Source organism: Lepidochelys olivacea (genome assembly GCF_965140295.1).
Source record: "Lepidochelys olivacea isolate rLepOli2 genome assembly, chromosome: 4".
In the NCBI taxonomy this organism is placed as follows: Eukaryota; Metazoa; Chordata; order Testudines; family Cheloniidae; genus Lepidochelys; species Lepidochelys olivacea.
Genome location: NC_140414.1, coordinates 134152293 through 134729008, shown reverse-complemented (window position 1 = coordinate 134729008; position 576716 = coordinate 134152293). Strand labels below are relative to the sequence as shown.

Below are 576716 nucleotides of genomic sequence, written 5' to 3'. Positions count from 1 at the left end.
ACTAATACATGTATACCTGTAACAATAAACCAGCTCAGTGAATGGCGGGACTTTTCGTTCCTCCCTAGGCCAGACAAAGATACTCCCTCTGAGATACATCTTTATACCCCAGTGCAAACAAGTTAGTACTGCCCCCCTGACATAGTTAGCTACTGCCCCCTGATGTGGCTCGTTATTACCCATCACCTTGTACATGTTGGTTCAATCAAAACATCTCTCTATTATGTACTGTCATTCTGACCTTATTTTTTAGGAAGGGTCAGTGTGTTCCTGTTATCCTTGGGGAATGTTTTTGTACCATGCTTAATATCGGGATGTTCTGATACCACCTGATGTCAGGATGTGTTTGCGTGAGTACTCTGCGACTAGCACTTCTTAGGAATGTATGTTTCTGCAATATCAGCCCAGTTCTTGCCAGATTCTGTAAGCAGGGCCTGTCTCATACCAGTCCTCTAATACAAGAACTTATGTCTCAGGCTTTCTTCCTACTACACCTTCTAACCCTATGATTCTATAATAACTATATGTAATTAGATCAAGCTTTTAATCAAGAGAGCCTAGGTATATGTTCTACTGGTATGGATCCATTATTGTTTGAATGCTTGTTATTTAAAGGTGGGGCACCCTCTCGGCATGTCGGTAAAAGGCACGTTTCAAAGCAAAGTCTTGCCCCCTGAGCCAAAGCCTTTTAAAACCAACAGGAGTTTTTCCACTGATTTCAGTGGGCTTTGGATTGGGCAGTTCCCTAAACTGAACAACCAAGGAAAGGATTTAAAATGCTGACCCCGATGGCAGAGAGTGAAAATTTGCCTGGTGCTCCAGCCAAATTTGGAGATAACACAGAGGCTGTAACCTGGGTGTCTCTGGGAATTTTGTATGCTTCCATGTGATTGTACAGAGAATCAAGGTAGCTGTGATACAGGTCAGTGACACGCATTACCATGTCATACTCTCCCAATGGATTATAAAATATTTTAGGCTTGGTTGAGTGGGCTATATAAGAACAGCTTGTATAGGTCAGCAGGTGTCACCACTCGCAGCATGTCTTTTACAGTTTGGTGTCGATTCCCTTGAGTGCCTTTCAAAAAGGTGGTGTGCCAGGAAATGGCACTGCTGAATAATAAATGGCAGATTTGCACAAGCGATGTTGTTTCTCTCCATGTTAGTGGGTGGAGCTGATCAAAGAGGAAGTCTCAGCTACCCTGGAACAGGAGACTATATTGAAAGGGGGGATCCCTTCACAGGTGCAAAACAATAGGGCCTGAGCCAGACTCCTAGGCCGGGCTGTCCTCTGTGAACACCCCACCTCTTGTTCTCTTCTTCCAGCCACCAGTTGTTCTTCTCTCCCTGCAAACCACAGCTTCTAAAAATGAGTAACTCACAACAGCTAATACCAAACCACAATGTGCCACAATGGGCATGATTCTGGCTTTCAGGTAGGCCAGTTTTACACTGATGCTTTCAATGGAGCTATTCTAGCTTGACATTAGCATAACAGAATTAGGCCCTATAATCCTGTAAAAATTAACAGCCATTTCCTGGCTACAGATGCACTCCTAATGATGTTCAGAGCTCCTGGCAAATTCCTATGAGGTTCATTCTCTTTTTATATAACTGTATGTATATATCTCGGTAGATATAACAGCTAGTCAGAAGAAAATGGGATTGGATCAAAGGAGAGGCACAGAAATGGAGGACCTGCAATGGAGCTCACTTGGCAAGGAGCCTTCCCCAATCTTAAAAGAAAAAAAAGTTTCTCTTTTTAAAGGCCCAGCAGGGGTCTTTCAATTAATAGTTATAAATGGAGGATGGTGGAGTTAATATGCACTGAATTTGAACTGGCTGAAATGTGAGCTCTTGGCCTGGTCAAAATGTTTCTAGCTACACCTGCTTTTTGGCAGAAAATTGCAGTTTGGATTAAACAATGCTTTTTGTGACAGGTGTCTGCTTTCCATGGGAAATTTCAAGCTTTTGTTGAAATTTTTCAGCCAAAACCTGAAAAATTCTGAGTTTTTTGTTTTGTTTTTGACAAAAGGTTGACATTTTTTTCAGGGGGAAAAAAAATCCATTTTCCAACCAGGCTCTATTCTGTTCACTCTTCCAGATGGTGAGTAGCCGTAAGAACCTCCATGTGAAGTGTTAAGTGAACAATGAAAGCCTGTTGTAAGGTCCCTGCTGGCTGGATGTGGTTCGTGCTCATCGCACAACTTAGTTCCCAGCCCTGGAAAGCAGGGCAGGCAGCCTGTTAGTGGGAAATTTCTAAATATATTTTATTGCGAGAGCCTGTAACACTTTGGAGGGTGGCAACTGCACACACAGTTTAGAGGCGCACACACACATTCATCTGCACACATGTGCCTCAGTCAGGTCCATAATAAAGATGCTAGTCAGCTGCTGACAGTAGCCCACTTCATCCTTGCCGTGGAGAAGCCTGTGGGAGTTGGCCAAAGAGGACTAAAAATTCAGGGAGATTCCATGGAGTCAGTCTCATTGGTGGGGTTGTGCAAGAGGTGAGGCCCCTTGGTGGTACAGCTGCTGGAGGCCCGAGGGGAAGGGGAAATTGCAGTTCCACAGAGGAAAGAGGTATTACACAACTAACTCCACCTCCGCTCCTGGCAGAATGTGCTGCTTTCATCCAAGTCCCTCTATGGCTGCTCAGTAGCAGCAGGGTAGGGATGTTTTAGGGGTAAATGTTGCTTCAAGTAAGATTACCTATCACAGGGATTGGCGTATGGAAGCTGAGGGCTGAGCCAGGGGATGATGCCTTAGAGAATGAATGGTACCCTCTCTACCCCGTCCCAGAAGCCCTGAAGAGGACACCACAGAGCTCCAGCAGAGGCATAGCCATGAGGTCCCAGGGAACAAGAGGTGGTGCCATGGAGTCTGCACAACCACTCCCAGTGCCCAGCGGGGTTTGTGTGTGTGTAGGGTATTCTCTGCTAGTGTAAGTGGAAGCAATGACCCAGGATAGTCTTATTCAGTGTTTGATCATCTGGTTCCACAAACAGTCTCTCTCTCCCCCTCTCCCCTGCCCCCCACAAGGGGGGAATTAGCCTTTTTCCATCAGTTGATCTTGGATCTTTTCACAGGGAAGTGGTCCAAACAGTCAAGAGTTTGTTAATCCCCTCACTGCAGAGACATTCTGAATAAACTGACTCACAAGGTAACTGGATGCCTTTGTTTAAAGTGAAAGCATAAAAGTGAGACATTCACTTTGTCGAGCCCTAAAAACTGCTTTCAGGGCTCCCACTGTTGCAGGAAGCATCTGGTTTGTCCACAGGCAGAAATCCTCTGCGTTGCTGAATTCCCACGTGGCAGAATGTCACAATGGGACCCCTCTTTTGTGCTTCTGCTACAGGGTTTGAAAATCAGCTACTTTCGGCTCTTCGGGATGGAATTGTGTTGGCTGTGGAATTGTTGGGCCTCTGGGGGATTGGTAGAAACGATGCAGGAAGATTAAACCTGAAGTCATCCTTCCTAACTGCCAGAATGAATCATAATATCTTTCATTTATGTAGAAGCGGGCCAGCTATATGCACTTCTGAAAGGAGACTTTTAATAAGTCACTCTTCTGCTTCCCTTTAGCTGTGCTGGGCCAAATCCATCCCTGGCACAACTCCATTCAAGCCCCAGTGAATTTACATCAGGGATGAATGTAGACTGTTCTCTCTTCTCCCCAAGGGTGTTATAAATTGCTCCTGTAGAAGAAGGGTTTAACCAACATCTCTTGAAGCTATGCGTACAGGAGCAGTCCAAGAATGTGTCTTTGTCTGATGGTGGTGAGCTGAATATTTGATTGTGTCTTGAGAGTACAGAAGTTCATTGGTATATCTCCTCCGTCTCTTTGAGTATGTCTCTCTTCATCATGAACTAGCAAGCAGACAAGAATGGAGAGAGAAAAGACGGGTGTCTGTGAGCAAAATAAATATAGGAAATCCTTATCTATAGCCAAATGGGTGTCCATCCAAAAATGTTCCGTGCTGGTTGGATCTGGGAAGTGTCATACACTAGCTAGAAGATCCTGAGCTGTAGCTGTCAAACATGGCTTTGGTTTTTGGTTGGGTGAACTGAGGACCTTCTGGCACGACCAATGAGAAGTCATGTGAATTTCTTGGAAAGTCCACCCACCTTATATGGAGTAGCTTGCCTGAGCATAAGTTCCCTTAGCAAAGCCAGAAGTGGTGTCCAGTAGTGTTGGCAAATGGAAGCTTTGGTTGATTCCTTCAACCTGTTTCCTTCTTTGGAAACAGATAAATTTTGATTTTTCTCACAGTTGTCGTGACCCAAGAATACCTTGCTTTTTACAGCAGTGCTCAGGAGGTGGAAAAGCACAACAACAACTCCCACAGACTCCACAAAGGATTCTGGACTCTGGAATGTAGAAGTATGGCTTGACTTGTAGAATAACTGCAACTAGAGCATGATTTATTGATTACACCCTGTCGTATGATCGACCCTCCGCTCACTATAAATATTGTATTAGAAGTATTAATGAAACCAGATGGATTGCAACTGGTCCAGAGTGCGGTGAGCCTATGGCCTGAAATAAAGAGGCAAGAAGTACAATGGTTTGGCATTGAAAATCCTCCTTTCTGCATGAACCAAGAAGTGACAATGAAAGAGGAAGAGTCACTGAGGCTGGCCCCTGCTATTGTAGATGTAATTACCTGTGTGAATCCCAAGGTATCAAAATTCTAGGTGGACCATCTGCAAGGAGTTTAGGGCAGTTAGTGGGTACTGTTCTGATGTCAACTAGCCCTTTTAACTAGCTAGAATGTGTCCATCCCTTGTGTGGGCATGCAAGGGAGGGAGAGAGGGTGTATGAAGCCTCTGCCCCCACCCACATGTGTCCCTCACAGAGGGACTGGGCATGACTGCAGTCCTGGTGCTCAGGGAATGCGAGGTCTCTACAGGACTAATGCCACTGTTGGCACAGGCCTGCACAAAGGAGGGGTGAGCTAGGAGGGAGCAGGGAACAGGCTATTGCCCTTCCCATCACACCCTCTTAGGGTTGGCACAGTGGACTATTCTCCCAGAAGTACAAGGAAGCATTCGACCTCATGATGCTCAATGCCTGCAGGAGCTGCCACTGGGGTGGGTGGTGCTGCACAGCCCCATGACCAGGGCCATGGCTTAAAATCCCGTTTGAACCCTCTGTAGTGAGTGGCTCAGTTCGGCTGGGGAATGAGCACTCGCAGACTGGTTCCAGTTTCAAATGTTGACAGGTGGCGTGGACCCTGGGTGGCAAAGAGCCAGCAGGAATGCTGGGGCAGAAAGGAATTGGTTGTGGCCTCTCTTCCGTCAGCAGGCTCTCAAGGGGCGATGATACTGGCTGGGGAGGAGGCGGCTTGGCCAGGAGATGTATTGATTCAGTACATCCCTGGAGCAGGCTCCCCCACCAGGGCTTCTGTGGAGCAGGAATGCTGAGGGCAGGGAGGGGGTGGCAGCACTACCTTCCCTCGCTTGGGGTGACTCATCCCTAGGGCACAAGGGGAATCAGCTGGCATGTGTGGGTGTAACTTACATCTCCCTGCGCCGGCTTGGCTGACTCCAGCCCCAGAATAAGCCTTGAGGAATATCAGGCATATTAGCATTTGCACTGAAGTCACTGCAGAAGAGCCGAGGGCTGTCAGCAGACTGTCTGATTTATTACTTTGGCCAGTAACTGAGAGGTCAGTGATATGACAGCAGAGTTCTGCCGCCGGTTGTTAATAGCCATGAGGCTCAGGGTCGCACAGGTGCACATAACACACCATGTGACTCCGAGCAGCAGATGCAGCTGAGAAAATAGGACTGGCATCTGGTGCTCTCCCTGTCTGTCCCGCTGCCTGGTGCACTGGCTCTGCTCAGCCAGCGCCTTCAGTTATAACCAAGGCTGTTAGTATTTACACAAAAATATGCAAAGGTGATTGGAATGGAGTGAGTCCAGGAATTAATTTGTCCCCGTAATACTTTGCAGCTTTATACAGCTCCTCCCATCCTTGCCTTTACGGCCCTCCATAGGCTACTTTTCAGCTCCCAGCTTTTTCCACTCGCCCTTCACCTCTTGCTTTCAGGAAAAGCTGCACGTCACCCTCCTTTTCAGCTTATCTCCATCCCATATGCCACACTTTCCCCTTCATATGCCTGGAGCCCTCTTCCTGACTTTGGTCACCATACCTCCTCCCTCTTCTCCTTCAAGTCTCTCCTCTTTTTCTCCAATGAAGTCTGTCAGTTCATAGATGTATAGGGCCCATTCTGATCATCTAGTCTGACTTCCTGCATAATGTAGGCCATGGAACCTCACCCCGTAATTCCTGGGTCAGTCTCTATCCTGCGGTCGAGCTAGAACGTGTCTTTTAGAAAGACGTTCAGTTTTGATTGAAAGACTTTAAGGGAAAAAGCATCCCTCCATCTGCCAGTAAGTTGGTTCAATGGCTCATTACCCTCAGACCTTCCCTTTACGTTAAAAAATAAATAGTGCCATTTCTAAGAAGTGTACAATAGACTTGCACCTAATTTCAGTGTTGTCATGCTCATCTATCTGTCTTTCCCTTGCTCCTGCTTCCACTATTTAGGGCTTGTCATTTCTTGTTGTCTTCTGACTTAACCTAGGCCCAGATCCTGAAGGCAACTCTCCGAGCCCTCATCGGGTCCCACTGTGGTTAATGGGTCTCTGTGCAGGTGCAGGCATCCATCTGTTTCAAGCAGCTTGCAAGACTGAGGCTTTAAACTGTCAGTTCTGGGAAGGGAATTCATCTGTGTTAGCCTGGAAGGAGCCATGTCCAGTTGTTGCTAATTAATAATAATAGGAAAGAATGCACTGGTTCTGTGTCCACTCCTTTCTCTCCCAAAAAGGAACAAACTGACTCCCAGAGTCCTAACCCTGTCTTGATGGCTTGGAATCAGACACTCCTCTCCTGCCATACCCCAGTGTCTCAGAAGCATTCACGCTGAAGCTGTTTTGGGGAAGGAAGAAAAGTGCGGGTTTTAAACATGCAATAAGGAATCATTAATAACTGGACAATTTCTAGCATCTTGGGACTTTGATTGAGTTGATGCCCAGCTGTGATGATTCTTGTTCACAAGCACAAAGTAAAAAAAAGCAAAAAAAAAAAAAAGCGAGAGCAATTGAGAAGACTGAGAAAGTGTTTTTCCCTGGGGCAGGTTGTCAGAAACCTTGGCTACTTTATTATATAAATATATAAACTTATGTTTGGATTACCCTGCTCCTGGCATATTGCTCATGATGCTTTTCAATAAAAACAAATACATTACAATAACTGATTTGTGTTACAGTGGTACAGAGAGGCCCCAGTCAGGATTCTTGTGCTGGTTGCTCTATATATGCACACAGTAAGAGAGAACCCTTGCGTGTGAGAGCGCATGTTCTAAATAGAAAAGACTGTCAACAGTTGGTAGAAAGAAAATGTTATCCCCATTTTACAGATGGGAAACTGTGGCACAGAGAGATTTTTTTCCAACGTGTCACGAGAAGTCTTTGGTAGAGCTGGGAATTAAATGCAAGTCCTAGTCCAGCACTTTAACTGTAAGAGCATCCTTCCTCCCAAAATACCACCCTTTAAAAATTGAAAGAGACACAAATAAGGAGGTTCAGTCAAAGGCTGCAGTGCTATAAAGGGATCCATGCAGGTGGATGGAGCCTGTGTCAGGATCAGGGTCTAAAAAGGGAAAGAGATGTAAAAGGAAAGTAGTGAATGTATGGCCGAGAGTGGCTATTCTAAAATGATCTTTGGATCACTCTAAATGTGAGGAGGGATGAATTGAAGTAGATTTCATGTGGGGAGTGAGTTCCAAGCCTGAAAGGTGCAGATCAATATCTTGATCACTTGCCAATTTCAGATGTGAGGGTGGGAATCTCTGAATTGTGTGTGGTGTGTGAGCACTGATGTTCATCAGCACCAGGCTCATGGAGTAGAGACTGAAAGAAGCCAAGGCACGAAGTCAGCAAAGAACTTTAAAAACGAGTAATATTAATTCAAAGTCCAGTAGGTATATGCCATGTGATCTTTTCTCTGCATTTGTACTGGGGGACCTCAGTCTTTTCCCATCTTTGTGTGTGTGTGTGAGAGAGAGAGAGCGAGAGAGATTGATTAAAAATCAAATACACCCTTTAGTGGAGCCATATATGATTGAAAAAACATACTCAAAGAGTAATCATCAGTGGTTGACTGTTGAACTGGGAGTACATACCTAGTGGGATCCCGCAGGAGTCTGTCCTTGATCTGGTGCTGTTCAACATTTTCATTAATGAGTTGGATAACGGGATGGAGAGTATATTTATAAAATTTGAGGATGGCCTCAAGCTGGGAGGGGTTATAAGCACTTTGGAGGATGGGATTAGAATTCAAAAGGACCTTGACAAATTGGAGAATTGGTCTGAAATCAATAAGATGAAATTCAGTAAAGACAAATGCAAAGTACCACACTAAGGAAGGAAAAACCAACTGCACAATTATAAAACGGGGGGTAAGTGGCTAGGCCAGTAGCGGCAGAAGCACCCTAAAAGTGTGGGGGGGGGCACAGGTGCCTGAACCATTGCTTTGCCCTACCCACAGGCTGCAACACCCCGAAGGCCCTGCCCCCATGCCACCTCTTTCTCCCAAAACCCCGCCCCCTGCTCACTCCTCTCCATCCTCTCCCACCATCGCTCATCCTTACAGCTGGTAAAAAGTGGGAGGGCCCTGGGCCTCCCCATTCTGGTCCCCCTGGGCTAGGCAGTAATACTGCTGAAAAGGATCTGCGGGTTATAGTGGATCACAAATTGAATACGAGGCAGCAATGTGATGCAGTTGTGAAAAAGGCTAATATTCTGGTGCGTAGTAAGAGGAGTGCTGCATGTGAGACACAGGAGGTAATTGTCTGGTTCTACTGGTCAATGGTGAGGCCTCAGCTGGAGTACTGTGTTCAGTTTTGGGTGTCACACTTTTGGAAAGATGTAGATAAATTGGGGAGAGTCCAGAGAAGAGCTACAAAAATGAGACAAAGTTTAGGAAACCACTTCTATGAGGAAAGGTTAAAAAAATTGGGCATGTTTAAGCTTGAGTAAAGATGACTGAGGGGGGACCTCAGAACAGTCTTCAATTATGTGAAGGGCTTTTAGATAGAGGACAGGGATCAATTGTTCTCCAGGCCCACCGAAGATAGGACAGGAAGTAATGGGCTTAATCTGCAGCAAGGGAGACTTAGGTTAGATATTAGGAAAAAAATTCTAACTGTAAGGATAGTTACCCAGGGAGGTTGTGGAATCCCTGTCAGCTCAGTGGTCTAGGTATATTGAGTCCTGTCTCTGTGCAGTGGGATGAACTAGATGACCGCTCAAGGTCCCTTCCAGCCCTATGTCTATGACTTTTTATATGAACCTAATGGAAGTTGGGGTACTCACTATGGGCAACGGGTATCAAAGGCCAGGGCAGGTTAAGCCTCCCCCTGACCCAAGCTATGGTCCCGCCCATGTTCTGCCCTGAGGCCCCAGCCTCCCTCCCCCTATACCCTGAAGCCGGTGGGGGCCACTCAGCTCCAGCCAGCAGCCTGGAGCTTGGGACTGCCGGTGGCCAGGGGCAACCCAGGATGGCATTGGGGCTGGCCCAGCACTGGGGGTGCCCCGTGCTGGGGGGGCCGGCTGGCGCAGCTGGGGTGAGCAGGATGGAGTTCCTCCGGCCACGGGGACGGAGGGGGGGTGTGGACTGTTGCGGGGGGGAAGGGTCCTTTGGGTGGAAGGGGCGGGGACAGTGGGCTATCCTCCCCAAAGGTGGGTTCACCCGGCACCCATGGTACTCAGTATTTCTCAAGATCAAATTTGCTATTGAATATGCAGTCCAATTTAAGGTTTCTGTCCTGACAGCCCAAGCTCTTCATGGGATTGGCTCTGAGAAATTGTATCTCGCCTACAACCATGAACTCCCTCCAGAGCTTTGTGTCACTGGAACAATGAAACTCTAGGCCAATAGGGGGAAGACTTGTTGGCTCGGGAGACAAGCTTCAGAGGAGCTGCACCTAGACCATGTAATTGCCTCTGAATGATCACGGACATCGTGTTCAGAGCTAAATACACAACTCCTTACTTTGACTTAGCTTGCGCCTGCCCCCCCCCCCCCCCATTCTACTTGCTATTCAAGCTTTTACCAATACAGGTGGAGAAGGCAGGGAGAGAGAAAGTGGGAGATTCTTTTATTATTTCTTTATCATTGTTGGGAAGCGCTCCCCTCCTAAGGTGAAGAGGGCTGTAAATAAGTAGATAGATCATGTTTTGGTGACCGGGACACACTTTTCAGCCCTTGAGACTGTATAGTGTTCACTAGCTAGCAGAGTCAATGGATTGAATGGGCAACCCCCCACCCCAAGGTTGTCCCTCCAAGTGGGACTGGAGTATGGCTGAGAACTGTGCCTCTCCGTACTGTACCTGTTCTGTGGCTATTAGGGTGTTACGTTTCACAAAGAGCACAGCCATTAAACAGTGCAGATGAGGGGACAAAAAGGTCCATCAGGTCTTGGCCTTCCCTATTTGTTATGGATAATTCGCGGGCTGTGCTAACCAGGGGAAAAAACCATGGTTTTTCTGCTGCCCACTTCTCACTGTTTTGCAGAAATGTCCTCCTAAAAATAAAAACCGGAGTCACCTCTTCAGTGCCCACATCTTGTTGATGGTAATTAGCACATGGGATGGAAAATAAGTATCTAATCCCCAGGAAGTGTTTTCACAGTCAGCCTTACAGCCCATTCCAATTTCCTTCTGCCCTCAGCTCCTACCACCGGCCGCCTGCTTCCTGGCAAACTGGCCCAGGGCACTTGTACCCCCTTGACTTCTGGATGTACACCAAGGTGGCTGAGATCAGAATCTGTCCCTGTCCTCTGGCAGATGCTGTGACAGTGCAGCAGAATAGATCACAGGGTATTCCCTGCAGGAGAACACGCCTTCCAAAACACCAGTCTCATCCTCATCAGCCCCAAACGGCCAGGGTCTGCTTTGCCTTAAAAGAAAAACAAAAATCTGAAGGCATCCAGTTGCTCCTGGGCATATTGCCAGTGATTGAGTGACCTGCTGCTTCCTCCCAGAATTACATTCCGCTGGCATGTCTTTTGCCCTGACTGACGCCAACCTTCTAGCTCACCCCACAAAGCAAACATTTCCAGTTGGCACCACTGCCTTGTTTTTCTGAAGAACCGATTCATGCTTCCCTTAAAGTTTTACTATATCAGTTTTTTCCCCCCTAATGCATGGAGCCACTGAAAGGAGGAGTTGCTGCTGAAGTCTCCCCCTCACCCCCCTTCTCGCCCCTGATCTTTTTAGCGAGCATGAAAAATCCATTCAGAATGCTCCTTGTGTGTGAGTTTGGAAGCCTTCTGCTAAAAGAGTTATTCTCCTCTCATTCACAGATAATTACTCCCTTGGGGGCGAGAACCACAGAGAGAAAGAGAGAGAGAGAGAGAGACTGATAATCTGAGAGGACATGGATACAAATATCAGAGCTGAGTGCTCAATGAATTCAATGGGACTTGGAGATGCTCAGCCCCTTGCAGAATTGGGCCCATTATATCCTTTTCCTGCTTAAAAGAGACTTCAAGTATCAAACAAACAAAAAACCCCGAACCCGGACTGATCTAAATGCGGTGGAGACCGGTTGTGTTTGTGAGAAGCACGTGTTGGTTTATTTTTTACACCGTGGAAAGAATGAGCTTTTAGAACACAAAGTCCTCGCTGGCTGGAGGAAGGGAGGTGACAGCATTGGCTCCATGCTGCCGGGTATGACAGACAGTCCCAGGTTGAGGAATGAGCCTAGTGCGGCTCCCCAAGCCAGCTGAGATGATGTAGAACAGCAGAGGGTTTCCCCAAGAAGGGAAAAGGTGTTTCTCAGTTGGTGGGTGCAGGGAGAGAGGAAGGATGATCTAGTGTTTAGAGTACAAGCCTGGGCTGTCGGAGACTTGGGTTTAATTCCAGCTCCCCCACAGACATCCTGTGTGACATTGGGCCTCTGCGCATCTCAGTTCCCTATCTGTAAAATGCAGGATACTGTTTCCTACTTCATGGGGGTGCTGTAAGGCTACAGGTATTAGAGACTGTGAGGTGCTCAGCTGCTACAGCATTGGCCCAGAGGTCTAGCACAGATATGCAGTGTTTCAAGATCTGCGTCCCATCACAATGCACAGAGTGCTGAAGGGTAGGACTGAAATATGGCTTGTTAGAAATGGGCATGAGCAGCAACTCTGGATTACAAACCACTTGGTGGTCAGGGGTGCTTGCATTTGGTTCAGCCCCCTCCCTAGATAAATAAAAACAACGAATATTTTCAGAAAGGTTCAAAGAATGTTGAGTTGGGGAGGAATGTTTTTATTCCTTTGGCTTGACCAACTTCCTATTTTCTCCTGAAATTTGCATGGCTTTTTCCTGTAATATTTGGCGCATTTATTTTAAATTTTAAAAACCATTTCAGACCTGACCTCTCTGCTCCAAGTCTATGTAAAACCGAAAGGGTGAAGGGAAATTGAAAAGGGCAATGACACTAAAACACAGCAGCCTCTCTTCTGTGCAAGGCCCCTTTCAGAGATGTCATTAAACATTTTTCTGACTGTCCGTCAAAGTGGCCCTCGCCTTAGCACAGGGGACATGAATATGACAGTGTAGTTTTGTATGGGATGGTCCAAGGAGACTATATAGTGATCTGGTTGTTTGTTTCTCCCAAGAGATGTTTGAGGTTTCTGCTTCTGAGGTTTTTAGTTCTATATTCATATGTCTCTCTCTCTCCTGTTACAGAAGGAATACCAACTAGATCTACAGAGCACTTTTCCTCCTTAGATCTCAAAGCATTTTACAAAACCAGTAATTATCATTATCTCAGTTTTACAGACAAGGAACCGGAGGCACAGAGAGGTGGAATGGCTTGTTGAGGGAAGGCTTTCGAGAACAAGTGGGTCTTGCAGCAGTCCCAGGGGACAGTCATGTTTTGGTTCTACCTTATCTCTTCCAGTGGATCATTCCACAACTGAGCACCCACAACAAAAAACACTCTCAGTTTAGGTCTCGCTAGTTTCGTCCGAGGCTTTGTGAGTGCAGATGGAATGAACTGTCTTGGACTTGGAGGGTCATAGACAAAGAGACAGTCTCTGATGTAACCAAACTTTAATCTAGCCTTGAAGATTAAGATAATGATGGCCTTGAATAATTTTAATATTTATACTGTGCTTGTTGCAGGACCTGTTTGATTAATTGTATTTGATTTATTTATTTTAAGCATAGGCAATGTTGAGAACCAAATCCTACAGCAAAACTTTGCGTAAGCCCTTGTTAAGTGTGAGTGTGTTTAAATGTCTCCCCACTGAGCGTCTGCTACAGCTACCAGCTTGGAGAGCCATCTTTGTAGCTCATGTGTTAGGGACTCAGTCCCGGTGAGGGCAGGTATTGCAGACCCATTTTCAATGAGTAGAGGAAGCATGGTCCTCCCAGGTTCTGCTGCTTTGGTAGAACACCTAGGCTGTTGTATATTCTCCTTGGGGACTAGCAGACCAGTGATGGGGTTGCAATTCCTTTAGTTCCTTGGAGATCTGTGAGAAATGCAAGTGAAGGCATTGGCATCCCCAGGTTATACTTTAGGGTCCTGTGCAGCCCTGCATATCCCTTTCTTAGTTGTACCCATGTCCTGTCCATGTGGCGTGGAAGATACTGCTCAGAGACATAGCAGCTTGCTGTGCATTTTGCATTGTTACACTGCTTTGAGTGGGGAACACATGTTGAGTGTCCCTGACTTCTTCCCCTCTCCCTGGTCACACAGAGCTGAGCTCCCGTATTGAGGCTGCAGAAGGGCTTGAGGCAGCTACGCAGCATGAGGACTGCTACAGCATAGCTAACATCTCCCTCGTTGCACCCCTCCCATCTCCTGTTCTTCCTTTTGTGCTGCACGGGAGAGGGGAGAGTACATCCCCATAACCAACCTTTGTTGTGATAAAACCCTAGGAGGGGAAGTTAGAGAACTTACAGAGGAGGCAGAATTGTTTCTAAAGAGAAGGGTTTTCTCCTTGTCATGGGGGAGCGCCAGCTGAGTGTTTGGAGATGCATGAATAATTGATCTCTTACTGTCTTACTGATTTATTGGATAATACAGGAGGGTATTTTCCAGTGTGAGTTCTTGTGGGGTAGGATAACAGCCAGGGACACCCGTGTAGGGAACTTTCCAAAGGTCAGAAATTCAAAGACCGATGGTTGTTCCCTGGACCTTTTGATGGTTTTTATTCAGAGTCAGAACGAATCTTTTCTAATTCTGAAGCAACAGCTGAACCAAAAAGGAACAATCAGATGGTGCTGACAAGCAGCACAAGGCAGAGGGGCTAGGTGTGATGATAGCAAACCAGAATACTTGAGATAGATGTTTAGAACATTTCTCTAGGGTAACTAAATTTGAAGGTGTTAATTTGAAGGAATCATTTATTAATGTAAACAAAAGGCTCATGCAGACACGTGGAGGGACAATGTCAGGTTGACAATCAGACTTATACACATATTTCCCTACCTGTGTTCTTGTCAGAAGAATGTAGATGATTGAATATTATATCGTTTTAAGGCTCCACTTTGTTTTTTTCTATTAGTGCTGATTGCTGGCATTAGGCACTTCACTCAGCTTGGACAATGAACACAAACTAGTCAGGTTTTTTTTGGTTTACAGTGAGTGTCACCTGCTGGCTCTCTCTGAAGGCTACATTTACAGTCAAACAAACAATGGATTTCATTTAAATTAAAAAGAAAAATCATGGCAGCATTTCCATAGATCTTTGTTTTTAAAAATCCTAAATTATGGGCCTAAATTGACTAGATTCTTGATTGCACCAAACAAGTCACAGAGATAAATGACAGCTCCTTGGAAAGGTAATTAATTAGCTGTTATCTGATTGGTTCTTTTAGCAGTGATGTCATGATTCCATGATGTCATGTCCGAATTCTTCAAACAGTTTCCATCTGGATTAAATGCCATCATCGAGCCGAGGGAGAGTGGGATCGTGTATCACCAAAGAAACTAGATTAAAGAAGCCATGAATACTGATTGTTCTGGTCTGCAGTTGAGAGAAATGTCTGAGGCACTTAGTTTAAATTTTAAATTCTTTCAAACATGTTTTGCACAGTGAGTGCAATGCCTCTGACCGCCGTCTCAGCTCACCTAACTAGGCTCTGAGAAGAGCGGTGGTTTCCCCCCAGTTCCTTCACAAGGTTATTTTTCACTGCAACTCATATTGTTACAACTACTCTTTTCCTTCTGCAGAGTCTATCCTGCTTTTAGTGACAGCGTTAGCTCTGGGGGTGATGCTTTATGCATGCGTATGTGCTGAGGTGCTCCTTTGCAGCAGCAGTCCCCAAAGGACTGACTCAGACTGTATGCTTCCATGCATGCAGGGAGCACAAGCTGGACCTGAGACACACTCAGGGGTGCAGCGTGTGGTCCCCACCTTTGCAGGATAAGGTCAAGGCCCTGCCCTATTTCTCTTGGGGTGCCTAGCACCACCGTTGGTGCTAAGTACCCCCATTCATCACATGCCAGTGCTTCTTACATCCTCTCCCAGCTGTGAGCCACACACAGAGAACCAAAATCCAGCCCCACATTGCTTGTCATTTTCCAGCCTCAGTTAGTTTGTCAGTATAGGGTCATGGTTCTCTACATCTCCTCCCACACCCCTACTGCTCCCTTTGCTTGCCTCCTCAAGTAACCAATAATTGTGTGGTGTCTAACATTTGGAAAGCACCATAAAGACAGTGTCTAGTCAATCTGATTTGTGGTATTTATCTGACCGCCATCCCCAAAGTATCTGCATGCCTCACAATCCTTGATGTATTTAGCCTCATTACACCGGTGTGAGGTGCGGCTGCACTATTATCTCAGTTTTACAGCTGGGAACCTGAGGCCCAGAAAGACAAGGTGACTTTCTTAAGGGAGTCTGTTGCACAGCAAGGAATTTAACGCATATTCCCAAGTCCCAGGCTACTGTCCTAACCACTGGATCATTCTTCCTCCCTCTCCTTCTTTTACCATCTGGTATGTTTTGCTATTCTCTTTATTTTTGACTGAGGACAGCTGAACAAGAAGGAACAAAAGTAAAGTCTCTGTGAGAGTGCACAGCCTGCATCCAGCTGAAGGCAAAATGGCTGCCTGTCTCCGCAGCGAGCAGGGTGTGAGATTTAAAGGTGCAGCCCACAGAAAATAAAGGCATAAAAGTTACCTAAGTAAGTACACAGCAGCCTTCCTTGCACACTCCCAACATTGTGGGTCAGGTCCTCAGTTGATGTAAATCAGCATAGCTCTTGTTGACCTTGATGGGATTACTCTGCTTTGCACCAGCTGAGGTCAAGACGTGTGTCTTCGTTCGCTCTGCCCCTTATCCTTGGAAGAAGTCTCTCAGTTAATGTAGGCTGAGTTCTCCCCCTGTTGCATTGAAACAGTTTTTTGCTGGAAAACAGTTTCAACAAAACCAACCATTTGTTTTGTTTTGTTTTGCGAAGTTGAATCTATTACAACAAAATTTCCCATGGAAAAACGTTTTTTAAAAATGCAAAGTATTTCATTTTGGAAAAATTTTCATTCTGAAAGATTCTGAAATTTTGAAAGAAAATTCTGCAGTTTCTGAAAGGAAAATTTTCAGAAGTGGAAATGTTTTGGAATTTCTTTTCAGAGCAAATTTCAAAATATGTTTGTTTTTATTCCCATTCAGAACAAAAACAAGTTTCAAAATGTCAAAATTTCCTGCCAAACAAATTCCAAGCTCTGTTTCTGAATAACATTATAGATATTACAACCTTATGAGCTGGTCATGACCATTTTGCCAGGCGTGGCAAAACAGCTAATCATTCACCCTGATCATGATGACAGAACTTGCCTGTAATAAAAATATTTCCCCCGGGTCAGGAGGATTCTTTAAAGCTGGATTACTGTGTTACATTGTCTGGCCTTTAGACAGTTAACTCTACAAGGCAAGGACCCGGTTATTTGTTCACCTTATTGTTTTATAAACATACTTCACAGCTTGTGTAGACTGACCTTGTTTCATTTAGCAGGGGCTCCTTGTATCCCTCCATTTCCCCGACAAGCTCCCTGAGTGACGCCATCTTTCAGAGAGTCCCTGTAATCCCCCCCCATCTCTTCCCTCCCAGGGTCTCTGTGTGCCCCCCTTTCTCCCCCCATACCAGCAGCTCTGTGTGCATCCCCATTCCCACTTCTCCCCATGCCTTCCATTCCCTTACATAGCATTGCCTCTCTGTGCCCATTTCTCCTCTCCCCCCTCTACCAGGAGCTATGTGCACCCTATTCCCCACTCCCCCCATACTCCAACTTCCTCCACCCCCTTAATAATATTCTTTGTATGTAGTTTCCTAGGCTTTTTTAAAAAAAGGCAAACTGAAAAAACAGAAAACCCACCGTGTGGTATCATATTGACACCCAAATGGTTCATCAGCAGGGTTGGAACCTTTAGATGCACCTCACCCACCTCTGCCACTTGAGCAAATGGAGTTACTGATAGCAGTAGTGGGTTGTCATCCGCTATGTGGCCCAGCACCAGAAGGTGATGAGACACACACTTTTCTCAGATATTTGCTGTCAGCAGAGGACTAGTGAGATGCAGGAATCTTGTTTGATTCCAGTCTCTGGCATGGAATGTGCACTAGGAGTCCCAGACCCTTCTGCCTATTTTCCCCAAGCTCGATCCTTTCTGTCCCGCCTCTGTCCTAGTCCTGTCTCTTTCCCAACACTGGCTCCTCATCCCACTCCCATTCTCCCTGCCTACCCAGTCCCAGTGTTCACTCCTCATGCTGCGCATCCCTATCTCTTTACCCAGCCAGTCCTAGTCTCTCCCTCTGGACTCCCCACCCCAGGCTTCTCCCCCACTTCTCTTAGTCCCAGGCTCCCTCCCCAAACTCCTCATCCAATCTGCCCTGCCCACTCTGCCCCTCAGCCTCTTCTCCCAGTCTCTTTACCCAGCCAGTCCCAGTTCTTCTCACCCCACCGCATCCTTGTCAGGTTTCTCTTCCCACCTCCTTCCCTCCACCCTAGTGGTAGCCAGTCCCAGTCTCCCTCAGGCTCTCATCTAATCTTAGTCTCCTCGCAACCTAATAGTTCCCGCCACCCAGTTCCAAATCCAGGCTACTGGCCAAGCCAGTCCCAACCTCTCACAATTTGGCTACTGGTCCCAGTCTCCCCTGCCCCTCGGCTCCCATTCCCAGCCTCCTGGCCCAGCCAGTCTCAATCTCTTCCTCCCCTCCAGACACATTCTCAGTCTCCTTGCTGAGCTAGTTCCAATAGTCACCTATTCCAACGCTGAGTCTCCGCTTCTCTCATCTCCCTTCCCTGGCTTCATGTACCAATCAGTTCCCCCACCCTGGGTCTGGCTCTTGTTCCCTCTACATTTGAATCAGATAGCTACCTCCTCCATGCTGCCTGGGTGCCATTGGGGGTGGGGAAGCATTGACAGGGAGGAGAGACAGGATCCCTGCTATCTGTTCCAGTGCCCAGCCTCAGTCCTTAGCAGCCCAGAGCTGCAATTGCAGGGAAGCGCTGCCCTGCTCAGTCTCTTATAGGCCCAGACTACACTATGCTTAGTGCAGAAGAAATCTTTGGGGAATTTAGCTGCACAACCCTAGCAAGTCCGATCATATGAGAACGGTGATTTTTCAAAGGCTTATAACTTGGCCAAATTTGGATTATCACCGGGTTTGTAAAAAGGCAATATTAGGATATTAGGAAACACTATTTCACTAGGAGGGTGGTGAGGCACTGGAATAGGTTACCTAGGGAGATGGTGGAATCTCCATCCTTAGAGCTTTTTAAGGCCAGGCTTGACAAAGCCCTGGCTGGGATGATTTAGTGGATGTTGGTCCTGCTTTGAGCAGGGGGTTGGACTAGATGACCTCCTGAGGTCTCTTCCAACCCTAATCTTCTATGATTGTAAGGCACATCCCTGACACAAAGACCACAAATCCCTCCATATTCCGAGGCCCTTCTCAAAGGATGGGGGCACTCCAGCATCCCATAGAAAAGGTTACCACATTTTTTTAACATAGGTCTCATTCTTAGAAATGGGTGAAACATTTTGGCTTGAAATTTAAAACAAAATAAAACCAGCCTGACATGTGGCATTGAAAATTTCAGACCAAATGGCTAAAGTCTGGCAAAGTTATAAGCAACAGGAAACAGGTCTCATAATGGGAAGTGTTGGGCAACTTTAATAATAGCCCTGACTACATCACCCAGTAAACACAGTCAGCTGTGTTCTGTCAAATGCTGACGAATCCCATTGCCTTTTACCTCACAAGATTAGAACATTGCTGTCCTGCCTGTTTTTAAATTAACAGGAACTTTTACCAGAATGTTTACAAACAAGACACTGATTTTCTGCCTCTTGTTCTTTCCAAGGATACCAAATTCTCCTCTCCTGCACAACCTCTTTCACCCCAGCAAGAGATAAAGGGCTACCAACTGCCTAGGTTATAAAAATCTGTTCTCAGATCAACACATGGGGGTTAGAATTGGCCTTATTAGACTGTAACTCTTTGCGGGTAGGGACCATCTTTTTTGCAGTGCTAGCACAATGGGGCTCTGATCCCTGATTGGGACCTGGAGGGGTTACTTCAGGACAAAAAATACATAATATACTGACTTTATACAAAATGGATTCCTAATTAAATAGTAGACCTTTATAATTCCCCTTCCAATGAAATACTAGGTGGTGCCAACTCTGATAATTTTGTCATGAATCTTGAGATATCTGGCATTTTTCTTAAAACTGCAGCTCCCAGAGTTGTGTGATTATTTGAGAATCTCAGCTTTTGTATTTTAAAGAGAGGAAGTTTCTCACCCTCATGGTTGTGTGGGGATAAGGCTTGAGAATGTGACCTTAATGCACCCTAAAGGCTCGGAAACCAGAAAACAAATAAAAATAGCATTATGTATATAGGGGCCTGACTCATGATTGTTGAATGCTTGGGGTTTGCAATGCTAAATACGTCTCATCAAATTAATTGAAGAAATAATCAAGAATATATGAAGTTGATTTAAAATGCTGCTTAGAGAGCAGATGTTGGATCCAGATTATACTGGAAGCTTCAGAAATGGTCTGGTTATCATTTGTTTTTGTAGGATATAACAATGTCTGGATAGATTTTTTGCTCAACGAACTGGTGCTAAAAGCATTCTGTAGCCCCATCTAGTGTTTAAAGAGACAACTTCTTTTTAAAAAAAGAACTCATAGTTTGAGGTTTTATCATCACTTAGGGCAACTCACTAGGCAATGTCAAGCCCCGTGTGCTGAATTGCGATATGATGAATCCATTCTTTTGGAAAATATTATACAAAATAATAGGCATTAATTTTGCCCGTGCCGCTTCCCGCAGCTCCCATTGGCCGGGAACGGCCACTGGGAGCTGTGGGCGGCTGTGCCTGCAGACAGTCAATGTAAACAAACTGTCTCGCAGCCCAATAACGGATTACCCTGGCGGGCCGCATGTGGTCTGTGGGCCGCAGGTTGTTCACCACTGTTTTAGACAGACCTGAGCCTGAGCCATAAAGTTCAGATCTAGAATCTGGCTCTGAATTTCCCAGAGCAGTTAGAATTTGATGTTCTGCGCATACACACACTCACTCGAGTCCTAATTTAACTTTCTCTTTTTCCGTTTTTAAACAGTCCTTTCTTGGCAAAGCTCCCTTGATGTTGATGAGAGTTATACATAAGGAAGGACTGCAGGATTTGCCCCATTTGTTAGCAATGTGTCAGTAGAGGAGTGGCTGCTACATAACTAAATTCTTCAACAATTAATGGGAGACTAGGCAGTAGTATGTTAACTGATTATTGGATTGCAGTGACTGTGAGCAGGTAACTGCATAAGAGACCTGAAGAAGAGCTCTGTGTAAACTCAAAAACTTGTCTCTCTCACAAACTGAAGCTGACCCAATAACAGATATATAGGAGACAAGCTGTTTTGCTAGGAGCCCAGTACTCAGGTCAGATTGGTCGACAGATGAGACCATCTGTGATTCTGGAGCAAAGTTTCAGTTGCCAGAATGGAATTTATGGCTTCAGGGGGAAATCATATGAACCTCATTGAGGTTTCGTGTGGTTTCAACCCAAAAGAAAGCCTCAGTTGCAAAGCTTAAGCTTTTCTTTCAGAGTTCGGGGTCATTCAAACCCAGCACTCGAAGCAAAACTCACAGCACAAACCCATGCAAACCAAACCCATGCAAACAAAAGACTCATGTAGACTCATGTCAACTAGGACTACTGAGATGTGCACAGCTGTGCTTAATTACTGTATAATCCTCAAACTCCTACTTTAATGACCATTTCTAAAAACCAGTGGGAGGAAGAAGGAAAAGCTACATGTTATATGAAGGAGTGGTGTAAGAGGGTATGGTTAATAAAGTTAGGCTTCATATAAAAGAAAATAAATCTTTACAGTGAGATCTCTGATACTCAGTCTTCCAGGAGAAATGGTAGAATCCCCATTGCTTGGTACGTTTAAAACTAGACTGGACAAGCCACTTGAAAATGTTATGCTGGGAGCAATTCTGCACTGAATAGCAGATGAACTGAATGATCTGATAGGTCTTTTTCATTAGACTGTCTAATATCATGTGACATAAAGATGTATATTTAATACATAGCTTTTAATCCTAAATGAATATGTTTTATAATCAGTTGACACTTAATGAGACCCCAGTTTTTAAATGTAGATGCCTATATCTGTGTAACCATTTTAGTCATTTAAACAAACAGGTACCAACAAAACTAATTTAGAAGCCTAGCTTTACACCCATGTTTGAACATTGTGCTCTTAGATGATAACTTAAAGGTGCTTCCTGTTTACAAAGAATGAACTTTATTCCATGCTACATAAACTACAGGTAGGGGGGTTTGTTTACTGAGTTAATAGACATTACCCTTAAATTGTTGTTATACTGATAGGATTAAGGGTAAAGTTCTCCACTCAACTCTACCTGGTGGTTTTTGATGCTGTTATTAATCTGACCAACTGATGTCCATGGGAGAAGTTTTATATATGTAGTTGGAGAAGAATATTTGGGCTCAAAATATGCTGTGTGCATCTGAAAGGAGATTTCTGCTGTAAATCTTCTTGAGACATAATTGTGTTAAAAATGGTAGGTCAACTAATCTCTGGTGTGGCTCAGTTGACTCTAGTGTTTTGCAATCCAAGCTGAAATGGCCCACTGATTTCTGGTTGGATGAAACGTGGTGATCATGCTTATAGTGGGCAAATGGATGGCAAGTTCTGAGGGCAGGAGCACATCAGTATGGCAGAATTTGCACACTGGTAAAAGCATGTTTATAGTGGTGAGCTGATAACTGGCAGCATCTCTCTATCTGATGCCATTCCGTGCTCATGTAGCATACAATCACTGTAGTTTAGTGGACAGAACATAGACTATCAGGGTTGAAAGGGACCTCAGGAGGTCTTCTAGTCCAACCCCCTGCTCAAAAGCAGGACTAATCCCCAATTTTTGCCCTGATCCCTAAATGGCCCTCTGAAGGATTGAGCTCACAACCCTGGGTTTAAGCAGGCCAATGCTCAAACCACTGAGCTATCCCTCCCCTGCCAAATCAGACTACAGAATTTGCCATATCAGGTCATCCTAGTGGTCTGTCTAGTTCAGTATCCTGTGTTGGCAGCAGCCAGTGCCATTTGCTTCACACGAAAGGAGAAGAAACTCCAAAGTGGAGAATTGAGCTTTGTTATTTGTGAGTCTATCTAGTTGTTGTCGTTGAGGCCTTTAGTGCTAGAGACAGATGGGGGGCAGTGGTAGGAAATGTACTAGGTGTAGTTTGGGAGGAGTTTATCTGAGGCTGCCATCGATCAATAGTGCTGGATTTGGGTATTAAATTATGTACAAAAGGAGTACACCTTAGAAATCTACCCACAAAAGCAATGTAGGTTGAATATTTTTGAAGGCAGGCAAAAGACTGAATGAAATGTAATGCCCTCCGTGATTCTCCTTTCTGCTCCTTCTGTGGTTCAACCAGTACTAACTGTAATAATTGCAGAGAGCTTCTGGTGACAGAAAGTCAAGTCCAGGAACATTGTTCATCTCACCAGAACTTCTCCAAGGGAGGAAACAGAATTACAGGCTGAATTTACGTCACATGAGGGTGTATTATTTGTTATACCACACATGTAAACATAATGGAATCCATGCTTGCTGGAAAAGTCGCTAAGCCGCCAGACTCTCATCTTGTGAGGTCAGACCATCCTGAGGTCAGACCCTAATTCTCAGCATCCATGGTGTGTGGCTCCGGAATGCCCCTCTTCTGTTTGGTTCTCTGGATGGAGAATTCCTCTGGAGGCCCGAAGAGGAGTGCACCTTTACAGGTTGGGTTTGCTCAGTTAACTTGAAAGAACACTCTCAGGTCAGACTGATCCCAAATTTGGGTTTTGTAAAAACAAATTGAATGTAATGCTAAACTAAGTAATACAAGGCCAGATTTTGTCTCCCTTATGCTGAGTGGGGCTTGCTCCTCCAGAAGTCCAAATAGACCTGTTCAATGGATAAGATGCTTGTTGACAGAGGGGCAATGGGATTCAGCCACAATTAGCACGGTAATATAGTATTTAAGTGGTAACATGGTCTATTAGGTAGGGCACTAGCCTGGGAGTCAGAAGACCTCGGTTCAGGTCCTAACTCTGCCAATGTTCTGCTATGTGACCTTTGGCAAGTCACTTCCCTTCTCTGTACCTCTGGATCTACCCTCATGATTTATTTGTGTGTCTGTTTAGACAGTAAGCTCTACTGGGCAGGCACTGTCTCTTGCTATGTGTTTGTACTGTGCTTAGCAGAATGGGACACAAATATTGGTTCTGGCTTCTAGGCTCTCCCATAATGTAGACAAGAAATAATATTTATTTTCCTGTTTAATTAAATAAAAAGCTCAATATTTTATCTGAGGTGCCACAGAGTTTCCTGTCTCCATGCTGGAGTGCTGCAGAATCTAGATCAAGCTTGCCACACAGGGCATGGGGAGCATGAAGCACCCAAGGAAGAACTAATTAATCCACGTATAATTTCTTCTCCTGATGAATGAAGGAGGTTCCGGCTCTTTCCTTGGGTGTAGGAGAGCTTTTTTGAACGTGGCCTTTGTCACTAAGGCTAGTTTTCTAAGATATACAGGACAAACTGATCTAAAGTAAATAGGATGAAATTCAATAAGGACAAATGCAAAGTACTGTACTCCACTTAGGAAGGAACAATCAGTTGCACACATACAAAATGGGAAATAGCTACCTAGGAAGGAACACTGTGAAAAGGGATCTGGGGGTCATAGGGGTCACAAGCTAAATATGAGTCAACAGTGTTACACTGTTGCAAAAAAAGCAAACATCATTCTGGGATATATTAGCAGGAGTATTGTAAGCAAGACACGAGAAGTAATTCTTCCACTCTACTCCATGCTGATTAGGCCTCAGCTGGAGTATTGTGTCCAGTTCTGGGTGCCACATTTGAGGAAAGATGTGGACAAACTGTAGAAAGTCCAGGAAACAGCAACAAAAATGATTAAAGGTCTAGAAAACATGACCGATGAGGAAAGATTGAAAAAACTGGGTTTGTTTAGTCTGGAGAAGAGAAGACTAAGGAGGGACATGATAACAGCTTTCAAGTACATAAAAGGTTGTTACAAGGAGGAGAAAAATTGTTCTCGTTAACCTCTGAGGATAGGACAAGAAGCAATGGGCTTAAACTGCAGCAAGGGAGGTTTAGGTTGGATATTAAAAAAAACTTCCTAACTGTCAGGGTGGTTAAGTGCTGGAATAATTGCCTAGGGAGGTTGTGGAATCCCTGCCATTGGAGGTTTTTAAGAACAGGTTAGACAAACACCTGTTGGGGATGGTCTAGATATTACTCAGTCCTGCCTAGAGTGCAGGGGACTGGACTAGATGACCTATTGAGGTCCCTTCCAGTCCTACACTTCTATGATTCTATGATCTTCATCTAAGTCTAATAGGCACTGTTTGACTGGTGGTGTTATAGAGAAATTGAGCTCGCTCCCATTCTCAAAAATATAGACTACTCCTATCCCTCCTTGTTTATATAAAACAACAGTAATGAGAACAGTTCAGAGGTACATGTCTCAAATAAAAAGCGGTTTGCCTATTTGTGTATAATAGGCTTTTGCCTGATTTTCAGAGGTTCTGAGAGCCTGCAGCTGCTTTTGACTTAAATGGGAGTTGATGTTTAGGAGTTCAGTTTACTCATTCATTATGAAGATGAATAAAGATCAGGTAGATTAGCTCAGATGTGGAAAAAGGAAGAAGGTGTCTATGGGCAGTGGTCTAGGAAGTTAGGATGTCTAGATAAAGCCAGTTGAAAATTTTCAAATAAAAAAGATTTTTTTGTTTCAAATTGGCTATTTATTCAAAAATGTAAGAATTCTACAAAAATTGTTCACTTTTTCAAAATGTATTTTTTGCAAATTTTGTAGCTTTTTTATTGAAATGGTTACTTAAACTTTTCATATGCTTCAAACCTAGTTTTCTCCAAAAAAAAATGTTTGGTGAGTTTCTGTAACATTTTTTATTTTAAAAGTTGTGGAAAAAGTTGAGGGGGAAGGGGAATGAAGAATTGGTCAGTGAAAGGAAAACAATTTAAAACAACTTTTACTTTTCTTTTTCATCTTTCAACCAGCTCTAGTTCTGAGTTTCCTTCTCTCTTAATTTTTGTATGTGGGTATGGTCGTTTGAGTACTGGTTCTATCTTGATTTTTGTTAAACTCTTGAATTTATCTTTTAGTTCATATTTAGTGCTACAAGCTAGAGTTGCTCAGGTAAAGAGTTCTACAGCTAGGGTTTTGACGTTGGCTAAAAAATTTGAATCTGAGTCAAAGTAAGAACTTCCCTAAAGTTGTAGGGTTTTTTGAGAGATAAGTGGTTCAGATGAGAGATTTTGGTTCTATTTATTCTACAGACAGGAACCAGCTGTGGGGATCAAGGCTGCATTAGAAGTCCCTAAAAATTAAGGGCTCTGTGTATCCAAAGTCTTGCCACAGGCCCATTATTGTAAATTGTTGTGTGATGGAGGCTAGTAGTCTGGAACCTAGTCTAAGAAAACCTTTAAACAAATACTCCAAGGAATAATTATTGGCCACATAAGTTTTCATAACTGGAACATTTGTGTTCTCAGCCTTCAAAGAGAATTAATGCAACTGAGCTCTTAGAAACATAGAAATGCTGAGACACGATGTTACAAGGGTGACCTGGTGTGCCTGGGGCAGCCCGCACAGGAAATGCCAAGGTCAAGGCAGGCTGTAAAAGGGAGAGCAGATACTCCCAAGACTGGTGTGTAACGCTGAAGTTAAACTCCTCAACCAGCCACAAACTGTGCTTCTGATCCCCCACACTGGCTATCAAGAAGCAAAAAAGAAATCACACAGGCCCCCTTTATTGCATTTCAGTGCTCTGGCTCCCAGTCAGCACATTGGTCCAGTACAGTGAGACTTATTTATAAAAAACTCTGCTCATATATACAAAAGGTTCTTCTGACCCCAAAGGGTCAGCCACATTATCAGGTCACTATAGGTTTGGATCTTACCCAAAATACCACGCTACGAGCCAGTCCTTTAGTATCTAAAACTAAAGGTTTATTATAAAGAAAAAAGAACAAGAAGAGAATTGCTAAATGGTAAAGCAGTCACATACATACAAAGATTCAAAGTCCATGAGGTTCCGAGCAGTATTGGTGAGTTTGCTGGCTTGAAAGTCCCTCTGGAACACATCCACAGCTTGGATGGGTCATTCAGTCCCTTTGTTCAGAGCTTCCTTTGTAGAAAAGTTACTCCAGAGTTAAGACGCAGGAACAAAGACAAGAAGCAGGACTGAATACCAGATAGAGATGATTCAGCTGCCTTTTATTGTCTTTTGCCATGCGGCTTGTGCTATCTTTGTCCCAAACACAAGCTGCCCAGCACATGGCCTGGAAGCCTTAGAGTTCTGTCCATAGGCATGCCCCTGCATGCCTTGCTGAGTCATAAGGTGTATCCCTTGCCTTCTCTCAATGGGTCAGTTGTACAGCTGATGGTTCTTTAATGGGCCATCAAGCAGACTAAGCAGTACTGATGCCACACTGTCTGGGGGTGTCACCCAAAAGCAGAGCACACGTTTTGAAATACATACATACATACATATATATATATATAACCCATAATACAAAGGTGATACAAACGTATAAACAAGATTTTCATATTTGGCAAATTATAACATTTTTACAGATACCTTACAGGGCATATCTGGCACACCTCATTGCAATTTTACAATATTGATATTCATAATATCCTCAAGTGTCCCCCCAGATCCCGTACAGCATCACAACAAGAACCTCCTTTTGACGAGAATGATGTAGGAGAGATCAGAAACAATGGATGCTCCTTTTTGCTTTAATTGTAGAAGACCAGGAGCCTGTTAGGCTGCAAACCTTCATTTTCTACTCTTAGATAATACAGTGATAATGGGGAAGATTAGTAATAAAAGGCATTTAACACAGGCAGGGATGGATTACCCAATAGGCAGACTAAGCACGTGCTTAGGGCACCCGCAAAGCAAGGGGCACCAAAAAAAATGAGATTTTTTTAAAAAAATTTGATATTTGATATTTCGAAAAAAGCATCGAAGTAGTCATCACGGGAAAAATCCAAACTTTGTTAGACTTCCTTACACTCCACTACACACTCTTCCCCCGTTTTTCTGTTCTCTTTTTATTATTTATCCCTACCTAAACTGGGTCCTACTAACGTAGATCAAAATAATGCGAAGAAATCATATCCTGTCATGTATTGCAATAAATTTATGTTTTATTATTGATATATTCTTCTGAGTTATACGTACTTGATTTGTTTTTTCTTTCTTATATATATCTATATTATATATCTATATATAAAAATAGTGTATGTTGTGTAATTTGTTGGTTTTTTTTAAGTTCAGATAACTGAGATAAGGGGCAGGATGAAACATAACCAACTGACTGGAGCACAGAAACGTAAACTGGCGGAAGAAAAGAAACAAAAAACTAGTGAAATTTTCCAAAATCTTCCAAAGCCGACATAATTTTTCAAAGTGAATCCATCAGAAGCAACATCTTCTCTCGGTAGCACAGACATTGTTCCAAAACCTGTAGGTGTTTCAGAGACTGACCCTTCTTCTATTGGTGAAACAAACACCATTCCAGAGCATGTGGATGTGTCAGAGACTGTAACTGATCATCCTACTCCTGGTGGTAAAACAGACATTGTTCTAGAAGGTGTGGATGTGTCAGAGACTGAACCTGCTCATGCTGTAAATAATAGGAGAAAAGATCCTGGTATGTGGGTTGATTTCAGTACTGATGATGTAGCTTACTGGATAGATTGTGGACCAAATGACTGTCAACACCACACGGGCCATTTGAGAAATCATGTCGGACTTTTACCAAAGGCAAACAAACAAGATATTGTCCACAAAAAATATTTTTTGGCATGAAAGCAAATGGTGAGTAATACACTCGAGAATGGCTAATGTATTCACCATCAACAGGGTCTGTGTACTGTTTTGTTTGCAAACTTTTTGCATATAAACGTTCAACATCCCGGTTTGCTGCAGATGGATTTAGTGACCGGCGGAATACTGTTTTAATTGAACAACATGAAAATAGCATTACTCACAGAGATTCAATGTTGACATATTTAAATCGAAGACAGGGCTTTGGATTGACAGAAAAATCGGAAGAACAAATTAAAGGGGAGTGTGAATACTGGCAACATGTCTTGCAGTGTGTTATAGCTGTTATTCAAACATTAGCTGACTGTGGTCTGCCTTTCCGGGGATCAAATGACACATTTGGATCATTGCAGAATGGAAATTTCTTGGGATTGTTGGAGCTTGTGGCTCAGTTTGACCCATTTTTAGCAGGCCATATCTTAAAATATGGGAATGCTGGCAAAGGTAACCCATCATACTTATCAAAGACAATATGTGATGAACTCATTGGTCTAATGAGTGACAAAGTTCGTTCAGCTATTGTGGATGAAATAAGTACTGCTGGGTACTTCAGTTTATCTGTCGACTCTACACCTGATCTTTCACATACTGATCAATTGAGTATTGTACTAAGATATGCGTCTCCCACAGATGGAAAACCAGTTGGACGATTTATAACATTCCTCAATTTGAAAAGCCACACTGGTGAAGAAATGGCAAATCAAGTACTGCATTATCTGTGCCAAGTTTGCAAAATAGATTTCTCAAAGTGCAGAGGTCAATCTTGTGACAACGCTGCCAACATGTCAGGGCGTTATCAAGGAATATGGAAGAAACTTTTAGAACAGAACAAATATGCCATATTCACATGCTCTCCATCTTGTTGGCCGCGGTGCTGTTGATTGTTGTCCCGTGGCAGTACGTTTTTCTAACATTGATGATAACTAGCTGCTCTGCAGAATGCTCTTTTTCTCAGCTGAAAAGAATAAAAAACCCTCAGAGAACAACGTGTCAGGACAGACTTGATTCACTTTTCCTATTGTGTATGGAAGCAGACATGCTTCGTCGAGTCAGTTTCGATGAACTTATCCAGAATTTTGCAATCAGAAAATCTAGAAAGAAGCTATTTTAATTTCAGCATATATGTAAGTTTTGTGCCATTTTGAACAATAAAATTTTATTTTATGATATAGTATTGTTTTTATTTTGAATTACATATGGTGGGGCACCATAATCTTTTCAGTGCTTAGGGCCTCTAAAGGTCTTAATCTGGCCCTGAACACAGGTAAGTTTCCAGCTGGCACCATGTACAATCCAAGCACAAAGATGGCACAATGCACAAGGGCATCCTGAAGTTTTTGCTTAAGAAAAGATACAGAGGAGTGGGAAAATATGGGTTCTTTACAACTGAAAACTGGGTCATAAGAAAAATAAAACACATTGTGAAGAACTGAGCAGAATCAGTGTTAGTTAGAGATGGGCCTGGACCAAAACCCTGTACAGTAACTCCTCACTTAACCTTGTAGTTATGTTCCTGAAAAATGCGACTTTAAGCGAAACGAGGTTAAGCGAATCCAATTTCCCCATAAGAATTAATGTAAATGGGGGGGTTAGGTCCCAGGGAAATTTTTTTTTGCCAGACAAAAGACTATATATATATATATATATACACACACACAGAGTATAAGTTTTAAACAAACAATTTAATACTGTACACAGCGATGATGATTGTGAAGCTTGGTTGAGGTGGTGGAGTCAGAGGGTGGGATATTTCCCAGGGGATGCCTTACTGCTAAATGATGAACTAGTAATTGGCTGAGCCCTCAAGGGTTAGCTCGTTAATGTAGCCTCACACTCTACAAGGCAGCATGAATGGAGGGAGGGGAGACAGCATGGCAGATGGAGACAGAGACACACACCGTGTGTGTGTGTGTGTGTGTGTGTGTGTGTGAGAGAGATGTGCATTTCCCCTTTAAGTACGCTGACCCCACTCTTAAGTACACTACCTTGTTAAGTTAATCAGCAAGCTGAGACCGCAGCAGCTGCTGCCAGGAAGCTCCCTCTGTCCTGAGCCCTGTCGGGTCTCCAGGGGTGAAAGTAAGGCGGTACGGGCTGGTACAGAGTACCGGTGAAAAGTAGCCACCAGTACCGGCCCTACCGTTGACTTTAAAGCCCTGCCATGGCAGCCCTTTCAGGACCCTGCTTAAAGCACTGCCTCAGCAGCACTTTAACATTCCTGCCCCTTTTGCGCCCCCCCATCGGCGGCCCTTACCGGCAGGGCCGCCAATGGGGGGGCGCAAAAGGGGCAGCGACTACCTGGCAGGGCCGCCGATGGCGGGGGGCGCAAAAGGGGCAGCAACTACCTGGCAGGGCCGCCGATGTGGGGCGCAAAAGGGACAGGGACGTTAAAGCCCTGCTGTGGCAGCACTTTAATGTCATTGCCCCTTTTGCCTCCCCCACCCCGGCCGCCCATGGTGGGGGGAAGGAGCAAAAGAAGTGGCTGCCCCGGGGCCACAATTTATAAGGGCCCGAGGCTCCGGCCACCGCTGCCACTACTGCAGCAGCGGCGGCTGGAGCCCTGGGACCTTTACATTGCGGCCGGAGCCCCGGGCGATGCGGGCCAGGCAGCACAGATGGGCTGGCTGGGGGACGCTGATCCCAGCCCCGCCCCTTCTGCCCAAGGCCCCGCCCCTTCCAGGGGAGCCAGAGCTGGCCCCAGTAAGAGCTCCGTTTTACTTTCACCCGGTGTGTATCCCCCTTGCTTTATGGAGGTGGGGTAAGTGGGGTGCAGGTGCAGGGATGAGGGGGACACCCTGACATTAGCCCCCCTCTCCTCTTCTCCCTCCCCCTCAGTAAGCAGGAGGCTCTGGAGAGCAGCTCCAAGGCAGAGGGCAGGAGTAGCACATGGCAGTGGGGGGAGGGACAGCTGAACTGCCGGCAATTGATTAGCTGCTGGGCGGCTGCTGCACAGGGAACTTAGGGGAGCGGGGAGCTGATAGGGGGGCTGCCGGTCCACCCTGGTTCCAAGCCCCCACCAGCTCTCTGCTACGGGCTGCTCTTTAAAAGTTATAAGGGAGCACAACCTTAAACAAGCATGTTCCCTAATTGATCAGCAACGTAACAACGAAACAACCTTAACCGGGACGATTTTAAGTGAGGAGTTACTGTATCAGAATGACTTTTGATTCAGCATTGTTTGAAATCTAAACCTGTTCTGAACTTTGCAGCTGGCCCCCATCTCTATAATGAGCCAAAGCAAAATCAAGGGGATTCACACACTACCAAACCTTGGCACTGTTAAAAATCCAGCTCCTGAGTTTGCAGTTCAGTCCCATTTCTGGCCTTCTATAGTTTCTGTTCAATATTCACTTTTTTATCCAGTTACACTCTATATTAAATAACAATCTGGGTACAGATGAACACATCTGTGCTATCACCCTTGCAGGACCTATTAGACAAACTTACATGAGATAAGCATTTAGCAGGAAAATTTTCAGCTGGCTAAGTTCTCTGGTGTATCCTTTAACAGCTCAAGTTAAATGCAGATGGGAGAATGAGCTCCAAATGTTTGTCATTGAGGAGGAAAACATCAGGTCCTGAGTGGGTAAAATATCTAGGAGCAGAATAGTATAAATATCAGCGCTCCATTGACTATGATGGAGCAATGACAATTTATATCAGTTGAGGATCTGTCCCCGAATTCTCACATTTCAGGGGCTTTCAAAATAATACTGTCAATAAAGATAAGAACCTGGAGATGGTCCATGCAGCTAATCTTGTGGTAAATAGACCATCAATCTTATAGCCCCAATCCATGCTTCTAGAACCCAGTTACAATATGGTTGTTGCCTGATTTGGTTACAACATGGCTCTGTTATTTAGTGTATACAGAACATTAATGATGTCCCCAACCATGCTAAAGCTTGCACTGTCCAAGAACTTTGACATAGTCTGGCAATGCATCAAGTCTCATCTACACTAAGGGCTTGTCTACACAGGGACACTCAGGAAGGTTAATCTGAATTAATGAAAGGTGTGCTTTTGAAGTGGATTAATTAAACAGGTTTTATACCCCTGTGTGAACACCCTTATTCAGAATTAAAGTGGCCTTAATTCATTATGTGAATTAAACTAAATCAAATTAAGGCCACTTTAATTCTGAATAACAGAATCTCAGGGCATGGCTACACTTGCAGATGTAGAGCGCTTTGAGTTAAACCAGCCTTCCGAGAGCGCAGTAGGGAAAGCACTGCAGTCTGTCCACACTGACAGCTGCAAGCGCACTGGCATGGCCACATTTGCGGCACTTCCCGTGACATTGGGAGCAGTGCATTATGGTCAGCTATCCCACAGAGCACCTCTTCCCATTCTGGTGCTGTGGCTTGTGAGAAGGGAGGGGGCATTCTGGGTCCTGTCCCAATGCCCCATGATGTATCGGTTCACATCCCAGCAATCCCTCTGCTTCCGTCCACATTTGGCACCATCTTTCAAAGCTTTTTGTGCTGTGCACTCTGTCTTCCCTTTCAGTTTGTGGGAATGGAGCCCGAACTGCTGAGAAGTATGCTGACGAGTCTCGCCAGCATGTCATGTTTGGCAGTCAAGTTACTCCTTAAGATCCAAACTGACAGTGAGGACTCCGATGATGATATTGACTCGAGTAATGCATACGACACGAGATTGCTTGTGGCATTCACGGACATGCTCACCATCGTGGAACGCTGCTTTTGGGCTCGGGAAACAAGCACTGAGTGGTGGGATCACATCGTCATGCAAGTCTAGGATGATGAGCAGTGGCTGCAGAACTTTCAGATGAGAAAAGCCACTTTCATGGGACTGTGTGATGAGCTCGCCCACACCCTGTGGCGCAAGGACATGAGCTTGAGAGCTGCCCTGATGATGGAGAAGCAGGTGGCTATTGCAGTCTGGAAGCTGGCAACTCCAGACAGCTACCGATCAGTCGCTAACCAGTTTGGAGTGGGGAAGTCAACCGTTGGAATCATGTTGATGCAAGTTTGCAGGGCCATTAATCGCATCCTGCTCAGAAGAACTGTGACTCTGGGTAACGTGCATGACATTGTGCCTGGCTTTGGACAAATGGCTTTCCCTAACTGCGGAGGGGCGATAGATGGGACGCATATTCCAATTCTGGCACCAGCCCACTTAGCCTCCGAGTACATTAATCGGAAGTAGCATTTCTCTATGGTTCTCCAGGCACTTGTGGATCACCGTGAGTGTTCCGTTGACATTAATGCAGGCTGGCCCGGAAAGGTACACAACGCACACATCTTTCGGAGCACTGGCCTGTTCAGGAAGCTGCAAGCTGGGACTTTTTTCCCAGACCAGAAGATTACCGTAGGGGAAGTCGAAATGCTCATTGTGATCCTTGGAGACCCCGCTTACCCTTTAATGCCGTGGCTCTTGAAACCCTACACAGGGAGCCTTGACAGCAGCAAGGAGCAGTTCAACAACAGGCTGAGCTGCTGCAGAATGACTGTGGAGTGTGCTTTTGGCCGTTTAAAGGGCTGCTGGCGCTCTCTGTATGGGAAGCCGGACCTGGCCGATGACAGCATCCCCGCAGTTATATCCGTGTGCTGTACCCTCCATAACATTTGTGAAGGGAAGGGTGAATGATTCACTCAGGCATAGAACTTGGAGGTTCAACACCTGGAGGCTGAATATGAACAGCCAGAGAGCAGAGCTATTAGAGGGACCCAGTGGGGGCTGCAAGAATTAGGGATGCCTTGAGGGAGCAATTTGAGGCTGAAAGCTACCAGTAATGTCTGGTGCCCTGCATGGGAGTGAAGTGCAGTGGTTCCAGTGTTAGTAGGAATCTGTCTTTGCTACGTATGATACACTGACTTGCCGTGCCTGCTGCTTTCCTGGGCTAAGGTATCTTTTACTTTATGCAATAATAAAGAATGTTTTGAAAGCCAAAAAATCCATTTATTGACAAGAAAATTCATTTATTGAAAAGAAACACAACTACTTGGGAAACAGAAAAGGCAAAGGGGGTGGGGTGAGGAATGGTACAATCACAGATTTGCATATGTCCTGTTATCATACTCAGCCTTCCTGTCTGGAGTGCTGTGCAATGAGTGCTGCACTTCAGGATGGCCGTACTGCGTGGGGGGTTGAGTGCAGTGGGTCAGGGTCGTAGTTTTCAGGGCTGGGTGGTGAAGCTACAGGTGTTGGAGGCAAGAACCTGGATGGGGAAAGTGGGTTGGAGGTGATATGGGGGCACAAGGGAAAGAGTTTTGGGACAAGGACTGCAGGGGGGGTCGGGCACGGTACTGGTTCCACCTGCCTGGCTACGAGCGCCTGGATCGAGTGCACTTGGCGCTCCATGATGCTAATCAGCCGATCCGTGCTTTGCTGCCGGAGCACCGCGCTTTTGTGCTGGCGCTCCTCATTCTGCTGGCAGATCCTCCTTTCACTGTCCCTCCACTCCTGCACTTTTCGATTCTCGTTAAGTGACTGCTGCAGTACTTCATGCAGCATATCTTCCTTGCTTCTACGTGGCCTCTTCCTGAGTCTTTGCAGTCTTTCGGCCAGTGATAACATGGACGGCTGAGATCTCAAGGTTGCATCTGTACAGGCAAAATGCAACACTTAACAGAGGCAGCATTGTTCACACCAGACAGAGCAATAATACCCCCGTACTTAAGGAGGGCAAGCACAGTCTAACAATAGCATAATTTGCCTATCCCAAACTGAGAGCACATAACCCATGGGAGCCCCAAAATGGCGAGTAAGCACAGGGTCCGGGGGGAATGATTGTTTCATGGCTGTACTCTCCTCTGGTTTTCTGTGCTTTGGGGAGAGCCAACAGCGGCAGGGGGCTCCTATGCTGAACGCTGTCCCCACATTTTCCACAGTCCTGGAAGATATCTCGCTGCTGAGGGTGACCTGGGAAGCAAGGGAGGGTCTTCTACTGCAATGCGGATTCCGCCCTGGCCCATATGCAGCTTGGCTGTGTGCAGCAATGATCCTCTCGCCCCTCACGGCACAGTGGCGCGGACAAGTTAGTCTGACTGGGACAAGGACCACAGTGGCTCTCCTGAGAAACCTGAACAAGCGCATTGCCCAGGTTCTGGATGAGACCTTTGAAGAGATCACTGAGGTCGATTACTGCGATGTGAGAGAACACATCAATGCCCTATTCCACATCTAGGCATGCATGCAGCCCTAACCCTCTTCGCCCCAAGAGCCCACACCGAATAACTTCCTTCCCAAAATAAAAGCTGCTTACTGGGCACCTCCTCTGGTGTTTGTCCTTTCCCAGGCACTGGCCGCTGCAACTGGCTACCTTCCTCCTGGCTTGAAAACAGCTCCTGGCTGCATGCATCTAGGGATGCCGGGGTGTCTTCCTCCTTCTCAGCACCCTCACTCCCACTTTGCTCCTCCTCCTCCTCCTCCTACCTTGTTGAACTGGGCTCTGAAGTGTCCATGATGGTCTTCGGAGTGGAGGTGGGGTCGCCCCCAAGTATCGCGTCCAGCTCTTTGTAGAACCGGCAGGTCGCGGGGGCAGTACCGGAGCAGCAATTTGCCTTGCGGGCTTTGCAGTAGGCATTCCGTAGCTCCTTCACTTTAACCCTGCACTGGTCATGGCCCCTTTTCAGCACGGCCCTTGATATCTGCCCATAGGTATCGGAATTCCTATGGCTGGAGTGCAGCTAAGACTGGACAGCTTCCTCCCCCGAAACAATGATGAGGTCCAGCACCTCGCCATTACACCATACTGGGGATCACCTGGTGTGTGGAGGCATGGTCACCTGGAAAGATGCGCTGAGAGCACTCCATGCCCGGCTGAGCAAACAGGAAGGGGATTTTCAAAATTCCCAGAAAATTTAAAGGGCAGGTCTGACGGTTGGTCACCTGAGGGCAGGGCAGTAGAGTTCAAAGTGATGACCAGAGTGGCTAGCACAGGCATTGTGGGACACTTCTGGAGGCTGATCAGAGCACGCTAACAGGCCAGGGCGTCCACACTGGTGCCACGGCACTCCAGCGGGGGCACATCAAATGTTATTTCACTCGCCGAGGTGGAGTACCAGGAGCACTCTAGCTGTGGAGTCAGAGCGCAGTACGTGTCTTGCCAGTGTGGGTGCGTCGTGAGTTAGAGTGCACGGGGCTGCTTTAATGCGGTCTAACTCGCAAGTGTAATCATGCCCTCACACAAAGATTTAATGTGGTTAACTATCCACTTCAAATTCACATCGTTCATTCATTCAGATTAATTTTCCTGGCTATTCCCTTTTGGGCAAGCCTTGAGAAAGGAAATGGTGTTGTAACTGGTCCCCTTACAAAGGTGTAATGTGGCCATGTGCATTCATAGATGTATAACACAAAATATCTTAAGAGCAAAAGTAAAATAATATTAGATTGATACAGACAAACACTTTGCTCTAGTCCCTCAGTTGTCCTACCTTCAAAGCTCTGCATTGTTGGACTGAGTGCTCATCATGACCTGTCTTTCAGCATCTGCCTCCAGATGGCTTTCCATTGCCCGAAGGTTATTTAAAGCGGTGCTACTCAAAGTGGTGGTCCGCAGACCAGTGCTGGTCTGCGAGCCATCGGCTGCCGGCCTGCGCGCGCATTGGAAAAAAAAATTGCCGGTCCCCCACATCAGATAGCGTGAGAAGCACTGGTTTAAAGGGCTCTTCTCAGAAAATGGAAGAGCAGTGCATGCGCAACTCATGGTGAGAGGGCTTCCCAAAATGGCCAACACCTCTGTTATGGACAAGCTCACATTCACTGGCGTAATAAGAAAACTCCTAACTAGATTTGATATAGTAATGATACGCTGATGGGTGTTTTTGCATGAGTGTGTTGTAGATTTATACTCCTCAATTTAAAGGAATCCTTCCTTTAGGATGTTCTATAATACTTGCATTACAGTCATGTCTCTCTATAACCTTTCTATACCTTCTAGTCTCTATGGACCCAATTTTCAAACTTGGGTGCCTAAAGCCAAGCAACTAAATTCACGTTTTAGGCAACTAAAGCAACATTTCATTGCTTAAAATGGATATTGAGGTGCCTAAACCAGGTGCTTAGACATCTAACTTCAGCCCCCATGTCTGCAAATCAGGCTGTGTGTAAGCAGTTGGCTTGTTTTTATATTATCTGAAATACTTCAATCACAATGATGTTAATAAAATAAAAGGCCTTATTTTTCAAGCTACCGGGTGAATAGGGCCCAATCCAAAGCCCATTCAAGTCACAGGGAGCCTTTCCATTGATTTGGATGGGCTTTGGCTCTGGTTTATGGAGTGTATGATGGAGTAGTTACAGCCAAAAGTAGGGGACCCTTGAAAACCATCACAGCCTCTCCCATGGCAGCAGAACAGAGTGCCACCAGTGCATTTCTTTTTAACCACAGGACATTGTCGAGCATCAAGCTGGGGGTTGGATGGAAGAAGCCCTGGAGCACGAAAGCACTGTGTATGGAAAAGTTCTCAGAGACTTTTAGTAGCCTGCTGAGGTGGGACAGTGTTTTTGATCCCTGCCCAAGGCAACAGTAAGGGTTAATCTATCCTTGACATAACGTTGGGTAGTGTTAATATAGGGGCTATCATCTTGGGTTGAACCTAGGATCTCCAGAGCTAGCTTTAGAATCCAATGAAGACTCCTAGAGAGCAGCTGTCAAAAATACCCTCTATGGAGGATGTAAGCCACTCTTCACATACACTGAAGAGAGGCTTACATTGCCATGTGTAAGAGGTAACCCCAAGGAGACAGACTGTTGCTTAGTTTCCTTTTCTGTTTCACTTTGTTTGTGGCCATTACACATCATGCCCCTCCAGGCCTTTGACTGTGCTGCACATCTAGATTTTGATGGAGTTAATGGCAAATTTGCTTCAGTAAGGGAGGGTTGGGACCCTTGTAGCATGTCTGCAAAATCTAAGGGCTCTTAGCGTAGTAAACCAACTTGTTTTCCTAAAAGGTTTTTTTGGTAGTGACCCAGATAGTTGCTCCTTTCTTAAACTACCTATTTGCATCTCTGCTTTGCATGTTAGTTCTTCGCACCCAGAATCGGTTAAAGCGTAATTAACAAAACTTCAGCACAGTATTTTCCATCTCATATTGGATCTGTGCTACAGCGGCTTATATGTGGCTTGTAAAATATTTGCTTTGTCTGTTTAAAGGGAAGGGAGGAGGCCTTTTCATGACCTGATTTATATGCCAAATACAAAAGTAAAATAAAACATGTGGCCAATGGCCTAGAAAATTTTATGTTGTGTGTATAAGTCAGTGGAACTGACAATAAATGCCGTTGCTCATTTGTAACTGTTGCAACAGATTTATACATTTTATAACTGGTTATTGAATGTTTCTACATTGGTGAGAACATAATCCTCTATCTGTACTGGTGATGGTGAGGCAATATTAAAGGTAATGATATCTGTCTTATTGCAGTTGATTTTCAGTCCAATTTTCTGGAAGAATGCGTTGAGTTGTTTTTTCTTGTATATGGTGCTGGGTATGTGATAGGAGAGTGACATCATCTGCCAAGTCCAGGTCTTCAAGGGATGAGAAGAGTGTCCATTTAATGCCTCTTGGCACGTCTTCTGTTGTACGCCACATACCATCAGCCAGGATGGTGGAACAAGCCAGGACATCCAGAACAGAATCAATAAAGCCAGGAACACCTTCAGGAGCTTAAATACGGTCTGGAAATCATCAAAATACAACACCAAAAACAAACTCAAGATTTATCAGAGCTGTGTACTTTCAACACTAACTTATAGTGCAGAATGCTGGGAAATGAGAAAGTCTGACATGTCCAAACTGTCTTCATTCCATACACACTGCCTCAGAAAAATCCTCCGTATCGTTTGGCCCAGAACAATCTCAAACCAAGAGCTATTGACACTGCAGCCAAGAGGATCTGAGCACCATCATTGCCAGGAGGCGCTGGAGATGGATCGGCCATGTGCTTCGGATGGAAACTGATTCCATCATCAGAGTGGCAATAAAATGGACACCTGAAGGCAAGTGAAAACAAGGCCACCCGAAAACAACATGGCAAAGAGCTGTGGAAGCCGAACTGAAAATCCTGGGACACAGCTGGGGAACCATTGAAAGACTTGCCAGAAACAGACAGGAGTGGAGGAGCTTCCTCACTGCCCTAAATGCCAGAGGCATAATAGGAACATCATGATGATTAACTGGTTAGTGAGCTACATCATCAATGTAAGTATCTTAACTTATATATAACAGGTTGGTAAATCAAGGGCTGGTTTGTAAAGCAATATTTTATAATTTGGGAAAAAATATCTTATTATTAGAGACATTTTACAAGCATGTGCCCCACCCCAAGCCCCCATTCCTCCATTTCTTCCCTAAAGACCTAGCCAAGTGCCCTATTCATAAATGTGAGTTGATGATAATGATAACATTAGAATTATGTTTCCATTGGTGATGAATAGTGATTTTACACACTGTGTTTGACTCATCCACGAAGGCAAACAACTTCTGGCTAAGAAACAGTTGCTTATAAACATTCTACATTTGATGTAGACTGCGCTGGACTGTGCTATGAATGAGGATTTTGCTCTATAAAATGACTTTCCACAGGCCAGGAAACTAAACAACCAAGCAAAGCAGCAGTTTTGGCCTCCCATGAGCATTTGCAAAGCACAATCGGTATTTCAATTGGACACTGTATTCTTCTTAATTTCCTATCATAAAGTTTTGTGTAGTAATGTGTGTTGTTAAACAGCTGCCACCTTCCAAACAAGAGAGGGCTGCATTACGCTGACGGGTGAAGTGGTTCTTGTATAAAGGTTTGGGGATCTTTTAGTGTCATATTGTTACAGTTGGGCCCAAATGGCATCTTCCAAGCCAGATGCTTCCCAAAACTTTGGGAAAGTTCAAATTCAGATCTGAACTTCCTATTTCATGTCTGTAATGGGTCAAATCATAGCCCCAACTCAGAACATCCCAGAAAACTTTGGTAGAGTTCAGATTCACATCTGGATTTGAATTTCACAGTTTGGACTCATATGCAATAATTTTTTTCATAAGAATTTACAAATTTGTCTGATAGAAAGACATACCATTTCCATACCGAGACACCCATTTTGGGTGGCGCCGGGGGGAGGGAGAAGCTTAAAGTGCAATTTGACTCTCGAGCCCTCATTATAGTTAAAAATAACGATGGGTATGTCTGTGCTGGAGCTGGAAGGTGTAATTTCCAGCTCAAGGAGACATACCTGTGCTAGCTTTGATTGAGGTAGCATGCTAAAAATAGCATGGTGGTGCAAACAGTGGGACAGGCTAGCTGCCCCAAATACATGCCTAGTGTCTCAGATGGTACTGTACTCAGGTCAGCTAGCCCATCCCACCACTCATGCTGTGGTGGCTACTTTTGTATTTTTACCCCACTAGTTCACTCACAGCTAGCACAGATATGTCTATCCAAGCTGGGAATAACACCTTCAGCTCCTGTGTGGACATACCTAAGAAGAGACTGGCTTAGCATGACTGGTAGCCCTTTATGGTGGAAGCCTTAAGAAAATGTCCACCAAAGTCTATATTTTAATTCTGTTGGGGGACATGTTTTATAAGAAATGAGAAAGGATACTGTAATGACATAGCTGGAGTAGTGCCACCTTATGGACCTTTCTTGTGTCCTGATGCAGCCACAGGTCTCCTGGGAAAGGGCAGCGGGGAGGAAGGAAGTCTGTCCATCCCCTATGTCCACTGGCACTCCTACAGTTTAACCCCTTCAGGAGTCTGGAGGGACTTAGCCCCAAAATGTTCCCAAGCAAAAACCAATCAATTCACTAATAGGTCATCCCCAATCTCCCAAACAATTTCTTAGTTGAGCTTCACCCTCTGCTGGAATCTAAGTGCTTCTTCCCCAGTGGCTTCCCTAGCTATCAGGCCTGGTTTTGCCCCAGTAAAGCTCCCTTCACACAGAGAGGCAGAGCTCCATCCTGCTTCCTCACCGGTCAGCCCCCAACTGAGCCACGTTCTCTCCTTTTATTCCCCCTCCAGACTTGGTATTAGCTGCAGGTATAGCGGGGCAGGGCTAGCGGAGCCCATAGGCTCTCTTTAATCCTTTCTCTGCTGATGTGGGGCCTCTCTGCTTGACCACAGATACCAAGACCCTAGGGCCCCCTGACATGTCTTTAAAACACATCATAATAAAAAACCCACCAAGGCCAGCAGCGAATTTCATCATATATCAGAAGTAACTAGCTCAACCCTTACAGAAAAAATATTAAAACAATACTCCACTATATATAGGTGATTAAGCTTCCCTTAGGTCCTATCACGTCCTGAGAAAGGCATGTAAATCTTTAGGGCTTGGCTACACTTGCAAGTTAGAGCACATTAAAGCAGCCCCGGGCGCCCTAGCTCACTACCCATCCACACTGGCAAGGCACGTAGAGCGCTCTGACTCCATGGCTCGAGCGCTCCTGGTACTCCACCTCGACGAGAAGATTAACGATTGTTGCACCTTGGCTGAAACGCCCGGGTGTCAGTGTGAACAAGGTGTTGCATTACTGCGCTCTGATCAGCCTCCGGAAACGTCCCATAATCCCCGTAAGTAAAGTGGCCACTCTTCTCATTGTTTTGGAATCGCTGCAGGAATGCGGATATGCCCTTTGAAAGCTCTGTTTCTGACAGCTGGCTGCTTATCTGCTCCGAGACAAAGCAACCATACTCACTCCACAATGGTATTGTAATCCTATAGCCGTGCTCATTCTTAAATGAAAACTGACCAGCCGGGCAGTATTTTAGGGGAAAAAACCCTTAGATCTTACCCTTTTGCTCCATCTAGTGAATCTTTTCCCCTTCAGCATCAGCCTGTGTTGAACATTGAAATGTGCAGTGCTAACTTATTATTCATGTTGCTTTGTTCATTTTAGATTTATTTTTATTCCTTAAGGAGCCAGGAAGCACTGGATGGAAAATGTAAACAGCTTTGCTTAACCCCTTCCATGGTGCAAGTGAGCACACAATGAAATGAATGGGTCACTGGAGAGCACAGTTTGTCTAGTGTCACTTGTTTTGTGTCTTGCATCATTCAGTAGTGAATGGGTTAATGAAGGGCTCAGCATGTTACAGAGATTCAGCACTCTGAATTTTTTTAATTCACTTAATTTTTTACATAGTATTTTTGTTTTGTTTTCAGAACATTCAGGAAAGAATATTTAATTGGGAGCGAATGGTGAAAATGGTTGGTTTTTTGAAGACAAAGATACAAGAAGAAAGTAAATGTAGACTAGATGCTGTAGCTGGCATATTGGACCAGTTTTCAGAGTAACCGTCGTGTTAGTCTGTATTCGCAAAAAGAAAAGGAGTACTTGTGGCACCTTAGAGACTAACCAATTTATTTGAGCATGAGCTTTTGTGAGCTACAGCTCACTTGCATCCGATGAAGTGAGCTGTAGCTCACGAAAGCTCATGCTCAAATAAATTGGTTAGTCTCTAAGGTGCCACAAGTACTCCTTTTCTTTTTGCATATTGGACCAGTTAACTATAAAGAGCAACCTCTCTCTTTCGCACAAGGAAGAGCGTTTAACAGGCCTGCACAAGGCCTTCTGGGAGCAAGTAGCACATTACAGTGACTGTAAGTACTTTTTAAACAGACATTTCCAACCTTCATCTTTATAATTCATTGAGCTATGAGCTTCATTTTGTTATTAACTTGTCTCACTTTCCCATGAAGAGTAATAACAGTACTCTTTCGAAGCGTACTAATGGATAAACTAGGAATGCTGGCCCAGATGCTCAAAGGAATGGAAGTGAGGAGCCTAAATTCTTTTGAGGATCTGGACTGCTGTTCCTAGGGAGAGTATATGCTCTGGAACAGGGAGTAAAGCCATCTAGGTCTTGTTCTTGGTTTTGCCATTGACTTCCTGTGTGGTCTGTGTAATCTCTCTATGCCTCACTGTGCCCATAGTGTAAAATGAATATAAATCACATCAGCCTCATAGGGTTCCTTCCCCACTCTGAACTCTAAGGTACGGTTGTGGGGACCTGCATGAAAGACCCCCTAAGCTCATTTTTACCAGCTTAGGTTAAAAACTTCCCCAAGGTACAAACTTTGCTGTGGAATGCTGTGTGTGAGAGAGATTGGTGGGGAAGCGGGGGGTCTGCTGCTGTCTGAACTTACAAGACAGCATGCTGACATGCTCTCAGGCCCCCAAAAAACCCACTCTCTCTCCCCCCACATACACACAACACACTCCCTATCACACTCCACCCCCCCTCCCATTTGAAAAGCACGTTGCAGCCTCTTGTATGCTGGGATAGCTACCACAATGCACTGCTCTCTGTGGCCATTGAAAGAGCTGCTAATGTGGCCACGCCAGTGAGCTTGTAGCTGTCAGTGTGGACAGATTGCAGCGCTTTCCGTACTGCACTCTTAGAAGGCTGGTTTAACTCACAGCGCTCTACGTCTGAAAGTGTAGCCATGCCCTTAGACTATTGAGCAGAGACACTCAAAAAAGGCCAATTATTTTTTACAGGACATTTTTAAGAAAAATCCGTTTTATTCAAAATTTCCTGTGAACATCTTTTTTGTCTCTTGATGAAAAACTGAAAATCAAATTAGTTTTGTTTAAAAAATAATTGTTATGGTTTTTCATTAAAAATGTTCAGTTTTCAAAACCCCCCAACATTTATTGAAAACTGAAAATGTTTCCCTAAAACAAAAAGAAAAAATCCAAATTTTGGTTTCCGTTTTCTTCATCAAAAAAAGCTCCCAGAAATGAAAAGCTTTCAAAATGCTTGGATGAAAGAAAAATTGGATCAGGTTTACAACAGAGGCTTTCGGTGGGTTGTTGCTGGTTGGTGTTGACTACTGCTCCCAGCTGCAAAGGGACTGCCTTCAACTTCAAAGAGTTTATACGAACATGAAGTCAAGGTTATCTAATTTAGGTACTTATGTGGGCCCCATTTCCATACTGTCTGAGCACCTCACAATCTTTCATGCGTTTGTTCTCACAACGCCCCTGTGAGGTAGGAGGGTGCTATTATCCCCATTTTGCAGTTGGAGAACTGAGGCATAGAAAGGCCAAGTGACTTGTCCAGGGTCACACAGGAAGTCTGTGGCAGAGCAGAGACTTGAACCCAATCCTAGGCCAGTGCCCTAACCAGTGGACAATCCTGCCTCACTCCCTTTTTAAATCCATCCTGGGCAGCCTGATAGGGACAACAGAATGTAGCTGGACCCCCAGTAACCTAGCAAGCAGTCAAAGGCTGCCAAGAGAATAAGGGACAGTTTGAGGCCTCAGGAGTTGAGCTCCTCTTTCGTTTTATTTGGACTTAGGCCTACATGCCCCTCCAGGCCTGGGCCCTGTACAGCATAAGGCCTTCTCTGGGGTAGGCCTTTGTTTGGAAACTTTGAAATGTTCACCTAGCTGTTTCTTGTGATTTAAGGCTCCAATTAAGCACAACAGTCAAGCTTGCACTTAAGTTCTATTGAAGTTCAATAGGATTTAAGCACAAATTTGAAGTTATGCCCACTCGTGCTGAAGTGTTTTGCTGAATTGGGGCCTGAACTGAGAAGAGCAGGAGTTTGTTTGGAAGATACAGAGAGTTAGGGAACTCAAAACACACCACTGTTCTGTTAGCTTCACTCATTGCAACTAGCAAGGGCGGGTATAAAGATAGTTTGGCCAGTTCCACGTAATGGGAATCCTGAAAGCTACTTAGTCTGGAAATGGACCCGGCAATTTAATTATTAATAAGAAACTTCTAGCAATGGAAGAGATGACTAGCAATGATTCAAACTCCATTTTCATTACAGATACACTATCCAGGACTACGTTATTTTAAAAACTAGTTTTACCTTTTACTTTTCTTCTATACTCCATTGTTTGTAACAAATCCTTGGAATCCTAGCCAAAAAAATTGTTCTTACTGTTTTTTTCCTTATTCACTTGGCAAACATGGCTTTTTTTGTCCCTCTGTTTCCTATGGAGCTCCAGCCAACATGACTTTGTTTCTTGTTTATTTCCCTGTGCCATAATTTGTAAGCATCATCTGTAAAATCTATTTTGCTGTGGGGATTTGGATCAGTTAACTTTGGTCCCCTCTGCTGGCTGTCTGTCTCAGCAACATTAAAGTAAAACCACAACAGGGTCAAGGATCAACAGAGGCTGCACTCGTTTTCTTTTTGCTTATTATAGGAGCCAGAAAGCTGGTTTTAAATATATGGAAAATCTGGCTGCTGCTGTCTACCTTCCACATAGTACCAAATGTATGCGATTTGATCTAATTCTGAGCCTGAACTAGCTGACATAGGTCCCTTTCGTAAAGCATTTGAGACCCCAAGGGGTTAACAAAACTGCACTCTGCTATGCAAAAGATATCAAATCGTGAGGATTTGTGCCAGTGACAAAACGTTGCTTTGTGATTATGAAGTTCCCCTCCCTGTTACGTGGGGCAGGACTATAAAAGGGATGGGGGAAGCAGCTTTAAGGGAAGCTACCTAAAGGAAAGATATGTTCTCGACTTTCCAGCTTGCTGAAGGCTACAAAAGCCTCTGGGTTATGTTACCAAGTTTGTTTGGGCTGCTTTGCTCTCCTTTTGGACCCTTCTGTGTTAATGAAGTGAGACCTGAGGAAAGGAACTTGAACTTGCAGTGGATGCTTCCAGTTTACAGTGACAAATCACTCTTTGTTTCTTTTAAATCATAATTTCCCAGATAAAAATCCTAAATATTTTATTTTTAGTCATTTTTCAGTTGATAAAAGCTGGGTACATGTGAAGATATAACATTGCATGTTAGCATTGTCTACAATCATAGAAATATACGGCAGGAAGGAACCTTGAGAGGTAGTCTAGTCCATTCCACACACAGACACGGACGGACACACACAGACAGAACCAAATATACACAGACCATCCCTGACAGTAATGTCTAACCTGTTCTTTAAAATCTCCAACAACAGGAATTCTACAACCTCCCTTACTAACCTATTCCAACACTTAACTATCTTCCTAGTTCACAAGGTTTTTTAAATATCTGACCTAAATCTCCTTTGCCGCAGATTAATCCCAATTCTTCTTGTCCTACTGTAGCGGGGCAGTCATCCCGCTCCAGCCCTGAAAGGGTTAAAAGCCAGCCTTTGGAGAGAGCTGGGGCGGAGAGCCAATCAGAAAAGGCTGGGCGGCAGCCAATCAGCGTCAGGCTGGGCCCTATAAAAAGGCTGCAGGGCCAAAAGGCAGTCAGTCTCTTTCTAGCCTTGGAGAGAGATGGACCTAGTTGCCTGAAGGAGCAAAGGGTACTTTGGACAGAGCAGTGCTGGGGCAGGCAGCAGGCTGAGCTGGGGAGCTCAGGCCTGATGACCTCCTAGACTGAGGCCTGACAGAAAGGCCTAGGGAGGTACTTGGGCTACAGGGAAAGACAGCAGGTCCAATCCCCTTGCCAATGATGAGTGGCCATCACAGACTGCAGTTTTCCTCAGAGAAAGGGGGCTAGGTGATGACTGGCAGTAGCCCCTGAGGCAAGGTGGGCATAGAGGGTTGGGGGTTTCTGTGGGAGGGGAGATCCAGAGTGTGGGGATGCTGCTGTGGGCAGAACCCCAAGGAAAGGGGCCCTGGGGTCTATGAGGGACACGGGGCATGAGGCAGAAGAGACACTGGCCAGCAGGAGGTGCTCTGAGTGCTGGAATAGAGCTAATTCCTGGATGACCAGCAGGAGGTGCCATGCTGGTGAGTGCTTGACTTGCTATACCTATTTTCAGTGGGTGGGGAGAACATTTGCTCATGATCCACCTTATAAAAGCTCTTAACATATTTGAAGACTGTTTTCTTGAGACCCAGTGAGTGGCCAGCAGGGTGGCTGGTGGAGAAGGGTGGCGAGTGAGTGCCTGAGCAGTAAAGTGCCTCTTTACCTCACCCAGGACAGGGGAGGTGAAATCTGCAGATGCATCTCTGAACTCTGGGTCTGCACTGACCAAGGACAGCAACTGTGAGCGGGGTGCAGAGAAGGGTCAGGCATGTCATAGGGACTTTTGGGTTGCTGGACTTATGAACCAAAGGGGAAAAGGACACTGCCCAACCTACTTGGGGGTGGGTCTTTTACTCATGGCTTATGTTTATGAACCCTATTTGCAGTGTTATTCCAAATTAATGCCAAGTTATTTCTGTCCTTTAATTAAAGTTTGTTTTCTATACTCAGACTCTGTGCTTGCGAGTGGGGAAGTATTGCCTCTCAGAGGTACCCAGGGGTGGTGTGTAAATTTCCCAGGATACTGGATGGGGGCATGAGCTGGTTCTGTGTTGTATCAATGGAAAGGACCAAATAGTTATTGAACCTGGCCCTGGTTGCTGCTGGCTCCATCTGGCAGAAGGGTTACATTTCTGAGGGCTCATCCAGAATGCTGGATCAGGACCCCTTGCAAGAACATCTTGAGTGATTCACTATGTTGGGGGAAACACTGCAAACAGGGTTCATAAACATAAACCATGGGTAAAAGACTTACTCCCAAATACTTTTAGGGACCTTCCTTTGCTCTTGGATGAGACCCACACTTTGTTAGTGGGGTTCACAGATATTTCCTGACAACAGAGAGATGCAACCCAGGAATCTTGGGTTGCATTCCAAGCTCTGGAGGGGCATGTGCTCTAGTTTATTCCCCATAAGCTTGACCCCCTTCTACCTCATCCCTCCAACCTATCCCTGTTGTAGTCCTGGCTCCTCATCTCAATCCCATTTTCCTGGCTAACCCCAACCCTGTGTTCTCTTCTCAGTCTTCTCACCCCAGTCTCCTTGTCCAGCCAGTCCTCATCTCCCCCACTGGGGCTCCCTGTCCAGATTCCAGTCATTTCTCTCCAGCTCCTAACCCAGCCAGTCCCAGGTTCCCCTCCTAGCTCTTCTGTTTCTCCCCTTTCTCCCAGCCTCCAGTCATTCCTCTGACCCCACTCACCAGTCTCTTTATCCAATCCCAATCTGCTGCTTCATGGTTCCTTGCACTGTCTTCCCCCCTCTCTGGCTCCTTTTCCCAGTGACTTTGTGCATGCAGTCCCAGTTCTCCCCTGCACCTTGACTTGTCCTCAGAGCTGTCCTACTCCCCTCCATATCAGTCCCCTGTTCCAGTCTCCTTGCCCAGCCAATCCCACCCTCATACCCTCCTTGCTCAACCAGACTCCCTCCTGGTTCCCAGTCCCAATCTGCCCCTGACTCCCAGTCTCACTGAGTTCTTTAGCTCAATCTACCCTTTTCCCTTTCCCTCAGTTCAGTTCTTGTCCCCACTGCATTTGAATCAGGCACCTTCCTCCTCCACACTGGCTGGACCCCAGCAGGGGGGTCATGGAGAACACATGAAAGACAGGCTTTCTGCTCTCAGTTCCAGTGCCTGGCTCCACCCCATCTTGGAGCAGCAGTTACATGGAAAGACAAAGTCCAGCTTCATCTCTATAGCCCTGGGTGGCAGCATGTTCCATCACTGTGTGAGGTGGTGCATTCGCAGTCTGGTCACACATAGGACCTGTGAAGGGTTGGTGCATGCTCAGTAGTTCTATGGGGATGGTGCAAACACAGTCTGGTCACATGTAGGCGCTGTGAGGGGCTTGAGCATGCTCACTGAAGATGGAATCTTCAGAGATCTTAGCTGCTAAACTTTAAGCATCTTTCCTGGGCATCCATGAATTTATATTTTTCACAGCCTTGTCACTTGGCCGAACTTGGGCAGATTTTCACAGAAACAGGAAAAGGCACAGCCCTGTCCCAAAGGACACCCTCCTGCCAGATTTCACTGCTCCAAAGCATAGAGGCACTAGAACATCTTACAATAAAGGTTGCCAACGTTTTATCAAATGGCAAAACAACACATTCTTGAAATGGCTGGACTGTTTTGGCTGAAACTTTAAAAAAAAAAAAAAATTCATCATGAAGCAAACAGCCAGCATGGAAAGTTTCAGTCCAAATGATTAGTTTAGCAAATGTATAAGCAACTGACAAGAGTCTTATAATGGGACATGTCAGGCAACCTTAATATTAGATGGTGCTACCAATCTCACCTATGAGGTCCATATGCCTATGTAAATTATTCTCCTCCCATCTCACTGCACCCACTCTGCGTGAGTGTAAATGGCTACACAGGAGAAAGAAAGTAGAAGACAGGCCCCTAAAACCTCCATTTACATTCACTACTTTAACACCCAGATGGGAATAGTTGCTCTCCTCTCATACTTTTCTAAAAGAGCAAACAGGAAGTGCACTTCATTTCAAAGACTGCTTGACCATGGTGACGTTGCCATGCTGGTGTGTGAGAGCAGCAAGTGGCAAGCAGGGTAGATAAAATCCTCGCAAGCTGCATAGGAAATAGCCAAGGGGCCAGATGGTGTGAATTGCACACTATTCACTGCAGCTACCGTTTCACAGATTCACTATTTGTGCGGTGCTATATGTGTGGAGGGTGATTGGCCATCTAAGTCACATGGTATCGTTTATATTGCGGCAGCACTGGGAAGCTCCAATCATGGACCAAGTGCCACTGTGCAAGGTATTGTACTGAAAGTGAACAAAAAGATGGTCCCTGCCCCAAAGAGCTTACAGGTGAAGTAGTAAGCTAAGTAGTAGCATGGTATTATTCAAGTCAGCAGATGTTTGAAATGTTTATAGACAAGCCGGAAGTTACTTGAGATCCCTTCCAACCCTGATATTCCATGATTCTATACAGGCTATTCCCCCACACACCGTTTTTACGGGCTCTAAGAGTGAGCAATGGGAGGAGGTGGTGAAGAAGAGCAAGTGGAGGAGGAGTCTTGGGGAAAGAGGCAGGGTGGGTGCAGGGTCTTGGGGAAAGTAGAAGTGCAGGGGCTTGGGGGAAGTGGGCAGCGCAAAGGGGGTTGCAGGGGCAGTGCAGGGGGTCACAGTTCGGGCACTGGTGACTCCCTCACTTCTAGGAAGCCTTCGCTGCTCCACACAGTGCATACAAATTGCATACCGTTCCTGTTCCACCTCCCCCCAACCCCTCCCTGAACCACAAAAGAAATTCTGCTCCCTCAAGCAAATTTCTATCTATTGATCAACGTTTTCCAGCTGTATTTGTCACCCCTTTGGATATCTGAGCATAACTGGCCAAATCTGACTATGTGTGCAGTTTGAATATTCATTTACAGCTACAATTTTCAAAAGTGCCACTGAGTTTGGCTGCTCAATTTAAGACATCTTGGGTCTGATTTTCAAAGTTGCCAAGAAACCTCAGGTCCCATTGACTTTATCCGGAATTGTGAGTATTAAGAATCTCTGCAAATCAGGCCCTTGGTGTCTTATGTTGGGCATCCAAAAGCCCAAAATCAATTACCATGTTTGAAAATTGAAGCTCAGCAAATTTACTTAAATTATTAGAGAGGAGATTTTCAAATTTACCTAAGGGATTTAGGGCCACAACTCCCAGTGATTATCAATAGGATTTGGGCTCCTAAATACCTATGGTACTTTTGAAAATCTCTCACTGATTTTTTTTTTTCACGAATTCTTTACAGCCTACAACAAGAACCAAGTTACTGCTGGAGATGAAAGTCCCCTTTATCTGTCGGGCAAGTACAATACGGATACTAGCAGTACCAGTTTCCCCATGAAGGTCTTAATCCAAGGGACTCCACCTCTCTGAGCGTGGTTGGGATTATTAGCAATAATTTACACAGCATTGTAAATATATAAGGCACTATTGGCTTCCTTGTATACGCATTCACTGGCTTTTGCTGAGATTGCAGACAAGGTCACCAATTAGTGCTGATTATATAGTGCGGGGGAGGGGTGAGATGGACATCTGCCCACTAGGAACTGGACTGAGGCTCCTGAACTCATTTCACATAGGCCTCTGAAGACCCATCAGTTATAAACAATTTATAGTCATTACTGACCTATGCTGGACTTAAAGGGGTGACCTAGAGGTGAAAGATGTTCTGACTCCTTCTGCCACAACAATAAATAATCCAAAAATCTCATGAACACCCACAGACTATAGCCTTAAAATAAATTTATCCTTAATGTTTCCCCTCTGACCTCTGGGAGATCAGTATCCCTCAGGAAATGAGTTTCTAATTAGATAGAAAAAGGCAGCAACAGTAGTGTGGGAAAGCTGGACTAATAAAAAAGGTTGTAGTAGGGCTGCTCTGGCCACCCTGTACAGAAAGGTGACAAATGATTACATGTCATGGGATCGAAAAGGGAACAAGATTTTAACCCTGCCTTTTCCCATGGGACGCCTGCTGCAGTTGTGGGCGGCAGAGAAGATGTGGGTTTGGATAAATACACTGTAGGAATATGCTTTTAAGAGCTCTGCACAGAGGAAGCCATTTGCAGTGCACAACAAACCTTATTGGTCCTGCAAAACCTATGAGCCATACTACAGTTGAACCTCAGAGTTACAAACATCAGAGTTACAAACTGACCACTCAACCACACACCTCATTTGGAACTGGAAGTATGCAATCAGGCCGCAGCAGGGACCAAAAAAACCCAACAACAACAAACAGTATATAACCGTTAAATATAAACTGATTTAAAAAAAAATTGACAAGGTAAGGGAACTGTTTCTGTGCTTTAATTTAAATTAAGAAGGTTAAAAGGCGCATTCTTCTTCTGAATAGTAAAGTTTCAAAGCTGTGTTAAGTCAATGTTCAGTTGTAAACTTTTGAAAGAACAACCATAACGTTTTGTTCAGAGTTACAAACATTTCAGAGTTAGGACCAACCTCCATTCCCAAGGTGTTTGGAACACTGAGGTTCTACTAAAAGAAAAGGAGGACTTGTGGCACCTTAGAGACTAACCAATTTATTTGAGCATGAGCTTTCGTGAGCTACAGCTCACTTCATCGGTTCTACTGTAGGTAAGCTTTAGCGCCCTCTGCTGACACTTTAGCTATTAACTGTTTACATATCGATAGATATAGAGCACTATCTCATCACCTTTCCTGTGGTTCTAACTGAACTAATTCATATACAGAGTTGTCTGCTCATTAAAGTTATTCTAGTCAGAGGAGTTACTCTTTAAAAAGGATCTTTCTGACAACCAGCTTTGCCTCATCAAGGTTAAATTCTGCCTTGACTCACACCCCATGCAACCCCCTTGATGAATGTCCTCCACCTGGACAAGCTGTGCTGTGTTCCCTTTGGCTCTCAGTAGTAATAAAGATTCTACAGTCAGGGTTTAGCTGGCAAGTTTGTTGTTGATGCATTAGGTAGAAAAGTATATGCCTTGCTCTCCCATAACTAGCTCTTTGGCCAGGAGATCTGGTGTAGGCAGCATGGCAAAAGAGGGTATTCAGGGAAAAACTGGACCATATTTCAAATGAATGCCCCCTCCATGTGGGTGGGGAAGAGGTTTATTGTTCCAGATGGAAAGCATGCCAAGTTCAAGTGGTTTGGTGTGTTTTTTTTTTTTTTTACCTGAGACCAAAGCTCAGCGATTTTGCTGAATTACATTTTGAGCCTGAAATTCAAAACAAAACTCAGGGACTGTGGACCCATCCAAACCAATAAGAAGTAAAGAACTGACTAATTCTCTATGAACCAATGAGTCCTAGCCCAGTCTGAGGAGTAAAGGAGCCCTTGCCTCCAGTGCCAGTTAAATATTTGGCTCCTATGATTGCATTCGACATCTTGCCTGAGTCCATAGTGAAAGCCTGTGTTGATTTGTCACAGACTTTGCAACCCACTATTCATCTTATGCTCCTAACATGCTGTCAAGGTTCCTCCCCCACTCTGAACTCTAGGGTACAGATGTGGGGACCTGCATGAAAAACCTCCTAAGCTTATCTTTACCAGCTTAGGTCAAAACTTCCCCAAGGTACAAAATATTACACCTTGGACAGGCCGCTACCACCACCAAACTAATACTGGTTACTGGGGAAGAGCTGTTTGGACGCGTCCTTCCCCCCAAAATACTTCCCAAAACCTTGCACCCCACTTCCTGGACAAGGTTTGGTAAAAAGCCTCACCAATTTGTCTAGGTGACTACAGACCCAGACCCTTGGATCTTAAGAACAATGAACAATCCTCCCAACACTTGCACCCCCCCTTTCCTGGGAAATGTTGGATAAAAAGCCTCACCAATTTGCATAGGTGACCACAAACCCAAACCCTTGGATCTGAGAACAATGAAAAAGCATTCAGTGTTTTACAAGAAGACTTTTAATAAAAAATAGAAGTAAATAGAAATAAAGAAATCCCCCCTGTAAAATCAGGATGGTATATATCTTACAGGGTAATTAGATTCAAAAACATAGAGAACCCCTCTAGGCAAAACCTTAAGTTACAAAAAAGATACACAGACAGAAATAGTTATTCTATTCAGCACAATTCTTTTCTCAGCCATTTAAAGAAATCATAATCTAACACATACCTAGCTAGATTACTTACTAAAAGTTCTAAGACTCCATTCCTGTTCTGTCCCCGGCCAAGACGACTACAGACAGACACAGACCCTTTGTTACTCTCCCTCCTCCCAGCTTTTGAAAGTATCTTGTCTCCTCATTGGTCATTTTGGTCAGGTGCCAGCGAGGTTACCTTTAGCTTCTTAACCCTTTACAGGTGAGAGGAGCTTTCCCCTGGCCAGGAGGGATTTCAAAGGGGTTTACCCTTCCCTTTATATTTATGACACATGCAAATGTATGTTGTTCCTATAAAGCAGGGATTGGCAACCTTTGGCATGTGGCCAAGGGAAATCCGCTGGCGGGCTGGGACGGTTTGTTTACCTGCAGCGTCCGCAGGTTTGGTCGATCACAGCTCCCACTGGCCGCGGTCCCCCGTTCCAGGCCAATGGGGGCTGCGGGAAGCGGTGGCCAGCATATCTCTCGGCCCGCGCCACTTGCCGAAGCCCCCGTCGGCCTGGAGCGGTGAACTGCGGCTAGTGGGAGCTGCGATCGGCCAAACCTGCAGACACTGCAGGTAAACAAACTGTCCCAGCCTGTCAGCGGAATTCCCTGATGGGTTGCATGCCAAAGGTTGCCGATCCCTGCTGTAGAGTGTTCTTTATAAGATTCACCTTCTCCTCTGAGAAAGGTATATAGAAAATGTCCACACATATCCTAGAGATACCAGTGAGGGTTTTGATTGATCCTGAAATGGAGACACCAGCAAAACAAGTATCATGTTAGAGATGCATGTTGAAATTATATAGCTATTGGATAGATTTCATTGCAGGGATAAGCATGTCCAGATCACTTCCCTATAGACTCATAGAATCTAGTAATGGAAAAGATCTTTCAGTTCATCTCCTTGCTCTAATGCAGGACTGTTCCCCTGCATTTTTTCCATTTTAGTTTTCAATGTCCCCAAGTGATAGGGCATCCACAGTTTACCTTGGGAGACTGTTCTATAGCTTAATAGGGTGTTACTCTCAAGAGTATAGCATACTTCTATGTCCTCCAGCAACATTTCCAGATGGGGGGAAAGGGGAGCTTTCCATGGAAGATCTTCAGAAGAAAGGATGGTTTGGGAACAGAGATGAAAAGCTGAGTCCAATAGAGCAGAAAGGGGCTAAGCATTAAAATGCACTGAAGAGGGTGAAAATTATGCAGCCCAAGATCCCTTCTGCTTCAGCAGCAGCTGTGGGAACTACAAGTTGAGGACTACAAACTGCTGCCTGTTGGGAGAACTTCCTGGGTCCTGCCAGGAAGTTCCCTCTGCCCTCCCAGGAGAAAGTTTTAGCCCTGACTCAAGCTGGGACCACAAGGCAGACAAGCAGAGAGGAGGCTGCTGGACTGTAATACTCTTGTTCTATGTTTCCTTACCTTAATAAAACTTTGTTCCTGGTGGTTTGTCTGAGTGGGTCTGGTCTGATGTGGATACACGCTGGCACACAATGCATGAAAAACCTCAGGCCAAGTTTCCCAAAGTTGAGTAAAAAGCTACAAGGCAGACTTACCCCTGTCTAGAACAGGGTGACCGGGAGCAGGGTTACAATTACACCAAGTCAGATACTGTATTGATCTATTTTGTCAGTAGCCCCTGGCTTGCAGAGCCTACTTTATCAGTGTCACTGGCTTCCCTAGCTTAACTCTAACTAAACTGTCGCTAGGCTTTTTTTCCCTTGATGTTTTCTGTGTGTTGTTTTTATCATTTCAATTGTAGAACATAAAGCTGCCAAGGTATCAACCTGGAGTGCAATGAGAACTGTTCAGGATCGGCCTTTGTATCACCCCACAGCAGTGATAATGTAAAATTACTCCTACAAATAACAAGGCAATAAATATTGATATTGTTGCATACAGGCAGTGATGAGCTGCCAGAATCTTAACAATGGGTTCCCTCCTCACCCCACGAGGGGGTCATTACCCACGCCTGCCCCCGGGACTCCTGCCCCATCCAACCCCCCCCCCGCATTCCTTGACGCCCCCCCCAGGACCCGTGCCCCATCCACTCCCCTCCCCTGTTCCCTGACTGCCCCCAGAACCAGGAAGGAGGGTCTCATGGGCCACCATAGTGGGTGCCCACCCCACCCCTAAGAGCCAGAGGCACCTGCCGGGGGGTGAGGTGGGGAGTCCCAGCGGTGCTTACCTGGGGCAGCTCCCAGAAAGCATCCGGCAGGTCCTCTGGCTCCTAGGGGTGGGGGAACGTAGCTGGGGGGGGAGCAGGGAGAGCAGCCGCTCCCCCCACTGATCACATCAAAAGCGGCACCTTAGGCGTCGACTCCCTGGGTGCTCCGGGGCTGAAGCACCCATGGGAAAAAAGTGGTGGGTGCAGAGCCTCCACCGGCAGCTCCACGCCCGGCCCCAGCTCACTTCTGCTCCGCCTCCTCCCCTGAACCCACCACCCCGCTCTGCTTCTCTGCGCCCCTCCCCCCCGCAGCTTCCCGTGAATCAGCTGTTCGGCGGGAAGCCGGGGAGGGCTGAGAAGCAGGCTGTGGCTTCCCGCTCAGGCCGAGGGTGGCGGAGGTGAGCTGGGGCAGGGAGCGGTTCCCCTGCGTGCCCCGGATTGCCTGCTGCGGTGCGGGTGGCCCTCCTCGCACCCCCCCTCCCCCGCCTGAGCTCACCTCCGCTCTGCCTCCCTGGGCCTGAGTGGGAAGCCGCCGCCTGCTTCTCGGCTCACCCCCGCTTCCTGCGCCAACAGCTGATTCACGGGAAGCTGGGGGGGGAGGGACACGGAGAAGCAGAGCGGGGTGGTGGGTCCAGGGGAGGAGGCGGAGGCAGAGCGGAGGTGAGCTGCGGCCGGGGGTGGGGCGGGGAGCTGCCGGTGGGTGCTCTGCACCCACCAAATTTTCCCCTTGGGTGCTCCAGGGCTGGAGCACCCGTGGAGTCGGCGCGTAAGGCGCCGCTTTTGGCCGGATAAATTTAGAAGCCCTTTTAGAACCTGTTGCCCCTCGTGGAACAACCGGTTCTAAAAGGGCTTCTAAATTGAACAACTGGTTCTAGCAAACCGGTGCGAACCGGCTCCAGCTCACCACTGCATACAGGGGTTCTTTTGGTGACAGCTTTTGATGTGTCACTTCTGAATTGCAGGAGGGCTACGCACAGATCGTCAAAGCTGAAGCAAGGCTAATGTTCAAAGTTGACTAGCGCATCCCCTGAATCCATAGCAACCAGCTGGTTGGGTTCCATGCAGGAATCAAAGCCAAGACTTTTGGTTTTTCAGCACAGGTCGCTTCCACTTGAGCTAAAGGACAATATTGTATGTATGTTAGCTGGGAATAGTAACAGGTAACTATCCTTTGCAAGAGCAGTCACTGAGAGGGGCACAAATGCACTTGGCTAGTGCATTATATACATGCATGCATTCACTTAATTTGCCAGAATATTTCAACTGGCCATCTCAGAGGACCTGACCATTCAGAATGCTGAGCACTCCCAATTCCACTGTTGTCAATGGGAATTGGTGGTGCTCAAAACCCGCCAGGAAGCAACCATTGCCTCGGCCAGTGGTTCCCAAACTTGTTCCACTGCTTGCGCAGGGAAAGCTCCAGGCCGGGAGCAGCGAACTGCGGCCAGTGGGAGCTGCAATCGGCCGAACCTGCGGACACGGCAGGTAAACAAACCGGCCCAGCCTGCCAGGGGCTTTCCCTGCACTGTTACACCAATAAAATGAAAACCATCAGGATCTTATTAAAGAAGTTCTGTATTAAAATCACAAATGAGTTTGATTCCCCATTGTTTAAATTCCAGGGTATTACCAGTTAAGAGGTCTCTTGATTTTTGGTACTGTGTCTCTCCCTCTATGTGTGAAATTTGCAAGCTGCTAATTGTGTTAGTACATTCTAAGACAGAGTCTGTTCTCAAAGCAATTCTTTGTAACAACAACTACTCACACAGAGAGAGACTCAAAGCAATACTCTGTAACAACAGAAACAACACCCAGAGACTCCCCGCCCTTTTGTTGCATTCATCTCGCTTTGTTAACAATTGTGATTAAAATAGAGATAGAGGATGTATGTAGCTGGATGCTTGGTGGGGATAATAACGGAATGATCAGGGAGGTGCCAGCCTAAGAATCCAGTGTCCATCGGCTGAAGAAGGCATCAAGTGGAAATAACCAGAGGACTCCCGGAGGGCAGACTGGAATCCACCCAACAGCCTCAAGAATGGGAGAACCAAAGAACAAGATAACATCTGGCAGCACGGAGCCGTCAGGAATGTGCTATCTGCTGATTGATTCAGCAACAGCATGATGAAGCAATTCCCATAGACTGGCATAGGAAGAAATTCCTATAAAAATGGACTCTAGAAAGTGAGAACTTTGGGGTCTGATTCTGCAAACCAACTTCCAGGAGCAGCAGATGAGCATCTGACAAGGCCCTGCTCCCTCCTCATGTCCAGGCCACCTGGCCAGTGGCTTGGCATGAGCAACTCTAAGGCTGGTAACTATGATAACAACCTTGCAGAACCTGTGTGTGTGTGGGTATGAATGAATGTGTGAATAAATATGAAATTGAATGGAATGTTATAGCTATAACTAACTGCTTACTAGGATTCTTTCTGTATTCACAATAAACGTGGCATTGTGCCTTTTCCCCTTTAATAAGATCCTGCTGGTTTTTATTTTACTGGTGTAACAGCACAAGTGGCAGAACAAGTTTGGGAACCACTGGCCTAGGAGGATGTGGCTTAGCATGTCCACTGAGGCTACAGCTCAGTGGTAGTATGCATGTGTCACATGTGTTGGGCCCTGGGTTCAATCTGCGGCCCCTCTCCTTTCTTTCAAGGGAGGTTGTGGAGTCCCCATAAGTGGAAGCTCTTAAAAACAAGTAGGACAAACACCTTGTCAGGGATGGTCTGGGTTTGCTTGGTCTTTCCACAGTGCAGGGGGCCGTAGGCGCCGATTCCATGGGTGGTCCGGGGCTGGAGCACCCACGGGGAAAAATTACCGGGGGCTCTGCACCCACCGGCAGCCAAGCTCTCGCCTCCTTCTCCCCGCCACCACCCGAGCACGCCGCGTCCCCACTCCTCCCCGTCCCTCCCAGCGCTTTCCGCCCTCCCCCCCACCTAACAGCTGTTTGGCGGCGCTTAGGATTTTCTGGGAGGGAGGGGGAGGAGCAAGGATGCAGCGCGCTCAGGGGAGGAGGCAGAGAAGAGGCAGGGCATGGGTGCGGAGTTGGGGGAAGGGGTGAAATGGGGGTGGGGCGAGGGTGGTGCAGGGGCAGGAAGAGGTGGGGCGGGGGGGTCGAGCACCCACCGGGCAGAGGGGAAGTCAGCGCCTATGCAGGGAGCTGGACTTGATGACTTCTCAAGGTCCCTTCCATTTCTATGACTCTGTGATTAGTTTTGTGTCTCTCCCAGAAATCTCTTTGCTCTGTCCTTAAACTTGTGATTCCTGTGCACACATTTCACTCACTAATAGAGGGAATATACAATACTCCCATATATAGTAATGAGACATAACATATATCCTAAAAAGACAGGGCTCAGACCACTACCTATCATGCTCACCTGTATAGTCTCATTGTTTCCCTGGGCTCCCCTGTTTGCAGGGTAGCTATCTGCTGTCTCTTTTTTATACATAGGGTTGGGACCATCTTTTTATTCTGTTTGTACAGCACCTAGCTCTGTGGGGGCTGAGTTCATGACTGGGGCTCCTGCGTGCTACCACAATAAATAAAATAATAATCATAATACTTAATAGTAGTAATATAGCTGAACAGTTTCTTTCCCAATTGGCAAATGCTTTGGGTTTACTCTTAATGAATGTAGTTTTCTTCTCAGTAGGCAGTAGTCACAGAATTCTAGGCTGTAAAATGTCACCATTCTTAGAAGGATCAACCTCCTTGAACTGTTTTCCCCTCTTGTTAACAATTTCCATCTCATTTCATACATGCAGCTGGAACTCCCGCCAACAATGTTCTTTGGCTAATGCTGAAATCAAGGGGTAAATATGAATAGCAGACATCCGATCCAAGTTTTGTGCAGAGAATTAGTGGATTGGACATTCATGAGAACTGGAAGATTTTTTTGTTTTTGTTTAATTCCAGAAGATTGCCAATTTAGGAATATATTTTTGTACTGACACTTGTGTTCGGTATAGATGCCATTTGCACCCACAGTGCTAATTGAGTCAAAGATAATCGTGTTTTTAAAACAAGTTTTTCACTGCCACCACTCAGTGGGTATTCTCTATTCAGAGTAAAAGCAAATACTTTATTCATATGCAAAAAGCTGTTCAAGATTAACAGTGCAATAGGTGTGCCTGACACTTCACAAGTGAACAAGATCACAACATGCTCCCTAAGAAGTTTACAATCTGCCTTACACTGAAAGCACCACAAAATGCAGTGCAGGTAGGAAAGTTGACTGGGTGAGACCACTGGGTAGACAAGTGGAAGGGAAAACTGGATTAAATTACAGGCAGAGAGAATACAGAGTACTACTTCAGATATACAGGCCCAGGGTTTCTGAATTGTGTCTATACAACTCAATGACTAGTTTGCAAGCCTGCAATTTGATACTTCTACCAAAGCTTGTTTAGGATTCTGCAGTTGCTTTACTATACATTTAGTTAACATAGGAAGGATGATTATAGCCCCATCATCTGTAAAGTGTAAAAACATCTTTGATTTCCTCTAGTGGCTAGACTAAGTAGAGGCTTATGAATGTGCTACTGCTGCCCAGCTGACAGAGCTGGTTCTTTACCGCCACCAACAGAGATGCATATCATTAGATCCAGAGGTTCCCAGCTTCAATCCCAGAGTCTTTGTTACATGTTACAGGGTGAGCTGGCTTTTTAAGAGGGCTGGCACTTAGCCTCACTTATGCCAGGTGTGGCCTGCCTCCCCAGGTGACGGAAATGAGGCCAGAATCAGGCCTGCTGAAGGAACATGAGGGGGAAAGCCTGAATTCAGTCAGAGTGAATTTTTCCTTAATCCCTAGCTTGTGGGTCTGGGCTGGAAGTGTAGCCTATAGGTGCCTACAGCAACGGAAGTGCAACCCACACAGCTGGGTGTGGTGTTCTGTCCCATCTAGTGGTACTGGGACCACTTAAAGAGAGAGATTAATGAGTCCTTTCTACAGCCTTAGCTAACAGCCAGATGGCTTTTAGCTCATGCAGTAGAGGCTCATGCACTAAACTCCAGAGCCCCAGGTTTGATCTCGCCTGCTGATGACTGGGGTCTGTCAGTGTTATGCCAGCAGGCAGAAAGCCTCAGCAGGGGCAGGATTGGGACTGAAAAACCTGCCCGAAGGATTGTGAGCCGGGGCAGGGGGTTCTTGTTGTGTTTTGGACTTTATATTAATAAACCAAACAGTCAGAAGGAGGACGTTGCTGAGAAACCACCTGAAGTGTGACGTTTTCTTCCCTGTGGAAGAAGGGGAGGCTGAGGCAGCAGCAGCATCTGTCACTGGACCCTTGGCGTGCCCTGCTGCTCTGCCCAAGGTGAGACACCAAAAATACAGAGTGGCCTATGGATAGAAACCTCCTCCCCCTGTAAGTACTTGGAGGCAGTGGTCAAATCACCTCTTCACCTTCTCCTGTGTAAACTGAATACATCAAGCTTCTTTGGTCTCTCCTGGGAGGCAGATTTTCCAGACCTCGAGTCATTAGATAGGGTCACAGGTATGCAAGGTGCCTTATGAGCAAATGCAGCCTGAAATCAAGGCTTTTGCTCTTCTGACCTGACATGCTAAATGCTTCCAGGTGTCCCAGTCAGGGTCAGCCCTGTGCCTCTTATGGGACTGGACCCTAAACAACCATGAACAAGAAAAGTGAGACTGTAATGGGGATATGGTTAGCTAAATGGACATGCAGGTAAATAATTAAGGCCTGATTGGCTCTTTCTGTTCCCCATAGGCAATCAAATGCCCTCATGCAAAATGTGATACCATTGTGATGGGTGCTGTTTCACACCCACGTTGTGCTGGTGTAAATGACTGTATGAGGTGCAGAGCACTGGGGAGCTGGGTCCAGAGAAGGAAATGCTCTGCTCTTGAGGGAGGCTGTGTACAGCAAGTCTCGTGCGGTGTTTCAGTTCATACGGTTCCTGTTTAACAATTATCTTTCTAATCTCTTCACTGTCTTTCTCTGTTGTCTCTAGCATTGTCCATCTTTGGGAATGGAGTGGGGCAGGGAGAGGTCTATTTGCTTCTACCTTGGAAATGTAAGCCTGGCCCAAGCCTAAGGAGCAGCACAGAGGAATGCATGACGAGGGGAGTGAGAGTAGGGTACAAAGGGGGATGTTAGGTGGGGGCCTTGTGAAGGTAGCGAGATGGGGAAGAAATCAGAGCAGGCGTGTGGCTCAGAAAAGCAAACAGCTGATATGTAGCCTCTCACACCCTCTGCTAAGTATCTTCTCCTCTTGTCCCCGCTCCCCGGAGAAGTGGGTGGAGAGGACAATGAGGTCCCATCTGAGTGGAGAGGAGAGGAGCTGACAGGCTAGCTGCTGGGGCTGTGAGTACTGAGTGAGGGCTGTGGGTGTCTCAAGAACCTCATGGAACAACGTACAAAGAGCTCATCATTCTCACCCAGAGTACCCCAGCGTAAAGTTGCTGCCTGGCTACAACTCCATTCCCCTCCTCGCTTGGCCTCTCTCCTACTTCCACCCACTTCGCTAGGTTGGGGTAGGGGACAAATGGGGAGCAGGGGTGATGGAACGGGGGGGGGGCAAGGGGCTGTGGCCCTCCCACTTTTCATCAAGGGCTTGGCCCCTTGCCCCTCCTCTTCCCCATGAGGCCATGCCTCCCCAGCCAGGCTGGAAATTAGATCCCAGCCTGGGGAGCCTGAGCAGCTGTGGGACATCACAGACCCTCTGCCTGCCGTGGGTGGGGGGCCGGGACACAGGCCAGGGGCTGTTCTCAGGCCCCTTCACCCTGGCTCTGGCTTCCAGCTTTGCTGGGGGTGGAGCTTCAGAGGGAAGAGGAGACTCAGGGATGGGGCCTGGAAGGTGGTGGGGCCTCAGGGCCCCCCTCACTTTTAGGCAGAATCTGCCCCCCCTCCCCCAGCCAGAGTGAAGTGGGATGTAGTGATATCTCATTCTTCTGTGACTGCTCTCTGGGGTACCTCATTCCCAGAATGCTCTGCAACGTTCTAGAGCCAGGAGCGGTGGCTGCAATGAGATGTTTCCAGTTCTTGCAGCAGAGGAAGGGGTGGCTGGGCCTCCCATATTCTTTAAGATGTCCCAGTCTTGGAATGAGTGAGGGGGGCTGGGAGTGAGTCTAACTGGCTGCCCATCCACACAAAAGAAGAGAAGGGGAGCCCACTGCTGCCTGAAAAAACCTGAAGTGAAATGGAGGACTGGTCCTGGACCCAGAGAAGACAATATAAAGTAAGAGAGGGAGCTGGTCCTGTTGGTGGGGAGCAGGAAGGAAAGAAGAGTGCTGTCTGGTGCTGGGGCCTCTTGGAGAAGGGGGAGTCTGGTACTTCCCACTCATCTCCCTCTGAGGGAGAGATGAGATGGGTCATGGGAGACCTGGACTTTACCCAAGCCACAAAGTGGGTTGAGTTTGAGAAACATGTAGAAGACCTGAGAGGTTCTGCGGGTTTTGGAACCAGCCTGCTGCCCATCCGGGCTGTGTAAGCCCTGAACAGCAGCTTATGTGTACTATGCAGCCACTATCCCCACCTCATGCTCAGCCTTTCCATACATATGGCCCTGCAAAATGCTTCTGCAGCGGTAAATTACTAGATATTACAGCACACGCTGAGGAATGACCAAGGCCAAGATCTACAAAAATGGGAGCCTAAAGCTGGACTTTTCTGGTCCATATTGAGGTATCCAAGTAAGTGGCCTGATTTCCAACAGTGCTAAGCTCCCATTGACCTCACTAGGAGCTGCAGAGGGCACAGCACTCTTGACAGTCAGATCACTTATTTAGGAACCTAAACAAGGAATTAGGGCTGAAATCCTGGCCCTACTGAAGTCAAGGGCAAAACTCCCCTTGACTTCAGTGGAGTTTAATTTTAGGCACCCACTGTTGAAGATCTTGGCCCCATATGCAAACACACCTTCTCACTGAATACACGGCTCCTGCAAGTAGAAACTTAATTGTGGGTCCAATATTCGCCTTATTCCCTGGTAAGACCCAGTAAGTCTCCCTGAAAACTGTAGATAAAGTATCCAGAGGGATGTTATTGTTGCAATAATTGGGGCTGATAGAAAATTTTCAGTCAAAACTCTTTTCCATGGAAAAGTGGGTATAATGAAAAGTGTCTGCTCTCTGCAGAAAACTTAGATTTTTTTCATCAAAGAAGCACGTGACTGAAAACCAGAATGTTTTGATTTGGCAATGCTGCTGCGGTGTCTCATGGGAATTGTAGTTTGGTTGCCTCACAGCCCTGTTCTCCTCTCTGAGCTCTGCGCCTTGGCTGGACTACATCTCCCATGATGCACTACCTGCCCTTTCCAAGACTGTGGTGCATTGTGGAAGCTGTAGTTTAGCTTAAATGGGCAATTCAAGAGCATGAGACACCTAAACTACAACTCCCAGGCAGCACTGCAGCAACGCTTCCAAATTTGAGTGTCTGCTGAAGATTGAATTTTCCCATAGGAACTCCACCCCATATTTTTTTTTTACCATATCTAGAAATAATATCCCGTTATTCAGAGAGGCACTGCCAGTTTGATCTAGGCCCCAATTCTAGAACAATAGAAATGTCTCTGCTAATTCTTCTTTTAAGTTTGAATGAAACATTGGTGACACCCAAACAAAAAAATAGAATTCTCAGAGACTGTGCATCCCAAGCATTGCGCTTGTAGACTGGAGCCAGAAACTGAAGCTAACTTGAAGCAATCTAGTCTATGTTCTCTGTCCAAGCTGATTGAGAGGCAAAAGAGGAAACGCATTTTATAAACAGTGAAAGTAAATTAGATGTTAATTATTTTAGCGGAGTTAATTATAATAGCCAATGAGATTAGTTTTTTTTTTTTTTTTAAGTGGTAGCCTCTTAGCTGGTGTAAATTAGTGTAGCTCCATTGAAGCCGGTAGTGCAAATGATTTACACCAGCTCTGATCCAGGATCTTTAATTGGATGATTTTCCTTTAAAAACAGTGAACATTCTTTACTTTGTCCCTGTAAAGTAGCTATTGATACTTAACAAATCTTTCTTCTAAAGCTCTAATTTCCATGGACTTTACTGCTTGCTTATATCTATAAATCTCCTGTAATTTTGGGACATAATTAGCAAAAAGAATGTAGTCACCTCTAGCGATTTAAAAGTTTCATTTATTTCTTGTAGGAGCAGGTTATCAGGAGGTCATAGACTCCTTGAACAGGTTACAAGGCTGTAGCAGAGAGCTGTTCATGAGCGTAAATAAATTTAACCTTGGTATCTTTAAATAGATTTTCATTCCAAATAATCCCAATGATTTAGTTCCCACTAGAATAGTGGTTTTAGTTCCACTTTCCACCCCCCCAAGCATGCTTAATTGATTCAACACCAGGATGGAACTGTGTAATTATGCTTGCTTAAGTGTAATGAAATCCACACATTGTTTAAAATGAATGTTTTGTCTGCAAATTCTGGAAAGACCTTTAATTAAGCACTTTAAACATGCTGGAAATGGAGATGCAGGAGGACTTAGAAATCTACAGAGCAGCAGAATTAGTGGGAAGAACATCTAATATTTCTTTAATTCTCATGCAGGGCTTCTGCCAACAATTCTTTTGTTAATAAAAATTCTGGGGTACTTAATTTTTTAACACTCAGCTATGAAATTGTTTTAATTGGGGCCGATTATCACTGTCAGTCCTTTGAGTCTCTTTTGCTGCTCATGAAAGACGGTCTCCCTGCGACCTTGGATATTGGGTGGACTCACTTCTGCTGTGGTTTTATTTTAGCAAAGGTATCTTTCACTTTATTGATCAGATACATGTTACTGTACCACACTGGTTTACATCCGTTGCCAATTTGCCTCCCGACAAGTCTTGCTGCATGTGAACGCCATTACCTCAGATTTAATGCTGGTGAAAGAGGCTGGATTGACAACCCTAGAGGACGAAGGCCTCTATTTAGCTACAACAGAGGCAGCAGCCGCAGTTCAGGCTTCCCAGTGCTGGGCCCTGTCAATGTATCTCAACCCTTAAAACCAGGGAGGGCTGCTTTCGGGCTGAGTGTTCAGTCTCTGAGCATATGTAATCCTTGGCTTCTCTGCTGGGTGTCAAAGGGGATGGCAGTTTTGGTAATATGGACAATTGTCCACAAGAAAATAGCCATGAACCCCCAGTCCTTCCCTAGGTTATATGGCTTTTATCTTTTTTTTAATGTCGTTTTTCTGCTGTGCTGCTGTTCCTATTCCCGTGGTGACGTGTTCAGAACAAAATAAGAGCATACATAAAATGTTTCACCAGGTGGTGCTCTTTCACTGTTCTCGCTCTGGAGGTTTGCTCGAATGGTTGGAAATTTGGAAAACCAGTTCGGTTATCCCCTGGGTTTATACTTCTTAAGTGTCTTATTACTACGATTCAGTGTACTAAATTCAAAATGGGTCCCCTGCTAGTTAATCAGAGTTGTTAGGATACCAGATAACTAAAAAGTGAATGTGTTTCCCAAACCTTTTGTTAGTTCAAATCTGATATTTGATCACGACAAACACAAAAGCAGAGGACTGTATGCTCCCAGCGTGATCAAACTGACAAAGTGTAGCTCTGATCATCCTTTTTATTATTTTTTAAAGGTCAGTGTAATGCCAGGATATTAGTGAAAACTGGGTTGAGTCTGATGTGTTCAAGGCTACGTCACAATGGCAGATATTTCAAGGCCTGTATTTAGTTCTCATGTGCAAATCCTGGGAGGAAATAAGTACATTTCATAGCCTTTGAGAGAGTTCAGTAATTATGGTCCCTGACTGTGAAACTTACTCCCAAAGTCTCCATTTGTTCCAGCATTTAAAAGGCGGCTTTAAGTGCAATGGTCCTTTTCTACTCAAAGTCTCTTTTTTGCCAGTCAGAGCTGTTTCTACTGACTTTCCTTACAAAACCAGTTTTACTCCTGTTAATGCTGTGCAGCCCATACAGTAATGGGAGAGTGAGCCAGTCTGTGTCCTGCCTCAGCCAAACTGCCACCTGAATTCTGTTGTTTTTGGTGATGCCATAGAAAGCAAGAAAAGTGTTTAGTCCTCAGCTGCTTTGAACTGGCCTAGTTTCATTAAATGATTTCAAATGTATTTTACTGTAGAACACCTGTGAGCCTTTGGTCAATTATGGACTAGAAATGTATTCAGCTGTTTGTTTTAATAGCTTGTGGTGCAGAAAGATTGAATTGCAGCTTGGTGAGGCATCCCAGCTGCTGCTCAGGATTCAAGCTGCGAACCTCAAGGCCAAAAACGTGGCATGTATTTGTCTCTTCTCCTACTGCAAACTAGGGACATTGGAGGTCTGGAGGATGTTATCATACAACAAATAGGGTGGTTATGCAGTGTCATATGTAACAGTTCTCTCCGAATGCATTCATTCTTATTGCACTCTCATAGCTGAGCTGCTTTGCTCTTTAATAATAGATAGTTTAACCTCCGATTTCAAAGCAGAGTAATCTCTTATGACCCCTATATCCTAGGAGGGGAAACTGAGGCACAGATGTTGAGTGACTCACCCAAAGTCACACTGTAAGTCAATACAACAGCTAAGGCTAGCCCCCTGGTTTCCTGGCCGTGGGCAGGTCAACACAGCAAAGAAAAGCATGTGGCTGGCCTGTGCAACTGAGTCAGGCTGCAGGGCTAATTTAATTCCTGTACGGACTTCCGAACTACCCCCTCACCCCACAGGATCCTAGTACCCAGGCTCCAGCCCGAGCCCAAACAGCTACACAGCCGTGAAACAGCCCTGCAGCTCGAGTCGGCTGGCAGGGGCCAGCCCCGGGTGTCTCGTTGCTGTGTGGACATACCCTGAGAGGCCAGTGCCTAGCCACAATGAGAGGTGGCCTTTTCTCATTGCTTTATTCATCACACCCACTCACAGCTCAGCTGTTGCCTACACTCTGTCTCCTCTTTCCTTCTTCCCCAGCTCAGTAGCAAATGGATATGTTCCTGCTGCTTTACCTGAAAACACTCAGAAAGTGAATTTTATATTGTTTTCTTGACTTCAGAATTAGGGCTGGTGGGAAATTTTCCATCAAAGCTTTCTCTTCTACAGAAAATTGAGTTTTCAACCCAACTAATTTTTTGTGGAAAGTGTTTGCTTCCCCCTCCAAAAATGTTGACTTAATTGGAAAAACTGAAAACCTGAAACCGAAAACGTTTGGCCCACCTGAAAATGTGTGGGCGTCTGGTGTTCTTCGGCTGAAATGCTTTGGGTTTGGAGGTTTCGGAAGAAACCCGTTTTTGTTTTTTAGCTAAATGTTTGGTTTTTGTTTTTCAGCAAAATGTCCACCGGAGGGAGGGGGAAACCATTTTCTGACCAGCAGTAGCCAGAATATCTGTATCCTTTATTCTGTTGACATGAAAACACAGTGTGAATTCCTCCTGCACTAACACAGAGCCTTTCAGTAAATGTCTGGTGATCCTTTTCCCCCGGGAGCAGCACAGGGTGTGAAGGGTGGGGCAGAATCTCCTATGAACTCTCCATCCCAGCACTAGGCAGAGACCAGTGCATGCTGGGACAGAACTGGGTGGATAACCATGCCAGCATTGGCATAGGTATCTTATAGGGGAGAAACCATTAGGAGCGCTAGAGAAATCACTTTCAACAACATATCTAACTGACTTGATTTTCTACTGTATTCCATGAACTTGTATGAAAATCTGGAGAGATCCTATTGATTTCCATAAGGCAGCTCACAATTCTGTACTGCCCCTAACTGTTGAGTCTCAATACATTAATTTACTGAGCTCACAGCCACCTGGGACAGAACAGTCAGGATCACTAGTTTGTATCTTCCCTGAAATATGACTGGAGAACTGTAAGAATCCAATTGCATATTAAAATATCCAGAGACTAGCGAGCGAAAACATCCCCTTAATTTATAGGCATTGGAGTTTAAGTGAGAGAGACTATTTAAACCTCTCTCATTTCACCCAGGACATACCTAGATGCACAGCAACATACTCTGCATGTCAGAGTTATTTATAGGTTTGGCCGTGTAAGCCTAATTTTTTTGCTATTGCTGAGTTAGCCATGAAGTTAGGTTTCATGCATATGAGCAAACACAGTCCTTATCTCTCCTTAACACCATCGCACCAGAGATTCTGTAGAGCCCTTGGAGAGCTTTTATAATATTCCTCCTCAACGCTAAGTAACAAGGTCCCCATTCATTGTCGCCAACCGGTCCCAGGGTTTTACTCTGTGAATGGCACTGTTTATAGAGACTTGGGCCTTGGAACCCAAAGATCATTGAGTGGAAAAATGCTTAAAGAACAGGTTTCAGAGTAACAGCCGTGTTAGTCTGTATTTGCAAAAAGAAAAGGAGGACTTGTGGCACCTTAGAGACTAACCAATTTGCTCAAATAAATTGGTTAGTCTCTAAGGTGCCACAAGTACTCCTTTTCTTTTTGCTTAAAGAACAGGAAACCTGCATGCTTTCCAAAGCTAAGTGAGCAGGATGGCAGAGCCCATCAGTTCAGTGCTTCTAGTACAGTTGCTTTTGGCAATGAGCTTTGGCACTGTGAAGACATTTCGTTCTTTCTCTCCATTAGCCACCTTGTCAGCGACAGAAGTTTTGCCCAGCTGGCATGATCATAAAGGGGAATGTGATCCTTCAATCCTTGGTAGCCATCAAACATTCCTGCTCAACATATGGAAACCCTGCCCTCCTGATTGAACCAAACAGTTGAACAATCATAAAAAATCTCTACCTGCTCTAAGGTCATTTAAATTAAGTACTTGAAATATATATCAGGTGCCCAGAAAGGTGAAGTTGTCCTTTCTGCACAGTTTTGCCAGACAAATGTAAAGGCCACCTACAAACCCTGCTGGACTTTGTAAAGCATCAAGGATGATGCTTGTCCTTAAAATGATGGATAAGGTGAATGGGCTTATTTTCCCCTCAACAGATGCCACAGGATTTAGGTTGGCAAATTAACAAAGCGTTGGAAGAAAGCTCTTCTGATGTACAGTAATGAAATGGAACCCGGGGAAAGAGAGCTAACCTGAAAACAGCACGTTTATCACCCCTCGGATCTGAACGCTAAGTTTATGCATCTCAGCTGTTGGTACCTGCAGTGGTATGACCTAGGGTTCTAGAGAATAAGCAGGGCAGGGGCTGATCAGTAGTTGCCTGGGTGAGGCCCAGAGGGAAACCCTGGGTGCTGCAGAAGGGAACGCTAGTGATTCAAGACATGGTGCTCTTCCTGCCAAGTCAGTACTGGAGTTACGTCACAGCAGTGCTAGGCATTGAGCTGCTGGAGGAAGGGTAATTGTATCCTGTCTAGGGATTTGTAATGGAAGCCAACACTGTAAAATCTCAACAATTCCCAGGTTAATTGCACTGGCGTAACGAGCCCTGCTGGACTTTCTTTGGCTCTTCTCTCTTAAAGGAAGCTCTGCTTGAGGAAGTTTTTAATGTTAGGGTGGAGCAGAGGAGTGGAGTGGGAAAATGTTGTTGTGAATGCCATTGTGGTTATGGCTTTATCAAAGGGAAAGATCTTTAAGCAGGACCAAAAAGTGATGTTTACCTTTTAATTGCTGATTTCTCCAGCTCCACCTTCCCTGTTGATTTAATTTTTCCTGGCTTGGTCAGCTGGTGCCACCTTTCCTATCCTCACTTCTCCCCTGTTCTTTTTCCTGTGAGTTTTGCCCTGAGTGTGAAGCCTTTTCTGTTGTTGACGTGTAGCATGAAGCTTTCTGAACATGTAACTTTGACTTGCCAAACTGATTTGTGTCCCACCTGTCAACATCCCTGTCACCAGCTGTGAGGTTCTTTTTCAGGAAATCTTTGTACCGACACCTCTATCCTCCCCTTGATTTTTATCCTATTTAAAAATACCTTCCTGCAGTGCTACTCATAGGAATAATCAAGCTGTTGATCTAGGTGGGAGTCCTTCTTAGAGCCTTAGAAATAAATAAGATTAGGTCAAGGAATTCCTTGCTACTAAAACGTCTTGTTCTACTTCAAGCAAAAAGTTGATCATGTCCCCCTTTTATTGCATTTTCCTGTACCTGACCAGTGATCCGTAACAATGCCCTTCCCACCCTTCTATCTCTTGAAAATGAAAAATACATTGAGCTTTTTATTTCTCATCAAAGGAAACTCATCATCAGATTGTCTGTTGGCTTTCAGTACTCAGAACACTGTGTAAAGAGCATAATGGTCTCTACATGATGTTTACCTGTGCCTTAAGGTTTGATTAGTTGGGTTTGGAGCAGAGATGCATCATCTCTTTGGCTGGACAGAGAATTTTAGTGGTTTTCTATGCAAATTATTAAAAAAAAAACAACAACAAAACAACCTTGGGAATTTTAAAGAAATTCTTCTCCACCACAGCTCAGTGGTGTAATCTCAGCCTAGAATTTTGAAGAGTTATGTTTGATTGGCATAATACAAAATTAGTAAAGAGGATTCCCATGCAATCTCAATCTGCCCCTGAGTCTCCTGTCCCCCAGTATGTGCAAAGAATTGCAAAGGGGAAACAACTAAGGATAGAGGAAGGCAGCATGACTGGATCCTTTTGATCAAAGACACTCATGTTTGGAAAGGTAGCCTGATTCTACAGCAAATCAAGGAAAAATCAAACGTATCTGGTTTGGTTGTAATGGAAGATATATTTGTATTTGCTAATTAAGAGCTGATCATATGTTTCGCCAGGGAGGGCACTTGGAGGAAGATTCTGGAGCTGCTCTTGATGATCTTTAGAAGAAGCTCCAAAATTTGTTATGGATCCCAGCTTTGGTTATCGTCACTCTAGGTTCACCCTACAGAGTGAGCCACACACCTTCTGCCGGCTGATGGTGAAGGAATAGCATTTGCCAACTGGTAGCCTCCGGGAGGTGAGGCCCCCATTGGATTTAAAAATAGAACTGCTAACTGCAAGCCTTCAAAAATCACAAATCAGGTATCAAAAAATTATGAGATCTTTTTTTAAAAGAACCCAACAGTTATTACTTTTATTTGCCTTCTGTTTCTTTCACCAGTTAGGGTTCACATGGTCAAATGTTGTCTGCAACCACAAGGACTGGAAACTTGCAACTTTAAAAACATGAAAGCTGAGATTCTTTTGTAATTACCTGAGTCCGGGGGGGAAGGGAGGGGAAGGATATCTCAGTGGTTTGAGCATTGGCCTGCTAAACCTAGGGCTCTGAGTTCAATCCTTGAGGGGGCCATTTAGGGATCTGGATTGGTCCTGCTTTGAGCAGGGGGTTGGATTAGATGATCTCCTGAGGTCCCTTCCAACCCTGATATTCTATGATAAGAGCTGGAGCATTCAGAAAAACCACCAGCTACCCCCAGACTCACCATAAAATTGCAAGAGTTGACAATACTATAAAAATCCAGTGATTCTTTAATGCAGCTGAGCCCTTGCTTAGCCGTGCCTGTTGTCTCCCCAGAGAGCAGGCTCCAGGCAGCATCACCACTAAAACCATTTTCTCTTTCACTTTCCTTCCCCGCCTCACTCAAATTTATACACACACCTGCAACCCAGGTTTGTGGGGAAGGGGAAACCTTTGCAAGGCTGGCTCCCAGATGATGAAATCAGTGCCATCTTGCCACAGGCCCTGTAAAATATCTTTTAGTAACTTTCTCTGAATGGGTGTAACACCGACAGACCCCAGTCATCGGCAGGTGGGATCAAACCCGGAGTTTAGAGAAGGAGCCTCAACAGCATGAGCTAAAAGCCATATGCCTGCTAGCTAAGGCTGTAGAGCAGACTCATTAATCTCTATGTAGTCCCGGTGCCACTAGACGGGACAGAACACCAGACCCAGGAGGTGTGTGGGTTACATGGGAATTGGTCTTTCTTAGAAAGGCTCAAGACCAGGGGTGGGCAAACTTTTTGGCCTGAGGGCCACATCGGGGTTCCAAAACTGTATGGAGGGCCGGGTAGGGAAGGCTGTGCCTCCCCAAATCCTAACACTATTTGCCCCCTCCCACTGCCCGCCCCCAGACTGCCCCCCATCAGAACCCTCGACCTATCCAACGCCCCCTACTCCTTGTCCCCTGACCACCCCCTCCTGGGACCCCCTGCCCCTAACCGCCCTCCCTGGGACCCCACCGCCTATCCAACTCCCCCTGCTCCCTGACTGCCCCAACACCTATCCATACCCCTGCCCCCTGACAGGCTCCCAGGACCTCACCTCCTATCCAACCCCCCCCTAAAACCCCTTTCAGAGTGCGGCCCTGCGAACATGGGCGGAGGACTTAGGAGGAGTAGGGGCAGCCGGAGAGAAGCGGTGGTTTCCCCTTCAAAGCACCGCTTCCATCTGGCCAGCTGCATGGCCGCCCAGTGCTCCTCCCGAGTCCTCCGCCTGCGTTTGCTGCGCTCCCGCCACCCGCACCGCCTGCCTGCCCCCCTGTGGCTGCAGGTGAGCCTCCGTCCCTGCTCTCCCCTGCACCCGCAGTGCAGCCCCTTCCCGCACTGGCAGCGCGGCGTGCTGAGGCTGCAGGGGAGGGGGAACAGCAGGGGATGGGCTAGGGGCTAGCCTCCCCAGCCGGGAGCTCAGGGGCTGGGCAGGACAGTCCCATGGGCCATAGTTTGCCCACCTCTGTTCAAGATCCTCACCTACCTACAGAATCACTTTTTCTACAACATTCTTATCTCCCACTAGAATTCTTCATAGCTGCCTTTGTTGCACTCTGCCTTTCCACTTCCTGTAACTGAGACGAGGGATGGTCCAATAGCTAAGCCACTAGCCTCAAACTTTGGAGAGTAGCGTTCAAATACCAAGTCTGCTTCAGGCTTGCTGTGTAACTTTGGACAAGTCACTTAAGTCCAGATTCTCACTGGCACCTAACTCATTGAAATCTTTGAGGAGCTGGGACGTAGCCGCCTTATTGGTTCCCCATCTGTAAAACTGGGATAACAGTAGTTTCTTACCTCAGAGAGGTGTTGTGAGGACAAATATATTAAATTGCTCAAATGCTCTGTAATGGGGACCATGTATGTATATCTTAGATATATAACTAGAAATGGGAGAACTCAGGAAAGGTCTGGATTTCACACAACCTCTAGAATTTTTTGTTTTGAGAAACATTTCAGATTCACTAAATCTTTTCCTTTAAGCTATTTTTAAAAGGCAGTTTTGAAAACTAACAGGCGTCTATGCTCTGAAAGCAATATTTTGCAATAAAATAAACTATGGCATTGAGAATCATGTATTTTGCCGAAGCCAAATGGACTGATCTCAAATATTCTACATTTGAGCTGTGAGGAGTCCGATAAATCACAGGGTGTTTCTATTCCCTGACTGGGGGGGTTGGATGGGTCGAGGGTTCTGAGGGGGGCAGTCAGGGGGCAGGAAGTGGGAGGGGGCAGATAGGGTCAGGATTTGGGGAGGCACAGCCTTCCCTACCCGGCCCTCCAAACACACAAGCACAGCCAGTGTGAATTCTTAAATGTGCAAATTTGAAAGTTTGATTTCCACAAATATTCATGTAACCCACTGTTCAGCCTATGTTATACAGAGCTGGCTGAAAATTTTCATATTTTTCAATAGGGGAAAAAAACCCTCTTTCTTCCATTTCTTGACCAGCTCTTGTATTATGCGACACACACCCCAATGTTTTATCTAGAGAGGATTCATGGACTTCACTGCCAGAAGGGACCAATATGATTATTTAGTCCAACCTGCAGTATACACAGGTTGTAGAATTTTTCCCAGGAATCAGATTAAGGATATGAGTCTGCTACAGCTGTCAACTGAGGGGGTCTTAGGTATATCTACACTGCAAATTAAGATGTGATTTAATAATACCTTTAATCTAACTAGTTCAGGTAACAGTAGTGATGACATGGCGGCATGGACTTCAGTGCAGGCTAGCTGCCCCAGCACAAGCCTGCCAGGGTCTCTGGGTAAGTACTCAAGTTGCTAGCTTGCTCTGAAGTCCATGCCACCATGTCTTCACTACTCTTTGTGACCTGCGCTAGCTAGATTGAAACTAGTATGGGTGTGCATACCTGCACTACAATCACACCTTAATTAACAGCAGAGGTGCCGACTTCCTGAATTCTCAGGGGGTGCTCAACCCCCTGCTCTGACCCAGGCCCTGCCCCCACCCCACCCCTTCTCACAAGCCCCTGCCTCGCCTCTTCTCACCCCTGCTCCGCCCCCTGGCCTCTTCCTGGCCCATTCCGCTCCCTCTCCCCCTCCTCCCACTCGCTCCAGGCACCTCCTGCATGCCACTGAACAGCTGTTCAGTGGGAGGTGCTGGGAGGGAAGGGAGGAGCTGATTGGCAGGACTGCCATTAGGTGCTGAGCACCCACTATGTTTTTCCATGGGTGCTCCAGCCCCAGAGCCCCCACGGGGTCAGTGCCTATGATTAACAGTGTAGATGTACCCTTAGTTCAAACTCCTGGAGGCTCATGCTCTGAGCTACAGATGTGTTGGGCTCAGTCCTGGTGATGGCCAAGATGACAGTTATTTCACTTGCACATGTGACTTTGAAATTTGCTCTTTGTGGATATTTATGGGAGTAGAATATGATTATTCCAGTATTAGTAGCGACGGATTGCAAAGTGAAGGGGAATGGGATAAAAATGAGTTCATTTACCAATTCAAGCAAATGTTTATGCGAAAAAATGTTCACATTGTTTGTCCAGCTCTTATTCTAAATTTGGCAAAATGGGTCCTCCCGTCCCAATGGGTGTCCCCCAGTAATTTCTTCATCCAGAACACTTCTTGAGAGTGCTCTTCTAGCCACTGCCATATCAGAAGTGACTGGGGTGGCCAATTTTTTGTTGGGCGTATTCCCGAAGGTTTCCACACATGACATGCTCTTCAGTTAAAGATTAATCTTTAATTCTGGGATACTCCACAACAATCCTGGAGGGTTGGCAACCCTAAAAATGACTTGGATATCAATGCGACTCTCCAGGGAGAGTTAGGCCACCCGTGAATGAGGTCTGACTGGAGCAGCTGGTGTGGGCCAGTAGTTCCCCCAAAGCCCCTTTGAGACAGTGTGGGAAGAAGAGGTGTAGAGTAGGGAAGCAGTATCATGCTGATTGGCTGCTGAGTTTGGAGGGGATGAGGCTGTGACCGAGGCCATCAGTGGTCCTGCTAATCCATGCTCTGAGTGGTATAGCTGCATAAAAATTTCTGCAGGATCAGGGAAGCATGCTTAAGAGAGAGTCTCTTTCCCTCCCATACTGCCTACGTCCGATCCAGTCTATTGAGCTACCTACCACCAGCACAAGTGGTGGGAACAATGGATCCTCATTTTTAGTCAGGTTGGCGTTGCTTTGACACAGTAGCTTGTGTTCTCTTCTGTTCTCCTGTGCACTACTTAGGCACACGTGAATGAAATCGAGGGTGCAGTTGGGGTTAATAGACCGGGGTCTGTTCTTGAAGGGTAACTGATGCAAATTCCTGGAGAGGTGTTCAATGTACGTGGAGGCTATTCTGGGTTTCCTGATGGTTGTACACCTTCCTTCACTGATGTGCTTTTGTATGTTGGATTATTGCCGGATGCCCTTTTACCCCTTCGAATATTTCGCCATTTACATTCATTCTCCCCACTCCTGCTAAGGACCAGAATGGAAAAAACAAAGACAAAAAAGAACCACTTGGGATGTGATGCCTTTCCAAGCCATCGTTTATTTAGCAAAAATGAAATGGGGTCTCATGCCAAATGCATGGTTTTTACTCATTTCATTTTACACATAACTCGGAAAAGTAAAGAGGAGGAGAGACTCTGTTGGTGACTGATCCTATCCTATATCCTGCGAATAGGTTTACAGTTAAAACAGGATCATTTATAGCAGCCACTGAATTTTCACGGTCTTCGTTCTAAAAGGAAAAAAAGAATAATTGAAAACACACACAAACTCAAGCTGCGTCAGCATTAATTTTCATCTCCACAAAACACTCGGTCTCCAGGGCAAGGAAGGAAATTCCAGAGAGTTAGCCAAGACAATCAGGGTTAATCTGCTTTTTTAAAAGTGTGGCGCAGGCAAGACCTTCACTTTCCCATTCTAAGGTCAGCAGTGCTGCTCCAGCGTTGGCAGGCACTCTCTGGTGTGGGGCTGCCTGGCAGTGGGGCACAACCCCAGGGTTGTTTGGTTTGGCTGTGAAGCCAGCATCCAGATGCATCAGCTACATGAATTGCAGGCGAACGTTAAAAACAGGTTTCAGAGTAGCAGCCGTGTTAGTCTGTATCCGCAAAAAGAAAAGGAGGACTTGTGGCACCTTAGAGACTAACAAATGTATTTGAGCATAAGCTTTCGTGAGCTACAGCTCACTTCATCGGATGCATCCAGTGGAAAATACAGTGGGGAGATTTATTTACACAGAGAACATGAAACAATGGATGTTACCATACACACTGTAATGAGAGTGATCAGGTAAGGTGAGCTATTACCAGCAGGAGAGCCGGGGGGGCCTTTTGTAGTGATCATCAAGGTGGGCCATTTCCAGCAGTTGACAAGAACATGTGAGGAACAGTATGGGGGGGGGAGGGAAATAAACATGGGGAAATAGTTTTACTTTGTGTAATGACACATCCACTCCCAGTCTTTATTTAAGCCTAAATTAATTGTACCCAGTTTGCAAATTAATTCCAGTTCAGCAGTCTCTCATTGGAGTCTCAGAGTAACAGCCGTGTTAGTCTGTATTCGCAAAAAGAAAAGGAGTACTTGTGGCACCTTAGAGACTAACCAATTTATTTGAGCATGAGCTTTCGTGAGCTACAGCTCACTTCATCGGATGCATACCGTGGAAACTGCAGCAGACTTTATATATACACAGAGAATATGAACCAATACCTCCTCCCACCCCACTGTCCTGCTGGTAATAGCTTATCTAAAGTGATCATCAGGTGGGCCATTTCCAGCACAAATCCAGGTTTTCTCACCCTCCACCCCCCCACACAAATTCACTCTCCTGCTGGTGATAGCCCATCCAAAGTGACAACTCTTTACACAATGTGCATGACAATCAAGTTGGGCCATTTCCTGCACAAATCCAGGTTCTCTCACCCCCTCACCCCCCTCCCAAAAACCACACACACAAACTCACTATCCTGCTGGTAATAGCTCATCCAAAGTGACCATTCTCCCTACAATGTGCATGATAATTAAGGTGGGCCATTTCCAGCACAAATCCAGGTTTTCTCACATCCTCCCCACCCCCATACACACACAAACTCACTCTCCTGCTGGTAATAGCTCATCCAAACTGACCACTCTCCAAGTTTAAATCCAAGTTAAACCAGAACATCTGGGGGGGGGGGGTAGGAAAAAACAAGAGGAAATAGGCTACCTTGCATAATGACTTAGCCACTCCCAGTCTCTATTTAAGCCTAAATTAATAGTATCCAATTTGCAAATGAATTCCAATTCAGCAGTTTCTCGCTGGAGTCTGGATTTGAAGTTTTTTTGTTTTAAGATAGCGACCTTCATGTCTGTGATTGCGTGACCAGAGAGATTGAAGTGTTCTCCGACTGGTTTATGAATGTTATAATTCTTGACATCTGATTTGTGTCCATTTATTCTTTTACGTAGAGACTGTCCAGTTTGACCAATGTACATGGCAGAGGGGCATTGCTGGCACATGATGGCATATATCACATTGGTGGATGTGCAGGTGAACGAGCCTCTGATAGTGTGGCTGATGTTATTGGGCCCTTTGATGGTGTCCCCTGAATAGATATGTGGGCACAATTGGCAACGGGCTTTGTTGCAAGGATAAGTTCCTGGGTTAGTGGTTCTGTTGTGTGGTATGTGGTTGTTGGTGAGTATTTGCTTCAGGTTGCGGGGCTGTCTGTAGGCAAGGACTGGCCTGTCTCCCGAGATTTGTGAGAGTGTTGGGTCATCCTTTAGGATAGGTTGTAGATCCTTAATAATGCGTTGGAGGGGTTTTAGTTGGGGGCTGAAGGTGATGGCTAGTGGCGTTCTATTATTTTCTTTGTTAGGCCTGTCCTGTAGTAGGTAACTTCTGGGAACTCTTCTGGCTCTGTCAATCTGTTTCTTTACTTCTGCAGGTGGGTATTGTAGTTGTAAGAAAGCTTGACAGAGATCTTGTAGGTGTTTGCCTCTGTCTGAGGGGTTGGAGCAAATGCGGTTGTATCGCAGAGCTTGGCTGTAGACGATGGATCGTGTGGTGTGGTCAGGGTGAAAGCTGGAGGCATGCAGGTAGGAATAGCGGTCAGTAGGTTTCCGGTATAGGGTGGTGTTTATGTGACCATTGTTTATTAGCACTGTAGTGTCCAGGAAGTGGATCTCTTGTGTGGACTGGACCAGGCTGAGGTTGGTGGTGGGATGGAAATTGTTGAAATCATGATGATCATCAACCTGATGATCACTTTAGATAAGCTATTACCAGCAGGACAGTGGGGTGGGAGGAGGTATTGGTTCATATTCTCTGTGTATATATAAAGTCTGCTGCAGTTTCCACGATATGCATCCGATGAAGTGACCTGTAGCTCACGAAAGCTCATGCTCAAATAAATTGGTTAGTCTCTAAGGTGCCACAAGTACTCTTGGAGTCTGTTTCTGAAGTTTTTTTGTTGAAGAATTGCAACTTTTAGGTCTAAAGAAAAGGAGTACTTGTGGCACCTTAGAGACTAACCAATTTATTATATATATTTATATATAATATAGCCCAACTTGATTGTCATGCACATTGTGTAAAGAGTTGTCACTTTGGATGGGCTATCACCAGCAGGAGAGTGAATTTGTGTGGGGGGGTGGAGGGTGAGAAAATCTGGATTTGTGCTGGAAATGGCCCACCTGATGATCACTTTAGATAAGCTATTACCAGCAGGACAGTGGGGTGGGAATAGGTATTGTTTCATATTCTCTGTGTATATATAAAGCCTGCTGCAGTTTCCACGATATGCATCTGAGGAAGTGAGCTGTAGCTCACGAAAGCTTATGCTCTAATAAATTGGTTAGTCTCTAAGGTGCCACAAGTACTCCTTTTCTTTTTGCGAATACAGACTAACACGGCTGTTACTCTGAAACTTTTAGGTCTGTAATCGAGTGACCAGAGAGATTGAAGTGTTCTCCGACTGGTTTTTGAATGTTATAATTCTTGACGTCTGATTTGTGTCCATTTATTCTTTTACGTCGTGACTGTCCAGTTTGACCAATGTACATGGCAGAGGGGCATTGCTGGCACATGATGGCATATATCACATTGGTAGATGTGCAGGTGAACGAGCCTCTGATAGTGTGGCTGATGTGATTAGGCCCTGTGATGGTGTCCCCTGAATAGATATGTGGGCACAGTTGGCAATGGGTTTTGTTGCAAGGATAGGTTCCTGGGTTAGTGGTTCTGTTGTGTGGTGTGTGGTTGCTGGTGAGTATTTGTTTCAGAGTGCATGAATCAGTCAGGAGTGGAGACTATGCTCCTTTCAGGTGCAATTAATGTCATTTTCAGTTGTGTGAGTGGCGTCTCGCTCCTTAGTGATGATGGGATCACTGAATTAATATAATAGATTGATGCTTATGTTTGTTACATCAGGACACACTTTTCTTTCCAACCTGAATGCAAAACCTGCTCGCTTTCCTACCCAGCGTGAGAGAAAAGCAGCCCCGCTGTCTTGCCAAGATGTATGTTTGTTTGTACTGAGGTTGTGCCTGAAGGTCCCCCATTTAAGGATCAGGGCCCCTTTGTCGCAGGCACTGTGCACACACATAATGAAGAGAGACCCTACCGGAAGAGCTACAAAGGTATAGTGGCGAGAGGACAGCTGGCTACAACACACAGATGGGAAAATGTAGAAGAACACTGAGTTCTGTTTGTGTGCTCTTTCTCTTCCTCCTTACAACAGCTGAACTATACCAGAACCTCATGATTTTCAGGGGTGATTTCAGCTTCCCGGCGAACATGTGGCTCAGCAACAGTAAACATTTTTGCACAGCAGCACGACCGGCGAGCCAGAGAAAGACGGCTCCCTCTGTGTTCCCCTCGCTGAGGTTAGCAATGAAGATTACCAGTGGCCTTAGTCAACTTCCCTAAATATTTTCCCCACTGCACAAGCTGAAACAATATTTGGATGGAGATTCCAGATGGAAATTGTGCTTTATGCTGTACTATCCAACGGGCCAACACTGTGGGAAACACACCCTGAGCAGGACCCTGACAGCAGCTCACTGTAAGCTTTCAGCAGGATGCCTCTGCATTTCGATTCCACCTTGTGTCCTGCTGCTGTTACCCTCTCCTCTTAAATGAGACGTGAAAGTGGTGAGGGGGCTATTTTCAGAAAGAGTTCTACATAGCCCCCTTCAGAAAGTATTTTCTTCTCATTGCAGGTTGGAGACTGGACTGGGACTTAGGAGGCCAGGGTTAAATTCCAAGCTCTGCCACAGATTCCCTATGGGGCACTGGGTAAGTCAATTAGTCTCTCTGTGCCTTAGTTCTCCAGCTGTAATTACATTTCCCTGCTTCACAGGGATGTTATGAGAGCCAGCTCAACAGAGGAGAAGAGAATGATTCAGTGGCTATGGCATGTGCCTGGAAGTTAGACCTGACTTCAAATCCCTGCTCTGATACCGCTATCCTGAGTGACATTGGCTAAATCACTTAAGTCTCTTTGCACTTCAGTCCCCCATCTGTGAAAGGGGAATAATAGCACTGCCCTTCCTCACAGGTGTGTTGTGAGGATAAATGATTGTGAGGTTCTCTGATACTACCATAATGTGGGTCACATAAGTTATCTTAGATCTCTTCTTATTTTCCAGTTTCCCAGATGTTTTGTTCAGTTATGTTAGCCCCGCTGCTCAGTAATTCATACTCAAATAATGATGACCCATGGCTTTGCCACTCAAGTTAATGGTTTGTGATTGGTGTGTGTTTGGGGTTATTGTGTATGCTGGTTTTTGTTTGGGTGGGTGGTTGTGTTGGTTTGTGTCTGGGGGTTGTGCTGGGAGGTTTGCGTTGATTTGTTTGGGTAGCGTATGAGGGGTGTGTGCTGCGGTGAGGGACTACCTGTGTTTGGGATTATTGTGTGTTGTGTGGGTAATTTTGAAAAACTCTGGTAGCCAGGTCAAGTAATCTACCATCTCATACAACCAATGGAACTGTTGCATGCAAATTATCTGTAGAGTAAGGGTGGTGATTGGTTGAGTAACCTCTGATATCACAATGGTCCAGGACTCTTGGTGTGGCATAGATAGATGACTTGCTATCATATAGGTGTAATTCATAGACAAAATGTCTGAGAACTTAGAAATTGGATGGTCACAGACTGCAAATCCCAGTGATGATTCAATCTGGCGATATTCTGAACAAAAAGGGCTCTCAACCATGCTTGTAGCTGTTTCCATCACGGCACATTGACTGTACAGACATTCTAGGCTTTAGAGTGACAATCCTGAAATCTTACTTTAATTGCCAATACTTAACATCCATTTAAAGGCTGGGAAATGGCTGACTAAAATATCAGGTCCGGCATTAATTTATTACCAACCTAATTAAAAAAAACAAACACGCACACTCTGAGCATGTGATACTGTGGCTAGTGTTCTCCCCACAGTGGCTTATTTTAGTAGTGAGAAATGTGTCCGGACTAGAATACGGGGAGAACAAAAATTTGGGAGTGTGAGTAGTACTGAAGTATAGATACTTTGGGTCTTTCTATTCTAAACCTGGCCTTACTGCTCCTACTCCCTCATACATTACTCCTGCTTTGGTCATGATCTTGCCCAGTGTGGCTGAAGAACTGAAAAGAGTAAATGCCACAAATGCTCCCAACCCACTGCTTGCTGATGGGGAAACACCATTACTGCAAGTGGTTGGGGTTCTGCTTTTGGCTTTTCACGCTTTGAATCACCAGTAGAAAACCTTTTGTGCCTGAAACTTATTACCATGTTACAGCTATTCTGAGACCTACTGAAATGTATGTTGATGGTCTTAATTCCAGTTCCTAATAGTTGATATCACTGACCTCACCATCACATTCAGCATTTTCTGGCACGATGGAAGGATCAGCAGAGCTTGAATGCAGGCCTGCAGCACTACGATGTAACCAACATCTCCACACTGCTACCTGACAACAGCTATTGCCAGCCTGCTCCCTGTGATCTGCAACGGGCAGAGGTTGTACACCATGGGAAGTGATCTGACTGTGGTCTTCGCTTCCTTGATTGACAGCACAAACACACAGAAAGAGAAAGTCCTGGCCCCAATCAGTTTGCAATCTAATTTATTTTCTCATCCCCACCTCTCTGGGATGTGTTAAGTGTTACACCTCAGCCTATCCAACTGTAAGCAGGGGATATCATGCCTGGCTTCTCCAGAGGTGTTCAAGAGGAGGGATAGGTCCTGGAACCATCCGTCCCACTTCATACCTGGGTGAAGTAGCCAGGGACTATTGCAGTCTGGGTGTTCTCCCAAGCCCAGGGACTACTCACATCTTGGGATGGCCTGGGTTTGCAGGTCACTACAAAGGGGTCGGGGAGGAGGTGAGGCCACAGCCATGGCGAGACTATGCAGCTACCCACTGCAGTGTAGAAGTAGGTGCGATTCCCAGGGTGCTCCTGCACCACCCCCAGTGCAGGATAGTGACTATGTGGCACAACTGAGTCCTATGTGACTCACCCTAGGGTGCTGAGGAAGAGAACTGGTTCCCCGAGAGATTCTTTGGAGATATGAGGTCTCCTTGTTGCTAAGATCCCAATGGCCATAAGGCCTGCTCCATTGTGGATCTTCACCCACACCTGCAGAAAAGCCCCACCCTCTGGCAGTGGTGCCATTTCAGATTTTGGTAGGAGAGGTAACTTCAACTGTGATTCCAGGAGCTACTTAGGCACTTGAAAACTAGAGTTTTTGGGCAGATAACTTAACAGTCAGCTGACAGGAACACTGTATTTAATTCGTATGTAAAAGAAAGGAAATTTAAATAAATTATTAGACCCACTCAGCTCTAATATTAACATGTTCTGACATCTTGTGGCAAGTCACTTAAGGGATACTGGTTAGGTTTAAAATTTTAATGTATATTTTTACTTGTTACTAACTCTGCAGAGGGAGAGAGAGACCCCTCAGGACTCCTGGGTTCTATCTCAGCTCTGGGAGGGAAGTGGAGTCCAGTGGGTTACAGTGAGGGACAGATACATCTGGGTTCTATATAAGAACATCAGAATGGCCATACTGGGTAAGACCAATGGTCCATCTAGCCCAGTATCCTGTTTTCCAAAAATGGCCAGTGCCAGGTGTTTCAGAGGGAATGAACAGAACAGGGCAATAATCAAGTGATTCATCCCCTGTTGCCCATGCCCAGCTTCTGGCAAACAGAGGCATGGGAAATGCAGAGCATGGTGTTGGATCCCTGCCCACCCTAGTAGGCATTGTAGCCATTGATGGACCTATCTTCCATAGTTTTGGCCTTCACAACATCCCCTGGCAAAGAGTTCCACGGGTTGACTGTGAAGAAATACTTTTTTTTGTTTGTTTAAAACATGCTACGTATTGATTTCATTGGGTGACCCCTGGTTTTGGGGTTATGTGAAGGAGTAAATAACATTTCCTTATTCAATTTTTCCACACCATTCATGATTTGATAGACCTCTATCATATTCCCCTTAGTCTTTTTAATTTCTCCCCATATGGAAGCTGTTCCATACCCCTAATCGTTTCTGTTCCCCTTCTCTGTACCTTTTCCAAGTCTTATGTATCTTTTTTGAGATGGGTTGACCAAATCTGCACGCAGTATTCAATATGTGGGCGTGGATTTCTATAGAGGCAACTTGATATTTTCTCAAAAAGAAAAGGAGTACTTGTGGCACATTAGAGACTAACCAATTTATTTGAGCATAAGCTTTCGTGAGCTACAGCTCACTTCATCGGATGCAGTACTCCTTTTCTTTTTGCGAATACAGACTAACACGGCTGTTACTCTGAAACTTGATATTTTCTGTCATATTATCTATCCCTTTCCTCATGATTCCCAATGTTCTGTTTGCTTTTTTGATTGCTGCTGCACACTGAGTGGATGTTTTCAGAGAACTATCCACAATGGCTCCAATGACTCTATTTCTTGACGGGTAACAGCTAATTTAGACCCCCTCATTTTGTATGTATATTTGGGATTATATTTTGCCATGGGCATTACTTTACGTTTATCAACATTGAATTTCATCTGCCATTGCGTTGCCCGGTCACCCAGTTTTGTGAGATCCCTTTGTAACTCTTTGCAGTCACCTTTGGACTTAACTATCTTGAGTAATTTTGTATCAACTACGAATTTTGCCACCTCACTATTTACCCCTTTTTCCAGATCATTCATGAACATGTTGAACAGCACGTGTCCCAGTACACATCCTTGGGGGACACCACTATTTATCTCTCTCCATTCTCACCATTTATTTCTACCCTTTGTTTCCTGTCTTTTAACTGGAGTGTCTGGCAATGTTTTCAGGATCATCTAAGGATTCTAAGTTTAACTTAATGATAAGGCTTTTGTTATCTTAATCACCCTGCCTTTGTTTGTTACAAACTCTCCGCCCCAAAGGCGGAAACTGGGAGCAGCACAAAACTCATCACATATCACATTCAAGCTGTGTTGCAGTTAAGAGCTCCATCTGTGAGCAGGTACAAAACTCAGGTACAAAACTTCGGGGGGAAGGGGGGAGGAGAGGGTGTTTAAAGCCCCCACATCCCCTGCAAATGGCACCCCTGTCCTCAGTCCCCCGACCTATGAAGATGGAGCATGATCCTGAAATGACATAATGATTCTCCTAGGGCTATACCAGCCATCCTCCTGGCTCCTGCAAGATGATCAGCAAGTGACAGGTGTGAGTCTCCACTGTTCCTCTATCCCCCACTGTTGCAGCTGTTGAAGGAGGAAATGATACGGGATTGAGAGAGGCTGTGAGAGGGGGGAATGTGTAGATTAAATAAACATCCACTGCAGAGTGCTGTCCAGGAAAGGCCTGTGAGGTGCCCCTTTCCCTCTCGCACTCTCAGTAGAAATATTTTCAAACATTTGTCATCCCCACTGTTTTGTATTTGCCTATCATTAGTTCTAATTAGTACCATCTGTATTCCCAGTTCACTTGGCTGACTGAATAATTCAGCACTGCTTACACTCCTACTGCCAGCTACAACATGACAAGGAGCTGTTCCTCCACAATCCAGGTTCTTTATTCTATTCACTGCAATCATTTCCCCCTAGTGCATTCATCTTGGTGCAGAAACCCTGAAATTCTTCTGAGATTGTTGCACAAGAAACAGGAAGCAGCTTTCAATGCTGCCTTCCAACAGCCTCTCTGACCCAGGGGATCCTACAGGTAGTCACAGCAGAAATAATTACAGGGCCTCTATGCTTATTATTGTTTGTTAAACCTGTGTGAATCCAGTTTCCATGAAAGTTACAAGACGGGTAGCTCGGAGAATGGTATCATTTGACCAGCTATGATGTAGGCAACTGTGAGTTTCTCCATGCTTCCCTACAACACCAGCCCACAAAGAACAGGACTAAGAGTGTGAGGATAATAAAATCTCATTGGTCTATTTGGTTCTTGGCCTGCATGGTTGCCAGTAGGACTGGCTGAAAATTTTCTGTTGAAAATTTTTCCCAGGAGAAAATGGGTTTTTGACTCAGTGAAAATATTCACTGAAAGAGTGTCTGCTTTCCACAGAGCTTGGACGGTAGCTTATTTTTATTTAAAAAAAAAAATCTGTAAGATTTTGGTTTTTGGAATTTGGGTTTTGGACAAAAAATTAATATCATTTTTGTCTACATTTTCCATGGTGAGGGGAAAGAACCTAATTTCTGCTCAACCCTTGTTGCCAGTTATAATGGTGTTTGTTTCTGGTCAACTAGATTGAGACCGCCAAACTCATTTCATATAACACAAGCCATAGGCCAGTCATCAGAGGTCAGTGCCGATCTGGCCTGGATTTGAGATGGGGAGTGACATCGATAGAGTTACTCTGGACATCAGTGTAAACTGAGTCCAGAATCTGGCTCTAAACCTTCACACCTTGATTCCGTTTTGCCTGTCTTTGGGCCTGGTTCTGAACTCATTTACCCCAGTTTAAATCAAGAATCACTCTACTGAAGTCAGTAGAGTTACACCTGTGTGAGATCAAAATGAGGCCTTTTCTGTCCACCTTTTTCTGCTAGTTCTTGTGTTTGAGTTGCTGCTTAAACTGCCATTTGGTCCTCACAAGCTTTTTAGCCTGCTCTGATTTAAGTGTTAGGTTCTTTCAGCACTTCTCCCTGTGTTGCTCTAGAAACTTCATCATCTTCTTCTTCTTCTTTTTTTTTTTACTTTGCTAGGAGTTGATGGAAATATCACTGACCTCTCTATCTTAGCTGCATGGATCCAACGCTATGTATTCTTTGTCTGGTTTTCTATGGGCATTTCCTTTTAAATCTGATACACATCACTTGTACCTGGTGATTGTTCACTAGGCAGGGGTGGAACAAGTTCATTTTAGGACTCACCACTTGAAGCTTCACCCAGAACTCAAAACAAACTTTCTTTTCAGATCTGAAAAAGATGAAGTACCCTCCTTTCCACTTCATTCATTCATTCATTCATTCATATATATATTTCTGGGTTTAGAAGTGCATACCTCAAGAAGGCTGTTCTCACGGTTTCTCTTGTCCCACTGAAAGGCTATGAAATCTTGCAAGAAAGCTCGTGATCAGATGTACAACCCCAAGATGTTCAGAGAAACTTTGGATGAAAGACTGAATTATACCTATCTGAGCCTCCAAACCTTTTCGAGTTTTTTCTATTGCTAGTTTTCAGATATCAGCTACTGACAAAGATTGGATGGTCTCAAGAGAATTCTGCCATCCTTAGCCATGCTGGAACTGCCTACCAGGGGAAAATAGGGAATTTCTAGTTTTGGATCTCACCCAGAAGCCAGACCTGCATGATGAATGCACATGCATGGGTTTGTATCTGAACCACCCTGAAATTTCATCAGACTCACCCTTGAAGTTCATATCTGAGGGTCTGGGTGGCTCATCTCTAATTACAATAAAATGTTCCGCTTATTAAGTAGCATAACAAGCACAGATTACATGAATGGCACCAAAGTTTCTCCATTCCCCAAATCAGAAATCAAATGCCTGCGGTGTCTATTTCTGATCTGATCTTTTTATTTGGCAATGGTACAGATATTACTGGACAGTCGTGTATCAGCTCTCAGTATCAATAATGCCTTCCCCTCTGCCTTTTAAATCAGCATGTAACCAACAATCTCTTAGCACTCAATCTGAAGAGCTTTCCAACAGGCCATGGTACAGCTGTTCCTTGTGGTAGCCTGGCTTCAAATGTAACATATTCAGACACTTCAGTACACAGCCTGCATATGTGGTCTTTTTTTCCAGGCCATGGAGATATCTGGATAAACAATGCTGTGGCTGACACATGGATTGCTCTATTTCTGGCATGAGAAAGTCAAATTAGACAGGAGAAGGAAAGCTAATAATACTTAATCACAGCTGTCATTCAAGATGAAATCTCCTAGAAAAACTAGTTGATTTCAAATATCTACAGTGTTTAAACAGATTGTCAGTATAGTGGAAATGAGGACCTGGAGCAATGAGAGGGGCAGTAAAATTACTCACTGGGGTATCAAAATGCATCCATATTAGAGGAAACTTTAGTCACTTTCCTGTGGTTTCAGGTCTAGACTGCTATTGACTTCGATGGAAGTTGGCTTTGGTGCCTGGGGAGGAACAGGAAAGGCAAAATACCTATTCCAGTACAGCATAAGATCCAGATAAGACCAAATGCTACCACTATCCTCTCCTGGGTGGAACTGGATCTGCTCATTTGTTTGCCACAGGCTTTATAATGTAGTAAGACATGGATGACCTCCTTTAGTTAAAAAGGGACAAGCTTATGCTTCTAGGATTCCAGCATACACACACAGGCGGCAGTGAACTTGTTACCCTTTCGGATTAAAGGTTAAAGGGGGGCAGGGAGCTATATAAACCTAAGACAGCGTAACTAATCTGTGGTCATTTCACAGTTACTAGAACTCACAGGTTGGTGGTGTCAGCAGAGCTGGAATTTGGAACCTCCTGCCTGGATTTTGGAACTGGAACCACTTCGGCTAATGGAAAGTCTGAGCCTATGGCACAGAGTTCAGCTGCTAACTTCTGATTCTATCCAGCGGAAGGAAGTAGTGGAAGTAACCACTTCTTAGTTCATTACAATTACAATATAAAATGAGTGAAATATAATTTACTATACATGACTATTTTTGAAGCAATTCCGATGAGCATCTGTTATTTGAGAGTTGCCTAACTGGCGCTTTTTAGTGCCTTCTTAATTCTGTGCCATTTAAGGAGTTTCAAATGTAGCAACATACTACTATTTAGTAACATGTTAAATAGGGTTGCCAACTTTCTAATCACACAAAACCGAACACCCTTGCCCTGCTCCCTGCCCTGCCCCTTCTCTGAGGCCCTGCCTCCCTCTCTCTCCATCTCCCCTCCCTCTGTCACTCACTCTCCCCCATCCTTGCTCACTTTCACCAGGGTGGGTCAGGGGGTTGGGGAGAGGGTGAGGGTGAGGGCTCCGGCTGGGGGTGCGGGCTCTGGGGTGGAGCCAGGGATGAGGGGTTCAGGGTGAAGGAGAGAGTTCCAGGCTGGGGTTGAGGGGTTTGGCATGCAGGAAAAGGATCAGGGCTGGGTCAGGGGGTTGGGGTGTGGGATGCAGGATCCGGGAGGGAGTTGGGTGTGGGAGGGGGCTCAGGGCTGGAGCAGGGGTTTGGGGTGTGGAAGGGCGTTCGGGGTGTGGACTCCAGACAGACGGTGCTTACCTCAGGCGGCTCCTAGAAGCAGTGGTCATGTCCAGCTCCGAGGCAGAGGGGCCAGGGGGCTCTGTGTGCTGCCCGCGCCTGCAGGCACCACCCCCACAGCTCCCATTGGCCACAGTTCTGACTGGAGCCACCAGGGACCCTTTTCGACTGGGGATTCTGGTTGAAAGCTGGATGCCTGGCAATCCTAATGTTAAATCAAACCATGTACTTACAAAACTTTCTCTTAATTACTTAAAAGCCTGATCATAATGTTCATGTGCTCGTTTGCGTCTGTGTCATTTACCTCTCTGCTTTATGCACTGAAATACCAGTGATCGTTAGCTTGTCATTTTGCATGTTATCACTGCTGTGGAGCTAGAGAATTGGTGAGAAAGACCAGCTTTTGAGCTTACGCACAGTTCGTCTTCAATTCTGGAAAACATACTCCGGCCATGTCTAAACTACCATTTATGTTGGCAAAACTTATGTCGCTTATGGTGAATATTCCAATCCCCATAGCAATATAAATTATACTGGCGTAAGTGGCAGGGTTCACAGCGCTATATCAGTGGGCGAGCTTCTCCTGCCAACAAAGCTACCGCTCCTTGTTGGGGGTGGTTTAATTACGTTGACAGGAGAGCTCTCTCCCATCAGCACCAAATGGCTACACGAGAGATCTTACAGCAGCACAGCTGTGCCACTGTAAGAAGCTAAATACAAGGTGGAACAGATTTTATCATAAGCAGTTAACGTATATTTCAAGGTGAAGTGGGCCATTAACACCCCAAGGGGGGAAGCAGCTAGGGGGATGGGGGTAGTTGGTGGATTAATTGTAATAAGTCATAAATCCAGCATCTCTGTTCAGTCCATGATTTTTACTGTCTAGAAAAGTTATAAATCAAGCTCCCAGGCTCGTCTTTTGAAAGTTGGTGTGCAGGCTTCCTTTGAGGATGAGAACTGAGAGGTCAGACACAGAGTGATCGCTTTGTGAAAAGTGTTCATCTACAGGTGATAAGGTGTTTTTGTCTTTTATTGTTTTCCTGTGTGAGTTCGAGAACATAGTGATTGTCTGGTTTCATCCACATAGTTGTTGAGATATTTAGTATACTAGGTGAGGTACACCACATGTAGTTATAAGCATGTGTAGGACCCAAGGATCTTGGAAGGTGTGTTATGTGGGTTGTTATCATCGTAGTGGACTGTCTGCAGGTTTTGCGCCTGTTGTTTTGGCAGGGTCTGGTGCTGCTTTGAGTTGGTGTGTCCTGGTCTGGGAGGAGCTTGCTTCTGATGATGAGCTTGAAGAGGTTGGGGGGTTGTTTGAAGGCCAGAAGAGGGGGTTCAGGAAAGGTTTATTTCAGGATACGGTCCCCTTTGAGAATGGGTTGTAGGGTAAAATGAAGATCAGTAGCACTGGAAAGTAAAATGGGAGACTAAGGAGTAAGCAAATTTCTAAAATGAAGCACGTTTGAAATCAATTTCTTAGAGCTTCACTACGTAACAAATGGAAGCTGGTTACATATCACAGTGCAATCTGCGCTGAGCACCTGTTGAATTCCTCTGAGATCCTGAAGATTAAGATTCACTTTGTCATAAAATTAATGTGAAAGGGCCTTCAGTTATATGACCCTGAGAATGAATGGAGTGTCATTATTGCCACAAAACTTGCTAGGTTCAGTAAAAGCGCTTATTGGGCCCTTATCTTAAAACAAAGCCACAGTTTACTGATCTGAAATGATCAATCAGCCTAATTGCATCTGATATTTATTAGACTATAACTGCTGTTTAGCCATGGACAGCTGAACACACTAAACTTATCAGCTGGGTAATGGTTTTCAGTAAATGAATCACCTTCACAGAAGCACAAGTGGTGCCAACAAACACACCCTCAGAATGTGTTAGGTGGACTGGTGGCTTTGTTCAGTTTGTGAAGGCACAATAATATGTAGCATTAAAAAAAGTTCCTGGACCTTACATCCTATGCAACCTGTTTGAAATGAATGGAGTCTGATGGTGTAAAACAGTGTGGATTTTGGTCCATACAGCATAGCAATTAAACCCCTTTCTCACTAGAATTGCACAAAGCAGAAAGGTTATTCCAAATGGTGCTGTTGTCACTTTAAACCCAAACTCACCCTCTCTTACAGTCATTGTCATATATATTCTAGGAAAGCATTTCCCAGCCCTTTCCTCCCTGGCACCCAAAATCCACTTGTGTGTTCTTGCCGTAACCCCAGTCCTACAATCTGCAGCCTCAAGGGACTGTTGGAATGTATGGCTAGATCTTGTGGGCATGCTAGGGACAAGAGATTTCTGGGGTGCTGGGAAATGATACAGGGTACTGCTGTGTGGGGAAGATTTCACTGTGACCCAGCAGCCACCCCTCTCACGAGCCATTTCCAGCCCACTCACCTTCTGTAACTTAGTCTTTAAATCATGATTTGAGGACTTCAAGTAACTCAGCCAGAGGTTAGGGGTCTATTACAGAAGTGGGTGGGAAAGGTTCTGTGACCTGCAATGTGCAGGAGGTCAGACTAGATGATCATGATGGTCCCTTCTGGTGTTAAAGTCTATGAGGCGGAAAACCTAATTGTTCGGACCCCTCCTGCTCTGATAGGGGGATGCATTCAATAGACTCTTCCCATCTCTAATGTCCCTGAGCCCATCTGTCATTATTCCATGCATGGAACTCTCATGAAATCAATAGGAATCGTGCAGATCTGTGGCTAGTTACAGTCCTATGATTCTGCTATGGCATGCAAGTAATTTTCATGAATAATGGAACAGGACATCACAGGCAAACAACAAAGAAAGAAGGAAGACAAAATTGGAGTGGATGGTGTGAGGGGGACAGAAAGGGTTGTCTTGAAGGGGATAGCTCCTAAAATAAAAGAGGAGAGCACGGGACGGAGCAAAACCCTGTGCTCCATGCCGGCCTTGTGAAATGGTAACAGGGCTCTTTAGAGACTCTGGTATTAGGGGAGGGCAAGATGTTTTATAAATGGCCACATAAACTGTGCGTGTCTGAGGTGAAATAGCTAGCAACAGCACACATGCCTGTTTGTGCTGCTAATGCACGGGGGGAAATTGTTGAAGAACAGTTCATCCATGTAAAAATATGACCCACGCTAGGCTGCCAGTGCTAGTTAGGTCTGAGGCGACCGGTTGTGTAAATGCAGGTCATGCCAATGATAGGTGCCTGGGCGCGGTTTTCAGTTATACACATTTTTTCCATAATTTATAAGACTTATGGAGAGCAGGCTACATGCAAATTGCTTACTGGGGTCCCAGTTACTCCTTCCTCTTTCAAATTCCTTTGCCTCCTTGTGGAAATGCCCACGGTTTCACTTTATTTATTTTCTGACTTGGAGTGATTCTATTCTCAGACAACAGGGTTAGATTGGAGAAGGACAAGCCCTTTTTGTTTTGAGTGTTTTATAGACATTAGTTCATGGTAACAGATTCATGAATTTTTTTTTTTTAAGGCCAAAGCTGGCCATTATGATCATCTGATCTGATCTCCTATATAATACAGACCAAAGATTTCAAGTGATGGAGAATCCACCTCCTACTTCCATTTAATCAATTTCTCTGTATCACAGTCAATGGTAAGATTAAGAACCAATATTTTTCTTGCTGTAATCAAGAAAGCCCTCGTACAGCCAACATTTTAATAAGAATAAGGCAACTTCAGTAAAAGAACTAACACTTTTTACAGAGAGATATACTTTTAGAGCACTGGGCTAGGAGTCAAGACTCCTGGGTTCTTTTCCCAGCTTAGCTACTGGACTCATGTTACTGTCAGCATGTCACTTAACTTTTCTCCTTTGCTTTCTCCTCTATACAACAGATGTAGTAAAATTTCATTGGCTTGATTAAATAGTGCTTGTAACGGGTTCCGAGATCCCTGGATGAAAGTTGCTCTATCTGTGCTAAGTACTGTAATTGTGGAAGCCCTGCACTGTAGGATTCACGGCTACGAGCAAGGGTCTGCCTTGGTCATGAAACTAACAAGGACTTTGAGGATAAGGAACATTTAATGTCCACCTGTCCTGCAGGGGATTTCTTCCTCTGCCAGGGGAGTTGCATTAAATTCCTGGAGGGAAAAAGAGACTCCTTTTTGTGCAGCATAGTGGGAATGTTAAGGCTTTGGGAATGTAGGAGTTTCAGATGTGGGCTATACGTGTGGTCCCACTACGCACAATAGGCTCCAGTAAGGATAAAGGAAGCAGCTGGGTAAACTCGGACTATTAGTGCTTTTGCTAAATCCAGTTGCTAATGATATTGCAACAAAGTCTTTGGACCAAACCATACTCCCCTTTACAAGCTACTGAAGTCAATGGAGCTCTGGGGGTGTAGCTAAGAGCAGATTTTTAGCTCTTTGCATGGCATTCCTTTTCTCTCTTAAAAACGATTGTGAGGTGTACACACCTCTTCCTTAAAAAGAGCAATCCACTAGCCCTAAAAGAGCAATCCACAAGCCTTAGAAAGAGCAATCCACTGCTGTTTCATTACCACATATTCCACTTGGCTTGCAGGCTGCTCCCGAATCCATCCATGCCTGGATTATCTGAGGCTGCTTGCGGGGCATCGGAGCATGCTCAGCTTCAGTGCAACTCAGCACATCACGGATGCATCCTCCAGCTGGATGGAAATGAAGATGGCTGAATGCCTGTGCAATGCAGGGGACAAGATATGAAACAACACTGCTATGTTTCATTAGTCGGTGTTAGAGATGTTTGTAAATAAGATGCATCACGTTGACTCCTCACTCCAGGGTCTGGAATGATGAGTTGGGTCAATGCCTATGACAGAGATGTTGTTATAGCTCCCTCACAAATAGATGCAAAGGCTCACTCTGTAGGCAATATGGAGCCACTCCAATGGTAACATGAATCTGAGAGAACAAGTCCATGCTGAGTGGTTTAGTGGTATATTTCAGAGTAGCAGCCGTGTTAGTCTGTCTTTGCAAAAAGAAAAGGAGGACTTGTGGCACCTTAGAGACTAACCAGTTTATTTGAGCATAAGCTTTCGTGAGCTACAGCTCACTTCATCGGATGCATCACGAAAGCTCATGCTCAAATAAATTGGTTAGTCTCTAAGGTGCCACAAGTCCTCCTTTTCTTTTAGTGGTATATGAGGGTCGTGCTATATTTAAATGAAAAAAGGCAACTGCACATTTTTATTATTTGTTTCCAAAGTCCCCAGTTAGGATCAGGGACCTATCGTGCTAGGTGCTGTACAAACACTTAAGAAGACACGACCCCTGGCCCAAAGAGCTTATGATTTAATCTATGACGAGGCACATGGTTACAGCTGGGCAAAAAAAAGCAGTTTCAGGTCAACCAAAACTGGTCGTGAATTTGGGTCAAATGCAGTGAATAGTTTTCAGCCGAAAAAGGGGACTGGGGGGAGGAATTTCTAAAAGTGAAACACTTCCCTTGACATTTTCTAAATGAGACATTTCACCATTTTGTTTTGAAATGACTTTTTGTATATAGAAACTTGGTTATATTTAACTTTCAAAAAATTGTAAAAAATACACCCAAAAACTGACAAAACATTTGGTTTTGGATTTGACCTGAAATGATTTTTTGTTTTGGTTTTTCATTTTGACCACTGAGCCAAAATATCAATGAGTTGCCCAGCTCTGTACATGCAATTAATAGCAATCTGGCTCATGACATGGCTCAGTGAGTGACAACAGGGCGGAACAGCAGAGTGAGGATGAGGGTAAGAGTCATAAGAACATGTGATTTCATAGGCTAGCTGTGTGCAGAGCCAAAGGGTGGTGAACCATTAAGGTACATAAGTATCATCAGTTGTCCTATCCCAGCAATGCCTCCTGGCCCACTAGATAGCCATTATCATTGCTGCACATGTCAGAGAAGAAAGAAGTCCTTACTTTTCTTTAATCTGGGACTGTAACTAGAGATGGGCCTTCTGTAAGTTACAGACAACATCTGATTTCAGTCCTGATCTTCACAGCTGCCACTGACCCTGCAATGGGTCAAAACAAAACCCTGAGTCCAAATTCCACTGAATTTTGGCTAAACCGGGAACCAGATCCAAACTTTGCATTTTGGCTGTACCAGTAATAGAACTGATTGAATAATGGATTTTGCTGTTTAGAACTGAAAAATCAGAAAAAAAACTTTCTGGTTTGATTTGAACCTACACAATTTAAAAACAACATTTTTTGTTGTATTAAAAGAATAATAATCTTCATTTAGAATTGACAGAAACATTTTGAGTTGACTCAAAGCAATTTTTTCAGGGTTTTTTAGTGTGTTTTGAGTTGGCTCCAATTTTTTTTTCAAGGTTTTCATTTTGATTCAGCCATTTGGGAGGATTTCTCCACCTTTCTTTTTTTGTTTAAATTGAAAATTTGGCCAATCAATATGCTGTTTTGAATTGAAAACTTGAAATGAAATTTTTTGACTTTTTGCACAATAAAACATTTCAAAACAAAAAAGTCAAAACAGAAGGTTTCGACTCTGTCCAAATTTTTCTCGCTTGAAACCATTTGTCGAATTTGACCTGAATTCAACAAATAGTTTTGGGCCTCAAAAAATGCATTTCGCTACAATCAATTTGTTGAAAAAATTTCATCCAGCTCTAATCTGTAACTGTAATGCTGTCATCCAATTCTGCCCTCAGCTGCCACTCCTCTCTATGGGAGTTGCATGTACATAGCTGAGGATGGAATCTGGCTTTCTGTTTTTGGCACCAACCAGCAACAGGCATTCAAAGTTAAAGGCTGACCCTCTGCCCCATAACTCACGGGTCCGTCCCTCCATTTTAGAAGTTAGACATGGTCTTTCCTGGCAGTCAGAGAATGTTTTGGTTTACTGGCTTTTTTTTGTACCACTCCACACTCTTTTTGGCAGTGTCAAGTGCCATATAAGTGCAGGCACACATTCTAAATTAGTTTCAGGGCAAAACTGTCTGTTCCCTTCAGCACTCATCCAGCTTTCTGATAATTCTTTGGCAGTTCACAGGGCACCCAATCCAACGAGGTGCTGAGTGCCTCCTGCGAGGTGGAGAGAGCTAACATGGCAGGGTCCTTCTCGCCCCCAGCTCTGAGAGAACAGGGCTGACAGAGGGAAGAGTGGTGTTTATAATATCTCCAGACTGTTCCTTAACAGGGACCCATCGTGTTTGTAACAAAGTTTTCCCTTTCCCTCAGTTGCCTGTTGTTTGGCACATTCCCTCCCAAAGTTTAAGGCAGATTTCCTGCCACTTCGGTCCCCTTCTTTTGGACAGTGTTAATGGAACGGAGCTGGAATCGACACTGCTTTTTTCACGTGACTTGTTCAACAGCAACAAGCGCAACACATTGGCTTTTTTTTGGCCCCATAAATGGGTTATTACGTTTAAAATCATGGAAGGAAAGTGAATACCTGGGGAGCTAAAAGGGATGTATTCTACCCTGCTGTATACCTTGTACAATGCCAATGGGGATTGGCTCCAAAAGAAGATGTCTAGAGGACATAGGCTACTTATTATTTATGTATATGTTTTGTTACGGTCGCACGTAAAAGACTCAACCAAGACTGGAGCCTACTATCCTAGGCACAATATAAATAGAATAAGGGACAGACCCTGCCCTGCAAAGCTTAAATCTAAATCCAAAAGACAAAGGGTGGGAAGGGAAACCGAGGTGAAGTGACTTGCCCAAGGTCTCATGGCTGGTAAGTGGCAGAGCCATGAACAGAACCGAGATCTGCATCCCAGTGTAGTGCCTTATCCACTGGACTCCACTGCTACTGATTCCTGTGCCAAACTCCCCACGAACATCAACAGAAAGTTGCATAGATGGCGGATTATGAATCCAGAGAACATGTCAGATTGTAAGAGTTTTTTAAAAGGAACCTCAAAGACGATGCACAACTTCTCTTCTCATCTACAATGGTGCCTCTCTGCTGAAGTCAGGTGCTGGATCTGAAGGCCTGTTTATCCACAGAACAGGTATTGCATAGGCCTGAGGTGTCTCCATCCTGTTCTGGATACAGAATGGGCCCAAGGTGCATCATCCTTTTGCTTGAGAGGATAGCTCAGTGCTTAGCCCTTCTTCTGCCAAGGCCGCCATCTCGTGGAGCCCAGTAGTGGATTATGCTGTGGAGTCCTGTTTAGTGGGAATTGAACTGAGATCTTCAAACCCGTTTCTCATAGGCCAGTGAATAGCCACCGTGGATAACAGCATCTAGCCTCTAAGGAGTTGGTCTGGCTTTGAATTGTCAGCATCCTTTAAAGCTACAGCCTATTCTAGATCAGGGGTGCATCACTTGACACTGCGTAGAAATCAGCTGATATCCTGACCACCTTCTTGCCGGAAGGAATTGCCAGTCCAGCCGGTTTCTCCACTGGCTGTGTCTGTCTTTCAGGTAACTATCATTTTGATTCTGAAAACTCTGTCTTCCTGACATGCAGATGATCTGTTTTGCTGCACCATACCTGGGATTTGCCTGTCCTCTCTTGGAAGTAGATCTTTGTGATTTCAAACCATGAGGCACTTCTTATTTCTCCCCGACCCTTCCAAACACCGTAATATGAGTCATCCCCCGTTTTCTTGGCAGATGCTCCATAAGTAACGATTCAGGATGTACCATGTGTTTTAGTGCTCAGTGAAACATGACAGAGGATGTCTTAGAATGCTGGAAAAGGAACATTTCTACAAAACAAGCGTGTCCAGCCTCTCCTTGTGGTCCCTCTGCTGCTATTAAAGGCATTTCTGCTTTGTAAGAGCTTTCTTCTTCACAGCCCAGGCTCAATGATGAGGAAGATTAGATTATCTGCACAGCAATAGCACCTAACAAGCGGCGATAGCGCTGTCCACAAAACTTTTGTCGGTCAGGGGGTGTTTATTCAGATGAGATGAAATGCAGAGTCCATAGACAAAGGTGCAAGAAACCCCTGCAGGTGGTAGATGTGGGATAATTTGCCCCCATGATAGTCTCCGCCTAACCCCTAGTGTAGTGGAGATGGGTTTAAACCCTGAAGCAGGAGGTTTAATATCCTTCTCCAAAACTCTGGCTTTTGTATTTTTTTTATCACAACTCCGTATAGTCTTGTGATCCATATAAATGTCCACTTCTTTTCAGGGACTGCTCCCATAAATACCACTCGGCATGAGCACGGGTGGGAGAATCTGGACTTGAACCGACCGTTCCTCTGAGGATGTGAGAGGGAGAACAGAAGAAGGCTTTGACATCTGAGGAATTCCCAGGACCCACCTACGTGCTTCTGCACAAACACGAACTAACCCTTCCTCTGAGGGGGTCAGATTTAACCGCCGTAACAAGTACCACGCTTAACACTAGAACAACACTTTTTATCTAGCCCGGGCACAGTCAGGAGTAAGCCCAGGTCAGGATTTCTGTCAGGAGGTTACACAGACTGCCTTGCTCTGGTAGACAGACAAGGTGCGTGAGGTAATATCTTTTACTGGACCCCTGGTAAACATTCAGAACAAACCCAGGTCAGCAGGGCTTACACAAACTCCTTGGCCCTGGCACAACACACATCACAGGTCCCTCCATGCGTAGCCAGACAGAGACTCTCTGCCCAGCGTCAATACACACCCCCGTGAGTCAGTGCAAGCTGTCCATGCTCTTTGATGCTGGTGTGCAATGTGAGCTCAGAACGATGCTGGCTGTGTGGTCTCCACTGTCCTGTGAGCTCCAGCCTGTGTGTCTGCAGGGGTCCCCAGTGCAGCAGCTGGCTTCTCCTTCAAGCAGTTCCTCGTTCAGACTCCACACCCCCACGTTTCGGTGTCTCTCTGCACAGCTGGTCCTGCTCCGGCTGGAGTGGCTACAAGCTCCTTGTTCTGCCTCCAAACTTCACAGGCTTGTCCCTGTCCGGTTCACTGACTCAAACCCTCCCAGGTGGCCTGTAGCCAATTCTGTGTCCTTGTTTGGGAGTGGCACTCCCCTCTGCTAATGTGATGGGGTTGTCCTCTTCGGGGAGGGGCTCTTCCCCCTCTCACAGGTGGCCTGTCTTCTGTGGCTATAGCGACCCTTAACAGCTGACAAGAAGAAAAAAATGGCCAGGCTGGAGTCTAGGAAATAAAGGGAGAGGGATGGCCTGGGCCAAGATGCCTTGTCCAGTCACTTCTCTGACTGTGGCCACACTGTAAGTGTTCACTTACCCGAGTATTCTGCACAGCTGGGGCCCGCGCACTCTCCATGTCCTTCATTCAGCATCATCTCTTTTTCCTTACACTTTTCTCTGCAGCCTCGGCCAACCACTTCATCTGAGCCCTCCGTCGCAGCTTTATAGCTGCTTTCCTGGCCCCTTGTGTCTGGAAGAACCTCCTGCTGCTCCCCAAGCTCCTTCTCTCTTCCCCGTCAAATCACTCTGGAAAACCCAAGACTTTCTCTGGTTTGATTTTTAAGGAATGAACTTTCTGCATGCTCTCGAGTATTGTATGTGTCTGAGTTAGACTGTAGGTTGTTTGGGCCAAATTCAGGTATATATACTGTAAAGAGGCACATCTCCATGGACTTCAGGGGAACTGCATCTGCTAACTTTAGCCTTTATGGTTTCTGTGCATTACTATGTACATTTACAGTGCTCAAAGAATAATAAATAACAGCAGATATTGTAATCATAATACAATCCATTTCAGTGCATTAAAATACTGCTGGTACAGTTACACCACTGTAAATCTGAAGAAACTCCACTCACTAGTGTTACACGGGTGTGACTCTCGAGTCAATAAAGTTAGACTATGGCAGAGGTCCCCAGAGTGTGGGGTGTGCCCAGAGGATCATTCGAGGGTGGGGTGTGGCTGGAGTCCCAGCCAACCTTCATGGGGGGCAGGGAGGGAGCGCCACTCTGCTCCTGGCCCTGGCCCCAGCTGCTGGCCCCACACCCCGGGGTCCCAATTGCTGGCCCCCTGCCTAGGGCTTTGCTCCTGGCCCCGTGTCCAGGGGCCTGGCTCCCGGCCTCAGCCCCCAGCAGGGGCTCCGTTCCTGGCCTGCCCTGCATCCAGCTGTGGCCCCAGCCTCGGCCCCTTTTCCCTGTCTATGCCTTCTGCCCCGGAGCCACACCCCCACTCCCAGCACGCACAGGGGCAATGAGGGGAGGGGCACAACCCTGAAAAGTTTGGGGACCACTGGACTATGACCTCTCTATCTAAAATGAACTTCAGAATCATAGCAAGCAGCTTCAGCTGCACAGAAGATTGCAACTCAGATAACCATGGGAGCTACTCAGTTCTGGGAGTACATCATAGAAATGGTGGACTTGGTTTCCTAACATTCATGCAGGTAAATCAGGCACTTGGGGGGATAACTGGGGACAGGTTGATTGATGCGGTAGCTCACCTCCGACATCTTTCTCGATGCCATTCATTTCAGTGGAAGTGTGTAGGATAGCTGACAGGTCCTTTGGAGCCAATGTCTGCCATTTGCTCGGTATTTGTGTTTACTCCGCAAAACCCCCGTGACTGGAACACTTTGTCCGCGCGCACTAAGCAGGCTGAAAAATCCTGGTTAAAGGCTGAACTACTAATGGTAAAACCCAGGTGATTTCATTCATGCAGAGGGTGCAAAGGTCCTTTTCTTTTTCCTTTCTTCTTTTTTTTTTTTATTGGTCATATCAACTAAAAGAAAGAGATGGGATTTAAATACAAACATCTACAGTAAAAGACAAGCAAGGAAGGTTCTGAGTCAGCGTTATGAGCTATGAACGGGGTGTAATCTGGTGGCTAGAACAGGGAACAAGTAGTTCTGTTTCTTCTGCCAGTGATTCACTAGACAAGTCACCGAATGCCTCTGTATCACCCATCTATACACTGGGCAGAATAATTCTGATGAGAGTGGTGTGTGACATAATTAATATTTCAGAAGTACGCTGAGATCCTTGGATGAAAGGCATTTGTGTGTGAAAGGGCGCTGGTCCCCAGTGAACGAGAGATTAATTTTAGCTTCCTCCTGGCACAGGTGCTCAGGGGAATGGAAAGGAAAGGAGGATAAATTAAACGCTTGGGAGACATGTAGAAGAAAATGGCTGTGAAGAGGAAGGGCTCTCATTTAGGATCCTAGAGGTAGAATCCTCAACTGGAGGAGGGTTGGGGGTTAGTACTGTTTTTTTTGTTTTGTTTTTGTTTTTCTTTTCTTATGTAACTTGTTTTAATTTCCAATTTATAAACATTAACCTTTGAGGACAAATACTTGTTGACAGCGCCTGTGGGGGTTTTCCCCCCACTAACTCATTTCCCCAGGTTACGGCATTGTATATGTGCAAAGTATCATTTGGACGAACTCACCATGCATTGCCTATGTTTTGCAACAAGTCTCTGGCCAAATTCACCTTTGACGTAACTCCAGTGGATTCAAAGGAAGTAGGCCAGGGATGAATTTAGGCCATGACATAGATGAACACACATTTTTGTTCTGTAGTATCGTTAAGCACAGTAAAGGGTGTATAATGATACAGCTCCATTGACTTCACTGTAGTTATTCCAGGGCACACCAGCTGAGTACCTGGCTCAGTGATCCAGGTGAAGTATGGACTATGAGATTTAACACAGAATACAGCCTGTCTTTTGTTTCAGTCTGACTCTACACAATAGGGCTGAAAGAAAATGGCAAATTGTGTTGGGGGAGGGATATATCTAAGGTACTTCTCTGGCCCCCCTCACTGTGGTATCTGAGCACCTCACAATCTTTAATGTATTTATCCTCTCAGCACCCATGTGAGGTAGGGCAGTGCTGTTATCGCCATTGTACAGATGAGGAACTGAGGCACAGAAACACAGAGGCCAATATCCTCAAAGGTACTTTGTATTGCAGCACTTAACCTCTAAGGGTATGTCTACACTGCAGTTAGACACCCGTGGCTGGCCCATGCCGGCTGACTCAGGCTCACAGACTCAGGCTAAGGGGCCATATCATTGCAGTGTAGACTTCCAGGCTTGGGCTGGATAGGACCCTGCAAAGTTGGGAGGGTCCCAGAGCTTGGGCTCCCCTCCAGCCCAAGCCCAGAAGTCTACACTGCAATGAAACAGCCCCACAGCCCGACCCGTGTGAGTCTGAATCAGCTGGCACGGACCAGCCACGGGTGTCTAACTGTAGTATAGCCAGACCCTAAGTGCCTTGCCACCTAGTGCAATCCTCAGCACCAAGCTAGGCACACAGGCTCCCCATACAATGCATGGCTTAAACAGCTCAGAAAAAAATTCTCAGAGGCCAGCAAACTGGCCTAAGCTTGCCAGCAGTGAAATACAGAGGACAAGGGCTTAGGCACCTAAGCCGTTGGCCTGGTGCATGGGACAGAGATAGGATCATGAGCAGAGGGAGGCACCTCAGCCAGAAACTCTCTGCTAGAGTTAGGCACCTAAACCTGGTCAGCCACATAGCTAGCCCATGCCCTAGCGGCCGAAACAGCCTTTCCCTCTCTTTCCTGCTCATGCTGGATACCTTTCACACTCACCCTGCATTTTTCCCTGTGCTTCCGCGGTCATTTGTGTGGCTGCTTGTGCAGTTCCCCTGCCTATCTATGGATCCCTCCTGCTGTGGGGTCTGACAAGTATCAGGTGTCAGGAAAGCTCAGACCACACCTACAGGAGCGGGCCTGCTAGTATTCCCCCCCATAATCTGAAAATCCTGGCTTGAGCTAGGGTGCTGAGCTGCTCGCTAGCGGCAGGATGGCAACAAGGCAGGGCCGGATTAAGACATAAGATAACTAAACTACAGCTTAGGGCCTCACAATATGAGGGGCCTCTAAAAAAGAAAAAAACGGACTCCATTTCAAATTTTATCAAAATTAGTTGATAAAGGAGAGATGGGAAAAAGAAGATTCTCTCTAAATATAGGCATTTTCGTTCAAATATGACAAAAATATACACATCTGGCTACACATGTACCCTTACCCTTCACTAATTGCTCATTATTGACAGGTGGAAGGCCAGAGCTGAGGGAAAAAAACAATAATTGCACTTGTAAAATTACTATTTCTACAAATAAGTCTGCTGTCAGTCTCCTAAGGCAGCATTTTGTTGGCCAGCTGCTACTGGTAAAATTCTGACCGTACCTTCATAACTTATTTAAATAAATAAATATTCTCACTGCCCATAAAATCGGGAAAAATGTGAGGTGGTGAAGCAATCCTGCCAAGCTCATACTCGTAGGGGACTCGTCCTAGGAGTGACGTCCTGTATAGCGTCCCCCTTGGCTGGTAATAGCCAGAAGGCTGCCATCTTTTATTTACAGTCCAGCACGCTCAGTCTTATAGTACCTTCGCTGTTTTTCTTTGTGTTCTTACATGTTAGTGTGTTAGGGTGTTCTTTCTTCTTTATAAAGTTTATGGTAGCCTCCATGATGTGCTAGGGACTTCTGTTTTAACTCTGGTCCTGATCCTACACAGACTTAGGCACGTGCCTAACTTTACACGTGGGGCGTAGTCCCCTTTGACTGCACAGAGATGTCAACAGTCAATGTGAACTTTACAGCGTATGATGTTAACATGTGCATAAGCCTCTGCAGGATCATGGCTTATATTTGTAAATTTAAAATTACAAGACACAGAAACCCTGACGTTCCTTTCTCAGTCTGACCTCTTTTGGGGATAACGTTACTGTTACTTGTAAATAACATTCATCCAAAGGATAATATTTACTTTTTTGTTGGATAGTGTATATATATATATATTATATATAGTATTCTTATAACAGACATATCAGTTTTCTTACATTTTTCTCCTGTTGTTCACACAGATCTGATCCAGGGTGGCAAGAAAAAGCTGACATTAAGAGAAAGGGATTTATTTTGGCTGATTCTATATATCCGCTGTCATTTGATTTGAACAGGCATTGTTGTTTTTGAAGTGTGGAGTACATTTCAATAATGGCATAATCATTGTGTCTTCAGTCTCTTTCGTTTTCTCTTGTGAATTTTTGTTTCTACGCCAAAGCAAACTAACTCTCGCTCATATAACTCAACAAGACCAGATAAAATGCATCCAGGAGATTTGAAAGAACTAAGGCCTAGTCCAGTAGCCTGGGTTCAGGCCAAATTTCAGTGCAGTCAATGGGAATTCAGACTACATAAAATCTGCAGGATTGTCCAAAGTACCCAGAGGAGTAGACTCATCCTCGGTGCATTTTACTGAGGACAAGTAAGGTCATCCTCGGGGTCCTATGAGTTCACTGATCTTGAGGAAGATGTTCGTTTAGCCATTGGCTTGTGACACCACAATTGGAGGAGGACAGAACCAAATGGGACATCTCAGAGCAGCAGTAGAGAGGAAATCAAGAAGAGAGATGCATGCTACCCAGGGGACAGCTCTCTGAAACGAGTTCAAGAAAGCCCTAAGAGCCTGAGTAAATAGTACACTGAATACAGGTTGACAGTGTGACGTTGTCAAAAATAAAAACCTGTGCTATTCTGGGCTGTCTCTAGAGAGGTTCCCATGTGAAGTTAGGGCATGAATAGCACCATAACTTCACCTAGCCCTGGAGAGACCCCACTTGGAATATATTGGTTAGATTTGGTTCATATGATTTAGGAAATGTATTGTAAATCTAGATGGAATACAAAGATGATAGGGAAAATGGTGAAGGATTGGAGGCTGATATATAAGAAGGGGTGAAGACTGCTACATTTACATCTAGAAAAGAGAAGGTTTGAGAGGGACATGTCACACATATAAATATAATCAAGCAATAATGCAAATGAGGAGGGGAATTAGCCTCAAAAGATGGCAGGACTAGGAACGATTGCCATGAGCTAAGGAAGACAAAGTTTAGACTTTGGATGGTCATGGGTCTTAGTTCTTTCAAGCTATGGAGGGGTGGAATGGGGTGGAATGGCCTGCCAGTGAGGACAATTACTCCAGCTATTCATATACAAGTTAGATATAATGCTAGAGGGAATTATGTACCAGGTAATCTTGCAAAATGCAAACCAAGCACTCAGCACTTATGAACACCTAGCCATTTATTTGGGTGCCGAAGTAAGAGTTTAGGAATCTAATTTTAGGCACCCAGGTTGGCATGTCTTGGCCAAAGTGTCCAATTCAATGTCCAAAACGCTCTTTTTACACTGTCTATGATTGTCTTATAATCTCAGAATAATGTTACTCCTGCTTGCCATATACTGTACAGAGATTTCACACACTGAAGATATAATGTGTAATGGGCTTGGTGGAATAAGAGGTTCATAAAATATCATTTGCTGTATTTGGGAGTAGTTAGGTCCAGGCAATTCCTTTAGAATTGTAGGCACACCCACCCACACCCTACCTACCTGCCAGTGAAAGACACACACAAGGAAATAATATATTAGAAAATGTATTTAGCTTGCTAATTGCTTGGAGTAGGACTGTGTCTTCTGTCTATATGTATAACCCTTTATTTGGCTAGGAGTAAACTAATATTGCACCATTGGGTGAGAACTGTGGGTAACATCTGGCTATTTTATATGTTTGCTCAAAACTTCAGAGCACTATAAAAAAAATTCCAGAACCAAATATTAGTAACGAAATTACAAAATCCATTGCAGACAACAAATTAAAAAAACATTCCAGCCATTACCTTTAACTAACCACCATTCGGTGGTGTCTGAGATACTGCTCTTATTTTCCTCTTGGAAAAGGAGAGAGTTGCAGCAGTGCCAGTCCTTTCCTATAGCGACTGCGGGAACATGTTGACTTCTTAATGGTCATCACTGTGGGCTTGATTCTAATGTGGCTCACACAGGTGTCATTCATAACTGTCTCCACTGAATCTGTGTTTATTTAGTCTCACCCACCCACCCATCTATATCTGGCTAGGTTCTTCACCCATCACCATTCTGTAAGAGCTCCTACATTAATAAAGGGTTCAGAGTAGCAGCCGTGTTAGTCTGTATCCACAAAAAGAAAAGGAGGACTTGTGGCAACTTAGAAACTAACAAATTTATTTGCGCATAAGCTTTCGTGTGCTACAGCTTACTTCATCGGATGCATTCAGTGGAATGCACCCGATGAAGTGAGCTGTAGCTCATGAAAGCTCATGCTCAGATAAATTTGTTAGTCTCTAAGGTGCCACAAGTCCTCCTTTTCTTTTTACATTAATAAAGTTACCCTTGTAACATTCACTGACAGAATTACGCTGGTATCAGGGAGACCAGAACTGGGCCCTGTGTCACTGTGATGCAAACCGTTCCCCTTTCAGGGACAATGTTTAAAGACATAGGTCTTAAGCTGTGCTAGTGAAAATGTGTGAGCAGGTGCAGTTAATGGCATGGGTCAAACTTGTGCCTTTATGTTCAACCTGGTTACTACTTTATCTAGAGTTGTTTACACAGGCAGGCAGGTACCTGTTTGCGCTTGTATTATCTGTTTTGTGCAGGAAAATGTGGGTTTTGAACATGTGCTTTCTTGTGCACATAGTCCACATGCATATTTGGACTCAGGAATTAGGATACATTTTTGAACATGTGCCCAGCTGTATTTATGGTGAGATGTTTAAGATCTCTATTTAGAGAGAAGAATGTAAATTCCTTATCTACCTGGATCCTACTAAGTAAAATTCCTTAGTAGTTTTCACTGTCCTGTGAGTTGTTTTGTCCCTTTCATTTTGTACATAGCTCCATGACTGTCTAGCAGTATTATGGAGGGTCTCTTGGGTGTCTCTCTGAAGCATCAGGTATTGGTTTCTGCTAAGATAGCAGACTTGATGGACTGATGGTCTGATTCAATATGGCAGGTCCTATATTCCAGTGACTCCTAACAAACGATTTACCTCTAACTGTGGTGCATTTTTTCAGGTAATGCCATCTCGTAGCTGCCAGGACTGCTCAGTTTCCGATTCCCAGCTCTTACCCCTCAAATGCTCAGGAGATGACACTCATTATGTACTGCAAGCTGACATACAAGCATCCCTGTGAAGTACTGTAGCTAGATAAGGAGTCCACAGCCTATAACCAGGAGATGGCACAATGTAACCACTCTACGAACACTGCTGTTATTTGCAAATGTTGTACAGGCGGCACATTAAGTAAATCTCAACGCTTGCTAAAACCAGTGTCAAATTACAAGTATTTTCATGACCCCCCCCCCCCCGGATGTATTCTGATTCTCACGTGAAAGCCAGAGTGCCAGTGAACTCACAGCAGGGTTAGTGGTGTGTATCTGTGTGGTGTGTGTGCGCATCTCTTTCCCGGCGGGTGTCTGTTTCCCTCCCCCCCCCCGGTGTGCTTGTGTGTGTACATAGGTTTCTTTCTGTGTCTGTCTGTGTGTCCATCAATGTGGTTGTATGTGTGAGCCGGGCAACATGTAACCATGCATGTGCTTGTATGATTTCTGCAGCATTGCACCCAGGCTGATTTTGGCAGCATGTTTTAAATTTAGATGCACACCTGCTTAATTTTCTCCCAAGCTAAAAAGAAAACACCTAACCCTAGAGCAAATGCACAATAGACCTCTGGAACGAATGTATTAGGGACCTGGAGCTGTCATCACTCACTTACAATCACCTTTCCCCCTGCTCGTGAGGTGCACACCTGTGGTTTGCTGGCAGTGCATTTCTTCTTAGCATGGGGGCGTCCCAGGTGTACAGCTAGTTTACATTCTTGGCTCTTCCTGTGAGCTTTTGAGAGTTTCTGCCAGTATTTGCGTGACTTCTGTGGACTCTTAGAATCATGCTCAGTAACAAAAACTATCCTCATCTCCTTAATATTAAACAGCCACCCATGTAACTCCACTGAAGTGAGTGAATCAGGCCCAAGCACCCTTAATTGTACCACTGTGCACAAGTGCATTATACCATCTATCTACGTGTACCACTCTCATCACTGTGGTATCTGAGCACCTGACAATCATGAATGTGTTTTTAATCATCACAATGCCTCTTGAAGATAGGGCCGTACTGTTATCCACATTTTACAGATGGGAAATTGAGGCGAAGGACAGAATAAACGACGTCCCAAGGTCACAAAGGAATTTAATCCAGGCCTCCTGAACGCCAGCCCAATGCTCTATTTACTAGACCATTGGTTTTCAAACTGGGCTGTTCCCTCCCTGCTGGAAGGCACGGCTAGGGCATCAGGGGGACTGGAAGAACAAGGAGGAGGGAGGTATGAGATGGGAGGAGGCATGACCTCTCCCTGCTCAGGAAGTGGGGGGTGAGGGAGGGGGGCATTCCAGCTCTCTCCAGAGACGGATGTACCCCCTTGGAAGGTATAGTTCCTACCTGCTTGCACAGGCTTTTGCACACGTGTGCTGGGGATTGCGCCAGAGGTGCCAGCAGCCCATGAGTGATTTTGGAGGGTCCAGATGTGGGGGCACCAGGAGAGCGGTGCAGCCTGGCTGGCTGTGTTCTGCTGGGAAGCGTGTCTTGGGTAGAGAATGGGCTGGGGAGCCGCAGGACACGTGGGCCAGGGTAGACTCTTGGTCCCCAGGCATCTGTGGAAATACCGTTTCTTAGGAGGGGGTGCACCTGGGACATGAATTGCCAAAGGGGAGGGACAGCAAACAAAGTCTGGCAACCTCTGGACTAGATTAGCCTTCCTATCGTTACGTAAGCCTAGGCTAAGGCCATAGATCAGGGTGGCCAAACTGCGGCTCATGAGCTACGTGCGGCTCTTTTACAGTAAAAGTGTGGCTCGCAGAGCCCACCACCCTCCCATTCTCTGCCTACCAGACTGGGAGAGGGGTGGAGTTCGGGGCTTCCTCCCTGCGATGGGGTGGTGGGGCTAAGGGCTTCTGCCCTGAGGGGAGGGGTGCCTCCCATGAGGCAGAAGGCCTGAGACCTTCCTCCCCACAGAGCAGAAGCCCCGAGCCCCAGCAGGTAGGTCTGGCTCTCTAACTTCTGAAGATTATCATATGCCGCTTGGAGGGTCAATAAGTTTGGCTGCCCCTGTCATAGACTGATGTGTAGTTTTGATGGTGCATGAAGTTCTCCCTGTTATGCTTCTTGCCTACTTCTCAGGCATGTTGTCCAGCATAAGTAGTTGGCACTTGTGAAGTGCTGCAAGAATATTGGGTAAAAGGGACGGGAGGGATGCAAAGATCATGCTAATGAGATAGTGACTGATTTATATTACACATATGGCCAAATTAGCACCTTTAAAGGTGTTGATAGTGTGGAGAAATAGCCTGAACAACAATTCCTGCAGGCATTCCCATGTCTGCACTGGCCAGCAGCAGGAACAGAAATTTGGTGAGTAAGCCCCTCTATTCCTCAACTTGATCCAAACTTTGCAAAGGTGCCTCAAGAGATTTTGTGGCTCCAAGAACAGAACTGGCTCCTATGGTTTCTCAGGTTACTGAATATCACAGATTTCTTATGTTCCTCTTTTCTGTTATACACACATCAAGCAGTTTCTCTCTATCTATCTAGGAAGTTAGGAGTACAAGCAAATGGAGGTGGTAAAGAAAGCTAGAGAGAATTAATTGTTCAGGTTGTCTTCTGTTCTAGTATCATTACAGTGATTTTTCCCTATATTACTCTTCAGTGGGTTTAATGATATGTGTATCCATCCTGGAACAGAAATTATTGGTATTGCTTTAGGTTTCAGAGCATAAATGCCATTTGCTTGCAAGCATAATAACGTGGTAGCTATTTGCCATTTAATTACGTGCTAAGTAACCATATAGTGGAACTGTAATTACATGCTACCTCAAGCAATGACAGGGAAACATGGTTATTTCTGTCTCCCAAATCAGTGTTAGCATAAATTTTTAGAGTAAAAAAAATGTCTGGAGACATGCAGACACATGTGGTTTTATGGTGCTTATTTTCCAAGTAAACTCTGTGTAGTTAGCATCATTATTTTTATTTGTTAAGTGCTGCTGGACAAATCAAATTCCAGGGTGGTTACAGTTTGAAAGAGAGAAACCGATAAGACAAAACATACTGGATAGAGCTGGCTGGGAACCAGATTTTCTGTTTCATGGGAAAATCTGCGATTCTGATTTTTATTTTTTTCCCCTTTCCAAAGAGCACACAACCAAAAAAATTCAACATTTCCTGTGAAATCAAGTTCTGATAAATTTTTGTTTCATGTCGATTGAACCATTTCATTTAGCTAAGAACAAAACCCTTTGTTCCAATTGTGACTCTTTAAAACTTTTAAAAAATGATTTTTAAATAGAAAAACCAATAAATGTTGTTTCAAAAAGTCATTTCAAAAGAAAAAGTTGAAATGGTCTGTTCCAAAATAGGATGCTTTGACATTTTTGAAACGCTTCATTTCATTTTCTCAAAATGAAATTTCTTCAAAGTCAACATGTTTTTCTAAACATATCGATTGAGATGAAAATGTCATTTTTCATGGAAAAAACATTCTGACTGAAAACTTCCAACCAGTTTATACCAGGAAACCTGAAGGAAGTTGTTATCCTAACGATATCTTTGTCTCTTCCTCTCTCTCATCTAATGTTGAGGTGGAGAAGATATTCGGCTGGCATGCGTTAGTGTGTGGCATGAAGATGGGAGTGGGAGGAGGAAATGAAGGGGAAGTGAGGTCAGTGTGGTTGACAGTCACAGAGCAACGGGGTAAAAAGCAACAGGAGAAGAATGAGGCATGTAAAGAATGCAGCAGTGTTTGTATCCTGTTGAATCTTCGAGGGCAGTGCAAGGAAACAACATCTGGATTTTCTCCGAAAGTTGACATGCTGCACAATTTTCCTACTATGGTACTAGCGAAAGAGAAGCTTAAACCAAAACCTGGACCCAAACACCCAAGAAGCTTGGTGATGACAGTTGGGTTCACAGGAAGGGAGGATTACATGACTTCAAGAGGGTCATGCACTGGGGTGAACTTCAAAATGTTCCTATAAGTACCTTAGCAACAGATGAGCCTGAACCCAAACCAGGGATCTAAGATTCCACAAGCATTGCATCAGGATGTGTCTCTGAACTTCATTACTGGCCCCTATCTCTGTATAAAGCCAAACCATAACCCCAAGCCTGAACACTCCTGAGCTTTGGAAAAGTTTGGATCCAGAGCCAAATTTTTGCAGCTCAGGCTCATCTCTGATCAGATGTTTGTGGGGCTTAGCTGAACCTGTTGAGGTTTGCCCATCCCTAGTGCATATTCTACCCTTGTTACAGATGGTATCGTCATTCATTTGTACTGCACGCGGAGCATTGTTAAGAAAGACTTAACACCATGTGTCCTGCATTCTGCTGCTGGCATCCAAGGCTTCACACATGCATTTTCGCTTTCATCTCTGAAGAGCAGTGGCATAACTCACGATAAATCAGGAGCTTGCATGTGATTGACATTTGAACTGGCAGGGAGAGAGCGAGAGAGAGAGAGAGCCTGACATCTGGCTTAAGTGTTCTTTGTGCCAAGGCTTTGATATGTCCTTGGTGGAGAACCCTATTCTACTGAATGCCATCCAGATATATCGGTGTGGGATTGTTCTGTCTCTCCCACAACATTTATGTGCTGCCCAAAGGCAAAGCACAAGCCGCAAGGGCAACCTCTGTGTTTCATCTTACTCAAATGTTCTCTTTAAATGTTTTTATTAAAAACTGATCGTATTGAAGGAGTGTGGCCTACTGATTAGAGCAAGAGACTGGGAGTCAGGAGTCCCAAGTTTGTATGGCTGCCACTGACCTTGGTCAAGTCACTAAACTGCTCTGTGCCTCAGTTTTCCTTGCTGTAAAATGGGGATAAGAAGTCATTCTAGAGGAGGGATGTGAGGCTTAATTTATGATTATTTGTCAAATGCTTTGAGATGCTTGGATGAAAGGAGATTATATATATACACACAAGATATTGCCCTATATCAGTTTGCTGACATGGAGAGACTCAGTCCTGCAAATGTGCCGAAAACAAAAATTCATACCCATTAAACAACAGGTATTTATTTCTACTTGCGTTCCATGCACTCTGATTTCACTTTCCTAGATTAAGGGGATGCAAAATTTGGCTCTCTGTGCCTGATGAAATTGATTAAAAAACAGTGAATTGGACACCAAAACTCCTTAGGAGTGTGTATTTTAAATATAGGATATCTGAAACTCTTGGGCCTTCGGTTTGCAGATATGTCTAAAACTGTTTGTTCTCCACATTCATTACAGTTACAAACCCATGGCCCTGAACCTGCAATAAATTCTGTGTGGGTGGAGCCCCACTGATTCTCCATGTAGATCCCATTTGAGGACCAGGGCCTCCATTAGAAAAAAACATGCTACAAGGTGGTGTACATCATGCCTGAAATGCATTCGTTCCAGCTGTGTTCAGAAAGGAGTCTCTGCAGACTCATTCCGGAGAATTGTTTCCCAAAGCAACTGTAGCTAAGGTTGGACGGGGCCTTCGCTTCAAATTAAACACACAGAGTACAGATTTGGAGAGGGTAAATTTTAGCTCAGAATTAGCCTTCCTGCGTGGTGGAAACAGTATAACTATTAACCAATCCATCCTAATAACAAGTGTGCTCTCTTTTGAATGGGACTTTAGGATGGGGTTGGTGAGACTGATTGAAAAATCAACCCCTCCTACCCTCCAGACAAAAAACTGAAAAGCTTCTCCCCATAATTGAATTTAGGAAGGTGCAAGCTTCTTTGAATGCTGGCTTCAGATTAACAGAGTCAAGGTTAATTCACCCAGACTCATCTCCAGGTGGAGAAGATCAATAGAAACGCTCAAAGTAATAAAAGAAAAATCCCAAGTAGGTTGTAAAGTACATATCCAAGGAATCAAATACACATTTTCAAGGCTGTCTGACAAACATCCTGTCAGAGTTCATTATTATAACATGAAGTGCAAATCTGCCAAAGGAATGAATTCATCAGGAGGTGTTTAAGTGGCATTATATTAACCTACACTCAATCTCCTTTAGCCTTGTGTCACTTCAGAATAATCAGCAAGCCTACTTTAAGATATAATAAACATATTTCATCCAATTAAGCAGCTAGCACGTTTTTGGGGTCTGTACAAATAGTAACTAATGATAATTAACATGTCCTGCTGTTACAGTGGCTTTCAATGTGTCTTAAATTCTGTAACAGTGCTCCCAATATTTAGTGAAAGTAATAATGCAACATTATGAATCCCATTTTTGCACACTCAATTTACATACCATGGGCCTCTGATATACACCAGCCTGAATCCACTCCTATTCCATTTTTTCTTGGCAAATCACCTTTCATTGCAGTTGCTATTTTTTATTCTGAAGAATGATGCTGCTTTTTGGCATTACGCTTTTCAAACAACATGGAGCTATTTATGGCATGTACGTTTTCACAGATTTATCTAGAACTCTCTGCTGCTGAGGGGTTGTTTTTTGGGGGATTTTTTTTTCTTTTTAAGAAAACATTATTTTGGGATTTCCCAATCTGAGTGTGTTCTGTGTTTTTGGGACAGATCTTGCTCTAAATTATACTGATGTAAATCTAGAGTGACTCCTATGGAGTCAGTTCCTTTTGAGTTCAATAGGAATTCTGTGCCCAGCATGATCAAAGGGTTGGGGCTAGATTAGGATTAGAAATTACCTGGATCACTACCTTAGTGTACTGCAGGTTTGTCTTGCACGGTAGTGTTCAAAGGGTTATACCTTCTGCCTTTGGATTCACGTGTCTAGCTATGCTGAAGTCAAGGGAGCTGCATACATGGATCTGAAAAGATGATAGAATCCTAATTGTTGTATCTCACTGGCTTTTGAACATCTTTAGCAATGATGTCTCAACGATCCTTTATGGCAAATTATTTCATTATCTAATAAGCCTGACTGTTACATACATTGGAGGTGGATTAGACAGATATATTCTAATTCAGCCACCATTTGTTGGGCCAGATGCTGGAATTCCTGGATGGGTTTCTATGGCATGGTTTATGCAGGAAGTCAGTCTAGGTGATTCTCAGAATGGCCACTTCTGGCCTTTAAATCTATGAATTTGTTTCCCCCAATGTCTGATCTAGATATTCCTGTCAGGATATATTCTTCAAATAATTATGATGCAACCTTATTATTTTACACTGTAAATAATTCCTTTGCACTTTCAGGTTATTAACTGCCTGTGATGGGACCCCGAGAGTAAAACCTGGAATTGTGGGACTGCTGTCCCCCCTTAACTCTCCAGCCTGGGCTGTCTCTCTCAATGCTTTGCTAGTGACAAGCAGCAAATCCCTCCAGGTGCTGTTATCACTCAGCCACTAGCATACAGCGATACACCCAGCTAAATTGCATGAATGGTCTCTAAGCCGCTCATGAACTGTACAGAGGGAAACACCAGCAAATCCCCCCAGCTTGCACCCCAGAAATGTACTGTCTTATACTGCTCAAGACCTTCTCTTGAACAATGCAAGCTCATTAATTAGTTTGCCACTTCCTCAAAGGAAAGTGGACATACTAGCCTTTGTAATCTGAGCAGACTCCCCAAGCACTTTAAACAAACTCACTGATAAGGATAAAACTTTGAAATAAGTTTATTAACTACAGAAAGAGATTTTAAGTGATTAGAAGTGGTAGGCATAAAGGTCAGATATAGTTACCTAAGAAATAAAAAGTAAATACACATTCTAAATCCTAAACTTTCAGACTAAGCAAGATTTGCATCAAACAGCTTTTCTCACCCCACTGGATGTTGCAAGTAACTTACAGTTTTTAATATACAGGCTGAATTTCCTTCTCAGCCTGGGAGCAGTCTCTTCAGTTCAAAATTTTTGCCTTCCTAACGTTCTTGTTGCCTTCAACATAGGTGGGGGAGGAGAGAGGTGGTCTCATGATGCCACTTTCCCTCGTGTTATACACTCAGTTCATGTCCCATGAAGATACTGGCCCAGACATGAGCTGATAGGCCTTGCTGAGTCACAGAGCTGAGCAATCCCCAATGTGTGGTTCTTGCACAACTGTCTCTTACAGAATTAGGAATCTCTTGTTTACAATTCCCCTGCTGGTCAATGGCTCATGATGGTCGCTTAACGCCTGTTTGGCTGTGGGTCACCTTCCTTGTTGCCACTGGGGAGCTAGCTGTGGGCATCTCTTGGACACACAACATATTTCAATAACAACCATATAGCAGAATAGCATAATTCTATACATGGGTGGTGGGTGGAGGCCCACTTTGGAGAGGCTAGCCCCTGGCTCTGCCCCTTCTGTCTACCCACCCCCTGCGGCATGAGCCCCGAGACCCCCTGCCCTCCCATGGCCCGAGACCCCGACCCCTCTCCTTAGTTGGAGCCCTGAGACCCCCTGCCTCCCTTCATGCCCGGACGCCCCCTGACCCCCCTCCATGGCCAGAGCCACGATTCCCCCTCTGTAGCTGGAGCCATGAGTCCCCCTGCCCCACCCCCCCATGGCCAGAGGAGCCTTGGGCCAACCGGAGCCTTGAGCCCCCCACCGAACCTTCTCGGAGGAGCCTCGGGCTGGCCGGAGGTGCCGCAGTCTCCCCTCCCCTCCGCAGACCCCAAGCTGCCTCGTGGGAAAATTCAAAAGCTCTTCTCGTCTCCTCTCTTCTGGAAGAAGAACCTGAGCTTTTCCTATTCCCCATGCAGGTTCCAGGGTGGCTGAGGAGGCTGTCTGTGTTACTCAGCTTCCTGGGTTCATCAGTAATCTCCCTGGACTCCAGGGAGTTAATGAGCAGGGCCGTCCCTAGCTATTCTGGGGCCCTACACAGTCCCCCCATGGGGGATGTGTGTGGGGCCCCAGGCCTCTGTGAGGGGGGGCAGGGGGAACCGCCCCCCAGCACTCACTGGCATCGCAGCTGGGACCGGGTTGCTGCACTTCCCACTGCCTGCTTCAGTCCTCAGGGGATTGGGGGCGGGGCTGGAGTGGAGCGGGGTGGGAAGAGGTGGGGCTGGGGCAGAGCAGGGGCGGGAAGGGGTGGGGCGGGGGCAGGGCTGGGGTGGGGGCCATGGGTAAGAGGCGGGGCAGGGGCTGCGCAAGGCACTAGGTAATTTGGTGCCCCAAATTTCATGGTGCCCTACCCAGCTGCGTGCTTTGCGTATGGGTAGGGATGGCCCTGTTAATGAGTCAGACCATGGGCCAGAGTTATTTAATCTATTCTCGTCCTTTTCATATTTGCAAACCATCTTGTGGAAAAGATGTCTAAAATATGTGGGTTTGGTCAGGAAAGTTACAATGTAAAAAGGACCCATGCTTAATCCACATAGTATGATCCTCATGTGTCTGTTTACCACCACAAATAATCGTTTTTACTCTTTTCAGCACAATAAAGTCAATACAGCTATGGGAGTGCAACTGGAGTCTTTTATGCATCATCAAAACCTTCAGCTCACTTCTGACACTAGGATTTTAATTACCATGGATAGAGGAGGAAGAATGAAGATAGCTTCGTTTTCAGATCTCAGGTCTCCTGTCCTGGTTATCAGCAAAATCCTCTCCCAACTTGTAAACTGAGCAAATCTGCTCTGGAAGCCAATGAAAAATGAACATTACCATGTCATTTTGACAGTGCCTTTTCTGACTATTGCTGCAGTTTATTGCCGCTTTGAAAAGGGACTGTAAAAATGCCACCACCGGATTTAGCAGAGATCTGCTCTCTGTGTGTAATCAGAATCGTATTTGCTGTCTTAATTGACGAGAGTAATTAGACAAGATTAATTGACAAGAGTAATTAAAGACTAATTTTAAGGCCTTTTACTCTTGTTAGTGCTCCAGGCCAACACAGCTAAGAGAGTGAGCTGGATTCTGTTCCAGTTTGTGCTCCATCCATCAAAAGAATTGTTAACTATGTTCAATTTATGGAGCCAACCAATTATGCCTCGTGAGACAATGGGGCTGCACAGGAGTAAGGGAGGATAGACTCTGGTGCTTAATTCTGATTTCACACCAGTTTTACACTGGTGTGACTGTTGACTCAGTGGAATTACTTCTGATATACGCAAGTGTGAATAAGATCAGAATCAGACCCTAAATTTACAAAAACTGTATCTAGTTCTGATAATGGTGCATGAGAAAGAACCTAGCTTGACTCCCAGGGCCAGATCCCCATCTGTACTCAGCACACCGGGGGAAAGGGGTGAGGATGTGGGGGCTAGGTGGTGTGTCATCTGTCCACCCCTGATCCTGGGAGTTGCCAGGGGCCAAATCAGCCCACAGAGCGAGTTAGAGCAACCTTAAGGCTTTGATCTAGCATCGACGAGTCAATAACAGTGGAACCCTCCTAGGCTGACAGTCACTTTTCAGAGTAGATTCACACACGGAGCAGATTGTACAGTGAACAGCCTCTGTCCCCACAGCACACGTCTCAGTTACGGTCATCTTTTCAGTGCCCTGTCTTTTCATCCTTTCCTCTTTTTGTTTTCAGCCATTACATTTGCATTTGGAGACACCCTTAGTGAAGCAGAGTTCCATTACTCCATTGGCAGGGTTGTGGGGCTTTTTTGTTTTGTTTTGTTTTGTTTTAAAGTGAGGCAAAAATCTACATTCAGATTTAAGAAAGGGCATTATTTTATCACTCTGTTTAAGCACTGCCAGGAGTTATTCCATTATACCCAAACATGTCTATTTACTCTTTAAAGCATGTTCCTTTTATTTACTCCTCCAGAGCTGCTTGTTTAATCCAGTCTCTTTTTTCCACTGAATTACACTTGCACAATAACGCAATTGCAAGGCCAAACAGGTTCAGCTTGGGTAGGGGTGGCGGTGGAGGGAGCATGTATTCATGTCACATAATATCTCTGCCATTTAAAAATAAATAAATCAGTCTAAAGATCCGTTCTGACCAGCAAGTTTTGTATCTAAATATAAAAAAAGGAGTCCTGAACGGGAGTTACTGCTTGTGATCTTGATCAGCAAAGTTCTTTTAGAAACAATACATCAAATCAAGGAAAACCAGCTGAAAAATGAAGCCCATTTTGAACTCTTTTATCCACATAGTTTGAGGTTTGACAAAATATATGCAATGCTCTTGTGCAATCATTTATCCACGGAGCTTAGTTATTTAGGGTGAGCCCAATCCTCAGACACGAGCACCTTAAATGGATATCTAAGCCACGCGTTTGGATATTCAAATTGGCACAGAGGTACATAAATACATATTTTCCATGCCGGAGGGTCCGTGGGCCTGATCTTACACGATTGACTTCAGTGGGTATGGAATAAAGCCCACTATGTGTGTCTGAACGCAGGGTTTGGAGACCTAATAAGGGCCTCCATTTGAAAACTTGTCCCATAATGCAGTTTACATGTTGTATTTCCAAAATGTCTTCATTGGGACAGTTTTATTGTAACTGTTTTTGCCAGTGCTTTGATATGAATGGGATAGCAGCAGAGGACACCTTCTTATTTATCCACTCCTCATTGATTTCATGTTTATTATCTGTTTTATTATTTTGTTTCCCCTGTGTCACATACGGTAACTGGCTGCTTTCTTTTTGTTATTAATGGCTACTATTTTATCTTAATTAAACAAACACCATGGCACTTTAGTGACACTCCTGAAGACAAGGTCCCTGCCGCAGGGAGTGTACTTTATTATTTATCATTTATTATCGTCTAAGTGTTCCTATTTGATAGATTGTCTTCTTTTAGATTGTTATGCACCATGGCAGAAGCCAAATAAACCCTGCTGATGCTGTTTTACAATACAAAGCTGTGGGGTTTGTAACATTTGGGTTAAGTAATGGACAGATTTAGTCTTTCTGAACATGAGCAAAGGGAGAATATGTACAGGTGACAGGTTTTTGCATGCGCCAAAGACTATTTAACATATAGCATATTCTTCCCCTTTTATCCATATCTTTTTTGGTGTGGCCATTTGATGACAGGGATTGTATCCTTGTGCTTTAGACTAACTAGGCCCAATATGGTTAATATTTAACCCAGGCTTTTGCCTATGTACAGTGTGATTCCCTCCACATGCAATTTTGCTTCTACCTTGCACCTTTTTCTGTCTGCCCTATACAGACTTTGTTTCTTAGTCATCTCTTTAGAACCTGAGACTAGCAGCAAGGACATATGGGTTCTGTTCCAGGCCCTGATTCATTATATGACAAAGAGGATTGTGACACTATGTCCTGGGGGCTCTAGAAGTACAATAGATGGCATGTGAGTGTCCTTCTTGCTGTGGGGGAAAGGTCTTTTCAGAGAGGAAGGCTTTGCAGCATTTCCTAAAGACAGTCAGACTCTGGTTACCCCTGATGTCCTCCAGAAGTTTGTTCCATACCTGGATCCCCTCAAAAGAGAAAGCTCTGACCCCAGCTCTCGCATGGTTTGTCCTGGGCTATGTGATCTGCATTGTCCCAGAGAAGTGCAACTGCCTTGGCTGTTCGGGGATTGAAATTTGGTCTTTAATGTAGCTAGAGCATGAGTCATAAAAAGGACGTCTCCAAAGGTGACTGAGTAAAATTAACTCATGCAAAATAAATGCTGAGAGGACTAAAATAAGAATTCAGTCACCTTCAATGCAAACTATACTATGTCAGGGGGACAAAAACCTGCCCTTCCTTTCACAGGGAGGACTATGGGAGACGTTCTCTGGCAAGACCTCTGCAAAAGGACTCCAGCCAGCCCAGGCCAGGGCACTGTGCTATGCAATGCACTAGAAGCAGCATGATGCTCCCGCTTCTGGCACTTGTTGCTCACAGCCGTGGACATACTCAGCAGCTGGGGAGCGCTGGGCTCTTCCTCTAATGAGGAGCAAAGTGAACTCCCCAGTATGAAACACACAGAGTATATCCTTTGGGACTTGGGGCCTAAGCCTGTGCATGGGAATGGAGGGTGCTCAGCCCCTTGCAGGATCAGGTCTATGGTGTGTATAAGTGATCAGTGTTTTCTTCTTGAACATGCTGCAGATATCCTGTCCTACTGGTCGCTGGGTTGGAGGAGAGGTTCCCTACATTCTCTTGTCTCCCTCATTCCCCAGCATTGCAAAGTCAGCATTTGGTCCACTCTGTATTTTCCAATTACTTTTATCTGTGCATAGAAACAGAAAAATGTTTCCTAGCAGAATTGTCTGTGTATGGCCTTATGCATAAGAGCGAACAAGGCATAGCTGTTGACTATATGGTTAATATATTTTTGGTGGTACTTCCATCCAAAAAATGCAGCTGCAGTATACTCTCAGTAAAGTGGAACTAATGCTCAACTTCAACAAGAACATTAATAACTGAAAGACATTTCTAACAACACTGATTAGAGCAAAGGTTCCCCCCAAAAGGCTTTTGCTTTTTTTACAAAGAGTTTCAGAAAAATTGCTGCCCACCCTGGCAATCAGTATTGATTGAGATTTCAGAGTAGCAGCTGTGTTAGTCTGTATCCACAAAGGAAAAAGGAGGACTTGTGGCACCTTAGAGACTAACAAATTTATTTGAGCATAAGTTTTTGTGAACTACAGCTCACTTCATCGGATGCATGCAGTGGAAAATAGAGTGGGCAGATTTTGTATACACAGAGAACATGAAACAATGGGTGTTACCATACACACTGTAATGAGAGTGATTAGGTAAGGTGAGCTGTTACCAGCAGGAGAGAATAAAAACCTTTTGTAGTGATAATCAAGGTGGGCCATTTCCAGCAGTTGACAAGAACGTGTTAGGAACAGTGGGGAGGGTGGGGAAATAGTTTTACTTTGTGTAATGACACATCCACTCCCAGTCTTTATTCAAGCCTAATGTAATGGTGCCCAGTTTGCAAATTAATTCCAATTCAGCAGTCTCTCGTTGGATTCAGAATCTGAAGCTGCTCTGTTCATTTCTATGGGTTTCCTCTGGATTTGCGCAAGTGTAAATGAGATCACAATCAGACTCATTGTTTATCAACAGCATTGTCACACATTGATACTTTGGACAATCTGAAGTTTCTCATTAAATGATGACGATTAGAAGGCTATGGCCAGGCAGGGTGAAGCTAGGCTAGTACAACATAAATATATACAGTGCATCTGACACGATGCATGTGGCTCAAGCCTAGGATCCAACCGCTCAAAATTAAAACACAAACATATAGTCATGGGTTTGGATTAAATTATACAAACATTTCAAAATAGTTTATGCATTCAAATGGGTGTGCTGCCCTGGAGAGTCTCACACAAACGAAATAACATACATTGGTCAAAAATGCTGAGAGATTTGAAATGAAATAGTTTGGAAAGTTGTCTTATTTCTTCTAACATCAGTCCCCAGACAGATTCTCCTTAACATTCCTAAGGTCTGTGCAGCAATTGACTCAACATTTCTCTATCTCATTCTATCTGTTCAGCTTTGGGGTCTTTTTATGGTCAGTTTTCACTGTCTTTTCTTTCACTGTCTTTTCTTTCTTTGTCCTCTGGAGGACAAAAAGTGCCTGATCCTGACCTCACTTTGTGCAAACAAATCTCCTAATTTCAATTGGATTGGTGGATTGGGCACTAAATATTGCAATCCCTTTAAAGAGTGCGATAATATGATTTTTGGGTTGCATATTCAGAGGCATCAACTCATGCCACCTCGATTTAATAGTCTCTTTCTCTATGTGGTTCTGTTGGTTGAGAGACCACACCTAGAAATAGTGAATCTAATTCTCATCTCATACCAGCTCCAGTGGCTTAAATGGAATTACTCCTGATTTACTCAGGTGTAAGTGAAAGGAGAATCGGGCTCCTTGTGTTCACTTCTGGAGACTTCAATATCAGAAAGATTCCAAGAAACTGGAAGTGAGGAACAAAAATGATCCAGGATCTACATAAAGATGTATCGATAGAGGATAAATTGAAAAAGCTAACCATGTTTAGTTTGGCTAAGTGATAGCTAAGCAGAGGGAACTGGAATCTATATGCAAATATTTAAGAGGTGTAAACACCAACAATGGCAAAGGATTATCTAGGATGCTACAAAAGGGTTTCATTAAGAATAATGAGATTAATTAAATGAAAGGAAAATCAACTATTTTGAAAAACATTGTGAGCAATTCTATTTATGTTCTTATACTGCCCTCGTCACATCTGAAGTTCTTCCAGATGTGACTAACATCTGGCCCCAGGGAGAGCATTGTGTGTGCACTGTTGTATTTGAGAGGCACCACTCTGCCACCATAGGCATGACCTCGCACTTACCGTGTGTGTGAGGTCACACTGGCGGGAGCGGGGCAGCACGCTCTTCAAAATGGCTTTCCCTGTGTGGCATGACCTCACGCACACTGTGCATGGGAGGTCATGCCAGTAGGGGAGGGGTCACACCAGCGGGTACTGGTATGTCTGGTATTTTGGGAATGTGTGAGTGGCTACTCTAATTGTGCCAGGGAATGGAATTGTGGACAGCTGCCCCAGCCCAGAGCTTTCGTCAAAGCTTTAGTCTTTCAGATATTCTGTGCCCAGGCCACTGAGCTCTTTGAAGATAAGGACTGAGACACTGAAGTTGACTCAGTATTCTGTGGGAAGCCAGTGTAGAGAGTGGATGGGTTTGAAGTGCTCCTGGTCACCCATGTTGTTGAGGAGATGTGCTGCAGTGTTCTGATGGCTTTGTGTCCAGGTATATCACATTTCCATAATCCAGATGGAAGGTGACAAAGGTGTGTCTAACCAAGGCCAGGTCACCATCTGCTAGGAGATATGGGTCTCCTAGCCAACTGGAGATGGTAGCGGGCATTAATTCTGGGTGCTGTTGTGTGGAGAATTTAGCTTTGGCTTGGAATCCAATAGCACTCCTGGAGCATAGTGAGATTGGTTAGAGCGTACAATTGTCTCCAAATGGAAGTGCTAGAAGATCACTTTCACTTGTGACTTTTAAAATATAGTGGACAACCCACTAGGAAATGTAGAGGATAATTGTACACTGGAATGGGGCATAGATTACAGCCAGGACTACACTTACTGGTAGACCAGCACTGCTGCAATTGATGCAGTGGGTGTCGATTTAGCAGGTCTGGTGAGGATGTGCTAAATCAATGGGAGAGCACTCTCCCATTGATTTGTGTACTCCACCTCCCGAGAAGCATAAGGCAAGTTGACAGAAGAGTGTCTCCTATCGACACGTTGTAGACACTTCTGCAAATCGGCCTAAGCTATGTCGACTTCAGTTACGTTATTCACGTAACTGAAGTAGCGTAACTTCGGTTGACTTACCCCGGTAGTGTAGACCAGCCCTAGATAACCTAGGTCTTTCCCATTTCTAATTCTTATGACTCTAACTGATTGAGCGTGTTCATACAATTTAAAACCACACTGAAAGGATGAAAAGTGACTGACTTGGACATGGGGGAAAGAAATCTAAACTGAACACTACAAAAGAAGGAAACACTGTAACTATGCCTCAGTAAGTCATCCCTCAATAACTCCCCTTGACTTCAAAGAGCCCTACAATTCTAACGTTTTCCCTACAGAATTGGACTCTGTTCAGTTCAAAGTTCAGTAATTTTGGATCAGACCTTGCAGTCCTTACTGTTACAGGAACAAATATTATGTTGAATTAAAAGGGGCAAAACCTGCTTACTAGCCTCCAGGCAACTATGGAAGGTCCTGATGCAAGGGAATTGGTGCAGATCTTTTGGGAACAGAACAGAAAACCACATGCAAGATCCAGATTATGTGCAAGATCAGAGCCTTTGTTAGCATGACAAGGTGCACAAATGTTGGCAATGTGAGTCTAATTATTCAGGCTATCATTTTCAGGCATGGATGCATGCTTATAATTGGGCATCCGAATTCCAAGCTGAGCACCTGATTTTCAGAGGTACTAATCACCTGCACTTCTTGATTTCAGTGAGAGCAGGGCTTACCAGTAGCCATGGGAGAGACTATTCAGAATTTGTCTTACATCCCCAGTCAGCAAACAGAGCAGAAAAAGTGCCAAGTCCTGTCTTTGGAAGAGTGTTGAGTGTACGTAAGAGAGAGGTATTTTCTCAAGAAGAAAGATTTCTTACCAGTGTTCAGATATCTCACATTTACAGTATTTTAACTGTAATATTGTCTGGCTGAAGATAGATTAGATAGAGAACATTCCGGTTCTCTTAAGATACTGCTCTCTGAGAAATGGTACTTCATACTCATGCTATAGACCCTACTGTAATACCAAACTGATGTGGAAAAACCCTCCCTCCAGCAGGTTCAGATCTGAGTAGAAACCACTACGTTCTTGTCAGCTTCAGCAAGAGCTGGGAAATACAAGGCTCAGCATTCAGGGGCCCGTTTTAGACCTGGTGTAAGTAGCTCCACTGTCGACAATATACAAAAATGGCTTGATTGCCTTGTCCTTAGCACGCTGAGAATGGCAATAAAAATGCCCCATGTATGATGCCCCATTTGTCCACCTGTCTGTGACTTTTTCTGTGCGGCCCCTCCCTCCTGGAATGCTTCTCTGAATTGAGTAGTCAAGTCACTTACCTTCCCCCTCATTCAGTGCCCTCCTTAAGTGTCCACCTGGGATGGAGAAAGCATGCTAGTCTAAAGCAAGGGAAATGGGGCAATGGATTTGGGGTCTAGTGCATAACTTTGGATGTGCCTCACCTTCACCTGCACATGTGCTCCGGCAGCTGTGGTTACAAAAGCTGACGGTTCCCACCTCCCCTCCGTGCTCTTGCAGAACGCCCTCATGGAACTGGATGGAGGGGCTCTTGAAGCAACCGCTGCCAGTGCATGCTTCTTTTGTGTTCTCTGAGCCCAGAGCACTCAGCTCAGCTGTGAGACAACGGACCAACCTGCACGCAGACCTTGTCGGTGCAAGTCCAAGATCACTTAGAGATTAATAGCACCAAAATCACTTAGAGATTAATGAGTCTGCTGCAGCCTTAGCTAAGGCCCATGTAGCTTTTAGCTCATGCAGTAGAGGCTCATGCATTTAGCTCCAGAGGTCCCAGGTTCAAGCCCGCCCGCTGATGACCGGGATCTGTCAGCATTATGTGTGCACGCTCTTCCTTCAGTTTAAGAGTGCCTTCTATCCACTTAGCTGAAGTTTTAAGGAATTGCACAGATGAAGCCTTGTGCATCCCAAATGCTGAGTAGCATTGCAGTGAGTGGAGCAGGGAGGGAGAGAGAATATACCCAAGTCAAGATGAGGGACTAAAAGAAGAATGGAGATATAAAAAGATGCAGGTAGGAAAGAAGAGATGAACAAATTAAAAGAGAGCCCATGTCGTCTGTTCTGGAGCTGGGGATGAGTTCTTGAGGGATACAGATTGACCAGACCATTACAGCAAAAACAAAATGTCTGGGCATTCCTGGTCTACAAGGAGCCCTTGAGAACAATTCAGAAGCAAACTGCTTGTTACTTTTCCATTCCAGCCAGCCAGAGCAAAGTACTTTGCTGCTTAGTGTCCATTTTTGTTTACTGGCCTAAGAACGTTGTTTTCTAGCAGACTTGACTCAGGACAACCTGGACAGAAGCAAACTTAGGCAGATGACTTTCCCACTGTCTAATGCAGGGGTGGCCAACCTGAGCCTGGGAAGGAGCCAGAATTTACCAATGTACATTGCCAAAGAGCCACAGTGATATGTCAGCAGCCCCCCATCAGCTCCCCCATCCTGCTTCTAGCGCCTCCTGCCCACCGGCAGCCCCGCCGATCAGCGCTTTCCCCCTCCCTCCCTCCCTCCATCCCTCCCCGCACCTCCTGATCAGCTGTTTCGTGGCATGCAGGAAGCTCCACGGTGGGGTCGGGGGAGCGAGGGCACGGCAGGCTCAGGGGAAGGGGTGGAGCGGGGGCAGGGCCTGGGGCAGAGCCAGGGGTTGAGCCGTGAGCACCCCCCACACACTGGAAAGTTGATGCCTGTAGCTCCAGCCCCGGAGTCGGTGCCTAGACAAGGAGCCGCCTCTTAACTTCTGAAGAGCCGCGTGTGGCTCCGGAGCCCCAGGTTGGCCGCCCCTGGTCTAATGATTCAGCCATATATAGTCTGGCTGGAGAAATGCAGCTCTCTGTAGATTTCTTTATTTAGCAGCAGGAGATTTTGTTGATGGCAAAATAGGATCCGTGTCAATTGAGTAAATTCTTTTTGTTTTATTACAAACTTCATATTTATTTCCTCATCCGAGCATTGGATCAGGGATGGATAGAAACTGAAAACACCTTCTTTTCACCTTCTCACATAACTTCTGATGATTGTAGTGGATGTTCTGGGTCTGTGAGGAGGAAGCACAATCTAGTGGCTAGGACTCTAGCCTGGGATTCAGGAGACCTGGGCTCAGTTTCCTGTTCCATCACAGACTTCCAGTCTGATTCCAATGGAAGTTAGGCACCTAAATACCTTTGAGGATCTGTGCCTCTGCCCCTTAGTTCCCCATCTGCAAAGTGGGGATAAGAACCTTTAGCATGTTGTGAGGATAAATACATTACAGATTGTGAGATCCTCCGATACAGTATTGAAGGCCATTCGAGTACCTTAGGTTTGTGTGTGTGCAGTGTAGGATTGGATTCTTCACTGGTTTAAATTTTTTAAAAGCTCATAATATAAAATAGACATAATGGCTTCTGTTTTGCTGCTGTGTTTGTTTAGGCTCATTATTAAATCCCTTTGGCTCGTATTGATCATTGAGGACTCAAGCTATGTTGTTATTGTTTGTATGACTGCAGTATGTAAGGCCTCAACCGAGACTGGGGCCACACTGGAGTGTACAAATATTCACTAATAGACAATCCCTGCCCCAGCCTACACAGACAAAGGTTGTGAGAAAGGAACTATTATTAGCCTCATTTTACAGATGGGGAGCTGAGCCTGAAGCATAGAGAGACTAAGGACTAGTTTATACCATGGGGTAATGTGCTCTATGAAGATGTGATTTCTAAAGCGGATTAATTGGTCCGTGTAGACCCTGCTGGTGTGCTTTAACACAGTGCTGTTTGAAACGCTAGGGAACCTGTAGTGCGTACCAGCAGTGTCTACATGGACCAATTAGTGCGCAGGACATGCGCTTTAGAAAGCATACTCCCACAAAGCACATTACACCCCCATGTAGACAAGTGCTTAGTGACAGGAAGCCTGGGATGGAGCTAAGATTTGAACCCAGAACTCCTGAATTCTAGTCTAGTGCCTGACCCACAAAACCATTGTTAGATAATAGGAATACTGACTAAAATATTCTACTCCCTATCATCTTACATGAATGGGAGTTGAGGGCATTATGCACTTTGCAGGATTCTGCCCTTGATTTGAATGGAACTTGGCATGGGCACAGAGCAGAGCTGATTAGTGGATCAGGCCTTAGATTGCAAAATCTTTGTAGAAGGGGCTTTGCATTCTTTTTGGTAAAGAACCTACGACTTTGTGGTCATTATATAAATAAATAAGACAAAACAAAGAAGTTCCCTACCTATTTAGAGCCCAAATGTTCTCTCTTGCTGGTGTACATCAGGAGTAACTTCATCAAAGTCCAGTGTGTAGATGTGGTACTGTATAAAAGAAATGAGAGGAGAATCAAGTCAATTTATGTCCAGTACTGATCTTCAAAACTCCCTATGAAGCCAGTAAGGATCATACTGTTATTGGCTGATACAAGGAACAGCCCATCTGGGATATTTCAAATGAGTGAGATTTAATAATAAAATAATGACAATAATATATAAAGTATACAAAGGAGACTGTACGACAACTTCTTTTGTTTCTGGTTTGGTGTTTTATTTTTTTAGTCTGTTTCTTGAATACATTGATTTTGTATATGGAAATTTGATTCTGTCAAGAACTGCCAAGCTAAGGCATTTAATAAAAAACGAGTGCGATTTCATAATCGTAATAACAGAAAACAGATTAAATGGACATTGTAACAGCCCCTTGGTTTTTGTTTAGGATCCTCCCTGTATGTGTTCACACTGTAGTGGTATTAAAACTTTTATTTGCTTCCAAGAGGAGCAGCTATGCTCGGACATTTCAAATTAGATTTTGTAACAAATAACAACAAGAATAATGGCAATAGTTTTCTCTGTATGTAAAGCTTAGCTGTTAATACTGTTTTTCCCTTGGCTATTGTTTAGTTTACTTTGTGAGCACTGTTGGATTGATTTTATATTGTATAGAGAATTATTTGGTGTAAGATGGGAGTTTACAACTGAGTAGCATTTAAAAGTGAATAAATAATCATAACAGTTAATATATGACAGACATCACAAGAGCTTATTTTCCTTTTTTTTTTTTTTTTGTTTAGTCTCATTCTGGAATGAGTTGGATGGGTGCTCAGAGATTTATGTGCTTTCAAGAGGAGTTGCCAAGATGATCTGTCCGACAGACAGACAGACAGAGTGGAGTGCAATTAGATAGAGGTATGGATTGTGGTAGAGAAAGAGAGAGAGATAGGTATGGTGAGAGACTATCTGTCTGTCTATATATCTGTCTCTCTTTGTGTACCACAATGCAGGTCCATCTAAATGAACACTCCTCTCTCTGTCTTTCTAATTATCCTCTAGATTGTTTTTTTTTAATTAGTCTCTTTCAAACCTAACAAGAAACAATCAGGCCGAAGGAGGAGTGAAAATGTGAATGTCCCATTAGCGAGAGAGACAAGATGGGCAAGGTAATATCTTTTATTGGCCCAACTTCTGCTGGTGTCTCATTGGCACACAGCTCTGAGCCTTTCAGCATGGCCAGAGGCAGGGAGATTGCCACCAAAGGAAGGCTCAAGTGAGTGCTAATGGATCGGGCAGCTGGGTGGAGCTCTGAGCTGGGGAGAGTGGGGAGGAGACAGCCAGCCAGCCAACCCCCTTACTTGGGCTGGACTGCAGTGCCCGGGGAACCCACAGCTTCCAAGCCCCGGCCCCAGCCAGCTCCTCTGCAAAGGGTTAAAGGGAGCCTCAGCCTTGAAGTGGGCTGGAGGGAGAGGCGGAGGGATTAACTTGATTGGTGAGAAGTTTGTAGCTGGGCGGTGCCGGGCCGCCCTTACGGCTCTGCGCTCCCCCAGAATCACAAAGCCCTGCCGGGAACCTTGCTTTAGCGCTTGTTCCTTGGCTTCAGCTCCCCCCTCCCCGTAAACGTGATCCCGGCTCAGAGGGACCCAGGGCGGCATCACCCCGGCATCCTGCAGCTCAGAGCTCCCGCGCTCCCGGGGGATCTGTCAGAGCCAGGGCTGCAGATTCCTAGCCCACCGGCCGCCCGCCCGCTCGCTCACTCGCACACGCACCCTGGCCCGGAGCTGCCGCTCGTGCACAGCGGGGAAAATACAAGTTTTCTCTCCCCTTGACTTAGCTAATCGCGGAGAGAGCCCTGCGCGCTGCTAGCGCCTTTTGTGGCAAAGTGTTTTCTGGTGGGAAGATGGTGGCTTGAGACTTGGATGCTTTCATGAACGCCCTGAAGGGGTTGTAGGTAAAGGGACTCCAGACCCTCAGGTATATTTTGCATTGTGAGTTTCCTTTTAAAAACAACACCCAGCCGACAAACAAAAGAGCCAAGAACGGCACACATCCCCAGCGAAGGAACCTGCTTTCTTAGCGCTTGCCCTCCCTGCCTTGCCAAGTTGGGGGCTGTCAAAGTGCAAAGTTTGATTGACCCCCCCGACTGCGGAAGGAATGAAGCTGAAATGAAAAGGGGCAGCCCATGGGACTGGCTAGAGGACTGACTTGCCCGGATTGCCATTCAATGGGATCTCTTATGATGGGGCAAACAGCGCGCTGTTAAGTACCCGCGCTGCAAGTGAAGGTAAGTGGCTCGCTTAGCCTCCAAGAAAATGAAATAAGGAAACTTAGCCGGGACAGTTGGTCGAAGTCCCTGTGTCTTGCTGAGGTTAAACACAACGCGCGGGAAGGGGCTGGGGGGCTCGCAGGCGTTAATGAATTAAGAAGTGAGTTAACATCTGCCCTTGAAGCGAGCTAGGGCGCACCGGTACCTGCCCCCTGGAGCCAGCCGCCCCAGCCAGAAGGCAGGAGGCCGGCGGGCTGCTCCGGCACTGCGCTGGTGTCATGTAAGGAGCCAGGATTAACATTAATGATTAGTCAGGGCTCTCTGCATTTCGGGCTGTCTTCGGCGCTGGAGCGGCTCCGCGGGCAGGGGATGGCTGCGCGGCCCATGTGGTGTTACACTCCTCCCATGGGTGGGCAGCAGGCAGAAACTTTCCTGTTACCCTCCCAAGCGCTGGGGCCGCTCGCCGGCCTTCCGGGGAAGGAAGAGGCACACGAGCGAGAATTACCTCGCGAGTCATCAATACACACGTGTGCCTGCCCAGGGGAGGCGCAGGGTCCATCTGCCTTAGACCTCACTGGCTCTGGTGCCTTTGGCCAGGGGCGAGGGGAGGTGTTTACTTGAAAAACGGACAGGAAAACCCCTGGTCAGTTTCACGCTGGATGTTTGAAGCCTGGTTTCTTCTGGCTGGCCAGAGAGATACAGCATCACAGGACTGGAAGGGACCTCGAGAGGTCATCTAGTCCAGTCCCCTGCACGCATGGCAGGACTAAGTATTATCTAGACCGGTATGGGGAAGTGCTGGGAACTGCACCCCTCTTTTACAGGGCTCACTGACTAGTGGGGAATGGGGTCAACTGTGGGGTGGCATGGTCGCATGGGCCCTGGACCAAGGCTGTGTGCCTTCCTGACTCCGGATGGTGGGGCTGGGAGGGTCAGGGACCGTCACTGCTCTGCTGGGTTGGTTTGGGAAGCACAGTTTCTGCTGAGAGCTGGTTACCTCTCCCGGCATGACCTGTCTCAGGCTCCCTGCTGTAAATAATATATTAACATAAGAGCAGCAACCAAAATAGCCTTTCTCTGAGATGCCTCACTTTGCCTTTGCAAGGTATAAACATTTCTGGATTGCTTCTTTCCCCTTCCTTGCAGAGCAGTTCTGTAAGATGGAAATGACGGTACATGATGTGTCCCTCTACGCTCCCCAGGTGGATTGATGTGAACTCATGCCTTGGGCAGAGATTCTCCCCCCCCACCAACAACCTCATTTTACCACCTTAAGAATTTGTGGTGCAAATTTGTAAGCTAATGGCAATGTGTAATTATTTGGTTTGTTGGATGCTGTACATGGGTTGTTGTGTGTCCTGAGGGCATAGAGTGTTTAAATCAGGGAGTTTACAAGAGTGAGGAATTCAGATAGTGTTTAGAGAGTGAGAGTTTTAGGAGGCGAACAGAGTGTAAGTAAAGTAAACCTGATCTACTTAGATTTTTTTTAAAAACAGATATTAGAGCAGCTAAGGAATATTCAAGGGTGTGAAACACAAGCTTGCAGTAGGACACACCTTTGGTGTAAACCAAAACAAGCCGTGCTTGAAAGGAAAGGAGGGTTGGGGAAATGAATTGCTGGGAAGTAAAATTCAGCACTGAAGGAAATACACAAAGCTCTGGCGTACCCACGTTACAAGCAATGAAGCAGAAAAGCTAAGTTCTGTGGGTGGAAAGGATAGATTCCTTTTTTCAGTTCCTCCAGAAGTTTTTAACCTGCTATCTTGTTTTATGGCCACTCACTAATGTTTGCTTGCGTACAAGACTGGTTCTGTACAAGATACCAAGAAAAGTGCTTGATTTATATCAGGCAAGAGCGAAAGGTTAGGAAAGAGCAAAGTTTTACATGCTGAATGCAAAAGACTGAATTATAAATATTTATAATTGCTGGTACAAATTTTGTTTGCTTTACTGACGCACTGAGGGTTGTTGTTTTTTTTAAATTCTCATCTCCCCCCCCCCCTTTTTTTTTCCTTCCTCCAGGTTTGAAAGATCAGAAATCTGTACAATACAGACGGAACCAGTTTTCAAAATGGAATTCCACCTTGCGCTCTTTTTTGTAGGGATAATTGCATTTTCTGATTCAGCCCGAGGTAAGGAGAATGAGCTTTATGCAGCCTTGGAAATGGTTTGTGGCTTGTGCCTTTACATTTGCTCCAGTTGTGCTCATGTTCTTCCAACACGCTATAGTCCTTTTAGAGACCAAATCATGATATTTCCTTCTGCATAGAATCTCCCTTCCCCCTCGTCCACCCACACATGCATTCCTCCCATGGCACATTTTGTCAGTGTTGACCGTGATATCGCAACTCGGATGCAAGATGGTCACTTTTTGGCCAGTTTGTTAATTGCAGGTGAGCTCTTTGCTTTTGTCGTTTATGTGTAAAAATACACAGTTGGCTTTCAACTTTCAGTGTAGGGTTAAAGGAAAACAATTGCATTCCTTTGTGGATCAGGAGTGCCTCTCCCCTCCTGTAATCCCTCCAAACTCTGCCCTGTGTATTCCCAATAGCAAACTAAACAAACAAATCCATTAACTTCCCAAGTGACAGACAAATGACAGTTCTCAATAGCTAGCACATATTTTAACACTGGGACTCCAGTAGATGATCAGATTTCAATAAACAGGTTACCCGACCAGTGGTGGATTGAAAAACAATGACCTAGAAGTTGAGGTAAGGGAGGAGAGGGTTTTGTATGAGAAGATAATTTAACAAAAACTATGGGGTCAGAATACAGGTTTCAGAGGGGTAGCCGTGTTAGTCTGTATCAGCAAAAACAACAAGGAGTCCTTGTAGCCACCTTAGAGACTAACACATTTATTTGGGCATAAGCTTTCATGGGCTAAAACCCACTTCATCAGATGCATCCATTACTTGTCCTCAGCATTAGTTTAACACCATGGCTCTCAGCCTTTCCAGATTACTGTACCTCTTTTAGGGGTCTGATTTGTCTTGCGTACCCCAAGTTTCACCTCACTTCAAAACTACTTGCTTACAAAATCAGACCTAAAAATACAAAAGTGTCACAGTACGCTATTACTGACAAATTACTTACTTTTTCATTTTTACCATATAATTATAAAATAAATCAACTGGAATATAAATATTGTACTTACATTTCAGTGCATAATATATACAGCAGTATAAACAGGTCATTGTGTGAAATTTTAGTTTGTACTGACTTTGCTAGTGCTTTTTATGTAGCCTGTTGTGATGAGTTGATGTACCCCCTGGAAGACTGTGTACCCCTAACAGTACATGTATCCCTGGTTAAGAACCACTGGTCTAACATACCTTTGCCAGTGCTGTCACGTTAGCCTTGGCAAGTCTGAATGATAAACCACTCTCTCAGTCTAACTGATTCTCTACTGGTCACAAAGGAGAGGACTGCATTGTTCCATGAGAATGGTTGTATGTATTTAGGATGTAGATTTGCCCCAGCTGCAATCCCAAACACTGTCGAAGAAGCATAAATTGCTGAGCAACCATTAAAAATGCCCAGCGCAAGATTATGTGTTGCTTAGTTTACAATTTAAATATTTAAACTTGCTATTAGTTCTGGAAACCATAACTTGCCAGAAATATGTGTGTGTGTGTGTGAGAGAGAGTGAGAGAGGGGACAAAAAGCATTGCTATAGAAACTCAGAGCTTGATTAATGCATTGTTGTTGTTTTTTCTTGGCATTGACTCCCAAGTAAATACTTTATGGAGGCAGAAGCACTGTAAAATGATTCTGCTGGAAGCTGAATGAAAAGGAAAACAGTGTATAGCCTTTAAGACCTGAAAGTCTAAATTCCAGGCATGGTTTACAATGGAGATCCAGTTTTAAGTTGTAGGCAATGGACAGGAGTGTTATGAATTAAGATGACCCCGTGAATGTATATTATTCTAATAGACTTGAGTACCCAGTGGAGTTCAGTGAGAAATCTTGAGTAGGCTGTATACCACAAAAAGATTTTGTCTATTTTCTGCAGTGTTTTGAGTAGAGTATTTACTGCTTTATTGCTAAATCTTCTTTAATTTTTGTTTGTCTATCTTGCTTGTATTATTTTATTGCACTTAAAATATAGTATGCAGCTTTAATGACTCACAGTGCTGTGAACGATTGTTTTGAACAGAAATAACACAAAATTCACAGCTATGATTTCAAACCAGATCATATTTTTGCATTTGTAGAGGTTACCTAGACATAGTGTAAACTTTGTAAGGTTACATTGTCTGGTGAACAGACCTCTTTACTGCTCCAGACAAATATGCTCTGCACATGGTGAGAGAGACAGTCTGATTGTTTAAATGGCATAAAAATGTGGTAAATTACTATATTGTGGCCAAAGAAAAAGAATATAATCCACTTACCTTCTGATGTGGAGAGAGACAAATGGAGCAAATGAAGAGGAAAGGTGTCATTACAAGAAAAGCAGTGGCAAAAAAGGTAACACATTTAAGGCCTGATTCTCCTCCCACTAAAATCAATAGGATTTTTGATTGTGACGGAAATGGGAGTAGGATTGAGGACTTAAACACACAGAAGTGAGAAACAGAAATATCTAGAGCTCTGAAACCTTATTGGATGCTGTACATTTTCCCTTATTTAAAACACACCAGGATAATGTTTAGACTTTTTGAAATGTGCCCCATTTGTAACATGCCCATGGATTTTTTTTTTACGCTGGGTTAGATCACTGCAGATATATAAATATTACTTGTTTCCGTCAGGGAGGTTTTACAGACAACCCAGTGGATGAATCTCAGGTTGAGGATATTCGGATATTTCTTTGAAGCAGGAGGGGACTCTTTTCGCAATTAATGTGTGTCCTGATTGTAGATTGCATGCATGTAGCCCGTATCGTGGCCAACACTTTGCAACATGGGTTGCTGTATGCTATATGGATGCCTGCCTGCTGGTGGGAATGGCGAGCACTCATCACCTCTGGATGTGGAATGAAGTGCCTAAATTTTGACATCCAAGCTTGAAGATTTAGGTTAACTTCTTTTAAATGTCTCATGAAAGCATTAGGTAAAAGCAATGTAATGGTGCTACAGTGCTAATTCCACGATTCCACATTGCATGCTGTGTGATCATGGAATTAAGGCCTGGATCATAATGCGTTTGCACAAGAGGGCAGAGTTAAGGCTGCTCATGCAACTCTAACTGGTATTTCCTGGCTTGTGAGCGCTTAGCTGCGATCTTAATGTTCCATTAAACTTTACATTATATTCTTTTACTCTGTATTCAGATAGCACCTTTCCTGGTAAAGGATCCCAAAGGACTTTGTGCCTGTGGCCTTATCCTGCAGTCTTCATGCTAACTAATCTGGGGGTTTTGCGAGCATCACAGCTGCAGGAGCTGGCTGTGCATCCTTCCTGCACTATTGAAATACAGGGCATTTCTGCGGTGGAGGATGGCAGCCAGCTGACATGCAGTGTACACTCCAGGAGAGGGGAAGGTTTGGCTAAAGAAACCAGGGTAAACCTGAACTCTTACGAAAGGTGCTATGGGATTTTTAATTTCCATGAAGAGTAGGGACCAACTCAGTTTTTAAGGGTTCATACAAAAGAGTCCTTGCAAAGTGAACACATGGAATTTCATTTTTCTGTTTGGCAGTATGAAAGGCCAGCTCTCCCTAGCTAGGGTTTGAACCTGTGCTTTCAGGGATCTAAACTTAAAGGTTTTAGCTAAGGGCATGTATGGAGAATACCTACCTACTATATCCTTGCTTATCTGAGAGACCCTGGGCTATTTTTTAAACCTAAATTCCTTCCCATTCTGGTGTCATTATTCACTTTAAAATTGTCACTGGAATTATGATTTTGGAATAGCTATTTCAGTATAATTCCAAGTGCAGACAAGCCTTTGGTCGTCCCTCCCATTTGGGGCTAACGGTAGTACAGGGATGCTCCTTATGTGTGAAAGCCACTCTTGTGTGCATAAAGAAAAGGAGGACTTGTGGCACCTTAGAGACTAACCAATTTATTTGAGCATGAGCTTTCGTGAGCTACAGCTCACTTCATCGGATGCATACCGTGGAAACTGCAGCAGACTTTATATACACACACAGAATATGAAACAATACCTCCTCCCACCCCACTGTCCTGCTGGTAATAGCTTGAGTATTAAGGTTCTGTGCAGGCAGGATGCAGAGGGGATGAAGAGACAAAATCTACCCCCCAGGCTCAGGGCAAGGTATAGAATAGCAGCCTCAACCATTTGCACCAGTTGTACTGGTGTTATCCTCACTGGACCTATGCTTATACAGCCCCCCTTGCTGCTACTTTGAGCCACCCCTCATTCTGTCCCCTTTGTGACCTTCTGTGCCTACTTATGTGGGTGCAATGTGGTATACCAGCACCTCTTTGCAGCTGCTCCATTCTATGCTCCCCATGCAGCCCCTGTGATGGGGATAACTGGTGCCTGAGAACCTTATGTGGGCCCTCTCCCCCAGGAGTGAATGCTGCCCTGTGTTAGTAACCTTTAACGAAATGAACTATCACAGTGTGCTCCTGCTTCTGCACACCACTGGTTGGATACAGGTAATACAATCTGATATTTTCCTGCTTATGGTATCTGAGTGACACACAGCGCAATATTTGTTCCAAATCTGTCAAGTTGCCATCGTATTCGCCTGGGTTACCGTATATGGTAACACAAGGGTGCACTTGGCTTGCTACAGTAGTTTAAGCACGATTTCATATGGTATGTTTAGAAGTTTTTGGTAAGAGCAGTAACAGCCCTTCCTTTGTCCAGTAAACTGATATTCTTATTGAAACTAACAAGTTTGGACATCAGTTTTATTTTCGGTGCATGGGGGCATACTGCTATAACTCCTTTCTTTTTTCTTTTTTTTTTTTTGTGTGATACATGATTTTAAAAAATAGCTGGACTCTGACTGATGCATGACTTACAATAAGTTCACTACTTGTGCAATTTAACTACGGCAACCTCAAAATTCACTAGGCTGGCACAGATATTTATCACATGTCAGTATTTGACACTTGTTCTTTTAAATGTGGGAAATATAGGTCTTGAACGCTTGACGGTTTTCTTTTCAGGGAGATGGTTCTTAATACCAGGCAATATTTTTACCATTAAGTTCTCGAAACGTAATGATTTATAAGAGTGAATAGTAGTTAATGCTGATGATATAAATAGGACAACCGTGGTCTTCTGTTGTAAAGAGACCGCTATACCATGGTTCATCTTAGACTTGATTATTATTTGGACATCTTTCTTTTTTCTTTCTGATGGGAAAGGAAAGCATATAGTACCTGATTCGGATCCCATTGACGTCAAAGAGAGTCTTTCGATTGTCTTCAATTGGCTTTCAATCAGGTCTATCTGCACAAGAACACTCTGACAGCATAGCCTATACCTACCTATTATATATCCTTGATGATCGGAGGGAACCCTGATTACTTTTCAAACCTAAATTTCTCCTCTTTCTGGTGGTGTTATTCACTTTAAAATTGTCACTGAGTGTAAATATAGAATACAAAGTGTGTCAAACTGGAAGTTAAGCATTGATTTATTATTATTATATTTTATTATATTTTATTATTTTTTAATTTATTATGAAATACAGAAAATCACTCCAATGTGTTAGGGCTTTTAAGAGGTTTTATAAGTTTGTTCCCACAGTGTGCATGATGTTCAGCTGCTTGGAACTTCCTTTGGAGAAAAAAAAAACATCTATCATTCTTGTGATGCAGAAAATAAATTTTAAAGTCTGCCTTTTATGCATAAAAGTAATTTCAGTATGCCTAGGAATTATTTTCCAACATTCCCTATATAATTCTTTGTTCTGGAAAGACAAATGTTGAGTAAGTAGCACTTTCTAATTAATGAGTGCCTACTTTTAAAGGTGTGAGAGCACTGTAATGAATTTAGCAACTATGGACCGAGCTTTTTTCTTTTTTTTTCTTTTCTTTTTGGGTGTCAATTGGCCCGGTGAGTTGATTTACATCAGCTGAGGATTTGGTCTTTTCCAAGTCGTCAGCTTGCACAGTGTGATAAACCCTGAACATATTAATGCAGATGTATATAGAGTAGTTGCTATTGAATATGGCAAGTAGAGATATTCACCTTTTTGTTACATATTTTGTGTTAACTGCTGGAAGAGGAAAATCATTTTCACCAAAGGGGGGGAAAAAAAAAAAGACACAAAGGTTGTCTTTTTCCTGCTTTGAAAAAAAAAATTCTGAAGTCATTGCTGTATTTATTCAGTTTGAGTAGTATCAATGCAGCTTTCTTTTTTTCCAAAGATGTGAAACTCCTACTTGGGTCTGCAGTGGCTTGTAAAATCACCCTGTTCAAAAGGTCTGCTTTCAAATTAATCCCAATATTGCAGTAGTCAGTGGAAACACTCCTCCCCCCTTCTTTAATTAACCTGTTCATTTTATTTCACTCCTCAGAGTTTGTCTTTCGTCTGACCTCCTTCTTGCTTTCTAGTGGGGCAGTTGTGCCGAAATGTATTTGATCTTGTTTTGAATATTTTCATTTGTATTTATATTTCTTTTCTTTTGTGAAGATGGCCCTGTAACCCAGGATCTTTGCTTGGATCTTTCTATAATAAACATGTCTTGCTATTAATTTAGCCGGGCTGACCTGTCCTGTTTTGTTGTACAGAGGTTGAAAGTTTTTGTTCTTATAAGGGAATTAAAAAGAATAAAAGCATAAAGAAGCTGATTGTAAGAGTGGCAAAGAGGAGAGAGTCCATTACAAGCACCCATTGAATCTGCTTCTGTAGCCCTTACTCACATGAGTATCCCCATTGAAGTTAATGAGGTACTTGCAGGATCAGATCTTCGGGCCAGGATGCTGTTGTAGTGGGAATGTTAGAAATGCCTAAGTTAGAAAGATACAACACATCTGCTTTGACTTATAAAGGCCAGGTCCAGAGCCCATGGAAGTCAATGGAAAGACTCCCAATGACTTCATGGGCTTTGGATCTGGTCCTTAAAGAACTGTCCTATGCAGATTAATTGTGATGCTGACACTTATACAAATCCACTGCTTTATTACAGCACATAGCTCCATTTTACAGCAGTGTGAGTACAGGGTTTTGGATTGCTGTTGCGTGCTGTAATATATTTGTACGTGGAGAGAGAAACTCCAGCTAGAGCTGCATTTCTTTTCCCAGAAGATGCACCGTTCTCTGCCTGTTGCTAGCTTTGGTGGGCTGGAAGGCTAAGAGTATGATGTAGTATGTGCCGTGGGACTGAAAGCAACTTGGACATTCTTTGCTTTAACTTCAGGTCAGCCTGTGGGGGTTTTATTCCAGAAGAGTAAGTGACAAGGTGGGTGAGGTAATGTCTTTTATTGGACCAACTTCTTTTGGGGAAAGAGACAAGCTTTCGAGCTTACACAGAGCTCCTCTTCTTGTCTGGGAAGGGGAAGCAACGCGGCTACAAGAAGACTGCAAAGAGAAATGTGTGTCATTCTGAGGGGAGTGTTGCAGGGTGCAGAGGGGCTGGATACTGTTGTGAAGGCTTATTTAACAAGTCAATGTATGCCATTTGCCATGGACTCCGTTCTCATCTCTCCAATTTTTCCCCTTTCGAGTCAAATAAACATCAGGTGCCTGGAGTTTGGTTAGTTGCCCTGATTCCACAGTCTCTGCATTGTATTGCAGTATCCAGCAGTGCTGTGAATAACCTAACCTTTTTATTTCATCAAAACCACTCCAATTTTCAGGAAGAAATCCAGCCAATAACTCCAGGCTACTTCTGCCATTAAGTGTTCAAACTTAATTTTCAGCTGCACTAAGGGTAGAAAAATGTAAATTGGGAACAGAGATGTCTTGGAGAAGACTAATGTTTCTCTTGATTTCTGCACCCCTCAGCCCCTCCTGGATAGCTGTTGAAGGAAGAGTGGTTTCTGTCTTGGCAGGACCAAAATCATTTCTCTTTGTGCCTGATAAATTTATTTCATGAAAGATTTACACAATCTTGGGTATCCTGTCAAGTGATTGAGAAGTGAGTAAAGCATGAAGTGTCATAAACTAGATGCCTCTTGGGTTCTGTTGACTTTGGTGAGTATTTTTGGAGTTGTCAGTATTTATGCACGTTAAATTAGAAGAAAACCCAAAAACCTGTGGAGGGCAGACAAATGCAGAAATACATACAATTTTTTAAAAGCCCTCTGTTTTATTTGACTGTTGTTCAAGTTGATTCATATTTTCCTTGACCAGGTTGCTCGTATTTTATGTGCCCAGTGAATTGACTCCTGTGAGAATTCTGGTGAAACAGTACTTGGTCTGTGATCCTTGGTTCACATTCTTTCCATTACTTATCCATTCAGGTAGACTCAGCTTTCAACTGCTCTGAAAAGTGCCTCTGTTTACATGGCATCATGGAGTTCAGTGAATTTCAAATTGAGTATTGCTCGGTATACAAGTAAGAAAACGGTTTTAACTGAGCATCATCCCTGCAGAATCAGTTTAGGAGCTGAAAGTCAAGCTGAGTTCTTTCAGACTTGTGCAACATCTCCAGTAATCATGACCCAGCTGTTATAAAAGCCTGGTGCAACACCCATTGAAGTCAGTGGAAAGAAATGCGAAAGAGACAGAATCCAAGGTTGGTTAACAATTCTGTTGATGATGCATGAATGAATCAGAATAGGGTTCTTCCATTGGCTTGCCCTGCTAGCAAGTGTTAGAGCCCTGCATAGAGATTCTGAAGTTCTGTTTCAGAGTAACAGCCGTGTTAGTCTGTATTCACAAAAAGAAAAGGAGTACTTGTGGCACCTTAGAGACTAACCAATTTATTTGAGCATAAGCTTTCGTGAGCTACAGCTCACTTCATCGGATGCATACTGTGGAAAATACAGAAGATGTTCTTATACATACAAACCATGAAAAAATGGGTGTTGACCACTACAAAAGGTTTTCTCTCCCCCCACCCCACTCTCCTGCAGGTAATAGCTTATCTAAAGTGATCACTCTTCTTACAATGTGTATGATAATCAAGGTGGGCCATTTCCAGCACAAATCCAGGGTTTAACAAGAACGTCTGAGGAAGGGGGGTGTAGGTAGGAAAAAACAAGGGGAAATGGGTTATCTTGCATAATGACTTAGCCACTCCCAGTCTCTATTCAAGCCTAAGTTAATTGTATCCAATTTGCAAATGAATTCCAATTCAACAGTCTCTCGCTGAAGTCTGGTTTTGAAGTTTTTCTGTTGTAATATCGCAACTTTCATGTTTGTAATCGCCTGACCAGAGAGATTGAAGTGTTCTCCGACTGTTTTATGAATGTTATAATTCTTGACATCTGATTTGTGTCCATTTATTCTTTTACGTAGAGACTGTCCAGTTTGACCAATGTACATGGCAGAGGGGCATTGCTGGCACATGATGACATATATCACATTGGTGGATGTGCAGGTGAACGAGCCTCTGATAGTGTGGCTGATGTTATTAGGCCCTGTGATGGTATCCCCTGAATAGATATGTGGGCACAATTGGCAACGGGCTTTGTTGCAAGGATAGGTTCCTGGGTTAGTGGTTCTGTTGTGTGGTTGCTGGTGAGTATTTGCTTCAGGTTGTGGGGCTGTCTGTAGGCAAGACTGGCCTGTCTCCCAAGACTTGTGTGAGTGTTGGGTCATCCTTCAGGATAGGTTGTAGATCCTTGATAATGCGTTGGAGGGGTTTTAGTTGGGGGCTGAAGGTGACGGCTAGTGGTGTTCTATTATTTTCTTTGTTAGGCCTGTCTTGTAGTAGGTGACTTCTGGGAACTCTTCTGGCTCTATCAATCTGTTTCTTCACTTCCGCAGTTGGGTATTGTAGTTGTAAGAGTGCTTGATAGAGACAAACACCTACAAGATCTCTGTCTGAGGGGTTGGAGCAAATGCGGTTGTATCGCAGAGCTTGGCTGTAGACAATGGATCATGTGGTGTGGTCAGGGTGAAAACTGGAGGCATGTAGGTAGGAATAGCGGTCAGTAGGTTTCTGGTATAGGGCAGTGTTTATGTGACCATCGTTTATTAGCACTGTAGTGTCCAGGAAGTGGATCTCTTGTGTGGACTGGACCAGGCTGAGGTTGATGGTGGGATGGAAATTGTTGAAATCATGGTGGGATTCCTCAAGGGCTTCTTTTCCATGGGTCCAGATGATGAAGATGTCATCAATATAGCGCAAGTGGAGTAGGGGCGTTAGGGGACGAGAGCTGAGGAAGCGTTGTTCTAAGTCAGCCATAAAAATGTTGGCATATTGTGGGGCCATGCGGGTACCCATAGCAGCGCCGCTGATTTGAAGGTATACATTGTCCCCAAATGTAAAATAGTTATGGGTAAGGACAAAGTCACAAAGTTCAGCCACCAGGTTAGCCGTGACATTATCGGGGATAGTGTTCTTGACGGCTTGTAGTCCATCTTTGTGTGGAATGTTGGTGTAGAGGGCTTCTACATCCATAGTGGCCAGGATGGTGTTATCAGGAAGATCACCGATGGATTGTAGTTTCCTCAGGAAGTCAGTGGTGTCTCGAAGGTAGCTGGGAGTGCTGGTAGCGTAGGGCCTGAGGAGGGAGTCTACATAGCCAGACAATTCTGCTGTCAGGGTGCCAATGCCTGAGATTATGGGGCGCCCAGGATTTCCAGGTTTATGGATCTTGGGTAGTAGATAGAATATCACAGGCTGAGGTTCCAGGGGTGTGTCTGTGCGGATTGACTCATGGTGGCAGGTGTGAGTTTGTTAACTCCACCCAGGATATAAGGGAGGTGGGGACAGGGAGTCCTGGAGAGAAATCCAAGGGACAGTCAAAGTCAGGGAGAAAGTTGAGACTGGGTTATGATGTATTATTGTTCTTGAGTCCCCAGTAAAACCAAATCCAAAGAGAGGAATTAGCCTTCAGACTAGCTCAGTGTGTGTGAACTCTGTTGAAGATAAGGTATGGATGTAACCCATTCACAACTATTAGTGGTGTCCCTTTTCATCCACATTCCAGCAGATACTACCCACCGTGGTGTATTATTATTCACATGGATAGACATCAGTTGGCTGTGAATAGCCCCTAAATACCCTGTAGGAATGGCCCTGTACAAAATTCTTGTCATGGTGGTTTGTTGGTCACAGCAGCAAATGTGTTATTACTGCCCTGAATGACTTTGAAGCCTTCCCATGCCTAGACACAATTAAAGTCCAGCTGGGTGTGCTGGGTGAATGGGGAAGAAAGGTGCAAGTCAGAGGGAGGAGGAGGCGGGGCCAGGACCAAGCCACACTGGTCCACAGAGCTGGCCAGCCACACTGCAGGAAGTAGGCTGCACTGTTCCCCTGCACATTAGAGATCTGGGGGTGAAGTTGTGCCTTCCTGGGGTACAATTAATGGGTTTACCTAAATTAGGAAGAAGCGGGAGACCTAGGGTTAGCTAAATCAAGGTATCCTGCATCTACATGAGGGAGAAGGTCATTGTTAGGATCTCTGGATGGTTCGTTAATTAGTCCGACATTTCAGTGAAATTGAAGCTAAGGCTGATGTGTACACAATATTTAAAGGACACACTCATCATGGTAAATCAGTCCATGCCTGTGGCTCAATTTCTTTGAGCAGAAATGACCCAATTCTGCCTTCAGATTCACATGCACAACTCCTATTTGACAGAGAAATAGTCTGAAGGGACTTAGAGAGATAAGACATTGGGTGAAAAATAGCTAATTGAGATTCAAATTGAGTAAGAGCAGCCTCGTTCATGTGGGGGAAAATAATTAAAAATGCACGTTTGCAGTGGGTAGAAAAACCTGGTGAGGTGTAATGCTGAAAGAGTCCTCGTAGTGAGAGTGGGCAGCACATTAGATATGAGTTGATAATGCAGTCAGGCTGCAAAATTAAAAGCCGGTGCTGTTTTCAACTGCGTACACAAATATCAGGGGCTGGGGGAATTGATTTAAGAGGAAAGATTAAGAGAGCTAAATATTATTGATTTGGTTAAGCAATGACTAAGAGGGGACAGAAGTCTACAAGCATGTGAACTGTGAGAACAACAAAGGGGGAAGGAATAATTAATATTAAACTATTTAATAACAGAAGTAACTTCCTGACAGTGAGAGGTACCATACTGTGGAACAGCTCATGGAGGAAGTGATAGACCTTCCATGGCTTGAGACTTAAAACTGGACTTGGCAAAGCTCTAATAAATGTAGTGGAAGGGAGATTCCTGGCTTGGCATGGACTAGCTGATGTAACAGAGGGGTTGGCAGACTTTTTCACAGGTGACATCAGCTCTCAATAGGTTGTCTTGTGGGCTATTCTGCATTGACTGGACCTCCTGTCCATGATCACACAAGATCCCAGTGGCTACTGCAGCAACTGCTTACTCAGAAAAGTATTATATCAGGGAGTATCCAATGCGTTTGAATGTAGTTTAGCAGCTGGAAACTAGGAGGAGAGCTAGTACCATGTGACCAGGCAGCCGTAGACCACCACCAAATCTTTTGCAAACTACCGTGGTCTGGAACATGGTGTACGAGCCTTCTGCTCCAATACGTGTTTTCCATCTTTAATATCCGTGGGCCAAATTCTGATCTCAGTTCTCTTTGGATTCAACGAGAGTTCTGCCGTGGAGCTGTGAGTAGACTTTGGCCTTATGATGCTACTGGAGAGCAGAACTGTGCCCTCAAAGAGCAGGATGCATTTCAAATTTCCACTGTTTGGTGTCAAGCAGTGGGAAAAGGCAGTGTGATATACGGGAGTTAATGTAAAAACTATTGTAACAGGTCCTGGCTGATGGACTCCATTATTCCTATTTGTATTCACAGTCAATCAGAAACACAGTATGGCCCATGCTAATTTCATCAAGGATTAGAGTGGGGTTTTCTGCTCAGCATGTCCCAGACGGATGTGTGTTTCCTGATTTTTTTTATTTGACTGGGACTAATAAACCCATTATGAATTCATCTGCATATGCGTGGAAATGGTTTAGGGTGGGTGAGTTGTAATTGGTGTATTTATTTTTCAATCTGGCACCTGCTGCATGTTTGGGTCACCTGTTCACCATCTATCCTTTTCTTGCTACAGACAGTGACAAATGAATGATAGTCAACATGGGACTCATTGTCTTAGCTGCAGGGGAAAGGACAATGTGGGAATTGTTAGATATCTTACCGTCATGATGAATGACCACATGAGGGCCTGCTCCTGCTTGCTTCGTTCAGGCAGAACGCCTAGCCCCTGATTCAGTGTAAACCAGAACTGAGGTCAGGGTCCCGCTTCTCATGTCTTCAGTCAGTGGGAGTGTTGCCTGAGCATTGCATGTAGAACTGCCTGGTGCTGGAATTGCACAAATCTCCCTGTGATGGGGTGCAATGTGGGGGGGAGGGCCCAGACCGTTCTGCCCAACCACCCTCCTTGGCCCCGGACCAGAGCTAGAAATTTGGCGTGGCTGTCCCTCTGTCAAGATGAAGGTGCAACTGGACCAGATTTGAACAGCACTGTCACCCCGTGCACCAGGTCACAACGCCACTTCCCCATTGGCACGAGGTAGCCCAGCCCCCAGGGGGAGGCAGAGCAGGGGGCACCAGGAACCCCCAGTATCCAGAAGGGTGGGAGGATTGGATCCAGGCTGTTGATGCTTCCTGGGGAAGCAAAGATGCAGAAGTAGGATGGGGCCTGTGGCATGCAGAACTGCCTGGCCTCTGGTGGGGATGGTGCTCTTCTGTCTGACCGACCCTCTGGGTAAGAGTTCAGGGCTGGGGGTGGGGTGGCAAGACCACAGGGCTGGGGGCAGGGAGGAGAGTTTGGAGCCGGGTGTGGAGAGTCTGCATATGTGTGGAGAGTGTGGGGAGGGAAGAGTGCAGGGTTGGGTGCAGAGGCAGCATGAGAGACCTCAGGACTGGGCATGGGGAAGTGGCAAAGGCAGAGCGCGGGGCTGATGGGAGGGGAGATATCCCGGGCTGGGGGCAGTGGGGAGAGCTTGGAGCTGGCTGTGGGGCATGAGGAGGGGAGTGTGTGTGGAGCTGGGTGCAGGGGCAGCCTGAGAGAGCTCAGGACTGGGCATGTGGGAGAGCTCGGGGGAGTGTGGGGTAGGGAAAGGAGAGTTCTGGGCCCCCTCCTTAGGAAAATTCTGGTTGCACCTCAGTCCCTGTGTCAGCTGGATCACTTTCTAGCAACCAGTGAAGTAGCAATAAGGGGGGATGCTGGTTTTGGAGTTTGATCTGCCGCCCTTATTCCTATGAGTAGTGCTATTCAGATCAACTGCATGGCTCATGTGGGTCAGAATCAGTCACAGAGTCGTAGAGTTTAAGGCCGGAAGGGAACACCAGGTCATCCCGTCTGACCTCCTGTATATCACAGCCCACCAAAGCCGCCCAGCACCCGCACGCTAAACCCAACAACCAAAATTAGGCCAAAGTATTACATCCCCCAGGAGACTAAACGATTGTGTGCCACAGGCAGGGAGAGCAGGAGTGACCAAGATGCACCAGTGGCTGAGGCCCCTGTGATGCCAGGGAATTAAGTGAGATATTCCAGATGAACCTGGCGAGTGACCCACACCCCACATCAGAGGAAGGTGAAACACTGCCAATGTGACCTGAGGTAGAATTCCTTTCCAGCATCTCATATGGTGATGAGTCAGACCCTGAGCCTGTGAGCAAGGTCCAAGCTGAGAGAGAGAATGCTTGGTGCCACCACAGAGCACTGACTCACCCCCTTCAGTGTCCCATTTCCAGTCCTAGTCATTTCTGATGCTACAGAGGAAGGAAATGAAGGTGCCCCGTCCATACTCCTGTTTACTTCATTGGGATGATTTGGGGAACAGTCAACATGAGCAAGGGGGAGGGACATAACCAGCCCACAAGATTTGGCCTATAGCTATATGATGCTTATTCCCACTTAGTGAGAGTTTCTGGGAGAACAATAGTACTCTCCTTCTAGATAAAGTCAGGCATAGGTACTGGAACTAAGGGTGCTACCACACCCCCTGGCTTGAAGTAGTAATAACAACCCAAATACCTGGTTTCTACCTTCTGCAGCCTCACTATGAAATCTGTTCCAGCACCCCTGAAGTCAGGAGAGAAAACTCATCGCTCTGAAGACTGCAGAGTAGCTAAGTGGAGTTTGAGACTTATTTTCTTTTATCCTAGAAAATCCAGTAAATCCAGTAAATTCTTTCAGTGTGGTCTTCTAAGAGTTTTTCAACTTAGTCTGACTTGCAGATTATTTGAATGCCATTATAAACTAGGGGTCAAGCAAGTTAATTCCCAGAACAGTGTGCTGCCCTGTTTTCAAACTGTGCTAATCAGAGTTTTGAGTCAAAGCGTGGTAGTTTGCTTAGTGAAATTATTTTCCTGTTAGAAAATTACAAATCGGCTCTGACTGTCCATATTGGCTTCAGTAACAGGAATGCTTGAATCACATGTGGAGAAAAGCCCCAGAATGGAGTAACAGCAAACCATTGCACAATGGAGTCTGATTCCTTAGCTCCCGAGTTCTAATGTGAGAAAAGAGGCTGTCTATGAAGCCTTACACCCAGCATTGTTACAGTTGCATTTATACCTCCATCGGGATTAAGGAAAGCTGTGTGCAACACATCTGAGCCATAAAATAAATGTCCTTTTCTAAAAGAGACATTTGGTTGAGTTGTTCAGTTACCCCCTCCTCACCTTCTTGTAATTGACTCTTGTTTACTTTTTTCCTCCTCCTTTCCCCAAGTTTATTACCAGTGTTTGGCCAGAGGAAATGAATTAACATAATTTACTGTTTTTAAAACAAGACACATTCTGTGCATGTACACACATACACACTCACTCACCCCTTCACCCTCCCAGCGCTGTGCTAAGGAGCATGTTTACAGAGTCTGGGTCCATTTAGAGAGAACAATACCCTGATTATGGAATGCAGCCTTCTATTCACAGAAACCCGAAGAAATCATCAGTTTAAAGGAGCTGCTGCCCCTTGAAGGTACATGCAGCGTGAGCTGTTTAAAAAAAAAAATCAATCTTTTGTAGACACAAACTGCAAGCATTGTTCTCAGCGGAAGTTGATTTAGGGGTTGTGGTGGGGAATGGTCTTGGTATAAACTCAGTGCCAAGTTTGAGATCTACCGCCATGCAAAGCTTTTGTTGTGATTTCTAATCTAATTTCCAAGCGTAAATAATAGTTGTGAGATCTCATGGGGGAAGTGACCTGATGCTTCCTGATCTGGCAAAGTGCTTGGTGCTGGCAGCATAGGGGGAAAAATACTCGTAATTGAACCCAGAAATATTTCCTGTTTAGGATGAGTCAAGGCTAAAAGGTGCAGTTATATGTGGTTGGCTACTGCTCTTAATTGCTGTGGTACACCTGCCTCATAGACAATGCAGGAACAATGTCATGTAAAGAGTGTCTGATTTATCCATATTACCTGGGAAATGCAAAGCACTGTGGTTCATAGACTGCGGATGCTCCTCTCTTTCCTAATAAAGGGGCAGATTGTGGCAAGCAGTTACTCCCATGTAGTTGCCCTGATTCTACTCCTGGGAGTAACAAGATGCTGACTCCAATCAATTTAAGCGCCTTATAGGATCAGGCCCTTCTGTTGTTGGGGTTAGTCCTGCGCTCTATTGAATGTGACTGCGACACTGCAGAGGAGTAACCCATAGACTCTAAAGGCCAGATTTGGGCTGTTAGGTCTGCATCAGGGGCTCCCATTGAAATCAGTCGGAGTTACACAGGGATCCAGAGGTAGAAATTGGCTCACAGAAATTAGAGATGGAGAAGATCTGTTTCTAAGGTCATTTGGTCCATCCTCTGCCAATGCTGCATAGTGCCCTGTTGTATCAGGCTCTCTGTCCAAGTCTAGTTTTAGATGAACCAAGTAGTGGGTCTTCCACCTACTTCCACTGGGAGACTCAAAGCATCCCGCTTCCAACCCCACTGTTAAGACATTTTTTCCTGCTTGTCTAAATGTTGCCCTATGCAGTTTCATACTGTTGCTCCTTTTTCTGCCCCATGAGCCAGTCTAAGCAGTTCCTCTCCCTCTTTCCCAACGTTCTAAAACTTGTAGAGCAAAGAGCATCCTATCGTCTTTGAATTGTTGCCTTGATCTAGTTTTGCACCTGGTTTCCAGTCACAGGCATAGTGCTGTCTGCCCCATACACAAACACCATTCTACACCAGGGACCCCTGGAAAAGGGCAAAGTGGAAAGTTTGCCCATGAGAATGGGCCGTGTTCTGTCAAAAAGAGAAGCGAGTCTGAACAGCAATATTCCTCTTTTGCCTGGCACTCTGCAGACCCTTCTGGGTGCAAGAGCTTTGTGGTTGTGGGGTGAGGCTGGGGTGGAGCTAAGGGATGACTGCAATTGTTCGTATCCTCTGCCTGGAAACCTGATGGACTTTTGCAGCCTCGGGTACGTTTTCCCTTCTCTGAATATTGAAGCACTCTTGGCAGAAGGGGCTTTGGGATGAACCACTGAGAACATAGCTTCTGAGGGAGACGTGCTGTCATGAGGGCTGGGGAGTAGCAAGTTAAAACTCATGGGTTTTCCTGGCCCTTTTATGGATTTTTTTTCTCCTGTGGACTGGGGGTGATTTAGTCCCAGTTTAAACACTGTTCAGCAGCCAGTGGAGATGGAGATCTCTATTATTCTCCACAGCATTGCCTCTGGTTTGTTGACAGCTCTCCGGTATCAAGGTGGCCAGAAGAGAACGCAATATACTTGCCAGAGCCAGATAAAGAGGGACTGTTCTCTTCCAGGTTCATTTCTGTGAGGACCTTTGACTAGTGATGCTGCTTCATGGTATAGGAAACAACCTGTACAAAATATCTTTTGTGGGTGAAGATATTTTTCTAGGGGAACAGAGCCAGTAGGTGAAAAAACCTAAATGCACAGGCCAGTATTAACAATATTTTTACGGGATTTGTGAAGGATGCATATTTGTATTGGACTGTAAGATAGTTGTATGGACAAATTCTGACCTTGTTCATGTATGGCTTCCATTAATTTAAACAAGAACCATGTTCATGCACCCAAAAGCCCTCACTCTCTGTATTTCCCCTGTTGTCTGGTGGTTTAAAAACAGAAGGGTAGATTCTTATCTCCCTTTGGTGTAAATCCAGAGTAACAAATATGAACGTCATGTGAGTTACTCTGGATTTACATGGGTGTAAGTGAAATCAGAATCTGGGCCCAAATTCTTTTGATTACCCCAACGCCAGCAGTGCAATAAAACATTCTTTATAATCTGTCAAAATTCATTAGAGCCTTTCAGATATAGCCCATGAAAATATTTTAGTAGATTTAAAAAACAAACAAACCATATTGTTTAGGGTTTGTTTGTATGGAATTAAAACAGTTTAGATCTTCTAATGAGAAAAATGTTGAGTTAAATAACCTGCAATGCAGAATAAGAAGAGAACATTTTGATTAACAGAAACTGATTAAAATATCAGCTGGGGAGAACAGTCTGAATGAAATTTTATTGATATTTTGATGTGTACCTTTTTGTTCAAACAGTTTCAGAGGCGTAGGACTATTTTTTCTTCATAAAGATTTAATAAATACACAGATACAATCTGAAAAGCTAAAAATACAATAATCTGTACGAGGACAGTGAAAAATGGAAGGAGCTTTGTGTTCACTCTGAATCAGGCAGTAATGGAAGGAGCTTTGTGCTGTGTAGGTATGCCAGCCGTAACAACTTGTATCAGAGCTGCCTTCTGATACCATTCAAACCTGAATGTTACTCTGCTATGGGATAGAGACGAGAGCTGACTGGAGCATTACAGCTCCATGTTGCAGCAACTTTTGAGGTTTCAGAATCTGTTTTCATTACACACTGGAATGGAACTGGAATTGTGGGGTGTGTGTGTATATGGCCCGGTGGTTCGGACACTAGCTTGACATGTGAGAAACCTAAGCTATGTCTACACCTAAAACATTGCAGCGCTTCAATGTAGACATTCACTGCAGCAACAGGAAGGGTTCTACCATCGCAAAAGTTAATCTGCCTCCCCAAAAGGCGATAGCCAGTCAATGGAAGAATTATTCCATCGACCTGGTGCTGTCTGCACCCAGGGGTTCGTTTGGCTCAATGACGTCACTCGGGGTGTGGATTTTTCACACCCCTGAGCAACATAGCTGGGTCCACCTAACTTTTCAGTGTAGACCAGTCCCTAGACTCAAGTCCCTGCTCTGCCTGGTTCAGAGCAGAGTTTTTCATTCCAGATCATTCTGAATCAGGCAGAGCAAGAATCTCCCCCACCCCACCATGAAAGCTTGTCCCAACTGATAGCAGTACTTCTGCACAAAACGTTTCAGCATTTGAAACAGCATATTTTGATAACATTTTATTTCACTTAAAATGTTCCCACCAGCTCTGATAGAGAGACATGAATGCCGAAACGAAGGAACTTTTGAAATATTTGATACAACTTACTTTAACACCAGAAAGGACCATGATGGTCATCTAGTCCGACCTCCTGCACATTGCAGGCCACAGAACCTCACCCACCCACTCCTGTAATAGACCCCTAACCTCTGGCTGAGTTACGGGAATCTTCAAATCAGGATGTAGAGACTTTATGCAGATCTTGGGGAGATGGTCAGCAAGTGAGCAAAGCTTCAGTTCATATAGTGGGAGACAGAATATGGCACCATTGTTATTACTGTGTAATGGTAATGCCTAGGAACCCCAGTCATAGATTGGGACCATACTGTGCTATCATCATTGTCATGGTGATCCCAAAGGGACATGGCTTCCTTGCTGGTCAAGTGCCACCCGCAGCGATCTCTAGCTACGTCCATAAGGTGGGCTGGCTGTATATTCAGTTTATGTCCCTCATTGGTGATCTTATCATACCACTAGAGCTTTTGGTGAGCACTTATTGTGCTAGGTGCTATTCAGGCAGAACCAAATGACTGCCCCAAAGATCTTACAATCTGGTGTTATCAGTCATAGCACCTGTGTTCCTTACACAGATACTGTGCTTTATTGTGACAGTTACTCCAAGCAAAAATTAGACTCATAAGGCTAAACTTTTCGTTTAAAAAAAAAACCCCCAAAAAACAAGGCCTCCCAGGTTGTACCCATAGCATGTGTGTTTGTGGGCACTAAGGGGTTAGTTAGGTTGAAAGCTCTTTCAGCCAGGGACTGTCTTTGTATTATATGTACGTGCAGTTCCTAGTGCAGAGGAGACTTGATCCCTGACTGGGGCCTCTGGGCCCTATTGCAGTGTGAATCATGCTGCTAATAACTGCGTGCATAAAATGTGTAGATAAATGCGGAGAAACGGGTGATACACCTGTGGTACGTGTGCAATGAATACTTTGAGCCCCTGCTCCCACAATATTGTGCAGGAACAAAGTATAAGTCTAGTCCTGCTGCCCTTTCCAAGGTAAATCTTGAATGACTTTAGCGAGTGTTGGACCTGCGTGTGTGTGGGTGTTTTAGATTTCTGACGTTGGGTTGTCAAACTTTGTTAAAGACAAAACTAATACACATTACAGTAATTGAATGACCACCAGCTGACCCATTGCCAGTTAGCTGATTTAGTCACAAGCCCAGGAGGGATTCCAGCACTCCAGAAACTGATTCTAACCCCTCTGAGACATCCCTTGGCCCCCTTATGCAGTCAGTGGACCTTTGCAGCATCCCCTGAATATTGGGTCTATCATACAAGCAGAGGGAAGAATTCCAGAGCTGAGGGCCCTTCAGTGAGATTGTCTCACCTCCAGCTGACTTTCCCTCCCTGTCTTCTCCCCGTACCCACTCCTCTTCCCAAGATATGCAAGCCTTGGGAGGGTGTTAGTTTGTGTCTCAACTGACATCAACTGGGAGAGAGAGAGAGAGAGGGTGAAAACCACCAAAAAGCAAAACAAAACAAAGTTTCAGTTTTGGGTTATTTTTGTTGAGAAACTGGAAAATTTTGACCAAAAAAAAATTTTTCTACAAAATTTTTTTGGGGGGTTCAAAAAGCCATTATTTTGTTGAAAATTTGTTGAGCAGCTGTCGTCATAACTAGTTCCCTGAATTGCACTTACAAGATTTTTCAATAATTAATCATCTAAATTGTTAGATAACAAGTAACAAATGAAGAATGCATGTGAGGCCAAATTCATCCCTGCTCTATATTATTTGAAACCAATGTGGAGTTACACCAGGGATGGAGTTGGCATTTGATGTTTGTAAATAAGGAAAATTTCTAATTTCAGGTTCCAATTCAGCAACACACTTAAGCATGTGCTTAACTTTAAGCATCTGAGTAATCACTGTTCAGAAAAGCATTTAAGCATATGCTGAAGTCCTGTTGAAGTAAACGCTTGCTCACTTGAAATCAATGGGATTCCTGCACAAATTTGCTTTCCCGAATTGGGGCACTGGACAGTAAAATGTGGAGTGACAACTGTCACTCAGGGCATAATTCTGAAGTTTGCAATTTCCTTGCTTTCATTTTTTCCTCCATGCTTGCACTAAACGGTAAATGCGAGAGAAATGGATGTAGGCTTTCTTGGGGCCCAGCTGCAGTGCGGTAATGTTTGGCAGTTGTTGAGGAAGATTTGTGAGGTTTCTTGGGGGGGAAGGGTCAGGTCAGAGGTAGAAGCCCAGTCACCCTTTACCGGAGGCTTTTGTAATAACAGGGCAGCTCCCTGGGGAGGTGTCCTTCTGTCCTCCCTTCACTTTCCCATTGACAAAAAGCAGACTGCCTGCCCCCAGCTGTTCCCTCATGCAAGTTACAAATGAGATGTTGAAAAGCAACCCTTGGACTTGAGACAGCTCTTCTCATTCTATTTCATTCTACTCATCAATTAATGTCAAACAAAGGTGTTTTATAACTGTTTTATAACTTTTTAAATAGAGGGACCCTCGGACCCTATTGAAGGGGAAGTCTGACTCCTGTGTGCTGTGGCAGCTGAGGTCTGCATGCCAGGGACTGTGGGACAAGGAAAATGGAACTTTCCCCTTTTTTGTGGCTGCCAAAAACATTTTTCCTTTTCCAGTTTACCAAACCCTGAGCCTCCTCTTCAGCTGGTGAAAACACAAAAGAAGCTGGTAATTTTGGTAATTGTGACGTTGCTTTATACCAGTGAAGGATCTGGCCCTCTGTCTTAATTCATTTCTGATTTACTTAACAGAACTGTAAAATCTGGTGCTAAAAGCTATGCCTGTTTATATGGAATCTGTCTCTCCACCCCATGCTCTGAGGCAGCCAAGCAAAATGAGACCAATCAGTGTTTCAAGTAATTGTTCACACCTGTAACTCTTGGCCTGCGTGATAAGTGTTGGGTCTGAAGAGTGAATTATGCCAAGCCTTAAAGAAAAAATTATGTATGACACATTTTTTTTCTAAAAGTCAGGGGGAGACTTTAAACTTCCCCACACTTTACCTCTTTAACCAGCTTCTGGCAACTTGGTTGAATGTTTTCTGACTAACTAGCTTCGACACAAAGGCTACTGGCATTTTTTTTTAACACCACTTTCTGTCAGAGCTGATAAAGCGGCAGTCAGCCTTTTAAAGATATTGCAGGGCGTTTGGGTTTCTTGTTTTGTCTCTATTTGGATATTTTAGCAAGAATTTGACACATGCTGAGAGCTGTCTGGAGACTTTTTTTTCCCCCTTCCTGAAATGCTTTTAGCTGAAATGGGAAGAAAAGAGTATTAATGGAGTTCCTGTATTAGTCTGTTTACACAGGGAACCATGGAAGGTGAGCAGAATAGGTCAGCGAGGCTAGTGGTTGCATCACTCTTGATTTCTACAGTTGCAAAAGGTTCATGCATTCTGGATTTAGAGGGGAAGAGGAATACCACAGAATATCTCTAAACATTTGGTTGCTGGCATAAACGTGTCCTGTGAAATTCCCTCGTACACAGAAGCTCTCATTTAATAGGATTTTCATACTTTTTGCCTGGGCATTCATTCTCCCAAACAACATGGTGTCTCTGTTTATGCTGCTGGCTGTCATTAATCTGTGATGGACTGTTTATGCTTAGTTTATGTTAGCCAAACAGGACAATCCAAAGTTGAAAATTTGATTTCTCTGGTGGTACCAACTGCTGCCTTTTAAAGACTCTGCTAAGAAGGACAGATTCACGGGTTTTTAAAAAATGAACCAGTCTCCTTATACTGACAGGTTTCAGAGTAACAGCCGTGTTAGTCTGTATTCGCAAAAAGAAAAGGAGTACTTGTGGCACCTTAGAGACTAACCAATTTATTAGTTTATTAGTTTATTATTAGTTTATTAGTTTATTATTAGTTTATTATTTTATTTTAGTTTATTAATTTATTATTTATTAGCTTATGCTCTAATAAATTGGTTAGTCTCTAAGGTGCCACAAGTACTCCTTTTCTCCTTATACTGAAGCATTTCCTTATTTTGAGGAGGAAGGATAGTTTTGTGATTAAGGCATAGAAGTAAAAGTCAGGAATTCTGATGGTTTCATTGCCTCTGCCATAGTATCCTATGTGCCCTTGGACAAGTCATTAAGGCCTCTGTTTTCAAAAATAATGAGGAGTCCTTGTGGCACCTTAGAGACTAACACATTTATTCAGGCAATTTCTGGGTGAGATGGGTAGGTTTTCAGAGGAACTGAGGACCTGCAGCTTCCATTGACTTCATTTGAGGTGGAGGGTTTCACAGCCCCTGTGAAAATCTGGCCCAAAGTATCTAAAGTTGCCTCAATTTCTATATCCAGAAATTGAGGCAAACAAAACTAGATGCCACTTTTGAAATATGGACCGTAGCTTTTCTGTGCCTCTAATTGCCCATTGGTAAAATTGGGATAATAATCTTGTACTTAGCCTGACACACTTCTGTTAGGTGGATGGGTTAGCTAGCATGTCCAAATCACTTTATAATCTTTGGATATATAATATAAGTGATAAGTAGTTTGTTTTCTCAGTGATATTTCATTATGGATGCAATTATGCAAAGTATTGCACACAATCAAATATTTTGCCACAATCAAATAACACCTTTCATTTTCAGATCTCAGAGCACTTTGTAGCCAATCCTTAATTAGGCTTCATAACACCTATTGTTTCAGATGGGGAAACTGAGAAGACAAAGAGAGGTTAAGTGACTTCCTCAAAGTTACACAAATCAACGGCAGGATTAGAACATAGACCTTTTGTTCTGCTGTTTTGGCCACTGAATCACATTTGTTCTCCAATATAACCTGTAACATATGAAGTTAATTTCAAAGATATATTTCCTTGAAGTAACATTCATGACACCAGAATTGAGTAACAAGAAAAAAATAGAAAAACCAACACCAGATGTCTATATTTATAGAAAACTGGCACATACTATATGGTGACGACAGCACATTTCAATTTATTTATGAAGTGCTGGTGTACTCAGAAATATAGAAATCCAGTCATTGTCACTAAAACTATTCATTATATATCTTGCTTTTTTATTTTAATCATCAAGATACATTGTCTCTTGCTGGTTCAAAACCTAAAAAATAGATTTCCCCCTTCCAGTCAAAGCTCATGCTCAAATAAATTGGTTAGTCTCTAAGGTGCCACAAGTACTCCTTTTCTTTTTGCGAATACAGACTAACACGGCTGTTACTCTGAAACTCTTTGTCAGCTCATGGCCTGTACCTCTCAAATGTTGCTCATTTCAAAGGGACATTGGTTGTTTAGTCCCAGAGTTACTGATGTTCTACACAACTTTTGTGTCCTGTCACTTTACATCAGAAATAAAGAATCATGAAACTCAGGTTCAGTGAAGTGTGAGTTAGATTAAATGGAATGAATCCCTCAGCATTTAAAGTTTTTTACATGAATCATTTTTTTGGATCCCTCATTTTAGGTCTTTCTCACACCTACTTCCCACATGTGGGCCTTGACAGGTTGAGAGGTATGATTTGGCCAAGTGAAACATGGTTGAGACATGAGAGGCAGTGATATCTTGTGGTTAAAGCAAGGGAAGGACACTATCCAGAATTCTTCCACTGACTTGCTGTATGACTTTGGCCAAATCACTTACTAAATCTCTCTGTGTCTCAGTTTAACTATATATAAAATAATGATGTTAGTCAACTACCTCACAGGGATATTGTAAGGCTTTACATTTCTAAAGCTGGCTGAGATTCTTGGAAGAAAGGTGCTCTCAAAGGGCAGGAAGAAAAGGAGTACTTGTGGCACCTTAGAGACTAACCAATTTATTTGAGCATAAGCTTTCGTGAGCTACAGCATCCGATGAAGTGAGCTGTAGCTCACGAAAGCTTATGCTCAAATAAATTGGTTAGTCTCTAAGGTGCCACAAGTACTCCTTTTCTTTTTGCGAATACAGACTAACACGGCTGTTACTCTGAAACCTGTCAAAGGGCAGGGTTATGTGTATTGCAATATGGAGATTTAAGGGATTTAGATAGGTGTACTGGGGTATTACGGTAACAGACGACCAGCCTGTACAAAAACATATGTAAAAGGGGGTCTTGGATTTTCTACTGAAACGCAATTGCTGATCTGTGAGAACTACAAATGAAGTTGATTGGGTTTTCTCAGGCTGTTTGTTATATAATTGCTAAGCACGGTAGCTTGATTGCAATGGAGTTTTAGCCTCCAATCTTTGCTGTGTATTTGTTTCTACAAAAAATGCCTTTGACGTAAGTTATATTTCCTTGCATTACAAATGATGGATTCCTCCCCCGTATCCTGTGACAGCCTTCCCTGGAGACAGACAGTCTTTGTTGTTTTAGTGAGATGAAGAAAGATTAGCAGGAAAGATCTTGCTGGCGTTTGCAAAGACTTTGAGCAAAGGGAAAGATTATGACTGAGGATCCATTCAGAAGTGGGCAAGAAAAAGCTTTTTTGTAAGTCACTCCTCATGTACAGCATGCCCGTCATTGACTCATGCAGTCTACGTACCTGGTGCCCGGCAGCAAGACAATTGAGCAACGATTCACAAGGAACTCTTGTACAGCCCTCTCAGCCCCTGGGGTGAAGTGCCGAATGGGGCGTGTATGAGTTGGATCATTCTCCAGTAATCCCCCTCCTTTCAGAGCTGACACCCAGAGTGGAATCTGTGGACTCCACAGGCCATATCTGGTCCATGAGCCATAGAAATGACTGGCCAGGATACAGGACCTGTGAAGGTTGAAATGGGAGCATCTCTGCTTTCTGCCTTCAGAAAGGTTTCATAGGTTTCTAGTGGCTAGGAATGGCTGTTGCTATGGGTGTGCCTCTATGTAGTGCCAGTCACTAGTATGTAGGTGCTTCATATTCCCAACAAGTGCAAAAGACAGAACTTGTGTCGTGAATAAATACTACCTCACAGTTTTTTGGTATCTGGCTGATGAACTGTCTGCCTTAACATTGATATTTGAAGTTGTGTAGCATTTACTATGTAGGAATATAGAGATTACAATGCTGGAACAGACCCAGTGGTCTGGTACCATTTAGTCTGGTATTGTGTCTCTGACAGTCAAATGGCCAATGCTAGATGCTTCAGACGAAGCAGGCGTTCCTCCTCTCTGTCTCCTAATGCACCTAAAGTGTGAAATACTGCACACATTTGGGAACAGGGATGAATTTCCTCCTAGCCACAGCTGGTGATCAGTTTGTGCCCCAAAGCATAAGGATTAATAGCCCTTGTGGATTAATAGCCAAGTGAATTAATATCCCAAACAAACCCGAAGCAGGAGAGCTGAGAGTCTGACTGAAATACTGCTTGTTGTTTTCTTTGTGGAGCACAGACAGGATGTACAGTAAATCAGGTCTGGTCAGACCTGTTTGTTGGAAACAACATCATTCCACTGCGACCCTGAAGACATGACTTCTTTTGAAAGAGTTTTGACAGGAGAACTGGGATGACTCAAGGGGGTGGCGGGTAATTGGAGGCAGTGACTTTCACCTCTAAAGTGCTGCTTCAAATCTAGCCCTTGTTGATTAAAGTCTGGTGGCCTGTATGAATAAATTGGTGGCCTCAGCCCAGTTCCCATGAGAAGATACCCTCAGATCGCGGTATCAGTTTGCAGTCAGGCTAGACACTGAATCTCTTTCTCCGTAGAAGTGCTTCCACCAAGCCAGATTAACAAGGCAGTGCTTGTACCAGTTGCGTAGCTAGCAATAGAAATTTGGGTGGCCCCCAAATGGTGTATAGGCCTGGTCTACACTTATAAATTAGATTGACCTAGCTATCTCACTCAGGGCTGTGAAAAATTTTGCACCATGAGCACAGCAGTTAGGCCGACCCAACCCTCACTGTAGATGTGGCTAGGTTGGCAGAAGAATTCTCCCATCAACCTAGCTACCACCCATGGGCAATGGGTGAAACTTCCCCTGGGGTAGATGAGCTCCTTGTCCTGCCTCTTCCGCCCACAGCCCCGCCCACGGTCCACCCCTGCTCTGCCCCAGGCCCTGTCCCCACCCGCCGCTGACTCGCCACTCACCTCTTCACCCCCCACAGATCCTCCCTGAACTCACCTCCTCCCCCGCCTGCCTGCTGCTCACCCACCTGCTGCTCGCCTCCTCACCCCCACGCCAGACCCTTTCCCCGCCCGCCACGAGACCCCCCACCACCACATGCTTTGCAGCGGTCTTGCCGCTTGCCTCCTCACCCTGCTGTCCCACCATGACACCCTCTCCCCTTTTCACCTTAAAGTACGAATAATATTCTCCACGGGAAATAAACAGGCAACAGGTATAGCTTAGTTACCAGATAGATTCTCCTCTGCGTGGTAGGGCGTTCAGTGTATGCTGTACGGAGAGAGAGGAAAAGCCAGGCTACCTGCGCCAACCTGAAGCCTAATCTCTCCTTTTGAAAAAGTGCGTGTTATTGATAGCCTGCATTCAGGGAGTAGAATCATAGAATCTCAGGGTTGGAAGGGACCTCAGGAGGCCCTGCTTAAAGCAGGACCAATCCCCAGATAAATCATCCCAGCCAGGGCTTTGTCAAGCCTCACCTTAAAAAACTCTAAGGAAGGAGATTCCACCACCTCCCTAGGTAACGCATTCCCGTGCTTCACCACCCTCCTAGTGAAAAAGTTTTTCCTAATATCCAACCTAAACCTCCCCCACTGCAACTTCAGACCATTATTCCTTGTTCTGTCATCTGCTACCACTGAGAACAGTCTAGATCCATCCTCTTTGGAACCCCCTTTCAGGTAGTTGAAAGCAGCTATCAAATCCCCCAACATTCTTCTCTTCCGCAGACTAAACAATTCCAGTTCCCTCAGCCACTCCTCATAAGTCATGTGTTCCAGTCCCCTAATCATTTTTGTTGTCCTCCGCTGGATGTTTTCCAATTTTTCCACATCCTTCTTGTAGTGTGGGGCCCAAAACTGGACACAGTACTCCAGATGAGGCCTCACCAATGTTGAATAGAGGGGAACAATCATGTCCCTCAATCTGCTGGCAATGCCCCTACTTATACAGCCCAAAATGCCATTAGCCTTTTTGGCAACAAGGGCACATTGTTGACTCATATCCAGCTTCTCGTCCACTGTAACCCTCAGGTCCTTTTCTGCAGAACTGCTGCCGAGCCATTCGGTCCCTAGTCTGTAGTGGTGCGTGGGATTCTTCCGTCTGAAGTGCAGGACTCTGCCCTTGTCCTTGTTGAACCTCATCAGATTTCTTTTGGCCCAATCCTTTAATTTGTCTAGGTCCCTCTGTATCCTGTCCCTACCCTCCAGTGTATCTACCTCTCCTCCCAGTTTCGTGTCATCTGCAATCCACACCATCCTCCAGATCATTAATGAGTAGTTTAGTAGTTTAATCACCTTTCTTACACAGAATTCCCTGCCAGACTTGTTTACTTAAACTGGATTTGAGTAACAACTAGATCAAGAAATAAACTCACTGGCTATGTCAGCTCTTCCTTGAGCCAGGTTAAAAGTTACTACTTCTGGGGACAGAGACTAAGGGCTTGTCTACACTGGCACTTTACAGCGCTGCAACTTTCTCCCTCAGGTGTGTGAAAAAACACCCCCCTGAGAGCAGCAAGTTTCAGCGCTGCAAAGAGCCAGTGTAGACAGTGCACGAGCGCTGGTAGCTGTGCCCCTCATGGCTGTGACTACACAAGCCATGGCTGGAAGCTGGGGGATCTCCGAGGGAGGAAGGAGGTGGGGTGGAGGAGAGGAGAGGAGGAAGACTCCTAGCAGCAGTAGGAAACCATGAGAGCCTCAGGGAAGGGTCAGAGCAGGGAGGGGAAGAGGCAGTCGGGGGAGGGAGGGCACCACAGTCCAGGTGTCGGGCGGCAGGGATAGCTGTGCTGGGGGAGGCAATGCCTCCCCTTGCCCATGCTACCACCCCTCAGAGAGGAACGTCGATGGAAAAACCCTTTTGCCTACATTACTGCTAGGAAGTGTCACTGTCTGTGGCAGCTGTACTGTAGACATATCCATAGTCTGCTTCTGACCTCACTTACACCCATGTAAATCAGGAGTAGCTCCATCGAAGGCAGAGTTTACACTAGTGTAAAGTCAACATGCGTGGGATAACGCTGGGGCCCACATCGATGTTTGAGATGTAAAAGACTTAACAATAGCGCTGTGCAAAGGCCCAGCGACCGTGCTTCCATTACATGAAGGATTTCGAGATTTGTCTCTCTTCTGATTTGGAACAAAAACCCGAATGCTTCATGAGGAAAATTCATTTAGACAAAATTGTTTTGTTTTGATTTCAACAGTTTTATTTTAAGTTATCAAATGTAATTTAAAAAATTCAAAATGGAAAATCGTTTCAAAATGAAAAATCAGACCATTTTGTCCTGAAAATGTCGAAATGGGATGTCAGAAATTTTTTCCCAATTTTTTTTCCTCAACAAAACTTTGGGGGAATGGACACTATTTCATCAAGCATTTTGACTTTGACGAAACTGCATTCTCTGATGGAAGGTGGTTCTGTCAAAGTTTTTCCATCCACTCTACTTAATGTGTCAGCCGGTCCATTTCCTTGCCAGTGCATGGTGGTCCCTGATGGGATGAAATTCACTTCTGTATGTAAGGCCCATTAACCACTTAACCTTAGGTGCGTAGGCTTTATAAAGGCCCTCTCTGAGCATGGGGGAATTTCACATAGCAAATTAACAGAAGATTCCATTCTCCAGGGCTGCTAATCTAGCACCTTTCTTTCATCTATGAAAGAAGCCTGCTCTCTAAATCTCCTTTCTTTCCATTTACCTTTGGTTAATTCAGGGGGTTTCAGAACTAGCATATTATGAGACCAAGACAATGGCAGCCACAGCCAATCTTGTTGATTTGTATTTTGGGCACATGCGGGAAATGGCTGAGGGCTAGAACAGCTCTCGCATGTGTAGCTTGTTGGTGTGTTGCTGGTGGAGTTTTATGGTTTTGTTAACAGATGTTGAGCCATACGATTTATTAATACTGACACAGTGAATTTATTAATGATTATTTCACATTCCGTGAGGTCTTAGGAAATTCTGCCCACGGTAAGGTCAAATTGAAGGGGCATTTGACATACTGCTGCCTTATGTACAATAACAACTGATAAAGGACCTAGGAAATAAGTTTCTTACCATAGGGAAACTTATCTGCAGCAGATATATAAATACAGCCTGTCTGGAGAGAACTGTTGACTCTTACTCTGTTATGAGATCTCTGAGAAGTGGCACTGCAAATCAGCACATGCTGGGAAGTGCCCTGACTTGGGCAGGAACACTTTTAGCAGTAGTGTATTGCAAACCTGGTGCCCCAAACTTTGCCTAACGGATGGCCATGCTGGCAACTTGACAGATTCTGAAGGGCTCTATCAAATTTGTATGAAATGGGATGATTGCATTCACCCTTATCTTTTGGAGGTGACAGCCAACAAAAACTCAATATGGCTCACGCCAGGCATTCAAAAATCCTGGGTCAGGCTCCCAGATCATGAGTTTGGCTTAACAATTATGAGATTTATAAACCAAACAAAAACACTTGGGTTCTTTTTATTTGACTTCCTGTGTTGTAACCTTTAGGTTTCATGTTTTCAAGCTTTTCTCTGTAAAGAAGTGAGCTAAAAACTGTCTTCTTTTTTTAAAATGAAAGCTGAGATTCTCATGTAACCACATGACTCCAGGAGCTGGGGCTTTAAGAAAAATACCAGTTATTGCAAGATTCATGATAAAATCCCGAGAGATGGCAACACACCACCTAGCATGCAGAAGTCCATCTTGAGTGAGCTTCACCCAAGTATAGTCCTGTCCTCCTCGAGGGCAGCGGCAGTTGACCTTGCAGATTCCTGTGGGTCAATTTTGACCCACTAGCCAATTTTGTCCTAGTGTGATTTGATCTGTCAGAGACAGCATAACAATGGCATCCTCTGCTACCTCTCCTGCTGGTTCCAAAGGGGATTTTACAATGTTTTGTTAATTTTTGCACAGGCTACTTACTGGCCAAGCTTAGACATTCCTTGTCTGTTATTCATGGGTAGAAATGCTTGATTAGAGTTTCTCCTCCTGCAACATCAATGCAGCCGATGCCCTGGGATCTCCCTGCGCAGATAAGATTAAGAGCATTGAATTAACACATCTTGCCAATGGTTTTTGAGTGGCTGAGGACAGAAATTGTAGAGAGATTTTTTGTTTTGTTTTGTTTTGGATGATGATGATGTTTTGAAGAGTTTTTCAGTTCATTTGCCAACCCTCTTTCTTTGGTGGGTGCCTGGATAGAGAACTCACCTAATGGAGGTGGATTTTTCACTTTGTTTACTTTGCTGGCAGTGGATATAAGAATGGCTGCTGTGAAGGGAATGAGTCACTGGTTTGTTTGAAGCGTTGAAGAAAGGTTCTACAGGTTTTCACTGATCTCAAACATGAAGCTGTGATGTTAACAATTTCCTGTTGAACTCAGTTTTTGGTTAGGCTCTTTTCATATCAGGAAGATTATGCTGTTGCTATAAATTTGCATCATTCATCATCTTAAGGTAAAAGAGAAAGGGAATATTGTATTTTATAGCTCCTTTTGCTTTGCTATCACAAACTGCTATATAAGAAGCAGAATATAGCCACCAGACTGGAGTTGTTCTGGGTTACCATTTGACATGGGGACACCATGTATAAGCTGCCAATTGTTGTGGTGCTATTTTTCTCAGTAGTCTTTATTTTTACTTTGGTGTAAAACCACTCACCAGTACGCAAACAGTGGTGACCAGAACTCATTTCACATTGTCGTAGTTTCATAGTTTTTAAGGCTGGAAGAGACCTTTTAGTCTGGCCCCCTGTATAACATAGGGCCATAGAATTTCATCCAGTTGCTCTTGTATTGAGACCAATAACTTGTGTTTGATTAAAGCATATCTAGCAGTCTCCACAGATCATATAGGAGGGCTGAGGGTCTTATGCTAGGAATTTAAGGACTTGTAGGATCCCAGTGGGGCAGCACGGGGGAAAGCTTGCTTTGCAGCTACCGGTGAATATATACTCTGGATAGAGAACTTAATTTCCCAGACCTGTCACTATGTTGGGCTAACTCTGCTATCAATTACATCAGTGGAAATCTCTATTAACTCCATTGACTTCACTGCAGCATGCTTGGGGCCTTATCTGCACTGCTAAAAATGGTGTACTAACTGTAACTAACATGCATGAGCAATCCTGAGGTACAAACACAGTGAAAACCTGGCACTTTAGTGATTTTAGTTGAGGTAAACTTACTGAGGTCAACGCAAGGCAGGGAAATAGGGTTGTCTACCTCATGGTAAAACTAAGGCTGTCTACACTGCATACCTTACAGTGGCACAGCTGTGCTGCTGTAAGGGCTCCCATGTAGCTGCTCTATGCTGGTGGGAGAGAGCTCTCCTGCTAGCAAAATAAAACCACCCCCAACGAGCGGCGGTAGCTTTGTCAGTGGGAGAGCGTCTCCTGCCGACAAAGCACTGTCCACTCTGACACTTTTCGTTGGTGCGTTTTTTCACATCCCTGACTGACGAAAGTTTTACCGACAAAAGTGCAGTGTAGACATAACCTAAAAGGTCTAGTCTTCATTGTGTTTCTATCTCAGGATAGCTCATGCATGTTAGTTACCACCAGGTAAAAAATACCCCTTTATTAGCAGTGAAGACAAGGCCTGAGAGTAGAACTTGCCTTGCTCGGTTCACTTAATTACCAGAACATTAGTGCACACTGAGGTGATGACTTTGATGTATGATCTGTGGTACAATAGATCATGCTTTGTGTCCCTCGTGGTTCACAGGTATGTTTCCTGCATTCTGCTCACACATTAGGGTGGCAACCACTGTAGATGTTTAAGATGCGACATGAAATCTACATTCTAGAGTGTGAATGCTTGACCAACAGATACCATGTTTTCTAATGTTGGTTGAGTCAGTTTATATGTATTGAATGCTAAACTGTACTGTTAAAAATAATAATGCTATCTGACAAGAAATCCTCATCCCATTAAAGTCAATGGCAAAACTCTCATTGACTTTAATAGGGCCAAGACGTCACTCCTTAAGATTTTTTTCTGCCAGATATGCTAATTAAAAACAAACAAACAAAAAACCACATACGGAATTTTCTGTCCCTAATTGATACGGAATTGCATTTGAAAAGCTGTTCCTGAAAATAGCAGAAAATAAATAGAAAATTTTAATTAAAAAATTTAATTGAAATCAAAATTTTCAAAGATTTTTTTTTTCTTTTTCAGACTAGGTTTTTTAAAAAGACTAGAAAAATGCAGTGAGTTCCTGTTTTTCTGTGGGGTTTTATTTTGTACAAAATGCTTTCTCCTTCCTCCCCCAATTCAATAAAAGTCCTCTTTTGTTATGTCAACATCATGGAGCAAAAGCCTGGAAAGGCAATTTATTCAAAACATTACCCATTTACACATATGCGGAACGCTTATTGATAGCAGAGTTAAAGTATTTCTTTCTTCTGGGCAACAAGGCATTTTTGCTGAATGTTTCAGCCACTGTCTTTGGTTCTTCAGACAAGCTAAAAGGATTTAAGGAGGTAAAATATGCAGGTTAGGCAAGTGCCTTCAGTTCACATTGTGAACGCGCGCACAAACACACACAGAGGTATCTGCATATCTGCTGTACATCTACAGACACGCAGACATGTTCAGGGAGACCTACACATGACGTAACGTCTCATCTCATAAAGGAATAATGGCTATTTACACACAAACCTCATTTGCGTGCACACACACACACAGATGGGGCCATGGATGCACTCACACACTGGGGATGCATCCTGTCACACATCCCAGAGAGGCGCTATGTCTACCTTTACCGGTATAAAATAACAATCTCCAGAAGGCTCTTCGGTGTTCATGTATTAAATTCCTAGTGCACAGCAGTTATAACTGAACTTTGTAGCACTCGAGTAATACTCTTTCTTCCTCCATACAGTACACAGAATAAGCTAATTAAAATCTAGTGGCGTGGGGGAACAGTCCTCAATATATTGAAGTAACCAGATTTTTGAGGTTATTCCTGCTGCAGAGTTCCCTCACTATCTCCCCAGAAAGGATTTGTAAGTATTCATTGGAAATCTCCCATGGATTTAACTTCTTCCTTTGTTTTGTTTTGTAGTAAAAGCTTGATTGAAAGTGGCTGTGGCAGCAGCAATGCCTGGCTGAGTTTGGAGAAAACAAGCCCTAGGCCCATTTAGACATTTCATTTGAAAGAAGGCTCCATTATCTCCTCTTAGGAGCTGTCCTTAGAAAGTAGCTGGGTGTGTAAGTGTGTCTGCACCAGCACACACATGCTTTGTGATTTCTGTATCATTTTTACTTTTAATCTCAAATTTTTTGGAAGAAGACTGGAACTTTTCCTTACATTTGCAATTAATGCCTGATTAACCAAAACACAGATTTCTAGGGAATGTTCCAGGCAGTAGATGAATCCATTCCAGAGCTAGATTGCAGCTTCAGTGTCTTTCCCCCTCCCCTGTCTCTCTTTCTTTAGAATTCTTTCAGTGTCCTATGAAAAGAAAATTCAGAGAAAAAAACTTGAGAGTCACACAATAGGTGTCTTCCCCTCTTACCTCTTCTGCAGAAATCAACTCTCTCCAAAATAAAATTATGAGCTCGTGCTTGCGGTAACGAATGTGGTAACCGGATCCAAGTTAGCCTTGTGTTTCACTAAATATGTTGAAGTGCTTACTTGGTTTCTACTCTGTTAAGTTAATTAAAAAAGTGAATTTTTGGACTAAGGCCACGAACCCATTGCTTTCAGTGATATGTGAAGACTTCGGGTTTGGCCCAGTAAAAATATGAAGGGTCCATGTGTAAACTGGGGAATTTCTTTTACTTTTTGTTTTTTTTTTAAAAAAATTGACATTTCTGGAGACTGGAATTATCTGTTGAGCCAGAACAGGAATAGCATGGGCAGTGGTGCAGCTAGCTGCCTCAGCAGTGGGCCTCACCCCTGTTCTAAGCGGTCACTTTTTGGTGGAAGTTCTGCCTTCTTGGTTCTTGCCCTCTAGAGCCGCCAACCAGGGTGCCAGTTTTGGTATTGGGGTTGTGAACACCCACTAGGAAGTAGACTAAATCATGGATTCAGGGGGCCAGATTCTCATTTACACTAGGGCCCCTTTATGCTGCTCTGGCAGTGTAACCGGACCTTGAAGTGGATTGAAACAGTCCCCTGAAAATACCTTCTGCATAGAGGCCCGCTCCAGTCCGTGCAGAGCTGGCATAAAGTCTTTATAGTGGCTCAGTCCCCAGTCTAGGGAGCAGATTGGAGTTTGGGTTTGGAATGACAGCTGCTTTCTGCTTCACGGCTGTTATAGGGAATAACTTGCCAATGAACAATTTATTTACTGGTCAAATAGGGAGAATTTCATTTAAAACCTTTAAGGTGATTGTAAAAGAGGTATTTTTTTTTTCACCAGCCCCAATAGCAAATACGGAGGAAACTCTGAATTTGTGAACCTTGTACTGGAGTTTTGGGGAGCTCTCAGTGAAACTGGGGATACAAGGGCGCATCCAAGGAGAGAACGGGGCTCCTGAAGGTGTTCTGAGTTTCTGCAGACTGCTAGGGCCCTGCAGGTGAGAGGTGGTCTGCTCCCTTCTCAGATAAAGTCTGGAAGCACCACACTATCCTGCCATTTGCCGCTTCTTGTGGTTAGAGTGGCATTAAGGGAGTGTCTGAGATGATGCCCAATAGTGTATAGCACAAAAGGCAGCAGGGGTTGCTGGGGTCAGCCTCCTAGGCCTCCCAGCCCTACTCTTCTTTCGGCATTTTTTTTATTTGCATTGGGCTGTGCTCTTGCCTCTGCCAGCCAGGACTGGGCTCCCTAAACTGATGGATTTGTGTTGAACCTACCACTGCAAGAGGAGTCTTGGGCTGGGTGTCCTGAAGCCTTCTGGGAAATTTCCCTGTGACCCTGCCGGCCAGCCTGTGCCTGGAATCCTTATCGACGCATTTGCACATGGGGAGTAATCACACTGTGTTTAAAGGGCAAGGTCAGTTTGTTCTTGCGTTAGCCTTGTTATTGTTGCAGTAAGAGCAAGTCCACAATATCGTAACAAGAACTGGGAACTTGTGTCCACATGTATTATGGGTGGGGGGTGGGGGTGGCGCAATAGGGGAGGCTTAGCTTCGCTCACAACTCTGAGCTTCACCTCCGTAAGGCTCTGCAGTGCTCAGCCAAGGATTCAGAAGGGTAGCCGTGTTAGTCTGTATCAGTAAAAGGATTGTTATTCTGACTATTTGGCTGCCTGTTGTCTGCTGCCTGCTCCCCTGCATTGCTGCTGACATCTCCAGAGCTCCTGGCCTACCTGCCATAGTGCTAATTAGCAATGTATTTGAGCCAAACGCCTGGGCGTAAACAGCTGTGCATCGGGATTCAGATCTGGCTTCACAGCTCAAACTTTTTAGTAGGATGACTCCCAACGTTGTGAACTTTGGGCAAGTTTGGAGTTGGAGCCACATGTCAAACCTGAGTTTTGGAATGCTCAGATCTGACACTTTTCAGTAGGTCCATTATGGAGATATGAGGCCTGTTTCTCCACTGCCTAGTTCTTTGCATGCTCATCTACACCTATGCAAAGAAGATCCCACTCACTCATTCTTCATGCTGGGGAGAGGAAGCAGCCCCCTGAAAATACCTCCTGTGTGTGGCTGATGTAGAACTGGCATAAAGGCCGTACCCTGGCCCTGCTCTCAGCCCTTGTAGGAGGTATTTTGGGGATGGGCATGGGGCAGGGAGGAAGTGCAGTGCACTCAGGCTAGTCTCTGCTTCCAGGAAGTTTAGGAGATCATGGCAAATAGAGAATAAGTTAGAGCTGCCTTCTGGATACTCAGAAGGCTCCTTCATGCCCTCAGAATGCAGAGAGTGCAAAAGTGGCTTGCAGCAAACTTTGCTATGATCTAGCCCCGTACTGCCCATCCCTTCCCCATGTAGAAGAATGAAGGAAGGGGCATCGGGACCCTGATGTCTCAACTTGAGCGTTCACAAACAGCGTTAGAGGCTACTTTTGAGTGTAATCCCTTATCCCTAGAGGTGAACTCTCCAGGTCAGGACTGCAGTGTGCTGGAGGAGCATGCGATCGATCCTAACCTGGACCCAGCTTTGGGAGGAGAATCTGATTGGCAGGGCTGGAACAAAGCTCCCTGTAGCCCTAATACCCTGACTTTTGGGACGCTTTCAAAACGAGGCTGCCAGTCTGACCAAGCCATGCGGTCCTAGGATTAATTTTAAATTAGCCAAGACTGAATTATTTAGTGAAGCCTCATTTCTGTGGGATGGAATTGGTGCTGCTGGGCCTAAATGCTGCCACCCATGACTGGACTCCAAATTCCTGTCAGTTTTATGAGCCTGGCCGTGAAATTAACCATTTGACCATGTAATGACTTTTTATTGCATTTAATCTTCAAAAAATGCTATTTATGCAAAAGCATGCAGAGGGCCACGTTTATAAAGCAGTGCTTCTTTGGCTCATTTCCTGCCCAGCTGTTGTCCTCTTCAACCCTCTCCCTTGGCCAGGCAACAGTGAGGCCTACAGCTGTGGAGAGGTCAGGCCTGCAGCTCACCAAGAGCCATCTCTTGGGGGAGTTGTGGGGAACCCTTCTTCGCCGTAGCCTGTTGTTACTCAGCTTCCTGGCTCACTGTGGCCATTGAACCCAGCTTTGGTCCTGCTTCTGTCGCAGACATCATCAGCATTATCACTGAACCTGGTGTCTGATGAGGCCTCTGTCAGAGGGGCAAAAGCACTTACTTGAAAATGATTTATACTAATTAAACAACTTGAAGGTTTCTTATGAAGCCAGTGGAGTGGGAGGAGGAAAGGCACTGAGTTCAGACTCCTTTATTCTCCAAAAAGCCATCATCACCTGATAAAGATTCAACTGCCTTGAGGTTTTGAAGAGGACGCTTCATGCTGCTTCAGTGAAAGGGGGAGTGAAGCCTTCAGTCCCGTAACCTTTGTTCTCTAAAGAGTGTGTCAGGGTTTTGCTGTGCTGATGGCCTTGACTTTTTCTTTGAATTCTAAGAGGATGTGAAATCTGCCCCAAAGCCTTTCTGCACCAGGATGCTGAGGGAGGGGAACAGACGTGCGCTTCTCTGCACAGCAGGGTCAAGATTTTCAAAAATAGAAGCTAAAGTGAAGCACTTAAATCCTTAGTTAGGCTCTTAAATAAGTAACTTGATGTTCCCAATTGCTGAGAACCCTACTGCTCCTACCAAAGTTAGTGGGAGCTGCTGGGGGGGCAGCAGTTTGGAAAATCACTTATTTTACGTGGTTCCTGAATATGGATTTAGGAGTCTAACTTTTAAGGGTCCTAGTTTTGAATATCTTGACTCTGTTTTATGTTTTTTGTTTTTTTTAAAAGGGTAAGAAACAAATAGTTAAAAAATATAAAATGTTGTTACAGAAAAATCAAAGATCATGAAGAGGGGAGGGAAAAACTGATGACCTAAGTGGCTAGGTTTTCACCTTTGCCATTAATAGAGATACACTGAAGGGGGCAGACCCCCACATTTTACCTTACTTAGCGCAAAATTCCAACTTATGTACCTGTGTCCAACCCCAGCCCCTCTCCCCCCAAGTGGCTTTCATAGTGGTAATGTATACCTAAGACAGAATTTATCCCTGAAGGATTTGCATAGTCATTTTTTCCCCTCTGATCCCTGTAATGCTGTTCTTCTTATGCCCATGATATAGGCTGTCTCTGTGTTTCAGTGTAAGCTCATGTACTTCCGCACTCCGGGTGACACTCCGGAAGCAAATCAGGGGCATCGATGTGGCTGATGGTAGCATGTGTATAGGGCCAGACGGGCTGCTAGCACTGCCAGGTGCACAGGTCAGGGTGGGGAAAAAGTGCAAACAGCCTTCCACTCTTTGGGTGAGGTTCTGCACTGTGCATCTAGTCTAGGGGTATGTCTACGCTGCAGTTAAATACCTGTGGCTGGCCTGTGGCAGCTGGCTTGGGCTACAGGGCTGTTTAATTGCAGTGTAGACGCTCAGGCTAATCTCTTGTTCCATCTCTCTTTGGTGTGCTGGCTCATTCACTGGTGGTGGTAGGCAATAACATATTTGCTGGATTTCTCAGTGCTAGTCCCTAAAGTGTTGATTAGTCGGCAGCTTGGCTTCAGGATGCTGAGATATGCCGTGTGGGGAGCAGTGCTCAAGAGCTATCTCTATTCTTGACAAATGTCTCCTTACAACCTCGCTGCGCGTGTGGCTTATGTGATTTCTCACCTGGCCTGGTGCCTAGAAACGAACTCGTAGGCCTTGAAGAGCAGTAGGTGCTGCAACAAGTTAGCCAACCCAGCAGAGCAGTTTGTGTGAAAGCACTTTCCAGTAGAACGGATATCTCTTTAGATAAGCTACCTGGCCTAGCTCCCTTCTCTGATGATAGTTCTGTGTTCCCTTTGCAAAAACAAAAAAAGATCATCAGAGAAGGGAGCTAGGCCAGGTAGCTTATCTAAAGAGATATCCGTTCTACTGGAAAGTGCTTTCACACAAACTGCTCTGCTGGGTTGGCTAACTTGTTGCAATGCCCAAGTACTCCTTTTCTTTTTGTGTATACAGACTAACACGGCTGCTACTCTGAAACCTTTGCAAAAACAGTTCCTCCTGAAAGAGCCCAGTATAGGATGCACAAAACTTCACATTAGTGTGTAAGAATAAGATAATCAAGGGTTAAAATATGCAGGGAGAGAATCTATCTTCTGCACCCCAAGTAAGGAGAATATGCTAGTAAAAGGGAACAGCGAGGAGAGTGGCCGAATCCACTGAGGAAGAATTAACTTTCATTCAGGAGCGTATACAGATGAATCTCTTTATAAGTGAGATGTGTCGTATAGCCTGCCTACTGGACCCTGTGGTTCTGTAATCCCCTCCCAACTGCTTTCTTTGCACAGATATGGTGAGGTGATTTGGGGATAGTGAATGTGCCTGTGATGACAATTACTCTTAGTCATGGGTTTGGAGATTCTCTTGAGATAGGTATAAGCAGAAACTTCTGGGCTTATCTGAAGATCTATGGACTAGAAAAGAAGCCAGCTCTCTTGTACTTACCCACTGTGCTCTGCTGCACACTGGTTTGGAAGTTCTGAGCCCAATCATCTGAGATACCAACAAACTCTTGCAAAGTGTTGATTGGTTTCAATACCAATTGATAGGGCACTCAGCTCTTTGCAAGGCCTACTGCAAGGGAAAAGCTTGAGTCTTGTATTTAGACACTTCTGACTCTGGCTGTAGCCAAGAAAGTATGAAGGACAGAGACATGGGTGGCCAGTGAAGGACAGAGACATGGGTGGCCAGTGACCTGCCCGTTGGGGGAGGCTAACCCCAGCCACTCCCCTTGTGCCCAAGGGCCCTCCCCCTTTCCTTCTACCTCTCATCCCCAGCAGGAGCCTAGAGCACCCCCACCACGGTCTCTGGCCCCAGTGCCAGCTGCCCTGAGTCCCTGCGAGAGGCAGGTAGGCCAGCCCCAGCTCCAGCCCCAGCCAGCCTGATGCAGGGCAGAGCGCCAGGAACTGCAGGAGGAGGCTTGGGGTGGACTTGTGGGCAGGGCCACGCCAGGCTGTTTTGGGGAGGCACAGCCTCCCCCAGCCTAAGATACACACCACCCATGCAGAGAGAGATTAAATACAAACAGGCAAACAGCAAACAATCCAAATCCATAAAAGCTTCAGATTGTGGGAGTGATTAAAATTTTGGCTGTAGGCTTGGGTCAGTTCTTATTTTACTCAAACAGATTCACACATCCATAGTTACTCTACAAGGCCCAGGGGGAGGGCACCGAGGTTAGGAGACCTGCACTGTAATCCTGGCTCTGCCACTGAATTGCTATGTTACCTTGGTCAACTCAGTGTTGCCATCCATCGAGAGTCTTGTGATATTTGCTTTTCATACAGCTCCACTCCCGGAGAGGTGGAATTATATGAGAATCTTAGTTTTCATTTTTTAAAAGTAAAGTGAGTTTCTAGTCCTTGTGGTTTCCCAGAAGAGCTTGAAAATGTGATCCAAGTGCACTTTAAAGGCTCAGAAAGCAGAAGGCAAATAAGAGAACTCAAAATTCATTATTTTTTAAAAAAATCTCACAATTGTTAAGCCAATCTCATGATTGTTGGAACCTGACTCATGCTTTTTGAATGCCTGGGATCGGCAATACTGCATTAAGTACACATTTTCAAAAGCAGACTTTGGTTTTGGATCCCTCTGTTTTTGGCAGCCTAACTTAAGCCACACTGGACCGGATTTTCAGAGAGTGCTGAGCACCCAGTAACTGCAGTTGAAGTCAGGGGCAGCTGCAAATGCTCAGAACCTCTGAAAATCAGGCCCAGGGTGTTTTGAGTTGGTCACTCAAATGCAGAGGCCACTTAAAATGTTAGCCTGAGCACTTCTGTGCCTTAGTTTCCCTTTCTGTACAATGGTGGGGAGAATGATATTTACAAACCTTTAAAGGCTTTGAGAGCCTACAACGGACGTGCTGTGTAAGTGCCAAGTATTATTCTTATTATTCATGCCTTAGTCAGACAGCAGGAGGGTCAAATCACCCAGTGTGGTTGAATGTGTCTGTAGTAGAAAGTTTTTGGAACACCGTTCCTTCCTCCATCACGCTCTTGGGATGGGGCTGCAGCGTTCTCATATTGATGGAGTTGTGGGTTAAAGTTGGAGGCGTATGGCAAAGTACGGTACTCGGCACACACACAACTGTGGGTTTAGAGGGAAACGGCTGGAAGGTATTGTTGTTAAAGAAACAAACCTCCAGAATTCCCCAGTCACCCAGACCAGCCTGCCCCAACAAGCCTTGTGTCATAGTATCTCTGTCTCCCAGCTTCCCGACAGCGTGCGTGAACACCATTTCTCGGGGAGAGATCTGCTAGCACCAGAAAAATAGGCGGCATGGCTCAGTTTAGAGTTGTCCTTGTGTTTTTCCTCCCGCTAGTTACTGAGATAAGGAGTCTGTGAAAGACTGTGCAAAGCACCATGTCTGTTTAATCAGCATACGCGGGAGAAACTAGATATGCCCTGTTAGTGCAGTCACAGCCCAGACATGAAATCAAGAGGAGGTGGAGGTGGGCGTGACTGGGAGAAATGCTCCTTGTCTCTTAGGAGTGTAAGTGTAGCCGAAAGTCCACGGGAAGGGGGATTGAATCAGTGTCCTTGCGGAAAGCCTCTTGGAGCCTGACAGACTGGGGTTGCTGTGTCTCCCAATTCTTGTGTGTAACCCAGAGTGAGTCACGCTGCAGGGTTTGCTGTGCCCCTATTAAAGGGCACTTGGAAGGCTGTGCAGCCTTGCTTGGAATGCCATCGTTTTTAGATGAAATAATATGAGAACTGGGGCATTATCTGGGTGCCTACTAGGACTGGGGTGGGAATTATGGGAATCAATGGGAATTATGCACATTCAGTATTGACCCCAACATCTGCGGCTGCAGTCCAGCACGGCAGTAAACACATTCTGCCTGCCTCTATTCTAACTGGAACTGCAGGGGCTGTGTCGTGTTTTCACCTCGCACCCTGAACGGCTGTGTAATATTGCTGTGCACTAATGAACAGCTGCTGTGCTCCATCCCAGAGCTGGCTGCATATCAGCAGGGAGTGTAGCTTATCGCCACTTATCTCAGGGGATGTTATGAGGCTTGATTAGTAAATGTTTGCAAAGGGCTTTGAGATCCTCTGTGACAGAAGGTCAAAGAGCTGTTATATTGTATTATCTCCTTCCCCCACCGCCCAGGGAGAATCCCCAGGAAAGTTAATGCAGACTGAGGCTGTACCGAATTTCTGTGGAGCCTTTCAGAGCGTGGACCCTACCCCTTACAGAGAGGCAGCTGTGGCAAAGGAAACCCCAGCAAGCGGCACTGTCTAGCCACAGGGAGGGTGTGTGTGGAGACACAGGGTCTCTGCATGGAGGGCCCTGGTGTGTCATGGAGAGCAAGGGTTCTGGAGCAAGCCCCCAGTCAGTCCCAAATGAGGGAGTTTCCTGGCCTTTCCGTGGTTTGTGTGAAGTTTGTATGTGTGGGGGCAGATTCTCTCTGCAAATCGATTGTAGGGATTTCCAAGGTACCGATCACTGATATATAGTTTTAAATTACTGCCCCTGCTGTTCAAAAAACAAAAGTTTGCCTCTTTAAAGCAATTTGAATTACCTGGTGCGCACGGGGTGTGTGTGTGTGGATGGGGTAAGGTGGGCAGTTCTGATGAGCTGGTGCACGCAGTATGGGTAAGGAAGCCACAAGCAGGTTTTTGGAGAACATTGTCAAAATGGTTTAAACATAGGAAAATATGGTATTATCCTCACTTTAGAGATGAGTCTGCGAGAGATGAAACGATTTGCGTACTGTCACGCTCCGGGGCTGTGGCAGAGCTGGGAATGGAACCCCAGTCTCCTGGACTGTACTTAATACTGTAGATCACAGCTGCCTCTAGAAGTCTCGGTTTTATTTGTAAGTGACAGCTGAGGTCTGTTTTGATGTTACGGTGTGGCTGAGCTGTAGGATCTCCTAACGGTTTCGTCTATTAAAATGAGTTGCCTTTGAGATGGTGGAAGTGAAAGGAAAAATGTTTAGATAAGAATAAATTAAGATCCTCCCCCAAAAAGAGGAACCTCTTGTCTCAGATTGACTTTGGTATTTTATGATACTGTACTGTCTAGCTGATTATTGTAATACCCTCTTCGGGGTTTAAAATTGTAGATGTAGCACTTTGCAACTCACTGATAAAACATTGCAACCTCATTAGATGTTACTAATTTTGTAAGAATGTGGAACTCTGCAATGTATATTGATCTAGGTATTTAATACAATGCAGCACTAATCTGTGGTGTCTAACTATCATAGAATCATAGAATCATAGAATATCAGGGTTGGAAGGGACCCCAGAAGGTCATCTAGTCCAACCCCCTGCTCAAAGCAGGACCAATTCCCAGTTAAATAATCCCAGCCAGGGCTTTGTCAAGCCTGACCTTAAAAACCTCTAAGGAAGGAGATTCTACCACCTCCCTAGGTAACTACGCTCTCTGAGCTCATATACTAATGAAAATGTATGTCTTTTGGAATGAGAAGATCTATGTAACATTGACATTTATTTGTATATACATTTTGAACAGAGGTTTACAAGGCCTGATTTTTCAAAATAGCTTCAAGCTGGCATCCAAATGTGCACACCTAAAATTGCATTCTTATGTTTTTACACCTTAGTGTTTTGTTATGTAAAACCTCAAATGTAACTGCACCGATTGTTTTTGCATGTTCAAATAAAATAGTAAGGTACCCAGCTTCCCAATTTTGCATATGCAATTAGATGTCCAGTTTCTGCCACACTGAGTGTTACATTAATAGACCTATTGAAATCAATGGCTTTACTCATGGGTTAAGATCCTGCTGTATATGAGTAAGGGTGGCAGAATCTGCGCTAATATTTGTGTTCTCAGAGGTTTTGTGCATGCAAAATCTTATGGCCTGAAGTAGAAGAGCATAGAGGTATGCAAAACTGGAGGATGTTTCTGAAAATGTGGCCAAAGAAGGACGAAGTCCCAGTGAAAACTAAAAGCATGGATGCACTGGCTAATAGGAGTTTATTCTGTGCATTGAAGAATTTGGCATTCTCTTTGTTGCATGGAATCAGTAGCCATCAGCATCCCTGAGAGTGAGCCTGGTTGGAGAATTAGTGTCTTCCTAGCCATTGGAAATGAAATAGTTCTCAAGTCCTTACTGCTCTCGGATGCACGAAGTGTGTTTAGTCCTTTTGGCTCCTTCATAATAATTGTTACTTACTCTGAGAATTATTTAGTCAACAAAAATCCATGTGTTTAGTCTTCCAGCTAGATAACTTACGTTGTTTAGACAGCAAGTGAATGTGGAGTAACCTGGCTGTGACACTTGTTCTAATTGTGCAGGGGAGAGCAGATAAAATATCTCTCTCCTTTTATGGCAGTCTCCTTTCAGTATCTTGTTCAAAACTTGGCAGACTGAAAAAGGGTCAAAAGCCAGCAAACTGCCTATACTTTTAGTGCTGGCAGCCCTGCTTTATGCCTTTTGATGAACAGAGCATTTGACAATAGCTGTTTGGTAGATCAATCAATATTATGGGGCCAGATTCTGCTTTCAGTTACACCAGCGTAAACCCAGAATGACTCACAGGGTTTCAGTGGAGTTGACACTGCATTAACACGGGTTTAATTGAGGCGAGAATCTGGTAATTTGTCTGACACTGGAGACCCTATCATCCCATTGATTACCCTGTAGAATATCCTGCTGATTTCTGAGTATCTGTTCCTATGCGGAGCCCATCACTGTTGTATCTGAGCTCTGTGCAGAGGTATCGAAGTGAATACAAGAAGGTGTGAGGGGTTATCTTAAATTGCAGTGGTGCTTAGATGCTATGGTGTTGGGCAACAAGAACCTGTATATGTAGATGGTATAATGTGGATCTGGGTTGGGGTTGAGGTAGCTGCGTTATAACCTTGTGAGTGTGAGTGCTTTGCCTGGTGTCTTGCCAGAAGCATGGGCTCTGAGCCATACAGAGGATGCTGGGGTCTCTGCTTTGTGTGCTGGCATGCCAGTGATATGGGTTCTCTGACCATTTCCTTGCTCCCCTGGGCCAATCTACGGTGGAAGTGCTTATGGAGGAAGCATGTTCAACTCTGGGAGGAAAAGATTGTGGGCTGAGTACTTTGTATCACTCACCAGTGAAACCTCTCGTTGAAAAAGGAGCTGTGATGACAAGTCCCGAAGGGAGCTGCATCCTCATTCTCCTCCAGCGTGTTTCACACTCTGAACCTCAGCCTGGTGGGGTTAAAGCAGGGGACAATGGAGTGAAGGGGAAGGATCCTTGGGGATCTGCAGACCTTTGCCGGAGGGCTAGCATAAGAACACAACCTGCGCTTGCCTCTTGGAGAGGTTTGACTCGCTAATCCTTCAGAGGTGAATTCTCCAAGCAGACAGCCAGTCCCCCCTCTGACTTGTGTGAACAGCTGTGGGATTGTGGGAGCCTGCACGCTGGAAAACACTCTCCGAATTCTTTTCCTTCCCTCCAGGTCGAGCACAGCAGTGGAATAATCTGTGACATTCAGACTGTGGGAAGTGGAAGTGACGGAAAAATAAAATAACAGTCTCAGGAAATAGCACTATGCACTTTTCTGCTCCCAATAGGGAAAAGACAACACTTCATTCAACTACCCGAGGCCCATCACCGGTTCCCGCCTGCTAATAACTTTCCCTGTCTCCCTGTGCTCTGCCATCTGCCCCACAGGCAAGGGAGTATCTGGAGCTGGAGTCCGACGAGGTGCATTTAACAGCATGCACTTTGGAATAACACCTGGCAAAACAATTCCATGGGTTTAAAGCTTCTGTGAAGAGCCTGGCCGTGGTTGGGTTGTTGTTTTAATTTTTTTAATTCCTACAGTTCCATTTTGCAAGAAACCCAAAACACCTTCAAAGTCTTGTTTTTATGGATGCTGCTGCTTTTACAAATGTATCACAACCCACTTTTTCATGATGTCCCAAATCCAGTGTGTAATGGATCAAAGCGAGGCCTTCGGAGACAAGCTAACCACTCAGACAGGTGGTCTTCATATTCATAGAGGATTTTTAAAATTTTCCCTCCCCTTCTCAATACTATTAAACCTCTGGATGCAAGCACAGCCTCTCTAGACAGGTGTCTGAGGGAGGACGGCTAGTCTTACATTTCACTTTTCATTTATCTTTAAGAGACACAAAAGCGCAACAGAGTCAGTGAGTTCAACTGATCTCCCCCTCGTTTTCTTTTATCTGGTGTGACATTCTGCAACCAGTCGGACTTTAACTCGCTGAAAAAAAATTTGTTTTCTACCAGGAAATATAATCTTAATCCCAGAGGAGCAAGTTCTCATTTACTCTAATACCCCTTTGCACCAGTCTGACAGTGTTAAAAGGGCTGAAGCGGTGTTGTGGAGCTTTAATGTGAATGAGAATTCTTTGCTCAGTGTGTTTCTAGATGCATTTGAAGGTTATAACTACTGAGGAGGGAGGGGAATTGCTTAGGGTGGTGAAAAGGGAGAAAGAAGAGTCATGGGTTGCAGTGAGAAGTAAAATGTAGACTAAATATTAGGGAAAAAAATTCCAGATGTTTTAGGCTCTAGAACAGCCTTCCAAGGGTAATGGTGATGGAGATGCCATTGTTTGGGATATTTAAAACTGGACCGGACAAAGCTCCAGGGAACAATTCATGTACTGACAAGAAGGCAGATTGTTGCAATAGGTCTCATCTCACTGTGACCAACTGTGTAAATGATCTCAGAGTGGCTGAGAAATCGCCTTTTGGAAATTCTAATTACTGTGCACACACCTGGTGACCTCACAAGTTTTTCTGAATTTTTTTTTTCTCCTCCCAGCAAAGCTGGTAACAAACTTCTTCGCAAACAACCTGAACAGCCCCCCTCCTCTACCTCCAACGCAGACACACACACACAAAAATCAATTTAGCGCACAGGGCTGATGGACCAAGGTTGGTGGCTGGCTTTAAGCAACTTAATGCTGGCAATAAGATTCTCAGACTTTAATCCTCAAAAGCAGATTATTCTCTTTGTTTATGTATAACTGGGATTTAAAAATAAGCAAGGAAAACTTTGGGTAACTGGAGTCCTCACCCACAGATCTGCGGCATTTGGTTCCTGCTGTAGTAGTCTGAATCTTAAACAATGCACAGGAGTTGATGCTGCCTAAGGCTCTTGAGATTCCCTGAGAATTTCCACGTACTGTTTTGAGTGCCTATGGTTTCAGCTCTGGTGGGCTCATCTCTGGCTGCCCACAATCGCTCTATAATCTTGTGGTCCCATTCTAATGTTGGACCCAGCAAACTGCTCTCCGTAATTACAGAGCATGCAGTGCAGAAACATTAGCTCTTAAACCCATTATAGTGTTTACTGCAGGGATTCCTTGGTGCCAAATCCCAGCTCCTGTGGCCAGTGCTGGTATATTTCAGTGGAGACAATACTTCATTTGGAACTTGGGATACAGACAGTTGCCCAAAGCCATGTTCAACAGAACCGTAGATACACTGCCCTTGATCCACTAGATCCTCAGCAGGCTGCAATAGAACTACGCTGACTTACACTAGCTGAGGATCTCAATGCCCAGAACTGGAACATAATGTGGCCCTAAATTTACAGTACTATTATCAGTACTATTCTCTATTAAGATATTTTATCTTAGCATTTAAGGCCAGTTGTAGGTGTGTGAAGGCAATCCCTACTAGGATATTCTTGGAGTGTGTGTGTGTGTCGGGGGGTGGGTGGGTGGTGGTGGTTGGGGAGGGTCCCAGGCTTGACTCCTCCTGTTTGTGATACACATGGCTTCAGGTTGTGACCTTGCATCATTACACAGCGATGGAATGTCATCTGTTCACAAGGCTGTGTTGCCATAATGCATGCTGCAAAGGATGACAAACCTAGTTAGCAGGTAGGATACAGGGGAGATGTGTGAAAATCAGGGTGGTCCCCTGAACATTCAGGGGTGACTCCACTCTGTGTGCCTCCTCCCATCATGTGAAGGCAAGGATTATAGGTGCCTAAAGCTGGGCCTGATGACTTTGGATCCTAAATCCTTTCTGATTGTTGTAATCTGAGCAGCTGCCCCATGTAAAATGAACTAGCTTGCTCATTCATGAATTACACAGATGTCTATGTACCTGAGAGAGACAGGGCGGGTGAGGTCATATATTTTGTTGGAGCAACTTCTGTTGGTGGAAGGGACAAGCTTTTGAGCTTCACAAAGCTCTCCTTGAGTTCTAGAGAAGGACACTAGACTGTCCAAGCTAAATACAAAGTGGGACAGATTGTTAAGCATAAGAAGTTCACCAGTGGTGGAGGAAACAACTTAACATGAAGAGGGCAGTTAACACCTCTGCAGTTGTAGGACGATGGAGGTTTAGTAGGCTACAGGGTATATTACAAGTTGTTTTAATGGGCCATAAAATCAGTGTCTTTGTTAAGTCCATGGTTTTTAATGTCCAGCAGAGTTATGAATTTAAGGGCACGTCTACACTTAAAACACTGCATCGGCCCAGCTGCACTGCTGGAGCATATCGGTGCAATGGAGAACAGAGTTTGATCCACATATAACCAGTGCCTATATGCGCCAAGGATGTATTTGCCAGGCATGAATACTAGTGGTAGCTTGGTCCTGCTGCTGTGAGTAGTATCAGACAAATCACTGATGATAAATAATGATAATGAATGGGATAGACTGTGTTCAACAACCTAGTAATTAATAACTTGAGAGAGGCATATGAAATCTGTCAACACCTGGAAAGGATCCACTAATTGCCTCACACGTAAGTAAGTAAGGCTGCGAGTCTGTTGTGGATGGAAATCATGGATTCTGTGACTTTCCGGAACCTCCATGACTTCTGCAGCGGCCGGTGCGGCTGGCCAGTCTTATGTTCTAAATTTTTAAGTTTTCTGTTACATTACATATTATAATATACAGTTTATATAAAGACAAAATCAAAATGAAACATTTCAATTGATTCAAAACAATTTTTCCCCCCGGAATTTTTGTTCTTAGAGAATTTTTGGATTTTGTTCCAAACTGAAACAAAGCCAAATTTGGAAATATCAAAGTCCTTCACCAAACAGAATTTCCATCCTCCACACAGCCCTAGTGTGTACTTACCCAATATGTGAGACTGTATGTACCTGGTCAATGCCCCATGTGCTTTGTACACTGTAGTTGCTCTAAAGGTAACATAGTCCAGTGGACAGGGCACCTTGGGTCTGTTCTCAGCTCTGCTACTGGACTAGTGCTGAATTCAGGTCAGGTCACTTGAGTTCTGAATGCTTCAGTTTCTGTAGCTGAAAATCTGTGCTTGTGGCAAGTAAGCCTCTGAGTACTGACAGCATATGTTAATAAATGAAAAATTTATATATATGTATTAGATTTAGTCTTCTCTCCACTGGAATAATAATTTTAAAACCTGTTTTAAGAAGAGAACTTCCTTAAATTAAAAAACAAAACAACCCCCCAAGCAAATTAAATAAATCAGTCCCACGCGGATACACAAATCGCTTCCTTGTAAATACGAGCCCCGGAGCAGATGTTGACAGAGTTTAGGGAGAACACCCACTCTCATGTTAATGGTTTCAACCTGTTAATCTGAAAATGCTGTATTCCAATCTTCAGCCAGTTTTTAAATAGAAAGTCGAGAGAGAAGCGCTGTTTGTCTAGAGATATGGGAGGCTGTGCCAAGTTTGAGATAATAACATTTGCTGGAGTGTCTGCCCAGCACTGACAGAGAAGCTTTCAAGAAATGGAACTTTTCTTCACAACATAGAAGTTTTCTGAACAGCCCGGTCTCTGGATTTTGGCTTTAAAGGTGACTTTTTCAATCAGGCAGATAAATACTTACTTTAATGGAGGTAGGGGGGAAAAAATTGGCAGCTCAGACAGAGAAGGCCCTTTGTTTCACCTTAACTGCCAAGCCAGTGATCCTGACCCGCCGTGATTGTCTGTAAAAGGAGCTGCTTAAAAAGATTGAACTAGTTGACACTCACGGCTTGTTCCTCTGGGAGGCGGGGATCAGGCTGTAATGACAGGTACAACAGGGTGGTGATGACAGGTTCATTCAGACAATATTCTGAGGTTGCCCGTGGCCCTTAGGCTGTCATCAAGCCTTTGGCAGGACCTGTGGCTATAGGAGGAGTAAATAGGTCTTCAGCCAGTACGGTACCAATGGGTGAAGTAACGCGGGTTGTTCAGGTTAGATTAATAAGGGGGCAAGGGACAAGGGAAGGCTCCTCACAATGAGTGAGCCAATTCATGGGTCTGCTGTGCTTTGCTCAGTCTCTGATATTACAAGGAAACAGGTTTATGGGAGCAGAAAATATGAAACTGATAAAAAGAAGGGGTTTTCGCCAATTTAAAACAACAGGGATTGATTTTTCGGCTATACTGAGCCCCTCCAGGCTCCTACTGACTCTCTTGTGTGGGATCAGCACTTCTGTACGCCAGGCCCATCCTACGTTTGTATTTGTCTAGCATCTTTTACTTAAGGATCTCAAAGTGCTTTGCCAGATCTGCCACCCCTTGCCGCCAAAGGAAATTTGATTGGTTGATTATTTAGGCTCCAGAGCATCCCTGAGAGGTAGGTAAGTCACAGTATTCCTGTTTACACACAGCAAAATGGGTCCTTGGCTCCAGTTCTGCTCTGTTACACAATGTAAATCTAGAGTGACTTCACTGGAGTCAAAGGGAGGTACTCTGGATTTACACCTGTGTAACCGAAATCAGTATCTGGTTCAGAGAGAAAGGTGAAGGGACTCTGCCAAAGTCTTACATTGGGTCCATGGCAGACCTGGGAAGAGAGTCCATGAATTCTGGGTCACAGTCCCCTCACTCTGTTGGTGAACACCCCACTCCCCCAGCATGCACACAGGGCTTCAGCTTGTAGCGCAGGCCTGTTGCCTTCCATGGTGCCGAGGGGCACTGGTAGGATGTACTGCTTGTGTCTGGTGTCCTAGCAAGTGCTGCTTCTTCTGCAGTCTCAGCTGTATCCTCTGATACACGCACACATCCCAGTGCTGTTTGAAAAATATCCACATCCCACATACCTGTACGACCCAGATAGCTCAGAGGAAACCTTGTGCCAAGAGCGCTGCGATGCAAAGACGCCGTCCAGGTTATCCTCATTTACTAGCAGCTTTGACAAGTTAAATAGGGGCTGAGATTAAATATGAATGGGGCCTGTGTTGGAAAGATCAACCTTGGAGACCATTTAAAAAAACAACAAACCGTATATCAACAAAAAGGTCACGTGACCAAGTAGAAAAGAATCTAGGCATGTGGGCTGTGGCTGCTGCTACTACCATCACATTGCAGCAGAGTGAATAGGAGGGGCAGAAATGAGCGCTGGAAACATACAGGGCAAAATCTGTTACAGTGCGACCGTTCTAGTGGGGGCGGGGCGAGGGATTGTAGGGGTGCTGCTCCCAGCTAGGGGAACTGCAGCTGTGGAAACATAGCATCACTTTAGGCTTTCTTAATGGCTGGGCTTCCCAAAGAACCTCCTTTTGCTGAGGCAACTTACGTGTGAGGCAATTAGTGGATCCTTTCCAGGTGTTGACAGATTTCATATGCCTCTCTCAAGTTATTAATTACTAGGTTGTTGAACACAGTCTATCCCATTCATTATCATTATTTATCATCAGTGATTTGTCTGATACTACTCACAGCAGCGGGACCAAGCTACCACTAGTATTCATGCCTGGCAAATACATCCTTGGCGCATACAGGCACTGGTTATATGTGGATCAAACTCTGTTCTCCATTGCACCGATATGAATATGAAGTGATTTCAGCAGTCACTCCAGATTTATACCAGTGTAACAGAGCAGAATTTGGCCCATTGTTTTTGTTGTTTCAAAGTAAAGTTCTTTGATTGCAGTTTTGTTTTTTTTAAAAGCAGTTAATACTAAAAGAAACCCAGTTTCTGTGTCACCTTTAGCTGGGAAGTGCATTATAAGTAGAGGATGAAACTCTTCACTCCACTAAGGTAGTGTAAATCTGGACTGACTTCAGCAGAGTCTCTCCAGATGTACCCAGGGTGCAATCTAGGTTTACTACTAGGTGGCCAGAACATTTTGGAAGAAATGAAATTTCATTGGCATACGCTGTGTTGCCAGAGTTGAAACATTGTGATGAAAATGCCAGGAAGGGAGAGGAGATGGACACTCTGATACTCCATAGCCTGGTGGTTAAAGCACAGGCCATGCAGTCACTGGCCTGACTCGGGCTCCCGCTGCAGGGCTAAAAATAGCAGTGTAGATGTTTGAGTATATGTCCGGTCAGGATATGCCTGCTACTGTAATGCAAGTAGACGGTACTACCTGTGGCTCATCAAACCCACTGCCTTGTGGGTAGCTCCAGAGGGTGTAAGGCAGAGTACACAAAGATCTGTGTGTATAGGGCATGTGTTATCAGCATACTTTTGTATGGGAGCAAGACACGGACCTTATGCTCTCATCAGGAAAAGAGGCTCAACAGCTTTCATATGCGTGGCCCTCGACGAACTGCTGGAATCCCGTGAAGGGACAGAGTCACCAACACTGAGGTGCTCAAGCGGGTCAGCATACCCAGCATGCAAACATGCCTCAAACAGACACACCGCTGCTGGCTTAGGCATGTGTGCCGAATGAGTGATGGGCGCATCCCAAAGGACGTCCTCTACGGTGAATTGGCATCTGGAAAAAGACCCAAAGGATGCCCTAAATTGCGTTTCAAGGATGACCTCAAAGAACTGGACATGGATATGGACAAACGGGAAGATCACACTCAGGACTGCAGCCTTTGGAAACAAGAGCTTAACAAAGGTCTTTGGAGTTATGAGAGGACGCAGTCCAGCTTAGCGGAGGAGAAAAGAGCTCACAGAAGGAAGAGCCCAAAGAGTCGAAACATCACCTTTTAAATGTGACAGATGCGGCAGGGATTGTCTCTCTAGAGTGGGTCTCTTCAGCCATGTTCTCACCTGCCATAAAACCATCTGAGTAAATTCTTTATCTCTCAGGGGTGCTATCCATGGTCTCTCGAGACTGAAGGATGCCTACTACTTAGATGTTTGAGTTCAGGTTGGAGCCTGGGCTCGAGACCCTCTCTCCCCTCGCTGGGTTTCAGATCCTGGGCTCCAGCCCAAGCTCAAATGCCTACACTACTCTGTTTAGCCCTGCAACATGAGGTCTGAGATTCACTGCCTTTTTTTGCTGTGTAAACGTACCCTCCGATTGAAGTCTCTGCTTCTGCCTGATACAGAATGATCCAGGGCAAAAACATCTGCTTTGAATCAGACAGAGTAGGGACTTGAACCTGGGTCTCCTACAGCCCAAGAGGCTGCCCTAGCCAACGCACATCCCTCGTTCCTGAATAAAAAAAGCTCAGGCTTTGACACAACTCCGTTTTCATGAAAACAGTTTGGCTTCGTTCCAATGCGGAATGAAAACAGATTTCGAAATTTCGAAAGTTGCCATGAAACAGAGTCGTCAGGCACCTGTCAGCGCTCGTTACTACATCAGAACCACAAAGCTCACTCACTGCTTCCTTCAAGACCGCTTGCTATCTTCTTTGCAAGACAGATCCTGCGTTTATGTGCATGCTATAAAACTGTATATCATCTGAAAGAATGCTCCCTGATCAATTATCACTGACTCTAGCTAAAACATCCCTTATCTCAAATATGGGCCAACAACATACATTAGTAAGGCTGCCTCTGGTGGCATAATATTTTAGTAGAAATGGATCTGTATTAAAAGATCAGATCTAAACCCTTCTCATTTTTGGGTTAGGGTTTATGTTGCTGGATCCAAACCTACGCCTATGGTTTTGATTCTGGGTTGGATCCTATCCTGGAGGGGCCTGCTTTCTGGATCTAGTTTGGGTAGTGGTCAGGAGAGTAGGAATTTAATGAAACCAGCTGATCATGTGAGATTTCCACCATTCTGGATGGTGTAAACCTCATGAGAATAGCTCATAAGACTTGAGTAACATCAAACTCGGTTCTGAGTCCTAGCCTTGGTTTGATCTCAGATCCTAGCCAAAACCAATCTGGAATCAGAAGCAAACTCTACCTTTCTGCTTAGATTACAGAACCGTGGGCCTGGGGCAATAAGAAATTCTCACAGTCTTTTGGCACAACAGCAATCTAGTGCAGCATCAGCATTTTCAGCGTTGGATAATTGGGATGCTTCCAAAACTGATTTCAGAGCCAAGCAATGCAGCGTCCCTGGCTGCTGTGCACTGCAACATTTTGCATTGGGTATTGAAGCATTTTGTGGCATGTTAGTGAACTGAGAAGTATGACACACACAATCTTTTTGGAATGGTGTGTCACTTAAGCTGTCTCATGACACTGCTACAATGTGTGTGTGTGGCATGTCATTTCACTGACATGCATACCACAGCATATGTGGCCCCTGTCAACATATGTCCTTTAAACTTGGTCCTCGTCTTTGGTCAATAGGCATTTTATATGGATCTGGGGCTATCTAGACCCAAAAAGAAACATTGCCTTATGGGTAAAGGCACCTTAGTCTGAACCTTTGTGACCAGGAATCCTGAGCATGAAGTTCCCAAGCAGTCTGTAACCACAGGGGTTATAGCAAAACAAGTAACTCACTCAAAGAGCTCGATCCTATTCCCGCTGAAGTCTGTGAGAATTTTGTCACGGACATCAATGGGAGCAGAATCAGGCCCATAAGTTTAGTAGCAGATCCAACTGCTCCAGACAGCATGATGTGTCATAGAGGTCACCACTAATCCTGCACTTAGTCGGAGGTTGGCCTGAGTTGGTCCCTAAGTGTTTGAGAAGGGTGTTTGGTTGGCTAATGCCATCCACTTTGCAAACCTCTTATTTGTGGCTTTTCCATCACAAAAGTTGACATCATGGGGACCTGATGATAGGAAGCAGGGTTGGTATTGTGGTTAAAGTGCTGAATGGAAGCTCAGGAGAGTGGGGATTTGCCGCATACTGCCTGGATGATCTTGGATGAGACACAATCTGTTTGTGCCTCAACTCCCCCTCTGTACAATGGGGATAATAGTGCTTCCTTTCTCCCACCCTGTGTCTTTCTTATCTATTTAGACTCCAAACTGTTGGGGGCAGAGACTATTTAGTTGTCACAGAGAGTGATCCTTAAAAGTTTCAGATAGTTTGGGATTGGCGATGCCTTAGATCAGTGGTTTTCAAACTTTTTTTCTGGGGACCCAGTTGGAGAAAATTGTTGATGCCCGCAACGCAACAGAGCTGGGGATGAGGAGTTTGGGATGTGGGAGGGACTCAGGGCTGGGGCAGAGGTTTGGGGGGCAGGAGGGGGTCAGGGCTCTGGACTGGGGGTGCAGGCTTTGGATGGGGCGACCTAGTGCCTGACATGCCATGACCCAGTACGGGGTCACGACACACGGAAAAACACTGCCTTAGATAACTTCTCTGTACTCTTTCCACTAAAATCTATGCACCAAATCTTCATGCCACCAGAGTCAGGGGTTTTCCATTTTATTAATGTGCCAGCTGCCTTTTTTCTTTCCACGGTCAATCTATGAAGTAAGTCTCAGAGCATGCTGTCCTGGTGGGTTTAGTACAATTAGAATTAGGTATCAGAAATAGATAATCAGAAAATGCAGTCACGGAAGTTGGCTCTTAGTTATCGTAGTTTCTCCTCATCTACAATGAGATTTTGGAAGGAAGCCCCCAAAACAAATAAACAAAAACCCAATGGCTACAATGCACGAAAGATCTCAGTATTGAATCTGTGGCCAGCCTCGTCTGCGTTTGCTTTTTGGGGCTCTAGGGGCATTTCCATTTGGGCCTCACTTTGTTCTTTCGTCATCCTTGTTTTCGCAGCTGTCACATGGCCAGGAAGAACCAGAGGGTGAATGCATTTAGCCACAACTCTTGCAAGACCTCACTGTTGGCACATCTGCATTCTGCTAGACCTTTGTTTTTCTTCTTTCTTTTCCTTCTTTCCATAGTAAACTAGGGACTCCGGTGGGTGGGCATGTGGCTAAAAGACATGAATGATCTGATTTAATGGGGGAAAATGCATTTTAGTGAAATCTCTGACTTCCATACAAACATGTCATCATGGTCTCCTCTAGGTGATTTTGAAAATCCCACTAGGAACCTATCTGCCCCGTTAGCACCTAAATAACTTTAAAAACCTCACCCTCAGTTGCTCCAACATATGACTAGTTGGGAATTTCTATCAAGTGTTCTGCCTGGGATTCATTTTAAGTGAAGAAAAAATAGTATGTTGAACAAGATGTGGTTGTAGGCCAGTAACTGCAAGGGATGGGACCTTAGTCAGACTGTTCCTTCAGCCCTTGTTTTCTAAAGCTAACTTAATTAGATCATACACCTGTCCCTCTTATGTGGTAATTTATATGGGGAAGCTACTGCTGTACATGTACCTGGCCAGATTCTGAGATAATTTACGTTGGGGTAATCTGGAACGTTTCCAATCCTTTATTGGCATCACTCCATTTTATGCCAGTTTAGCCAATCTTCAAGCTGGTCCTGGGTGTTCCAATTGGCCATAACTGTGGGAAAGTAATGAAGAGCCTTTGTTACGACGTGGTAGAAGTTGAAAACCAAATTTAAAGAGCGAGACAAAAAGGCTCCATCTTTATGCTCAAGACTGTCACATGCAACATAGAGACCTCTCCGTGTAAATCCTGAATTGCTGGAATTCCTGTAGCCTCAGCAAACCCTGTCTAATCTCTCCCGGTCCCTCACATATCGCCTCTGAATGTTTTCAATGAGTTCCCAGGCCTCGTGCTTTCTTGCTCCTGATAACTAGCCATTGCTGGGATGCCAGCAGTGCTGCATTGCATAGTTCAGCTATCAACTAAAATACAACAAGATAAAGGGAATGGTTTAGGGCGAATATCTGTGGTAATTTAGATGTCAGGGATACACAACACATTTTCCCGAGCAAGATTTTTAAATGGATCTGCTTCAGTTTTGAAAAGATAAGAGTTGGCTTTTTTGATAGCATGCTGTCCCTAACAATATAATGCAAACATTCCTTCAAGCCCACAAATAGCCTCTTGCAGCGAGGGATATATTTGAAATTGTTCTTAAATGGCAGGAAGTCATATTCCCACCTCCAGATATACTATTAGAGTTTTAAAAGGTCTTGGTAAATAAATGTAGCAGTGTAGTTGTAGCTGTGTCGGATATTAGAGAGACAAGGTGGGTGAAGTACTGTCTTTTATTGGACCAACTTGTTGGTGAGAGAGAGAGAAGCTTTTGAGCCACACAGAGCTTTTCTTCAGGTCTGGGAAAAGGTATTCGTAGCATCACAGTGAAATGCAAGCTTGGTAAATAAATGTCACACAGGGCCAGATCTTCAGAAGAAAACCTGATTATGGGAGTGGTAGTGGGAGCTGAGATCTTTAGAAAATCTGGCCCATAATAAGTGAAATGAGACACCCGGGTTGAAGGATCTGTTGATGTGATCAAGCAATTACAGAATCACAGAAATCAAAGATAGAAAAAGGATTCTTAGGCCATGCCTATGTCCTTGCCAGTGCAGCATTGTTCCCTGCAGTGTATTCTCACGTACTTTTGTCTAGTCCTGTTTAATTGTGTCAGGTAATGGAGCTTCCACCACTACCCTTAGGAGACCGTTGCGCTTTCAGCTAGATCTCGTCATTATGAAGCTTTCCTGATATTCAGCGTAAATTTTCCTTTCCCTTAATTATTAGGTTGCAAATAATTAATTTCCACATTAAAGTTGGTAGGAGATACCTACATGCCCAAGTGGAGAGAATGGATCCCTCAGAATCTGTGAGGCAAAAGGGGGATGAGGTGGCTTTGTCCAGTGCCTGTGCCCAGCGATTGAACAGTAAAATGCCACCCTGGAGCAGGTTTCTACATCACAGCCATTAATGTAGAAATTTCTGTTCACGTGCAGTAGGTGTGATGCCTCATGGCTTAAACAGGTAGCTTGATTTATAGTGCTTGTTATGAGGAATGGTGCCTGGTTGGGCCAGGGCTGAGAGCCTGAGGACTGTGAGTTTAAAAGGAGAGAGACAGTTGTCTAGTATAGGGGTTCTCAACCTTTTCCTTTCTGAGCGCCCCCCCTCCCCCAAATGCTATAAAAACTCCATGGCCCACTGTGCCACAACAGCTGGTTTTCTTCATATAAAAGCCAGGGCCGGAGTTAGGGGGTGTTAAACAAAGCAACTGCCCATGGTTGCAAGCCACAGGGCTCCCTGCAAAGCTACACTGGTCAAGCTTCGGCTTTCACCCTGGGTGACAGGGCTCAGGGCCCCAGGCTTCAGCCCCATGCAGTGCGGCTTGGGCTTTCTGCCCTGGGCCCCAGGAAGTCTAATGCTGGCCCTGCTTGGCGGACTCCCTCAAACCTGCTCGCGGCCCCCCAGAGGGCCCTGGACCCCCTGGTTGAGAACCACTGGTCTAGTAGTTAGAGCAGGGGTTTGGGAGTTGAGGACATGGTCACTCACTGGCAACGTGGCCTTGGTTACTCACTTGCCATGTGGCCTTGGGCATGTTGCGTAACAGCTTTGTGCCTGGTTTCAGAGTAACAGCCGTGTTAGTTTGTATTCGCAAAAAGAAAAGGAGGACTTGTGGCACCTTAGAGACTAACCAATTTATTTGAGCATGAGCTTTCGTGAGCTACAGCTCACTTCATCGGATGCATACCGTGGAAACTGCAGCAGACTTCAGTTTCCCCATTTGTAAAATGAATGTAATAAGATTTACTCCCCTCCCACACAGGAGTGTTGCGGGTATCAATGCTTATAAAGTGCTTGGAGCTTCTTGGATGAAGGGTTCTAACTAAATGCCTATCCTGCTGTCTGATATTGTCTCACTGTTTCCTTGCACTCCTCTGACAGTCTGTCTGTATCTATCTGTTGTCTCTCGTCTTAGACTCGGACTGTGAGCTCTGTGGGGCAGGGACTGTATTTTGGTTTTGTGCTGTAGAGCACTTTGCACCATGGGGGCCAGGTCCAGGACTGGAATCCCAGGGGCTATGGTGATACGAATAGGAAATAATAATAATACGTGTCATGATGACACTAGTCCAAGCTTTCAACTTGGGTCCCTAATTCAGAAAAAAGATGCCCGTGGCATGGAAGTGATTTGCCAATACTCTGACTAGGGGCAGATTTGGCAGGGAGGAAAGGATTGTAGCCACCTCCTCCATTCATGGAGACTACTCTCCACCATTAATGGAGTGGGATCGGCATCAGCTTGGGAGGCAGCTGCTCACCTGCCCTTCCTGACGGGTGATTTATGCTCCTTAAATGAACGCAACCTCCAATTTAGGTGCAGCACTTCACCTGACAGTGCTATGCCCAGCCACTGGGCTGGGAAAAGGGCGGGAAACCATCCCCAAAGCTGTAGTGGGGCAAAGGAGAACATTGTGGGGGTGGGGATGGGAGTGGGGGAGAGATCGAAGGACATTCCTCATCACAACACTCTGTGCACAGATTTTCCTTTCACAGCTATTTTAAGTCTGCTTTATTGCAGATCCATTCAGCTTTTATTGGTATATAGTACACTACGTAGTAGCAGCCACTGCTGTCTGCACAGCTCTTAACATGATACCCTGCCAGATGGCAAGAATATAAACCTGCATTTGTACCCTTGGATTGATCAAAGTTTTTCGCTGTTGTCGCCCCTGTAACGTTGTCACAGATGTGAGGCTACTACATGCTGGCTCTCATCTCCACAATGGCGGCTTATATAAATACAGCACAGTGCCCCTTTCATAACAATATAATGCACGCATTCCTTAAATCCCAGGAATAGCCGTGTGCTGGGGAGGATGCTCTGTAAGCTTTTTCCATAAGCCTTTTAGGCAAGGATTGAGCGGGGAGGGAGCAAAGCTAGCGCCTGGGGCCAGATCTTCAGCTGGTGGGAAGCACCACCCTTACACTCATTTGCACCAGTTTCAGTGTGAATCCCAAGAAGGAGGGAAATTTGGAGACAGTTAATAAATGTCATTTGAAAGGTTGATGGTATGGTCACTTTGGATTAACCGAAAGGTGTGCAGGGGGGCAGAAGTTTTCATGGAAGGGAACGTGGATGGGTGGACAATGAAAGCCCTGTCCTGTCAGAGGAAAGTCTGCTATAAAGCAGCTGTAACATTTAGGGAGCTATTCTTTTAAAAATATAAGATGCATCGTTATGGCTTAAGGTTTGTTCAGATGGATTGGCCGAATTGAGCTCTGCTTCCTCCAAATAAGTTTTTCTGTCTGCGTTATCCCTTTCTCCCCCCATCTTCTTTCCTGTTGGCCAGGGTGTTTTTCCAGCAGGAGGCATCCCACCTTCAGGGCAGGTTGGTAACCCCCATGTGTTTGATCAGTCTCCTCCATGTAGAACGGTGATCCATCACCGCACGGGAGGGGAAGTGTGGAGAGGGTGTGCATGCTCTTTGTGTGAGCCACACAGTGTAAGCCACCCAGTGCACTACAAGAGGGGAGTGAGGTGCAATGGTTAGAGCAGGAGACTAGGAACTGACACCCCTGGGGATCTGTTTTTGATGCTGCCACTGATTTGGTGTGTGTCTTTGGGCGAGTCAAATGCTACCCTTTGTGTCCCTCGTTTTTTCCACCTGCATAGTGTCTGTCCACGTTGATATCCTTGGATGAAAAACAACGTGGTTCAGATTCTGTCCCCTTTTCCCATGTAGAACAGTGTCTGACTCCATGAGCAGGCCCACTGAAATTGACAGTGGTGGCCCCATTGCAAATACTGTATAAATGCATAGTGAGAGACTGTCCTTGCCCTGAAGAACATCTCTAAGTCACTGAAAGGTCAAGTGAGTTGTCCGAAGTGTCATAGAAAGACTCTGAGAGAACCAGGACTGGAACCCAGGTCTACTGTGGGGCTAGTCCAACTCCATAACCACAAGATCACCCAGTCTTCCTCCCTGGTCTACTATAATTTTTATTAATAATTTAGCCCCAGTATATTAATGTAGCCCATTATCACTAGACTACAATTCCTCCTCATGCCTTTTGGAGTTACGATCACATTGTGCTTTTAACATGCAGTCACCAGCCGTGGCCTCGGTGAAACCATTCACTGGCCAGGATGCAGTCGGTAACATAAAAGGAGGTCAAAACCTGGCAGCTTTCTTTTCTAAATGGCACTTTTCTCACATTAGTTGGGGGAGGGGAAGAGTCGTTTGGTGAGATTTATAATGTCATGGTTGCTTGCTTCTTGGCTGACATAGCAGGAAGAGCCCCCAGAGCATGCCAGCAATAACCCTTGGAGCTCGAGAGAGAGACACTCATAAAGATAACATTTTATTTATTCTCAGAGAAACAGGATGATGGGAAATGTGTGTGTCCCAGACAAGAGAATCGCCCCCATCTCCATGCTCCCATGGAGCAGCTGGACTCTCTTAACTGCTGTAGTCCCAAACAGCTTCAAAATCACTTCCCCAGTGCCTTCAAAGGAGTTTTTGATAAATGTATTAAACTTTACAGCCAGCCGGGGCTCTAATTGCTAGGAGCATTATGATAAGATTTTTTCTTGTTGTTTCAAAACAATCTGTAGGACGGCATACCAGTAGGGCGGGCACAGATCCGCTCCACAGCTTCTCCTCTGGCAGATGGAGAGTAAGTGGGAATGCGCCTCCCTCACCCGGATTTCAAACACAACCATGTTGGTATTTTATAATCCATCCATCAGACTTTTTGTGTGGACAGAAGTTCAACACCAAGGGTGGGTTGTCCTTCTTGGCTTTTTCATCTGCTCCCTACTTATAGTTACCACAAATGCATGTTTTTTCAAAGAATGCTCCTGTTTCTTTACTGCTCAATTTAGTGGCTGTGGTCTGTTAAAAAAACAAAGCGCCAAAACAAACAAACAAAAAGGTCAGAGAGGCCTTTAGTTGCAGTCTAAAAATAGGAAAATCTTTGCTGCTAAATGAAGTATAACCATAAATTCAAGAAGAATTTTCAAGAAGCTAGAGACCAGCACTGAGTTCAGTTTGATCTCCCTGTTAACTTTCTTCTTACAGGCAAACAGAAAAAGTTTAAATGTGTATTTTATTGTTTTCTGTTCCTAAACATAGCTCAAGTATCTTCCATTGCTGTACATCATTAGTTGTTTTTAATTACCTTACATTTTTCTTACAACTTTCATCGAAGGAGGATCTCAAAGCAGTTTGTAAATGCTAATTAAGCTTCGGAACATCCCTGTGAGCAGCAGTATAGTCATATTCGGTGAGTAACCTGATATTCAGGGAGATGGTCAGTTGCCCGAAGTTGCAAAGCCAGGAATAGAACCCAAGGGCCTGAGCATCAGCTAGAAGGCAAACTAGGTCATTGGTTAGACCACCACTCTGAGATTTGGGAGACCTGGGTTAAAGTCTATGCTCTGCTTTGAGGTTCCTGGATGACCTTGGGCAAGTCACTTAGCTTTTCTGTGCCATATTCCCTGTCTGTAAAATAGGGGTGACATGAGTTCACAGGGTCCTTGTGAGGATAAATGTATTAAAGATTGTGAGGTGCTCAGCACGATGGTAGCGGGAGTCAGAAGAATGCCATAGATAGATTTTCACTTCTTCCATTCTTGTGCTTCTGATGGGGGTGGTGCAAATGTGGCTTTAAGCCACTGGGAAGCGGAGTGTAGCTGCAGCGCTATGCTCTCTAGCTATGGCCCCGATTTGCTCCCCAGCCATTACACCAGCTGTCCAGGGAGGCAGCCTGCTTGGAGGGCGGGACTTTCAGGGGGACATTTCCGCCCACTCCGAGGCCCCTTTCCGCTGACAGAGCTGCGTAAAGGGGCTCTAGCGTCTGTGAGAATCAGGCTCGGAGAATCCGGCCCAGAACCGGCTCTAGGCACCAGCAGAGCAAGGACATGCTTGGGGTGGCACATTTCCAGGGGCGGCATTCTGGTCGTCCTTTTCTTTCGGGGCAGTTGTGCTCTCAGAGCTGCGCCACTTAGACGGGGCGAGGGTGCCGCGCCCCAGGCCGCAGCGGGAAGGGGAAGCCCCAGCCCTGGGATGCTGAGCTGCCAGGTCCCAGCCGCTACCTGAGGAGGAGAGGAGAGTGCCTCATTTGCGCACTGGCTGCTGCGCTGCCTTGTGCCACCCCTTATCTCGGGGCATTTCTGTGCGGCCGGGCGAGGGGGGGGGGAAAGCCCCTGCAGGTGCTGGGAGAAGGTAACATCACTCCCTCCACTTCCAGCGCCGCCTGCGAGCCCCAGCCCCACCTGAGCTTGGGGCGGCAAAAAGCCTAGAGCCGGCCCTGATCCGGCCTATCGGTCCCTGCTAAAGGCCTCAAACCTCAGATTCTTCACTTAAGCCATATGACTTCGCTTGTCAGCTCCTTGGGGCAAGGACCATCTTTTTGTTCTGTGTTTGTTCAGTGCCTAGCAGAGCAGGGCCTAGACTGGGGCTCTAGACTCTCACAATGCATCTAATAATAATAGTCATAATAACGAATAATTCTTCCTCCCTACGCTAATGCCATTAGGTTATGGGCCTTCACGTCATCAAGGTAATAGGTAAAAGGTCTGACTACTTTTCTCCAATGCTAAGTGGAGCTATACAGTTCTCAGTTTTCTGTTATGTATGGAAAAGAGGTTTACTCAGTATTACAGAGAGTCTCATTTGCCTTTCTCCTAGACAGACACTTTGCTTCGTTAGTAATCCGTTACCTTTTAGGATGTCTATATGTGAGTGGGGTAGTCTAGCAAGCCAAAGGCAGCAAGATCTTCACAACAGAAGAACAAAGGAAAATTCAATGAAATTCTAAGGCTCCAAATTTAAAAGCGACGAAAAAGAAAAACTGTTTTAGCCAATGCACACATTAACCTGTGAAACCTATTGCACAAGATATCGCTAAGGCCAAGTGCTTCGTAGGATACAAAAATGGCTAAATCCTTTATATGGATAATGGGAATTCCATTGTCACATTAGATAGGTTATATCTATTGTCTGGAAAGGATCTACATCCTCATGCTTCAAGGCATAAACCACATGCTACCTGCCTGAGGCTAGGAAGAAACTTCCAGTGTTCTCTGAAGCAGGTGATACTGGCCACTTCAGAAACAGGACACTGGACTAGATGAACTTCTGGTATGGTCCAGTGTGGCAATTCCTGTCTTTCTTCCTGACCTAAAATAAACAAAACCCAACCCAACAAATTAAATAATAATAATAACAAATTTCCTGCTTGTGAAACTCTTGTGGCCGTTCACGTGAAAGGACTTAATACGGTGTTTTGGAAATAACATCATCACCTTGAATGAAATGTAGAGGTTACTGATTCCCTTGATTTCTTTTTATTATTCCACTTCCGTTGAAATGGGAACCACGAGTGCTGTGAGAAATGCATTTAGAGCTTGTCTAGAGCTATTGTAGCTTCTGCACGCGCTTCATTGGATGCTCTGGTTCAGTGTGCTATTTTACAACGTCCTAAAGCCATACTGCTCAGGATATCCTCATTCCTACAATAGTAACACCAGGGGAACTGTCCACCCCGCCCCTCCCATCTTTGGCAGTGGTGGAAGCATGTTTGGACTCTATGCCCTAAATTTTAGGTTAACTCCTAATTAGAGGGAGTTTATATTGGGTTTACAATTATTTACTAGTGACTCCCATTTAATATAGTATTGTCATGGAATTAATGTTTAGTGCGGCTGGAAGGGAGTGTATTGACAGTCCTAGACACTGACTTCATCTGTCCATGGAACATTTACCAGGTGGGGTGTAGCACATGCCCTACTAATGTGCTTAATCCTTGTTCTGGTAGAATAACCTGTGGCGTGAGAAGTTCTGTTTCCATGGCGCTTTCAGTATTTGGTGTGTCTGCTGTGACTCTCATTGGGGGTGCCCATTAGTGCCAGTTATAATGGTGATTTCTGAGATGTAGACACTCGTTTGGCAGGAGTGATGTGATTGAAACCCACCATCTTAGTTCGCGTGGTCACCTTTTGGCAGCTGTTGACTGGGGTCTGGAGTCGAGTCAGTCATGCAGAAGTGAACAGTTGCATATCTCATTGTGAATCCCTTGAGTCACTCAGCCCCTTCTAGGGCTGCTTATTTACTCCTGGTTAGTTTTTTGTTATATTTCTCTGGGAGTTGGGGGGCAAAAATACTGTACGCTGCCTAGCTAGATGTAGTTTTGTTTCAATATGTCTTAAAATGAGGTTCAAAGGGCTTGATGATCTCTTATTTTCACAAGTCTCCGGGGATCTGCAGGTTTGGCTACAATTATTACGAAGCAATATGCTGTTGTGATATAGAATTCTCCTCTATTTAGGTTCCTTAACCACTCCCATCACCATAGTATGTGCTCTGTTATGAGGCCCACCATCCTTCTGTAACTGGTGCATGGGTGTGTATAGCGAGCTCATCCCATCACAGCAGATAGCCACCTGAAAATGAGTGTTCATCACACAGAGATGTGCCCTCCTTGAATCTGATCCTATGAGGTACTGAGCTCCTGTTGCAGGCCATTGAGCACACTGAGCTCTTAACTTTTATGGGGGTTGAAGGTGCTCAGCATCTCTAAAGATTGGTCCCAAAGAGAGCAGACAGAGATTGGCATGATCCCCATAGAGGAGTGCGGCTCCCCACTGCTGCCAGAGCAGGCCAGTGGTCTAGCAGGCACCATGTGGCCTGACGGGCTGTGCTATCATGCATGCAGAGATCATCAGGGGATTACTGCTGCTTTGTTGGAAGTAATGTAGTTGCTAGTCTTTAGGAACTAGAGTCAGAGCTGCTGACTTGTCTCGCCGCAGTGCCTGCCTAGTTTGCTGCAGTTCAATTAACTTGAATTCACCTAGCAGGGCAGACTGATGCTGCCCTAATGTGGGGACACTGCTCTACTCCGATATCCTAAATTTCTTGTCCTGGCTGGATTGCAGACAAATTGAGCCCGAGCCCCCTTGCTGCCATGTGTGGTCAGGTCTATCTGTCACTCACACAGCACCTGGAGAAGGAAAGCCGATAGACAGTAGCAATAAGGAGGCCTGGCTAAGTATGATGAACAAATGCATGGGCAGACATCTCCTTGAACCTGAAACTCACCTTGATAAAGGGAGAAATGTGGAGGTCAAATTACACTCATCTGGCAGCAGGAGGTACTTGTTCTGCACACTCTGGGCTGGATCCAGAGCCCGTTGAGGTCAATGGAAATCTTTCTGTTGAATTCAGTGGGCTTAAGGAAGTGAATCCCCATCCTCCTACAACTGCACTGGCTCCCAATTCATATCAGGATTTAGTTCAGATTTTCCTGCTTTGTTTTTAACTCCTCACCTCCAATCTAATTTGGACAGTTGGGCCAAACATTTGAAGCTAGTGTAAATAGGCTGAGCACCACTGAGGTAAGTGGAGCGACACTAGTTTATCCTAGTTGCGGATCTGGCTTGTTGCCTGTCTTTTGCTTTCTCCTTCTACTCACATGAATCATAGAATCATAGAATATCAAGGTTGGAAGGGACCCCAGAAGGCCATCTAGTCCAACCCCCTGCTCAAAGCAGGACCAATTCCCAGTTAAATCATCCCAGCCAGGGCTTTGTCAAGCCTGACCTTAAAAACCTCTAAGGAAGGAGATTCTACCACCTCCCTAGGTAACGCATTCCAGTGTTTCACCACCCTCTTAGTGAAAAAGTTTTTCCTAATATCCAATCTAAACCTTCCCCACTGCAACTTGAGACCATTACTCCTCGTTCTGTCATCTGCTACCATTGAGAACAGTCTAGAGCCATCCTCTTTGGAACCCCCTTTCAGGTAGTTGAAAGCAGCTATCAAATCCCCCCTCATTCTTCTCTTCTGCAGGCTAAACAATCCCAGCTCCCTCAGCCTCTCCTCATAAGTCATGTGTTTCAGTCCCCTAATCATTTTTGTTGCCCTTCGCTGGACTCTCTCCAATTTATCCACATCCTTCTTGAAGTGTGGGGCCCAAAACTGGACACAGTACTCCAGATGAGGCCTCACCAATGTCGAATAGAGGGGAACGATCACGTCCCTCGATCTGCTCGCTATGCCCCTACTTATACATCCCAAAATGCCATTGGCCTTCTTGGCAACAAGGGCACACTGCTGACTCATATCCAGCTTCTCGTCCACTGTCACCCCTAGGTCCTTTTCCGCAGAACTGCTGCCTAGCCATTCGGTCCCTAGTCTGTAGCTGTGCATTGGGTTCTTCCGTCCTAAGTGCAGGACCCTGCACTTATCCTTATTGAACCTCATCAGATTCCTTTTGGCCCAATCTTCCAATTGGTCTAGGTCCTTCTGTATCCTATCCCTCCCCTCCAGCGTATCTACCACTCCTCCCAGTTTAGTATCATCCGCAAATTTGCTGAGAGTGCAATCCACACCATCCTCCAGATCATTTATGAAGATATTGAACAAAACCGGCCCCAGGACCGACCCTTGGGGTACTCCACTTGATACCGGCTGCCAACTAGATATGGAGCCATTGATCACTACCCGTTGAGCCCGACAATCTAGCCAGCTTTCTACCCACCTTGTAGTGCATTCATCCAGCCCATACTTCCTTAACTTGCTGACAAGAATACTGTGGGAGACCGTGTCAAAAGCTTTGCTAAAGTCAAGAAACAATACATCCACTGCTTTCCCTTCATCCACAGAACCAGTAATCTCATCATAAAAGGCAATTAGATTAGTCAGGCATGACCTTCCCTTGGTGAATCCATGCTGGCTGTTCCTGATCACTTTCCTCTCATGCAAGTGCTTCAGGATTGATTCTTTGAGGACCTGCTCCATGATTTTTCCAGGGACTGAAGTGAGGCTGACTGGCCTGTAGTTCGAAGGATCCTCCTTCTTCCCTTTTTTAAAGATTGGCACTACATTAGACTTTTTCCAGTCATCCGGGACTTCCCCGGTTCGCCACGAGTTTTCAAAGATAATGGCCAATGGCTCTGCAATCACAGCCGCCAATTCCTTCAGCACTCTCGGATGCAACTCGTCCGGCCCCATGGACTTGTGCACGTCCAGCTTTTCTAAATAGTCCCTAACCACCTCTATCTCCACAGAGGGCTGGCCATCTCTTCCCCATTTTGTGATGCCCAGCGCAGCAGTCTGGGAGCTGACCTTGTTAGCGAAAACAGAGGCAAAAAAAGCCTTGAGTACATTAGCTTTTTCCACATCCTCTGTCACTAGGTTGCCTCGTGGACCTGGTCTGTTTCTCTTCCTTCCCCAGTGATCCTGCACTGGCCTTTCCTCTGTTCCTTCACACATTCTGGCCACTCTTTGTGCGAGAGCCTTCTTCTCTGCAGGTCCTTCCTGTATCTTCCCAATGTTTCCTCTCATCATCTTTGCATACCTCTCTCTCAGCCCAGCACTTGCACATTGGGGCAAGTAGCCTCAAGCTATGGAAGCCCCACATTTACAGGTTCCATATTACAATCACTTTGTGGTAGTTAAACCAGGGTAGAAATCGGGTTGGCCTTTTGGCTGGGGTTGCCTTGCCACCTGCCTCACAACCTGCTGCTTTGCCATGAGGTGTCTGCCTACCAGGGAAGTCAGGAACGCCAGTTCTCATTTTCAGTAGCAGTTGTGAGGGTCTTTGAGCTATGGTCTCCTTTGGAACAGACACACTGCTGCGCCAAACCAAAGGCCTGGGGTTTGCTTTCTCTTGAGCTAGTGTTAGCCTCTGTTGGGCTGTTTTTAAACCCAGTGCCGCACCCCGCACTTTTTTAGCTCTTGATGTTCTGCACAGACCTATCCATAAAGCAGCATTAATTACTAAATTGTGAACTAGGTAATGAGGCTGAGGGAAAGAGGTTTAGCATTTTAGCTTGGTGGATTTCCTGCTCCCAGTATGTGAAGGCTGTGGGGAAACTGATTAGGCTGCAGTGCAGTTAGTTGCATGAACCCCAGGGTGTCAAGAGTGGGAGAGACCATGGCAGAGTACCTTGAGCTCTGACAATCATGGGCTGGCAGAGTGGCCCCCAGGGGTCTGATAGCACTGGTGCTAAGGGCTGAAGTAGCCCCTGGCTATCCCCAGGACTGGGGAGTAGGGTTGTCAACCCTCTGGAATTGTCCAGGATTTAAAGATTAATCTTTAATTAAAGATTATGTCATGTGATGAAACCCCCAGGAATACTTCCAACCAAAATTGGCAACCCTACTGGGGAGGGAAAAGGTGATGTTAAGCCCTGTCATAAATATAAAGGGAAGGGTAAACCCCTTTGAAATCCCTCCTGGCCAGGGGAAAGCTCCTCTCACCTGTAAAGGGTTAAGAAGCTAAAGGTAACCTCGCTGGCACCTGACCAAAATGACCAATGAGGAGACAAGATACTTTCAAAAGCTGGGAGGAGGGAGAGAAACAAAGGGTCTGTGTCTGTCTGTATGCTGGTTTCTGCCAGGGATAGACCAGGAATGGAGCCTTAGAACTTTTAGTAAGTAATCTAGCTAGGTATGTGTTAGATTATGATTTCTTTAAATGGCTGAGAAAAGAATTGTGCTGAATAGAATAACTATTTCTGTCTGTGTATCTTTTTTGTAACTTAAGGTTTTGCCTAGAGGGGTTCTCTATGTTTTTGAATCTAATTACCCTGTAAGATATCTACCATCCTGATTTTACAGGGGGGATTTCTTTATTTCTATTTACTTCTATTTTTTATTAAAAGTCTTCTTGTAAAACACTGAATGCTTTTTCATTGTTCTCAGATCCAAGGGTTTGGGTCTGTGGTCACCTATGCAAATTGGTGAGGCTTTTTATCCAACATTTCCCAGGAAAGGGAAGGTGCAAGTGTTGGGAGGATTGTTCATTGTTCTTAAGATCCAAGGGTCTGGGTCTGTAGTCACCTAGGCAAATTGGTGAGGCTTTTTACCAAACCTTGTCCAGGAAGTGGGGTGCAAGGTTTTGGGAAGTATTTTGGGGGGAAGGACGCGTCCAAACAGCTCTTCCCCAGTAACCAGTATTAGTTTGGTGGTGGTAGCGGCCAGTCCAAGGACAACGGGGGGAATATTTTGTACCTTGGGGAAGTTTTGACCTAAGCTGGTAAAGAGAAGCTTAGGAGGTTTTTCATGCAGGTCCCCACATCTTTACCCTAGAGTTCAGAGTGGGGGAGGAACCTTGACATGGTGGCAGCGGTGGGATTAACCTGAAATCATTTTGAGATCCAGTTGAGATTTTTTGAACTAGAAATCATAATCTAACACATACCTAGCTAGATTACTTACTAAAAGTTCTAAGGCTCCATTCCTGGTCTATCCCTGGCAGAAACCAGCATACAGACAGACACAGACCCTTTGTTTCTCTCCCTCCTCCCAGCTTTTGAAAGTATCTTGTCTCCTCATTGGTCATTTTGGTCAGGTGCCAGCGAGGTTACCTTTAGCTTCTTAACCCTTTACAGGTGAGAGGAGCTTTCCCCTGGCCAGGAGGGATTTCAAAGGGGTTTACCCTTCCCTTTATATTTATGACAAGCCCTAACCCTTGGGTCCTGTGCTAAATGTAGCTTGGCTGGATCCAAGTATCTGGCCCATGGTTTTTAAAAAAAAAAACACATTTAATACTTGTAGCTAAGAACAACCAGAGCATAGGATCTGTTCTTATGGTCATTTTTCCAGTGCTTTTATCTTAAGACCCCACAGCCAGCACAGTACCAGTGTGACGAGAATGAGCAATGCATGGTGTAATGGCACCAAATGAAACCCAACTAAAGAGAGGGAGCTACAGAGTTCCCATTTGTCAGGGTGAAGCTGGAAAATGTAACGCCTTGGGAGAAATTCTGCTCCTCCCCCTCCCCAGTGAGCCAAAATCTGACTAGAATTCTAGGGAGTCTTAAAATAGCTGTCTAGGACTTGCTAGTACAAGGACAGTGGGTTAGTTTTTGGAAAAACAAAAAACACCTCCACCCCCCCCCCCCAAACGTACTGAACAAAAAAAAATGCACACCCTGACCCTGAACCAGGGAAATGTAACCCTTCCTCTTGTTTCTTCCCCTTTGAAGACCCGGCTTTTTGTATTCCCAGCCATTACCATATGAATCAATGAAAAACCCCAACATCTTGATAAGAATCCGGCTATACTTTATCAGTCCACCCTATAAAGTAACTAGAGCAGCTCCTTTTACTCCAGCCATTGTGGCAGCACACATTATGTTCTTCAAAGACTGTCTGTCTCGTTCAAACACAAGGTCCATATCTTGGCTGAACATTAACGTTACCTGATAGGCCCTACGTCCAGCTCCACCTTGCCCTTCCCAGCGAATTAGGCTTTATTATAAAGTCACAGCATGAGCAAAAGGAATAAAGAGCCTTTGTCCTAACATTGTGTCCATCCCGTGAAATTGATCAGGCACCAGGATTGATTACAAGGCAGGTGAAGAACTGATAACCTAGAGAATTTGTATGAAGATCCCTTTCTAACTTTTTCCTTCTCCAGTTTGCATTTCTGGTCTCAGTCTCACTTTTAAAATGATCTTATCTTCTCTTCACTGCAGTGCCAGCTCTCAGAAAGTTAACACTCCAGCCGGTAGCAGCGAATGCATACACTTGAAATACTTATGTCTTAACATCCCACAAACAATAAAGGAAAGTAGTATCAACTTCTATCACTGAGGGCATGTCTACACATACAGCGCTTGCAACTGCCCCGCTGCAGCTCATCTGGTGAAGACGCTCTATGGCAACAGGAGAGAGCTCTGCCGTGGGCATAATAAAATCACCTCTGCAAGCGGCAGATGTTATGTCAGCATAATAAAACCACTCCTGAGCGACATAAGTTATGGCAACATAAGCTGCAGGGTAGACATCACCATAGTGTTTTGTAATGATCCATTCAGTAGTTTTGTTACAGATTAATAGCATGTAACAGAGATATTGATGAATTTCAGTAGTACCCATAGTGGTAGCATTGTTTTAAACCAGGCAGGTTTCTCTTTATTGTTTTGCAATAATTCTCTTTTGTTTTACATAATTCAACTTTGGAAGCAGTGCTGACTGGTTGAATATATACTTGTAGCCCTTGCAAACTCTCATTTGTTTAAAGGTTGTTAGGTCTACAGCTATAACACCTTTGCATGTAATTTTGCTAGATCTAGCAAGCTAAGCAGAATTTGGTCTGGTCAGTTCTTGGATAGGAGACCTCCAAGGAAAGCATAGGTTCTATGTGAAATGTCTTCTATTAGAGCCAGAATTTTGCTGAATGTGAACTCCAAATGTATATCACATGCTGCAGACAGTTGCCTGAAGGAATCAAGAAAGAAATCCCTCTCCCCCCGTGTATTCTGTAGTTTTTATTTGTGTTTGCTCCTTCCTCTGAACCATCAGAGATGGCCATGACAGGACATCAGATAGGGTGGGAGGTGCTCTGAGGCAGGTCAGGGAATTTTCTTTCTCAGATGTTTGGCTGGTGTATCTAGCTCACATGCTCAGAGTCCAACTGGTGGTTATTTTGGCGGTCAGGAAGGAATTATCCCCCAGGTCAAATTGGCAGCATGGGGTGCAAGTGGCTAGCTCGGGTCATCTGGACATATCTCACCTAATCAATGCCTTCTGTTGAAGAGGCTTTTAGCATTGGTGCACCTCAGTCCCTCCTAGTTTCTTCCCATGGCACTCAATAATTTAGTCTCCTGAGGGCTTTAATACTTGAGTCTATATATACTGTATTACTTGAGGTTACTGGACTCAATATAGGGGTGACTGGGTGGGATTTAATGGCCTGTGAGTACAGGAATTCAGACTAGATGATATGGTGGCCTCTTTCGGCCTGAAACGCTATACCTGTTTCTGAGGACAGAATTAATCCCAATAGATCTTCCTATCAATCTAGCAGTAACGTAGATTAAGAAGCAGATTCTATCCTCGGTTATACCAGCATTTACTCAAGGTAACTCCTCTGGTATAATGGAAGGCAGAATCTGCTTTCATATTGTTTTAGTCTGCAGACACCATCAAATGCGATCTTTTCCAGAATCTCCAGCAATCATGTGAGAGACAGGAGATTAAGGGCCTGATTCTTATTTCACACTAGCATAAATGAGGAATAACTCACTGAAGTCAATGGAGTTAAAATGATATAAACCAGTGCTGTAAGTGAGTTTGGAATTAGGTCCTAAGTGTTAAATTAATCTAGGCTCTTCATACTTCTTTCTCTTGGAATTATGTAACATTATTCCACATCTCTGTAAACACTCACCCATAATACATGTAATATAACATACACTCAAAAGGGCTGAATTAAGTTGCACAGAGAACCTTAATTCTGGCATTTCCTAACTTTAGAGTGCTTGACTCTGCAAACTTAATAATGCTCTTTTAAGATGATTTGTGTGTGTCAGTGTAATTTCCTAGTTTTTTTTTTAAAAAAAAAAACAAGATGAAAAAACAAAGTCTATGTGGCATCATATTGACACCTACATAGGTCATCAGCAAAGTTGGAACCTTTAGATCAGCTGCACAGACTGCTTCCACTTGAGCTAATGGAGTAACTGATTGCAGTAGTAGGTTGTCATCCTCTGTGTGGCCCAACATTAGAGGAGGATAAGATGCACCTTTGCTAGTGGGTTTCACAAATATTTGCTGACAGCGGAGGAATGGTGAGACTCAGGAATTATGGATTCCTTTCCAAGTTGTGGAGAGGAGTGTGGGCACAGACTTTTCTGCCTGTTTTCCCCTTTCTGTCCTATTCCCCTGTCTCTTCCCCAACTCTAGCTTCTCATCTCAGTTCCATTCTCCTTGCCTACCTAGTCTTCACTCCTCATGCTTCTCATCCGATTTTTAATCTCCTTACTCAGACAGTCCTAGTCTCCCCTTCCAAGCCCACTGTCAGGAGTCCCAGTCTCCTCCTCACACCAAGTCCTGACAGGTTCTTTTTCTTAAGTATGAGTGAGTGTACAGTCTTTGAAGAAGTGCTGTATTGTTAGTTTATGACGTAGATACCTTTGAGGGAGCTGTTGCAAAAAGCCAGAGAGTTTGCTTTCTGCCTTATGCTATGTCTACACTATGAGCGAGGGCGCACGGACACATACTTGTGCTAGCTCTCGTCAAGATAGTGCAAGTATAAATAGTAGTGTAGCTGAGGTAGCATGGGCACTGGAGTCTTGGCTTAGCCATGCTGAGTACAAACCCACTTGAAACCGGTGGGTACGTACTCAGCAGTGCTAGCTTGTGTCCTCGCTTGCCGCTGCCCGTGCTACTGCGGCTAAGCTACTATTTATATTCACGCTAACTTGATGAGAGCAAGCGTGAGAATTCTTTGCACATACGCTGGTAGTGACACTCCTAGCTCAGGGTAGACATAGTCATATTTCTCTAACTAGAGCCAATTCTCAGTGCAGCGTGTTGGTGCATGGTCCTTCCAAGGAACTGGGTGCGGTATTTCAGCTGAGACTTCTGAAAGAGGGGGTGTCCTACATGCCACTTGTGTCCCTCTTTGCCTGAGGCATGGTGTACATAGTGTAAATAAATAAATCACACCGAGAAAATATCCAGACTCCGTGGTACTGTTTTCCCTTCCAATGGGAAACTGACCTGCAAGGCCCCAATATCGGATACTGCTCGGGAGAAGGCAGACTGTATTTTCTAAGAAGCACTGCAGAAGGATAAAGGTGCTTGCATCTGAATTCAGCAATTCTTTTAGCCAAAACATAAAGGTCTTGTAATAGAGGCATACTTTCCCTGAGGGTTCCCCTCCATAGACTCTGTTTTGCTGATGTTGGGCCCCAAGGAAGAGCCTATTCTTTTGTGAAATATTCCTTCCAGAGATCTTAGGAATTTTGAAGCTGTCATCCTGTAATACCCTGGCTTTAGCCCTTTTGAGAAACCAGATGATTTTCCAGGGAGGGTGAAGCCAGCTTGCTGGTTTAAAGCTGCAACATCTCACTGAAAAAATGCCAATGATTTCACAGTCATGCGAACGCCTGACTGGTAAACATGTGGGCTGCCTGTTGATGTTTGGTTTTTTTCACCAGTTTGGTGGCTCCGTGGCCCCCTCTTAATATGAAGCTGGAAGATCTTTTGAAAGGCCAGAAAAATCTGCTGACGGCTCACACAGCTGATTTGAGCCACAGTGTCTGCTTGGCTGAGCAGAAAGATGACATAGCAGCAAAAATGTTATTGTAACGAAAAAGAAAACACCCGTTAAGCTCTTGCCATTGTTTGGAGCCTCTGTTCTGATGCCAGCTTCTGCACATAGAATAACACAGAGGTACCAAATTTTAATCTTTCCCCTGCTTCTAGCAGTGTTGTGTTATGCTGTGAATAAATAGGATGAGATGCACAAATCACAGTATAGCCTTTAATAATTCTGCTGGCTACCAAAACGCAACTTTTAGTAGCTCTCCTAGTGAATGGTTTAACAAGATTTTCTGCTATAAGAATAATTTACTAGATATTTTTCCTTATAGTTCTTGAAGGTAGGATATTGGATGAGACCCCTGGTGCCTTGAGTCGTGGCAACGAGAAGTACCAGAGCTAGTTCAGCGTTGGGATGTCCAGGTTGGCTCTGTTGAATCCTGATGCACTGTAGGGTAGATATGTCTAAATGCCTGTCCTTTTGGCTAGAATCTATTTTTATCACTGATACAAGAGTGAAAAATCTCAGCCTCTGTAAGGGCCAGACTTGAAGGCTTATTTTTCGGAGTGGAAACGGTTTATGTAAGGAGAGCAAAGCTAACTTCAAAGCCTATCACTATAGAGAAATCTGATGGTGAATGGTTGTGCATACCTGAATACGGTATCACTCCTGCTACAGCAAAGCATAACATGCTGGCGTTGAGCCCAGTCATGCTCCTATTAAAGTCAGGGATCAGCTGGTATAAATCACTGTCGCTCCAGTGAAGTCTGAGATACTTGCTATTGACTGGATTGAAGCAGAATTGGGCCCATTCTGAGATCATGGGAGCTTCTTTTTTTTCTTCTAATTTTGTCATTTGTTAAAATCCCAGAGAAACCCTTTGAGACTGTGCAGTCTGGGGGCTATGGCTATGGATAGGACTTAGTGTATTCTTTCAGTTTATTAGAGCATATAGCTATCACATTAAAGGACCGCTGATTGCATTGTATTCCTGTGGGCTTGTGCGTGCGTGTGCACACCTCTGAGGTCTGCTGGATGGAATCAGAACTGCTCAGCTGTGTGTCTGAGGCCCTTCTCTGTTAGCAGCTGCATGCAATATTCCTGTAGCTCAAATGGAAGGTACACTGTGTTATTTGGGGCAGGAGGATCTGAGTTCAATGTCTGGTGTCACAGTGAATTTCTGAGCAGCTGTGATGTGCAGCATGAAGTCTTTACGAAGCCCACTGATTCATTTTGATATATACACCCTTGTGACATGTCAAGCAATCCAGTTGGGCAAGGATGATGCATCTCAGAAGACTACCTCTAAATGCTAAATTTAGAGGGTGCTCGGGAGGAAGACAGTTTGTCTTGGAGGCTCGCTATACTGATCCTACTCAAGATAATCAGTTTTATCCAGCCTCTAATCTAACTGCTGGGATTTGGGGTGGACTGATTGAGGCAGAATTTAAAAGATCGTTTATTTGTCCAGAGCTGAGGCTTGCTGATTTGCCTTCAAGAGTAGAAGAATTGACTAAGAGCCAATGAATTTGGTATTTGCTAGGAATGTAATGAACACTAGTCACTTAAGTGTGGTCACAAGAATCCTTTCTTGAAGCAGGAAGCAATAGGCATTGGTGAAAACTCACGGGTGTTTGGTCACTGAACAGTTTAGAGCTCTCAAAAGTGAGGGCTCTAGATTGCTACAATGCAGGTGATCACACTTAATAATAAGGTTCCATTTATCACTTTTCACCGAAAAGTTTAATAGCAATTGGACATCTCACTTAATGAATGCCAGTGAAAATGAGGTAGGATCAGAGGAAATAGGGAAAAAAACAATTTAAAAATTACTTAGACAAGTTAGATGTCTTCAAGTCACCAGGGCCTGATGAAATACATCCCTAAATGTTCAAGGAGCTGACTGAGGAGATATCTGAGCCATTAGCGATTATTTTCAAAAAGTTATGGGAGATGGGAGAGATTCCAGAGGACTGAAAAAGGGCAAAAATAGTCCCAATCTATAAAAAGGGGAATGAGGACAACCCGGGGAATTACAGACCAGTCAGCTTAACTTCAGTACCGGGAAAGATAATGGAGCAAATAAATAAGCAATCAATTTGCTGACACATATAAGATAATAAGGTGATAAGTAACAGTCAGCATGGGTTTGTCAAGAACAAACCATGTCAAATCAACCTAATAGCTTTCTTTGACAGGGTGATAAGCCTTGTGGATGGGGGGAAGTGGTAGCTGTGGTATATCTTGACTTTAGTAAGGCTTTTGATACTGTATCGCATGACCTTCTCATAAACAAGCTAGGGAAATACAAGCTAGGTGGTGCTACTATAAGGTGGGTGCATAACTGATTGGAAAACCATTCTCAGAGAGTAGTTATCAGTGGATCACAGTCATACTGGAAGGGCATATCAAGTGAGGTCCCACAGGGATAGTGCTGGGTCCAATTCTGTTCGATATCTTCATCAATGATTTAGATAATGGCATAGAGAGTACCCTTATAAAGTTTGTGGACAATACCAAGCTGGGAGGGGTTGCAAGTGCTTTGGAGGGTAGGATTAAAATTCAAAATGATCTGGACAAACTGGAGACATGGTTTGAAGTAAACAGGATGAAATTCAATAAGGACAAATGCAAAGTACTCCACTTAGGAAGGAACAATCAGTTGTACACATACAAAATGAGAAATGACTGCCTAGGAAGAAATACTGCGGAAAGCGATCTGGGGGTCATAGATCACAAGCTAAATATGAATCAACAGTGTAATGCTGTTGCAAAAAAAGCAAACATCATTCTGGGATGTATTAGCAGGAGTATTGTAAGCAAAACACGAGAAGTAATTCTTCAGCTCTGCTCCACGCTGAGTAGGCCTCAACTGGAATATTTTCATAGAATCATAGAATATCAGGGTTGGAAGGGACCTCAGGAGGTCATCTAGTCCAACCCCCTGCTCAAAGCAGGTCCAATCCCCAATTTTGTCCAGTTCTGGGCTCACATTTCAGAAAAGATGTGGACAAGTTGGAGAAAGTCCAGATAAGAGCAACAAAAATGATTAAAAATCTAGAAAACATGACCTATGAGGGAAGACTGAAAAAATGGGGTTTGTTTAGTCTGGAGAAGAGAAGACTGAGAGGGGACATGATAGCAGTTTTCAAGAACATAAAAGGTTGTTACAGGGAGGAGGAAGAAAAATTGTTCTCGCTAACCTCTGGGGATAGGAAAAGAAGCAATGGGTTTAAACTGCAGCAAGGACGGTTTAGGTTGGACATTAGGAAAAACTTCCTAACTGTTAGGGTAGTTAAGCAGTGGCATAAATTACCCAAGGCGGTTGTGGAATCTGCATCATTGGAAATTTTTAAGAGCAGTTTAGACAAACACCTGTCAGGGATGGTCTAGATAATACTTAGTCCTGCCTTGAGTGCAGGGGACTGGACTAGAAGACCTCTCAAGGTCCCTTCCAGTCCTATGATTCTATGTTTCGCATTATTTTAAAAAGGTTATTAATGGATTAATAGCTATTATAGCCATGTTATAGATGATAGGTTTGTCTTATAGAGGGCTAGAAGTAGAACTTGACAGAGGATAACAACCCTATTTTGTGGCATCTTTCTGAGGTTTCAAAATTGTTCATTTTGCTGTGGAATGGAAACAAAACTTTTCACATGGTTTTGTGAAATGTAATTTTTTTCAAAACTGCTGCTTTTGGATCAAAAACCTGAGCTTTACGAGAGAGAGGAATGAGTCAAAATGACCAGAGAGCCCAAGGAGTCAAAAAGCTTCCTGAAGAAAACTTCGTCAAAATCATCTTTTCAAAAAATGTTGTAACTTAGAAAAAAATGCATATTTCGATGAAATACCATTGTTTAACCGGCTTTAGTGATACGCAACCTGTTGGCCTGCTAGACTGCAGAACAATCTCTATAATGGATTCTCCATTTAGTAAAACATCTACTAATAATTTATTAACCCTTTAAAGCTCTTTATAAATGGAACTTGAATGTAAACCGTGACCACATTGGCATGAAGGGTTTGGCTGTGTATGCGTAATACAATGTGGATAATAGAGGAAGTCTCCCAAGAGGAAGAAATCTCAGAAAATGTTCTTCCTGTAAGCAAACATTTACACCATGAACAAAGCCTTCTGAAACAATGGAGTTGCAACACAAGTGTAATCTGATTACAGCAATTACCTTTAAGGTAAACCTCTATCCCTGCTTTTGGCTGGATTTGTCCTGGGCTGGCACAACCCAAGGAGGCAGCATTTTGCAGGTTAACACAGTCCTCCTTGCTTACAGTTTGCAAAGCCTCCTTGATCAGAACCCCATGTTACAAATCAAGCTTTAAGTGAACTGCTAGCTATTTCTCCCCCATAAAATAGAATTGCTAGGCTGGGCAACTGGCTTTTGGGTTCTGGATTGTTTTTTTTTTAGCTGCCCTTGCTGATTTTGTTGTCAGGTCATGCTAACCTGACTTTACATATACATATATTTTTGCTTCAGTATACTTTGGGCTGATTCCTCAGCTACTGTTAGTCGGCATAGCGTCATTGAGATCAATAGAGCTACGCCAGTTCACCCCAGCTGAGGATCTGGCCCATTCTGTTTAGAAGTCACCTAGGATTTAGGAGGCAGTTTCAAAAGGAATGGGTAGTTTTTACTTCCAGGCACGAACATAGCTAACAATTTTACAGCAAAACCCTGCTTTGCTCAGTGGATCTGTTTTGTTTTCCTTACTGGATCTGCCCTATGGATGCTAAGTTCTGCCCTGATCTGCGCTCTGCATAACCCCACTCGTTTCACCGGGCTTGCATTAGCTGTAAGTCACAGCAGAATTTGGTTGTGATGATCTGTAGTCCCTATAAGTGGAGAACGTAGAGCTCCACTACATAGAGGACTCCAGATCTCCACAGCCTTGCGTGATGATAATACCACCTAGCTCCTTTGTAGCACTTTTTTCATCAGTAGATCTCAAAGCACTTTACAGAGTAGGTAAAATCCCATTGTCCTCATTTTACAGATAGAGAAACCAAGGCATAGAGAGGTGAAATTACATGCCCAGACTCATCCAGCGGGCAAGTAGTAGAGCTGGGAATAGAACCTGGCTCTTTGGAGTCCTGTTGCAGTGGGCTAGCCATTAGACCACAGTTTACATCCACCTTGCACCCATCTAACTAGCTGTAGGGGTGCAAGGCACTGACGAATCAAGCCACTGGGGACCAGGCTGTTGGGGTGGAGATCTGCCGTGTAGAATTCTATACTTATATACAGTACTTATTTTGTGACTTGGAAGCAAGTATTGTGGCATCATCGTAGGTGTGGGCTGCATGAATTCTCTTTTGTGCCAATAGTCAGCACACAGAGTAACTTCCAAAGAGGACAGTCGTCTATTTTTCACTGAAAAATCATGTAATTGTAAGGGGAAATGTCATGCCCCATCTCTTGAAATCCAATATGAAGCAGTTGGTTTCTCTGTGTCATACATTCTTGTTACTCAACTCCATGTGTGGCTGCTCCCTATAATTAACCTGAGCAGTTACTTTCCTTTTCTAATTTGTAGGAAGTGGCTCATGACATCTGTTTCAGCCCCAAGGCTCCTTTATCTGTTTCCGGTTTTTCATTCAAAGAAAAGGGAATATGAAGATGTGTAACAATTAGCAAATTTGATTCATGACTCTGGAAACAGTGTCTTCAGATTGCCTGAGAATAAAAGTACATACATGGATCAAACCTTTTAAAGTGAAGCAAAGGGAGAGGTGAACGCTTACATCTGTTTAAAGACACACTGTGCAGTTAAACTTCATTCAGACACCTTCACTTCTCTTTCTGTTTTCACCTTAGATTAATCAACAAAAATAATTTTAATTTGCTTTCTACTATTTGTGCTGAAGTTATCCCTCCCCCGTTCATACCTGCATCTTGTATCTTACCTGTAGCTAAGACCTTGATATTGCAGTGAGCTCCACACAGGTGCAGGGATTGACCCACATGATGATCATTATGTGACCCAAGCTTAAGACTCTAAGCATTTTGGGGCAAGAACTGTCCTTGATAGATTAATAGATTTTTAAGGCCATAAGGGACCACTATGATCATCTGCTCTCACCTCCTGCATAACCAGGCCAGAGAACCTCATTGTAATTTTTTTTAAATAGGTACCCAGGCTTAGACTTTCCCTGCATGTCTATATAGTACCTAGTACAATCGAGCCCTGGCCTCTGTGTGTGTAATACGGTAGAGAAAATAGAATGACAAGTATTCTATGAAAGATGCAGGGTGCGAAGTGCCTGAGTGACTTAGGAGCACCAGACCTGTTGATTTTCAAAATGCTTTTGAAAATCCCACATTTCCTAGGCCGTAAAATGATTGGTAATCATAACATTCAGAGTAGCAGCCGTGTTAGTCTGTATCCGCAAAAAGAAAAGGAGTACTTGTGGCACCTTAGAGACTAACAAATTTATTTGAGCATAAGCTTTCGTGACGCTTATGCTCACATACATTAGTTAGTCTCTAAGGTGCCACAAGTATTCCTTTTCTTTTTGCATAATAACATTTGCATTCTACTCTGCTTGGATAATTAAACTAGACGGGCTGGTCCCGCTGACTTTCATAGCTGTGTATGATGCTTGTGGTGTTTTATATTTGTTATAAATGTATTACAAAAATGATTCATTCCTCAGGGAATTGTATTGCTACAGTGGGGGGCCTATGTGAATGATAATGTGCATGAGATAATCAAAACCCCTCGACTGATTGGTTGGGGTCAGACTCCTTCAGGGCATTACACAGAAGCCCAATCAAATGCTGGAGCTGCTGTCCTCGATTCTGCTTGTAGGAGTTATGCACAAGAATGGAGAGCAGCATACAGCTGTCTGCATGCAGTGCTACATTGGGGACCATAGGAACACACCTCCACGGAAAAGTTCCAGGAGGCACTGGGCCTGTTTCTCCACTGCTTTGCTCCACTGTGTAATCATTCACATCTGTGTCCAGTGGGGAGGATGCAGCGTTGTCTGCCCCTTTCAGCCCATGGAGCTGCTTGAGTCAGTGCAGAGCATAGGGCTGTGGCCCCATCCACACTTCTTTTGCAGAGACTGGTGGGAGCACTACCCCTGCAAAGTCCTTGGGCTCCCTCAGAATAAGAACCGCCATTGTACCTAGCATGGGGCACACATGACAGAGAGGGTCATTGCATCCTGTCCTCTGTGTGCTCAGCAAAACATTAGTGCACACGACACTTCACATCTACCCAATCTGCGTATGAGCAGTGTATATAGCAAAGTGCCGTGCGGCCCCAAGACTCATAGGTTCCAAGGCCAGAAGGGAACATGGTGATCATCTTGTCTAATCTCCTGTACAACACAGGCCATAGAACTTCCCCGGTATATTGTGGGGGAAGTGAAGGGGAGAACAGTATCTTGCCCTCTGTTTGTGGGTATACCATATAGGAGTGGCATATATGGCATGACTAGATCTGGGCCTGAGCTGTATGTATATAGCAGTGGAGTGTAAGACCATCTGTGAATAAATAATGGGAGCTCTTTGTGTGTATAGAAATGGTGGGTCTGGCAGAGCAATATAGGGACCTGATTTGTACATGTATAGCCATGACATATATGGCTCTCAGTTAATAACTAGTGGGGATTTTGTGCTTGACTCCTGCATGTGGTGTTGACAGTATACCACGCTTCTCAGAGTCATGAGAGGCTTTGTTCTGTGCATACCCCACGTATAAAAGGCTGACGAGAGCAGTGCAAATCCATTTTTCTGGAGTAGGACATGCTTTTATTTCAGCCATCAGAATTTTTTTTCGTGGGTGTCTGACCAGGGGTGATAGCTGCTTAACGTTTTGGAGAAGAAAAAAGAGTAGTGAGCCTGAGGGGGGAACAGTAAAAACGAAGCTGACTCGTAGTTGTCTGCAATTGACCTGTGACAGCTTTGGTAGTTTAAAGTCCTGACCTGTCTAAGTGTGTATTTGTTGATCTCAAATTCTCAGTGCAGTTACTCTGTCACTTCAGGCAGTTTAGCCAGCCTCTTACTGTCAGAGCGCTGTTTCTAGGCATGGCTGGAAAATATACCCCAGACACTTATCAAGTCACCTAGCTCTGGTTACATTACACTGGCATTCTCTTAGAGTGAAATTCTCTTCCCAGGCCTTCCCCGTACTGACTGAACATAACGATCACACTTACATTGTGCCTTTCCTCAGAGGAGCTCAGATTGCTTTACAGACACTGATCAATTTAATGTCACAATGCCACTGTGAGGTAGGGAGGTATTCCTATTTTATAGGCAGGGAAACAAAACCACCAAGGGTTTAAGGCCCAGACTGTCAAACTTAGGTGTTTAAATCCATGTTTAGACACCTAAATAAGTGGCTTGATTTTCAGATATGCTGAGCTTGTGTAAGTACCATAAACTTCAATGGTTCTTCCACAGAGAGGGTAAGACACTACTACTGCTACTAGCTAATGGAGTCACTCTTTTAACTCAAGAGGTAGAGAGGCCTGTGATTCACTACTGAAGACCTTGGGTTCTGTTCCTACTGATGGCCCATAGTTGAGTGCAAAGTCACGGTGTTACCAACTTCAAGCAACCAAAAATCATGAGTTAGGCCCAAAAACTCAGGAGATTGGTTTAAGAATGGTACTAGAGGATGAGTCACCTCCCGAACACCCCCTTTGTGGGCTGGGGTGGCTCTGTGGCCCTCTGCCTCACTTTCCCTTTCTTGGACTCCTCAAATACAAAAGGCAGTCACAAGCTATTTTTATTGTTACATTTTAGAGCAGAGCTGAGCTTCAAGGTGAGGAGATTTGAAGCGCAGGGAATGCCCTTCTCAAGGACTTTGTGAGATGCTATTACACAAGAATTGCATGTTTGCAGCAATTGGGTCTTGAAACACTGGGATCAGAATGCCGAAGACATAGGTTAAGCCATGTAAAAGCACTAGAAGTACTATGAAGCTGCATTTAGCAACATTTATATTACAACAGGCTTCATTTATAAGAGTGGCAGTGTAATCAAGTGTAATTGCAGTACCATTTTTGATGCTTTTTATTCGGGCCATGCTGTTTTTTAGCCGTTGAGGGCTCGACTGCAAAGGAGAATAGGCCTTTATCACTCTGAAATCAAACTGAAATCGCTGTTTTAGCAGCCACAGAGCTCGACTGTAGTAGTCTGGACCTTCTGTGGTTGGTAATGAAATTCAGGGAATTCCAGACACAAGTGCTTCTTCATCTGTCTCTGCGTTTATCTGAATGACTGAAGTAATTTGTGCAGGGGAATGGAAGACCGAGAAGGCCATGCCAGATTGCTCATTGCGCAGGGCTCCAGATGCTCACTCACAGTAGGTAATTTAGCAAACTTTTAACTTCCTCCGGCAATGGTATCAATAGATAGGTACAAACCAGAGAGGGAGGGCACTATTCCTACTGTGTTTGTCTGTCACCGGATGTGAGTAACATGATAAGGTGCATCTGGCACAAGGGACCAGTGCATTTCTCCAAAGCTCGCTATTATGGCAAACTAGCCAGCACCCCTCTGATACAGTTAATTGACTTTACAGATGAAAGAATTCAATTCATTTAATCTTTCACTGGCTTTGCCATGTAGGGAGAAACGTACGTTTGCCTTTTAAAGTCCAATGAACGTGAAATCATATGCATTCTGTGCTTAAAAATCACAGTAGTTAGTGGCTGTGTCAGTAGGCAGTAGCATATAACAAGTCCCATAGGATGAATCTACCTTGCAGCTATAACTGCTGTAACTTGTCACTACAGCTGGTCAGGAATTTTCCAACTAAAAGTTTTTTTTGTCAGAAAATGCCGATTCCTTGAAACCAAAACTGATGAAACTTCCGACTGGAAATTTTTTTGAAAAGAAAAGTTGTGAAATTATTGAAACATCCTGGTTTGATGTTTTTGAAATAAAAGGTTTCATTTTCTGGTTCAAAATGACTTTTAGTTTAGAAGTGTTGATTAATTTATACTAAAAATAATTGAAAAATTAAAAAAAGGTTGAAATGGAAATGAAACATTTCAAAATGATCTAAATGAAACATTTCAGTTGACGCAATTGGAATATTTTTTCTGATTAATGGTTTGCAAAAATTTGAGATTTCAACTTTTTGTTCTGATTCAGGATAGGACCAAATTTCAAAATCTTGAAAATTCTTATGGGAGAGGAAAACCATTTCCCACCAGCTGTACTCACTACCACTGCAGCGCCACCATTGGTAACAATGGACTGGACTCGGGATGCAGGTGTTTTTACCAGTGTGTCGTCTAACCCTGCTCTAAGTGAAGTTGGATGATCCAGTGGTTAAAACGGCTGAGTTCTCTCTTACATTACAGCCACCGCTGTTTCTACCACTATTTAAGCAGCAACTCTTTTGAATGGCCGGTCCTATTTTCCTAGTATATAAAGGCCATAATTATTCCCTTAGTGTGGGTCAGATGACACCATGCTGTTGCAGAATGCAGGCTCTGCATGTGGGGAAAACAGCCATGTATTACAAGATACAGAATAGTCTCTAGATTGTGTAATAGTATGTTTCATTAATATACTACAGTATATCAATGTATTTGGCATTATGTATAATAAAATATATCAGGACCACTTTCATAGAATATGAGAACAAATTTACTGTGCATACATATATAGACCGTACACATATGGTAGTCATGTCTATGTGATAATTTGCGGAGCCATATGATATAAAACATACATTTGTGTGTGTGTGTATCAGTATCATATAAGAAGTTGCAGTAAAATGTTATGTATAAATACTGTCTTTAAAAACTTTTTAAAATTGCATATAATAATAATAAATAATTCCTTTCCCCACTCTCTAGTCACAGTATCGATAATAACCATATTTCTATAGCAGTGGCTGTTTGCTAGGCACTTCCAGCTTCACAGGCTGGTACCAGTTCAAGCTCTAGTTATAACAAGAGACTGACCACTAAACTTGAATTTTCAAGTTGTAGCAGCACTAGATTTCAGAAGCTGGCTATACTTCTAGCATCTACTAGTGATTTCTTGCTGGGACAGCACGTTCAGGAGGAAATAGAAAAACATGGCCAGTTCTTTAAAAATACCTAATCTTGCAGACTTTGCAGAAAGTACTGAAATACGCTTTTCCACAAACTGGTAGTTGAGGTGAACTCCTCTGTCTGAAGGTGTAGCAGGGAAACCACCTCCTGACTGTGCACTCACAGCCTGGGCTGGCCCTGTGGTCCCTCCTTTCAGGTACCCCAAGGCCTGCACTCTAGGCTCTCTTGCCTCAGTAATGTCCCTCCTTGGAGCTGGTTTATTATGAAAACGTAGTGTGAAATAGTCCATAACACAAGTCCCAAACACATAGTCCATTTCTCACTCCAGTGTAAATAGTCATTATGATCTCAAGACATCTCGTCCCTTGTCACACCGGCACCTTTTGCCATGCCTGGACTCTTTGCTGGTCCTCTTCTATCCCTCTGCTAGGACAGCCACGCCAGCCCTTCAAACTGGAGCGTACCCCACTCTCTCCAGCGGGAAACCCCACAGCCTCTCTACTGGGAGTGTCCTTCCAGGGCAGCATCCATCACTCCCCAGGGTCCGACTCTCCAGCCCTGGAGATGTCAGCCAGTAAACCCCTCTGTTACTGCCCTGTCTTCAGCCCTCTCCGGCCCTTGGCTCCAGCTCTCTGGCTTAGAAAGCAACTCCCTTTGCTGTACTCTGGTTTGGGGATGCCAACCAGCACACCCCTCCTACTGCTTTCCTGCCTTCAGCCTTCTCCCAGGCGCTACAATCAGTCTCCTGGCTTGGGCAGCTATCACCTCCTGCCCTTCTCTGACCTGCCAGGTCTCTCTCCTCTCTAGGGGCCCTCGGGCCCTCTTCTAAGCTTAATTGTTGTAAGCTGATGCGACCCAGGAGTAGTGGCCCTGCTTTCTCGTAAAGGGCCAGTGTCACCCTATGTCAGATGGACGGATGGTTTCAGGGCTTGATGATGACATGTGGAGCTTTTTATCTTGAGATCACTGTCCAGAACACCAAACCGTTCCACTGTTTTAATCCTGCTCACGCTAACAATGGATGGCGGTTGGTATTTTCTTATTGCCATACAGCAGCTTAGCTGAGATGAGTCAGTGGCTGCAGTCCAGTCTTTGCTCAGGTGCAGCCTGGATGCCGACCCACGCGCTGGCTCTCAGTCGCCGATTCCACGGTGACTGGCCTGGTCTAAGGAACTGAACAGAATTGACCTGACCCTCCAGCTGAGGCACATAGGCCATGCAGTGTGGGGAAGCTACCACTGTAACTCTCTGGACTTGTTCTGTTTTCACTGCTGTCACTGTGACATCTGTGAGCACGCATAACACACTTGAAAAAAAGAATAGCATGGGGTTGCCTCCTTTACTCAGCACATAGTCCTTTCAGATGAATGCTGAGACAATATCTTCCTCCCTAGTCAGTGATCTTTAATGCTAAGTTATATCATTTCTCTTCTGGCCCCTGCCTTTCCCACTACAGATTAAAGTAGCACCATACATTGGGGCCAATAAGGACCAAATTCTCAATCCCTGACTCTAACCGGTGAGTCATTACATGTGAGTAGTCTCATCTAAATTAGTGGGGACTAAATATGTGGATAATTGACCACTAGTAAGAATAAAGAGTTCATAATCTGGCCCTTAAATAGGAAAATGGTGTCTAATGGTAAAAAAATGTCATGCTCAACAAATCCCTTCTCTTTGTACAATGACTCCTCCTCCTGGATATCTCCTCTTACCAGCCATCCTCCTCCTCCAAGTAGCTACCCATTGAGGATGCATTCTCCTGCCAGCAAAGCCTTGATTGTTCTGCTTGGAATAAATGAATCAAAGAAAAGGAAGAGGCTTTATTAGATCCTTTTTTCCCTGCTAATTGCTCTAGGGAAATAGTGCAAGATGCTGTACTGGGCCTGCTTCTGCTCTGCGTTTTATATCTCCAGTGATTTCAGCAGCATTCCTCCTGATTTACAACCATGTAGCTGAGAGGAAAATCAGGCCTATCATTATTGCAAGAACATCCATTCAATACATACCCACTAAAGAAATATTATTTACCTTTACCCTGTTTATTACAGTAGTGCCTAGAGACCCTTGCTGTGCTCCGAGCTCCATTGTGGTAGGCACTGTATGTCAGTTATGGCATTTAAGGCTTTTCACACTGATGCGTCCCAAAACTTCTACCCACTGCTGAAAGGTAGCCATGTCTGGAGTGAAACAGAAGCACAGCAGCTGTCTTAGCAACTGCTGGTCACTTCCCCACACTAGTTCCCATGCAGACGCCTGCTGCACATCGCCACTGCTTCCAGTGCTCTGGCAACTGCTCAGCCAATCTCCTGTCTGTATTGCAGGAGGAGGCTATAATAACAACTCACCCCACAAGAAGCTGTCTTTCCACCCCTACCTGCATGCCTACATCAGGTCGCCATAGGTGAACCTGGGCTTACTGCCACCTGCCCCAGTCCCTAATGCTCCCACTGACTTTCTGTGCATCTGCTCATGTATCCTTTGTGCCACTGCCTCTCGAACTTACTGAGGAGGTGACGCAACCCTTCCTCCACTTCAGTCCAGCACAACTGTGTCCCACAGGTGAGTGTTCTCCATCTTCTCCTCCTCCTCCGAAATGCCACAGACACTTTTTTCTGACACACATTAATATGACCGTACAGAACGTTGGGGCATGCTGGGTCTGTGGGAATGGGCGACAGGGGATGGATCACTTGAGGATCACCTGTTATGTTCATTCCCTCTGGGGCACCTGGCATTGGCCACTGTCGGAAGATAGGGTACTGGGCCAGATGGACCTTTGGTCTGACCCAGTTTGGCCGTTCTTATGGATGTGGTGGAGAATCTCATAGGAGTGAAGAAGTGTGGTTTAGAGGGAAGATGTGTTGTCTGGGGTTACAGTAGGGCATTTGGGAGTCAGGACTTCCAGACTGTATTCCTGGCATTGCTGCAGACTTGCTGTGCAGCCTTGGGCAGGTCACTTCATCGCTGTATGCCTCAGTTTCCTATCTATGAGGTGAGTATGTTGACTATGTCTCAGGGGTATTTTGAGGCTTAAATAATTGTTTGTGACGTGCTTTGAAATTCATTCATTAAAAGACAACAATGCAAAGTCTTTTTAGTATTTATTATAATATTTAAGGGTACAGTCTATTAGAGCAGCATTTCTCAAAATGGGGTTCATGGACCACTGGGGGTCCCTGAGAGTACTCCAGGGGTCCCCGGGCCCCACTGATCAATTCCTCCTCCTCCTTCTCTCAACTTCTCCTGCTCCCTCCCAACGCCTCCTCCCGGAATCAGGCTCTATCTTCCAGAGGCTACTGAATCTAAACTGAAAGATTTTAGGAGCTAAAAGTCTGGTGGCGCAGTGGGGCTAAGGCAGGCTCCCTGCCTGCCCTGTCTCTGCCCGCTCCCGAAAGTGGCCGGCACATCCCTGCAGCCCCTGGAGGGGGAGAGCAGGGGGTCTCCATGTGCTGCCCCCGCCCCAAGCACAGACTCCGGGAACTGCAGCCAATGGGAGTTGCGGTGGGAAGGAATGCCTGTGAGGAGCCACCCGAGGGAAGCATCGCCCGGCCGGAGCCTATACCCCTCACCGCCTTCCGCACCTCAACCCCCTGTGCCAGCCCAGAGCCCACACCCTGCACTCAACCTCCCTCCCAGAGCCCGAACCCCAAGCCCCCTCCTGCACTCCAACCCCTGCCCAGACTGGTGAAAGTGAGTGAGGGTGGGGGAGAGCAAGCGACGGAGAGAGGGGAATGGAGTGAGCGGGGGTGGGAAGAGGTGGGGTAGGATGGAGTGGGGCAGGACCTGGGGCTGAGCAGGGAGGCTTTGGTGCCCCTGAAAATTTTTAAATCAAAATAGGGGTCCTCAGGTTGCTAAAGTTTAAGAACCGCTGTATTAGAGCATATTCTGGAGAGCTGCTAAAGGGAATACATCGAATATGAATGAAAATGGTATGACAGTCTTACCTGGGCAGAGAAGAGAATGTTTATCTCCAAGATGGTATTGCATTCTTGAGTCTGAATTTCTTTGCTTTGGACAGTTTAAGCTAGAAACTTTTACATAGTTTTACCCTAACTTTTGTATTTAGTAGTAGTCTCCCCTGTGCTATGGATAAATTCTAACTTAATTAAACTCCATTCTGCCTTCCTAAATCCCGCCCTCCCACCTCCCATAGTTTCAGCTGAATGTGATATTCTTTTCCACTTTCTCATCTAAACAGTTGTGTCCTGTTACTATATGCTGTTAAACAATTCTCATGGTCCTACTGGAAATGGCAGCATTTCAGTAGTGGGCAGAGCAATGCCTGTATGTATAAAGTGGGCCTTTGGGATCCTTCCGGATAAAACCTGCTCTGTGAATACTATATCACTTTCATTATTGTCAGTCTGAATCTGGGAATAGAAATGATCCCATGTAGACTCTGCATCCTGTTTTACCTATTTCCATATTTGTTTAATTGAACCGCTCACTGGAGCTGATATTAATGGCTTTATTTGAAGCATGTGGTTCTTATGAACTACTAAGACACCAAGAGCATTGGGATTAGTCTCACTGCCGAAAAAGCCAGGTCAATTCTTCAAGAAAATAAAAAAAAAACTAAGACAAACTTTATTTTAACAGTGTCTTAAGTTTCACTTTAGGTTCCATAAATATTTGTCAGTGTTCCTGTTGTAAGACCCTTTGGCAAGATGCAAGGTCTCTCTCCAGAAAAGTGAATTTAAATAAATTCCCCAAACCATGATGGAGGATTGGAAGTAACTTTAGCTCATGCCAGAGACCCAAAGCCAAGCCATGGATTGATCGTGGTTCTTGGATTACTATTTGTACAGAAAAGAGGGGGCGAGGAGAGAGAAAACATAGACATTCTTAGAATGTCATGTCAAGGCCAGCACCATTCGGAACGTGAAGGCATAGGTCATTTACTGAGGCTGTGGCAGAAATGTGACCTCTGCTTTGATTGCAGTTGCTTTCTGCTCCTAATGCTTCCAGAAATCTTAAAATATTTTTCCTGCTTGAGAGGTGAGGGGAGGAAATCTCAGATTCTTAATGAGGCCTGGTAATGCCATCTATTTCAGAGGCGCAGGCCAGAAATCATTGCATGGTCACCCCCTCCCCTCCCAGCCTTCCTTGAATACCTTTGATATTCCTGGGAACTTGCTTTACCTCTGTGGTTTTTGGAGCAATAGCTAAAAAAAGCCCATGATGCATTAAAGTCCTTGGCTATAGCTAAATACTTAAACAGAGGTTTAGGGTGCAGGGACTTTTGATTTAAGAGTGAGGCCTGTTCTGTACAGTTGAAGGGGGGAAATAGCTGACATTTTATACTGTCCCTGACCACAGATTAAGATTACCAAAGAAGTACAAAAGCAGTGGAGTCAGAATGAAGGAGGTACATTGAGAGAAGCAGAGCCTTGGCTTCTAGCAACTCTCTGGTTGCTGGATCAGCTCCAATAAAAATTTAAATTCAGACGAACTGAATGCCTTATTTGTCTGGTGAAGGGAGGGGAAGGTGGATGGGTGAAGTTTTTCCTCCACCTCTGGATGTTAAAATAATGGCACTCAGATGTGAAAATGCCGTATTCCTGAAGAATGTACTATTGTACCATCGCGGGGGTTAGTGTGTGCTTTGGTGTCTCTCTCTATGTGCACCAGCCCAAAAAAACAGAAGGTGGTGGGATGGACGTGTTTGCTGGAGGAGAAACTGCGATTGTTGTACAACGTGGGTCTCATCCAGCTGTGTGCTTTAGTTTAGAGCCTTTTGCAAGATGCTGAGTGCCATTAGCTCTTAAAGAAATTAGTGGAAGTCGAGATCTCACAGCATGTCATAGGCTCAGGCCTTATGTAGACAAGGATAATTTCCCACACTGATCCTTCATATCAGCCGTCTCTGCTTGATTGACACAGCTGCTAGGCTGCAAACTTAAAGGAACAATCACACTCCATGTTTTCTGCTTTTACAAACAGCTGCTTTGCTGTGCACCCGTGCACATTCTGTGGCTTCTATTTCTGCTACATCAGTTGTACATATGGTTTGCAAAGTAATGACAGAATTTTGCTAACAGTTCTTTAATCTGGCTACTATGGGGCAGAACAAAAAAATCCAGGTAACAACAGCCAACTGTAAAACTGCATCTGTTTTTTGACTGTGCGTTTGATATACATTTAGCATTCTCAGATTGGTTCTTGTTTAAAACATTGAAAACAAAACAAAACAGAAAGTCCCTTTCCAGCAATGCTCTGGAAATAATCTGAATGTTATGATGTCACCAACATAACTGGAGAAAACTTTAAAAGCCTTTATAACTAACAGGGTCTAGTTAAAACTGAAATATTCATAAAACCATGGAAATTAGGGGTGGAAAAGACCTATTTGGCCATTTAGTCCTTCCCCATGTTGGCACGGGACTGTGTGTGTGTGTCTGTGAATATATATATATATATATATGTATGTAGGTATGCGTGTATAATTTTACTTACCCAGTTTAGTTTTAAAGGTGCTAAGTGATGTGGATTGCACCACTTCCCTTGGGAGACTATCCCATAGTTTAGTAGGTCTCAGTCTGAGAAAGTTTCTCTTGGTATCCTGACTGTTATTAATTATACCCCATTACATAGCTCATGCCAGTGTTACAGCTGGGCTTTGGTTGCTTTCATGTTCATCTCTCCATTTAGTGCACATGCAAAGTGCCCCCTGACCTGCCGGTTGTAGGTTGCTAGGTCCAGGCTCCCAGCTAGCATCAGTCAGCATTGTTGAATTGAAGGCAATGGAGCCACACCGCTTTGCACCAGCTGAGGATCTAGCTGTGTGTGTGTGAGTGTGCTGCAGACACGGGACAGCAGGAAGGAACCAGTCTGTGTCTGCACGCATCTTGTGCCACAGGCTCCTTGGGTACGTAGAAGAAGAGGCCTGTACAGAGGCCCCTAATTTACACAGCTTCAGTGCAATCACACAATCTTGCCTGCCCTGCAGCGTGATTGCTCCATGACAAATTGTTACTTAATTGTTGGATGGCAGAATAAAAGCTTTGGCTCCCTTAGGTTATTCATAACAAATTGGGCTGGAGAAGCCTTGACGATTATATTAAGCAGAAAAGGAGCAGCTTTAAGGTGCATTCTTTGAGTGTTCTGAGCGTTTAGCTCCACTAACCATAGCAGTGTGCTGAAATATGCTTATATAACACAGCTGTAACTGCAGCGTTCTAAGAAAAGGAGGACTTGTGGCACCTTAGAGACTAACCAATTTATTAGAGCATAAGCTTTCGTGAGCTACAGCTCACTTCCTCAGATGCATATCGTGGAAACTGCAGCAGGCTTTATATATACACAGAGAATATGAAACAATACCTATTCCCACCCCACTGTCCTGCTGGTAATAGCTTATCTAAAGTGATTTCCAGCACAAATCCAGGTTTTCTCACCCTCCACCCCCCCACACAAATTCACTCTCCTGCCGTTCTATTTAGGCTTGGAGGAATTTGATATTTCTTAAATATAATTTAGACAGCTAATATCTATGTTTATTTTTAAGCATTTTTAAATATTTTGATCAATTTAAGTGTACTCAGTGGCAGGAAATTCTGGGTTTTAAGCATTGTTTTTTGATTTTTATCTTTTTAAATTTTCACACCTGCAGGAAATTCTGGGTGGGTCAGACAATTATTCCTTGACAGTAGACACTGAGATTCAGTAAGCTAAAGCTTTAGAATTGTTAAAACGCAAACTGTCAGCCTCACACGTTAAAATATGCAAAGTAAATATCCTTAAATCAACCTGGTTGTACTGTGCTTTCATTAGTCCATTGGTAACAAGTTTAAAGCACTGGATTTTGACTCTAATAAGTTCTCTCTGTGGCTCAAGCACTCCCGAAAAAAAATAGGGGATGCTCAGCACTTGCAGGGCCAGATAATCTTCTCCGTCTGGGCCCCTGCTTGGCTTCTTCCCCCGCAAGGTCCTGCCCGCTCCAAGGCCCCGCTCCCACTCTGCCTTTTTCCCCCAGGTCCCCGCCTGTTTCTTGCACAGCGAAGGGGGGCGGGGGAGGGAGGAGAGGAGCACCCACTGGCAAAAACAAAAGTCAGTCAATGCCTGTGCTCTCGGGCAGCATTTTTCTCACTTTGCCAATCTGTAAATTTTGATTCTGATCAATGAAAATATTTTTTTTGTTAGCTTGTATGTATTCAGTGAGGACGACACCTACCGACATTCACCTATAAAAATCTAATCCTTCCAAGCCTAGTTATATTATGGTGTCTGCATAGAGAAACTGGAGGGTGTTCAGAGAAAAGCAATGCAACTGACTAGAGCGCTGGCGGGATTGATTTATGTGGGGAGATTAAAAGAGCTGCTTGTAAATATGTGTCTAGCTTGGCTAAGTGATGCCTGGGGGATATAAGTGTCTTACAAGTATGTGAAGGGTTGAACAGCAGAGAGAGAGGACAATTGTTTGTGAGCATGCAAGTGGGTTATAACTAGAGGCAATGGGATGAAAACGAGCAAAGTAAAGTGTAGTCCCCATACAATGGGAAAACTTCCTTAGTGCAAGTTCTGTTACGACTGTGGAAGAGTCTGTCTGGTGAAATATTGTGGATGTGCCATCTCTGAGTCATTGAAAAGAAATGGGCATATCTATATTAGGTACTTATCTGGCCCCGCTCACTGTAATATCTGAGTGCCTCACAGTCTTCAATGTATTCATCCTCACGACAACCCGGTGAGGTGGGGCAGTGAATGCTGTTATCCCCATTTTACAGCTGATAAGCTGAACCACAGAGAGGCTAAGGGACAAGTTTTTAAAGGTGTTTAGGTATTGTGACAAAATTCCTCCTCTACCTTGGTGGGTCTTGCGCTTATTGGCAGATTTGCTCGCCTCGGAGATTCACAGCAGCCCTCAGTTTGGCCATTTTCGTGAACCCACAGTCCAGGTCAACTCCTCCTGTGTCTGATCAGGAGTTGGGAGGTTTGGGGGGAACCCGGGCCCGCCCTCTACTCTGGGTTCCAGCCCAGGGCCCTGTGGAATGCAGCAGTCTAGAGTGCCTCCTGGAACAGCTGTGCGACAGCTACAACTCCCTGGCTACTTCCCCATGGCCTCCTCCCAACACCTTCTTTATCCTCACCATAGGACCTTCCACCTAGTGTCTGATAATGCTTGTACTCCTCAGTCCTCCAACAGTATGTGTTCTCACTCTCAGCTCCTAGTGCCTCTTGCTCCCAGCTCCTCAAATGCGCACCACAAACTGAAGTGAGCTCCTTTTTAAATCCAGGTGCCCTGATTAGGCTGCCTTAATTGATTCTAGCAGCTTCTTGATTGGCTGCAGGTGTTCTAATCAGCCTGTCTACCTTAATTGTTTCCAGAAAGTTTCTGACTGTTCTGGAACCTTCCCTGTTACCTTACCCAGGGAAATGGGACCTACTTAACCTGGGGCTAATATGTCTGCCTTCTATCACTCTCCTGTAGCCATCTGGCCTGACCCTGTCACAGTATCTAAAGATGCATCTCACTAGATGTCTATCTGCATCTTTAGGTGCCTAAATACCTTTAAAAATCTGGCCCTAAGTGACTTGCCCAAAGTAACATAGGAAGTCTGTGGTGGAGCAGGGACTTGAACCCAGCGCCTACCCTAGTGCCCTTACCACTGGACCATCCTTCCTCTCACATAAAGCAGTTGATTATACCGTCGGTACCAGTACTGCTTTGGTAGAGGGACAGATAAGATCTTTTTCCCCTTATAATTTCTGTGATCCTTTGCAGATATTCTTAAGTATATTCCCTGTTTTATTTCTCTGTAAACCTATGTAGAAAGGAAACAAGTAATACTTTCCTGCTGGTTCCTCTGTGGGTTGGAATATCTTCAACGGATGCCATTTACAGCGCAGATTGCATGGGGAACCATTAAGAACTCAGCATATTCACTTGAAAAAGTTAGGAGATGTAGGGTTCTGCCCGAGATATGCAGGTGTAATGCCTAGTAACATTAACAGGGTTTTTAAGAAGGGAGGCTCTTTCGTGCAAGCTAAGCCATGGGGGTGTTGCATGGGGTAGCAGATTGGTAATGGGAGATGGGTAGAGTTGTTTGCCTTTAGATTGCCGGTTCAAATCGGGCCCTGCTTGGTAATAACGTTCAGTTATTACTGGCTGTTTGGATTCTTTTGTTAAAGAGAAGGATGGGCATTTCACAGCAAATAGGTATCCAGAATGAAAAACAATCCCAGGCACTCTTGTAACTGTATACTATGCTTCTGTACAATCTTTCAGATGAGGATCTCAAAGCACTTGGGAAACATTAACATAGTTAACCTCACAGCAGCACCCTGCAAAATATTAACCCTATTTTACAAATATAGAAACTGAGGCACGGAGGGATTGCGGCTCACCTGGGATCAGACAGGAAGCTTCTGACAGAGCTTAGAATAGAAGTCAATCTCCTGACTCCCTGTCCTGTGTGACTTAATCACAAGACAGATGAACTGCCATGCTGGGTCAGTGGTCCATCTAGTTCAGTAGCTAGTATTAGATACTTCAGAGAAAGGTGCAAGACATTCTGCAGTAAACAGTTATGGAATAACTTGCCCATTCGTTAGAGGATGGTTTACACCCTGACCCATGAGGGTTTATATCCCTTCTAACTACAGCTGGTCAGAAAATGTGAGTTTCTTCTATAGAAAATTTTGATGAAAATGGCAAAGATGTGTGTGGGGCGGGAGACAAAATATGTGAAAAACTGAAAATCCAAAACTATCAGCAGAAAAGCAAAAATTTCGCTTTGGAAGTGCCACTGTGGGTGCCACATCACACGTGATGCACCATGGATTGGATACAGAGAGCAACATAAATGATAAAAGGATTCGAAACCCTGTCCTGTGAGGAAAGGTTAAAAAACCTGGGCATATTACGTTTTGAGAAGAGAAGACTGAGTGGGGACCTTCAAATATGTTAAGGGTTGTTATAAAGAGGACGGTGATCAATTGTCCTCCATGTCCACTGAAGGCAGGTCAAGAAGTAATGGCATAATGTGCAGCAAGGGAGATTTAGGTTAGATATTAGGAAAAACTTTCTACCTGTAATGGTAGCTAAGTGCTGGAATAGACTACCCCATCACTGGACACGTTAAAGAAGAGGCTGGACAAACACCTGTTAGGAATGGTCTAGGTTTACTTGGTCCTGCCTCAGCCTCAGGTGGCCATTCAAGATCCCTTCCAGCCCTACAGTTCTGTGATTCTGTTGTTTCCCCTCTTGTTGAGCCACCATAGTGCATCATGGGAGATGTAGTCCTGCTCAGGAACCCACTCCATACAGGAGAATAAGGGCAAGAGGCATCTGAACTACTGCTACGAGGCACCCGTGGCATTTCTGAATCAATTTTGGAATGTTTGGTTTTTCAATGAAAAGTAGACATTTTCCACAGGAAGTGGACATGGTTTTGAATTATTTGTTTTTGTTTATTCGAGCACCCAATTTTCTGTCCTAAAAATTTTGATGTAAAGTTTCTGACCAGCCCAAAACTCTTGTTTTTATTTATTTTTTTTCATTTTTAATCTGGTACCTCTGGATGCGCTTGTTATCCATATAAATGTCCAATCCTTTTTCAAATTTTTCTGTAACCTCATCAAATAATCGACATAAGAGAGGGATTGACGTGATTTGTGATAGAGTTGTATAGGTTCAATTACAAAGAAATCCAATAATGGTACTACGTACAATTAATAAATAGTATAAACCTATGCAAATATACTACCCGTGTACCCAAAGTGGTAAATCTAATAACTGCATTTTGTACTTACAAGCTAAAAGATGAAAAGATTAGGGATGAAGAATCAGTTAGTGGAGAGCCCCAGAAAGCCACAGATCTAGTTGATACCACTTCAGGAGCTCGTGAGAACCCAAAATAGAGAACTAGACAGGATATTTTATACTCCACCTTTATGTAAATTATCAGATACATAGCCATATTTGACTACCTTCGGTGACCATAACAAGATTTATACCTGCCCGTTATCCATATGTGGCTTTCTGGCTTTTCATAACTATGACTTAATCATTAATATTAATAAACTACATCACAAATGTCTTAATAATTTCTTAATCATTCCTTTATATAAATGCAGTCTAACCAGATTGCTAAACCTCCCCGAAACACCCTACATGCAGAATCCTGTGGTGTCAAGTCCCCTTTGTGGTCCAGTTTTTGTCTTTTCAGAATGAGAGTGCAGAATTTATGACCTGGGGTTATCTTTGTAGGCCTATCAGATTTCAGCTAAAACTCAGACTTTAACATAACTACTTCTACAAGGCGTCACACTAATAGAACAGGCCCTTAAGCACAGCAAGCTTAATAACCCAGTTACTTATGTTCACCTACTTGCCCCATGCGTGTTCCAAGCTAATAAGCAATACACACCTGTCAATCCTATACCCCCTATAGTGTCATTCTACCTATCACAAAGATAAAATCACTAACAGGGTTACAGGTTTTCAAAAATCATCCTTCTTGCCAGGAATAAGGGTCTGCAGCAGAGCCTGGGACTAGCTCCAGGGAAAGTAATGAGCCCAGGTGGACTACAGCAGAACCACCTGATTGGCCAACCTGCCTGATTGGGTGAAGGGAGCCAGCCTGCACGCTCCTAAACCCAGCTGCACCAGCAGGCCATTGGCTGCTTAATGCTTACCTGCAGCCGCAGTTGCTCCCATGCCTGCCTTTTTCGGAGCCCTGCTCCAGTCCTGCTCCCCTGCTTGGTTCCTGGCTCTGAATCCTGGTTCTGTCTCTGACCCTTGGCTTTGACTCCTGGTTCCTGACTCCAGCTCTGACCGTTAGGCCTGACCTCCCACACCCTGATCCTGACACTTCGTCCCTTTCTGGCAGTCTCATAGAATCATAGAATATCAGGGTTGGAAGGGACCTCAGGAGGTCATCTAGTCCAACCCCTGCTCAAAGCAGGACCAATCCCCAATTAAATCATCCCAGCCAGGGCTTTGTCAAGCCTGACCTTAAAAACTTCTAAGTAAGGAGATTCTACCACCTCCCTAGATAATGCATTCCAGTGTTTCACCACCCTCCTAGTGAAAAAGTTTTTCCTAATATCCAACCTAAACCTCCCCCACTGCAACTTGAGACCATTACTCCTTGTCCTGTCCTCTTCTACCACTGAGAATAGTCTAGAACCATCCTCTCTGGAACCACCTCTCAGGTAGTTGAAAGCAGCTATCAAATCCCTCCTCATTCTTCTCTTCTGCAGACTAAACAATCCCAGTTCCCTCAGCCTCTCCTCATAAGTCATGTGTTCCAGACCCCTAATCATTTTTGTTGCCCTTCGCTGGACTCTCTCCAATTTATCCACATCCTTCTTGTAGTGTGGGGCCCAAAACTGGACACAGTACTCCAGATGAGGCCTCACCAATGCCGAATAGAGGGGGATGATCACGTCCCTCGATCTGCTTGCTATGCCCCTACTTATACATCCCAAAATGCCATTGGCCTTCTTGGCAACAAGGGCACACTGCTGACTCATATCCAGCTTCTCGTCCACTGTCACCCCTAGGTCCTTTTCCGCAGAACTGCTGCCTAGCCATTTGGTCCCTAGTCTGTAGCTGTGCATTGGGTTCTTCCGTCCTAAGTGCAGGACCCTGCACTTATCCTTATTGAACCTCATCAGATTTCTTTTGGCCCAATCCTCCAATTTGTCTAGGTCCCTCTGTATCCTATCCCTGCCCTCCAGCGTATCTACCACTCCTCCTAGTTTAGTATCATCCGCAAATTTGCTGAGAGTGCAATCCACACCATCCTCCAGATCATTTATGAAGATATTGAACAAAACCGGCCCCAGGACCGACCCCTGGGGCACTCCACTTGACACCGGCTGCCAACTAGACATGGAGCCATTGATCACTAACCGATGAGCCCGACAATCTAGCCAACTTTCTACCCACCTTATAGTGCATTCATCCAGCCCATACTTCTTTAACTTGCTGACAAGAATACTGTGGGAGACCATGTCTAAAGCTTTGCTAAAGTCAAAAAACAATACATCCACTGCTTTCCCTTCATCCACAGAACCAGGAATCTCATCATAGAAGGCGATTAGATTAGTCAGGCATGACCTTCCCTTGGTGAATCCATGCTGACTGTTCCTGATCACTTTCCTCTCATGTAAGTACTTCAGGATTGATTCTTTGAGGACCTGCTCCATGATTTTTCCGGGGACTGAGGTGAGGCTGACTGGCCTGTAGTTCCCAGGATCCTCCTTCTTCCCTTTTTAAAAGATTGGCACTACATTAGCCTTTTTCCAGTCATCTGGGACTTCCCCCATTCACCACGAGTTTTCAAAGATAATGGTCAATGGCTCTGCAATCACAGCCGCCAATTCCTTTAGCACTCTCGGATGCAACTCGTCCGGCCCCATGGACTTGTGCACGTCCAGCTTTTCTAAATAGTCCCTAACCACCTCTTTCTCCACAGAGGGCTGGCCATCTACTCCCCATGCTGTGATGCCCAACGCAGCAGTCTGGGAGCTGACCTTGTTAGTGAAGACAGAGGCAAAAAAAGCCTTGAGTACATTAGCTTTTTCCACATCCTCTATCACTAGGTTGCCTCCCTCATTCAGTAAGGGGCCCACACTTTCCTTGGCTTTCTTCTTGTTGCCAACATACCTGAAGAAACCCTTCTTGTTACTCTTGACATCTCTTGCTAGCTGCAGCTCCAGGTGCGATTTGGCCCTTCTGATTTCATTCCTACGTGCCCAAGCCATATTTTTATACTCTTCCCTGGTCATATGTCAAACCTTCCACTTCTTGTAAGCTTCTTTTTTATGTTTAAGATCCGCTAGGATTTCACCGTTAAGCCAAGCTGGTCGCCTGCCATATTTACTATTCTTTCGACACATCAGGATGCCCTGTAACCTCAACAGGGATTCCGTGAAATACAGCCAGCTCTCCTGGACTCCTTTCCCCTTCATGTTAGTCGCCCAGGGGATCCTACGCATCCGTTCCCTGAGGGAGTCGAAGTCTGCTTTCCTGAAGTCCAGGGTCCGTATCCTGCTGCTTACCTTTCTTTCCTGTGTCAGGATCCTGAACTCAACCAACTCATGGTCACTGCCTCCCAAATTCTCATCCACTTTTGCTTCCCCCACTAATTCTTCCCGGTTTGTGAGCAGCAGGTCAAGAAAAGCTCCCCCCCCTAGTCTCAGCAGAGATGGCTAAGGATTGATTAGATGTGGTGAATGAAATACCCTGTCATTGCAAGGTTGCAACCAGTTCCAGATTGGAGGAATGTTGGTCAGACAATGGGGAAGCCTGTGACTGTCATTGTTCAGGCCATTTCCCTTCTGGGAGACATACAGAACTTCACAAAAAGAAAAGGAGTACTTGTGGCACCTTAGAGACTAACCAATTTATTTGAGCATGAGCTTTCGTGAGCTACAGCTCACTTCATCGGATGCATACCGTGGAAACTGCAGCAGACTTTATATACACACAGAGAATATGAAAAAATACCTCCTCCCACCCCACTGTCCTGCTGGTAATAGTTTATCTAAAGTGATCATCAAGTTGGGCCATTTCCAGCACAAATCCAGGTTTTCTCACCCTCCACCCCCCCCCCACAAATTCACTCTCCTGCTGGTGATAGCCCATCCAAAGTGACAACTCTCTACACAATGTGCATGATAATCAAGTTGGGCCATTTCCTGCACAAATCCAGGTTCTCTCACCCCCTCAGGAGAGTGAATTTGTGTGGGGGGGTGGAGGGTGAGAAAATCTGGATTTGTGCTGGAAATGGCCCAACTTGATGATCACTTTAGATAAGCTATTACCAGCAGGACAGTGGGGTGGGAGGGGGTATTGTTTCATATTCTCTGTGTGTATATAAAGTCTGCTGCAGTTTCCACGGTATGCATCCGATGAAGTGAGCTGTAGCTCACGAAAGCTCATGCTCAAATAAATTGGTTAGTCTCTAAGGTGCCACAAGTACTCCTTTTCTTTTTGCGAATGCAGACTAACACGGCTGTTACTCTGAAACTATACAGAACTTCAGACATTTGAGCTGTCAATCCAGCATCTTTAACCAGAACGAAATTTCCTTAGCATATTTTGCATTATGAATAAAAACTGATGGATCCCAAGTAAATACATAATTCAATTCCTGTTTTTCTGCTCTTCACACACCACTCAGGCTGCTCTCAGCAGAGCCTCTTGAATGAATTACAGCTACACAATGAATAGGTAGAAGGAAGTAATGGGGGAAGTTGTATTGTTTAAGTTGGTGAATGCTTTTCCTAAAAGGAGGCACTGAATGTAGATGAAACTTGACTTTGGCAATGCTACCGGGCAATGGTACTAAAAGGCAAAGCCTGCTTCTGAGTTTCACTTTTGTTTTAGGAAGACAAAAATACATAGTGCCCTACTAAATAGTTCTCTCCTCCCCCAGTCTTGCCGAAAAATGAGCTTTGAGTGCTGACAGACAGCAGCGGTATGCAGCACACAGGAATCCAACATAAACAGATTTGCTGGTTGTGTACTTGGACATATTAAATGAGGCCTCTGCTTTGATCTTCCCAGCACTATCCTGGAGCCCAGCAAGAGAAAAGGCTAAGTAAACAGACCTCTGGTTCCAGGGCTGCTTTGGTGCAGAGGTCTAGTAAAACTTTTATCAATGGCAGAACTTTGCTACTGAGTTCCCTCCTCGACAGCGGGTGCCTCAATAGCAACAGCATGATTTTATTGACCCTGCGTCTTTCTCTCGCTCACCTTCCCATAATGGCTAACAGCTGGGGGGAATAGAGCCAGCTTTCTATTTACTGTGGCACACCAGTTTGCACAGGAGAGGCACCTGCTTAGAGCGTGTTCCTATAAATGCCACTATGGTGAATGGAACACGGAATGCTATAGTGGATCCTGTAGCACCAAAGCCAGGTTAGGCCTTGTTATTAAATGTAGCGCAGAAGCTAGAATGGGCCCTGTATTACGGAATCCAGAGGAGACCCTCCGTACTGCCTACCCCCAGGGTTCCAAAATCACAAGTCAGGCCACAGAAAATCATGAGATTTAATAAATAATAAATTGGGGGTTCTTTTGATTTGCCTTCTGTTTTGGGAGCCTTTAGAGGTAGTATTTTCAAGCTTTTGTCCACAACCATGAGGGCTAGAAACTTCCTTGTGGGTTAAAATGAAAACTGGTATTTCCCCTTAATCTCAGGCCTCCAGAAACTGGGGTTGAAGAGAAGCACCTAATATGTCAAGACTCATAATAAAATCGTGAGAGTTGGCAACATCCTCTTAGTGGTTGTAGCACAGAAGCCCTGCTTTCCATTTTATTTCATTTTCTTCCCTTTTCTTTTGATGGGTTGAACAAAGGAGGCCTGGCTTCCTTTCTGTCGCAGTGGAAAGCTGATAGAAGAAGGAAGGCTTGCCAAGATATTTTATTTTTATAAGTGTTATCAATGATTCAGTGTTTTCATAACTAACAAGTGCAGCACTGGGTAATCCTGGAGCCTGGGCTTTTACCAGTGGGCCAGCACTGTCATCTTCACTGCATTCCGGGGAGGAAATGCAAGCTACGGTGTCAGTTCCTCTGTCTCCTTCTGCCACGTACCACTGGTCACTGGCTGCACCTTCCTGCCATGGAGAGAGCTGAGGTCTCAGGGCTGCACCTTTGAGGAGTTCAGATCCCAACTCTGGCCTCTGTCTGTTTTTTTATTTTTGATCACTTGACTGAGAGCAAGGCTTGTTGGGAGATATCAAGGCAGGATGGCAGGAGAGCAGTTGTGGGCTAGGAAAGCACTCAGCCTAGGAGGAGGCAGGGAATAGAAGGACCCGGGGGGAAAGGTTTGGAGCAAGGCAGTAGTGGTGTGGGTTGGAGGCCCAGTGTTGATCCTGGTCTTTGTTTATGGGCCTGAGAATGGGAGGAAGCCCCTGTTTCCTTCAGCCCCCATGTCATCCGAATGAGACCAGGGCAGAACTTGTTGGGATAAAAGGCTATAGAGTGAGCCCAGGGAGTGCCAAATCAGACTTCTGTAGCACAGCTTGAATGATGGACTGTTGAGCTTAGGATCAAAAGTTTGAGCTTTTTGCACTGCCTGAATGTTGGTCAACACCAGAAGGCACTAAAATTGCCGAACTACTGAGAGCAGGGGGAAACTGAGGCAGAAGCCATATCTTGGGCTGGAGAGGTAGGTCACTGTTACAGATAGGCATGAATCAGAAGTTCAGGGGACAGTTTCTGTTCCTGCCCTGGCCCCTATAAGTTGCCACTGCAATACATGGAGCTGGATCTGTGCCACAAGGGGTTTGAGAAGAATTCCCCCAGTGCAGGCACAGTGTACAGCCGCTGTAAACAACCCTACACTGTCCACCTCACAAGCCCTGTTCACAAGGTGTGCTGGGAGTTGGGGCGGGAAGGTGCTGGGAGCAGATGAGGAGTCTCCATAGTGTATGTTACTAAGAAGATTCCTGTGGAATAGTTCATAGGGCATAGCTCGTGGGTGGCTGCCCTAAAGTAGAGTGCCCTGAGGGCTGCTCTCATTTACATTGGGAGGGCCAGTTTGTCCCCTGGATCAGGCCAGAATTCTGAGGGTGTGAATGTGGTTTAAAGTCACTTTTTTGCTGACTTGGACTGAAACTTCTGTGCGGTGCCTATATGTCCTCTTATTTCCCTCGCTTCACTGCCACCACTCTCACCTCTTCCTGCCCCTGTCCCAACCCCGCCCCTTCTCTCCAGAGGCATGCAGATACATTTTTGTTCATTGAATTACTCCTGTGGTAAGGGAGTTTGTGACAAATAGTAAAATCCGTAATTGGATACAAGTTGTTTAAACTCTTTTTTTTATACAAATCCTTTATCACTGAACGGGTACAAAGCATGGTGTGGGATTTATAGAGAATTGATTGTATCCATGTTTTATTCTTTTATCAGTGACGCTCCCAAGTGGGCTTCGCCATAATCAGATTTGCGGTTAATGGGGCACAGCCCTTTTGGAAGGGATTGGTATTTATTTTCAATAAAGATTAGGGGATTAGCAGCCGTTTAAAATCTGCTGATTTTTCCGGCCCCAGGTACAGGTGCAGTGGCTGGCAGAGATCTGCGGAGTCTCTGCTTTCCGTTGACCTTGGGCTTTGACCCGGTGACTCATCAACTGAGTCAGTTATGCCACGCTGTAGCACATGAGCAGGGTTTCCGGTGTGAATTCTCTGAGCCCCTGAAGATTTGAGGTATCTGAATAATAACTCCCATCTCCCCCACCCACAGGGCACATATGCTTCTGGATTGTGGCCACTGTGTACCTGTGTGGATGGCACAGAACGTGCTGGGAAATTACAGATGATAAAGTGACTTTAGCTTTATTGAAACTAGAGGGATTCTGAAAGAATTCAGGGTAGAAGGTGAAACCAGGCCAGCAATTCATATACTAAACTACCTTTTGATATAGATGTGTGTGTCTGTGTGTACACAGAATAGTAGGATACGCTAACTATGTAATCATTTAGGTGGAAATTATTTCCAGATATGCTGTTTTTGCTATCTAATTCCTGTATTGTGCCTATCCTTTTCCCATTAGGGAAGGGTAACTGGGATTGTGCATAACTAGACTGTGAGGTAATTGAGTTGAATGCTAATTGGTATTCCAGTTTAGCGCTATCTATCTGATGAATGCAAAGATACTTGCCACCATATTGTCAGCCAATGGAATGATATAATTGAATTACGCAGAAGCTGATGTCAGCAGAGCTCCAGCAGGCTCTGTTGCCGCTTAAATGTGTGCATCTGGAATAAAGCAATTCACACATAATAGTCACAAGCTGGTGCTCTGGGTGCTGCAACAAATGTGAAGTTGGTAGCCTAATAGGGTGCCACACCTCTCCAAAGGATTACTAACTCCTTGGTCTTGGGTGTTCATAATTCTGTTAATGCAAATTTACAGACACTGTACTGGGGAGAGAGGGGAGGCAGTGGGTGGGTTCAAAAGCACATAAGGGAGTTAGGTGCCAAAATCTCTCAGATGTTTTTTGAAAATCTCACTCATAATATTTTATATTTTATTTTTTATATTTTTATATTTATATTATATATAAATATATGATATAATATATAAATATATTTTTATATTTATATTACAAACCCATTGCTAGGTTCTATTTCTATAGTGCCTTTCACCACACACCCCCTCACACACAGAGACAGAGAGCAAAGCAATTCTCCTCTGGATGAAATGTGACAGCTGTTTCACAGCAGTAGGTGAAATGATACTGCACACAGTTGAAACTGCAAGAGGACTTGGGCAGGCAGAATGTAATTATCCAACCTGGAATTGCCCACGGCACCACGTCTATCACTCTAACTTGAGTGCCTCTGGATTTTTAATAGGCGGGAACACTCAGAAACTCTGTTCGATGTCTCACTTGAAAGGCAGCACCTGTAGCAATCAATGCAGTGACCCTTAACACTATGCCATGGCATAGGACCAGTACTGATTGAGAAGAAAAAATGTCACTTGCTTTCCTCAAAATGGTGACCAGGACTGAGCCTGCTTAGCCTGTGAGATCTGACAAGATAACAGTCTGAGGTGCTAAGACTTCAAGAATCAGGAGAGTGCACTGGGAAATCTTGAGTCCTGCCACCAGTGTTTTTACACCATAGGTAATGTTGCTTCAGCATCTGGTTAGTAAAAATCCAGGTGTTGATGCTGTCAGAATGCACTGAGTGGCTAAGAACATAGTTGATGCTCCTTTTTCAATTTGCTTTAGCGATGGGGTGTTTTTCTATTTTAAATACATTCTCGTAGAAAAATTGGCACGTGCACATTTTTATTTGTAGGTAGATTTAGGCATTTCCTTCCTCTTTTGGAAAATATGTGCAGGAGCTTATTCTATTCTGTATAGGGCCTTAAGCCACTCTCCTCCTCATCGTGTCTGAGCGTTTAGTTCTGGTGAGCCAGAGCTCATTCAGAGTTCTGCTTTCCTCCCATCAAACCAAGCATAGTCTGGAATCAGGAAACCAGTTGTTTTAGTTGGATGAACTCTGCACAGTGGCTGGTGGCATCTTTTCCAGAGCTTTATAATGCTACAGTCTTAGAGTGAAATTGGAGGGATGCTTGGAGCTATTTCTCTCTACTAGAGTGGGGCAGGAAACGGTTTTCGCATCCTGAGAAAACTTTCAAAATTTTCACATTTTTTCCTGTTCTGGTTTGGGACAAAAACCCAACGGCTTGAGAATTTTCACAATCTGACAATCCAATACAAATTTTGGGCCTGGTCAGTTGAAACATTTTGTTAAAATTTTCACCTTTTCATTACAGTTTTTTTTTAAATTAATTGGTATTCTTGGCTTAAAATTAAAACAAATGGTCATTTGGAACCTGAACCCTCCTTATCCCTCCCAGACTTTTAGTTTTGAAATCCCATTTTGTAACTTTTTCCCCTAAAATGTTCTTGAAATGAGAAATTTGTGAAAACTCTTTCTTGCAAAAAGGTTTGCTTCTGACAAATCGGCATTTTCTGACCCCCAGAAAATGTTTAATTGAAAAATTCCTGACCAGCTCTACTCTCTGTTGAATCTGTTTTAGGTAACTTGCTTACTGACTTATCTCTAGTTCTTAAATAATGTGGTGTTGCTGTCTCTTTGTGGTCACCAACAAGCAGTTATGCTGTCTTTTAGTGGCGACTGGTCTGACACGTGCTAATCAACTGTGCAGTGTGTACAGAGGCCTTCGCTCTCAGAACAGTCACTCTGTGTCAGACGCTGCAGTGAATTTCCCAGTACCAGAGGGCTTTCGGATATTTTACCAGTGTCTCATGTTTGAGATAATGAGCATTTTGGCACAGGCTATCTGGTCCATTCACGCCATAATTATTGGGACAGGCCAGGTGGCTTCACAATCAGACAGGAGGACACTCTCAGTCCAGTCTAATATATTTTTTGAATGAAAGGCATTGAGGAAAATGGATGGATACTCTCCATTGTGGGATAACATGAAGGCAAACCAGTTATTTACAAATCTAACTCACATCATTCAAGAATATGGCACTGAGTCAACTGTAGTGGTTTCTGTTTCCCTGCAGACATAAACAATGACACTTGCAATTTCCTGCTTGTACAGCTCACACTGCAATGTCTCTCTATAGGGGAAATGGCTAATTACTTATTAAACCTTGTACTGTTCTCAAACTGGGTTAAACATTGACTGCCAGAAGTTCAAGGGGAATCCATGTTACTACACACATGAATCCTGGCATCACATTTTCTCGGAGCTATTCAAACACAGGATTAGGTGACGGGGAACTGCATAAATGCAGGGGAACAAACAAGATATTGGTTTGCATTATAAAGACACGGAAGTAAATGCCTTTGTTTAAAGCCATAGGTTTTGGATATGACTGTGACTGGTGAATATGATGGTTGTTTTGTTTTGTTACAGAGTAAGTGAATGAAACTCTGGTCTGCAATGTGTCTAGTTTGTCTTACTGAAAGTCTTGGAGTGAGGGGAGGTTTGGCTGGGAAGTCCATTGGATGCAAAAACAAGGATTTGCCTAGCTGGGGAGCAATTAGCAAAGTGGACCACAATAGCGCACATCGTAAATTTAGTCTAGATTAACCTTGAAAGCTTCAATTTAGGTCTGAACCAAAGCTGATGGGAAGGATGCAGGTCTCTTGAGTTTGCAGAAATGGTGCCTGGTACTGCTTCCACTAAAGCCTGTGGGAGTTTGGATGTTGATTTCAGTAGTAACAGGATTGGGCTCTTGGGCTGACAGTCTTGGGAGAACAGGATTTTTAGTGAGATTTCTCTCTCTTTCTGTCTTACTCAAGCCAGAAGAACATCTTTACTAGCGATATTTAGACTATTTTCTATCCTGGCTGGAAACAGGAGGTTAAATAAACACTTATCCAAACATTTCCAAACCTTACAGATTTGTTTCAATAACATTTCTAACCTCCCCTTCCCCCCAACCCCCAGTTATTGTATTCAAAATAGTTTGTCCGTGTGAATTTCAATGAGAAGGACGAATAGTATAGATCAGCGGTTCTCAAACTTCATTGCAGCATGACCCCCTTCTGACAACAGAAATTACTACATGACCCCAGGAGCGGGGACCGAAGCCTGAGCCCACCTAAGCCACAGTGCCCTGGGTGGGGAGGCCAAAGCCCAAGCACTTCAGCCTTGTGCAGGGGCCTGTTAACCGAGCCCTGCCAGCCAGGGCTGAAGAACCTCAGGCTTTGGCTTCGGCCCCAGGTGGTGGGGCTCGGGCACTGGCTCCAGGCCCCAGCAAGTCTAATGCCAGTCCTGGTGACTCCATTAAAATGGTGTTGTGACCCACTTTGGGGTCCCAACCCACAGTTTGAAAACCACTGGTATAGATCGACCTACCTAGACAGTTAGATCACTGTGGTATCTAATCTCAAACAACACCTGCTGGCCATCCATTGTGTTATGTATCTGAAGTTGAATTTTAGCCCTTTGGGGCAAAGATGGTAGTCCTTGGTTTGACACAGTGCTGAGCCCACTGATGGCGGTCAAGAAACAATAAATAGCATCTTTGCCCCTACACTAAAAGAGGAAGCATTCTAGTGTAAGATGTCTGTCTCCTCCAAAGTAATTGGAAGTAACCCTAACTCTCCTCTGTGTTGGCTGCCTCAAAGCCTATGGATAAAGTTACTGTTTTTCACAGCTGCAAACATTTCCAGCAACACTTGAAATTGAGTATTGCCAATGCATATTTAATTTAATAAGATGGTAATTGCATGTTAAATAAATACCAACCCATTATTAAAATGTATGCTCAGAGGATTTAAAAAAGCATGTAAGATATGTATCTCCTCAACTCTTGCTGAATTGCAATAAATCGATGCAATAATTAAGTGCCAATTGTTTAATATACAATAACTATTTTATAAAATCTCAGTGCAATGTATATATAAGGGATTTAATTGAATGGAACATTTTCCCAAATATTATTTTTCTCCTCCTTATGTTTGGAGCTACCAGTCTAGAAAATGTATGGGCAGCAGCACCTCAGAAGGCCAGGTATTACTCCTGTAAAAATATGGCAAGTACTTCTTGTACTATCAGTAAATATACATTTCATCAGAGAAGCAGTTCCCACTGCAAGGATGTGGGAGAGAGGTGCTATTATCCTGTGCTATTATCCCTTTGCATGAAAAAATTAATCAGCAAATATTTCCACGGAATCACTTTATTTTAGGTCCTACTGCATAGCCATAACCTGCGTAGGCTTAGATGAATAAGTGTTAGTCAATAGTTTATTAGTCCCAGCAAAATCAATGAGATTACTCATGAGAGCTGGTGTGGAAATGACTTTTTTTCACCTGCAAAACATGTTGGCTTTTCATTTTGCTTTCCAAAAACTTTTGGTTTTTGTCTTTTGGAAAAAACACAAACATGTTTGTCCAAAATTATTGTTGGATTCATGGATTTTAAGGCCAGAAGAGACCATTAGCTCATCTAGTCTGACCTCCTGCATGTCACAGGCCAAAGAATTCCCCCCGCCCCGTTCCCCTTGTATTGAGCTCAGTAGGTTTTGGCTAACGTATATCTTCCAGACAGGCATCCGGTCTTGATTGATGACATCAAGAGCTAGTGAATCCACCACTTCCCTTGGTGGTTTGCTCCAATGGTTAATCACTGTCAACAGCAACAACCATTATGGAAAATTTTTACTTTGAACAACCCTCCCCACCCCCCCTTTTTTTTTTAAACCATTTCTAGTGCTCACATGAATAAGTGCTCACTTCTGGGTGAAATTCACCTCCGTGCTGAGGGTCACCACAAAAGTCACCCTATCCTTAGATCATACGGTCTTTGGGGCAGGGGCCATTTTTTTTTAGTCTGGGTTTGTACAGTGCCTAGCACAGTGGGGGCTTGGTCCGTGGTTGGAGCCTGTAGGCATTACCACAATAAAAACATTGTGCAGAGGCTTTAAGTGGTCCAAAGGACCTGTGCTGGCTTTCTGCACGGGGTGAGTTTCACTTAAACATGAGTCAGTGTTGTACAATCAGGCTTTGTAAGTGAGGAATCCCCCAACTTTCCCAAAGTCAGTCAGCAATATCAGGAAGTGGCTCCTAGAAACAACTACTGGGGTGTAGGTAAGTTGAGAACTCAGGTTTTGTGCAGGCCGTTTGCACTTGAAATAATTTGATAAGGAGCTCAGATAATATAGTGGTGGGTAAGGTATACATACCTAGGCAGACATGCTGATTTAGAAGACTGTATTTATGGGAAAAGATGTATTTTGGCTACTGGCAATTGTCTGTCACTACAATTTTGTCATTATTGGTGGATTTCACTGGCAGATCACATACTGATTGTGTATATGATGTTCCCTACATCCTATGTTCCTTTTGTTTGTTTATTTTTCTAAGGTACGGGTTATTTGAGTGTCCCATATAAGAAAGGGTTGCTAATTTGCCAGCGTAGGACTTCAAAAGAAATCTTATCTTCCTGGAAAGTGAATGTTTAGTATTAAATAATAAAAGATACGTAACCCACGGGGCTCTTAAAACTTATTTAACTTCTTTATAAACTTTACAATACAGTACATGGATATTGTAAATTACTTTCTATTCCAAGAAACTGTCCAAGCTGGTTGACCTTCTTTGGAATTTCCTCTTTGTAATTATGTTTAATGTGTTAATAAAGTTCACTTTGAACTGTATCATGGCAAATGGTCTCCTAGGACATAGTTCAGCACTCGTGTGTTCGCCATATGTGAAGTTTGAGTAAGAGTAGTTCAAGGAATAACAAAGCTGAGTCCAAACAATTGTAGGAATGGCACCTCCACCCCAGGTTAGCTGTAAAAGGGGTTCATGGGAAGTAAGGAATGTGGAGTGGGAAATCATTTAGCCTTCACTTCTAGGTGACACTAAATTATAGAGCTAGGTTCAAGTCATTATCAAAACACCATATATCTAGACGGTTTTCACAGAGAGTCATAATTCATGTTTAGTACATGTATGAGTCGAAGGAGAGCATGAACTTTGCAGCTCAGTCCAAGGAAACATAATTACATGTGTGAGCTTTTTTTACTGTGAGAAATGCAGACAGTACACCACGGGACACTACACCATCATGTCTTAAATACTTTTCTAGAAGTTTTTTCACTGTTTCCCAGAAATGGCTACTCACTAAAGCAAAACATAATTTATATGATCAAGAAGTAACAACCGCCAGCAGCTCAGTCTGTTGAGACGGGGGTGGGAGGGTTGCGGGGGGAACTGGAATGCTTGTGAAGCAATGTCATCAGCAGAGCAGCAAGTGAAACTGTTTCTATGGTATAGGATAGAGCGTACTATAGCGGGATATAAATTGAAAATTGCCCAGCTGTTCAGTAAGACAGGTGTAAGATCTGTCCCTTTATAAAATGGAACAGAATGGGGATTCCAGTTGCTTCTGTTCCTAGACAAGGCAAATAAATCAGCACATATGTCTGCATATATATGAGTTGAAATATTTAAACAGAAGAAGCAATGTTAATGTTCCTCTGTGCTTGCATTAATTTAAACAACAAACGTTTGTGTCTCTCTGGGATGGTCTGGGGTGTATGTGTGCGTGAAACAACAACAACAACAAAAAACTTGGTGCTAAGTGAAGGATCTAGAAGGGATTATTTAAATTATATTTTAAGATTGGTTGCATGCTGGGCCTTGGAACTCCAGGAACGATCTCTTCTAGTAACTACACTGGTTTGAATGTTATGGAGAAAATTTATATTTAGTTTATATTTGGAGAAGGAGTAACATTGAGGCACAAATGGAGGAGGCCACATTCTTTTCACGCCTTCCTCACAAGTCAGATCCAGGGATGCCTTACTAGTGAAACTGGGGCGGGGAGGAGGGGGGAATTAAGGAAACAACTCTCGCCAGTTACTAGGCTCAATATAGGAGTAACTGAATAAAATTCTATGGCCTGTCTTATGCAGGAGCTCAGACTAGATGATCATACTGGTCCCGTCTGGCTTTAAAATTTATGAATGAATCTATGGATTCATCTGCACCGTCCCTAACATGGTGTGTTAAAAGGGTCTATAGCAGGGGCGCAATGGCGGGGTGTCTGGTGCCCGCCACAGTCTTCTGGGAATAGGAATATGCTATTCCCACAGAAAGGTTGGGGAACACTGATCTATAGCAATAGCCATTGGAACCAACCTTTGTTGAATGGAAAATGTAAATATCTGGGCGGAGCATGAATGGGGGGCAAAAAGGACCCATCCGTGACCGAAGCCGTGGCTCTGTATATATGGCTTACGTAACTGAAACTGTAGTGGAATGATCACCTTGCCTAGAGGGCTCAGCATTTTTATACCCACAGAGATGTCCACCCTCCCTAATTCTCCATAATCTTCCTGGTTTTTACATGTAATTACAAAATTACTAATTCAGGTTTAAACCTACTAATTTTTCAAGGACACACTTTTTTTTTTACATATAAAGAATGTGTGTGTGTGTGTGTGTGTGTGTGTGTGTGTGTGTGTGACTCATCCCCACTGGGGTCCAACGAACTCAGCAAATAGCGCTGCAGGGGGCGTTCTTCTCCACCACCCTGTGGCACATGCCCAGACTGCACAGTGAGGGTTGGACAGGAGGGGAGCTGCAGTGATTCTGAGTGGGCTGGGATTCACTGCCCAAGCCCCAGGCTGGGTTGTGCTCTCACTGCCCAAGGTGGGCTCTGCTGGACTATGTCAACACACAGTGGGTACTTAGAACTCTCCAGCAGGGCCCACCCAGGGCAGTCAGTGCACCACGCAGCCTGGGGCTTGGGCAATGAATCCAGCAATGCCCCAACCAGGGGCACTGGAACAGGGAGGGGGCAGGGGCCATCGCCCTCCCACTTTTGAAAGTAGATGGGCCTGGTACGTCCACTTTTCGCCGCGGGTCTGGCCCCAAGCCCTTCTTCTTCCCCCTGAGGCCACTCCCCCCCCCCCAGTCAGCCAGAAGCTGGAGCCCCACCCAGGTAAGAGCAGCCCGGGCAGCTGTGGGGCACCTGGGAGGCTTCTCTTGACTCCCCCCTCCCCTGACAGGTGGAAGGACCTGGGTTCCCAGCCCAGCTCCAGCTTCTGGCTTGGCTGGGAGCTGAGGCCTTGGGGGAAGTGAAGGGGCAGGGCCATGGAGGGGGTGGGGCCTCATGGCCCCCCTACTTTTAGGAAGAATCCGTTGCCCCTTGCCCGAACCCATTGGAGGAGGAGAAAGAGGAGTGAAGGGGAAAGAACAAGTAGAAAAGAAAGATAAAGAGGGAGAAGTCAGAACAGATAGGCAATGTCTACATGACGCATCTTTTAGCGACACAGCTGTGCCATTACCGCTGTGCTGCTCAAAGGTGCACAGTTTAGCCGCAGTTTGTCGACAGAGAGCGCTCCTGCTGACAAAAAACTTCCACCCCCAACGCGTGGCATTGGTGGTGTTGTGCTGCTCACGCTGGTGGTAGTCATCAAAACTTCTGTCTTTCAGGGTGTGTGTGTGTGTTTTTAACACTTCTGAACAACAAACGTTTTGTCTTTCACTTGCTAGTGTAGACAAAGCCTAATCTAGTCTCTTCCCCACTGCAGGAGCTGCAGAGGAGAAGGCTCTCACGCCAACAGCATTTGGCATACGTTGCGCCGGATTCTTGTAGGGACCAGTTCTGGAAAGGGTTGAGTACCCTCAGCTCCCATTGACTGTAATGGGGATACAGGGATTTCAGCACCTCTTGGAAGCACCCAGCAGCACCTTGCGGGATCAGACTCCTTGTCTGCAGTTAAGGAAGATAAGATAATCATCTGTGGTGCTGTCTCAGTTTATCTCTTGCTGCTGATCCTCTCAAATCCCTAACTAGGCCAGTTGCTGAATTGTTTGTGGGGTGCGAGGTAAGGCAACTGTTACAGCATTCCTTAGCGTCCCCTTCCATTAGTGACCAGGGCCGTGAACTCAGCAAAACAAGGCTTACAGAGGGGAGTCAGTTAGACTGGGCAAAACTTTTCAACCAAAATTATTTTCTGATGGAAAACAAAGATTCAACAACACCAAGCCGTTTTGTGAATTGGTGTCATTTTTCACCAAATTGTTTGTTCTGGGGAGGGGACCCAAATTCCTGAAAGAACGGAAATAATTCATTTTGACATTTTATGATTCTAAACAACTTTCAGTTCAACTACATTAAAATACTAAAATCAAAATAAAATGCTTCATTTTGGTTCAAACAAAATCTTTCATTTGACCCCAAATTATTTATTTATTTATTACTTTTCAACTTGCCAAACATTTTGAAGAAGTTTTTGTTTTAGGCTTGACCCAAAATTATGCGCGCTCTTCCCCTCCTCTCTCCCCCCCCCCCCGCACTTTTTTTTTCAAAATTGGCCACAAACTGAAAAATCCGTTATTCGCCAGGTCTAGATTCGGTGCTCAGTTAACGGAAGATGGAACTGCACTGCACTTGAACTGTCAGATAGAAGCAGGACTTAGCTACTCCCAAGCAGCACATGATCAGCTATGGGCTTTTTAAATATACCTTTTTAGAGAAGAGATTTCATTTCTGTTGGGAAGCTGAGATCTCGACAGTAAAATGGTTCAAACTGCCTAGCTCAATAGAGTCTGTGTAACTGGAATTCAGTGCATATGAGAGGTTCCAGGTGGTCCCTTTGCAAAATATGTTTTACCCCTCCCTATCTCCTCCCCAAAAATACCAAAGTACAAACATTGCTGAGAGGTGTGCCAAAGTGCATCTCAACTTGAAAAGCATTCATCCGTCACCATTGCAGTCCCAAGGCAAATATGTAGCGAAATAAGACCCAGTAGATTCCTGCATGTTAAAAAGAGATACAGAGACCCCTGACAGAACACCAACATGTGATTCTGCCATAAACCTCTCTAGGAGGTCCAGCTCTCTGCAGCACAGTGACAGCCATGAGCGTGTGAGGGCCTCTGTAGCTTGTGGTACATGATGATTCCAGAGAGAGAGTGCTGCTTACAGAGAGAGTTGTTTTTATTGTTAATAATGAGGCTAGGTAATAAAATGGGACTGTTTACCAAACACATAGGGACATGCTTTTAGCTTGCATTGGACGCCTCCATGCCCTGGAATTGCATCCTTCTGAGAATAGCGTGGAGCTGCACCCAGGGAAATGCATAGCTGCAAAGAAATTGGACATTTTAATTCCTCCTCATAATATGGGAGGTGTGGGGGGAGAGAAAGCACTTGAGGGGCAAATTTAAAAGTGGGGTGGGTTTAAAGGACAGCACAGGGATTTTTTTTAAAGCAGGAAAGGCTCTGGGAAAGGCTCCCATGTGTTTTAAACCACCAAAAAGGTCTGCGTATAGATCTTATGACAGTGGAGCGATCCAAAAATTCCTCAGAATGAAAGGTCAGTCAGAGGAAAAAATGGCATTCGGGAGGACCAAGCTTATCACTAACCGAGTCATGTGACAGATCCAGAGTCAATTCCACTTGCCATTAGGAGAACCGCATGTGCAGTCTGCCTGCAACAAGCCGCATGACGCCACTGGGAAACTATCTCATTCCTCCCAGCCTAAAAATTTGTCAGGAGTCAAGTTGAATGTTGGAAGGAAAAGGTTTTTGAAGAAGACACTGCTGGGAGGGCCCGATTCCCCTTCCACTGTCCCCAGTTGCCCTACACCACACATTCTTCCCTAACACTACTTATAAGCCACTTTCTGACACCCATGCTCATTTTGAGTAGTACCTTGCTCTGCAGTTGATTTCAGTGTGGTAATTCATGGCGTTGAGGTTCGACTCAGTTTGAGTAAAGTGGCAGAGTCTGCCTTTAACTTAAAAGGGGACTCTAAAATTTGATGCAAGATGTCAGCTAGTGTGTAAACTTGTGTGGATTTTGCCCCCCTTACTCATGAAATAAGGTACTACGCCATGTGAGGTTGGGTCACAGAACTTGGGGCTAGGTCCTCAGCTAGTGTAGCTCCATTAAAGCCTATGCCCATAACTGATCACTGACAGTGGGTGAATCCCGGAAATGTTAGACTCAGATCAGCCTCCAAAAGTTCTGATGACTCTCTGAAGCTTCTCCAAAGTGTCCAAACGTTTGCAGTTTGCAAAAATTGACTGGACTTCTGAGTGTCTCACAAGAAGGGCTTTGCTTGCAAGACTTCCAGTCCTTAAGGTCCTTGCTGGAAACACACAATGGCAGCATTTCTTATGGTATTTTGACATCCCTTCTGGAATCAGGGGGGCAATGTTACTTAAGAGACCACTTCTCCTATTGGCCTGCCTACAGCAGGTGACAGCTGAGGTGTGCTCTAACTACCATCACCTGGAATTCGGCTTTCCAGGACTGGAGCTCTCAGGCGAGGGTCCCAGCCTTTGGGACTTGCTCACTCTTGGCAGTTCACCAGAGCCCAAATCTATTGAATTCCAGGGCCTGATATGAAGCCTTTCATTGACTTAATCAGGCTTTTGATTAAACCGATTCATTATTTTAGGGCTAGCTCCTGACACCTTTACTCACTTTGAATAGCAGCCTAACCCATCTGCAGTCCCACTGAAGTCAATGGGACCCACCAGCATGAGTAAGCATGAGAGAATCTGACCCCTAGTCACTATGGAGCCTGCTTTACTCACGATGATGAACACTCATGCAGATAGTCTCATGGCAGTAACAGGATTTGCTCTTATAAAGAAATGCATACAACCATGAGAAAGGACTCCAGCACAGATCCCATAGGGGTCAGGTCCTCTAAGCCGCTGTTGTGAGATGGTGAGCAGCCTCAAGCCCATTGAAGCCCAGTGGGGATTGAGGTCACTCAGCACCTCAAGTCATCAGACCCCATTAAAACAGGTGTGTCCTTATGCAGGAACAGGGCACTTATTGACCACGGCTGTTTTTGAAATGTTCTGAGAAAGAGGCTGGCTGTTATACTGGTAGGGGCTATAGAAGCTCATAAATCAATGAATCCAATAAAGACAATTATTTAATTAAATAAAGTAACATACTTGAACATTTTGGCTTTGAATTTGGTTCTGTAACTGGGGGACAGCTGACGGTGTGGGAGACCTTATCACTCTCCCACCCCAGCCTTGTAGTTATCATCATGCAGCACAGTATGTTCATGTTGTCACATTCCAGGACACCTTGTTATGCATGAAACTATCGCCTTGTACCAGCAGGAAACATTCAGCAGTCAGGCCAGTCCAATGAACTTGTCAAGGGAAGGTCGAGGCAATGGATAAAAATATCCCGAAAATTCATCACTTTGCATGTAGGCGATGTTAACATGTCAGGATATCCTGTACCTTGTCGTTAAGTAAATGCTGCCCAGCAAATTCTTTTTGTCCTAGAACCGTTCTAGTGTATTCTTATGATTCCTGCTGCTGACAAAGCCCATCTGGTGACTATTAAAGGGAATTGCTATACATATAAACATAAAAGGATTATAACTCCTTGTTTTAAGGACCAATGCTGTTATGAATTTTGGCTTCAGGATTCGTTATGCTTAAAACAACCAGTGATCTGGGTATCTGGGAACCAGGTCCCCATGACATAGAAAAGTGGTGGGTGAGGTCCGGGGCTGGGGAGGGAGGAAGAGAGAAATACAGCTGATTGCCATTGGCAGGTTAATGCAGTTGGTTAGAGCAATGTGATAAGAATGTCTAAGTTCTGGATTCAAACCCTCCATGGGCTGGTGGTATTTTCTTAGTTGTATCTGTCTGTTGTCTGTTTTTTCCACTTTGATGTAATCTCTTTTCAATAAGTAACTTTTGTTATGTTTGTACAAGGCCCCTCTTCATGACCCGTGGCTTCTAGATGCTACTGCGATAGAACTAGTTCTGATCATATTAATTATTGTTTTTCTTTCCCATTCTTTGTTAGGCCCACCCAGAATTGCTGATAAAGTGATCCACCGGCAGACCGTGAGGTTAGGAAGAACCATCAAGCTCCTGTGTCCGGTAGAAGGTGACCCACCACCTCTGACTATGTGGATGAAAGATGGACGGACTATCCACAGTGGCTGGACAAGGTTCCGGATCCTGCAGCAAGGACTGAAAATCAAGGAGGTGGAAAGTGAAGACGCGGGAACATACATCTGCAAGGCTACCAACGGCTTTGGCAGTACGAGTGTGAACTACACCCTTATTGTGATTGGTAAGTGCCACAGGAGGAAATGTAAATCTTGCCTTTTTTAATGGTAGTGGAGAAGTTTGATTTCTTTTCACCTGGCAGTGATTGCAGGCCCTCTTTGCTAATCATTTACTGACCTCCACTTAAATGGCCCATTCCAGTGTTTGAGGATGGCTAAAGCTAGCTACACTGCTGCACATCTCTTGCATTGCAGTCAGCAGCCGCAAGATAAGATTAGGGAGTGCCAAAGGTTACAAATAAACAGAAGTGATGCAATAATCACTAGGGCACAGATCACAACGAATTCCACACAGGAAAGGCTGAGTGATAAGGAGAGGTCATGCTGATCTTTGTGTTTGCTGCTGGAACAGGGTAGTTCTCAAAACGAATTTTAACAAGCCCATATTAAAGGGCACAACAAGGGGATTTGTGCAGTGAGCAGTTGCAGACTATGCAGACTAGGAATAAATCTAGCTACAGTGAAACTAGGCACAGAGCTAACACTGGGCCCTAAGGGTCCCAAGTTTCCAAAGAATCCCCATCCGTTGGGTCAGGATTTAGAATGGGTGTGCAGAGGGCCTCTGTCTTTGAAGGAGAGACCACGGGGGCTAGCCTTACCTGTATATGCCCCCAAAATTCTCAAGATCTTGGCCCAGATGATGGAGATCCAAGATCACATGCTGGGTTTGGGTCGATGCTTCTGAGGGCCCAGGAGAGGCCTGAATGATTTTTCCTTCACTCTCAGTGCTCAGAGCGTCTCCACCAGTTGCGGACAGGAAATGTATCCAGCTCTCCTTAGCTGGAGGGAGAGGGCTGGCTAAAAAGTGGCATGTTTCAGGATGCAGAGGGAGGAAAGGAAAGAACTAGAAGGTGGGAAGATGCTATAGGCCTCCACACACCCACCGTCTCCCCCAGCCAAAAGCCTCCTTAACCAGCATGAATGCTTAGCCCACAAAGTCCTATCTCTTTCTCTGCTCATTTTAAACAACCAAAAGCTTCCTGCTGATAAGAGCAGCCTTGCCTGTGAAGACAGAAGAGCCCTGTTTGAACTCTAACCTGCTCCTGCCTCGTCCTTCCCAAACAACCCCAGACTCATGCCAGAAACCAGATTCATGGCTCTTTGCCCAAAAAATCTCTGGGGAGAGGAAAGGGGCTGATCGTGCCACTCTGCAGAGCGAGTATGGGAGGGGAAGACAAAAGACCCCTTTTCCTGCCTAGAGGAAGGAGCTGCTGGCCTGAGGCAAACTAAGCTGCTTATCCGGCCCTCCTGAGGGAGCTCTGCAGGAGAGCATAGGAAGGGAGAGTGCACTTGGCATCTCTGCCCAGAAAAGGTTTAGAAATAACTTGTGCCTTGCAGAGCTGTTTGCAGAGATGTGCACAGCACAGTCGCCAAAGTGCTGGGGTGGGGAAGGCACAGAGGGACTGAGGACAGAATTCTTTAAAAACAGCTTCACACCAGCAGGTGGGGCACATTTCCACATCAGCTCCGCTGAAACACTGGGCACAGGAGTCACAATGAGAGCTGTGTGGTGCTGAGCGCGTCTGCAAACCTGGCCCTTCTTTAGGTGGCCAAATGGGAGCTGAAGTCTCTTGAAAATCTGGCCCTGAGCTCTTTTGAAAATGTGCTCCTATGGGACTTGCCTAAGGTCACCCAAGACGTCTGTGGCAGAGTTAGGAATTGAACCCCAGCCCTGTGCTTTAACCACAGGGATAGCCTTCCCCTGGGATGGAGTCTCTTAGAATGTCTACACAGCAGCTGGCAGGTGTAATTCCCAGCATAGGTAGACATACCCATGTTGTGCCGAAAAATAGAAGTGCAGCATGGCTGGCAGCTTGGGCTAGCCTTCAGAGTATGCACTTGGGGGTCGGCCAGGATTGCACACAGGCGGCTATTCTGTCCTGCGCCAGTCACACTGCCATTTTTAGCAGGCCAGCTTGAGGTAAGCTAGCACGTGACTGTCTGCCTATCTTTGGAATCACACCTCCCAGCTGCTATGTAGCCCTACCCTTAGTTTCCATCTGAGGAGAGATTGAAAAGACTGGGACTGTTCAATTTAGAAAAGAGACGGCTGAGGGGAGATAGAAAAGAGATCTATAAAATCACAAATGATGTGGAGAAAGTGAAGGGAAAGTGTTATTTACCTCTTCACGTAACACAAGAACCAGAGGTCACCCAATGAAATTAATAGGCAGCAGATTTAAAACTAACACAAGGAAGTACTTCTTCACACAACACACAGTCAGCCTGTGGAACTCATTGGCAGGTGATGTTATGAAGGCCAAAAGTACAACTGTGTTAAAAAAAGAATGAGGTAAGTTCCTGGAGGATAGGTCCATCAATGGCTCCTACCCAAAATAGTCAGGGACGCAACCCCATGCTCTGGGTGTACCTAAACCTCTGACTGCCAGAAGCTGGCAATGGGCGACAGGGGATGGATCACTTGATGATTACCTGTTCTGTTCATTCCCTCTGAAGCATCTGGCACTGGCCACTGTCAGTAGACAGGATACTGGGCTAGATGGACCATTGGTCTGACCCAGTTTGGCCATTGTTAAGATCTTAGTTTTGAAAAGCTAACAGCTCTTAAATAAGGTAACTTAGTTCTCTTCAGTCATGCAGCCTATAAGCTCCTGGGAGCCTCCTCTTTAATGCCTGTAAAGCATTGCATACACCTATAGCATGGCAGGGCCCATAATGACTTTTAAATTTCCTTTGGAAAGATGAGTTGAGGCTTGCGGCCTGGGGTCTGTCCAGTGTGAAATGCCTTTGCAGTGCCAGGGCTGAGGAAATGAGCACACGCTTTCAGGAGCGCTGTGCTGCTAACTGATCCGACAGCAGCTTTAGAGACAGGCTGAGGGAATTCAGTGACTAGGAGCCGATGATTAGTGACATATGGCTGATAGAAGAACAGAGTGAGAAGAGGGGATTCCCAGCTGTGGGAATTGTAGGATGAGTCACTGAAGGCACAACAGGGGGAGCAGGATGACATGAAGACAGTAAATGGATAATGGCAAAGGGCTAAATTTGCCTCATCTTGTGTGAGTGTCCAGGGGGCAGAGGTGATTTTCCCATCTCCAGGAAACCTGCCAGAGAGAATGGGCACCACTGGGTGCTACATAGGGCCTGGATAATGTGCCTAGACGTAGCTTCTTCTAGCACCAAAGGAGCATGGCTAGGTGGTTTGCAGGCACAGTCACATCCCCACCTCTGTAAACTGGGGCCTGTTGGGAGTGCTGCTGAGCCTGCTGCCCCCTAAGCTGTTCTGCCTGGTATTGGGGTGGCATAGGTGTAAATAAGGTCAGATATTAGCCAAGTGTCTATCTCCCTCTCTAAACTCTTCTCTGTCATTGCGGCCTGGGTCTGCACAATGACTGCAGCATGATAGTTGTCTGATTTTATGTTTGCTGGATAAGAGAAATAGTTACAGCTTTACTGTGGATGCTGAGTGATGTAAGCAGACACCGGGGCACCTTGAGGGGGGGATTGTAATAGTAATCAGGTGATTCTTGGAATTCGCACTTTGGTGGAGACCTCCAGGCCCCTTAGAGAAGAGAGACCAGGAAATGCTTTAGCAGGATAGAGGTTCTTGTGAGAAGGGAAATCCTCAAGTAATAGGATTTCAGTAATGTCAGCTGTTGACTGGGATAACAGCTACTCATACACTAAGAGCCAGCATTGCCTTTGAACATCCTCACCGGCTCCTCCTGACTCCATCCTCTGTTCATTGAAACATCTTATCTCCTTCATCCTCAGTATAACAATTTTGTTGCTATTATGGAAAATTAGAGGACCAAGAGCCTTCTCCTTTTCACTCAGACACAGTTCATCTTTACTGCTCTTCTATACCCCTGGCCTTTGAAATGTCATCTGTCCAAAACCCACCTGTACCTTTTCAGGCTGACATCAACTTGTCTGATCATCATACCCTAGTCACCGTGGTTCAGTAATTTGGCATCGTTCCCAATGTCCTGCTAATGAGCTCATTGCTTCTACCCTATGTATTTACACACCCAATAACACTAGTAGTGACTGAAAGATGTTACTGTCCAATGGCTGTCTGGTGGCCTATGTCCACATCGCATCCCCCTTCCACACCAGCATTGGTTCTTTTTTGTTTGTTGGTTGGTTTTTTTGGATTTCAGCAGCCTCAGCGGAAAGGGCAAAGAGTGAATAGGCTATGGAGACTTAACTAATCTCTTATCCCTGGAGATGGTACTTTGGCATATTGATGGGGGAGTGTTATGGAGCTCCCCTTGCCACTGCCTGTCCTTTCCCCATTCTGTGAACCTTTGGATACTGTTCCAGCACCTTACATGGGATCAAAGGGCCCACCCCAATTCCCATTACAATCTGCGGGAAGACTCTCCTTGATTTTACTGGGAATTGAATCGGGCCCAAACTGTGTTTGTTTAAAAAAAACAACAACACAGGGGAGGGATGAAAAATCAGAGGCCAGGAAATGAGAATTAGGGACTAGCATTGAATTGGAGGTGAGGCAAAATCTCTGAAGAGAACAGGCTGCTCTGGTAAGTTGTATCATCACACAAATTGTATTAATAACAATAGTATTAACAATAGTTAGCACAAACACTAGCTAATGAGGCTCTGATATTGCACCGATTGAAGCATATGGCAATGCTCCCATTGACCTCAGTGGGTGCAGGATTGAGCCCGTGTGGAATTTAAAAGAGCTAAACATGAAAAAGACAAAAAAACCCAACAAAGTGTATTGAAGAGTGTGGTCCCAAGCTTGTGATAGAGTTAAGTTAAACAGGGAACAAGTTTGTGCCAAGTGATCATTCGCCTCCCTATGTCTTGATACTAATGCTGGCTAAGAATAGCATCTTTTAACTTCTTAGATTGTTGGTTGTATTTGCTCAGTCCATTCTTGATTGTTGATTATTACATAGCCCTTGTCTCAAATGGCTGTCCCTAGACTTCTTCGTTTTATGTTTCAAACTGATTGCTTGTCTGTAAATGCTCTTTCCCCTGAAATCAGATGTCACCCGAGTATCTTTCCTGCCGAGGTCTGAAAGTCAACACAAGGTACGACTGTGTGACTCTTTCAAAGAATTCAAGTTGGCTCTGAACCTTAATGCATCTGGCAGATGCTGGGGTTTCTTCTTGTGAAAATGTTCTCTGTGTGAAGAGGAACCTTTGTTTATTTTAGAGAACACGGCAGTGTTTTAAAACCAACAGCTTGTCAGCTGGAGGATGGAGAACAAAGTGATGGTGCCGTTTTGTTTGTGCTGCGGAAAGCGCAAACATCATTAAGCAGAATGGCCTTTTGAACCATATGGCCCTTTTTTTTAAATTCATTTTTTAAAGAGCACTTTAAGAATCTTTTTTCAGCATTACTTGTAATGCCATATATTTATACACTACGGCAGGTGCTTGGATACCATTGTGATGGGTGGGGTGTAAGATCCCAAAGAGACTAGAAAATAGAGCAAGAAAGCATCCTGTCACATGAATGATTACTGTGGGAGAGCTTGAAAAAATTAAAATCCATTTTCACCGTGAAACATGCTGGGTGTTGACATCAGTGGGGCCAGGATTTCACCTCTGATCCTTATAATAGAACATAACAAGATGTAGTAATATATGAAAACGTACACGGCAGTTTTTATCTAAAGATTTCACAGCACTGTTAGAAAGCACTATATATTTAGCCTCGCAACACCCCTTTGAAGGAGGTAGATGTCACGCCCATGTTCTATCTGGGGACAGTGTAGCACGGTAAAGTTCAGCGACTTGCTCAAGGTCCTACAAGAACTGGGAGTTAAACCCAGAAATGCTGAATCCCATACCTTTCCTTGCCACTGTATCATGCTTCCTCCCTCCTTTTAAAAGAATAATGGTAGGTTATGGGAAGATCTGCCTTTTGCAGTGATGGCTAAAGAGAGTAACTTTTTGAAGCACATAAACCCCATTATTTAGTAAACTGTGCGTGTCTTTCTGTCTCACAAGCATAGCTTAGAAGCTATAGGTGGACGAGTTGCTTTCAACTCTGTTTCCAATAAGCAACTGCTGACTTCTAACAGAAGGAACTTGTACAGTTCATCCTGAAATAATACCTTACATCAGGAATGTATAGTACAAATAAAATCCTGTGATTGCTATTTTATTATTTACTTGTTATTTCTTGGGACAGACTATTTAAAAAAAAATTGATTAAAAGCAACAGGAAAGTGAGGGTTGAGGAAGGCTAAACAAGGAGTTGATTCATCAAAACTTCAGGGATCTCCAGTACTTAGAACCTTTTTTCCTCCCCCTTGTATCCTTTGAAAGAATAGATCTCTTCCCCTTCATCATTATTATTAATTAATATTTATATTCCAGTAGAGTCTAGAGACTCTAGCCAAAATTGGGGCACCTTTCTACCAGGCATTGTACAAACACATAGTAAGAGAGTACAAACACAAGAGACATGGACAGTCAATGACAGTTAGGCTCCTAAGTGCCTAAATCACTTTTGAAAACAGGAGTTAGGCTCCTAAATCAGTTAGGTGTTGCAATGCTCTAAATACCTCTAAAAATTCTGGCCTAAGGTGACATGCTTGAGCTGGGAATTGAGCCCACATCTCTTGTATCCCAGGCTAGTACCTTAACCAAAAGACAATCCCTCCTCCACTACTTACTCCAGAGCCTCTTCTTCCTCCTCTGCCTTTACACAGCCCATCCCTTTTCCCAGTGAACAGGCCTTGCCGAGCCCAGCAAGTTGCTACACTGCTCATATCCAGGTCCCCTTTGAGCGTGGGCTCTGGATCCCAAACATCCAAGAATCCCATTCTAATCCACCTCTGCAAGAAATGTAAGGAAGTAAAAGCAGATAACCAGTAGAAGTAGAAGCTACAGTTTCCTCTCATAGCCAGGCTCAATAGGTTTTGTGGCTTACCACAAGATCTGGGATGGTAATTACAGTGCAGGCAGATTTACTAACACTGGAAGAAGAACTCTTTTTAATCAATATTAGCATTCTAGTGATTAAGTACATAGTTCCTTATCCCAGAGAATTCCATCAAAAACAAATGAGCTGTACAACCCCACAAAGGTTATTTATATAAATATCCCCATGAAATTGTTATCTCTGGCTGTCCACTGAAGTTTTTTTCTTACTAAAATGATCCAGATGGGCCATTTGCCAGCTCATGATCTGTAGCTATCAAAAGGAACTTTGTTTTTGTCTTTAAACTGAGCAGTCGTGCAGATTTCTGGCTGTGAAAACTGGTTGTGTATGGTGTTCCGGGAACCTGCTGCGCACTCAGATTTCCTTCACAGAGGCAAGTAGAGGAGGTCGTGCCTCTGATACTCCACTGTTCAGATAGTTGCTCTGACCGTAAATGGGAGAGCAGGGGCTACTCTGTCAAAAAATTTCAGCCAACTCTACTCAAGACCTACTGCTACCATGGTGCCTGTGGGAAACTGCCAACCCCACAGGGGCCCTGGGGAAAATATAGCATGGGATCATGTAATTAAAGACCGTATCATAATACATACAGACAAGGGGGAGTGAATTAAGGTTGCACAGATGACCTTAATTCTGGCATTGCCTAACTTTTGAGTGAGTGCTTGACTGTGCAACGTTAAAATCGTTTGTGGGTAACTTTCCTAGGATTTTTGAAGGGCATACTGAAAAAAACAAATCCTGTCACGTGGAATCCTATTGATACACACATGGTTCATCAGCAAGAGTGGAACCTTGCCAGTGCACAGGCCCCTGGCACTTGAGCTAAGGGAGTAACTGACAGCAGTAGTAGGTAGTCATCCTGTATGTGGACCAGTCCCTTGAGGGGGATGAGAAATGCACTTAGTTGCTGACAGCAGAGGAATGGTGAGACTCAGAAATGTTGGGCTCTATATTAGGTTCGGGGGTGAGGGGGGGAGTAGTGTTCTGTAATGGTCACGGACTCTTCGGCTCTATTCCCTCTAGATTTCCCCAGTGCTGTCTCCTCGCCACTCTTGGCTGCTTATCCCAGCCTCACCCTTCCCCTCTCACACAGCTCATCCCAGTCTCCTTGTCCAGCCAGTCCCAGTCTCTCCCTCCCTGCACTCCTTATCCCAACCTACTCCTTCCTGCACATGTGTCTGGCTGTTGTCCAGTCTGTGTTCATGTCAGACTGATTTTTCCTACAGGGAGAGCATTGAGAGCAAAGAAAAGTCAGTCTCCCTGCTGTCAATTGTGGTTCCCAGTGCCACAGCAGCAGGGGCCAGCAATTTCAGGGAAAATTCTGCTCAGATATGTAGCCCCAGGATGGAGCATGCTCAGTACAGACAGAATCTTCAGAAAATCTAGCTGCCAGGACCTCTTAACCAAACAGCTAAAGTTTGGCAAAATTATAAATAACTGAATGCAGGATTTTATTCTGGGAAGTGTTGGACAACCTTCACGCCCGGCCTAGAAGAACAAATAATATCACTTCGCCCACAAGTCGGGTCATTCATTGAAGGGGAGATCTCCAAAAAACAGCTGGGTGCCATAGGAAATGATATTATTAAATATTTACACTGCGGGCATAGCCACCTCATTCACTGAAGTTAAACACGGAGCTCTTCAATAAGAAAATATTATGGGCCAAATCCTGTGATCTCTGCCAACATTGAGGACCGGTTTTTCAGGACCTGTGAGAGCTGCAGATGAGCCTAGGGGACCAATCTGAGTATTGTACCCAACCTTGCAGGGGGGGAAAGAGGCACATGTGAAAGCGAGGTGGCACCCGGCTCCCCAGGGTCAGCCAAAATGCAGCAGGAAGGGGTAGCTCAGTGGTTTGAATGTTGGCCTGCTAAACCCAGGGTTGTGAGCTCAATCCTTGAGGGGGCCATTTAGGAATCTGGGGCAAAAATTGGGGATTGGTCCTGCTTTGAGCAGGGGGTTGGATGAGATGACCTCCTGAGGTCCCTTCCGATTCCATGATTGCAGCATAAGCTGCTATTGCCAATAAACATGTTAGCAGACTTGAGTTGTTTGACCAAGTACTTGAAGATCAGTACGTCCTTTGTTTGTCTTTGAATATGTACATTCACCCTTTTATTACCCTGTTTAGAGATCTACCAGATACAGATGGCAGAATTGTCTGAGCCTTGCCATTCTCAGTACACACAGAGCTATGTAGATTGCTAGTTTCCCTGAGGTTCTGCAGCATGACCAACTTAATCTTGCCAGGATGCATCCCGGCACAACTTCAAAACAAGATCAACATTCAACCCCAAGAAGCAGCTGCTCTGGTGTTTTTCTTTTCTGCTTTGCATCTCAGCCTGTTGTGTTTGTAGTCTCACTTCTTCGGTTTTATGTGGAGGAAGATTGTGGTGAAGAATCCATCACCTTTCTGTTCACATCCTCCTCCTCTTGGCACCTTGACTCCCTTATAGTGTGTCCCATACCACTCATCCACTGTCTGTGTAATGACCTGTAAAATGATGTTACTGAAGGTGGGAGGTTAAAAACAGCCAGTTGTCATAGACTTCTCTGGAGCCGTACCCTTAGAAACTGAACTGCAACTCACTCTCCAGCAAATCAGGTTTGCTATTGAATGTCTAAAATCTGTCTGCTGAAAGTGATTGCGTAGAGAATCTTTAGCGGCCTTAGAAGATTTATCTTTAAAGTAGCTTTATCCTGCCTGGCCAGCTGCTATTTTATGTTTTTCATAGCTTGTCCAAGACAGCTCTCTTTGATAAACAGGCCTCTGTGAAAAATTTGCATTAAAAGAGCCTTTAAAAAAAAAAAAGTCAATGTAAGTATCCAGGAGGAAAAAAAAAAAAGCATGGCAGTGTATGAATGGACATTTATTCTAGCATGGTTCTCACTGCTTATAGTACTAGAAAATCCTGTGTGAAAGAAATAGAGTACAGTAAAATATGGTTTGCATTACTGATCTCCGATGAAGTCATCAATCTGTGTAGAAATCATTTATAGTACAAAAGCTGTGAAAACATTTGTAGCCCAAAGTCAGGTGCGGTCAGCCATCTTGGAAAAGCATGACAAATGCATTTATAGTTGGGTTTTGGCCTCTTAGCAAACTCTGGGGACCAAAGAGAGATGTACTCAGCAATAACTTTGTGAATCAATGTTGAGTCAGCAATGCATGCACAAAGGACACTTTTAATACTACGCAGAAAACTGACATGAGTCAACACTTGACAAAGATGCAGGATTTGTATTTAAAAAACAAGAGTGGTTTAGCTTTCATTAGTCACACTACAGAGTTAGTACTTCATTTTTTCATACATCAACTCCAGCATAAAATGTGAAAGGCAGTCTGTGCAGCATGGGCACAATTACACACCATGTAATCACAACTAATAATGATTATTGTTATGTGAAAATGAGAAACTTCTTGCTATAGTAAATAGTAACAACATTTTCACCTTTAATTTGCTGTGGCCCTCAACTGTGCTGGTGCCTATACCCACCGATTAACACCTGGTGAGGATCTGGCCCCATTAATTCACTGACAGTAATGGTTGTGTTGCTAATTAAAGCCAAGATTGTTTATGGCTTTTGGGAGTTGAGCAGAAGAGGGTGCCTTAAATCGCCACCCAAGAGCCTGGCAGTTGAAGTAATTGCACAAAGAGTGCTACTGGCTAGTTCCCTGTAGGCTCAGCTTGGTCACAGCAATCTGCACAGATCCAATTCCAGAGCTAGGCGAGGGAGCTCATTTTTTGCTGAGAATGTGACATCAGATGTATTGTTAAGAGAAAGCATATTATGCATCAGGTACAAGGAGTAAACCGAATTCTGCCCTGCGGTCTGCAGGAACTCATCCTGTTGATCAGGGGAGTGAAAAATACTCAGTATGGACATTTGAGTGTTTTCACATTTCATTATGAACTTGAAAACTGACTCATATTTCTAAAAAAAACTCCCCATGCTTCCCAAAGCATTCACTAGGCAATGGAGCTCCTCTTCCAGCAAAACAACTCATTGCCTGAATGAAAATGGACTTATCTCAAGTGAAAGGCAGCTCATCATGGTCACTTACTTGCATGGCTGTCATGCCTAGAGGCCATGATCTGGTCCCATTGTCTAGACACAGCACAAACATAGGCTGGGATATTTGAAAGTGCCTGAAAGAGTTAGGTGTCCAACTTCAACTGAATTTCAATAGTACCTCATTCCCTTAGGCTCCTCTGGAAAAAAGTCAGACACATTCCCTGCCCCAGCATGCTAAGTCTAGAATTTGAATTTTCCCAACTGGAAGTACCCACTTTGTTGAATTTTGTGGGAAAGAAAAGGACAGGAGAGAAATCATCTGAAACAAAAAGGTAAATGTTGCTGGAAAAATGTTTCCCCAACTTCAGTGGTTTCAACAAGTGTCACGCACATGGGTCTGAAATCCATATATGGCTCATATTATTTTGTTCCTGAAAAGCTCCTTCTGCATAAGGGCTCTGAAAGAGGGTATTATGCCACAGTATCAATATTAACTGTAGCCTTTCCAAAAATGGCACTGAATAAAAATGTATCAACAAGCCATTCCATTGACAACTCCATGTGAATGGGTGTGTGACGCTGGAAAATACCATGCATGGGTTACAGTAACATGTCTTGCAGCTCCAGATCCATAACGTAACTCAGTGCTAACACACAAAATAAAACAAAGATCTTGTAAAAAATGTGGCCATTAGTTTCATTTGATTTTCTAACATACTTTACGGTATGCTTATCAATACATCATGTGCTAGCCAACAAAGGCCCCACTGTTTCAAATAGACGTCTTTTTCTTTCCCCATCAAGCTGTAACATAGAAGCCAAGTTTGGAAGGTGACAACACCTGTTCACAATTTAAAGGAAATTAAAAGATTTTTTTCCTTGAATGTAAGCATGAAAATCATACATATATGTATGTATATATAATTTCCCCCTGCATACTCCATCCTGCGGTAGAGGATTGCAAGCCAGAGTTGCAGCCTGTGTAAATTTAAGGCGTGCAGACCATGTGGGTGCATTTAGCCCACAATCCTTTGCAGATGCTTTAGAGTGTGTGGCTGCTGCTATGTCCATGCAAATATCAAGCTGCTCTGTTTGCTGTGTGATTATTTGTTTGGGAATGAAAGCAATATGCAGTGTCAAGAGGACTGACATTAACAGTATGTTTGATCTATGGCTTCCTTCTGTTAGCTGATATTAATAGAATTAGCCCCTGGTCCAAACTAGTTTGTGGTGGACATTTCACTTCTTTTGCTTGGCGTATCCAAGGGTAAAAATCATTTCATCGCCTATTTTATTGAAAGACTTTATTAATCCCAAACTTCTTTTGGAAAAAAAAAAAACAGCCAACCAGCCAGCCAAACACCCACCAAGCACAACCCTCCATGCAGTCGATGGATAAGAGCCTCAGTTGGTGTCCGTGAAGTTGAACCAGTTTACACCAATCTGACCACATCTGTTTACTGATGCTTAGTAATGTTCTAGATTGTTCCTGGTCCTTGAGGGTTGTGTGTGTGGATAAGAGGGGAGGGGCAGAGGAAGGAACTTGAAGTTGCTGACCAAAATTCTGGCCCAGCTGCAGTCCTTGAGCTAAAGGACTGCGATTGCCTAGTGCCCAAAGCAGTGCTAACCTATTCAAAAGGGGCAAGGAGCAGCCACAGCCTCACCCTGGCCAGCAGCTTTGCTTCCGCAGAATGAGCGGGAGTGCAGCCTGCATCCTCTTCCGTGGTGGCCCAGCAGCTCTGCTCCCCAGAAGCTCCTGAAGACATTGTGGTAACAGGAGCCAAACACTATGATGGGCCCCAATACACAAAATCAAGATGGTTCCTTCCCCGCAGCTTTAGGATGCCTTCCATCCGCCCAAGATGTCCATCCTAATCCGTGCTCCCCCCTGCTTCCTCCCTGTCCCCTTTGGCTGTGCCCTGTCCTCCCATTCTGCTTTCCCCCACAAGTCTTTGATGCCTTTGCCCAGGGCTGGCCCACAACATTTTGGCACCGGAGGCAGGGAGCTCAAATGATGCGTCCATACCCCCTTGCTTGGGCCAAAACTTCGAAAGGTCTCAATTCTGCCTTCTTCCTGTTCTACTCTTCTCATGGTACTGCGCTTATACTTACTCCAATAAAGGAGAACTAACAACTTAAAATGCCTTGTTCAAAAATTTTAAGTAACACTTAACTTTCAAATGCCTGAACAGCAAATGTAACTTTTCTTGTCTGCATAGTAAACACTGGCATTTTTATCTGTTTGAATAATCAAAGTGGTGCTTTCTCTGTCTTCTTGGTTGCAAAGATTTGAACTGATTCCTGAAGGTTCACAGTCTGGGCCAGCTCATGCTCTGTTGACATGGTTGCAAGGCCAACCAGCCTCTCCTGTGTCATTGTGGAGCGTAGATGTGTTTTTATTAACTTCAGCTTGGAGAAGCTGCGTTCTTCACTGGCAACTGTTACAGGAAGTGTTAGAAGTGTGCGCAGAGCAACAAAAGCATTTGGAAAGAGGGTGGTCATCTTATTTGTGCACATATATTCCAGAACAGCCTTTGGAGTTGATGCTGCTGAAATATATCTTGAACGGACTTTCAGTTCATCACCTAAATCACTTGCATCAATATCGCGCATGTCATCATGTGTCAACACTGTCTCTAGTGCCCTGCATTGCTGGTGTGGGTCTTCCTCAGGTATAGTGAGGAGTTTTGGAATATCATACAACATCCCAAATATACTGCTGTGTTCCTTGAGCTGCAAGAAATGTTCTTCAACTGACTGTATTGTACAATCTAGCACCTGGTTAAAGAATTCAACTTTGAATTGTTGTTTGGAGTCTCATGGGATTATCCCATGCCTCGTAATCAAAATGTCTTCTTCTTCGGTGACTCTTGTATTTTTGAACGGGTGGGAAAATAGCTTCAGTGTGAAGTTCCTCTGCTAACTTCTGTGCACTCTTTGGAACATTTTCAAATCCCTCATCTGACCAGTAAGATTGTGGGTATGACTTTGCTTTGTCCAGTTGTTCCATTGCTCCAGATATATCAAGGTCAACACCTTGGAGTCTCTTGCTTACAACATTTATTTCAAACAGTATGTCATGCCACAACACTAAGCCACACAGAAATTTGAAGTTATGTATCTTTCTGGTGATTCCATTTCCCTCCGCCATGTTCTCCCATGAACAGTTCCCGTCATAGCATTATCCTCCATAATGGCAACTATGGCATCATCTATCTTCCCAATTTGGTGTTTGATAAGCTTTATCGCCTCCACTTGACTTTCCCACCGTGTGGCACTCAGTGGTTTCAGTGTCAGAGAGGCTGTTCCCAGATGTTGCTTCAAAATTTTCCATCGATGAGTTGATGCAGAGAAAAATACATCGATGCTTTGAATTACATTAAAACATTCAGGAGCCTCATGAGAAGCTGATGCTGCATCACTGACCACCAAGTTTAAAGAATGACAACTGCATGGGACAAAAAAAGCTCGCGGGTTTAACTCTCGGATCCGTGTCTGCACTCCTCTGTTCTTTCCTCTCATGTTGGCACCATTATAGTAGCCCTGATCTCTCATATCAGCTATCACAATTCCCATATCTTCCAGCTTCTTAAGAAGCACATTTGTCATACCAGCTCCTGTAGTATCATCAATGTCAATAAATTCTAGAAAATGCTCTCTGACAGTCACCATTGCAGGGACATTTTCACTAGGTTCTGTTGTTGTTACAAAACGCACCATTAAAGTCATTTATTCCGTATGGCTGATGTCAGGTGTGCAGTCCAGAATAACAGAGTAATATCTTGCTGACTTCAGATCTGCCACAATCTTCCGTTTGACTTTTGTTGCCAGTAACTGTGTGATCTCATTTTGAATTGTTTTTCCAAGGTAGTGGTGTGTGTACATATCTTGGGTGGTGACTCTTCTTAGGTGCTCCTGGAGTACAGCATCAAACTCGGCCATCAGTTCCACAATTTTAAGGAAGTTTCCATTGTTTGGCACATACAGCTGATCTGAAGTGCCACACAGTGCTAGGTTTTGGGTACTAAGCATTCTCACAATGGCAATGAGCCTTTCCAGAACATTCCCCTCCCCCCGCGCCTCCTCCCCCCCCGCTCTTCTGCTGGTAATAGCTCATCTTAAGTGATCACTCTCCTTACAGTGTGTATGGTAACACCCATTTTTTCATGTTCTGTGTGTATATAAATCTTACTGTATTTTCCACTGAATGCATCCGATGAAGTGAGCTGTAGCTCACGAAAGCTTATGCTCAAATAAATTGGTTAGTCTCTAAGGTGCCACAAGTACTCCTTTTCTTTTTGCCAGTAAAGAGACTCTGATGCAATCTTTTCTTGATGCTGATCATCTGTGGTGGCCTTTAACCTTAGTCTCATCTCAAGCTCTTTCCACCTATGGAATGCTCTCTGGTGATTTGCTGCCTTCTCATGGCATGCCAGATTTCTAGATAGATTTTTCCAGTCTTTTGTTCCTGTAGACCCCAATGTGGCTGGAACATTAGACTGGAACAGTTTGCAACAAAAACAGTATGCAGCATTCTGGATTTTTGAGTACATATGCCATGGCCTCTCCACTTTGTCACCATTGGGGATTTCACGCCAGTAATTTGTTGGATGGAAACTTCTATTTTCATTGTCTTTGGGGAACATGAAGTATTTCACTTGCTGTGGCCCATGCAGTACAAGGAAGTCCCTCAGTCTACTGCTCAAGTGGGTCCCCAGTCCTGGATCATCTAGACTTAAGGAACTAAACTCAGCAGCTACTGTTTCTTGTGTCTCCACCACACTCTTCTCTGATCTACACTTTTCTTCAGGAATGTGCATGGTTACATCCATTTGAGATGGAGATATGGATGCTGCAGTAGCTGCCAGGTCACCTGCACACTGACTAACTGGAAGATCAGGCATCTCCTCAACACTCACATCCTCACTGGGGCCGGAAGGCTCACCGTGAACATGTGTGTCTGTGTATCTCAGGAGAGCTCCTTCCTGCTTAGCTAGAAAAGCTTCCTTTGCTTGTTCTCTTTTTCTGAATGCTGCCCCAGAGGGGCGTTTTCTTCTTTCACTCATGACTGCTGTTCTGTGCCAGCTATAGTGGCTCTCAACACTCAGTTGAAGGGGACAATAAGCAGGCTGGTAGCAGGGCCTGGGTGAGGGAAGATATCAGCGGCTTAAGGGCCTAACTGTCTCCTACTACTTCAGTTGCCTGCCTGTTCTCCTCAGGTGGGTTCAGGGAAGCAGCAAGAAACAGGAAGGTCTCTGAGAAGCTGGGGTTAATCAGTCCAGGCTCCTGGGGGTGCTAGGGAGGTACATAAGAGGCTCCTCCTCTTCTCTCTCCCTACAGCTCCTGCTGCTTTCTGTTATTCCCTCTCCCTTTTTCTCCTGCCTGCCTGTTATGTCTCTTGTGCCCTCCTTCCTCCAGCACAGCACTCCCCCATCTCCGTGCATCTAGAGCAGAGAGAATCCATGTGCACCAGCAACAGACACAATTTTCTACACGCTGGGTCCTAGTGGCGCCTCCCCCACAGTCTGGCACCTGAGGACCTCAGGTCGCCTCATGGTAAGGCCAGCCCTGCCTTTGCCCCTCTTGTCTCTGCCCTCAAACTCCTTGGAGTGTCTTTCCCTCTCCTCACCTGTTCCCTCTTAAACCGCTCCTTGCTAAAAGCAAGCTGCATCGGCCACCTGCCACACCCCTGGGTGGCTGGCTGCCCATCCCTCATGTGCTGATCCTGTGACTGGCTGCTGCATAGGCCGCCATGGGAGAGGGGTGTGTGTGTCTGTGTGTACTGCTGAAAGGGTGCAGAAGGCAGACAGTCGTGTGGGCAAGCAGCATTAAAGGAGCACCAGAAGATTTGGCAACTTTTCCCCACCCCATTGGCCTCTGTTTTTCTCTCCAGCATCCCCTGCTGCTTCTGCACTGTCCCTCCTTCCTTCCCTTCACAGTGACTGAAAGGGGGGCGGGCAGCTCTTGTCACCTGACTTTTCTATCCTGTGCCATCACTAGCTTTTGCAGTCCCTTCTGGACTCACAGATGCCCAAGTACAGATGAGGCTGCTGGGCTGGATACTTCCTAGGCACAGAGTAGCAGCCGTGTTAGTCTGTATCCGCAAAAAGAACAGGAGGACCTGTGGCACCTTAGAGACTAACCAATTTATTTGAGCATAAGCTTTCGTGAGCTACAGCGAAGTGAGCTGTAGCTCACGAAAGCTTATGCTCAAATAAGTTGGTTAGTCTCTAAGGTGCCACAAGTCCTCCTTTTCTTTTTCCTAGGCACAATACTTCCAAGAGCTTTCAGCGGGGCACATGCCCACACGTTGCCGCCTACCCAGATACAGTGACTGAACCCTCAGATTATATCTCCTGTAGTCATAGAGTGAGTAGCACCATGTAACCGAATGTTACTGTTGGCAACGTCAAGTAACTGAGAAGTGCCCAGCAGGAAGGTTTGTAGATCAAGGTACAGTATGTAATGCTTACTTATTGTATAATCAGCAGCACTCAGCCTGGTTAATTTATAGAGTGTGAATTACTTTTGCTGATTTAGGAGACTGTCTCTTTGACTTACACTCTCATGATCCGTACATGTAAGTATGTTAGCCATGAAAATGTACGGATGCTGAGGAAGTGTATTATTTCATTTCTGTTGGGTCTGGTTTTGTACCTTTTCCATGCTGTCTTTGGCATTCCGTTTAAGAAAAAGATGGGAAATAAAGAGGGGAAAAAAAGTCTGACAGCATAAACCTATTTTTAAATAATTTTTTGTGTGTGTTCGAGGAGCAAAAGAACATATTCCGTGTTGTACTCGAATAATATCATTGTTCTAGAATGCTGCTTGCTTTGTAATAATACAGATTTCATAGAAGTCTGGAGAGTTTACATTATACACTTTTTGGCAATAAATTTGGAAAAGAAGAGGGGAAAAAACCCAACATTAATCCCAAGAGCTCTGAAACTCACATGCCTTCTTAAACATACCCTGTTAAAGACATTAAGTCCCTAGCAAACATCCATCTATCAGCAGTCGAGAATTTGTAAAAGGCCCACTTTGTTCTGAACTCCCTGCCCTACTGATTATGCACAGTTCCTTTATTTTGTGAATAGGATGACAACCCCTTAGCCTGGTAATGATGACAGATTTATGTATTTTAACACTCAGACACTGCTATATTTGTTAACGGCTTCCAGACTCCAGCGGTGCTGGAAACGTAGTTTATTTTCATTGTCAGTTTCACTGCTTTTTAAGGTATCCTGCTGCCGCAGCCACTGTAAGCCGTGCTGCTGCTGAACTCGAAGGTTCAGATGTCAAGATGTTAAGAGCACAAGGCACCATCCTCAAACTGCTTCCACTCGTAAAACGTCACTTTCACTCTGGTTGCGCTGACAGGTTAGAACCCTACTGCTCTCATTGAAGCCAAGCAAAAGGGAGAGAGAGAAACAAAAAGCCCAGAAGAGCAGTAAAAGGAGTCAGATAACATAGAAATTATCCCTTCCCTCCGTACCTCCATGATGTATTTTGCAGCTATCAAATTAATGTTTTAAAGAGGGCCTACTTAGAAACCACAGTAACAGTGAAGAACATAAATATACCCTTTTGAAAACTTAACTGTTAAAACACTATACGGGTCAACACCTTTTTCCTCTACACAATGCAAGAGCCTGTGATCCCTCTTTAGATATTTGAATTACCATCTTATATGAATGACAGTACAATAAGGAGACAAACAGTGAAGAACAATGCTCCTGTTTAAACACAACTTAAATTATTAACAATCCATGCACAGAAAATGTTTTTGTGGAGATTAAAGGGAAGTGAGTGTTTTTTTCATTGCAGAAGGTCCAACTCAGCAAAGGCATTAGTAATCTTTCTTTCCATCCATCTTGTAACTAATCCATAACTGTGCTTGTGTTGTGCCCCCTTATTTCAGGGAAATCACCATTTCCAGGCTTGCAAGGAAAAAAATAACGCAGCATTCTTACAGTCCATTAATCTTTTAGTGTCAGCCAAACCACAAGGTTTGAGTTTTATGTCACACAAATCAAAGCAATACTTTTTGACGCAAATGGCTTTTACTACAACTTTTTGGGTAATTCATTGTTTCTTCACAACCTTTTTAAGTTAGTGGGGCTGTTCTCTTGCTTAAAGTTAAGCAAGTGCTTAAGTGCTTTGTTGGATGGGGACCAGAGTGTTTTGCACTGTACAGGAGTGAGTCCTAAATCACAAAAATATTCTGATCTGAGGGGAAACCCCCCTCCCCCCCATTTGATTGGGTTTCCTTCTGCGCACTAGTAAATGTCCCTCATTGTAAAGGGAAGCCATGTGCTTTTGTTTTAGATAGAATAATTTGTAATATTATTTCTGCGGAAAGGCCTTTAAAATAAACAGGGATCCACATCTCATCCTGTCTGACCGGACAGCCAGGAGAGAGAAGAACCTGTGACAATCCCCCTCATTCATTGCCCGGGGAATGGGAAAGGGATTGGTTCTACTTCACATGCAGCATGGAATTCCCAGACCCGCCTGATGCTCTCTCCAGAGAAATCTCAGGAATCTAACAGAGGAGAGGAATGGCACCTCCTCAATCCCCCGCACAGCCCACTGTTTGTGCTGTGTTTGCAGCGTCTCCTGACAACTGCAAGTCCACTTCAGCTTCTCCTGGTAGCCACTGTGCACTTTGGCAGAGGAAACACCCAACTGAGGAGCAATTTATGGGAATTCTAGCTAGGGGAGAGCTAGGAATCTGCCTTGTTTCGGAGTGATGCTTTTGTTTGAAGATGGTTTCATGAGTCCTTTTCCTCCCCAGAAGCTTGGGAGATGAAGTACTTGTCAGCTGTGGCTGTTGTGAAAAGTATATGACGCCAAGGATGGGCTATTTATCATTTTTTGAGAAGTCAGGCTGTGCCTCTCTGTCTTGGATGTAAACAATGGGCTAGGCATGTGTTCTGTTCTGACAAACGTATTTCTGAGATGTAAGTAGCCTTCTATTTGTTGTGGCTTATTAGTTGGATTCATCTACTGGGGACCCGTCAGCCCTGACCGGCTAAGTAAATTTTCAGAATACATGAGGAGATGCCAAAGAAACTATTCTAGTCCATGTAGACTGGCCACTCTTACAAATGCTGCCTCAAGTATGTCTACTCTGCAAGTGAAAACCCGCCATTGGCCTGTGCCAGCTGACTTGGGCTCATGGGGCTAGGAATAAGGGGCTGTTTAATTGCAGTGGAGACATTCAAACCCTGCAAGGTGGGAGGATCCCAGAGCTCAGGCTGAAGACCAAGCCTGAATGTCTACAATTAAACAGCCCCTTAGCCCAAGCCCTGCGAACTGAAGTCAGCTGGCCCAGGCCAGTCAGGAGTGTCTAATTCCAGTGTAGATATACCCTTGGAGAAATAACTACTGTTCGCTCAGCATTTGCAAGATCCTCTGTACTGCCCTAGAGTAATTTTAGATAATTCAGTGTTGGCGCTTAAAAACTGGTCAAGATAAATTGACAAGGGGCCAAACTGGTGTAACTCAATGGAGTAATGCCAGCAGGGAATTTGGTGCAAGGTGTTAATACCTGTGATATTCACACATACACCAAAGGCAGCTTGTCATTTATGTCTTTTCATGTGACAAGTGTCAATTCTATTCTCCATAACACTATAGGCATGGACTATATCAGTTAATCAGTACTAATTAATAACAACATAGAAGTGGAAAGCTGTATTGTGTGTTGTGCCTCCTGAGAGACGCTACCCAGAAGGATTTAAGTCATCTTTGTGCTCCAGATTCTGGGCTGCTTCTAGGCCTGAAAGAATGCCTAGTGTAAGTTAGAGCTACCCCCGGAATGCTCTAACTCGCAGCCGCCTCCCTGTGGCTGTCTATGGGCGACAATGTGAACCAGAATACCTAGAGCACTGAACATTGAAAGCATGCCCCGTCCTCACTACACTTTGGCCAATGAGGGGAGCAAAGTAGGGCTGCTCATATCATCTATCCCAGCCAGTTGTAGTTCCTCTACAGCCCCTGTACACAATGGCAGCCACATATAGGGAATGCAGTAGGGGTCAGAATTCTCCCCAAAGAGTACTGTCATCTATTTCTAGATTGCAGGGCTCAAAGAGCAGGAGCACTATACTATTGGGTATAATCCGTGTCCATAACTGACATTGATTTCAATGGGAAATCAGTAGAGTTATTCACATGGAATGGATCTGGCCCTACTGGAAGTCAGGAGTGAATTACACTGGCAGAGCTGTATGGTGAAGCTTTCCCAGTACCTGCCGACACCGTGCCTCATTGTATCTAGTGCTAGCACTAAACAAATTTACCATGCTTATCGAAGGACAAGCACTGTAATTGTATAGGGGGTTGGGAGAAAGGGAGGGGGAGGGAAAGTGTTTGGAAGGAGAGGGAGAGGAGGAGAGACAGATGGTAGGGAAAAAATAGGGGAGAATCTTTTGTATCTTCCCTCTTTTACCGTAGAGACATTAAAAGCTTAATATTTTATGAGCATCTTCTTCCTTACAAAAGTTGGCAAAGGATAGGATTCAGTATGAGTCTGGCAGATTGATTTACAAACCCGCCTTACGAATTCATGCTGCTTAAACATACCAGAATGTGACAATTAAAGCCAACATCTGGAATTCATTGGTGGAGCAGATCCTAAGTAAACATTCAATGAATGTCCATTTCCTTAGCATTGGATTTCCTCTGGCTACCACAGCTTAACTAGTGTCATCCTGTCAGATAGAGCTGATGATAATAGCAGAGCAAAATGTGAAAGTAATGAGCCAGACCTGTTTATTTCATCCTTTAGCAGCAAAACCAAAATAAAGCTGGTCTGGAGACACTACTGTGACTTGCACTGCACTGGAGAAGTCAAAACAAATGAAACATACAAAACAGAGGTGTCAGTGAATTAAAATCTCATTCTGACATTCAGAGAATGTTTTGGCATTTCTGGTTTGTCAGAATATTTACTTTTTCATGCTGTTCCACCCCCATTCTTTCCTCTCCCATCTTGTGGAACTGAGGGGTAGCTCTCAAAGTTCGAGCCCCAGAAAGGGCATTAAGAAGATACATGCTGTACGTAAAACTCATTAGCCCACTAGTTTTCACCTTTGTCTCCCTTTGTGGGCCTCTCATTGCTCAGGCCTTTCAAAATTTCTGGTCTTCAGTGGGACTTGATTGTGTCATAAACCAGATCCTGCCATTTGACTAGCGTCACATTGGGATTTGAATTTGGCACAGGCTTGAGATGCACAAATGAGTCAAAGTTCTGGATGTTGATGCGACTCATTCAAGTCCGTACAGGGGAGATTTTCAAAGGCACAAATGGCGGTTAAGTGCCTGACTGCCACTTGTGCATCTGAAAGTCTCCACCTTTGGTTTAAACTTTGCATGTTTTTATTTTATTTTTTTTCCAAAAGGAATTAGCATTGGCCTAATTTTGCTCAATGGTAAAACTCCCATTGACTTCAGGGGGAGATGACTCGAGCCAGTGCTAAGCCCTTTCAGAAATCTCACTCTTTCTGCCTTCTGTCATTCAGTGCTTCGATAGTGATTGATAGATGCCTGTCTATCCTTTCTTCACTGGAGCCTTAGAAAGTCGACCTGGGAAGGAGAAAACACTGAAGTTAGTTATAGGAAGCCCCTGAGAAAGCCTTCCTTTGAAAATGACCTTCCCCAGGCTGCCTCTGACAGCATTAGGAGCCGTAAGATATTTAGAACCTGATTTTCAGAGGTGCTGAGCACCCACAGCACCCTGTGCGTTCAGTAGGATTGGAGGCTGCTCAGTGCATCTGAGCATTAACACCCTCTCTCCTCCCCTTCCCTCCCCATCAGGTGTGGCTGCATGAGCAGGAATTATTTCTTAGACTAACTAGGTCAGGAAAGCCTTTGATTTGGCAGCTGTCAGGGTTCCTTCCCCACTCTGAATTCTAGGGTACAGATGTGGGGACCCTCATGAAAGACCCCCTACACTTATTTCTACCAGCTTAGGTTAAAACTTCCCCAAGGCACAAAGTCTTTGCCCTTGGATTAGGTAAATGCTGCCAACACCAAGTGATTTAACAAACAATCAGGGAAAGGACCACTTGGAGTTCCTATTTCCCCAAAATATCCCCCCAACCCTTTACACCCTCTTTCCTGGGGAGGCTTGAGAATAAACAAGATGAGCACCAACCAGCCTTGGATTTTTAAGACCCCAAAAACCCAATCAGATTCTTAAAAAACAGAAATTTATTAGAAGAACAAAAAAAGATAAGAGAGCAACTCTGTAAGATCAGAATGGAAGATAATCTTACAGGCAGTCAGATTCAAAACATAGAGAATCCCTCTAGACAAAACCTTAAGTTACAAAAAGACAAAAACAGGAATACACATTTCCTCCAGCACAGCAAATTTCACAAGCCAAAACAAAGAAAATCTAATGCATTTTCTAGCTAGATTACTTACTAAATTTACAGGAGCTGGAGGGCTTGCATCCTTGATCTGTTCCCAGCAAAGGTATCACAAAGACAGACAAAAGCCTTTCCCCCGCCCCCTCCAGATTTGAAAGTATCTTGTCCCCTCATTGGTCATTTTGGGTCAGGTGCCAGCCAGGTTACCTGAGCTTCTTAACCCTTTACAGATAAAAGGACTTTGCCTCTGGCCAGGAGGGATTTTATAGCACTGGATACAGAAAGGTGGTTACCCTTCCCTTTATATTTATGACAGCACCACATCTACATCCCCTGTCTTTGGGGCTTGAGTCTTTTGATCCCCAAGTAATCGGGTGGCTAAATACAGCCTTTAAATGATAGGGCTTTTTCAAAGCCTTCTGGGAAACTTGTCTTCAACATCTCTTTCTCCCCTTCCCTTAAGGTCCCACCAGATATCTCCGCCCTGTTCTCACCAAATTCATTGAAGATTTTTTTTTCTTTTAATTTTTGTTAGGGCCAGCAATCTAAATAAGGGCTGAGCCCACAGTGATGTAATCGTAGTCCATATGGCAACAAATACCAGTCTACCAGCCATTGCAACGCTTTTCCTCCCAGAGTGTTCTCTGCTTTGTGTCCATTCTCCATGCTGGGTGAGGTGACATTTGTGGGCTACTGGATGGATGTTTGAAATGACTGGGAAGGGCTTGTTTTCCCAGCCAGTTCCTGTGAGATAGAATGCAGCTCTCATCACAACTGAATTGATGAGAATCAGTCTTGCATCTTTCACCCACACTGAGGTTGCAACCATGGTCTCCAAACTCCGTGGTCATTCCCAGGGCAGTAGGGATGGTACTAGGTAGCAGCCTATCTAGAGGTTCACCAGGTCATCTTTTCCAGAGTTTTCTTTCCAGTGTTAGGAGAGAGATTTTTGGCACTTGGCTGGGTATGTGGGCTTTGGCTTTGAGAAGAGTCTTATCTCAAAGCTTAGATCACAGCCATGTCAGCCCTCAAGGGAAAGTATTAATTTTTGTTTCACCCAGATGTTTGTGAGCAGTGATATATTCTGTTGTTGTGTCCTACAATTGAAGAAGCTCAGTATGAGACAATGCAGCTGGAGCTCAAAAAGAGGTGTGACATTCAGGAATTCCAAAAACTGAAAATGTTTCCTGTCTGACTTGGCCGAAAGGGTTCCCAAGCATATGAAGCTCTCACTGTTCCGGGGGTGATAGTCATGCATTTCAAAACCAGTTTCACTTATTTAGGTGTCTAAATAGGGTCTTAGGTTAATTTTAGCTATCCATTTTTGCAAAGAAGGACCCAAGATACTCTTTGGAGGTCTCCAGTCCAAGTACTGCTCATCTTAGCTTGAGAAGAGATCTGATAAACCCGCAGCCCAAGGCAGAACGGCTGCAAGTGAAACTCATTTGGCCATTGCATTTTATATTCTGATAAAACAGAATTACGTGCCAGGATAGAATTGAAAAAGCAAAGAAATATTTTTGTGTTGGCCCTTCTTTCCCTATGGCTGCATGAGCTTTAACCTAGAAGTCTGAACTGTGGCATGAAAGAACTCTCAGAAAGGAAAGATGCAGGTAACTTTACACGTGTGTTTTTGCTTCACTGGTGATTTCTAACTAGTGGATTTTCCAAAGCAGCCTGTAAATATCTTTCTCTGAGTTTTGGTGCCAACAGTAGGCTGAAGTACCAATTTCCTTCTGAGGAAGAGAGACCCTTGAGGTCTATAAAGCTTATACAGTATCCTCTCTGCTTTTTATTAGCCCAGTAAAAGATATCATATTTTCTGTGCCTCTGTATCTCTAGACATTATGAATTGGGGAAATATTCCAGAGGGCAATGCACTGAATGCTGTTGCTGAAAAATTCTGATTTATCTGAGCCATGAAAGCAGTAGACCCAATATGTCATAAAATCCCTTGAAATGCTGCAGACACACAGCGCCAAAGGGGGCCACTGGTTATGTTGTCATTCAAGTTTTACTTCTTGTAGCTGATTAGCACTACCTGAAAGCAGATTTTCTCTAGTCTGTTCCTTGTCCCTTAGTGTATGCCTGAAAGCATGAATTTAATTGGTTGTTTCTACTTTTAAAAGTGGTGCTTAGGCAACCGCTAAGCCTGTGAGCGCACAGCGAGTCTACAGTACTTAGCTATGTTAAAAATAATTATTTTTATGAAGGGAATGCCTAGAGGTTCCAACCAAGATTGGGGCCTCATTGTGCTAGGGCCCCACTATGCCAACACATCATAAGAGATAGTCACTATCCCAAAGAGTTTATGTTCTAAACAGACAAAATAACAAAGGGTGGGTAGGGAAACAGAGGGACAGAGAAGCAAAGTGATTTGACCAAGGTCACACAGCAAATCAGTTTCAGAGCCAGGAACAGATCCCAGGTTTTCTAGTTTATCGTGCCTAATATTTTCTTCTTTTTCTTTGTTTTTGTTTAAAAGACAGTTGAACAAGAAAACAAAGACTTGGCTGGTATGATGTGTGTTGTTTTATAAAATCTGTTGAGCAGGAAACTCAAATGAGAATTATAGCAAGAATGTGTGAAAATATACCTGCTTGGGGGAAAATTCTGTAAATTGGTGACAGAATAAGGGTTAATGACCAAGTTGGTTATCAAATAAATTAAATTATCCTTCTAAGGCTAGGTTGCTACTTTTTTTCCTTTTAAGACTAGGTATAAGGGAAGCTGCTTTCAAATTTATTCTTTAGTTTTTTATGGAAGAGCAAAAGGAGGAGCGAGGATGGAAGACATGCTGGATGAAGAAGGAATGCAAGGTCAGAGATAAGAGCTTTCTTGCTGTGTTCAGCTTAGTCTAAGATAGTTTGTCACCTATAATTCTTACTGAGAAAAGCTGCTTGCTAGTGAGAAATAGATCCAAAATGGCTTGGTGTTTAAAAAAACAGATGGAGCTGCAAGGGTCAGTATAATGTAATACGAGTGGGGCTCCAGGACAGACTCGCCACAGCCTGGTTTCTAGGTCTGTCTGCTCGGAGAGAGCGAGGTTTATTTGTGCAATAGTAACTAGTGTGCCAAGGGCTGAGCTGAACTGACCCCAGAGAGCCTGGTGCTCCACTGCCTTGTGCAGTCATTGACCCCTGTGCAAAGACTACAAAGCCTGGGGTTGTGTCATCTTTGTGCTGATTCCCCGGGGGTGTTATCTGAGGGGAAATGTGCCTCCTGCTGACCCTCTCCCTCCCACATGCACAGCCCTCCTCGGGTCCAGTAAATAGGGTGGGTCCATGCCACAAAGGCAGCCAAGCCCCTGCCACGTCCATGTGGGGAGAAATGACTGAGCCCTTGGTCTTCTGGTGTGCACTGATTGCTGGTGGAAGGTAAATCTGACCTAACTCTGTTGTCTTTTGCATAATTTATCTCACCTAAAAATAACATTGTGGCCCCTGTGGTTGCCTTAAGGGTTATTTGTAGTGTGGTCTCTTTTCTCATTCTCCTTCCAGAACACAAGCATTGCCGAGCAGAAGAACTGTACCATTGTGTGAGTCCAAAGGAAACACTGGATAGAAAATGTGAGGAATTTTTAGGCCATGATATGTTTGGACTAGGAAGCAAGGGACTTGCAGGAATGCAGGGTACAGTTCCAAAAATATTCCCTGCACTAGTGCTCTTGGTCAGTAACCATTATTTTTATTGGCTCGTTGGTCCCCTTGCAGAGCGGTGATGTCATTTTCCCTCACGGTGGAGGTGGAAATGGAAACACAAAGAATGTTCTGTGATTTTTCAGGGGCGAGAGTGGACAGCGAAGCCAGATGACTTGCCTTGTCTTCAATGCTTTTTCTAATAGAAAAACAAAGACTATGGCATCTTGAAGGCCAGCAGTGACGGCTTTAGAAACAATAGCAAATAGCACTGTAGAAGCCCTCTCTGAAAACCCTCCCTTCTCTTCCTCCCACTTGAGTTTTCTACCTGCTGTAAAATCTTGTGCTTCTCTCCCAGCTGATTATTTTTTGTAGAGGCTGATGTCAGGAGGTGCATATGACATTTGATTAGTTATTTAATTATTTACAGTGATATAACACAAACAAGCGCCCCTCTCAGCACCCTGGGCGCCTCTGGCAAACACTTTAAAGAGAGGTTTCAGAGTAGCAGCCGTGTTAGTCTGTATTCACAAAAAGAAAACGAGTACTTTTGGCACCTTAGAGACTAACCAATTTATTTGAGCATCCAATGAAGTGAGCTGTAGATTGGTTAGTCTCTAAGGTGCCACAAGTACTCCTTTACTTTAAAGAGAGAATATATGAAAAAAAACAAGCAAATGAACAACCCCCCAGCAACTCTGTAATGTATAATAATACTAAAAGAAGCACAAAAAAATAGAAGTAAATTCCCCTGCTTTGTCCTGTAGAGGCAATGTAGGCCCAGTGGTTAGAGTACTAGGCTGTGAGCTAGAAAATGTGGGTTCTAATCCGGTCTAGCACTGCCCCATTGGATGTTTCCTGTCTGTTTCCAAACACACCCGGTGTGTTGTCTCTGTAGATTGTTCTGTCTTTGGGGCAGAGATCATCTCTTACTGTATGTTTGGCATTGCTCAGCACAGTGGGGCTGTAAACTTGATTGGAGCCTCTGTAATGAAAATAACAGCCATCCTGATGACAATTGCGTCTTCAGCAGCCCTCTTGAGAAGATGAGCCTTGTGACGTGCTGTGAAGGTCAACAACTTTGAGCTATTTTGGGCCATGGGGTGGGAAGAGGCCCTCAAAGAGAATGCTCTGCCGACAGTCCCCTCTTTACACTGTGGGGGATCCAGCTCCAGCAGCTCTGCTGATCTCAGCTGGGGTTGTATGGCAGAGAGAGATATTTCTGTTCGAGTCAATGGAGAGGCATTCTGAGATTTTCATTCATGAAAAGGAGAAGGCCATAAAGTTTCCTGAGCTTAGCTAGAGAGTTAAGCCCTGTTTCAGCAATGTACTTTAAGTATGTGTGTAAATTCAAGGATGTGAGCCATTACGTTGACATCAATTGACTTACTGGATCGGTACCTTGCTAAGCAGTTTTTGGTTAGTGTTGGGAGGGAGGAGGAGGAATCTGTGAAACACTTCAGTGCCTTTCTCAGGATTGTTCTGCAGGCATTTTGGGGTTGTGGAAGAAGGGAAATTAAAAACAAACAAAAAACATGCTAAGTCAAAGCTTTGCTAACCCTGAAACATAACATTAGGGTTGATAAAGTCCATGTGATGCTGACAGTTATACAGTGGCAGGAAATTGTAAAAGGTGTCAGGTTTTCCATTTTAATTCTGGGAATACTCTGGAAGCAGGTTTCCTAGGAAATGCTGTTGAAAAGGTCCCATTTTCTGAATTGTAAAGATTTACAATTTACCTTTTCTGTTAATCTTTTGCTCCTCAAAAGGTCAAATAAGGGAAGTTCCTTCTTTAGCTTTTTTTTTTTTAACAGGTTTTCCCCATTGCACTGGATAACACTGAGTTTCTAAGTAAATGCACCGTCTCACTGAAGCAAAACATTTAAATGCAAGTGGTCTACAAAGGCTCTAGAGGGATACAGTTATTTGGCATAATTCATACAAGTTATTTAACATATATGTATTACTAATACTTAGCGCTTACATAAGCATTACATTTTCAGAGCACTGAACAAACAACTGATTAATCCTCAAAGAAGGCAGGAGGTAGGCAAGTAAGAACATTTTTAGTGGCAAGATGAAGCTTGGAATGTCAGGTAAAGGCTGACATACATTTCCTTCTGCAGATGGGTGTAGGTGTGTGCCGTTGGGATAGACATTTTAATTTCTTAGTGATAATCTTCTTGCCGAACAGTGGTTGATAGGTTTGGGCTATTTTTGTTCTTCATCAAGCATTTCATTAATAAACTGCTGGATATCTCTATCTAACTGTACCTATTATTTTAGAGACTGTGTTGTGCTCAGTCCTGTATTTCTTGCACACACATCCCCCAAAACGCCCACTGGTTCAATTAGGAAATCTTGAGTACAGATGCAATGCCAAATTGAGCCAATGCCAAATTGAGCCAGGTTTTTGTGCAGCTCCACGTGTGATGTTTTAGGCAAACTGTTTAGTAAGCCAATTTGCATATTTGCAGGTAATTTGCATGTGGTCATAAAGTTCTGCTTATGGTCAATAAACCCGTCCTCAAAAGGTGGCAGGGGTATGACATGGAGCTGCACAAAGTTTGCAGCTGTGAGGAGAGGGCAGAAGGGTGGATGGGTGTCTAAGACTGCTGAGGTAGGCAGAGGTGGTGGGTTTCATAGAACCATAGAGCTTATGGCTACCCAGTCATCTAGACTGATGTCCTGTATATTACAGGTCACAACACCACCCAGCATCCACACACTAAACCCAGCAACTAAAGCGAGACCAAGTATTACAGCCCATAGGGGACTAAACTATTATGTGCCACAGGCAGAGGATAGGAGGAACAGAGGCCCGCCAGTGCTCGAGGCCCCTGCAATGGCAGGGAATTGATTATATGAGAGCCAGATAATCCTGGCAAGTGACCTACACCCCAGGCTCCAGAGAAAGGCAAAAAAAAAAAACAACAACAAAAAAAAAAAGCCCAAGGTCACTGCCAATCTGACCTGGGGGGAAAATTCCTTTCCTGACCCCACAGATGGGTTTGTGGGATTACTGGGGGTCTTGAGTTGGTGGGTGCTGGAGGGGATGTGTGGCACTGCTGACGTCCCTGGGTACATTGCTTAAGGATAGCTGGGTGCTGTCCATGGGTATTTAGGGTAGGTGGTTGGGGGCTGAGATGGCAGTGCTGGCTGCTGTTGGTGCTGGGATGTCTGGGAAACCTGGGGTAGGTAGCTGTCTGGGAGGGAGCCAGAGTCTGTCTGTGGGGCAGGTAGCTAGAAGTCTGGTGACTGGGGTCACTCTGGGAGTCTGATGGGGGCTGGGGATCTTTGGGGGCTGTCTGGAAGGCAGGGGCCTGGGGTCTCTCTGGGTGTCTGGGGGCTGGCTGGAGGTTAGGGAGTATCTCTGGGCCCTGCCTGGGGCTACCAGTGGGTCCCCGCAACTTCTGTCCACACCAGCCAGGCCACCAGCTGCTGCTGCCCTTGCTGTTTCGCACCCAGGGGTGGGGCAGACATGCAGCCAGGCTGCTTGAAGCCATACTCCATCTAGTGGCCATCAGGTCTCCTGCAGCTCCTGCCCTCAGTTCAGCTGGATGCGTTTCCTTTCCTTCGAATAAGAGTGTCAGAAGAGATGCAGGACTCTTGGCAGCCCTGAGTGTGAAAGAGGTGCCTGAAGTAGGACTTAAGTGATGCACAGGCCTTCTGCTAGCCCTATACATATGGGTGCATTTCACCTTTAACGAGGGCTTAAGTGGGGTTTAAGTGTGGCATAGGGCCCTTTGTGGGACTGGAGTGAATTTCCCCTAGAGTGCGAACACTTGTCTACACACAGAATTACGCCAGGTTAATTGAAGGTGTGATTTTCAAGTTGATGCAGAAGGCTGTGTAAACATTTTTATTTCAGTTTAAACTTGGCTTAATTTGGTTTATCCTAAGTCGGTTTGGGCATGTCTAGATGCTTCCTGTACTGATAGAAGTGGTTTTTCCATCAATGAAGATAAGCCACCTTCCCGAGCAGTGGTAGCTATGTCGGCCTAGCTGTGCTTACATTGAGGGTTAGATGAGCTTAACTATGGTGCTGTGGGGTCTGAATTTTTCATACCCCTGAGTGATGTAGCTCAGGGGTTGGCAAACTACGGCCCAGGGGCTGCATCCAGCTCTCCAGACGTTTTAATTCGGGCCTCGAGCTCCAGACAGGAAGCAGGGTAGGGGGCTTGGCATGCTCCGTGCGGCTCCCAGAAACAGCAGCATGTCCTCCCTCCTGCTTCTATGCATAGGGGCAGCCAGGGGGCTCCGCACACTGCCCCCACCATTGGCCGGGAACTACAGTCAATGGGAGCTGCAGGGGTGGCGCCTGCAGATGGGGCAGTGCGTAGAGCCGCCTGGCTGTGCCTCCACATAGGAGCCAGAGCAGGGACACGCCACTGCTTCTGGGAGCTGCTTGAGGAAAGCACCTTCCAGAGCCTCCACCCCTGCCCCCCTCCCATGCCCCAACTCCCTGCCCCAGCCCTGATCCCCCTCCCACCCTCCGAACCCCTCAGTCCCAGTCGAGAGCGCCCTCCTGCACCCCCAACCCTCATCCTCAGCCCCACCCCACAGTTCGCACCCCTAGCCGGAGCCCTCATCACCTCCCTCACCCCAACCCCCAATTTCATGAGCATTCATGGCCTGCCATACAATTTCCATACCCAGATGTGTCCCTCAGGCCAAAAGGTTTGCCCGCCCCGATGCAGCCAGATCAATCTTAATGTTTAAATTTAGACCAGGCCTTAGTAACAGGGTAGAGCTATACCAAAATAAGCCATGTGAAATAAGCGTGTCCACACCAGGGTTTGCTTTCTACCAGTGCACATTTGTGTGTGGTCAAGGCCGGATTCTGATCTCAGTTACGCTAATATAAATCCAGAGTAACTGAATTGGATGGAGTCACACTGCATTTACAGGATCTGTCCTTTTGTGTGTAATGGAATGTGGGCTTTGGGAGATTATAACTAGATTATACAGTGAGTGGGTATGTAAGGGGCAGCGGATCAGCCAGTCACTTGATTTGCTATCCTCTGGCTAGTGAACGGTAGCCAGCTTTCATTATAAACAATATTTTAGGCATGTAAGAAGACTAGTTTGTATCCTTCGAAGTTTAAAAGGGAAAGCCATACTTTGCTCTTTCAGAAATTAATGACCTTAATAGGTCTTCAGTAACTGCCAGGTGTAGGTTCCTTCCCCCAACCCTGCCCGAGTTTCTAACTTTAAAAGGCTCTGCGCATGAGTGCATGATTCATTCTCCTGGGCAGAACTAAAGCCCGTTGCCTAATTGGAGAAGAAAAATCTTTGATATGTGTGGGCTACAGATTAAAGAACTCTAACGGCCTCACAAATTAATCAGTCCAAGTAGGTTTGGTGGATCTGAGGCAAATTGTATCAGAAACGCTAATGACAGCGGATAATTAATTTCCTTTCTTTTGTTCTTCAAATGAACTGCACTGGGGCTGTGGGGTTTTTTGTTTTGTTTTGGGTCTTTCAGGACACATGCTAAAAGGAAATAAACAGAACAAAGCACAGCAGCTAATTGTACACCATTAGAAAAAGCAAATAGAGTGGAACTTACATATAGGGTGACATTGGGCTTTGTTCAGGGACCTGTGAGGGCGGCAGGACACGGCGCAGCCTGGCAGCTTTCCCCACTCCACAGTCACTGCTCCAGCCCTTGGTGTGGAAGAATGGCTCCTTCCATTCCCAAATCTCCCTTACATGATGGCAGAGTCCAGCTCTGCCACAGGCAGGGAGGGTTATGTAGCAGGTAGTTTTGGTGGGGATCATGGAGTTATGTGCAGGAGGGTTTAGCAGCTGAATGAGGGAAGAGAAAATGAGGCCCATGCCTCCCTCTCTTGCACCGAGAAACCCTTCTCCCTCAGCTGTGGATTTGATTCCTGTGCAGTGGCAAACTGACACCTGGGCTTGTGTGTGAGGAGGGGTCACCTGGGGTACAGCTACAGAGAGATAAAAGACCCAAGGTATGGCTGCGGCTGGCCCTGGTCAGCTGACTTGGGCTCGTGTGACTCGGTGTTGACATCTGGGCTTGGGCTCCAGCCTGATCCTGAGCTTCTGCACAGCAATTTGTGAGCCCTGGAGCTGGAGCCCTGGGAACCTGAGACAGCCGTGGGTTTTTTATCCCTGTGTAGACATAGCCTTGGAGGATGTGTGGGGGCAGTGTATGGCAGACTTGGTGGGGAAGGCCCTTGTGCATGTACATCACTTCCATCATCTTAGTGGGCCGGCAGCGCTTTAAGGTGCCCAGTCAGTCTGCGGTGAGTTAATTTTTATTTATGGGTTTTTCTCTGGTGCTCATCACCGTCGTATCTGAGCATCTTTAACACTGGGCCAGAATGCTGTTTGTTGTATGACCAATGCGAACACTAAGACAAGCCGTGGAAACAGAGCTGGGACCGGGAATGTATGGCCATACTATACCCTTGGGTGAATTTCATCCATCTATGGAGTAACTTCTTCCCCAAAATAACTTCACTTTCAGCAGAGGGTCACTCTGTTGGACAGGGTGTGCTCTCCCATGCCACTGTAAACAGGATTTAACTACCATACCTGGATTCCACTGTGCAATACAACAGACAGGGAGAGCTGGATTCATTTTCTGTGTTATGTTAGAGTGAACTGTTTATAACAGTTCCCTTTTCTTTTCAATAAATTTCATTTGGAAAAACAAATCCTGCCTGAGAAAGCAGAGCTCTGTATTGAGTTAGTCTCCGGTGTATTGTATACGACTGTATATTTGAGTTTATGTCTAAGGGCTAAATTATTGTCCCTCTGTAGAGTCATGTATATACTCTGTTGCAACAGCAAAGTCACATTTTAGGATCTGACTGCCAGAAGCTGGGACTGGACGACAGGGGATGGGCCACTTGATAATTGCTTGTTCTGTTCATTCCCTCTGAAGCATCTGGCACCAGCCACTGTCAGAAGACAGCATCGTGGGCTAGATGGACCATTGGTCTGACCCAGTATGGCCATTCTTATGTTCTTATGTTAGAGCTTCATTGCACCGAACAGCTGTTGTGCCAGTCATGTATGCAGAGGGTCTAGCTAATAAAGGCTCATGGTTGTGGATCTGCCGGCCCTGACCCCATCCCCAAGCCTCTCTGTGCAGTGGGTAGCAGGGAGCCATCTCCAATCTGTGCTCTGCAGCATTCAGAGATGGCCAGAACACCTAACTGAGCTCTCCATATGCTGTCCTGCACCCAGAGTAGAGCTGCACCTATTCTGTTGGCGTGGGGGGTCCTCCGGGACCACAGGGCATAGTTGGGAGTGAGGGGTGAAAGCCAGTTAAACGTTGGGGTACCCAGTGCCACATTAGCAACTTTCCAGGAACCTGAGTGCAGCACCTAACTTTTGATCCCAAATAAACATGCCCACCCAAAATGTTTGTATTTTTATAATGGCGGTGGTCATTGTGGTGCCTGTTGTTGAACACACAAATAAAAAGCCAAGATTCCTGCCTTGAGGAGCTTAATCTAAATTATGCAAATAACATACCATGGGGCGGGGGGAGGGGAAGTAAGGGAAAATATTTACTTTTATTTCTATCTTCCACGATAAATGAATAGAAATTGCTTGTTGTTGGAGTTCTCCGGCAGTGAAAACCAGAAACTTAAGACATTCACAGAGAGCAGCGGGAGCCTGACCTGCTAGTATTTAATAAAAATACTCAGTGCTTATTTAGTGATTTGCATCTGAGGAGTTCAAAGCCCCTTAAGAATCTGGTAAATCTCATGATCCCCATTTTACATATGGGGAAACTAAGTCACAGAGAGAAGTGACTTGCAAAGGGTCACACACAGCAGGTCTCCTGACTCCTCTCTCTCTAGTTAAAGTACTTACATGGCCCCCAGTACTGCAGTATCTGAGCACTTCGTAATCTATCCTCACCGTACCCCTGTAGGGTGGGGGAAGTTCTATTATTCCCACTGAACTGAGGCATAGGGGGTGGAAATGACCACAGGTCACCCAGGAAGTCTGTGGTGGAGCAGGGAGTTGAACATGGGTCTCTAAGCTAGTGCCATAACCACTGGTCCATCCTTCCTCTGCCAGCCCTTGTTCCACCACAGATTTCCTGGTTGAAGTTCTAAACTCACCCTAAACTCCTAGGTGCTCAGATGCCATGGTGATGCATGTGGTATAAGAACCTAGATGGATAAATGGACATGCTGAGTGTCTGTAATGGGCCACTCTCTTACCACTTCAGAAGTTATTTTTCCTCCCTTGGTATCCTGCTGTTAATTGATTTATCTCGTTAGGCTGACCTCACACATGGTAAAGCAACCCCCCATCCTTTCATGTATTTATACCTGCTCCTGTATTTTCACTCAATGCATCCGATGAAGTGGGTTCTAGCCCACGAAAGTTTATGCCCAAATAAATGTGTTAGTCTCTAAGGTGCCACAAGGACTCCTTGTTTTTGCTGATACAGACTAACACGGCTCCCCCTCTGAAATCTTTCACAGGACCATACTCTTCAGGAATCTGCAGCCTACGCTCCCATTACCTCTGCTTTGCAAAGACTTTTTTTTTTTTTTTTAAAGTCTTTAAGAAGGAGAGAAGGGCAATTGTCCCACAATCATTGCCAGGTCTTTATTGGCTGACCCTGAGATATGAGAAAAAGTCAGCAAAATATAGAATCTGTCAAGGAGGAGAGAGCTCTCAAAAGAAGCACTGGGAATTGGAGATTGTGTGAAACAAAAGCACCATTATTTCTCATGAGCTTCAGCTTAGAAGTTCCAGTGTGTAAAGGCACTGCAGACCTCATCCATTGAGAACCAAAGTGGGAAGTGGCTACGAAAGAAAAAGAATCCATTTAAGGTCTAATTGTGATGAAGTTCTAGGAGCTCTGACCCACAGTGTCCTCATTACAGCTGGAATCTGGTGGTGATGGAGTCACTCTATTTCAGAAAACCACTTGAATTTACAAACTGGCCTCCACCATTTGTTTCTGATGCTTTTATGCAACCAAACTTTAACTGGTCTACCTGCAAGTAGAATAGTTTTCTCTCAACTGTGGAGAATTCTTTAATATACCCAATAAAATGCAGGTATTTTTTACTGACATTGTATGTTAATATAATAATACTTTCTAACTCCTTTAAGCACCTTTCATCTAAGTCTCTCAAAGCATCATTAATTAAGAAACACACTCCTTGATGAAGTCAGGTGAGTTTAGAAAGGTTCATTTAAAGTATATATTTTCTTCAGTAATGATGGATAATTGCTCACTAATTTGAAACAGTCAGCCATTTAAATGTCTGTTCATGTTAGCTTGGGGTGTGAAAGAAATACACAAAATATTTTTGGACAATGCTGCTGCAAAGCCGTTTTGGGCTGTTTTTCTGATCGGCCAGTGGTTTCTGGGATGGGAGGAAATGTAGTTTTCTCCTTTGAAACACAGCCCCACAGCCACAGGGGTTTTTTAAACCAATTTTTCCATGTTCTGGTTTCTGCATTTCACCATACTGGAGATGGCAGGGTGTTCAGACATTGTAAAAGGTGCCTGTACTCTTCTCCGTACTGCAGTGGTGGTTTCCAATGCTGGTTCCTGTGCCCCAGCATCTGAGGCTACTTGGGGGAAGGTCAGCAGAGGAGCGAGGCTGAGGCTGTTGGTTCCACAATGATGTGGATCCACTGTCCATCCCCTGCCCTTGGATAGAGGCATGCCACAGCTAGCAGAGCTGCTGCTCCATGGCTTTGGGGAGAAGGATTACTTATCCCAGGCCTCGTGTGGATTTTCCCAGCATCCAGCCCAGAGATTCAGGCTCTGCACTGAGCCGACTGGTAGATTTCCCTTTGCAAAATCACTTGTAATGATCAGAGGCATTACTCATTGCATTTCATGTGGCTGATTTCAGAAAACTACAAGCAAAAGTGATTGAGTCCTGCTGTATATAGTAAACGGAACCCCATTTAAAAATAAAAATAAATGGTGGGCTCTTGTCATCCTACGGTGTACGGATGGAGTGGGTGGGTAAGGAAGAGAGGAGAAAGAGAGAAAAAGTCTTCAGAATCCTGCCTTCTATAGCGTTTACATACAGGGAGCCCAGCTTTGGCCCTTGTTACACCTGCAGTAGCTCTTCTTCGGCGATTCACATAATTCTCTGGAGCTTGCTGCCCTTCACAAAGTAGACGTTACGCTTCCTGTGTTAATGCCCTTGGGAAAAATAACAAGTGCATGTGATTAGGAAGGTGCTTTGATAGGACTGCAAAGAAAAATAGCCCAGGAGCTTAACTGGAAGGTAAATATTCAGTTCCCGTTCTGATTGTGTACACACCATTTAATGTCCTTAATGGGCTAGTTCTCCCCGCTCACTCATATATTTCTGTATGACGTACTGGTAAGGCTTTTACAGACTTTTATTTTGCAGTGTGATGACATGATTATAAAAATGCACTACACCATTGAGGAGTGGAGGGGGTCATGCTTACAACCCTTTTGGCTGGATTCTGTGCTGATTTGCATTTTGAAGTCAATGGAGTTGCCTTGGGCATTTGTAAGTGCTGAATTTGGCCCTGCAGGTTTAAAATGATTTTGCTTGGCTCGTGCCTTCTCAGTTTTGGCTTACAAGGTGGGGACTGGTCCAGAGCTTCACCACTTTAGTGGGAACATGAAGGGGCATCGGTCCTCAGGGAGGCACAATTATCTTCCTCAGTTCCCCCTTGCGCATAAGAAACAACCCCCCCAGGTACTCCTCTGAAGCAATGTAAAGTAGACTCACCTCCAGGGTTGGCGAGTAATGCTGGTTTGTATGGTGGTGAGGGGGTGGGCCCAGCAGCTGTGGGAGCACCAGCAGAGAGCAGTCCTTGTGCGCTTCATGCAAAGACTGCAGTTGTGACTGGTCTTGCACCAGGAGGGATATGGGAATGGGCTTGGTGCATCAGTGTGACTTGAGATGCGTGCTCTGGGAAGCAGCACAAAAGCTATGTAACAGTACACAGTAGAATTACAGAACAGTTTAGGACACGGCATGAAGGCGAACACCATACTGAGTTTTAGCCATAGTGATATCTAGGGAGGCAGGGTGCCATTACCCAAATTAAAATCTGATAAGACACCAAGTTGAACACCTCTGCACTTTCAAAGAGTGTCAAGGGATCTTTATTAGCTACAAGGGGTCAGAAACTTGGGTGAACAACTTGGCAAGAAAATGTCAAATATTCCCATTCCTGTTTACATTCTGCTATCTCATCAAGGGCTGAGTTTCAAGGGAGAAACCAAGACTCAGGGCCACCACACGCTCTCACCTGCTGGACCCTGGGAAGTCAGCTGCTCACTCATACCTATGAAGCCCACTTCTGTTCCAGCTCTACAACATGCTTTTCATCTGACGGTGTCATTCACCTTTCCTGATTTACGCCAGTTCCATGGAGGAAAAATGTTTGTTTTGATTTCATAGGGATTAGATGGAGTTAGTGTTCTGCAGCTGCCATGTCGCAACCATTTGTTTATCTTCAACTGTCCTCACAGTTCAGAGCGTGACATCCACCCTAAGGTTTTATTGATTGATCTCTGGATCAAGGTCACCTGCAACCCATTTTTCTTCTGTAACGTTCTTGCCAGGGCTGCTTCTCCTCCCCACCCGTCTCCACCCTGTTTCAGAGAAAGAGCGAGTGTTTGCAGAAGCAGATCTTGCTTCAAAGGAGCAGATGCCATGATCAACCCCCCCTCCCCGCCGCGAATGCAAAATGGCTGATCTGGACACCACCTGTCTGAGGGTTGGACATGTGCCAAAATTGGATCATTTGGACCCCAGAATCCCTTTCATGTGCTAACGAAGACATTGTTCCCCCCAGCTTGGTAAATTTGTCTTTACTTGTACTTCACTGACCCTCAATAGGCACGTATCCACAGGCAGAGTGATGTGGGCAGGGTCGTCATGCATTGATTGGCTTGAGGAGGGGGGAAAAGCCCACTTTGTCAAGCTGCAGACAATGTAGCCAAGAGAAAGAGTGGGTCTGCATTTATTTGGGAGGGGTTATTCTTACCATTGGGAGCTGAAGAGTAGGAAGGGGAAGAAAGGCAGCTGTGCTTGGGAAACAAACTGCAGAGTCAAAAGGTAAAAATCTGACTTTCTCAGGAAAGCACAGCCGCCTTCTTCTGTAAGCTCAGGCTTAGGGCATTGACCTCACATAGTGGTATTCAGGTTGTATACAGACCAGAATGCTTTTTGAGTTAAAAAGGCACCTATCAGTAACACTACTGTTCAAATCTGTTTCATCTCCATGCTGTTAAGCTATAGTGTAGAGAGAGAGAGAAAATAGCTCTTAAATCCTCTAACGTAAACCCTTGCAAGGCAGGAATTCTCTGTGGTGTATTTTCTAGGGCTTTGTCCAGGCTAATTTTAAATGTCTCAAACATTGAAGTTGTCTTAATAGATATTATTTATATTATGTTAGAACCTAGATGCCCAAAGTGAGATTAGGGCCCCATGGTGCTCAGCACTGTACAAACACATAGGAAGAAACGCAGCCTGCTCCAAAGAGCCTACAATCTAAGTAGACTAGATAGAAAAAGGGTGGGAGAAAGAAGGAATGTTATTCCCATTTTACAGATAAGGAACCGAGGCACGTACAGGTTAAGGAACTTGCCCACCACGGTCACAGAGGCAGTTGTGTGTTGGATCTAGAAATTGAACTCATTGCTCCCAAATCCCAATCTCATGCCATAAGCACAAGCCTGCCCTTCCTCTCTGGAGGTTATTAATAGATGTTTGCAATGGTTATTGTAGCCATATTGGTCCCAGGAGACAAGGTGGGTGAGGTAATATCTTTTATTGGACCAACTTCTGTTGGTGAGAGAGACAAGCTTTCAAGCTTGCACAATGCTCTTCTGCAAGTCTGTGGAGCTTGAAACCGTGTCTCCTTCACCATCAGAAGTTGGTTATTAATAGATGTTATTTCACTGCCAGGAAATTTGTCCTGATACTCACCCTAAATGTTTTCATTCTTAATTTCATCCCAATAGTCCTGGGTAGATCAGGACTTGAGCCCTAGTTCTAAAGAAGTTGATGTTGCCTTTTGATTTGGTTTTCCGCTGTTAACAAAAAAAGAGCAGCAACTGTTAGGCTGGATCCTCTCTGTGGAATTTAAAATTTATTACCCCATAAAGAAACTTTCCTAATGCATAAAGTAGGTATTACATATTTCAAAACTTACTAGATGTGAAAGAAACCAAATCAAGACACAAATTCCCGGTATGAAAGGCAGACAATTTGAGTGTCTCCATTGCTTCCATACTCACCTATCTGGCCCTAAACATGGATCATCCTGTCTCCTATCCATCCAGAAGGATGTATAAAGAATGTCTTTACAATACTTACAATGCCAAGTTGTCTGCTCTGCCAACAATACCAGCCTTCACCTGCTACTAGTCTAGTTTTTCTTCAAGCACATTCTTCTATGGCCCTCTAGTCCATGGGGAGACCTACCTGCAAAATCACCATGATGTCTTCCTTCCTATCCCTTCTTAAAACTCATCTCTGCAGTGATGCCTATAAACACGTGACAGGAGCTAGGCACGGAGTGCCAGGGGACTGCTGCTAATTATGCCAAATATGGTTGTTTCACTGTTACCTTGTCCTTCCTCTACCTCTGTCTGTTCTCCCCCCATTCAGATTGTAAGCTTTTTTGACCTGGGATCATCATTTTTTATTACAGATATGTAACGTGTCCAGCACAACAGGTCATGATCCCTGATTGTGGCCTTTAAGCTCTGTGGCTAATACTTTCATAGAGACCTAAAGGATTTAAACACCAACTTCCAGAGATTTGAACACCTAACTCCCTTCCTCTCCTTTGAAAATCCCACCATACAGCAATACAAATAATAAATATAAAGCTGGATTTCTAGGGCTTTTCACCATAAGACCACCTTATCCTAGAAAGCAGAGAAGTTAATGATGAAATGATAATAGGAAGGTCAGCTCGTGCATCTCCCAGCCAGTGGAGATTTGTCCTCTAGAGCAGTGCTTGTCAAGCTATCTGATGTGGGGGACTGGCAATTTTTTTTTCCATTGTGCACGCAGACCGGCAGCCGATGGCTCGTGCACCGGCACCGGTCTGCGGACCACCACTTTGAGTTGCACTGCTCTAGAGTATGCTTCCTAGTTCTCTCTATAGTGCACTGTTAAATGAACCAAACTAAGGGGCTTCAACCACTTCCCTTGGACTGTGCTATGGTCCAAATGTTCTTATGGTTAGTCAGTTTGTCATGATACTTAGTCAACATTTTATTTGGTTAAGTTCATCCTATTGGTCCTAGGTCTATCCACTTCTGTGACTCATAGTTCGACTCCCTCCTGTGTGTTTACATCTTTATTCTAAGACTAGAGGGCTTTGTAATCCAAGTAAGTTTGAAACCCTTGAGTTTGTGCATAATAATTTCCCACTAGCAGGACTCCAAAGCGCTGTACGTACGGAATGGGACTGCAGAAGCACTCAGAGTTGTCTTAACTCTGCTTCCATTGAAGTCCACAGTAAAACTCTCACTGACTTCAATGGTACCTGAGTTAGGGCAGTGCTGAGTGCTGCTGAAAATCCCACCTACTGTGTGCAGGACCAGATTATGGCTGATAGGCAGTGGTCCACATAGCTGGAATCTAATAAGCATAAGAACCATCCTAGGGGAGTGCTGGCCTTGAGCACGGTGCTTCCTGGGTGCAGAAGGGGAGCATGGCCACTGCTCCACTCTTTAAGGGGGTGCAGCATGCTCCTGCTGTGCATCCAACTTGTGCATCCTCCCCTCTCCTTTTGGAGTGGTTAGGGCTTCAGAGCGCACTAGGTGGGAGTAAAAAGAAAAGGAGGACTTGTGGCACTTTAGAGACTAACAAATTTATTTTTGCATAAGCTTTCATGAGCTACAGCTCACTTAATCGGATGCATGCAGTGGAAAATACAGTGGGGAGATTTTATATATACAGAGAACATGAAACAATGGGTGTTACTATACACACTGTAACAAGAGTGATCAGGTAAGGTCAGCTATTACCAGCAGGAGAGGAAAAAAAAACCTTTTGTAGTGATAATCAAGGTGGGCCATTTCCAGCAGTTGACAAGAATGTGTGAGGAACAGTTGTGGGGGAGATAAACTTGGGGAAATAGTTTTACTTTGTTTCAGAGTCTTTGTGTAATGACACATCCACTCCCAGTCTTTATTCAAGCCTAATTTAATGGTGTCCAGTTTGCAAATTAATTCCAAAAAACATGGAATGCTTCACGAATTTGCATGAGAATAGTCCCTGCATTTAGGTGCCAGGATTTTAGTTTTGCAGTGGCAGAAGTGGAGGGGGGAAGAAAAGGCAAAGGCTCATAGTATGTAAAGTGCTTTTATGTCCTTATAGCTATATTATGTTGTATATTCCCCAGGGATCACTTAACACAGGACCCGATTCTCCACTGCCTTGCACCTTGTGCAGTGAATTACATCAGGGGAAGTTGAGTGCAAAATGGGTGTAAAATGCAACCAGATCAGAACAGTAACATGTTACATCCACTTTGTACAGGTGTAAATGAGATCACGAGGTACAAGGCAGTGGAAGTTCAGGCCTGTGAGCTCCACCCCCGAGGACATTATACTCTAGTGTAGGAATAGCTTCTCTGATAGAAACTGCAGAGGGAATTTCAGATAGGCAGCAGGTATAGTAATTGCCCAAATTGGTATTTTGGCAGGGCGAATGTCCCTAGTTTTGTGAAAAATGCCACGGGATTTTTAATGGTGATGAATGATTAGGGCATTGGTTTAATGTTTTGCTCAAATGGCAGATGAATCATAGTTATAACAGATGGAAAAGTCATGCAGAAATAGATTCTCTAATTCAGCCCCAAGAAGGCAAGATCACGTTAAGATTTGATGGCTAAACATGCACGAAGGACACTTAACCAGTAAGAACGTGTCCTTTCAGTTCTCTTGCTTCATTCCTCGTAGGTTCAGATTTTTCTTCGTGTTCACTGCATTCCTTCAAAATTTAAAAAAGAAAACTCTCCCAAACTTCTTTCTCTGGAGAGAGATTAAATAGTACTCAATTCGCATTTGCATCCATTGCCAGATTCTGCCCAAATGTTTAAGATGATTGCCAGCCAATGAAGAAGAATTTCTTGGTTTGGGTATTTTGCAAAGATAACAACCACTGGGTCAGCCATTTGCACACGGTGCCAGGAAAATACTGCGTTCGTTTTTACTATGCACACTGAAAAATAGACCCTGAGCCCTATTGACAAAGCTAGCATTTTCTCAGCAAGAGTTTTATGATGGTTTCATTTAAGTTCAGGAGGTGGTCCGGCCATTTCTCTCTTAAAAAAGAAAAAAAAAAAAAAGGTAAGTGGTTTCCCTTATATACGTTCTATATATAGAAATAGCTAAAAGTTAAGTAAACACATTTGAAGTGACATCGTTTTTCTAGGTAGAACCTAGATTTAAAGGAAGCTTTTTCTGACAATTTCTCCACCAAGCTATTTTAAATTTAGCTATTAAGCTAACCCCTTTGGAAAATAATGGCAGCCTATGCTTTTTATAGTTTAGTCTGGAAGAAAACGTTTACAGAGGGTCCTCCGAGGATTTTTTTAAATATTTAGAAAGAGCAGCAATTCAGCATCACTTCTATTTGCAGCATTCCAGGATGATATTTTTTCCCTTTAACTATTTCAAATGATCCTTTTTTCCCTCTACATTATTTGTAGCAAGGGCACTTAAATTGTGCTTGACTTGGGGCTGCATTTTCAATTCGTGGTGGACAAAACACATTCTACAAATGTTAGAGATGCAAGATGTTCTCATTAATAGTTTATTGGAGCATTTTTCCACCTGCTGTCAATAATTGTTTAGCTCAGAGAACAGGTATAATTTTGACCTTGGCTTCACCTTGCCCTTTCCAGACGGTCTTAGTGTCATGTGTAGATAAGTCCAAGTCATGATTAAAATACGGTCATGGTCATGTCCCTGGTCATGACAACCTGTAGGGTCCACCTAGATTCAACTAAGATCAGCTCATGTAGTTTTAAACAAGACTATCCTTGTCCACAAGGACAAAATAGAGGCCAAAGTGTGTTGTTGCAGCTAATTTGACACTGGGTCTGTGATCATTTCCCTCCTAAAAGTACACTAATGGTTACACTGCTTACCACTTCTGTGACTAGGCAGGTGTCCAGCAGGGATCACTATATATTGAATGTCTCATGTTTTATTACATAAAAAGAAAATAATGATGACTTGAAACCTGCAAACTGTGCACACAACTAATCTACGTAACCACACAGCCGTAACTATTACCCACAGCCTCTCCCATGCACATTCTCTCTATTTTTTGTTACACTCATTTGTTGTATCTTGTCTTCATTTATATGTCTTCAGAGCAGGAACTGTCTCTTACTCTGTATGCCAGCTAGCACGATGGGACCTGATCCCGATTGAGGTTTCTGGGTGCTATTTCAGTACATATAGCAAATAATGAAAACAGTATTAATCATGATTGTGGTGATAGCATATGTTATGCCTCATAGATACATCTCAGTATGATGTTGAAAGGCCAGAAGGAACAGACATGACAAAGTATCGAATGTTTCTTGTGAGGTGCTGGGCACTGCCAGCTCTTGCTGAACTCCAGTGAAAGCTGAGTGTACTTGGCTTGAGGTGTAAATGGTGCTAATCTTCTTTGCGAGAATTGTGAACATGGCAATTCCACCCAAATCCAGAGCAGGACTAAAAGGGCCAGATCCTCAGATGGTCTAAATTTCCATCAGTTGAGGATCTGTCCCAAAGAGGTGTGAAGACTGAAGAATGGAATTAGGGAACATCTTTTTCATGTGGATCCAGTGACATTTTTCTCTTACATACTTTTTTTCCTTCAAAAAGGGCAATATCTTGGCTTTTAAACTTCAAGAACATTTACACCAGCCAAGATCTGGTTTACGATTTTCCATATGTGAGAGCTGATTCTAACTATCAGGTACTTTCTGGGAACGCTTTAGCATCTTGATGTACTACTGTGATGCAGAGAGCTGGGAGGCTACCATCTTTTGATGGGAGTCAATCAGCATCTCTTAATTTTCTCCCTAACCTTAGAGTGAAACAAATTGCCAGTGTTTTACCACAGAAACTTGGCAGGAAAAAGTCAAACAGTTTCAAGTGTCATTTTCCATGTTAGTACCTTTGACACACATTGTTTCTTTCTTTCCACCTTATTTGAATATCCGAGACAAAGGAGATATAAGGGTCTCAGAGGTATTGTCTAGGCCGTGCCCTTCTCCAGGCATTCAGCGAAATGTCTGTACATCATTTGTCTTACTCCCAATCTTCTACACTGGTTCCTAGTGGAAAGTCTTTTGACACTGGCTGGGTGATCAAGAAATCTTAACTCCACTGGTTCTCCGCTGGTAATGCCTCTTCCAGGCTCCTTCCATTATTCTTTTAGCTATTCAAAAATCAGCTTTCAGAGAACGTTCCGTTGGGGAGCAAACTGCTGATCTTGGGGAAAACAAATATACACTGCAGCCAAAGAGGGAAAACTTACAAAGGGCTCAGGTATGGCTTTTGGGCACTAATTGTGTTGCAGAATATGGAGAACCTCACTACCCTAGGGGCAGCACAATAGGTAATTCCTCTCAGAGCTTGCAGAGGGGAATACACCTGCTGCAATAGCTCTTGGGTTGGTGTAGCATCAATGTGCGCCTCCTCTCTGGACCATACCCCCCCTCCACCTGCCCTCTTTTCCCGCTTGGGGTGACTTGCACACTGGGGATATAAAGATGGAGGACTCCCTGCACTAGAAAGCTAGGAGAGTGACTGGCTGACCAGCAAGGGACGGCTGTGAGACTTGTCTGACCTTGGCCATTCTTACATGCCTGCACAGGGACCAGTCACATTCTGTCCCTTAGGGATTGATTCTAAAATACTATTTTTTAAAAAAATGCAGCTTATATATTATTAGCCTATTCAATATATGCTCTGGTATTCATTAGGAGAGTGCAGAACAAAGGGCCCCGAAGTTATGTGTGTTCTAAAACTAACTGGGAATCACTTGTGATTCCTGGGCTCCGTACCTAATTCAGCTGCTGGTTTAGTGGTGGGTTTAGGTAAATCACTCCCCATTTCTGGGCCTTTGCCAAATAGATGTCACAATCTAGTGTTGTGGGGCTTAAGTATTATCAGTGTTTCATCGTTTGTGTCTTAGCACAATTAAGAGCATTCAATGCACAACAAGCACAGTCTGTAGAAAAGGCAAAAGAGTACAGGACCCAATCCTGCAAATGCATACTCTTCTTCTGTATTTGCTTGCAGGAAAGCAATGAGAACCTTTGTGCGAGCAAGGACTATTCATGTGATTGAGAGTTAGCAGGATTGGATCCATGTTGTACATTTACAGAAAGCAGTAGGAGTCTTCCTGGTTTATGGGGATACCCATCATCATCAGGAGCAATACTTATAGTTTAAAATGTTTCATATCAAGTCAGGGTGTTACTGAAACCTATAAAAACAAAAGGCTGCCTGCATATGTGGGTCAGCACTCTGGCCTTAGCATAAACAGTTATCCAATAAAAGGTACAGTGATATCAATTAGGGTTGTGCAGTCCAGGAGCAGTATGAATGTTCACTTTTACCGGGGAATTCCGTCCTCTTTGCGACTTTTAATTAGACCCTGAACTTCATGTCAAAGATTTTTGGGATGGTTGATGGGTGTTTCCATGAGGTTTTTTTTGATAATGCTAAAAGAGAGAAAATAAAACTGAGGGCCAGATGCTCAGCTGGTGTAAATCAGCATCACTCATTCACTTCAGCAGAGCCACTCTGATTTACACAAGCTGAGGACATGGCCTTTGGAGTTCAGAACATTCCATAGTTATGTATATACTTGTTAGCACATAACAGGTCTGGGAAGAAAAGTCTGGTGCTAAGATTGCCTACCGGCTTCATTAGAGCCTTTATAGATTATTAGTGTGACCATAATTAGGAAGCATTACAAATGCATTATATTTACTCAGTTGGCAAATATATACTTAATGAGAACTAGAATCTCAGCATGACTGTTCCTAATGACATGCACAGATAATTTTTTAGTTCCTGAACATTTTTAAATCCACTGGCTTCCCAGCTCCCTCTGCATCACCTTCAAACTCCTTGAATTGCCCCATCCCTCATGTCTGCTTTTGTCTCTTACCAGTCCCCCTTATGCCCTTCGTCCTGATCACCTTCATCCCCCCTTTGCCTACTGTACTGTTCTCTTTCTTTCATACTGCCCCATGTCTGAAATAGCCTCCCTCCTCCAGTTCACCTCATTCACCACCTTCAAACCCCTCCTCAGAATCCACTTCTAGCTAGCGTTCTGCCACCAACCTCCATGCAATCCCTCCCCCTTGTGTCCTGTTTTAACACAATTATTGCACTACAAACAAAGCAAAGCCTACTTTTGAAAATGCTACTAGGTCTGAACCCTATAGGCTCCTAAATACATTTGAAAATTGAGTCTGAGGCACCTAACTCCCTTAAGCTTCTTCTGAAAGTCCTTACTCTCTCTCTTTCTCGCTCTCTCTAGCTAGCCCCATCACGATAGAATCTAACATCTCTCTGCCTCAGTGGTTATTTCCTATAAACCAGGGCAGTAACAATGCTTATTGATGGGTTTGTGAAGATTAATTTTCAAATGTTTGTAAATTTCTTTGAAGATGATAGTTATGAATGAATAGCACAATTTCATAAGGCTGAGTAACTGAGGCCAGGTCGGTATTAGAAGGTTTTGCCAGTATAGTAATGTTGGTTAGGGGTGTGATTTGTGTGTATGTGTGGGCGTGTGCCTCTGTAAGTTGCATCAATACTAGGAGGGCTTGCTAGCATAGCTATACCAGCAAACCATTTCTAGTGTAGCCTAGGCTTCCGTGAAGAGGCCGTGTTTGAAGAATGCTGGAGTACGCTTGTTGGGTGAATGGATATGGGGATGCAGACCCTTTGTTCCTTTAGGAAACAGTCACTGGGTTCTGGATTGTCCCCTTTCTCTGAAGTTTTTTCAGCCATCTTTTAAACACTTCATGGGGTTTATTGCCCAAAGGAGGAAAAGCCAGATATGTCTAAGACAAGAGTAGTCCCCACTGCACAGATCTCAGTAAAATTAGGATGGATTGGTTTGTCAAGTTAATGTCTTGCAGCTGGGCTTTGGCTGAGTGCCTCACGTCTTACATTTCTCTACTGTCTCTGGATGGTGGGACCTCCTCTATCCTCCTGGAGCCTGCTGTTGTGGTGGAACAGGTGCAAGCAAGCAGACCCCGCCAATCAAAGCGCTCCTGAGCTCTTACAGCAGGTTAGCACTCACTTTTAATTAAACCCTCTCATCATACATGAGCACTGCTCCTGGAGCCTTACTGAGGTATTGGAAATCATGTGGTGATCAGCGAGTGATAGACTGAAGTGCTGATCCTCTTTGCCCTAATTATCAGCAACAGGGATGGCTTCTAGTTTCCCTGAGTTCCACAGGCATGGGAAGCCTACCCATGCTGTGAGTGTAAACGAGCATGATCGGATGAACTCTGCAGATTTGTACAAATGATAATGCAAGAAGATTTGTGAAAGGCTGTTAAACTATTTACAATGCTGTGGTAAGGAACCATGCCCTGTCTTATTTGTTATCTGTGCCTCTTTTCTTTCCCTCATCTGAGCAGAGTCCCATTGGGTAATGGGACTGAAAAGGAAAAAAACAAAAGCAAAAGAAGAGCGGGGGGTGGGGGGGACACCACAACGTTCTACAATAATGGGCTGACCACTAGGCAGCAAATAGTCTAGTTTCCTCAGTGCTGTGTGCACATCAAAACACGGGACTAGTGCACTAGCTCCCTTTTGTATTATCAGAATTTTAAAAAGTGTATGTTGAAGCTTATTTTAAGCTCTCCCAGAGAGAACAGGGGATCCTGTCATCTGACAAGAGCTTTCAGAAAGCAGATTAGTCTGAGTAAGTTTTTGTAAGGAGGAGAATGCATTTGGGGGCAGTAAACATTCACATTTGTTCATCATCAAAGTGACAATGCTGCCCTCATTACCAGGATTCCTCCCCTCCTTCTGTTCCACTCTTGCCCTACTCTATTTAGGCTCATGATTTACTGGGCTTCCTTGACCTCTGACCTGTGTCAAGAGAAGTATGATGTAAACACCTTCCTGTGGCTGCAAAGCAAGGGAGTGGGGCATTAGAGAGCCGTGACCTGCAGAAGCAGGTGGGAGATCAGAACAGGTTTAGGACTTGAGTTGTATCACGTGTTTAAACCTATTTTAGGCAGCAGGGCTTGTTATGAAGGATATAGTTTTAGACTCTCCATGGGGGTCCTGATCCAAAATGCACAGAAGCAAGTGGGGTTTGGATTAGGTCCTACGTTTATTGCTCAGATTGTAAAATAACAAAAAAAAACCCCATTGAGAGTGAACAAGGTGAGTGTGATGGTTTCTTCCCAGACACATGGATACCTCAGTGCTTAGGCGATTTTGCTTTGTGGTTGAAAGCAGATACGTTGTTACTTGCTTAAGATGGGCCGCGTAACAAAATAGAGGGTGACATTGTGAGAAGTAGGTGGGAAAGTGGCAGAGAACAGGAAAAGCCGAATGCAGACACATAGGCATAATTCAAAGCATCCCCCACTAGTGTACAAGCCTTTGCATTTTGTTTCTCTCAGGTGCCAGTTTTCACCTCTAATGTCCTGGCATGCTAGCAGAATACGAAACCTGTCTCAGAACCAGCTGAGCACGTCCACACTACTCTTCTGGGAGTGTGTCCTACATTGTTCCCAGAAGGGCAGGGATCCATGTTAGTTAGAACTGTATGGTGGTCGGGACTCAATCGCGTGACTGCAATCTGACTTGTGAAGTTTGTGAAGTGCTTTAAACCATGTTAAGTTTAAAGCAGAAGTTAAATCTGGCAGCACGGACAGAGGACTCTTTGTTTTTTTCTGCTAATGTGTGGTATGGGAAGGGGTAAGGTAACGTTGCATTGGGTGCTCTCTGCAGCACATCCAGCTAGCTTTTCTGCCTGGGAATCTCACTTGAAGTACGTTTTCCCAGAAGATTTTTCAGTAGGGTTGTGTGCGCATTTGCATGTGAAGTGTTTGTATTTGTTCACATTTCCTCTGAGTTATCTCTGGGAGGAGTCATTTCAGAGGCCAGTAATACATGAGATCTGGCCTTCCTGAATTGAAGTTCCTGGATAGTGGCATTGCCATGAGAAGAACCAATATTATGTTATTTCATCCCTATAAAATGCTCTCTGTGGCAAAAAATGCCTCTGGAAAATGCGAATACAGGTCCAGTATCGTCCCAGACTCATACCTCCTATTGACTTCAGTGGGGTTTTCAGTGTCTCTTTGAGTGCAAAATTTGGCTGACACTACAAAGATAAACAGGTTTATTTGGGTTTCTCTGGAACTGAAACATGGAGCCCTGATTTCTAATACTCCCCAACTTCAGCCAGGTTGAAAATACTTTGGATGAGATACTCATCTGGCATAACTAGGCTTAGCTGCATTAAAGTAAGTGGGAGTTACCCCGATTTACACCAGGTGAGGATCTGGCTCCTTCGGAACAGACTGGCCAATGAGATGGTGTGTTGTGATCACTGCTCAGAATTGCACACATCCTATTGCATGTGTTACCCCCACCCTGGCCCACTTATTTCACTCATCTACCCGGTCCAATTTGTTTTTTAGCTTGTAAGCTCTTTGAGAAGGGGACTGTAATTTATATGTCTGTGCTATGTCTAGCCCAAGGGAACCCTGATCTAATTGTAGCCTTCAGGCACTATCACAATATACATGTTAAACACTAAGAAAGAACAGCCTTTCTCATGGGATTTTGGCATGTTCTGTCTGGGATGAAGCCAAGAAGTACAGAGGCACATGAAAATGTAATTTAAAAGAGCTGTGCTCTTTCTGCACCTTGGAAACCTTTTGAGTTTGATTCAGGTGATGGGGAAAGATTCAGGCTGATTGTTTTGTTGACGATGCGCTCTGCGCCGTACAGACCAAAGAGCAGGCAAGGGGCTGGATTTCGAGCTTGCTTACACTGGTTTCACAACAGTGGGACTTCAATGAAGTTATCCCTGATTTAGAGCAGTGTAAGTGGGAACATAACCAGGCTTGCAGACTCTGTCCCCAAGGAGCTGACAGCAACGTAAGCCAACCACAACAAAGCCAAAACACGACAAATGGGAAATACACAAGAGGATCAGAGTGTGGAAGTGTCACACAGGGCAGTGCAGAGATTCTTCTTTTTCTGAGAACACTGTCAGGTTGGTACACTTCATAGAATGAGTGTTTTTTAAAGAGGGACTTCCAGGAGGGAGGTTGGAAGTGCGGCTGACTGGGAAGAAGGGATGAAAACAAGAATGGGAGAAGGATACAAAGGAGGAGTGAATGGAGGTAGGCATGCTGGCCCGTGGTGTGAAGAGGGGAGGAGCTGGAACTGGATGCACGAGATGATAGGGAAGCTAGTGGAGGGTTACATTGTTCAGAGCTAGTTCACCCATCCTAAATTAAAATCATCATTGGGCTTTACCAATACTGCAAAATCCCAAGGGATTGCACAGACCTGAATGCACCCTGGCAAAAGCAACCAGTTTTGGAGACGGGACCTTGGAGTCTCTGGTGACCTAGAAGGGAGGCTGTGAATAGCATTATATTGGCATGCTCAACATGTAACAACAATTCCTTAGACGCCTACATCTTGTTTATTGGGATGTTGTTTTTCTTTCTGCCTGTCTCTGGAGAGTACATCAACCACAGCTGTCAACAAGGAAAAAATGCACTGGCTCTGCAGGAGGAAAAAACCAAAAAACCAAGCCTTTCTTCCAACTGCTCTTGACTTACAGTGTCTGCGCAAAGGTTAGACTCACATGGAGCAGTATGTGTAAACTGCAAAGATTCTCTGTGTTGCAGCACCACTGACACGCATGACAGATAACCCTGTCTTAATGATAATAGGGCCGAATCCATCTCTGTTGTAACCAGGTGCAGTGGTAAGCTGGTGACTTCATCAGAGTTGTACCTGTTTATACGGGGGCAATTTGGTCCAGAGAAACTATACTTTGCCTGTGTACAGTGTGTAAGACTCTGTGTAAGACTCCAAGAACTGGGTATTAAAGTAGTTGTCTTGAACAGAACAGCTGTGATTAATTCCATGGGTGTAACTGAAGGTAGGATTTGCCTGTAATATATAGCTGGATACCTAAAGAGACATTAGCCCTTTACACAGTATACCAGCAGCATTCTATGTGCTGGCCCTGGTTCTCTCACCAGCCATAGCTGTATATACTCCCAAAGTACACTCGAACAGATAGTAAGATTTAACATGGGAGACTTGCAAATAATAGGCCACCCCGGGGTGTGCGCAGGAATTTAAATTTGACCACTTTTGGAGGGGCGCATAAAACACATGATGTTATGAGTAAGCTTCCGTGTTTGTCACGGAAGTCACAAATTCCGTGTCTTTTCGTGACCTCCTTGACTTCTGCAGCAGCCTGGTGCGACTGGCCCGGGAGCAGCTCGGGCAGCCCCTGGGACAGTCGCACCAGCTGCTGCTGGAGCAGTCTCGGCCCTCCCGCCCCCCAACAGCAGGAGTTTGGATGTGGGAGGGCTGGGGGTTGGGGTGAAGGGCGATGCTTACCTGGCGGGGGGGGAGGAGGGGCTCCCTGGAAGGGTGACAGCGACTCCCCTCCCTCAGCCCCTAGCTCCATGTGCTGCCTCTGCTCGCAGGCACCGCCCCTGCAGCTCCCATTGGCCGTGGTTCCCAGTCAAAAAGTGGTGGGGGAGAGGCCACACCGGGGGCAGAGAGATCCTCCAGCCCCAGGGCCGTGGCAGGGAGAGCAAGCTCCTCCAGCCCCAGGCTCCAGTGGGGAGAACAAGTGAGCTCCTCCAACCTTGGGGCCGCCGTGGAGAGTAGGGTTGCTACCAATTTTCCCTCTAATTTTTGACAGGCCGTGTGCGCAAAAAATTTCTTCTGTGCAAATTTTCGAAGCAGAGTTCAAATTTCTGCACCATGAGGCAAATGCGCTCAAGCAAATAAAATGCTTATACATTTAAAAAGTTTTAATTTGCAATTTGTGATAATAGTTTTACACCATGTTATTTTATAAATATCATTTTTAAATACTTAGAAAAAGGAAATTTAACCATTCTTCATGAAGCAGAAGTTAGTTTTAAGCATTACGCTTTACCATCTTTTTTATAGACAATCACGAGCACATATCAAGCACATATTAATCATGATCATTATCAGTCCACAGGCTTCTGCCCGTTGGTGTCCACTTTCACCTTTCATTCTATACACATGTCTGAAAAGATTTTGATAAACATATAATAAAGACAATTTAATAAGTATGCCATTATGTCAATTTATATGGGTTTTCAGATAGAGACATCATAAGTAAAAAAGGGAAAACAAGAGTTTGTGTTTTAAATTTAAAATTTTCCTAAAAAAAATCAATAAATGATTATCAGCGAAGAATAAGATATGTAATTACAAATGCATTTTAATTTCCTTATTGGTCGAAATGTCAAAGACTGCTAAACTAACCTTACTGTTCTTCCCTGCAATCTTTTTCATTTGCCCATTCAATATAAACTCTGTCCAGATCTGTCAGTCCTCCATCCAGCTGGTAACTCTTAATACACATCAGCATGTCCAAATGATCTACTTGTAAACGATTCCGTAGTTTGATTTTTAGAGTGTTCATTAAGCTAAAGCCACGCTCACAGTCTGCACTTGATGCTAGGAATTTTCCTCCAATATCCATCAACTTTGCAAGATCCTGAAACTGTTCGTTCTGGTGAGCAAATGTCACCATATCTGGGAAACTTAAAACCAATTGGCTTTTGATTCTTTCGGCTACTGCAAACTTGAAGTCTTTGTATTGACTGACTATAACAATCTCTTCAGCAGGAAAGTCTTTGTATTTTGAACATAGGGATTTGACCTGATGAATTCCAAAATTGAAGTCACACTTAACTATTGCTGCACAATCAAAAGAGGACCACTCCTGGACTTCATCCTCTGGAAACCTGACTGCCAAATGTGCACACAAGATGTTTATGAAAGTTATTATGGAACTGGTATCAATTTCATTATTTTCTTGAGAGCTCATATCTAAGAGAGTCTTAACTTTGTCACTCATCAGACCGAATCTCCAAGATACTGTCTTCTGATCTTGTTCAGTTTACCTCGGGCAAGATGAAATGCTTCAAGAGGTGTAAGGCCCCCTTTCTGGAGCAGCGTGGATAGTGAAGCCAGCTCCTACAAAACATCATTCAAAACTTCTAATGTTATTTGGTATTCCATGGTATTCAGCTTTTTGTGGCAGTATTTAGAAACTGGATCAGTATCTTTGTCTTGCTCAAAATATTCCAGAAGAGGATTATAGTTGCGAATAATTGCTCAAAGTGCAAAGTGCCTAGATAACCAGCACACTTCATTGAGTGGCCTGAAAGCCACGGACTCACATTCAGAAGCATCCACTATTTCCTGAAATTTGCATTTTCTCCGGGATGACCGACAGAACACTGTGTAGACAGTTCTCATTAAGGTTTTGATGTCTCTTATCAGCTTGACCTCTTTCCATGCATCGGAAATCCCCAAGACTTCCCGGTGTGCAACTCAGTGTTGCTGGACTAAGTGTGGAATATCACGTTTCAGGTGAGCCGCTACACCATTGAGTTTGCCCAACATCATGGAGGCACCATCAGATGTGAACATCTCCATTTTCATTAGATCAAGTTGGTATTTTTTATAAAACTCTTTGATTGCAGACACTACTGAAACAGCATCACATTCTTGCAATCGTAATAGTCCACCAAACAAAGTTTTCTAGTCTGCAGAATGTATGGATCTATATTTAAAGTGGAGTATCAAGTATCTGTTAATGGATATATCAGTGCTTTCATCAACAGCTAGAGTATGAAACATTGCCCATGCTATTTCATGCATGAGGTCATTTTGGATAGTGCAATTAATAATTTCAAGAAATTAAAAAGCATAATTTTTACTTCTCCAGCTCACTGGTATGCGCACATACTTTTCCATATGGTCATTAATATCCTGAACAGAAAGGGGGAGGGATAGCTCAGTGATTTGAGCACTGGCCTGCTAAACCCAGGGTTGAGAGTTCAATCCATTTGGAGATCAGGGGCAAAAATTGGGGCTTGGTCCTGCTTTGAGCAGGGGGTTGGACTAGATGACCTCCTGAGGTCCCTTCCAACCCTGAGATTCTATGATTCTAAAGCGTTGAGCAGTTCACTTGAATAACCAACAACACACTGTCAATAAGTACCTTGATTTCTTCTAGGTTTGAGCGCTTACTTTCAAGATTAATTTGCCTCCTCTGCTTTTCAGCTGGACTTTCAAGAATCATGCTAAGCAATCTGCTCCATAAGGAAGGGTTTTTGTTTCTAAGTCTTGTTACACCATCTATATAGGGAGATCAGGATACTGGAAGTTTGTGCATAGCTCCGATCACGTCCATGCATCTGCAGCAAAAAGCACAGGAAAATGGTAAAACATCACGAGTAAATGTACGAAGTCCAATGCCTTTGAAAGATTTCAATCATGAAAACAACACTTACTTTGTTCATTTCTGGGAAATTTTTGCAGTTCCTTAGTAGCTACGGCCAGGCATTTTGACTTATTCGCACTTACTTGAGTTTGTACACAGACTACAAAGAGATGTGTGGGTCCCGACTGTCCCAACATGATCAACGTTCCACATTCGAAATGCTGGCGGGGAGGAGTACGATTCATTGCTCTCCTTTCCCTTCCCCCCGCCCCCCCCCTTGCCAGCTAGTAGAATCTGGCTGTGTTGATAGATGGCAGGCAAACAATGTCAAAAGTCACCCATAAATGATGTTTCGGCCTGGCTCCAATGTAGTATTTCATTTTTTGTGCACACAGTGTTTTGCCATGTGCGCGGGGTTTAGGATCTGTGTGTGCGTGCACACGCGCACAGCTTAGAGGGAACAGTGGTTGCCACCCATCTAGTTTTCACCTGGACAGTCCAGGTTTCTGCTTGTGTGTCCCGGTGCCATTTGACAAGCCCTGATGTCCGGTTTTTTTTGATCGGGGGGGAGAAGGGAAGAGGAGAGAAGAGGTGGAGCCTAGGGAAGAGGTGGAGATGGGGCGGGGCCTCAAGGGAAGAGGCAGCTACACTTATTAACACTACCTCAGGATGTGCCCCAGCATTTTTAGATGCCTCTTGAAACTTTCTCAGGTCTTCTGCCATCATTTCCCAATTTTTCCAGCCAAACTAATGTTACACGGGATGACATCCAAAGCCAATCGTTGTGGCTTATGGTTAAAACATGGATCGAGTGTAGCAGCCATCTGTTATATTTACTGTCTAAAATGTCCCTTATTGACTTAGTCAACAGACTAATGAAGCTCAGGAACCACAATGATGGACACAAAGTAAAATCTGGGTGGATGGATGGATTCTCCATCACTGGCAATTTTAAAATCCAGAGTGGATGTTTTTCTAAAAGATATTCTCTGACACAAACAAGAATTAAAGTCTGATCTAGGAGCTGAATGATTTTCATTATGTGTGTGCACATGAAGGAAGACTTTTTTTCAAAGTCTAATATGGGAACTGAATGAGTTTTATTGTAATTTGTTATGCAAAGACTTGTGCGTATCTGTAGTATTCTAGATTTAATAAATATATAAATATGATATAAGCTAAGCAACAGTAAATAAGTTTGGGGTTGCTGCCCCATAGTGTTGACAATTTAAGTTAATTCCATAACAAAAAGAGTGCCTGATGGTAGAGGGGACAAAGGTAAGACAATAAGATCATGAAGTTGCCTGGGTAAATATTAAGAAAGGAATGGGAAAATTATGGCAGCACAGTACTTGCATTTGAAGGATATAAACACTGGAGAAGAAGAAGAGTTGATTAAAGTGGTACAAGAAGGCATAGCTGTAGCAGTAATGGTTTGAATCTGAGCAGAGGCAAACTTAGGCTGAGTGTCAGGAAGCATTTCCGAAGAGAGATCTATCCATGGGCGGCGTATCCCAAGGGAAGTGATGGAAGCCCAACTGCTTAAGGACTTGAAGATGAGAATGAACAAAGCATTCGAAAATGTGCTGCAGATTGCTCTTGTCTCCTGGTTGACAAGTGGGTTGGACATGATAACTGAATAGGTCCTTTCCATCTCTAATGTCTATGATTTTATCATATGATTCTAAATATATTCTAAAAGCACCATGTCTTCTTCTCCTCCACCTTCATATAGTCTCAGTGGTTTACAGCTTGCCTCAGGTTGTCTTACACCATCCAGTGAAGCCTGGCATAGCCAACATGTTACATTTCACTGCACTTTTCAAGATGCCAGCTGTTTTACTTCCAAAATGCCTGGGGAAAACAGTGGGGACCTCATGCTCACCAGCACCTACATCAACAGCAAGTCATCTCTTTTTCTTTCTAGTTGAGAGAGAGCAGATGGATTGTGTGACTTAAAGATTCCTGTGGCTGGCACTGAATTCTGGGATGAATATGAGAGTCCCTTAAAATTCTCATTAGGGTGTAACCAAGATCTGTCCCAGGACACTGCTTTAAACATTCCATTTTTCTTTTCCTTGCCGAGCCACATGAGACGTTTGATTAACTCCCAACCAACTATGACGGCAAGCAATCATAGTACACCAGATAGGAGAATGTTAGTAAATAGTAAAATCATCCTAGCTTACACAGAGTACAAAGTTGTATTCCTGAAAACTTCTGTGATTAAATTCATGGAGGAAGTATGTAAATAAAGTGGCAATTTCTCCATGGAGAAACATCTCCCATTATGATATTACAGAGAAGCAGTTAATTTACTCTGAAGTCAGATTTGAAACATAAACAATATGCTCCATCTCGGCATGCATACTCCAGCCTCTGGCACAACATGCTTTGGAAGGCAGTTTCAGCACAACCAAAAAAATAAGGTCCTAATCTTTTTTAATAAGGAAGCAGACTAGTTATGTCTTTGGTTTTTATTCAGTGTGCCATATGAAAGGGATAAGAAGAGCATCAATTAGGAAGTCACAGTCCAGTTGGAAGGCATCAAAACAGGCTGTATTTTCCATCTTTCAAATTGCCCGTAGGCAATTAACAAAATCCGCGTATTAACAGAGAGAATAAAAAATAGCTTAAAAGAAAATGGGCATTGGGTTTAATGAGTGCCATGCTCTGGTCCAGGTGCATGTTCCCAGCAAAGCATCTGTTTGTCACTTATTATTTGGAGTCACTAACACTTGCTCAAAGTGCCAGAAAACAAAAACAGAGCCTGACACGTAGTGAGCACAAAAGGAGGTTGCAATAGCGCAGATGCAAGATTGGATTTCACGTTCTGGTGTTTGTTAACTTGGGGTGGAGGGCGGGGGCAGATCAGTTTCAGAGAGACCGACTGGGCAGATCCCCAAATTAGGCGTTCCGCATGGTTTCAGATCAAACAACCACGAAAGTGACACATTTGTAGTTTGCACTCATGTGATAATGCAGCAATGTGATAGGACATTCATTGTGGATTTACTGATCATGCTATTTTCCTAGTGTACTTTAAGTTGCAATATCATGAAGTTCAGATGATGTATTACTTCACTGACTTGGAGAGGCACACGACCGCCAATAGTCCTGCTCAGTTACTGTGAAATTCTTTTCCCCAGGGCCAAAAAATAACTTTTTCATGCCTGGGGACTATCTGTATGCCATGAGATGAAGTCAAGCATATAACATAACAGCTACTCTACTGCATATGGATAGCTAGCCACAATGAAAGGCCTACTCTGTGATCAGTAGAGATGTGCCACGAAACCAATGTGAAAGCTTTGGTTCTGAGGGGTTTTACTGGTCACCTGGCATTCAGGCCAGATTCATCAAAAGGTTCAGGCTAAGATTAGCAAATGTTCCAAACCTCTTTCATTCCCAAAGAACCAGTGGTCGCTCTTTATCTGGCAATGCGAGAAACTTCTGTGAACTCCTAATTGGCTGACAGCTTAGAAATGAAAGACATTTTTAACAACCACTTTAAAAGAGGTAATGGTAGGAAGCTAATAGAACATGGCGAGGGGTGAGAGGGGATTGCCCATTGGTTTTTGTCTCCGCATTTACCATTATATATTACAGTATTTATATTGCAGCAATGCTTAGGGGCCCCAGTCATGGACCAAGACCTCATTGTGCGAGTTGCTGTACAAACACAGAATAAAAGATTGGTCAGTACTGGTTGGCTATTTTTCATCTGAACAAATTTCTGATGGAAAATGAAGTTTCAACAAAATAAAAACATTTCCCCTCTCAATTCTTGCAGACTTTTAAAATTTTCTGGCATGAAAATCTAAACAAAATATTTAATTTCTGTTGGGTTCGACTCAAATTGAATATTTCATTTTGTTGAACTGACCTGTTCAACAAGGACAAGTGCAGAGTCCTGCACTTAGGACGGAAGAATCCCGTGCACCGCTACAGACTAGGAACCGAATGGGTAGGCAGCAGTTCTGCAGAAAAGGACCTAGGGATTACAGTGGACAAGAAGCTGGATATGAGTCAACAGTGTGCCCTTGTTGCCAAGAAGGCCAATGGCATTTTGGGATGTATATGTAGGGGCTTTGCCAGCAGATCGAGGGACGTGATCGTTCCCCTCTATTCGACATTGGTGAGACCTCATCTGGAGTACTGTGTTCAGTTTTGGGCCTCACACTACAAGAAGGATGTGGAAAAATTGGAAAGAGTCCAGCGGAGGGCAACAAAAATGATTAGGGGACTGGAACATATGAGTTATGAGGAGAGGCTGAGGGAACTGGGGATGTTTAGTCTAGGGAAGAGAAGAATGAGGGTGGATTTGATAGCTGCTTTCAACTACCTGAAAGGGGGTTCCAAAGAGGATGGCTCTAGACTGTTCTCAGTGGTAGCAGCTGACAGAACAAGGAGTAATGGTCTCAAGTTGCAGTGGGGGAGATTTAGGTTGGATATTAGAAAAAACTTTTTCACTAGGAGGGTGGTGAAACATTGGAATGCGTTACCTAGGGAGGTGGTGGAATCTCCTTCCTTAGAAGTTTTTAAGGTGAGGCTTGACAAAGCCCTGGCTGGGATAATTTAATTGGGGATCAGTCCTGCTTTGAGCAGGGGGTTGGACTAGATGACCTCCTGAGGTCCCTTCCAACCCTGATATTCTATGATTCTATGACCTGAAACATTTTGAATCACGTCAATAAAACATTAAACTGCATTTTCCTGTCAACACGTTGCTTTACAGGACTTGTGGTTCAGCCCCCTCCAGTTCTCTCTCATCGGTCAATCTCCGTGGAGGTCTGCATGTTCCATAATGCAATGCAGATTTCTATCTGGCTAAGCACTGTGTGGTGCATCATGGGAGTGACATATCTCTGGGTGTATCATGGGAGATAAAGTCTGGCCAAGGAGCCTGGCCCATTGGAGAGAATGGGGGCATCAGGCCTCTGAACGGCAACTCCCATAATGCAATGCACCTCAGTGGGGAAATGCATTTTAATAATGAAATTACTTGAAGCATTTCAGGTAATTTTCAACAAACCAAAATGAATCATTTTGATTTCAGTAATGTCAGAATGTTTCATTTCGATAAATTTCAAAACCAAACAGAGTGACATTTCCAAATAATTTTTTTGGAATTTCCATTCCGCAAAAAATTATGAGATTTCGGTTTTTCACCTCTGTTTAATATGAAGACAAATGTTGAAATGATGCAATGATGAGGATGACTTTTTGTGGCATATAACTTTAGGAATATATATTTTTAACCTATGGAAGCCTTGAATTTTACCACCGCATAGCACTTCCACCAGGTGCTCAGACTATACATCTGAAATGTCCCTTATTTCAAAGGACGTCACTCATTTTGGTCCCATATTTGGTCCTGTCTTCCACATAAATTTGATGTCTCTTTTACTTTTTTAAATATTGTTTACATCACAAATAATATATAAATGAAACTGAGGTTACAGTAAACCATTTACCCTAAAGGAATGAATTCCACAGCATTTTAAGTCTCCTGCATTAATAATTTTATTGTGGCCTTCCTTTTGAGTCTGTGTGACACACTGCATCCCACATTTGGGCACTGGTAGATTGAGAGGAACATCTTGGACGCTGGAGACACGTGAGATCTTGAAATACATTTTGTATGGCTGAGCTTTTGTACTTCTGTTAGTGATGGGCCCACCATGCAAAATTTGGATTATGAGTAATGATTGAAGGACCAAGCTTCAAGGTTGGGGCAAAAGTTTTGTGTGGGCCAGGGATCTTTAATATATGCACAGCAGATCACCCATCCCTAAATATTTCTTGAGATTGGCCAAGCTACAATGGATCTGCATGTTCCCAGATATTGTTTTTTGATTTGGGCTGCTCTTTAAATATAACGCTGGTGCTCAGAAATGGGAGGCCTTGTTATTTTCTAGGAGGACTTTGGCCATGCCTGTACTAGCGAGCTTACAGCGGCACAGCTGAACCGATGCAGCTGCGCTGCTGTAAGATCGCTCAGGTAGCCACTCTGTGCTGGCCGGAGAGCGCTCTCCCATTGACGTAATAAAATCACCTCCACAGCGTAGCACTGTCCACACCAGCACGTCTGTCATTATAACTTATGTTGCTCCAGGGTGTGTTTTTTCATACCACTGAGCCACATAAGTTGTACCGACGAAAGTGGTAATGTAGGCATTGCCTTAGTGTGTGTGTGTGTGGGGGGGGGGTTCATGCAATTATCCTCCTAGCTTTAAATGAACTGTCCTTTGTCAAAGGATAATATGTCTCTAAAAAGCAGAGTTGAGATTACATATTTCTTATATAAATACCTGCAGGATTGAAAGAGTCTACAGTACTGTGTTTATACATGATAACACTGCTGTGATCAAACAGTTGTGGTCTGGTGTTTAAACAATCCCCTTTCTTTGTGATCTTGTTAGTTGGGTGTGGCAGTGAAAAGAGGGATTTGAAAATAAAATCCATCTCAGGAAGCGGGACCTGTCTTCTAAAGCAAGGCTTGTAAGCAAAGCAAGTAGGGCAGCCATTAAGGTTTACCCACAATGCTTTGAGTGCAGAAGGGGATAATGTTACACGTGCAAGGAGAATACAAATTGTCAGTGCAACAGGTGAAAGAAATCTCACCCTTCCTGTTAGCAAAGAGGACAAATATTTAATTTGTGTTTCCTGAGAAGTGATTTAGGGTTTTTTATTGTGAAAGAAACAAAGCTACGACGTTCTCTTTAGATGTTAAAAAAAGGCCACTGTAATTGGGGTTTTAGTTTACAAGTTTTCCATTGCCTTAATTACAAAGAGCACTCTGGCATGAAAGGAAACCTGGCTTGCTCTCACTTTTTGTAGACTTTTCCATGCTCTACAGCTGATGGAGTGACCACATTTCTGTCTTGGTCTATTGAGTACTGAAGGTGTTGATTTAGCCCCACATGACAGCAAGGCAGAAGGGTTTGGTGTGGTTTATTTTGTGTCTCAGGAGCCTGATAGTGGGTAATGCTTGAACTCAGCCCAGAAGAATTGGTTCTCTCTGCACTGATTCTGAGTAGGCCTCTCCTTTGCTGTAGGAGTCATTTCAAGAGTCGGGCTGTCAATCTGTAAAACTGATTCCCAGCCTAGGTTTGCAAAACCAAGCCAAAGGAGAGCGGTCTTGGCATCACCACCTAAAACCTGTAGCCCAGAACACAGATCACAGACAGGTATTGGGGATGAAAAGTAAAAGCCTTGTCTACACATGAGAATAGCCCTAGTTTGACAATTGATGGCCAACAATCAGCATAGCTGCCCCAGCACTGACCTGCAAGTGTAGACAAGGGCAAGCCAGGGTTTGTGTTGATTGCGCTAATCGGGTTTTGCCCCTCCTGAAACCAGGAGTAAATCCTGGTTAGCTCAGCTGAAGCAAACTGCTGCATGTCCTGTCCGGTACTGGTGCAGCTACTCTGATTGCTGGTCACAGATTGTTGAGTATGGCAGTGCCTGAGTGCAGACAAGGCGCCATTTCATGTGGGCAAGTCTTAAAACAGTTGTTTAGGACCTAAAATCTTCCGAAGTGAGTGTGTGCTGTTGCCACTTTCCAGTTTAGCTGTGCACAACCCTTGACATGCTCATGGCAGTCGAGGTGCGTGCACACTTACTACATGCCCACGTGCAAATCCTAGCTTGTTTCCACCGAGCGGCAGTTGTGCGTGCCTGTGTCAGCATGTCCTGTAGAAGGTTCAGGGACCTCCCAGAACTCCCCCGTTGAAATCAGCGGAGAGTTCTGTGAAAAAGTAAAAAATTACTGGCAGGATCTGACATCTTGGCTCTTCCACATTTAGCACTGACGACTAGCTCTTCTCAGAAAAAGCCATAACCCAGGCTTTGTTTTCTAGCAAAAAGTGACACATAAAATCCCAGTTTTCTGGGAGGAAAAGAGGAAGCAGAAAAAATGTCAAACATATCAAACTTGGCTTTAGAGAATTAGTGCCTGTCCCTTGGTGAACTGGCCTGTTAATTTCTGTTCGGCTAATTGTCCAATCATTCTCTAAGAGCGTTTGCCTTTATCTTCCTCAGCAGGGATTGGGGAGCATTACAGAGAGCTTAGCAGCAGCATGTGGGAAAGGCCTAGAAAGCTTTTCTTTTTTCTACCGTGGAGCTTTCCCATAAGCTGATTAAGAGTCATGTCAATACTCATGTGTTTTTTATATATAAACTACATATGACATCTAAGCCCAGTATGGCTGGATCCTCAGTTGGTGTAAATTACCCATCTACATTAGCTGAGTATTTGGCCCCATAGTTAGTACTAAAGGGCTGTACTGGTCCAGGTAAGCAATGCCAATACTGACACCTGTAGAGAAGGATAGAACAATATCTAGAACCCATTAGATTCACTCTGTGTCCCAATGGCAACTCTTCCCACACACTCTCAAAATATGAAGATTAGGATGGGGACTTCAGTATGGATTGTGGGCCTGATTCTGATCTCCGTTACGCTGGTGTGTGTATATCTATCTGTCTCTGGAATAACTACAGTACGTCAGTGGATTTATTCCAGAATTTCATCAATGTGAATGACATCATAGAGGGCCCTATTTTACGCTATCCATTTGTATCTCTCTCTCTCTCTCACACACACACACACTCACTCACAGAGTGCCATATATTCCTTGGTGTATTGTCATTTGCAGCATGCTATGTATATACATTAGTCCACATTTCAAAATCAAGGGGAAGGTATGCATATAAAAATGCAAAAACGTCAAGCTCCTTCTTTTCCAAAGACCCTTTGAGCCACTGGGGGACACCAGCAACAATTATACTCATGTGCAGGCCTACCATAGATCTCCTGTGCATCCATTTATGACATTCAGAGATTTATTTATTTATTTATTTATTTCAAACAGAGTTTAAAGTATATTCCCCCTTGTTCATGCACAGGTGCATTATTATTGATCTCATAAGTAGAGATGTGCTGAGATACCAGTAGCTGCTGATAGTGATGGGAGTTTAACTGGAAACCATTTAACACATGGACAGCCTTGTGAGGCAAGGGGGAATCTGCTTAAACTAAGGTTTCAGAGTAACAGCCGTGTTAGTCTGTCTTTGCAAAAAGAAAAGGAGTACTTGTGGCACCTTAGAGTGGTGGCAGGAGAGTGAGTTTGTGTGTGTGGGGGGCAGAGGGTGAGAAAACCTGGATTTGTGCTGGAAATGGCCCAACTTGATGATCACTTTAGATAAGCTATTACCAGCAGGACAGTGGGGTGGGAGGGGGTATTGTTTCATGGTCTCTGTGTGTATATAATGTCTACTGCAGTTTCCACAGTATGCATCCGATGAAGTGAGCTGTAGCTCACGAAAGCTCATGCTCAAATAAATTGGTTAGTCTCCAAGGTGCCACACGTCCTCCTGTTCTTTTTGCGAATACAGACTAACACGGCCGCTACTCTGAAACCCGTCATTGTGCACATAGACATTCAAGACACAGGGGACAGATGTTTAAAGAAGAGATAATCTCAGCAGGCAGCAGCAATGTGCAAACATTCAGGAACATTCAGGGCTCTTCCGTCTTGCTTATGTTACTTCAGGAGAATCTTCTTATAGGAAAGAAAGAGGATAATAATTTGCACCCTGTGGTATGTCTGACGAAGACAGGGAGGAATGTCCAGGGCTACTCTAGTTTTTCATTGTCAAGTTACATTTAATGTCTTCTGTTTTAAAAAAAGGCTCTAGTGTCTTTTCAGTATTTTCTTCCCAGAGTTGCACAAATTATGGTGCATTTTTCATTTCTTTGCTTTTTCCAACACTTGAAATAAGCCCATGAGAATTGGTTCCATTTGCCTGTGAGTTTTTGCCAGGATACTCAGAGCCAGTTTCTCAGCTGGTCCATTGAAGTCAATAGAGTGACATCAATTTGCACTCTTTTTTCTAATAGCACAGTGACTACCTGACAGGCCTTCTCTGTCACTTTCTCCAAGAATGTCTTTAAGATGGCAAAGCCACTGCTAGAACACAAGGGCAGATCAAATCTAACTGGAGCCACCCAGATTTCAAGTTTCAGAGTAGCAGCCGTGTTAGTCTGTGTCACGGTTCCTCCCCCACTCTGAACTCTAGGGTACAGATGTGGGGACCTGCATGAAAAACCTCCTAAGCTTATCTTTACCAGCTTAGGTCAAAACTTCCCCAAGGTACAAAATATTACCCCCGTTATCCTTGGACTGGCCGCTACCACCACCAAACTAATACTGGTTACTGGGGAAGAGCTGTTTGGACGCGTCCTTCCCCCCAAAATACTTCCCAAAACCTTGCACCCCACTTCCTGGACAAGGTTTGGTAAAAAGCCTCACCAATTTGCTTAGGTGACTACAGATCCAGACCCTTGGATCTTAAGAACAATGAACAATCCTCCCAACACTTGCACCCCCCCTTTCCTGGGAAATGTTGGATAAAAAGCCTCACCAATTTGCATAGGTGACCACAGACCCAAACCCTTGGATCTGAGAACAATGAAAAAGCATTCAGTGTTTTACAAGAAGACTTTTAATAAAAAATAGAAGTAAATAGAAATAAAGAAATCCCCCCTGTAAAATCAGGATGGTAGATACCTTACAGGGTAATTAGATTAAAAAACATAGAGAACCCCTCTAGGCAAAACCTTAAGTTACAAAAAAGATACACAGACAGAAATAGTTATTCTATTCAGCACAATTCTTTTCTCAGCCATTTAAAGAAATCATAATCTAACACATACCTAGCTAGATTACTTACTAAAAGTTCTAAGACTCCATTCCTGTTCTGTCCCTGTCCAAGACGACTACAGACAGACACAGACCCTTTGTTTCTCTCCCTCCTCCCAGCTTTTGAAAGTATTTTGTCTCCTCATTGGTCGTTTTGGTCAGGTGCCAGCGAGGTTACCTTTAGCTTCTTAACCCTTTACAGGTGAGAGGAGCTTTCCCCTGGCCAGGAGGGATTTCAAAGGGGTTTACCCTTCCCTTTATATTTATGACTGTCTGTATTCGCAAAAAGAAAAGGAGGACTTGTGGCACCTTAGCGACTAACCAATTTATTTGAGCATAAGCTTTCGTGAGCTACAGCTCATTTCATCGGATGCATACTGTGGAAAGTACACAAGATCTTTTTATACACACAAAGCATGAAAAAATGGGTGTTTACCACTATAAAAGGTTTTCTCTTCCCCCACCCCAAACCTTTTGTAGTGGTAAACACCCATTTTTTCAAGCTTTGTGTGTATAAAAAGATCTTGTGTACTTTCCACAGTATGCATTCGATGAAGTGAGCTGTAGCTCACGAAAGCTTATGCTCAAATAAATTGGTTAGTCTCTAAGGTGCCACAAGTACTCCTTTTCTTTTTCCAGATTTCAAGGATCCCTAAAATTTCAACACATCCTCTCCTCAAATGGATTTTCCTTCAACTCCTGAATCCCTAATCTTCCTCTCAGATGATGGTCTCCAGGTAGCCAGCCAGCAGAAATCACTTATACACTGCTCTGCCATGTGCTGCTCTGCTTCCAATTCATGGCTAAGTCCGGGCCTTCTCCGACTGCCGGCCGTGGAGTCTGGCCTTAAAGCAGGGTTTTCAAACTTGTTTTCTGGAGACCCAGTTGAAGAAAATTGTTGATGCCTGCGATCCAACAGAGCTGGGGCTGAGGGTTGGGGTGAGGGGGTGGGGCTGGGAATGAGGGTTCAGGGTGTGGGAGGGGGCTCTGGGCTGGGGCAAGAGGTTGAGGTGCGGGAGGGGGTCAGGGATCTGGGCTGGGGGTGCAGGTTCTGGGGCGGTGCCAGAGATGAGGGGTTTGGGGTGCAGGAAGGGGTTCCAGGTTTGGGGGGGCACGGGGTTGGGGCACGGCCTTACCTCCAGCAGCCCCCAGTCAGCAGCGCAGCCGGGGTGCACCGCAGACTGTGCTGCGCCCTGGAAGCAGCCAGCAGCAGGTTTGGCTACTCGGCGGAGGCTCATAAGTGGCCCGCTGCTGGCTGCTTCCGGGGCACAGCACGGTGTCAAGAACAGGTAGGCACTAGTCTGCCTTAGCTGGGCAGCACCGCCAACGGGAGTTTTAATGTCCCAGCCAGCAGTGCTGACCAGAGCCGCCGCGACCCAGCACCTTAAATGCTGCGACCCAGTTGTGGGTCGCACTCCACGGTTTGAAAAACAGTGCCTCAAAGCACCTTTCCGTGCATAACCTTTGCCAAGTAGAATATTTCAGCGCTGAGCGTTTCCCATTTTGTTTCTGTTCCCTCTTTTGCTTCTTGGGAAGAATAACATTCTCCTTTTGTCTTGTTTTTGCATTTTGGGGCATAGGTATCTGGTTTCCAGCAGCATATTACTAATGTAGGAAAAATGAACGTAATTAGAAGAATACCACGCAAAGGCTCATGTGTCACTTTCGTTGCTTAATCCATTTGCAGGAAACAGTCCACCAGAGTTCCTTCTGTTTTGTAGCTGAATGGTTTGCTATGTCCTTTTCACCCTTCAGTAATGCTGGGCAAACAAGTTTGGGGAAAGTAAGAATCCAGTCCAGACCTTTGAACCCAATCCTTTCGGAAAGTCAAAAATGTTTGGTTAGAAGTAATAATACCTAGCACTTTTCACACGTGAAGCACTTAATGGATGTTGGCTGAGGTTCACCCTGAACTATGGCATAAACTCTGGCATGGTGACAGACTCTGGGCTACTTAGTGTAAAACCTGTAGCTATATTGACTTCTGTGGAGCTGTGCCAATTACACCAGCTGAGGACCCGTGAAAGTCTCTGATAGGGGAGATATGATGGCGGAAAGAGGGCTCTAATGTCAAAAGTACAGTTCCCTGTATTTAGCCAAGTATCTGAACTTCACTTGTCCAAGAGGTAGGTAAGTGATATCATCCTTGAGTTAGAGGTGAACTGAGGTTGAGAGAGAGAGAGAGTCCAAGGCCGCAGAGAAAGTCAGTACTAGAATGGAGGCGTTTCTGAGTCCCACTAGACCACACCTCACTCTCACACTTCACGCTTTATTATTATCAATAGTTTTCATTTCCAAGGGTGCCTCTGCACTTGCTGGCTCCAGCCAGAACCGAATGTGGAAATGCCAAAATACTGCAGTTAAGGGCTGTTCTCTTGCCATTTCCAGCCCAAATGGAAGCAAAAACTACAGGGCATTTTTCAGGAAAGCCTGTTTCTATGAGATTTCCAGCCCAGTTTTACAGGCAGTTGGGGTTTGGATGCTCCTGAATGCTTATCCAGACCAAACTTCCTTGCCCATCATGAAGCCCAAACTGCCTTAGCTACTGTAGCAATGCAGATTATGACAGAAGAGGAAGAGATGGATAAATCTGAGAGTTTGAGTGTCTGATGTACGACACTCCTGGGCTTAAGATTCCACTTAATCAGTTTATTGATGTAAACTTTTGCCCATTGAGAGCTTACTTTTAAAGGATTTACATCTGCTTATATAATCCATATGCAGATTTTTCCCCTTTAAATGCTATTTCCCCTTTAAATGCTGCAGAGATGGCCTGTACCAAATCCTGGGATCCTGGTTCAGATCCAAGTTCCCACTCATAATGGGAGAAATCCAACCGCCCTCCCAAATTTGGGAAGGAATTGGGGTTTGAACCCCCAAATTCTATAGTGCATATATCCAGGAGTTTTGGTTTGACCCATTCATAGAGATAAAAGGTCTAGATCCAGAATTTGGATCTGAGATTTCAGTTTGCGCCCATAGCTAGCTATTACCTCTTGGATGGCAGACCTTTATTCCCAATACACTTTTCTCCTACCCTCATATAAGTAATTCATATAGGGCCAAATCCTGAAGGCCCGAACCCAGTTTTTACTCCATCCCATTGAGTCAATAGGAGTTTGACGGACTTAATGAAAAACTGAATAAAAACTTCAGAATTTTCCCCATAAAAAAACAGAAAGGTACCAACATTTATTAAATATATCTTTTCCCATAAATAAGATTATATCTCTTAACGTCTTCAGATCAAGACTGGATGCCTGTCTGGAAAATATGATTTTGTCAAACACAAGTTATTGGGCTCAAAACAGAGGTAACTGTGTGAAATTTAATGGTCTGTGATATAGGCTATATGATCTAATGGCAACTTCTGGCTTTTAACTTTATGAACCTGTGACTCTACCTGTCAAAATTGCAAATGATAGTATGATCCAGAGGACAGGGCATTGGCCTTAGGGGCAAGAGGTCTGGGTTCTCTTTGCAGCTCTTACACTGACTCACTACATACCGATGGGCAAGTCATATATGACAAAATGCTCAAATGTGGGTTTCTAAGGTGAGATACAAAATAAGTGGACTACTTTTCAGAGGTGCAATGTGAGAGTTGTGGGTGCTCAGCAGCTCCTGAAAATCAGGACACTTATTTAGGTGCCTAAATATAGATGTAGGTGTTTGATTTTAGGCACCCCAGTTTGAAAATGTGCTCCACTTTTGCTGTCTGTAGAACAGGGATAAATGATGCACACCCTCTTCCTTTGTAAAGATCTGCTAATAAAACGTCATGTAAATGCTAAATATTACTATTATTATTAAATTATGGGACAAAATAATAAATATATGGTACGCTAGGTTGTCCTTGCAAACTTGGAACGGTCTGTGGCAGCATTATTGTTGAGTCCTGCAACATTCCCACCAACAATGAATGTGTGTGAGAGAGGAAGAGGTGTAATTTTTGCACTGACAGAAAAGATATAGACAGATGCACAGAAACATTCTGGAACAAAAATGAGGCTGCATCCACTGAAACGACAGATGCTGCCTTGTGAAAATATTTTTTCCATTATAGCTCTAATGTCATCTCCCATTTATCTCTCAGCAGTGCAGAAAGAACTCATTTCAAGGGTACCTATTCTTGCCTATAGCATTCCTCCTGGCTCTCAGCATCAAAAAAGGGAATGGGATTTTAACAGACATCATGGTGGGGACCATTTGTCTGCGATTAGACCCAAGAAAGGAAAGAAACTTTTGTCCAAGTGAAAGGAAAGCTTGTAGTTCATTAAGTGGTGGAGGGATTAGCCGTGTTGAGGGCTCTGCTCTGAAAAGGTACTAGAGATAGCCAAGGGAGGGGTGAGGTTTCTCTCTAAGAACTTTCTTCCTATTCTCTTCTATTCTGTAGGTCTTTAATGGCTTCCCTGTGGTGGGGCATGTTGTAAGTAGAAGATTCTTTTCTTATTAGAGGGCTTTCTCTCCTCTACCCCCCTTCAGCCCGGTCTCTCTTTATTATCTGCCAGTTCATTATGGTCTTCAGCTAAGGCATACCAGTTTAGGACTAAGCTAAAGAAAGTAAAAGAAAGGAGTTGGGGGAGGGAAGAGTCCGTGAACCAATTAATTTAGAAGTATTCAGGCCTGAGAATGTAGGCCACTTGAGAAGAAACATTGATAGGAAAAAAAACATACAAACCTTTCACAATGTTTTCTTTCAGGTTTCTGCTACTGTTGCACAAAACTCGTGAGAGCTTTGATTTTTACAATTCTAATTTTCTTTGGTTGAAGAGTTTCTCCATTATAAATGTTTCACATTTTTTGCAAGCTTTAGAACTTCACATGAACTGAAACCCAATGCTTGTTGCTTTGAAGGAGGGAGTGGAGGTGTTTTTTCAGTTATCCTTCGCGTCAAATCCTGAAGTTCTTGCTCAGGCAAAACTCCCATTGTGGCCAGTGGGAATCTGCCCTGACTGGTTAGAAAGTGAGTTAAGGGCCTTAGGGGTTAGCCTCCTGCATTTAAAATGGAACATTCATTCTTCAACTGAAATCGTTTTTGTTTTATCAAACCAGTGTTCTTGTAAGAGACTGAAATCCATTCAGTATTATTAAAGGTTTGGTTGGTATAATTCTGTAGATACCTTACATGGATGGGCTTCCTTTTTCTTCTCTCTCAGGGCTTGATTAAACTTGGAAATGTACTGAAATAGCTGTTCCGGAGTAGTTTTTTCAGTGGAAGCCCCTGTGTGGACACACTCATTCTGGAATGAGGCCACGTTTATATTACAAAACTATGGCGACCTAACGTACCTCGGCATACAGTCACTGCGGTTATTAAATCACTGGCTGCCTTACGCTTACGTGAGTTTAAGTATGAGGCTTAAACAATCATTTTAAGTACGTGTAATCTAGTCATAATGGAGTCTGTGTGTGAGAGTTTAGCGGAGTATAAGGGGAGTTTGCTTTAAAGTAAGAGGGCATGACTCCACCTTACACATCTCCTGTGAATTTGTCCCTGTGTGTCTCAGAGGATGTATTCCTTGCTAACTACATTCTCAGTATCATCAAAATACTCTGCATTTACTATATTGTTATTAGAGATGAGCCAGAGCTGCATAACCAAGATAGTAACAGCTGCTTGTTTTTCCCAAGATGTCTAACCCAGCACATTTAAGTTACTGTCTCCTCGTTCTGGAAGCCTCTCCATCTGTCATAACTGGTGTGGCTTGTCCCAAATATGCCTGTCCAGCTACAGTATGAGTGATTGTCAACAAGAGAATACAACTTAGCTGAATAAATACACAGCTTGTCTGGTACTTGAAAAACTGCAAGTCATGTAAAAAGAAAAGGAGGACTTGTGGCTCAAATAAATTTGTTAGTCTCTAAGGTGCCACAAGTCCTCCTTTTCTTTTTGCGGATACAGACTAACACAACTCCTACTATGAAACCTGCAAGTCATGTGTTCGTTAGCAAGTGTATTAGCTTGTGTTGTGTTGGTATACTTTTTGGTTTGCGCAACTAGTATTTTAAGGGGGTGGGTAGGGGTAAGGGGGGAAATATTCCTGTTTAGGGACCCCAATGGGCTAGCATCACCTCTGGTTATAGAAATTCCAAGAATAAATTGACAGCCTTGTGTTTCAACTTAGATTTGTTTGCAAGGTAGCCTGTAATCATGTTTGCAATGAGATTACCCACAACTGCTTCTGAAAGAGGGATTTGTCCTGTACCTTTTAACACCACTCATATCCTCTACCGCACTACCCAATTATACAGTACTTTGAGGTGTGGTCTAGAAGCACCTCCAATCCTCTAATTCCTTCACTTTGAAGCACTGCTCCGTTTTGAGTGCAAGAACATCCTTGTGAAAGTGACAAGATCCCGGATCTTGGAAGGACCTTCATAGAACAGTTGTATTGTTGCGTGGTCTAGGTAGAAGCGTGCCTAGCACGCTTCACTGGCATAACACTTCTAAATTTGGGGGGCTTAAGTTAACCCCTCTGGCTCCAGTAGAGCAAATATTCTTTCTTCCCTGACACTGCTTTTATACATACATATTTTTTCACTGGTTTTTCACTGACTCTGATATGAAGCGGAAGTAGATTTTACTCCACTATGGAGGAGGTGAGGAAATATTCAGATGCCTTAACAAATGATGGTGACAGGTTTTGCTGCTACTTCATGCTGTCCCCGTCCCTACAGCATTTCATTCATCTGTTTTGCACTCTGGAGAGTCCAGGAATCTTGCATATATTTGGAGCAGTGTTTTCAGAACTATGGAGGAGACCAAGAATGACAAGGCTTGTCCTTCCAGTGATCCATGGATAGCAATATGGGCCAGAATCTGTGCTCAAATATGTGTACAATATCTGTGTGGCCCTTTAATTTAATGCAGCATCAACAGTGCTGATGAAATCCCCATATCTTCCTTTTCAGTTATTTCTTTGAGAATGATTCAGAAGTGACTAGAGGTTCCCCTTTAGAGTGAATGGACAATTGTCTTTGACAGTTTCCAAACCACTTTCTGTTTTTTCCAGCACGAGTTGCACGTACTCAGTACTGCAAGTGTCAGCACAAGGTTTACCCTGGCGTAATCAGTGCGGGCTTCCAGGCTCTTATTGCCAGTTTACCCACAGGGCAGGGGCTGTTAGGTAAATTGGCAATAAGATTCTGGTGGGTGGAGGTGCTGACAACTTCTGCTTTTCCAATCCTGAGTTTGCCAGCATAGGCACAGCTGACACCCTTTTTAATATTATTATTTTTAACAGCTCCAGGAGTTTTTCAAGCATGTGTTGCTCCAGTCAGTTAGAACTCACTGATTAAACTGATGTTTTGGCAAATTGTTTTCTTCCTGGAGTCTGGTCTTGATGGAATGGACAAAGGGAGACTGCACTGTTACAGACCATGGCCCGTAGCCCATCTTTATGTAATCCTTCCCATACAATCTTCATACAAACATTTTGATTCATAAACTCTGAAGAGAAAAGCTGATTTTTAACCTCGGATGGATGAATAAATTACATAAAACAAAAACACTTCAGGCTTTTGCACACAATTCACACTGAGCTTTTGTATGATTCAAAAAAAAATCCCATTTCTATGATTTTTTTCTTTCTTGTACCCTTTTGCACTTCCAGGTTCTGCTCTGAATCAAAAGCTGCAAGGATGAAATACGATGAAAAGGCACACCCTTCCAAGACTTCCATGTTATTAGGCCTGGCCACCTCTCTGAAAACCTTTTTTTTTAGTTCCTATTTTAGTTCCCACCCGTAGATTGAGAACCTTTTACAATAAGATTATTAAAAATAATAATAATAATCAAGGTTGATTTTAATATCAGGAAGAGCTAAGGAGCTCCATAAAAATGATTCTTTTTTGTTGTCTGAGTGTGTCTCCCTGTTTTTCTTATTGTGTTGTACATAAAGTATTGCTAAAGCAGTAGGGTGTAAGTCAGCATAGAATCTGACCCGTTGTATACACGAGGGCTGCTTTGCTCTACACCTTCCTGTTAATTGCACTCCCTGATACATTTTACACCTTATGCTCTTTGGGTAAGTCACACTTATTTGGCACACCTACTTAATGTCATATCAGTGCCAATTACACTGCGTTATCACTTACACCCATTTTCTAACCACTTAACGCCTAACTAGTGACTTGCATCACTATGTGACATAGCCCCACGTGTCTACAATGGCCCTATCTCTGCTGCCCTGAAATCTTGAAATCAGCGAGTCCTGAGGCCACAGTTTGGAGCCTGCTCACAAAAGCTTATGCTCAAATAAATTTGTTAGTCTCTAAGGTGCCACAAGTCCTCCTTTTCTTTTTGACTGAGGAGGGTTTCAGCATAGCTCTGGTTTTGTGAATGCTTTCACAGGAGACAAATTGGAGACATTTTTGGCCAAATAAAGATGATAGAGGCTGCAATGCATAAAAACATTTTAATACAGTATGTTAATGGTTCTTTTCCTGTCTCAAAAATGTCCATTTTTTCCCTGAGGCAAAAATAATACAATACACACAAAGTTATTCATAACATCTGGTTGAAAAGTCATCCCTGGCTTTAAGTTCTTAATTCAGAAATCAACCATGACAACCGCTCCTGGAAGGTATTTGTAAATGCTATTTTGCAGAATTCTACAAATGTATTTTTTTCTGGTAGACATAGTGGCAGGAGCAATCATGTATTTTGCCTAAAGACTATTACTTCCACAGTTTTTTAACTTTACACCTGACACACTCTATCACAAAAATAAGCACTTGTCTTCGGACAAAATAAACCATTTTATTTATTTCTTTTCTTTAAGATACCTCATCAGCATGGAAGGAAATTGCATTTATAAAAAGATAAGTCATGTAAATAAGCTGGAAGAAATCTAAGGAAAGGTGCGTCTCTTCTTTGGCAGGCTTAGCTCTGTTAAATTGTGATTCTGCTTTGAAGCTTCAGTTACCTGACTTACCAGAACTGGAATGAAGAAGAAAATGGCTAATATTTCTGAAAAGTGTGTGTTGGGGGCAGTTGTTAGCTTTCAAAAAAAATCTGAGCACATTTGCAGATTGCCATTTTATTGTGTTGGACAGGTGCTAATATACACAGGGCCATATTCATTCCTGGTGTGACTCCACTGTGAGCAGGTGTTGGAGAGGGACAGGTGCCACTAAATATAATTTCTTGTATAATTCCAATTAAATCAGAGCAAGGCTGAATTTGACCCATTTTCTCTTTTCTCACACACACATATTCCAGCACTCAGATTCTGCTTTCATTTCATGTGTAAACAATTCCAGCAGAGACACCTTCTACTGATTTCACACTATAATTTTGCAAGTTGTCCCTGGGGTATACAGTACTGATCTTGCTGAATACTTTTATTGTTATCTTTTCAAACATTCTTGCTGCCACCGTATTCGTTGACATATACCATAGTAGCAAAGGTTTCTTAACATTTGAGCTAGATGGAGTTTCTTACAGTAGTGGTTTTCAACCAGGGGTACAGGAACTCCTGGGGGTACTCAGAGGTCTTCCAGGGGGTACATCAACTCATCTAGATATTTGTCTAGTTTTACAACAGGCTACATAAAAACCACTAGCAAAGTAAGTACAAACTAAAATTCCAGACAGCTTGTTTATACTGCTCTATAAACTATACACTGAAATGTAAGTATAATATTTATATTTTAATTATATGGTAAAAATGAAAAAGTAAGCAATTTGTCAGTAACAGTGTCCTGTTACACTTTTGTATTTTTATGTCTGATTCTATAAGCAAGTAGTTTCTGAGTGAGGTGAAACTTGGGGGTACACAAAACAAATCAGATTCCTGAAAGGGGTATAGTGGTCTGGAAAGGTTGAAAGCCACTGTCTTGCAGTATACTTCAGCTTAGTGCATGGGAACAAGTCTCCCCATGATGGCTGGCCCACACCAAGTAGTTAATAAAAATTAACAGTGTTATCCTTTAGCTCAAGTGATGAAGAGGCTTATGCTTTGATGCTATGGCTCCAGGGATCGATTCCCACTGATTACCATTGTATCTGTACATAAGAATTTGTTACAAATTGTTGTTAATCCTTTATTTAAAAACATTATTCTTATTATTTAAATGTTTTTTTAAAAATTAAAGCCAATTGCACTCAATTCTTTGTTGGAATGTTACTCTATTGTAATTGAGAACAGAATTTGGCTCGTTGTATCAATTTTGTCAGAAATCAAACCTTAGCTCCAGGCCAGTTTGTAATCTGTGTCACTCACACCTCTTCCACGGAATCTCTCAAAAAAGACACATGCAGTAGATTGAAACACAGTAAGACAGGCCATGAGCGATTGTTATCAGAATCTGGCCTTTAGGATCTTCTGGCAAAGAATAATATGCTGGCGATCTGATTGCTAAAATGAACAACTGATGGGTGTTCTAAAACATTAATTTGTTTTCCTTTGCCTGGAAAAGCAGACCATGCTTGTCTTTAAAGCAGTAAGTGGTTATTGATAGTGCTACATAAGTCAACAAAATAAAATGCTTGCAATGGCTGTTATCAAAGGGTAGGTCCTTAGAGATAAAGAGCTTTTGTATGCATGTGCACTCCGACCCTCTTTTTCTATGGGTACACATGCAATATACAACAATGTGCTTCCCTCCTGAACTTTTTTGGGACATGGCATGGAAAGACTGCAGCAGTCTTCATGCAGTCAAATCCCAGATGGGTATTGGTTTCAAAGGGAAGGATGACTAGCCAGTATGTTAAATATTTTAATTCAGTAAAGCCTCCTGTTCTCCTTGATGTTTGCTAAAGTTACGTTCAGCAGCTGTAGAGGAGAATGTGCACAAGAAACCAAAGGAGAATCCTGTGTCCTTTCTCCCCTTGCCTGACCAGTAAATCTTAGCATTGAGTAGGCGGTCAGAAGCCCTCCTCACCTTGGTCTGTGGAACTGGGAGAGGAGCAATGAGAGGCTTGGATGGGAGAAGAGCTGAAAGCAATGGGCCCAAGTGCCCCAAGTGTTCTGAAATGTCACTTTCAAGGCTATTAACAGTCAAGGTTTCAGAACCTCTTGTAGAATAATCCCTACACTAACTTCTTTATGTTGTACCAAGAGACACTTGTGCAGCAGAACCCTTTGATGCACGTAACTTTGTAGAGAAAAATCCTACAGCAGATAAAATCCTTCAGTGCATTCAATGATAATCAACCCTGTATAATTACTATTTGTTCTGTATGCTATGGCATGGATGGACAGACAGACAGATGGGTCTGAAGTTTCCCAGAATTCAGGGGTGTCTGGATCAGGGTTGAAATTCTTGGACGGTAACAAATTAATCAAAGGATTTTTGAAGATCTCTTGCACCTGCAGTTTGAACCTATCCTGCCCAGCAGCAATGCAGGAATGTGGCTAGGAAAAAAGAGAGCAGAGGAAGGCTTTCTAGCCAGCCATGCCAGTGGTCTTTCCATGTGTTCTTTCGTCAGGAAACCCAATACCGTCACTAGCTCCTTCTGCTAACCCGCCAAGGATGGTGACATGGTGCGGAAGAGCATATGCTGTTGCCTACAGTGGAGTTCCTCTGGTCTTACCCTGATATAATGGAGATCAGAATGTGGTCTTCAGTCTCTGTACAATGGTCCCAACCAGATTTTAGCAGTACTAAAAATGTAGCTAGCATCCCTGTGATGTCTCTTGTTCAGGATGACTTTAAGGATGTACAGATGTACAGCGTGCACAGAGCAACTCCCAGCTGAGAACAGCTTAGCACAGCACCTGAGCTCATACTTGTTGGACCAGAATGAAGTTTCCTTTAGCACACCCTAGTAAATTTTCTGTCTGCAGACCACAGTGGTCCCAGTTTGAGTTTTGGCTAGGGTAATGTGCAGGAGGGCAGAGGACCCATGCATCTCGCCAGTCCTGAGGCAGAATGGTTAGAGGTGTTGGGAATTTTGTTATCTGAGTTGGTCTGCTGTGCAGCAGTTCACAGACATAAAATAAATCTGTTTTCTGTATTGCCACTAATGAACCTAGTTCTGCTACTGTGTCTGCTCTTAACCATGATTTTCTGCAGTGAGCTCTTCCAGTTTCTTGTCCTGTAAGTTGTTGGACTTTTAGATCATAATCAAAGCTCTTCTCTCTCACTTTTCACAGTGCAAAGCTCAAAATTGTTATCCACTGTGTTGCAGCTGGTTAAATCAATCCATTTTTATGACAATTTTTGCAGAGCATTGAGTATTTGATTAGCTCATTCCGTTTCCCTTGCAATTCATGATCAGTTGTGTTCTTCTTGTTCAAAAGCAGTAATGTGTGACATAAAAGCCATTTCTCCCCCGTCCGTTGGCTACATTTGTCAACAACTTTAATCTATAGCTGTTGTAGTTTTAATGCCCAGTTCATTTTATAAATGACCTCACCTCATGAGAACTTACGGTAAAACAAAACAGCCAAGTATGGTGGCAGAGGTTTGAGGTGAAAAAATCTTGGAATTATCCTCTTTCTGCTTCCTTAAGAAGTTGGCTGAGTTGGAAAAAATTGTTGGATCATCCAGTCCTTCTTGCATTGAGCAAGATCACCTACACCACTGATTCCCAACCTTTTTGGGTAATTCTTCCATTTTACCAAACCAGGACATCAGCAATGCCATTCAGTATCTGCCCATGTCCCATTCTGTCACAAGTGATCTAACCTGCAATGGAATTAGAGTGGCTCCAAACCACAGTCTTATTTGCCTTTTCAGTAGGGCTTCCTTTCTTTTTAATGGGAGGGTAATCTGCTTCGTGTCTTTCACTGATCACTGAAAGCTGAAAGCAAAACACTTGTGAATTCCTTGGTCCTCCTAGGTACAAGAGTGTTGTTGGGCCCCAAGGAGTGCGTCTTGTGGTAATGGTGAAGACCAGAGCCAAATTAAAAGTTCACAAAAACAGATACAATCATTTAGGGATAGACCATGATACTCTTACACACAGTGGTACCTTACTCCTCTAATGTCACAGTGGGACTACTTGTGGAGGAAGGTGCCACCCGATATGAGTAAGGGAGTGAGAATCTGGCCCTTAGTTTGTACAATGCCAGGCGCAAACTGTTATCTGCTTCTGTGCTTTGTACAGAACTGACCATGCTGTTGACAATTAAAATAACAATGAACACCACTTTGAAATAGATTGTCAAAACCCTTTTAAAATGAGAACTGTGGGTAAGTTGACCCATTAACCATTTCCTTACAATATTCCTTAAGAACAAGATCCTCAACAGGCATAAATTGTCATAGGCCCATTGAATCTATCAAGATCCATCTCAAAGGCTATTATTTCTTTTGAGCTCAACTGTAAGGCAACAAGCTATACAGTGCATCACAAATCAAAAGACCCCCACAAATAACCATGCCTGCATGGTGTATGTCCCAAGGTAACACATTACTAACCAAGTATTCTTGCTCTCTCTCTCTCTCTCTCTGTTCTGCTGCTGGCAAATAGGTCTTTTACCTCCAGTTCCAGTAGGACACCCGTAGTTGGGCTGTAACTTAGACGTGGTTTCAGGCAGAAACGTCAAATGGTGAAAATGATAACTTTTGAAGGCTCCTTTCCTGAGTAACTTATGTCATTGCCATCTGGGCAAGCACTGGGTGAGTGAGACTTTCTTTTGCTGGACTTCAGAGGGATTCTACTACGAGTGCTTGCCGCTGCCTCCTTTTCCTTCGGAGTTTTGGTTTCTATCATGGCTGTGCAATACCTTAATTAATGGGAAAGAACTTGATCCATTTAGGGAAATACCCGTAGGGAAACAGTTATAGGTTATCAAGTCTTTGAATGTCCCTAAATATGATCCAATATACACTGAAGCCAATGGGAACCTTTCCATTGACTTTAGTGAGTGTTGGATCAAGCCCATAATATGTTACATAACATTTCAGTCATGTAATTCCAGTTAAAATTAATAACCAATACCTTATATTGATTCTTTCATCCAAAAGAATCCCAAACAGCTACAGGCCAAATACTGTCCTTAGCTATTAATTTTATTACAGCAGCTCCTAATTGATATCAGGGACCCATTGTGCTCGGGGCTGTATATACACACAGTATATACACTTCAGTCCCTGCCCTGAAGAATTTACAATCTAAATAGACAAGGCACAATTAATATTCCTGTTTTACACAGGAAAAATTGATGCACAGAGACATTCGTAGATTCCAGGCCAAAAGGAACCACTGCAATCATCTAGTATGACTTCCTATATACCATACACCATAGAACTTCCCCAAAATAATTCCCAGATTACTTCTTTTAGAAAAATATCCAATCTTGAATTAATAATTGTCAGAGATGGAGAATCCGCCATGACCCTTGGTTAGTACTAGAGATTAATTATTCTCATCATTAAAAAAAAAAAATACCTTATTTCCAGTCAGAATTTGTCTAGTTTTAACTGCTGACCTTTGGATTCCTTTATACCTTTCTCTGCTAAGATTAAGTGATTTGCCCAAAAGTCACTCGGGAGGCATGTGGCAGAGCTCGGAACGGACCTAGATCTCCTGACTCTTAAGTCAGTGCCTTAACCTCAACACCATCCTTCTCCAATACAGTTGCGACTTGCGTTTCTGTCAGTGGAAATTGTACATGTGTATCTGAAGGCAGAATTTGGCCTTACATATAGGAAGCATTTTGCCCATCACTGTAGTGCAGCTAAAGAGAAATGGGCAACCAGTTAATAATACAAAATGCACACGCTACAACAGTTTACGACAGGAAATGAGGAAAAAATACTGTATGGAAGTGAAACTATAGGGGGAAATTTAGGTAAGCTCAATATAATTACTCAAATGGAATATCTATTTATGGTACTCATGGCCCCCATTAACATAATATCTAAGCACCTCACACTCTTTACCATGTTTAACCTCATGACATTCCCATGAGTTAGAGAAATACAATTATCCCCATAAAAAGAAAAGGAGGACTTGTGGCACCTTAGAAACTAACAAATTTATTTGAGCATAAGCTTTCGTGAGCTACAGCTCACTTCATGGGATGCATGCCGTGGAAACTGCAGAAGACATTATATATACACAGAGACCATGAAACAATACCTCCTCCCACCCCACTGTCCTGCTGGTAATAGCTTATCTAAAGTGATCATCAAGTTGGGCCATTTCCAGCACAAATCCAGGTTTTCTCACCCCCCCCACCCCTCTCCAAAAACCACACACACAAACTCATTGTAGGGAGAGTGGTCGCTTTGGATGAGCTATTACCAGCAGGAGAGTGAGTTTGTGTGTGTGTTTTTTGGAGCGGGGTGAGGGGGTGAGAGAACCTGGATTTGTGCAGGAAATGGCCCAACTTGATTATCATGCACATTGTGTAGAGAGTTGTCACTTTGGATGGGCTATTACCAGCAGGAGAGTGAGTTTGTGTGGGGGAGGGGGGCCGGGGGGTGAGAAAACCTGGATTTGTGCTGGAAATGGCCCAACTTGATGATCACTTTAGATAAGCTATTACCAGGAGGACAGTGGGGTGGGAGGAGGTATTGTTTCATGGTCTCTGTGTATATAATGTCTTCTGCAGTTTCCACAGTATGCATCCGATGAAGTGAGCTGTAGCTCACGAAAGCTCATGCTCAAATAAATTGGTTAGTCTCTAAGGTGCCACAAGTACTCCTTTTCTTTTTGTAGTCAAAATGTAACCTATGAGTCAAATATGGGAGTTTATGATCTGACCTGCAGCCACCCTCATTTTTGTAGTTGAAGTAGAATGCTTCAGAAGTCAAGATGGAGCTTGACATGCCCACTCATGATTGTACTCTCCATATACTGAACATCCATGTTAAAGGTGGAGGTGGCTGCCATCTGCTCTGCTTCAAACAAAATTGGTGCATCTCTTCAACTTCTGAGATGTTACCAATGCAGCCTTCAACTGGAGTATTTATTTATTTGAGTGATATTTAGTGTATTTTTAGAAATAAAAATAGAAGCACCCTTCTGCTATTTTTAAAACATACTCCTAGATTCTGCCAAAACAGCCAGTCAGTATAATAGAAGGAGTACTTGTGGCATCTTAGAGACTAACAAATTTATTTGAGCATAAGCTTTTTGCGAATACAGACTAACACGGCTGCTACTCTGAAACCTATAATAGAAGGATTTACCTCTAAATACCCTTTCGTTCACTCTCCAGGCCTTTCATTCCAACACAAAGGTTTTTGGTTAAATGGACTGTGTGATGAAGTGGTGTCTGTATTAAATTGTGACATCTGTTTTGTACCTATGTTGAAATATAGGCACTGTGGCCTCAGTAGTTGTGACTTGCTCAGGGACAGCCTGGCCTGCTCCATTCTAGGCAGCTGCCCTGCTCAGGGAAAGGTGTTTGACACCTCATTGAAGGACTATCACTGAGAGTCCTCAAGGTTAAAGTCTGAGGCTATCAGCTTTGATTGATTCTCAAGTACTGGCCCATCTCATTGAACAATGGCCTGCAAGGGTTGGGGGTGGGGGGACAAAGCATGACTGGCGGGTATGGATCTTCACAGTCTGAGAACCAGGCACAAAGACAGAGGACAGAGGCCCTATTAAAGAGCAGGCTTTGCTCTCTGAAAGGAGGTCAACAATTACAACACGTAAGCAGGGCTTGCAGGACAGAGAGGGGAGGAGGAGCTCTGCCCAGGTCGAAATACTAACAAACCATGGGCTGGCTAGAGGGTAAGCTAAGGGCTTGTCTACACTGGCACTTTACAGCGCTGCAACTTTCTCCCTCAGGGGTGTGAAAAAACACCCCCCTGAGCGCTGCAAGTTTCAGCGCTGCAAAGAGCCAGTGTAGACAGTGCACCAGTGTGGGGAGGTGTGCTCCCAGCACTGGTAGCTATTCCCCTCGTGGAGGTGGGTTTTTTTATAGTGCGGGGAGAGCTCTCTCCCAACGCTATACCACGACTACACAGCTACATTAAAGCACTTTAACTACGGCCAGCGCTTTAACATTGCTAGTGAAGACATGCCCTTAGACTAGGGGAAGAGGTGTCTCCGAATTCTTAGTGTTTTTAAAGAGCTGTAACTCTCAGTAACTCTCAAGTGCTTTAAGAGTAACGGCACTGTGGTTTGGAAATTCCTTTGCTGAGTTTCTGTGCCTTGCTTTCCTGCCATGTTGTCTCATAAAGGGGTTAGACAAGTAAGCCCAGGGTCCACACCCTAGCGGGAACTCTGAGGGAATATGTTTGACTGAGGAGCTCTCAAACATGGGCTTAAGGTTCTAGGGCAGCTTGACAGTGTGTCCCAAGGAGGGGTATCAGACAAGAAGACTGAACCTAGAAGTGTGCCCTAGGGTCCCAGAACTAGAAACAATGACTAGACTCTACCAAATCCCAGTTGGCTTGGAAGCACGGCGACCCAGCAATTAGGTCCACTCAGAACAGACTAGTGACTGTGCAATGGGTTACTGGGCCAGTTTGTAACAGACTGTGCCAATATTAGGTTGAATCCTGTTGCCTTATGCACTCATGTAGACCCAGTGACTTAACCAGAATGCTTCCATGAATAAGGTGACTGTGACATCGTGACTCATTATTCCCTAGTTTTTATTGGCAGACTGAGTTGATCCAAAAAACCTTTGCTTCATGTTAGGTTGTGGGGAAACTTGCCTCTGTACCTGAACAGGAGAGGATCTACTTTTTGTCCTTTTTTTGGAGAATCACAGCAATAAGAGCTGGAATAGACCCATTAAGCGAGCTGTCTGTACCCCTACCAGTGTAACATGATGCATCAGTTCCCTCCATGATGCCAGCTCGTGTTTTGACCATGACTGTGTCACAGTGATGGCTCCAGTGATAGGCCTTTTCACCTTGGGAGACTCTTCAAGTGTAAGGAAATTTTCACTTGTGATGTTCTTTTGCTCAATTTCTTTCTATTACTCATGGCAATGGTCCTTTTGATTATCCAACCTAAACCATTCTTCCCCTCACTTGGTGTCTACAGATCTGATTCCTTGCGTGCAGTCATCATACCTCCCCCTTCCCCTTTACTTACTCGTTGTTTAGTCATCAAGGCCTTTCCTCATGCGCTCATCTACCCAGGGAACAAGGTTTACCAGACTTCCTACTGTGTATGTGTCTGCACTTTTGCTGGGCTCAGCCCCTGCTGCCAGCCAGCACACATACCATATGTTGTGGGTGATTCTCAATGCCCTTGGAATTATTTCACTGCCGTCAGCTTGTAGGAAAGAAAAATCTAATTGAAAACTGAGCCAGTGCAGTCCTGGGAGCGACCAACTCAGAGTGGAAACAAGTCAGCATCAAGTAAAACAAACAGGGGAATGTGTCAGCTGGATAATATGAACCGTGTTTTATAAAGGAATTTCAAAAGGACCAATTAGGCTTTAATAGGGAGCCAGGCCTTATATTTAAAGCTCACAGATACACTAATTGTGACATTCTAATTAAGAACTTTTGTTTATTGGGTTTTGTTTTTTAAGGGTATAGTTTTCGGTTTAAATACCATTCTTGTAAAGATTTGGCATGGTCTGGGACATTTTTCCCATCTTGGTTACCTTATGAGAAATTTGTGGTCCTGCTCTGTGACAACACTCTGGTGTATATGTTACCATTGAAAGGGCATAAATAAAAGAACAATAAGACCACATGCAGCCCCCTGTGGAGCAGGAACAAAGCCATGGGGTAAAATAATATGCCAGTGAGAATAGTAGACCAGATAATGTATCAACTCCCAATTATTTATAAGCTAGAGTGAAGTATTTCAAATGATCAGAGAACAGGGTTTTTTTTTTGACTATTATGATACAGTTAAATTATAACTGAATTTCAAAATGAAATCACCAAAGGTCTGTTAAAAAACTGTGGAATCAACTGTATAGTTTCTGAAACCGAATGGCTTTTTTTTAGCTTTTGCACGTATTTCTGACACTTTCAGCCATTCAGACTCCTACATCTCGAAAGAAAACATATCTCAGGTGTCACATTAATCTGGCTGGTATGAGGCTGGCTAGCAACTTGCTGTTTTTGGATATGGATGCCTTGTCCATTTAAACGACTTCAGCAGTAAATAGTAATAATAGGCCATAGTGGTGCAGTCTTTCAGAGACGAGACAAGAAGCTATGCTTGTTAAAACAGAAGGGTACCCCAGAAGCAGGAAATTTAATGAAAACAGGAGCAATTATTAGGAGTGTTTTCACATGATACAATCCTTCATTCAGAACATATTACAATTTGGACTTCACTGACGGGTCTTGTGCCTTTTCCCTGGATGTAGCTATAGTACCGTGAACTTTCTTTTATTATCATGCATGATGAATTTGTAACTTTTGCATGCAATCTGTGGTGCAGAGCCTATGCTCTGGATTGTGGGACTTCCAGGCCCCTGGGATTTATGGGGCTGAAGATGCAGAGATTCAGGTCAGTCAGATTCATGGCCCAATGTTACAGACTGTGAAGGGTTACAGACTCTCTTCCTGGTGTAAATTTCCACTTGGAACTGTGAAGTCCCGAGAGTTTTGGATACATTTGGGCATCAGAGTGCTTCTTTTAAACCAGGGGTGGAGAACCTGTTTTTCTATCGGGGCCACTGACCCAGAGAAAAATTCAGTTGCAGGCCACACATGGTTTGAGGGAGCTCAGGGCTTCCACTAGGCTCTGGGATGGGGCCAGAAATGAGGGGTTCAGGATGCAGGAGTGGGCTTTGGGCTGGGGCCGAGGGGTTTGGAGTACGGGAACGGTCTCAGGGCTGGGGCATGGCGTTGGGGTGCGGGTGCAGGCTCTGGGAGGGGGTTGGGATGCAGGAGGGGGCTCAGGGCTGGGGCCGGGGGTTGTGGTGTGGGAGGGGGTGAGGGGTGCAGGCTCGGACCGGGCACCGTTTACCTCAGGCGGCTCCCAGTCAGTGGTGCAGCAAGGCTAAGACAGGCTCCCCCGCTGCCCTGGCCTGGCCCCGCACCGGTCCCGGAAATGGCCACGATGTGGCCAGGTGGCTCTGCGTAATGCGCGCTGCCCATGCCCACAGGCGCTGCCCCGCAGCTCCCATTGGCCGCAGTTCCTGGCCAATGGGAGCTGTGGGGATGGCGCCTGCGGGCACGGGCAGGTGCATGTGGATTTGGAGCTTCCCTGATTGCCCCTGCACCTAGGAGCTGCAGGGACAGCCAACCGACTGGCCTGGCACCCTAGCTTCCCCCCGCAACAGTGCGAGCAGTCCTTCACAATCTATCCAGGGTCACCCCCAAGTAGTAATTTCCCTTAGAAATAACAGCATGTAGGTTTAATGAAATGCATTAATAAAAGTGCTTGTTTTTTGCAATGAAGGAGCGCTGCTTGTTATCACGGATGTGGGTTTATAGAGACATAAACACAACAGCTCAGCTTTGCACTTCTATAGCTCCCTCCACCCAAGGATCTCAAAGCACTTTATACACAGATATAACCAATATATCCAGATGTCTACATGACACCTCCAACATTGGTTTTCTTCATACTGAACAACCTACCTGGAGTCCAGAGTGTTCACTGAAGAATTTTACATTGAATTAAATGTAGATAGATTATCTGATCAAGCTGTGAGTGGTTTGAAGGTTTTTAATTTCCTGTATATTTTAAAAAGAAAAGGAAGACTTGTGGCACCTTAGAGACTAACAAATTTATTTGAGCATAAGCTTTCATCATGAAGTGATGAAGTAAGCTGTAGCTCACGAAAGCTTATGCTCAAATACATTTGTTAGTCTCTAAGGTGTCTCCTTTTCTTTTTGCGGATACAGACTAACACAGCTGCTACTCTGAAACCTGTATATTTTAAAGTTGACATTTAAAATATCTCATGTCAGTTTTATCATTAGCTAACTGGATGCAGGATATATATTAAATGTAAGATTATTTTACACATTCAAAATCAACTGAAATACTCACTAGATCAGCAGTTCTCAACCAGGAGTCTTAGGCCCCCTGGGGGGCTGCGAGCAGGTTTCAGGGGGTCCTCCAACATTAGACTCTCTAGGGCCAAAGCCCTGAGCCCTGCCACCTGGGGCTGAAGCCAAAGCCTGAGCAATTTAGCTTTGCGGGGCATGGGGCCACAGGCAACTGCACTGCCTACTACCCGCTAATGCAGACCCTGGTTTTAGATGCAGAAAAACAGGTGTGGCACAGGTGGGCTGTGGACTTTTTATAGCATGGTAGGGGGAAGGGCGCTCAGAAAGAAAATTCCTGCACTAGATAATTGCTTAGAATTGTGATGTCTTAGGAGAAAACTCTGTAATTTGCAAACTGGATACAATTAATTTAGGCTTGAATAAAGACTGGGAGTGGATGGGTCATTACACAAAGTAAAACTATTCCCCCCGCCCCCCCCCCCCCACACACACACACTGTTCCTCAGACGTTCTTGTCAACTGCTGGAAATGGTCCACCTTGATTACACTACAAAAGGTTTCCCTTCCCTCCCCCCCCCCCCGCCCCCACTCTCCTGCTGGTAATAGCTCACCTTAAGTGATCAATCTCCTTACAGTGCGTATGGTAACACCCATTGTTTCATGTTCTCTATGTAAATAAATCTCCCCACTGTATTTTCCACTGAATGCATCCAATGAAGTGAGCTGCAGCTCACGAAAGCTTAGGCTCAAATAAATTTGTTAGTCTCTATGATGCCACAAATCCTCCTTTTCTTTTTGCGGATACAGACTAACACGGCTGCTACTCTGAAACCCAGCCTAATTAAAAATATCTCCATTGATGCTATTGAGATATATCATATCTTTCATACACTTGGGCAGAGGACATGAAGGTCTCATCCATTTTTGCCACCCATGAATGATATGCCTGCCTCTTGCCATTACTCATCCCTAAAGTCAACCCCTATCAGCTAACCCAAATGTAAAGGTGTTAAACTGCATCTCAGCTAGGTGATAAGTGGTGTTTATGAGGGGCTTTACAGCTATCTATAGGAAAAATGGGGTGTTGTTTTTGAATAATCTAGATAAGGCCTTGGGTGTTAGCTAATTTGAGTTAATTGGTAGTCATTTAATTCGAATTACAACAGGGCCACAAACGCTCGTCTAGTCTAAATGTATCCTAAGGCTACGTCTACACTAGAGAGTTTACAGCAGCTGCTCTGATGCCGCTGCAGCACTGTTAGTACAAGTGCTCTAAGCCATTGGGAGAAGGCTCTCCTGCGGATTTAATTAATCCACCCACAGCGGGAATCTGCCCTGCCGACATAGCGCTGTCCACACCAGCACTTAGGTCGGTGTAATTTGCGTTGCTCAGGGGCTGGCTAATTCACACGCCTGAGCAGCATAAAATCATATTGACCTAAGCTATAGTGTCGCCATAGCCTTAATTTCTTTGTGCCTCAGTTCCCCATCTGCAAAATGGAGTTAATGATATTTCCTTTCTCTATCTTCTCCAAGATCTTCAAACATGGCTAATGATTTGGGGTGCATTCATGTTTGAGTACCCAAATTCACATACTTCAAAGGAGGCCTGATTTTCAGAAAGTGCTGAGCATGCACCCTCCGAAAACAGGCCTCTGCAAGTGGGGCTCTCAAAAAACCGAAGGCACTCAACATCACTAAGGTTATGTCTACACTGTGAGTTAGGGGTGTGATTCCCTTGCTCATGTACACATCCTCATGCTAAATCGCATTGAGCTAGCATGAGTATAAATAGCAGTGCAACTGGGGTAGCACAGGGAACGGCAGCAGAGGCATGGGTGAGGCGTGCTGAGTACATACCCATTAATTTCAGCCGGGTTTGTACTTAGCACATCTCAGCCATGGCTTTGCTGCCACTGTCGAGGCTATTGCGGCTACACTGCTATTCATACTCTCGCTAGCTCAATGAGAGCTAGCAAGAGTATGTGTACACGAGCAGGGGCAGCACAACCCTCACTTGGATTCTAGACGTGGGTCACTTTCAAAATCTTGGCCTTCGTCGATTTAGATTGTAAAGAAGGTGAACTAGTTCTGCTATGGTTTCATTCTGATGTATTCGTCTTACCCTATTCCCAATTATTGCTCCCATATGCTACAGGCCATATGCTAGGATAGTATTTTTCAAAATCAGGGAGTCTCATTTCATCCCACATCATGAGGCTCTTGTAATGTTGTTAAATGCCCCTTTTCCTTTTTCCATTATCCCACAGAAATAATTTCACTATACAAGCCATTGTTTTGAAGTATGTTTTAGAAATTTGTAAAGGCAGCTTGTGAATATATAGATAATTGTGGAGCAACCATTTTTACCATTTGTGTTTTACCCCACAAGGAAAGCTGTAATTTGGTCCATGTAATTAGGTTAGGTTTAATTTGGGGTATATTATCCAGTATAATATACTATAATCCTCCCTTTAAGTAGGATGCCAAGTGTTCCATTTGTTTTGGGAACCAACAAAATTGCCACTTGTCCAGAGTTGTACTTGGACAGAATTGTGAAAGTGGTAATATTTCACTTCTTAGGCCAGTTTATTTTGTAGCAGACAGTGTTCCAAAGATATCTGTGATGTTCACTGAACATTTTATAGATTATCCATGATACAACATTGTGTCATCTGCGTCAGATAAGGATGAATGCTGAATGATTCCTGGAAGGTGCTGTGTGACCTCAACTCCCAAGTTAAGTGTCCTCAAGTTAAGAGGTGTTGAGGGATGCTCAGCACCTGGCAGGATTTGGCCCAGAATGCCTTATGCTCCTTGCCACTTACATAGATTCTTTAAATTCTGGCATCCCCTTCTACTGCAGTGGCTAAGAGTTCAGGAGCCAGTAAGAAAAGCAGAAGTTGCATTAACATGCCTACCATATTCTGCAAACCAGTGATATTGCTCATGACACCTGCCCATTGTTAAGTTACCTTAGGAAATTTATTACTACATAACACTTTATTTATAAAGGATTGATCCAAGTTAAAAGCTTTCTCGACTGCAACTAGGTATTTCCTCTCCACCCTTTCAAATGCTTTCTCTTCACCTCACTTTCAGTGCATTACATGTCATTTACAAAGCCCATCTGGCAACAGGTGTTGGAATTGTTTAGCACAAGGTTCTCAGATCATCAGTGGACTAGCAGTTGACTCTTCAGATTACAAAATTTTCAAATATATATCTATTAAGGGTATTGGCCTGTTGTTCTCATATAGACGTGGAATTTTGTTCTTCTTTGGGATGAGTTAATACAAGGGTGGTATTTAAATCTGAGAGGAAAGATTCTTTAACATATTTCTGTACCTTGCTGAATACCTGGTGTGAGATCTGGACAACCTGAGCTTGATCTGTTTTCCAAAATACAGTTCAGAACCTGTCCTTTTCACTAGACTTCCCAGCATTTAAAGTTTTTTAGAGCTACTGTCATCTCTTGGTGAGAGAAGAAAAGATCAGTTCTTTCTCTCTCTTTTCTCAACTTACTTCAGGATTCTCTAGTATATTTTCTACTGTTCCTCTAGATTCTTATTCTTAAAATTCTCAAAATAAAGCAAAAAATAAATACCTCAGGGTTTCTTCTTGAGCTTCCCTGTGGGAAATCCAGTTGAAGGAATTTATCCACTGTGCTTGACTATTTTTAGAATATTAGGCTGCCTGCAGCTAAGCAACATTTTATACCATGTTTCAGAGTAGCAGCCGTGTTAGTCTGTATTCGCAAAAAGAAAAGGAGTACTTGTGGCACCTTAGAGACTAACCAATTTATTTGAGCATAAGCTTTCGTGAGCTACAGCTCACTTCATCGGATGCATTCAGTGGAAAATACAGTGAGAAGATTTATATATTGGTTAGTCTCTAAGGTGCCACAAAAGAAAAGGTGCCTTTTCTTTATACCATGTTTGTAAAAGTTCATTGAAGTGAAAGAAAAGATTTCCTATGACTTCAGGGGCCTTTGGATCAGGCTCAGTAGTTCTGCCCCAAATAAAGCAATGCACACAGATTTTGGCTTTTCTATGCTATAAAGTAGTCCTGAACCATAACAAGTTCCTGGACAGTTAGTTTTGTTAGAGAGTTTACATATTAACCTGAAGGTATTTAATTATCTTCTCTGGAGCAATTATATTTTCTCTGTCTGACTTCTTAACCACAAGATGATTTTGAAATGAATAAGCCCTGAAAAACACTATAAAAGACTCTCATAGTGTTGTTGAAGAAACAGCTGAGTCTATATTCCTATCCATAAAAGAAGAGAATTTCAATTTCCAACTCATCATGATGTATCAGTTCCTTCCACACTGAGGTATTAACTTGCCATTTTAGGAAAGGTCAACACCCAAGATTAGTATGATTGATACTTTTGTTCAACATCACATTATAAGTGTCATCTAAGACCCATTTCTGCACTGTTGATAGGACATCTATGTTTGAGACCCAGCTGGAATTTTCTTTATACTGACTATTTCCAGCCGGGTGAATGATTAGGGAGATTTATATGCACATGTGAATGATATTCCTACTCATGCTTTGGTGCAGGAAATAATAAACATTTATTGGTACTACGATATAGGGTAATGATAGAGATATAACTTGGTTTGTGTGGGAAATGGCAGCTGCCAGGACTCACATGGTGTGTAAACTAGTGGTTAGAGTAGAGCCAGTACTCATGCATTATCCTTGGTTCTGCCACATTCTTCTTGTCACTGATCTGGGGTTAGTCGCTTAGGGTAAACTTTTCAGAGGAACACAAGTAATTTAGGAGCTTTTTAAAATGGGAATGAGGCTCCTAAATGACTTATGTCCTTTTGAAAATTTTAGCCTTGAGCTCTTTGTGCTTCGGTTTCCCTATCTGTAAAATAGGGTGACTTTAGGGTTGCCAGTGTCCACAAAAAACAGGCACCTGGCAACCCTAAATGGCACCTGGACACAGAAGCCAAAACTGTCTGGGTAAAATGTGGACGGATGGCAACCCTAAGTGGATCAAGAATGGAATATTTGACTCCTGATGTGGTACATAGCTCTCAGCACTGAGATCTGTGTGCGCTGTGACATGCTAGGAAAAGAAGTAACCCCAAGGGGGATTCTGTTTGATTTCCCCTTTGGAATAGACACCTGAAGCGGGGCAGGAAGGCCTGTTGTGAGGAGGAGTCAGAGTGGCTTGGGCAGGAGGGAGGCAGGCCTGTGACTGCCTTTGTAAAGTAATTGTTTTAATGGATCTGTCAGGGAGCTGTGATGGTACAGTGATTAGCTCCAGCTGTTTGCCCCCGTGGTTACAGCAGATGGGCCGTGATTGGGAACATAGCTCTGATTATTCTGCGAGCTTTGTGGATATTGATGGGCCGCTGCTTCTGAGACTAGAAATAGTACCTAAACCGTGCAAAGCACAAAACATTCACCAGGGGGTTTTCAAGTGCTTTCCCTGGCTTTGTGGAGGGTGAGTGAAAAGGAAGGAATGTTTTAAAGATGGGCCCAGATCCTAAACTTTTGTAAATCGCCATAGCTCTATTGAATATAATGGAGATGTGCTGATTTACATCAGCTGAGGTGCTGGTCCAGGATTTATTACCAAACCATGCAACATGGCATTGAGGGTGAGTTTTGAACGTCAGAAGGAAATGGTTACATCACCACCTCCTACCTTCGTTCTGCATGCAGGGCCCCATGGATGACTATGAGACCTCTGCACAGGCCTTAGAGAATGCAGTTCTTCGAATTAGCAAAGAAGGAAAGCTTGAGGGTAATGATAATATATTGACTTTTGCTTTTGACCCTAAAAGATCTACTTATCAGTCCATTTCGTATTCCATGTATATGCTTTTTCTGTCTGATTGATAATTCTTGCTGATGGTACAATTAATGCTCTATTTCCAAGCATAGCTAAGGGTTCTGAGTACAGATTCTGATAACTGGATGAACCAGCTGTTAGCATTTGGATTTGTAAATTCTTCTGGGTCTGTATTACTGTTATAGTTTTACCATTATCTGTTTTAAATGTTTCCAGGGGCAAAGGGGTGGGGCTTCTCTTACTTCTCTTGGAAAACTTCCACAGACTAATAGACGTCGCCGTTGGGAAGTTTTCATATATTCAACCTAAATATTACTAATTGCATCCTATTATTCATGTAGTTGTTCTACTGATGTCCCTAAAATTTTCCTCTGCCTACTTGGTGTTTCATCTCCCCACCTTATGCATTTAATTTTTTTGAAGGAAACAGATAATTCTTGTCCAAACCAAAACTTTTTAACCAGGCCCAAAACAATACACCACAGCATTCCTTAGTGATTGCTGGAGCGAATAGATCAGAACTAGAGAAAACTGCCCCCCTCCTGGTATGGAAACTTGGAAGCAAATTGGAGTCTTCACTGGGAAGCATTTGTATTTGGACCTGCAGTAGCATCTGCATTCACCTACATACTGAGATGTGGAGTAATAACAGTCAGCACTAATATAGAGCTTTACATCCATAGATAACAAAATGGATCTATGCATCATTATCTCCATTTTACAGGAGCCACAGAGTTTAAGTAACTTGCTTAAGGTCCTGTAGAGGGTCATTGGTTTAGCCAGGAATAGAACCCAGGTTTCTGACTCCCTATTAGGGTGACCAGAATCCCAATTTTAGGGGACTTGTCCTGCGTCCCGACCTTACATCAGTCGGGACGCCCTTTGTCCCGGTATCGGGACCATCCGGACCACAGCCGCAGTGCCGCCACTCACCACTTCCTGGGGCAGCTCCCGGCGCTCGCCCGCCAGCAGGAGTGCCGGGTGCTGCAGGGGCGGGGCTTGCAGGCGCCGGGAGCAGGCAGAGATCCCTCCGTCCCCCCCACCCGACCTGACCTGTGACCCTAGGAGCCAGAGGCACCAGCCTGCCAGATGCTTCCTGGGATGGGAGCCGCCTTAGGTGAGCACCGCCGGGACTCCCCACCTCACCCCCTGGCAGGTCCCTCTGGCTCTTAGGGTGGGGGGGCTCTGCGTGCTGCCGGTGCCTGCAAGCCCCGCTCCGCGGCTCCGGCACCTCCCATTGGCGCTTTTCCCAGCCAATGGGAGCCACGGAGCTTGCGCTTGTGGCGGGCACAGCATGTGGAGAGTCTGGAGACTCCCCTAGCCGCTGTCACCCTAGGAGCCAGAGACCTCCCAGCAGGGCTGGTGAGTGCGGCCAGAGAAGGGGGCAGGGTGTGATGGTGAGTGTCTGGGAGGTGTGTGGAGGGCACTGGGCAGTGGGGGAGGTTTGTGTGTTTTGGGGTGCTAGGCAGTGGGGGCCTTTTGGGGGGGTGCTGGGCAATGGGGGAGATCTGTGTGTGTCGGGGCACTGGGCAGTGGGGGTCTGTGTGGGGCATTGTGCAGTTGTGGTGGTGGGACTGTGGGGAAGGGCACTGGGAAGGAGGGAAAATCTGTGTGTGTTGGGAAACTAGCAAGTGGGGGGTTCTATGTGGGGTGCTGGGCAGCTGTGGTGGGGCTGTGGGCAGGGGGGCGCTGGGCGGGGATGTGTGTGCACTTGTGGTGGAAGGGTTGTAGGGGGGGCTCTGGGCATAGTGGATCCAGGGAGTGCTGGGGAAGGGAGCTGTGTGGTGCAGCATGGGCCAACCCCCAACAGGAAGGGGCACGCTGGTAGCACATGACCAGGTGAACCAGTGTGCCTCTGGCTCCGGTCGGGGCTGCGCTGTGCACCTGTGTTTGTCTCTTTTCCCCCTCCCCTTCCCCCCCCCCTCTCGCCCCCCGCTTGCCCAATGTGTCCTGATATTTCACTCTTGCGATCTGGTCACCCTACTCCCTGTCCAGGGCTCTAATCACTAGATCACACTGCTTCCTCTCAATATGACAGGACAGATTTGTTGAAATCATTTCCTTTGTAATAGATTTTGACTTGAGGGAGCCTGCCAGGCCTGTGGCAGAGGAAAAATCAGTTTTTTGAATGGAAATTATCACAGAAATGGATAACACTTAAAATTCAATCAAACCATTAACACAAACTGTTGTTTTATTTTTAGCAAATTCTGGGCTTGAGTATCAATAACCCTGCTTATTTTTGGCAGTCAGAGCCAAAAGCAGAAATATCTTCAGTGCCCATTATATTGCCAAACTTTCTGCCAGTAACCTTTCAGTTATTTCTTTAAAAACATTGTAGTGTTCCTTGGCTATGTGCTGCCTGGTTTGGTCTGTTTCATGTTAAGGGGTTTTGTTTGGCTGGGGCAGAAAAAGGGTTTTTTCCTTATTTTTCTCTTTAACTATTCCTAATCCTTTTGCTACACTGCACCTTTCCCAACACAGAAAGGCCATACTAAAGTCATTTCGTGCTTTCCCTTCACGTTGCCCCTGTTGATAGATAGGTTAGGGGACGGCAAGAGCAAGCTGAAGGGTTGTTGGAAGAGCTATGGAAAACTTTCCTGACATGGAAAACTTGAACCAGTTTCTTAATACCGGGCTGAGTTCCAATCAGAGACAGACCCCAACTATCTGAGCACCCCTTACACAGAGAAGTTCAGATAAAACTTTGTTACTGACCCTATCTCTACCGTGAGCTCAACCACAAATTCAGACCCAGGCATCCCTGGGTGTGAAAGAAATTCAGAACTGGATCCAGATCCAAACTTTGCACCTTGAGCCTGTCTCGGGTTTCAAGCAGAACTGGCCTGATATTAGTATTGTCAGTCCCAAGGCTCAAGAGTCATGAATCTGGCTTCTGCTTTCTCTGAGCCTTTACAGTTTACTTAGGTTAAGTTTTCAGACTCTTCTCCCCAGTCATGAGGGCTAGAATTTTTTTTTAAGAAAATGAAAGCTGAGATTCTCAGGTAACCCCATGCCTCCAGGAGCTAAGGCTTTAAGAAAAACAGCAGATATCATAAGACTCGCAATAAGGTTACTAGCTGATGTAGGTTTTCAGATGGAAATCACGTGTCAGTGGATTTGCATGAATGTCACTGAGCCTTTGGGGTTAATTGAAATCTGAAATTCCAAACGAAACTCAACCAGTGTTAATCCACACTAAGGAGATCTGGGGGAAAGGATCAGTTTAATCTCTGTAAGCCAAAAACTACCAAGTGTTATACAGTTGCGACTGTCTGCCTGTGTGTCCCCCAAGCGCCAATCACCATGCTAACTAGGCACCACCATCATGGTGGTAATAGACTGACAAAAAAGATTTTCAGAAAGTCTGTTTCCATTAAGAAAAGGAGTACTAGTGGCACCTTAGAGACTAACCAATTATTTGAGCATAAGCTTTCGTGAGCTACAGCTCACTTCATCGATGAAGTGATGAAGTCTCTAAGGTGCCACAAGTATTCCTTTTCTTTTTGCGAATACAGACTAACACGGCTGCTACTCTGAAACCTGTTTCCATTCTGTTCACAACTTGTTTTATTAATCTCTGGCTTGGTATGTAAAGAAGGCTGAACTGGTTTGGAATAGACTAGATATGGCCTAATTATTTATTTATTTATTTATTTATTTTATTTTCTTGGAATGAGGCAAAACCACATTTTCTCTATAAAATTCCCATGAACACTGTATCTAAGCACTTCTTCTAACTACAGTATCAGATGCAATTTTATGTTGCATTCTCAGCCCTCACTCTTTCCTCAAGAGGCTGGTGACACCGATGTGAGCAAAAATTCCCCTAATTCATGTTAAGGCCCCCGGTCCCCTAAACAAGCAAATATATTCTTCTTCGAGTGCTTGTTCATGTCCATTCCAATCAGGGGTGTGCATGCGTGTGCATGGCAGCCGGAAGATTTTTCCCCTAGCAGTATCCGTCAGGTCGGTCTGGGCCCCTCCTTGACTGGCGCCATCCTGGTGCTCAAAATAGGGCCCTACCAACCTGCCACCCCCTCAGTTCCTTCTTACCACCATTGATGGTTAGCTGGAACTTCCCCTTGCTCTTGTCGTGACAAGCGCATTTGGCAGTCTATGTATAGTTCTCATTAATTCTGTAGTTAGTGTTAAGTAGTTAGTAGGTACTTTACTTAGTTCTTAAGTTTCCTTTGGAAGGGTTTCCTCTCAGCGCTATCCCGGCGTTAGGGAATGCCTCGGTCTCCTGGCTTCAAAGCCTATGAGGTCTGCTGCAAGTGTATGCCCAGAAGCGATCCTCACACTTCATATTTGAAATGTTTGTGGGAGAGCCATCAAAAGGGTCGCTGTAGGATCTGCAGGGGGTTTTGCCCCAGGACACTGAAAGACAGAGATCAGCACCTGAAGAGCCTACGAATGGAAGCAGCACTCCGGCCCCCATCTGACCCCGGGTCAGCAGACCCAGCGCCGAGTACCTCCTCCTCAGTACGCAGTGCCCCAGCACCGTCGGCACAGGGATCCGTGCCGAGTAAAGACAAGGACTCTCGGCACCGTCGTGGCTCCAGTTGCGGCTCACATGCCGCAGGCAGGCCCCAGTCTCAATCACTGGTGCCGCAGAAGAAGAGGAGGCTGGAGAGGGATCGCTCTGCCCCAGCTAGACCCCAGGAGCTGGCCGTTGTGAGACCCAAGCCGAGCCACACTACTTCAGCCTCACTGCCAGAGAGGGTCGAGTCGACTCCTGCCCCCATGGAAGGGCGGTTGAGTCCGGACCCTTCTCGCTCACTGAGGCCGAGCTGACAACTTCACCTCCCGCCAACCCCAGAGGCATCTGAGGCAGCACGGGACCTCCTCCAGCTCATTCTCTCCGCCCAGACAGGAGAGGTCACCGGCACTGGTCGCTCCCCCGGCACTATCAAGGGGAAAGCCTACAATGATGGCTTGGCGGTTTCCATCCCCGGTGCACTGCTCCCCGGCGCCAGAACAGGGTCAGCAGCCTCGTCGGTCCCTGAGCCCTCGGCGCGGACCCTCAGCACCTCACAGTACTGCTCCTCCATGGTCCTCATTTCAGGGACGTCGGAGTCAGACACCTGTCCATTTCATAGGAGCAGAAGTAGATGGTCCAGGTTATCATGAGACCAGCATCCTTACCTGGGACCGTGGCCCACACAGTGGCAACCTCTGGCACAGTAGCCCTTTTGGACTCTCTGGGCCTTTCACCAAGGCCAAAGGTGGATCGAAGGGATGCATTCCAGGGCTGCAGCGGTGGCCTTGGCCACTTCCATATTACCTCCGGCATCGTCGTCATTGGCAGGATTGGGGGTAGCTCTATCGCTCCCTGACACCACTAGCGTCAACTACGCCAGCCGCAGCAGTATCAGCGCTGACGTCCACAGCACCGACAGCCTCGGCATCGACAGCCCCAACACCATCGGTTCCGGTTTAGACAGCTTTGGCACCAGCAGCCTCAGCACCGAGGGTCACGGCGCCGTTTGTATCGGCTCCAGCCCAGGATCCCCAAGCGCCGCAATCCGTCTGGTCAGTCCAGGTCTCCCCTGGAGTGGCGCCATCATGACACTCAAAATAGGGCCCTACCGACCCGCCACCCCCTCAGTTCCTTCTTGCCGGCTACTGCAACAGAGGGGTAGGAGGGTGGGTATTGGAATGGACATGCACAACACATCTCAGAGAACAAGAGTTATGGGAAGGTGAGTAACCATTTTTTCTTCTTTGAGTGATGTTCATGTCAATTCCAACCAGGTGACTCACAAGCCTAAATTCAGGAGGCGGGGTCAGTCCTGTCTGGCACGGCCACACCGCCCCCACTAAACAAGCAAATATATTTCTGTTTGTGTAGCTCTCTCACTGGACGTCTCCAGCTTCAGGGGACAGCAGGGTGCAGATGTGGTTTACTGTTCACTTTGGATTTGGGTAAATGAGGGAGTGGATCTGTAAACTGGACTTGGGAGAGAGATCTCTTTCATTCTTCCACAAGGGAAGGCCTCAATATAATTGTTCAAGCCTGACTGGATTACATCACTTTCCGTTTCCCCCTCATTTCACTCCCTCCCCGCCTGCCTCTCTCCCTTTATTTACACCTCCTTGTACTGATGTAGCGTTGAGCGGGAGCTGCCTTAATGATGCATGCTGATCACTTCATTCCCCATCACCCCCTTCCATCGCTTTGAAGTGTGCTCAGGTCTCAGGCCTGAGTTCAAAGGTCACTTTGTTTATTTATGCAAAGCTGGATCATCTGTGAAATGGGGCTTTCAAGGCCTCTAACATCAAAAGCTCCAAAGCTGGCCCCATCAAGTCAAAGCAGGGACTGGTCTTGCATTATAACAAATTAAAGCAACTTTGTGGATCATAGACAAACACGGTTAGATATTTGCTTCATAAATTGGGGCGTTGTTTTGCCCTTTGAAGGACTGATCAGAACCTGCATTTGGCCTGAAAACAAGCCATTCCCTGTTAGCTAATATGACACATTCTCAGAAAGTCATGCGTAAATAAAATCTGATCCTGGCGTGGTGACAGCCTGTAAATATTTCCCATCAGTTTCCCTCAGAGCCCAACTGTCATTTAAAACTTTTGATTTGTTTTAACATTAAGAAGGAGGCAGATCTGGAACAGTTTTGCTATAATAATAAACAGTAATAATATTAATAATAATAAAATATCCTTCTTGTATATGGCACTCTTTGTGCCATATGGTCCCAAAGTGCTACGTAAACTACTGTACAGAAATGTAGTCATCTCTGGAGTGGGGAGAGCTTCAACCAGGCTGACAATGTGCATAAAGCATGATGCATAATGCTAAGTGGTAGGGAAATTTCAGCCACTGCATCAAGACAAACCCACAATCAGGGCCCTGTATAGTCCACAACACAAGGGGCCAAATTCTGCATCAAGGATTATTAAATGATGTGGCAACATTCATCCATTCTTGTCCCCCCTGAATTCTCTTCATTCCCATTCTCCACCATATAAACCCAAGCAACAGTCACTCATAGTTGAAAATACATAAAATTTGTCACTGATTGTTTTTAATTATGGGATTTTCACTGTGCCCTCCAGCGGGCACATCTCGTAGGCCTTTAGCTACTGTGATGATGTTCAGGCACTGCAGTTCAGAACCTCCTTCCCCCAATATATGCCAAAGGAAGGAGAAACTTGTAGCCAACTTCAGCTGGGCATTGCCTCCTACAGTGTTCTTTGTGCTCCCTGGCTGCAGGCTGGACTCCATTTTTGGCTGCCTGACCCCCCTGCTGTCTGGTTTCGGGAATAGTGCAGGGAGCATACACGGCAATCCAATTAACTCACCCTGTAGGAAAACTGAAGAGTAAGAGGCAGCAGAAGGCAGGACCCAACAGGGCAGAGAGGCAGAAAATAAAAACGTCAGGAGCCCAGCTGCAGTAAAATGGCAAATTCCGTGGCAAAAATGATGAATTTTCTTGCACCTTGTAAAAATGCCAGATTCTCTGGCCATAGAATTACAAAATCCAAGGCTCCAGACTAGGTCACAGGGGCAGTTACACTTCTTAGAGCTCTTATTTCGGGCTCTCTGCAGGCTTGTGAAGACAGTGCTGCATTGCTGTACACTCAGCTCACATTTTCAATGTTATCTTCACAACTATGAGGGTTAGAAAAACAAGGCCTAAATCGTACACCAGCCGAGGATCTGCTCTCTCTTATTTATTTATTTGAGAGCTTTGATTCTAAAGCACAATTCTGTCACCAAGGGTGAATTGCTTGGCAAATTCCACAGCCACAGAATCGCAGAATGTGCAGGTCCTGCCATTATTTTTACAGATGTCATGGATCTTTAATGCTCTTGCTGGAGGCGGTGAGGTGAAGGGAGGGGGACAATGACAAGATCTCAGTTTTTAAGGTCTTGCACAAAAACATGCACACAGGAAAAGTGCACGGTAGGCAGTTTCTCTGCCTGAAAGACAACACTGAATTTTACTGTTACAGACATAAGGCACATAGACCGCTAGGCTATCTGCTCCAGCTGTAATGATGTGTGTTTTTTAAAGAGGAGGTGAACAAAGCAGTCCACCTCATTGGTAGTAATGATCTGATTTACTGGGTCGTTCTGACAGCTTTGAATATAACCAAAACTCTTCTTTAGGTTGCTTTTGTTGCCTCGCTCATCGCTGGTATTCAGGTCATAGTTTCACACGAGCAACTCCTTCAGGTCCACTATCCGTGCAATAAGCATCATTCATCAGATGTCTTGAATGATTTATTTCCTTGGCTGCACAAGAAGCATTGGTGCTACAGGATAGCGAAAATGATTGTTGGATTGAACATAATGCCCCTTGATAATAACTCAATGACGGATACAAACCAGCACCATTCATAAAGGTGATGGCAGAACACAAACCATGTCATTAAAATACCCAGGTCCAGAGGAACCAGGCAGAGACAAGGAGGAAATGAATCCCACAAATCTGACCACGCCTGCCTTTTGGGAACATTCAGCTCCAGATTCAAACTTGAGGCTTGAGCTGAAGCAAACACCTCTGAGCTTTGAGGAAATTCAGAGCTGGATCCAGATTTATGGCTTGGCTCTCTCTCTAGAATTGAGCAGGCTGAACAGTGAGATTGTTTTATGGAGAATGTTCTCTGTGCATAAACAGAGGAACCTACTCATAGTGAGTTTAGATCTAGCTCAATTTATAGAGAAGTGGCAGGGGAGGAGCCCCAGGTTGTTCCACTGAAGAGTGCAGATCCCGTTGTAATGACCCTCCAGTTAGTGTGAAGCCGCTGAGTCAAAAAAAAAAACCCAACCCACCAAAAAGCCCTTCACTATATCTGAGGCTCCAAGTCTAAAATGTTTTATTTATTTTCTTTAGAATATGCTACTGAGTTTTGGTTTTAGACGTGCAATGATCCCAACGAACACAGACAGTGAGAGACTTAATGGATCTGAAAAACCCTGGTGAAATACAGTAATTATTTACCACAGGTTTTTTTTTCTTTTCCACCCAAAGAGATATTTATACTATGGGCTGAGTATCTTTCCCGTAACTCATTTTTATTCTGTTCCCTCCACTCCCCCACCACTTTTTTCCCCTTCTTCTTCTGGGTCTTGTAGGTAACTCCACAGGTTTGGGATTTGGCTGGATAACAAGCAAAGAGTCTTCTTCAAAGGATCAAACGGATTCGGAGCAATTTGGCTGACTTCAAAGGCTTGGCAGCATGTCAAGTGGTGTTGAGAATGCCAGTCAGTGTGTGTAAGCAGAGCAGGGGTTGCACATGAGCTGACATACTGTAACATGAGGCAGGAGGCAAGGGTGGGTATGCCGCTCTTTGTACATCAAGCTGAGTAGGATTAAGATATAATTGACAGAACATTGCCACTTAAACGTTTTATCCACTTTTAAGATGTTCAGCAGATGAACAATGGGGCAGCAATTCTTTCATATTTGACCATGGCTTTCCCCCCCGCCCACCCGCCCTTCCTTACTCTCTAAATGGTTTTTGATTGTGCAAAGGGATTTTCTGGTTATTTGGTAAAAAAAAGTTGCAAGATTCCATTTCCAAGTATATTGATATTTACAGAAGAAAATCAATGCTGCTGCTTAATTTATTTGATTATTATTCAGAAAGGAGCCAGTTTGTCTTCTTAGAATATCAGGGTTGGAAGGGATCTCAGGAGGTCATCTCGTCCAACCCCCTGTTCAAAGCAGGACCAATCCCCAATTTTTGCCCCAGATCCCTAAATGGCCCCCTCAAGCTCACAACCCTGGGCTTAGCAAGCCAATGCTCAAACCACTGAGCTATCCCTCCCCCTGTCTTCTTCTTCTTTTCTTTTACACTCACTGCATTCAATTTTCAAAGGTCGCAAAGGTACATTTGCACGATGCAGTGCGTTCGTTGTTTCCTACCATTCATTCGGGGGGAGTCTGCGCAGAATGGGCTGCTGATCATTCAAGCTGAGGAGGACTCTGTGTTGTATGTTTTCACTGAGGGGCAGAGGGGTTAGTCAATGTTGCCTTTAAGGGCCTTAGGCAATTCCATTTCACGCTGCTTCCAGAAGGGTTGGGTGTGAGCTGGCCACAGCCCTTGTGAAAGCCTGCTGTGTTCTCAGTGACAGGAGTGGGGGTAGCTTCAGTGAGCTGTTGGAGTTCCAAGGCAGCAGTGCAGTGGGTTGTAAGTTTTCTTTTCCCTCCTAAGTGACAGCTGCACGTACTTCTGGGGAAACTTTGCTGAGAGAACCAGAGACGGAACAGAAAAATATGTTTGGGGCGAGTGGAGGACGGACGGACGCGCTGCGTGGCATCTCAGGCATTCTCCTTGGATGCTGTTTAAGATGCAGCAGCAAATGAGAGCAATGCACGTGCAAGCATAAAACTCCTGGTGCTAAAAAGACACACCGTTTTCCAACGTGGCAGTAATTGGGCGAGTGCCAAGGGGGTTAAATATATGTTGTTGTTCTTTAAAATCTCTGCCAGAGCTCACTGTACTGTTTAAGCATTATCCACCTTGCTAAACAGCTGCAAAGACTAGATCCATTATTTCTAAGAGTTTCTGGACATGCTTGTGTATGTGCTGAGTTATTTCCCCTGGACTCTGCAGTTGAGATTAGAACAAGGCTTTCCTCACTTCTAGTTTCCAGATCTTTTCAGGTGGGTTTCAGGATTTGTACAATTGAACCCTTAGTCTCTCCCATACGCTTACCTTAGGGTCATATATTTCTCTTGGGCTGCATGTGGAATTTACACTCATATCACTGATGTTGGTGCACAGTGACTGAGGCAACTCTCTGATTGCGTAGCCTTTAATTATGGGAACAGTCCTGAGATGAAGAGGAGAAACCGCCCACCAGCATGGAAGGGGTTAAAGAGAGCCTTTGTGCCCAGCTGGCCCTGCCCCATTATACCTGCAGCCAGTGCCAGGCCTGGAGGGGGAAGAAAAGGAGAGAACCTGACTCAGTTTGGGGCTAACTGGCGAAGAGGCAGGAACTCGCTGCCTACCTACCTGAGGGGAAGGGTCACTAGCCTGCCAGCCAAGGCAACCACCAGGAAATAATACCATCTCCTTGGCTGAGGAGACTGGAAGAGACTTAGGAGCAGCAGCCCTAAGAAGTAACTGGGTGACTGAAGCACGGAGACCTTGTGTGATTCCGGCCCCGCAAAATTTAGGGCTGCCCTGTCCAGAGGAGCCTGAGACTGTGGCAGGGATCTGCCCAAGGTCCACAAGGGAGTGCTACTAGAGACAAGCCACCCTCGTGACTTGGACTGTAGGGGCCATGCCCCACAATGAAGGGACAGCGGTAAGAAGTAACCCAGAGGAGTGAATTTAGGGCTTGTCTACACTTACATTTTATAGCGCTCTAACTTGCTGGCTCCGGGGTGTGCGCAGCAAGTCTGAGTGCTTTAGAGCGCTAGTGTAGACAGCACTCGGAGCTAATCCTCTCGTGGAGGCGGATTACCAGGCCTGCGACCACACTCACACTTCAAAGCGCTGCCATGGGAGTGCTCCCACAACAGCGCTTTGAAGTTTCCAGTGTAGCCAGGTCCTTAGACTCCTGGGTGGGAGGTGTATTCAGGGGTTGACTCACACAGGGCCCTGGGCTGGGACCCGAGGAGAGGGCGGGTCTGGGTCCCTCTACCCAACTGCCTTAAAGACTGAGGCACCTTGACCAGCGAAGCAAAGGGCCGGCAGTCAAGCATTCCAACCAGTAGGCCACCCAGCCCTCCAAGCTCCCTGTTAGAAGCCCAACTGACTTAATTTCCAGCACGTCTGAAAATAAGGCCACTTAAGTAGGTGCCGAAATTGGGATCTCCATCCATCCCAGGTCTGAAAATTCTGGCCTGAGTGACTTGTCTGGGATAAGTTGTGGTATAGTTAATGAGATGTCATCACTTGCCCAGAAAAAAGGGTTCTAATCCTGGTTCTGACAGTGACGTGTGATTTGACCTTGGGTAATTCTCTGAACCTCTGTTTCCCCATTTGTAAAATGGGGACAAGAATATTTACTTCCTCCTACCCTTTGTCTTGTCCATTTGGACTGGGAAGGGGCTCTCCTACTGTTTATCTGTGCGGCACCTAGCACAATAGGACACAGATCTCAGTTGGGGACTCGAGGTGCTATTGTAATAGAAATGATGATGGGGGACAGGACTAGATGGACCATAAATTTAGTCCAATTCATTCCAGTGCTCTTAGTTTGTTTTTTTTTAAAAAAAAAATAGCATGTCTACTCAACATTGTTGCCTTCCTGACCAAAGCTTTCCATTCAGCGCTCTCCCAGGTTCATTTGATCCCAATAAGTGAGCTTGCTCTCCTGATCGTTTATGGAAACTGCAAAGTAAAACTGTTGCCAGAATTCCACTCCTTGCGCTCCACACGACTGATCACATAAGTCTCTCCCTCCTCCCGGGTTTAATTAGCTGTAATTTTGATGTATATAATTATTTGCATGGAGGGTAGAATGGATCAGCTCCTCCTAGGGAACGGTGACCAGTAAATATAAACAAAAGGGCTTTTGTCGGCTATTAATGGAAACATTGATTAATCTCCTATCATGTTAGTAGCCTACTGAAAAGCTCATAAAGCAGCAAGCAAAATTGTTCATTAAACTGGCCAGGCTGCTAGCACCAGGAAGTGAGTGCAAAATGCACTTTAAGTGCCTTGTGGCAGCACAGTGCCTCCCAAAGGCAATGCAACCTCCTATCAAAGGCAGCCATGTAGGAGGAGACGTTTCTAAGAGCTTCTCTCTCCCTTTCTTTGCAGATGATGCCAGCTCAGGAAAGGACAGCCCAGCGTCTGAAGGCTCCAATGGTGAATACGAAGATCATTCTGGGAAGCAGTGGGGTAAGGGACAGATTTTTTTTTTTTGGCTTCCCACACATCCCTGTTCTGTACTATTCATCGAAGTCCACCTTGATGTCACATTGCACTGAAGGAATGGAAAAGGCAGCGTGAAAGGAATTCAGTGATCAGATCGATTTGTATCTGTGGATGGTCAAATGTCAAATTGAATCTCGTCTGAATGCATCAGTCTGAACTGATCTCTTCCTTTATTAAGTGTCCATCTGCCCCAGGAAATGTAGCTGGTGATCCACACTTGAGCGTCTGCTATATCCTAGCATTGTGCTCTCTTGTACTTGTTTCCAGGAGCAGTGGCTTTCCTTTGCATGGGTAGGCCTAGTACGGCTGGGCATAAATTCTTCATAAAAAACATATTGAAATTTATAGTGGGATTTACAAAAGCATTGAGTGCCGGCCTACCTCTGCTCCCATGGAAGTCAAATGGGAGATCTGGCTTCAACAGGAGCAAAGTTAGGGCAAATCTGAGCACTTCTGAAAATCACCAAGTCGGGCTAGAGTACAAAGCCCTCAAGTGAAGATGCAGTTTATTGGCAAAAGAACTCCTTCAGCCAGTATACAGTTAAACCATCTCCCTGATTGATGGAAGGTGTACTGGCAAGAGGACTTTTTTTTGCCTGTATAAGCTGTGTCTACACAGTGATTTTTGCCAGCATAGCTATGTTGGTTGGGCGAGGGGGAGGTTCATTTAGGTGTTTTGTTCATCTTGTCATAAGCTAAAACCAGCTCCGAAACAAGGCTCTGAACTGCTCCAAGGTTTGAGAGTGTCCTGACCCAGGGTTTGGTTCAAGCCATTCTCCACACGCTCTTTGTGGAGAAACAGAACAACTTTTGGGCACTACTGGCATGGGCAGGAATTTGAACTGATGACCCAGATGTGTCAGGGCCAGATCTCATTTTTGCTTTTATGACCCAGCTACAGCTCATCCCTTTTTTAAATTTTTTTAGTTTGATTGATGATTTGTCACCATGTTCCTAAACCTATTTCTGAGAGATTTCATCCAGTCTAAAGAGCCTTATTCAAGAATTTACCCTTGCCCAAACAGGGCAGATCTAAGCTGTCATCAAAATAGGAAATTCCAAATATAATAATGTAACAAATGCATGACTAGCAACTTCAGGAAAGCCACCATGTTGTGAAATATGGCCAGCAGGTAACCTCATGGCAACAGTGAGGCTGGAACTCATTCTGTTTCAAAGCTCCTACCGCCGAGCTAAGGATAATCCCCTCCAGCTGTTGGCAGTAGAGGGTATATGATACCATCGTGTTGTAGTTCCAGTTCTTACCAGAGGGCAGTGACGCACATAAACATAATGCACATAAAGTTAATTACATTATTATGTGGACCATGCTAGCATCTTTTGCACAGGACTGCAGACAGGGTCCAGGACCCAGTGCTTGTTCTGTCCTGGGAAGCTGGTGAAGAGGGATGTAATTCTGAGAGAAGATGGCAGATTTTTATAGAGAAAGGATGGAAGATTCAGCTATTCCACACTTCTAGAAATCTCACAGGACAGATTCTGCACATATCACATGAAAAAAGGCAAACACAGACCTGTCTTTAGACCTCATTCCCATAAGGGGCATGAGCCAGAAGTTGAGCTTTGTGGCAGAAGTGCCCTCTAAAGGTAATTGTGGACAATCATGATAAATTGGACATTTCTGCAACCACTGCATTAACTCTATCTGTTAAGGGGATGCAGCAGGCACCTCTGAGACTTATCCATCCATCTGTGACATATTCCTCAAGGAAAGGAATCTGTTAAATTGCTTCCTACCAAGTTCTTGCTTGATGTTTTGCCATTAATTATTTAATTTTAATTACACCGAATAAATCTTCATAATAAACAGCGTTAGAGCAGGAGACCTGCACACACTGTCCCTTTGACTCAGTCAACTTGTGTTTCCCTCACGCTTGCATATGGCATAATTTATACTGTAGCAAAGTGCAGCTCTTGGAGTTTACAAAGCAAACTCCTAAAGGTGTGTGGGAGAACAGTCATGCAAAGTCTGAATAACATAGAGGCACTCTGTAATGGGGTCCTCTGGCTCTAAAGGCCCTGCCCCCAACCCTTGGAGAGGAGCTACTGGACCCGGGACTCAACGATTGACAAGGAACAACTAAGGAATAACAGGGTTGGGAGTGGGGATCATAGGTTCAAAACTAGGGATTCAGAGGTGGACACCAAGCAGAGAACCCCGCATAGCACCCACTACTCCTCAGAGCTGTCTAGGGAGCCAGTGGACACCGCCCAGAGGAACTCTGCCCGGATACGTGAGACAAGGGAGGAATGGAAATAGGCCTCACAGTCGCAGAGCACCTCCCTGTCCAGCATCCTCCTTCTGGTGTTGTAGATGGCCACTTTGGCCAGTGCCAGGAGGCGGTTGATGAGGAGGTCTCGCGTCTTTGTGGGGCCACAAACAGTGTGTGCCTATATGAAGAGGTGTGGGGAAAAGTGCAGCCAGACCTCAACAAGAGGTTCTGGAGGAGCTGGAAAAGGGGCTGCAACCTGGTGCATTCCAGATAGGTGTGCGCCAGGGTCTCCCTCACATTGCAAAAGGGTCCTCTCGCAGTTCAGCAAGCAAACCTTCAGTAGATGATACAGATTTTGGAACGGCCATTTAGTAAATGCAAACTCACAGCTCTCTCGGCCTCTCACTCCCTCAAGCTCACTCTTTCTTCTCTGTGTGTGCGTCTCTCTCTTTCCTTTTGTCAACTGGCCTCTCTGAACTTGCCCAATTCAAGCTTTTGTCAAGGAAACCTTTCAGGACTGTGTAAATGGGATCTGGTTTCACTGTATCACACACAGGATGAAGCAGCTTTTGAGGCCACAGTAATCACTTAACCTTCTAAAAGAAAAAGGGGAAAAAAGCCTGAAAAAGTATTATTTTACCTGTAGATTGCCATGTCTAAGAGAGGGATTGTCAGAGGGGTGAACACAGGACTCCAAACAAAAGTTCTCGAGGGATGAGATAGGAGTGAAAGCAAACTGAGCTGTTGTTGACCTGACTGTAGTGAGGAAAATGCCGACCCTGTTTTACAATATTGTCCCTGTGCAGGAACTAGGTGGGAAAACAAACCCTATTGAAATATTTTTATTGAAGCAGAGGGAAGATATGGGCAGTTACACATGAAGTTCCAAGATTAAAGTCAGTGATGTGACTCATCGGTCAGTACAAAAGATATTAGTGAATGTGCCTATTCTGGAGCTGCACTGTGAAATGCTAATGCTAGTGTAGAAATCCCATCGAGTGAAAATCTACCCTTACATGGGCTTCAGTTCATGTGCATGGAGTAAATTATTGCCTTGTTAAAAGATAACCAGTTAGACCCATTTCACTGCTGGATGATGACCACTTCTGTGTCTCATAGCCTGGCTCTCCACACCCATAATGAAAGCACCCTGTGGCCCTATTGGCATTTGTCTCCAGGACGGCAGCTAAACCCCATGGTTTCGAGCGCTCCCAGAGCGTGGTGCTGAACAGGTTAATTATCTCTCTGGGAGCATGACTGTTTTTACTGGATAGGAGGCCTCTGGTTTCAGGAGATGCTCGAGGGAATACCCAGCAATTTACACAGAAACCGATGGGATGGGCTAGCACGTGACACTAGCTGCCCCAGCTGTCGCTGGTAGTACATTCAGTGCAGGAGTTGCTCCGGTTCATTAGGTTACACATGAAAGCCCCTGCGTGGAGAGTGAAGCATTTCTGCACCAGGGTTTGAAATAACATGACATGGCGAAGATCCAGAAGGACAGCCGTGGGTGAGGGTGGGGGGTAAGGCGGGGGCTGGCTGCTCATACAAGAAAGGGCCTTGAAGAGAAGAAGCGCCATGGGCAGCCTCCTTCCCAGACAGAGTGGCTGGGCCTGAGGCCAGTGCGTGTGACACACACTCAGATCTGTGAGGGACCCGGCTTCTTTTCCTCAAGTGTGTGAGGCCTGCGCGCCAACATCCTCACGCCCAGGGAGCTGCCCGCCAGCCTCTCCCACTCCTGAGTAGTGAGGGGACGGAGCAGGAGTGGCACAGCAGCCATAAACCAGCCTCCAACAGAGCTCGGGCTGTAATTTTTGCCACCGTTGTGAAGCCACAAAAAGCACTAGAGTGAGCAGCTCATCCATAATGAGCCAGGTTGTACGTGGAGGTGGGGAGTTTCTCCCTTCATATACCGAGAACAATTGCGGTGCTTGTGCTCTGCTGAGCACAGGGACTGCTCCCGGCCTGTGCCCCTACGGACACCTCATGGACCAGGGCCCCACCACACCTGTGCACTGGAGAACAGAGCTGGCTGGATGCACGGTCAGGGATGTTAGGGGGCTTATTCCTTCACCCACTTACTTCCCTGGTCCTTCTCGCATGAACAGAGAGCAACAATACCCAAAGTCCAAAAGTGCAAACAATTCAATGTTTATTGGGGTGAACTTCCAGCAAGCATGATTCCAGTTTCCTTCCTTAGTGTCCCCCTTCCCAGCTCTGATACCACAGAGCCATACCTGTGTCCCTGTTCCCATTTCCCCCCCTTTGCAAAACATGATTCCAATTTCCCCGCCCCCATTCTGTTCCCATTCCCTCCCTTAGCAAAACATGATTCCAATTCCCCACCCCCATTCCCTGTTCCCATTTCCCCCACCCACGCACCCACTTCCTGATTGACTGCAGACTATATAATAAAACTTGAGTTCTGCTTAGCTATACCTTAACCAATCATTTTCCTGAAATTTAACTAACCAATCCTAACATATTGTAACATGATTATGTAACCAATTATATCCCACCACCTTAATTAGTTTACACCCAGCAAAATTAATTATACAGCAGACAGGAACACTCACAGAACCAGAGAGAGACCATGTAAATAAACAATAGCAAAGTGGGAACTATAATGACAAAACAATACAGAAGTGAGGATTTCACATCCCAGCTATTGATAAGTGAGTTATTGCCAGACAGGATGCTATCAAACTAAGTTTCCTTTTACATCTTCTAGACACTTCCCTTTCTCTGGAGGCGGTAGGCATTATCAGGACAGGATTGTATTCCTAACAGCCCAATAGCACCTTATTTCAATGGGACTAGGTTGGAATGTGAGGAGGTGACCGGTCGCTTCCCAGCTTATGGCTGCCTCTGCTGCTTAGCCAAAGGCCTGAGCCTAAGAACAAGGCCTCAGACTGTCACAGTAAGAGAAGGCCCTTACACTGGCAGACAGTGATTTTGATTCTTTCTTTTATACCTCTATAACTAGCTAAGTGATAAGAATACACCTAAATTCTTAGAGTATAGGCCTTTACAGACAGGCCTGATTATCTATATCCTAACAGGAGAGCCTGCTGAGCCCCCTTAGGAGGTGTCGTGAGGCTCTCCCTGTGCACTGGAGAACAGAGCTGGCTGGATGCACGGTCGGGGAGCCTGCTGCACCCCCTGAGGAGGTGTTGTGAGACTCTCCCTGTGCACTGGGGAGCTCGGAGAGCACCTCAAGCACAGCTTTCCTGGCATTCCCACGGCTGTTCTGCTGCAGTGACACACTCCGGTGGCTAATCGGTGTACCCTGCCCCAGTGTGTCATAGAGAAGGCCAGTCACATCCATCTATTCAATATTTGCACGGTTCTTTCCAGATAGAATTAAAGATGCGGCTCCTGCCTCAAGGCCCTTACACGCTAGGTGAGACACATCATGACAGGGTGCCAGGAGAGATGGCAGCGGCCGAGCAAGTCACAGGAAGGAAGGGAAGGGGCGTTACATGAAGGAAGGATATAAGGTTGTGCTCAAGGCAAGGCACGCAGCTTGTCAGCTCCCTTTGGGGCTGGGAGGAAGAGCTATTAATTTAGATTTCATTAGGCTGGTGTGGGAGGGTGGGTCACTGGAGACATGGAGGAAGGAAGGGGGCTTGGAGGAGGGTGTTTGAAGGAGGAAAGGATCACAGAGGATACATCTGGCACAGGAGACAGAAAGCGAGAAAGTGCAAGTGGGGCTTTGCTCTAGGCCTGAGTGAGAGATTTAGGGGAAGCAAGACACAAGATGTAACCAGGGCAGAGCTGTGTAGAGGAATAGTGAGGGAAAGGAGTTTGAGTCTGACAGGGAGCCACTGACTGGAATCTTGAGATGGGACTGGCATGGTCAAAGTAGTGAGAGAGGAAGGTGAGTTTGGCTGGAGTGTTTTGGATAGACTGGAGGATTGCCAGGTGGGAGTTAGGTAGGCTGAAGAGGAAGAAGTGGAAGTAGGCTTGGCAGGAGATTGCGCTAAGAAATGCCCCGGGTGTAGTATTGCATAACGAGAGTAATTGTGGGGGATTTATGCCATCTTCTGAATTGTTCATTACAGGCCGCTCTTAGACAAGGTTCTGGCCTTGAAACTGCCATATTCCACTGTAGCAATTTTTAAGAGCTTTTTAATAGATTTTTTTTGATCATATTGGTAAATCAGGCCATCCATTTATTTTACAGAAAGGACACAGTGCAAAACTATTAAAGCCATGTGGACAATATTATTTCACCCCCTTTTCCTCTGAAATTCTGTTGTGGAATTTAATGAATAATTGAAATAATGTCTTCAAAAATCAGTAGGAACTGAGCGCCTAATTCCCTTGGGTACTTTTGTAAATCCTGCACTTCCTGTTGACTTTTGTGAGGTCAGGATTTGGTCCATTGTGAGCTTCCGCTTGAGAACTTGTGCTTCCTTGAGGACAAGGTTGCAGAAGAACCCACTACCCATTGCTAGGTCTCCCAGATGCTATTGTAATGGAACAGCCCTGTGCCATGTTTCTGCTCACTTGTCATGTGGAATGAGTGGGTTAGTAGCTCTTCCTAACCTCAGAAACTCATGGATTTTTTTTTGTTTGTTTTTTGTTTGTTTTTTTTGGAATGAGACTGCTTTTTAGTATTAATTTTTCATAAATTAAAGCTGAATGAATCTCAGAAAGTTCAGTTCAGATCAGCACTCAGAACTCTGGATGCTCATCTGGACAATCTGAAGCTCTGGACCTTGTAAAATTGGCTTTGAGTTACAGAAAGAGCAGGTTCCTTGTACAATTTCTCTGACTCTCTGCTGGCATTTGGCCACGTTTTGGGAGTTGCTGAGCACTCTCAACTCCCATTAAAATCAGCAGGTGTGGAGGGTGCTTATCTCCACTCTGGATGATCAGAAATAGACCAGAAGAACAATCAAGCTTATGGAACTCTGGATTCTGCTTCTGGTCATGACTGAACCCAAGAAATGCAAAGAATATAATTCTATAGTTGTGTCCTGAAAGGTGGCCATACTGCTAAGGGAAACTATGAGGCCAAATTCTGCCCTGAAGTACAGGTGACTCTGGTATTATTTTGTGACATTGCTGTAATCCACTGCCATAATTATAGAGTGAAATTCTATGGCCTGTCTTATGTAGGAATTCAAACCAGTGATCAAAATGGTCCCTTCTGACCTTAAAATCTACGAACCTACGTAATACTTATTTTTATGAAGGAACCACACTGGACCAGTGTATGCAGTAGTGATGCATGGGCATTTCTTGCATATTTGGAGTAGAGTGTCTCAGAAACAATGGCGGCAGTCCCTATAGATAACCGTGTAGTGCTCTGGTTGTGTGGTCCATCATGCACCTTGCTTAGTGTAATCAACACTTTGTGTCCTTTGCAGCCCGGCCCAGATTCACGCAACCTGCCAAGATGAGACGGAGGGTGATTGCACGGCCTGTAGGAAGCTCAGTCCGCCTGAAGTGTGTTGCCAGTGGAAACCCTAGGCCTGACATCACCTGGCTGAAGGATAATAAGCCCCTCACACCTCAGGAGATTGGGGAGAACAAGAAGAAGAAGTGGACATTGAATTTGAAGAGCTTAAAGCCTGAGGACAGTGGGAAATACACGTGCCGAGTGTTTAACAAAGTTGGAGAAATCAATGCAACATATAAAGTTGAAGTAATCCGTAAGTGCCGCCTCTGGGCTGAGTGGGTTATTAGGAAAGGGCTTTTACAAGTGCGCTGACTTGAATAAATAGAACATTGTACCAAGAGCTGTGTGCAATGCCAGAAACTGAATTCCCAGATTACACTAAACTGGGAGGTGTTGCAAACTTCAGCGCAGACAGAGAAACAATTCTTCAGAGTCTCTAATAGAGAGGTCAGAAACATGGGCAGGAAATAATAAAATGTGATACATCCTGATAAATGCAGGTTAGTATGTCTGGTGAGAGCAACTCCCAGAGTAGCAGGGAGGTACTCGGGAAAAACTACTATCTAGAGAGAGAACTAATGGTGACAGTGATCACCCCGGTATGTGTGCTCATAAGGTGATGTGCCTGCCAAAAAAGTTAAGTGCGATTTCAGACTACAGACCAGAGAGTCCCACTTTTAGGGTCTAAGAGCCATTGGGAGTTGTTCTATTGACTTCATTGTGGGTTGGATAAAGCCTTTAATGTGTCTGAATAAAAATAGTTTAGGGTGGCTACTCAGAGATAATGGGATGAAGTGAATCAGTGGAAAAATTAGGACGGATATCAGAGAAAAGCATTCTGTTGAGTCATAGAGCAGTCTCCCAAGGAAAGTGATAAAAGTCCCATCACTAGAGTAATTAAAAATTAACAAGACAAAGCATTTAGGCCCAGATTTTTAAAGGTATTTAGGAACCTAAAGTTACAGATAGAAGCCTACTGGAATTTTCAAAAGTGCCTAGATGCCTGACTCTGAGGCACTGAATTCAGGCACCCATTGGGAGTTAGGCGCCTAGGCACTTTGAAAATCCCATGGGGCATCTATCTTGCATCTTTAGCAGCTGAATACCTCTATAAATCTGGACCTTAGGGCACATGCTATAGGGGATTGTCCTGCTGTGGCAGTGGGATGAACTAGATTGCTGTCCTCTGTATGTAACCCGATAGAGGATTCTGTGGCTCTAATTTCCTGTCTTATTATTTTTGAAAATAATTATACTGGAGAAGCTACTCAGATCAAGTGAGGAAGAGCTTCTATTCCTTGGATTATGCTATGTTTGTGATAGCCTAGTATGGTGCCATGCAAATGATTATGATGCTGCAAGCTCAAGAAAGAGGAGGAGAAAGGCTGCGAGAGGGGAAATCATAGAATCATAGAATATCAGGGTTGGAAGGGACCTCAGGAGGTCATCTAGTCCAACCCCCTGCTCAAAAGCAGGACCAATCCCCAACTAAATCATCCCAGCCAGGGCTTTGTCAAGCCTTACCTTAAAAACCTCAAAGGAAGGAGATTCCACCACCTCCCTAGGTAATGCATTCCAGTGCTTCACCACCCTCCTAATGAAAAAGTTTTTCCTAATATCCAACCTAAACCTCCCCCACTGCAATTTGAGACCATTACTCCTCGTTCTGTCATCTGCTACCACTGAGAACAGTCTAGATCCATCCTCTTTGGAACCCCCTTTCAGGTAGTTGAAAGCAGCTATCAAATCCCCCCTCATTCTTCTCTTCCATAGACTAAACATCCCTAGTTCCCTCAGCCTCACCTCATAACTCATGTGTTCCAGTCCCCTAATAATTTTTGTTGCCCTCCGCTGGACTCTTTCCAATTTTTACACATCCTTCTTGTAGTGTTTGGTCCAAAACTGGACACAGTACTCCAGATGAGGCCTCACCAATGTCGAATAGAGGGGAACAATCACGTCCCTCGATCTGCTGGCAATGCCCCAACTTATACAGCCCAAAATGCCGTTAGCGTTCTTGGCAACAAGGGCACACTGTTGACTCATATCCAGCTTCTCGTCCGCTGTAACCCCTAGTTCCTTTTCTGCAGAACTGCTGCCTAGCCATTCGGTCCCTAGTCTGTAGCAGTGCATGGGATTCTTCCGTCCAAAGTGCAGGACTTTGCACTTGTCTTTGTTGAACCTCATCAGATTTCTTTTGGCCCAATCCTCTAATTTGTCTAGGGCCCTCTGTATCCTATCCCTACCCCCAGCGTATCTACCTCTCCTCCCAATTTAGTGTTATCTGCAAACTTGCTGAGGGTGCAATCCACACCATCCTCCAGATCATTAATGAAGATATTGAACAAAACTGACCCCAGGTTTGACCCTTAGGGCACTCCACCTGATACCGGCTGCCAACTAGACATGGAGCCATTGATCACTACCCGTTGAGCCCGACAATCTAGCCAGCTTTCTATCCACCTTATAGTCTATTCATCCAGCCCATACTTCTTTAACTTGCTGGCAAGAATACTGTGGGAGACGGTATCAAAAGCTTTGCTAAAGTCAAGGAACAACACGTCCACTGCTTTCCCCTCATCCACAGAGCCAGTTATCTCTTCATAGAAGGTAATTAGATTAGTCAGGCATGACTTGCCCTTGGTGATTCCATATTGACTGTTCCTGATCACTTTCGTCTCCTCTAAGTGCTTCACAATTGATTTCTTGAGGACCTGCTCCATGATTTTTCCAGGGACTGAGGTGAGGCTGACTGGCCTGTAGTTCCCCGGATCCTCCTTCTTCCCTTTTTTATAGATGGGCACTACATTAGCCTTTTTCCAGTCATCCGGGACCTCCCCCGATCACCATGAGTTTTCAAAGATAATGGCCAATGGCTCTGCAATCACATCCACCAACTCCTTTAGCACTCTCGGATACAGCGCATCCGGCCCCATGGACTTGTGCTAGTCCAGCTTTTCTAAATAGTCCCAAACCACTTCTTTCTCCACAGAGTGCTGGTCACCTCCTCCCCATGCTGTGCTGTCCAGTGCAGTAGTCTGAGAGCTGACCTTGTTTGTGAAGACAGAGGCAAAAAAAGCATTGAGTACATTAGTTTTTTCCACGTCCTCTGTCACCAGGTTGCCTCCCTCATTCAGTAAGGGGCCCACAATTTCCTTGACTTTCTTCTTGTTGCCAACATACCTGAAGAAACCCTTCTTGTTACTTTTAACATCTCTTGCTAGCTGCAACTCCAGGTGTGATTTGGCCTTCCTGATTTCACTCTTGCATGCCTGAGCAATATTTTTATACTCTTCCCTGGTCATTTGTCCAATCTTCCACTTCTTGTAAGCTTCTTTTTTGTGTTTAAGATGAGCAAGGATTTCACTGTTAAGCCAAGCTGGTCGCCTGCCATATTTACTATTCTTTCTACACATCAGGATGGTTTATTCCTGTAACCTCACTAAGGATCAAATATAGTCAGGAGCAGGAGCACGGAAGACCATAAAGCAACACATGATACAGAGAAAGCATGTTCTTCATATGTTAGTGCATGTGTTTTAGCATGATCAAGTTAATCCCGGTGTGAAATCTGCTCTCTGATAACTCCCTTTCTCTAGAATAACAGGAATTAAAAGCACATGTGGGGAGTTGTGTTGTGCTCCGAATGCACAAACCTGCTGGACATCTGGTATCAATAAAAATGCAGCTGTGTGGAGACGGTAAAAACATGTGTTTACACTAAAACCAGGAGCAGAGACAGGGAAATGAATCAAGTCCCATCCTAATGTCAGTTGTGGCATTTTCACTTCATCAAAACCAGACGGCACCAGGAACAAACCCTTTTCTGTGTCAGAGAGTAGTCCCCATTTATCTTGGTTTTTATCAACCTACAGATATATGTAACCCTTGTTGTCATTAGCGTTTTCTGGCTAGGAACAAAAACAGTGACCAAAGGGGCAATAGAACCAAAGCAATAAGAGTATTACAGCATTTTCACAGGCTTCCTCCTATTTTAATAACATGCCATGGGCGTTTCAGGTTTTATTAAATTTCCTTCCTTAAATCTTCCCCAAGCCTCCACTTCTCAGTCTCACTTGCTTATCTGAGTCTAGGTCTTTCCAGCTTCGATCCCTGCTGGTGTGTTCCTCATGTACGATCTCTTAAGAATATGTGACATTTCTGCCACGCTGGCCCACGTTCCCTGGGGTCTCGGTGCCGATAGCCTCCTGTACATCCTATCCTGATTCATCAAAGTATGGAACATTGTTCCTTCCTCCCACCTCAATGCCTGCCCGGTGATACTGGGAACTGGTTCTTTACACACCCAGCCCAAGGGTGGTTTCCATTAAAAGGTCAGCATTTGCCAGCCGTTGCCACACACTGATATCTGAGACAACAGTGTCTCCCTGCACCTAGACGAGGGAAATCTGTGGTACTTCAGATACCTCTCTCCAGAAACGGGTGGTAAATACTGACTTTCAGATGTGAGCATTGGAATCTATTCAGCACCCTTGCAATAATGGATACACTTTTCTTTCACAGTGCCTGACAAAATGGGGTCCCTGCCTGAGGCCGCTGAGTTTAGTAATAATAAATAATAATAGGCTGGTCTGGTGAGCTAGTCTTAATGCTCTTTGAGAACCCTGGGTTTGATTTTCTATCATGGTATCTTGCTTCCCCGGCCAGCAGGGGAATCTTGGAGTGCTGCTGAGATGAGATGGTCAGAGGGCAGAGAAGGCTTCCCTGCTGACTAGGGAAGCAAGACGGCTGTGGAGTTCTCCTCAGAAAACGACACGGGAAGTGGTGGCTTCTCCATGCTTAGCACATTTGCGATTAGACTAGACGAAATAAGAGTTTATGCAGGTGGAAGTGAAGTACTTGACTTAGGAGGTCTTTCCCACCCCTAACACCTATGGGCTTAAAACTTGGTGTGTAAGCCTCCCTGAGCCAGGAAAGTGGGGGAAAGATGGAGGACTTCCCATCAGCATCAGGTTCCCACAGGCATTCTGCCAGCCCCAGTGATGAAGCACTCCTCCAAGTGGACTTCAGGAAGCATGTCCCTGAGTAGCCATTGCTGCCCCCATTAACAGGATGCAGCCTGCACTCCCCACCATCAGCTGGCTAGTGCAGAAAGTGGAGTGACCTTGTCCCGTCTTCTTTGGTAAGTCTAGGGGGCTTTTGGAGAGACAGGGATTGCCCTGTGCAAGGAGAGGGAATGTTCCTTTCCCTCTCTTGTCGTACCCACACTGGGCTAGCAACAGCCTGGACCTGTGACTCTCCTGTTGACTCATAATAGGTCCCCGTGGCTACAGCACACAATATCCTACAGATCTAGCAGGGAACATGCAGGACTGCCCCATGGAAACATCCTAAGATTATATATAACTGCCACCCTAGCAGGAAGCTAGCCTGGTGATGCTATGGGCCAGCATCACGATTAATGCCAGGAGCACTTTTGCCATAACAGTCAGTTTAGGTTGCCACCCTTGCTACACTATCCTGCAGGGTTTTCTGAATTTCTTTCTGGAATAATGACAGGAAAGTGTCGGTGTGGTTTGCCCTTTTTCATCCTGGCTCAGGACACTTACCTGCCCTGTTCCAGATTCAGAGAATAACGCAGCAGGTGTTATGCCCCTGAGGGTCAAAGTGCACCAGTAAGCACAGGCCTGTGCTGGGGCAGTGCAGAACTGCACTGTGCCCCTGCAGCAGACATGCCAAACCCACGAAAAAAATGCAGAAATTGGGGTTTGGGGGTTTTTTTTTGCTTAATTGGCTTGTGAGTTGTTTGTTGGCTAGTTTTTGGCTTGTTTGGCTTGTAGCTTGTTGCTTCTTTTTTTGATCAGCTCCCGGCAAGCAGGGGTAAGGGGAGGCAAGCAGGGACTAGTTGGGGAGAGAGTCAGGGGTGCACAGCGGGCCCACTGCAATCCCAGATTGCCCACTGGGCGGATCTAGTCACATAGAGTATTGGGGTTCTTAGGGATTGGCTTGGTTTGGCCTTGTTTTGAAATGGGATTAGCTTGATTTTTGGCTTCTTGTGAAAGTTGGGGTGCTTATTTACCATGTGAAAGTTGGCAACTGTGCCCTGCGGGAGAGCTCTGGGAAATGCTTCTCCTAAGGAGGTGCAATCCATGCTCAAGATGCAGTCAGGACAGCAGCTGCTGCAGCACCCCTTCCGAGCATGCAACCTGCCTTCACCTCTGTGGCCATTCAGCTACACTAGCCAGTCTCAGCAATGGGGTATGTGGCCCATCCTCCTCCTTGACTCTCCTTTTTGGGATCACCAGCACCCTGAGGGGTAGTAGCAGGGGACAGTTCTTGCACTCAAGAGAGCACAGGGACTTCAAAAGGGCCAGAACCTTGAATGGATGGTACAGAGTAGGGGAAAGGCTGCTCAGTGTCTTCCCTTTTCCCCAACCACTCCATTACTGAACACTTGCAATATCTAGTCCTATGCATACCACCCGGGAAATGCAGCTTTATAAACTGGCCTTGTGTTACAGTTGAGTGACAGTTTAAAGTCCTCTTTAAAGCAGGAGGGAAACTAGTTAGTTCTGGGGTTGAACTGTGTGACTCCCCGTAACATTAGTGGGGCTTGGGTGGCTGAATACTGATGCCCCTAGCTCAGTAGGTAGCTGGGATAATGTGATCAGAGTAGAGATGGAAAATACCTTTGAGATGAGATTTCTGGGGCCTGATTCCTTAGCACTGACAGAGGGATTTGCAGCCTCTGTCTTTAAACAGTCCCCAATTGGATTGAGGAACACAATTTATTTTTCATCCCGTGTTGTATTTGTTTGCAGAGAGGACTCGGTCCAAACCCATTCTCACAGGAACGCACCCTGTGAACACGACCGTGGACTATGGTGGGACCACATCGTTCCAGTGCAAGGTCCGCAGCGACGTCAAGCCCGTCATCCAGTGGCTGAAAAGGGTGGAGTACGGCACAGAGAACAAGTACAACTCCACCATTGACGTCGGGGGGCAGAAGTTTGTCGTGCTCCCCACCGGGGAGGTCTGGTCCCGTCCGGACGGCTCCTACTTAAACAAACTGATGATAACACGAGCCAAAGAGGAGGACGCTGGGATGTACATCTGCCTAGGGGCAAACACAATGGGATACAGCTTCCGCAGTGCTTTCCTCACAGTGTTGCCCGGTGAGTGTGGGTTGACTGGAACTTTCCTTCTAAACTGTCCTGGCCCAGCATGTTCTGCATTGCGGCATCATTGCAATCGCTGATCCAGATCCTCAGCTGGTATAAATCACTTTCCTCCATTGACTCAGTGGAGCTTCACTGATTTACACAGCTTGGGATCTGGCGAGCTTTGGTGAGGGGCTAGATTATGCTGATTTTTCTACTGCCCGTGGTGTGCCTGAGTTGATCTCCTCCCTGAGCCTCCTTGTAGGTTGCTGCATAAATAACAGCTCCGGCAAGGTTAAATAACCGGGTTGAAAATTCCTGATCTGCTTTTGTGCTGGAGCAGGGCTGGGAAGTCGTATTGTGATGCCGTCTGTGCAACGCCCTGTAAAGTGAGCCCAGGCACTCAAAGGAGCTGAATGCCCCTCCCCTGCCTGTTTTTTTTTTAATTGGTTTGTTGGTAAAAGGAAACAATGAAACAAGCCCATAAACTGAGAAGAATGAAAACAGTGTAAGGATCATGGCCAAAGGAGAAGAATGGGTGTGAAAGAGATTATGATAGGCTTGTTAATTTCTTATTTGATGAGTCCCTGGGAGCTCTTTTGCCGAGCTCAGAACTGCTTCCCTCTTTGCTCCTGCCCTGTGCTCTGCTCTGTGGCTGAGACCTGCAGTACAGGAGCTTTCTAGGGCTTCCAGTCTAACTTCTTCATTGTCCCTTTTGCCCTCTTTAAAGTGCGGTCCTGCCCCGAACAGTGGTTTTATAATCCAGAGTCTGCTGGCTTTAGTGACAAAAACAAATCGGCCTTGCTTTTCATCCTCTCTGCCCTGCAGAGCCACTGCAGCTCAGAGAAGAGAGGAGAGGAAAAGAAGTGGTGTAAATGTGGTCCTTATTGTATACATTAAGCATTTAAAAAAAAAAAAAGATGTTTTTCTGGTGATTTTTTTGTTTGTTTGTTTGTTTGTTTGTTTTTACTGAAATAACTAAAAAAAACCCAAGCTCTACATGTACTATTTCAGACTAACACTAGATTTAGACCTCAATGAAAGAAAAAAAGTCATTGACATCTTTAAAGAAGTTTGGCTTGGAAAGAAAGTTATACACATTTGAAAATATTGTACAGTAGAGTATAAGATTAGGATTGCGAATTCACAAACGATCTCGTATGTGTCATCTCAGATTTTTATATGGCACCTTTCATCACATTATCTGAGCTCTGGTACCTTAGGGCCAAATGTTTAAAGTTATCTAGGTAGCTACAGCTGCAGATAACCCCCTAGCAGAATTTTCAAAAGCCCCTAGGCACCCAGGTCCCTATGGGAGTTAGGCACCTAGGTGCTTTTTGAAAACCCCACTGAGGACTCATCTGCCTTTTTAGGTGCCTAGATACCTTTCAAAATCTGGCCCTGAAAGCCCTGATTCAGCAAAGCAGCTCAGCTTTCAACATGTGCTTAAGTCCATCCCTATTCAGCACAGCACTTACACATGTGTAAATCCTATTGAAGACAATGGGATTAAGCACAGGTTTACAGTTCAGTACATGCTTAAGTGCTTTTATGACCAGGAATGGGCACAGGCATGTGCCTAAGTTAGGTAATTCAAAATTGTGTTTCCTGCAGCACCACTAATTGAGCTCTGGATGCATATTATACAAAATCTACTATTATGCAAAGGGGGCCTAAACCCTGAAATTTGGGAGTGTGGATCTGATTCTGAACAGTGCCATTTCGGCCTGTCTCACTAGGGCTTAAATGGAACAACATGTTCATGAATGCAGGATGCTAGAGGTTTGTAAGAAGGATAATCAACTGCATTTCTTGACTATCTGCAGTTCAATTCTCGGTGGTGACGGTGCTGTAAAATTGAATATAAAGTGCTGCACGCAGTGAGCTGCTCTGGTGAGAACAAAAACGTACGCCTCTGTCACTAAGGGCTCGATCCTGCTCCTGGGACACTGTACAGATGCAGTGCATCAGGGCCTGAGCCATTAGTAGTGGGTCAGTGTTGAAGCGAATAGTAACCTCAGACATGGCAGAGGACTTATATGGGATTCTTCTTACTTACCCGAAGCTGGGACTCCCTACCTTGGATTATCCTGAACAAGCACACACACTCAGTTCTGCAGTGCCTGGGAATCCCACACGAAGTCCTAGTCCTCCCTTGTCTCAGCAGAGCACCAAGAGGTGCTGCAGGAGGGATGCTAGTTAACCTGCCTCTTCCTGTCCCAAACTTGCCCTCCTGCCCACATAAGAGACCACTCCTGCAAAGTACCTCTCCTGCATGGTCCCTAGCCTGAGTATTGCTGAGTGTGTATTAGCTACAGGAAGATGGATTGATACTAGAGAAGGATATTTAAGACTTAATGAACAGAGAGACGTGTCTGGCAGAGGCCAATATAGGACAGGCCTCTGCTCCGCGTAACCAGATCATGCAGGTCCAATTGCTGGGCAGCTGACATGGCCTGCATTTCATCCTCTGGTCTGGACAGAGAAGCCAGCTCCATCTCTGAGCGCTGGGGCTGAGAGACCATCTGTTGGACTGGCTCTGAAGAGGACACTAGAACTGGGGAACTAAAGCATAATAAATTATTGATAAAAAACCTTTTAGGGTTCCCTCCATCTTAAACAAAAGAAATTGATTTGTTTGTCCTTTCAGTGCTTTTCAAAGGAGAAACAGCAGCAAAACGTTATGATGTTGGCAGTGTGTCCCCCCTTGTATTTGGCATGGCTGGGGTTGTCAGACAGACTATACAAAAGCCAGCCTTAGCTTGACATCTGTTTTGAATTCTCCTCTCCTGGTTTTAATTAACTCTTTCGATTTCTCCCTTTCCCTCTGGTAACACACACTCTCTCTCTCTCTCTCATGCAAACCTGATGTCCAGATCCCAAGCCACCCAGCGCCCCTGTGGCCCCGTCCTCCGCTAGCAGCCTGCCGTGGCCGGTGATCATCGGGATCCCCGCTGGAGCAGTCTTCATCTTCGGGACGATCCTCCTGTGGCTCTGCCAGGCCAAAAAGAAGCCCTGCTCTCCCCCAACTGCTGCTCCCATGCACAGACCGCAGGCCAGAGACAGGATCTGTGTCTCCCAGGGTCCTGACAAGGACTGCATCTCCTCCATAAACTATGAGGAATACGTAGCCCACCAGCAGCATTTGCTATCCCAAGGGCCTGCGTTGGCCCCAGCCATGGCATCAAAAATGTACCCAAAGATTTACACAGACATCCACACTCACACGCACTCACATGTGGAAGGCAAAGTTCACCAGCATCAGCACATTCATTATCAGTGTTAAAGGGCAGCCACAGACCGTAGCTTATTGGTGCTTTTTTTCTCATGGTACCTCAGAACAGACTGCTTCGAGTCAGCTAACACTGCTGGCAAAAGGCAAAGTGGACGGAGGAGGGAGAGAGAGAGAGAAAGAGATTTTTTTTTTGTTATTATTATTACCATTAGGATGTAGATGAGGAATAATGAAGGAATTCCCGATCTCAGCACAAAGGCGGCCATCTAAAACAATGGAAACTTCTTGTATGTCTAAATCAAGATGGCAACAGATAAGGCAGGAAGCTGTGACATGAAACACCACCGACCCTGTTGCATTGCGAAGCAAAGGAAGAAGAAGAGGAGAACATGATGGTATTGCAGTTGATATTGCAGTTCCTGCCTCTAGCACATGCCATCTGTTTTGGTGCAAGGCCCATCAGACGTCTTACCCTTGGCAATGTACAGAAGAGCCCTTTATCTCAGAGTGGCTGAAGCTAGGAAGTACCTGAGGTATGGTGCCAAAGCACCAGGAGACTGTAATCAATTGAAACATTCAATTGCCCAATTTCAAATGAAAACATAAGCAGAAGAGTTTCTGGAAAACACATTTCTATTTATGAAGTGAAACTCCACATGCATCTCGCCAGCAGTAACTTTGCCTGACATTTGGTGATAACTTAGCTGGCTGTTTCCATTTCTGCAAATCAAGGGTATTGTGTTTTCCCCAAGGGGGCACTGCTTGAAATCTTTAAAAATGTTCAACTCACCCCAATGCTATGACTCAGTGCCACTGACAGGAAGAAGGAAGGACATTGTACAATGCTACTTTATATTTATATTTAAGAAATAATAATTAATAATAAGTGAACTGCTGAAGGTCAAGAAAAGAAAACATGCTGCCCTTTTCTGATGCCGCTAGCTGTGATTCTCAATCAGATCTTCATGGCTTACAGTGACAAGCTACTGGATTAACTGTATCAGTGAAAAATAAATGAACAAGTAAAAATAAAAAGAGAGAGAAAAGAGAGAAAATAATTGTTTATGGAAGAATGAATTTGCTAAATATGCACCTAGGGTTGTGTGTGGTTTTTCTTTCCAGATAATGTTTTGCAGTTGATTCAAACAATCTCATTTCAGTTTCATTTAAAACAACAAGAAAGAAAGAAAGAAAGAAAGAAAGAAAGAAAGAAAGAAAGAAAGAAAGAAAGAAAGAAAGAAAGAAAGAAAGAAAGAAAGAAAGAAAGAACGTATTAAATACCTATATGGACTAGAAATGAATTCAATCACAAATATAAAACCTTTGTAATTCTATATAGAGTTTAAACAGAAGTCATGTATATTTAATTTATTTTGTTAAACAAGAAAAAAAGTATGATATTTTCCTCAAAACAGGCATTTCTCTACGTATTTTTGATCAAAGAAACTAAAGATGAATTGTGGGTTTTTTCCAGGTTCTTATAGGTGCCATGCTCCAACTATAAGCAATGTAACGTATAACAGTACTTTATTTAACCAAATTGAAAGTCATATGTTTGTATGCATTTTTACAATAGCCATGTGTAATTGTTCTAGCAGCATCTCTGGCACTACGGGCACCATCACTTCCAACCGAAACTGCTATCGTGTGCTGTTCGGAAAGTTTTGCTGCGGACTGATCACTGCCTCTACACCCCATGTTATCCTGGCCTCATTAATGAAGAGCGCAGAGCACAAGAAAACTTGTTCCACCGTTCATTTAAAAACGTGGTTTGATTTTTTTTTGGTTAACATTACAACACGTGAACCGGAGACCTGTGATAAAATAATACCTTTTAAAAAAAAGGGTTTTAAAAGTGAAATGTTCCTAGGCGTGAGCCCATCAGGTAGACTTCTGCCTCTGAGTGTTTGGGGGTGGGGGGCGGATTGTAAGTCTGAACAAATTATTTGATCCATAAAAGCAGCTTCTGAGCATAAAACATTCAATAGAGATGAAATTCACCACAGCAAGGGGAACCTGCACAAGGCCCTCTGTACCACTTAAGCCCCCTGTTAAGGGCTTATGGCTCAGTCATAGAATCATAGAATCATAGAATATCAAGGTTGGAAGGGACCTCAGGAGGTCATCTAGTCCAACCCCTGCTCAAAGCAGGACCAATCCCCAATTTTTGCCCCAGATCCCTAAATGGCCCCCTCAAGGATTGAACTCGCAACTCCGGGTTTAGCAGTACTCTGGCCTTGAGCCACCAAAGCACGTAACTTCGCAAACATAGGGCCTTGTGCGCTGACGTTATTTTCCATTGGCTTCAGTATCAGTCAGATCAGACACATTGAGATTAATGGGAATAGTCAGATGCTTAAAAATCAGCACCGTTTTAAATGCTTTGCTGGTCAGGGCCAGAGAGCTCAGCGCCTGACTGGCTGGAGCTTGTAAGTGGTGTGTAGGGCCTTCTGCACTGGTGTGAATTTCACCCACAGGCTCTGGAATAATACAGCAAGGGGTGTATTGTACATTTGTTCCTTGTGTTGCAGTCCTATTGGTTGTAATGGAAGTGGAATGAGTGCAGATTATTATACCCCTTATTGTGCGCTTACTATAGATGGTCTATCACGTCAAACCTTCACTCCATTAAAGGGGGACCCAGACCAGCTTTGATTCCATAAGGCCATAAAGTTAGTTACTAAATTCTGATCTTGGATGCTGGTGCACAGCTCCCTTTGGTTTCAGTGAGCGTCATGAATGAGCATCCATGTGCATAACTGGGGTGTTGTAAGTACTGATTTAACAAAGATTTGCTAATGGCTGCAGTTTACTGAGTGAGCCATGCACACATGGAAAAGTCTATGCACAGTTTCTATGTACATCAACTATGTTATAAGAAGTTAGGAAACTGGTATTTCATGAGAGGCTGTAAGGGCTGTAGCAGAAATGTCACCATCCATTGTGTCTACCTCTCATACAAGTCTATGAGAAGTTTGGTATTTTTATTACCATAACCTGCACAAAGCTAATGCACATTGAAGCAATGTTAAGGGCATGACACAAATCCAAATTCAGAGATAAGGGGGACAGTTCTTCCAACACTTTTTGTGCTGTGGTGCTGTAGGCTGGGACCGCAGGGTGTTACATGCCAAACATGCTGCAATAGCTTTACCGCTCTTGCTTTAAAAGCACCCTCCTGTGTGGCCCCACTTTGAGTGAATCACAAGAGACTGCCACATGGCATTGCCAAGATGACAGCAGGATCTCGGACATGTACAGCTAGATTACTTTTAACTCAAAAATGACAATGTGTTTAGCATAGGTCATTGTGTTCCATCCCAAGTAGCGTTCTTACTCGCCATTGACCCTCTCTGCCCCCTTTCATCCTGGAGCTTCAGAATCTTCTTTAATGGAATGAAAACTTTAAAATGTTGCCAGTTGGTCCAGATGGAGGGATTACCTTTTCCATCTTGGAAATAGACCTTCACCAAGTGCCCTTCAAAGCTCCAGTCTTTAAAATGTGAGTCATATGTGTGGTTGTGAGGAGGGTCGTAACAGGAAAAAAATTAAGGAGGTCACAGTTAGTTCACCACCACCACTAAGATATTGGTTGTGCAGAAGCCAAGAACAATTGTGGTTCCTGGCCAAGATTTTGAGAAGGCACTAATGATTTTGCGTGCCCAACTTGAGATATCTTAAAGGTCCTGATTTTCACAAAGTGCTGAGCTCCTGCCCTCTGAACATCAGCTTCCTTTAAAGGCCCTCGGGTTGGATAATCAAAAATGGCGGCACCCCGAACCACTAGTCACTTTTGAAAATGATGGCCAAAGTTGTGCTTATCTGGGGATAAGGTCTGTGTGAGACTGGTGCCACTAGCAATGTAAGCTCCCTCAGGTCGGGTCAGGAGGACATAGGTATGGCCATAGCCCATCCCCATTCAACTTGGGAAGTGAATACATGTCACCACCAACTCCCATATCCCTCCCTTCCAAAGGGGTAGGTGAAATTCACCCCCATGCAGAAGGCCAGCACAAAACCTCTTAAGGCCATCTTAAACCATGAAAATAGGGCCTGAATGGGATTTAAGCTTTGCGATGGCTCTGTACACATGGGTGAACTTCACCCTTTAGACAGTATTTTGCCTCCATGAGGCAATGTGCCTCCTTGAGCTCTTGATGGGGCTGACTCTGTTCCACCCTAACGTGGGACATTCATATGCAGGGCTGTATTGTGCCTTACAGGAAACACAAAGCATTCCTATGTCTAAATAAGTTCAGTGAGAGTCTGCTCTTAGTCACCCAGATGTGAACCCATTTTTCCCCCAGTGAGACAGAATGTGGCCTGACCTTTTTGAAATAAATAGAGAACATTTTAAAAGAACGGTGGACTTGCTAAAAGCTACCCACCACTGACCTTACTTTGAATTCAAGAGCTTGATATATATACATACACATCAGTCTATGGCATTGAAAGTGGGCCTCACTTTTAAAGGCACAAAACTTGAGGATCAAAAGAAAATTCAGGCTTAATATTGAACATCCTTGTTATTTTGTTTGTGTGGCAAACCGAACATGGCCTTGAATGTCATTTTCTTGTGTGGTGTCTTTAAACTTTGTATTGACAATCTTTGTACAGTCAGCCCTTTTAAGGTGAAAGCTTTATCAGACTTTACAAATAAAAAGTGTGATGTCATTTTCAAGGAGTGGGAAAATAAGCTAATTAAAGATATTGGAAGGAGACGCAATGGCCTGTGTGTGTTTAATGAAAGAGATGGAGGCATAAAAGCATGAATTTGTAACTACCGTGTGGGTATTAGCATAAAATGGAGTTTTACAAACTTAATATGCATATAGAAATATACCATTTATTTATATGCGTATGTATGTACATATGCGCTCATATACAGGGAATATATGATGGCGTGATGTGGTATAAAAGTTTTATCACAAAACAAGTGCTAATAAAATCTTTACACCACACCACAGTTTGCTGTATTCTGTATATGCAACATATTTAACACAAACATTGTTTTACAAATGTGTCAGAGTTTTAAAAAAATGTATAGGAACTTTTTTTTTTTTAACCCCTTTGCCTGTAAAGCCAGGTACCATGAGTCCAGCTGTGCACAAGAACTGTTACACAAGAACTGCTTCAGCCTCTGAAAAGGGAGCTAATTAGCTTTCATGTACAGAAAAATAACAGGGGTGAAATTCTGGGCCTGTTGAAGTCAATGGCAAATCTCCCACTGATTTCAGCTGAGCCAGGGTTTAACCCCCTGACGCTGAAGTGTGATACCTCCAGTCCGGCAAAGGCTAGAAGTAAATGCTGGGTCCCACTGGGAAGCTGGCTCATGCAATATCAAACTTTAAAATTGACATTTTTAGGTATAGAAAAGCTGTCACTGGCCCAGGACTGAATCTTGGTTTGGCCCAGACCTTGGTCCTGGTAATTGTGCGGGGAAATTGCACACTTGGGAAGAGAAAAGGGAAAGTGTCTCTGACAGGTTTATTATTTTGGTTGGTTGATGTTATTCATAGGTTTGGAATATTAGAAAAAAGCATCAAGGGAGTTGAATTAATGGGCAGAAGGCGGGTAAGGTGGTCAAAGGTGAATGATAAACATATGACTTTGTAACTTATAACATGGGTGTCACTCCATATAGGTGTAGGGTCTGGAGGAGCATTTATGCTTCTAAATACTTTTGAAGTCAATGAAAGTCCCATAAATGGGGGCTGTTCCAGCTCTCATTGATGCCAGTGGAAAGACTCCCATTGACTTCACTGGGAGCTGAATCAGACTCGTGGAGTGATTGAAAGGAGTGGGTCCTTAACTTTAAGCTCTTTGTGCCAACTTCTGGCTGGCCCATGAGGGAGAAGAACATAACAACCTGTGGCCAAGACCGAAGCCGGGCAAATTCAAGTTAGAAATAAAGCATGCATATTAACAACGAGAGTGATTAAACTCTGAAACAAACTACCAAGTGAAGTGGTGGGTTCTTCATTTCTTCATGTCTTCAGATCAAGACTGGATGCCTTTCTGGGAGATATACTTTAGTCAAACACAAATTGCTGTTCAGCTGTGACCGCAGTGTCTAGACAGCAGATGATAAAGAGAAACAGTGCAAAGAAAGACCAGGTGCTTAGAATACAGCAAACACCATCACTGGTGTGACAGCCACTGGCAGAATGAGGACGGGAACATGGGACAAGTATTGACAACAAGAAGATGGAGGTGAGAGAGGTTTTGGTTACCTTCCTCCTTGGAGCATCAGAGCATTTGGAGATGAGCAGCTGTTAGAACACCCAGTCACCCATACAACCCCATTGGCCTCAGCTGTATATGTCTAAATGAAGGTGAAACGTGTGACTTCAGCACTTCCAAGGGTATTGTTCAAGTAATAGTATTATTCCAGGGGAAATCATTGTCTATCTGTGTGTAAATACACGTGCATTCTGAATATAGCTACCCTGCGTGTAGCTACACACGTACATTATGACCAACAAATTCAAACTGGAATGCTAAAGCTCAGCACCCGAATCCATATTTTGGGACTTGGGTCTAGATTCTCGCAGTTCCTTGGGAGCCTAACTCTCATTATTTTAAATGGGAGATAGGTATCTAAATATCTCAGGATCTGGCCAGAGGCTCCAGTTCAATAAAGCATTTAAACGCATGCTTAAATTTAAACATGAGTAGTCCCACTGACTTCAGTGGGACAGCTCACATGCTTGAAATTAAGTGCATGTTTAAGTGTCTTGCTGAATAAGGGTCTTAAATAAAACAAGCCTGCTTTTCAGAGAGGCCCAACATGCACGCTTCCTATTGATTTAAATAGCTGTTGAAGGCCCTTGTTATTTAGGCACTTAAATAAGGGCTTGTGGCACTCAAATTTGAAAATGTTGGCTTGCATGTGTATTTTATATTTTGGCTCAGCTGAAGTCAATATAGTTGCACCAATTTACCTCAGGGGTGACGATGTCTATTATAGGTTGTGAATTTAATCCTTGAGGGGGCCATTTAGGGATCTGGGGCAAAAATTGGGGATTGGTCCTGCTTTGAGCAGGGGGTTGGACTAGATGACCTCCTGAGGTCCCTTCCAACCCTGATATTCTGTGATTCTATGATATGGACAAAAAGCTACATACACAGCATATGTGCATGTGAATGTTCTGTGTGTACTACTACTTGACTGTTATAGAGCATTTTTTAATCTGTAGATCTCAAAGCACTTTACAAAGTAGGTCAGCATCATTATCCCCTTTTTAGAGATGGGTAAACTGAGGCACAGAGAGGGGAAGTGACCAGCCTAAGGCCACCCAGCAGACCAATGCCAAAACCGGGAATAGAACCCAATCAGCTGTTGAACTGATTAGGATACATAATTTATGCTATCGCTCATGTTGTTTGTAATACGGAATTATTATCATGTTGTAGTGATGGCAGAAAATACAATTATGCTAGTAACCAAAAGGTAATAGATATTTTCATTAACATGGTTTTGCCAGGAAGGATCAGTCTACCGATTTCTTGGACTGAGAATCTTGGTTGTTTTGGTTGTTTTTTTCCTAAAAACTGCTTTAAAAAGTACATATTATATTGAGAATGGAGAATAATGCCAAATAAAACTTTCACTTTAATTACAAATATTGCATTGGTTGTTTTATAAAACTGTCTATTGCAATTTTTGTTTATGTTGCAAGATCTATATGGAGGAAGAAATGACAATACTAAGCTTTTATGGAAACCGTATGTGTGGTTGTATGATCTTTAATTGTGGTTCTTTTAGGTTTTACAATTTGCGGGGGCGGGGGGTGTCACTGCCATTCTCAGCTTTAATTAGAATTAAACAGATCTTTTTCATGTCCTGTAATATACATGGGCATTAACAAAGCTACCAATCCACATTTCTTTCCATTTTAACTAAACAAATCCAATTTGAAGGGCATTTGGTCCCTTCTTATTTCTGAGCCACTTTATGTCTTAGAAAAAGGGGTAATAAATAACACTTTAGAAAAAGGCTTCAAAATGTCTGTTTTCCTTGAGCTGGGTAATTAAAAAATTGAACTGCTGTTCCTGAGATTACACACAGCAAAATTGCATAGAAGTCACTTGCTGATGGAATTAGGTGAATTACACAACTCCTCATTCTTGTGCCATAAAACATTATGCTTTCTAGCAGAAATTACCATAATTAGAACTTTAATGTACATACAGTCTCTTGAGCATGCAACATTACCATTAATATACTGGTTAGCAGTTTGGATACATGCAGAGTCCCGCAGAGTAATTTCATATTAATCAAGCCTCTATTGATGTCCTTCTTAAGTTATTCTTTTAAAAAATGTGTAGTGGAGGGAGGATAAGGTGAACAATTAAAGTTAAGTAAAAATGGCATTTCTTTTAACCCACAGTGTTTTTAATGCATTGCAAGTTTTAGTAATAAAAAGCCAATGCTGCATGGTGATCAGTCATTTTGACATTTTTATAGTGTTTTTATTACCCCTGGCTCCTCTCCATACTAAAGAGAACATTTGTAACAATACTTGCTTACTCGGTTATGATTCGAATTCTGCTTTTGCCACGTTTTGCTCGTCTGTTGCTTTGCGCAGTAATACTTTGGGCACACGTCCTCCCAGAGCCTGCAGCGTGTTTATTGAAAAGTAAGGGAAAAGAAGTGTCTACTAAAACAATAGGCTACTGCTGGTTGAGTTAACATGGCCATAATGTCCTTGCTCTGCAGCCAATCAGTTAGCAAAGCTGTTCAGTAAACATGCCCCTTGGTGGTTGAAAAAATAAATACTCAGGCAACTTGCAGTGGTGTTTGCAGGTATTTTATTTTCTCTGGTTCAAAATTCTGAAGGGTTTGAAAGCCAGTGACTTTGTCACAGAGATAAGAATTGAGTGTTTAGGATGAATTAGAATTGATGTTTGTATTACTGCTGCTTAGGACGAGATGCATGTGAAAAGCGGTGCTCAGGTATTAGAGTGATGAGGCCACATAAATACGTAGGTAGAAATGACATATCACGTCTTATTTTTATGTAAAAATAAATCATTTACCTAAATTGTCCTTATAGAGTCTGATTACTATCAGGTGCTGAGCACCTTCAACTTCCTCTGGAGCGAGCGGGAATTTAGGCTGCTGAACAGTTCACGTACCAGAGTGCTTGGCCAAACCTTACGAGTTTCAATTCAGCAGCATGTTCCTCTTGAGCGAAGCAGGTAAGCATGTCCTTAATCCTAAATATGTGCTTCGGTCCCATTGACTTAAAAGGTAAATCTTAAAATTAAGCTTGTGCTTAAGTGCTTTGTTGAACAGGGGCTGAGGTTTGAGGCTTTGAGAATTACACAAAATACATTATGAATTGTAAAATTGTATCCAATTCTCCTGTAATTGAATCCCACTGTCCTCTTGTGATAGGGCATTTGCCTCACATTGGTAATTAAAGGTTAACAAGGGCCTAATTAGCCCAGCAGGTTACATCTGAGACGGGGTCAGCCCCAGTTTAGTATTGGGCCCAGCTAAGGAGGGGGATAAGGCTTCATAAATGCCCGCCCAAAGCAATGTAAAATGAAGACTCTGGAGCAAGGCAACTGGTAATCCTCTGCATCCTTCTGGTTTTGTGTGAGTACAAGCAGTTCCTTCTGAACAGCCATGAGCTCAGCAAAGAGCCTCCTCCACTGGGTGTGTTGTACTTAACCATGTTTCTCTTGTCATCTTGCCCTGGATCTGCTGTGTGACTGGTTCCTCACTGACACAATAAGAATGAGCAAACTCACTGGATAAAATAAGAACTGACCTGAACTCCTTCCAGTCCCTCCTTAAAACTCCCCATTGTGGTAATGTACTGTATATAGAAAGCTGCCATATGGTAATGGCTAGGCCAGGCGGCGAATTGTTCATGCTGCTACTCGTTGGCTAAGAATAAGAAAGCTAGTCTGTGCAAAAAACAGCCTGGGACAGCTCCAGTAACTCCTCTGGCACTGTGCCAGTTACACCAGCTCAGGATCTGGTCTCCCTATTTTTGTTAACTTCTCTTTAATTTTCTTCTTCCACTCCTGTCAGCCATCCATTATGCCTTGTTTTTTCAGCTCCAGTCCTGTATTGTGATCCATGTTCAGCCACCGATGGCCATGGAGCTCTGCCTGGGCACGACAAATCCCAGGTGAATCACAAGGCAGGACGGAGGCTTTGCACAGCTCGGTGGGGCAAGCTCTACTTTCACTGTGCGTAACGTTTTCAAAAGCACCTATGTGATATAGAGACCCAAACTGCCTTTTCAAACATGATCCCAGCTGCCATGGCGATCCAATCTGCAGTTCAGCGTGCCTTGTTTCGCTATTCTCAGTCGAACATAAGGTCCTCAGCACAGAGGCTTGTGGGAAGAATAATGCTGGGACCTGATGCTGCAGAATCCCAAGGTTGCTCTCTGATAGGGTAACTCTCCATGGTAGTTCAGTAGCAGCATACGCATCTGCCTCTTGATGTTAGAAGAGATCAACTCTAACATTTATCTGAAACCTTCTTCCAAATCTGGATGCAAAATAGAAGGACACATGAGGATAAGTATGACTAGAAGCCAGAGTGAGATGATAAAGTACTTCTCTGCAGTGTTTGTGTGAACTGGGGCTTGATTCTCATTTACACTAAGATCCCACTCCCTTTACATCAGTAAGGGGGTATAAAGAGACCTTAACGTGAGCATAATTATGTTTACACTTTCAGGCCCCTTGAAGCTGCTAGAGCATCATAAAGGGGCCCTCAAGTACCAGAGACTCAGGCCCCTAGAATTGAAAGTGGCAGACCCTTCATTATTTGTAACATCAATGCTAATCTTGTATTGTTGCTCTGTGTTCAAACTATTCAAGCCAATGAGAGAAAAACGTAAAGCCCAAACAGGTCAAAAGGTAACTGAAAAACTACAAATCTATTTTTATTATATTACTTTAACAGCAACCATGATATACTTAGTAAATGAGCAGCGGAAAATAATGGCACTCAAACCATAGGTATCCAGTCTAGATTAAAAAAAGAAAAGGAGTACTTGTGGCACCTTAGAGACTAGCAAATTTATTTGAGCATAAGCTTTCGTGAGCTACAGTTCACTTCATCTAGATTAGGTACTTATCTGACCCCCACTACCAAAGTATCTGAGGGCCTCATAATCTTTAATGTATTTATCCTCACAGCACCCCTGTGAGGTAGAACAGTGCTATTACGCCCAATGTACAGATGGGGAACTGAAGCAAGCGACCCTAAGGGACTTGCTCAAGGTCACATAGGAAGTCTGTGGTGGAGCACAGAACTGAACGTGGGTCTCCCAAGAATTTGCTGTTATGTTATAAATATGTGGCTATCTAGGAACTTCACCTTTGTCATTATGCTACTATCTACCTAAGCTCTTCTAAGGCCCCCTATTGCTGCGCTGCAACCCATGACTGCTCAGACCTTTATGACAGTAGCAGAAATAGAACCCAGATCCTTCTGTCCAAAAGACACAGACTCTTACTACCTGAGCTATAGGAGCATAATGTCAACAGTGTGTAGGGATCATGACCTAGGTTCCCTGTAAGCTATGTGGCCCTGCGGCCACACAGCAGCCAATTTAGTGCCATGCACGCGCTCATGGAACCCACTCAGGGATCGTCCAGGGAAGGGGCAGCCCTCCACCAGCCCCAGCCTAGCCTGGCCCCCAACCTGCCATGGCCGAGTGGGGTGGCCCGGACCTGCCTGAACCCAGCCGTGGCCAAGGTGGTGTGGCCTGGTCCGAAGCCAGTTGCGGCTGGGGAGACCGGACCCAGCCATGGTCGGTGTGGCCTGGCCCGAACTGGATGGCCCAGTCTGGCCCAGACCCAGCTGTGGCCAGCCCGGCCTGAACACCGGTGGCCTCATCCAGCCTGGACCCAGCCACAGCAAGGGCAGTCCAACCTGGACACAACCGTGGGTGGACCTGCCAGGACCAGGGGAGGGGGCACCTATCCTACAGTCCCAGCCCTGGTGGCATGTCTCCCCTCCTCCCCCAAGCCCAGGTGCTGCTGGGGGAGTCCTCTCTCCCCACCGGAGCACGCTCCTGCACCTCAAACCCCTCATCCACGGCCCCACCTCACAGCCTGCAGCCCCAGCCGGAGTACCCCTAACAGCCCCCCTCAACCCTCTGCCCCAGCCCTGAGCCCCTCATCCCTGGCCTCACCCCAGAGCTCGCACTCCCCAGTCGGAGCCCTCACACCCATGCACCCCAACCCTCTGCCCCAGCCCTTAGCTCCCTTCCACACTCCGAACCCCTCGGCCCCACCCCCACCACATGAATTTTGTTATGTGCACCAATATGAAGGTCATGTGCCACACATCACCTCCATTTGATGCACATAACAAAATTCATTCTGCACATGGGTGGGAAAAATTGGAGGGAACACTGATTCATGACCTACAGCTGAGCAGATCTGACTCTCACCCATTGCCCAGTACATTATACTGTTTTTGTACCCTGATCATTTATCTTGAGTCCTCAAAGCCTGATCTAAAGACCACTGATGACCTTCTAGGGACTTCAGTGGACCCTGGATTAGGCTGTCAGCAAGGTTTGGGTTGAAATCCTGGCTTCATTGAAGTCAATGGGAATTGTGCAGTGGATTTGGGGGAAATTCCCCACACCCCAGCCATTCCTTTTACATGACAAATCTGAGGAACTGTCCCCATATTGAGGAGTCATTACAAGTTGGTGGAACCAACTGATAAACAGAAATAAGTCACTAAGACCAGATGGTATTCGCTCAAGGGTCCTGAAGAAACTAAAATATGAAATTGCAGAACTGCTAACTGTGGTACGTAAACTATTGCTTAAATCAGCATCTGGACCAGATGACTGGAGGGTAGCTAATATAACACTTTTTTTTTTTTAAAGGCTCCTGAGGTGATCCTGGCCATTACAGATTGGTAAACTTATCTTCCGTATCAGATAAATTGGATGAAACTATAGTAAAGAACAAAATTATCAGACACATAGATTAATATATATTAATAAATACTATATATTGGGAAAGAGTCAACACAGCTTTTTAAAAAGGAAATCATCCCTCACCAATCTATTAAAATTCCTTGAGGGAGTCAACAACCACCTAGTCAAGGGTTATACTTGGACTTTCAGAAAGCCTTTGACAAGGTCCTTCACCAAATTCTCTTAAGCAGACTAAGCAGCCATGGGATAAGAAGGAAGGTCCTCTCATGGATTGCTACCATAGAATTTGACATTCTTGCATGTATCCCAAAATTTGACAGTACTTCAGTCAACCATTTTGTATGTTCAGCCTCTTCCAGATGAAAACCAAATACCACATAGCAAGGAATAATCTTAGACCTTTGTGAGGCAAGGTCAGACAACTGCATACTTGCATTTTTCTAATCAGAATGGGAGGGTGAGACAGAAAATTATGGAGGAAAGTGAGTGAATAGTGACCTTGGTTTTAGGTGTCCCTGACGTATTGTGTTATGGCTAGAAATATTAGAAATGTTTGGAGATAATGCATAGTTTGCTGAAATTAGGAGAATTGGTGACTCAGTGGAGGTTGTTATGCTGACCCAGTAGGAGTCACTGTAGGTTATGTGCTTTGTTAGAGTTAGCTATAAAAGATTAGGCAAAAGTAAATACCTCTGAGTCTGAGGGAGCTTTTCTTTGGGCAAGGAGCTGGCATTTAAACTCCCCATCAACTGGACAAAAAGAGGGCCCCCGGAAGTTGGCTGGTGATCACTTGAAACCATCACAGACTGTGGCTAACTATATCTGAGATAAAGCTTATGCTCAAATAAATTTGTTAGTCTCTAAGGTGCCACAAGTACTCCTTTTCTTTATATCTGAGATTCCTAAATCTTGTGTGTGTGTGTGTGTGTGTGTGTGTGTGTGTGTACACGCTTACTATCTAGTAAATAGAAACATAGGACTAGTACGGACCTCGAGAGGTCATCTAGTCCAGTCCCCTGCACTCATGGCAGGACTAAGTATTATCTAGACCATCTCTGACAGGTGTTTGTCTAACCTGCTCTTAAAAATCTCCAATGATGGAGATTCTACAACCTCCGTAGGCAATTTATTCCACTGCTTAACCACCTGGACAGTTAGGAAGTTTTTTCTAATGTCCAACCTAAACCACCCTGGCTGCAATTTAAGCCCATTGCTTCTTGCCCTATCCTCAAAGATTAGGAAGAACAATTTTTCTTCCTCCTCTTTGTAACAACCTTTTAAGTACTTGAAAACTGTTATCATGTCCCCTCTCACTCTTCTCTTTTCCAGATTAGACAAACCCAATTTTTTCAATCTTCCCTCATAGGACATGTTTTATAGAACTTTAATCATTTTCGTTGCTCTTCTCTAGACTTTCTCCAATTTGTCCACGTCTTTCCTGAAATGTGGTGCCCAGAACTGGACACAATACTCCAGTTGAGGCCTAATCAGCGTGGAGTAGAGCGGAAGAATTAACATGGAATCATATAAGATTCAGGTTGGAAGAGACCTCAGGAGGTCATCTAGTCCAACCCCCTGCTTAAAGCAGGACAAAATCCAGATAAAGCATCCCAGCCAGAGCTTCTTGTCTTGCTTGAAACACTCCTGCTAATACATCCTAGAACGTTGTTCCCTTTTTTTGCAACAGTGTTACATTGTTGACTCATATTTAGCTTGTGGTCCACTATGACCCTCCCAGATACCTTTCCGCAGTACTCCTTCCTAGGCAGTCATTTCCCGTTTTGTATGTGTGCAGCTGATTGTTCTTTCCTAAGTGAAGTACTTTGCATTTGTCCTTATTGAATTTCATCCTAATTACTTCAGACCGTTTCTCCAGTTTGTCCAGATTATTTTGAATTATAATTCTATCCTCCAAAGCACTTGCAATCCCTCCCATCTTGGTATCATCCACAAACTTTGTAACTGTACTCTGTATGCCATTATGTAAATCATTGATGAAAATATTGAACAGAACCGGACCCAGAACTGATCCCTGTAGGACTCCACTTGTTACGTCCTTCCAGCATGACTGTGAACTACTGATAACTATTCTCTGGGAACAGTTTTCCAACCAGTTTTGCACCACCTTATAGTAGCTCCATCGAGGTTGCATTTCCATAGTTTGTTTATGAGAAGATCACGTGAGACAGTATCAAAAGCTTTACTAAAGTCAAGATATACCATGTCTACCACTTCCCCCTCATCCACAAGGCTTGTTACCTTGTCAAAGAGAGCTATGAGGATGGCTTGACAAGATTTGTTCTTGACAAATCCATGCTGACTGTTACTTATCAACTTATTATCTTCTAGATGTTTGCAAACTGATTGCTTAATTATTTGATCTATTATCTTTCTGGGTACAGAAGTTAAGATGACTGGTCTGTAATTCCCCGGGTTGTCCTTATTTCCCTTTTTATAGATTGGCACTATATTTGCCCTGTTCCAGTCTTCTGGAATCTCTTCCGTCTTCCATGACTTTTCAAAGATAATCGCTAATGGCTCAGATATCTCCTCAGTCAGCTCCTTGAGTATTCTAGGATGCATTTCATCAGACCCTGGTAATTTGAAGACATCTAACTTGTTTAAGTAATTTTTAACTTGTTCTTTCCCTATTTTACTCTCTGATCCTACCTATTTTTCACTGGCATTCACTACGTTAATTGTCCAATCACTACCAACCTTCTTGGTGAAAACCGAAACAAAAGTCATTAAGCACCTCTAAGCATTAAGCACATTTCCACATTTTCTGTTATTGTTTTCCCTGCCCCACCCCATTGAGCAAAGGGCCTACACTGTCCTTGGTCTTCCTCTTGCTTCTAATGTATTTTAGAGTATTTTCTTGTTATCCTTTATTGTCTCGAGCTAGTTTGATCTCATTTTATGTCTTCGCCTTTCTAATTTTGTCCCTACATACTTGTGTTATTTGTTTATATTCATCCTTTGTAATTTGATCTACTTTCCACTTTTTGTAGGACTCTTTTTTTGAGATCAGATCATTGAAGACATCTTGGTTAAGCCAGGGTGGTTTCCTGTCATACTTTCTATCTTTCCTGTGCAGTGGGATAGTTTGCTCTTGTGCCTTTAATAATGTCTCATTTTCACCCAAGCTGCTTTCACTTTTAAAATCTCAACCAGTTCCTCCCTATTTGTCAAAATCAAATCTAGAACAGTCTCTCCCCTATTAGCTTTCGCCACCTTCTATCTCCACCTCTCTACCAAATATTGTGTCCAATACATTCTAAGAACTTGTTGGATAATCTTTGCACGTTTCACATTGGATGGTTCCCCCCCACCCCAGCCTGACTTTCTTTAAGTGGGAAATGCAGGCCACTGTCTCTGCAAATCCACAACAGGATCTGGGTAGAGGCATCCTTGGTTATGTTCTCTGTCTGGATACAGGCGCAGGTGGCAGAGACAGGACCAGCATTGGCATGGGTGATGCAGCCCTTCCTAACCATTGCGATTATATTATGACCCCCTCTCAAACCCCCCTGTTTGCGGTCCCCTGTTCACTAGCATAATAGTTTTAGATAAGAGCACACTTGCTTGTATCAATCATTTGTCAGACAGAAGCTCTGTGTTCCCATTGATTTATTCCTGACACCACTTGGAGAGAAAGAAGTTAAGTTACTGCTGCTTTGGGTTCTGAAAAACCCCAGGTAACAGGATCAGTAATTGGTAAAAGGATATGAAACAAAGGGTAGGAATAAGTAGTCAGGTTTTTAAGGCCTGGCTTGACAAAGCCTTGGTTGGGATGATTTAGTTGGTGTTGGTTCCTGCTTTGAGCAGGGTATTGGACGAGATGACCTCCTGAGGTCTCTTCCAACCCTAATATTCTATGATTCTAAGATTTAAAAGACTGGGACTGTTCAGTTTAGAAAATATTTGACTAAGAGGGGATATGATAGAGGGCTATAAACCCATGAATGGTGTGGAGCAATTGAATAGGGAAGTGTTATTGGCCCCGTCCTTTAACAGAAGAACTATGGGGTCACCCAATGAAATTAATGGGCAGCAGGTTTAAAACAAACAAAGAGAAATACATTGTCATACTATGCACAGCCAACCTGTGGAACTTGTTGCCGAGGATGTTGTGAAGGCCAGAAGTTTAGCTGGGTTCAAAAAAGAATTAGATAAGTTCATGGAGGACTGGTCTGTTGATGGTTATTAGCTGAGATGGCCAGGGACACAACCCCATACTCTGGGTGTCCCTAAATCTCCAACTGCAGAAGCTGGGACTCGATCAGAGGGGCTGGATCACTCAAAAATTACCCTGTTCTGTTCATTTCCTCTAAAGCATCTGGCACTGGCCACTGTCAGAGACAGGATACCGACAGCGGCACTGGAACAATTTCTATAGTGGGGCTGAGAATCATAGAATCACAGAATATCAGGGTTGGAAGGGACCTCAGGAGGTCATCTAGTCCAACCCCCTGCTCAAAGCAGGACCAATCCCCAATTAAATCATCCCAGCCAGGGCTTTGTCAAGCCTGACCTTAAAAACTTCTAAGGAAGGAAATTCCACCACCTCCTTTGGTAACGCATTCCAGTGCTTCACCACCCTCCTAGTGAAATAGTGTTTCCTAATATCCAATCTAAACCTCCCCCACTGCAACTTGAGACCTTTACTCCTCGTTCTGTCATCTGCTACCACTGAGAACAGTCTAGATCCATCCTCTTTGGAACTCCCTTTCAGGTAGTTGAAAGCAGCTATCAAATCCCCCCTCATTCTTCTCTTCCACAGACTAAACAATCCCAGTTCCCTCAGCCTCTCCTCATAAGTCATGTGCCCCATTCCCCTAATCATTTTTGTTGCCCTCCACTGGACGTTTTCCAGTTTTTTCACATCCTTCTTGTAGTGTGGGGCCCAAAACTGGACACAGTACTCCAGATGAGGTCTCACCAATGTTGAATAGAGGGGAACAATCACGTCCCTCGATCTGCTGGCAATGCCCCTACTCATACAGCCCAAAATGCCATTGGCCTTCTTGGGAACAAGGGCACACTGTTGACTCATATCCAGCTTCTCGTCCACTGTAACCCCTAGGTCCTTTTCTGCAGAACTGCTGCCTAGCCATTCGGTCCCTAGTCTGTAGTGGTGCATGGTATTCTTCCGTCCTAAGTGCAGGACTCTGCACTTGTCTTTGTTGAACCTCATCAGATTTCTTTTGGCCCAATCCTCCAATTTGTCTAGGTCACTCTGGACCCTATTCCTACCCTCCAGCATATCTACCTCTCCTCCCAGTTTAGTGTCATCTGCAAACTTGCTGAGGGTGCAATCCACGCCATTGAACAAAAGTGTGTGCCCTGTGTATGATGGAAACCATTTCGCCCCCAGCATCCCTAGATCCAGAACCTACATGGACCATTGGTCTGACTTACAGCTGCTCTAATGTTCTCATGACATCACTGCCACCAGCATTCCACACTTGTTTCCTTGACAAGCTACTATCACACTCACAAAACTACAGTCTGAAGAGGTAAGGGATTTTTTTCTCCCCTATCTGAATAAGTGTGTGTGTGTGTGTGTGAGAGAGAGAGAGAGAGAGAGAGAGAGAGAGAAGTGGAACCATGTTCTGTAAGCATCTTGTTAGCAGGCCAATGAATTTCATGTCCCCTTGCCCAGCAATAACTACACAAAGCTGTATGTGAATTCTAGCTAAGATATTGCCACCATTTGAATGCTTTTGTGAGTGAGTGTACAAACTGATTAATAAAACCTGAAAAAAATCATGCCAACTAACAATACACATTTTGTGAATCATTAACCCAAAACATTTGGAAGCAGATTCGAGTTGTATGGATAAAGTTGTTTAAATAAACAAATCCCCTCAGGAATGTTAGGCAACAAATAGTGGACAGATTTTGGCTGTAAACTGTCTGCTTCCCACAACTATGGATGGCCAGTATTTCCAAGATGCATTTTTGGATTGTTAAGCTTGATGGAGGTACTTTTGTTTTGTTTTGTTTTGTTTTGTTTTGTAGTTAAGATTTGTATTTGGAAGCTGCTGATGCCATGCATAAGAACCGCCAAACTGGGTCAGACCAAAGGTCCATCTAGCCCAGTATCCCATCTTCCGACAGTGGCCAATGCCAGGTGCTTCAGAGGGAATGAACAGAACAGATAATCATCAAGTGCTCCAATAGTGATGTAATAGAAGGGAAACTATATATGGAAGGTAGAAGAATTTTTTTATGACATTTGAAATTTTCTGCCAACTCTTGTTAGACTTTGGACATTCATAAGAAAATTAAAAGTCTCATTAATAAACGGAAACAAGTGTTGGGGATGGGATAGGATGGATTTCTTATTTATTTTGCACCATGTAACAAGGTGCATAGGCTCAAATCTGACAAGGAGAGCGTGTAACTATGTTCAGTTCAATACTATTTTGTTACGACAAGCTATACGTCGGCTAAGTGCCTAGGGAAACAGAACATTAAGGTGTCTGCCCAGGACAGGTAGGCTGCATAGGTGTGCATTTACTGTGATCTCTGATCGGTGGTCACCTTGCTGTCACTGCATCTTTCTTTTCTTTTCTCCCAGTATTATGCACAGGTTTTGCACATTTCCTTTTGACGGAAAGACGATCCCTGAACCAAAAATTGCCATAAGTATCCAATATTATTGCAGGGCTTGGCAAGGATCCCAGCACTTTTGCCATTGACTTCAATGGAGACAGAATTCCACCTTTGTTTCTTTTACAAGCTTCTAGCTTACCCATGACACTGGACTCAGTTCCCCTGAAGCATATTGTCCATGAGGAAAGAATATAGGATGACAGAGCTGTTGAGACTCTTCCTCTCTGAGTTTCAGAGGTTCCACTCTGGGAGAAGGAGGAGAAGGCAGATTGTGAAAAGTTCCTGTCTTCACTTATGGAATGTGGGTTAAAGTAAGGCCATTTCAACTTGTCCTTTTGAATCTAGATCTATTGGGTCATTTTTCATTCATTCAGTCAGCTTACCTGACTTATCAGACTCCCATTTAACATTTATTTGTGTCATGTTGTCTTTTTTACTTTCAAGTAAGATTAATACATATTTTATGGTGTTTTGAATATGTGAAGTCTTTTGAGTTGTTATTATTAGGCCTGCCTGCCATTTTTTCTTTCAAAACTTTTTTGGACAAAAATTGGCTTTTACGTCAACACAGAAATTTAAACAGGAAACCGAAAACTGGGGGGGGGGGGGGGAATGTCCTGACAGGCAAAAAAAAAAAAAATCAGTAAAACCAATAATTTTTTGCCCAGCTGGCTCAAAATGTTCAGTTTCCAGTTGCCAAAATTTGTAGGAGGAATATGGGGTTTCAGTTTTCCAGTAAAAATCTGAAAAGGTTTTGTAGAAAAATTGACAAATGATTTTTTTCATTTTTGGTTAATTGTTTTGCAGAAAAAAGTTCCTTACCACCTTTGGTAAACCCTGGATTATTATGATTATTGTTTAGTTTATTATTAAGCTCAACTTTAGATACCTTTTAAGGATCCCAGAAGCCTTTGAATAGCATGCATATAGATAAAAATGTGTTACTCTATTTTTATCACAGTTACTGTGAATGCTCTGCAAGCACTGATTATTTAGAATCTGTGTCAGTAGTGTTGCATGGCATTAGAAAGTATTTTTACTTTAGTGTAATTTTTATATTTTTCGATGGGTATGTGGTGTTATATTTGTGATATTACATTTTTATATGGCTCGGTTAATCCACAGTGAGTTGGGTTTTAGTTCCTTTGTTTAAACGATTGTGTGACTCAGGCATGAGTGAACTCGAATGCATTTTCTGGGCACATTGAGGAAAGAAATGCAACATGAACTGGGAAAGAGGACTATTCTGCAGCCATTCCAAATGATTCAGAGAACTTAGGGTTTGGACCTGAGTTGCAGGAGTCAGAAACTGGACAATTCATAAGATGAGACTCTAAAGGGAACTGAGGAAACTCCTAAAACACTGAGAATCGGAACAACATGGACTGTGTAGTGTCCTAATCCAGCTTCAGGAAATTAAGGGCTCAGCTTGAAAAAACTGGGGAGAGTTTATGTACAGGTGCACCTGTACACCACGTGACACCAGAGCTCCCCTGCTACAGTGAAGCCCTCCTGGATTACTCATGGCTTGCAGCAAATATTTACAGTGATGATTCAGAGATGAAAAGCTCCATGCCTCATTAGCAATCCTCTGAGCTATCAAATCTCCAAATTCACTTATATGGATATGGAAATGATGCCAGTGTGCTGAAAGGATGGAATACAAATTAATTGAATATCAATTGATCTTGTCTATGAAGGCAAAATAAGTGCAGCGCAAGTTACAAGTACACATATTTGGAATAGATTCCATACCCTATGTTCCACCATTATCTCAAGCCAAGAATTATAAGCATTATAATAAGGAGTTATAGTTGAGAGTTGAAGATTACAGTTTTCTCAAGGACTGTTGTTCAAAACTCCACAGTGGGGTAGAGCTTAACATAGTTCGTGATAATAACCAAGTATCACGTTGCCCTGAGCATAAAAAATGACAGATTCTGGAGCAGGTGGGCAGCATTAATTATATGGCTCCAAAGGGAATAAAAACTCTGATGGGTTTTAGTGTCTGTCTGATATGAGTCAGTCCACAGTAAAATTACTTGTATAGAATTGATGAGAATAAAGCATTTTGGCCCATATTTGTCCTTCCACCGTCTCTTTCTGCCTGTCTGTGGTTGTGAGAACTGAGAAAACAAGATCTGTAGGAGGTACTGAGATGTAATCCCATCAATGACTTTTGCACATGCCATGGACAAAAAGTCAGATCAGGGAAGTGCTTCAACAGCTGGGATCGCAACAGATGTTCTCCAGACAGCTCTGCTACATGAAGATGTAGTACAGCACACAGGTCATGTTACAGAGACAGAAAATTTAAAAAGAATGATTTTACATGCATGGTCGCTGACCCCGGGAGCTGGCAACGTGAGTGACACTGAACAGAACAGGCAGCTGAGTCCCTTTTGAGGAAATCTTTATGCCCATTTCCATTGGAATCTGTGTCTCTAATGTATAGAAGACTAGTATATAGCACCAATGACATGACCCGCAGTACTGCTAACAAAAACACAAACGGCCTGCAATGGGAAATCTTCTCCCTATTTCTGGAATTTAAGGCCCTGACTCTGTTACTCCAGGTCTGTGCTTGGGGTTTTAAGCCTTCTTCATACCACCTAATTTTGGAGTTGCATAGGGGCACGACCAGTCCCTGCTATAAATTAGAGCAGCCTCAGGGCTGCTCTTATATTCCATTTTCACTTCCCCCCTATTAGTCGAAGAAATGAGAATAACCATAGTGCAGGGCACTCTGGCCACAGCTGCGATAGGGGCTGGCATCAGGGTCAGTGTAGAGTCCTTACACCAATATTATACCATCTGGAGAGGTCTGCCAAGGGTGTATTTTCATGGGGCCATTTTCTGCCCATTTTATGTCCCCTTTGCACTGCCAGAGTGGCATAAAAGGGGCAGAGCAAAACTGAGAATGTTGTCTAGAACTGGAGTCTTTGGGAGAGCTGCCCCACAAAAACAGAATTAGATGATCATCAGGGAATTCCTCCCTCCACCATCCTTGAAGATAAAGATGGATAGCTCTGCTGATTCCTCGTCCCATCCCTCCCGGTGGGAGCACTCAGGAGTCACCTTTGACAGGAGAGAGGACACAGCATTGTTTGTTAACTGTGGGCTCGATCACCCTCTCCCAAAGGAGGAGGTTAAGTAGGAGGAGACCATTGTGATGTTTCCCTCATGGAGTTTCCTCCCAAAATACTCCAAGGGTGGGGAAGGGATTGGCAGAGCTGGGACTAGGCATAAGCAGGCTAAGCAATTGCTTAGGGCCCCAAGCACGACCAGGGGGCCCCCTATTCACTTTTTATTATGTGTTGCATGTGTGTGTGTGGGAAATATTCCTGCTTAGGGCCCCCAGTGGGCTAGGGGATTGTTCCATCATTTTGGGGAGGGAGGGTGGAGAGGGAACCAGCTGTGGGTCCGACCACTGAGCCCCAAAGATCCCTTGGAGGCCCAAGTCATCTCAAGGGAGGCACCGTGGCATCTCTGGGTCCCTGGAATCAGGGCCAGATTTCCAATTTGGCACAGTAGGTACGTGCCTTGGGGAGTCGGTGTTCTAGGGGCACCTAAAAATCAAAAGTGGGTTAAAAGTTAAAAAGTTACTACAGACAGCTACCGTGTGCATGGGCGGGCTCCTGGCACAAGTTGGTGGCCACCCAGTATGTGGGGCTGGAGCAGGGTGAGCGTCCGAGTCACCCTGCTGTAGGGGTACCGTGGCTGGGTGAGGTGGCTGCTGTAGGTGCTGGGAGCTGAAGGTGCTGGCTCCATCTGGTGCCACGGAGGCAGAGGGAGGGGCATGGCCGGCACCCCATTCATTTGCATGGGCAGATCCGGAGCGTGGCTGCTGCACTGGGATGTGGGCAGGACGGAAGACGTCCGGGGACTGCTTGCCATGGGGAGAGATACAGTACCCCCCTTGCACCTTACCTGGGGTGGGTGGGCTGTGCCCTGGCTTGGGCTGGGACTGTCGTGCATGGCGGAGGGTCTCGTTCCTTCCGTTGTATTTATATTTCTTTTTGTTTAATTTCTTATGGAAAACATGAAGGCAGCTGGGGGTGAGGGGTGCTGAAGATGCTGCACCTAGGGGTGCGTAAGGTTTAAATCCAGCCTTGCCCAGAAGCCAGGGTCCCCTGGACCCAGGCTACCACTACTTCCCCAGGCAGTAGTGTCCCTGGTACTCCCTCTGTATGGAGAGATTCCATCTATGGAGTGCAAACTTCTTTGGGAGTTGAAGCCATGTCTCTGAAATTTACTCAATGCTCTGCAGGACAGGAACATTGGAATTGCCATATTGGATCAGACCCAGGTCCAACTAGTCTAATATCCTGTCTCTGACAGTGGCTTGCACCAGATGATTCAGAGAATGGCGGAGGAATCCTGCAATAGGCAGTTGTTGAATAATTTGCCCCCACCTAGGTTTCACCTTGGTCTCTAATAGTTAAAGATTGGTCAAATCCCTGAAGCACAAGGTTTAATATCCCTACCAAAAATTGTAGTGTCAATAATTATAACTCTAGATATCCATGTAACTATCCAATCCCTTTTTGAATCTTATTACGATTGTGGCTGCAACAATTTCCTGTGGCAAGGCGTTCTACAGTTACATCCTACGCTGTGTAAAAACGTTATTTCCTTTTATCAGTTTTGAATTTCCCATCTTTTAATTTCATTGCATGTCCCCTGTTTTTGTGTTATAAAACAGGTAAAACTGACGCTCCTGATCTTCTCTAGACCGTTTGTAACCCGCACACCTCCTGTGTGTGGTGTTCTGGCCCCCCTAGTAGCACTGAGACCACTTAGAGATTAATGAGTCTGCTACAGTCTGAGCTAACAGCCACATGAAGTGGCTTCTAGCTCATGCAATAGAGGCTCATGCATTTTGCTCCAGAGGGCCCAGGTTTGATCCCATCTGCTGATGCCCAGGGTCTGTCAGCATTACACACTAATTATTTTATATACTTTATGTTGTTGCCTCCTGTTTTTCTCTCCTTAAGGCAAACAATCCCAATCTTGTCAATCTCCCTCCATATGAGAATTTTTCCAGCCCTCTGATTCTCATCGCTTTACTCTGAACCCCCTCCAGGTCTACAATACACTTTTCCAGAGAGAATGACCAGTACTACACCCAATATTCCAAGTGAGGTTGCATGACTGATTATATAATGTCATTATAATATTTTTCAGTATTACTCTCTATCCCGTTCCTTATGAATCCAAACATCTCGTTAGCTTTTTTGACCCCAGCTGTGCATTGAGCGGACGTTTACATAAAGCTGTCTATAAGGATCCCTTTCTGGGGCTGACACAGTTAATTTAGAATGGTCAGGATAGCTGAGGGAGCAGGGGTGAGACTGGAGCAGGGGCAGGAAGAGGAACAGACACAGGCTAGGGTGGTCTGTCAGAACTGTCAGGCAGTTGGGAATTCTCCCAACGAGGTAGCACCGTTGAGCAGACTGGACTGGTTGCTTCCATTAGGGGCCTATATAGTTGCCTAGGGATTACCTTGGTTAGGCGCTTGCTTGTGGACTGGTCAGGCCCTGGTTAATTGGCATGGGGCCTATCATAGGACTCACAGATAATTACCTCAGAACGCTCCCCAGCTCAGGCTCAGGGATGACATCACAAGAACTCTACTAGGCATGAGTGGTTGAAATATTTCCCTCCAATGTGTATTATTTGCATCAGTCAACATTAAATTTAATTTGCCATCATGTAGCCCATTCACCTGTTGAGGTCTCTCCGAGATTCCTCACTGTCCTCTCTGGTCCTGACTAAATCACTCAATAACTTTGTGTCATTTGCAGATTTTGTTACCTCACTACTCACCCTCCTTTCAAGATAATAAATAGTGTTATTATTGTGGTTGCTCAGTACTGGAGTACACTGAGGTACCATATATCCCATCTGGGCCTAGTGACTTATTGCATTTTGAAATATCAATTTGCTGAAGCACAACTTCTTCTGACCCCTTAGCTTCTGAGAGTGTCTCATCTTTGTTAGCAGGAAAGGGCAGTGCTGGAGTAGGAATCTTGTCAACGTCTTCACTGGTGAAGACTGATGCAAAGAAATCATTTTGCTTCTCAGCAGTGTCCTTATTTTCCCCATTTCCTCCTTTTAACTCTTGGTTATCCAACAAACTCACCTATTCGTTCTTAGGCTTTCTGCTTCTGATAGACTTTGAAGAATCTCTTGGTTGTTTTTGCACCTTTAGCTATTTGATCTTCGAACTCCAGTTTGTTCCTTCTAATTTCCCTCTTACTTAATGCCTGCTGTAATTTATGCTCCCATTTATTGGTTTCACTTGGGTCAGATTTCCTAATTTTTGGAGGATTTTTGTTTGTCTTGTGTAACCTCTTGAACCTTCCATTTAGCCACAATGGTTTCCCCCTTTTCCTTCTGCGGTATACATGTCTTCTGAGATGCTACTATTGTGTTTCTTAGGAGTATCCAACACACATCTAAGGATTTTACTTCCTTTACTTTGAGCTTGCAGGCCTTTTTGTTTGGTTGGTTGTTTGTTTTACTAACCACCTCATTTTACTGATGTCTCCTTTTCTCAAATTTAGCATCACTAATTCAATTGGCTGCTGTGTGTTACTAAAAAGTAACTCAAGAATAGCCTCTCCTCTTGTGTGCTCTAAAACAAGCTGTTCCAAAAAGCAACCACTTAAGTGCTGAGAAATTATTTGTGTAAACGTTATCCCCTTGCACCATTGGACCAGTTTGTATGTGGATAGTTGAATCCCCATTATTATCATTCCATTGAATTTTGCTGCATCATTGATTTCTCTCACCATTGTGCCCTCAATTGCATTTTCTTGATCTGGTGGTCAGTAGACTAGCCCCAGGATAGGTGAGAAAAGATGGGTGCAGCACATTAGCTAGTGTGACCTGATGTCCAGATTTTATAGGGACAGTTCAGATGTTCAGGGATTGATACAGGCACCTAGTACCCCCTCACTCCCTGTCCTGATCTTGCACAATTGCTATCTGATCACCCTAACAATATCTACCTTATAATATCCATCCATTACATTCTGCTTCTGCTATGTGTACCACTCCAGCAGCAGCTGATTCTCTTGTGCTCTTTTCTTGTTTGGTGCATAGAGTAATTCACAGAGTTGGAACAGCCTGTTAATTTTAACATGTTTCAACAATTTCCCCCCTTATTTGTTTAGTTTTTTTTAAGTTAAAGCACACTGCATGTGAGGTCAGCACCATTAGGCAGTGACAAGGCAGCACCTTGGTAGGGTGACCAGATGACCCGATTTTATAGGGATAGTCCCGATATTCGGGGCTTTGTCTTATACAGGCTCCTATCCCCTACTCTCTGTCCCGCTTTTTCACACTTGCTATCTGGTCAGCCTACACATTGTTGTTTTTTAAAGTATGTCATGTTGGCAATAGTACATAAGATGCCAATCACCCAGTAGTAAATGGAAATAGACTGCCTTAGCTACTTAAGTAAACATATTAAGCAAGCATTTTAAAAAACGTGAATTCTCTTAACTTAATGAAATGAGGTTACAGGCCCGGATGGATTCCATAACACCATTTTCATTGCAAAGGGACTCCTTTACACATATTCTAAACATCCCCTCTAATATGAGCAAAGTGTGAACTGTCATGTCTTTGCATGATATCATTCTTCTGCTAGCATTTAAATAATTAAACTACATCAAGAGGTGATTGGAGCTGGAGACATCAAGGTTCCTAATATAAGAGCCTCATTTTGTTGTGTCTCTTGGAGTATGTCAAATTAAGTTACCATAGCAATTTACCATTACTGAACTAACTAATTTCTGGAGTTGGTCAAATCATGAAACAAGTTCACAAATATATTCATGACTATATGGGTTGACTTCACATGACCACTGGGTATTTGTGAAAGTGTTTGCCGGTCCCAAGTGATTTATATATTTTAAGAAGAATAAATTATTCAGCTAAACATCAGCAAAGTCCACACTTGCAGTACAAATCACTTGTTTAAAAGGTTTCAGTCATCCAATCAGAACAGAAACAACACCATATGACTCAGCTGACTAATCAGATACCACAAATAACACAAGTGGCTACCTGTCACTGAACAATGATAGTGAACAAACTAAGAGATCAGTTCACAAATGGTCCATAGGCTGAAAAGTGTATGTCCAAATTATTTGATGAATACTTTTAAATAACAGATATCTTTGCAAAAATCAAGATTGAGTCATGAACAGAAAAGAGGACAAAATGTGTACAAATGGCACAACATTTCTAGTGACTAATGCTGTTTTCTCTAGTAATTTACAGTGCATTGAAACTTTATTTTAAATTTCAGATCTTTATTTTAAACTCAGTACTATATTCTTTATTTTTCTTGCTTCTAAGTGGAGAAGGCCTTGTAAAAGGTCCTGTGTTGACAGTTCTGGGGTCTGGCTGAGTGAAGCTTTTTTACCAACGGCCTAAACGAAAGAGTGCAGAGTTGGAACAGCCAGCTGGACTTTAGAAGGGTCTTTAGAAATATTTCCCAACAGTCTAGTGGACAGTCTCACTGAGGGCTTAGTTGAAGCAAGTAGCCCTGGAACTTTGTTAATTTTGGCTGAAACAAGCCAAGAATTTGTTTCCTTGGGACCTAGCTTTACCCGAAAAGGGCACAGTTTAACCTCTTAATGGGAAAGAATTGTTGATGTAAACAGTCATTCCAGGTGGAACTACTGCAGTTGACACTGTAAACTGAGATCAAACGCTTTACAGAAAATCATGCTCATCAAATTATACTGACCTTCAACCACTGCTGCGCTGGGCAGGGGTGATGGAACAATTTGTATAGTCGGGGTGCTGTGAGCCATTGAACCAAACTGCAAATCCTGTATATAATGGAAACCACTTCAAGTCAGTGGGTGCTGCAGCACCCCCCACACCCCTAGTTCTAGCACCAATGGCCCTGGGTGTAATGTCTTGGGGGCATCCTATGTGTATTCAGTCATATTTGCTGAAAACCTCTGTGGTATATTGAGGCTTGTGTTGAAATTGAAAGCTGTCATTTTAAAAGTGGTTGTGTGGGTGTGGGCAGTAGGGCAGGGTCAGTTTCTTGGTCTTGCTTGCAGTTTGTGGGATCTGTAGGGAAGTGTGTGACCAGAGTCAGTCTGGAAAAAAGCCAGCATAGAAAATGGTGAGGTGAGTTGTCCCTCGCTGCTATAGGGAGCAGCCTGCTTTGTCTCTCTCTGGTTTTTTGGGTTGTGTGATGTCTTTCTGAATTCTAAAAAATAAAATGGTGTTACATGGCTGCTTTCCAGAATGAATACTATATGGGTTTTTTTATCTAACTTCTCTGTGTATATGCCCTGAACATAACAACTTCTGTTAGAGCTATGGCAGCTGGAGTCTATTTCAGCTCATGCGTCATTGCCAGACCAGTCAATGGAGTTCTGTTTGCAGTATCTCCAGAGCTGGTGAGGTATAAGCCAAGAAGAACCCATATTCCAAGTTGAATCTAGAGGACTGGTAGTTAGAAAAGCCACCACAATACTTATAATCTGAGTGGATGAGAACAGGGGTCACTGAGGGACAAGAAAAACCTCATCACACCGCTGCTACAGAGCCCCTTCACTATCAAACAGCACTCTAAGGAGCTGGGGATGTAGGCAGGGTTGTGTCACACAAGTGACCTTGAGGTGAAAAGATCTACCGGTCTCGCCTACATTTAATTATTTGAGTCAAATTAACTTATTTTGTTTAATCCAACCACATAACTTAATATGATGCCCAGGGAATGGTTCCCACTTGAGACAATCATGAGGAACTTTTTCTCCTCTGTTTCTGATGGGAGCCGGTAGCCATACATTTATGGTCCCTTGGCATTGGGCATGTTAGAGATGTTTCCGTGTGTGTGGGAAGGTTCTTTCACAGTAATTCCTTAGTGAGTAAAACTTACTCAATAATATACCACTAGGCAAGTTACCAAACGTTCCCACTTCTGGTTTGTGATAACATGCCGAGGGAATTTCTCTCCTGCAACTAACAGAATTTTTGGGGCCAGGATCTAGATGAGATTATAAACAAAACATCGTCAATGCAGCCAGATTTTTCGGAGGCGTATCTGAACTGATCCCAAACCTCTTTGCGGTTCACACATCCCTGTAACCGTCAGCAGCAGTGACTGTGCTGCCAGTATTTTAACAAGAGATTCCCACAACCTCCTTCATTCCAACCCGCTGCAACCTGCAGTAAATCCTGTGGGTGAGGGGGCCTGGGCTTCCAGAGAGGAGGCCTGAGGGACTCAGGAATCTACTCATGTTGGCTTTTTCCCATTGAAAGCAAAGTGTTTTCTCACCACTGCCTCCAAGGAGGGAGGCAGCACCGCTTGGCAAAGAAACCAGTACTAAGCTGTGTGGTGCTGGAAATGTTTATACTGTATCCCTGTATCACTTATTGGGTGTATTGATGATATAGCACCATGTTCAAGTTCTACCCTTTGAAGTGGGATGTGTGAGGAGAAAGGGGGAGAAGAAACTATATGTGGCATCCCCCAGGAGATTTTCTTAAAAAACAAACAAACAAACAAACAAACAAACCCTCCCTTTGGTGCAGTCTGGGGCACTTCGGCCAAAAAAGCTGCAAATGAGCCCGAGCCGAGGTGCTGGTGCAGGCACCAGGGTAGTGAGAGATGTTTGTGAGTGAAGTTCTGGGAATGAGCATTATGGAAGGCCAACTAGTGCAATAGCTATGACAAGTGAAGAGGCTGTGTGCATATAAAGAGGAGGTGAAGTCATGGAAGGCAAATACAAAGGCTCCAGATCCTCAACTGGCATAAAGTGGTGGGGATGTGGCCTTAAGTTTCTAAGTTGAAGAACTATTAAACTAAAGGGGACCCAAAGAAATATTACAAAACCGGTAAATTTTGAGGGGTGGGGAAGAGAAAATTGGGACATTTTTAAGTGCTTCTGACTCAGCCTATACAACAGGCTTATTTAAAACTGTCATAGAACTCCATTCTGGATGCTTTTGTAAGCAGTGTGAATTTGAAGGAAATATTTTGTTTTCTAATCAACGCAATGGAAACAGTCTCCACTTTAACCTTAACTATGGCGTGTGACCGCCCCCCTTCCAGAATACAGCACCTCTGTCATCTTAGACTCTCTTATCTTCTAAAAGGAATAGCCCAGGTCATTTAAATCTCTCCGGGGGGGGGGGGGCTCTTCCTTGGGAAGAGTGGGTGGGACAAGCTGCAATTGATCGGCAAGCTTTTTATGCTAGCTGACAAGATAAGAGAGCCAAAGAAGAAAACACAATCTAATGGATGGGGGTAAATGGCATATGTTTGCAGTGGCAACATACAGGGAAGGTGGGCACAATTTGCACATTTTTTATGATGGGGAAAAATGATAATAAACAACTTTAGGTCTAAAGGCCGAAGTGGGTGAACAAGGCAGTGTCTCATGTAGGCTGGAGTACCAGATGTATAGTATAGTTATTGAAAGAGTAAAACATCAGCTGCAGTGGAGACTGGGATAGTGTCCAACATGGATTTAATAGAGCATGAAAAATAAGTATGAAAGAAACATTACTCAAAAGGTTAGAAGATGGTTAGGATATATTTCTTGTATACAAGGAACAAGAAATCATTGCAGGGGACAGTTAGGCTTATTTAAGGGAATGAGGGTAGCTTGCTGGTAGAAGACCTGATTGATGAGGCCAGAGAGATTGAATGTATTTTGCCTCAGTTTATGAAGGACTAGGGACCCATACCACAAAGAGACTAGAACATAATAGCTGCCATACTGGGATGGCCCAATGGTCCATCTAGCCCAGTATCCTGTCTCTGATAATGGCCAGTACCATACCTTCAGGGAGATTGTACAGAACAGGGCAATTTTGGAGTAATCCACCCCTATCTTCCACTCCCAGCTTTTGGCAGTCAGAGGGTTAGTGTTACCCCAAGCATTTGGGTTGCATCTCTGACCATCTTAGCTAATAGCCATTGATGGGCCTATCCTCCACGAACTTATCGTGTTCTTTTTTTAACACAGTTATACTTTTGGCCATCACAACATCCTCTGGCAGAGTTCCACAGGTTGTGTGTTGTGTGTAAAAATACGTTTAGCTTCTTTACAATGAACCTTCTGCGTACTAATTTCATTGGTGACACCCTGCTTCCCCGGTTTTTGTATAATGAAAAAGTGTAAATAACACTTTATTCATTTTTCCCACACCTTTCATGATTTTATAGATCTGTCATATACTCCCCTTAGTTATCTTTTTTTAAACTGAACAGCTCTAATATTTTCAGTCTCTACTCGCATGGAAGCCATTCCATACTCACAATCATCTTTGTTGCCTTTGCTGAACCGTTTCCAGTTCTACTATATCCTTTTTGAGATGGGGGTGACTAGAACTGGACACAGTGTTCAAGGTGTGGGTGCACAACGGATTTATACTGTGGCATTATGATCTTTATGGTCTTATTTTCTATCTCTTTCTGAATAGTTCCTAACATCCTGTTAGCCTTTTTGACCGTTGCTGTGCACTGAGCTGAAATGTTCAGAGAATAATCTGGGATGACTGTGAGATCTCGTTCTTGAGTGGTAACAGCTAATTTAGAACCTTTCATTATATATGTATAGTTGGGATTATATGTTCCAATGTACATTCCTTTGCATTTATCAATGATGAATTTCATCTACCATTTTGTTGCCCATTCACCCTGTTTTGTGAGATTCCCCCTTTGTAACGCTTTGCAATCAGCTTTGGATTTAACTATCTTGAGTAATTTTGTATCATCTGCAAACTTTGCCACTTCACCGTTCACCCCCTTTTCCAGAATATTAATGAAGATGTTGAACAGCACAGGTCCCAGTACAGATCCTTGAGGGACCCCACTATTTCCCTCTTGCCATTGTGAAAACTGGCCATTTATTCCCACCTTTTGTTTTCTGTCTTTTAAGCAGTAACAGATTCTTGAGCGGACCTTCCCTCTTATCCCATGACAACTTAGTTTCCTTAAGAGCTTTTTGTCAGGACCTTGTCAAAGGCTTTCTGAAAATCTAAATAGACTATATTAACTGGATTACCCTAGGCACAAGCTTGTTGACACCTTCAAAGAATTATGGTAGATTGGTGAGGCATGATTTCACTTTACAAAAGCTGTGTTGACTCTTTCCCAAGAAACTGTATTTAACTATGTGTCTGATAATTCTGTTCTGTATTATAGTTTCCAGCAGTTTGCCTGATACTGAAATTATGCTTACCCCGCCTGTAATTTCCAGGATCTCCACTGGAGCCCTTTTTAACAATCAATGTTACATCAGATACCCTCCAGTTATCTGGTACAGAGGCTGATTTCAGGAATGGGTTATGTTAGTAGTTCTCCAATTTCCTATTTGAGAGTTCCTTCAGAACTCGTGGGTGAATACCATCTGATCCTAGTGATTTATTTCTGTTTAATTGATCGATCTGTTCTAAAACCTCTTCTATTGACAGTTCCAAAATCATTCTGAATATTGTCCCACAGTGTGGGACAGTTGCCACAGAAGAATAGCTCTGATGTGGGTATGTCCCCCACATCCTCTGCAGTGAAGAATGATGCAAAGAATTCATTAAATTATATTTTGAGCAGTCCGTTGACAGTAGCATTTTATGGATATTAGCACAGGCATTGTTGCAAAGCAGTCCCTGCTAGCACTGGAGGGTTTCCAGCCACTAGAGCGGCCATGTCAGTGTTATTGTGTACTTGTGCGAATGTAGTGGCTTGCTAAATAAAGTTGTCACAAATGAACCACCTCATGCACTGTGCTTCAGTTTTCCTTTGGCCTAAGGAAGGTAAGGGCTGGACTGATGTACAGTGTCAGAGTGCTAGCAATGGGAAGTGCACCAAGAATTTTCAGTCTGTATTCTTAACGTAGAATCAAATCTGATAATATCCACCTCCATGGAACATTCTCTTTTTTCTCCCCACCCAACAGGTTGATGTGGAGAAGTGAGATACATCAGCAGAACACCCTTTCTGTGTGTAGAGCTTGAGGAGCACAGTCATTTCCAAACCAAGGGCTGGTTTTCTTGATAAAAGCTGGAGTACTGGATCAGATTCTTCCAACTATAAAGATGTTTGGATTCAAAGCTAGATCCAAACTTCCCAGCTCGGGGCTATCTCTACCAATGATTTGGGAGAAGGAAGATCCAAAATAGTGATGAGATAGGATTTCAAAACCTCTGGATGCAAAAGAGAAGGATGACAATATTCAGAATGATTTTGGCCTTGCTAGCAGCCTAGGCAAGGCTGACAAACCAAAATGAACCATTTTGAATTGGGAATGTCTGAATGTTTATTTTAGACAGAAATGCCACACAGAGTTCCAAAATTTCTGAATTAAACTTTTGGTTCCTCAAAAAGTTTAATTCTGAGTCGGGATGAAAACAAATGTTGAAATATCAGAATTTCACACTGGACAGAAATTCTGTTTTTCAATCAACTATGTTAATCTTATGTGTGTGTGTATATATATATATATACTCTTTGGAATCAAGGAACTAAGTGTAACAGTGTTTAGTTTCTCTACATCAATGTAGTGCAATTTGAATAACAGCAAACAGTCTTTGACAAATTATCTCCAATGTTGCTACAGGCCAGCAAATAACATCCACCAACCCAAACTGCAACGAAAATAGACATGCATATTCCATAGACTGTGAGCTCCTTGGACTGAAGCACCCACGGAAAAAAAAGAACGTGGGTGCTTAACACTCACCAGCGTGCCCCTCTGATCAGCTCTTCCCCCTCCCCCGAGCATGCCTCCCGCCCACCGACAGACCCTGCCGATCAGCTCCTGCCCCTCCCTCCCACCTCCCACTCACCAAGAAGGGTGGGGGGGAGTGGGAGCAGGAAGAGGTGGAGTGAGGGCAGGGAATGCTCCAGGGTGGGGGTGGAATGGGGTGGGAAGAGGTGGGATGGGAGCGAGGGTGGGGAAGAGGTAGGGCAGGGGTGGGGACATGGGGGAAGGGCTGGAGTGGGGGCAGGGCCTGGAGCGGAGCAGCGATCGAGCTGGGACAACTTCTACTTGCTTCATGGACATTTGCACATTTACTCTTGATGGTGTGCCCTTAAATGTTGGTCATTGGAGGTAGATTACAGATAAATTTCCCCTTTTCTCCCTTGATACAATATTCTGTTGAGACCTCCCCACCACACACAACCCCTGCCTTACCAAGTCCCCTGCTTAGATGGACCCTTGTCTTCTGAATCTTTCCACGCCTGAATCTGTTATTTTTGTCTTAAATAAAATGCACAGCTCGCAGCAATCTGCACTGTACGATGTGTGCTGCTCTACCTCAGTGCTCCATCCAGACTCCCTGGATTGTGGGGTCCCCGTCCCATGGACTCTGCTTTAATCCATCGCTGCTACTTGTAATGATCGCTGCCAGAGCCCACCTGTTCATTACCGTCTCCCTCCATCAGTCAGTGAAATGGCAGTTGTCTTGTTGACGAGATCCACCTTGTTGTGAAATGCTTCAGGCCTAATGACATGTGCTTCCAATCAGCAGCAAAGGAAGCAGGAACTGACAGTTTCAAGCTGGATGAGCTAATTATTCTAATCAACAAGTCCTTAAAGCAGGAGAGATGCAGCTGTTCCGTGGTACTGTAACCCAGCCATCTCACAGGAGGACAGCAGTTAGCTCACAAAACACCACAGGAAACAATCACCAAGAGGCAAAGGAGCTAAAACAATAAATGGAGCAACAGTGATGGTTTAAAGGGAAAGGCTTCCAGAATACAAAAGGAAGCCAGAGGAGACTCTGACTCCATTAGAGTTGTCTGGAGTCACCGGTATGGTGTGGGAGTAGCTCTGACTTGGGGTGAAATCCTGGCTCAGTTGAACTCAATGGCAAACCTCCCTTGATTTCAATAGGGCCAGGATTTCACCCCCAGAATCTAGTCTGAGATGTGCTGGTGCATACAGAAGTCTCATCACCGGCTGTTAACACAGATCTGACATATTTGAATGTACCAGGTTTATTAAGCAACACTGAGAGAATGTTTGTTGCTCATTAACTAATCTCTTCTCATTTCTCCCTGTCTCTTCATCATTCTCTGTGTCGCGCCTTCCCTGCTGGCCTCTGTGCCCAGAAATCTCTTACCAAGCACCGCCTCTTGCCTCCTTTAAAACTTGCTTCTTTGCTCATTACAGCCACCCACTTGTTACCAAAAAAAAAAACCAATGGCTGTGTTAGAATCTTCTCTGGGTGTTCCAATGCATTTTCAGCTGCCCAACTATTTTATAGCGATTACATGAATAACAGTAGCAGCTGGATCAGACCCCGCGACCTGAGGCTCTATGCAATACATAATAAAAGACAGGCTTGCCCGAAAGAATTTAGAATCCACCTGCATGCATCATATTGCAAGACTGGGGTCTAGTTTTGGACAACACACACACAAAGGTGTAACTATTGAAGGGAGGACGAGGCTAACAGTAGCGGGAAGGCAGTTACCTAGACCAGCTGCTAGCACCGTTAGTGCCATTTAAAGTGTTTTGTTTGTTGGCTTTGTTTTAATAACAAGATAGAAATTCAGTGGATTATTTGTAATTTAGGATTCCAGTGATGCAGAGACTTCTGGAGCTGAGCCCTAATGCTTAGAACACAGGAGACCAAAGAGCAACGCTCAGCATCTGCACTGGGCAGGATGAATTCCATTCTGGAGACGGGGGTGATGTTATGGTGATACCAGTCACAGGCACAGAGAGGAGAGGTGATTACCCGTTTCCATGGACACATTTCACTTCCTTTCTCTCTTTCTCAGTTCTCCCCACCTTCCCACCCTCATGGAATTTGATACCTCACATCTGGCCAGCTCTGCTGGGAGTTGATCTTCAGTCTATTCCAAAAATGAGGCACCCACAGTCAATGGTCACGTTTGAAAATCTCTACCACAATGAATGGCCCAAAATTCACCCATGTTGTAACCTGCTTGACTTCAGTGGGAATCCAGCATGACTGAATTTGGCCCAGTGCATGTGATACAAGGCAAAGCAAAGATGTTTCTATTTTCTTATATTAAAATTGAAGGATATAAATACATTTTAAAAACCGCTTTAATCCTTGCAGTTGAACTGCTCCACTCTTGCATTGCAACTGAGAATTCAGAAAAAAGTATTTGACAGAATGAAAGAAAGCTGCTTTGCATCATTAAGAAAAATAGGGGGGAGAAAATATGTGATCTCCAGAAAAAAACAACCTACACTGAATGCATCAAACAGGAAAAAGTTGACAAAAAAAAGGAGTGAATTAAAACTCTTAAGCCACACTTGAAATCACATATGCCTAAAAGTACATAGAGAAATTCCTTCCTAAGTTTTTTTATATATATAATTAGTCTTCGGATATGCTTGCTGGAGTGAGCACATTTGTCTCAAGCTCAGGAAACAAATGGAATGATGTAATTGGTTTCTTTCAGTTCCCACTTCACTGCAACTCTACAATACCCTTGGACTTCAGAGGATTAAATTCCTTCCTTGGCATTGGTCCAGTTACTGGTCATTGCCATTTGTTGATTATCCCAGCATTCCAGAAAACGTTTTATCCCCTTCATTAACTCACAATTGACCAATCACATAAATCAGGTTAAGGAATCGTGGACCTGACTACAAAGATGGGAGAGATTCAAAGAAACAACAGATTAAAGAACAGGTTGATTTTGCTTTTATTAAAGGTCTCTATGCTTTAAATTTCAAATAATGACCACTGCAAAAAAAAAAAAAAAAAAAACACATTAATTAAACCTACTTGTCTTTTATTTACTTTTCAAAGGAAGCCAAAATCATTGTTTCTGCAGTAAAAGCACACAGAACCCTGTTTCATTTACATGACATTTAGAAAATAGTTAATTTACAAATGGCTAGGTAAATAACATATGTAAATGTCTGCAATGGTATTTTTATATGAATTAGTACATAGCTATGTGGTGTATTGCTATTTGCAGGTGTGATGGGATGTGTACCCCTATGCAGGCCCTGAAGGGGATATGTTGGCTTGAGGGGCCAATTAGAGTACCTGGAGGGAGAGCCAGGCCTCACTGAACAAGAAACCCAGCTGGAGCCAAACAGGCTGGATTATAAAGCCAGGAAGTTTGCAGCAGAAAGGGGCTGTAGGAAGACAGTTGGCAGTCCCTCTCTGGGAGCAGAGCAGAGGTGAAGTGAAAACCCAAGAGGAGGAATAAGCCCTGGGGTTCTAGCTCTGGAAGAAGGATCTACCCCAGAGGAGTTAGGGGGAAAGGAAGCTTGAGGGGATTAGGTCGAAAAAGCCCAGGGAAACAGCAGCAAGGGGTAGGAATGTGCAGACCTTGGCTGCTTGTTATTGGGTCTCTGGGCTGGAGCCCAGTGTAGAGGGTGGGCCTGGATTCCCCTACCACCCACTGGGCAGTGGTGCGTGAGCGTTGGAGGCACCAGCCGGACAGCTGGTTCAGAGAGACCTTGTTTCCTTAGAGGGGGAGGACTATATAGTGACCTGGCCAGAGGGCTGAGTCACATAGTGGGAGTACCCTGAGTTGGGAAGAGAGGGTGGAGGGATGTCACACCTTGAGTAACTGAGGAAAGAGAGCAAGCCCTGATCTCCAGAACAGCCATGAGGAGGTGCCATCAGCCAATAACAGGTCTGTATACAAAGGAAACATTTTAGACATACAGGTGCGTTGGTGCTGAACTGTGCTCGATGTAAGTTCTGGTTCACTATGAACCAGATCCTGTGCCATTGGAGTCAATGGGAGTCATGTACTTGATTTCACTGGAAGATCAGGCCCTATCTAAATAACAGCCTGGCATCTTTCTGGGTAACTTTATTGAGTGTTAGCTCAAACCTGTGGTCATTTTTCCTTGACTGTTGCAAGTAGCTCATTAGCTCAAGCCCAATGCTTCTCACACCAGACTTTGGTCTGATGATTTGAGCCATGATTTCATATCCTGTCTTTCTCACATACCCTACTTTTTTTGGCCACATTGTAATAGAGGTTTCACTTTAGGGCCATAATAGGATGATGCTGGTCCTTGCTGCTATTGTTGGTATCTTGAATAAATAAATTTCCTTATTCGATTTGGGGAAATATTTCCAAGAATATGAGAGGCTGGGTTTTAAATTGTATAATCTCCCTAAGGAGTTCTCTTAAATCTGTGTGTTTTGTGACCAAAACGTTTGGATCTGTGGCCAGTCTCAGTAAATGCTCTGTAAAGGTGGGAGGTGATTGATGACCCATTTGCTCACAACCTTTCTAGCCAAAGTTGGGGATTGTTGGCGGTTATGAAAAGGAAAACGTTCTTGCCAGAATATTATCTTTACCAACAATGAGAAAATTAGACTTGAGAATTAGCCTAACATCCTTGGGACTGCCTTTTACTTGTTCAGTGTAGATCAGGGGGAGGTGTGTAAAGTGGCTCCCTGATGCTGAAGAGGTTGGGCTGATGCTCAGGCAAAAGTCTGAGCAGCCCCGTGTCTGCTGTAAGCTGTGCTGCCTGTCACTATCCCTCAAGAGGCTGGATTGCCAGCTGGGGATTTCCATAAAATGAAGATGCCCCGAACGTTCTCCTGGTTCCTCCAATATGCTCCCTGCACCAGAGTGGGATGAGAGCAGAGATAAAATAGAACTCTGTCAGCTCAGCACCACTTCGGGATTCCCCCTACATGACTGGGATCCTCAGAGAGGGTTGGTGAAGCTGGCTTATGCCTGCTTTGCACCACAGGAGCAGCAGTGCTGGGGCCAAGAATCTGGCCTCTGTTTTATGAGATTAACATGCAAATAATCATTTCAACCAGAGGAGAGCCGAAGGGGGTCTCATTTGCTGTAGCTTCCCCCTCCCCGCCTGACTCCGAGTTGGGTTTTTAGCAAGGAGGAATCCAATGGTGTCATATCAGGGATGAATAGCCCTTCCTGAGTTGTCACACAAGATAGTGCTTTATATTAGTTACAGCAGGAGAATGGCTGTTAGGACTGCTGGGTTCTTTCTGACACTGCTGCTGCCTGATGGTGTGAACATGGTCAAGCCATTTGCCCTCTCTGTGCCCCCATTATATCCATTTTACAGATGGATAAATAACACAATAATAAAGCTCTTGGGTGGTGTGGTGGCCGAGGAGTGTGGCCCACACTTTTGGTGCTAGAGGTCCTGGGTTCATATCCCCAAGTTATTCAGGCAGCTGAGGGTAAACTGCTGTGCTCTTGTTTATCAGCTTGATGCAGCAGTCACGGGATGAAATTGTTTGACCTGTGTTATGCAAGAGGTCAGACAAGATGATCATGATGGTCCTTTCTGGCTTTAAAATCTAGGAACGCATTTCCCAAGTGCAGAGGCCCCTCTCCACATGGGCCACCTGGACTTTCTGCTCTCTGAGGGCTGGGAGGAAATCCACTCCTGACTTCTCACTGGACTGCCCTTCCACCAATTTGAGACTAGAAATGCCACTCTAGAGGGGAAGCTCAGCTGATGGGACCAGAGAGGTAATGCAGTGCCTGGGAGAATACAGGTATAAGGCGTTAGCCTGGTGCCGTGCCTGAGGGTGGCTGCACCACACCTCTTCCAGCAAGACCAGCCGTGAGGTCCCGCTTCATGGGGGAAGAAGTCCTAACCAATCACAGTAGGCGCTTGGTGACATGGCAAAGGCAAGGGCTCAATGCAATGATCTTGTACTGCAGCCATATGCTGGCCACCAGACAGGAGGAAGGAGGTAGCCCCTCCCTGGGACTGAGGTTAGAAGAGGCAATTTGGGCTGCTATTTTGTTGAGTTACAGAAAAACCTGATCCATCTGTCAGCTTTAGCTGAGCAAGGAGGCCCAACCAGAATCCATGAGGTAGGCCGCTCATTTTCTGGGGCTTCAGCCTAAACTGCCAGCTCTGTGCTGTCCACCATTTCCAAGGTGATGGTGGCTTCTCTGCGCCATCCATCGCCTCAAAGCTAGTTTCTCAGCTGCTCTGTGCTGTCCATTGAACATAATAATGGCCATACTGGGTCAGGTCAATGGTCCATCTAGCCCAGTATCCTGTCTTCTGACAGTGGCCAGTGCCAGATGTTTCCGAGAGAATGAACCAAACAGGGCAATCCAAACAGGGTGATCCATCCCCTGTCATCCTGTCCCAGCTTCTGGCAGTCAATGGTTGAGGGACAACCAATGTATGGAGTTTTCATAGATTCACAGATATTTGTGTCCCTGACCATCCTGGCTAATAGCCATTGTTGGACATATCCTCCAGGAACTTATTTAATTTTTCAAAACATACCCTGGCAACAAGTTCCACAGGTTGGCTGTGCACTGGGTGAAGAAGTACTTCCTTATGTTTGTTTTAAGTCTGCTGCCTTTAATTTCATTGGGTAACCTCTAATTCTTGTGTTACTTACAGGGGTAAATAACACTAACTTATTCACTTTCTCCATACCAGTCATGATTTTATAGAAATCTGACATATTCCCCCTTAATAATCGCTTTTCCAAGATGAACAGTCTGTCTTTTTAATCTCTCCTCAGATGGAAACTGTTCCATAACCCTGCTCATTTTTGTTATCCTTCTCAGTACTTATTCTAGTTCTATCATCTTTTTTTGAGATGGGGTGACAAAAACTGGATACAGTATTCAATGGGTGGGTATACCATAGATTTATATAGCAGCATTATGATATTTTCTGTTTTATTATATATACCTTTCCTAACAGTTCCTAACTGTAACAGGGTTGGCACCCACCTCTTGCAAACACCCCCTCTGGTGTGTTCACGGTCTTTAAACCAGTCCAGCCCTGGTATGAGGCTGGATCCCCAGGACTTGCTCCCTGGACTCAGTCCCTACTCAGTCCCCACAGCCAGCCAGGAGCTCCTTCATTGCTCTTCAGGTCCCTACTAGCAAACTGTCTTTGGCTTAGTCCTAACAGCCAGCCAGGAGCCGCTGGCTCCCCCAGTCCCTGCCCCCACTTAGCTGTCCATGATCATGTTGCTTTTCTACCCAAGCTCACAGTTCTTCCTCCTCCAGCTCCAAGCAGCTACTAACTGCTGCTCTATTCTGCAGCTCCTTTTTATACGGCCCTCCTGGCCCATGACTGGCCATTCCAGCAGCTCCTTTGATGGGTTGCTTCCTCACAACCACTCTAGGCTGCTTAGAGGACTTCTCACTGCTTCTTTCCTGGGATGAGTGTGGCAGAACCCTGAGGCCTCCAGTAGGGGGCCTTTGGGCCTAGTCCACTCCATCCAACATTGTTAGATTTTTTGGACAGATGTTTTCAGACAACTATCCAGGATGACCCCAAGATCTTTCTTAAGTGGTAATAGCTAATTTAGACCCCGCCATATTTTATGTTGAATTGTTTTTTCCAGTGCGAATTACTTTGCGAATTATTTATCAACATTCTCCTTCCTTAGAAGTTTTTCAGGTCAGGCTTGACAAAGCCCTGGCTGGGATGATTTAATTGGGGATTGGTCCTGCTCTGAGCAGGGGGTTGGACTAGCTGACCTCCTGAGGTCCCTTCCAACCCTGATATTCTATGATTCTATGATTGGATTTCATCTGCAATTTTTTTGCCCAGTGACTCAGTTTTGAGACCCTTTGTGACTCTCCACAGTTAGCTTTGGACTTAACTATCTTCCATAATTTTGTATTATCTGCAAACTTTGCCGCCTCACAGTTTATTCTTTTCCAGATCATTTATGAATATGTTGAAGAGCATTGGTCCCAGTAAAGATCCTTGGGGAACCCTGCTATTTATCTCTCTCCACTGTGGAAAACTGACCATTTATTCCTACCCTTTGTTTCCTATCTTTTAATCAGTTACTGATCCAAGAGAGGACCTTGCCTCTTATCCCATAGCTGCTTACTTTGCTTAAGAGCCTTTGGTGAGCAACTTCATGAAAGGCTTTGTGAAAGTCCAAGTACACTACGTTGACTGAATCACCCTTGTCCACATGCTTGTTGACACCCTCAAAGAATTCTAGTAGATTGGTGAGGCATGATTTCCATTTACAAAAGCCATGTCGATTCTTCTCCAACCGTGTTTATCTATGTGTCTGATCATTCTGTTCTTTACTACAGTTTCATCCAATTTTCCTGGCATTGCAGTTAGGTTCACCAGAGTGTAATTGTCAGGATTAACTCTGGAGACTTTTTTTAAAAAATCCATGTTACATTATTCCGCCAGTCATCTTGTAGAGAGACTGACTTAAGCAATAGGTGACATACCATAATTAGTGGTTTTGCAATTTCATATTTGAGTTCCTTCAGAACTCTTGGGTGATAAGTCCTGGTGACTTATTACTGTTAAATTTATCAATTTGTTTCAAAGCCTCCAGTACTGACATCTCAATCTGGGACAATTCCTCAGATTTGCCACCCCAAAAAAAAAAAAAAAATCTCTCCCTCACATCCTCTGCAGTGAAGACCAATGCAAAGAACTCATTTAGCTTCCTGGCAATGGCCTGGTCTTCCCTGAGTGCTCCTTTAGTACCTCGATTGTCCAGTGGCCCACACTGATTCTTTGGCAGGCTTCCTTCTTCTGATGTACTTAAAAAATGTCGTTAGTTTTTGTGTCTTTTGCTAATTGCTCTTCAAATGCTTTTTTTGGCCTGCCTAATTATACTTTTACACTTGACTTGCCAGAGTTTATGCCCTTTTCTATTTTTCTTAGTAGGATTTCATTTCCCATTTTTAAAAGATGTCTTTTGGTCTCTAACTGCCTCTTTGATGCTGGTTAGTCATGACGACACTTTTGTTCCTCTGACTGCCTTAAAGCTGCTGTTGTCTGCACTGTCCACTGTTCTACAGCAGTCCCAGATCAGCTGTGAGGCTATGTCGACACTGCAGGCTTCTTGTGATGACATGCAGGTTATGTGTAGCTACAGGCTGCAGTGAAAAGCATGCTGCATCCACACTGCGGTGTGTAGCTACATGTGTCAGTGAATGGCTCTGCCGGGGGAGGCAGTGGGGAGCTGTCAGAGCCTTTCCCTTCTGCTGGACTCTTTCACTGTGGCAGGGAAAGCCTCTGGCAGTTTCTCTCGCCTGCAGCCCAGAGGCTCTGCACAGGGCTGTCCCTAGCTATTTTGGTACCTTACGCAGCCCGCCCACTCCCGCCCGTGGAGGCCTGGGGCCCCAGGCTTGTGGGGACGGGAGAACCGCCCCCCAGCACATGCTGGTGGCACGGCTGGGAGCCAGGGGAGCAGAGCAGGCTAGAGCCGGGTCGCTCCACTTACCATGATGTGAGTGCAGGGTCGGGCCTGGCTGCAATCTTCAGGGGAGTGGGGGCGGGGCTGGGGCAGAGGAGAGGCGGGGCAGGGGCGGAGCAGGGGCCTGGGGAAGAGCTGGTGCAGGGGCTGGAGCAGCACGCAGCTGTGCAGGGCACGAGGAAATTTGGTGCCCCAAATTTCCTGGTGCCCTGCACAACTGCGTGCTTTGCGTATGGGTAAGGACAGCCCTGGCTCTGGAGGCTCCTTGTTGCAGGACTCTCCCTGTGGTGTGGAAAGACTCAAGCAGCAGGGAGGCAGGGGGACAGTACACAAGTGAAAATAACGCTTCTCAGGCAATCAGAGAGCCATGTGGGGTACTTACAGGGGTAAGGAATGTCTTTACTCTAATTGCCTAAGCCATTCCTCACCATCTACACTGCTATTTATACCCATGCTGGGGGCATATAGTGTACCCAACCTGCTGCTGAAGGGGGCATGCTGTTTAGACATACTTTTCAGATGGAACAGTGCTATGTAGACCCTTGACAAAGCCCTCATTGCAAGAAATGCACTCCTCACAGAAGACAAAGGCCTCTCTGCCCCAGCCCCCCTTTTCCCTTCATCTCAGTCCAGACTCCCTTACCCAACTGTGCCTGACAGCAGGCTTGGTCAGGGTGACCCTCAGCACATTTGCTGTCAATGGCTTGTCTTTGTATTTCTCAACAGGGTCAACTGCATTTTTTTTTTTTTGGCCTATAAACTCAACAATTAACTGAATTTTAACGAAAATGCCCTAAAATGTCATATAAAATGGAAATGCAAATAAGTCCCAGCTCATTCACTCAATCCCACTTTGCTCTGCAATGCTGGCAGAGAGCACCCTCCCCAGTGCTGCTCTGACCCTTCTGCGGTTCTTTAGCTTCTCTGGCTGCTCTTCTCCCACATCAGCAACAGGTGACAATAGTGAGCTTTGTTTACTCTAAGGCTTCAGGCCTTAGGACTTACATTGACTTTACACTAAGTGCCGATTGATGTTTACTTAATCACCGTTACTGATCTATATGTTATGCCTTATTTCTTAGAACAGTGTGATTCTTCCCAAAAAACCTGAATGAAGGATTTGTGCTGGAAAACCCATAAAATGTTCCCTTTTTCCACCTAATTTCATTTCACCTCTCATTACCATTACCTTATTTCAGTTAGTGGTGCATAGAATGAAAACCCTTGGCGAGTTTATGGGTGAATCCATCCAAGAAGCTAGAAATTCTGGCTTTTCTTCTGGAAGGCCTTATGCCAAGCAGACATCTTGGATACATCTCTGCTTTTCTTCCTTTCAGTCTAGTAATCCAAGGTCAGCTGTACCATTTTCAGATCCAGCTTTCATATACTTGGGGATAGCAAGGCCCCAAGTATACTAAATCACAGAGGCCCACCAAATTCTACAGCAGTTCTCACAACTATGTTGCAAGGGAGACATTCACCCCTGTTCAGAGGCCTCTGCACTACTAAAAATCTGGCTCAAGTGGTGCATAGGTTTATGCTGGCCCTTTTGAACATGGGGCGATTTCCAACCCTTGTGTGTCCATTTGTAACAATTTTCAAATACTGTATAATCTTAACCAAGAAGTGATTATTTAATGAATAGGCCAATGTGTATGTGTTTCACTGCCCTCTACTGGGTAGAATCTACTGATCAGAAATGACAAAGACCCTATGATTCTGCCCTTACTCAAGTGGTTAGGGGCATTGCCTTTTGAAGGAGGATGATCTGAGTTATAGTTCTATTGTTATCAGGAACTGAACAACAACCAGGATGTGCAGCATAGTGATGTGTTAATAATGAGGGAAGAACTTAATTATGTTGAAGAAACATTGCCACTAAGAAGAAAAATATACTGATTACTAGTAAGAGTTATCAAGCTACTTAAATGGAAATCTTGAAGTTTCCACCCATTACATAACAATAACACCCTGTTTCTCTATTAAAAGCTTCCCTATAACGTTAGATCCTTTCCACCAACATAAGACTTAGTAAAGGTCTGTCTCATCTCAGAAGTAAGGGCACTCTTATGGGTCCAGTTAGTGAAAATTCACTGTCTGGCAAGACAGAGCAAAAGTAGTAATACCGCTGATTAGGGGAGGGCAGCCTGGAGTAAAAGGAATACGTGAGCTTGACGTGAAACATGAAACTGAGCATGTCAGACTTGATTACAGAAAGAGAAACTGAATACACCGTCCACCTCTGGGGCCTGCGGCTGCTGCAAAATTGAAGATCTCTGAGGTGTCCCCTGTGCGGGGTTCCCTTTGGAGATAGAGGATCCAGAAGGAATGTGTCTTATTGGTGGTAGCTGAAAAAAATGCTGATTCTTCCCTTAGCCAAAGCAACACTGGGAATGAAGAACAAAGGATGACACGTTGCACCTATTTCACCAGAAGTTCTCAAAGTGCCAAAATCCCACATCAAAACACCTTCATAGTTTAGGGAAATGGGATTTGGGACCGAACAGCTACAATTCTGGATAAGCCCTGCGCTCCATCTGAGGTCCATATGGCTCCCATTACCATAGTAAACAAGTGCCTCATAATATTCTTGGGGTAGGGAACTACTGTTATTTCCATTTTAGGTGGAGAACTGAGGCACAGAGAGGCTAAAAGACCTGCCCAACATCACACAGGAAGTCTTTGGCAGCATAGGGAACAGAACCTGAACCTTAGGGTAGCCCCTTAAGCACTAGGCCAGCCTTGCTTTCATGAAGTGGCCATTTTCAGCATCTTCTGAGGAAAGTACTAGAAATCCTGCAGATGGCAGACCTGAGATCATCTGCCCCCAGGCAAAGTTTCTTCCTGATCCCTGTTGGTTGGGGGTTGGGTTTGGGTTATGCCCGGAAGTATGAGGGTTTATGGCCCTTCAAAACTCCAGAACTTATTTTTGCTTGTTTTGTGTTAATATTTATTAATAGTTATTTGGCAACAGCACCCAACATAGCACCTGCACCAGAAGCCATGTTTTCCCTTATACCCATACTGATGATTCAAATAAATGTTTTAAAAGGAACAAGGAGGTGGGTGCATGGTGGAGCATTCCTAGAAGGAAGTTTGAGAGTGTGGGAGGAGATTTCTCTTCCCATTGCAGTTCTTGGCTTAGGCAGCACAAAAGGTTCTTACCCCAAACTGCACCCCTGATACATACTTTTGTTGTACTAAGGTAGGAAAGATGGTCTTGTATGTAAATCACTGGTTTGGTGCTTGTGAGATCTACGTTCGCTTCCTGGCTCTGCCAAAGACTTCCTGTGTGACCATGGGCAAGTCACTTAATATGTCCATGCCTCAGTTTCCCAATATATAATAAGGAGGGTGGGTTAATAATACTTTTTCTATCCTTTTGTTTTGTCTATTTTAGATTGTAAGCCTTCTGGGGCTTCTAGTTGCTGTAATACTAATATGTACACCAACCTACATTAAACTGAGGATGACTTTGCCTATAGTCTCAAGGTCTTTGCTTCTCACAAACACAGATTTGGGGGGCGAGATTATCATCAAGTTCTCCCTTTCTGTTTTAGAAATCTGCTTTGTGCACATTTCTTCATGTCCACCTCTCATAAAAGGAAACACATTTCTCTTCCTGAAAGAGCAGATGAAAATACCCTCTTCTTCCACCCTACATAATCTGTTTATGTCCTTTTGCTCCCATGTGAAAGGGCATCATGTACCCTGTTAAAGGCTAGTTTGGTTTATGTCCCTTGGCTCCTTTTCTTGAGGCAAGTGGCATCTTGGACTCAGCTGTATTCACTCCTTTGAAATTTGATGTGTCCCTGGTCCTGTTGTCTGGTAGATAGAGTGTCTGTGGGTGGTACTTTAATGTTGATATCCCAATTGGTAATCACATGTATTTCAGGAATGCACTGTAATACAACCTGTCTTATTGTTCCCAGCCAGAAGTTTCCATGAAGTCCATGGCTCCTTTCCCCTATATTGTTTACTCTTTTTTAGGGACATAATTACAGATCTGTGTGACCTAAGTATAAGGAGGCATTTGCTGTTCCAGTGCTCCACTACAGACACTGAGCAGAAGTGAGGGACTTCTTGAAGGAACAATTCCTCTTGCCATTCTATGCAGGCTGTCCTTATACATATCCATTATTGCCTGGTGTATTACCCAAGGGCAAAGGTCTGACCAACTTCTAAGCAGGCACAATGCCATCATAACAGATGGGCGTAAATGGAGCAGCCAAGAAGCCATGTATGTGCATCAAATGTGTTTAAGGGCTGGATTCCCAGCCAGGAACGTCGGAGCAGCTGTCCATCCTTAGTTCACGTGCCTATAGTTTAGCGGGATCTGCCATTGCTAATCCATCTTCAGAGCTGGTTTAACTTTCAAAAATTAAAAATAGCTTCCACTGCCATGAAAGGAGCACTCAGTCTTGGCCCATTTAAATCAAGGGGGTTGGGTGCACACATGGGAGGAGGGGCCAGGGTAAAGAAGAGATGTTAGCAAAAAGCATCGACCTCCATCTGTCTTTCTGTGGTGGTTGCATGTGGGAACCTTATGTATCCTAACCAGCTCTGGTCTGGATGGACTAGGTTGGCTTGGGATCTACCATGAGGCCTCACACCAACTTCCATTCTATTGTGTGTGTGGGAGGCGTATGATGCTCCCGTTGAGATTCTGCCACCCTTATGCATGTTAAGTAGTCCCTATTCACCCCCATTGAAATTAATGGTAGGTTTCAGAATAGCAGTGGTGTTAGTCTGTATTCGCAAAAAGAAAAAGAGTACTTGTGGCACCTTAGAGACTAAGGTGCCACAAATAAACTGGTATGTCTCTAAGGTGCCACAAGTCCTCCTTTTTTTATTGAAATTAATGGGACTAGTCATGAGTCAGGTACCAGTCCATGTACATGACAATGCTTCAATCTGGATCTTAAATCTCAAAAGGGCTAGCTCTGCATCTTCTGGCCAGGAAGCTGTTAATCAATCACCAGGGGCAGAGCATGACTAATTGGGGTTTTATCCCTGACCTTGGAGGTGCTGGGGATTAAGCCAATACAAGATACAGTGTTAGTTCCCAGCATGACTGATTCATAATTCAAAAAGTATTAGTATTAGTATTGAATTGTTGAAGCACTTTGCAGTACTGATTGTTACTCGCTCACGCTGCTTATTTCATTTTGTCATTTTAGCTCCTACCAAGCTCAGCCAAATCTACTTTTCTGCCTAGCTCACCATATTCCTCAGTGGATCAGTGTTACTATTCATTCCCAATCACTACACACGACCGCCTGTACATAAATGAATATAAAAAGCAGTGTAGAAATGATGGAATATAATTTCTGGAAGTACCTCATCTGACAGAGTCATCGTTATTGCACACTAAAATAGTAATCAGCAACAAAAAAGGGAACATAAATGGACTAATAGATTACTGATCACTGCAGATTTACTGGAATCCCTACAAGGTGATCTTCAAAACTTTCTGTCATTGCTTGCAAAGCTCTGGATTTACCTTTATTAATTATTTCTATTGTGGTAGTGTTTAGGGACTGTGACCGTGGATTAGGGCTACGTTTTGCTAGACATTGTACACACAAGTAACACAAAGACTCTCCCTATCCTACAGAGCTTGCAATGTAAAATTAGGACAATTCAAAATCAGTGAGTAAGCAGACAAACAAAACAGAAGAGGACGTGGAAGTAGTGTTGCCAACTCTTGTGTTTTTATTACAAGTCTCGGGCTAATCAGTGTTTTTCTTAATTTCCTAGCCCTTTGAGTCAAGTGACTACACAAGAACCCCACTCTTGATAATGGAGAAAAGTTTGAAAATGTGACCTAAATGTAGCCTAAAGTCTAAGAAACCAGAAAACAAATAGAAATAACCCACCATATATTGCTTTTTGAAAAAAACTCATGATTACTAAGCCAACCTCATGATTTTTTGAGGATTGACTGATTATTATGAATGTTTGAGATTGGCAATATTAAGGATGACAAGGTAACAGGAGCGTTTCAGTATCCATAGGCCATCACGAGGCTTGGCATTCTAGGTAATCTTCAGCTTTAAAGTCAATAGGAATTCCAGCTTTGCGTCTGAGGGAAAGGTTTGTGTTGTGATAACACAAGGTAAGCCTTGGGTCTCAGGAATTTTCTTACATTGTCCCATTGCACGGAGAGCATAATGCTCCAATTAATAGCTTACAAGCCAAGTTTTGCCCTGTTCTAGGAATACATTAACCAAAATACATGTTGTGTATTTGACCTCCTAGCACTCACTGACAAAGTTTACCTCATAGTTACTATTTTCCTAATAAATTAATTTTAAGGTTTGTTTTTCAAGCTCAAATGGAAAATCCCAAATTGTGTCATGACAAGAGTAAATACTCCTACATGTTTGAATGTTCTGTTTTCCACTGCTCTGCTGCCAACATCTGGGGGTGCAGAAAAGAAACCCAAACAAGTTGAGTATGTTGAGAATGAACTAGGATAGTACTGTAGCCAGCATGCTGTGGCCTGCTACTATGTGTTGTTACATTTATTCAGCTGTTGTCCCCAATCTATACACAAAGAACAGAAAATCAAAGCTTTCACTTTGATCAGTGAACACTATTATCTCTGCCCTGATGAGCTGCTGGAAGGCCTGTTATTTTAATGTTAGACATGTAATTGGCTTGTACAGTGTCAGATATACTATATGCAATTTAAGATGACTTTGTATCCCACACATCTGGATACTGAGTGCTTCTGAAACAAAGTAAACATTGTGCTTGAAAAATATTAGTGATCATTTGAGTCTAGGCTTTCACAGTTCTGAACTCAGATTTGTATCTAGGAGACCGAAAAAGGCTTGGGAGAAAACTATTAGGGGCTGTAGTCTGATATTCAGAGCCGTGTAAATCTGTAGTATCCTTGTTGTGGAGAGATTCTGGATGTGTACTGGTCTAATTAAAATCATAGTACAGCCTTAGGAGTGTATTTGTTGAGTGTGTTTCTACACTCACTCACACTTGCTTTACAGCACGGTTATTCCACTGGCGTCAACAGTAACTCTTGATTTGCACTGTAATGAGAGGAGACTCAGACTCTCTGCATTTGGTCCTAATTTGGGTTCTGCCCTATGAACTGGAATTGTAGTTCTCTGCTCCACCAGGGGGTGTGGTTGTGCCTGGCCATGTTTTCCTGGAACAGACTGCTAACATCCAAGCTTTTATAATAAACACATAGGGTGAAATCTTGGCACCATTGAAGTCAATGGCACAACTCCCTGTGATTTCAATGGGAACAGGATTTCACTCAGGATAATTACCAACCAACACACATGTATGAAAATACTAACATAATCCAAAACACTGACATGATCCACGCATGCATGTGGAAATGAAAATCACTTATCAAAACCAGAAAGAAAACCAAGAAGACTTGAAAGGTTTGGTCAATATTTTCACGTGTTGAGTGATTTTGGGTGCCCAATTTGAGCTACTGTAAAAGGGCCTGATGTTTTGGAGGATGGATTCTCATCACTTTCTGAAAATTTGGGGGCCTTTAAAGGTGTCAAGTTAGGCACCTATAAATGGAGATATCCAAAATTACTAGTCCCTTCTGAAAATCTCGGACCTTATATCTGTCTTTGCCTGTTTGTTGAGAAGGCTTCGCAGGTCAATCTCCAGGCCTCCAAAAGGACCTCCTAGCCAAAATATTAAATATTAACCTTTCATTGGTATTTTTAGTCTCCGGTAACTGTAGTTGTGTTTTTATGTAAGTACTGAATTCTGCTGGGAGCTAGAATTTTGAAGTATGTTATAGCAGCAAAGGATTGCAAGGATTTTGTATTAAAAAAGTTAACAGCAATAACAAAAAGATGTTTTCTGCTAAGGAAAGGGTTTTATGAGTCAGTTTTGCACTTCTGGATTGTTGTCTGTTCTTTTTATTCAGTTAGGTACTCTGATTTTTGTCTGTGCATTCAGTCATGTTTTGTGAGAACGGAACATTTCAGCAACAACAGCAGCTTATTAACCAAAGAAGACTCACATTTTCCAAGAAAGAATGCCAAAGTTCGGCCTGCAACATTTGCAGGCAACTGGATTGTTGGCAATATATATGAGTGATAATTCATTGTGTTTCTGCAGCACCTTGTATCCCATGTAGGGACAGCAGAATGTATCAGAACAATCACCAATTCAACCTCACAACAATCCGGTGGGGGTAGTAAGTAGGGTTTTATATATATATATAAATATACACAGGGTTTCCTTCCCCTATGCTGAAATGCAACTGCCTTTGGGATGCAAAGCAGCCATATTTTAACAGCATGCAACAACAATGCATGAAAGAGCTCTTAAGCCTATTTCCCTGGCTGCAGAGGATGGCTGAAGCTATGTGAAATTTCCATAGGCTGGCTAGGCAGGAAGTAGGGTGCCTACCTCAGTCCTACTAGAAGGTGTTCTGCAATGCACACTGATACAGGACAGGAAATGCAATGGCTGCCTAGGCCTTCCCCATTACCAGCTGCTGTCAGACAGAGAACCATGAACTTTGATCCTAGAACTCCATGAAGGAGAGAAGACCTTAAATGTTCAGGCTTTTTGCAACCCTGGGCCTCCATGTAGGGTGTATGCCATACACTGTATGGGAAGAGCTCTTAAGGGTAATCATGACCCTGCACTTCCATAAAAGAGAAATGAGTCTATCAGGCCAGTTTCAATGGATGGGCAGGGATTGGAGGAAGTGGGGATGAAGGAGAGATTGTGATGGAGAGTCAGTGACAAGAAAGGGAGACTGAGAGCAAGGAATAGAAAAAGAGCAAAAATGAGGCGAAAGTTATACTTGTACATACCAGAGAGAGAAACCTTGTAAAAAAAACAAATCCTAAACTTTTTTTTAAAAAATAGCTAGACATCAGAGTAATGCAGAGGCAGGAAAGAAAGATGAGGGATACCAAAAGAAGGGAGAAACTGAGAGTAGTTGATATTAGGAAGAGAGAGGGAGCAGTGTAACAATGGGGAGAGAAAAAAACAAGAATGGAGAAAGGGAAAAAGGAGGTGGGAAAACAAAGAAGTACTGGAAAAGTAGCGAGAAGAGGGGCAGAAGGTGAACTGAGAGGAAAGTTACACCTCAATTACATTGAGAACTTCAGTGTTAAAGGGCTGTCTTTCAAATAAAGGAACTAAAAATAGCAAAAGCTAGGGATGGCAGGAGACCATGTGGCCCATCCACCTACTGTATCTGTCTACCATGTCATGTGTTTTCCCTCCAAGGACTAGTTTGACTCATACTTTAATACTGCAGACTTTCTGCCTTTGTTTGTCTGTCACATAAAGATATTTCTTCTAAACCCTCTTCTTCACTCCGATTCATGAACTTTCAATATGGTTACCCTTTTAAACAGTGTAAATGAGCATCAGGCTGCTTGACCCTGCAGGGAGGGACAGATCTGGTCTGATGACTCACCTTACTGGCCAGATCAGGAGGGGCTCATTAGTTCCATTTAGGAATGTAAAAGACTACAGGCCAAATCCTGGCCCAATGGAAGCTGCAAAGAATTATCGAGCCAAACTGAATAAAGGGGGTGGGGTGCAAAACCGCCAAGAAATAAGAAAGAAAGCTCATTTAATAAGGCCAAACCCCACTCCATCCCCCCTCACACATTTTTGCCACAAGGAATTTTAATTGATAAAGAGACTTCCAAGTTCTAAAACAATGTTTTTTGCACTGGTTAGTTTTTCAGGGAGCACATTCAGAAGCATTAAAAGCAAGTCTATTTCATTACAATGCCTTAGTCTAACTATATCCTAAACAGAACACCCTTAGATCTGACAACCCAAAAGGGGCAGCTAAAAACTGGATTTTTAAAAAATAGTTTTTCCATTTCAGAGTGCTATAAAAATAATGAACACTTCAGTCTATAATGAACACTAGCCAGAATTATGTGGCATAATCTCCTTTTTGGCTGAATGTATTTCCTGTTCCATAGTTTTAATGCTCTCTCTTTCTCAGTCTCTCCATTGATCTCAGAGGACACCAGTTTACTACTTCCTCTAAAAGTGCCCAAAAGGAAATGTCCAGTAGATTGAATTAATTATTTTATTAATGCTGACGTCTGGGATTTTCCAAAAGCGCTCTCATGATTTAGGAGTAGACGTGCCATAACTTGAAAATCTCACACAATAATATAACACTAATAATATATTATCATTTATATTGTAGTGGTGGTCAGGCCTGATTGCGGTAGGTAGTGTTCAGACACAAAGATAGACTATTCCTCCTTCAAAAGAGCTTACAATTCTAAGGCCCCACTCTTCCTCCAGAACCCATGCCCATGTGGAAGCCTCTTTATTATGCCAAATCTTAATTGCTAGTGATGAGTGAGCCAGAAAGCACCCAGCTTAACTTTCAGATCCCTGGCTGAATTTGCAGGGCTGGCAGAAAGAAAAGGTTTGTCTTGATTTGTAAACTGAGCAACTAAGTTTTGAAAACAATTAAGAGAAAACAAATGTGTATCTCCACAGGGTCTCTTTTAGTCATTTTTCTAATTACAGTTATATTATAAGTAGCCCAAAATATCCTGCTTTAGCAATTATTTGAGAACTGGAAGCATAAATAATGATTTTCAAGTAACAAACCTTTTGCATCTGACAGAACAGAAAATATCCGTAATTGGGGCATGGCTCATAGCTGAGAAATATTATCCCAGAATTGAAAGTTTGTCATTAAAACTGCACTTTATGACTTTTCCAATGTGTTCAGTATTGGCCTAACTTGGCCAATGTAAGTTAATGGTAACACTCCCTTTGATTTCTGTGGAGAACTTGGCCAAGGCTAAGCATTTTTGAAACAGTTTATTTCAACGTACTTCATGAGTTTGTGAGGCAATGATGTTAAGACAGTAATCAGTATCTTCTGTAAAGTGTTACCTAGGTCTTCATGCGGGGGGTTAATTTAACTCCATCTGAACTGGCATGCCATAGCCATACGAACTGTGCTCGAACCCTGACTTGGCGAGACTACCTGTAGCAGTGAAGGTACTTCCAATTCCATGTTGTCCATTCAGGCTTTGAATGTTCTGGTGAAGCTTTCACGTTATTTTTGTATCTGTGTGTGCGTCGGGGGGTATCAAATATATTTATTTCTCCAGGAGAAATTGAACCAAAGCCTCCATCATGTCATGCATGCCTTCAAACAGCAATCTCGTGGGAGCAAAGTTTTTATTGACCAGTTACCTGACTGAATTTGAACCAGTGACTTCGAGGTGGAAGACTCAATTGTGGGGCCAGCTACTGTAAATTGGTCCAGGTCCAGTGGATTTCATTACAAATTCCAGGGGCCTGCTAATTCCAAGAACTTTGATTTGCAGTGAAAACAGAATAATGGCACTCTTCATACTTGCTTTCAGTCTCAGCCAAAGATGGATACTAATTCATAGCTTTTGCTGGCACAAACCATTACATTTTTCTTTTAATGTCAACATAACTCCTTTAGATCCCAACGATTAATTTTAAAAATCTTCTTCTGTTCTGTGGACTACTAACAGATGAAGAAAAATGTGAGAGAGCTTTTTATAATGTTCAGGCTAACTATTAACATTAACTTTGATTGTTACCCACACTATTGTCAGCCTTTTTTGCCTTGTGGTAAGAATAAAATGTTATTTCACCAGTATATTTTCCAGTGTATATTTTTTGGCAGGAATGTTAACTTGTCTCTCTTGCTCTCTTTCCCCCCCTCTCTTCTTTTTCAAGAAGCAGAGTTATTGGACGTGGAAAGGAATGCATCTGGTCTCTTGAGAAGAGAAATGCAGAAGGAAGTCAGAATTTGAGTGAGTTTTGCAAGGAAGCCAACTCTGACTATTTTGTGTCTAAGCTTCCTTTCCAAAATTGCTAATGGTGAACTGTCCAAAACATGTCACTTACCAAAGAATTTTGGCACTGGGAGAAAACAATGAGTTATCCTTCAGTAAAGATTAACTTTGCAATATCAATTCTTTGATCTAGTCCTTTGCGTGACAAGTATATTCATTTATAAATCCATTTTAAAGACTCTCTGGGCTAAATTCATCCCTAGTCTAAATCTTCTGAAGCCACCTGTGTTACATCAGGGATAAAGTGAGCGATGTGTTTTTCTTTAGGTGCAGTACCAGTTAATATGTATTGATTCTAGTAGTTATTATTTGTATTACAGTAGTGCCTAGAGACCCTAACTGAGTTCGGGGCCCCATGATGTAGATGCTGTACATACACATAGTAAGAGACAGGCCCTGTTCCAAAGACCTTACCATCTAACTAGACAAAGGAGCAAGAAAGGAACTATTATCCCCATTTTAAATGTGGGAAACCAAGGCTCAGAGAGGTTAGGGTCCAGAACCTCAAAGATATTTAGGCACCTAACTGCTATATTGATTTCCATGGGAGTTAGGCATCTAAATACTTTTGAGGATCTGGCCCAAAGGGATTTGCCCACAGTCACACAGGGAGTCTGCAGTAAGCTTGGAACTGAACCTACATCTGCTAACTTCCATGCCAGAGCCTTAGCTACATGTCCATCCTTCATCTCCCTTTTTACAGCTCCCTCATTGTTTCATTTCCATTATGTTATTGCTTTAAGGGTCAGATCCTGCTCTCAGTTACTTCAGATTTATGCAAGTCTATCCAAGGGCAGAATTTGGCCCTAAATACATACCCTATTCAGTTACTGAAAATGGCACACTTCTCAGAATAACCTTGGACGTAATGCAGTATCAATAGCATCCTAATTCTTCTTCCAAATCACACAAGATTATTTTTTAGGTACAAAACTTTGCTCCGTTGTATTTATACCATAACTCCACAATAAAAGGACAATAAATTAATACTAAATTATTGTAGTAGACCAGTGGTTTTTAATCTGTGGTCTGCAGACCTTTAGGGGTCCACAAACTATGTCTAAGGGGGCCGCAAAAGGTGGTCACTACCATAAAAAAGTGTTTTTTTAACCTGTGGTCTGTGGGGGGATCAGCAGACTGCCTAAGAGTTCCAAAGGGGTCCACACCTCCATTCAAAATTTTTAGGGGTCTGCAAATGAAAAATGGTTGCAAACCACTGTAGTAGATGAAGTACAGTTAGCAATAATGAACTTCTCACAGTTATATGCTACCTGTATCATAGAATCTCTATGGATCGGGGTGCTGGAACAATGTTTATAGTGGGGGTGCTGAGAACCATTGAACCAAACTGCAAACCCCTGTATATAATGGAAACCACTTCATGCTATGCTATGGATAAGAACATAAGACCAATAAGAATGGTCTAACCCAGTTTGGCCAGTGGTCCATCTAGCCCAGTATTCTATCTTCCGACAGTGGCCAGTGCCAGATGCTACAGAGGAAAGGAACAGAACAGGGCACTTTATCAAGTGATTCATCCTCGCTCATCCTGTCCCAGTTTCTGGCAGTCAGAGATTTAGGGACACTTGGAGCAAGGGGTAGCCTCATCATCTAGGCTAATAGCCATTGACGGACCTATCCTCCATGAACATATCTAATTCTGTATTGAACCCAGTTATAATTCTGACCTTCACAGTATCCACTGGCAATGAGTTCCACAGGTTGGCTGTGCATTGTGTGAAGAAGTATTTCCTTGTGTTTGTTTTAAACCCGCTGCGTATTGATTTCATTGGGTGACCCCACCCCACCCGGTTCCTGTGTTATGTGAAGGGATAAATAACACTTCCTTATTCACTGTCTCCACACCAGTCATGATTTTATAGACCTCTGTCATCTCCCTCCTTAGTCGTCTCTTTCCCAAGCTGAATACTCCCATTTATTTAAATCTTCCCTCATATGGAAGCGGTTTCATGCCTGTAATCATTTTTATTGTCCTGTACTTTTTCCAATTCTAATATATCTTTTTTGAAATGGGGTGACCAAAACGGCCCACAGTATTCAAGGTGTGGGGGTACCATGGATTTATATAGGGGCGTTACAATATTTTCTGTTTTATTATCTATCCCTTTCGTAACAGTTCTTAACACTGTTAACTTTTTTGACTGCTGCTGCACACTGAGCATTGTTTTCAGAGAGCTATCCATGATGACTTCAAGCTCTCTATATTGAGTGGCAACAGCTAATTTTAGACCCCCATATTTGGTGTGTTTAGTTGGGATTATGTTTTCCAATGGGCATTACTTGACATTTAGCAACATTGAATTTCATCTGCCATTTTGTTGCCCCATCACCCAGTTTTGTGAGATCCTTTTGTAACTTTTTGCTGTCAGGACTTACTATACTGTCTTTAAAAGGGGTAAGAAGCAACTCCCTAATAGTGCAGCTCTCCATCTATAATCTCGTGCTGGGGCCAGAAGACGTTGGAGGGTGCCAGGACATCTTCTATGCCAGGACATCATCCCTATGAAGCAGTATGTGCTGTCAACACCCGCTTGAACTCCCAGGTGATGGATGTCAAACTATGGCTGTTTGGGTATTGCACCGAGTCTCCCAACAGCCTCTCCCTATCTAGCACACCAGTACTGGGCTGCAGTTTATAGCCTGTACTGTGGTTTACATAGAGAAATATCTACTGTGACAATGTGGTCAAGAAAATATCAAGGAACTCAGGAGATAGACTTCATCACAGTCATATTAAAACTCCACCTGGCAACCTTTCTGGAAAGGCGGGGCTGTTGAGCTCATTGTTGGATGAAAGAAATCAAAGAAGGCAGGTTCTCCAGGCAACATATCCCGCATTGTGTCTGTGAAAATTACCCAGAGGGGTGCTTCTCTTGTAACTTTTAAAAAATGAATTAAAATACTCAATGGCAATATGATATAATCTTTATTATCTTGGTGGATTTCTTATTGCTTCTTCAAAATAGTAAGCAGGGGTGCGTGGCCAAATGATTTATAAAAAAAGTCGGTGTCTATGCTAGATAGACAGGACAAAAGGATTGTGCTCATATTTTCATGGTATGAAAGATTTCTTTCAGCTATCACTATCATTTGTATTACAAGTGAACCTAGAGGCCCCATTCTTCAAGGCACTGTACTACATAGACATAGTAAGGGACAATCCTTACCCCCAAACAACTTACAGTGAAGTGGAGAAGACACACAAAGGGCAGGTGAAAGGCATTATTACTGTTATGCACATTGTACAGATGGGGAACTATAGCACAGAGAGAGTGTGTCTTGGCCAAGGTCATAGTAGATGTCTGCTGCAGAACCAGAAATTGAACCCAGAGCTGAGTCCCATGCCCATACCTCAACCACAAGACTATCTGGCCTATCCAACAACATGTTTAATGGGGCTGCTGGTACGGTTTCTATGCGCAAAGAGAGAAGGGCAGGAAAAGATACTTTAAGTCTATGTGACAGATTTAGAGTAGTAGAAGAACAAAACAAGAAAGACTATCACCTTAAACACGGGTAGTGAGCTGGGCAGAAAGTCTGATCACTGACTAAAAGAAGGGTTAAACAAGCCTATGGCTTCTGTATGTCACTTATCTTCTAAAGCCCTGATTCTGCAAAGACTTACATGCTTAACTTTATGCACGTGAACAGTTCCACTGAAGTTCACTGGGAATATGTGTGCGCCAAAGCATGAGTGTAAGTCTTGACAGGATTGGGGCCCTAGGAGACCAATGGATATCCTTAAATATGTACAATATTTATATACAGATATACATTTGCATTTAACCTGCCCCCCCATTGCATTTTAAGACAAAAAAGGACCATTATGACCATCTATTCTGACCTCCTACATATCACAGACCATAGACTGTCACCCAGTGACTCCTACATCAAGCCCCATAACAATAGACCAGGAAGTGTCAATTATCAAATGCATTTAAAACACTTTTCATTGTGAAGTAAACGATTTTGTCATAATTTCCAATGACAAACAACTGAATATGAATTAAATTCCATGACACTTTTAAAATAACTAAAACAATGACTTTTGCATATTTTGCTTTGACAAAGCCATGACTTTCCCCCATTTTCTGCCATGACAACAAGCAGCATTAACCCTTCCATTTCCCTGTGCCTCTTTCCAACTTAGGGGATACATGCCAAGGTGGAAAACAGGAATAAATTATTTTGCTTCTTCCAGATCAGAGAGCTAACACCGGGGCCAGCTTTCACTGGTAGCAATGGCTTGTTCATTGTCCTTGGAACAATAGCATTGAACATTGTAGTGAGTAGGCTCTGACCTTTTTTGTTGAGTCGGGAGCAAAGAATGCAAAACTTGTTCACTGTTTAATAAATACAGTAAGTGTTATTTTTTATGGGCCTTTTTCTTTTTTGTCCAATAGCTAGAAATTGCAAATGCTCAGGAATAGAAGCAAAGTTGTAGGGGAACCCAGTTCCCCGGGGCAAGCTGTCGTACACATGTACAGGAAATTGAACGCAGAAATTATTGCATGCAAGGCTGTTAAAGAAGTGACAGGGTTATAAAACAGATCTTTCAACTGCCACCCATTATGAGCATTCCAATTGCAGAGGGTCACATTTTAATACAAATCTGCTGTCCCAAATTACATTTGTCTTTTCCCATAAATTAGAAGTTGGCAAAGTTTTACAAGAAGGTATTGTTTCCCCTTGCCTTAACTCACTTATCTCCTCTCTGTATTCAAAACAAAAATAAAAAATAGAGGAAAAACAAAAACAAAACAGGGACTTTGGAGAATTTATGAGCTCTTAATGTTGTATCAGTGAGGGGGCTTGTTTTCTTGGGTAGATTAAATATGTGTGGAATTTTTTTAAAGCACCTCGTTCTCCAAAAGTGGATAACATGGCACTGCATAAATAGGACACAGAATTTCATTAGGTTTAATGTGACTAATTTATGGTACAAATTTTTTCCTCTCCTAAGCTGATATTCCACCCGCTGCCAAGTGCAATAATAGCATACACTTAAGGTGAAATGATTCGTTTCTAAATAATTGTAACAAACCAGTTAGATTATCGTATTCTTAGTTACTACAAGGCATTTTTAATATGCTTTCCTTGTTCTCTCTCTGCTGCTTTTCTTATTTTCAAGGCAGCAGATGAAAAGATGTCTCAAGGCCATCTGTGGAATTAGATTTGAGCTTACAGGCTAAGTAGGTAAGCAGAGTAACATTTAATTTAATTAGTTTTGAAATAGGTAAAGTGAAAACAAGCTCACAGCCCCATCAAAGATATTGTAGTTCAGAGGCATGTTAATTTGTTGAATCATCTTTCCAGAATTCATCTCGCTTTTGCTATCGGCAAATCAAAACCCAACCTTAACACTAATTCCGATCTAAATTCCCTTTTTTACTTTAAGCCATGAATACTTAAAAAAAATAAAAATACTGCAGCCCAATTTCTATCCTGATAGTTAATGGCTTCATTTGAATATTCATTATTCTTTGAGACTCGGTAAATGTACAGGGCAAATGTAAGATGTTTGCCTTTAAGTCAGCAAATTCAATTATTTCCACAGTTTTAGATAGCATGGTTCATACAAACATTTGAGTCCATATCACAGGCAGTCCCGAATAATTACAATTCATACATTGCAGAGGCTTTTTATGTTATTTTACAGAGCACTTTTGTGTAATCGGTCAATTAGAACTGTGTCCAGAGATCCATATCAGCAATTGATTTTGAACTACATGCCTGGTACACTTGAGATTTACATTTCATTCTTTCTGACTAGGGAGTAATTATTTTACAGTACTATTTTCAGAGAAGACATGCTGATGTCTTGACTACAAACACTTCAGACAACCGAAGAGTAACTAGTGAATTTCAACAAAGGATTTTTTTCGGTTTTTTTTTTTTTAAATACATTCATCTACTAGAGTAATAGGAAATTCTTCCTTGCTGAGTTCAATATGATTTTCAACAACATCATATAGTAGCAGAAATAATTGTTGAGATACATAGTTGATAAATGACACCCAAATTATGGCACTATTGCTGGGAAAAAAAAATTCTGCAGACTTTCAAATGCTGTAATCAGATAGTTTTATATAAACGTAATTTTTTAAAAGAATAGTAAGTTATAACAAAATATGAATCGGCTGCTATTTGTTTTAAATCCACACATCTAGCAAGTCACATTTATAGCTGCAATTTTAAAAACATAGTAGCTATCACAACTTCAGATGTTAGCATTATTTTACACTTATACCCATTCACTATGCTCCTTAGATCACATTTCACTAAGGCCATTTGTCAGTATAAAATACTTTTGCTATTACTGATGATAGATATTGAATGCAAATACAGTCACCACTGCTTACAATAGCAGTAATATCTTTATTTATAGTTAATAGAGGCTGTCGTTGCCTTTAAAATACTCTAAAATATCAAAAGTTGATTGAAGTTGATCCTCTTTGGGATACATGTTAATGATTCATCGTTGAGTGTAGTTTTGAATACACACGAGTTTAATAGTTGAGGAAGTGGAATGATCTAAACAGTCTGAACATGGTTCTGGAAGTCAGAAAAGCTAGTTCTGATTTTGACTTTGGATAAATCTCTTACCCGCTCTCGCTCTTTCTCTGTGCCTCAGTTTCCCCATCCATAAAGTAGGGATAATACTTAACTACCTCCCAGGAGTGTTTATGATGCACTTTTATGTCTTCATATGGGAGGCAATATAGCAAGTGCTTAACATCTATGACTACAAAGATTTCCCTGCAATGTATCATTATTAATTGCAATTTTCACATCTCTTGCATGAGCATAAAACTGTAGCATGATTAATCTGCATGCCAGAAGTAGCCAAATACTTCAGGTTCATTTCAGAGATATGCATATTTGGCCATTCATCCAAATCCCGTGGGCACATTCTGCTGCGTTATGCTAGAGTAAAGCTACAATAACGCAGATGTAAATCTGGCCCAATGTCAAAGGAAATTAGGTTGGAAATCTTACAAGTCTGACTTCTCTCACAAGAGTCCACCGACTGGGAATACTGCGAGAATCGCCTTCTCTGGAGTATTTGGTCACTTCGCCTTCTGGTGCCCTGCAGAAACCAGGTGGTATGCAGTCCCATGACAGTGAGTAGGTCTCTCTCAATCCCTCCTGTTGGAGCCGTTCCACTTTGTATAAATAATTATACAAATAAAAATATTAATTGGGCTAAAGAACAGAAAAAAACCCACAAGAGTTAGATGCTATAGGCTGGTGATTAGGGACACTCCCCTGAAATGGAGGAAAGTCAGCTTCAAGTCACTGCTCCAATGACTAATTATTTATACAAAGAGGAACAGCTTCTATAGCAGAGGTTGAGAAAGACCTACCCCAGAATACCCAGTAGCCTGGTGGTTAGCACACTGATGTGGGAGACCTTGGTTCAAGTCCCTACTCCAAATCAGGCAGAGTGTGGATTGAAACATGGGCCTCCCACATCCCATCTGAGTGCCCTAAGCACTGGGTGTTCTGGAGTATACAGGCCAGCCCCAAGAATCCCCAACTTGCTCACCCCGGCTGGTTTTTGTGTGTGTCAGTTGTGCTTTGAGCACAGTTATTGGATAGACCCCTGCAGACATAGGCGCCAACTCTGTGGGTGCTCCAGGGCTGGAGGTGAGTTTAACGGTGGAATGCCGAGCCTGAGAATCCTGCCTGGGTTCAGGTATGAGTAAGGGCTCTTAGCAACTGGGGAAGAGTGGTATCAGGACTTAGGCCCCCATGGTGATTTAGGTGCTTCCAGGAGTAGGTGGCAGCTGAGCTGTGATTTTGCGAATGTGAGTGGCACCAAATATTGGACTTAAGAGGCAGTTAGGCACATTAGAACCATTGTGAACCTAGCCCACCGGCAACATCACAGAGCTCTGTGAGCGTTTGTGAGAACTGAGTGCTCATGAACAGTACCAGAGCTCCAGCTCTGGAGGCTGCATCAGTCATCCGCAGACTAGGCACAGCAAAAGCAGCAACAGTGCAAGCTTCCCTGCCAAGGTGCCTCAACCCTGACCTAGTCTAGAGGTGAGAAGGTTGTCTCGTCTCTGTAGCCAGCTCTCTGGAGATTGCCAAAATAGGTGCCAATTGCAAAGCTGGCTTTTCTGTCCACTGGGAGCCGAACGTCCAGCACTCCCCTCCTTGTATTCACTCATCACACAGCAATTGGGCAATCACCATTTTTGGTCACTACTAGCTTGAGCTGCAGCTGCAGCCTAGAGGTTAGCGGCTCTCTGTTCCATTGCCAATCAGTTGAGCCCTCTGGAATCAAATCTGAAAACTCTGCTAGCGGCATTTTAGCAAATCGCTTCAAATGGAATCATTTAGCCAAACTCACTGGCTGGTGTGACTCCACAGCCTTCAGAAGAGAGACACTCAGTCAGTGCCCATTTATGGCTAGCACGTTTTTCAGATACCACTGCCAAGGGTTAAAATGTTTACATGCCCCCTGAATTCAAATGGATTGGTTGCATGTCAAATGCCAGTGAGAGAGACAGCTGGAGTATCTAAATGGAGTTCTTTGATCTTACTATCTGTAAAAAAGAGATCATTTAGTTTCTCCAAGAAGCAAAGACATTTAGAAGATCCATATACAGCTCATGCAAGTATCTGATTAGCAACGTTTTTTATTCACATTTAGGTAGTTTGTATATAATGCTTACTAAATACATCTATCTATATCTATACGTGTGTGGTTATATGTATGCTTACTAATGTGCATATTTGCCTGTATATATAGAGACACACTAATCTGTTATGTTTATTTGCTAAAAACATTACAGGGGATTAAAGCTTTAAGATTATTTTGAATTTTGTGTTAACACCAATACCCTGAAATCATCTCCTTTCACCATATGCAAATCCTTAGGTAACACGTTGATTGTAACATTAGGTATACAACATTTTTAAGGAGATGCAGACATGAAAACACAGACTTCATTGTACTGTAATCAGGTCTGACACTGATTCAGAAGAGAAGAATTCTAAAATACGATATTGCACAAGGGAAATATTTCCATTCTTTACAGGAGAGGATTTTGTGGTTAGTCCACAGCACAATTGAAATAGCCAGCAGATGTTTGTGACTTCAGGCAGTTAACTTTAGACTTCCTGACCCACTATCCTTTGCTCATTGTGTTGGAATAAATAAAGGTTTTTGGTACTAGGAAGAAAGCAGTTTATTTTAAACATATTAGAGAGTGATTGTATGTATCTGCAAATAAACAATAGCCAGTGCTCACATTGTTTAGTGACAGGTTTACGAAGAATGCCAACATTATAGTTAAAATAATAACCTCCAAGATGAAATAAACATACATTTAATTAAATGTGAGATGAATTGTACAGGAATCTTAACATTAGCATAATGACATTTCTAAGATGTAGTAATATAAAAGAATGTGGTATTTACAGAGGCTTTCATAAACATGGTAAGAGCCTCTTTGCAATTGAATGATTGTTATTAACATGTAATATACTTTTTACAATGACTTGCTTAAAGAAAGCTTGATATGATTTTATTTTAGTAATTTTCCTTGGAGTATATTTTTCACATTAATTTAGAAGCAATATTATATTCAATGTATCTTTGATTATCAGACTCAGTGAACGATCATTTGTTTCTGTAGTCCTGCTCATCAGCTCATGAATTTAGCATCATGATCTCAATGTCAGGTGGGCAAATATTTCTAGTTTTACATTATCATAAGACCATCCTCCAGCTAGGATTCTTATAAAGAACTGAGCACCTAAAAGTAAGCTTCCAAAAGCATCTCAGTCAGCTTCTAAACATGTGGGAGGATCTTCGCATGCCCAGTTCTTGTGCACACAACTTTCACAACCAAGCATTTTCACAACCAGATCAAGTAGTTAAATGACTGCTTGGTCTCCGTACACGAAACTTGGGCATACAAACATTAAAAAATGAAAATGTGATCAGAGGTGAAAGAAGGGCATAAGGGAGACTCACCAAAAATGGCATGTGACTGTGGAATCTGCAAAAGCCTCATTTAAAGCACAGAAACAGACATTTTCTTTTGTTGGTAATCCACTGGTGATGATGATGATGATGATATTGTTGCCATTCTCATCTATCAGTTTTTTTTTATAAAACTGGTAACTGCATGCATCAGTGCCAGTTTTGAGCTCCCAAATAAAGGACATGCTTTTCAGACTAGTAACTAGGGATTTTGGGTACCTATCTCAAGATACCTTAATTTAGGTCTCTGTTTAAATTGTGTTTGTAATTGCGTGTCCTGAGTGATGCATGCAGTTTTCTGGACCCCGAGGCTGAGATTTGGAAAAGTGGCCTGTGATTTGGGGTGACCAACATGTTACACTTTAAAGGATCCAGCTGTTCAGAGGACAAGTACTCAGCGCCTTATGAAAAATCAGGCCTCTCAAGTTTCAGATCCCCCCCAAAATGGAGGCACCCCAAATCACTAATCATTTTTTAAAAATCTTGTCCACTGAGTTGGTGCATCCAATAGGTTCATACCTTTAGTTGGGCATCAAAAAATTGGTACTTAGGCCTAGGTCCTCAAAAATATTTAGGTGCCTAACTCCAATTATAATGACAGGTTTCAGAGTAGCAGCTGTGTGCTTATGCTCAAATACATTTGTTAGTCTCTAAGGTGCCACAAGTCCTCCTTTTCTTTTAACTTCAATTAAAATCAGTAGCAATTAGGCATGTAAATCCTTTGAGAATCTGGGCTCAGCTGTCTTTGGTTTCAAAGGAGGAAAGGCAAAGCAAATTATTCTAATGCATTTATTAATGCACTGTGCTGCAAACAGTGACAGTGCAGTATTGTCTTCAGTAAACGACATACATGATTTGCATACAAAGCCGCGAACAGAGGAAAAAATACCATAATAGCTACTGCTGACTAACATGACGTGACACATCAAAGGCTCAAAATAGTATGTCCAAAAACATGTTATTTATTAAATCAGCGGTGCCTGCTATTACCATAGTCTTTTGGGGGGAGGCAGGGAAAATAGTGGTTTTCAGTTTAAAATGTGAAATTAGGTGGTTCTAGGATGTGGGGGAGGTTGGAGAATCTTTTTTTCCAGCCAGTTGTTTCAGCTTGTGCCTGCTAAAGTACCATAAGAAGAGGTGAGTGGAGAGACTGAGTAACAGAGCAGAGTTAAGGGTACTCACCCAATAAGTGGGACACTGTATTTTGTGGAATATTAGAGAGTCACATTTACTCAAATGAGGTCAGTGTTGAGCCTGTCATGATGGGGTCTCAGACTTAATGAAAGTGCTTTTTCCCTTGGCCACCAGTTCTGGCAACTGAATTTGAACCCTGTCATGTTCAATATTTGTGAGAAAGAGCTGCATCACCACTCAAAACACCAGCCGTCAACAATACAATTCTCTTCAGGAGCAGGTCCTTTTTAAGCCATCCTGTGTTAACTTAGTATTATTTGTTGGTTATATAGTGCCCCAAAGTGGTACTGTAGGGTATTTGGTAAGATGGGGCCTGGCCCCAAAGAGCTCACAACCTAATAAAACAGCATATGGACAAAAAAGGAACAGGGGAGAAGGATGCACCATTCTCTTCTTACCCAGTTGTCCCAGTTATGCTCCTATCCTGCAACCAGTCTTTGCAATATTTCATTTTTTTATCTGTAACATATATTGGCCCTGAACCCCAAGTGATGTAAATCAGCTTAGTGCCATTCTCCAGTTTACAGCATCTGAGGATCTGGCCCTTTATTATTGCTACTCTTTGCCTCACTTTTGCTTGTTAACCCAATACGTGTACCCTTCTCCAGTTGCTAAGAAGAGTGACCACTACCTTCAGGCTGTAGTTTTCTTATTGCAACATGTTTCAGATCTGTCTCAAAGAAGTCTACAGAAGGTCACCACATATCTAGGTTTATAAGCACACTTCATTTCTATTATTCATAGAATCATAGAATATCAGGGTTGGCAGGGACCTCAGGAGGTCATCTAGTCCAACCCCCTGCTCAAAGCAAGACCAATCCCCAACTAAATATTAGGCTTGATTAATTACCTTTTTCATTTTCCTCTCAGCTGTTCCCTTTTTATTAACACAGTGTAAAAGCAGGAACATACTGTAGCAATGTCCATCCTGGTAGATCATGCCAGGGCCAATCTAGTCTGGCATGCTGGCTTCTATGGTGGCCTATACCAAATGCTTCAGAGAATGTGGCCAGAAACCCCATAACAGCCAGTTTTGAAATAACGTGTCCACATGACAAAATGTCTTCTTACTTGGGTCAGGTAATGGTTGGTTTGTGCTCTGAAGCATGAGAGCCTATGTCCTTTATTGATATTTTATCTATTGTCTCATTATCCAAATCAATGTTCAAGCCTTTTATGAACCCTTCTAAACTCCTAGCTTGAGAAATTTCTTGCAGCAATGAGTTCTATCAGTTAATTACATGTTTTGGTTTTTAAAAATAGTATTTCCTTCTATCTTTTTGTTTGTTTGTTTTTGTTTTTGTTTTTTTTTTTACTTTTTGGTTTCATAGAAAGTTCCCTATTCTAGTATTGAGAGGTTAACTAGCAGCATCTGATTTAACTTCCTTTTCTCCCCAAAAATCCTTGTTATCTGAATCCACAGTGTCCCCCAGTGTAGCGGTATGTTAGTTGATCACATCCTTTTTACCCAAAATGTATGGTTATCCAAAACTTCTGGACATCCTCCCTACCATTTGGATAAAAGAAAGTAGCGTTGTCCAGCTGCTGAGCATACAGTATGCTCACACACAGCGCTGGTATATTTGACTTGGGCATGCAGTAAAACTGACTTTTGAAAGTTATTTGGTCTTTGAGTCAATGATTCCCTTTCTGCTTTTAAAGCCAGGGCCTTGAAATGGGACATTAACTGCTGTTAATAGGTCTGAGTAAGCTTTGTAGGGTCAAACTCCAAGAACGTATTTGCTCCATCTTCCCTCCAGCCCCTCTCTGCCAGAGCCCCTGTGCTTGCACTGAATTCCTTTCCTTTAGATCTCAACAAGTCTTGTTCCTGGTCCCTTCCAGTAACCAACTGCCATCCTTCACCCTCCAGCCCCTACCTCTCACCCTTCACCCTCATGCTGGCTTAGCTCTGCTGGCTGGTGTATATGGGGTGGAGCATTACCAACGTTCTGCTACTCCTGCCTCTCTCCTTGCCTATCTTTTTACAGTGAGGAGAGGACAGTGGTGGGAGCAGTGAAGGATCATAAGGGAGAATAAAACACTCCCCCCGCCCCGCCCCATGGTCCCTCATGCCTGTATAGTTTGATTTACAGTGTACCTTTATGTGATGTTGCACAACCCACTTAACCTCACTCTGCCTCCGTTTCACCATTTGTAAAATGGAGTTAATGATATCAGGGTTTTGTGAATGTAAATTCATTAATGCTTGTGAAATGCTACAGTGATGCATGCTAGAGACATGCCTCTAAATCAATCAGTATTTTTTCCTGTTCTTAAATTGCCACGATTCCTCCTTTCACAATTAAAAATTCAGACTAGTTGCTTTATCATTTCTTTACAACATCTCCCCGCTCCCCCCCGCCCCTCCTCCCCCTGAATGGATGTTTCAGGGCAGTGCTCTCTCTGGGACCTCAAGTACAAATTCCACAAAAGGGTTATCACTCCTAGTGCTATATTAGTTACATACAATCTTAACAGATTGCAAAACAGGGGTCGGGGGGGATTCATTTCCTTTTGCTGCTAAAGCCTTTCTGAATCCTGACTCTGATCCTATTGAGACAGGAAGAAATAAAGTTAAGATCAGAATCTTTATAGCAGTGGCATATTTACTAATTTTATTTTCTTTAGACTTATTAAGAGTCCTAATGCAAGCGCTAGGCATCTGTTAAAGATAGCACCTAAGGATAACTATCCTTAATACAAATGACATTACTGCCCAAAGCCACTTCACATGGTACTGCACTCAGATCACAAATAACACTCTAACCCAGTGGTGAGCAACCTGCTAGTAATCCACTGGCGGGCCAAGAGACCTTTTGCTGACATTGACCGTCCGCAGGCACGGCCCCCCGAAACTCCCAGTGGCTGCGGTTCACCGTTCTGGCGTGCCTCAGGGACGTGCTGGCTGCTACTTCCCACAGCTCCCATTGATTGGGAACGGCGAACTGCGGAACTGGGAGCTGCGGGGGGCCATGCCTGCAGACAGTCAATGTCAGCAAAACGTCTCGCAGCCCTCCAGCGGATTACCCTTATGGGCCGCATGCGGCCCGTGGACCGCAGGTTGCCCACCACTGCTCTAACCCCTCATAGGCATGTTAGCCACTGCTGACTACCCCCATTTCCTTCAATCTACTCCTCCCAGAAAGGCCTAGGAAATAGATAGGTCTTTCAGCAAAACCTAAAGAGCAACAAATCTGGACTGCTTGAAACTAAGGGGGCGGGGGGAAGGGAGGATCAGTTCAGAGCCAAGGACCCCTCCCAGAAAATTCCCTGCCGGCAGTTGTTGAACTAGGCACTGTTGGCTGCAGTGCTTCCACTGAAGATGGTTGCTGTAATATGATGTGAAGAGTCAGGCAGTGATTCAACTCATCAGCTTCACTGATCAAACCCAACCCCAAGGGAGCATCACTGATTGCACTGCCAGCCCTGAAAGCTGCCCTTGTTGTGGGCTGCCCATGGAGATGTCTGTCATATCCCTCATGCAAATGGCGTTATATTTCTTGCCAGAAAATGTTTCACAGAGTACGTCTACAGTGCAATCAGGAGGTGTGAGGGCCGCACATGTGGATATACCTGAGGTCACTTTGATCTAGCTACATCTAAGCTAGCTCGAGGAACAGGAGCAGCGTAGCATGGGAGCAGAGAAAGCAGCATAGGCTTGCCTCCTGAATATAACCCTGCCCAGGACCCAGGGTGCATATCCGAGCACCTTGCCCATGCCACCTCACTAAATTGCTGTTGTTACTTGAGCTGGGTTTGATCTAGACAGATCAAAGCTAGCCTGGCTTATGCCTAAACATGCTGCAGTCACACATTTGGTTTGCTGTGCAGACATATCCATAGATTTAACGTTATCTCATGCCAAAGGATTTGAAATGGACACACAGTTTTGATCCTGAGCAGTGCTGAATCCCTTCTGCAAAATACTGAACTTTGGTGGGTGATCAACATGACACAGAATTGGCCTCCTTGAGCCACAATTCTTCCTGCCTAGCCCCTTCTGCTCATTGATAAAATGGTTCTTAAAGTCACTTCTACAACCACAGGTATTTAGTTTTTCTGCTTTTTTTCACCAAACACGGTAGCATGGTCTAGTGGACAGAGCATGAGAGTAAAGTCAGGAGATTTGGGTTCTATTCACAACCCTGTCAGTGATCTGGGGCAAGACACTTCATCTCTCGGTCTCCCCTCCCTCTTTGTTTAAATGAGGGCAAGGACTGCCTGTCACCATGTGCTACAATGAGACCCTAAATCTTGCTTGGGCGCTCTAGATGCTACTATAGTGCAAATAATACTCCAGTATAATCTATTCCCTTCATCTGTATTACACAAAGTTCCTGGAGCTGCCCCTATCTAACTCTTCTGATTCGAAGCCAGTTGCAACAGTTTTCAACAGCAATCAGACCTTCTGGCCCATTTAAATGCATTTGAAAAAGAGGTTTCATTTAAAGCAAAGCAAGATCACACGGCGCTTTACTAATGGTGCTAGTTAAATAACTTATGTTTTACGGCACTTTATACTTGTACTATATAGCTCAGGTACCTCTGCTGACGCGACTTTGTTGCCTCACTGCCCAGAAATAATGATCTCAGACACATGTGTGTTCACTGTCAGCAGGGCTCTTTTTGGTTCACTTGACACGGTTTTGGCAGAAAAGACAGTTAATAAGCACCTACATCTGAGGTCATTGTTGCTATAAAAATCGCACCTTCTGTACAATATCCAGACCACGTTTTAAAGCTTTCAAAATGTTCTATCTCATTACTGTGCTACTGTAGGGTTCAGAATAAATCCTATTTAAGCAGACTTCAAATATCTAATTGACACAGGATTTCATGCTGTTAAAGAATATTTATGTCACTTAATACAGCTGAAAAATGAATATTTCTTTTTAAAAATATTAAGCGTGTGTGTGTGTGTGTATACAGGATCTGAGCTAGGTCTTGCAGTCCTTACCCAGGTGAGTAGTCCATTGAAATCAAGATCTGGCCCACTGTATCTTTCCTATTTTAGTGTTAAAGCAGTTGCAGTTCTGGGGTTTGATTCTGTTTTCAATCATATCAGTAGGAAGAGGAATCAAAGTTTTGACCTGTCAGGATTACTGTAAAGTATGATAGAATAAAACAGCCATTCTAAAACCTGTTTAGAAGAATGATATCCATTTTAAAACTGCATACTTTTGCACTTTTCATGACCAGAAAGAATTTGGGAGAGAGGGGAGAAGAGGGAAGGAAAATAAACGATGGGAAAGAAATGTACTCATAAAAATCTAAATTTCTATCGTTATTAACATTGTATATTTTTAAATTACTCTTGGATTATGTATTTGTTGTGTTTTTGCTTTAATGCTATTGCAACTGACCCATTCTGTGGAAATTTGGGATTTTGAAAATAATGTTTCACCCTACATAGGTATGAAAATCCAAAATGTTCATGGCTGTGAGAAGAAACAATTCATTTTGGGTCACTCAGAATGGTCCATTTAATTTTTGACCATCTTGTATAAAATAAAGCAGATTTGGACATAAAAGTAATTTCAGAATGAAATACTCAAACTTTCAATTCCTATTTTTGGAAACTGTTTTTTCCATTTTTTGTTCTAAAATGAAATTTCATCAAAAATTTTGAGAAAAAATTTGGTTTAGTTGAAGTGGCCTTTTCTGATGGAAAACTCAACCATCTGTATTCACAAGAGTAATCCTTGACATGATAAACTGGGAACAGAATCCGAGAGTAAAATCCTAACCCTGGCAAAGTCAACAGCAAAACTACCATTGATTTCAGTGGGGCCACGATTTCACTTCAAAAGTCATGATTCGACTTCTCTTCTCCTGCCTCAAACGCACATCGAAGAATGAACTTTAAAATACTGGATTTCGATTCCTGTGGATATGAATTATTTGCATGACTAAATATTTGCATGATTGCATCAGAATCCAGTTCAAGATCCAGTTTGCTCTTAATAGCTCCCAGCTGGATCTATAACTTTTGAAATGTGTTTTTAGGGACAGAACATTGACTTTAAAATGTATATTAATGGGATGATGATAAATGGAGTATCTGTAACAGGCATTGCAAAGACAGCATTTACTGGGCAATTTTTAAAGAATTATCTGTTGCAGTATTAATAGACATGCTTTTCTGTCGAGTGCTATCTTTATTTACCATGATTATAAAAATATCTCTGAAATTTCAAAATGATTGAATTTTGATAAAAAAAAGTTAAAAGATCGATGGACAAAATTAATAGAACCAGTCTGATACTGAGCTCTGGGATATTCACCTTTGGTATCTGTGAAGACAGAACTTATTCTAACACACCAGAAATGTTTATCAAAACCCATGTTAATTGCCAAAATAGTGAAACTGCAAACTGAAAATCCTGATCATCCCTAACAGAGCTAACATATGATACCCATGTTCAACATAAATATGTGATTACTCCTATTGAACTTGTTCAGACCACTCACATACTGAAAGTTAGGTACATAAATAAGTTGTTGCAGGATCAGAGCCTTAGAGTTGACAAAATTATCTTCCCAAGTAATCAACTAAAAAGAGTCCAGGATAGATTATCCTTATTTTAAATAAGATTATTAAGATATGCAATGCCATAAAATGCTCATATTGCTAATGTGTACAGTTTGTATTGCTCAATAGACCACTTTTATCTAGTATGCACACACACGTGTATATACTTTGTACATCACACTCTTTGCTTAAACTTAAATTTTACTGTAAATTAGACACTAATTCCAGTAACGTTTTTCTTTACATTTATTAAAAAAGTTCTCACTACTCCACAACACACAGAAGCAAACATACAATAACATAATAAATAATAACAATAATAAATCAAGGAAAGGTTAATTTAAATATTGCAAGCATCATTCTCAGCCAGTCAGTTTTCTTTTAAATTGTCTATATTTTTTCAAGAAAAATACAAACACTGCGATGGACATGAATAAATGAATACAACGATCGGCTACATCTGGGCAGAGGAATGCAGGTATATCCATGTCTTATGCTTTTACCTTCTGATTTTTTTCCCCTTTTAAATTTTGACACAAGATCTCATTAAATTTTTTTCTAAAATACTGAACTTGCTCTTCTAAAAAAAATGGATCCTTCGTGATGGATGACAAAATATTGTCCTCTGACTACCTTTTGCTTTTCTAATTGGCCACAGAAAACTAGTTTGATGACTCTGAGTAGAATTGGAACAAGATAAAAAAGCGATCACCTTCTCAATGAATATGTCTAAATGTAAGTGATTATTCTGAAAGCACCTAAAATTGAAACCTTCATTAGGAATTGGCAAGTATGTTTTTGGCACAATAATGCCTTCCTGGCTTATCAAGGAAAATGCTTGTTTGGTTTTCTGCTCCCTCTCTCTCTAATATCGGGCCCCTAGGAGTGCTAATGTTTCATAGGCTGTATTAGTTCCATTACTGGTGCTTTGGACCAATTTTTTTTGGATTTTATTTGGTATCATTTTAAGCATGACTGATACAAGGTGACAATCAATGTAAACAAATTCAAGGGCAAAAGCATACATGTCTGCAAAACAAAAAATAAGACTCTACAACAGCTGTGTGGTATCAGTTTTGCTCGATGCGGCAAAGACCTGGGGCATTACGCAAGCTGACAAGAAAAGATTTGATGCATTTGATAGCAGGTGTTTTGGAGGGATATGTAATGTCAAGTGGCACCACTATGTTGGGAACATTGAGTTTCACAAGAGAACAAGAAAGAAACATATTATATACCTCCTAACAAGGAAGTGAGACTTGAACAGACTGACCATCTAGCAAGCATGGAGCAAAAACGAACAGTGAGAGGACTTACAGAATGGAGTCCCTTATCTGGGCTTCCAAGTATATCCTAGGGCTGATCCACAGCTCACTGAAGTCAATGGAAAGCCTCCCTATCTTCTCGGCATCTATCTTGTTAGACTGTAAGCTCTCCAGGGCAAGAACCAGCTTAGTTTTAGTCCTGTTCTGTGCTAGCACGTAAGAAATAATAGCCTGAGAATCATAAAAGAGGGAGGAAAAGAAACAATTTCAAAATGAAAGTCTGTGGCCCAACCCTGCAAACCCTTGCTCTCCAACAAACATGTGAATAATGGTTCGAGGCATCAGGCCCCTAGTGTTCGGTAAACGTGGACCTGAGCTATGCAGGGAAAAAGGGAGTTAATGGCACACAAAGAGCCAGAATATACTCCTTTAAGCCCATGTGACTCCACTGAGGCTCCACAGATGTCAGCAAGAGAAAGACCTGACCCGCAGTAATAATACCCTGTTGTTTGCTTTGTCGGTATCCTCCCAGATGCAGATTTTGTGAATGAAAGAGGAGGAGCACCTTTTTGAAAATGTAGCCTGAAGAGTTCAGAGTAGAAGATAATTGAAAACAGATGGGTATCAGACAGCAGAGCCCGGCAATACGGGCAAAGCGGGCCTATGCTATGGAAGCTCTAGCAACTGCTAGGGCCCTTTAAGGTGCGAAAGAGGCTGTGCGACTGCGTGGACTACCAGCAAGTTACATTTGTTCATGATTGAATCAAGGAAAGGAAACTTACACCTTCCACATAGTAATTAGAACCACGTTCAAAAAGATCTATCTTGATTTCCCTATATCAAATGATGTCAAAAATAGTTCACTGACCAAGCTTGGATTTTGCCTTTGCCTTTATGTATTTTAAAAACTTCTTATTTCAGTTTTTTAAGTTGTCTAACATACCTCCAGCCGGCATAATCTGTTATTGTTGTTTTCATTTGAAAACTCCTCCAATTTCAGTACAAATATTCAATTACTGCAGTAAGGCTTTTAAGGGAAGCAACTGAACCTTTGTTAGCCATCAATTTCAATTGCCATTTCCTAGCTGGTATCTTTTTCTTTATTTTTATATGCAGAGCTCAGAACAGGCTCCCAGAAACAGACTTTCTTTGTTAAACTTTTAGTAATAAAAATGTTATTTGCCTGCTGTCCTTTATAGCTCACTTTAAAAAAAATCAGCAAAGGACAAATGTACATGATTCATCAAATCATTAAAAAAAAAGTATTATAATAAAAATAAGAAAATTTACCCCCCCTCCGCAATGTTTTAAATTGAAATGTCCTCAGCTTTGGACATGCTCTGGAATAAGTGACAATAGTCAAAACATTCAGAATTTGATGGAGTTGAGCTCTTAGGTGCTTGTCACAAAGGAAAGATTCACAAATATACTAGAAAAGAGACAAAACTGAAGTTTAGCAGAATCGTGTGCTTGGGACCAGCAGACTGAGACCTGGGGAGGATTCACACCAGTTAGATTATTATGACAAGATTGATAAATGGCATGGGGAAAACTCCCTTTTTGACTTTGAAAGGACCATATGTAGTGCTTATGTGCTGTGCCTGAGTATCTATTCACAAACATAGAACGTAACCCAATTGCCTGATGCTGGTAGATGCCACTGAATCTACCGTAGTTAAGGAAACCTAGTGGAGGCAGCTGTTTTGTACTTAGCAAGTCTGCCATTAGAATGGACTGGACAATTATCCATCTTTCACAGCTGTCATAAATATAAAGGGAAGGGTAACCACCTTTCTGTATACAGTGCTATAAAATCCCTCCTGGCCAGAGGCAAAACCCTTTCACCTGTAAAGGGTTAAGAAGCTCAGATAAGCTCGTTGGCATCTGACCCAAAATGACCAATGAGGGGACAAGATGCTTTCAAATCGGGGGCGGGGGGGAAGAGAAAAGGGTTCTGTCTGTCTGGGTGATGCTTTTGCCGGGAACAGATCAAGAATGCAGCCTTCCTACTCCCGTTAAGTTAGTAAGTAATCTAGCTAGAAAATGCGTTAGATTTTCTTTTGTTTAATAGCTGGTAAAATAAGCTGTGCTGGAGGGAATGTATATTCCTGTTTTTGTGTCTTTTTGTAACTTAAGGTTTTGCCTAGAGGGATTCTCTAGGTTTTGAATCTGATTACCCTGTAAGGTATGTACCATTCTGATTTTACAGAGGTGATTCTTTTACCTTTTCTTTAATTAAAATTCTTCTTTTAAGAACCTGATTGATTTTTCATTGTTAAGATCCAAGGGCTTGGGTCTGTGTTCACCTGTACAAATTGGTGAGGATTCTTATTAAGTCTTCACTAGGAAAGGGGGTGTAGGGCTTGGGGGAATATTTTGGAGGGAAGACATCTCCAACTGGTGTGTTTCCCTGTTCTTTGTTTAAAACGCTTGGTGGTGGCAGCATACTATTCAAGGACAAGGCAAAATTTGTACCTTGGGGAAGTTTTTAGCCTAAGCTGGTAAGAACAAGCTTAGGGGGTCTTTCATGCAGGTCCCCACATCTATACCCTAGAGTTCAGAGTGGGGAAGGAACCTTGACAACAGCCGAGGAGAGGGAATAAGCTTGGAGTAGGCCAGGAAGCTGAATGGAGCGATGGCTTCTGAATTGCATTCTGATTAGACTGTGCCAAATAAAATATTTCAGTTTTGTTCAGTTGGTTGGGTATACAATAGATAGTCATATGTAACCCTAGCTAAAAGGCATTTCAGGGAAATATATAATGTGGTTTATAGCCTCTGATGTGATTTAGTAGTATATTATATCTCCCATGTGTACCTATAGTGGAATTGTGTCTCTAATAAAGACAGGAAAACTAGAGGAGCATTTTTTTCATACAGGAGGGGCCTGATTATGCCATAAAGTCATTGGGACCTTTGCCATTGACTTCAGTGGGTGCAGAATCAAACTCTAACCGTAAAAATAACACGTTCTACTGTTTAACAAGCAATTGTGAAATGGTGAGTGGTTAATTAGGGTTGCAAACTTTCTGATTGCAGAAAACCGAACAACCTTGCCTCGCTCCTGCCCCGAGGCCCCACTTCTGCCCCGTCCCTTCTCCAAGGCCCTGCCCCACTCACTCCATCCCCTCCCTCCCTTGCTCGCTCTCCCCCACCGTTGCTCACTTGGTCATTTTCACTGGGCTGGGGCAAAGGGTTGGGGTGTAGAAGGGGGTGAGGGCTTCTGTTGGGGGTGTGGGCTCTGGCATTGGCTCTCAACCTTTCCAGACTACTGTACCCCTTTCAGGAGTCTGATTTGTCTTGCATACCCCCAAGTTTCACCTCACTTAAAAACTACTTGCTTCCAAAATCAGACATAAAAATACAAAAAAGTGTCACAGCACGCTATTACTGAAAAATTGCTGACTTTCTCATATTTACCATATAATCATAAACTAAATCAATTGGAATATAAATATTGTAATTACATTTCAATGTATAGTTTATAGAACAATATAAACAAGTCTTTGTATGAAATTTTAGTTTGTACTAAGTTCGCTAGTGCTTTTTATGTAGCCTGTTGTAAAATTAGGCAAATATCTAGATGAGTTGATGTACCTCCTGGAAGACCTCTGAGTACCCCCAGGAGTACATGTACCCCTGGTTGAGAACCACTGGCGTAGGAGACAGCTATCTCTGCTATATGCCCACAGGGGACTCCTCACATGCCAGGGGAATGCAAATCAGGGGACGTTTCCATTCCCTGTGTGTTGCCTGGACAGCACAAATGTCACACAGTATACTGGAGAATATGACCCAGAGCCTTCCGATCTTTCTATCTTTATTTACCTTAAATAGTGTCTGTGCGATAGGCGCTTCTTGGCAAGTTTAGCCCTTCATGGAATATTTGTACCCAGTGCTTTACATCTGAAAAGTTTAGTAACTGTTTTCCTTACTCACATAATAGCGGTGCTAGCCAAATTATTATTTATTTGTCTTATTGTAGCACCTAGAAGCACTCGTTATACCCCCAGGAGTAGGTGGTGTAAAACACCGAACAAAAAGATGGTCCCTGCCCCAATGAGCTAACCATACAAGTATAAGACAAGATACAATAGATGGGGAGTACAAGGAAAGAATGAGGCATATTGGTAAGCATGATAGACAGTGGTCTCAGAGCACCAGTAGCCCCTAGGTAAGACTGACAAGATTTTGGTGCAGAATGTCTATTTTTTTCATCCCTACGTGCTCTACTTTTACATCTCTTATTCAGCATATGAAGATACAGTCCTGTCAAAAGATCTAATTGACTGTTTTTCACCTGTATTTATACCGATGGCATAATATCTGACCTGTACTGGCAGTGGACATGAATAATTGTGTTAATGGGAAGTGTGTTAGCATGACAAGTCTGCATGTTTGACAGGGAGATATGTTTACAAGAGTATAATATGTACAGTTTTTGAAATTTGAATAATAAGGGGCAAAAGAGACTTTCCACTCAAATATAATAGTGTATTCTTCATTGCATTAAATAGGTTATATCATTGAGGATATTGAAAGTCGATGATATTTTGCAACAATCTCAAAACACCTGATGCAATACGCCTGTACTTTCCCTGCCAGTTCTCCAGTTTCTCAAAAGTTTCTCCAGCAGCAGCACCTATCTGTGATCATCCTGGTGGTAGACTTGGGCAGACAGGTAAAGCCCATTTCTGGAAAATGTCCATTAATTACATGTCATTTTGTACAGAAAGAACATTGCAAAAATATTGTTTTGAAGGCTTCCATGGTCATCTGGCTCATAGGGTCAGCATGGCATAGTGGACTAAGCATGGGATTTGAGGCCTAATTTTCCAATGTAAGGGCACAAATTCAGGCACCCAAGTGAGATCATATTGGCCGTAACCAGTTGTGTCTCAGTTTTCTGATCTGTAAAAATACGTACCACCCATAATGGCTGCGTACAAGATTTAGTGTGCTGCCGGTATCAAGTCAGAGAGGAGTGACATCTCCATGGCAGTGGACTGGATCTACCATGGCTACTCTGGCAAAGCGACCTATTAATGCTTAATGGTAAGAATCCATACTTTGACTGCGGAATTCATGGTCAATTGATGTCATTGGGTATGTCTGCACTGCAATTAGACACTTGCGGCTGGCCTGTGCCAGCTGATTTGGGCTTGGGCAAAGGGGCTGGTTAGTTAAATGAGGTATAGACGTTTGGGCTCAGGCTACAGCCTGGGGTCTAGGACCATGTGAAGTGAGAGAGTCCCAGAGCTTGGGCTACAGCCCGAGCCTGAATGTCTACGTTGCAGTTAAACAGCCCCTTAGCCTGAGCCTGAGTCAGCTGTAGTATAGACATACCCATCGAGGCCAAAGAACTGAGAGGATTCAGAGAAGGAATGGACTAGAGTTGGTCAAAAATCTGCTACCTGAACATTTTTCTGTCAGGAAACACTGTTTCCTCAAATTCAGAACTTTCTGTGGGAATATGTTAATTTGGGAGGGAAGGGGGAAATTTTTTAATAAGGGTCAAACAATTTTTCATTCTGAAAATTTTATTGTATCTTATAAATTATAAAAGAAAAAAAGGAAAAAAAAACAGGAAAAAAGGATTCTGATTGTATTGAAATGGAACATTTTGATTGACCCAAAACAAATGATTTATTTACCGACTGAATTTTTGATTCATGGGAAATGTATTGGCTTTGTCCTGACCTGGAAAGAAAACAAATTTTGAGATGTCAGATTTTCTCATGGAATGGAAATCCCAACTTTCAACTAGCACTTGAACAGATATTAATAAGGATAATAAAGAATATGCAGTTATAACAGTAAATATAAAAAATAACATTTAAAGTTTTGGAAGGGATTAAATCCTCATGCTTCAGGACTTCAGTCAACTTCTAATTCCTGGGGGCTAGGAGGAGACTGATTGCCTTCCATGGGCTGTCTTATACCTTCCTCAGAAGCAGCTAGTGCTTGCCACTGTCACTGACAGAGAGGATATTGGGATACACCCTGAGTCTGATCTAGTATGGCAATTTCTATGCTACTTTTAAGAGGAGTGTGAGGATTTAGTCAAAGGGCTTGATTCACCAGTGCAGATATCCCAGGTTTATTCACCACGTACTCAGTGGTTGGAAATTTGTCCAGAGATGACAAGTGGCAGTTTCAAGGCCCCCCCCAAAGAAGAGATAGGCAGAACTGGCCATGTGTAAGGGGACTGTTGCCCCCTTACTAACATTCAGTGGGGATGTTTTGGTTGGTGAGCTCCCAGTACTAAAAGGGGAAGGGTCTATGGGAAACCAGGACCCTAAGACTGATAGTCCCCAGGAACAATGGGGAGAGGCCAATGCTCTAGGTCAGCCTGAATGACAGAGCGGGCAGGCTAATCAGGGAGTCAGGAGTCCAGGGAGGTCCCGTCCTCCATGTGAGCTGGATTTGCTTGGGTCAGACAGAGTGGGGCCGAGCTAAGGAGAAAGCAGGGGCACAAGCTAAGCTGGGGAGCAGAGCTGGGCCAGATCCAGAGGGACCAGAAAAGCAGCCCAGAGAGAGCAGACCCTCTTCTGGGAGAAGAGCTGCAGCCCCAAACCCAGAGGCACAGTTCAGAGAGAGCAGATTTGCCCTGGGAGCAGAGCTGCAGAAACCAGAGCCAGAGGGGCCAGAAAAGCAGCCCAGGAAGCAGGTCAGTGCTGGGAGCAGAGTCACAGAAGCAGCCGGCAGAGCAGACCTGTCCTGGGAGCAGAGCTGCAGCAACCAGAGCCAGAGGGGCCGAAGAAGCAGCCCAGGGAGATGGAGGCAGAGCAGCAGCAGCAGTGCAGAGACTGAGTGGTGGAGCTGCGGCTGGAGCAGTCCGGAGCTGAGTGCGGTGAGCAGCTGGGGAGAGCGAGGGGGACCCTGGGCAGTGGGCCCAGCACAGGGAGACGCCTCAGCCAAGAGGCTTTGCAGGCCAGGCTTGGATCATAACCCTGACAGGGCGGGGGCGACCCTGGGAAGAAGGGTCCTACCACTTAGAGCCTAAGAGCGTGTGCCCACCACCAGAGCAAGTGTCCAACCCACAGCATCCCTACAGCACAGCCAGGGCCTGAGAAGAAGGCCGGGGACTTACAAGGAACAGACTGTGAATGGCCCGGACATTCCAGAGACCCTGTTTGTGATGTTCCCTGCCACAGAGCGGGGTGATGTGTTTCCTTTAACCTTTCCCATTTTTCCTTATTCTTTTTAAAATTAATTGTTGATTAAATAACTTGCATTTGCTTTAATTTGTATGCAGTGGTCAGTGGGTCAGAGAAGTGCCTAATGCAGAGAGAGTACCCCCGAGTGGGGACACCCTAGCCCCTGTGCTAGGTGACCACAGCAGGGTTGGGGGTCGAGCCCCCCCAGGAATCCTGGGCCCAGCCTTGTTGGGGTTACAAGGACTCTGTCAGACAGAAGAGTGGAAGGGGAGTCCTCAAGGGCTGGGAGTCCACTGGGTAAATGGAGTGGGAGCGAGGACTCAGATCCTTTCGCTAGCCCACTTCACCGGGGTAGTGCAGAAGCCAGGAAAGTTCCCCACAAGAGCGGGACTATTCCCCCACTTACACATGGAAGGGTGAGACCAAGACAGCCAGGGAATGGGTTGTCCTGTTTATCCCCTGGTCAGTCTTGGCCACTGGGGGCTCCTATTGAGTTGCACTCCCCAGTGGAAACCCCTGGGGAGACCAGTTGTGCAAACAGCACCTGTCCTTGCCTGGTATGAATCCGTGTTGCTGGCGCATAGGATTTCTAGGCCCCTGCTGGCTCAGACAGCTTGTAATTTGCATCCCCTGGAGTCAGTGGGCATAAATTAAGCCAAATGTTTCTACAGCGCTTTGAAGATGTAAAAGGACTAAGGGCACAGCAAAACTAGAGTGAAACTGTATATGCAAGTATCACTAACGTGCAAAATATTTGTGTGTGAGAGACTCCTATGAAAAATTCCAGAAATTCAAAGAAATCTATTTGTATGTATGTTTCCATCCCTGCTGTGCTAAAGTGAATTGGGAGTCATTCCATTGCCATTAACAGAGCTGCACTGGTGAAAGAATAGAACAGGCACATAATTCACACAAATCATGTCTGAATCACGCAAATCATGTCTCGATTAGGAACAGCTGTTGTCTCCAATTCTAGAAACCATCTAACATTTAAGGCTCTGTCTAGGTAAGTAACCTCTGGTACAAAGAATTAGCCGATGCTAGAATGCATTATGATCATATGAATTTCAATAGGTGAACAGTCACAGAGGGCTCTTCCTCAGACCCCCCTGCCCCCTCCCAAGTCTAAGTATCTTGGTACAGGAGGTTCTTGACAGGGGCAGTGGAATAGTATCAGAGCAGCTGGGTAGCTGCTGCTGCTGCATTCCTGCAGCTACATCACCAGCCCCACACTGCAGTGACCAGCAGCCCTGCTTAATATCCTATCAAAAGCCTTTGGGCTCCTTCCCTTATCCATGCTACAAAAGAATATGGGAAAGATGTGTTCCTAGCATGCAGCAGGTACAGCCCCAGCCACTGATGGACTCCCCTCACATGTCCTACACCACATGGTTTCTGTTGCACCTGGAGCTCTCCATGACAGCAGATGACAGATCATCATTTGCCCCAGGCACAGGAAGCTGCCCCATGGGATTCTGAAGACTGCGTAGAAACTTTTCGTCTTAAATACAGGTGGGATTCTCAAAAGTGTTTAGCAGTGGCTTAATTTTAGTCCCATTGAAAAGAATGGGAGATTTCACATTGGGCAGTTAGCCAACATTGCAGACTATTGAGAATTCCACCCTAGAAATATACACTGCAGTCTTCTAAAAGGGAAATCCTCCTTATTTTTCTGTTCATGGAACAACTTAATTAGGCATTTACTTCCATTGATGTCAATGGTGCAGGACTGAAAAGAGAGAGAGACTTGGCATAACCATATTTTCCATTTTCACATTGCATTTCATTGACACAACGTGGATGTCTTTCATGTGACTCTACCCTAGAACTTCACTAATACCAATTACACCAGCATAAATGGGTTCTCTTTCTGTATCAGAAATATTGTGCATGGCATAAATCTTCATTTCTTATACACAAATGTCTCCTCAGAAATAACCTCCAGTATGAAAACTAGAGTCCTATCTTAGGTACATATGAGGCCCACTTAACATAGTATCTGAGTGTTGACTTTTGCGCAACGACTTATGTTCTTCTATGTGTCTGACAATTTTATTCTTTACTATTGTTTCAACTAATTTGCCCGGTATTGACGTTAGACTTACCTGTCTGTAATTTCCGGGATCAACTCTAGAGCCCCTCTTAAATATTGGCATTCCATTAGCTATCTTCCAGTCATTGGGTACAGTAGCTGATTTAAAGGACAGGTTACAAACCATAGTTAATAGTTCCGTAATTTCACATTTGCGTTCTTTCAGAACTCTTGGGTGAATGCCATCTGGTCCCGGTGACTTGTTACTGTTAAGTTTATCAATTAATTCCAAAACCTCCTCTAGTGACACTTCAATCTGTGACAATTCCTCAGATTTGTCACCTACAAAAGTCAGCTCAGGTTTGGGAATCTCCCTAACATCCTCAGCCGTGAAGACTGAAGCAAAGAATTCATTTAGTTTCTCCACTATGACTTTATCATCTTTAAGTGCTCCTTTTGTATCTTGATCGTCCAGGGGCCCCACTGATTGTTTAGCAGGCTTCCTGCTTCTGATGTACTTAAAAACATTTTGTTATTACCTTTTGAGTTTTTGGCTAGCTGTTCTTCAAACTCCTTTTTGGCTTTTCTTATTACATTTTTACACTTAATTTGCCAGTGTTTATGCTCCTTTCTATTTACCTCACTAGGATTTGACTTCCACTTTTAAAAAGATGCCTCTTTATCTCTCACTGCTTCTTCTACATCGTTGTTAAGCCACGGTGGCTCTTTTTTAGTTTTTTTACTGTGTTTTTTAATTTGGGGTATACATTTAAGTTGAGCCTCTATTATGGTGTCTTTCAAAAGTGTCCATGCAGCTTGCAGGGATTTCACTCTAGTCACTGTACCCTTTAATTTCTGTTTAACTAACCTCCTCATTTTTGCACAGTTCCCCTTTCTGAAATTAAATGCCACAGCGTTGGGCTGTGGAGGTGTTCTTCCCACCACAGGAATGTTAAATGTTATTATATTATGGTCACTATTTCCAAGCGGTCCTGTTACAGTTACCTCTTGGACCGGATCCTGCGATCCACTCAGGACTAGATCGAGAGTTGCCTCTCCCCTTGTGGGTTCCTGTACCAGCTGCTCCAAGAAGCAGTCATTTAAAGTATCGAGAAATTTTGTCTCTGCATTTCGTCCTGAAGTGACATGTACCCAGTCAACATGGGGATAACTGAAATCCCCCACTATTATTGAGTTTTGTATTTTAATAGCCTCTCTAATCTCCCTGAGCATTTCATCGTCACTATCACTGTCCTGGTCAGGTGGTCATAATAGGTCCCTACTGTTATATTCTTATTCGAGCATGGAATTACTATCCATAGAGATTCAATGGAACATGGGGATTCATTTAAGATTTTTATTTCATTTGATTCTACATTTTCTTTCGCATATAGCACCCTCTTGGCTAGCCACCCTGCTGGCCACTCGTTCACCAGCCAACTGTCAGTCACCTTCTGTTGCTACCTGCCTCTCTGCTGTGACCTCTGCACATCAGTCTCTTAGTGATTTTCAGCTCTTTGCAGGCTGGGCAGAGACACTGCCCCGTCTCAAGTGATTTCAGCTCTCAGTGACCAAGCATTTAAAATAATAAAAGAGGCTCTTAATGAAGCCTATTTAGCTCTTTCTTGGAACAGTGGGGAGGAACAGATCAAACCAGCCTGGGGACTCCTAGGGAGCAGCCACACACCTTCTGACTGAGACATCTGTTCCCACCCCTCTTACTTTCACAGGGTTCTGGCATTCCAGCCCCTGGCTTAATGAGGTCCTTTCAGCTGAAGGTGAGCCCCGTCATTTGGGACAGGTTAAGCACAGTCCTGCTTCCCTGTATTCCCACAATAATTACAACATTTTGGTAACAGCATTTCACTACCCCTGCATTCAGCACTAAAGTGATTTGTACCCAACACCAGCCAAAATTGATTACTTTGACACCACTCTATCTGCTGAATATCGAAGCAGGGCAAGAGCAAACTGTATTTACATAAACACACCCAAAGTCTCTCCCCTTCCCTGCTAGCTGTCAGGGAAGCATTCATTCAGACCCTGCTTACACTAGCACGACTAGAAGTTAGTGCTGAATCTCACAGGGAATCTGAGATTGTTCCTTTTTGTAACAGTAAAGGCTATCTGAATGTAAAGGTGCGGCATTTTATGTATAAACAAATGCAGTCAATGGCTCAGGACTTAGTTTTGCCTTTACTGAACCTTGAGGCAGAGTAGATTTGCAAGGGAGACATTTCTGTGGCAGTTTGTTTATTCAATGGCAGGTATTCAAAGCCACTTGAGAGGTGAGATGATCAGTCCTGGAGGAGATGGATTAGTGGGCAAAACACAAGTGAATCCAGAAAAGAATGTTATAATAAATTCATTTCCCACTGGATAACACCATCATGTATGTGGAGTGTCTGTATATGGAGGAAGAGTGGGAAGAGAGGGAGGGGTGCAAATTGTATGTACACCCTCCTGCCCGTGTTATCAGAGCTGAAGTGTAAAGAGAGCTGGTTTAAGAACTGCTAAATGTTTTTACATTATATTGGACTCTATGATATCTGGTAGGTTAAACCAAAAATATTCATGTCAGTGCTAAAAAAGTCCTGACTAGCACATTTAGCACAATGGCACCCTCTCTTGCCAGCCATGCATTATATTGAGGCTGCTCTTAGAGAAGAATGCAGCTTCAAGAAACATCTGTGCGTCTGTCCAAGTGCATTGTCATGTTCTCCTCGCTCTAGCTGCTTTTTTTTCCAATAGGGGTTTTGTTCCAATTTTTTGTTTATTTGCTGTTATCCTTTGGTGTCTACCCTCCCCAACATTAGCAAACCTGTTTTGCTATATTAAGGGTTGGATGCCTGTACTGACTGGAGAAGATGAGTTGCAGTTTCAAAAACCAAGGGGAGAGGGCAGGAGAGACCCCACACATCTAGGCAATGCTGCTCTCGTAGTCCCATTTAGTCATTTCCAAAGGAATACCATTAATTAGAACTACTGCTGGGCCCAATCCTGCAAGATGCTGATCATCTCCAGGGAGGTGTTATGCACCCTCCATTGTCTATGCAAAATAGAGGGCCATCAGCCCTTCTCAGGGCATAATTGGCTCCTTACAGGATCGGGCCTAATTCTGCTCACATACCACAGCTTATTTTTGTTATTAACAAGAGCTTGATTCATGAAATAAAATATACAACAAATCTGATTTTGACTCAGATCCTCTACATGCCAGTTAGTGTTCACACTAAAGCACTGACCCCCTCTAAATCATTTGTACCACATAAACCCCAGCTGGAGTATTGCAAGTTTTAATTAGAATTATGTTCATTTATATCCAGGTGCTTATAAATAAAATTGCTCAGTAACGTAGCCTAATTTAAGAGCTGGTGCACAATTACCTCTTCTTGTCAGAATGGCCAAACAATGCTTTCTTCTTATTTGTAAAGAAATTGGAAATTCTGAGGATTTCCTCAACTTTTTCCGTGCTTAACATAAGGCCTTGGTGATAAGGATGACAAGGCAATATTTCAGTAATATTAATATTAAGGAATTAATTTACTGCTACGGCACATGGGGAACTAGACACACTTCCCATTAATGTTAATGAGGATGGTTTATGGTTGTCCCCATTTGTAGTCTGGAAAATATATCCCATGTATACCTACAGTATGACCTGGTCAAATAAATCTAAGAATGAAAAAATGGCTTTCATGAAGACTTTTTGTTTCCTTTGAATTTTTGTATTAATCTAAACAAAAACAAACAAAATTAATAGATTCCAAGGCCAGAAGAGACCATCGTGATCATCTAGTGCAGGGGTTCTCAAACTGTGGGGTGGGACCCCAAACGGCTTCAGCTTTGGGTGGTGGGGCTCAGGTTATAGAGTGGGGCTCAGGCTTTGACTTTGGCCCTCCCCTCCAGGGCAGCGGGGCTCAGATTTTGGACCCCCCTGCCCGGGGCAGTAGGGCTCAGGTGGACTCAGGTTGGTCCTGAGGCCGGTTTTGTTCAATATCTTCATTAATGATCTGGAGGATGGCGTGGATTGCACCCTCAGCAAGTTTGCAGATGACACTAAACTGGGAGGAGAGGTAGATATGCTGGAGGGTAGGGATAGGATACAGAGGGACCTAGACAAATTAGAGGATTGGGCCAAAAGAAATCTGATGAGGTTCAACAAGGACAAGTGCAGAGTCCTGCACTTTGGACGGAAGAATCCCATGCACCACTACAGACTAGGGACCGAATCGCTAGGCAGCAGTTCTGCAGAAAAGGACCGAGGGGTTACAGTGGACGAGAAGCTGGATATGAGTCAACAGTGTGCCCTTGTTGCCAAGAAGGCCAATGGCATTTTGGGATGTATACGTAGGGGCGTTGCCAGCAGATCGAGGGACATGATCGTTCCCCTCTGTCGACATTGGTGAGGCCTCATCTGGAGTACTGTGTCCAGTTTTGGGCCCCACACTACAAGAAGGATGTGAAAAAATGGGAAAACGTCCAGCGGCAGGCAACAAAAATTATTAGGGGGCTGGAGCACATGATTTATGAGGAGAGGCTGAGGGAACTGGGATTGTTTAGTCTGCAGAAGAGAAGAATGAGGGGGGATTTGATACCTGAAAGGGGGTTCCAAAGAGGATGGATCTAGACTGTTCTCAGTGGTAGCAGATGACAGAACAAGGAGTAATGGTCTCAAGTTGCAGTGGAGAAGGTTTAGGCTGGATATTAGGAAAAACTTTTTCACTAGGAGCGTGGTGAAGTACTGAAATGCATTACCTAGGGAGGTTGTGGAATCTCCTTCCTTTGAGGTTTTTAAGGTAAGGCTTCACAAAGCCCTGGCTGGGATGATTTAGTTGGGGATTGGTCCTGCTTTGAGTATAGGGACCTCCTGAGGTCCCTTCCAAAGCAGATATTCTAGGATTCTATGACTCAGGCTTTGGTCCCTCCTTCTTGGGTCATGTAGTAATTTTTGTTGTCAAAAGGGGGTCATGATGCAATGAAGATTGAGAACCTCTGATCTAGTGTGACCTCCTGTATAACACGGGCCCTAGAACTTTCCCAAAGTAATTCCTGTCTGAACCAGAGCACAGCTTTTAGAAAGACATCCCAGCTTGATTTAAAGATTGCCAGTAGGGACAATCTACCATGACCCTTGGTAAATTGTTCCAATGGTTAATTACTCTCAGTGTTAAAACTGTATGCCTTATTTCAAGTCTAAAATTGTCTAGGTTCAACTTCCAACCATTGGATCATGTTTTCCTGCTGAAGAGCCCATTATCAAGGATTTGTTGCCCATGTAGGTATGTACAGATTATAATTGTCACCCCTTTCATTCTCTTTTGTTAAACTAAATAGACTCAAGGAGAATCTATCACTGTAGGGCACATTTTCTAGCCTTTCATCATTCTCATTCCTCATCTCCAAACCCTCTTATCAGCATCCTTCTTGAATTGTGGGCACCAGAATTGGCCACAGTATTTCAATAGTGGTCACAGCAGTGCTGGATACGGTAAAATAACCCCTCTACTTCCACTCAAGATTCCGCTGTTTATGTATCCAAGGACTGAATTAGCCATTTCGGCCACAGTGTCTGTCATAAATATAAAGGGAAGGCTAACCACTTTTAAATCCCTCCTGGCCAGAAGAAAAAACCCTTTCACCCGTGAAGGGTTAAGAAGCTAAAGATAACCTCGCTGGCACCTGACCAAAATGACCAATGAGGAGACAAGATACTTTCAAAGCTTCTTTCTGTCTGTGTGTTGCTTTTGCCAGGACCAGAGCAGGAATGCAGGTTAGAACTCCAGTAAAGGGCTAATAAGTAATCTAGTTAGATATGCGTTAGAGTCTGTTTTGTTTAAATGGCTGATAAAATAAGTTGTGCTGAATGGAATGTATATTCCTGTTTTTGTGTCTTTCTGTAACTTAAGGTTTTGCCTAGAGGGATTCTCTAGGTTTTGAATCTGATTACCCTGTAAGGTATTTCCCATCCTGATTTTACAGAGGCGATTTTTTTACTTTTTCTTCAATTAAAATTCTTCTTTTAAGATTGCTTTTTCATTCTTCTTAAGATCCAAGGTTTTGGGCCTGTGTTCACCTATGCAAATTGGTGAGGATTTTCATCAAACCTTCCCCAGGAAAGAGGGTGTAGGGTTTGGGAGGATTTTGAGGGGAAAGATGTTTCCAAGCGGGCTCTTTCCCTGTTATATATTTGTTAGACGCTTGGTGGTGGCAGCAATAAAGTCCAAGGGCAAAAGGTAAAATAGTTTGTACCTTGGGGAAGTTTTAACCTAAGCTGGTAAAAATAAGCTTAGGGAGTTTTTCATGCAGGTCCCCTCATCTGTACCCTAGAGTTCAGAGTGGAGAAGGAACCTGGACAGTGTCGCACTGGAATTCACGTTCAGATGATTATCCACTGTCACCCCAAATCTCTTTCAGGGTCACTGCTTCCCAGGATAGAGTCCCCCATCATGTAAGCATGGCCTACAGTCTTTGTTCCTAGATGTATACACAGTAAAAGCTTTGTTATCTGGCATATTGGAGGAATGGGAAGTGCCAGTAAGTAAAAAATTCTGGTTAACGAAGAGGGAAGGCGTTTGGGTGTGGGAGGGGGCCCCAGGCAGGGGGTTGGACACGGGAAGGGGTGTGGGGTGATGGATTTGGACAGCACTCACCTTGGGCAGCTCCCCAGAAGTAAAGTGACATGTCTCTGCTGCTCCTCCGCCCGTGGGTGCTGCCCCTGCACTTCCCATTGGCCGCAGTTCCTAGCCAACGGGAGCTGCGGCACCAGTGCTCAGGGCGGGTGCAGCGCACAGAGCCACCATGGATGCTCTCAGTGTAATTTGGCTGAGGGTAGAATGGTGCTGAGAATGGAAATTCTGTTTGGCAGAGGATTCTGAAATTAGCTTTCATTTCAGTTTGGAGTGAAACTCGAAAACTTCAAAATTCACTGTGAAAGAAGTTTAAAAAAATAATTTGGAGTGAGTCAAAACGTTTCTTTTTTATATTGACCATTTTATTATAAGTATTAAAATATAATTCAATTTTTTTAAAAATTCTAAACAAAAAGTCACTTCCAAAGGGGAAAAATCAAAGTGCTTCATTTCAACAGGAATAAAATGAGACTTTTTAGATGTTGTTGGAACTTCTTCCCTTTTTCCTTCCAGAATGAAACTTCACCCAAAGAGAACTGCAATATTCCAATAGAATATGGTTCCATCAACATTTTCCCCCAACCAGGTGTATCTTTGGGATCTACCACTCATGTGCTGTGGTGGATGTGATCAAGCCAGTTCATGTGCTGAGAGGGTCTTTCCAACATCTATGGGGCTAATTTTGCCTCAGAGTCAGAAGGGAATTGCTGTCATTTCCAGTACAGGGCAGGCAGAAAAAAGCCAGCACAGGTAAATATGACCTGACATTCTCATAAAAAGAACTAGGGAAATGTAGTCTAGATGAAATAACTATAAAGTGCATGCAAAACTGCTTGAAAGATCATATTCAAAGAGTAGTTGTCAATGGTTCACTGTCACACAGGAAGGACATATCTAGTGGGATTCCCCTAGGGGTCTGTCCAGATTCCAGTACGATTCAATAGTTTCATTAATTACTTGAATAGTGCAAAGTATGGTTACAAAATTTGTGAATGATATCAAACTGGGAGGGACTGCAAGCAATTTGAAGGACAAGATTAGAATTCAAAATGACATTAACAAACAGGAGAATTGGTCTGAAATCAGTAAGATGAAATTCAGTATAGACGTGAAAATTACTACACTTAGAAAGTAAAAAATCAAATGCATGAATACAACTGGCGAGGCAGTAGTATTGCAGAAAAAGATCTGGGAGTAAAAGTGGATCACAAACTGAATATGAGTCAATGTGATGCAGTTGCAAAAAAAGGCACAAGTGTATGTAAGACAAAGGATATAATTGTCCTACTCTACTTAGCCCTGGTGAGGTCTCAGCTGGAGTATTGTGTCCGGTTTCGGATGCCACATTTTGCCTGCGACACTCCACAAATTGGAGAGTCCAGAAGAGAAAAATTTAAATGATAATAGCTTTAGAAAACTTAGCCTATGAGGAAAGGTTAAAAACATTGGGCATGTTTAGTCTTGAGAACAAAGACTAAAGTGGGGGGACCCGACAGTCTTCAAATATGTTGCAGGCTGTTATAAACAGGATGGTGATCAAGTGTTCTCCATGTCCACTGAAGGTAGGACATGAAGTAATCAGCTTAATGTGCAGCAGGGACATTTAGAAAGCTTTTCCTAATATCTAACCTAACTAGAAGCATCTAAAAGCACTGGAATAGGCTGCCAAGGTATTCCTTGTCATTGGAGGTTTTTAAGAACAGGTTAGAAAAACACATGTCAGGGATGGTCAAGGTTTATTTGGTCTTGCCTCAGTGCAGGGGGCTGGACTAGATGACTTCTTGAGGTCCCTTCCAGCCCTACATTTCTGTGATTCTATTGCTTTATGTGTGTGAGAAAAGGAGTTGTGTTGGGCAATGTTTTTTGGAGCCAGGAGTAGAGAGGCATGTTGTGTGTGTGCGTACGCATGTGTGGGAGGTCTCCAAAGCATAATGGGAAGAAAAAGTACTAAGGCAAAGTTGGAGTGTTCAGAGATAATGCTGTGTCAGATGAGAGGTTCATAGTGCAGAAGGCAAGTGGGACTTTTCCATCATCTAATCCAGCTCCATGCCAACTGTGCTCTACTGTCGACATACATGTAGTGCTTTGTTCAGGCTAGTACTAAATGCCTAAGTGATGGAGCTCCTGCCATTTCTCTTGGGTCACTACTCCAAAGCGTGATCAAGGAGGGTGGTAGCAAAAGGGCAGCAGGAAGGAGTATTTCTGCACTGGAGGGAGGGAGGGGGGAAAAGTTAGTGCATGAGAGGAAGGAGGCAGCGGGAGGGAGCAGACTGATGGTGGAGGGAAATCAGCATGGGGAAGCTGGTTCTAGAGTGAGGAGGCAGTGGGAGAAGCGTGTGTGTACCTGGTGAGATGGGAGCAGGTGGAGTGGTTCTGCTCTGGGAGAGAGGCAATAAAGGAGGGAACAGATGGAATGGGTTCTGCCCTGAGTGAGAGGGCACAGATGGGTGTGTGCATGAGCATGCCTCTGATAAAGTCTCTTGTCAACAGTGGTTATTCAACTCTACCCCCCATTGCTATATAGTTGTACACTATTGACTTTAAATGAAGCCACGCCAATTGACACCAGCTGGGGTCTAGCCTAGAGTCTGACCAGTCGCTGCACAGTTAGTATCAGGGAGGGGAGAATGTCTTACCTAGCTTTAAAGTGCTGTGCTGACACAGGAGTTGACACACATGAAACAGAAAAACTACTGACTTCCTATTGAGGTTAAAAGAGGAGTAAGGGCTCCTAGCACCTCCCAGGATCAGGTTATTATGGAGCTATGCATAATCAGATCAGAACAAACATTGCAATGCTGTTGCCACTTAAAAACACAGGTCCATGGAGCAACTCCTATTTCCCCACAAGCTCACAAATATTTTGTTTAACGGCAGAAATTCCCTGTGAGTGACAACCATGTTGGCAGGTCACAGGACCTGCTGTTGGGTTATATCATTGTTATGAAATTCATGCTGCTAAGGAACTTTGAGTTGTACTCCATACTGGGAATAGGCCAAATAATCTGTGACTCAAAACATCTCTCCTCATGGATCACTGAGAACACAAGAGATTTGAGTTGACCTGGTGGGCTAAACACAAACATGTCAAGATCTCACCAGCACCAAAACATTTGTTTTAACTATCTTGGGAAAGGAATAAGGGCCAATGAGCAACATCTACTGGGTGGACACATTGTTTCCCAGATGTTTCATTTCCTAATTTTATTATTAATTAAATACAAATATGCACTGGAATTGAAAATAAAGGTTAGGAAGAACAGTGGGCCAGATTCTGATCTCAGTTACACCTGTGTAAACCTGTGTAAACCCAGAGTAACAAACAGATACTTTTGGCTTAAATGACTCTCATTATGAGAACGAATCAGGAAAGAACAAAAGGAAAATCTCCTCTCTCACAGTCTGCACTAAGGTGAAAGTACAGCACATGTCATTAAATGTTTAGCATTCACTGCCCCAGATATCTTAACTAACTTGGTCCATACCTCTCCATCTACCAAGGCCCAAATGTGGGACAAAGGCCCAAAGGAGGGACAAAGATATTTTATTACTATAGGAATCACAATACTGTATGGTATCCTTTAGGGTAATAGAGTTAGTATTTTAGTAACTTCAGTCTCATGCTTGTTTATTTCTGAAGGAAATTCTTATCAACAGTAAAACTGAGGAAGACACACCAAATTCGGGTGGAATGTAGGTAATGTTGGGACTAAAATGAATGTGCCCCTTTGAAATAAGGGGTATTTGAGAAATATGATAATGGAACTGTCTTACACAAAGACCAGGAGATAACACAAGGCTACAATAGAAATATAAGCAGTGTTGAGTTTTTCATGGAACCCACTGTTATAATCCATTCTATAAAAGAAACGGGATTAGAAATAACAAGACACAGAGCTCTAATAATAAATGTCTTTCCCTTCAGAGCTGCAGTTCATTCATTGAAGAAACATTGCTGGAATACACAAAAATTACAATACAGAAATGCATTTCCCACACCCTCAGCAGCAGTCCAAAGGCTAGGGGGAAATCAGGGGTAACGGAGGAACTCAGGGAGAGGGAAGTAATTTCTAGAAAGGAGCCTGGGAGCGAACCTGAAGGGTTGTTGGGTGTGGATGGGAGAGGTATTGAACAAGTTTTTTGCGAGGGGAGAGATTGTTAGGGAATTGGGGAGCCTTCCCCATGCAGACCTGGCTGACCCCTAGCCTCTTCATTCAGTCAGGCACATCTGCCCCATCCCCAGGTGTCCCTGCACCTCTCCCCCCATGCCCATGTGGTCCTGCACCCCCACTCCCATTCAGCCCCTGCCACAGTCTCTTCCCCCCTCACTAGCCTTTCTGAACCCCAGTCTATGTGACCCCCCAGCAGCTCTGTGCCCTGCTCTGTGTCCCCCCCATGTCCCGTGCCTCCTCACGGGGCCCCACGAGCATGTTGCTGTGAGGAATGCAGCCTCTCTTCCTTCCAAGCGGCTGCTGGCTGCTACTGGCAGTGAGCCTGCTGCCCTCTGTTCTGGCACCACAGCAGTCCCTGGTGGGAAAAATGTGTAATTGCAGTGTCACACCAGCAGAATGTATTTTCTGCAGAGAAAAAAAATCTGTGGTGGACATGAATTCTGTGCACGTGCAGTGGTGCAGAATTCCCCCAGGAACAACACATGCGCACATAAATAGAGTATATTTCACTGCAAAGTTTCAGTTACTTGTTTTTGTGGGGTAAAAATAAAACAGATAGAGATGGGCCCAAACCAAAACCTTAGCTTCAAGAGCCCTAATCTAGATGAAAGAAAAGGAGTACTTGTGGCACCTTAGAGACTAACCAATTTATTTGAGCATGAGCTTTCGTGAGCTACAGCTCACTTCATCGGATGCATACCGTGGAAACTGCAGCAGACTTTATATACACACAGAGAATATGAAACAATACCTCCTCCCACCCCACTGTCCTGCTGGTAATAGCTTATCTAAAGTGATCATCAGGTTGGGCCATTTCCAGCACAAATCCAGGTTTTCTCACCCTCCACCCCCCTACACAAATTCACTCTCCTGCTGGTGATAGCCCATCCAAAGTGACAACTCTTTACACAATGTGCATGATAATTAAGTTGGGCCATTTCCTGCACAAATCCAGGTTCTCTCACCCCCTCACCCCCCTCCCAAAAACCACACACACACACACTCACTATCCTGCTGGTAATAGCTCATCCAAAGTGACCACTCTCCCTACAATGTGCATGATAATCAAGGTGGGCCATTTCCAGCACAAGTCCAGGTTTTCTCACACACACCCCACCCCCATACACACACAAACTCACTCTCCTGCTGGTAATAGCTCATCCAAACTGACCACTCTCCAAGTTTAAATCCAAGTTAAACCAGAACATCTGGGGGGGGGTAGGAAAAAACAAGGGGAAATAGGCTACCTTGCATAATGACTTAGCCACTCCCAGTCTCTGTTTAAGCCTAAATTAATAGTATCCAATTTGCAAATGAATTCCAATTCAGCAGTTTCTCGCTGGAGTCTGGATTTGAAGTTTTTTTGTTTTAAGATAGCGACCTTCATGTCTGTGATTGCGTGACCAGAGAGATTGAAGTGTTCTCCGACTGGTTTATGAATGTTATAATTCTTGACATCTGATTTGTGTCCATTTATTCTTTTACGTAGAGACTGTCCAGTTTGACCAATGTACATGGCAGAGGGGCATTGCTGGCACATGATGGCATATATCACATAGGTGGATGTGCAGGTGAACGAGCCTCTGATAGTGTGGCTGATGTTATTAGGCCCCCCAGATGTTCTGGTTTAACTTGGATTTAAACTTGGAGAGTGGAACATTTCAGAGGAAGGTTAAATGCCTCTGAATTTGTGTGACTGTATGACTGGCTTGTCAATGTGGGCTTTGGTTGAGTACATGGGTGGTCCTTTGCTGAGAGAGGGACTTGTGCCCACAGCATAGGACTGAGGGCCAAGGTTCTAATCCTGGCTCTGCTTCAGCTGCCCTGGGTGACACTGAGCAAGTCACTTAATTTCCCTATTTGCAAAGCTTATTCTCACCTATCTCATAGGATGAGGGGTGAGGTTAAACCCATTTATATTGGAAAGAGACTTGGATGGAAGGGAAACAAAGTGTCACTTTGTTCAACACAGATATATTAGGCCAGAGGTGGCCAACCTGAGTCTGAGAAGGAGCCAGAATTTACCAATGTACATTGCCAAAGAGCCACAGTAATATGTCAGCAGCCCCCCATTAGCTCCCCCCAGGCCCTGCTCCCAGCACCTCCTGTCCACCGGCAGTCCCGCCGATCAGCGCCTCCCCCTTTCTCCCCATGCCTCGTGATCAGCTGTTTTGTAGTGTGCAGGAGGCTCGGAGCGGGAGGAGCGAGGGCATGGCAGGCTCAGGGGAGAGGGTGGGAAGGGGTGGAGTGGGGGCAGGGCCTGGGGCAGAGCCAGGGGTTGAGCAGTGAGCACCCCCCACACACTGGAAAGTTGATGCCTGTAGCTCCAGCCCCGGAGTCGGTGCCTAGACAAGGAGCCGCATCGTAACTTCTGAAGAGCCGCGTGTGGCTCCGGAGCCCCAGGTTGGCCGCCCCTGTAGTAGACAGTTTGCTTATCTCTGTGATGTTTAACCAAAGTTGCAAGGCAATCAAAATATGTCTCCTCTACATTGTGCTCTCCACTTTCCCTGCTGGAGAACATACTTTTACACTTTAAACAGACCAGACACAGCCCATATTTTCTTAACTCCTAAAATGAATCACCACCCTAAGTAACAGATGCTCCAGTGCATGTAGAGATGAATACATGATGGAGACAACTGTCATTACACTCATAACCATGTTTCACCTGTCCAAGTGGAGACCAGCTGTCAAGGTTCCTCCCCCACTCTGAACTCTAGGGTACAGATGTGGGGACCTGCATGAAAAACCTCCTAAGCTTATCTTTACCAGCTTAGGTCAAAACTTCCCCAAGGTACAAAATATTCCACCCGTTGTCCTTGGATTGGCCGCTACCACCACCAAACTAATAGTGGTTACTGGGGAAGAGCTATTTGGACGCGTCTTTCCCCCCAAAATACTTCCCAAAACCTTGCACCCCACTTCCTGGACAAGGTTTGGTAAAAAGCCTCACCAATTTGCCTAGGTGACTACAGACCCAGACCCTTGGATCTTAAGAACAATGAACAATCCTCCCAACACTTGCGCCCCGCCCTTTCCTGGGAAATGTTGGATAAAAAGCCTCACCAATTTGCATAGGTGACCACAGACCCAAACCCTTGGATCTGAGAACAATGAAAAAGCATTCAGTTTCTTACAAGAAGACTTTTAATAAAAATAGAAGTAAATAGAAATAAAGAAATCCCCCCCTGTAAAATCAGGATGGTAGATATCTTACAGGGTAATTAGATTCAAAAACATAGAGAACCCCTCTAGGCAAAACCTTAAGTTACAAAAAAGATACACAGATAGAAATAGTTATTCTATTCAGCACAATTCTTTTCTCAGCCATTTAAAGAAATCATAATCTAACACATACCTAGCTAGATTACTTACTAAAAGTTCTAAGACTCCATTCCTGGTCTATCCCCGGCAGAGAACAGCATATAGACAGACACACAGACCCTTTGTTTCTCTCCCTCCTCCCAGCTTTTGAAAGTATCTTGTCTCCTCATTGGTCATTTTGGTCAGGTGCCAGCAAGGTTACCTTTAGCTTCTTAACCCTTTACAGGTGAGAGGAGCTTTCCCCTGGCCAGGAGGGATTTCAAAGGGGTTTACCCTTCCCTTTATATTTATGACACCAGCTATGGCTTGTTGTAGTATACTGGCCAAACTGTTGGCTTTAAATTGACATGGTTGGACTTCATGACTTCTCAAGGTCCATTTCAGCCCTATATAACATAGAATCATAGAAATGTAATGTATCTTATAAAAAAGGACAAGTAATAAACTCTGACCAGATGCAGAGGGTGCTCAAGCAGCCTGTAAAGAATCTTTACATGTGGACCCTGTGAGACCCACATATGTTGTCTAGTTCATTCACAATGTTAAGTTATCCCAAAGTAGAGCTGGTCAAATAAATGATTCATAAATATTTTTGTCCCTGATTTAGGAAATCACCTAATTAAATGCTTAATTCCATCCCGTTTCCAGGACTACACAAGCATGTGCTTGAGTTCTGTCCTGAATCAGGGCCCTTACAAATACAACCGCTGCATTCGGTTCACTATTATTTTGTGGGGTCAAGCTGTGACTATTCAGACATGCCATGTTTGTGAAACTCTCTCACTAATGATTATTTGTCCAAAAATAGGTACCAGAAGGTTTTTTTAAAATGCTTGCATCCATTAAGCCTCTAGTTTTAAAAGTTTTGTTCATCCAGAGAGAGAACAAAAGCAACACTGTGTGAGTTGATGAATCACTTACTACAAAGAACAGATAGCTGAAAATGATTTGTCCAAATTATTTGGTGAATACCTATGAATAAACTCTTCAGTAGAACAATTCCTTTGAAAGGTAAAGGTTCCCTAAATGAGTAACAACATCAGGATCAAGTGCCTCGTTTCGCTCTTTCTGCGTGGCAATGGCACAGCCATAATAATGTAAACAGATAGAAAGCTTTCTCCAGCCAAACACAATGAATAGCAAAGATGGGAACACAGCCTTCTTCCACCCAGTTCACTTCCACGGAGGAATGCGCTTTGAAAATGAACTGGGGCATAACGCGAGCAACTGTCTAGCCACAGGTAATCGGGCAGACAAGGCAGGTGAGATAGTGTCTTTTGTGGGACCGAGTTCTGTTGGTGAGACAAGCACAGCTATAACAACACTGCCTATGAGCACGGCAACGTCCTTTTCTCTCTTTTTAAAAAGCCATCAAATTAAACGCATGATGACTATGTTAATTCAACCTTTTCTGGATGAGGGCAATTAAATGCACATCGGACACGTGACTATAATGCAGGGGTGGACCAACCTGGGGCTCCGGAGCCACGTGCGGCTCTTCAGACGTTCCTATGCGGCTCCTTGCATAGGAGCCGACTCCGGGGCTGGAGCCACAGGTGCCAACTTTCCAATGTGCTGGAGGGCGCTCCCTGCTCCACCCCGGGTTCTGCCCTAGGCCCCGGCCCCCGCTCCACTCCGTCGCCCAAGGTCCCTTCCCCTGAGTCTGCTGCACCCTTGCGCCCCCTCCTCCCCTCACCCCCCGGGCTTCCTGCACACCACAGAACAGCTGACCGCAGAGGGTGAGAAGCGCAGGGATGGAGGGTTAGGTGCTGATCGGCGGTGCTGCTGGTGGGTGGGAGACACTGGGGGCAAGAGGGGAGCTGACAGGGGGCTGCTGATGTGTGACTGTGGCTTTTTGGCAATGCATGCTGGTAAATTCTGGCTCCTTCTCAGGCTCACGTTGGCCAGCCCTGCTAGAACGGTAAGATTTTGCAGGTATATTCACAAAATAAACAAAGTCAGAAAATGCAAAAGTTCAGGTTCTAACAGCACCATTAACTTGGCCCTATTGCACGTGGGTATCTTCCATGCCTGTTTTTCTGGATAAAGTGGAGTACTGTTTCTACCATACACTGTGTTCCATCATATGTGTGATGCGCAACACAGCCAAGATAGCACTGCTGTTGGAATCTTAACTTTGGTATTTATTGCCTTTTTTGGATTTCAGCTGCATAACCTTCAGATTGCATTAATATAAATTTGGGCATTTGACAAAAAAATTGTTCAGGGACTACACACTGTAATAGAGTAATTAAGACAATTATACAGTTAATTACCATAAACAGTCAGTAACCAAAACCTTTGTCATGTGTCAAGAAACCCTAATATAAGGAGGCTTCACATACTGTGTGATAGCCTGCAGAGGCCCTCAGGGTGGTGGCTGCCAGTAAAGCTTATCATTACTAGCAGACAGCTAGCTCTCAATAGCCTGCTCTCCTGCTTAATGGTACGGCATCAGTTCTGCTGCCTTTTGGACCCCAGGGGCCCTTGGACGGGGGAAAGGGTGGATCTGAGCCTAGCTTCCCAGTTTACCGCAGAGGTACATTACTTCCAAGGGTTGTTACCTGAGCCAGTCGTGGGAGCTCCTGCAAGGAAAATACTTAACACATTTCCACTAAACTTTATGTCTATGCAACACACGGAGCAGCAAAACATGTTTCCCAAGCCATTTCCTTAACTTTTGAGATACCTTGCGTGTAAAACTTTGAACTTCAGTTGTAACCTCTCCAGTTTCCCTTGATCATGCAGTATTTAATTTGGATGACATCTTTTTATAGTATTTATTATTGTTTTGGCCCCATTTTGAAACTCTTGTGTTACTGCCACAAGAACATCAGTCTTCTGCATAACATTTCAGTCTTGGAAAACACATGCCCGCCTCCCCTTCCCCGACCCCCTTCTGTATCCATTTAAACTGCCTTATGATCAAGCTTGTAAAAAGATTTGATCAGCAGTTTTTCAGCCCACTCCTATTTAATATGAAAGAAATTAGTGGAAAGTCAAATTTTCACTACTGTACAAAACAAGACCTGAAACCTTTAACATAATATTTACACATATTACGTTAACCTTGCAGAAAGTATTTAAGATTTAGCACTGTTGCTTTTAGAGTCTCTAGACAGAATTTTTCTGGGATTTATTTACACTTAATAAATCTGACCTTGAGGGAAAACTAGGCCTCTCCTCTGTTTTTGTTCCCTTTATATACTAATGTTTACAGACTAACGATGAATTTTTTGAATGCATTTATAAAGATCATTAGACTTTTCAACACACATAAGATGTGATTCACACTCCAATGTACAGTATTCTCCCCTCCCACAGCCTTCAAGGTTGCTACAGATTATATCAGTGGTAGTGCAGAATAGCATCTCTGAAGTTAAGAAAGCATCTCAATATGCCTGGGTTATGACATGGTGTTTTGCAAGGCACGATGGGGTTTTTACTCTACACCAGAGCCCTGAAGGGGTTAAGGTAGCTCAGAAGCAGCCCATTAACCTTATAGGCCACAACTGTTGGAGAACCAGGGACTGAAAAAGGCTAATTGATGGACTTTTATACCCCAGAAGGGGAAAACTATACAGTGATCTGGCCATAGGGCTGAGTCATGAAGAGAGAGCACCCTGAGTCCTGGAGGGCAAGAAGAGCTGCAGGGCGAGCAAGTGATGGAAAGGGGCATGAGACCAGACTAAACCTGATCCCCAGACCCAGTCACAAGCAGGTGTCCCAGTGGAGTGAAACCCACTACACATGGCCATTAGAAATGGTGCCCGAGCACCAAACATACCAGCCATTTACTAGAGAAGTTTCTTCTGCTCCCTCTCACAAGTATCATGGAGTCAAGTGTGGGGCAGAGAAGGGAGACAGCCATACATGATTCCAGGTCAAGCAGCAGAGGTAAAGAACAAATCTTAATTCACCCTTCAGCAATGTCGCCAGCCTTAGATTGGTCTTACAGCAAGAGAATGGGAACAAAAAAGATGTAAAATCTCTCTGATGAAGAAAAAGGAAATCTTAAAAAAAAAAAAAAAAAAAATGGATGAGCTATTTAGATTCCTGGATATCAAGGCCAGAAGGGGCCACTATGATCATCTAGTTTGATGTCATGTAAGACACGGGCCATAGGACTTTCCCAAAACAATTTTGTTTGAACTAGAGCATATACTTTTTTAAATCCAAGCTTTATTTAAAAAATTGCCAGTGATGGAGAATCAGTCATGACCCTTGGTAAACTGTTCCAATGGTTCATTATCCTCATTTATGTCTTATTTTCCATCTGACTTTGACTAGCTTCAGCTTCTAGCCATTGGATAGTGTTATACCTTTGAAGAGTCAATTATCAAATACCTGTTGTCCATGTAGGTACATACAGACTAACCAAGTCATTCCTTAACCTTCTCTTTTAAGGTACATAGATTGAGCTCCATAATTCTAATCACTATAAGGCATGTTTATTAATCCTTTAATCATTTTTGTGGCTCTTCTCTGAACCCTCTCCAATTTATCAACATCCATCTTGAATTGTGGACACCAGAACTGGACATAGTATCCCAGTAGTAGTCATACCAGCACCAAATACAGAGGTAAAATAACCTTTCTACTGCTACTCAAGATACTGTTTATGCCTCCAAGGATCACATAATCCCCTTTGTCTACAGCAGTGTTTCCCAAACTTGGGACGCCGCTTGTTCAGGGAAAGCCCCTGGTGGGCCAAGCCAGTTTGTTTACCTGCTGCGTCCACCGGTTCGGCTGATTGCGGCTCCCACAGGCCGCGGTTCTCTGCTCCAGGCCAATGGGGGCCGCGGGAAGCAGTGGCTGGTACGTCCCTTGGCCCACGCCACTTTCCGCAGCCCCCACTTGGCACTGGTGAGGCCACCTCCGGAGTACTGTGTCCAGTTTTGGGCCCCCCACTACGGAAAGGATGTGGGCAAATTGGAGAGAGTCCAGTGGAGGGCAACAAAATGATTAGGGGGTTGGAGCACATGACTTACGAGGAGCGGCTGAGGCAACTAGGCTTAGTCAGTCTGCAGAAGAGGAGAGTGAAGGGGATTTGATAGCAGCCTTCAACTACTTGCAGGGGGGTTCCAAAAAGGATGGAACTTGGCTGTTCTCAGTGGTGGCAGATGACAGAACAAGAAACAATGGCCTCAAGTTGTAGTGGGGGAGGTCTAGATTGGATATTAGAAAAAACTTTCACTAGGAAGGTGGTGAAGCACTGGAATGGGTTACCTAGGGAGGTAGTAGAATCTCCATCCTGAGAGGTTTGTAAGGCCTGGGTTGACTGAGCCCTGGCTGGGATGATTTAGTTGGGGGTTGGTCCTGCTTTGAGCAGGGGATTGGACTAGATGACCTCTTGACGTCTCTTCCAGCCCTAATCGTTTATGATTCAGCGATTCTATGATACATACAAGGAAGTCACTTTGTTACATTGACTCTGTGATCGGCTTTGCTACACTCAAAGGTGAAGGCAGAAGGTCTCAGTTAGCCATGATGATCGGTCCCATGAAGAGCAGCAGAGGTGTCTGCAGCCATACGCACATTATATACAGGTTGGGGCAAAAGGGGCAGTTTGCCCCAGGCCCCTCAATTGAAAGGGCCCCCAAACGTGAGTGATGCTGCGATCCCGCATACTGGGTCACAACACCACTCATTGAAACTTGGCTCGGTGGCGCCTCCGTCACAACATTTTCAGTGTAAGTGAGAGACGGTTCTGATGTACGTTCCCTGTGAAAAATTTCTGGCGGCGCCCATGAAAAGCACAGACGCCAAAATGTAAACAAAATTTCTGTTTGTTCTGAAACAAGAAATCGTTACGAGAGAAAAATGTCGGACCATATATATATATTTTTTAAACTTATCTTAAAAAGTGTTGCCATTCCCAAAGCAGCCTTGACACTGCTCCTTTCTCTAGAAAAGACTTGGTTCATTCTTTCTGCAAATGCATCTCGTCAGCCTCAGTTAATTCATCATTGAGATTTGACAATAATCCCTGCCTTTCTTTCTAAAGATACTCCATGTTTAATGGCTCTGTTATGTAATGTGCAGCAAGCCAGGAATATCTTGCAAACTTTTGGAAAGGTAGCACTGAAATGTTCCGCCAGGTTATCTCGGCATCTAAACGCCATTTTTTAAATGCCAACGTTCTTTCAATTACTAATATCTGGTAAGTGTTGAGAATCAGTGCAATTTATGGCCAAGAATGTTCAGGATGAGAAATTCGGAAAACTTGTCTATATTCCAGGGGATGTCAAGTGTCACTAAAAGAAGGAAAAAGACTGAGGTTTACACATATCCAGGCAACTTGGGCAAGGTCTCATGCAAGTGAATTTGGAACAAATTTCTGACTCAAGAGAATGCATGGGAAGAGATAGAATAAAAGCTCATATCCCCCAACAGTTTCTGTAAACAAACCAGGCTAGGGTATCTATTATTGTTATTCATGTGTGCAAGCATCACAAGACACAGAAGATGACAGTCTCCGATAAGTAGGTTACGGTCTAAGCAAAAAGACAACCCCAAATCCATGAGGAAACCGGGGTGTGTGGGGGGGTCAATTTTAGAGCATTCTCTTTTGTCCCCTCCCACTTTAATAAAACAGATGGGTGGGTTAGTGTACATGGGGTTTAAATTACTAAGTTTTGAGGAGGAAGGTGAAGAGAGAGGGTGGGCTTCTAGTTCACTGCAACGGTGTCAAAGGCATACACAGTGGCATGGAAGAAAGCAAGGAGGTAACAGCAAGAAAAGGTAGACAAAAACAGGTTGGAAGTGGGGTTTAATTAGGAGAGTGAAAGGGGCACAGGGTAAGTGTCAAGAAATGAAAGCAGAGAGATACAGGTGAGAGCAGAGTTGTGCAGAGTTTGGAGGCAAACATCAATTTCTCCTCAGGGATCGAGGACAGCCTGTTTTCACTCTCCACAACCTGACTTGCTGGTTTTAAATCTGAGCGCAGGGAGAAGCAGCCAGACTTGGCAGAGTTTTGAGGTCTTTAGAGAGAGAGAGAGAGAGTTGTTTGTCTGATCTCTCCTTCGTATCTTCAGGGAAATAGCAGGAGATAGAAGCCTAACACAAGACCAAGAAACAAAGTGAACATTAAGCTAGACCAGGTGAGCTCAGTACTGGAGTTCAGGGAAAAGGAGGCTTAACAAAGTGTCTATCTGGCCTGGTAACAAAGGGCATTGGAGGGGGGAAACAGAGCAGATATTGCGTAAGTTATTGGGCTCCATACAGGAATAACTGGGTGGCAATTAATGGCTTGCGACATACAAATCAGGCTAGGTGATCTAATGGTCTCATCTGCTTTTAACTCCATTAAAATTAGATATCTGCTCTAATGACCAGGGGTCCAGATAGTGTTGAGGAGGTGACTGAGCATGAATAGTGCAGCTAAGATATCAACCAAACCCACCCAACAGGGTGTGTAGAGTAGACCAATGCAGACAGACTGTGGATCAACAGCTAATACTTGGCTATTTGACCAACACTAGGATTGGCCTCCCAGGACCTCACCCCATTCCTAGATTGCAAGTGCTTGGGATGAAAGGTACCCATACACAGAGATCCAAAGACATAGGCCGGGGGTGGGGGTTTGGAATGGTAGTTTGACAGGTTGTATCTCTGCTAGGTGGTGTTTAAAGGGCCACAGATCCAGGAGTTTAGATTTCTAAGAGGAGAGCTGGATCATTCAGGACACATTTCAGTCCCACCTGGGGAAAACCCCATCTTCCTGGCTGTTTTCATCCCTTGTCCACCTCCTAAGAAGAGCTGCTGTATGAAGCAGGCTGAGCTCCCTCCCCCGCTCCTCAGCAACCCAACACCATTCTCACAGCAAGGTGGGGAGGGGGGAGAAAGGAGCAGAAAGACACCAGCAGCTCAGGTTAGACCTGCTCCCTCCTCCCTTCCCATGAGCAACAGGAATGACTCCTCCGCTCCCCCCCTTTCCTCCTCCCTGCAACACCCTGCCTGGGAAGTGGGGCAAGGTGACCCTGTTGCTGCCCCCCAGACTTGAGAGAGGGGTGTGAAGACCCCCAGGAGCTGCAGAGGTAAGGTTGTGGGGAGGTGGAACAGGTTGGGGTAGGGACAGGTCTGATTTGAGGGTTGGGGAAGAATTAATTGCTGGGCCAGGTAACAGACAGATATAGGGGTGATGAGACCCTCTCTGCACCTCCCGACACACACACTTGTTTCAGACCACTTTAATCACTGCTGCTAGGCACATCTAGGCATTATTTTCTACCCATTTTCAGAGTTAAGTCACTTCTGGGTGAGTTGCTCTCATATGTCACCCACTATTGGATACTCTATTGCAGGTTTTCAGTCACTATAAATCTGGAGTAATTTTCACATTATTTACTAACTCTTCCCAGTGTGTCTGGAATTTCACTGTTTGCCAGCTGCCTGCTAAAATTGCCTGAATGCTCTTTTTGGAAGTGTCCTTTCTGGGTAGTTTCAGGTCTCTCCCATGTATATAAATTAGAACACAATGGGTTATATAGGGAGGGGAGATATTCAGGGTTCAACCACCTCAATCCCAGAAACCTAGGGACCACTGGCAGCACATCACTAATGGGACCCTACACAGAGCTTTAGGCTCCCCCACAGCACAGCACAGAAATGTCATTACGGGGAGAGAGTTTGACAGTTCCAAAGGCTGTGTGTGGTTTGTGTCCTCCAATCTTAGGACAAAGGACAATTGTGCACCTAATTATAAACCTTTGCCCCTAGCCTCTCTTTAATGTTTAGTTTATAATATTGCTTTGCACTTCTATACTGATTTCCATGCAAGGATCTAAAAGTGCTTTGCAAACACTGATGCATTTAGATTCATAATATATATGAAGGTAGGTAAACTTATCCCAGTTCTACAGAATGGGAAATCTAGGAGCAGAGAGGTGAAATCACCAAAAGTCATACAAGTAGTCTGTTGGAAAGTCTGGAGTAGAACCCGACCACCTGCGTCCCAGGCATTTTTGTTGTTATACTGGGGTTGGGAAGGGCATCTTTGAGCTACAGGCAGTGTCAAACCTCATTGAAGCTGGTAGGCATAATAGCTGTCTTAAGGGAATAGTTAAATGCCCCTTCATTTAGTGATAGCTGAAACAACTGAAGCCACTGCCCAAATAATGCAATACGATGGCAAGACTGGACTAAGAACGGAAGGAACTTTTCCCTGGGGACTGAATGCAAATGCAGGGACTGGGCATTGTTTGATGGAGGTCTGTGTGAGTCAGAAGCAGCCAGAGGAAGGCAGAAAGCAGCGAAATGCTAGGAGGCAAGAGAAGCACCCTGAGTGAAAGCCAAAAGAGCTTTATGGGCAGAGAGCTGGGTGGAAAGAAGCTGGGAAATGTGAGCATGGAAACTGTTTCCTGTTTGTATCCTACTCTGTTCAGGAAAACAGCACCTAACGTACATTCTTTGAAATTAAACAGGATTGCATCAAAGAAAAATTTAACTCCATCATCGATTTCTCACCCTAACAGAAACCAACAACAAAGCCCCGAATATTTGCTAATCACTCAAGCTAGAAAGGGCAAACTCTATTTATATTTCAATAGCACCTACAGGCTTCAATCAAGCACAGTGTCCCATTGTGCTAGGAACTGTACAAACACACAGTAAGAGACTATCCCTCCCCAAAGAGGCTAAGCGGAGAGGGCAGGTGTATGGCGGGAAGAGAAATAGTGGCACAGAGATGAGGTGGTTGGCCCAAGGCCATCCTGCAAGTCAATGAGAGTGCCAGAAGTAGGACCGAGGTCTTCTGAGTCCCAGTCTAGTGCTTTATTCATTAGATTATGCTGCTTCTTGAGCTCACACCTCAAGATTATCTTCCTATCTTCTAGGAAATCTATGTAAGTATATTAAAACCTGTTTGCACATTGACTGTGGAAGATAATCATTAAGAGGCTCATACTCAAGCACATTTTGAACTTTAAGCCCCTGCACTCATTCAGATGAAATAACAGGAATAGTTTGCAGTGAACTGTAGTGCAAACTCAATATGAAATGTGCCTTTATGCTGGAGACAATTCGACACCTGATCCACATGCAGGTTCAAAAGAAATCTGTTCAGAATTGTGCCAAGTTCTGAAAGTATTTTTGATCAATGTGCTTTGGAATTCTGACGAACATTAATTCCATATCCTATTCTCCAAAATGTCTGCTTTAGACACAATTTATGAGCATACGTGTCAGGATATATTTAAAACCCTTTAGATTTCCAAGTACAGGAATAAAACACATATCACTACCACCTTCCTTAACATATTAGGATATAAATCAAGTGAGAGTCAGGGTTTTGTTAACTAAGGAAAACCATTGCATTTAAAAAGAGAGTTAAGGACATATTTATTGGTGTACAACGTCTCAAATTCCTTTCTGTCAAGAGCGATTTAAAGGCGATTGTCCTGAGGTATTGAAATTAATGCACACTTAACACTTGGAAGTTAAGTCTACTTCTTTACCCTGTCTAGTTCTCATACGAAGCCTAAAAGGGTACGGATCTATTGGCTTCTTGTCCAAACTATGCGAAAATGTCTTAGGAGAAACAATTGGAAAAATTATCTGAATTTATCAGCAATCTTCATCTGTGCAGTTTAGGGTTATCCTAAGGTACTCAGCCCCAGAGTATCTAGGGGGCTGTATTTTATTGGAGATACTGCTTCATGCCCCCTGAAATGCACAGTAATCCTGCAACAAATGTCAAGTTTTACTGATTAGCCAGGTTACACCAGACTTAAAGGAGGGTTGTCATATAAGGTGGACGCACAACTGGCTGATCACATTTGAAGAGTATTTATCAGTGGTTCACTGTCAAACTGGGAGGCCATATCTAGTGGGTGTCTGTGAAGGGGTTCACTTTCATCAGGTGGCACCTCCTGTGGCTGCTCTGGGGAATCAACTCTTGCCCAGTCTAACACCCTCTTCTGTTGGTTACCGAGGAGCTGACTCCTCTCTCCTTCTTCAGGACTCAGCCTCTCAGCCAGGTCACTATGTAGTACTCCCCTTCCAGGGTAACAAAGTCTCTCCAGACCAGCTGTCCAGTAGGCACTCCTGTACCACTTCCCAGCGGGTGGTAGGGAGCCCAGCCCACCTTCCCTCCGCCACCAAGTTCCATCTCAGGGACCGTATATCAAGCAGCCAAGTACTGCACAGTCCTAGCCCTTGCTGCTCTTTCCCTGGGCTTCTTCCTACTCAGGTTTCTTTCCCCACAACTCCTCTGGGGTGGACCCTTCTTCCAGGACTAGAAGCCTTATTCTCCCTTTTGGGTTTTCACTTCTCCTTCGCTCTGCTCCCAGAGAGGAACTGCAGACTGTCTCCCTACAGCCCCTTTCTGCTGCAAGCTTCCTGGCTTTATAGTCCAGCTTGCTGCTCTCCAGCTGGGCTTCTTGTTCAGTGAGGCCTGGCTCTCCCTCCGGGTACAGCCAGGTACTTTAATTGACCCCTCAGGCCCACATTAACCCCGTTACGGCCTGTTCGGGATGCACACCCCATCACAGTGTCCCACCAGAGGGAGTCCTGGGTTGGGTGCAATTCAGTATTTTCATTAATGGCCTGGATAATGGAGTGGAGAATATGCTTAGAAAATTTGAGGAGGACACCAAACAGGAAGGAGTTGCAAGCACTTTAGAAGACAGGATTAGAATTTAAAATGACCGTGACACATTGGAGAATTGGTCTGAAATCAACAAGATGAAATTCAATAAAAATAAGTGCAAAGTATTAAATTTAGGAAGGAAAAGTCAAACGCACAAACACAAAATGGGGAATAACTGCCTGCATGGTAGTACTGCTGAAAAGGATCTGGAAGTATAGTGGATCACAAACTTAATGACTGAACAATGTGATGCAGTTGCTGAAAAGGCTACTATTCTGGGGTGTTTTAAAACAGGAGTGCTATATGTAAGACGCCGGAGGCAATTGTTCCACCCTCTGTGGCACTGCTGAGGCCCCAACTAGAGCACTGTCTAATTCTGTATGCCACAGGTTAGGAAAGATGTGGACAAACTGGAGAGAGTCCAGAAGAGAACAACATAAATGACAAAAGGGTTAGAAAACCTGACCTATGAGGACAGGTTTAAAAAAACTGCGTATGTTCAGTCTTGAGAAAAGACGACTGAGGGGGGACCTGATAACAGTCTTTAAATATGTGAGGAGGGTGATCAATTGTTCTGCATGTCCACTGGAGGTAGGACAAGTAGTAATGGGCTCAATCCCCAGTGCGGGAGATTTTGGTTAGATATTAGGGAAAACTTTCTATCTATAAAAGTTAGTTAAGCCATAGGCGCCGACTTCTGCTGGCGCCGGGGGGTGCTCGGACCCCCCCACCCCATGCCTGGCCCTGCCCCAGCTGCACCCCTGCCCCACCCCTATTCAACCCCTTCCCCAAAGTCCCTGCCCCAACTCCGCCCCCTCCTTGCCCCTATTCCAACCCCCATCCTGGCCTCTTCCTCGCCTCCTCCCCTGAGCGAGCCATGTTCCTGCTCCTTCCCCCTCCCTCCCAGAGCTTGTTATGCCGCAAAACAGCTGTTCTGTGGCGGTAAGCGCTGGGAAGAGAAGTGGGGACACGGCACGCTCAAGGGAGAAGGCAGAGGTGAGGTGAGCTGGGGCGGGGAGTTTGGCTGCCAGTGGGTGCAGAGCACCCACCAATTTTTCCCCATGGGTGCTTCAGCCCTGGAGCACCCACGGAGTCGGTGCCTATGAGTTAAGCTCTGAATCAGGCTTCTAAGAGAGGCTGTGGAATCCCCATCTATGGAGATTTTTAAGAAGAGATTTGTCAAATACCTGTCAGGGATGGTCTAGATGTACTTGGTCCTAACTCAGGGCAGGTGAATGGACTTGATGACTTCTCAAGGTCCCTCCCAGCTCTACATTTCTGTGGTTCTATGACTCCGCTTGTCCTTTGAGATGTTGACACAGGAGACAATGGGAGTTAAGAACACAGCACCTGAAAGAATCAGGCCTTATTAAACTTTTGCACTTCATCTCCAACACACAGAAAAGTGCTTATCTGTACCATTCCTTTCTTAGCTCCTTCGGTAGGTGTCGAATAGTACCACTCAGAAACAGAATATTGCATTGCACAGAAGACGAAAATTCAGAGAAAGTGGAAAAACTGCACAGACACTTGACGATGGGATGGAAATTGTTGAAATCATGGTGGAATTCCTCAAACTGGACAGTCTCTACGTAAAAGAATAAATGGACACAAATCAGATGTCAAGAATTATAACATTCATAAACCAGTCGGAGAACACTTCAATCTCTTTAGTCACTCGATTACAGACCTAAAAGTGACAATTCTTCAATAAAAAAACTTCAAAAACAGACTTCAAGGAGAGACTGCTGAATTGGAATTAATTTGCAAACTGGATACAATTAACTTAGGCTTGAATAGAGACTGGGAGTGGCTGTGTCATTACACAAAGTAAAACTATTTCCCTTTGTTTATTTCCCCCCCTACAGTTCTTGTCAACTGCTGGAAATGGCCCACTTTGATTATCACTACAAAAGGTTTCCCCCCACCCCTGCTCTCCGGCTGGCAGTAGCTCACCTTTCCTGATCACTCTGGTTACAGTCTGTATGGTAACACCCATTGTTTCATGTTCTCTGTGTATATAAAAATCTCCCCACTATATTTTGCACTGCATGCATCCGATGAAGTGAGCTGTAGCTCACAAAAGCTTATGCTCAAATAAATTGGTTAGTCTCTAAGGTGCCACAAGTCCTCCTTTTCTTTTTGCGAATACAGACTAACACGGCTGTTACTCTGAAACCTGTCATTTGGCTTTGTAACTTTTTCATTACATATATGCAAGGTTTTAAAACAAAACAAAAAATCAAGTCCCTGCTCCTTTTTCTGTGATCCTGGGTCAGAATATGTTACAGGAGCATTAATGCCTGGAATTGAGTTGCACAGCGCATCAGTGTCTACTCTTTTACGAGTCACATGTGAACACAGATATTTATTTCTTGTGATCAAAGGTGAAAATTGGTCTATGAGTAGCATGTTGTCTTTGTTGTTAATCGAAGAGAATAAAGTGTGGAACCCTGAGCACATTCATGGGATTTTATTAATTCAGACGTATAGCAAGGCAGGGATCTCATTACTTGCAAGGTGAAAATATACTGTTTTCCCAACCTAAGCAGAATTTCCAGGAAAGAGAAGTCTTACAAAGAGATAGGACAGTCCATCCAACCCAAGTCAGGGTGACTGGGAGAAAACCTGTACCTCCCATCTGAGTCTGAGCTAGTCTGACCACCTTTACATCCCTTCTGGGGTATTCCTCAGGGGCTTTGCAGACATGGTCCTCCCAGAACCACAATACACCATGACTCCCAGCAGCCACTTAGGTGCGAAATACCTTTGTGAATCTGGGTCTAAGTCACATGGTTTTCATTGTGGGGATGTGGAAATGGGGTGCAGTGGTCCCACAGCATGCTCTCTGCTCCCTCCTGAGTCCATAAAAATCACCTCCGTGTCAAGCCCAAGTGTTTGAGGCTCCTTGGCTCTGAAGGGAAGGCCAGGAGTGAGAAGATTTGGGACAGTGGAGCAGCTGTATTCTGGGGTATGGTCCTCTCTGAGCAGAGGCAATATTAGTTCATTCATTAGTTAATGAAACTATGAAACTCTAGACACTATTAAATACTGCTTTGCTATCCATTTGGAGAGGGAGAGCAACATTACAGCCTTGCTACCATGAAGTGGGGTGCTCACCCTCACTGAGGAGCCAGCTCCCCACACGATGGTAACATCTACACCCTCGCCCACATACACAGAGTCCCTGAATCTCAAGTGTTCAAAGACATGGTCTTCTGCTTCCTTAATGGCTCCCCAAATCCATCTTCTGAGGCGAGCAGTCAAGGAAGTTCTGTGAGGTTCACCTCACAGAGTCTGCATGACTTTGTTTCTTTCCCATAGGCTTTACCCCATGGGAAAGTAAAAAAAGCCCCTATGTTCATGGTTTAAAGGGATATTCTCTGTCAAATTTGGGTTTGCATAGAAAATAATTGTTTACAAACCCAGAATCTTTCAGAAAAGTTCCAACAAGTTTAGAAAAACAATAGAAAGAAAAAAGAACAGGAGGACTTGTGGCACCTTAGAGACTAACCAATTTATTTGAGCATAAGCTTTCGTGAGCTACAGCTCACTTCATCAGATGCATATCGTGGAAACTGCAGCAGACTTTATATATACACAGAGAATATGAACCAATACCTTCTCCCACCCCACTGTCCTGCTGGTAATAGCTTATCTAAAGTGATCATCAGGTGGGCCATTTCCAGCACAAATCCAGGTTTTCTCACCCTCCATTTACAATGTGCTTTACACATTGTGTAAAGAGTTGTCACTTTGGATGGGCTATCACCAGCAGGAGAGTGAATTTGTGTGGGGGGGTGGAGGGTGAGAAAACCTGGATTTGTGCTGGAAATGGCCCACCTGATGATCACTTTAGATAAGCTATTACCAGCAGGACAGTGGGGTGGGAGGAGGTATTGGTTCATATTCTCTGTGTATATATAAAGTCTGCTGCAGTTTCCACGATATGCATCTGATGAAGTGAGCTGTAGCTCACGAAAGCTTATGCTCTAATAAATTGGTTAGTCTCTAAGGTGCCACAAGTACTCCTTTTCTTTTTGCGAATACAGACTAACACGGCTGTTACTCTGAAATAGAAAGAAAGAGGTTTTTAAAATAACCATTCCACAGCAATATTTGTGACCCAAACACTGAAGCCGTGTGCTAATGCCCGAGGGCCTGCAATTGATCAGAACTAGTAAGAGATAGTGTAGGGCACAGCCTTAAAAGTGCAAATTTAAACATGCTTCAGTTTTGGCAATGGTGCCTGTCCCATTCTAAACAGAGTACTGCACACTGAGCACGGTTTGCAGAATCAGTTACCTAATCTAGCGCCCTAGGCTAGATAGAACTTGACATGCCTATTATCTTCTCTCCCTGGGCCAAGGAGGTGGAAACAAGAGAGAGAGAATTACACAGGATAAGGTAATGAGATTACTAACTTTTGCATTGTATGCCTCATAGTGTAGTAGTTTTGATAGCTCCCAGGAGCATGATTTAGGTGCTGTGCTGTGCCGAAAAGACAGGCCCAGCCATGCCAGTGCCATATTTATTGTTATAACTGTATTTATTAAGTTAGCATGAGAGCATTTGTATACTGATTGATTGCCATTTCTTTTCTGGCTAATCATCCACACAGCACAATCCTGACCCCAATGTTGTTATAAAAAGGAATCTAAAAAGTGACTACAGATTTCCTTGACTAAATGATAAGTACCAATACGTCACTTTGTAAAATCCTAACCTCATTCAAATTGGTTTCCTCAGGACTGACTCACTGCTATTTCCCTAAGCAACGGTCACAGCTGGATCCCAGTGCAATACTTCATAGTAATAATTGCATTTATTCTTGCTGTCAAGGAAACTCAATTGATGTTTTTTGGAAACCCACCCTAATACCTTTGGCAGCTTGCAAAAGTCAATTTTATTCAACGAAATGGCTCATGTGCACACTCTCAAAGGCCCCAGACTTACATTTTTCACTGGAAATCTCACAGTAACGGGTTGTCTTTGTTCTTAGCATCCAGGAAACACATTTTAGTGTCTGCTGTTATAAAAAGCCCTGCTATTACCTGCCGAAGCCTGCAGAAGTAAATTATCTTCACTCAGATATGCATCTGCACACACTGCAGAGTGAATGGAAAGAAAGGCTCCAAGGGTGCAATGAATGCATCCTAACACAAAGCTGTCCCTACTCTCCTGTGGTGCTGTGCATCTACCAGGGGGTCGGGGGGAAGCAAAGCTATGATCCTGCCCTCCTCTGCACCAGCCTGCAGGGCAGCACTATTTAATGGGGGGGGGGTGGAGGGGGGAAGGCTGGCTACACACTATTAAAGGAGGTGCAGTAACAGCCACACACATCCTGCCTACCTGAGAGCCCCATCAGATGAGCACACACCATGACCTAGAATGCCTCCCCGTGGTCAGCTGGTGGTTAGGTGGCTCCATGTTTCTTCTTACTATGGGCTGTCCCCAAAAATCACCATCCAGCTCTATTTGATGTAGCACCATTCATACCTTTCAGTATCCCCACTTTAGAGGTCTCACCTCAGGATTCTTCCTCCCAACCCCCAGAGAGACTTCCTCCCGGTTCAACCTCTTCCTACGCATACCCTCTGGCCTCTCTTCCTCACACCCCCACCTCTCAACCCAGAAATATTCTTCCTTCTCTCCAAACTCTCCCTCCACAACTTTAATCTCTCAGGATTCCTCCCCATATCCCATGTGTGGTCTCTTTCCCACTTCCCTTATCTTTGGAGCATCTCCTTCCCAGACTGCACCTCTACTGGTCACCTCTCACCCTGGGTTTGGCCAGAGAGTCCCCATCATCTCCTCAGCTCAGCCACCCTTCTCTAGGTTCTTCATCCTGGAAAGGCTTCCCTCTTCGGTGTGCACTGGCTGCCCATGCTATCCATCTCCCTCCCCATCCACCTCCAGTAATCCTTGCTATCCTGTCTCTTAGGTGTGTGACAGAGACAGTAGATATCCACAGGCATTAGGTAACCGCTGCCAGCAGGAGACAGCGGGGGAGTAGCTAGACTTCTGAAGGAAGGGGCTTTCTGAAGGCAAACCTGAACCACAAGGGGACAAAACTCCCCTCCCGGAGGGTTTTCAGTTTCCTCCCCTGTGGAAGTCCAGGAAGGATTTTGCAACACATTTTCAGAGGAAGATTCAGAGAGAGCTCAGAACGGCTGACAACTTCCATGAAAGGTTTTGCACTTGGAGCAGGAAACGGGCCTGATGGATGTGGTGCATACCAATGCCCATAGATTCAGTTGTAATCCACCACTGGGCCACAGTCTTGGGTCTCTATTTGCCTTAAATTATTGTTACAGACACTGCTTCTGTAACCCACATGTGGCCCCGGTCCCAGTCTGTGCCTAATCAGCAGATGATGGGAGTCTATTACAGCCCCAGCTAGGGAGCGATGCCTCTTTATCTCACATTTTGAGCTAGATCTGGGGTGTGGGTCAGTGAAGAGACAGCAATCACACATACTATTATCAAACTTCTACTAGCACTATTCTACGCCATCTGAGAGGCCCGGACATTTCAGAGCAGGGGTCCATTTAAGTGTGTGGAGTAAGTGAGCACCTCCTGGGGAGAAGATCTGTGTTAAATGAATAAGTTCAACATGGACTGTTTCCCCATCCCCTCCCACACAGAATAGTTCAGGCCAGACTCGGTCCACCTCCTGGGCAGCTGCTGCAGGAGTGGAGAAGTTATATGGCGCTTGTGCCTCCCACAGCCACAGCAGCTCTTTCCCCTGCTCTGTGGGGACTGCTTCTGGCCAGCACTGCTAGCCAGCCCCGAAGGGGCACGGAGAGCTGGGAAGGAGGCAGATCCCCGTCAGGCTCAGAAGGCAGTGCGCTTCAGAAGGGCAGTTGCCTGCCGGTGCTCTCAAGAGCTCAGGGGCAGTTTGCTTGCTAGAGAGTCAACGCCCCTAGGAGCTTCTTCTGCACAGCTCTAAGCCTGCTGCGGCTTCAAGACACAATGGAGACCTTCAACCTCAGGCTAGCCAAGAAGCACCATTTCCCAGTTCATTTACAAGGAAAGTTAGACGTGCGAGATCTTGCCAGGACTCCCATAGACCACGAGGCTTCTGTATGTTTTACCTATTACCAGCCTGTAGAAAGAGACTTGTTCACCTTCAGCAAAAGCACAAAGGAACAAAAAGTAGAGCATCCCATGCTGTGTGTGTCTGCTAAGCAGGGAAGGGCAATTTGAGCAATAAACTTTCAAAAATTCTTTCCTTTGTGAAAAGTCTTAACTGGTTCTTTCTATTGCTGCCATTCCCTCAAAGCCATGGAAATTTATAGACAATATCCCACGACATTGCAAGTCCAAGTCTCATTTGCATGTGCAATCCATGGTATTTGCAGTGTTGCACCGATGGTGTTTCCTCACTGAAACTATCTAAAAGGAATTCACAGGAGGAAAGAATTTGAAGTTAATTTATATCTGTGCGGAACACCACCCTTCACACAATCTGATCACTGGTGTGTTTAAAACAGATTTCCGTGCTAACCCAAAATCAGATATGAAGATTCAGTTTAACATTAATTGCCACCTCTTAGACACCAGAGAAAGATTGCTTAGACAAAAAAAAAAAGTAATAGAACTATTCCACTGAAATAAAGGTACACCTCTAAAACTCATGGGGCTGCAATTTACGGCTCTATTGAGGAGGCAGTTAACAGGAGAAAGAGAACCTTTAATAAGATACAGAGGAAGACTACACATGACTTCTGATTCCTATTTGTAAAAGAAATTTGATTTGGTAGATTTGAGCGGCACAAACTGTACTGGTTAAAGTGAGGGGTTAGCTTCACTCATGGAAAGTTTTATTTTTAAAAGAACAGAAATATGGTAATACACTGAGTCAATGAAGACATCTCAAGACTGAGCACTGAGAACTGGCAACTGGCAATGTTTTTCCCCTGTAAAATGTTGTCTGGGGGGAATTTAAACTGCATAATTCAAAATGACATACCTCTAGACCTTTTCTTAAAAGAGGAAAAGACATTATTTCTACAGAGTACATTTTTCCTCCCCTAGTTGGCATAACCAGAAGCAGAATTTCTTCAGAAAGAAAATATATCAAATATTTAAGATAAATATGAAAAGTTTTTTTAAGCAATCCATATGCTTTTGTGTAGCAGTCCATTATAGAGGAAGCGTTCCTGCTTCCCCCAGAGGTCTGAAGGCCTCTGGGAGAAATTAAGTGGAAAATATACTGGTATTAGAAAATACTAACAAATAAATTTGGAGAGCAGTACTGGGTTGCTCACTTCGCTTGAACCTGACCATTGCAAAATATTCCGAAGCTGCACAAATGTTCCCTCTGTAGCTTTCATTATTAGTATTATGGCAGTGATGGTGCTAGAGACTTTCCAAACGTATAGGAGAAAAGTCCCTGTCCTGCAAAGCTTAAGCAAGCCAACTGCTCTGTGACTAGTCAGTTCAATGAAAGTCAGTCCCACTTTGCCTCGCAGCTGCTTGCTTTAGCGAGACTTAGCAGAACACCCCTAGAAAAGGGTCACCACCACATAGGGTGACCAGACAACAAATGTGAAAAGTCGGGACGGGGGTGGGGGGGGTAATAGGAGCCTATACAAGAAAAAGACCCAAAAGTCAGGACTATCCCTATCAAATTGGGACATCTGGTCACCCTACCGCCACAGATGTCCCCCACCCCCAATCCAATCCACAGATGCCCCTCTGGGGGGCCAGGAAAGAGAGAACCAGGTGGAGAGCTGTTAGTGGAGGATTATTCTCCCCTCTGGAGGCAGTGGATATCATGGATGGGGTTGGTGTTGATAGCAGCATGATTTTATGCCCTGAGCTTGTGTCCCCTTCAATGAGATGTGGCTGGGCAATGGCACCATAACACCTAAAGAAGCCATGCTGAAAGGGAAGCCCTAGAAGAACAGCATAAAACAAAGCAGTCCTCTGTTGCTCCTGTGTCTGGGGAGTCCTTTCCCTGCCAATACCCAGCACCTGTACAGTTGGAGGCGATGCCTCCTGCCTCTCATGTAACTAAGTCACTCCCCCCATGAGGAGGCAATTAGTTGTAAACGGCAGTGGTCCTCTCAGATGTTCCTGGCTCCTCTCTCCCTGTCAGTTTTCCCATGGGGAGGGGCAGGGGGAGAGGGAAAGAGTGAAATGGCCCTAAATTTGAAATGAAGGAACAGCAATGTTGCTGTTGGCTGCTCTGAGGAGATTCCTTCTTGTCACACCCATAACCCTAATACTTAACGACAGCCCGGTCTATCATCAGCCAGAATCCAAGCATACCCTATCTGTATGCGGCTTTCATTTTTGTAGGTTTCTGCTCTTTTGGGGTGGATTTATGCCCCTTGTCCATTGAGATTCAAGATTTGAGGGTTTTTTAAAAAATAAAAATATATATTTGGGAATCCTTCTGGAAGACAGATGCTTGAAATGTAAGATTTTTACGGATCAGACTTAACACAAGCAGTCACACTTGCTTCTGGGAATGGGCAAGCTTTCTGAGACGTGTTTCCAATGGTACATAAGGCTGGAAAAGTTGACCTAAAAATTCACCATTAAACTTAATCCTAGAAGTAAAAAACGGACATTCTGTTAAATACAGCTGAAGCTGAGAGGAAGTGAGGGGGTGGAATAGGAGTTGAGGTATTTTGCCTTCACTAGCTAATGCCCTTCTGACTATCATTCCAGCCTTCACAAGGTCTCAAAAAAAATTTTTTTTAAAGGATAACCATGCCTGAAAATTAAAGCTCTTTGGGGGGGAATAAAGAAAGGACTTCAAAGTAATAGAGAATGGTAAATCTGGAAATTTGTTTTTCATGGAAGTAGAAACCTGTAGTTTTATATTCCAAAATGTAGTGAGTAGTATTTGGGTTCTACACATGGAATTGTGCCCCCTAATTAACAAATTCCAGATTAAATGCCTATTCCAAAACTGAAGAGTGCTTTCTCCATCTGTAAAATGATAAGACAACAGATCCTGTTACACAGTCAACATGTACTGTTGTGATAACTGAGCCTAAAAGTTTACCCTAAATTCAGTTGTAAAAAGTATATGATCTTATGGATTATAAGAGGTTACAATAACCTAAAACAACAAATGTCTGTCAAGTTGCTTTCAATAATGAATGTTATAAACAGGCACAAGAGAACCAGACAGAAAGACTAAGTTAGTCCAAAGGAAAAATAGGCCTTGTTGATATAATTCAAGGACTATGCTGAAACCATGGCTGGTTTTAAAAAAATAAAATAAAAAAAATGGAACTGGCAATTTATGTACCGAAATAGGTGTGTTGGATATTAGGTCTAACTAACTGGTGGACAAAATAGTGAGGGAATGGGCTATTTTACCAATCACTCCCTATTTTAGTCCTTAAAGAAACAAACTTAGGAAGGAAAAAAACAGAAGGACAGACAGAGACAACTGGAGAGAGTTTCACCATAATGGCTGTGACCCTGACCATCTCCTGAGAACCCAGACCTTCTTTGTCCTAGTCCTGAGGGCTGCCCTGACATTGCCACCTCTACCAGCTCTGTCTAAATCCCAACCTGAGATCAAATCGGATTGGACTTTAACAACAGCAGCTCCAGACCATCTCATCTAACGTCTTCTCTTTTACCCCAAAAGGACAGTTGTTGTTGTTATATATATATGGTGTTGTTATATGAAAGCTTTTTTGACGCTTTACATTTCAACTGCTTTGATTGTTTTTCTTTCATTTCTGTATTGTTACTAAAAGGTGAAAGATTTTTAATGGTGTGTTTGCCATGGTAAAAATAAGCAGGCTGAGGTTTCTGTACACGAAACAAACTGATTAACACTCTTTAATTCTGGACAGTGACTGGGTTATTTGAACATTTTTGGCTCCTTTATTTCATCTAATTTAATACAACAATACCCACCATTATTCTCTACTCTAGAATGGGAAAATGTGCTAATCTGGATGGTACTATATTGTTAACTCAAACAGTGACCATTTTACCAACTGGTACTTAATCTTAACATCTCCTGTTAATGTTCATGAACTGCTTAGGAAATGAAAGCCGCTATATAAAGACTGATTTATAATTTGACCATTCAGCTAATGCGGTTGCCTGACAAAAGAGATGTGTCTTGTGTCATGATCAGAAGGTTATATGAATTGGTCTAAGCCTGTTCTCTGGTGGTTGCCTTCCATAGGACTAGTTTTCCTTTAGATGCAGCTGTCATGGAGAAGGGAAGAGCTGGTTTTAGAAGTAGCTCTTACTGCACCAGCCCAGGAAGGGAAAGCTAGGCATATTGCTTACCTAAGTCAGGGAGGAGAAAGGTCCCAATCCTTCCCCTTTTAGTTTTAACAACCATTGTGCTAAGTGGATCAGTCCACTAAGGAATTTGAAGATAAGGATTGGAACCTTGAACTGAACCCAGGATTGATCAGTAACCAAAATAAGGCGCAGAATATTGGTACTGTGTGTTCCTGTTGCTCTGCTCCACTTAGCATAGGAGCTGGTGAAACTTCCAAACTCTGTGGGTGACTCTGGTTCAGACTAAAGTGGCAAGAGCATGGATCAGTATGGTTAAGTCCATTTACGAGATAAGAAGGCCTAGTCTCGAACTTCCAAGAGACTCTGGACACTACTGCTACCTGGTCTTCCTTGAATAGGTGAAGGACGCCTTAGGACTGCAAGGTTCCACACTGCTTTGATATTTGAAGGCAGAGATGCCTCAGAGGCCAAGGTGACATTTCTTGCCTGTTTCTCCAGATGCGTCTCCCTTTTCCTGCCAGCATTCTATTTCCTTATTCAGCTGGAGCTGGAAACAGTAATTTTTCATCTAGAGTGAAGTGTTCCTTTAGATCATGGAACAGCAGGGAGTCCAGTCTAGAAGAGATGATATCGAGCAAAATAGAGTTCTTTAGATCATGGAAGTAGTTTAAATACTAGAATTTGTTTGCTCCTGTAGGGCCTGATCTTGCAAGATGATTAGGATGCTTATGGGTTCCGAGTAACTGTGGCCACAAATCAAGTCTGTTTTGGAAAAAAAATTTGACGTTTCAAAATTTGTTCTGATGCAGAACAAAAACGAGACTTTTGAAATGTCACAAAAAAGCATGACAGACCAACCCACTACAGAACTGCCAATAGCCAAGTGATTAGGAAACAACTCACCTGGGATGTGGGAGACCCACATTCAAGTCCCTGCTCCCAGTCGGGTAGAGCAGGGACTTGAATCTCCCACATCCACAGGTGAGTCCCCTCATCACTGGCTTATCAGCTATTCTGGGGTGGGGCGGCCAGTGTCATTTTGACTAGAAATTCCATCTTGGACCTGAGATGTCTTCAACAAGACTTTTGTGGAAGTAGATACATTTTTGTGCAATGTTTTGGTTTTGACGGTACATCATTTTAACAGAAAAAAGTTTCACCAATTTTTTTTTTCCTCAGCAGCAGTTCTTACAGCCCTCAACTTCCACCAACTTCAGCGTCTCACAGGAGGGCGCATGTTGCATGATACAGCCTCCAACTCTTACCCTTTAATAAAGGGCTATAAAAAAAATGCAGCAGCTGCCAGCTTTACTGCTCTTCTCTCAGGGTAATGTTTCTCCTGCATTTGTAACATGAGTTTGTAACCTTCCGAGATGAAGCTTTGAGCTTCACATGGAATTTCAGGATGGACTCTCTCTTGCATGACATGGAATTCTTTTCATGGCAAGTTTTGTCTCCCTTAAATGTTCCAGAAAAATATCAGTGTATCCTGCCATGCTCAAACAATGTGTATTTAAAATCCACCCCAATCTTCTTATGGCGCCACTGATGAAAAACCAAGTGCTGCTGGAAAATGGTGATTTTTTTGTAAGCTTGCCAAGTGCTAGCAAAGTCTTTGTTGGCCCAAGTAATCCATGCAACCTCTTGCTTGCTGAGATGGTGGAAAAAAGAGACACAATTATCCCAGTCTAGTATGGTATCTTCCTGGCCAATCCCTAATCTGATTTTGCTATCATTACGCTGGGCTCCAGTCTGATTTGGCAGCTTTTCATGGAGTAATCCTCTCCTAGTCTATGTCCTCTCAGATGGCTTTGGTTTGTTTTCTCTTCTCTGCAGTGGCTCACCTCACAAAGTGCTGATTAAAAGGAAAGGGTATCTTCTCTTCTCATGGCAAAGTGCTCCAGAGAAGGGAGTTCCTTATGCGGTTTAGACTTGAAGGACTCGAAAGGCTACAAGAACTCTGGGAGCTATAGCAATTAGAATAGGCAACAACAAATTCACCCCAAAAAGGGAAGATTAAATAACTCATTTACCAGTTTTTACAGTTGAAATAACACTGCAGCTAAGAGAGTAACCACTTCAGTGTCCCATACGTGAGCATTAGTTTTAACAGCGATTCTGCTAAGTGGATCGGTCCAATATGGGCACTGAAGACAAGCACTGGAACTTTGAGCTGAACCCAAGACTGATCAGCAGCCAAAGCAGAGTGTCAGTTCTGGTTCGGTGTGTTCTTTTTGGTCTGCTCCACTCAGGATAGGGGCTGTTGCAATGTCTGTACTGTATGGATGGACTCTGATCATTCCATGAAGTTCTTCCTTTGCCAAGCAAAGTATGACACCCAAGTCCTGATTAACTCCCTTAGTCAGAGACTGGACCAGGCAGGCAGAATGATCTTAGCGCTGATCAGCTTCTAACCATGGCCCAGGATGTGCTGATGTTTCTGGGGGAAAAGCCAGTCCAGTGGCCCATGAAAGTGACTTGCCAGCCCTGGCAGCACTACTGTCTGGGTGCATTTTGCTCGGCTGAAGGAAATGGAGGTTGCGCCTGGTGTTTGACCCTTTAGAAAGGCTACATCGTTCCTTTTTCAGGATTTCTTTACTTTCCAACCCCCTCCTGCTGGACAGCCTCCAAAAACAACCCTCCTGCAATGCTCTCCCACGTAAAACACAAAGAGCTCCTTTTACCAACCCCCTAGCTGTGCCGTGCTGAGCACAAAGAAATTAAACTAACAATGCAGCTAGCCCATTAGAAGTCAGATTCGATGAGGATTTTCTTTGATTCCGACTTCAGATGTCCCTGCCACTTCTCCCCTTGGGGAACCCCCTGAACGCCTCAGTTTCTGACCATAGGTGATGTTGATTACACCAGTACTCGAAGCAAGCGCTAAGTGAACTTTCACTGTCCCCCTGGGTCTTTATAAAGAGAAGTTAACACATCCAGCTACACAGCTTAGCCCAAAACACTCCCCGCCAGTGTGAAGTCAATATAGTATACACTTCACTCTCCTTTTAAAAATACTTCTGCTGCCTCTTTGAAAGTGTTTCATTTAGATGTGATTTGTACGTATTGCGCAAGTTCACACAAGGACCACACTCTACTTGGGGAGTTCTCACAATTGTAAAGGGAGTACCGTAAATATCACAAATAATGGCAAAAACAGTAACTGGCACGATTTTAAGGACATCCACTGAAATGCAAACTGGAATTTCTTATATATCCATACATGTAGTAGGTTACAATAATAGTCTTCAGATGGGTTGATTTCAGACCTCAAGGAGATCTAAAAAGCCAGCCAAGTTTGAAACTACTGTACTGAATTTCTTCAAGATTTTGGATACATAGATTCTAAGGCCAGAAGGGACCATCATGCTTATCTAGTCTGACTTCCTATATAACAGACCCTCCAGCTTCCCCAAAATAATTGCTAGACCACATCCTTTAGAAAAAACAAACAGACAATCCTGATTTAAGAATTTCAAGGATCAATGTGTTTTAGTTAAACCTGCTCTCCAGAGAGCTAAGCCAGTTGCAGTCAGTGTGAGCTGCAGGCATCTAAGCACTCAGAAAATCAGCTCCTAGTTTTGCAGGTTTTGCTCTGAAAAGTGGCTACATAAAAGTGATGGCTGGAATTCTGAGGCATGCCTCCTGGATAAGGCAGAGCTAGCTAGGGGCTGTTCAGTTTTATTGCATTTTACACCCCTTTTATCCCCAGTTTATAGACTGCTCTGCAGTCACTGCAAAGTCATACCCAGCACTTACCTGGTCTGGCACCCAGACTATTCACCGCCTGTTTTCCCTCTCAGCTGTCACCCACAGGTTTATAAGCCGACGTGCTGCTCTTATCCAGGAACTTCAGTGCTATACCACCATGAAGTGACTTATCCCTCCAGCTAAGCCATAGAGCTCAGCTCTTCTGGAGCGAAGAGTCCAAAGGAAACAGTGGCACAGTTTAGCACATCAGCAATGCTTTTCCTCCAAGGTCTGCCCTCTTCCACAAGAACCCCACCATTCCCTTGGGCAATAACCAATCCTTTCTTCCCTTTGACGACAGAGGTGGCCGTACCACTCGTCAAGGTGTCAGCACAGGCAGGAGCCCTGGGGCCACCTGAACTGTCAGGCACATCCCTCAGGCTGCAGATAAGGGAACCCCATACGTGGTGCGGGTTGTTCTAAATATACTAAACAAGGGGCTGGGCCTCTATGGTTATACTGGAGCAAACGACATGGCGCTAGCGAGACAGAGGTGGGAGCACTGGGTTGCCTTGGGTGTCAGGAGGCAGGAAAACATCTAATCTAAGTGAAACACACCCACCCTCTTCTACAGGTTTCTAGCCTTGGGCCCTAACTAATTAGGCTGCCCTCACTGTAGGCCTAACTGCCCAGACATTTCTTCCCAGGGCCCCTTCCTCTCCACCCAGGCCAGGCCCCCTCATCGGCACTTTCCAGGCTACTCATCCACACTGTCGCACGGTCCCCCTTTACCCTCCCTAGAATCCTCTCTGAACTAGACAGGCTGCCCTTATAAACTCCCAGCCGGCCTGGCTCTTAGTCACTTGCTCACCCTATCACATGACCTGTGTACTCAGTCCCTTCACCTGGGAAGTTGGGCTAACTCTGGCATAGGCAAGGCAGTCCCAACTCCCTTAAAGGGCCAGTTCACCCTGAGACAGGTCAACATCGACCAACAGTAATTGCACTTACTTCCTGATGTGGGCCTGGCGGAAAGTGCAACACCTCAGACACCAAGCTGCAGTAACTGTGGTGAATGGGGACTTCGTTTTTGCAAATGCTGAGGTCTGGAAACATGTGGAGGCCATTGAGAGTGCTGTGATACTGGCTGCTATGCATTAGGGCCTCATTAGCCCAGCAGAAGGAGATTTGAGGCATTGACAAACATGGTATGGAGCTGGCAGGCGGCAGCCATAGAAAATGGAAAATAAGGGAAGCTGAGGATCAAGGATGACCCCACAGTTGCTATGGAGGACAGTGGGGCATAAGGTCTGTTACTGTTTAAACAGTACATTTGTACTGGCACGGCAGACATTGCAAGTACAGCAATTGCATCTCTCTCTGCTTTCCAACCCCCCACCCCCGCATTATTATTTGGGCCAGACTGTAGAACGGGGCCCAGCCCTGGGACAGTGCAGACCCGCACACAGCTCCAAGGGCAGTTCCGCTGTGCCTCACAGGGGAGTGAATGCGCTGTACCGTCTAGTAGGATGGTGCAATCTGCCTTCCTCAGTGGGGATGGGGTCGGGGTAAGGACTAGCCTCTTCCCTGCCCTTTTGAGTTAGTTTGTACCCCTGGGAGTATTTAGGGAAGCAATCGCAAACCTTTGGGGAAGGGATCATCAAAGTGCAGAGAATGCTAAGGGGTCTGGCCCCTGTGCTTCCCCCCTCCCGCACACGTGCAAAGTCTAGACCTATCTTGCCCTTAAGTCTGGTTTTCTTTATAACGGTAAGGCGAGTGCTTGTGTATTATAACAACCTGAGAGGGCGCATAACATTATTAAAAGTAGGCACAGCGCTCTATCTCGCTTATAGCAAAATACTTTAAAAGAATAAAGGGAAACAAACTAGGAATCCATTTGTAATTTAACTCAAAATTCATCCATTTTTATACTGGTGTCATGTAGGGTGACCAGATGTTCCATTTTTAAAGGGACAGTCCTGTTTTTTGGGACTTTTTCTTATATAGGTGCCTATTACCCCCCACCCCCTGTCCTGTTTTTTCACAGTTGCTATCTGGTAACCCTAGTGTCATGTGGGCACCAGCTGGCCTAGGAGTCTTTAGCCGGTTTCCTTGATGATGGACAAGTAACACCCTTCAAGAAGGCCTGTTAAATTAAAGCCTACTACTGTTTTAAAAGATCCTAGTTGGTCTGAAGGCTACAGATGTGCAAACCCCAATTCATTTCCATTCACCTACCTCGATTGATTGAAGCCTGCAGGTTTGTCAGTGTTTTGTGAAGTGTTCTGATACTAACCAGAGCAAGTTATGAAGTCTTGTTATTGGACAGCTAAAGATTGGAAAATAAGAGTGCACCTGCATTTTGTTCCTTTGCCAGGACTGTAAATAATTATTTAAAAATTGCTATTTTTTATTATTGTCAATGGGATCAAACCCAATTTTACATCAAGGTCTTGGGAACAAAAGGAAACCCCATTTCTACAGGAAAAATATTAGTGACCTTGCCCTATTTGTAACCTAATAAAATATTTATATAGATTATGTCCGGTGCACATGAAACCGGGTTTCTGTAGAGTATTAACTACCGGGAGAAAAAATATCTAAAGAAAACAAAAGAAAAAAATCCCCAAACCTACCAGCCCTTAAGCAATTTTATTTTTAATAAATAATTCCCAGTGCCAAACCGATTAAAACCAGGCTACATGGGTTTGGTGTGATCTGAGCAAAGTTTGCATGTTTTTAGATACAGTGAATTGTTGGGTTGCAGCAGAGAACTGACTAGTGTTGTCATGAAATTATTTTATAATAGAACTGGGTGGAAAAGGAAGTTCTCATTCATGAAGGATTTTGAGATTTCGAGATCTGTCTTCATTCTGAATTAGAACAAAAACTGAGAATTTTGAAATTGTCTGTGAAGGAGAATTATGAAAAAATTCATTTCAAGTCAATCAAAACATTTTGTTTTGACAAAATCCTTTCACTTCTATTTAACCCTTTTTATATTATGATACAATTTGAAATAAAAAAATACTTAGAAAGACAAGTTGTTTCAAAATGGGGGAGAAAAAATCAAAATATTTTGTTCCAAAAATGTCACAGTGAGATGTCTTGATATTGACAGAACTTTTAGTTCTGAATTACTTCCAACATGAAATTCAGGCAAAATTGACCTGATTTTGTGAAGTATTTTGATTGCAGCAGAACTGCAAATTCCAGCAGAATACAGTTCTGTTGTAATTTCTCTGTGTTAGAGTGATGTAGTTTTTAAAATAATTAACAATGTGGATAAGGCCGCAGTTCAGTAAGGTGCTTAAAGACCTGCCTCACTTCAAGCCCCATCAAAGTCAATGGGACTAACAGGACAACTTTTGAGTTTAAAATTAGCTATGTGTTAAGTACCATACTGAGTTGGGGTTTCAGGGTACGCCGATGCAGCCAAAGAGAAACAAACACACAACCCCACAGCATTGAGTCTCAGAGGCTGGGTCAACTGACTCAGGCTCATGGTACTCACGCTGCCAGGATGAAAATAGCACCGTAGATGTTTGGGCTCAGGCCCGGGCTCTGAAACCCAGAAAGGGTGGAGGGTCTTGGAGCCTGTGATTCGGCTTGAGCCCAAATGTCTACACAGTTATTTTCAGCCCTGCAGCACAACCCTGAGTCTGTTGACCTGGGCTCTGAGAGTCACTGCGGCAAGGATTTTTTGCAGACATACCCTAAGACATCGGACGACGACTCCAGAGAGCTGGATTCTGTTCCTGGCTCTGACAGACTTCCTATTTCACTTTTCAGGTACATAGATACTACAGTGATGAGAGCCATAAATAAGCCTATACTTAAAAATAATGTAAATATTTAATATTCACTGAAGAGTGATAAAGTTTAGGGGTCTGAGCACACTCATCTACATAGGTATGTAGGTAGTGAGATAGATTATAACTTAATATTTGGACACCAAAATCTGAACAGAACATCAAGACCTCAAACCAGTTTAATGTTATTACTGTCCCTACAGATGTGTTAATGAAAACAGAACATAAGTCAGAACATTTTCAAGACCCAAACAAAAATGCTATTGCGAAGACCCTAGTTTTCTCTTTGCTCAGAATATATTTCTGCACTGAACCCTGATTCAAATTTGAAATAAAAACCATCTCTGGATTTCCATGGGATTCAGTCAGTTCAAACTCTGTTCCTGGGCTTGTGTCGTATCCATCCACAGAGAATCATTCCCCACACGTTTTACATAGACAGGTTTATATTACTGTACAAGAAGTCAATGAGTGCACTGTGCAGGCATCTGTGGGTAGAATCTAGACCTTAATGTTGGACACCCTTCCTGTATTTGCAGATGGTGATCATATCAGTGCTATAGTGCTCCTTCGCTCAAGCTGTACCTACGGCACCACATTCTGAAAAGTGGCCCCTCAATCTACAAGCACAGTTTTTAAGCATGGGCAAAAAATAATAATAAATAAATATTTTTTTTTAAAAAAAATCCACACATCCTGTGGGAATTTCCTTGGGAAAATCACACCTGATTTGCACACATTAGGTTTGCCTGGAAAAATGTATGTGCATAAAATTGTAGGTGCAGATTTAGAAGCTGGGTTGAGACCACTTTGAAAGTGTGGGTCATGATCCTGCAAGTTCACAAACATGTCAACAGTTCAAATGACGCCAGCAGAACTTTTAATGACTGGTCAGGTCAGTAGGGGTTTGCAGGGTTGGCCTCGTCTTGGGCCACAATAATTAGGTATTTTACCCTTTTTGTAATCTTATTGTAGGTCAGTCCACCAAACCCTAACTCCTCTTTGATGTTTCTCTCTAGATCTCCTCCAATCTTTGCTGTCAGATCAGTACAGCCAAGCAACATGGGGAAATTGGGCTAGCTAGGTCTATACTTCAATACAGAAAGGATTGTCTTGTGGTTACAGCACTGGACTGTGACTTGGTAAATTGGGTTAGATTCCCAACTCTGCTACAGACTTTGAGGAGCTGGGCTAAGTGAATTGCCCAAAGGTATCTAGGCAGCTATTACAAATATGATCTGGCCCTTAACCTATTTATGCCTCATCTTTAAAATAAGAATAATACTTCTTTGCTCCCATCCTTTGTCTTGTCTATTTAAATGGCAAACTCTTCAGAGCAGGGACTGTCTCACTATGTGGTTGTACAGTGCCTAGCACAATGGAACCATAACCTTTTCTGGAACTTCTGTATGTTCCACCATAATACAAGTACTAAAAAATTATATTAATCCAAAGTAAGTCAATTTCCTCTGCTAACCTACTGGTATATGGAAAATAGTAGGCCACAGTCTGCTTGATATTGCTTCTTTTGTCATTTCGGAAAGTTCTCTTTAATTATTTTTTCTTGCTGAAAGGAAGTCAGAAGCGTGCCAGTTTTCCAAACATTCCTTGCTTGCTATTTGAAAACGTAACCCCCAGACACACCGCATGCAGTGCATTCTCAGCCTCCTGTGCATGGCATTAAACACGTACCATTTTTCAAAGAGAGTGCAAATTCTTAATCGTAACAGACCTTTCCAAAGCACAAACTACCTCCTGGCTAATTTCTTTCAGTGGCGTAGTTAATCACTATTCATATTCAGCAGTCAGATCAGTGTCTGTTTCATTACCCAGCTGATTTCTCTGGTTAGTTCTCTAGCAGCAGGTGTCCAAAATACTGGTTTAGGAGTTCTGTCAGTGTTTTAACAGACAGACAAGGCTGCCCTCTGCCCCATTTTTGAATATTGGCACTTAAGGCGCACGAGCTGAAAACTTTCACGTTCTCCCTTCAATATGTACACAGACAGGAATTTTCAGTTTCTGTATGCTAAGAGAAAGAAAATGCTGTTCTTTTATGAAATAATCAATGGGGATTTCTATTTTGCTTCACTCACCGTAGAGGTCTCTATACCCAGAATTATGTTCCTGTGATATATTCCTCTCCCCCTGCCCCCTTTCACAAAGAAATAAATTTAAAATAAGAGGCCTTGCCCTTGAAGTTTATCTGATCATCCATTGAACTTTTTTTCTTAATTAAACTTCATCCCCAGATAGAAAACTCTCATCTTCCATTTATTTTATTGATCCTGAACACATTAGAATACCTGTGCATCTGTTCAAATATATGCAAACACTCAGAGTCTGTACATGGCATCTGCATTACATTAGGCCAGCGCCTGTGAATGGAAATCAGCATGACATGAACTAAGAAAATTGTTTAAAGGAAGACAAATTCCCATTTGCTTTTCATTCACAGGTTTTAAGGCCAGAAGGGACAATTAGATTATCAAGTCTGACTTCCTTTATAACACAGATCATACAGTTATCCCTGTATTGAGCCCACTAACTTGTTTTTCAGTAATGCATCTCTTCCAGAAAGGCATCTAGTCTTGATTTCAGACTTCAAGAGCCATTGCTTCTTGTTATGCCTTTCTTTGCTAGACTGAAGAGCCCTTTAGTTAAGGTACTTTACACTAATCCAGTCATCTTCAATGTTCATTTTGATACACTAAGCAGACTGAGCTTTTTCATCATAAGGCATTGTCTCTAGCCCTCAAATCATTTGTCTCTCTCTTTTCTGCTCTCTCACCAATTAAACATTCTAATTAAAATGTGGACACCAACTGGCCTCAGAATTTTAGCACTGGTCTCATCAAAGCTGTAAACATAGGTAAAAATCACCTCCCTATGCCTACTCCCGTTTACATATCCAAGGATTGCATCGGCCCTTTTTGCCACAGAGGCTTTCTGGGACCTCATATGAAGCTGCAGTCTCATATACAGTGACTAGCCATAAAACTATAGGAATGGCAACATGTACCAGTGTATAATGCTGTAGTTAAACCAAAGGGATGTTACATACATTAGGTATAATTGCTGGTGCGTCAGTGAAGCAGTAGTTAGTGGCTTGTAACTGTAGTTAAATTGTTGGAGAGATCTCAGTTCCACCGTAGTTAAAGGCTTGTCAGTGTTTCCATTATAAAGTCTGAGTCGCTGGGTGTTTCAAATTACATCAAGAAGAAAAACTCAGTACTTCATTTGCCAGCCAGGATACAAATAGCTTTAGAGGTAGTAAATTAACCTTCTGAGCCATTTTTGAATGTAAGAAACAACATTTTCCCAGTTATAGAAACTCTGGGAAGTTTCTGGGCATTTGTCTTACTAAAGACTAAGTGACTCTGCTGAAAGACCAAGAGGAGGAGGGATCTATGGCCTTTTTTATTACTTGGAAATGCATAAAGAATATTTTTGTTGTTAGTTCCCTGCTTGATCAAGAATGCAAAGTCTTGTCTTCCCAAGTTTTGCTGGAGAGCTCCTTGGAGTTCCCGAGACCTGTAGGAAAGAGCTGTCTCAGCCCTTAATTGAAAGGCCAGGATGTAAAGATTTAATAAGGAGGCCTCCTCTCCCAACTGTTTGAAATGTGTTTGAGTTAAATGATTGTTAACAAAAGCAAACAAAACTAGTTTAAGTAAATCACTTGTGGGGGGAGGGGAAAATAGTGAAAAGATTAACTACATTCAAAATTGCAGGGAAACAGTCTTCACACCCTTCATAGAAACTTTTTTCTTATTGTTTTAGTAAGAAATAATTTTCATACCCTTTTATTAGGAAATCCTTTTTCTAAAGAAAGGATACACAGCATAATACCCCTTATCTTTCACTCAGAAATGTTTCATTTTAAGTGAAAATTAGAGTTACTAAGCCACACTCTGCTAGCAGTAGCTTTCCCAGCATGTGCACGGTTACACTTCATACTTGAATGCATTCAGCTTTATGCCTAAGTCTCACCATGCACACAGAGCATGCTTGGACTGTTGTGACTTAATGCTGTCTTAAGTCTCTCTCTTTACTGGTGGCACCTTTAATGCCTGCTTCTCAAAATATCCAGGTGACAGCCAATGTTAAGTGACAACACTGCAGGCTCTTATTTCAGAAATACCATGATTTAGAGAGTCAATATGCTAGGAATCAGATAAAAATATGGCAGGCCTCATTCAGAGGTACAGAAGGGCCAAACAGAGAGAAGAGTTGGTCAATTCAGTTCTGATGCATTACTAGTTTGGTGTGACTGTAGCTCCCTTTCAGCAACGGGAGTTAGTATTACAAAGAAGCGGAAAAAACCCCTTAAAGGGCCAAAGGTTAAATTAGTCGCACAGCTTCCATTATCAATGGAAATCATATGACTAAGTCCTCGCCCACCACACTGTCAGAAATATGCCCATACAAATTAAAAAACTGTTGAATTAGTGTGGCAACATCACTTGTAAGTGTCCTGCCTATGTTCACTTTAGCACAGGCTAGACCAGATTTTCCTCTGAGATCCAGAACTTTTGTGGAGCTCAGGAGGTGCAAAGGAGCCAGATCACAGCTGTAAATGGCCATCTGAGAACGCTTCTTATAGGGCACATGAACTGGGAGTTTAAAGCTGGCGAAGCTGGCTCCTGTGACAACTGCACTCCCCCTATCCTAGTGTGGGTGCTGAGGAGGGAAACGATGGAGTTCTTCTCTGCCAATCCTCACCTGGTGTATAATCCTTTAGGGGGGATAGGTCGCTATGTGACAAAGTTGGGGTTTTCCCTTGTTATGTCGTATGTGAGCCTTTGTGAGCCTTGCTGTTTTGTGTGAATTCTGTGTGTACCTCAGTTTCCCTGTGTACTGCACCAATGCCTAGGTAATGGAAATAAGGGTGTGCGACTTTTCTGAGACCCTCGGGGGCAAGTGAGGCGGCTCCACATAAGTGATGGCTGATGCCCTTCATAACCTGGGACCAGGAGGGCGATGTGACCAGATGACATTTTGCCTGGGAAGCGAGACAAAGACCAGGACGAGGAGCAATGGGCGAGTCAGAGGTCGAGTTGCTGGAAGTTGGGCAGTCTGCTGCTGGGGACTCGGGGCGGGAGTCCAGGGCACCAGGCCTGAGATTCCCTAAGATGGACTTGGCTAAAAGTCACTGATTTCTCTGCTAAGAAGTTCTGTTCTACTCTGTGTACCTGGCAACTAATAAACCCTTCCATTTTACAACTTTGGCTGAGAGTCACTGCTGACTGCGGAGTTGGAGTCCTCTGGCTTCCCCAGGAGCCCCACTTGGGCGGACACGCTGCAGAAAACGCACAGTGTGGAAGGGGATGCTGAATGCTCCAAGGTCAGACTCAAGGAGGCCGAAGCTGTGTGAGCTTCTTGCCCTGGCGACAGTCTGCTCAGAGAGACGAGGCTCCCCCAGAGTCCTGACTGGCTTCAAATGGAGCAGTTCCAGAGCATCAGCCCTGTGACTCCATGACATAGGCCACTTCTCAAATTAAAGCAGTTCCTCTGCTGGTTTTGTTTATGCCAGAATCAGGGTCAGAAGGGACCAACATACTGAACTGGGGACCATTAAGCAACTGCTTAACCTCCCCACTGAAAACACATACACACACACACACGCCTTGGGCTCACATGCAGGAGAAATTCTGTTTCATCGTGTAGAGGTTGCTGTGTAAGCTATCTGCATAAGCGACAATGCCGAGCCACAATGAGAAAAGTTAAGCACACTGTGCCTGCTTTAATACAGATTTTGTGCCCAATTCTGTTACAAATACACCTATGTGCACATGCATTAACCTGTGTTTATAGAAATACATTATTATATACCCATGAATGATATAAAGCCAAATTTCAGGGCCAGGTTTTCAAACCCTCATGTGCAAGTGTATAAAGATACACACATCTCCTGATGATTTGAAGGATGGAAAAAAATGCCTTACAGTGAGAGATTTGAGGAACACAATATTTAGCTTATCAAAAAGGAGATCCAGAGGAGATTTGATCATAGCCTATAAGTACCTTCACAGGGAGAATACCACCAGCTACTAAGGATAGGGTGACAGCAAGTGTGAAAAATTGGGACGGGGGTAAGGGGTAATAGGAGCCTATATAAGAAAAAGACCCCAAAATCAGGACTGTCCCTATAAAAACGGGACATCTGGTCACCCTAACTAAGGACTTGTTAATCTAGCAGAGAAAGGCACAACAAGAATCAACAGCTGGAACTTAAAACTAGAAATGTGGTACAATTACAAAAAAAGAAAACGGTAAAGGTGATTAACCATTGGAACAAACTACCAAGGGAAGTGGTGGATTCTCTATTTTTCTGTGTTCAAATCAAGACTGGATGCCTTTCTGGAAGGTATGTTTAATCAAATACCAGTTATTGGGCTCAGTACAGGAGTAACTCACTGAAATTCTGTAGCTTCTGTTACACAATTAGCTAATGATCCTAATGATCATTGAGTCACACTAATGATCCGTTCTGGCCTTCAGATCTATGCCTCTGTCTTTCTCTGCACTACTGCCTCGGCCTCTCTTTAAATCCCTTCTCAACATCCCCTTAAGGAAACCTCTGAATAAGCACAGATATATTAATTTAAAAAAAAAGTCAAAAGGGTTTATTTTATTGTACATTTTTGCATTAGACCCCTAAGTGAATGCATGCTCTTATTGTCCTCTCCCAGCATCAGTCCCTCTCCCTGGTGTTTTCCTCCTGTTCATCTTGTCTTAATTTAGGAGGCCCCAATTCCACCAACACCTGTGTGAGTACACTGAACTACTCACACATGGAAGCATTCACTGGGCCAGGGCCTTAGATTATAGACTTTCCAGGGCAAGGCATAATCTCTGTCTATATTAATAAAGTGCCAAGGACATCTATGATGCTACACATGTAATAAATAATAATGACATTTACTGTGAGTCTGGGCCCAGCCTCATTTCAAATGTTTGGAGGGAGGATTTGAACCTGTTTCCCCTGACTGCTAAGACTCCCCTGGCAGAGCTTTTAGTATCTGCTGACTTAGTAAGAACGGCAAGGGCTGGCCACAAACTTCAAGTCAACTTTTCCCATTGCCCTGTATGCCAAACGACCAAGTCTCAGTGTCCTCCCGTTATTGGCTCAAGCTATAGTTTACTCCCCAGGGGTTCTCAATCTTTTTCCTCTCTGAGTGCCCCCCCCCCAACATGCTATAAAAACTCCACAGTCCACCTGCCCCACAACAACTTGTTTTCTGCATATAAGAGCCTGGGCCGGCATTAGGGAGTATCAAGCAGGGCAGTTGCCTGGGGCCCCACACCACAAGGGCCCCTATGAAGCTAAGTTGCTCACGCTTTGGCTTCAGCCCTGGGTGGCAGGGCTCAGGGCCCCAGGCTTGAGCGCCATGGGGTGGGGCTTTGGCTTTCTGCCCTGGGCCCCAGCAAGTCTAACATGGGCCATGCTTGGTGGACCCCCTGAAACCTGCTCACGGCCTCTCAGGGGGCCCCAGACTCCTGGTTGAGAACCACTGCTCTACCCCACACTCTCATCGTTATTTCTATTCTCATAGGGCCCTGTGAGAGGGCAAGCTCCCATTCCTGTCTTCTCCTCTGTCTACATAGACGACTCAGAGACTTTCAGTCATTAAACACTACGATGTAGTGTATTTACATTGCTCTACGCACCACCTTACTGACCCACACACCACAGTTACAGCATTCATTTCTCTTGAGCCCTCTACCAAGGAGAGGGAAGAGATCTCCCCACCCAGAGATCCCTCTCGGTTCTGGCTTCACTAGCTTGACTCTGTGCTCCCAGCACTTCCTTCCTGTGCCACCTTCTGCCCTCTTGGGCCAATTAGCTTTTTAGTCCTCCCCAGCCCATTCTGATCTGTTAATTAGGCACTGTTTGGTCCACTCCAGGTGTGTGCAGGGAATTAATGGGTGTTTTAGTGATCAGAATACTGGCTCAGATGTTGGTTCCCAGCATTCGGTCACATGTCCATAGTGTGGGACTGGCTATCCTGCCCCTAAAGAACTTTCAAGCAAAACTCCCAATCATGCACTGGCATTCATTAGCACAGACCCCTGCACCCATTGTGCGTGCCCCTTAAGTTGATGAATAGGCACAAGAACCCTTGCTAGCAAATTCCAATGAGGGATCCAGGCCTAAGGAAACACGTAACATGTGCAGGGCTGAGATGAATGTAATCAGTAAATAAAAACATTTCTGTAAATGTAATATAGACTGCAGGTTCAAATGTCCTCTCACACACAGGGCAGTCTACAGCACTTGATCTGAACGTACATTCCTATTTTACATGAATCAGGAAGCTCCAAGACCCCTTATGGTTATACTTGTCTGCAATATTCCATCTTGCAAAATACCAGTTGTCACTAAATATGTGCAGGAACTAGCTAGCTAGTGGGATTTTCAAAAGTGCTCTGTGTCAGCCTGGCTCTGCTTCCACAGGAGTTAATGCAAATTTTACAGGGGCAGCGGTAGGGCAATGATGAGTGTTTTTGAAAAATCCCATGCTTCATATCTACCATTAATAGGCCCTAGTCAGAGTGTACCTTAAAGTAAGACATCTAAGCTGCCACACTGTATCAGGATCAGAGATGACAGACTATCATATTGCAATGGTTAACATTTGCCAGTACGTGGCTTTGGGGAAGTTCGCATACCCTTATGTTAAGCTTTCTTTTCTGGTTTTCATTTCCAGCATTTTCCCCCTTTCAGAACTGTAATACTGTATTTTATTGCTTCAATTTTAAGATTGTAGTAGTTTGTATATTCTGAGTCAAACTTTTAGGATATTATCAACTGCGTTAATGATCGTTGGAAGTACGTACTTATTTAATTATTGATTCTGTTACAACAGAAAGAAAAGGAGTACTTGTGGCACCTTAGAGACTAACCAATTTATTTGAGCATGAGCTTTCGTGAGCTACAGCTCACTTCATCGGATGCATACCGTGGAAACTGCAGCAGACTTTATATATACACAGAGAATATGAAACAATACCTCCTCCCACCCCACTGTCCTGCTGGTAATAGCTTATCTAAAGTGATCATCAGGTGGGCCATTTCCAGCACAAATCCAGGTTCTCACCCTCCACCCCCCCACACAAATTCACTCTCCTGCTGGTGATAGCCCATCCAAAGTGACAACTCTTTACACAATGTGCATGATAATCAAGTCGGGCTATTTCCTGCACAAATCCAGGTTTTCTCACATCCGAGAAAACCTGGATTTGTGCAGGAAATAGCCCGACTTGATTATCATGCACATTGTGTAAAGAGTTGTCACTTTGGATGGACTATCACCAGCAGGAGAGTGAATTTGTGTGTGTGGGGGGGGTGGAGGGTGAGAAAACCTGGATTTGTGCTGGAAATGGCCCACCTGATGATCACTTTAGATAAGCTATTACCAGCAGGACAGTGGGGTGGGAGGAGGTATTGGTTCATATTCTCTGTGTATATATAAAGTCTGCTGCAGTTTCCACGGTATGCATCCGATGAAGTGAGCTGTAGCTCACGAAAGCTCATGCTCAAATAAATTGGTTAGTCTCTAAGGTGCCACAAGTACTCCTTTTCTTTTTGCGAATACAGACTAACACGGCTGTTACTCTGAAACCTGTTACAACAGAGTAATCCACAAAAGTTTGACCTTCCATATAATCTGCTGTATTTTAAACGTTATTGTTCATTCACAATGAAAGTACAAAATAGATAAAGATATGAAAGCAAATATTTACCATTACACTAACCAAAGCAGATTTAACTGGACTTTTAACAAGAACGAGGGAAGCTAAAGTAACTTTCCTTGTCTTTTGATTGATGCAGTTTAAACAAATAGCTTAAACTACACTAGTTTTCCCCCCTTCTCCTCACCCCATATCAGAGTCCATCTGTTTCTCCTACTCTTACCTGACCTTTCAGTGAAGTTATATGGCCAAATTCACCTTGTCTCTAACTCCACTGATTTCAGTGTTACAAAGGGCCAGAGTCATCCCTGCCGTAACAGAGTTAGATGCCTCCTGAGCTCCCCCTGGTGGGGAAAGTTGGCTCTGCACCACCCTGGTTCACTTTCCCCTCTTGAACTCCTCAATCACTCACAAAAAGCTTTTCTCTCTACTCCATAAGATCCCTCCTTAGGGTCTGGCTTTATTGGCATAAAGTTCAAAATAAGCAGAAAAGACTCTTCCCCCAACCTTAAGCTGGGCACAGCCCCTCCTCCCCGAGGGACTGTCTTAGGCTCTTCCCTGCAAGAATCTCACTCCCAGGCCTTCCTGCCTGGAAACATGTCCGACATCTCAGGGTCTCCTTTGTTTTAGCAGACCACTTCCAGCCCTTCCTACCTGGAGCAACTCTCCTGGGGTCTCAGGGTCTTTACTGCACAAGCCGCCCTCTCTCATTCTCCGCAGTCTCACTACACCTTCCTCTGGCTTCCAAGCCTGAACTCTTCCACCTGGTCAAGGGTTTACTGCAGGAGCCCCAGCTCACTACAGCCTCTACAGGCTCTTTGCAGGGTGTTTCTACACTGCAGCCTCTTCATGTTTCCAGGCACACAGATATACCCAGCCTACCCTATTGTCCACATTATAACACCTAGGGAACTAGGATCCCAAGCTCTCATCTGAAAGTGTAGGTATGCTCCTGGATGAATGACCCAACCATGTATCTGCCCATTTGCAGTATGGATGCAGTAACGGAGACCAGCTGTCTCTATCAGTCCCCATTAAGAGGCTGTTAATGAGGCACAGGTTGGCTAGACCAGTTTCCTCTTAAAAGGCCCAGTCCACCCTACGACACCCTTTAACAATGAATTTCTAACATCACAGTCACACCCCATACTTTTGTCATCATTTATGAGGTACTAGACTATGGCATCATAAACAGAGGATCATAATTTCACTGCAGGGGATAGAGCTGATTGGAATATTTTAGAGAGAGTGAAATTTTATCACAATAAGGTATTTTGTTAAAGTCAAAATATTTGACAGAGATGTAGTAGTTTTGACAAGGTGTTGGTTGGGAAGGTTTTGAGGTCTAGGACTTTCAGGAAACGTCCGACCAGAGCGTGAGAGAGAGATAAGCTGAGCTTTTCAATCTGAAAACAGACATTTTGACAATTCTCTTTCATTCAGACATTGAACGGGTTTGGTTTTGTTCCAATGCAAAAGGAAAGCAAGTTTCAAAGCCTCAAAAAATTGGCATGAAACAAAATTGTCATCCTCCGGGCAGCTCCAGTAGGGGAAGCAGGTTGGTGATGGAGGGCACATCTTCAGGCCAGCTTGCTCCCTTTAGAGAGAAAGCCCATGGGAGGAATCTTGGAGGGGAGACAATGCTGTGAGTTTTGCCCACTGGGGGATTGTCTCCCCTTCCGCCCCTCCCTCCCCATTAGAAATGACTGTTCCATCCCTGTTCACAGGGTGTATGAATTATTTTATAGATTTCCCTTGAAACTTGGAGGAGATAGTGTGTTTCTGTATGGGCCATTGGTCACACATGGATCCCTGACCCTGCAAGGAGCAATAGCTGGAAGATGAAGCTAGACAGAAAAACAGGCACAAGTTTTCAGTAGCAAGGGTATAAATAATTAGCAACATAGCTAGGTCGAAGATTAATTCTCCATCACTTAGTCTTAAATCAAAATTGGAGTCTAAAAAAATATATGCTCTAGTTCAACCACCAGATATGGCTTGATTCAGGAACTAGTGGGTGAAATTCTATGCCCAGTGTTATGCAGGAGGTCAGACTAGATCAGGGATTTTCACAACAAAATTTTTGGTGGCCTCAGAGTGCGACCACCAACTCTTGCAGGTGGGCACTCTGACAAATTTTCCTAAAATACTTAATTAACTTTCAGAAAAAACAAATAACTATGCACATATACATGTCCAAACCACTGTAATTTATTTATGTAGGGTTTTTTTAGGCAGACTCAATAATAAAATAATGTACAGTTGTATTTTGGTGCCCCTTGCCCCCACTGCCTTCCCTGGGTTTCCCATTGCCCCCTGAGCCCTGCAGATTCCCCCGCAAATTGTCCTGGGCTTCCTTCCATGGCCTCACACCCCAGGTTCAAGCCGCTCCTTGACTCCTGATCACAGTGCCTGGTAAGGTCCACCCTGTGGAGGGGTGCGTGTGTGAAACCTGAAGCTAGGGTGGGAGGAGGAGGGAGCTGAAGCCTGCCCCTGGCTGCAGCAGGGTGGGGCTGCTGGTTTGCCCCCTCCGACATCTTTGCCCAAGAGGCTGTTGTGGAAAAAATCCTGGTGGCCACATGCAACCACAGAGGCCACATTTGAGAAATGCTAGACTAGATGATCATAATGGTGCCTTCTGACCTTATATTCCATGCAGTTCAATTTGTCATGCTAAACATAATCTAATCTAGACAGTATTTAGAGGCAAAGTGCCATTTTGCTTTTGTACAAAGAGGTTTTCACTCAGTTTTCACCCATATTTACAACTTTCTGTATTTGGAGGCTTTTAAATATTGATAAATTTGAACTTACTGCATGTCATACCTATTATACCACAAGATCTATTGTTAAGGAACTTTATAAAAGATGTTCAGTGCCTTAATAAGCTTTTTGTTGCAGACTGTGTTAACTGTTTAAATACCAGGAAAGAATGCAGTTTTCCTTTTTTATTTGAACATGGAGTGAAAAAAATGTTGTTTTTTCCACACAATGTTATTTTCTGGAGATTTCCAGAGGAAAAGTGCTAAATGGCACAACCCTCTACTGGGGTAGTGCAGCTCTGCAACACATTCAATCCACGGCTGTGTGCAAATCACACAGTGGAGCCCAGGGTGTCACACATTATGGATAAATAAAAGTCTAAATGGGATCTGGTATGCTGGCTCATCAAAGGGAAAGCATTTTAAAGAACATTACACCACAACAGAAGCATTCCCCGTAAAGTATCTGGCATTGGTGAATTGTTACAATTCATGCCGATTTCTCAGAGTGCAAGTTACTGAAGATAACATCTGAGAAGTGAAAACAAAACTTGAGTGCACCTGTGAAAAAACAGATTCCATTAGCAGCTCCCTTATGAACTTCTGTTCTGCTGGTTTGAACTCCTGGCCGTGATATTTTCTGATGATATGAGTAATGATGAAATGACAAACAAATTAAACCGACAGAGTCTCCATTTCATTTACAAAGCTCCTTTTCCATTATTTACCATTGCAAAGGAAACAAGACCAAAACATCTGGTCCTGTAAGCTGGGCTTCCAGCCAAAGCTTTAAAGTCTGCCACTGAGCTAAAACAACAGCCGCCTAATCTCAGCATTGTCCTTAGCCCTTTTAGTGCTCATCCTCCAAAGCTAGACCGAAGAAAGAAAACTTCTGTCACTGTCTTTTCTTCAGATGTGGTGCATGATGCTGCAGCTGCATTCTGAGGAGGGGGCTCTGGCAGCTTGCTTACAAACCCACCACTTCCTAAAGGTAATGAAGACTCAAGCTGGGGAAGAGAGGTGCTCCCATATCATGCCTCATCCCACGTGGCTTTTTACACATATACAGTACTGTGCTTACACAACACCATAGGAGTCACCAGTGCGAAGTCACAATTGATTTTGGGACATCTGAAACTTTGTGAGCCCAGAGAAGAAAGAGAATGTGGAAAAGCCCAGAGCTCTCACCATTGACTTGTATTAAGTTATCTCGAGACTTTTAAGCTTGGAAAGCTTTTTTTTTTTTTTTTTTCTTAAAAATGGTATCTCACAAGCTATCAGCTCTTCTGCTTCAGCGTTTTAGCCAATCTCTGACTATTAGGGGTCAGGGAGAATTTCAGAAGAGGCAGATTAACCCTCATTGACCTACAGATTAACCCTCATTGACCTACTATGGGCTTTCTTGCACTTTCTTCTGAAGCACCTGGCATTGGCCACAGTCAGAGAAAGGAATACTGGTTTTGGACCACTGGTTTTGATGCAGTCTGATAATTCCTATGTAGTAAAGACAACGTGAAAGGAGAGCCTGCTCACTGGGGATGAGAGAGTATCACAGCCCTTACTCTGCAGTGCCAGGGTATAAGGACTTTCTTACTCCCCTGTTCAGGTTGTGACTCCAGCAGTAGGGCTCTCCCTCCTCTCAGGAAGATGCTTTTACAACTGAGCTGGCTTTCGTGATTCGCAGTCTAAGGTGCCCACCTCTCCTCAGTCATTGTACAGAGAGCCGAGGCACCTAACTCAGGCTTTGTTAATTGCTTTGTTGTTCCTGTGATTTTTCTAGGTGCCCAAAAGTTCAGCATTGCAATGCTCAGCATCACATCGCCTAATGTGACTCTAGCCCTTACAGTCTACCTGTAACACAACACACAGGGGAAGCACAAGGTTATGATAACTGTAATATGCAGCAGTCACAGCACACCATTATTCAGTGTTCTGTGGTCATCATAGCATATGTGGGTTTAAAGGACAGATTTGAAAGTGGATCATGTAGTGGTCTTGCAGATATTTTTTTACAGGGAGCTCCTTCCATGCATAATGGGTAGTCCAGATGAGAGTACAAAGCTTCAAGGAGTGAGACAGGAAGCTCTGTCTCCTAGCTTGTGAGAGCTGAATGGATTGTGGGGGCAAGATGATTTGCACCACGATGTAGCATTTTATACTCAAAGCTGTTTTCCTAACTGAGCATGCCTGTATTCTTCCACTCTCCAACTGCCACAGCACCTGGAGAAGAACACAGCAGAGGCTCCTCTGAAAGCAATTCAGCGTTATACCATGAATTTTCTGGGAAGAACTCACTGCTATGCACTAGCAGGTCCTACCACCCTTTTTCACGCACCCACACCACACCTGGGTTCTCATGGTCAATTGTCTCTCAAGCACCTGAGTTGACACCACAGTAAGCTGCTAACCTGATCCATAATAACCTAAAATGGTGGAGGAACTGTGGGGAAGAGAGGTGGTTTCTCTTTTCGTTAAAGAAAATGCACAGTTCCCTGCGAGAGACAGTGATAGCAATGGAATTGCTGTTTAAGTGCCAGTAGCAATTACATTATTAAATAGTTTGTGTGTGACCGCTCTGAAAGGCATTTGTTTTGTTGCTGAACAAAAGAATGGCATTCTGATTTCAACACTCTCTTTTAAACAGCTATTACTGCTCTGAATGCTGAGGAGTATTTCTTAAATTAGGCATGCCACAGCAGATGTGGTAATCTTAGGCTTTGCTATGCTCACCTGTAAGCCATTTTGTGTAACTTCTTAGCAGACAATCGGAAGTGCCTTTGTCCCTCCAAGATTCAAAGCTGACAAAATGAAGCCGAACACCTCAAGAAGCTCAATGAAAGCTCTTTTCTTCTTCAAATAGAGAAAACCCAGGCAAGCCCTTTAAGAAAAGAAAAGGAAAAAAAAAAGTCTTGGAATGGGAAATGCGTCTCATAGGCAAAAAAAAATGCATTAGAGGCCTTTGTGTTGGTCTTTGGATGACAATGCTTAAAAAGCTAAACTTGGCCTTTTCAAGAACAGCCCCAGACTGCCAGGTCTGTTCTAAACAAGCCACGTTTATGAGGCAGTATGTCCAAAAGAAACACACTTCATAAAAGCAGAAAATGTGTAAGCCAGTTCCCAGCATCAAAAAAGAAAATCTCTATTACAAAGCTACTAGTATTCAGCCCCTGTATAAACACCATTATCAAAGACACATTGGTCTAAAAAATAGTATGAAAAGGGAATAATGTTAGCCAGTTATTAATACATGTTTCCATTCTTCCCAAAAGGGAAAACCACAAAAGTTCCCTTCGCTGGCTGTGGAAACATATTTGATAAAGAGACATTTGAGATGCTCAGCTGCGGGACTTGCAGTTACTATTAATATATTAGCTTACTAAAAAGGTATAATTTTTTTTCCAAAGAAAGTTCTTATGTGTTCTTCTGCTTCCTGCTCACAAGGGGCAAACATCTCTCCATGCAGACCTCCAGCTTACAGTATACTGTGGTTTTTATAATGCAGAGATTTAATTTGTTTTGCTTGGGCTTTTCCTTTCAGGGATATAAATCCTAGTCCGTCCTAAAGTTGCCCTTAAAAAGAAGTCATAACTGAAGGCTCAGGGCTGTAGGTAGGAAAAGATCTTGGCCCAGATTTTAACCTGCCCATCACAAAGGCATCCTTTGTTATCAGGCTATTGTCAGCATTACTTAAATAGACAAAAAGAAAATCTTTGTTTGAAATCGTACAAAGAAAGAAAAGCCCAGAAGGGAACATGTTATTCTTTGTGGGAAGAAAGTCCAGATCCTGTCCAAACTCCTTTTGTTTTGATCAGCTATACAGTTACATTGCTGCCAGGGAATGCAGAGAAAACATCCACAGTTTTCTTGGATAAGAGTTTCACCTGTTTCCCTGGCACTGTAAATAATAATGTCATGCTCTCAGTTTGGCCTGCTAATCCCCAAAAGGCAAAATTCATGCTCCCTCCTTAGGGGAGGCCTAAATCAGACAAGCCATTTTATCAAGTTTCTAACTCACCAGGCCTCTCAGGGTAGGACTACACTGGGATAAAAGACCTGCAGCACAGCCACGGCTGGCCTGGATCAGCTGACTCCGGCTAGCGGGGCTCAGGCTGCTTGGCTATAATATTGCAGTGCAGATGTTCAGATCAACGACCCTCCTCCCTTACCGGGTCCTAGAACCTGGGCTGCAGCCTGAGCCTGAACATCTCCATTGCAATTTTATAGCTGTGCAGCCCAAGCCCGAGGCAGCTGACCCAGGGAGTTGGGGTTTTTTTTTATTGCAGTGTAGGTATACCTCACCTGTCATACCGGAGAATGTGTGTGTAAGGCCCAAGCTTGTCCACCATTCCCTACTACAGCCTCTAGTCTACAGAAATCACTTTGTATTACTCATCCTCACCCTACCCCCACCGCTAGTCAGTGTACGGGGAGCCCTATGTTCAGGAAATCACTGAAACCTGAGACCCCTGCTTCAGTAAGAATAGAGCTGTGAGAGTCCCCAGGACGAAAGGTCTCGGAGGATGGGGAAAGGAAGAAAAACACTGGAAATTCTCAGAATCCCTCCCCATCTATAAGGGAACCAAATAGTGTCAATGTGGTGAAGGTGGTTTTTGTGATGTGGTGTTGTAACCACCAGGAACTTGACAGAAACTGCAAACTCATTACATACAAAATGCCTGCTCCAAAGCCTATTAAATCAACGGTAATCTTTCCAATGACTTCAGGGCTTAGAGAGAATCACCAGAGTGCTGGTTAAAGGCAACAAGCACTGAAGTTCCATTTCTTTTATGTATGTGCTATTTCAGTTTGGAACCTTGCATATGGTTTGTGTGGTATGATCGACAATATGCTACTGGTAACATCATAAAGGTAAGACTTCCATTTGTGTTTTTCTGTAAGTATGGCTACTGAATAGTTGTCACAGGGAAGTATCTGTTAACATTCAGAAATACCTTTCTTTTATGTTCTGCATTTGCACAGCACCTAGCACAATGGGGTCCTTGTCCATGACTGGGCTCCTAGGCTCTGTGATAATACTAAGTAGCAGAATTCACTAAGAAACAGAACAATAGCTGCACGTTCTCTTCTGGGGAACTGCCCCCCTTTTTGTAGTCGTTTTTACCTAGCAGCCATAGAACTAAGCACAAATACTCTTGCAGTAGAAAAAGAATTAGTGAGTGGAATTCACTTCAGCCTCATAAATCCAGCTGCATGAGAGTGTGTGTTACTGGTAGGGCAAAAATTTTTCCCGGCTGGATCAGGGGTGCATTGAAACCTTCTCCTTCCTCCTGCTGCTACTTATGGACTGAAACAATAGCTGCAGTCCCTCTCCAGTGCTTACCAGATGGTGGGGCTAGGCCTATTGGAACCAAGTTCTCAGCTCCCCTGTCTACTCCCCCGTAACACTTTCCAAACCAACCTTCATGAGATCAGTGCAGAGATCCCCTCCCAAGCATGCCAGGGGTTTGGAGCCCTCTTGTATGGCCACTCTGCTGACACTTCCCTGCCATCCCGACCCCAACACTCATAGAGAAAGAGTCCCACCTTAATGTTTCAAAGGGTTTTGAACAAGCCCTTCAGACCAAGATAAAATACTCAGGTACTATTTCAGAGTAGCAGCCATGTTAGTCTGTATCCTCAAAAAGAAAAGGAGGACTTGAGGCACCTTAGAGACTAACAAATTTATTTGAGCATAAGCTTTTGTGAGCTACAGCTCACTTTATTGGATGCATTCAGTGGAAAATACAGTGGGGAGATTTATATACACAGAGAACATGAAACAATGGGTGTTACCATACACACTGTAACGAAAGTGATCAGTGATCAGATAATCAATGACCCACCTTGATTATCACTACAAAAGGCTCTGCCCCCCCCCCCCCGGCTCTCCTGCTGGTAATAGCTCACCTTACCTGATCACTCTCATTACAGTGTGTATGGTAACACCCATTGTTTCATGTTCTCTGTGTATATAAATCTCCCCACTGTATTTTCCACTGAATGCATCCGATGAAGCGAGCTGTAGCTCACGAAAGCTTATGCTCAAATAAATTTGTTAGTCTCTAAGGTGCCACAAGTCCTCCTTTTCTTTTTTCAGATACCATTGTGACAGGTGTAACATACATACCTAATTAGAGAGAGAAATAATGATAGTGATAGATTTAATTCTGGGAGGCTAGACAAATCTGGTTGTAATGTACAAATCCTTTGCTATGGACATTGTCACGCCACCAAATTACTTGTAGTATAATGACTGACTAATTGCTGGAGCATCACACGATGGTGATGTTTGCTCTTTTATCACATTGAGGTATCTCTTGTTGTGAAGGGGTTTGAAGACTCCAGGTCAGCATTATAAACAAGACAGTCAGTCACACAAGCAAAACCCTAACATTAAATCTGATCTCAAGGGCAAAGCTACTATTATTAGTACTCCTGTTTATAAGCAGCCTGCTCTAATCTTTTCCTTACAACTTTCCTCCCCCATCTGTTATCCATCAAGGCAGGGAAGTTGGGAGAAACTGTGCACATGGCTTTAGGGCACCCTACATTTTACACTAACCAGCATTCTAGCCTGCTATATATTTCATGGCGACATAACAGTTATTTGCATGCTTTTTCTAACCTGTTCTGTCTACTACTATAAAGTGTAGTGTTTTCTGCTCTGAAATCCACAAGACAGCATCTTTCTCTGCCTTCTCCCCTTAACTACAGGCTCCCTTGTGGTGAAGGATGCAGCATCTAGTTCTAGTGCCAGAAGATTAAACTTTTGTCCTCTGGGTTTGATACTTGGACGGAGTCACAAAAGGAAATGAGTGCTAAGTGGCCACTGCATGCCGGGCTCTACTGAAAGATCCTTCTGGTAACAGATGCCAAGAGAGACAACAAGGGGATATTTGGGGCTTTTGCACTGGGAGCATTACATCTTCCTAAGACAAAGCTTCCTCAGCTTCACCAAAAGGCTTGACTCTTTAGAGAAGTGAGGTAATTCACGGCAATTTAAAAAACAAAACAAAACACATATAGCATCCTTCTATTCAGTGGGAAGGAAAAGGCAGGCAAGTAATAGTGGCAAGAGGTCCACAGGTGATATGAAACAGCTAATGTGTCTGCAATGCAGTTGAGCAGTACAAAAGGACAACACAATGTTGGGCTGCACTCACACAGACATATCATGGAGCAGGGACACAATAGGACTGAACAAGATATCCACTGTGACAGGGTCGGGCCAGATGGCTACAGGAGAGTGATAGAATGCAGATATATTAGCCCCAGGCTAAGTAGGTCCCCTTTCCCTGGGTAAGGTAACAGGGAAGGTTTTTTTTTTTTTTTTTTTTGAAACAGAAAGAAAGTTTGTTGGTAACGCTTACAAAATTACCAAAGGAAACAAAACAACTATGCAACAAAACAACGCAATCAGAAGGTATAACACAGCAGCTTTCAGGAGGGAGAAGTGTTCAGGCTAGCCTGGGCCCAGAGCGGGGGGGCTTCCTCGACACTCGTGGTCTTCCACCCCCTCGAGTTACCCAGTGCCGCGCCCAGTGTCACCGATCCTCCCTCTCCTGAGAGTGCCCAGTAAGATGGGCACGGCTGCGGGGTGGGCAGTTTAGGGAGGGGGCGGTAGACACCCATGTATTATAGGACCCCTCCTAGATGACAGGAATGATGGTATCCACAGCGGCAACGGCTGGGGCTGACGTCTCTCGCTCTTCCCCTCAAAGGGTCAGACGGAGGGAACCGGACGGGGTCACCGAGCAGAGAACCCCAGACAGCGCCCACCGCTCCTCGAAGGCTTCAAGGGAGTCGGTGGACGCCGCCCAGAGGAACTCCACCCGGATACGTGAGTGTACTGAGGATCGGAAAACGGCCCCACAATCGCAGGACGTTTCATGGGCCAACCTCCTCTCTCTGGTTTTATAAATGGCTGTTTTAGCCAAAGCTAGGAGGAGGTTGACCAGAAGATCCCACGACTTTGTGGGGCCACGGATGGGAAGTGTATAGATAAAAAGGTGGGGGGAAAAATGAAGCCAGAAGCGTAATAGAATATTTGTGAGGAGCCGGAAAAGGGGCTGCAATCTGGCACACTCTAAATACACGTGCACCAGGGTTTCCCTCACATTACAGAAAGGACAAGTGTCCGGAATGGGGGTAAACCGTGTTAAAAACACGCCCGTGCTCACAGCTCCGTGAAGGAGCCGCCAACTGATGTCCGACGGGCCTTGGGACCAGGGTGGAATACAGGCTGGCCCACCGAGGTTGCTCACCCTCCAAAGGTGGCAGGAGATCCCGCCACTTTGTATCGGGGCGGGACACCAGGGTGTGGGCGTGAAGGGTGTGAAGCGTAAGTGTATATAAGTATTTCCGTGAAGCAATTTGAAAGCTAACCGGCTGCAGTTCGTGCAGCCGGCTTGCAGTGAAAGGGTGAGGGGTTTGTTGGGATCTACGGGGGGGGGGCCCGATGGAAAGGTCCGGCGGGCCTGGGGTAAGGGATGGGCGGGGTGCGCCCTCGCACAAGGCTCGGCTAACATAAGCCCGAGCAGCGGGGGTCAAGGCGGCCTTCACCTCCTGAAGTACGCGCCGGGGGGTACGGAGGCTGGAGAGCCCCATGCGCCGAGCGAGCATCAGGGGATCCAGCCAGTCTCTCCGGTCGTAGTCCAGGAGGTCTCCGACCCTCGTAACTTCCGCCAGGACCAACCTCTGGCGCACCGAGCGGGACTCCGCCACCTGCACACGGAGCTGGGGGTTGTGTAGCAGGGGCTCCGTGAGATCTGCCCCCACGGTGGCCGCCACGGACCTGGTTGTTAGAAACAATTTCCAGGTCCGGAGGAGGTCTTGGTAGAAGACCGGCAGCCCGGAGAGGTCTCGCGGAAAACCCCTCGGAGAAAGATAAAAGAGCTGCCGGTCATATCAAAGCCCTTGGAAACGGCGCAGGAAGGCGTGCGCCAGTATGCTCCATGCCGAACTACTGGCACTATAAAAGAGCCGCTGCAGAGCCTGGAGGCAGAAAACGCGGACCTGAGTGTACAGACACTTCAGGCCCTGCCCTCCTTCCTTCAGGGGTAGATGAAGAACTCCAACAGGGGCCCAGTGCATTCCTGACCAGAAGAACTCTAGAATCAATCTCCGGAGGTGGGTCAGGAAACCCGGGGCCAGGGTGTTGAGCCGGTACCAGAGCGTGGACAGGACTAGTTGGTTAAGCACCAGTGCTCTCCCTCGGAGGGAGAGACATCGGAGTAGCCTCGTCCATCTCCGGATCCGCTCTATCACCCCGCCCTCTAAATTTTGCCAGTTCTCTGGCGGGGAAGGATGCGTGGCGGAAAGGTAAACGCCAAGATAGAGCAGTGGACCCGCACTCCACCGGATGGTCTGAAGTGCGAGTGGGAGGGAGCTCACCTGCCGCCAGTCCCCCACCGCCAAGCCAGAGCTCTTGACCCAGTTGACTCGGGCGGAGGAGGCTGCCGAATAGATGGCTTGGCATGCCTCCACTCGCGCCAAGTCGCCCGGGTCCTGGACCACGAGGAGTACGTCATCGGCGTACGCCGACAGGACCAGCCGCAGCTCCGGCTCCCGCAGCACCAACCCTGTCATCCTCCTGCGGAGGAGACAGAGGAAAGGCTCGATCGCCAGAGCATACAACTGGCCCGAGAGGGGGCACCCCTGCCGCACTCCTCGCCCGAAGCTGACCGGTTCAGTCAGGGTCCAGTTGAGCCTAACCAAACACTCCGCGGAGGCATACAGCACCCGGAGAAAACTCACAAACTGAGGTCCAAATCCAAACGCCTGCAGAGTGCTCAGGAGGTACCCATGGTCTACTCTATCGAACGCCTTCTCCTGATCAAGAGACAGGAGGGCGAACGATAGACCATCTCTCCGCCCAAGTTCCAAAAGGTCTCGGACTAGAAAGAGGTTGTCGAAAATGCTGCGACCCGGGACAGTATAGGTCTGGTCTGGGTGGACCACGTCCGCCATCACGGACCCTAGCCGCAGCGAGATTGCTTTCGCTACGATTTTGTAATCCGTGCTAAGGAGTGAGACGGGACGCCAGTTTCGTAAATTGCGGAGGTCCCCCTTCTTCGGAGGCAAAGCAAGCACCGCTCGCCTGCATGACAGAGGGAGGGCCCCGCTCTGCAAGGACTCAGCCCAGACAGTGACTAGGTCTGGGCCGAGAATGTCCCAGAACGCGCGGTAAAACTCCACGGTCAGCCCGTCCATGCCCGGAGATTTATTGGTGGGCATGCGACGGAGGGCTTCCGAGAACTCGGCCAGGGTGAGAGGCAGCTCTAGCCGGTCTCGGTCGCCCACGCTGACCATGGGGAATTCCTCCCAGAGCACCTCGCAAGCGTCAGGATCGGTTGGGTCCGGGGAGAAAAGGCTTGTGTAGAAGTCACGGGCCCTCCCACACATCTCCTCCGGATCCGTGAGGGGGGTGCCGTGTTCCGCAAGAAGGCAGGTGACGTGTTTCTTGGCCCCCCTCGTTTTCTCCAGGGCATAGAAGAAGCGGGAGCCGCGGTCCATCTCCCGAAGGAGGCGGATGCGGGATCGAACGAAGGCACCTCGGGCCCGGTGGTCCTCGAGGGCCCGGAGCTCCTCCCGCTTCTCCCGGCACGCTCCGCAGAGGGACGGGTCCTCGGGATCGGCGGCCAGGCGCCTCTCCATCTCTAAGACCTCCCATTCCAGCTGCTCTATCACCGCATTTTGCCGTCGGCTGGTGCCCCGAGTGTAGTCACGGCAGAAGAGCTTGGCGCGCACCTTCCCGAGATCCCACCATCGCCGCACCGAGGGAAAGGCACGCCACTGCTCTCGCCAGGCCAGCCAAAACTCCCGGAAGGACATCACAAAGCTCTCGTCCTCCAACAGGCTGTTATTAAAGTGCCAATAGGCTGGCCCCGGTCTCTCTGCACGGAGGGAGACCGTTACAGCGACTAAATGATGATCGGAGAATGGGGCCGGCCGAATGGCGGAGGAGTGGGCCTGTGAAAGATGGAAACGGGATAAGTAAATACGGTCCAACCGAGAGTGGTGTGACCGATGGGCCTCCACCCGGACAAAGGTGAACGTGGAGGTGTCATCTGGGTGATGGTCACGCCAGACGTCCACTAGGGAGTGATGGTCGACTATCCCTTGGAGAATATTCGCAGCGGCCGGACTCGGTTCGGCCCCTGAGCGGTCCCGTTCCTCGAGGGTGGTGTTAAAGTCCCCTCCCAGGACCAGGCACTCGTGCGAATCCAGGGTGCCGAGAAGATCGGATACCTGCTGATAAAATTGTGGCCGCCTGGAGCTCATTTGCGGGGCATAGATATTAACAAGATTAACCACGAGCCCCTCCATACGGACTCGAAGGTGCAGCACGTGGCCCGGCACGGCCTCATTGACCCCTAGCACCTCAGGCCGTAGGTTGGGGGAGAATAGGGTTGCCACACCAGCCTGCCAGGTCGCAAAGTGGCTAAAGTATACCCCATCCCCCCACTCCAGCCGCCACCTGTCCTCGGCGGCCAGGTCCGTATGGGTCTCCTGCAGGAAAACTACAGAGTACCTCCCCTCCCGAAGGTAAGAGAGCACCTGGGACCTGCGGAGAGCCATCCTACAGCCCCTGGTATTCAGGGTCGCAATAATAAGAGGCATCATGCGGAGCGCTGGGGGGGTGGGGGCCTCGTATTGGCGGGGGGGTTCAGGGCCCCCGGCGGGTTGCACAGCAACCCATGACCCATCCCGTGGGTGAGTAGATCGCGTCGGAAGCTGCGGGCTCGCTCGTAGGCCGTAGCACCGCGCTTTCCTTGCCCCCTGCCCTCCTTTATAAGGGCCCTTGTGGCCTGGAGGAGTTGATCAAAGTCCCCCCATAGCCGAAGAGCCAGCTGTGCCCTATCGCGGGCGCCACGGGAGTGCTCTAGGAACTTCCGTAGCGCATGCCGCAGCTCATGGGGGGGTGGGGTTACAATTCCCGAGGTATTCCCTGATGGGCCTCTTAATACAGCCTCGTGGTCCGCTAAGGCAGGTAGACAGGGTGCGGACCACCGACGGGGCGTCTGACAGGCTGGGGTTATTAAATTAATTTCACGCCTTGGGGTGGAGGGGGATGGCAGGGGAAAAATTGCCACTCCTAACGGGTCGCGACTAGAAAGTGCAAAGACTGCTCCCTGGGGGGAGTCTGCAAAAGGCGGAAAGGAAATAACCCCAGGGGCGGCATTAACATTGCAGGAGGAGGGACCTTGGGCGGGGGCAGGGGTGGGGGCAGGGATAAGGCTCTGGGGTGCAGGAGGCGAGCAGCTAAAGGAAAGTGCCTCCTGAGCAGAGTCAAGGGTTAAGGGGGAAGGGGAGGGGCTCCCAATAATGCCAGGTGCTGGCTCCATGGTGGTCTTAGCGGTCATGGCATCAGGTGGTGGACCGCCTTCTGCAGGGTGCTCACCGGGGAAGGCAAATAGGGGGAGGGAGCATGGGGAAAGGGAGGCTGGGGTAAGGCTGCCCAGCTCGAGGCCAGCCGGCAGCAAATCATCCCCTCCCTGGGTGACCGGGGTCAAATCTAGGGCCTCAATCTCCGCATACACGGAGGAGAGGCCAACTCCTGCCACCCCGGGGGCCTCTCCTCTAGGGCCCGCCTCAACGGCCGCCTCGGGGTCCGCGGGGGGTTCGAGTAGCGTCCAGGCAGAAGGGGTGTCCTCAGAAGTCTCGGAGGGGAGGGTCTCCCGTGGAGGGGGGATTCTGCCCTCCAATGCCAGTCCGTCTTCCCCTCCCGACACCGGCGGATGGATCTCGCTCGCGGCCGTGGCGGGAGGCTCGATAGCAGTGCTCCCTTTCCTGGTCTTCCGGGGGGCTTCCGCGTCGGGTGGATGCAGCGGAGCTCGAGCCTTCCGCTTGCCTCGCTTCCCCTGGACTAGGGTCCAGCCCTCCATAGCATCATCTGGGGGCTGGTTAGCAGGGGTTGTGTCGGGGGGCGGAGGCGATGGTTTAGGGGTTCGGGGAGGTAGCGGTGGGGCAACATGAGGGGCAGGAGCTTCTCCTTGGGGAGGGTCCTCTCTTATACCCGATAATATCCTTGCCACACGCTCCTCCATGGGCTCTATTGGGTTGGTACTAGCAAGGGTGGAAACCCCTTGCTCGCCCGGGCATTGTAGGGAAGGTATCTCTTGGGCCCGGATGGGAGCAGCGATGGGTCGAGTAGGAGGAGGGTTGGTTTCAGGTACTGGGCAGCCAGGGGCGTCGGCAGCGACGGGGCCGATGTCCTGCCGGGTCTCGGGGGTTTCGGGTGCCCCTCCCCCCTGAGCCAAAGGGCAGTCTCTGCGGACATGCCCCGCTGAGCGGCAGAGGTAGCACCGGGCCTCTCCGGTAGAATAAAAGACCCGATAGCGGGCTCCCTCGTAGGGGACTAGAAAGGACCCCTCAAGCGCCTCTCCGTCACGCGCCCCTGCCGGTGGTAGGAGCTGCACTTGCCGGCGGAACGAAAAAATGTGACGGAGGGTGGGGTCCTTGCAGCCCAACGGGAGAGGGCTGATGACAGAAACAAGTTTCCCCAGGGTGGAAGGAGCGGGTAACAGGGCAGCATTGGGTAAGAAGGGAGGAACGGAGGTAAGGACGAGGCAAACGCCCAGGTCTTCTAACGGTTCTAGGGGGACAAACACCCCCCCTACCGTCAGGCCCCTCTCCACCGCCTCCTGGGCGGCATCCTCCGAGGCTAAGAAGAAAACGACCTTCCCATACATCTTGGAGGCCGCCACAATAGCCGTGGGTCCTACCACCTTCGCCAACGCCTGCACGTATGTCTCCACGCGGGGCGAGGCGGGCACCAGGAGGCAACGGACGCCGTGCTTCCTGGTCAAGGCGGGGAAAGGGCCTCGGCCGCTGGTGATGGTGGCGGAGGCGGGGGAGGGGCGAGATGACGAGGCGGCAGGCAGCGGGAAGCCCGCTGCCGCCCGGGCATACGTCCTGGGGGCCGGGGGAGGGACAATCGCAGAGCTGGTGGAGGGAAACGCTGGGAGGGGTGCCACGGTTGATGACGAGGCCGCAGCGGTGGGGGCAGCCCCTGCCATGGAGGGCTCAGTGATTTTAGCGGGGCCCTTTCCTTTCCACCCGCCCTGGCCCTTCTTGCGAACTGGGGGGGTTTCCTAGAATCTGGGGGGGTGGTGGGTGCAGCAGCAGCAGCAATCACCCTGGTGCCTCCTGCTACCGGTGCCCCAGCAGGGGGGGTGGCAAGTACCTTAACAATAGTAGTAGGGGGGGAACCTTGGGGGTTGGGCAGGGGTGGTGGTGGGGAAGGGACAACTAATTTTAATAAAGCAGTCTCGCCCCTCTCGTTCCCCGCCATTGTGAGCAGGGAGAGACAGGGAGACACCGGAAGGAGAAGGGGGGAGGGGAGAAGGCAGAATAGCCCCTCCTTCCGCTGGCTGCGAACGGGAAGGGAAAAAATGCTGAGGGAGGGGGGCTGGGAGGAAGGAGGGAACAAAATCGGGGTCCAGTAAAAGGGGCAAATTGTAGGATAAGCAATCCGGGGGGGGTGCAGACCCACACACGTTTGTCCAAAGAGTCTCGGTTGGTCGGTTGTTAGGTCCAGTCCGGAAGGCAAAGTTCAAAGCAAACAGCTGGATCCGAAGGGAGATGGCAGATTGCCAGCAGGGACAGACTGTGGGGGGGCCGTGACAGTTGTAATAACGATGGGGGGGTAGGGGCACCGATGGATCGGGGGTGGGGGTCTCCACGCCACACCCCCTGTGCCGCCACAAACGCAAGTAATCACAGTCAAACTCCCCCCTACGAGAGTATAATTCAGAAAGTTACTCAGTCTTACGGCCTCCGTCACGATGATTTATATTATTTCTTCTGTCCGATGGAATCTCCGTCTCCGGCTGTGTTGGCTGTGTTCCAAGTCCTCCGGTATGTTAAGAATGCTATAAGGTCCGAGCTACTGGCAAAACGACTGGGTCTGGGGGTTTCCACTCCCCCCTCCGGACAGCAAAATCGGCAATCTTCCCCCCCCTCCTCCGGGGGCTCAGCTGAGGCAAATAGTTGCGCCCGAAAGCAGGCGTGGGGGGGGTGGCTGGCGAAGGACGTAGACGAAAAAAACCACAAAAAATAAAAAGAAAAAACAAAAAAGCGTCTGGCCCGGTCGGGGGGGGACTAAGGCAGGTGCAAAAAGTAAGAAAAATCCGGGCCAGGGGGCTTTAGGAAAGAATAGAAAGCAGATAGCTGAGGAGCAAGCAAAAGACGTTCCGTTTCCTAACAGGGAAGGTTCCAGAACAATCAGGAATCTTCTGGAGACAATTAAGACAGGCTGATTAGAACACCTGCAGCCAATCAAGAAGCTGCTAGAATCAATTAAGGCAGGCTAATCAGGGCACCTGGGTTTTAAAAAAGGAGCTCACTTCAGTTTGTGGTGTGCGTGTGAGGAGCTGGGAGCAAGAGGCACTAGGAGCTGAGAGTGAGAACGCGGACTGTTGGAGGACTGAGGTGTACAAGCATTATCAGACACCAGGAGGAAGGTCCTATGGTGAGGATAAAGAAGGTGTTGGGAGTAGGCAATGGGGAAGTAGCCCAGGGAGTTGTAGCTGTCGCAAAGCTGTTCCAGGAGGCACTCGAGACAGCTGCATTCCACAGGGCCCTGGGTTGGAACCCGGAGTAGAGGGCGGGCCCGGCTTCCCCCCAAACCCTCCCAACTCCTGGTCAGAAACAGGAGGAGTCGACCTGGACTGTGGGTTCAGAAAAACGGCCAAGCTGAGGGCTGCCATGCAGCTCCAAGGCGAGCAAATCTGCCAATAACTGCAAGACCCACCAAGGTAGAGGAAGAACTTTGTCACACCATCTAGATTCTAGGAGCGAAATCCTGGCCATCAAAGGCAATGATGCTTTGCCATTGATTCAGTGAGGACAGAATTTGACACCAGATGTCACCAGAAATTGAGGTTTGTTATTCATCAGAATCAATGAACCACATCCCATGCTTGGAAGAAAGATCCCAGTCCTGCCACCATAGAGTTTGCTAGGCCGATTAGACATTCCCTTACCATTCACAATGCAAGTTTCCCCACCTGGGCAAAGCACTAGAAAATATATCCTTGTGAACAATCCTGTACAGGCTGGTAGATGGACTACATGGCCTCATGGGTAGGGCTAGCTCCAAAACAACAAGCCTCTTTCATCAAAAAGTTCAAGGTTTTGAAATGTGTCTTGATTCTGATGTGGAATGCGAATGACTCCTTTCAAAAAGATTTATGAAAAAAATTGTATAGTGCAGTGCCAGGGCATTTGGGAGAGCCAGGTTCAAGTTTCTGCTCTGCCAGGTTCAGGTCAGGGATTTAAACTATCCCCCAGACTATTGTGTGTGTTCTCAGTCCAGAAATTCCCACACTGGACCTCAGATACCTTCTCATAGTTTTGTCAAAACAGATGCATTTCCACAAAACATTTTGGTTTCAGTGGAAGAAAGTTTTTTGTCCAGGAGAGGTTTGTAGGAGTGAGGCAACAACTGGCATAAATCATTAGACTATTACAAGAAAGCCCTTTCTCCTGAGATTTCCAGACCAATTTAGCAGATCTTAAGATTCCAGTAAGTGTCCGAATTGAAATCTTAAAGGGGCACTCACCTCAATCTCTATATTGTAAGATGTGCTTATCATCACCTGAACAAACTGTGGAACAAAAGTCCAGTTACCTTATTGCTGTAAAAGACGTAACCATGTCCCTTGTGTTAAAAAAAACAAAACCCCACAGCAAACTCTCCCTTGCCTCTCTATTATGGTTATGGGTATATGTAGAGCATCTTCACATCTGTGCACTAGCTTGGAAAGCCACTGGCTTTTAGGTTAAATTCGATAAGTTTATAGAGGAGATGGTATGATGGGATAATATAATTTTGGCAATTAATTGATCTTTAACTATTCATCGTAAATAGGCCCAATGGCCTGGGATGGGATGTTAGATGGGGTGGGATCTGAGTTACTTCAGAGAATTCTTTCCTGGGTATCTGGCTGGTGAATCTTGCCCACATGCTTATGATACAGCTGATCACCATATTTGGGATTGGGAAGGAATTTTCCTCCAGGGCAGATTGGAAGAGGCCCTGGAGATTTTTCACCTTCCTCTGTAGCACAGGGCACTTGCTGGAGGATTCTCTGCTCCTTGAAGTCTTTAAACCATGATTTGAGGACTTCAATAGCTCAGACATAGGTGAGAGGTTTATCGCAGAAGTGGATGGGTGAGATTCTGTGGCCTGCATTGTGCAAGGGGTCGGACTAGATGATCATAATGTTCCCTTCTCACCTTGATATCTATGAATCTATAACCATGGGTGCCTGACTGATAGATGCTATAAGACAGAGGTGTAAACCTCATCATATCAGTTTAACTTCTTTCTGACTGATAAATGGTACAGCCAAAGTGCAGAACACATAAGCCAATACAAGAGCACATTGTGGTACCGTTCACATTTAGCCAGTTAGAGGTATGTACTAATTGCTGAGTGGGTAAAAATAGTGATTATTAAATACTGTAGTGATTAGTCTTTTCAAAAGCAAAGCACCATGGAAATTCATAAGGCACTCAGATGTTCTTCGAAGAATGCCTTGAGGTTTGCTCTGAAGTAGGGATGTAAATCCACCTGATTTTTGAAAGGCCCTTTGTAAACTGGATTTATTTTTCTCGGGAGCCATTGTTATGCTCTGCATAGGAAGCTCTGAGAATAAAGCTCTTGGTATTTCTTACCTCAAAGATTTTAACAGCATACTCCATCAAAGTAGATATTATTTATTTAGTACCATTGGTAGGTATGATGCCTTACAGATACAGTCAGATTTTTTCCATTAATTACACCCCATCAAGCTCAGTGAAGTCACGGCTCTACAGATTACTGGCAGGAGTTTTTGACCCACATATTTTATACATTATGTATATTCACTAATGAAAAGAGATCTCTTTCCCCCAGTTTCTGAGAAGCCTAACAAGTTGAGTCAAGTCTCATTTGCAAAGGGTGGTCATCATTCAAATGTTATTCACTCAAATATTGTGATTTAAGATATCTGTTGTAAGGAGAGAGAAAGTTTCAGTATTGGACTGGGACTGAGAAAATCTGGAATTCCTGCTTCTGCAACAAGTTTTCTTTAGCAAGTCACTCTGTGCTTCACTTCTGCATCTATAAAATAGGGTAAATATTACTTCCTTTGTCTCTTATCTATATAGATTGCAGATTGTTCATTTAGGTATTAAAGTTCTCTTACTGTACGTTTGTATGGTGCCCAGCACAAAGGGGTCCAGATTAGAAATGAGTGAATAATGGATTTTTTCACGTTGGACGCCAAACCGAAAAATCTGCAAAAATTTCAGTTTGATTTGAAATGAAACAAGTTTTTTCAAAATTTATGAAAAAACTGAGTTTTTTCATTTCATTTTGGCCATTTTGGGGTGTTTTTAGACTTTTTAAATTGACCAAATATAAAAATAAAGTGCCATTTCAAAATGAAAACTCAAAACAAAATATTTCAAAATAGAAAAAAACACATAAAATGTTTTTAAATAATTGAAAGAAAATGTTTCAGCTTTCTCAAGGGGTTGGCGGTTGTTGTTGTTTTTTGGACAAAACTCTTTATTGACTTCAGGTTGAGTCTCCAAATAGTGTCAGAGTCCTGAAAAGTACATTTTTTGGCAACACCCCCCCCCACAAAAACCCTCAACAACTATTTGCCAACAATTTTTTGCAAGCTCTCATTCTTATCTCAGTTTGGGCTTGTAGGCCCTACTACAATGCAAATATTGAATAAATAATTGCGCTCTTATCACTTTGTTGAATACAGTCCAATTTCTATTCTCAACCTCTCTCCTTGATGCATGGAATTCACACATCCCCCCTAACTGAGATGAGAATGGGCTCCAGTTCCCCATAAAGGTCATTTTAGATGATCTAATTTTTTAGTTCCCTGCTAGAGAAGATATTTCATCCTCTTTCTAATGGCGCAGCCTTTATCCAACAAGAAATAAAGATCACCAGTGTGTGAGCAGATTTTATATTCTATTAAACAATATGTGAAGATGGAATCATGACAGCTAATCCCTACCATCTTAGTATAAGGAGTGTCAGATTCTGAGGATATTGAACAATTACAAAAATGGTTGGCAATGACATTCTTTGTTTTGAATGAGTGAAGGGAAACCCTGAGTGCTAATTCCTTGTAATAGAACTACCTGTCATGCTGCCACTCGGGAATTAAATTCATGTTCCTCCTTCAAGCTTGTACTTATTTGGTAACATGGCAACCTTTATGGAAAATAGTATTTACGTGTCTGGCAATTTAGCTGCAATGTTAATGAAGTGGGGCGAGGGAGCATGAAATAGGGAGGGAAGAGGAATGGAATGCAAGAGGCATGACAAATTTTAAAATCTCAGCATGAAAGGCTGCTTTCAAAACCATCTGCCAGGTTGCTGAGGTGATGAGTTTCTAAATGTAAGTAGATTTTTTTAAACACTCCATTTAACTGTGAAGAAAGCTGTAGTGATCTATCACAGGCATAGGAAACAGAGTGAAAGACTGATTCACTCAGCTTCATCTCTCTGATGTACTTCGTGCTGAGAATCCTGTCCCTGGCACCAAGGGTAGTCATTTGTTCCTGTGCAAAGTGGATCTAAAGGGCTACCAGATCAGACAGTCCATGGTAGAAGCACACCTTCCCTTCACACGCTGGCTCCAGTATGCCTCAGACCTTCATTGAAAAGCTTTTTGATTTGTGAGCGAGTGAGATACCATTGGAAGTGGCCCTTGTAGTGATTCTCTAAGGAGAACACATATGGAGGAGGCAGCAGGACTTTGCCAGGTTCCGGACCACCATTCAAAAGAGTTTTCTTCCTGTACAGTCCCCCATATATTATCATAAGGCCACATTTATCCTTCATAACAATTTTAATATGCCTTATCTTAAAACTGCACTTCAGACCCTTAAAGCCTGAGAACCAGGATATTACAGTTTCCACTCCTGTAAGATGTCCTGGGAAACACTTCACAGCTTTGGTGTTAAGAGCATGACATCTTAGGCCCCAATTCAGCAGGTACTTAGGCATGTACCTAACTTTAGCAAATGAGCGGTGCCATTCAAACTGAATTGGGGTCTTACATTGCAGAGAGAGAGGGGTATGAAGCCTTGGGAAATGTAGAAGTGTTTCGTTGGGTATCTACGTCCAAAATCTTTAAATTCCATAATAATGGACTCATTACACTGAGAGAATGCACATTGTAGAAGGGGCACACTAACAAAAGGTTGGGGTCCATCTTGAAGGAAGCCATGCCCTTTTCTTTTGAAATCTATTCATTGCTAATATTCAGTAGAAATATTTTAAACTGAAAAGGAAAAAAAGCACCTAGCTGTTAAGGCACTACTTGGAGGGGTTCCAAAAAGACCCCAAACCCCCAAAATAAAATAAACACATTAAATGAAATAGAGGATATGTTAAGATCTGAGATGCAGTTTGTTAATCAGGAAGTTAGGATGGGGGGAGAGTAATTTTCTCTTTCCTTAAGACTATTAGAACACTGGCTCAGGTGTTTACTAAATTGGAGGTATTGTTTGGGGCTAATTCTCCTGTACTGCATGGGAGGAAGTCTATGGGTTTTCTTTAACTCAACAAAAACACAATCCTAGTGAAACTGTATGGGAATTTGCTTTCAGTTCATAGGAGTTAATGACCAGACTAGCTAAGCATGACCCCAGTGGCATCCAGGAGCCTGAGAAAAGGTTGCAGAATTACTTGGTGACAGGTTTAACAGAACCCAGCCTTAGATAGTCGCTTAGGGGAAATGAGAGTATGACCCCTTCTGAAGGTAAGCAGGAGACATTGTGTAGGGAAGGGGAGAAAAGCTCAAAAGTGAATATCTGGCTTTGTGAATGGTTCATCTGCACTTGTGGCTTATTATAAGATGGATGCATTAGAGAGAGAGACTTGTGAACTGAAAAAGCAAAAGACTAGGTGGGCAGTGACTGGGTAAATCTGAAGTGGTGTTTGTCAAAAATTGGAGAAGTTAAGGGGAAGACTTGAGAATGAAAAATGGAATGGAATGTTACCCAAATATTAATAAGGGCCACATTTTCCTCTGATTTGCATTCCCAGGGTTTCAGTCTCTTCTAACTTACACCAGTGTAAATGAGGTGTAACTCCACTGAAGTCAGGGAGGAGAAATGAAAGGAGAACCAGGTCTCCAACCTTTTACCCCTCTGTGTATCTCTAATGCATATTCTGCACTTTATCTGTGCATGGAACTTCCATGGTTGCTCTCCATATAACAGAAATGCAGAAAATATAGGAGACAGCTGCAATGCAGATTAGAAAGAATTTTGCCCTAAAGATGTTGGTAGCCAGACAGTCTTTATGTTGTTGCTTTTTTTAAGGCAAGATTTGTAAAGGTTTTTAGGTGCATAACTCCCCTCAGTAATTAATGTGGTAGCAACTAGTGTTAGGCCTCGTCTTATTAAATAGCTTCACAAATCACCTTGAAGAAGACCTAAGCACATTTGCAGGTTATATTAAAGTAGAGGAATTGCAAACATCAGGGAGGACAAAGAAATAACTGAAAAGGACTTTGGGAAAATAGAAACTTGAGCAAAGCAATAAGATTACACTGGCTATAATGCAAGTTAGGAGATCTGGGTGAAAATCTCAGTGCCGCCAGGAGGTCCAGCACAGAAGTCACAACCCAGGGGAAGAGAATAAGGCAGTTTGGGGCTTGTTCCAGGGGCCAGAATAGCCACTCCCAGAAATTAGAGCCATCCCAGGCTGCTGATGGACTACAACATAGTTCTGAATTGCCTTAGTTCCATGTACTCCAAGCCTGCCCCCCAGCTCCACACCAGCACATCTCCTACTCTGGGGCCTATACACAGGGCAACAAAGGCCCAGAGCACCTGAACCAGGTAGATTCTTGGGTACATGCAGCACATTATAGCTGTTATATGCTGCCTGAGCGGTTATATGCTGCCCTCCCTGGAATGGGGGACAGTCCGTCATCTAGAGGTAACAGAGACACAGATTTGTCTTGTGTGATGGGGAGTAGAGAGATTGCTAATAAAAAGAGAGTAAAGCTAGCTTGTCCCAAGATTGCCAGTCATTCTTCCTCTCCCTGCTGGATACTGTTTGACCAAGCTCTGTCACGGTGCTGCATTTCAGTGGTTTCAATTCTGTCTGGAACCTGGCAGTGCAAAAGATTTTTAAAAGTAAAATGTAACACAGAGAGGAAATAAAAAAAATACAATGTTGTGGCCCTCCAGAAAGTTGGGTTTGATTTGGGGTGAAGGTTTTGGGGAGGGCAACAGGCAAGGGTGGGCAGAGTGATAAGGCCTGGGTCACTAAACCATCCTGTCCTGCTGATTGCACATTGATCGTGTCACAACACACACATTGTTCAGGGTTTCTGTAACCCTGGAGAAGAGGAGATATATAGCACACAGACGCCACAGGAAGAATGTAGCTTAATCAGAGTCAGACAGATTAGAGACAACAATAAAAAATGAAAAGGAGTACTTGTGGCACCTGAGAGACTAACCAATTTATTTGAGCATAAGCTTTCGTGAGCTACAGCTCACTTCATCGGATGCATACTGTGGAAAGTTTAGAAGATCTTATTGTATACACACAAAGCATGAAAAAATACCTCCTCCCACCCCACTCTCCTGCTGGCAATAGCTTATCTAAAGTGATCACTCTCCTTACAATGTGTAAGATAATTAAGTTGGGCCATTTCCAGCTAAATGCAGTGCCTTGCATAATGACAGGTTTCAGAGTAACATCCATGTTAGTCTGTATTCGCAAAAAGAAAAGGAGTACTTGTGGCACTTTGTGATCACTTTAGATAAGCTATTACCAGCTGGAGAGTGGGGTGGGAGGAGGTATTTTTTCATGCTTTGTGTGTATATAATAAGATCTTCTAAACTTTCCACAGTATGCATCCGATGAAGTGAGCTGTAGCTCACGAAAGCTTATGCTCAAATAAATTGGTTAGTCTAAGGTGCCACAAGTACTCCTTATCTTTTTGCGAATACAGACTAAGACGGCTGTTACTCTGAAACCAATAAAAAATGAGTTCACCAAGGCAGATCTGTAAGACTGTCTTTGAAGCTGGGAGAACCAAACTAGCTCCCCTACAACCTATTGGTGCTCTGCCAGGGGATTCCTTAGACAGCAAACCATCACCTTTGTTGACCCATGGGCCCAGAGAATAGACGTGACTAAGGGCTGTTCCCTAACTATGGCAGAAACTCATGATCCAAGCTATGCATGGGCCAGCAATGGAAATTAATATTTCATTGTTTACATCAGTGAACAAAATAAAATATAACTTTTTTCTTCCTCTGGAAGAAACTAAGAACCTAAGGATGGCCAAATTGGGTCAGACCAAAGGTCCATCTAGATCAGTGTCCTACCTTCTGACAATGGCCAGTTCCAGATGCTTCAGAGGAAACAGAAGAGGGCAATTATTGAGGGATCCATCCTGATCATCCCAGCTTGTGGCAATCAGAGGCATAGGGAGACTCAGAACGTGGGGTTGCATCCCCAACCATCTTGGCTAATAGCCACTGATGGACCTATCCTCATGAACTTACCTAATTCTTTTTTGAACCTAGTTACACTTTTGGCCTTCACAACATCCTGTGGCAAGGAATTCCACAGGTTGACTGCACTGTGTGAAGAATACTTCCTTCAGTTTGTTTTAAATCTGCTGCCTATTAATTTCATTGGGGAACTCCTGGTTCTTACATTATGTGAAGGGGTAAATAACACTTCCTTATTCACTTTATCCACAACAGTCATGATTATATAGACCTCTATCACATTCCCCCCCCCCCCCTTAGTTGTCTCTTTTGTTAGCTGAACAGTTGCTGTCTTTCTAATCTCTCCTCATATGGAAGTTGTTTCATACCGCTCATGATTTGTCACCCCTCTCTGTACTGTTCCAATTCTAATCTATCTTTTTTGATCGGGGGCAACCAGAACCGCAATCAGTAATCAAGGTGATTACCATGGATTTATATAGCGGCATTAGGAAATTTGGTGTGTTAACTATCCCCTTCCTAATGGTTCCCAACATTCTTTGCTTTTTTGGCTGCTGCTGCGCATTGAGTGGATGTTTTCAGAGAACTATCCACAATGACTCCAAGATCTCTTTCTTGAGTGGTGACCGCTAATTTAGATCCCACCATTTTGTATGTATAGTTGGGATTATGTTCTCCAAAGTGCATTAATTTGCATTCATCGGCACTGAGTTTAATCTGCCATTTTCTTGCCCAGTCACCCAGTTTTGTGAAATCCCTTTGTAACTGTTCACAGTCAGCTTTGGACTTAACTATCTCAAGTAATTTTGTATCAGCTGCAAACTTTTCCACCTCATTTTTACCCCTTTTCCCAGATCATTTATGAATATGTTGAACACTGGTCCCAGTACAGATCCTTGGGGCACCCTGTCATTTACCGCTCTCCACTATTCCTACCCCTTTAACTAGTTACTGATCCATTAGAGGACCTTCCCTCTTATCCCATGATGGCCTACTTTGCTTAACAACCTTTGATGAAGGACCTTGTCAAAGACTCTCTGTAAATCCAAGTACACTATATCCACTGGATCACTCTTGTTCACGTTTGATGATCTCCTTAAAGAATTCTAGTACACTGATGAGGCATGATTCCCCATTACAAAAGCCATGTTGACTCTTCCCCATCATGTCATTTTTATATGTGCTCCTGATAATTCTGTTCTTTACTATATTTTCCAACCAATTTGCCTGGTACTGAAGTTAGGCTTACCAGCCTGTAATTGTCAGGATCGCCTCTAGAGCCTTTTTAAAAAATTGGTGTCACATTAGCTATCTGGCACTCATCTGGTACAGAGGCTAATTTAAGCAACATGTTACATATCACAATTAGTAGTTCTGCAATTTCACATTTTCTTTTTTAGAAGTTTTGCAATTTCCTTTAGAACGCTTGGGTGAGTGACATCTGGTCCTAACGACTTATAACTGTTTAAATTTGAATTAATTGGGGACCTTTAAACCAGCCAAAACAAACTTCACATTCAAAAAGTCTTGTCTGGTCTTACAGGGTTTTGATTTTTTCCCTTGGTTTTTTAGATAAGTTGAAAGAGGAAAAACAAATGTTGCCTCTCTGTCCCCAGCTCTCCCACACACAATGGGAATGGTATTACCGCTTTGACATATCCTGCAGGGCAGTATGAAAAGCTTCATTCTACTCTTTATCTCAGTGTAGGACATCATTACCCAGCGAAATACAATACCTCTACACTTACACCTGAAACACAATCTCCCCCCTCCTTTCTTCCCCCCCCACCCCGTTTTACTTGGAGCTCCTACTCCCTTGCTCCTTTATGTAGGATATTATTTTCACCGTCTGCAGCAGGGAAGACATCAGCTGTTATCTTCCAGCTGATAAAGATCTTTATTTGCTCCTGATGCATTGGAATTGAAGAAAAAAGTTCCTTCAATGGAAGATATGAATAGCAGAGCAAGAACACTGTGAATAGCCCCAGTCTAGATAAAGGTATGTATCTCAACATCAGGAAACATGAGTGTTACAGTCTGAGATTTTTTGATCACCTGTCAGGAGAAATATAATGTCTAAGTTTTTTCCTCCAGTGAAAATATGTAATCACCTGTGCAACATCTTTTCTGGTCTAAGATCTGGTGTCAGCTTTAAGTGCAGGCTTTGGGCAGAATTGTGGCTGATAAAGAAGAAGATCTATTAACCCTGAAAACCCAGCTGTATTCCATAATGTTTTCTCTTATGAGCTCTTTCCCCTCCTTTCAGTAGGCCCACTCTTGCAAGGTGTCCAGCGCCCCTGGCATGATGCTGTGCCTCCCCATATCCACCGACATTGGTGGGAGTTAAGGACACTCTCTCAGCATCTGTCAGAAGGCACTCAGCACCTTGTAGAATCAGGCCCCTTAACAGACGAAATCTGACTGATTGCTGAGTACTACAGCTCCTAGCAAAACCAATGGGCTAAGTGCTCAGAGTTATGGGGCACTGAAGTGATGGGAGTTATGGGTACTTGGCAGATGCTCGGCTTTGCCCCATGGGAATAAAGGGGGTAATTCAGGACTCCATTCAAGAAAGCACTTAAGTATATTCTTAACTTTCAGCATCTGCTTAAGCCCCATTGACTTTACAATTATGATGTGTATTATGGTTGTGCCTCCCTGAATTTGAATGAGACATGGGTTCTCCTATTTGTCCACAGCATAGTCCCAATTTTAGCAGAGAGATTGCCAATGGGAGAGCGGACGTCCATGAGATAATCTTACCCAGACCATCTTCCCCCACATCATATAACATCTCTGGGACAACAACAGCAATTACATACAAGGAAAAGTAGCATTAGGAAAATAATATATTTTTTTATCTATTTTCCTGTGTGCTTTAGCAGTTGCACACCGGGCTGAGAGTTAACTCCATGAGATCAGCCATCACTGAGGACCACCAGCAAGGACCAAGCTTTGGGTACCACAAGGATAAGGCACGGCACTATTACCCCAGCAGCTGTTGAGTAGATACACACAGCCAGATGGACATGGTCACTTTGGCAACTCTCTGTGCATCCATTCAAACATGAAGCATCTCATCTGCTGATAAAGGCTGATGTCTGCAGAGTTTGAATGTCGGGGGGGTTAGATCATAGCGAGGGGGTAATATTTCCCACGGAAATATTCTGAAAAAGGGTTTCTGCTGGTGAATTAGACAAATGAGCTTAGTTCATGCAGACTCAGCCGGCTGCACACGACTCACCGTATGCAGAGAGCATATAGGTGTTGGTGAGCACACTGAGGCCAAGCAGAGACCTCTTGGAAAACTTGACTGCAAGCCTATAAAACACTCCTCAGCTGCAGTGTTCATCACAGTTGTGCTGGGCAGCGTTTGGTGTTTTTCCTAAAAGATACTCCTGAGAGTTAAGCAGTCCTCCATGCTGTGGCTTTGTTGGCTGTCAGTCACTCCAGCTGATGTTGATCACTGAGCAGCCCCCTTTTGCTGACAATCTGTTGGCTGACTATAGTTGCAGTGATGGGTCATGTTGAACACTGAGCAACCCCATTGCTGCTGCTCTGTTGGCCCCCACAGCTGCATTCAGTGACATCAGCCTGTCTCTGCCAGAGCAGCTGTAGGGATGAAAGCATTTTACAATCTGGATTGCATTATATTAGAGTAAGGGATAAAACCCTCACAAAGCAGACCGCAACACGTGGACAGCTGAGCAGTCACTCCGGTGGTGAGAGGCTGGCAGCACCCAGAAAGACTAGCAGCCAGAGCAGCAACCACTATGCTGCCCAAGCGAAATGCACTGTATGAAAACAAGGAAGCACTGTCTAAAGTCAGCAGTGAAAAAAAATCACTTCTCAAACAAAAACTCCCGTGCACAAAATTCAATGCACACCTATATGCTTCCACACATTACAGGCACAAACACGTGAACAATTCCAGCCTCCACACAGAAACATAGGAATAACCACTGTAATATAGTTGGATATTTCTGAGGGTACAAATGGTCCATGTAATCTGCAGTGGTCCATCTCATCTGCTGTCCTGCCTGCCTCTCAAAGTGCTCTGTACCAGATGCTTTAGAAGAAGAGACAAGAAACCCTGTGAACATTTGTGGAATCACTCGCTCATACAGAAAGTTTCGCCCCATTCCCCGTAATTCAGTGCTTGATTTATTCCCTGAAGTTTTTATTCCTCATACTATGTTAGGTAAGATTGTAAAATAACTGGACATGTTCTCATTATGGATTAAATGGACAATCCTTGTGGTAGTGAGCTCCACAGGCTAATTCTACATCATGTAAAAACAATTTTTGGTGTCGCAATTTGAAAATGGCTGCCTTTCAATTTCACTGAATGGCCCCTTGTTACTGTATTATGCATATGTGCTAGAATTTGGACCCACTAAACCCAGTTATCTTAACTGTTACCGCTACACATTCAAGCCTTACACTTGTGCATTCAGGTCATGGAACTGTTCAAGGAGCTTGGCTGAAAACTTGGCTCTACAACAATACAGGATTTGGCTCTTAGCACGATTTATTTCTGTAGAATCTTCTCTATATTTTCCTTTAGTTCCTCTGTTACTGTCCCTCTCCTCTTCATCTCCTCCCTCCCGCAGTCACACTTTGGCTGGCCCTCTAAGGGTAGCTGGGCTCAGCCATACTTGATTAGCTACAGGCCCCCACCCACTCCTGATCAGCTGGATGATTTCTTACAAAGGGCTGAGAAAACTCAGTTTGGGGTTGGAAGCAGAGGCAGGCTGGCTCCCACTCCCGTGAAAGGCCCTGAAGCAGGGTCAGGAAGGAGCCTGGGAGTCAGAGCTCTATCCCAGAGCCAGAGGGAGTGAGATTGTGAGAGGAACTCAAGGAAAGCAGCTGAAGAGTCAGTCTGTCCCAGGGTAGAGAGACTTAAAGGGAATCCAGAAGGTGGGCTGAAGAGGAGCCCACGTGGGGATGTGTAATAATTGACTTACAAAATTACCCTAATTATAAGCTTAACTGGAAGCAGTGAGCACAAGTGCATACGATGTCACAATAACTTATAACAAATGTTGATGGGGAAAAGGTACAAAAGAGAGACACACTGGATTAGTCCAAACCAGACGGCCTACTGATATAACTCAAGGACTGTGTTCAGATTATGCCTGGTAAACAAGAAAAGTGGGGGACCACAAATCAGTGAACCAAACTTGGTATGTTGGAAATTAGGCCTAACTGGCACACAAAATGAGGGGGTGGGCTATTCCACTCACCACTCCCTTTTGTGGTCCTTAAAAGAAAATACTTTTTATGGGGGGGAGGGAGGGGAAATCAAGAAGTTGCAGTCTGCCAACAACCACTGCAGCGTGCTTTACCATCATGGCTGCCACCCCCACCATCTCCTAGGACCCAGGATCTACCATAACATGGTGGGCCTTCATTGTCCTCATCCCGAGAGACGTCCTGACCAGATCGGGCCACCATAACCATCTACTCTGGCTGACTCCAAACCAACACCACTCTACTCCACTCCCATATGTCCTTTTCCTTCCCTGCCTTATTTCTTCTCTTTCCTATTCCCATCCCTCTATTTAATAAGAGTCTAGCTTAACTGGCCAAGACTACATTTTGCAATACTGCTATAAGCTCGTGACCAGAGAGGCAGTTAAAAACGCAATGCCCTCAACAGCCTGATACTGGCACAAATTTGTCAGGTCTCAGAATATGTTCCATGCTTGCCTTGGTGTCTCAAGTGAGTCCTTGCCTACACTAGAGATTACTTTGGTATAACTTATGTTGCTCAGGAGTGTGAATAATCTACACTCCTCAGTGACGTAAATTAAGTGCTGGTGTAGACAGTGCTATGTTGGTTGGAGAGCTTCTCCTGCCAACATAGCTATTGCCTCTTGTAGAGGCAGGAGTTAAGATGACGGGTGAGCTCTCCCATCAGCTTAAAAGCGAGTCCATCACAAGTGCCACAGCGGCAGGTCTGCATTGGTGCAGCTGCGCTGCTGTAAGTGCTGGCGTGTAGATGTAGCCTGAGAGTCAACACCAGTTGGCACCTGTTGGCACTGTTAGAAAAATGTCAAATAAATAGGGTAAAAACTAAACAATAATTTTGCTTCTGGCCTTGCTTTTAGTTTAAACAGGCTAAATAAGCAAGCAAAAATGTAAGTGAAAGCACAAGGCTGCCCCCCAATTTCTCCCCTCCTCCCCCCGAGCTCTGTTGGTGTTTGGAGTTAGGGGTCAGGAGAAGAAGGGGGGGGTCTATCGGCATACAGAATAATAGTTGGGGAAGGGGAAAAGGAAAACTATCAGCATATAGACATAGCCCAACTAGTGTGAAGGGCTTCGAAATATGCTGGCTTGTTTAGCCCCAATGAACCCATCAAATTGCCTGAAGACTGGACTCTGGACTGTTATTTTCTGACAAACTGTGTCTGGGAACTAAGAGGGAGGCGGGAGCTGGACCCCCGCCAACTTCTTGGTGCCGTGACGCGGATACACTTGGCTGAATGGGTAAGTAATACAGTAACAGACAGGTAAATCCGCCGCATCAACTGTCCGCGCAGCTGTTTGGCATGGGTATGGAGCGGTCTCATGAAGGGAGTTGCGGGTTCAAATACAAATAAATTCAGGGCCCATACCAGGGACAGGGATCAACCTAGAACATGGGAACCTAGAACAAAATCAAAAAATAAATAAAATATTGTAAGCTTCCCATGGAAACTCAATTTTTTTCTTGTGTTTTTACCACAAAAAGCACCCTCACAACTGGCTTCCTTGATGGAAGTCTCAGCAGAGAGGCCATGGATTGAATGGGCCATAGGGATTAAACCATTTTCTTAACCCTAGGTGCCCAAAATGGTTTCAAAGAAGTGCTGTATTGCTCAATAGCACAGTTCACAATACTATTTTAAAGCACAAGCTGCTTATTTAAATACATAGCATTTATAAAGCACTTTACAAAAGTACGTATCATTATCCCAAGTCTACAAATGGGGAAAGTGAGGCATGGAGAGGTTAAGTGACTGGTCCAAAGTAGCTCTGCTGGTCAGTGGCAGAGCCTTGCTCCCATAGAGTGTTTTGTGCTATTTCAAGGACAGCTATTTTTATTTACCTCACACAACCACTGTGTAATAAATCATTAGACTGGGATACAAGGAGTTTAGAAAACAAAATCTGGCAGACCCGAAGGAGAAGCTAAACTTGTAGTGAAGGAAGTCCACACCGTCACAGGACTTTCAGCAGCACAAAATGGGAGCAAAGAAATCAGATGCTGGGAATGAATCACAATTGTGGGTTAGTTCTGAGACCAAAGCATCATCATTCAGCAATGCACCCTAGTCATTCCGGATAAAGAAATGAGTCAAAATAAAGTAAGGTTACCTCCAAAATAATAAATACTCTCTTATAAAGACTTAATGAACAATAAAGGACAGAAAGACACATTTTTGTTGCACGTACTTTCTCGGCCTGTTGTGAATCCCTGTAAGACAAGTGTATTGTTGCTGTAGCTGCAGTATAGCAGATTTCCATTTAAATCTCCCATCATACAAATAACTCAATGACACATTGCTCCCTTAACAATAGCACATTGTAAATAAAATCTAGAAGAGGGGCTAGAGCACCTGTATTGTCTTTCTTAGGACCTGATGCAAAGTCAGTGAGGATTCTTCCATTGATCTTAAATGGGCTTTCATTCTAGCCCTTAAGCCAATTTCATAGCAGAATCTATCCATGGACTTCAGCGAAGTTACTCCTGATTTATGATGTAAGTGAAACCAGAATCAGGCCTATCATGTCTTTAATGCGTGGCTAGGAGAGACTGACAATACAGTTAAAATATTGTTGCAGGGTAGGTTTTACTGTAGGCAGTCAAAATGGATCCTAGCATAAAATGATGGTCATCTGGCTTATTTTTATTACAAAGGAGTCTCTATTACAGCTCAGTGAGTCTGCCTGCTAGAAATCTGGTAAGAGTGGCTAGCCAGAAATTAGTTTCATTGCACATGATCAATCCGTTGTGCATTTTTAACTTTCAGGACACTAGCCTCAATTCTTTCTTCCACATTTATTTGGGAAGCTGTATAAATAATTGCAAAGAAAATTACAGGAACCACAGGTTATGGAAATGAAAATGGCACCTAATAGAGTATTCATGGTCAAAAGCCATCCATCAGACCAACTTATAAAAAGGAATATGAAAATTGTCTTTATCCTGGGGGCAATTGGACTTTTCACCATAAAAAACAAGTTGTGTACTGCACCAAACTCATGCAGATTGTATGTTTTCAGAGACCTCCCAGATCACTGTAAGGTACATTTCTCACATCCAACCAGGTATATCAGGGAAAAGCAGAGCAAGGAAATTCAGAATAATCTGCAAACAATTATGACTCTGGAGGGGAGTTTTTGCCCGTGGAAAATTCTGTTGAAGAGTAGGAATTTTGTAAATGCAATGGAGACTTTTTTGCAATACTGGGACGCTTCTTGGAGCAGCCAGGGCAAAGAATTGCCCTGTTACACCCTTCCCCCATCGCGAGGGGGTCTTGCTGTGCCGGCTGGGTGTTAGGGAGTGAACACATTGAGCCCGTCAACCCCTCAAACACTCTCCTCTGGGCTACGCCAGCCCTGTCTTTGCCTTGCGGGTTCATAGTAGATCATCCTAGCCCCTGAGTCCCTCAGAAGTGTCCCACTCTGGTGTCTAGCCCCCAGTCACTGGATTCCCAGAGAAATCCCAGATCCTCTATTCCCAGAACAGAGCTTAGAAGGTCACCTCAAAATACGGTCCTCCCACCCCTGTTTATTTCCTCTCGAAGGATTGTGAAATCTTCAATTAGGATTCAGCTTAGACTGTAAATGGATTCCAGTTATGAACCACACAATATTTTACATGAAAACAGACAGCCAGATAAACATTTCTTGCCTGAAAAAAAACAGTCTGCTTTTTCCCTAGTCACAGACCTTAAGAACATCATTTTCAGTGTTTAATCTCCTTACATAACATCCGTAGATAAGTGTTGCAATGATTATGATGATCAGGGTGACACAGGATTTCATTAGAGACTTTGCATGGCATCCTTAGGGATACAGGATTCCCTGGCTTCACCCAATGTACTGCACGGTGCCAATTGACAGAGGGCACAGTGGTCCTTGGGTCACAGATACCAAAAGCCCAATTTCTTTAGATCTAACTAATAATACAAAACCCAAAATACACATACAAAGAGCTGAAAACCAGTTGATAATCCAACATAATAGCCACACAGCAGGAGTAAGCTCATCCACACATAAGCTCATCTCACGAGCAAAACAAAAATATATATACAATCACACCTGATTCTACAGATACCTTGTCCTCCCACCTTCCTCTCTTCTCTTTGTCTGCTTATTCCTCTGTTGCCTATTGTCTGAATCTTAGATTGTGAGTTTTGGGGGGAGGGACTTTGTTTTATTTGGTTGAACAGTGCCTAGTATAATGGGGCCATGAACCCCAGTTAGAGTGCTTGTGTAACCCACACACCTCCTGGGTGTGATATTCTGTCCCATCTAGTGGCACCAAGACCACTTAGAGAGAGAGAGATTACTGAGTCTGCTCTACAGCCTTAGCTAACAGTCATATAGCTTTTGGCTCATGCAGTAGAGGCTCATGCACTAAGCTCCTGAGGCCCCAGGTTCAATCCCACCTGCCGATGATGGTGGTCTGTCGGTGTTACACTTGGACACTACCACAACATAAATAAATAAATAATAATCTGGGCAACAAGCTAACACCTCATGGAAAATTGGAAGAGGCTGCTCTCATCACCACTAAGCAATGCACATAACTAGCCTGTGTAACCACAAACACACCTATTCCAATCAAATGTGGTGTGGCAGAGCTCTGACCTTCTTCCCATGTGTCCCACGGTTCCAGGCGGTTTATGCTAGCCTCAGAGGCTCACTGTGACCCTCCACATAGCCCTTCGGTCTCTGGGGCCAGGGTACAGTTTACTGAGCCTTTTTCATCATAAGCCAGCAAAGGAGGTTGGTGAGAGAACTCCCACTGCCTGTGTTGTCCCTACAGGCTTATTCCAGAACAGTTTAGCCTCCTGCCCTGACAGGAGCCTGTCTTCCCCTCCCAGGAGGTGTTTCTGTAGTGGCGGGCTGGGGGAAACCCAGGCCTACCCTCTACTCCAGGTTCCAGCCCAGGGACCCTAATAGCAGCAGCTGTTGGCAGCTGACCTTACACTGTCAGCATTGCTACATTTCCCTAGGCCACTCCCCGACAGCTCCCCCGCTTCTCTCTCTCTTAACACCTTCTTCACCCTTACCTTATGTCTCCTTTTCCAGTGGCTTGAGGGTGTCTTCATTACCCAGCCCTTCAGCCACACTTCCTCTCCCCTGGCTCTTCTCAGCCTGACTGGAGTGAGCCCTTTTATAGTAACAGAGGGGCCTTAATTAGAGTCAGGAGTTCACATTAGCTTAACAGCCTCACCTGACTCTTTTCAGGTTAATTGGAGTCAGGTGTTCTCATTAGCCTAACGGCTTCAACTCACTCTTTGCAGGCTAATTGGAGTCATGTGTGCACCCTAGCCTGGAGCAGCCCCTGCTCTGGTCAGTCAGGGAACAGAAAACTGCTTATCCAGCGGCCAGTATATCGACCTTCTACTACTCTGCTGTACCCAACTGGCCGGGGTCTATCACAGCGGATAATTGAATATTGTTGTCTTTTGACACCATGTTCTTTTATGAGCAAGAGTACGAGAGGAGTTCTGCCTTAGCCGGGGAGTATCTGAGATACTTATCTGTGTGTATTTCTGCTAACGGTGCCAAACGTGCACATGTATAACAGTTATCTCTGCTAGCTAAATTACTGGAGCTGCTCATGTAGCTAACTTGGTAGAGGGTTCTTGTTTTGGAGAGGAGACCAATGCACCAATTCAAATAAATTGGTTCGTCGCTAAGGTACCACAAGTACTCCTTTTCTTTTTGCAAATAGGAGTTGTGTGTATCAATCCTCAAATATCAGAACAACGTTATAGGATCTTTTAGTTCTTACTAAAAAAAAACCCCAAGTGAAGTCAAAGATTTTGCCTGAATATAAGGTCAGTATTATATAATTTGATGCATCTTTCAACATGGGGTGTACAGATGTAACAGAACACTAGCCCTAAAAGGACTGCATTCATGTGCTTCCAGGAAGTGTGAAATTAGTCCTCTTTATGACTGGAAACTTATTCAGTGTCTTTCTCTTGTTGATCAACATAAATCAGTTCATCACCACTTGTGTAACAAGTTCTCAGGATGAATCATGAACAAACTATGCAGTCTCTCCAAACATCCCATTTTTTCTCAAACATACTGAAACCTTTATTGTTGTTTTTGTTAATAGCCTAATAGACTGCTTATATTAACAGAATGCCCAATGTCACCTAAAAAATGAAGTATTAGCAATTACAGTACAAGTCCCACACAATCAGTATAAACAGGTTCAAATCAGAATTACTTATTTCATTAACTTACATAATGTATGCCCTGATCCAAAGTCGCCTGAAGTAAATGGAAAGCCACTTAATACCAATAAAGCACTTGGGCTGTGTTCCAAAAAAATAATTCAATGATTAAAAACTCATGGCCCAGGCCCAATGGCCCAGCTACAGAGCATTCCCCACTCCCACCCTTTACCCTATCTGTACAGAAGGGAACAACTGATAGAAAGAAGGGGAAATTCTACAAACGATCTGGACAAATTGTGAAATTGGAAAGAATTTCAGGCCTGGGACCTTAAATTTTCACCTATCCTGAGGTATTTCCTGCCCTGCAAAGTGAATGCCATTGAATAGCACAGATTTCCTGTAGAAAGACGCCGCCCTTTCTGCACAAGATAGGGACGTAAGACAAATAAACTGTACGATAAAACAGCTTCAAACATTTCTGGGGACTAGGTGAGCATTTCATCCCAGATTCACAAAGAGACTTAGGCGTGGCAATGCTCAGCATCACAATGCCTAACTTCTGGCACCTAGAAAAGTCACAGGAACAACACTGTGATCCACAAAGCCTGAGCTGGCACCTAGGCTCCCTGTACAATGAATGGGCAGAGATAGATGCATTAGACTATGATCCACAGAAGCCAGCACACTAGGCCATGGACCACCTAAGGTAGGCAGTGGGAGAGGGCTGAGTCCTCCTTACAGATAGAAGTACAGAGAGGCGAAGTGACCTGCTCAGTGAATTAATGAGAGAATTAGGTATAAAACTAATAAGTCCCTGACATCCAGTCCTGTATTCAGTCACTGGGCCATACAGCCCACACTCAGGTGCTAAAAACAGACACAGCGGCACAGAAAATCCTCCTCAGGCAGGAAGCACCGGTAACAAAGCTTACTATTCAGAAGGCCCTTCCCTACTCCAGTTCATTTTGTCCTTCAGGACAGCAGCACCCCTTCAGCCACAGTCCTGCGGCATCACAGCTCTGCTTGTACAACTCTCCTCTGCACAGTGGAGCCAAACCCCCAGGTTACACAATTGGAATGAGTGACAGTAAAAACTACAGCTGAGATTTTCAAAGCTGCCTAGGCTATGCAATTCCCAGTAACACCAGTGTGGTAGGTGATAATTGCTACATTCTAATAAGATGAGCCCTGTGCAACGTGCTTGTAATGGAGTCAAACTTCACGGGACTTTCACTCCACTAATAGTGAAGTACATTGAAACAATTTAGGGTTTTCACTCCATTTCATTGCATGCAAAGTTTTAGTATAACCAGTGGTTTCCCCAGGAATTGAAATTGAGGGGGTGTTCGAATTTACAAGGGGGGGGTGTCAGGGCCGATGAGGGGTGAGACTGTGAGGGTGAAGGTGGGCTGTATGGCACCATAGTAAAAACTGAAAAATGTTTCACGACCATTTTATTAGATTTAACTCATGTTTTAAAATCACACAAATTAAAGTTGGCTACTCAAGCCTTCTATGAAGCACTACGTCTACATCCTTCTTGGTTTCTTGTTATAATTTTGCACAACTCTGTTAATGAACTTCTTGAATGCAATGCGTTCATCTTTGGTGGCTTCGCGTGTGTCCGGTACTTCCATTCCTTCAATTGATATGCTCATTAGTTCATTCACATGATCAGGCAGAAGGCAACTTCTTTCAGAACACAAAATTCTATTCAATGATGAAAAAGAATGCTCAACTGCAGCTGTTGTGACTGGGAGTAGCAAGAGATGAATTCCTACTTCTTTCATCCCAGGAAACATAGCACAAAGATCGGGTCAAGCCACTAGCGATGATAAAAAAGAAGTTGAAGTCAAATCTTCATTCATTCAATCATATTATATTCCACTCTGTGTTCAAATTCTCTATTCTGTCCTGATCCCATGGCAGCCCCATTGCTGGCAGTGCCTCACTCCACACAACTGTCTGTTTCATAGGACGGGGATCTGTAAAAGCTACGTAGAGGTTGAGTAGAATGTAGAAGTTGCTGTTGTAGTTTAAGAATCAAGTCTGTGTACTTTTTCAATTGTTTTAACAAACACTTCTTGTTGCTTCACTTAAGGATTCAATATAAATGCCTTCATTACTCAACTTATGGACTGAAGTCTTTGCTTCTTCCAGTACTTTTTCAATGGATAGCTCTCTGATTGATCCAAATGTAGCTTCTATTGCTGGACCTGAGTAATTTTGCAGCACACTGGTGTATCTGTGATCTTAAAACCATGTCTCCATTTACAGGGACTCAGAGAGGATGTATTTTCAGTGAATAGAATCACACTGCAGACATTTTCTCTACTTGGATTTTGGCATAAAGGGGGGTACAGCAAAAGGAAAAAGCCGAGGGTACAGAAATTTGTTTCCCCTATTGAAGTGCCCTGGGGAGAAAAATATCTGATGTCTATGAAATCCTTTGAAACAGTTTGTTACAGTGAAACACTTTTCAGAGTAGCAGCCGTGTTAGTCTGTATCCGCAAAAAGAACAGGAGGACTTGTGGCACCTTAGAGACTAACCAATTTATTTGAGCATAAGCTTTCGTGAGCTACAGCTCACTTCATCAGATGCATTCAGTGGAAAATACAGTGGGGAGATTTACATATACAGAGAAGATGAAACAATGGGTGTTATCATACACACTGTAATGAGAGTAATCAGGTAAGGTGAGCTATTACCAGCAGGAGAGCAGGGGGATGGGGGGGAGGAGGGGAAGGGCGCGAACCTTTTGTAGTGATAATCAAGGTGGGCCATTTCCAGCAGTTAACAAGACTGTCTGAGGAAGGAGGGGGGGGCATAGGCTCCCCTTTTGGTACAATCGTAGAGTTGTCAGGGTTCTGTATACTCTCACTGCAAAAAGCACTCCTTTACAGAAGCATTTTACCATACATCCTGCAGAAAATATTTCTGCAGTGCTGTAATATGTAAAATATATGAAACACTCAATCTAGAAACAGTGGGATCTATCAAAGTCAGATCAGATAGTGACTTGTTGATTCTGAAACACATGTGTGAGCCATTGCTTTAACACGGCACAGAACAAGTCACTTTCAACTCTGTCAGCATACCAAAAAGAACAGACAAATGCAGTACCGGGGCTGAAACTGGAAGGATTGGCTACACTGGGTTTCATTTACTTGCACATCTGACAAAATGAATTCTAGGCCAGCTGGAATTGCCGGGGAAGCAAGCAGTGTAACTTCAGGGGGGATGATGCTACTATCCCGAGAGACATTTTGGGTGGTAGTTTTATACGAGCTCCAGATCTGTCCTTTATTTAAATGAAAACAACCTAATATTTTTTCTTCCTGTTAACAATTTGTACATGTTTACTTTTTTACTCTTCATCTTTTATTGTGCCCCAGTACCTTCCATTCCACCAGTGAGGCCAGTTTTAATGTCCTGTTCTCCCATTCCTTTCTCTATGCTTCTCCACTCCCTTGTTCCATTCTCTACCTTGTTCTTCATTTCTTCTTCCCTGCCACCCACTACATAGGGAATGCCCTGCCCATCCCAGTTCACTAAACTTCCTCCCTCTCCTCACTGAAGTCCCTCCTTCGAAATTCCCAGTGCATCCTGTCTTACAGAATCATAGAAATGTAGGGTTGGAAGGGATTTCAGGAGATCATCAAGTCCAGCCCCTGGCACTGAGGCAGGACCAAGGAAACCTAGACCATCTCTGACAGGTGTTTGTCTAACTTCTTACAGCTTCCAGTGACAGGGATTCTACAACCTCCCTTGGAAGCTTATTCCAGAGCTTAATTATCCTTATAGTTAGAAAGGATTCCCTAATATATCACCTAAAACTCTCTTGCTGCTGATTAAGCCCATTAGATATTCTTCTACCTTCAGTGGACATGGAGAATAATTGATCACCTTCTTCCGTACGACTGCCCGTAAGATATTTGAAGACTGTTATCAGGTCCCTCCTCAGCCTTCTTTTCTCGAGACTAACATGCCCTGGTTTTTTAACCTTTCCTCATAGAGCTGGTTTTATAAACCTTTTATAATTTTTTGTCATTTTCTTCTTCGGGGGGAGGGATAGCTCAGTGGTTTGAGCATTGGCCTGCTAAACCCAGGGTTGTAAGTTCAATCCTTGAGGGGGCCATTTAGGGATCTGGGGCAAAAATTGGGGATTGGTCCTGCTTTGAGCAGGGGGTTGGACTAGATGACTTCCTGGAGGTCCCTTCCAACCCTGATATTCTATGATTCTAGACTCTCTCCAAATTTGTCCACATCTTTCTTAAAGTGTAGCACCTAGAACCAGACAATGCTCCAGCTGAGGCCTGACCAGTGCCCAGTAGAGTAGGACACTTATCTCCCACCTCGTACACACAGCAATCCTGTTAATATACCTGTGAAGGGGTACACTCGCTGCCAGTGCACCTCCTTGTGGCTAGGTGGAGTGTAGTGGCTGTCTCCCTGTATGGTGCCCCCTGCGGATGGTTGCTCCACCATTGCAGTGGTCTCTTCTTCCTGCTACTTGGCCCTCCAGCTGGGCCACGCTTTAGTCCACCCCTTCTGGAGTATCAGAGAGTCCAACCAAGCTATGACCTTACAGCAGATCTTTTGTCTGTCTCTGGGCTCTGTGGTCCTTACACCTCTTATCTCAGGGGGTTTCACCCCATGTTCCTTGGTGGCTGGTGGGGAAATGCCAGCCCTCCCTCTACTCTGGGTTCCAGCCCAGGGACCCTGTAGCTGGCAGCCAAGGTCTGCTCTCTCAGGCTCCTTGCTGCCTCCCTGGACTGCTTCCTACCTCTTTTGTCCCCCAGAGATTGACTGCAGACTCTCTACCAGCAGCTCCCTTGCTTTGTATTTGTCTGGTTTTTGGCACAGCAACCTCATCACACAAGGGTATGACTGCCTTTTCTTCATAAAATTTTTAGCCCCCCCCCGCCTTGCCTTTTTTTTTTTTTTTTTTTTAATAGCCTTTCACTCACTTTACTATCTGTAAGGAAAACCCCCTTTTCTGCTACAAGCCTCCTGGCCTTTATAATCACCACCCAGCCACTCCCCAGCTGGGCCTCGTTATCAATTAAACCCAGCTTTCCCTCAGGCCCTTCCAGACCGGTGTGGGGTAGACACCCTGTAACAATACCCCTTAATGATATTAGCCTTTTTAGCAACCACTTCATATTATTGATTGATATTTACTTCGTGATCCACTATAACCCCCATGTTTTTTCCAAAAGTACTGCTGCCTAGCCAGTTATTCCCCATTCTGTAGTTGTGAATTTGTTTTTTTACTTCCTAAGAGTAGTACCTTCCACTTGTCTTTATTAAATTTCATCTGGTTGATTTCAGACCAATTCACCAATTTGTCAAGCTCATTTTGAAATCTAATCCTGTCCTCCAAAGTGCATGGAACCCTGGCAGTTTGGTGTTATCCACAAGTTTTATAAGCAGACTTTCCGCCACATTTTCAAGTTATTAATGAAAATATTTACTGGTACCGGACCCAGAAATGACCCCTGCAAGACCACAGACGACTGGTGCCTCCCCACACTGGGAGGGCCCACAATCTAAAGGGGAGAACATATGATCGCCCCATGTGTCCTCTGTCCCATGACACCCACACTGACCTTTGCCCAGCCTGGGGATGCCACGCTGTCTCTGCTCCATGTTACTTGTGGGGGAGGGAGGGGCTCTGTCCTTCTCTCCCTGTGCCTCCCTCCATGCATTTGGTCACTCTCCCTGGCAGGATGGAGCCACTTCTGCCAGAGAGAGCCTGAATGGGCTCAGCTGCCAGGGACAGGGGCCAAGTACGCAGGGGGTGGGGAGAGGGGGCTCCGGTTTGCTTGGCCCCTGTCCCCAGCAGCAGGGCCTGGGCAGGAGCTGGCCTTCTGCAGCCCCAGCTGCTGGAGACAGGGGCCAAGTAAGCCAGAGCTCCCCGCCGCCATATGTTTCTGGCTCGCTCATCCCCTGTCCCCAGAAGCCGAGCCCGTTCAGGGAATGAGCCACCACTGCTTCCCAGCCAGGGTATCTCAGGCAGATGCAGTTCCATCCTGCTACCCACCCTGCTGCCAGGGAGAGTGGCTGAATGTGCCGAGGGGGAGGCACAGGGAGAGAAGGAGAGAGCGCCTCTCTCCCTCCCGCCCCCGACAGGCCAATCTGGGGGAAGGGGGCACTTGACATTCCATGCCCCCCAAACGTCCCCTCTGCCTTTGTCAAGGTTCCTCCCCCACTCTGAACTCTAGGGTACAGATGTGGGGACCTGCATGAAAAACCTCCTAAGCTTATCTTTACCAGCTTAGGTCAAAACTTCCCCAAGGTACAAAATATTACACCCGTTGTCCTTGGACTGGCCGCTACCACCACCAAACTAATACTGGTTACTGGGGAAGAGCTGTTTGGACGCGTCCTTCCCCCCAAAATACTTCCCAAAACCTTGCACCCCACTTCCTGGACAAGGTTTGGTAAAAAGCCTCACCAATTTGCCTAGGTGACTACAGACCCAGACCCTTGGATCTTAAGAACAATGAACAATCCTCCCAACACTTGCACCCCCCCTTTCCTGGGAAATGTTGGATAAAAAGCCTCACCAATTTGCATAGGTGACCACAGACCCAAACCCTTGGATCTGAGAACAATGAAAAAGCATACAGTTTTCTTACAAGAAGACTTTTAATAAAAATAGAAGTAAATAGAAATAAAGAAATCCCCCCTGTAAAATCAGGATGGTAGATATCTTACAGGGTAATTAGATTCAAAAACATAGAGAACCCCTCTAGGCAAAACTTTAAGTTACAAAAAAGATACACAGACAGAAATAGTTATTCTATTCAGCACAATTCTTTTCTCAGCCATTTAAAGAAATCATAATCTAACACATACCTAGCTAGATTACTTACTAAAAGTTCTAAGACTCCATTCCTGTTCTATCCCTGGCAAGAGCAGCATACAGACAGACCCAGACCCTTTGTTTCTCTCCCTCCTCCCAGCTTTTGAAAGTATCTTGTCTCCTCATTGGTCATTTTGGTCAGGTGCCAGCGAGGTTACCTTTAGCTTCTTAACCCTTTACAGGTGAGAGGAGCTTTCCCCTGGCCAGGAGGGATTTCAAAGGGGTTTACCCTTCCCTTTATATTTATGACAGCCTTAAGAAAGCCACTTCACCTCTCTGTGTCTGTTTCCCCTCACATCCTTTTTCTTATCTATATAAAGTATAAACTTTTGTACTCTCTCTTACTCTGTGTTTGTTCAGCACCTAGCAGACTGGGGCCCTGATCTCCATTGGGACACCTAAACACTGCTGCAATACAAGTTGTAAATAATGCAGATTTTTTAAAATGAACCTGGAGACACCAACTTATTATTTCTTTACAACTCAGCCAGCGACCTGAGGAGAAAAAAAAATAGGGGAAGAGGCTCATTTACACCTGTTGTCTGCACCCACAGCCCATGTGTTTGAGAAAATTGATGCTTCTTGTTATATCACTCTGAAATAAATGTTCAGCTACATTTTGGAGAATGTCTAGAAATTGGCAGAAACCACTGTGTGGGAATGAAACTGGACTACATTGAAGGCTTCCTATGTATGTCCTCTTTCCACTTTCTCTTTCAGACTCTCTCTGTTAAAGAGAAAACAGCCTGGTCAAGTTCTTTAGGACCACTACTACTTTAGGTAAAGGAGTGGCTAGAGAGAAGCCCTTTAATTTCCCCAAATATAGGTGAGTTACCTGTAAATCTGCTAGAAAAGAACATCTAAATGGATTCTTAGTCTTGTGCTTCAAGTCTAATTGCTGGAACTCTCCAAGTCTGTTAAGCATTTTGATCCTCTGAAGTACCTGTAGGTGCCTTGTACACAGACCAACAACTAGAACTTTAGACCCACCTCAAACATTCAGTTTCTGTTGTTATAACACAGAAGAAGTGACTAGCTTTTCTTGAGAAAACTATGCAGAGATAAACAAATGCATATTCGCTATAGGAAAAATAAATACACAAAGAGAATGCTCTCAATTCAGACAGTGATCTGTCTTCTGAAAAGCAGCAGCTCAGGCCTCCACAAACTGCTACAACTCTATGCTTCAAACTTGGCCTGAAGGGACTACTTCTAGGGGCAAGAGGCTTGTCAATCTTAATAACTCTGCTGGGACTGCTAATAAGAGTGCCAGCTATAAGATGTGGACAACTGTTAACCAGGAACTGACTGAGGCAATAAGCTACTAAACAGCCATCAGATAGTAACAACTTTCAGTTAGTATCAGCCTGGGTTGGATATTGACTATATTCATCTGTTGTCTTTTGTCTTATACTTGGACTTGTAAACTCTATGGGGCAGGGACCACCTTTTAGGTCTGTGTTTGTACAGCACCTTGCATAATAGGATACTACTCCATGACAAGGACTTCTACATACTATAGGAATACTAATAAATAATTAACAATAAACAAAATACTGTTACCAGTCTCCTCCTTAAATAGGATAGTTCAGGGAAGAGTTTATAGGACTTGTTCAAGATATCACACACAGAAAGCTCGGGGCAGAGCTGTGTGACAAAACATACTGTTCTGACCTCACATCCCTGCTCAAACTGTCTTTTAAAAAAGTACACATCTATGTTATGCAACAATCTATCATACTTGAGATTCCTATGCTTCAGGCAGGAGGAAATCAAGGGCCAAGTCTTGGAATCAATGGGAATTGCAGATACTTAGCAACACTCAAGATCTGGCTCAGGGTGCATCAAAACAGTGACATACCCAGTCTTCCCTGAGATAAACCAGCCCTGACCTCCGCAGTGTCCAGAAAGTCATGTTTGCTTACTCATGAAATGGCATCCGTGCCAATCTTGGAGGTGCCAGTGAAACCCAGTGAGTATAGACAGTCCTCTAGGAGTGAATAGGTATACGAACCAAAAGGCGTCTTTAGAAACTATTGTAAAAAGCCAACAAGATTTAATATTGGGACCAAAATCCCTTCTAGAGGAAGTTTTAAAAATTCTATAGAAAGGATGTCATTCTTTATTAAATTCCACTGCCTGATTTAAACCTTTTCTAGAATTTAACAGAGTGTTATATCCTACCTATGGAATTCTATAGAAAGGTTATTGCTTGCAATTAATTTGTGTAGGTGTAACCCATTTTTCCTTTGTTTGGCCAAACAACAGTTATGATGGAGTTATTATGGGAAAATGATATTTGTGAAAAAAGTTAAAGGGTGATTTGTATTGCTATGTTCACCCTTTTTGCAAGACTAGGATAAACTTTGTACAAAGTATGTCCTGTGAGGTATCATTTGAAAACTTATAATTTGCTGATCATTATTGTCCTGGTAAAATGTTGCAACATAGTATGTAAAGTTATAAGATTCTACTATATAACATTAGTGAGACATGTTCCAAGTTTAGAAAAGCAGGCACAAACCAGTTCCTCAGAGGCAAAAGGCAAAATTGATGCCTCAGCCAGATGTCAACAAAATCAAATGGACTATCACCTGGTTAAGTGGCCATTCTTGACAGGAAAAAGGGTGTGAGCAAGAAGTGTACATTTTGGCAAAGAAACAGCTGAAGGTTTCCATCCCCACAGACCTTCTGCCTCCTGAACCTCAAGTGGAGATAATTTTCAAAGAAAAAAGAGAACGATAAGAAAGGGAAAAGACAGCCCAAAATACTCCTCCCTTTCTCTCTGCCCATGGCATCAACAACACCTGAAGGATAAACATGTGGTGAGCGAAACCTTTTCCTTTAAATTCATTTAGCTTGCTAAGTTAGGTGCTAGTTGCATTTTACCTTTTATTTTCTTATAACCAGTTCTAACCTTTATGCCTCATTTCTTGTAATCACTTAAAATCTTTCTGTAGTTTATAAACTTGTTTTTTTGTTTGATCTAAACCAGTGTGTTTGGACTGAAGTGTTTGGGCAACTCCATTTGAGTTAACAAGATTTGGGCATATCATTTTCTATTAATGAGATGATGGACTTTATATGAGCCTGTATTGTCCAGGAGAGACACTGAGCAGTACAAGATAAACATTTCTGGGGGAACGTCTGAGACTGGGAGTTTGCTGGTGTTTCCCTACAAAGTAGCACTCATTTGAGATAGCTGGGAGTGATTTACATGCTAGGGGGTGTGAGTGAGCTGACCATGAGTGGTTGCTCTCACAGCGAAGAAGTGTAAGAGGCACCCCAAATTGGAGAATTGAGGGGACACAGCTGTCCATGTGTCCAGATTGTCCCCTGGGTAATGTCACAGTGACCATGCAAATGATTCATTTTAGGATGCTTTGTGTCTCTAACTAGCAAAAAGCAGATTGCCGGGAAGTGCAGAGGGGGAGGAAGTAATATCACTGGTGAGTATCACATTTCTTCATTAGAATTTAACAAACAGAATAAATGACACATTCATGATGACTGGACGCACACTGGACATTTTTTCTTGTCATGAGGCTCTCAGTACTATCACCATGCACTATTATTATTTTCAGGTGCTTTCTTTATCTATCTATTTTAAGGATTCATTACCATTTTGGAATGGGTCTCTAATCTCACATCAGGAGGACATGGCCTTCTGCTCCTGCACACAAGGAAAACCTTTGTCTATTATTTCTTTGTTCCTTGGTCAGAATGAGTGCATTTAGGGAATGGTAATCAGAATATTCCTAGATGCCTTAAATACTTTGACATGGTTTTGCTTTCTATGGTTGAAGAAAAAGGAAAACAGAGAGACTAATAAAGGGACAGTGCATATTAAGAAAGGTGCATATTAAGAGCATGGGTCAGTTTTCTTTGCTTCTAGGTTGCATCAGGAAATCAACCCCCAAAGCAATCATTGAGCGTGACTAGTGGAAGTAGGTGTATATAATATATTAATGGCATGGCAGCTGGTGGCCTTGTACAGAAGCAGGTGCTTCCAAACAGTCTCCAGATGGCACTTATTCACCCTCTGCCAAACAGTATGGTTTATCAATTGCACCAAAGAAAGTGAACCTGCCATTGTTCAAGTCACTCATTTCACTGTCCTGGAATCATATGACTTCATTTCGGATGGGCAACAGTAAGAAAGCCACCCTGCAAAGAGCAACTGATTTCTATCAGTCACAGTGGAATGGTTTGAACTCCTTTACTTCAGTTCCCTTGAAATGATGGCACAGTGAGTGAATGGAAGAGCTGGCAGTCCGTTCAGAATAATGTGAAAGGTAATTTGCTGTATCTTGCCATTCAGATAAGAATAAAAGAACGGCCAAACTGGGTCAGACCAATAGTCCATGTAGCCCAGTATCCTGTCTTATGATAGTGGCCAGATACTTCAGAGGGAACAAACAGGACAATTATCAAGATAAGGATAAAAGATGAAATTCAGTCTTGGTATAAGTGCATACAACTTCTGTTGATTTAAATAAGTGCACGCAATTTGGGGAGAGGTGAGAGTGAGTGAATATATGAGTGAGTGCTTCTGAGGAGTTTGCAGATAGCATCCGAATAATGGAGTGGGGGGCATGGGTCAGCTTTCATGTCACGCTCCCGTCAGTACCCAGCCCAGGTCGGGGAAGCTAATGATCTAACCAGCAGACCAAATTCCATGATGAATCTTGGTCATAAGCCAGCTGAGGCACATCATATATATGCGAAGAAGAAAAAAAAGAAGAAGTAGTAATGAAGTGTAGAGAGGTAGTGAATGTGAGTGATGGTGCTTTCTGGTTTGTGAGGAAAAAAAGAGGGTAGGATTGTTGGGAGACTTGAGAGAACAGGAAGGCCAGAAAAGGTGGGGGAGTTGCACTGTATGTAAGGGAGCAGTATGACTGCTCAGAGCTCAAGTATAAAACTGCAGAAAAACCTGAGAGTCTCTGGATTAAGTTTAGAAGCCTGAGCAACAAGGGTGATGTTGTAGTGGGAGTCTGCTATAGACCACTGGACCAGGGGGATGAGGTGGATGAGGCTTTCTTTTGGCAAGTCACAGAAGCTACTAGATAGCACGCCCTGGTTCTCATGGGTGACTTCAATCATCCTGATGTCTGCTGGGAGAGCAATACAGCGGTGCACAGACAATCCAGGAAGTTTTTGGAAACTGTAGGGGACAATTTCCTGGGGCAAGTGCTGGAGGAACCAACTAGGGGCGGAGCTCTTCTTGACCTGCTGCTCACAAACCGGGAAAAATTAGTAGGGAAAGCAAAAGTGGACAGGAACCTGGGAGGCAGTGACCATGAGATGGTCAAGTTCAGGATCCTGACACAAGGAAGAAAGGAAAGCTGCAGAATACGGACCCTGGACTTCAGAAAAGCAGACTTTGACTCCCTCAGGGAACTGATGGGCAAGATCCCCTGGGAGAATAACATGAGGGGGAAAGGAGTCCAGGAGAGCTGGCTGTATTTTAAAGAATCCTTATTGAGGTTACAGGGACAAACCATCCCGATGTGTAGAAAGAATAGTAAATATGGCAGGCGACCAGCTTGGCTTAACAGTGAAATCCTTGCTGATCTTAAACACAAAAAAGAGGCTTACAAGAAGTGGAAGATTGGACAAATGACCAGGGATGAGTATATAAATATTGCTCGGGCATGTAGGAATGGAATCAGGAAGGCCAAATCACACCTGGAATTGCAGCTAGCGAGGGATGTTAAGAGTAACAAGAAGGGTTTCTTCAGGTATGTTGGCAATAAGAAGAAAGCCAAGGAAAGTGTGGGCCCCTTACTAAATGAGGGAGGCAACCTAGTGACAGAGGATGTGGAAAAAGCTAACGTACTCAATGCTTTTTTTGCCTCTGTCTTCATGAACAAGGTCAGCTCTCAGACTGCTGCACTGGGCAGCAAAGCATGGGGAGGAGGTGGCCAGCCCTCTGTGGAGAAAGAAGTGGTTTGGGACTATTTAGAAAAACTGGACATGCACAAGTCCATGGGGCTGGATGCTTTGCATCTGAGAGTGCTAAAGGAATTGGCGGATGTGATTGCAGAGCCACTGGCCATTATCTTTGAAAACTCATGGCGATCGGGGGAAGTCTCGGAAGATTGGGAAAAGGCTAATGTAGTGCCCATCTTTAAAAAAGGGAAGAAGGAGGATCCTGGGAACTACAGGCCGGTCAGCCTCACCTCAGTCCCCGGAAAAATCATGGAGCATGTCCTCAAGGAATCAATTCTGAAGCACTTAGACGAGAGGAAAGTGATCAGGAACAGTCAGCATGGATTCACCAAGGGAAAGTCATGCCTGACTAATCTAATTGCCTTCTATGATGAGATAAATGGTTCTGTGGATGAAGGGAAAGCAGTGGACGTGTTATTCCTCGACTTTAGTAAAGCTTTTGACACGGTCTCCCACAGTATTCTTGTCAGTAAGTTAAAGAAGTATGGGCTGGATGGGTGCACTACAAGGTGGGTAGAGAGTTGGCTAGATTGTAGGGCTCAACGGGTAGTGATCAATGGCTCCACGTCTAGTTGGCAGCCGGTATCTAGCGGAGTGCCCCAAAGGTCAGTCCTGGGGCCGGTTTTGTTCAATATCTTCATTAATGATCTGGAGGATGGTGTGAATTGCACCCTCTGCAAGTTTGCAGATGACACTAACCTGGGAGGAGTGGTAGATACACTGGAGGGTAGGGATAGGATACAGAGGAACCTAGACAAATTGGAGGATTGGGCCAAAAGAAATCTGATGAGGTTCAATAAGGATAAGTGCAGGGTCCTGCACTTAGGATGGAAGAATCCAATGCACCGCTACAGACTAGGGCCCGAATGGCTAGGCAGCAGTTCTGCGGAAAAGGACCTAGGGGTGACAGTGGACGAGAAGCTGGATATGAGTCAGCAGTGTGCCCTTGTTGCCAAGAAGGCCAATGGCATTTTGGGATGTATAAGTAGGGGCATAGCGAGCAGATCGAGGGACGTGATCGTTCCCCTCTATTCGACATTGGTGAGGCCTCATCTGGAGTAGTGTGTCCAGTTTTGGGCCCCACACTACAAGAAGGATGTGGATAAATTGGAGAGAGTCCAGCGAAGGGCAACAAAAATGATTGGGGTCTAGAACACATGACTTATGAGGAGAGGCTGAGGGAGCTGGAAATGTTTAGCCTGCAGAAGAGAAGAATGAGGGGGGATTTGATAGCTGCTTTCAACTACCTGAAAGGTGGATCCATAGAGGATGGCTCTCGACTGTTCTCAATGGTAGCAGATGACAGAACGAGGAGTAATGGTCTCAAGTTGCAGTGGGGGAGGTTTAGATTGGATATTAGGAAAAAAATTTTCACTAAGAGGGTGGTGAAACACTGGAATGCGTTACCTAGGGAGGTGGTAGAATCTCCTTCCTTAGAGGTTTTTAAGGTCAGGCTAGACAAAGCCCTGGCTGGGATGATTTAACTGGGAATTGGTCCTGCTTCGAGCAGGGGGTTGGACTAGATGACCTTCTGGGGTCCCTTCCAACCCTGATATTCTATGATTCTATGATTGTTACTGAAATATGTTGTAAGCTTGAGAGTTCTCTACTGCCAGTTCTCCAGTGAAAACAAAGGAGGTGATCCACTCCCAAGAGGGTGTTAAACTACCATTAATCAGCAGGGGAGTTGTAAACAAGGGGTTTACAAGGCTGTAAGAGAGCTGCGCAAGCATCACACAGTAGAGGATTGCTCAGCTCTGTGACCCAGCAAAGCCCACCAGAAAATGTCGGGACAAGTTTTTTCCAAGCACCTGGACTGAGGATATAAAATAGGGGACAGTGGCATCATGCTTTTACCTTTCTCCTCCCGCCATCTATGCTGGAAGCAACAAGAATGCTACAAAGACAAAGGAGACACATCCCAGGATTAAAGGGGAAGCCTGTGTATTAAGAACAATAACCTACCTGCAACATCCAAAGGGGTGAGAAAAACTGTTTGATCTGAATACTGACTAGCCTAATAACGTTTAGGATTTAAACTTTGCACTTACCTTTCATTTTCTTTGGTAACTATCTCTGACCTTTTGTGCCTACCACTTATAATCACTTAAAATCTATCTTTCTGTAGTTAATAAATCTGTTTTATATTTTACCTAAAACAGTGTGTTTTGGTTGAAGTGCTTGGGAAATCTCAGCTCAGTTTACAAAGACTGGTGTGTGTCCTTTCCACATCGAGGGAGGAGCAGACTGGGTAAAAAAATTTTACATGGGTCAGGCTTGACAAGTGTAAGAAAGTACAGTTCTGGGGTGCAAGGCTGGGGGCTTGGGAGATTTGCTGGTGCCTTTCTCTGAGTGATTTGTGAGTGGCTCAGGGAGCATTCATGCAATTTAGCTGGGTGTGGGGCTCCATATGCTATTGTACTGAGTGATAATAGTGCCTGGAGGGGTTTGCTGCTTGTCACTATATAAACATTGTGAGAGAAAGCCCAGGCTGGAGAGTTAAGGGGTCAAGGCAGTATCCCAGTCCCAGGTTGTTCCCTGGGGATCCCGTCACATACACAAAAGAGGGGTTTTGTTTTATTTTCTTACTGAAACACTATAAAATCTTGTAGAAAATAAGAAACTCATTAATCAAATGGCCAAGACTACATGGCTCAGAAGAACAGTGTTAGGCTTTGTAATGTGTATAGTGAAGGTCATGGGATAATGTCTTGAATATCTCTGGTGACAATACTAATCATGATACATTATTAGTGATCATTTATTTGGATTGGATAACATGAAAATTTCCAGTGAACCCAATCTTGGTAAGCGCTCCATTGTACTGGGTTCTGTACAAACACATGGTAGGATGAGGTTCCAAAGAGCTTACAATCTAAATAGACAAGATAGACAAAAGGTTGGCTCAGGGTGAAAGATAAACAAGGAACCGAGGTGAAGGAAGTGGCATCAGTGAACAGAATTTATCAAGAATGAAGGTTAGGAACTGTGAGGAGTGGAAGAGGGAGAGCTAGAGGTTGAAAGCCGAAAGGCAGGAGCAAGGGTGCAGTATATGACAGGTACAGGAAGAGAGAGGAAAGACTGAGTGAGGAAAAGAATAAGTGAAGGCGGCGGGGGTGGGGGAAAGGGAAGAGAGCAGCTGGAAGTGGCAGGAGGGGAGAAGCCTGATGCCCAACCCTTGTTCCATTGGGGATGATTTGGTGGAGGAGGGGACAGGATGACAGCTGCAGAAACAGAGTCAGGAGTGGGGAGATCCAGGTTTCAGTGAGAGCCAGCATATGGAGAGAGAGAGAGAGAGACATGAAAAGGCTGTTGGTGAAGATGGAGCCAGCATTCCAGAGGGAGGAAGAGAAGAGGAGGGGGATAGGATTGGAGATGTGAAGGGAAAAGCTATTGGGACAGAGATGGAAAGGAGGGGGGTGGAGAGAGGGCCAGGACTGGAGGAGATGTCACTCAAGGATGGTGCAGAAGTAGGATAGATATTTGAGGGATGAGTTGGGTCAGGGGAGGAGGGGTGAGAGGGAAAAGAAGGTGCTCAGGTACCAATGTGATGGGAACAATATAAAAATAATTGAATAGAGTAGGCAGAGTGGAGGGACCAATGAATGAGGGAAGAGTAAAAACGCTGTTGGGGAGGGAACCTACAGCTGGGTAGGGAGAAGAGGAAGGAGACAGTGATAGAAAAGTGTGGTGATGAGCACAATGGAAAGGTGCTGGCAACCTGTCATCCAAATAGTATAAGAAAAACAGGAAATTAAAAAAAAAATCAGACAGTGAATACAGCAACAAACCAGCAAAGTGATTGTAAAGCAATTTAAATAATGGGTTAAAACAGGCAAATGGTTATCTAAGTAGCCAGAGAAAGCATATTAATGTTAAAAGCACAGAAGCACATTAAAGACTTTTTCTCAGCAGGAATCATAGGAAAATAGGCCGGTTTTGTTCTAATGAGCCAGCCCCAGGGAGCCTTTCATAAAATATAAAATAGAAATGTTGTAAGAGTATCTAAAATAAAAATGTACGCAGAGTATGGTGCCTTTTATTTGCAAATGACCTAAATGATTATGTGCAATATTTGGCCATCTCCATAGTAAGTGCTGCATTACGGTTATAGGAACATGATGCCTTTGTTTGGAAGAAAAAAATTCTCTGAATGTAATTAAAAATTCATGTAACATGTCCTAAAAATATCCCTCCAAAAAACCTCTTTGCCAAACAAAACAGAAGAAGATATTTGCTTTTGACAGGAATATTGACCTATAAAACGTTCCTTCTCTTTCCCTCGCCTTTTTGATTTTCTTCCAACCATCTCCACAAAACTCATTCTTTCTGGTGATTACAATGGAGTGAAGGAAGGATGCTTTGGGGGGAAAGTAGGGGGGTGGTACACCCCAGAACCCAAATGTTGTTAACTATGCTGTGATTCTCATTTACACTAGGTCCCTTTACACCACTCTGGCAACATTAAGGGGCCTTAAGAGTGTAAACACGTCTATGCTCACTTTAAGGTCCCTTTAACACTGCCAGAGGAGTGTAAAAGGGCCTTAGTGTAAATGAGAATCAGAGTAATAGAGTTTAGTATTTAAATTCTTTCAGAGTATCCAGAATGTCTTATCTTTGGATAATGCCTCACTTACATGGATATGGTGGAAGTCAAACTTAAAGCATTTCTTCCTTTTTCTAAGATTCTATCTATCTGAAAGAGATGCTTAAAATGGGGAATGCCACTAGAACCAGTGATAGCTCTCCAAAAATAAATAAATGTGGGAGGGAGAAGTTCACTGGTACACTATCTGCCTTGTACTGCTGTGGTGATGCAAAGCAGCTGAAACACTGGCTTAAAAATTAAGACCAGTAAATCTGGTCACTCAAATGCATCCACTGTAGCTGTGCTGTGAAAGCTAATTCAGACCAGCTGGAGTCTCCCTACACTGGACACTATTCTCCTCTTAAATATGTTTTATACTGGTGTAAGTCTGTTGATTTCAACAGATTTATTCTCAGTTTACATCAGTGCAAGAGGAGTGCAGTATAAAGAGTATAATAAAGCTCTACTTTTATTCCTTGTAAGAGATATGTTGCCATTGGAGCAGCAACCGGACACCCAAATATTCAGTAAGAAACCAGGTTTAATTGTGAAATATAGAATGCTATGCCTCTGAATGTGAAGGAAGTGAAGTTTGTGGCTAACTAGTTACCCCAATGATTGGTTAAGAAAGAGAGTTGGAGTAACATGCAATCCTCAGTCAGGAGAAAGGAAGGCCATGATGAGTGATCTGGATGTCTGAAGGTAAAACATTTGGCATCTCCTTATATATGAATAACAGTTCCCCATTGCTAAAATTGTGATTCCAGCAGCACTGGAACCTAAAGTAAGCGTCCAGTTTGTGTTTTGCTTTGATACATGTTTCCTCAGTAAAATACCTTTGTTTAATAACTGTTGTATTACTTTACTGTTATGGTTGCAGGTCTAGTTGTAATATTGTATTACTTTACTGTTATGGTTGCAGGTCTAGTTGCACCTCCATCCCCTTTCTCTTCTTGGGTCTCTGAGTACACCCCTTCAGGTTTTAGGCCTTGGGTCTTTACCCATCCTGAGGTGGAATTCCACAATTCTCCTACCTTTAGACTATGATGCATATCCACATAAAAGGGCACTCACCTCTAGGGTGACCAGATGACAAGAACAAAATATCGGGACATATGGAGGGCAGCCACAGGGTCACCTCCCTGCCACCGGGGCCAGCTCTATGTTTTTTGCCACCCCGAGCAAAAATAAATAAATAAATAAATAAAGAGCCGGAGTGCTGCTGAAGGAAAAAAAACCCCCAAAAAAACGGAGTGCCGCCGATGAAGCAAAATACTGGGAAAAATGGCATCCTGACCGTACATCAGTCGGGACACAGGACAAACAACTAAATATTGGGATACTCCCGATTTTATCAGGATGTCTGGTCACCCTACTCACCTCTTGGGCACCTTTGAGAGGCTGGGAGACGTACAAGTTTCCTTTTCTTGACCCGTGTGCCCCCAGGAGCCTGCCGATCAACCGCAGCAGGTCTTCAGTGACGTGATACTCCAACCATAAAGTTCAAATTAAACCCTTCTGGGGTATTAAAGAGTCCAGCCCTAATCCTTTAAATGTAGCCATTTGTTCAAGCTCCCAAATAAGCCCTGCTCCCTGAGGATAGCATGAAGAAGCAGAGGATAAAACTGAGTTCAGGCTGGCTTAAGCTTTAGGAACCATCTTTGCTTCCTCTCTCTGCGTATGTCTACACTGTGAAGTTGTCGACAAAACTTTTGTCTCTCACGTGTACTTAAAAAAGCAGCCCCGCGTCTCCTGCCAACAAAGCTAACGCCGCTCATGGGGCTGGAAGTATTTTGTCGGCAAAAATGCCGACAAAGTACTGACAAAGAGCGTTTATACATGCTGACTTTTAGGACAAGGCTATATCAACACAGCCTTGTCGCTAAAAGCTGCATGGTGTAGACAAGCCCAGAGTATCCGTCACTTTTTCTGTCAGTCCCTGGCTGGTGGGCCCTGTGTCTCAGAGCTCAGCTCTTAAAACAACCTCCTGAAACCTTTCTCCTCTGTCCTTCAGCCCTGCGGCTTTTATTCTGCTTCCTTGCAGAGAGGTGGGGGGAAATCTCTGGACTGTGGATCACTAGGTGTGAATGCCTGAGCCCTGTGGGTTTCCGTTGTCTCTTCTGGATCCTCCATTTACATGTGCAGACAATATTCAGTTTGTTAATGACTCTGGTCTCCAACTAGGCTGGTATGTGAATATAATACTTCATCCCTTCCCTTTATGTTCAGTACATAGCAATGCAAAGCATAGAGGGAAACTGAGGTATGCATAAGAATCATAAAAACATTATCAAAATTCCCATGTTCCTCACAAAAGGTATGAATCTCTCACCAGAAAGTGACGTTCTCATCAGAGAGAAAAGGTTGCAGTCTCCTAGCATGATGAAAATGAAAAGTTGTCCTGGTTACTGCTGAAAATTGACCATCAAACAATAATTGTGAATTAAAAAGGAATGAATCAATCTTTATATTATCTGTATCACATCTGCATGTGCATTTGTTTTAGACAGCAAATCTTGTATATCATAGTTATGTTACATAAAAACATCTATTGAGCCAATTAGACGTTTTTGGTTAAGTGAAAGGATGTAATATTCTTTCTGTGAAAACCAAGAGGCCTTTCCTGAGGATGGCATAATCCTTTCATGAACTCAATGTCCAAAAATGCAGCTGTTTTCATTGTACTGAATAGCAAATTTCACCCTGGATCATATGTATAAATACATGCAAATGTTTTTTTCACATGCAAATATTCACAATATGGTAGCTTTGCACAGTTCTGCTGAGTTCCTTTCCTCCATCCTCTGTGTAGCAGCTGAAATAATAACCTTGTGGAACTAGGTATAATTAACACTTCATAAAGCTAATTTAAATGTGTTTCTTGCATCACCTTCAAGGACTGGAGGTATCTTTGCCTAGAAGTAATAATTTTGTATTTTTTACCAAATACAGGGCTGTGCAAACATGTTTATACAGTAGCTAATGGCCCAGCTCTGCTTTTAGCAGTACTATGAGACCCTTTCTTATTATTACTGTATTCAGCCACAAAATCTAAAAAGCAGCAGAATATAAAGTTCCCAGTCTTACACAACACCCTCAAACTAAACCCTTGACCAAGTAATGCACCCAGAGTGGGCCCAAAATCATTATGGGTCTTCTCCTGCTCCCACTGACTTTAAAGGGAGCAGGATTATGCCCTGTAGGTTTGTTTTCACTGCCCGTGCATCAACGATAGAGACAGAGCCCTTTACATTTTATAGCTTTTTATTTTTAGCTTTACTATTGGGCTCCTTTTTTTCTACATGTTGCTATAAACACTACTTTTGTGCAAGACAAGAAAAGAAGTAACAGCCAAGAGCTGCTAATTCAGGAGAAGTTTGCAATTTCTAATGGTAAAACAGTCTGTCTTTTCTCCTGGCAATATTAGTGTTTTGTGATTTTACATATACTTGAAATAGCCTATGCTCATGCACAGAAACACATCTTGTTGCATGATCCACCTTCAAATTGAGATTTCCCATAAATGTGAAGTAAAACTGTTCCACACAAGTGAATAAAGCACAAACACAATTGCAGCAATGTGTTTCTTACATTTTTCTGGCAAATTATAGAGGTCTGCTTATCAAATTTATGATGTTCTGCTCCTGTAATAAATAATCTGTGAAACCATTAAAACTCCGTTTCTCATATGTCATTTACTATGGATAGACAGAACACATGTGCAAACATAATCTCCTTCACAAAGCCAGATACTGTATATAAAACTCCACGGCTTTCATTGTTATCTGTTTATAGTATTCACTGAACCCAGGGAATTAAACTGTTTGATACATATTTGAGGCCTTGAAAAAAATTGGTTTTCTCCAAGTAGACCCAGTTTACCAAGTCCAAATAAGTTATCCTTTAAACAAATTAATTTGAGTTTTGACACAATACCTCTTCCCATCAGATCTTCGCTTGGAGCCTACATACCTGCCAACTAACTCCTTGTCACAAAAGCAAACAAACGAAACAAAACCACACACACTAGATTTTTAATTTGTATAACATTATATACATTTGCATAAAGTGCTCCCTGTTGGTGACGGAGCTTCTCCCCAAATGCCAAATAATTCTGTTCCCCTCCAGCCTCATATCTGCCCATCCCCTAGCTCCATGTCAGTTAATAATGCCTCTCTAGCACTCTTATCCCCTAAACAATTTTACCTCATCTAGCTCTCATATCAAATGAGCACCCCCACAAATAAACAAGGCAGACAAAGGATGAAAATATGAGGAACAGTGAGATTAAGTGACTTTCCCAAGGTGACATTGGAAGCCTGTGGTAGAGCCAGCAATAGAAGCCAGATTGCTTGAGCCCCAGTGCAATCCACAAATCCTCTCTGCAATAAATACTGATGCTTTTGCAAATATTCATTAATTCAACCAACAAGAATGTTGCTCTTTCCTCCAGCAAACACCATGTCTCACAGCAAAAAACAGTAAAATTGCACTCTGAAGAAAATTTGGCCATTTTCTCCATATCATGTTGCTGTGTCTTTCATGAAAGTTGCACCTCATTGTCATGAAAAATATATCTTCTTCTCTTGACCACATTAAATTGTGAATTTTCACTGGTGAGAATATTTTTATCCAGCTCTATTTTTGACCAAGGTAGGAAGAAAGTTCTATGGTATAGAAGCCTTCTAAAATCATAATACTCACTAACTCATCCCTTGCTACATCAATCCAACTATTTTCCTTGGAGGGAAACAAACATTCTTGCAAGTACAACAGATGACATATGAAATGATAAAAGTGCCCACTGGGGAAATGAAAGATCTCCTTTCTTCTCTGAAACATGCAGCTTTATAAGTTTAACGTGAAGCTCCATACTGTGCCAGATACATTTGGAAAATATCCCAAGTATAATTTTGAAACTCTGCCTATTTAAAAGTTTTGGCGACTTTAATAATTGCTTACAAAAGCTTCAGCAAAATTGCCATTTTCATGATGCTTGCTCTGCCAGGAAGTCACAAAGGCAGCCCATGCCATCAGTTTACACCCTCCTGCATTTAATTTAATAATGTAAGCCAAACTTATAGTAATCAATATTGTTTTACCAGTCTAAAAATAAGTAGTAGGTTACTCTTGGGGTAACTCTACTGAAAAGAGTTACAAGCAATGCCTTCTGGCCATGAAAAAAGACAAGAAAAATCCATCTCCATATGCAATTAATCCAACTAGCTTATGGCAAAGCTTATGATTTTTCCACACATATATTACAGCTAACAGACAACTAAGTACAGTTGTGGAACACTGTGAAGATAGCTGGAATCAAATGTTTGGGATAAAACCAATTAATAAAGAGATCATCTGTGCTCATATCATGTTCCTGCTGAATGCCCCCAACATATAGTAGCTAAAACAAATCAAACCAGGGATTAAAGGATTCCTTTCCTTAGCACCCCAAATAACCATAAAAATTCCCCCCATATGGATTGCTGATGCAAAGATGCCAATTGTGGTGATGGCTTCTGTGTTGTCTGTCTATGCATTAAGAACTGGACTGAGACCACTAAGGCTATGTCTACAACAGGGATAAAAAGTCTGCAGCTGGCCGGGATCAGCTAACTTGGGCTCACGGGCTTGGGCTTCAGGGCTGAAAAATCACTTGAACTGGAGCCAAAGCTCTGGGACCCTACAAGGGCGGTGGGTCCCAGAGCTCAGGCTGCAGACCAAGCCCAAACGTTTGGAGCCTTTGCCTGAGTCAGCTGACCCAGACCAGCCACAACTGTGCAGGTCTTTTATCCCTGTGTAGATGTACCCTAAGTCACTTCTCATAGGCCCTGAACAGCAACCCTTTGATCACTGCCAACCTATAAACACATTGGCAACAGTGTCTAGAAGTAAAAGACTTCATTTCCTGCTACACCATCTGCTCAAGAAACTCCCTGAAAAAAGCGCAGGAACAGATCTGTGAAGACACATGCCTAGAACCCTGACCAGGGGTATTCTATCTGCTACCCAAGATCCATAAACCTGGGAATCCTGGGCGCCCCATCATCTCAGGCATTGGCACCCTGACAGCAGGATTGTCTGGCTATGTGGACTCTCTCCTCAGGCCCTACGCTACCAGCACTCCCAGCTATCTTCGAGACACCACTGACTTCCTGAGGAAAGTACAATCCATCAGTGATCTTCCAGAAAACACCCTCCTGGCCACCATGGATGTAGAAGCCCTCTTCACCAACATTCTACACAAAGACGGACTACAAGCTATCAGAAACAGTATCCTCTATAACGTTACAGCAAACCTGGTGGGTAACCTTTGTGACTTTGTCCTCGCCCACAACTATTTCACATTTGGGGACAATATACACCTTCAAGTCAGTGGCACTGCTATGGGTACCCGCATGGCCCCACAGTATGCCAAGATTTTTATGGCTTCCTCAGCTCTCGTCCCCTAACACCCCTACTCTACTTGCGCTACATTGATGGCATCTTCATCCTCTGGGACCCTTGAGGAATTCCACCATGATTTCAACCATTTCCATCCCACCATCAACCTCAGCCTGGTCCAGTCCACACAAGCGGTCCATTTCCTGGACACTACTGTGCTAATAAGCGATGGTCACATAAACACCACCCTATACCGGAAACCTACTGACCACTATTCCTACCTACATGCCTCCAGCTTTCATCCAGATCACACCACACAATCCATTGTCTACAGACAAGCTCTACGATACAACCACATTTGCTCCAACCCCTCAGACAGAGACAAACACCTACAAGATCTCTATCAAGCATTCTTAAAACTACAATACCCACCTGCTGAAGTGAAGAAACAGATTGACAGAGCCAAAAGAATACCCAGAAGTCACTCCTACAGGACAGGCCCAACAAAGAAAACAACAGAACGCCAATAGCTGTCACCTACAGCCCCCAATTAAAACCTCTCCAGCGCATCATCAAAGATCTACAACCTATCCTAAAGGATGACCCAACACTCTCACAAATCTTGGGAGACAGGCCAGTCCTTGCCTACAGACAGCCCCCCAACCTGAACCAAAATACTCACCAGCAACCACACACCACACAACAAAAACACTAACCCAGGAACCTATCCTTGCAACAAAGCCTGATGCCAATTCTGTCCACATATTTATTCAAGTGACACCATCATAGGACCTAATCACATTAGCCACGCCATCAGGGGCTCGTTCACCTGCACATCTACCAATGTGATATATGCCATCATGTGCCAGCAATGCCCTTCTGCAGTGTACATTGACCAAACTGGACAGTCTCTATGCAAAAGAATAAATGGACACAAATCTGACATCAGGAATCATAACATTCAAAAACCGGTAGGAGAACACTTCAACCTCTGTGGCCACTCAGTAAAAGATTTAAGGGTGGCAATTTTGCAACAGAAAAGCTTCAAAAACAGACTCCAACAAGAAACTGCTGAGCTTGAATTAATATGCAAACTAGATACCATTAACTTGGATTTGAATAGAGCCTGGGAGCGGCTGGGTCATTACACATATTGAATTTATTTCCTTAAGTTAAGTATCCTCACACTGTCTTGTCAACTGTCTAAATGGGCCATCTTGATTATCACTACAAAAGTTTTTTTTCTACTGCTGATAATCGCTTGTCTTAACTAATTAGCCTCTCACAGTTTGTATGGTAACTTCCAACTTATCTGTATGTGTGTGTGTATATATATATATATATATATATATCTTACTCTATGTTCCATTCTATGCATCCGATGAAGTGAGCTGTAGCTCATGAAAGCTTATGCTCTAATAAATTTGTTAGTCTCTAAGGTGCCACAAGTACTCCTGTTCCATTTCCTGAAGCATAGCCTCTGAAACATCCTGCTTCTTTAAGGTTTTTTTCAAATGTTCCTGCTCCAAAGCTGTTTGTAGTAACAATTAATTTTGATACTTTAAGTAATGATATAGTCCAGTCCACAAACCTATTTTTGAATATCACCTTAAAAAAAAAAAGAGATCGCTCCACTGCAATTTATTATTATTTTTCAGCATCTAGAGATTCAGTCAAGCTTTTCAAGTGTGAGTTATAGGAGATGATATAGCCAGATTGTTATCAGATTTGCCTGTTGCTTTGGGGTACACTCA

At 44.3% G+C, this 576716-nt stretch overlaps 1 protein-coding gene and 1 long non-coding RNA gene across 4 annotated transcripts; one reads left to right on the top strand and one right to left on the bottom strand.

The window, feature by feature from the left end:
* Nucleotides 1–129306: 129306 nt before the first annotated feature.
* FGFRL1 (fibroblast growth factor receptor like 1) lies at nucleotides 129307–383189 on the top strand. 3 transcript variants are annotated; one of them, XM_084626168.1, is made up of 7 exons: nucleotides 129307–130032; nucleotides 132037–132146; nucleotides 251656–251928; nucleotides 357447–357527; nucleotides 365176–365460; nucleotides 371990–372343; nucleotides 375205–383189. In XM_084626168.1, exons 2-7 carry the CDS (start codon nucleotides 132086–132088, stop codon nucleotides 375612–375614), a joined length of 1464 nt encoding a protein of 487 aa, XP_084482294.1. In that variant the 5' UTR covers nucleotides 129307–130032; nucleotides 132037–132085; the 3' UTR covers nucleotides 375615–383189. The 3 variants fall into 3 exon arrangements, with proteins under 3 accessions (XP_084482294.1, XP_084482295.1, XP_084482296.1); XM_084626169.1 differs by lacking the exon at nucleotides 129307–130032 and adding an exon at nucleotides 130538–130799; XM_084626170.1 differs by lacking the exons at nucleotides 129307–130032; nucleotides 132037–132146 and adding an exon at nucleotides 178819–178884.
* Nucleotides 383190–455763: 72574 nt separating this feature from the next.
* On the bottom strand, nucleotides 455764–466240 carry LOC311519824. The gene is made up of 3 exons (XR_014711394.1): nucleotides 465988–466240; nucleotides 459408–459493; nucleotides 455764–455842 (listed from the first exon to the last, which is right to left on the bottom strand). It is a non-coding gene; the product is annotated as an uncharacterized lncRNA (long non-coding RNA).
* Between the last annotated feature and the right edge of the window lie 110476 nt (nucleotides 466241–576716).

What these genes read in the sequence shown, in the direction of transcription:
- FGFRL1 (XM_084626168.1), top strand. Translation starts at nt 132,086, where the DNA reads ATGGAATTCCACCTTGCGCTCTTTTTTGTAGGGATAATTGCATTTTCT. An exon ending in ATTTTCTGATTCAGCCCGAG is followed by an intron (nt 132,147 to 251,655) that starts GTAAGGAGAATG and finishes ATTCTTTGTTAG; the next exon opens with GCCCACCCAGAATTGCTGAT. An exon ending in ATATAAAGTTGAAGTAATCC is followed by an intron (nt 365,461 to 371,989) that starts GTAAGTGCCGCC and finishes ATTTGTTTGCAG; the next exon opens with AGAGGACTCGGTCCAAACCC.